This window comes from Equus przewalskii, chromosome X, assembly GCF_037783145.1.
Source record: "Equus przewalskii isolate Varuska chromosome X, EquPr2, whole genome shotgun sequence".
In the NCBI taxonomy this organism is placed as follows: Eukaryota; Metazoa; Chordata; class Mammalia; order Perissodactyla; family Equidae; genus Equus; species Equus przewalskii.
In genome coordinates, this window is record NC_091863.1 from 95,236,700 (window position 1) to 95,789,595 (window position 552,896).

The 552,896-nt window shown below is 41.6% G+C and overlaps 6 protein-coding genes and 1 long non-coding RNA gene across 26 annotated transcripts; 5 read left to right on the plus strand and 2 right to left on the minus strand.

Annotated features, from left to right (window-relative positions):
- Positions 1–40,831: 40,831 nt before the first annotated feature.
- DOCK11 (dedicator of cytokinesis 11) lies at positions 40,832–221,437 on the plus strand. Of its 5 annotated transcripts, XM_070604664.1 has the most exons (55): positions 40,832–41,213; positions 86,373–86,489; positions 86,573–86,662; positions 87,077–87,159; positions 88,171–88,240; positions 88,853–88,948; positions 100,695–100,829; positions 103,049–103,226; positions 103,613–103,692; positions 104,962–105,045; positions 108,496–108,636; positions 109,834–110,046; positions 115,285–115,407; positions 116,882–116,964; positions 119,718–119,840; positions 120,021–120,097; positions 122,734–122,918; positions 123,010–123,075; positions 124,813–124,905; positions 126,957–127,080; positions 130,931–131,052; positions 131,567–131,653; positions 133,291–133,380; positions 138,340–138,458; positions 139,977–140,046; positions 140,127–140,252; positions 141,369–141,440; positions 142,551–142,697; positions 145,749–145,832; positions 146,650–146,761; positions 147,262–147,300; positions 148,912–149,090; positions 153,780–153,896; positions 155,521–155,596; positions 156,160–156,269; positions 158,082–158,193; positions 164,557–164,623; positions 166,167–166,214; positions 167,960–168,102; positions 169,348–169,463; positions 172,176–172,313; positions 176,074–176,256; positions 178,461–178,574; positions 180,855–181,070; positions 181,159–181,216; positions 192,911–193,017; positions 201,891–202,013; positions 205,266–205,379; positions 205,917–206,063; positions 214,464–214,674; positions 215,044–215,234; positions 215,680–215,780; positions 217,055–217,193; positions 220,798–220,815; positions 220,968–221,171. In XM_070604664.1, the coding sequence occupies exons 1-54, from the start codon at positions 41,112–41,114 to the stop codon at positions 220,801–220,803; spliced, it is 6,147 nt and encodes a 2,048-aa protein (XP_070460765.1). In that variant the 5' UTR covers positions 40,832–41,111; the 3' UTR covers positions 220,804–220,815; positions 220,968–221,171. The 5 variants fall into 5 exon arrangements, with proteins under 5 accessions (XP_070460765.1, XP_070460761.1, XP_070460764.1 ...); XM_070604660.1 differs by lacking the exon at positions 220,798–220,815 and having other exon boundaries at positions 220,968–221,437; XM_070604663.1 differs by lacking the exons at positions 147,262–147,300; positions 220,798–220,815 and having other exon boundaries at positions 220,968–221,437.
- Positions 158,515–163,429, minus strand: LOC139081029 (DNA endonuclease RBBP8-like). 2 transcript variants are annotated; one of them, XR_011535974.1, is made up of 2 exons: positions 160,089–163,429; positions 158,515–158,764 (listed from the first exon to the last, which is right to left on the minus strand). XR_011535974.1 is itself a non-coding variant. In XM_070604667.1 (2 exons), exons 1-2 carry the CDS (start codon positions 162,316–162,318, stop codon positions 158,718–158,720), a joined length of 1,095 nt encoding a protein of 364 aa, XP_070460768.1. In that variant the 5' UTR covers positions 162,319–163,429; the 3' UTR covers positions 158,515–158,717. The 2 variants fall into 2 exon arrangements, 1 of the variants encoding a protein (XP_070460768.1); XM_070604667.1 differs by having other exon boundaries at positions 161,271–163,429.
- Positions 221,438–253,243: 31,806 nt separating the features above from the next.
- IL13RA1 (interleukin 13 receptor subunit alpha 1) lies at positions 253,244–306,431 on the plus strand. The gene is made up of 11 exons (XM_070604668.1): positions 253,244–253,614; positions 260,957–261,096; positions 266,478–266,616; positions 268,671–268,791; positions 277,266–277,453; positions 280,114–280,265; positions 285,481–285,528; positions 285,812–285,944; positions 288,678–288,774; positions 291,287–291,371; positions 303,912–306,431. Exons 1-11 carry the CDS (start codon positions 253,536–253,538, stop codon positions 304,002–304,004), a joined length of 1,275 nt encoding a protein of 424 aa, XP_070460769.1. The 5' UTR covers positions 253,244–253,535; the 3' UTR covers positions 304,005–306,431.
- A 24,364-nt stretch (positions 306,432–330,795) lies between these two features.
- Positions 330,796–338,149, plus strand: ZCCHC12 (zinc finger CCHC-type containing 12). Of its 3 annotated transcripts, none has more exons than XM_070604670.1 (4): positions 330,796–335,303; positions 335,485–335,536; positions 335,747–335,886; positions 336,298–338,149. In XM_070604670.1, the coding sequence occupies exon 4, from the start codon at positions 336,414–336,416 to the stop codon at positions 337,617–337,619; it is 1,206 nt and encodes a 401-aa protein (XP_070460771.1). In that variant the 5' UTR covers positions 330,796–335,303; positions 335,485–335,536; positions 335,747–335,886; positions 336,298–336,413; the 3' UTR covers positions 337,620–338,149. The 3 variants fall into 3 exon arrangements, with proteins under 3 accessions (XP_070460771.1, XP_070460770.1, XP_070460772.1); XM_070604669.1 differs by having other exon boundaries at positions 332,578–335,160; XM_070604671.1 differs by having other exon boundaries at positions 334,981–335,332.
- Positions 338,150–340,378: 2,229 nt separating this feature from the next.
- LOC139081155 (uncharacterized) lies at positions 340,379–346,737 on the minus strand. Its single transcript, XR_011536215.1, has 3 exons — positions 346,591–346,737; positions 345,217–345,334; positions 340,379–340,775 (listed from the first exon to the last, which is right to left on the minus strand). It is a non-coding gene; the product is annotated as an uncharacterized lncRNA (long non-coding RNA).
- A 5-nt stretch (positions 346,738–346,742) lies between these two features.
- LONRF3 (LON peptidase N-terminal domain and ring finger 3) lies at positions 346,743–499,691 on the plus strand. Of its 13 annotated transcripts, none has more exons than XM_070606012.1 (17): positions 346,743–347,027; positions 348,401–348,451; positions 350,542–350,650; positions 351,249–351,360; positions 355,410–355,485; positions 371,326–371,367; positions 454,891–455,009; positions 458,249–458,371; positions 462,621–462,776; positions 465,045–465,306; positions 466,080–466,170; positions 478,759–478,873; positions 481,085–481,206; positions 483,124–483,282; positions 483,963–484,125; positions 485,412–485,561; positions 488,551–493,683. In XM_070606012.1, exons 7-17 carry the CDS (start codon positions 454,998–455,000, stop codon positions 488,704–488,706), a joined length of 1,509 nt encoding a protein of 502 aa, XP_070462113.1. In that variant the 5' UTR covers positions 346,743–347,027; positions 348,401–348,451; positions 350,542–350,650; positions 351,249–351,360; positions 355,410–355,485; positions 371,326–371,367; positions 454,891–454,997; the 3' UTR covers positions 488,707–493,683. The 13 variants fall into 13 exon arrangements, with proteins under 13 accessions (XP_070462113.1, XP_070462108.1, XP_070462109.1 ...); XM_070606007.1 differs by having other exon boundaries at positions 346,787–347,176; positions 351,240–351,360; XM_070606008.1 differs by having other exon boundaries at positions 346,794–347,219; positions 351,240–351,360.
- Positions 499,692–537,727: 38,036 nt separating this feature from the next.
- Positions 537,728–541,685, plus strand: CT47C1 (cancer/testis antigen family 47 member C1). Its single transcript, XM_070606016.1, has 3 exons — positions 537,728–538,440; positions 539,872–540,013; positions 541,073–541,685. The coding sequence occupies exons 1-3, from the start codon at positions 537,903–537,905 to the stop codon at positions 541,083–541,085; spliced, it is 693 nt and encodes a 230-aa protein (XP_070462117.1). The 5' UTR covers positions 537,728–537,902; the 3' UTR covers positions 541,086–541,685.
- Positions 541,686–552,896: the final 11,211 nt, after the last annotated feature.

The window sequence follows — 552,896 nt, forward strand, 5'->3', positions numbered from 1 at the left end:
TGGCAGGAGAAAGGGGGGTGGGTAACAGAGTTGGCTCGCCTTTCCCCACGTCTATAAGGCTAGCCACCACACCCAAGTGTATCAACTCCTCTGGCTTTATTACACTTCCATAGCTTCATTTGTTTGGGTCTTGAAGGTTTTTCACCCTGGGAAGGAATAACTAATTAAGCTGGTATCAGTTAATTTTCCTTATCATTTGGCATATACTAATAGCTAAATATAAAGAAAATAAAGCACTGGAAAAATGTTGGAAGGTACTAAGAAGGAAAAAAGGGAAGCAGATATGGAAGATGGGAAAACCCCAAAACAAATTCCATGGACCTTACATTTTTGCCTAGTGTATTCCTGGTTGTGTCAAGGTTACTTACCTCTGGTATATGGAATGTTAGACCAAGTTGATGATAATAAATTGGTGACTCACAGCTTAATCCCAACAATAACCAAAACTACCAGAGGCAGGCACAGGGGTCCCAATCGGAGCATCCCTGAGAGCTACACTGCAGTAAGTTCAGCTGCTCCCGAGGCTGGCTGTATTGGGCCCGTGGCAACTAGGAACTAAGGCTAAGATTTGTGCTGTTAATGTCTTTACACCCATGCTGACATTATAACTTCTGCGGCACCAGAATGGCCAAATCAGTGACTGAGTTCTACCCCTAGAATTTCTAATTACAACTGAGCATGCCCCAAGTCAGTATATTGAGAAGCATCTTCCCTAAGGTTTTTTCCCCAAAACACCTGGATCGGTAAATATTGTCTCCTCTGGGTGGTACTCAACATTTAAAATATTGCAGTGCATATTATTCATTATCTGGATAAGAAGACCAAAGCATAACTTAAAATTGCTAGGAGAACCAAAAGCCTTAGATTTTCACCATCCCTGGTTGGGGGAGGGGAGGAATATTGCAGCAGTTGGCGGCTGGCAGTGCTTTGCTTCTCCTGGGACCACACCAAACAGAGAAGGAACCAAAACGCAGGAATGAGCTGTGCTAATCTGCTGAACCCCCAAACAGACTCACACGTGTTTTAGTGAACCATAGTGAATCTAACCTACTTACAAAATATTTAGTAAAGCAGTGCAAACTAGAACTGAACCTGTTTTCTAAAAATGTTGAATATGAGTAAAATTTAACTATTAAAATAATGTCCAAAGAGAACTTAAATTGAATCTTGCCTTGGTAAGTCAGAATCCATAATCAGAAGAATCTTCTGGAAGATGCGTTTTGGATAAGAAAGGCACACTGAGTCTTAATGAAGCTCTGTGTGTGCAAGAGCAGGAGTAGCGAAGCCCAAAGGATGAGGTGGAAGGAATGCAGACAGACTCAGAGGCAGCAACAGCTGGGACAGACATGGGTGGCAATGGGTAAGAAAGGTGGCAGAAAGCCTGAAAACCCCCGGGAATCAACAGGAAATGGTGGAGCATATGCTGCAGAGGTCATTGAATGATGAGTGTAGGGCCTCTGACTGCCAGGCTAAAGCATCTGGGTTTTACTCTGAGCAGGGAAAAGACGTGCACAAATAGTGTTTTAGATTGTATTGAGCTAATGAAGTTACCATGCGTGTTAAAGTTGTGGTATAAACTAAGACATCACCGAATTTAACGTTAAATGAGTCTCCTGGTCTGGAATGCTCTAGATATTCACAGTGGAGTTGAGCTCATTTAGGCATCCAGAAAAATAAATACCTAAATCAAATGAATTTCTTATTGCCAGATGAATAAATATTGCTCAACTGAAGAAAAAAAAAGCCCTGGGAATCAAGTTGAAATAGATACAGAAGACAGAAGAATCATTCCACTTCATCATTGATTATTATGGATTGACTTCACCCATAGAATGTATATGAAAGTTGATCACAGGGCCTTGCAAGTATGAGGTGCTCAACAAATGTTCTGTCTAAATTGAGTCTGCTGCAGTGCATAGCACAGTGTGAAAAAGGTTAAAGTAATGAAAGAGAGATCAGAAATTATGTGTGACTTCATTGGCTTGATTTTTGCCTTGACATGGGCATTCACTAAATCAAAGGAATAACCATTAGAGGCTGCGTTCAGTCAGCCAAGCTTTCCTGCATCTCCATTAGGGAAAGGATTTCTTTTAAGCTTATAAACAATTACATGAAAGCATTTCATTTTCATGCATTAATGTCAAGAACAGGCCATTTTGTTTCTCCGCTTTCAAGGTCCTCTCCTTTCACTTCTCTCAAATTGTGGTCTGTCTGGTTAGTCACCCTTCCTCAGAAGCACCTGAGAGCTTGTTAAACATGCAAAATTCTGGGTCACACTGAATCAAAATCTCTAGGGGAAGGGAGGCAGGAATCCATTTTTAACAACTACCTAGGAGATTGTTTTGCACCCTCAAGTTAAAAAATCCCTGAGCTAGGAATGGAAGTTCAAGCAGCTAACTCATTTGGTTAAAGGCCAAGAGGTAGACAAGTGGAGCCTTGGATTTGCCCAGGGCCTACACCACACAACCATTGACGGGTGTGCTGGTAAAGGTTAAACAATTGGCTCTCCAAAAGAAGCCCCAGTTGGTAGCATTTGCCGTTTCCGTTGTGCGAATACCCACCATGGCCAATTTCAAGCTGCCAGTGAGAAGGGACACGCAGTAGGGCACTTTTATATAGTATTTCCACCATACAAATACAGTGGATGTAAATGACCTCAAGATCAATATATAATAGTAAAAGGTAGGAAAATAATTAGGAAGTGATGAGTTTTGAGTATTTATTACCCTGGTCTTTATTATAATTTATCTTGTAATTTAAATTTCAATTATGACTCTGTTTAACAAATAGCTTGCAAATTTAATGATTGCCTCTCACCGGTATTATAAGCTGGCACCATCACACCACTGCCTGCAGCCATTCCTGTAAGACACACAACCCTTCTTTGGCCTGTGGACTAATCATGGCACATGAGCAATCTCAGAGAGCCTGCCCATCTGCCCAGTGAGGAAGGAGCAGGGTGTGGGGAGCATGGAGATGGGGCTGTTTAGAGATAGATTTGGCCAGTAATCAACATCTATTGGTTTGCTAACTCCTCTAGGGCTCGTGTGGCCACATAGAACCCATGAGGCAGCTACTTCAGCCTCATTCAGAGACTTGCCCAGGAGCCTGAGCTAAGGAAAAAAGACCATAGGTGGTTGCATATGTGTGTATGCCTGCAGCCCACAGGCCAGCTGTCCTCTGCATCTTATATTCTAGCCGGGGATTTCTTGAGTGTCAAGCACAGACAACCTGCATCAGGTAGGGGAGAGGAGGAGGTGTGCTTAGAATGCAGAGTCCTGGGCCCAACCCCAGACCTCCTGAATCAGAATCACAGGGAACTGGGGCCCCGGGATTTGCATATTTACAAACTTATCAAGCAATTCTGATAAGCACTAAAATTTGAGAACCCCTGGGTTGGAGCAGCTGTAGTTAAAGATAAGTACACATACCCGCAAGGGTACATGAAGACTTTCCAAGACATATATAGCACAGAGAGTTTTAAAGGAATCCATTTCCAGATCCTCCACTTCCATATGTTCTCAGATTTCCTAAAATCCATCTGCCTGAGGAAGACGCAATCTGCAGAATCTCCTGTCCTGCCTCCCCTTTCAAGGTCACCTGTATCTCCCTTGACAGACAAAAGAAAATCATACTTCTCGTCCACCCTAGAAAAAACCTCCATGGGACAAACCAAGTACTGGTGTTGAGGCTGAGAAAATTCATGAGTACAATAAAGGGATAGCATATCTTCTTGCCAGTCAAGTGGTTTCCAGTTCTTTGCTTTCAACGAAATTGCAGGAGTACCTAACTGTGAGCTAACCATTAAAAAATAACTTTGAGGGGCTGGCCCCGTGGCCGAGTGGTTAAGTTCGCGCACTCTGCTGCAGGCGGCCCAGTGTTTCGTTGGTTCGAATCCTAGGTGCGGACATGACACTGCTCATCAAACCACGCTGAGGCAGCGTCCCACATGCCACAACTAGAAGGACCCACAACGAAGAATATACAACTATGTACTGGGGGGCTTTGGGGAGAAAAAGGAAAAAAATAAAATCTTTAAAAAAAGAATAAGGAAAATAACTTTGATAAGAGGGTTGCTATTTTTTTATATACTTGGAAAAGGTTCAAAGAATTGAATGGCATTACTTATAACAAAATTCTCATCTACTTAAATTTGTGAATAAGACTTCTCAATGCTTATATCTACAAAGAAAAGAAAAAGAAGAATAAAATTGAGGCTGAACCCTGTCTCCTTTTAGCAGTAAGAAATAGCCATCCACAGAAATATGAACTAATTGAAAAACGGCTCCGTACACCTCATTTAGAGCTATATTTCCAAAAAAAATTTACTCCTCGTGTTTAAAAATTATTGATTAAAAATGTTACATTTATGTTGACCGACTGGTAGTGCTAGAACTGTAAAGGCTAACTCAATTCAGAAGAAAAGTTAACATTTAGTGCATTATGTTCACGGGAAATGAAAAATACAAGTTTATCATGTGTATCTGACATTTGCTGCAAGGAAACATGACAGGATGATCAATATAAACTCTTTCAAGAATAAAAATATATTACATTAGGATAAAAATCTGGGAGAAGTGGCATGGAACTGTATGTTCAAGGAGAAAAGGAAATGATAGATAGTTTTCAACTGTTAAAGACGAGCTTATCCCTGTGTTTTTGAAAGGAATGATGGTAGCTGTCAAATTGTTGTATGAATCTTATAGTATATGAAATATATCTTAATAAGGTTATCTTTAAAAAAGAAAATTGAGAATGAGATGGGGTGTATGGTATTTTTGAATAACTACTGACTCCTCTCCATTCCTAAAAATGAAGTTCTGAAAAAATATATTGGATTACAAAGTATTACAAAATTTAAATCGATTCTTCTACATTCAAATAAGCTAACTTTTTTTTCATAGAAAAGTTTTCAAGGATTTCTTTAAAATGATGGCGCATACCAGGGAGCAGCGTGTGTTCTGGCTCTGCCATTAGCTTTATGACTTTGGGCAAGGAGCTTCCCCCCTCTGCAAAATAAGGGAGTGGACACAAAGATATTTCAAGCCCTTCTAGCTCTAGCAGGTGATCTTACCGCCTGATTCACCTCGTTGCTTTTTATTTTCCCTGTTTATAGCTCTCCGTTTATAGGCCGTTGTATAATTTCAATTGCCTTCCACTAGAGGGCAGCCAGAGAAAGCAGATGAGGCTCAAAACAGTTATTATATTCTTTGCAGTCAGTCCTGACCAAAAAAAAAAAAAGTTGGCAGAAGAAATTGTTGTTACAGGGACAAAAATGAAACTGCAATTTCTGTTGGTTTTATTTGTCTTAGCCATTGTGCTCCTATACTACACAAAGAAATGATGAGAGAGGTGTTTTACATAATTTTCTTTTTATTCAATATAAGGAAATCAAGTATATGTATTTGCTTTGTCCAGACTGTCTCCAGCTAAGAAATTCAATCTTTACTAAATCAGTCTTCACGCCTACCCCTTTCCCATTCTTTGTACTGGGATTTCCAATCGAGAATTTTGATCAGGAACCTTCCTTGATTTCCATTTGCTTACCACAAAAAATCCTAGCTCTCTGGACAGCTTTCTAATCAACTTTGTTTCCCACTGCTCCCCAGAAATTATTCTGGACCCCAGAGATGCACCTTTCCATAAATATCCCACAAATGTAGCCTTGGGGTTTGTGGGGCTAACCCAGCTGTGGTATAATAGAAAGAGCCTCAAATTGAAGCCAAAAGATCTTATTGCACAGAGCTCCTTGGAGAAATGGCTGATTTCAAGTCTGGGCGAGGTAGGCACAAGATGATCCCAGAACATGTTGTTATGCCAGAAACTAAGGAAGTACTCAAGATAAATGACAGGGGTATATCACAAGGACAGGAACCGGCTTGAAGGGGCCATAGTCCAAATCAGTGACAAATTGAGAACCAAAATAGCTATGTACAGTAATTACTTATGAAACATTGAAAAAATAGAAAGCCATGAGTCCATACCAATAAAAACCAGATAAAGAACTAAATAAATAAAATGGAGGAGAAGGGAGTCATCTTGTTTACAGTAAAATGCAACTAGTGAAGGTGAAGGATGTGCTTGAGTTGGAAAATCAGCATTTTGCAACCATCATGTTAGATACTGGTTCAGACAAGAATCATCAATGGCTTTTCATTAGGAGTAGGATCTTTGTGTGATCTTAAACTACTATGCCACAGTTTGCTTATTAATTGCATAGTAAAAAGAATAACTGTACAGTGAAGAAATAGGACCACACCTTGACCAAGTGATCAAAATTATCATCACCAGTGAGGCACAGATGGACGCCACGTGCCTCCAGATGCGAGACCCCGAGAAGGACCCAGCATCACCTATGTAGTATTTCAGATGAGGATGCAGCACTCGAATCTAATCACAAGGAAACATCAAACAAGCCCCAAAAAAAGAACGTTCTGCTGGGCGAAAAAGATGGGGGTGGGGAGTGTATTCTTCAAAAATGTCAGTGTCGTAAAAGACGAAGAAAGTCTGTGGAAATGCTTCCAGGTTAAAGGAGATTAAAGAGACATGACAATTAAACACATACCTGATCCTAGACTGGATCCTGCACGAGAGCTGGGAGAATGCTATAAAGGACATTATTGGGTCAATTGACAAAATTGGAACATGACAGTGGATTACATAAAGTTATTGTGCCAATATTGAATTTACTGAAGTTCATACCTTACTGTGGTTATGTAAAAGAATATCCCTGTTCTTATGAAATACACACTGAAGTATTTAGGGGTAATGGATCATAAATTATGTAACTTATTCTTAGGTGATTCAGAAAAAAATATCAATATGTGTACAGGGAGAGCATGTGCAAATGAGCTATAATGGTAATAATAAGTATTCTCTGTACCATTCTTATTCTTACAACTTTTCTGTAATTTTGAAATTATTTCTAAATTTAAGAGCTTAAAATAAAAGATGTGGATGCAAATCCATGCCCCTTAGATCGCAGGCAACAGCTATGACTTCACAGCAGGCGCAGTTACCAATCTTTGAGCACTTACCGTGGGTCGGGCACTGTGGTAAGCATTCTACCTGCATTATCTATATACTTCGAGTGAGGTTTCATCCCAGTTGTGTAGATGAGGAAACTGAGGATCAGAGAAGTTAAGTAACTTGTCCAGGATCACCTAGTATTAAGTGGCAAGGTTGAGATTTGAACCCAGGTCTGACACTAGTACTCCATTTCCAAAGAAGATAATAGTACTTAGTCATACTTTTTTCTTTTTACATAGTAATTTTGATATTCTAAAATATTATTTAATTAATTTAACACTGTAATTGTGTCTTTTCTGTCTCCACTGCCCACAGGAGCAGAGATCTTTGTCTGTTTTGTTTAATGATATGTTCCTAACAATCTGGAATAATGTCTAGCACACGGTAGATGTTCAGAAATGTTTTTAATTAAGATTTACGCCATAGGAGTGTTGGAAGGATTAAAGAAGATGATGTACATAACATTTTTGCTATCCTTTGCTGCAACTTTTGAACAAGTTGATCACTTTTGAGCAGAGCCCCTATCAGCTCTGTCAAAGCTTTGGGAGCTCTCCTCCGCACGGAACAAAGGTGGCGAGGCCTCTACCTTGCATGCTTGTGATCAGACAGAAAACAGCCAGGCCATAAGACATGCTCTCCTTGCATCTATGAAACACCTTAAAGGCAGTAAATTACTGGAAAGTTTTTCATAACTTAAGACAGAATTTTAAAATATATGTAGTTTCCAATCTGTCAATTCCTGGACACTGGCAAGGAAACTCTTTTTTCCCAAGGGAGACAGATTTTCCATGCCATTGGAAGTGAAGATGTGATGGTGATATCTCCATTCTGGGAGCCCATGAGAGGCTAAAAATTGTTGGGGTGTTGGTGGGAGCTGGAAACTCAAGACCAGACCAAACAACATTGAGATCTCAGACATGTTCTTGGTGCTGGCCCCACTTTAAGGAGGAAATAAAAAGAAAGAATGAGAAAAAAAAAATGTCAGCCAAACAAAAGTAAGGGATAGTCTATGATTTTCATGAGAACAGTGTCTAGTTTTGCGAACCACTTAATCCCAGCCCCTAGTCCGGTGCCGGCATATAGTAGGTACCCAGTAAATATTCATAAACTGATGGACTGCCAGCTTTTGCTGCAGTGACAACCTCAAATCTCAGACACTTAGAACAACAAATCTTGCTCTTTTGCTTGTGTTTCTGTGGGCTGGCTGTGGGTCTACCAGGCCAGCTAGCCTGGCTGCTTAGCCTGGGGTTCAGGTCTACTCCTCAATCTAGGATTCACGCCCAAGAGGAGCAGCTACTTGCAGTGGATGGCAGGAATACAAAAAGGAAGCAAAAATTCAAGATGCCTCTTAAAGCGTCTGCTCAGAACTGACACATTATCATTTTGGCCCATGAATATAGGCCAAATGGAATCATTGGTGGAAACAGGTCACACAACCAAGACCAAAGTCGATGGAATGGGCAAATATACTCCACTCTACTGGGTGGGATGTACTGCAAAGTTGTACGGCAAAGGGCACAGATGTATAATTCTATTGTAGGGAGAAGGTAGAGATAAGAATAAAACTCCAACATTCCAGACACTCTTGTCCGTACACCAGAGCAGAGTTGAGGTCACTGTGAAGGCCTGTTTATGTTATTCTATTTATAATTATTCATGCATTTGTGGCTTATTTAGTTAAGACCTACCCTTGCACCAGATAAGGGCTCCTTGAAGGCCCTGATGGTGTGAGGTTTGGCTCGTTACTGAATCCCCAGCATCTAGGACAGTGCCTAGTACATAGTAGGCACTTAATATTGTTGAAATGATGGATGAAGAAATGGATCGCTGCATGTTCTGTTAGAGTGTTGCGTAACCCACCTCTCTTTCTAGAAGCTCAGGGTGTTTCACAGTTCAGTCAGAAACGCCCCTGCAATCACTTTGGAGAACAGAGGTCACTGTTAGGGTTTGGAAGAAAATATTACAAAAGCGCAAAGGCTTGTTTAAGAGATTCTAGAAGAGAAACCTACAAGTTGGAATTTAGGTCTGATTCTGCAATCACAGGGTGTATCTGGAAAGCCTTGATAAGAAAGGTCCCTGATAACACTTGATTTCTGGCATATATTGAAAGTTAAATAGAGATTACATGTTATCCAGTCTCGCAGAAAAACTCCAGGACATAAACCAAGTAGAACAAGGAGAAAAACTCCTTACACAAGCTTTGAAGGGAAAAAAGAAATCATTACTGCCCGTTTACTTCGCCATGTTGAATAAACCTTGAGCTGTTAAATAAAATGGGCCCTATTTTCAGTTAACCCTCCCGGGGTGCTCTGCTCAGTCAGACCGAGATGTTCTGTGAAGAACCTAGTTGTTCAGATGCCGGGAGAAATCGAATGCCTACCTAACAGAGAAGCAGAGGTGTGCCCTTCCGCACTTCCCACAGTTTTCCACAGAAATATCCCAAAGCAGAGGCGTATGAAAGCTGTAAGCACAAAATTCATTGAAGTCTTGGATTTTACTTTAAAAATCCATGCAAATTTTGCTTTTTACTCCATAATATATCCAAGTTTGTCGTAATATAAAAACACTCATCATCTAGTAAAATGGACACTCCAGGAAAACGCACCTTGTCGCTTTAAAATATGACTCCTTCTCCATCCTACCCGACTCTTTCCCAGGCTCACTTATCTCTGAGAAACAGGGTTTGTTTTTTTTTTTTAAGATTTTATTTTTCCTTTTTCTCCGTAAAGCCCCCCGGTACATAGTTGTGTATTTCTAGTTGTGGCATGTGGGATGCCACCTCAGCATGGCCTGACGAGCGGTGCCATGTCTGCGCCCAGGATCCGAACTGGCAAAACCCGGAGCAACCAGAGTGGAGCGCGCAAACTTAACCACTCGGCCACAGGGCCAGCCCCGAAAGAGGCTTTTTTATCCTTGTGCTGAGGCTGTTAACCAGATTAGGATGTTTAGAACTACCTAGCTAGACTTTGCCAAGCAGGGATTTCCAAAAGGGATGCCAGAAGAGGGTTGAGTGGCTCTTAAGCAAGTGAAAACCAAAAAATCAGAATCAAAAAAAGCGAGATATTACTCCAAGAGGTTTGGGGGGTTTCTCCAAGAGCTCTGTTGTGAGTGGTATTGAAAGAAGCAGTGAGTTCCTTTGCTATTCTGCCCTCGTGGCCTAACTTGGGTGTCACTCTAAAACCCCATGCCTCTGGAATCCCCACCCCTGCAGAAATGACCCAGTCTGTTTGCACAACGGAAATGTGTCTGCCTAGTCGGGTAGAGGTTGTCTAATAGGATTAGAGAAGAGACTTCTTTTTATGATGACGAGAGTAATTCTTATTCATTGTGTAACAAATTGAAAAGTATAAAAAAGTAGGAAAAAAATAAGCTGATGACCCAGAACAACTCCATTTTGGCATATTTTCTTCCAGATTTTTTCCTGCCCTTTCTTTCTTTTTTTTTTACATAATAAAGATCATGACATATATTTAAATTTTTATCTTGATTTTGTCACTTAATATTATAGCATTTTCCCACGTCCTTAAATATTCCTTTAATGATTCCGTTTAATGATTGCAGAGTGTCCTTATATCTAGAGGTGCCATAATTTACTCAACCACTCTCTTAATGTTAGAGGTTTATATTTTTTCCAATTTTTCAGTTTTCTAAATAGCATTTGGATGAACGCTTTTGTGCACAAATTTTTGTCCATATTATAGACTGCACTTAGGTAAGTGTCTCAGAATGGGGATTCAAAGGATATGCACAATTTTTTTTTTATTTTTATTTTTTGGTGAGGAAGACTGGCCCTGAGCTAACATCTGTGCCAATCTGCCTCTATTTTATGTGGGGCACTGCCATAGTATAGCTTGGTGAGCAGTGTGTAGGTCCGTGCCCAGGATCTGAACCTGCAAACCCTGGGCCACTGAAGCAGAGTATTCGAACTTAACCACTATGCCACGGGGCCGGCCCCATGTATATGCACATTTTTAAGGCTCTTGATACATACTGTCTATCCACCAGGGTTCTTAGTCACAAGCAACAGAAGCTGACTCTGGAAGATAAAGCAGAAAAGAGTTCATTAAGGACTGGATAATCAAAGCTAGTCTGCCAGAAACAATGCCCCAAACCAGGTTACAGAACAAACTTGATAAAAAATATGTCATAGTCTATATAAATGTCATGTCCTAGAGTTGTACATATATAGTGGCTTGAACCTTACTATTAAAAAAACTCACTGATCTGCGCTGTCACCAACATCAAAAAAGAGCAGGGCCCATTCTTTTCTTCGCCTTGTCAGCAAAAGTGGAAGTTCCATGCAGAGCCTGGTTTAATTATCCTCACTGCCGAATCTAAGTCTCCTGAAAGCAAAGCTGAGGTCACATGCTTGCAGGCCAGCTGCAAGGGACGCCGAGAATCTAAGAGGGGCCTTTTCAACTTGGAATTTCCACAAATACAGCAAGTAAGCTTCCCAGATAAAATACAGGATGCCTGGTTGAGTTTGAATTTCAGATAAACAACAAATAAGTTTTTATTAGGATATACTTATATTAAGAATTATTCATTGTTTACCTGAAATTCAAACTTAACCAGGCATTCTATATTTTTATTTGCTAAATCTGGCAACCCTAATAGAAATGCTGTTCAAAAGATGATGGGCAGCCATGAGTGAATATTTCAAACACCCACCACACTATCATATTGCTTTAGCAAAAAGAAGCATCAATAGGATCTGGCCCTGTGGCCGAGTGGTTAAGTTCGTGCGCTCCGATGCAGGCGGCCCAGTGTTTCATTGGTTCGAATCCTGGGCGTGGACATGGCACTGCTTATCAAGCCACGCTGAGGCAGCATCCCACATGCCACAACTAGAAGGACCCACAACGAAGAATATACAACTATGTACCAGGGGAATTTGGGGAGAAAAAGGAAAAAAAAAATAAATAAGTAAAAAGAAGCACCAATAATCAACAGGAGTTTCTTTCTCTTTTTTTTTTTTTTTGTTTTTAAAGATTGGCACCTGGGCTAACAACTGTTGCCAATCTTTTCTTTTTTTTTTTTTTTTCTGCTTTATCTCCTCCAACCCACCCTGTACACAGTTGTATATCTTAGTTGCACGTCCTTCTAGTTGTGGGATGTGGGACGCCCCCTCAATGTGGCCTGACGAGCGGTGCCATGTCCGCACCCAGGATCCCAACCCTGGGCCGCCGCAGCAGAGCACGCGAACTTAACCACTGGGTCACGGAGCCGGCCCTCAACAGGAGTTTCTAACTTACCAATAATCTCAATTCAGAAAAATGTTTGCTAATTTGATAGACAAGAAATGAGATTTAATTATCGTTTTAATTTACCTTTCTTTGATTTTTTTGTGAGGCTGAGCAACTTTTTAATCCTTCATTATTTTTCTCTCTCTCTTTGTGAACAGATCAATCTTACGCTGGTCATTTATCTGTTGGGATCTTCCCGTGTTCATTATCAAAGAGAGCATCATATCCTCATACAAGAAATGTATTATTCCTGAGCCTAGCTCATTGCTGATCTTTTAATTCACGATCCTTTTATTTACAGAGGTATTACAGGATCAAGTCTCTTGCTTTTCCCTCTATCCATGGAACAATTTTCTTAATAAGGATAAATATTTACTTATATTTTCTTCTAGTTTTTAATGGTTTGACTTTTTTAAAACTCTTTAATGTGCATGGAGTAGGGTGATGATAAATAGACTTTTTTCTAAACAGTTAATCAATTATCCTAGTAGGATTTGTTGAACAATCCAAGGGGTTTCTTTTTCAAAACACTTGTCAATGTAGTCAGTTTCTCTCTTCCATTACCTGACAGCACTGAGCCCTTTAAATTCCTTCCTTTTAGCATATCCCTGTGACTTAAAGCCAGCATATACCAATAAGGACGGTAATCTCGTTGGGACTCCTCTAATTGCTCCTTTTATACATTTGGATTTGTAAATAAAGACATTCAAAAGCTTTCTCTGTGCTCCGAAGAACTATACATGACATTCAGGTGATTCAAATGATGACGAGGTTCTATCTTTGGGGTCCAAATGGCCTGCCTCTATGTGGGTCAAAAAATAGGAATGGTTTCTCCCATAATTTTGATCTCTCTCTAAAATAAACCTGTTATTACAATAAAATATTGTTAATAATGATTTAATCTCTATTTAGAAAGAAGCAATACACAATTTATAGCAAGATTTTTTTTTCTTGAGAAAGATTAGCTCTGAGCTAACATCTGCTGCCAATCCTCCTCTTTTTGCTGAGGAAGACTGGCCCTGAGCTAACATCCGTGCCCATCTTCCTCTAATTTATATGTGGGGCACCTACCACAGCATGGCTTGCCAAGCGGTGCCATGTCCGCACCTGGGATCTGAACAGGCGAACCCGGGGCCTCCGAAGCAGAACGTGGGCACCTAACCACTGTGCCACCGGGCCGGCCCCAAGATAGCAAGATTTAAAGAAACACAAACACTCAAGTGCAGTTCAATATCTTCTTCACTCAACTTCAAATATCAAGCACAGCTTAACCTAACACTTCTGTTCCCTCTTTTTTTCACTCATGATACTTAGGATGTTGTTCACCAAAGAATCTTACCTGTAATACTTCCCACCAGTCCCAGAAAGCATGTAAATTGGTTTTTTTTTCCTGTGCTCCGGCAACTGTATCTTTTCCCTTCCATGACCCAAAACAGAAAGAAGGAAAGATCACTGTTGCATTACCATGCGTACAGACTCTGCCTTCCAGTGCTGGAACATTTGTTCTCCCCTGAATCCCCTTATCCTGCCATTTGAAACACAGATCGATGTAAAATCTCAATTTGCCTCATATATGCTCCAGGTCATCTCTTTTGGAGTCTTCCCAAACTCTCTTTAAGACCATTTCTTAGTTTTCAAGAAATCGGACCATATACCCATCCGGTTTGTTTTTTTCAAGTCAAGCCGTCTGATATTCGTGGCGACAAACGCTGGAGCTACGCTCCCTGACGTGGAATCCTGACGTCTTTATCCACTAGCTCTCCACGTCTCAGCTTACTTATCTGTAAAATTACCCTAATAAAGGCACCTCGGCCGCAGAGTTGTTATGAAAATTAAATTTTTTAATACTTGTAAACCACTTAAATAAGTGGGTGGCACATGGTCAATTTGATACGTGTTAGTTACTCAATCGTGTGGGTGATGAGAATTCACAGCCCAACGTAACAACGGAAGAGCAATGATCCATACAGCTTGGATGGAACTGGCAGGAAAACCGTCCCCTTCCTCATATCCTAGTTTACAGTGTTATAAGTATGGATGAAATACGGAACTCAGACCAACTTCTACCCGTAATTCAATGTATTGTATTAATCTCTACTGAGAGGCTATCTTCTCAAATGTCCCTATTGGATACCCAAATAAGTAACCTAGGAAAACATACATTTCAGTCACCTCTCAGTATTCTTCACCATTACATATGTGTATGTGTGTCCAACACAGGTGGGAACATTGTCCTCTGAATTCAGATTAACACCATATGAAACTTAGCAGGCGTCATTAGTTGGTACTGATAAGAGGCATGTCTACAGTATGTAAAATATTTGTATCTGGGAACCAATCAGTGAAAAGTAGGCTTTTGAAACAAATTTATGAATTTATTATAACAAATTCACATTTATTAGCAATAGATTGTTCATGGATAAATGAAAGTTTAAGGAAAGCCAACTAAAATCTTGTTACTACTTTTTCCAGTTTTACCAAGATATAACTGACATATAACATTATGTAAGTTTAAGGTGTGCAACACACTGATATGGTGTATGCGTATATTGTGAAATGATTACCACAGCAGGTGTAATTAATATCCCATCGCCTCGTATAGTTACAAACTTTTTTCTTCCTTGTGATGACAACTTTCAAGATCTCGTAGCAATTTTCAAATATATAAATATGGTACTGTTAAGTATAGTCCCATGCTGTACATTACAGCCCCAGAATTTATCTACCCTATAACTGGAAGTTTATACCTTTTGGCCCCCTTCACCCAATTACCCCACCCGCTAGCCGCACCTCTCACGACTGCAAATCTGATCTCTATTTCCGTAATTTGTTTTTTTTGCATTCCACATGTAAGTGAGATCATACAGTATTTGTCTTTCTCTGTCTGACTTTTCTCACTGAGCATAATGCCCTAAAAGTCCACCCACATTGTCGCAAATGGCAGGATTTCCTGCTTTCTCACGGCTAAATAATATCCCACTGTATAAATATGACACATCATTCTTATCCAGTCATCCATTGACAGACACTTAGATTGTTTCCATATCTTGGCTACTGTGAATAATGATGCAATGAACATGGGGGTGCCGATATCTCTTCGATAGCCTATTTCCGTTTTCTTTGTGTATATACCCAGGAGTAGAATTGCTGGATCATATGGTAGTTCTATTTTCAACTTTTTGTGGATCCTCCATACTGTTTTCCATAGTGGCTGCACCAATTAACAATCCCACCAACAGCGCACAAGGGTTCCCTTTTCTCCACTGGCATTTGTTAGCTCTTCACTTCTTGATGATAGCCATTCTAACAGATGTGAGGTGGTATCTCATTGCAATTTTGATTTGCATTTCCCTGGTGATTAGCAATGTTGAGCACCTTTTCATGTACCTGCTGGCCATTTGAGTATCTTCTTTGGAAAAATGTCTATTTAGGTCTTTTGCCCATTTTTTAACTGATTCGTTTGTTTTTCGCCATTGAGTGGTATGAATTCCTCACATATTTTGCATATTAACCCCTCATCAGATATGTGGTTTGCAAAAATTTTTTTACATTCCATAGGTTGCCTTTTCATTTTGTTGATTATTTCTTCTGCTATGCAGAAGCTTTTTAGTTCAATGTGTTCCCACTTGCTTATTTTTGCTCTTGTTGCTTGTGCTTGTGGTGTCATATCCAAAAAATCATTGCCAAGAACCATGTCAAGAAGCTTTTGCCTTATGTTTTCTTCTAGGAATTTTGTGGTTTCAGGTCTTACATTTATGTCTTTAATCCAATGGTGTAATAGAGGTCTAGTTTCATTCTTTCACATGTGAATATTGAATTTCCCCAGCACTGCTTACTAAAGAGGTTTCTTTCCTCCTGAGTGTTCTTGGCTCCCTTGTCAAATATTAGTTGACCACATATGTATGGTTTATTTCTGGGCTCTCAATTCTGTTCCATTGGTCTATATGTCTGTTTTTATGCCAGTACCATACTGTTTTGATTATTATAGCTTTGTAATGTAGTTTGAAATCAGGAAGTGTGATGCTTCCAGCTTTGTTCTTCTTTCTCAGGATTGCTTTGTTAATATTTTCTTTATGTTAATCGCCAAGTAAAAATTTTTACCATTTCAATAGTGTTTACTAGTTTTCCTTCTACAATTTGAATACCATTTACTATTTTTCTGAATATAAATATAATACATGTTCTACGTACAAATTTTTAGGAAATACAGGCAAGTATAAATAAGAATATATGTATTACCTCTAATACTTCTATTTAATGATTACCGCGGTTACCATTTTTGGTGCATTGACTTGCTGTTTTTTCTACAAACGTATTTGTTCACTCGCAAATATTTATTGAGTAACTAGTATGTTCCAGATGCAGTCCTAGGTGCCGGGGATACAGCAGAAAACAAGACAAAGTCTCTGTCCTTATGGAGCCAACATTCTGTTGTCAGAAATAAACAAAACAACCACAACAAACATAAAACATAAATAATATAATGTCAGGTGCGGTGAGGATCGGATAGATGCAAGGGTTTATTGGTATTTTAGATAGAGTGGTCAGAGACATGGCCTTTCTGTGGAGGTGACATTTGAACTGACACCTAAATGAAGGGATACCAAAAGCACAAGCAACAAAAGGAAAACTCAACAAGTGGGACTGCACCAAACTCGAATCCTTCTGCACAGCTAAAGGGCAATCGCCAGAATGAAAAGGCAACCTATGGAGTGGGAGAAAACATATGCAGACTGTATATCCGATAAGGGGTTAATGTCCAAAGTATGTAAAGAACTGATACAAACCGATGGCAAAAACCCAAACAATCTGATTAAAAAATAAGCAGAGGAACTGAATAGACATTTTCTCAAATAAGACTTACAAATGGCTAACAGGCACATGAAAAGATGCTCAACATCCCTAATCATCAGATAAATGAAGATCAAAACCACAATGAGCTATTACCTCACATCTGTTAGAATGGCTATTACCAAAAAGACAAGGGGCCGGCCCAGTGGCGCAGCGGTTAAGTGCGCACGTTCTGCTTCAGCAGCCCAGGGTTCGCTCGTCTGGATCCCGGGTGCGGACATGGCACCGCTTGGCACACCATGCTGTGGTAGGCGTCCCACATATAAAGTAGAGGAAGATGGGTATGGATGTTAGCTCAGAGCGAGTCTTCCTCAAAAAAAAAAAAAAAGACAAGAAATAACAAATGCCAGTGAGGATGTGGAGAAAAGAGAACACTGGTGCACTGTTGGTGGGAACGCAAATTGGTTCAGCCACTATGGAAAACAGTATGGAGGTTCCTCAAAAAATTAAAAATAGAACTACCATATGATCCTCACTTCTGGATATATATCCAAAGGAAATGAAACAGGCTATCGAAGAGATAGCAGCAGCCTCATGTTCATTGCATCATTATTCACAGTAGGCAAGATATGGAAACAACCTAAGTGTTTGACAACAGATGATTGGATAAAGAAACTGTAGTGTATATATACAATGGAATATTATTCAGCCAGGAGAAAGAAGGACATTCTGCTATTCGCAACATGGATGAACCTTGAGGGCAGTATGCTAAGTGAGATGAGTCAGACAGGGAAAGACAAATATTGCATGATATCATTTATATATGGAATCTAAAAAAAGTTGAACTTGTAAAAACAGAGTAGAATGGTGGTTACCAAGGGCTGGGGGTGGGAGAATTGGGGAGATGTCGTTTATGGGTACAAACTTGCAGTCAGTAGATAAGTCCTGGAGATCCAACGCACAGCATAGTGATTATAGACAACAATACTGTGCTATAGACTTCAAAGCTGCTAAGAGGCTAGATCTTTACTGTTCTTATCACAAAAAAGAAACGATAATTGTGTGATGTGATAGCAGTGTTAGCTGACTGTCATCATATTGCAATATATCAATGTATCAAATCAACATGTTGTACACTCTAAACCTACGCAATGTTACATGTCAGTTATATCTCAATAAAAACAAATTAATTAATTTTTAAAAAGAGATAAATTAAAAATCAAATAAAATAAATGAAGTGAGAGAGCATTCCAGGAGGCAAGAAGAAGCAGTACAAAGGCCCTGAGGTAGAAATAATGTTGCATTTTCAGAGATTCTTGTCAAAAGGAGCCTTTTTGCTTAGACAAGAGGGAAGATATGCCCTGGGGGATAGGGCAACAATGCCTGACATTCTACCACCAGCATCTTCTAGGGGCTATGGCCAAAAGGAGTATATACTCACACATACAAAATTAGGGTAATATACAAATCTTTATCATCTACTAACTGTAGATAATACTATACATTTTTTTAAATCTCACTTTAAAAATCTCATTAGCATTTTTCAAATCATTAAAGAAAACATCATTTTTAAATGGCTATACTATAACAGACTTAACACTTACATTCAACATGTAGGTTTATTTCCAATTTTTCTAGATAATGCTATTCTACAAATTTTTTATAAGTAATGTTGTGATTGAGACATTTGTATATAAGTTCTTGTGAAGCAACAATATTTAAAATTTTTTTTTTTTGAGGAAGATTAGCCCTGAGCTAACATCTGCTGCCAATCCTCCTCTTTTTGCTGAGGAAGACTGGCCCTGAGCTAACATCCGTGCCCATCTTCCTCTACTTCATATGTGGGTCGCCTAGCACAGCATGGCTTGCCAAGCAGTGCCATGTTCGCACCCGGGATCCAAACGGGCAAACCCCGGGCCGCTGAAACAGAATATGCACACTTAACTGCTGTGCCACCGGGCCGGTCCCCCTAAATTTTTAAAGAGAGATACTTTTTCAAAAATTAATATATGTGATATTTTCTTTTTTTGTCCCCAAAGCCCCCTAGTGCATAGTTGTATATCCTAGTTGTAGGTTCTTCTAGTATTTCTATGTGGGATGCCACCTCAGCATGGCTTGATGAGCAGTGCCAGGTCTGTGCCCAGAATGTGAATGGGTGAAGCATAGTGAGCAAACTTAGCCACTCGGCCACGGGGCCAGCCCCAACACATGCGATCTTGATTTTTAAAAAATCAAATAGAAAAGTTTTTTCCAAACACATATACAGTAGTTTTTCCATATGCCAAATTTGTAGCTACTGCTTAAATATTTTTAGAGGCATTTAGAGAGGCTTAAAACTATTTTCTCACCATAAGGTAATTTCTGCCCTATGTCCTTTTCTTCCCTGTAGGAAGATTTAGGGACCGTTGTCACTCTTTCAGCTAAAAGAATTATGGATCTTCAGTTTAGCACTTTGTAAACAAGACTCCGATGCTAGCTCCTCTTTCTGTGTCTTCTCTTTTCTTCTGATACCAAGTATTTGATTCCAGAAGAAGAGAGTCTATTTGGCCAAGTTAATTACTAACACCCGTAATGGGCAGAGACTATTGCAACAAGCCAACTCAGATGTTGCCAGCCAGTCTGTGGATTGACGTCATGGGATAAATGCCCATTTTTGGTCCAATCGGTGGCTACTGTTAAGGAACAGCCTAGAACCACTTGCTTCAGTAGGTGATTATGGGAATAGACAAGACTAGTAGGCATGGCCAATGCTGAGATTTACATGTCTAACAGAAGGGAAGAGAAGCTTCCTTTCTTCACCATTGGGTACTCTACAGTACATCCGTGTAGAGAGGCCAATACATGGACTCCATAGGTAAGGTTAGAAAATTTCACGTGGCTCTCTCACAAGCATCTCAAACTCAACATGTCCAAAATTTAACTTCATTCTTTCTCTAAAGTCCTCTGCAATCCCCACTAGTCTTTCCCATATCAATAAATGGCATAACCATCAAGACAATTTTTAAAGCCCCAAATCTGGAAGTCATCCTTGGTTCTTCCTTCCGACCTAGTCCTGACATCCATTATTCAACAGGTCCTACAAATGCTGTGTATACATATATCTCAAACTTGTCTGCATATTTTCATCTTTACTGCTACCACTCTAGTCCAAGTTGTCATCATCTCTCACTTGAGCTACTGTAATCATCTCCTAACTGGTCTTCTTGCTTCCATGCTTGTCCCTTACAATCCATTCTCCACAAAGCAGCCACAGTAATCTTAGAAAAACATTAAGGTGGATTATATTACTCTTTGGTTTAAAGCTCCTCAATGATTTCCCATTGTTTTTAGAAAAATGAAGGGATTGAACTAAAAATCTACAATGTCTCCTCTGGATCAAAAATGTTGTGCTCCCTGTGAGGCAAGGCCTAGATGTGGGAATAGGAAAGGCGTATTTGGGGGATAGTGAGTAAAATCAGCCCAACCGGAAAGGAGTTAGAAAATGATGTAAATGATGCGAAAGACATCTGGGGGTCAGGTAAAAGCATTTTGACTTTATTCTCTAAATAATGGGGAGGCTCTGAGGGTTTTTTTCCCTTTTTCTCCCCCAAACCCCCCAGTACATAGTTGTATTTTTTAGTTGTGGGTCCTTCTAGTTGTGGCATGTGGGATGCCACCTCAGCATGGCTTGATGAGTGGTGCCATGTCTGTGCCCAGGATCCGAACCAGCAAAACCCTGGGCCGTGGAAGAGGAGCGCGCAAACTTAACAACCCGGTCATGGGGCCGGCCCACTATGAGGGTTTTAAAGCAGAAGGACATGATAAAAACAGTCTTTGAAAAAGACTTACCTGAAGGCAACGTGTAATCTATTGTCAGCAAGGACTGAAAAATAGAGCGGTGACAAGAAAATAATGGACATTGTACATCTTGTAGAAAGAACCAAATTATTCCGGGGTGCACAAATAGTTCAACATTGGAAAATCATTCAATGTAAATCACCACTTATTGGATTAAGGTGAAAAAATATGCGATTATATCAGTAGATCCAAGGGAAAAAAGCATCTGATAAAATCATCACTCATTCATGATAAAAACTTTGGCAAGCTTGGAAGAGAAGGGAATATTCTTAAGTTGAAAAGGGTATCTACCGGGGGCCGACCCGGTGGCACAGTGGTTAAGTACGCACCCTCCGCTTCTGCAGCTGGGGGTTCGCTGGTTCAGATCCCGGGTGTGGACATGGCACTGCTTGGCAAGCCACGCTGTGGTAGGCGTCCCACATATAAAGTGGAGGAAGATGGGCATGGATGTTAGCTCAGGGACAGTCTTCCTCAGCAAAAAGAGGAGGATTGGCAGCAGTTAGTTCAGGGCTAATCTTCCTCAAAAAAAAAAGGTATCTACCAAAAAACTTACAGCAAATATCATCCTTAATATTAACAATACTTTAGAAGCATTCTAAGTAATATAGACATTGCGCCACCTATTCAGCATTGTACTGGAGAGTCTAGCCAATGCAATGAGAAAGAAACAAAAGAAGTATAAGAATTGAAAAGGAAGAAACAAAGCTGTTGTTACTTGTAGACGATATGATTGTCCATGGAGAAAATCCAAGATAATCCACAAACTATTAGAACCCATAAGGGTATTCAGCAAAATTGCTGGATACAAGATCAACATTAAAAATTCAATAGGGTTCTATATACTAAAAATAACTAATCAAAAAATAAATTAGGAAAAAATATCATACTCACAGTCTGAGAAAAGCTAGTAAATAACCAGCTTTTTGTTAAGTAAATTTAACAGAAGTTATGTAAAACCTTTCTGATGAAAATTATGATATTACTAAAGAGGGAGGTACACCATGTTCAGCGATGGGAAGACTCAGTATCACAAAGAAAATTCTCCCCCAATTGATCTATAAATTCAATACAATTCCAATTAAAATCCTTACAGGTTTTTTTGGGCTGTGAAATTTGATGAGTTGATCCTCCAGTCCATATGGAAGAGAAAAGTGCCAATAACCAACACATTTTGAAGAAGAACAATATGAGAAGATTTCCCTTACCAGATATGAGGACTTATTATAAAGATATAACAATGAAGACATTGCGGTATTGGCACAGGGATGGATAAGAAGTTCAATGGAATGGAAGAAACAAACCAGAACAGACTCAGCCGTATATGGAAACTTGGTAGATGACAGAGGTGAATTTATAAATAAGAGGAAAGAGAATGGACTGTTTATTAAATGGTGCTGTTTATTAAATGGTTGTTCACAAGGAAAGAGATTGATAATATTATATCACTACCACACGTTATGCACAAAAGTAAATCCCAGGCTAATCAAATACTTAAATATGAAAACAGAATGTCAATGCTTTTTAGAAGTCTGATAATACTAATCATGAGGATGAGGAGGAAAGAGACTTTTCATAAATTGTGCAGCTCTGTGTCACCACTTTGAAGAAGAATTTGCCAGTGTATGGGAAAGGTGAGGATGAGCTTGCCTATACAAACTCTAGAGAAACTGTTACATAGGTGCGCAAAGAACCACATACAAGGATGTTCATTCCAGTACCATCTGTGATGGGGAAAAATTGGAAAAATTGGAAATTGGCTACAGGTCAAGAGAATGGGTAAATAAATTATAGTATATTCACACAATGGAATAGTATATAGCAGTTCAAAGGAATGAACTAGATATACAGGTATTAATATGGATAACACTCAAAATCATTATGCTGAATTACAAAAGGAGGGGCCAGCTCCATGGCCTAGTGGTTAAGTTCGCGCGCTCCGCTGCGGCAGCCCAGGGTTCGGATCCTGGGCGCGGACATGGCGCTGCTCTTCAGGCCACGTTGAGGTGGCGTCCCACATCCCACAGCTGGAAGGACCTGCCACTAAGATATACAACTGTGTACAGGTGGGGTTTGGGGAGATAAAAGCAGAAAAAAAAAAAGATTGGCAACAGTTGTTAGCCCAGGTGCCAATCTTTGAAAAAAAAAAAAAGAATTACAAAAGGAAATTGCAGGACGATATGTACAATATACCATTTATATAAAAGTTTAAAATACACAAAACAATACTATATATTGTTTGTAGATAAATGTGTACGTAGTAAAAGCATAAAACATTCCATGGAAGTTACACACAGACTTTAGACAGTGGCTACCTCTAAGGCAGTGGGGAATGTGATTGAGGAAAGGTACAGAGGAATTTCCAATGTATTAATAATGTCTTATTTCTTGAAAAACTCTGGAATATTTTTGTAACTATGTAAGGAGATGGATGTTAGCTAAACTTATGGTGGTAATCATTTTGCAATATATGTCAAGTCATTGTGCGGTATACCTTATACGGAGATATATGCCAATTATATCGAAAAAAACAAAACTGGGAAAACATTTAAAAAGAAAAAAGAAAACTCTGAAGCCCATATGGCAAAATATTAAGATTTGTCATGTCCGAACAGTGGTTAGATAGGTGTTTATTCTCTGCTTCTTTCTATGTGTTTGAAATATTTCATAAATTCAAAACATTTCAAAAAATCAAAATGACTAGGTGAGTGTGGGTGTGAAGTTAAGAAAGGAGTCAAAGATGACTCATGCTTCATTTCTGGTGACGACATCATTGACAGAAAAAGACAAGCTAGGGAAGCTGGCTTTCTGAAAGATAAGGAGCTATATTTCTGACATGTCCAGCTTAAGGAAACAGCAGAACATCCAGCTAGAAATGCGCACTAGCATGTGTGAAGCTGGAGGTTGGGACAGGACCTAGCCTGCTAAGAGGGAGTGGCAAAGTAGGATATTTGCCTGAGCCCCACCCTTTCATCACATCACAGGAATGAGACCATGAGAGAGTTTAATTGAGAAGAGATTCAAGAGGGCAAGGATGAGGAACAACTCGGAGTCAGGGAATGAGGACTGAGGAAAGGCTGTTGAATATGGTGACGGCTTTCAGGTGAGAAGATCGTGTCAAGCAGCGTCTAGGTGGCGGGTAGCTAAGGAACAAGTGAGTGGCAAAGGAAAGGGAAGCAGAGGTGACTCATTCATTTTAGAAGATGGGCAATGAAAGGGAGGAGAGATACTATCTATTGTTTATGGACAAATATATATGTAGTAAAAGCTGAAAAACTTGCATAAGATGTATATACACAGACTTTATGTGTATATATATACACACACACACATATATATGGATGCATATATATATGTGTGTGTGTGTCTTAGTCTGTTCAGGCTGCTATAACAAAATACCACAGACTGGGGGGTTTATATACAACAGAAATTGATTTCTTACAGTTCTGGAGGCTGGAAGTCCAAGATCAGCATGGCAGCATGGTCGATGAAGTGAGGGCCCTCTTCCAGGTTGCAGATTTCTCACTGTATCCTTGCATGGCGGGCAGAAGGGGCTAGGGATCTCTGTGGGGTCTCTTGTATAAGAACACAAACTCTGGGGCTGGCCCTATGGCCGAGTGGTTCAGTTCGTGTGCTCCACTTCAGCGGCCCAGGGTTTCACCAGTTCCGATCCTGGGCACGGACATGGCACCGCTCATCAAGCCATGCTGAGGCGGTGTCCCACATGCCACAACTGGAAGGATCCACAACTAGGTACTGGGGGGCTTTGGGAGAAAAAGGAAAAACAAAATCTTTAAAAACAAAAAAAAGAACACAAATTCCATTCATGAGGGCTCCACCCTCATGACCTAAGCACCTCCCAAAGGCCCACCTTCTAATACCATAACATTGGGCATTAAGATTTCAACATATGAATGGAGACAACATTCAGACCATGGCAATATGTACATATAATGGGATATATTTTAATCATTCACAATATTAATTAACAGATTATTCAAAGTCTATAACAGTGAAAAAATATGTAAATATATGCACAAATGTGATATATACATAATTATACATATATATTATATATCTGTTCAAATTTTTAGTTTCTGTAAAGAGGATATGAAGAAAGAATTTAACATTTAGGATGACCCCAGACCCAAAGTTTCAAATGGACTACCACTCACAATTGAAGAAAAAGAAAATCTCAGAAAGCTTTTCACATGAAATAGTGTGAGGAGGACAAGAAGTCAAAAATACACCGACTCTGTAGACATTTTCAGCCATTTCAAGAGAAATACGAAGCCAAAGTCAATAGCCATTAAGGAATAGATACAAAAAATACATCCTCTAAGAGGGAAAACCTGCTGTCCAACACTAGCAGCAAAGCAATCCAATGGCAAAGCCTTGATGCGGAAAGATTCGGGCTCTCTTACGAACGTGAGAGCAAGAGAAGAGCAAGTGACCATATGAGGTCACTGAGCTGAGGGAAGTCCAGAAAATTAAGTAAAGGACCAAGGAGATGGAGTTGTTTCCACAGGATAATAGACCAAACAACAGTTCCCACGTGTGTTTGACCAAGGGACACTTAAAATTATCACGTGTGGCTGGAACTCCACCAAGAGCTCAAGATACAATGCCCATTTGAATTAAAGTAGACAACCAAGCAACAAAAACATTTTACTGGCAAATTAAATGCTGCAAGGAACAATTACAATTTGATTCACATGCTTTACAAATTTTATGACACCAAAATAGCTGTGGTGACCCATTTAGAAGGTTAAATTATTTTTATTAAGAACAAAATATATTAAGCTCATATAGCTTGTATTTTTAAGTTTTGTTATAAAATGTGACATATGAAAAGCAATGTTTAAAAATGAGTATGGGGAAGGGGCTGGCCCAGTGGCACAGTGGTTAAGTGCGCACATTCTGCTTAAGAGGCCCGGGGTTCGCCAGTTCGGATCCCGGGTGCGGACATGACACCACTTGGCACACCATGCTGTGGTAGGCGTCCCACATATAAAGTAGAGGAAGATGGGCATGGATGTTAGCTCAGGGCCAGTCTTCCTCAGCAAAAAGAGGAGGATTGGCAGCAGATGTTAGCTCAGGGCTAATCTTCCTCAAAATAAATAAATAAATAAATGAAATAGAAAAAAAATGAGTATAGGGGCACAACCAGAGGCACTCACAACTAGAATATACAACTATGTACCAGGGGGCTTTAGGGAGAAGAAGAAAAAAAAAAACACGATTGGCAACAGATGTTAGCACAGGTGCCAATCTTTAAAAAGGAAAAAAAAGGGTCAGCCAGGTGGCACAGCGATTAGGTGCACACATTCTGCTTCTCAGTGGCCTGGGGTTTGCTGGTTCAGATCCCAGGTGCGGACATGGCACTGCTTGGCAAAAGCCATACTATGGTAGGCGTCCCACATATAAAGTAGAGGAAGATGGTCATGGATGTTAGCTCAGGGCCAGTCTTCCTCAGCAAAAAGAGGAGGATTGGCAGCAGATGTTAGCTCAGGGCTAATCTTCCTCAAAAAAAAAATGAGTATGGGGGATGGAGGGAGGCGGGAGGGGTAGGGGGGTGCTGGCCAGATGACGTAGTGGTTAAGTTCATGTGCTCTGCTTTGGCAGCCCAGGGTTCGTGGGTTCGGATCCCCGGTGGGGACCTGCACACCATTCATCAAGCCATGCTGTGGTGGCATCCCATATACAAAATAGAAGAAGATTGGCACAGATGTTAGCTCAGCAACAATCTTCCTCAAGCCAAAAGAGGAAGACTGGCAACAGATGTTAGCTCAGGGCCAATCTTCCTCACCAGAAAAAAAAAAATGAGTACAGAGGCCAGCCCTGTGGCATAGTGGTTAAGTTCGGCATGCTCTGCTTCAGTGGCCTGGGGTTTGCAGGTTTGGTTTCCAGGTGTGGACCTCCACCACTCATCAGCCATGTTGTGGTGGCAACCCTCATACAAAATAGAGGAGGATCGGCACAGATGTTAGCTCAGGGTGAAACTTCCACCAAAAAAAAAAAAATAAGTACAGTGCTTTTGTGTCTTTTTATCACATACTTTCTTCACATTATGAACAATTGTGCTGAGTAGGGATTTTATATGATTGAGTCACTCAACAAATATTTATTGAGTGCCTACTGTGTACCAAGCACTGTGCTAGGTGCTGTGGATATAGTGGTGAACAAAACACACAGAGCTCTGGTCACACAGACCTTATATCCTACCAGGCAGAGACAAACACTAAACAAAACATATAGGTAATAAGTGCTTTGGGGAGAAAATAAAACAGGGAAGAGAAAAAAAATCGGGAGTCTGGGGGTGGGGCTGGGTTGCAGTTTTAAATAGGGTGTTTAGGGAAGGCCTCACTGAAAAGGTGGCATTTGAGCAAATGCTGGAAGAAGGGAAGAGAGGGAGCCACGCGGATGTCTGGGGTAACAGCATTCCAGACAGAAGGGAAAGCAAGCGCAAATGCCCTGAGGCTGGAGCCTGCCTGGCATGTTTGAGAAACAGCAAGGAAGCTGGTAAGCCTGGTGGGAGCACACCAGGGGGAGAATAGAGAGGAGGGCAGAGAGCTCACCAGAGGGCATGAGGCAATGTAAGACCTTTGGCTTTTGCGGAGTGAAATGAGGAGCTAGTGGAGGGTTCTGAGCAGACTGCTGGGATCTGACTTTCATTTTAACAGGGTCACTCGGGCTGCTGCGTCGTGAACAAACTGAAGGGGCCAAGGCTGCAAGCAAGGAAAACATTTAGGAGGCTGACACATTACTTTTAGGAGATGATGGTGCCTTGGACCAGGGTATTGGTAGTGGAGGTGGTGAGAAATGGTCTTATATTTTGAAGGTAGCGCCACCAGGATTTGTTGGTGTACTGGATATAGGGTGTGAGAGAAAGAGAGGAGTCTAGGATGGCTCCAAGGTTTTGGGCTTGAACAACTGGAAACATGCATTTACCATTAACTAAGATGTGTAAGCCTGTGAAATGTTTCTGGGGGAAGATGACGAGAAGCCTCGTGTTGGACATACTAAGTTTGAAATGCCCGTATGAAATCCAGGCGGGCGGTTGAGCAGACCCTGGGCTGTGCAAGCCTGCAGTTCAGGGAAGAGAGCTGAGCTGGAGAAGAAAATGTGGAAGTTGTCAGCATGTAGATCTGCGCATATAGACACAGTAGCCACTAGCCACATGTGGCTATTAAACACTGGACATGTGGCTAGTCTGAATTGAGATGTGCTGTAAGGATAAAATACACACTGGATTTCAAAGACTTAATACAGAAAAAAAGAAAGTGAAGTGTCTTATTAATCATTATTTTATATTGATCACATGTTGAAATTATATTTCAGATATATTGGGGTAAATAAAATACATTAAAATAAGGGGCCAGCCCGGTGGCTCAGCGGTTAAGTGCACACATTCCACTTCAGCGGCCCAGGGTTCACCAGTTTGGATCCCGGGTGTGGACAAGGGACCGCTTGGCAAGCCATGCTGTGGCAGGCATACCACATATAAAGTGGAGGAAGGTGGGCACGGATGTTAGCTCAGGGCCAGTCTTCCTCAGCAGAAAGAGGAGGATTGGCAGATGTTAGATCAGGGCTAATCTTCCTCCAAAAAAAAAATTTCACCTGTTTCTGTCTACTTTTTGCATGTGGCTACTAGAAGATTTAAAATGATATATGTGGCTCACAAGATATTTCTATTGGACAGCACTGGTACGGATGTTATATAAAGCCATGAACACTGGATAAGGTCATCAAGGGAACAAGAAGAGTGGCCAGAGAATAGGTCCCAGGGCAGCTCCATGGCCGAGTGGTTAAGTTTGCATGCTCCACTCCAGCGGCCCAGAGTTTCGCTCGTTTGGATCCTGGCACGGACATTGCACCACTCATCAGGCCATGCTGAGGTAACATCCCACATGCAACAACCAGAAGGACCTACAACTAAAATATACAACTATGTACTGCGGGGATTTGGGGAGAAGAAGAAGGAAAAAAAAAAGAAGATTGGCCACAGATGTTAGCTCAGGTGCCAATTTAAAAAAAAAAAGATCCAAAGATTGAGCCTTCGGGTATGCCAACACTGACACACACACACAAATATGTATATATATATACATATGTATATTTTATATATGTAAGCATTTGTATTTATATAAATACATATATAGTGTATACACACACATTCAACTTTATTGAGCTATTATTGCACATAATAAAGCACGCTCATTTTATATATTTATATCCATGTAACCACCACTATATTTTGTGTTAATTGCAGCTTAATATGAAGAAACCATTTGGAATAGATTCATTGGAGCAAAGGGAAGAACACAAATACCCTGTTTACAATATTTAGGTGCCCTTTAATTCAGCTGTTTCAGAAACCACCATTTCATTCTAGATAACTCAGCTCCTAGGTTTTAGAAATCAAAGGCTCTGATTGTTTATATTCACTTGTAATTATTCTAACTTCATTAGATTCAGACTCAGTTTGAGCACTGTAAGACTCTGATTTTCCCTTATTTTGTTTATTTCTTTGTTTATAATTTTTCTTTCAACCGAAATATCCCTGGGGAGTGAGGAGAATGAGTTTATATAGCACAGGGCCACTTGTATATGGCTAAACAGCCTCTCTACGCATCTCCAGGGGGTGCCATTCACGCAGTCCAGGATGTGCTTGGCGTTCTCTAGAATTGCTCAGTGTGGTAGCCCTGCTGGTGCATATGTTTAATGTGTCATTCTGAATGCCACAGAAACTGGAATCACTGGGGAGGGCAGTCTATTTCAGTATGATGTTTAGTTGGTAAATGCTGCCCATGCATTAATTCCCTGACTATCCTGTGTTCATTCTCCTGGTGATCTTTTATGGACTTTCAGCAGTTCTTGGGCATGGCACACCATTATGAAAGGCAGATTATCACATAAGAACAACCATATGAATGTGTTCCCTTAGGCACCATCATTCCGAACACTTTCTGCCTTCCTTGGCAGTCTTTTTTTGCCACCTTAACCACGCCAAACCAGCACACACAAGCAGTTTATCAGGGCATGTTTAACTTTAGACTTTTCGAGAAGGAAATTTCTGAAAACAGACAATATGTATTATATGGCTATAGTTTTACAAGCACAACTTCTCTCTTTACTTTTCATTATGGAAAATTTTATATACAAATACACAAAAGCAGAAAGAATAGTATAACGAATTCTCATATAGCCATCACCCAGCTTCAACAATTATTGGCTTTTTGCTAATCTTGTTTCATCCAGCCCCACCCCCACCCCCATTTTTTGCAGTATTTTTTTTATTGAGCTAAAATTTGTACAACATAAAGTTACCCATTCTTTTAAAATTTAAAAAATTAATTGTGATAAAAACATATAATATAAAATTTACCCTCTTAACTATTTTTAAGTGTACTGATCAGTAGTTTTAACTGTATTCACATTGTTGTTAACAGATTTCTAGAACTTTCTCATCTAGCAAAACTGAAACTCTATACCAATCGAACAACTCCCCATTTCCCCCTCCCCCAAGCCCCTGGCAACCACCATTCTATTTTTGTTCCCATAATTTTGACCCCTCTAGATAGCTCATGTAAGTGGAATCATACAGTATTTGTCCTTTTGTGACTGGCTTATTTCACTCAGCATAATGTCCTCAAGGTTCATCCATGCTTTAGCATGTGACAGAATTTCCTTCTTTTTTAAGGTTGAATAGTACTCTACAGTTAATCTATTTAAAATGTACCATTTAGTGAGTTCAAAATGCTGCACAGCCACTACCTCTCTCTAGTTTCAAAACTTTTTCATCATCCCAGAAGAACACTCTAGACCCATTAAGTAATCACTCCCCACTTCCCCCTCCACCGACTCCTGGCCACCACTCATCTGCTTGCTGTCTCTATGGATTTGCCTTTTCTGGGTATTTCATATAAAAAGAATCATGCAGTATGTGACCTTTTATGTCTGCCTTATTCCACTCAGCGTAATGTTTTCAAGGTTCACCCAAGTTGTAACATGCATCAGCAAGTCGTTCCTTTTTACGGCTGAAAATATTTTATTATATGGCTATACCACAATTTGTTTATCCACTCATCTACTGATAGACATCTGGGTTGTTTCCACCTTTTGGCTATTACGAATAATGCTGCTATAAATATAAATATAAAAACGTACAAGTTTCTGTCTGGACATATGCTTTCATTTCTCTTGGATATCTACCTAGGATTGGAATTGCTTGATCATATGGTAATTCTATGTTTAACCTTTTGAGGAATCGCCAAAATGTGTTTTCCACAGCAGCTGCACCGTTTTACATTCCCACCAGCAATGCACGAGGATTCCAATTTCCGCACATCCTGGCCAACACTTGTTATTATCTTTCTTTCCTCTTTCTTTCTCTCTTTCTTTCGATTATAGCCATCCTAGTGGGTGGGAAGCGGGACCTCATTGAGGTTTCCATTGGCATTTCTTTAATGACTAGTGATGTTGACTATCTTTTCATGTGCTTCTTGGCCATTTGTATGTCTTTGGAGAAATGTCTATTCAAGTCCTTTGCCCATTTTTAAATTGGATTGTTTGCTTTTTTCTTGTTGAGTTATAAGAGTTCTTTATTCTGGATACTAAACTCTTATTGATTACATAATTTGCAAATATTTTTCCCATTCTGTGGGTTGTCTCTTCACCTTCATGATACTGTACTTTGATGCACAAAAGTTTTTAATTTTGGTGAAGTCCAATTTATCTATTTTTTTCTTTTGGTGCTTGTGGTTTTGGTGTCAAATCTAAGAATCCATTGCCAAATCCGACGTCATAAAGATATACCGCTATGTTTTCTTCTAAAAGTTTTATAGTTTCAGCTCCTATAATTAGATCATTAATCCATTTTGAGTTAATTTTTATATATGGAGTGAGACAGGGGTCCAACTTCATTCTTTTGCATGTGGAAATCTGGTTGTCCCAGCACCATTTGGTGAAGAGACTATTGTTTCCCCGTTGAATGTTCTTGGCACTTTCTGTAGTATTTTAAAGCAAATCCTAGACATCATGTCATTTCATTTGTAAGTACTTCAGTTTGCATCTCAAACCTATAAAGACTGTTTTTTTTTTTAACATAACCATCATGCCATGGTCATATCTAACAAAATTATTATTTCTTAATATCATTTAATACCCAGTCCATATTCAAATATTTCCCATTGTCTTAAAATTTTCTTAAAGCTGGTTTGATTGAAACAGGATCCAAACAAGTTTCACACATTCGGACACAGTTCCTTTTACTCTGATATATCAATTAGGGCCCGAATCCCACCGTTGCCCCCACAGAGAACAGACGAAAGCAAGCACAAACAGCAGAATCTTCCATTCCTGGCACGGGCTGTTGCCTTTTCCTTGTTTTAATAATATTGTTCCAGTTATCAATTGCTACATAACAGATCACCCCAAAACTTAGTGGCTTAGAAGAACAACACTTATTTTATTACCTGCCACGGTTTCTGTGGGTCAGGAATTCCAGGAAGAGCTCAGCTGGACGGTTCTGGCTCAGAGTCTCACACCTGATTGTGGTCAGATGGTGATTTGAGCTGGAATGGGGAGGGGGGCACTGAAGCAGCAGGGGGCTGACCAGGCATTCGCACTTCATATAGTCTCAGAGCCTCTCCATGCGGCCATGTGGCCTCTCCACATGGGCTAGTCCGGGCTTCCTCACTGCAGTGTGGCCTCAAGACAGATAGACTGCTTCCAATGGCAGCTCAGGGCTCCAAACAGATATCCAAAAGAACTAGATAGAAAATATAACATTTTTTATGACCTAGCCTCAGAAGTGACATTGTATCACTCTGCCATAGTCACAAGCCCACCTGGATTCCAGGAGAGGCAACATAGACCTCCTGCCTCACGGGTGTGCAACATGTGCAGTCACACAGGGCTCCACACTTAGAGGGGCTCACACTTGGTTTAATGTCCTCCTGTCACTGTCTTAAAATTCTTAATACATTTGAAGCAAGAGGTCCTGCATTTGCCCTTCACACTGGGCCCAGCAAATTATGTAGCTGGTCTTGTTTTGAAAGCAGAAGTGTCAAAATCATGTTGTAACGGGGCCAGCTCAGCGGCATAGTGGTTAAGTTCAGTGCACTCTGCTTTGGTGGCCTGGGTTCATGGTTTCAGATCCCGGGCAGGGACCTACACCACTCATCAAGCCATGCTGTGGCATCGACCCATGGACAAAATAGAGGAAGATAGGCACAGATGTTAGCTCAGGGCCACTCTTCCTCAAGCAAAAAGAGGAAGATTGGCAACAGGTGTTAGCTCAGGGCCAATCTTCCTCACCCCCCCCCCACCCCCCCAAAAAATCACATTGTAAGAAGAGCATGTGGGATGGGAGATACTGTTGCGGCTGTCTTCAGGATACACTGCCACAGACAACTAATGCTTATTTGAGTGCTTACTGTGTGCCAAGTACTTTATTTCATTAAATTTCCACAAACATGTAAGCCAGGTAGTAATTATTATTCCCATTTTGCAGATGGGGAAAATGACCTGCTCTGTCAGGGAGTGGCGAACCAGGATTTGAACCCTGTTCAATGAGACTCTTGTACCCTAGTGCTTACCCACCACGCTAGTCTGCTCATGGTGATTATAAACCTTCTCATAGGCCCTGACCATTTGGTTTGGTGTGCTCCTGTTAGTTCTCCAAGGTGGTCAGATCACAGAAGTCATCACAGTGCCTGGCACATAGTAGGAGCCCAATAAACTTTCACTCCCCATCTTTCCCCTAGCGCACCCTCCAGTCTTGGTCGCATTAATTACCATTAGGCTCTCTTTTTGGCATCAGTAGACATAAGGTCGTTTTTACTCAGTAAATGTTGATTGTACACCTACTAGGTGTGAGCCTAGGTGCTTCTCTGGCCTCCTAAGTGGTTTGTTTCCCTGTGTCCGAATTAAACCCAGTCTTGCCTCCTGTACAAGGAAGCAGTGTGAACTAGAATTTAGTCACTAGGTGATTTCTGAAGTCTGCTCCAGCTCCAAGTGTCTGCCCTCCATCTCCTTGTTGCCGCTCCGATCCTAGTCCCTGCAATTTTCTGGACACGATTTATCGGTCCTTCGAGGCTCCTGAAAGTCCTCCTTTGCTCTTTTCAACGCCACCCGAGGCAGCTTCCACTCAACTTGCCCAGCACCAGGTCCTCACCTTCTTTCCCAACCGGGACCATTTAGTCTCTTTCTGAGTCCCCGTGCAGGATTAGACATTTACAGGACAGAGTACCACCTAACGCTTTCCACAACCTTTGAAACACTTCAGACCCCCGCATTTGCATTTTCAGAGGCATATCATTAGCCTCCTGTAGGCGAGAGGGTCATCCTTAAATCCACAAACACTTGATGGGTAGAGCATTTTTATTGCACTCTTTACAGGAGGTGAATTTAGAAAGAGTGAAAAAAGAGAGTAAAGTTTGGGGCTTTGTCTGGGGAATAAGAAACTGCTATTATTCCAAGTGGTGCAACAGGCTGTTAATATATATTTAATACAGTTTATGTTATTTAAAATGTCTTATAATTGCAATAGGGCTTTAACTTTTTCAAGTACTCATAGATTGCATATATTATTGTACCTAATCTGACACCATCACTGTGAATTCAGGGACGACGGATCCATAATGAGATAAAGTAAGATGGAGTTTCTCTCAGGGCCTTCAGGGGACTTGACACTATATGCTGCACTGGAAAGAGAACTAGAAGACCTGGGTTCTATTTCTGGCTCTGCCAACTACCGTGTGACTTGTCTTTCTCAGTTTCTTCATCTGTATAACGGGAAAAATAGTCTTGGTTCTACCCACCTCTTGAGGCTGTTTTGAGGATTGAAAGAGATAATGCATGTAAATGTGCTTTGAGACTATACAGCTCTCCACAATTCAGTTTGCTTGTTATAAAGCCCCCAACAACACAGAGAAGTGGGCATGGCATCATGATCGCTTTTATTTTGCTTTATATTTATCTTATCCAAGTAACCATGAACATATTCTCTTTGGAAAAGCCCCATAGGATAAATTTGTATGTTTTAATTAATTATTGAGTGACCCTTATGTGCTGGGCACTGTTCCAGGCCTGCCCTGTCCAATTTAACAGACACATATGGCTATTGAGCACATGAAATGTGGCTTGTATGACTGAGGAACAGAATTTATAGTTTTATTTAATTTTAATTAATTTATAATTAATTATAAAAACTGATATGCGATAGAGTTAGAAAACTTTTAAACAAGTTGGATATGTGAATCTATTCTTTCAACTAATATTATGAAATCTAAATACAGATCATGGATTGCTGATGAAAATTTAGCATTCAAACAATATAAGGGTGAAATATAAGTCTCTGGATTTCAAAGACTTACTATGAAAAAAAGAAAGTAAAAGAATCTCATTAAGAATTTTTATATTGATTGCATGTTGAAATGACAGTATTTTGGATATATTGGGTCAAGGAAAATATACCTTTAAAATTAATCTCACCATTTCTTTTTACTGAATATTAACGTGGCTACTAGCAAATTGAAAAGTACATATGTGGTTTGTGTTGTATTTCTGTTGGATAGTGCTGCTCGAAGCATTGAAGATAAGACAGTGAACAAAGCAACAAAATGTCCTCCCTCATGGAACTGAAATTGTAGTGTGGAAGACAGACGATAAATGAAATAACGTAAACATATGTGTATATATAGTACACCAAAGGGTGATAAGTGCTTTGGAGAAAAATCAAGCAGGGTAAGTTAGATGGGAGATGGTAGGAGGGTTACCATTTTTTTTTTCTGCTTTTCCTCCCCAAAGACCCCCAGTACATAGTTGTATATTTTAGTTGTGGGTCCTTCTAGTTGTGGCATGTGGGACGCCACCTCAGCGTGGCCTGACGAGCGGTGCCATGTCCACACCCAGGGTCCGAACCAGCGAAACCCCGGGCTGCCAAAGCGGAGCGCAGGAACTTAACCACTGGGCCACAGGGCTGGCCTGAGGGTTACCATTTTAAACAGGGAGGCGAAGGAAGGCCTATCCGAGAGGCTGACATTGGGCATGACCTAAAGGAGCTGAGGGAGTAAACAATGAAGCCATGTGGGGAAGAGCCTTCCAGGTAGAGGGAACAGTAAATGAAGAGGCCCTGATGATGGGCAATGCCTGACATTTCAAGAAACCACAAGGAGGGCCGTGCGGCTGCAGCACACAGTGCAAGGGGGAGGATCAATAGGAGATGAGATCAGAGAGGTATGGCGAAGGAGATGTGGTGGGACAGGTCGTGGAGACTGTGATAGGCAGCTCCTGACATGGCCCCCAAGGACCCCTGCCTCCTGGTGTTAATGCCCTTGTGTAGCTCTTCTCCTTGATTGTGGGCTGGATCTAATAAATAGAATCCAGCAAAACTGAGAGGATATCACTTCCAAGATTAGGTTCTTAAAGACTGTGGCTTCCACCCACTGGTAGTCCGTCACTGTCACGTTTGCTCACTTTGATGAAGCCAGCTGCCATGTGATGAACCGCCCTATGGAGAAGCCCATGTGGCAAGGAGCTGAGGGCAGCCTATGGCTAACAGCCAGTGAGGGACCGAGTCCCGCAACCTGTGAAGATCCTGATCCTGCCGATAACCACTGAGTAAGCTTAGCAGCAGATCCTGGCCCAGTTGAACCTTGAGATGAGTGAGGCCTCAACCGACACCCTGATCACAGCCTTGTGACGGATCCTGGCCCCACACCTTGATCGCAGGCTACTGAGAGACCGGATCCGGAGGACCCCGCTCAGCCACACTCAGCAGATCCATGGAGACTGTGAGATAATAAATGTGTGGTGTTTTTTTTTTTTTTTGGAAGATTAGCCCTGAGCTAACTGCTGCCAATCCTCCTCTTTTGCTGAGGAAGACTGGCCCTGAGCTAACATCCATGCCCATCTTCCTCTACTTTATATGTGGGACGCCTACCACAGCATGGCTTGCCAAGTGGTGCCATGTCTGCACCTGGGATCCGAATAGGCGACCACGGGCCGTGGAAGCAGAATGTTCGCACTTAACTGCTGCGCCACTGGGCCAGCCCCAATGTGTGGTGTTTTAAGCTGCTAAATTTGGGGGTAATTTGTTGCACGGCAAGAGATAACTAATACATTGGATCTTGTAGGCCACTCTACATAAAAATTGGACAGGCGCGTTGATTAGAATCACTGGCTAGTGTGTTATAAATAGACTGTAGGAGGGCAAGGGGGAAAGAAAGGGGGTCAGTTGAGAGGCCACCAAAATAGGTGAGAGATGCTGGTGGCTGGGACTAGGCTGGTGCATGTTGGTAGAGATGGGGAGAAGTGGTTGGATCTTGGATGTATTTTGAAGGCAGAGTCAACAGGATTTGCTGTTGGATTGGATGCAGGGTGTGTAAGAAATGAGAGAGCTGATTCTAAGGTTTTTTGGCCTGAGCAACTAGGAAAGAACTGCCATATACTGAGGTAGAGGAAACTACAGAAGGAATAGATTTGTAGAGAAAAAATAGGAGTTAGGCTTTGGGTGTGCTTAATTTGAGAAACCTATTGGCCACCCAAGTGGAGATGAGGAATTAGATCCACGAGTCTGGTGGCTGAGGATGGAAACATAAATTCGAGTCTGCAGCATTTAGACGATAAAATGCAAAAGTCCCCTTGTTCCCCACTCCCACTTCCCACCCATGGGGCCTCCACTGTTAGCTCATGTATAGGGACATAGATACACATGCACGGATATTATTTTTTTCACAAATAAAATTGTTCTGCAACTTGCTTTTTATCAATATCTTTTGGAGCCTTTTCCATCTAAGCACATACATATATACCTCATTCTTCTTTAATAGCTGTAGAGAATTCTTTGGTATGAATGAACCATGTATGTCCACTTATTCATTCACTCAATGAACAAATATTTTTTGAGCACCTACGATGTGCCAGGCACTGGTCTAGGGATTGAGGATAAAGCAGTCCCTTAGGGGTGGACACTTAGGTTGTTTCTAATACTTTGCTTTTACAAACACTGATACAAAGAGCATCTTTATGCAGGTGTCTCAGTTCACATGCAAGAGGTTTTATTTGGCATTGATTCATAGATGTGGAATTTCTAGGTTAAAGGGCTCAACAGCATTTCTAATACTTGAATCTTAGGTTTAATTAGGATAGTGTTAAACTGACAGGTAAATTTGTGATGAAATCAAGGACATTTAACACATGTAGAAATCACCCAATTAAATGCCCTGTTGGGAGATGTGGGATTGCCCTACAATTTCCCTTTAGTCTGTGAGTACAGTCACGTCCAAATCCTACTCAGCCTCAAGGTCCAGCTCAAACACCCCCTCCTTCAGGAAGCCTTCCATAGACCTTAATCAGATGTGATCTCATCTGCCTCTTTACCTCAAGTATGGTCCTTGTCACATACTACCTAGTATCATAAATACTTCTCTATTAGACTTTCATTTTTTCCTGAAGGGAAAGGACAATGTCTTTATTTCATCTTGCATCCTCCCTCAGGGCATAGCACAGTGCTCAATGTTTATATAATTAAACAGAAGCCCTAAAGTGAAAAAGTGAAACCTACAGTCCCAGGAATGAGCGTGGAGCCTGCACAACGACCAGATGGTGTTTGCTCACCATCACTGTGACATATGCTTCTGATGGCTCAGGAGGTTCTGCAGAAATTGCCTACTTCTCCGACTCCTTCTCACACCACTCTTCTTCCTTCTATGCTCCAGCCACACTGGCCTTTTTTCTGGCTTTGAACACACTAAGTCTGCTCCCTTCTCCAGGCCGCTGGGCCCGTCACTCCTCTGCCTGGAGTGCTCTACTTCCGCTCTCTCTCCGGCTGCTTCTTTTCCTTCAAGACTCAACCCACTTTTCATTTCCTCAAAGAGGCCTTCATTGACCCTTTACTCTAAATTAGGTCCCCAACTCCAGTTACTCTCTATCATGTCACCTTAATTTAATTCCCTGCATAGTATTGATCTCTTTCTGAAATTAACATGTTCTTTTGCTGGCACTAGAATGTAAGCTCCTGCAGAAGAGGGACCCTGCCTGTCAAAGGGACCCTGTGTACTTTCAGTGGCTATAATAGAGTCTGTAATAGTAAGGATGCCTTTGGCTAAAAGGAACAGAATATTCAACTAAAAGCTGCATAAACTGAAAGGGTTTACTTTTATCACATTGAAAGGAATGCAGAGGTAGGTAGTACTATGGTTAGTTCAACGCTGTATGGATTCTGGATTGGCTTCTCTGCGATGATCTTGGTCTTCCCTCATGGTTGCAAAATGGCTGCCAAAGGCAGACACATAAGAAAACACCCCTCTCAAGAAGAAAGGGAGGCAGAGATCTCCCTGCCTCTCTCTTTTTATCAAGGTGGAAAAACTTTCTCAGGAGCCCTCCTCCCACTCTTTTATATTCCACTGGCCCAAAGTGAATGGCAGTGAAGACGGTTCCTCTAGTAAGGAAGAATGAGATTATCATGATTTTTTTTAACCAGTCACAATTCATCACTTGGAGCTGGGCCTGCCTTCCCTAAGCCCTGTGGCTCTGCCCTATACCTGAAGCAAACCTGAGCTCTCTTAGCAAGGAAAAAGTGTTATGAAGGCAACCAACAGTGTGGGCCACATAGGCATTCATAAAACGGAGGGCACGGATTTGTGCTGATTCATCTACATTCAACAATGAACACATTTTACATACACACCCACTGTGCCAAGCCAAGATTGGTGATTCGAGGCCTATACCTTTACAGGACTTCCAGGTCCCAAGCCTTCTTGGACCCTCTATCGGTGCTTCATTGGGACTAAGGTGATGACTGCTGATATAGAGTTGCTGCTAAGAGACTTGCCCTTTCTTGGGTTCACAGAAACCATCAACCATGCCCTTGTTTTCATAACTAAGTCCTACACGTAGGTGTGACTGCTTGGTGTTTGCAGTTGGGAAAAGTGCCGAACGGCAGTGGTAGGAACTTTCCTAGAAGGACTGCGTGGGTCCCCAGAAATTATCGGCCATTTCCAACTCTCAAGAAATGAAATAAGGAGACAGAAAATTGCTGCGATCGGTGGAGCCTCTCATTTTGCACTTGAGAGGTTTTACAGGGTCACTAGTCCTTCAGGATTCCCATCCTGATTTCTGTCTTAAGCATGTTTCTTTTACATCCAGTTAGAAGATTTTCTTTGATTCTTGGAAAACAATTTCTTAGAAGGTGAAGAGGATAAGGAAAGAAGTAGGAAATGGAGAGGTGATAGGGCACATGTAAAAGCTTCTAGAAGACCCGTAAGTCCTCCAGATTCCAGGCAATGGCCTTCTCAATACCACCTCCACCCCGCCCCCAGCGCACAGTCACTGCTGAACTAGACAACCTGCCGTAGGCTCAAGCCCCGCCACCCAGCTCTCGCCCGCCCTGGTGGGGATGGGGAGTGGGTTCCGCTACAGAAAGTTTCCTCTCCCCGAAACCTGCTCCCTCCCCGGGTTGCCCCGGTGAGGAGGACGGACTGGGGAAGGACACGGTGTGAGGCGGCGAGGACCAGCCGAGCCGCTCCGGCCAGAAGACCGCTCTCCCTCCTTCGACATCGGCGCGACCCCTCCCCGGCGGAGACACAATAGGCGGCCGCTTCTCGCCGCCTCGGCCCTGGGGGCTTGCGGGGTGGGAGGACCTGAGAGTTGCCCAGCCCTCCTGCGGCCACTGCAGCCTCTGGGGCAGGAAAGGAGCCCTGGGGTGGAGCACGCCCCACACTTGGAGACGTTTCGTTCCCCCCCCACCCCTCAACACACACGCACGCGAAAAATGAAGCAGCCAGATCTCCCCTCCCGGATGCGGCTGCACCAGCAACATCAGCTGCGGGCGGAGCCCGAGCGGTTGCCACTTCCCCCCTCTTCCCTCGTGACCCTCGCCCCCCCTCCAGTTCTCCCTCCCCCTCCACCCACCCTTCCTCGCCAGACACACCCTCCTTCTTGGGCTGGTCGCGAGCAGAGCTCCGGCTCTCTAGGGGAGGGAGTGGCCGCCGCTGCCGCCTTGGGGCAGGACAGGGAGCGAGCGAGCGAGCGAAGGAGGGAAGGAGGGAGGGGCAGCGGGAGGGAGGGAGGGGCAGCGGGAGCCGCGCCGCCGCCGAGCTGCGATGTGGCCGGCCGGCCGGCGTGTAAACAGCGGGAGCAGCAGCGGCCGCGGCCGCCCCGGCCCGGGGCAGTGAGCACGCCCGCGACCCGTCCGTCGCTGCCATGGCCGAAGTGCGCAAATTCACCAAGCGGCTCAGCAAGCCCGGCACGGCGGCTGAGCTCCGGCAGAGCGTGTCGGAGGCCGTACGGGGCTCCGTGGTGCTGGTGAGTGTCCGGGGGACGGGTCGTCCCGGGGGACGCGCTCCGGGCGAGAGCGACCGGGTGGCTTCCCGCGCGCGGGGACCGGGACGGAACGGCGGTGCCGCGCGCTCTTTCTCGCTTCAGTAAGTTTTCGCCCCGCCGCCGCTGGCCGGGGTCCGAGTCCCGGGCGCCCGCTGACAGCGCCGCGGCTGCTCGGTGCGGCGGGGCGTGCGCCCGGCTGGACGCCGACAGGCTCTCGGGGGCTGGGACGGCTGCGCCCGGCGCGGGGCTCCGAAGCGCGGCCCGGCGGGGGATGTGAGCTAGGGAGCGGACCTCGCGCTGCCCGAGCCCCGGCACAAAGAGCCGGGAACCAGGGCGCGATGAGATCCTGAGTCCCTCCTGCGGGCACCTGAGGCAGCCTAGGCTGAAGGATGCGATGTGCGTTTTGCACAGACACACTCGCGCGCGCACACACGCACCGTGTACACAAAAAAGAACCCCACCCAAAAAGCCCCAGGCGCCCGAGCTCCGGCGGGCGGTGAGAACAGAGGAAGCAGAGCGACTTCCTCCTGCTACTGGGGAGAGAGGGTGGTGATGGGTGTGTGGAAGGGGTGCTGCTGCAGCTGCTGCCGCGGAGGGAGGGGATTGGAAACGATCGGGTTCCGGGGTGAGCGGGCGCGGGGTCCGCCGCAGGGCAAAGGTGTCCCCAAGGACCCGGGAGCGCTCGAGAGGCAAGGAGATGGTGCCGTGAAGGTTTCGGGGAAGATGGTGTGTGCCAGTCCAGGGATGGAGGACCTGGGGCCAGAGCCCCACCGCTCAGGGCTGGGGGATGGGGAATTGAAAGCGCGCTGACCCCCTGGGAGCCCTCCCATCGCACCCTCAGCCGCATCCAGATTGTCTGACTCTGGAGGGAAGCGGACGGGTGCTAACGGGCGCTTGCCCCTTCTCCTGTTTTTAAGACGCTCGTTGCCAATTTCCTGGACAAGCGAGCAAACCCTAAATAAGCAATCAGACTGGTTAATTAGTGTTTGTTTTGTTACTTTGGTTTTTTGTTTGTTCGTTTTTGTCTCGCTCCACTCCTTCCACCTTACAGCGTGTCGTCTGCTGTTTAAATTTCACCGTTTTTAAAAGTGGGCTCTTTTTGTTAAAACAACTTATCATCGGAAGGGAACTTCACAGCTTTTCCTTGTAATTTGTCTGTTGATCTTGTAGAATCTGCGATAAAACCAACATTAAAGGGAGGCCAGGGCCCTGATCCCGACAGTGGAGAAAGTTGACATTAGTGGGAGTTCTGGAGGAGGATCAAAGGTAAAATATGTACCTTTGAGATAAAGATCTGATCCCTAATAGCTACAACTGTGCAGAGCCAAGTGACTTTAAAGAAATCTCTCCATCATGGCTGGACCCTTGAAAGTTTAATCCTGCTGTTCAGCAGAGCTAAACCCGGGCCTTTCATGTTGTTTTAATGGGACCAGCTTATTGTGTGTTTCACTGATTTTAGAATGAGGTCCTGTTGGGGTCAGATTGGAACCTCCATTGTCATCGCAGCCAGTAAAGAAAGGAAGGCAAGCTGCGTGCAGGGCATTTATACCAAGGCCCTCATCTTGGATGATTGTTAACAAGTGATTCAATCTGCCTAGCACAGGAAACGCTTTCCTGAATTCAGGAAGAAAGAGAACCTTGCTTGAGCAGGGGTGGCTGGCCCTTTACCACATTGTGTGAAGGGAGCCTGTGAAGTGGACAGATGGTCTCAAGAGAATAAATGGGACTCGGCAAACCTCCCCTGGGATTTGACCAGCATTTGACCTGCCACCCTCAGCAGCAAAAAGTTAACATTAGCTTGCTTGCTCAGGATTTTAGGTTTTAAAAAGAATTTTGTGTGGCACAGGTGCAGCTGCCCCTCCCTAACCAGGGACTCTGTGGCAAAGCTGGTGACTCTCCTGGGAGATACTGCCAGCCTAGCTTACTTGGGACCCAGGCCACAGATTTTTACCAGGCAAGGCACAGGAATGATACTTATTTACTACTCTGGTATGCGATCCACGTTGAGATTTTAGAGGAAGGGGGGAACAGATTTAGGAATCTAAACCAATATCTGTCGAGCCCCCTACTACGTGCAGGACACAATGCTAGACGTGCTGTAATTAGATGTGAATGTGGATGACTTTCTTCGTTTGTTTTTATTAGTTCCAACCTGGATTGAGTCTATGTGTCTGTCAATAGAACACCCAGATGGTGTACCCAAATCAATTTTAGATTATTCATAGCACCTTAGTGAATGCTATTTTTAAACAGTTCAGTCAATTAAGAAATAAGGAAACAGTCTTAAAGGGAGTGGAATCTCCTAAATGGCTCTCTTTCTTGGCCCCTGCTTTTCTGACACAAAGAGCTGTTAACCAAAGTTAGCAAAGCCATGGGTGGCTGGAGAGTGAGTGGACCATGTGGCAGCTGCCGCCATAACTTCTGATTCTTTCTGATTTAAGCCCCAAAGTGTTTATTAGGGACAGCTGAGGTAGGATTTACACTTGCTGCTATAAACCCACGACACTTGCGTTAGGGCTTCACTCTGGAGTCACATAGCCAGAGGGCTACATTTCCGCAGATCAGGCTTTCCTCTGGTGTCTCTCTCGCTAGAGCTTGGATAAACCCACCAAGCTGAACAAGTGCACAGCAAATATACAGTATTTCCTGTTTACGTGGGTTTTTGTTACAATTATACCCTTGTTGGCATGTTGTTAACATCATACAGTTTTGCTCACTGTTTGAGAAATTCAGAAGGCCTGGGCTATATATAGCATGTAGTTGTGTATTCAGCCCTTCATTCAGTTCTTGGTACTTCCACGAATCTATTAACCATGTCATGAAGCAGACGGAGAAAGAGAGACTGTTTGGGTGCTGCGTTTTCCTGTAAGTTTGGCATATTTACGAAGGTCAGTTTTAGCTCGGGGAAAGGGATAATTACAGAATTAACTGCTGGCAGAGATTTCTCAAGAGGGGCTTGGGGAGGAGTATTATAGCCTGAGAGCGTATGTGATTAATTGAGAAGTGTTTTTATACGGATGTGGTTCACATGCAGAGTTTTAACGCTGTTTTTGTTATAATTCAGGATGTAGCTATTTGTGCCTCAGGGGAAACAAAGGCAGTTGGTAAACTTGTATTCTGTCTGTTCCTAAGAGGAGGCATTGTGTCAGCCTGGGAAAGTCACCTGGTAGGTGTATAAATACTAGTTGCTTGCCACTGCTGAGTTTACCCTCAATTCCTTGTGCGCCAAAGGATCAGGAAAGAGTTGCTAGATGTTACGGGTTGTAGCCCCTTGAGGCAGGGTAACGCATGCACTCCCCGGACTGGCACCGGCCAGATTTCATATCCTAACTCCAGCAGAGAAAAACTCTCCCTAAACAGAATGGCAGAAAAGCGTCTGCCGCTGTTAACCCCCCCACCAGGCACACACAACTACCTTTGCGTGGAATGTTTGTTAGGTTCGCATTTAGGGAAGGCTTGAAAACGAACCAGCTCCCCAGCTCCCTCTTCCCAGGGGAGTCAGTGGAAAGTACTTAATATAGGACAAAACAACATACACTGTGGAATAAAGCCAGTTCCAGCGGGCTTCTTGACCAGGCGTTTCCAGTTGTGAAACTTAGCTTGGCTCTGAATGAACTGGGGGTCAGGAGTGTTAACAGGAGTGTCGGCCTACACATGAGATAGGCTCACTCCTGAGGGCTTCTGCAGGTTAGGAGGGCCCAGGGCAAGCCACTGCTGGAGGCTCTGTCCCACAGCCCCGTGCAGAGTTTGCTGTGAACCATCTTGGAGCACCAAATAGTAGAATTTGTTTTCCTAGAGGAACATGTTAGACAAATTCTCCTGATTGATTCTTTTCCTATTCTAATTATCAATAAGCCTTCTTTTTGAAGTGTTTATTGCTTTTTTGCTCATAATAAATGAGTTTTTTGCTTTGTTTTTTGCTCATAATAAATGCGCGTTTATTGTAGAAAAGTTAGGAAAACAGAAAAGAGAATAATTATCACCATCTCATTACTCAGAGGGAGCTCTGTTAATATTCTGATGTATATGTGTCGAAACTCTTCTCTCTGTATGTATATATGAAAACAGATTGAAAAAGTATATCATACAGACTTTTAAATAAGTTTTTCACTTATCGATATCTCATGAATATTTCTTCACATCAGTAAATATAAATCTACATAATCGTGTTTAGTGACTGCCAAAAATTGCGCTATGGTTGTACTATAGCTGATCGTCTTTTATTGATTGATATTTTGACAATTTCTAATTTTGTGTTATAAACATAAGCTGTCCAGCACAGTAGCTACCAGCCACCTTTTACATTTAAATTAATTAAAAATAAAATCAGCTTCTAAATGGTACTTGCTACAGTTCAAGTGCTCAATACCCACATGTGGCTGGTGGCTGCCATATAGGACAACACACATAGAGAACATTTCTACCATTGCAGAAGGTTCTTTTGGACAGTGCTAGTATAAACATTAAATTTTTTTTTTTTTTTTTAAGATTTTATTTTATTTTTTTTCCTTTTTCTCCCCAAAGCCCCCCGGTACATAGTTGTGTATTCTTCGTTGTGGGTTCTTCTAGTTGTGGCATGTGGGACGCTGCCTCAGCGTGGTCTGATGAGCAGTGCCGTGTCCGCGCCCAGGATTCGAACTAACGAAACACTGGGCCGCCTGCAGTGGAGCGCGCGAACTTAACCACTCGGCCACGGGGCCAGCCCTAAACATTAAATTTTTTTTAAATTTTTTTTTTCCTTTTTCTCCCCAAAGCCCCCTGTACATAGTTGTATATTCTTAGTTGTGGGTCCCTCTAGTTGTGGCATGTGGGATGCCGCCTCAGCATGGCTTGATGAGCGACGCCATGTCCGCGCCCAGGATCCGAACCAGTGAAACCCTGGGCCGCCTGCAGCGGAGCGTGAACTTAACCACTCGGCCACGGGGCCGGCCCCTATAAACATTAATTGAGTGACCGTTTTTGGGCAGACATTTTCAAACTGGCTAGATTGCCCCTTAGGATACATCCTTCGCATTGGAATTGCTGGTTCAAACATTAGACACGTTTTTAGTATTCAGAATTCCTCTTAAACATGCTGTTAAATTGCTCTGCAGAAAGTTGCTGCCACTTGCTCTTTCACCAGCGGAATAGGCGAGTGTTCATTTCCCCTCTCCCATGCCAGCACTGGTTATTAATATTTTTTAATCTTTGCAATCTGATGGGAGATAAATGGTACATCGCTGTTGTAGTTTGCATTTCTCTGAGGACTCTTGACCAGTTTTTCATATGTTGATGAGCCATTTGTGTTTCTTCTTTTGAGGATTTGAGTGAACCTTCTTACAGGCTTATTTCCTTGTTTGTAATTCTTGCAATAACGGTCTCCACCCCAAAGATTCTGTTTCGATAGGTCTAGGGTGGGGCTAGGCATCTGTATTTTTAAAAACTACCCGAGGTGATTCTGATGTGCACAGAAACACTCATCTAGACCACCTGCCCACTCAAGGCAGGAAAGGCCCCTACACGTACCCTGACAAATGATTATTTAGCTTCTCCTTAAACGCTCCTGCCTATTTTAGAGGGCTATGTCAGAGAAGGTTCTTGAGCTGAAATTTACTCTAAGTTCCACCGTGGGCCAGGCCCGGCTCTGCTGTTTGGAGCCACACAGAATATGTTTGCTTCCTCTTTCACATGACAACCCTTCAAATATTTGGAGATGGGCATTGTGTCATTTTTAAATTCACTCTTCACAAAGTCAAAGAGCCTTCATTTCTTTCCTTCATTCCTCACATGACTTGGTTTCAAGATTTTTCACCATCATGGTCACCCTGTTTGGGCTCTTTTCCAAGGTTTCAGTGTCCTACTTACAATGTGGGAGGCCGAACACAGGCCCAAGAGTCAGATCTGGGCTTGAATCTGCCCCCTGTCACCTGTTTGCATTGTGGACTGAGGCAAGTAACCAGGTTTCTCTTTCCTCATCTGTGAAATGGGGATAAATACTTGTACCTACCTTGTGGAGTTCTTGTGAGGATTAAAGAAGGTAATATATGGAAAACGCCTGCTGTTTAAGTGATTATGAAGGTTGAAAAAAAGATCTGGTGAAAAAAAGTGTTCTAGAAGAGTCTATCACAATACAATGGAGTAGGGGCAATGTTTCTTACTTGTTCTGGATATGAGCCGAGAAGTCAGGGGCTGTATTCATGTCTATTCCCAGTGCCTCACACAGTGCCTGGAATGCAGTAGGGACTCAGCGGGAAATACACTGGCAACAATGTGTAGGAGGACAGGGTGCTGGGTGACTGGAGGCTAGGTAACTATAGTTATAGTTCCAGAGAGAGAGAACAAAAGCTGTAACTGAGTCGGTGAGAATGGAGATAAGGGGGAAGATGTAAGAGACATTTCAGTGATAAAAATCAACAGGGTTTGGTGATTCTTGAAGTGGGGGAGAAGGGGGGAAGGAAGAAGTGGGAGGAAGAGAGAGAGAGAGAAGAAGAGAGGAGGTGGAGTCACGGTGAGCTGAGGTGTCTCAGCTTGGGTAAACAGGAGGATAAGCATGTTTGCTGATAGGGGAAGGGGAAAAAAAAAGAGCAACCTCTACTTGAGAGCGTTGTCAGGGCACAGCCAGGTTTCAGTTAAGCAAGGAGGTGGAGATAGCCTAAGGAAAGGCCGAGCATGCAGGGTTGTGTTTTTGGCAAAAGCCTAGGGGTCTTGAGGGCATAGAAGAAAGTGTTCCAAGTGGGATCAGGAAGAGGAGGAAGAGCCAGGGTTGAGGGACAGAGATGAGATTGTAGGCGAGATTAGCTGATTGAAGAGCTTTACACCTTTGGGGGTGATTAGGGAAGTGGGAGGCAGGGCGTGGAGGAAAGGTTTGGAGGCCAGCCCTGGACTTCCAGTTAGAACAGTGGTGGGAAGTTGTATCACCCCTGGGCCGCTCCCCCTGCCAAGGCTTGAGCCAAGGGGGTAGGGGCTGACCAGCCTACTTTCCCAGGTTCCTGAAGAGGTTGAATAGGATGTTTCCTGCCCTGGAGGCACTCACAAGCCAGGAAGGGAGATGAGATGTATGCAAATAACTGAAATAGGGAAGCTCGAAGCATAGCAGGAGGCCAGTGGTTCTGCCTTCTATGTTCTGTTACTTACATCATCTCTGTGCCCTCACCCACCATGCTCTTTTTTTTGTGATCCGCAATGTTTTTCAAGAGTTCGGTCCTTTCTGGGTTCAACAGTGTTAAATAGTCTTTTGCTAATGAACAGTTAATCTCTATGGCATTTCCCACATTTGTTTGACTAGAGAGGCCTTTTTTTAAGTGGGGACAGGGAAGGTAAATGGTGGTGTCTAACACTTGGAGAAATTCGTATCCAGTGTACATGTGTAACTCACCTTGGCATTCCTTTACTTGCCCTCTGGCCGCAAGAAGTGCTTGCTGCCTTCCCACATCCCCAGTGCTCCACCTCAGGAGCCCCCTTACTTGTTTGTTGGAATTCAGTTCAGAGGAGTCACTCACCTACCTGGTTTTGCATTCTTCTGAGATACAGAATCCTCAGTAAGGCGTGTTGAAATTTTTTTTTTTTTTTTTAACATAGAAGGGAAGGCCAGAAACCAGGAGGGAGAAGGAGCTCGAGCTGTTTCCCTTTTTCCGTAAACCCCAGTGGTAATTTTATGACATAGCTCTTCGGGATTTAGATCCTTTGGTTCCCTTTAGCTTTTGTCAGGAGGGCAAAGGGGTTCATGGGGAACCTTGGCCTGTTGCTTATATCAACCCAGAGCCAGATGCCTTTTTTTTTAAATTATATTGCATTTTATTAGCTACTATTGTGGGGGATCAGAATTGGCCTCCTCAAAATGTGTCTCTTTGTCTTGCCTTGATTATTTTTTTTTAAACTTTTTATTGAGATTATGATAGTTTACAACCTTGTGAAATTTCAGTTGTACATTATTGTTAGTCATGTTGTAGGTGCACCACTTCACACTTTGTGCCCTCCCCCCACCCCCCCTTTCCCCTGGTAACCACCAATCAGTTCTCTTTGTCTCTATGTTCAACTTCCACCTATGAGTGGAGTCATACAGAGTTTGTCTTTCTCTAGCCAGATGCCTTCTTGATTCTTGCAGGGCCCCATCCTGGAGGCTTCCAGAGCAGTAACTGGGGCAAAGGGACAGTCTCATTTAGCTCCATTGCCTGGAAGCTTGTGCTTGTTAGAGCAGAGTGGTTACAAGTGGGCTCTGGAAGCACACAGCCCGGGTTCAAAGTTCAGCTCAGCTCCTTTGGGTTACCGTGGGCCAGTTATTTAACCTTCTGTGCCTTGATAGCCATCTCGTGGGCTTGTTGAAAGGCTGAAAGTTGTTGTTGCTTGTGAAGCACTTAGAGCAGGGCTTGCCACATGGAAAGCACTTAACGACTGTTGGCTCTTATTACTCTTCGCAGGCTTTATGGTGGGCAAAAGAAGTCTCTTGTGTATGTGTTACAAGTCAACAGAGGTTCAAAAGTAGACTGGCAGAAGGGAAGCAGGTACTCTTGCTTTTTTGTTTCCTTGCTCCAAATTATGCCCCAAAGGGTGAGCTACAGGCTGAGCCAAGAATCACAGCCATCCTGGAAGAATAAGCTGGCAGACCTGTCTCCATTAGGTTCTTGGTAATATCCACTCCCAGTTGGACTTGGTCATATTGAAGAGCCCAGTGATGTGAGCTAGGGCTCTGGGTCTTTGGCAGTTCTTGCCTTCAGAGGAGTCGGATGAATGAGTAGGAAGGCTAGTTCTTAAGTGGGGAGGAACAGCCTGTCCTATGACCCGGGGGAAGGTCCTCCAGTCTGGGAGCTTTCATGCATGGCTTTTGGGAGAAGCACTCACCTTTAGGACAGGCTGTTCAGTGCGGTTTATGCGAAGGGATGGCGAGGGGAGAGTCAGGCTCTGTATGGAAGACTAGAACTTCAACGCTCTTTCCTTTCCCTCTCAAACTTTATTGACATCCCTTTCGCTCATTAATCCTCACTTTTAAAAATCAAGTAAATATCGAAATTCAAATGCCTTTCTAAAGATCTATTTTGGAAACATGTATTTTAGTGGAAGAAATTTCAAGCTTAAAGGTCTCCTAAGAAATTAATGTCCTTTTATATTTGGCTATTCTGGTTTTGTGGTAGCAGGATAAGTTCTATTAGGAAGAATGTGTCCAGGTTTCCAGCATAGTCAATACCGTGGAAAATATGCCATGGTTTACCTATTGTCTACGCACAGCCTCGCACAATCACACCTAAATTTGCTATTAATGATTTCCTGCAATTCTTCTCGACCTTATTTTTATTGCCCATTGAGTTTATCGTTCGCAGGAAGTTGTATTTTTGCCTTTCCTGACAGCTTATGTCAGATCGTCTGTTTCAAGCTGCTGAGAAATGTTTGAAGATTTCCTCGTACTTCAGCTTCCTCTCATGCTGCTTTCCCTAAATGACTGAAGCCCTTTACTGGGTGTGATTTAGTTAAGGCGTCCCATGTGCTTCCTCTGAGACAGAACATCTTTATTTGAAGTGTTTCAGCAAAGTGTGTCAGGAGGCTGGGGACTGTATTTGTATAAAATGTTGTTTAGATGATGACAAGACCTTGTATTTTCATAGCCCCGGTCTTACGAGGAGGTAAAAATGCTGTTGTGCCCGTGACCTCCCGTGTTCTCACAGGTCACTATCAAACACATAGCTCGTCGCCGTCACCTCTCTTCTGTGAGTGGGAAGCAGAGGCATGGTGTCAAGTGAAGCAGGCTGTGGGTCACCCAGAGTCACTAAATGCCAGAACAGGTATTGGGCTCCAGGGGTCCCGAGTCCTTTGGCGTAATTAGGGAGAGAAGCCCTAGCTCCTGGGCCGGATTCCAGAATGCATCAGGTGGAGGAAGCTCCTTCTGTGTGGTTTTGGTGATGATCGCCTTCTATTGGGAAACAGTGTTTATTTCTGAACAAGCTTAGATCTCTTTAGTGGGAAAGTAGGAGGTGTAGACCACAAAAAAAGAGGGGTGGGGTTGTTTTTGAGAAACGTGGGCGAGATCAGTATAGATTCTTCCTTGCCAAAGTAAGCCGAAGGATTTTGAGAACTGGTTGCAGTTGGCTGCTCTTCCTTTCTTTGCTATTTCAATAACTATATGGAAAAAAGTCTCCAGAACACTGGCTCTGCAGAGGTACCTGGGATCGTTTTCATGGAACTGTTAGGATTTTTTTTCAAGTGCGTTAGTGCCGTCCAAAAATAACAACATATATATTTCTCTGCGTGCCTTTTATATTAGTAGTTTAGTTTTCCCACTTGAGAAACTGCCAGCTTTATGCCTTGCAGGACCTGTGGTCAGTGTTCATGGTGTGAGTGGAAGAGTGCTGTTGGCATAACCAGTTTATTTTCTTTTTTTGCTTTTTTTTTTTTTTTGAGGAACATTAGCCCTGAGCTGACATCCGCTGCCAGTCCTCCTCTTTTTGCTGAGGAAGACTGGCCCTGAGCTAACATCCATGCCCATCTTTCTCTACTTTATATGTGGGACGCCTGCCACAGCATGACTTGCCAAGTGCTGCCCTGTCCGCACCAGGGATCCGAACCCGCGAACCCCGGGCCACTGAAGTGGAACATGTGCACTTAACCGCTGCACCACCAGGCCTGCCCCACCAGTTTATTTTCATAGGTTAATAAGTTCCTAATGCTTCGGTGCATTAAATGGGTTTATTAGAGACCTGAAGGAGGGGATGCCACCTTCTAAAGTGTCTAACTTACCACCAAGAAATAACTTAAATCCAGGAGGGCTCTGAATCAACTTGCAAATGTTGAACTAAATGGTTATTTAAAAGCGCATAGAGGCCAATAGCTCTCCTGTCCAGCAGAGTGTTTGCATCACGCTCTATTGCTTGTGGAGTGGAGAAGGATCTCCCTGCTAGCCTGACCCCAGGGAGAATTGCTCCTCCATACTGGTGACCGACGCAACTGCTGGTAGAGGTACTGTGCCCTTCGAAATGAAACGGTCTGGTAGACATCTCACCGGGAGAGCCAGAAGAGAAGTCCATAAGACTTCTTGTTTCAGTTCTGTAATTGAAGCCCAGCTCGCCCTCCTTGCCCCCTCCCGCCGTCCCTCCTGTCTCTGCATGTAGCTGGAGCTACTCCCCATGCCACTGCTGCCCACTGCCGGCCCAGCACCGCAGCAGGCTCAGAGACCAGCCTGGGCCTAAGCAGGGGCCATCAGAGGACATCAGAGCTCAGGTTCTGGGCCTTGAAGTCCTATAGGCTGCCCTGTTTTTAAAATCTGTTTCTGGTCACTAGGTCTTATCTTTTTCCTTATCCCCTTTGCCACTGTCCCAGTCACTGTGTCCTTGTTTTCCTACCCGGTATCGAACACCCTGCCTTGGTTTTCCGGCCAGTTGTCCAGTTCCTCTAGGAGTGAGTTCTGGTCTTGTTGCTGGCCCTGGGGAGGGCTGCCCTCCCCTCACCATGACCGTATAACAGCTTGAGCTCAGCACAGTAGGACTGTGGACTGAAGGGGCGAGAGTCTGCCTGGAGAACTCAGAGGAGGCAGAGTGCCTGGGATGAGGAGGCCCAGCCAGTGGCCCTGCTGAGGGGTGGACCAGATGCATGGCCTGTTAGTGTCCTGTGGCTACTGTAACAAATTGCCATAAGCTTGGTGTCTCAAAACAACACAGATTCATTATCTCACAGTTCTCGAGGTCAGAAGTCTGCCAAGGTGTCAGCAAGGCCTCACCCACTCCAGAAGCTCCAGGGGAGAAGCCATTACCTTGCCTTTCCCAGCTTCTAGAGGCTGCCTGCATTCCTTGGCTCATGGCCCCTTCCTCTGTCTTCGAGCCAGCAATGGCTGATTGCGTCTTGCTCACATCAGATCACTCTGACATTGCTTGTTTCATCTCATCTCCTTCTCTGATCCTGACTCTCTAGCCTCCCTCCTTCACTTAGAAGCACCCTTATGGTTACATTGGTCCCACCTGGATAATCCAGTCATCTCCCCATCTCTGTCATTAATTTAATTAATTCATCTGCAAAATCCCCTTTGTCTTGTGAAGTAGCATAGTTACAGGTTCCGGGAACTAAGAGGTGGACATCTTTGGGAAACCATTATTCTACCTACTGCACATGCATTGCTGGAGGTTGAGGAATGGTGGAATCCTGGGCTCAGATGGCTTCCCAGCAAGGATACTGACATCATGGTGGAGAGCGATAGACTGGAAAACTGTAGGCCAGGTGCAGAAGTCTCCACAGATTTAGAATGAGGAAGCACCATCCCTTTTGAGAATTTTTGACAAAGAAAGTAATAGAGGTTTGCAGTCTGCAATTTCAATTTGGATGTTTTCTTGAATTCTTCATAATTAAAAAAATTTTTCCCACACAAAACTCCCTCAGTCTGGAGTTCTTGTAAGTGGGCACTGCTTTCAGACTTGAGGTGTTTCAGGATACAAGCTGGCCAGACGCTTAGCAGGCACTTAGCCAGCTCAGGCTTATGGAATTTTCCACCCTCAGCTAAAGAAAAGAGTAAAGAGGTAGGGCTGTGTGTGCATGTGGGTTTAAAAGAGAAAGGGATGGTTTCACATCACAGAGACTAACTCTTTGGCTGACAAGCCCCAAGACACCTCTCATGTGTTCTGCATGAGAGAGAGTTCTCCCATCCTGAAGGTCAAGTTAGACCGGGCCTGGCCCTCCTGCATTTCCAAGGTAATTGCAGGACCCTTTCCCAGAAGTGGGTTTATAAAACACATGATTGGAGAAGCAGAGAGAAGGCCTGGAAAGTCTCTCTGATTCCTTCTGGCTTCATGGTGATTTCAATTGAGAGAGAAATTGAAACTTCGTCTCTCCACCAAATCCAGTCACTGCTGTCTTAGAGACACACACCACAAAAGCTTCCTGGCTGATCACGTTTGCACCAGCCCCCTCACGCTGGCCGGTAGAATATCCATGATGATCTGATGGCAGAGAGCTTACTGCCCGGAACAAGCACTCTACCGTAGATGTGGATTGCATTTTCTATTTTTACATCAATTCTAATTGGCCATGGCTCTATTTCTCCAAGGGCTGACCTATCTTTTTTCAGGCCTTTGGATAACTGACCTGGCTCTAATGCACAGAAAATCATTATGGAAAAGGTTGGGAAACCTCAGATTTTGGTTAAAAATCTGTACAAGCAAAATATACATTAACCATCTTCACTTTCTCCTGTTCCATTTTTCCTTTTTTTCTCCCTCAATAGGAAAAGAGTTCAATTCTCCTTAGAAGCCATCTCAGAAAATTCAGGTGTTTTCAGTAGAATGATCTTAAAATTTTTTCTAGTGTATTTATATACTGCTAATCTATAAAATGTGAAAAGATATTAACGGTAGTCCTATTTAAATTTTCTTTAGAAACTGATGTTCATTTTCTCCAAATTAGAAGCTGTTTCTCTTTAACCTGGCTTATTTTATTTTACTTCATTTTCTTTTACTGATTTACTACTTGCTGGTTGGGGCTTCTTCCTTTTTTACTGGCCCTTATCTGAACTTCGTGGTTTATGGGTCGTGTGCATTCGATCAGTGGGCTTCCTGACATTCTGGGGCTGGGGTGTATACCAGGAGGGACTAGAAAGCCGGTGTGTTGTTGGAGCGGGAGCTAGAGAGCGAGGTGCGCTGAGCTGTGGAAGAGAGCCTCAGCTGAGGGAAAAGATTGACACTTTCCTTAGGTTCGTGCTGAAATCCTGGGGGAAACGCTTTTAAAACTGTTGCTTGAATTGAAGAGAGGCAGAGAATCTGTTTCCACTGGTATCTTTTTAATGGATTAAGTCGATTTAGGGCAAGGGTGGGAGTGTAGAATGGGAGAAGGCAAGACAAGGACTTAATCTGAGGAAACTGAAGGATAAAAAACAGTTAAGACGGAAGGAAGGTTTTCTTTGGTGTGTTAGAATAGACCAAAAGACCAGAGATTAATATATTAACAATGTTTTAATGAGGGTAGCAGTATATTTTTAGATTCAGACAGGAAGGAATCAAACCCTTTAGAAATTGTCCTAGGTAAATGGAACAGTTTTGTCTGGGACCAAAGGGATGAGTAGATTTTTATTCAGAGGATGGAAGCAGTGCACAGTGTCAACTTGTATAATTCAAGACCCCAAATCAATTAGTTAAGGAATGCAGAGAGTCCTTGTATGCAGTTCTCCACTGGCTATGATGATTGGAACTCAATTCTCCAACTTAGATGGAGGTCAGAGACTTGCGACCACCAGAAACCTCTAGAGGCCAGATTTTTTGGGGCTTAAGGGTGGAGGGACTCGTGCCAGTTCGGCCTGCCCTCACTTCCTCCATCCTCGGGTAGAAGATGGGCAACAGCTCATATCTGTTCCAGACCCGTATCTTTTAAGGCAGCAAGCCCTGCTGGACAGGAATGGTGGCAGTGGAGGCTGCCACTCTTGAGCCCTTGAGACTTTCTCTGCGAGTGGCCCCCACTGGGGCCCGCTTCCTCTTACTGACTGTGTCCTCTCCTGACCAAGCCGCTTCCTTCCTCTTTCCCCCTGCTGCCCCCTAACTGCTCTTCCCTCATTCTGATTTTCCTCAACTGCTGCTCCTGGATTTCACCTTGCTGCACTGCCACCTTCCAGGAAAAGCTTCTGTTCCTCTGGCTGCTTGGCCCAGCCCCCCCCCCCACCCCCCACCAGAGCTCTCCCATAGCCAGCCCCTTTGCTTCTCCCTTCCCCCATGCTCAGGGGAAATTCATTCTGCTGTGGGCACGCTCCCACTCTCCCCTTCTCATCTTTTTTTTAAGATTTTATTTTTCCTTTTTCTCCCCAAAGCCCCCTGGTACATAGTTGTGTATTTTTAGTTGTGGCTCCTTCCAGTTGTGGCATGTGGGACGCCGCCTCAACGTGGCTTGATGAGCAGTGCCATGTCCGAGCCCAGGATCCGAACCGGCAAAACCCTGGGCTGCCCAAGCAGCGTGCACGAACCCAACCACTCGGCCACGGGGTAGGCCACCTCCCTTTCTCATCTTGTTCTCACCTCTTCCTTCCCATTCTCCTCAGTGTTTGGCCAAAGTGTTCTCCATGGGACAGAGCCATCACTGTGTTTATTTTGTTCTAACCTTTACTTTAGCCAAGGATGAAAAATTCCAAAGGGCTGAGCTAGTGATGGCTGGGTGACTTTTCTGGAAATCCAATGGCCTGGATGCCAAGGGGTTGTCGTGTAGCTACACATCTGGCAAGGTTGTCCCCTAAACTGTCCTAGTTTTGGATTTAGTTCCAACTGAAAGAAGTGGAGGTTCTACCTGCGGAATTATGGAGTAAGAGTGAAGAGGTGAAGAACTGATACAGTGACGATTATATCAGTTTACATCACTTTGTTTTTTCTGCTGTGTTTAGTTGGGAGAGCCTGGCCTTTGGCTTAGTAGAGCTTTCAAAAGGGAAACTTTGTGCATGAGAGACAAAGTTCCTGCAGCTCAATTTAACGAGGATCTTGCTTTGTTGAGGTGGTTATTTGGCAGAGACCACCCACATTTCAGAGCAACCAGGTATGTTTCAGAGTGGGTTTCCTGGGGAGCAGGAGCGTCCTCCCAGTTGACACCAGGTAGAATTGAGTGGGTCTACCCCACCGTCGTATATCCTGCCCCCTCCCTGGAGAAAGCATTTAGGCAGGATTTTGTCCACATGTCCCTAGGGGAATAACAAGTCAGAGTGGAGACCATCTTGACAGCAAGCAAAAAAGTGGTGATCGTTTTGAAATAGCTAGAAACTGACCACCATTCTGCTGTCTCTCAGGAGAGGGTGAGGGAAAATAACAAAATCCTCAAGTCCATAAAAATACCAATTCTATCTGCATTTGGCTCCACGGTACTGTAAATAAGCACCCAGATTTCCTAGCGGGCCTCCGTGCCACTTCCTATCCACCAGTAAGGCCTGTTCTACCTTTGAATTCTCTTCTCCCGCCACATCTTTTCCTGTAGTCTGTACTCTAGCCGTGCCGGACCATTGCGGCTCCCCAAAAACTTTCTCACCTCTGTGCCTTTGCACATGCTGACTCTCTTTCTGGAATGTCCTTCCAACCCTTGCCCTGCTAAGGGGAATCCTATCTGTCCTGCAAGGCTTAGGTCAAATGGCCATCCCGTCTCACCCTATTTGGAGCACATTGCTCCTTCTTCAGGCTTATGCCTCCTACTAGTTGTGTTGGTTTCTTATGGATGCCGTAACATTCACCACAAACTGAGTGGCTTAAAACAAAATATTTATTCTCTTATAGTTCTGGAGGCCAGAAGTCTGAAATCAGTATCACTGGGCCACATTCCCTCTGCAGAATTAAGGGAAGGATCTGTTCTTTGCCTCTCCGAGCTCTGGTAGCTGCCAGCATTCCTTGGCTTGTGGCTTCATCACTCCAGTCTGCCTCTGTGGTCACATTGCCTTCTTCTCTTCAGTTGTGTCAAATCTCTCTTTGCCTCTTTCTTTTAAGGTCATTTGTGAGAGTGTTACCGCACAAAATTGCAGTTCTCCTACCCGATGTGCATAAAAAAAGCACCAATTATTACAGCATCAACTTTTGGGAAAAGAAAACAGCTTTATTGCTGGATTGATCTGCAAGGAGACAGGGGGCATATGCTCTCAGATCTGGCTTCCTGATTCAGGGCTTGGGGCACAACTTACGGGATGAAGGGCAGGGCAGTCTGAAGTGTGGAGATAGATGATTGGAGGTAAGGAGAAGTCAGGTAAGTGAGGATTTGTGCAAGCGTGGTCAAGTTTCATGGCTCGTAGGATGCACGAGCACAAAATGGTGGTGTTTGCATGATCTGAGGCTGGAGTTTTCAACCCTTTGATGTCAAAAAGGTCACTTATCGGGCATTTGCACAGGCCCACTTCTTGGGTTGGTGGTCTCATCTGGTCTGGACTGGGCAAGGGGTCTCAGTTCCTGAAAAACCACTCTTAATTGCTCTGTTCATAAGATGGGGTCAGTTGAACTGGTCCTGGAGGGCCCACCCCAGTAATCCAGGATGATCTCCTCATCTCAAGACCCTTGACTCAATCAGACGTGTAAAAACCCTTTTGCCGTAAGGTAACATTTACAGACCCCAGGGTTTAGGATGGGGGCATATCTTGGCGGGGCATTTTTCATCCTATCACGCTAGTTCTTCCCTTTTAGAAGGGATTGATTTCGTTCCACCTCATCACAACTTCTCTCATCCATTAGAATGTAAAGGCCTTAAGGAGCTGGCAGGAGAATGGAAAGAGCTAATTCATAGCAGTCAGAGTGCCAGAAGGGCCCAGCAGTTCCACTGACGATCTGGGTTGCCTCAGGCAGGTTATTTAACTTTGTGGAACCTCCTTGTGCTCATTTGCAAAAGGGAAATACTGTCAACCTCAGTGGGCCTTGCGAAGTTGTTTATAATAGCAAAACAAACAAACTCCAAAATTTAAACAACCTAAATGTTCAAAAGTAAGGTATCAGGCAAATATACAACCACACACTAGAAAACCATGCAGCCGTTAAAATGACGTCTATGTTATTGACGTGGAAAAATGTTTAGGTTAGGAAGCAGCATGCAAAGTGTGATCGTATTTTTCTAAAATGATGCATATGTGATATATGTGAACTTACTTAATCACTCTGCGCTTCAATTTCCTCATCTGTAAAATGGAGATAATGATAGTTCTGACCTCACACGGTTGTTGTAGGGATTGAGTAAAATAATACAGTAAAACACTTAGAACGATGGCTGGAGCATAGGAAGCACTGAATATATGTTAGCTATTAGTAGTTTTGTTATGTTCAAAGAAAATATCCTCAAAGAGTATGTGTGTGTGTCTATAATGTATGTGTGTATATCTAATATTAATACTGCATGTCTTTGGATGGTGGGATTATCAGTAAATTTTATTCTTGCTTTATATTTTCTGTTTTTAATGTGCTTATTCATTTATTTTACATTGAGCATATATTATTTTTATCAGAAAAAGTAGAATTCAAGTTCTGTACTTACTTTTCAGGCTTGCTATATTTATGTGACATATATAAAAATAGATATATATATGACGTATAGTACTATATAGTAATTAGCATGACGCTATCATTATTAAGATAATTTCTCCTATAATCCTGCAGCTCCTTGCTCATTGCTTTGCAAATCTCAGGTTCTCTGTTGAATCCATAAAATTAGGATGGTCTGGAAATTAGAGACTTCGATTCCCATTTGCTTTCCCTTTCTGTGTGCTTAAATAGTCCCCAAATTTTGATCACAATGCGATCTCTGTGAAGTGAGTTTTCATAGGGTGTGTATATATGTGTATACACTCACACACACAATATATATATGCCTGTATGTCTACATGTATCTATATAATATTTCATATTACCTGTACAATTTTTGAGGGGCAGAAATGCCAACCCTGAATTTTCTGAAATGTAAATTAAAATTGCTCTCCTCTTTCTTGCATGTGAAATACATCTCAGGTTGTTAATACTGTAGTCATCCTTTGCTGCCATTAATTATATTAATCACTAGAGGGACTTAAATTTCAAGTAAAGCTAATTAATAGGTGATATGCATTGATATTGCAAGGATTTCTGGTCGCAATTTTCCTGATTTTTGAACATGCTGTATCTTTGTTCTTTTATTTAAAAATGATCTTAGATTTCTCGTGGGTTTAAAAACAAATGAGTGGGAGAATTGCTGATGAATTAGGAGCTTTGAAATGGAAAGTCTTGCCTTTGACATTTAAGGTAATTATGGTGCACATCTTGGTGAACAGGGTCTCTCCTCTCTGTACTGTGTGCCTTTTTCTTTTCTATGAGTATGCACACCTTGAGTTCATTTCTTTTTCTCTCTCTCTCTCTCTTTTTTGTGGTGAGGAAGATTGGCCTTGAGCAAACATCTTTTGCCAGTCTTCCTCTTTTTGCTTGAGGAAGATTGTCCCTGAGCTACCATCTGTGCCAGTCTTCTTCTATTTTGTATGTGGGATGCCAGCACAGTATGGCTTGATGAATGGTGTGTAGGTCTGTGCTGGGGATCCAAACCCATGAACCCCAGGTGGCCAAAGTGGAGTGCACAAACTTAACCACTATGCCACCAGGCTAACTGCTAGTTCACTTCTTTTTTGTTGCCTCTGTTCTTCTGTCCGTCTTCTCTCCACCCCATTTCTCACTCTTTCTTTCCAACTTCCGTTCTGATCATAATATAAAACTGATATATAAAAATTGATTTGTTGTATTTAAACTGAGTTTTGAATATTTTCTCTTCATAACTTAAAATGTGGAGGGGAGGGAGGCATAGATAGGCAGGACACAGAGGAGTTTTAAGGCAGTGACACTACTCTGTATGATACTATAATGATGGGTACATGTCATTATACACTTGCCGAAATGCACAGAATGTACAACTCCAAGAGGGAACCCTCGTTTGAACAATGGACGTTAGGCAATAAAGGTGTGTCCGTGTAGGTTCATCAGTTGTAACAAATGTAACGCTCTGGTGAATGATGATGATGGGAGAGTCTGTGCTTGTGTGTGGGCGGGGGGCGGTGGGGGGGGGGCGGTACGTGGGAACTGAACTCTCTGTACTTTTTTTTTTTCCTGTACTTTCTGCTCAATTTTGCGTTGAACCTAAAACTGCTCTGACAAGTAGTCTATTTTGACAAAGTAAGATGCATGAAATACTTTATTTTTCTCTTTGTGAAAAATAAACTTAAATGTAGTTCTCCTGTACTTATGTGGACCTTTAATTTGCCTGCCTGTCAGTGGCCCTCACTTTTTTCCCCATCCCTGGTAGTTTGGAAGGTTGCGTTCCCAGCTCTCTTGCCAGCTTGTTTGGCATAATTATAAAGACTAGCGAACGCGGATTGAACACTTTGAAGGCTTTGGATGAAAAGTGCTTGGTAACAGCAAGGCAATTATATTGTCAGAGTGGGGGATTATGAGTCAGAAATTTTAAGATCGACTCCTCACTGTATGACCTGGAGGCAGTGCAGCGCGCTGATGAAATGGGTGTATGAACCACCGAAATCAGGGCGAAGAGCTACCTGCTAATCAGATTCAGGCTTTGGGACAGCTGTGTTTGCTCAATGCCGCCCGTGTGCAAATGAAATAATTTAGCATATATTAGGAGAATCTGATTTTTGAATAAACTTGATTGGAACCCTTTGGCAAAGCAAAGAATCCTTTTGTAATGCAAATGACCACCCACTAATTGATGTATTTTGTAAGGTAGGATTTAATGCTTTAGGCTTTTATTACTCCTGTGCCATTTAAAATCAGATTGTTTCGGGCCTGGGAGAGAAGAATCACTCTGGGAAGTTGCATTAACTCCTTCAGCCTTGAGGAAGCCATTTAGTCAATTATTGTTTCTGGGGGAACTAAATAATACCCTTGTCACCTGAAAGATTTAAAATAGCCTTTGTAAGTGGCTCCTTAGTCTCTGAAAGAACATGACTCATTCCTTCATTGTACCCTGAAAGAAATCAAAGTGTCAGAAGACACTGGGAAATGGCCTTGTTATATTTCTGAACATCAATACTAGAAGTTTTAAACATTAGGAAACCACTATGATATGGGTTAAAAGTTGATGGTTGGAGTCACTATATTTAGGATGTGAGTGAAAGAGCAAGGGGTGGCTTGGCAGTCCTTTCTAGAATATTCCTTGGGGAAATTCTTGCTGGCAGCATTAAGGGTCTTGAGCTCCGGCTGTACTCTGTGTACCATAGGTTGTCTTATTCTTTTGTCCAGGGAGCCTACCCCCCACCGTGACCCCCTGCATTTCTGACTGCTTTACGTTTATACATGACCCCGTAATGTTTCTTGTGCCGGCTTTCCTTAGGGTTGCTTCCCCCCTCTAGCAGCCTTTGGATCCATCTTCTGCACGTGACCAGTGAAAGGAAACTAAGTGTATTAGAACAAGTCTTGCATTAGTGCTGGGAGATAGATTGCATTCCTGCGCCTCTTAAAACCCATGCTCTTGACAGTGTAAAATGGGGCTGTGGAGGGTGAGATGCTCCAAGTCTTGGTCAGCCTTTGCCTTTCACTGACCTCAGTGCATGCCGCTTAGTGGAAAAATATGATCAGGGTTCACCCTATGGAATCATTGCTTAATATTGTAGATGACTCATTGGAGCTAGTGTGTTAGAAAATCACTTCCAGATGTGTAGCAGAAACTTCCAAAAGGAAGAAATAAACTCGAGGAAACCGGGTTAGTTTTCTTTTTTCTTTTTGTGATCTTAGGGCCAGAATCAAATCTTCTTGTATACGGTTAGTCAACATATATATGGAGTTCTGAGTAGTATGATTCTGTTCACTTACTTTTAAACTGCTACCCACGTAAGTGGGGGGCTGCCTTCTACCTGCCACCTTATCCCATGGCACCTTCTGCCCTCTCCACGTGTCCCCTCTTCTCACAGTGATGAATGGTGTGGGAGCCTTACCTAGTTCCTCAGGTGCTGGCCTCGTTCTTTTATCATTATCAGCAAACATTTACGGAGCCTTCCTCTGTGAAGGCACGTTGCTAGGTGCTCGGAGGGATGGGAGAAATATCTAGTTGGAGAGCGGCAGCAGTTCTGGTAAGACAGCAGAGTGACTGACAGTGTGAGCTCTGCTGTCAGCATCTGGGTTAAAATGCCACTTTCTGGTTGTGGAATGTTAGGAAAATTACTTAACCTTTCTAAGTCTCAGTTTCTTTGTCTCTAAAATAGGAGTGATGATAATTCCACTTCATAAGGGCAGTGTGAGGCCTGAGTGGCATAATCCGTGGTAAGCACTTGGCCGCGGCTAGGGAAGTGTTCGCTCTTATTCAGCCGATTGGCCTCTGTGTGTAGTTTGTGTATGTCTGCGTGTGAAAGAACATGAAACATGAGTTGTTGATTGCCGCCCTCCAAGAAGCAACCACAGTGTTGATTTTTTGAGATTCTCTTTAGATTGATTTCACTCCAGCAGATTTTGGGTTGGGCCCTGTTAAAAGAGCTAACGTGTCGTCATCACTTGGAGGCACCACATGACGGATATTGCAGATCATGCAATAGTCAGAAGGAAGGTATTTGTAAGTGGCACAGCCTGGAGCCCTAGCAAAAGCCAAGCCTGCTTCAACATGGTGTTTTTGGTAAATAAAATCTTACGTTTTTCATCCTACTCATTTTATTTTTTTTACAACTTACCTATTATCACATTGTATTTGAGTCGTTTTCAATTGGATGTGTATTTTCCTGCCAGATCTCAAATCAATAAACAGTGTGTTTCTATACTAGAATGTGATAAAAACATTTCTAAATCTTGAAAACTGCATCAGAAAAGGAAAAGATGAAAACCATTATTATTCAATAGAAATGTGTCTCTTTTTGAAGAGTTAAAAATGGTTAGGCCTAAGTGTCCATTGACTGATGATTGGATAAAGAAGATATGGCGTATATATACAATGGAATGCTACTCAGCCAGAAAAAAAGGATAAAATTGTCCCTTTCACAACAACATAGATGGACCTTGAGGGTATTCTGTTAAGTGAAATAAGCCAGATAGAGAAAGACAATCTCTGTATGACTCCACTCATAGGTGGAAGTTAAACATGTAGACAAAGAGAACTGATTGGTGGTTACCAGGGGAAAGGGGGTGGAAAGTGGGCACAAAGGGGTGAAGTGGTGCACCTACAACATAACTGATAAATAATAATGTACAACTGAAATTTCCCAAGGTTGTAAACTATCATAATCTCAATAAAAAGTTAAAAAAAATGGTAAGGAATTCATGAAACTACTACAGAAACTACTATAGTGGTTAACAGGGTGCACTCCTGAGTTAATAGCCTTGGCTTTGAATCCTGACTGTATTAGTTTTCTCTTACTGCATAGCAAATAACCACAAGTTTAGCAGCTTAAAATAACATGCACTTCTTATTTCTCTGGGTCAGAAATAGGGGCAGGGCTCAGCTGGAATCTCTACTCAGGGTTTAACAGGTGTTCACAGGACTGTGTTCTCATCTGGAGACTCAAGGGCCTTTTCCAAGCTCCTTCAAGTTGGCACAGTTCAGTTCCTTGTGGCTGTAGGACTGACTGGTCTCCTTTTCTTGCTGGCTGTTAGTTGGGAATGGCTGTCAGCTCGTAGAGGACACCTTCAGGTCCTAGTCATGTGGACCTCTCATAACATGGGGGTCTACCGTTTCAAAGCTAGCAGGTGAATCTCTCTCTCCAGGAGGGGCCCAGGTCTCTTCTAGGGATCACCTGATTAGGCCAGGCCCACCTGGGATAATCTCACTTTTGATTAACTCAACGTCAATTTATTAGTAACCTAATCAGCGAAGTCATATCTCATAATATTCACAGGTCCCAATTGCATTCAAGAGGGAGGGGATTATACAGGGCATGCTGACTGGGGGCAGGAATCTTAAGGGGTATCTTGGAATTCTGCCTACTGCACTGACTGTATCACTCCCTTGGGCAAGTTGCCTAACCTGGCTTGGTCTCAGTTTTCCCATTGATAAAATGTGAGTCTGATGTATTTTCTATCTTCTAGGATTATTGTAAGAATTAAATGAGATAACGCATGTAATGCATTCAGTGTGTAGCAAGCCTGCAATAAATGTTAGAATTGTGGTGGAGAAGAGCTACTTTTCTTCCTCCCTTCTTACCTTTTCTTTCCCTGTCCCCATCCCCATAATGAAATGGCTTTGACGGTGGAGCCAGCGTGTGAGCATATGCTAAAGGAATTGAGGGGTTCCCTCCCCCTAACGATTTAAGTACAAAAATTGATTCCCTAAGATAAAGGTTATTTCACAGTGACGTTTCTTAGCCAGTTGTTTTGGGATGTCTGGGTGAAGGCCTTCCTGCTTCGAGTTTGATTCTGTGCTCAATGAGCGCATGTGCAGTACGCAGTTCATGCGCTCCGCTGCCCCGGGGTGTGAGGTGCGATTCTTAGTGAAGGAAAAAGTTTCAGGTCTTAGTCTACTTATGAACAAATCACCTGGTCGATCAGTGATCCATGATTGTGAATACCTTTGATAACAAATGTTTACTTCCTAGAGCAGGAAATATCCATTTACAGGACCTGCACCAGGTGCTGTGCTAAATGCATTACACGTGTTATCTCTTGTAATTCTTAGAATAACCTTAGGAGATCGAAAATACTATCAGACTCACATTTTATCAATGGGAAAACTGAGACCAAGCCAGGTTAGGCAACTTGCCCAAGGGAGTGATACAGTCAGTGCAGTAGGCAGAATTCCAAGATACCCCTTAAGATTCCTGCCCCCAGTCAGCATGCCCTGTATAATCCCCTCCCTCTTGAATGCAATTGGGACCTGTGAATATTATGAGATATGACTTCCCTGATTAGGTTACTAATAAATTGACTTTGAGTATTCAAAAGAGATTATCCTTGGCGAGCCTGGCCTAATCAGGTGATCCCTAGAAGAGGAACTGGGCCCTTCCTGGAGGGAGAGATTCTAACCCTTAGTCTAAGGATATTCAATGGTTCAGCCACACGATAGTCCTGAAATTTAGAGTTAATTTATTCACATAAGCTACTGAGGCACAGCCATTTCAGGGGATTTGAGTAGGGTTCCAGGGCCATCCCTGGAAGAAAATGACTACATGCTGCTGCTTCTCATTGCCTGTGGAAATTGCTTATATGTGAATAATACTTGGAAAATGAATTCCCACATGACAAATAATTGTGTAGAAGCCCCATTTTGCTGGTGGGATTGTTGAGAGAGAAGGGGACAGGGTCGGGGTGTGGGGGGAAGAGCGGGGGAGAGGAGGAAGGGAGGGCGGTGAAGACACAAGGAACAAAGGGCAGAGTCACAAAAAAGGCAAGCCCTGCAATTTACCAACAGAGGGAATCGCTTCTGGAGATTTTGGTTCTTCATGATGGAACCGAACTTGGGTGTCACTTTTCACAGTATGACTTAAATGTTCCGCTCCATTCAGTAGTAACAAATCTGCATGTTTATCTTCCATGTGAGAAGTTTGGAAGTTGGAGTGTGTGTAGTCAAGGATCAGCCAGAGAAAGGAGGGTGTAGCTTATGAAATGTCTGCCTGGTAGAACTGGGGAAGCTTAAAAGTCAACCAGATCCCATGTCCTCACCAGCCGCCCACCCTCACTGGGCTCTCCTACCACACCCAGCACGAGTTCCCTTTCTGTGACTTACTTGTACGCAAGTGTCCTACAACGTTGGCTGCCGGAGGAGGAGCCAAGTTGGGGGAGGAGTCATGAGTTTGTTACCTCATTGGGAAGACCTCAGTTCTTGTTCCTTTACGCATGGGAGAGAAGTCGAAAAAGAGGTATAAGGATTCCCTTCCCCAGCTATACTTTAGGCTGTCTGCCTGCCCCCTAAAAATTTTTCCTGTACCTTTAAAAAATCGCCATCAAGAGAATGAAAAGGTATCCCATGGAATGGGAAAAAAGACTTGCAAAACACATATCTGATAAAGAATTAATATCCGGAATATATGAAGAACTCCTACAACTCAACAACAAAACAAACGACCTGATTTTAAAATGGGCAAAGGGGGGCTGGCCCCACGGCGGGGTGATTAAAGTTCCGTGTGCTCCACTTTGACGGCCTGGGTTTGCGGGTTCGGATCCCAGGCAGGGACCTACTCCACTCATCAGTTACACTGTGGAGGTGTCCCACATACAAAAACTAGAGGAAGATTGGCACGATGTTAGCTCAGGGCTAATCCTCAAGCAGAAAAAAAGAGGAGGATTGGCAATAGATGTTAGCTCAGGGTGAATCTTCCTCACCATAAAAGAAAAAAAAAGGCAAAGAACTTGAATAGATTTTTCTCCAAAGAAGATATGCAAATGGACAATAAACGCATGAAAAGATACTCAGCATCACTAATTTTTAGGGAAAAGCAGATCAAAACAATGGTGAGATACTTCTTCATGCCCATTAGAATGACTCTTATCCAAAAAATGGAAAATAATAAGTGTTGGAGAAGATGTGGAGAAATTGGAACCCTTGTGCGTTGCTGGCGGAATGGTAAAATGGTGCAGACGCTGTGGAAAACAGCTTGGCAGTTCCTCAGAAAGCTAAATACTGAATTGCCATATGATCCGGCAATTCCACTTCTAGGTATGTACCCAAAAGAACTGAAAGCAGGGACTCATATAGATACTTGACACCAGCGTTCATATCAGCATTGTTCACAGTAGCCAAAAGGTGGGAACAACCCAAATGTCCATCAGTGGATAAACAATATGTGGTACACATGTACAATGGACTATTATTCAGCCTTTAAAAGAAATGAAATTCTGACACGTGCTCCAACATGGATGAGCCTTGAAAGCCTCAGGCTAAGTGAAATAAGCCAGATAGAAAAGAATAAATATAACTGCATGATTCTGCTTATATGAGGCTCTTAGAATAGGCAAATTCATAGGGACGGAAGGTAGATTAGAGGTTACTGGGGCTGACGGAGGTGGGAAGGGGGTTTAGTGTTTAATGGGGACAGAGTTTCTGTTTGGGATCACGACAGCATTTGGAATGATGGTTGCAGAACATTGTAAATGTACTTAATGCTGCTAAATTGCACACTTAAAAATGGTTAAAATGGTAAATTTTATGTTATGTATATTTTACCATGGTAAAAAAAAAAAACAAAGTTGATTCTATGTTTTTGGATTATAAGAGCAATACTTGTTTGTGCTAGAAAAAACTTGGGGAAAAACAGAAAAGGAAAAAGAAGAAACAATGGCTCATAGTTCCCCCACTCAGAGTACATAAATCTTGCATGTTTTCATTTGACCTTGTTTACCTTCAACTACTCTCCCCTTGTCAGTAAAAATGACCGTCACTTTGGGGCAGGCTAGTGGCGTAGCAGTTAGATTCGTGCTCTCTGCTTTGGTGGCCCAGGGTTTATGGGTTCTGATCCCTGGTGTGAACGTGCACACTGCATATCAAGCCATGCTGTGGCAGCGTCCCACGTATAAAACAGGAAGATGGGCACAGATGTTAGCTCAGGGCCAGTTTTCCTCAAGTAAAAAGAGGAGGATTGGTGGCAGATGTTAGCTCAGGGCTAATCTTCCTCACCAAAAAAAAAGAAAGAAAGAAAGAAAGAAAAAGTCACTTTCTACCACTTCCTGTGTGGGTGGTACAATAGTGCCTACTTATTCCCTGGTGAAATTTCAATGCCTTAAACAATCCAAAAAGAGAAAAGAAATAAAAAAGGCCTCTGAGTTGTGGAAAACATAGCCCCATGGCAGGCATTCTATTGTAGCGCCTTTCCTTGGCAGTGCAATGGTTCTCAGGCCATGACCACATTGTGGGAGCAGCTGCTGGCAAGTGCGGAGGGACCCAGGGTAAGCAGGTCCGGCTTCCAGCTACAGTTTTATGAAAAGTGTATAAAAGGGCTTTAATGTCTTCAGTAGTTCTTGTGCTACACACGGAGCCCTGGAGCAGCATCGCGTTTAGCTGTCGGTTCAAGTCCTTGTTATGCCTGGCATGGCTCATGCCTTAAGAAACAGTGAGGGCTCTTGTCTCTTGCCTCCACTCTCAGCTGTTCTGTCCACCGACTGCCCCCAGGGACTTCTGAAAGGAGCTCTGACCAGGGCTCCCTCAGGGAGAGAAAGATGCTGAGGCATTGCAAGGGGGTGCCTCTGCCCGTTTGCCTGAGGACCACCTTGCTTGCAGCCTGAAAGCCGCTGCTCACGGGTTGTGGAGTTTGCAAGAAAGCAAGCGAGCATCTGACCTGGCCGGCGGCTGTGGCTACTACAGTAGATGCCAGTGTGATCCGGAGTTCTGGGAAACTCTTGCTGGGCTATGCCTGGATTGCTCCCTACAGTAACCTGCCAATGGTCAAAGGAAAGAGGAGAAGCTCATGGTTTAGCAAGGGCTGGGGCGACTGCTACAGAAAGTTCCTAAGCATTTCACTGCGCTCTGCCTTGAATGCTGGAAGGAAGTTTATTTGCTTTCCTGCTTGAAAATGGGATGTTATTTAAATGTGGGATAAGAATTGAATTGGAGAGAGTGGACTTAAATGGCAAGGAATCCTCTGCCTATATATATTTAAAACAGAGAAGCAGTAATCCTGTTTTGCCAGAATTATCTTTTGTGAAATCTGTAAGCAGTGGCGGTGGAGTGATTACACTGCTCTTCCTCCTTAAACACAGAGCAATTCCACATGCCAACAAGTGCTGTCCTTGGGATGGTCACCACCATAGGAGGCCACACAGTTACTCCCTCATGTCATTGCTCAAAACACAGGGAATTTCTCCCAGCATGAGTTTATGAATCATTTGAGATGACCAGGGCCTTTACTAGAGTCCCATCTCATATGTATTTCTTTTCTTTTCTTTCTTTATTTTTTTCTGGTTTTTCTCCCCAAATACCCCCAGTGCATCGTTGTGTATTTTAGTTGTGGTTCCTTCTAGTTGTGCTATGTGGGACGCCGCCTCAACGTGGCCTGATGAGCGCGGTGCCCTGTCCGCGCCCAGGATCCGAACCAGCAAAACCCTGGGCCGCTGAAGCAGAGCGCGTGAACCTAACCACTTGACCACGGGACCGGCCCCCCATATGTATTTATTTTGATCATGTATGTATTTTTATCATTAGATGAGAGTCTGCATTTTGGTAATAAAGGAAAACTATCATTTAAAAAAACCCTGCCTTCTAATGGTTTAATTGTGTTTCTCTTAAGACTATAATGACATCATTGTTGCCATCTGTCTGCTTTTTTAATCCAGTTGATATAGGTCCAGTCATTTTAAGCTGAAAGGTTCTCTTTCTTAGGCTGGGGCTTCACAGCGCCTGTTGAAAAGCCCTCGAGTTTTTTTTTTTTATTTTTTAATTTTTTTTTCCCTTTTCTCCCCAAAGCCCCCCGGTACATAGTTGTATATTCTTTGTTGTGGGTCCTTCTAGTTGTGGCATGTGGGACGCTGCCTCAGCGTGGTTTGATGAGCAGTGTTATGTCTGCGCCCAGGATTCGAACCAACGAAACACTGGCCCGCCTGCAGTGGAGCGGGCAAACTTAACCACTCCGCCACAGGGCCAGCCCCAAAAAAGCCCTCGAATTTTTAATGCCTTGTGGGAGAACGTTACCTCTGACCTTTGGAGTAGTAGGCCATGCACACATTGGGTGCTCAAGAAATACTCATTGGTGGGTGTGTCTTAGAAATCAAAGAGATTTTTGAACACTAGTCCCAAATTCTTTATATGCTGAAGTTTCTCTTACGTTATTTGGAACACTGTAACTATCATATTAACAGTATGAATAATTTTGAAGAAAAAAATAGAAAAAAGATGGAGGAACATCAAAATAGTAACAGTGGTCATGTATGGATGGTAGGATTCTAAGTGACTTTTATTTTCTTTGTATTTTTGGATTAAAAATTCTTCATTGAACATGTATTGCTTTCGTAATTACACAAACCAATAAATTTTATATAAAAATAATGCAACCTGTTTATATGAAGCTAGTAAGATAGTAGATCTTAGCCTTCCTTGGGTCACACATTCCTTTGAGATTCTGGAAAGCTCTGGAGCCTTTTCCTAGAAAGATGTTCATCCGGCATTTTCTATATAATTTCAGAGTTTCATGTCCCATGTAACCCGTCCAAGGATCACTTAAGACCCCAGATTAGGAGCCACTTTAGGGATGGAGAAAGCGGCACCCAAAAAGGGGTTGGCTGCCAAATAAATGTGGAAGGATGTGGAGTTCTATGTGTGTTGTTAACATCAGTGTGGAGGCGTCGGATTCAGTGGTGCAGCTCTCGCATTAGGCTCTGCAAATCAATCAGGACGCCTTTGTAAGAGGGAGGGGATTTTCCATTTGTGAAACCTAAAGTGTGTTGTTCTGTCGGCCCCTGCACAGGGAGCTAATGAGGAGTGAGTAAAAGCCCTGAGGGTGGGACTGGGAGCCCAGCTGAGCCAGAGTTCAGATCTGTGTAAATGAAGCACCGCCCACCCCCCCAGCACCCAGTCAGGATTTTTCTAGCAGCAGCAAAGAAAAGCAAGCAGAGGGGTTGATCCAGGGCTGGGGAGTGGCTGTGGATGTGGTTCAGAATGACAAGGGTTTAGTGAGAGAGCTATTGGCCATGGGGTCCAGGTTGAATTGAAAATGAAAGCAACACAGGAATGCGCTGCCATATTGAAAGAGTGGGCAAGGGTTGTGTTAGTCTAGTTGGAGAATGTACTGGGGAGAAGGAAAGGCAGTTTGTCATTATGACAGTGCTTCAGTCACAAGCTAAATGTAGAGGCAAGGTTGTTCTAAGTCGAAGGTCTCACGGTGGTATTTGCAGGGGATGAGGGTTACATTGCAAAATGAGGATGCTTAGATAAGGGTGTGGGGGAGTGCCTTCTGGCTAGTGCTTCTGGGCACGTGTGACACGCATGCCCTCTGGATTACTTTTATGGAGAAAGCAAGAAAATGCACCTGTGTGCACATTCAGCACATAGAGTAAATGTGAGCTAAAGGGAGGGAGGGATGGAGAGAGAGGTTGTTTAGGAGGAAGTTTGGCAACAGGAAAACTATTACCAGCCCCAGTGGAGATTTACTTGAGTCATTAACTTTCTCTCAGGTTAATTTAAATGCCCCACCAACACGATTTTGTACCTCCTGACACTTTACATTTCTTCGTGTAGGTGTGCCTGGTTTTATGAGAATTTCATATATGACATTGTGAATTTACCGAAAGAGAAATTAATGGGGGATGATTCATGTTATTAAAGTGTTCAATAGCAGGGTTCCTTTGGACAGCTAGCCGGATGTGTGTATTTCAGTGAGTATTTTGTAGATTGTGGCTATCTTGAAAAACTGCAAGAAGCGGAAAATCTTAATGTGGAGGGTTAGAAAGATATTGACAACGGATTTGTAGTTCCCTCAGTCATTCAAGATATCGTTTGAGGGAGCTGAGGACAGAGCAGTGAAGAAGACAACAACTCTGCAATCACAGAGGTTTCATTCTAGTGAGGGGAGAGACAGAAAAGGAAATGGACAGGCACTAGGATGGGGAAGGAAGGACAGGTCCTCGCTCTGGGTTTGAGGAGGTGGGTAGCACTGGGTAGGAGGGAGTGGCCATTTGTACCTTGGAGTCTTGGGTGGGGTTGTGGGGAGAACTAGGCAGAGAGGTCAGGATCACCAAAATGGGATAACATGCCCCATTAGGAGATGTGCCCACCGTGGTTGGAGGGCTAGGCTGGAGGCCAGATCACAACGCAACTTAAAAGCCTTGCTAAGGAGGCTGGCCATTTGGCATAGTGGTTAAGTTTGCGTGCTCTGCTCTGGTGGCCCGAGGTTCGTGGGCTCCCATCCGGGGCGCGGACCTACACTGCTCGCCAGGCCATGCTGTGGCAGCGTCCCACATACAATGGTGAAAGATTGACACAGATGTTAGCTCAGGGCCAATCTTACACACACACACACACACACACAAACACACTTACAAAAAGTACCAAAAAAAAAAAGCCTTAACAGTTTGAGCTTTTTTCTACAGGCCATGGTGAGCCATTGAAGGGGTTTAAACAGAAGAATACTGTGATCCAACTTGTGTTTCATCAAAAGTTTAACCATTTTGGATCATATTAGCCATTGAAAAGGTGTTGGGAACAAATCCAGTGCAGATTGGCAGCTGATCTTTTCCAAATGAAATGTTCAGGCTAATTTCATCTCTCATACAAGGAAGATGTGAGCATTTTTTTCTTCTCTCTTTTAAAGAAAGGCTCTTCACATTAACAGAGCTCTCACTTTATTTCCCTCAATAGTTTTGTATCCAACTGTAATGAGTAGTTTTCCATAATTCAGTGTATTGCTCTTGGAAAATGTAGACAATGAAGCAAATTTTCAGCCTATGCTGTCATTTTATGGATTAATTTCCATTAGCGCTGACCTCCTGGCTTTCAGTGCATAAATATGAGTAAAACATCTGTTCATGTCATTCCCCTGCTTAAAAACCTCTGCTGGCTCCCCATCGCCTGCACTAGGAAGCAGTCCAAACTCATTGCCTTGGCATACATGGCCCTCCATAAACGTGCCTTTTTTCCGGCTCATCTTGGCCATTTCTCCCTATACTGTATGTCCTCAGACTTGCTGAACTCATGCTTTTATGCCAACATGTTCTTACTTATGCTTCCTTCTTTGCCTGCAATGCCTTTATTCACCTTGCCTGCCATGGGCGTTTCTATTCAGTCCTTCGAGGCTCAGCTCACATGTTATCTGCTCTCTGAGCCTCCTTTGTCAGAGGAATTAATCTCTCCCTGACTTGCATCCCCACAGCAGTCTCTATGTCCTATGTCCTGGCCCCATCGTATTGTAACTTCCTGTTGAGGGATCTGTCACTCCCTCAAGCCCGTGAGTTTGTGAAGGGCAGGGCCTATATCTTGCCATCTTTGTTTTCTCAGCTTTGTAGCCCATGCCAGGCACATGATCGATGCTCAGTGACTGTTTGGAACTAAGCTGTGTGTTTTGTCTTTCTGTTTATAAAAGCTCCAGCAGGGCCCTCAGGGAATGACATGGCAGCAAGCCTCACTTTTGTAGCAGGCCGGTCAGTGGCATCCCTGGCTACAGTGTAGGGTCCTCAGACGTTGACGCCTAACCATTCTAGTGAGGAGCAGTGTGGTTTCTGTACTGGGAACTCATCTCATACTAAATACTGGGTGGATTTTTTAGATAGAAGGAAGTGAAACCGGGTAGGTTATTTACTTATTTTTTCTCTTTTAGTTTTCTTAATAGCTTTGTTGAGCTATAATTCACATACCATACAACTCACCCATTTAAAGTGTATATTTCAGTGGTTTTTAGTATATTCACAGATATCTACAACCATTACCACAATCAATTTTAGAAAAGTTTTTTTCCCTGCTTTTTTCTCCCCAAAGACCCCTGGTACATAGTTGTGTGTGTGTTTTTTTTTTTAAAGATTGGCACCTGAGCTAACAACTGTTGCCAATCTTTTTTTTTTCCTGCTTTTTCTCCCCAAATCCCCCCAGTATTTAGTTGAATATTTTTTTTAGATGTGCTTCTTCTAGTTGTGGCACATGGGACGCTGCCTCAACATGGCCTGATGAGCGGTGCCATGTCCTCGCCCAGGATCCGAACCCTGGGCCGCCGAAGCAGAGCGCGAGAGGCCAAGGCAGTCCCCAAACTCTTAATTCTTTTCAGTGTGGTACATGTAAGAACTTTCTCCCATAACAAGCAAGAATTTGTTTGTTTGTTTTTGAGGAAGATTAGCCCTGAGCTAATATGCGCTGCCAATCCTCCTCTTTTTGCTGAAGAAGACTGGCCCTGAGCTAACATCCGTGCTCATCTTCCTCTTTTAGAACAGTTATATCACATCAAGGTTATTAAGACATTCAAAAAGCCTTTTATAGGAGTCAAGCCCTAAGACTCTTCTTTCAAATGGTATGTCTGGTGCTGGAGGGTTTGTCATAGGGAGGGAATTGGCTTAAAGATCCTTAAAGAAGGAACCAGAGATTATAAATAGGGCAGGCATTTCATTTCAAGAAGAAGATGTATTAAAAAGCTGAATAGCCAAGGGATGGTTACCAAGGGATGCTGGTCTGATTTAACATCCTTTCCCAAGAATATAGAAAGGCAAGCCGTGGTAGCTGTACCCCAGTGAGATCCCCTAAAGCTGGATAATAGGGACAGGAAAGTGAGAGATGAGTTTCTGGATGAACAAGAGCTGGGGAAATAATTGGAACTTATTAATCGGAAAGTTAGGTTCTGAGCTTGATTACACTCGGCTAAAGCAACATGAGAGTGACTGTAGACTGGACACTGAGGACAGTCTGTTTAGGGTGTGTTAGGGCCAACAGGACAGTAAGATGTGGAGCATGATCAGGGAGGGCCTTGGCAACCATCCTGCCTCCTGCCTCACCTCACCAGAAGACACAGCCAGCTCAGGGAGGTGGCCTGTTTCCTCACGAGTAGGTAGATGGATAAACACGGATCGGGGTACCATATACTGGAATATGTTACCAAGAAGTGGGGCATCTCCTGATACTGCAAAGAGGTAACCTTAAGAAAAGTCAAAGGAGCTGTCACTTGACTTGCTTTAAATAGCTTTTAGAATATATTATCTCATGAAGTGGTGATAGACTGTGTCGAGGAAGCGGGAGAATCCCCCCCCTCCCCCCCCCCCCCCCGCTTTTCCTTAGGGTTCTCATGGCTGGTCAAATAATCAAAGAGGCAGGTTAGCAAGAGAAAATCAAACAAAATTTAATAGCTTGTATACGTGGGAGAAACCCAGAGGAAACTGAGTAACCCACCCATCTGGCTGAGTCCACCTGTTTAAGTATCCTCAGCTACAGACAAGGAGGACATAGTGATCTGGGACTTCAAAGGGGAGGAAGACAATCTACATAGAGATGGAATGCAAATGTTTGTTAAACAGGTTTTGCTGGGCCCAAAAAATGGGATTGTTGGTGGTTTGTTGGTGTCTTTTTATCACACCTGTTTTACATCATACTATAGCTATCACCGATATGAGCTCCTTCCTGGAATGGGCCTTCTATGTTGGAGTCCTTTAGGCAGTTTGAGGGGGGCAAGGTCGGATGCTCTTCCTGAGTCTTTTGAGGCTTCATTGTCTTCAGCTCGAAATAGTCCGCATACCAGAGTGGCACACCTCGGGGCGGCCCACCCTCAGCCCCATGAGCTGCAAATGCTGGTAGGTTCAAAAAAGGCAGAGAGAATTTCAATTAATGGATAGATTCAATATTACTGATTATGGAAAATGAAAATATTTGTAGAAAGGTGCATTTTTGCCCCTGTCAAGGTTGATTTTCAAAATGGGGCCCATCAATTTTCTTTACTCCATTTGCAGGAGCAAATTCATGGGCTGAGTAGACTGATGTTCAGATCTAGTGTGGAAAATGATATGTGGCTGTTTTATAGATGACTGAGCTTTTGTACCTAAATAGGCTTGTATTGCTGTGTTCAAGGGACACAAACAGGACCTTTAGGCTTTTATGTTGCCAGTGAATGTCCATAATTTAGCTGGCGAAATTCGCATACCTCTAGAACATCAGTGTACTTTAATTTACATTTTGTCCTGCTTAAGAATGCAAGGTATGTTACGGTTCTATTTATAAAACTCAGGAAAAAGTCAGTGAGATTTCTTTTTTTGTTATTACAAGTTTACAGTGGGCACCGAGATCCAAGGCAGATTATAAATTCGTTGGTGGGCACAGAATGAGTACAGTCTGATTGCTCCATGCATGAATGAATTATCTGCAATAATTTTGTATGTCTATGAAGAAAGAAAGCCGTTATGTATAACCAAGGTGCATTTTTTCCTTTTTGTCAATAATGGTTTGCTAAAGAATAGAAACAATGTTCTTTTAGTTTTCAAAGGGTGCTTTGCCATTCTCTTAATTTATTCAAGCCTTTCTTTTCATTTTGAGCTCTTTTTGTCTTATCTATGAGTCATTTAAATGATTATTAGCACAAAGTCAGCACAAAAGGTCAGGAGTGATTGAATTCAAATCAGTTTTCCTACCTGACAGCCAGCATATTGAGTAAGGTTATAATTATTGGTTAAAATGAAATTTTGGGGTATAGAGGAGGTCATTGAAATTCTATTTATTCATTTCTAGATCATCTAGATTATTTGCATAGTATTTGAGTTTGCTGTAATGCCAAACACTTGTTCACTGAGTTCGAACTAATCGTATAGTACGTGTACAGACTTGTTTATTTGGTGATTTAAAACTAATAGAAATTTTTGGTAGGTTTTTAAAAGGAGTTCTTGAATTTATAAAGCTAGCTAAATAGAATTGGAAAAGGGGAATAATTTGGCATTTAAAAAAATTTCCTTCCTACGTGAAAACTCTAAAGAGGAAAAAAAAGTTTTATTTTTCCTCAGTGTTTCTATGTTGGATTTAAATACCTTCAAAATCTCATTTTGCTGATTCTTAGAAGAGTAAATGGTTCCTGTATGAAAGCTGGGATCTGACAGTTCATTGTGAGAGTTAGCGATGACTTGTCCCTCTCGCCTGTGTTCTGCCATTTTGGCTTGGAAAATGGACATGTAAGGTCAGTCTCTTTGTGTTATTCAGCCTGTTATCCCTCAGGAAATGCAAAAGCTTCTGGCTTTGTAGTTCTCACGGCTCTCTCCTTGGTTCTGTGGAGGATACTGAGATGAATTAGACACGGTCCCTGGACAATATCTTACTTTTTTTTTTTGTAATTTGATTCTTACCCACTTGAGGATGAATCTGCCAACTCCTTTCCCCAAAGTAAAAGACCTAAGGTGCTAATCCCCACTCATTGATGGCAAATGCTAAATTGGAAGCAACAGCTTAGAAATGCAAAACTCCTTATCCAATTACATTACAAGCCCTCTAAGCCAGTCATGCTCAGCATCATCAGGGGATGAGAAGGCAAGATCTCACTTTGGTAAAAATGATAGTGTAGTTTGGGTAAGCGTTAGCAGATCTTAAAATGCAAAGCCCTTGTAAGGAAATAAAACGTGGTAGGAGCGAGGGTGGGGAAATGTTTTGTTTTTGTTAAGTTCAGTGCACATATGTTTATTGTGATTACAGCACTGGCTCTGGAGTCTATCAGATATAGGTTTGAATCCTGTCTCACTAATGTGTGACACTGGACCTTCCTGAGCCTCAATTTCCTCATCTGTAAAATGGGCATAACAAAAGACCCTCCCTTGCAGGGAGGGTTTTGGAAAGAATCGATGAGATAATAGATATAAAACGCTTGACTTGGTATATAGTAAATGCTCAATGTAAGGGGTGGAGAAAGTATAGGCACTGTTTCCTCCTCTACGTGTTTAGGATCCTGCTAAGGAGACTAATAAGGAAACCACTCACACGGCAGTTCCATGCTGTATGTGAGTAAATGCCACAGTGGTTGGGAAAGACAGTAAGGGTTGTTGGTGAGAGAGGTTGGCGGTCGGGCTGTCAGGAATAACGGGAGCCAAGTGTGGATTAGGAAGAAGCATGATCCAATGGTCTCATGAAAAATATGATTTTTCCCCTTAGTTGTTTGCTGTAAGAAAGGTCAGTGTCTTGAATGCAATTTGTATCTGGGTTTTTGTGCCAAGATTTGTCCTGGAAAACAATCTTTGTTAAAATATGTTCATGTCTGTTTTGCCAAGTTGCGTTGTACTAGCTGAAAAGATGGCCTTCCCTCCCCTCGCCTCATCATCAGATTATATTAATTCAAAGCTTCTTCAGGACTTGGAGTTCCTGTTGGAAAAGAGGGAGAGAAATGAGCTGGTACAAGATAATTGTATGATTTAGAATAGACAAGGTCAATAACAAAGTCAAATATTCCTTGTATCTGTGTTGCCAGACTGTGTAGGGTCCCCCACTAGAAATCTCTAGTCCACAGTGGTGATGTTTCTTACTTCTGTTAGTCACAGCACAACTTTTTTTTTTTTTAAAAAGATTGGCACCTAGGCTAACGTCTATTGCCAATCTTTTTTTTGTTTTTTTTTCTTCTCCTCAAAGCCCCCCAGTACATAGTTGTATATTCTAGTTGTGGGTCCTTCTAGTTCTGCTACGTGGGACGCCGCCTCAGCGTGGCTTGACGAGTGGGGCCATGTCCGTGCCCAGGATCAGAACCAGTGAAACCCTGGGCCGCCGAAGCAGAGCGTGAAAACTTAACTACTTGGCCACGGGGCCGGCCCCTACAGCACAACTTTTACTGCTCCTCATGCTCATGCACCACTCTCGACAGTTACCTAGTCTCTGATCTTACAGAATTTATCAACAGACGAAAAAGAAAGATAAGATGAAATGATCAGAGGCCGCATATACCCATACAGGGAAATTCTTCTGTTGGCTATAAGTGGGAATAGATGGGCTCACACACTTTAGCGCAGAAACACTTGTGCAGTTGCTCTGTTGAAGAAGATGGGGCTGTCAGAGGGTATGACAGATGCGCTGAAGCCACGTGGGGCTTTAAGTTACAACAGCTTCTGTGATCAACTGGAAGGGCTGGGGTTTGTCCCCCTCCCTCACTAGCCTGTGAGCTTGTCAAGGGCAGGGGCTGGTTCTTTCTCATCTCTGCCTTGCCTGGGGCTAGCACAGGGCATGGACCTTAGACTTGCTAATGTGCCATACACGAAACTCGCTTTCTTTTCTGCATTGCCGGAAATTGTGTGCCCCCAGTGACCGTTTGGAGTGCAAAGTGTTATTTTAAGATATTCTCTGTGGAGAAAGCACTCCAAACTCTGGGACAATGTCTGACACAGAAGGGGAGCTGAAGGCCCGGGGGTTCTGGAGAAATTCCCGAGGGAGGGAGAGGGAGGAATGATGGGAAGGAGAGGCTCTGCAGGAGCCCCCACTTTTTGAGTGTTACTTCTTTGCTAAGATTGTTATTTTCAATAAAAATATGTTCAGATGCCATTGAAACTGTAGTCTGATCGCAATACTGCAAAAACCAGCTCAGCTAACTTTTGGGCTAAATTATTCTCTTTTTTAGACCAGTTGTTGCTGTGCTCCTTGCACCAAAACTTAATTTGGAGAGTGAGCTGGTAGTGGTGGTGGTGCAGGGAGGGTTTTGGATTGGGCCTGGGCCCCAATGCTGAGCTCTCTGCCTGCTTCTGCGCTCCCTCCCAGTGCGCTATAGGAGGGATTCTGTGAAGCCAGGGTTCGCTTTAGATTTGCAGAAGAGACATTCTTAGAATTCTTAAGGAGAACTGGTTTCTAAAGTAAAAGATTTACCAGTAAACTAATGACCCTTGGTATAATATCTAAGCAGAAGTAACCCAGGCTGATTTTGCATTGTTGACGGAGAAATATTACGCAATTATTACTGCTTTTTAAATGAAATTGAAATGATATGGTTAGGTTTCTAATGATAGCGTAAATAGGCTTGCTAGTAATGTGTGCTTTTAAATACATCTGTGGTTGGATGATTGAATATATACACGCGTTATATATTTACATATTTATTTTAAGATTACAAGCTTGGTTTTATAGTTATACATATATAGTCAGGATGATGAAAGGTCGGTCATCCTGTACAGTGGATGTGCAGGAACCATCACAAGGGGCCGGCCCAGTGGCACAGCGGTTAAGTGCGCACGTTCCGCTTCAGCAGCCCAGGGTTCCCTGGTTCGGATCCTGGCTGCGGATGTGGCAGCGCTTGGCAAAAGCCATGCTGTGGTAGGCGTCCCACATATAATGTAGAGGAAGATGGGCATGATGTTAACTCAGGACCAGTCCTCCTCAGCAAAAAGAGGAGGATTGGCAGCAGTTAGCTCAGGGGCTAATCTTCCTCAAAAAGAAAAAAAAGGAACCATCACAAAATCGTAAAGTCTAAGTATTGGATGCTGTTAGTGACTCTCACTTGGGATCCATTGTTTCCTGTCTTTGGACCAAGAAGCAGACTGTGACCGAATCTGTACTGATGAGTTTCTTTTTTCAATCTCTGTCCTTTAACTCTATGTCAGAAATCAGAGGGGCCGGCCCCATGGAGTGGTTAAGTGTGCGTGCTCCGCTTCGGTGGCCCAGGGTTTCGCTGGTTCTGATCCTGGGTGCGGACGTGGCACCGCTCATCAAGCCACGCTGAGGTGGCGTCCCACATAGCACAACCAGAAGGACCCGCAACTAAAAATACACAGCTGTGTACCGGGGGGCTTTGGGGAGAAAAAGGAAAAATAAAATTAAAAAAAAAAATCAGAAAGTTCTCTCAATTTGTGGAATCATGCATTTCTGCACAGTTTTAGAGTTTACCCGTGGAAGTCCTTTTAGATTTGGTCCTTAGTGGCCTGAGTAAGCCTGGTAGAATGCACTGTGTCCCAAACTGTGGTACAAAGATTGACATTTTAAAATTTTGTTTTACTAAAGATTAGGAAAATACTGAGTTGTTTTCTTTTGTGGGGGTCATATAAAGCTTACTGTTTCGGCAAATGTATTTCAATGAAGAAGAGATTTGATTGGAAGAAAAATATGAAGTATATGACAGTGCAGATGATGTGACCCGAATCTTGAAGACCGTATGTGAATGAGTCAAGTTTGGGAAACCTTGGTGGGAAAATAGAAAGGATCAGGAGTTGGAAGACCTGGATTTGAATTCTGGTTCTGCTACTAGGTGTAGATGGCTGATCTTAAACCTCTGAGCCAGGTTCTCCATGTTTAAGGTTGATATGGTAGTACTTTCCTTGTCTACTGGAGAGGTTTTGGTAAGAAACGGGTAGAATGTCTATGACAGTGTTTTCTTAAGACTGCAAAGTGATCTTCAAGTGAAACAATGAAAAAATACTAATAATATTACTAGCAAGTTATTTCAAGAGAGCTCAGGAGTCAGTGAATGAGAACTTTCAAAGGCAAACCATTTTTTTTTCTAGAGGGTGAAAACAGAGAAGGTTCCAAATGTAGGCTCACGGTTTTCCTGTCACTACTTAGGAAGAGAAGACTAAAACATATGCTTGCTTCTCTCTAGAGTGTGTAAATGCTTTTGCCTTTTACTGAGCACCACTACATAGCCACCGAGAAGTACACGGTGCGACCTTGCTATTCCTCGAATGTTTATAAAGTGCCATTTATTATAACACAGTTTTCTTGAGTTATGAAAAAGGACCTTTTCAGGCCAATCAGTGCACAAACTGGCAGGAAGGAAAAATTAAAAACTTGAGAGAAAAACCCTTTTTGTGTGTGATAGAAGCCTTATTAAGGGTAACTCTTTAAGTCTAAAAATAAAATGATAAAACCAAATAGGAAGGTTAGACAAGGGATATGTTCTAGACTGCAGGGCAGGGCCACCATTAAACCACGATGGTTCTAAGAGTCAAAGGTTCTCCTTGTCTCTGATGCCAACAGAGTTATAATTGAATCCTAATGGAAGGGAAATGTGAGGTGTGGTTCTTTGGGGCTGGCTCCTACTGTAGCCTCTCTCTTCCACTTCCAGTTTGAATTGTGCTGTTACTGCCTGGGAGAGGGGTGGAGAAAAAAATGTGGGTTGGAGGCAGCTGAGGGGTTGGAGGAGAGGCTGAGTTTCTCCTCTTTTTCTTCTTAAAGAGAGGAAGCCGGGGGCCGGCCGGTGGCGCAGCGGTTAAGTTCGCACGTTCCGCTTCTTGGCGGCCCGGGGTTCGCCGGTTCGGATCCCAGGTGCAGACATGGCACCGCTTGGCACACCATGCTGCGGTAGGCGTCCCACATAGAAAGTAGAGGAAGATGGGCACGATGTTAGCTCAGGGCCAGGCTTCCTCAGCAAAAAGAGGAGGACTGGCAGTAGTTAGCTCAGGGCTAATCTTGCTCAAAAAAAAAAAAAAAAGAGAGAGGAAGCCTGATTCACAGGCCTACATCTTTTATTGGAGGAAGATTTATAGGACCAAGAATAGCCACCCTACCTTCTACTATTGTGCTACCCTTGACAAAAGAAGTAGGAGTGAAGACTCAGAATACTCAGTTTTGCATGAAAAGTGAAACCTTGTTTTCTATGACATGAATTTCTGGCCTTCAGAACACACGGGGAGCTGTAAGTTTCATTTTTAGAAGGCATACTCTGTACATTTAAACAAGTGATTCATTTTGACATATGCTTCTCCGTATTAATTTGACAACTACATTAGAAAGCTGAAGGGGGTTTTTTTCTTTTTCAAAGTTACTTGGGGTGGGTACTGGTGAAATTATTGTAGAGAGAGATTAACAGATGCTAATTCCACAGGTTAAACATTGAGATTTGAGGACTGTTTTCGCAATCTCTATTGGGAGGATAGTTGGCACCAAAAGCAAGACTTTGAAATTATTTTCGGTGTCTAAGGCTTGCCTTCTTCCCTGGGGCTTTATTCATCTAACTTCTCTGAGAAATTGACCCCAGACTCTGAGTGTTAGAGCTGGAAGCTGCAGTCACGGTTTTCTTTCACTTGGGGCCATGAAGACATGGTAGATATGGGACAAGGGGGTCACATTTTCCTATCAGAAAATCTCTTGGGTTCCCAAATAGAAATTTTTCTTCTATTTCAACTCATTTTGCACGAGTATTCACAGACATGATAGGGATGGTCTGCTTCATTTGATCTCCTGGGTCTACAAATCCAACTTTAAGACTTGAAATGAAGTTTGTCTTTGTTAGGATCTTTTTCCCCCCAGCTTTATTGAGGTATAATTGAAACATAAAAGTGTATCTATTTGGGGGCGTGGCTGAGTGGTTAGGTTCGCGCGCTCTGCTTCGGTGGCCCAGGGTTTCGCCGGTTCGGATCCTGGGCGCAGACGTGGTACTGCTCATCAGGCCATGCTGAGGCGGCATCCCACATGCCACAACTAGAAGGACCCACAACTTGAATACGCAACTATGTACTGGGAGGGCTTTGGGAGAAAAAGGAAAAATAAAATCTTTAAAAAAAAAGTGTATATATTTAAAGTGTAGAATGTGATGATTTAGTATATGTATACATTGTGAAACAATTACCACAATCAAGTTAATTAACACATCTATCACCTCACAGAGTTAACTTTTTTGGGGGGTGAGGGAGAATGCTTAAGATCTACTCTCCTAGCAAATTTCAAGCATACAATACAGTGTTATTAACTACAGTCACCATGCTGTACATTAGATCCCCAGAACTTACTCATCTTATAACTGAAAGTTTGTACCCTCCGACCAACATCTCCCTATTCTCCCCGTCCTCTTGCCCCTGGCAACTATTCTTTTCCTTTAGAATCCACGCATAGGTGATACCATACAGTATTTGTCTTTCTCTGTCTAGCTTACTTCATTAGCATAATGCCCTCTGGCTCCATCCATGTTGTTGCAAATGGCAGGATTTCCTTCTTTCTCATGGCTGGATAACATTCCTTTCCATATATGTATACCACATTTTCTTTATTCAGCTGTAAACGGACACTTAGGTTGTTTCCATGTGTTGGCTGTTGTGAATAAGCTGCAGTGAACATGCAGTGAACATTTGGATACTCACAAGTGGGATTGCTGGATCATATAGTAGTTCTAGTTTTAATTTCTTGAGGAACCTCCATACTGTTTTTGTTAGGATCTTTCAGACTTTTTGAACATTGATTCTCATTGGTTAGAGCCGTGTACTCTAATCTTTCTAAGTAATCGTGTAGAGGAAACTCTGAGATGCCCCTCAGATATGGAACTGTGCTCTAGCTGTGACCTATTGTGAACTGTGTATAAAAACCTTTCTCAGGGCTGGCCTGTGGCCGAGTGGTTAAGTTTGCGTGCTCTGCTTTGGCGGCCCAGGTTTTCTCTGGTTCGGATCCTGGGCGTGGACCTAGCACCACTCATGAGGCGATGCTGAGGTGGCGTCCCACATGCCACAACTATAAGGACCCACAACTAAAATATATAACTATGTACTGGGGGGCTTTGGAGAGAAGAGGGAAAAATAAAAAAAAAATGTCTATAAAAACTGTTCTCAAAAGATTGTGTGGATACAGTGCACTGGGGACTGCCTTAGATACTATGTACACAGATATAAATATGATCCTGTCGGAGAAGTGGGAGAATTCCCCCCACCGCTTTTCCTTAAGGTTCTCATGGCTGGTCAAATAATCAAAGAGGCAGGTTAGCAAGAGAAAATCAAACAAAATTTAATAGCATGTGTACATGGGAGAAACCCAGAGGAAACTGAGTAACCCAACCCTCTGGCTGAGTCCACCTGTTTAAGTATCCTCAGCTACAGACAAGGAGGACATAGTGATCTGGGACTTCAAAGGGGAGGAAGACAATCTACATAGAGATGGAATGCAAATGTTTGTTAAACAGGTTTTGCTGGGCCCAAAAAATGGGATTGTTGGTGGTTTGTTGGTGTCCTTTTATCACACCTGTTTTACATCATACTGTAGCTATCACCGATATGAGCTCCTTCCTGGAACAGGCCTTCTATGTTAGAGTCCTTTAGGCAGTTTGAGGGGGGCAAGGTCGGATGCTCTTCCTGAGTCTTTTGAGGCTTCGTTGTCTTCAGCTCGAAATAGTCTGCAGACCAGAGTGGCACCTCTTGGGGCGGCCTGCCCTCAACCCCATCAATCCCTATTCCAGTATGATACTGTTTCAATATATGTTAACTTCATCCATTATGATATTAAGTTTTAACAGCTCTTAAATTCAAGCTTTCTTTACAGTTTTTATTAGAAAATGTTTAAGAAAAATAATTTTATTGAAGTAAAACATATTCTTAGAAATCTCTAATATATACTCACCTTGGTTTCGAATAGTGTGTTGTTACATGGCTCTGGTTGCATCTGGATATCTCAAAGTTCATTCAACAATTAATGATTGGGCATCTGCCATGTGCCAGGTACCATTCTAGGTGCTGGGGTTCTAGCAGTAAACAAATAAAGGAAAATCCTTGCCCTTAAGTAGGCAGAGGGGTCACATCGATGGTGTATCAGATCATGGTGAGTTCAGTACAGGAAAAGATGACAGGAAGATAGGTGAGGGGTTCCTATTCCAAGTTCAGTACCTTGCACATTGGTATCTTCGTGTATTTCTGAGGGGAGGAGAGTCTGCATGAGGTGGAAAGCACAGAGCCTTTGTAATCACAGACCCAGGCTGGAATTCGAGCTCGGAAGGTGGGCAAGTAACTTAACCTGAATTGAGTCCAGGATTTCTTGATCTGTAAAATGGGGACAAAGATTAAGCCTATTTTATCAGGTTCTTGTGAGTATTACATGAGAAAATGTAGACAAAGCACTTGGCCTGGTACCTGGCGTATAGAAAGGGCTCAGTAAATGCTAACTATTATTACTCTTATCATATCCTGGATTTCTCAGAGTCACTGACCCTGCTCCTTGTAACCTTAGCCTCTGGCTGGGGCCCTATTATCAGTGGTCAGGTCGCCTGGAAGTCCGACAGGGATCCACTGACTTTGCCACCTGGAACCTCACCTTTTCATGCCCTGTCCGCTGGATCAAGCATCTCCAGTACTCGCGCTTGCCCCAGCTATGCCAGAAATTGATACATCCTTTGGAGAGCGTGCCTGGGAACAGAGTAGGCATGTGAATGTTGATACTTTCTCTCCTTCAGTCACCTAGTGAATAGCGCATATTTGGTAAATATCAACTGACAGGCTTCCAAATATACCACTTTTTGTTTTCTCTTAAATTCAAATTTTTGGAAGGCATCTGGATAGGCAGAGTACAGTGCTGTCTCTCCAGAACTCTTGTTTGTAGCGGAGAGGTCTGTGTGTGTACGTATGTGTTTGATGTGTGTGTCTAGTTATAGAGAATGTTTCTCTTGTCAAAGTGTCTCCTTTTAAGTGGTTATCATCATCAATAATCCCCTTCTTTTGTGAAATAATGTATCTGTAGCACATAGAGAAGAGCTTATCTCTTGTGAGTTTGACCACATTAACATTCTTTTTGTCTCTTATTAAGGAAAAGACCAAAGTTGTTGAGCCCTTGGACTATGAGAATGTTATCACTCAAAGAAAAACCCAGATTTACAGTGACCCCCTCAGAGACCTGCTTATGTTTCCAATGGAAGATATATCTGTGAGTTCACAAGCTCTTCTTTAAAGAAAAAGCCTGCATTTTCCAAGCCAGTTCTTATAGCAAGAATGTTCTTTGTCTTCTAGATCTCAGTAATAAGTCGTCAGCGCAGAACGGTGCAGTCCACTGTACCCGAAGATGGTGAGAAAAGGGCCCAGAGTTTGTTTGTCAAAGAGGTGAGAGGCTCAAAGCCCACAGAAGAACATTCATCATATATTTAAAATATTCTTCCTTTAGTGTAAATGGAAAATAAATTATAACTTAACTGAGCTACATAACAAGTCTATATGATGCGATATAGAGGATACAGCTTAAATACTTTTTCACAAGTAGTGTGTGTTCTGAGTCTTTTTTTTGTATTTGAATACTCTTTGAACTTGGACTCAGGGTGTTCAAGAGAGCATACAAATTGGGATTTATTACCACCGGTTGGTTTAGGAAGACATAGTGAATCCCCAAAGGAAGATTCTAGTACCAGCAATCCCCAAGTGATTTTTTAAAAGTCGGTCGGCTTATTACCAGACTTTTAAAAAGTGGATGTATACGTACTTTTCCTGCCTTTCAAATGAAAGATTCCCATTTTCTTTCAGTGTATCAAAACCTACAGCACAGACTGGCATGTGGTCAACTACAAGTACGAAGACTTCTCTGGGGACTTCCGCATGTTGCCGTGGTGAGTTTGGAATTCAAGGGAACCTTCAGGAGGAGAGGTATTAAACGTTTTACCTTTTTAAAACCACTTGTGAAACTTTTTATTTATGATTTATAATAAAGCAAAGCCTCACACAACCAGCATGTTTGGTAAGTGTATCTTGGGTAATTGAATATGTTTTGACTTTGCTCATTGAAATTTTTTCCAAAATGTTTGAGTTTACTTTTTGGCTTTGGATCATCCATATTGACCATGAAATCATCTTTATTTGATTCTGGATAATGTAGTGAGCATTTTCCAGTGGTGTCAGTGAAAAAGCTAGAAGGTATTTGGTTCAGTTTGATGACCCCAGACATCCCTTGACCAAAGTGCATCTCTTTCAGTTGAGTTGAACGACTGTTGTGGGCACACTGACCCAGGAGCCAGACTGTCGGGGTTCAAATCTTGTTTCTGCCACTTACTAGCTGGATGACCTTGGGCCTGTCACTCAGTCTGTTTGAGCCCTCACTTTTCTCATCCATGATACTGCTAACCTCGCAGCATATTATACAGGAAATGTTTTGGAGAAAGAAGACTTTGTGTGGCCTTTTATAGTTTTCAAAGCACTTTCCCAGAGGAGAAAACCAAATCCTAAAGATAACCTTTAAAACCGAGTCCTAAGATGACCAGTCCAAGGGCATACAGCAAACAGATGGAAAAGCCAGAATTAGACTATGTTGTTTTTTGACCTAGGGAAAGATAAGGTTCTGTCACCACTAACAGCTCTGGCCCACATTCTTTGGCAATTTCTGCCCTCCCTACGTATTTGGACTTAGTTATGTCTTTGTTGCTGGCTGCACATGTGGGAGTCCTTATGTAAAAGGTAATGTAAGTTTAGTTAGAGGGGAGAAGCTGAGTTTGGAAAGGAGAAAAGAATTACTCCTTCTTATGTCTTGGTGTTTTCTTGGTTGTGAGAGAAAGAAGTCTACTCATCTTGCTTTCGATTTTTGTCTCTTCTGTTCAGTTTCTAAGACAATTCTCTTGCATTTTCAGCAAATCTCTGAGACCCGAAAAGATTCCCAATCATGTATTTGAGATTGATGAGGACTGCGAGAAAGATGAGGTAAGGATGGAGGCAACTGCACTGGTTTCTTCAAGGTCACTTCTGCTGAGAGAGATTTCCTTGAGAAAAGATGAGGGAAAAAATTGTTTTTGAATGATCTGTGGCCAGCTTTCAAACTACTGAGTGTTTAAAAAATTTTGTTTTAAATTGTTGCATTTCCAAATGGAGTTTAAGAAAAAGCAAGTGAAATGGGCGGTGATTTGTATATAAACATGTTTTCCCACCTGGGAGACATGTTGGTGGAGTGGCCTTTCCCTCACTGGGCATGTGGTGTAGTGATTCATCTAGACTATCCTGCCTGATACATCCCTCTTGGGACAGATGGCCCGGATGTCTGTGACATTTTGAAGTGCAGTTTGACTGTTTATATAATGCAGAAGACTTTCCCAGAAGACAGCGCATATGATTCAGTAAATATTGAGTGCCTAGGGTGTGCAGAGCACAGAGCCTTTCATTCTGTAGTTAACAATTTCAAGTTTAATCAGGCATCTTCATGGTGCGGGGGAGCTTTATGCTTTAATTAGAAAATGGGGCAGGGTCTAGTTTGTGCCTCTCAAATGTTTGATTAGATGACTGGCTGCTGTTTCACTGATGATTTCCACTCTGTTTCAGGATTCTTCGTCTTTATGCTCTCAGAAGGGTGGTGTGATAAAACAAGGCTGGTTGCATAAAGCAAATGTAAATAGCACCATCTCAGTTACCATGAAGGTAAGAAGTAGTTATTATATTATTTCATCTTTTAAGGATATTGTCCTGAGTAGCCTGTCTGGAAACAATATTTCTTTTAAAAAGATTTTAATCTGAGCGCTAGCAAAAAAAATCTCTAATGAGTGGATTCTCACAGATGTATGGAATTTTCAAAATCTGAAAGCTCAGGATAAATTTAGAAGTGCAACTTTTAAAAGAAATGTAATTATTAGCTTCTGAGTGAGGAAGTTTAAAAAGGTGGCTGTCAATTGAGTGAAGAAAGTAGCTTTGAAGCAAAAGGGCGTCAAGTGTTCCTATGTGGAAATGAATGTGATGGGTAGAAGGATAGGGTAATCCATTTATTTAGCAAATATTAATTAGGTGCTTATTACACGTTGGTCACTGTGGCAAAATATACGGATGCCTAAGATGGGGTCCCTGGCCTCCAAGAGCCTCCAGTCTAGATAAGAACCATACTGAATTAACTACTATACAAAGTGGTACCTTAGTGCCGTCAGAACTAGAGAGTTTTGTAGTTTGGCCAGAATAGTGAGTTTGTGTATGGGGTTGGTGTGAGATAAAGGTAGAAACAGAGAGGGATAAAATTGTGCAGGGCCTTGAATGCCTCGGGCATGAGGTTGGCTTTTATTCGGGAGGCTGTGAAGAGTGATTAAAATCTGAGGGTAAAACCAACCGGCTACTTGAAGACTCTGAGCAGAAAAACAAATTATTCTCTGATACCAAATATAACTGTTCTTTCAGATATTCACTATCAGATCATGTGGCTTGCTGAGGATGATTCACACTTGCATTAAGTATTAAAGGTCATTCTATCTTTCACACAGCCTGCAAGCAGAAACCATGGGTGTCTACCAAGGGGAGACTCACAGTTTATCTTCATTTAATATTTGCCTGCTGCTTTCCATTTAGTGGTCATGTCCTGTTCTCACTTTCATTTTCAAGCCCTAAAAAGAACGAATCCAAGCTGTAGGATGTTTCCTCTACGCCTCCTGTACCTAAGCATGGGCCTCGGCATGTGGTGATGCTAAGAGAATCCATTTATTGAGGACTTAATATGTGCCAGGCACCATATATGTTCTGTCTCCTTTAATCCTCATGGCAGCCCTATGGTCTGGATACTATTATTATTCTTAGTTTACAGATGTGGCAAGTGAGACACCAAGAAATTCAGTGATTCACCCAGGGTCACACAGCTCCAAGTTTTCAGAGGTGGGATTTGAACCGAGGTGGGATTTGAACTCAGGCTGATGCCTGAGCCTATGCTCTTAGCCAGCACACTGTCAGTGCTCTCCACCTGAGTGAGACTCAAGGCTTTATTTAATTTTTTTTTCTTTTTCTCCCCAAGTCCCCACAGTACATAGTTGTATATTTTAGTTGTGGGTCCTTCTAGTTGTGGCACGTGGGACGCTGCCTCAATATGGCTTGATGAGTGGTGCCATGTCTGCGCCCAGGATCTGAACCAGCGAAACCTGGGGCCGCCAAAGCGTAGTGCGCGAACTTAACCACGGGGCCAGCCCTGCAAGGCTTTATTGTAATATATCTCCTGTCAGAGTTATCAGGTTCAGAAATGCACGTGAGAAGGTTATAATTCTGTGCATGTTGTCAGAAAATGGTTCTATGGTTTTTGACTCCTTTCACTAGTGAGTTCCTCTAATGCCTTTAAATTATAATTTGCTTTACATATAACTTTTTTTAGGAGCCCATATGTTATAAATCAAAATATGGTTGCCTGTAAAAAGTGCATGCTTTAAATTTTCTTTCATAGTTCATGAGCTACAGATTGGTTGATGTGGTCGACAGAATAATGGCCCCCACAAAGATGTCAATGTCCTAACCCCTGGGCCCTGTAAATGTTCCCTTACATGGCTCTAAGGAGAGTTAAAATTGCTAATCAACAGATAGGGAGAGTAGCCTGAATTATCCAGGTGGGTCCAATGTAATCACAAGGGTCCTTACGAGTGGAAGAGAGAGGCTGAAGAGGACAGCTAGAGAAAGAGATGTGAGGACAGAAGGAGGGTCAGAAAGCCGTGCTATGTTGCTGACTTTGAAGATGGAGGAAGGAGCCACAGGCCAAGAAATGTGGGCAGCCTCTGGACGCTGGAAAAGGCAAGGAAATGGATTCTCCGCTAGAGATTCCAGAAAGGAACGCAGCCCTGCTACAACTTTGATTTTAGCCCAGCGAGACCCATGTCAGACGTTTCACCTACAGAACTGTGAGAGAATACATTTGTGTTGTTGAAGCACTAAGTTTGTGGTGATTTGTTACAATGGCAGTAAAAAACGAACTCAACCAAATTAGTTAGTCAAAGATTGATTGTTTAGCTATATATTTTCTATCCCTGAGCTTGCAAACTCCACCACTTACAGGGGCCAGGCAGGAACCATAAATTCATGGAGTGGGTGGTGGGTCTGAGGCAACCTGGTGACCACATGGCCTGGCTGAAGGGGACAGCTGCTGCTTGTCTCCAGCTAATTGTTGCTCTGCTGCTGCTGAGCTAGGCTCTTTGCTTTTTTTTTTTTTTTTTCTCTTTTTATCCACAGCTGTTCACGTTTTGGCCACTTTCTCTTTTTTTTAGCAAGATACAATTCACATACCATAAAAACACTTATTTCTTTTTAAAACCTCTTGAACATTAGGCAAAGGAAGGAAAAGAAAGACTAAACCAAATTGGTCGTATGTGCTACTCAGCTCTTTAAAAAAATGAATAGGGAATAATTTGAAATATAAAGGCCATAATGAGATGTGGGAATTGTCCGGGGTTGTGGGTCTCATTTATCCCAGCTATTCTCAATTATGGATTATGGCTCTCTCCATTTTGGCTTTCTGGGAGCTGAATAGATATCCTGTATTCTTCTGGTTTCACCTCCTAAGCCATAGCAGTGGTATTGTATTTCAGGGTTTATCACAGCTAGAATGGGCATGAGAGGAAGCTTCAGCCAGATTCAGTTAAAAGTGTCTGAGGGATTGTGCCAAGATTTTTTTCGTCTAAGAATTGTGTTTTAACTATTATGTAGTTCAGCACCGTTAAAACTTGCAGTGTTTACTGTGCTCTCTATAAGTCATGTGTCGCTTAATGACAGGGATACATTCTGATATATGCGTTGTTAGGTGGTTTCGTCCTTGTGCAAACATCCTCGAGTGTACTTACACAAACCTAGATGTTATAGCCTGCTACACACCTAGGCTAGATCGTACGCATCTTATGGGACCACCGTTGCATATGCAGTTTATCATTGACTGAAACGTCGTTATGCACTACATGCCTGTATATAAATAGAGGGCATGTGAATGTATGGAGCAGTCAGGCGGACGGTTGGGCATGGGGAGTCATTTTGTTTGAACTCACGCTTGTCCCCTTGGGCGCCCTGTTACAGGGCGGAGGATCATACACGTTCTTCCTGCTTCAGGCCTGGATTGGCTCATCTAGATAGAGGAGAGAGGCTAAACCTAAAGGCGGGTGAGCAGCTGGCCCAAATCCTGCAGAGTTGGGAGAGGCAGAGACAGAAGAACTGAGGCAATGGGCGGACAGAATTTATGAGACATTCTGACAGGAAAATTTCTGTATATTTGTTTATACTTTGTTCGTCTTTGAAGTGAAGAATATTAATGAGTCTCGTAAGCAAAAGGGAAGATGATTGGGGCATGCTATTATCTGATTCATTTTCCCAATACTGGTGGCAGTTTTACCCTTGGTGCATCTGGAGTCCCCTGCTAGGATTTTGGTGGCTTTAGCAGTGAGCACCACAGGACCAGAGCTCGCAGAGTTGAAAGCAAAGAACCAGTTTACTATTGGAAAATTCAAGCTCTGATAGCCCCTGCAAACTCACAGCAGACTAACCAGGAAGCCAGCGCAGAAGGATCTGAGTATTAATCCTGACTCACTGGCAAATAACAGCCTGCATGAGCCATGCGTCTTCCCTCCTCTTTTATCTGTGCCTCCTTGATGCGCTGTGGCTTGACATTGGCCTGCAGATCCCTCTGGGGTTGACAAAGACTAAAGCGGGGCAGCGTGGTGCCTTTTAGAGTGAGGTGTAAGTTTAAGAGTCTTTATTCGTTAAAAAAATCATGTCGAATCAGTCCTTTGAAAAGTTTGAAATGATGCACAACAACTGTAAACTATTTTTATGAACAAGTCTGAGTCCTTTTCCTGGACATTTTGACTGTCAGAAATAAGGGAATCAAATAGTGAGAAAGGGAGAAATAGAATCATGAGAGAAGGTGGAAAGAAAAAAATGAAGGCAAGAGGGTTAGAAAAGACTCAGCAAAGGCCAGTAGATAAAAGGAAATCAGAAGACTCCGACTTTATAAAGTCTTTTGAGAAAGCAATCACACAACCTATAATGGGATGTGAATAACGTGGCCAAAGTCATTGTCTCTGGGCTGCTTCAGTAAGTTACGCCTCCCCAGCCAGCTGCCAGACAGTTTTGGAAGAACATTCAAGTCGATGGTGATGGGCTCAGGGGAAAAGGGGCTGGTGAAGGAACTAAGCTGAGTTCTTCACATTGGAGGATTATAAGACCCCATATACATGGAATATAAGTTTGCATTTCTCCAGTATATACCTTTCTGCCAGCTCTGGTCAGTTGTTAAGATATAGTCTGCACCATTTTTTGTAATTGTCGTTATTTTCCCAGAAGTGCTTGCTGAGCATCCCTGTTATTGGCTGAGAAACTAGCCCTGAGGAAGCCAGGTTACTGGAGAGCTGCCAGTGCTGTGCATCTCTTCAAAAGTCCCAGTTCTTGGTGCCCGAGCACTTCTTTTCCCTCAGGAGGATGCTGGCATCACGCATCTCTTGCAAAAGCTTTGTTGGTTGTCTGGGCACAGTGACCACTTTGCTCAGAGCTTATAATTTGCTTTGTTCCTGGTGTTCATGTTAAAACAAGACAGGCCTTGTCATAGGTGATTAATTTCCTCAATTTGTACTTTCTAGTTAATGAGAACACACCCCGTTGCCACTCTTCAATTCCTGGAAACGTTTTGGAGAGAAGTTTAAGATATCATAGAGAATAAATGATCCCTTGGACAGAAACTCCAATCCTAACAGAAACCTATTCATTTACATTCTCTCTTTGTCAAGTAGCTGCTAGAGACATCTGCTTTTTTTGACTGATTCCATATCAGGGAAGGAATTTAACGTGGACTAGATAGCTATGATATTGGACATGACCTTCCCCTGGTATTTAGAACTATTTTTCCTAAGGGATGTAATGATATATGCAATAAGGAAGAATCTGATCTCAAGGGTGCTTTATCATTAGAAAAAAAAATCTGTTGCAGATTCTTGGCCAACCCCTGGGACACCCACCTTTATGCATCTTCTTGGGTCAATTTGGTCACATTCCTCTAGCTCCCTCCTCCCCACTCTGAGCAATTAAATGTTGAAGTGTCTTGGTATGTTATCGGGGTTGCAAGTTCAACTGCTTGATGAATGACTCACTTCTGGTTCCCTTTTTCTTTCTCTTTTTCACAAAAGAGAGCCATTTGTTATATATCCAGAGTCTAAAAGCCCTCACTTATTCTTTGACTGTTATAGGAGGGTTTTTTTCCCTTCTGCAGTGGGAGAACAACAAATCAAAAGGGGATTTTACCTAAGAAAGCACATACGGTATTAAAATAATTGCTAGGAGGCCAAAGTCACTGTGTTTATTGGAACAAAAGGAAGAGAAAATCTTTTCCTTTTGATCTGTTAGTGCATTGTATTCTCGAGTCTACCAGACTCTCACAGCTGACAAACTGATTATGCTCAGTTTATGGGTAAGGTTTCTCAATAATTTGTTTCTTATGTTTTGTTTTCCCTCATTCATTGGTGACTATTTAAAGCCATTTATTCGGGACTTCTTATGTGCCAGACACTATTAGGAATCAATGAATTCACCACCAAATATATATTGATTACCTTCTTAGTACAAGGTGTTAGCATTGCAGAGGGTAGAGAGAAGTGTAACAGGTGGAGCTTAAAACCTATTTGAGGGGGCTGGCCCTGTGGCCGAATGGTTAAGTTTGTGTGCTCTGCTTCGGCGGCCCAGGGTTTCACCGGTTCAAATCCTGAGAATGGACCTAGCACCACTCATCAGGCCATGCTGAGGCGACATCCCATGTACCACAACTAGAAGGATCCACAACTAAAATATATACAACTGTGTACTCGGGGCTTTGGGGAGAAGAAGGAAAAATAAAATCTTAAAAAAAAATCCTATTTGGGGAGATGAGACACACAATAAAAATAATATGTTTAAAGGTGATACCGAGACCAAGTGCTATGTGAGTCCAGATTGCTGTGATCTGGGGTCAGAGAAGGCTTCTCGAAGGGGGTGGAGCCTCACAGGAAGGGAATCAGAAAGGAGGTGAGTGTGGAAGGCAGTATGTACAGGGCAGGTGTGTTAAGTGAAGTTAGGTAGTCATGGGAGATGAAGTTGGTTTGGTCCTTTGGTATCTCGCTGTGCCTCAGTTTCTCCTCTGTAACATAGAGCTCTTAATAGTGATTACCACACAGGGTCGTTATGAGGATTAAACGATATAATATGAGGAAAGCACTTAGCCAGCGACTATAATGTAGTGAGCACTCCACAGATGCCAGCAATTGTCATTATTTCATATTAGTAGTAGGATTGTGGGAGCACCTGGAATGCTGGAACCGGCACGTGAACCTTACCACGTGGGTAATGGAAGGTCATTGAAGATTTGAGCAGGGCCATGCCATGCTGAAATACAGCTGATAAAATAATTTGTCTAATGAGAAGGGTGGCTTATAGACCGCTCCTACTAGACTTTGCTTCCAACTAAATAGTTAAATCTTTAGTGCCCAGATGTGGTGGAATTATTTAAGAAAAGCTATTTGATTTTTAACCAGTTTCCCAGAGGGTAGACTTACGTGATATATTAAAACTTGGTAGGACTGTAAAATGATATGGTGGAGAGAGATGAGTGATATATTAGGTTGCCAACCTACTGGTAGGGGTTCTTCAGCAGGATGAAGTTCCTAACATTCTGGTATAATTAACTACAAGTCAGTTTTCTAAGTCATGGGGTTTCTTCCCCATTGTTTCTTTCATCTTTGATTAGAACAGCTCTGAGACCCAGTTATGTCTCTTGCTCTCCTGCTTTCTCCGTTTCCTTGCTGCCTCTTCTTTCCTGTTCTGAGAGTCAAGTAAGTTTCTGCCACCCTATTTCTACATTGTTTCTGGCCCACCTACTTTGCCAAAGCCTTTAGAACATCCTTTCTCAGGGCTCCTGGTTCATGTAATTTAGCAGTAAATAATTACGTATAGGTAACACACACAGGTAGAAACTCTTGAGATTTGTTATATAAAAATGATAAAAGGCTCTCCTAATTTGAGGATACTAGGTGCTCAAGTTTTCCTGCCTTCCATCTTTGATTCAACTGAGTGACCAAAGGCCTTTGTTCCTGCTCCAGAAAGGGTCATGTGGTAAATGTTCAAAAGGTTGTCACCCAGACGGCTCAGGGCTTTCAGGATACTTGGCAGGACCTGATCCCAGAGAATTCTCTCTTTTGACTTCCTCTCTCTTTTCTTCTTCTGGGTGGTCTGAGTTGGCTGCTCATCAGGATCTGTGCTTCTCACTAAGTAAGGTGGGGAATGTTCAGCTGTGTTCACCATCTAGGAGAAATAATAAAGGTGAGGAAGAGGAGGAAGAATATGGGTGTTACAGAGAAACACCATTCTATCAGAGGAAGCCACTGGAGAATCTGCACTGGAGAATGAATTATTCATTCATTCTTCATTTATTTTACACAATTTTATTGAGTCTAGGTACTGTTAGAGATACTGGGGGTACAGCACTGTTAGAGGTACTGGGAGTATAGTGGTGGATGACACATGGACCTTAGCAGTCTAAAATAGACAGAAAATAGATAGATGAATAAGATATATTTGCATAGTGATCATTCTGTGAGAAAGATAAAATAGGGGGCTACGATGAGTGCAGGTGGTCACAGAAGCCCTCTCAGAGGAGGTAAGATTCAATCAAAGACCAAGGAAGTAAGAAAGCGAACTGTGGGTATGTGGATGTGTGGGGAAAGAGGTCCAGGCCAAGGGAACAGAAAGTGCAAAGGCCCGAAGGAGCTTGCTTGGGGTGTTTGATGATTAGCTGGGAAGCCAGTGTAGCTGGTGCAGTGTAATTAGAGATAAAATCCAAGAGGTAATTCGAGGCCAGATGATGTACATCATCCCAGGCTATGGTGAGGATTTGGGATCTTATTCTTACCTTGGTGGGATGCCATTGGACGGTTTGGGCAAGATTCTCTTTGTTCGTCCCTGTCATATGATTCTGACTCCAGTTCTACCGTTGACTTGTATGTGTGACTTGAGTGAGCTCTTGGTCTCTCAGTTTGCTGTTAGGTAAAATGTGAATAATGGTGCTTATCCCCACGCGATATTAAAAGAACTAGCTATTGGTTACAAAGGACTTGAGGCCTTCAGATGAAAAGTATGAAATAGAGTATTTACCACTCTTCTATATAGTAATTATATTAATAGCTGCCGTCTTATTGAAATGGAAAAAACAATGAAGACCTGTGCCCTAAATAGCAACATCTTGGAAATTTAAAAAATGTCAGGGAAGTCATGTTTCTGATTTTCCTTTTGGTTCCATGTGAGAGATTTAGGATACTCCTTTCTTCTTTGAAAGGTACCTTAAAAGCTTCCCAGAAGTTGAAACCCAGGATATATCACAGAATATTCGAATGAGAAAACATCGTTGGTGGGTCTTACAGATCTGTTGTTGGGGCAGTCTCATTTCTGTAGAAATGACTTTTTAAAAACATTTCTTACTGTACCAACTGTGAGCTTCTAGCCTGTAGGAAATCCCTTGGGGAGGGCGGCCTCCAGCCTAGGGATGCTGCTGTGTTATTTGTTCAATTTCAGTAAAATTATTTATAGATCCTGAAAACAATGATCTTATACATCATCTTGTCTGATCCTATCATTTTGCAAGTGAGGAAACAGAGAATCAGAGTCTTGAGGATAACTCACTGCTGGTGAGCAGGGGTGCTGGATGAGAATCAAGATCGTCTGTCAGGCATCTGCGCTCTCCCCAGATTCATGAGCTCCCTACCTCCGTGTCACATTTAGACATAATTGCAAACTTACAGGAAGTGATTTACTGTAATTTCAGATCCCTTTCCATCTCTATTCTAATGATGTGCTCTGCTAATACTGGAAGTGGGGGCTGCCACAAAACATCTTAGCTTGGTGAGGCAGCTGTACATGAAAAAAATTTCACAGACTATAATTTGACTCTGTGCTGCAAATGTTTTGCTCTTTTTCTCTGCCTCTGTCCCTCTCTTTGTTGCTGGCTGTGGACTCTGCAAGTAAAGTCTACAGACTGTACCACGGAGTCTATAGTCTTTGAATTTTAGATTTGATCATAGTGCAGATTCTAATCTTGTAACTTTTTCATTTCAATTAATTTTTGTCTGGAAAATGTATTTTAACTTTTTTCATACATGATTGTTGTAATAACTTTTAAAAAGTGGTGTTTTGTTCTTTTGAAATGAGCTCAGTATGTGATTTTGGTCTTCTGGTCCCATCTTTTTTTTCTTTTAAAGATTTTATTTTTCCTTTTGCTCCCCAAAGCCCCCTGGTACATAGTTGTGTATTTTTAGTTGTGGGTCCTTCCACTTGTGGCATGTGGGACACCGCCTCAGCATGGCCTGATGAGCGGTGCCATGTCCGTGTCCGGGATCCAAACCAGTGAAACCCTGGGCCGCCAAAGCAGAATGCGCGAACTTAACCACTCAGCCACGGGGCTGGCCCCTGGTCCCATCATTTTAATAACGGATATGAACCATTATCATGAAAATAAACAAAGATATAGATATATAATCACCATTATGATCAGCATTTTCCTTGTCTATGAATATAGATTTCTTCAGTCATAGCTCTAATAACCTTAAATGTGGGTGAATCAAATATGAGAGTATATCTCGTATACACATATGAGAATGTATCTGTACATTCTCATATTATGAGGTCACACACACGCTCAGACACACGCTCACTCACTCTTTCTGTACCTTCATATCCTAATGCAGTAACGTTTACTTGATTGGCATTGAAAAACAAAGTGATATTTTCTGCTTGCTCTCCTTTCTGTTGATCGCACATAGCCCACTTGGCCACTCCCTGAAATGGAAGCTGTGGCATTTACCAGTCTAACCTGTTAGGGTGTTCCTCACACTGATATATTTATGTCACTCATTCCAAAATCAATGATATTTAAACAAGTCAAAAATAACTACAAGCATATTATTTCTTTTTACTGGTTTTCCTAAAAAGAAATGCCCCTTCACGTGTTTCTATATTTTGCTTACTCATGCTATGGAGAAATGAATTGTTGGTATTTCAGATACTTTGCCGGAAGTTAAATAGTTTTCAAGAAGAATCTTGCCAAATAAATACTCTTTCCATAATTAAAGTTCTTAAAATAGTCAGATATCATACTGGATAATCAGATGGGTGATTGAAAATGGCAAGCTTAAATGTTGACGCCAACTTCTGTCAGTAAGACAAGATGCATAGGAATGCATTTCCTCAATAATCACCAAGACTCTCTTTCCTAGTCTCTCTTGCCATTCTCACCCTGAAATGATTTTAGATCCATCATCCTGGGGAATTTGACTGTAACACATGCTTGACACAACTTGCAGTTTGTGGCTTATTCTGAGAAGCATAGATTCATCAGAGAACTCTGAATCCCCTTTTTCCACCTCCTTCATCAGATCTAAGACTCTTTTTCTAAAAATTATTTTATTGAGGTCATATTGCTTTATAACATTGTGTAAATTTCAGGTGTACGTTATTATATTTCAGCTTCTGTATAAACTGCATCATTTTCACCACCAACAGTCTGGTTTTTATCCGTCACCATATATATGTGTCCCTTTACCCCTTTCACCCTCCCCCACTTCCTTCCCCGCTGATAACCACAAATCTGTTCTCTTTATCTATGTGTTTGTTTGTTGTACTTCCACATCTGAGTGAAATCGCACAGTTTGTCTTTCTCTGCCAAGACTCTCTTTAGGGGAGAGAAGAGGGGCAGCATGAACAAGTCAAGCTGTCTTCCTCCTTTTCCCTGTTCTTGGGGGTTTCACTGTGAATTGTAGCAACAGGTTATTCCTTAACTGTTCTGAGTCCCTAATTTCAAACGGATGGCACAATCCTATTGGACCTGTCGACTCAAATCTCAGCATGAGGGCACTCAACAACAACTGGTAGGCAACTAATGACTCTCAGCGTTTGCCTGTGAGTGTATTATAAGTTGGACTTTCAAAAGCAAGGACACTGGAACAGCACAGATGAGTGCAGTAAGATGTGCAGGTGAAATGTAAATATATGCTAAAGGAGTATGTGTCTGTCTGTATATATATTTTTATATTTATACATGGATTTATGGTGATGTGAATGAAATTATAAGAATCTAGTCATGGTTTGCATTCAAATGGGAAAAGGATGCTATAGTGAAATGATAGTGACTCAGATACGAAAATGCTTTATAAACTTCAACTTCTCTAGATATTTGATTAACTGAGAGTAAGTCACTTGACTTAAAATTCTCCATCTTAAAACAATGAAGATAATTGTAATTCCTAATGGCTTTTCAGAGTTGTCTGAAGATTGTCCAGATATAATGCCTGTGGCAAGCTCTTCAAGGTTTTTTAGTTCCAAGAAGCTGTTTAAATGCAATGTATATGTAACAAATGTGTCATTGCTGGGTTTTCCCCCATAGGTATTCAAGAGACGGTATTTTTACTTAACTCAACTTCCTGATGGTTCATATATTCTCAATTCCTATAAAGATGAGAAAAATTCGAAAGAATCTAAAGGTTGCATCTACTTGGACGCCTGCATTGACGTTGTTCAGGTAGGGCCGTAGAGCTAACCTTTCTGTCTCTTTCTCGAAGAGGATATTGATCGACTATTAAGAATCTCAGCATTTTTTTGTCTTGGTTAATGGCATCTCCATCCACCAAAACATTCATTAACTTCAGTGTCCTTTTGAGTGCCCCACTCTCACTCTGTGCCAGTATTCGAGTGTTTACCCAGTCCTTTGGAGACAAGAGTGTCTCTTGAATCTCTTACCTTCTTTCCATTCTCACTGCCCTTCTTCTGGTTCTCCCTTTTATCATCTCGTGGCCAGAGTCACGCTTTCTTGCCTTCTGATTTGTTTTCCTGCTCCAGTGCATCTTCCTGAGACAGACGGGGTCCTTCACTTGCCTACTCAGAACCTTTTGGCTCCTGTTTTATCGTCTTGCGGAGTGAGACCTAAAGCTCTTCCCATGGCATTTCAGGCCCACAGTGATTTGGCCTTACCCTGCTTTCTAACCCCATCCCCTCTGCGTCCTCTCATACATTCTGTGCTCTAGTCACGCCAAACTCAGTGCTCCAGAGGTTCGCATGTGTGTGGCTTTCTTACGTTTGTTTCTTTGCTTGGTGTATACTTTTCCCTTCTCGTTCCTATTTGAATGCTATCTTTTAAGACTCGGCTCAAATGGCACTTCTACCATGAAATGTTTTCTGTTTCCTTCCTCAACCTCATGCACTAAGTGGAATTAAGCTCCACCTCTCGTGTGCTACCACTACTTTTCCCTCCATCATATGACTGAATCATAATCTAATTTGTGGTTAATTCTGCACACTCCTTTTTGGAGTACAGGGACCATATCTTATTCATGTCTGTGTCCCTTGTACTAATTAGCAGTGTTGTGCACACAATAGGGGCTTAATAAATGTTTGCTGATTTGAATAACTGAAGAAGCATGGACAAAGACTGGATGGGAAACAGAGGGTAGAGAGAGAATCTAAATAGGAAGTCGATTGACCAAGAGATAGGAGCCATTACTATAGAGCCAGGGCAGCATGGTCGACCAGAAGGAGCACTGGGCTGGTTAGGAGGCAGGAGATGCCCGTTAAATGCCCTCACCTACCTGAATCCTAATTTTCAAAACTGTAAAGTGGGATTAATGTCTTCTTACCAAACGAGATTGTCATGAAGATCAAAGGAAAAAACGCTTTTAAAAACATGAAGATCTATGTGAATAGAGGTGCCTTCTTTTTTTATATATGTAATAGCTTTTTTATCCAACTGGCAGAAGAGGCACGCACAGTTCCCAGATTTTCTCAATTAGCTCTAGACCGGATTGACCTTTCTTTAGAGCGTTCCCGGGCTCTGCTTTCCCCATCTATTTATGATTCCCCCCCTTCCCAAATATTTTCAAATATATAAATCTTTATGACTTGCTACAGCAGTTTAATTTCATCCTTTACTGTCCTTTGAAGATGAGAAGGAGGAACTTTCGTGGTTCCTTCTTGAATAATGACCATGCAGTGGAAAATTATTGATTCATGAGCCTTTCTTGAAATGAACGCTGAGCTATTTGGGAGGGAGAGGACGGTGCTATCTTTCTTTTCATGACAGAGGAGGTGGTAATATGAAAGAATACGTCATCATATTTGAGGATGAATTTGAAGTTTTACAAAAGTTTCCTTGTGTGCTAGTGTTCAGCATAGGCTGTTTCCATGTTTTTTACTGGGAGCCACAATTTAATGTGAACCAACTACAGTCTTCTTTTATGCTACTGTGATGCATTTCATCTTATGCATGGTAACGTGAATCAGGTATCAATATTGTGTTTGATGGTGTGATATAAAGCAGGTCCCAGATTTATTTCAGGTCATATTTAAGCCTCTTTTTAAGGGCTGATTTTGAAAACCTGTAAATATGCAAGGAAAACTTTAAGCAAAATGGGAATAGTAAAACATCCGCTTATTTTTATGGTGCCAGTTTGATTATCTAAATGTGAAGGATGTCAAAAGGCCTTAAGTGATAATACTCAACAAGTAGTATTTTATGCCACCTTTGTGCATATACCACTGTGCTCAGTACTAAGGGTAACAAAAAAGATGTTTGACATGGTCATTCATTGTGTCGGAGTTATAAATTCTTGTTGGTAGAGGCAATTGTTTCGTGAAAGTATTGATGTACATATGTGCTAAGCTGAGGTAAAAATAAATAAACTAATGAAATCTAATATTAAAAGGGCAACTAAATTAACTGAACACATGCTTTTTTATTTCCTCTAGTGCCCCAAAATGCGGCGTCATGCTTTTGAACTCAAGATGTTAGATAAGTATAGCCATTATCTGGCTGCCGAAACTGAGCAGGAAATGGAAGAATGGTTGATAACTTTGAAAAAGATTATTCAGATCAATACTGACAGTTTAGTGCAAGAGAAAAAGGAGACGGTAGAAACAGCACAAGGTCAGAATTTTTAAATGATTCATTACTGAGGTAAAGCCCTTGTCTTTAATCCATGGGGATGTCCTTTGTGTAGGGTGAATATAGAACTCTTAACCTTGAAGGTTGACCTACTTCATTAAAAGTGACTATGGAGGCTGATAGATATTTTTAAGAGTTGATGCTGCGCTGACTCTGACACATGAAATATAACCAGACTAAAACGGATAGGGAATTCATGGCAGATTTTCAAAAGTCCATTAAAGTTTTCCCTATGCTTTCATAATCAAAATTCTTTGCAATAAATCTAGTAGGAGAGGATGGGGTGGGAGAGATAGTTAGGGTATTCCTCTTAGGTGATTAGTAATGGTCTGCATGGTTTGGAACATCTGCTTTTAATGAATTTGCAGATGATGAAACTAGCAGCCAAGGAAAAGCTGAGAACATCATGGCCAGTTTGGAAAGGAGCATGCATCCGGAACTGATGAAGGTACATCTTTCTTATGGCAACTTGCCTTCAACTGAGACAATGCAGGATTAGCTGTTAAAGTTGTAATGCTGGATTCCATTTGGCAGTGTCACTTCTAAGTTAAGAACCATAGCAAATTAGTGAAACAGGTAGAGATTGTAAAAGGAAAGTTATACTCTTAAAGTTGGACCTGTAAGTGCCAACTAACAGTTTGGAAAATCTTGTGGGGTTTTTCCTAGGTGCCAGGAAGTACTTCTAGGTTCTTGTGAGTGTATTAATTTTGTCTGCTCCTTCTTATTCAGTTTAATTGCTGCACTTCATTCGTAAAGAAATACTCTTCATTCAAGGGGTTATTGATGCAGATTGAACATGATATTTGATCTAATGATTTGTGTATGTTAATTTCATATGAAAATCATATTTTCTATATGTAAATATGTAGGTATATGAATAATTTCATCAGGTAAAGATTTGACGAACAGACATCATTTGTGTTAATTACTCTGCTCTTTGGAGTTTGAAAGGGGACACTTTTGAGAGAGAGAGTAGAAGGTGATTATCAGACCTGTCTTAGTAGGTTACATATTTTACTCTGTGGACCCTATACTATAAAAGATTAGAAGGTTATGACCCATTTATTCATTTAAATCCTGTCAAACCTACTTATATTTTTACTTTATTATTCTTCCTGGACTACTAAGTTATACAAGTTTAGAAGTTACTTTTTTTCTCTTTGAAATTTACCTTTCTATTAAGCTCCTAAGCTAGTTTCCAGAATTTAGGAACACATTCATGTCCCCTGATCTTGGCTTTCTATGATGTTGTAGATTTTAATGTATCCCCTCTGAATCTTTGTCATTCCAGACTGTACAGCCCGTTATGTTTTTCCTAAAGTGACAGAATCAGAATTGTATACAATATTCCATGGCTAGCACCATGGATATGTAAAAGATAGTGTTTTCTTCCTTGTTTATTTCTCTTTTGCATCCAAAGTCTCTTGGATTCGTTTTTTATACCACTATGCGTTGAACAATATTCTTGATGTTATGAGAGGCACATAGAAAGTCTAGGAACCTGATCTATGGCTTATTGTGGGTCACAGTGACAGTGACTCTGCCAAGCAAGCATTCTTTATCCACCTTAAGTAGATGGAAATGGAGAATGGTATATTTTTGAAGCTGTGTCAGATTGCTGTCTTCACATAAACTATATATTTGAATGGTATTTAGTACTGTTTTGAAGGAAATAAAATAATGTTTGGTGTGTATATATATATTTTTTAATTTTTAGTATGGAAGAGAAACTGAACAGCTAAACAAACTCAGTAGAGGAGATGGAAGACAGAATCTCTTTTCTTTTGATTCGGAAGTTCAGGTACTAATGATATATTTCTTTACATAGCCCTGGAATTGTTGCTTATTTGGGTAAACAGCATTTATGAAAGGAAACGTTGACATCACTGATTTTTGCACCACTGGGCAATATCAGTTGCTTTACCTTTGTCTTGTTCGCTTTGCACAGGTGGCTTAACAACTAACTTCACTTGAGGACTGTCATGTCTGCAAATAATTTGGGACTCAATATGTGTTTTATTTCTCAGTTCTCTATATTCTTTTCACTTCATCTCACTCACTCCTCAAAATGGGTAAATTAAATAACCCTTAAAGATGATTTCAGTGCTCTTTTAGCTCATCAAATACAATTGTGATCTAGTATCAGCGAATATCTGCAGTATCAAGAACGCCAGGTCATCTGAGACTTGTGATTTATTCTCCACTGTTGGCGCAGGCCTGTAGAACCGGGATCATTTTCACATCTGGCTTAATCCCCCTTTAAATGGAAAGTGGTTCAGGGAAGTACAGGTTTGTGTCCATATATGTGTTCACCTCTTTCATGAGAGATAGGTAGGCACTTTTTGTACGAAGATATATGCAGTTAATATTTAATTCCATGATATTTTCTAATTGAATTGCTGATTGGTTTAAGTGGAAAACTTCTACCATATACAAGTATGACAAATATTTTTCCTAAGGAACATATTTCACAAGAAAATGAAATTATTTGTGGGAAGATGATTATTTTTGGTTTTCTTTTCACTTTTTCTATGTGAGATTTCTAATTAAATCTTTGGGATTTTTTTGAAATAGAAATGTATGCATTACAGGAGCATTACAGTTTTTTTCTCAGTGAAAATAGACCATGAAAATATACAATAAAATGGGGGAAGACTGATTTTGTTTCTTTTTGCTTTTTGCTTCATACGATTTTCTAAATAAAATTTTTTAGTGTGAAATGGAAGAAGTTTATAGTCTACAAACAATGCAGGAATTTTTCCTTAGTAAAAATGCCACACAAGAAAATGAAATTACTTGGAGAAAATTTGTTTTCAGTGTTTCATCTCCCTTTTTTTCCGTAGTGGTATTTATATTGCTTGTGTGAGTCAAATGATTTTAAAAAAGTGTAGCAGGCCTCAGGAAGGTTAGTTCTAAGATATTCATTCAGAAATGTACTTGTTCCAAGCATGTCTGAACCTTTGATTACACCCCCGAAAGATCGGGTTCTAATTGGACACGTCAGGCTCTTTCATTGTATACAAAGAAGCCAATTGACTGTGGTTGAAACCCAATCCAGTATCTTAAAAAAATTTGTGGTGTAGTGTTTTTGTGGTCATGGAACTGAACTGATTTTATGTTTGAGTTTAACAGTGAGCTACAGTGAGAGAGAAATTCACAGTTGTGATGAAACTTTAAGGACAAAAAATGGAATTTAATGTTGGTTATGGAAGGCAGTCTCACCACAGAGAAATTCATGTTGTATGTATCAAGTACCTTTTCTAGGTGAAGTGCCATCCTGTGTCAGCCTTTTCTTTTGGCCTCAGTTTGGTGTTTAGAGACAGGTTTTCTACCACTGACCTTAGAGAATAAAGACACACTGACTGACCGAAGGGGATGGCTCCAACTTTGAACTACTGGGGAAGGCCGTATGTTCCAACGTTTGCACTTGCAGGCCTCAGAAAGGAAAGGATTTGGGGGCTGGGGTGGTTTAGTCCAGTTTCTCTTCGCATTCCGCTGTCTGAGCAAGATAGAAAGGAGAGCAGATAAATGGGCGGAAATTAGAATTGATCTCCATGGCAATGACTTGCCTCTGCTGGCTCCACAGAGAGATAAGTGTTCGAGAGGGAGCTGTCTAGTCCCACACATTTGTATTCCTTTTGTAGATAAAAAGACTCAGGGGGGAAAAATTGTGCTTTCAGGGACGAATATTATATTCTAGGCCCTTTTAAGGAGGATTTTGTCAGTGATTCAGGCTAGGTCAGAATAGCTATAATTATCTAAGACTCTTCAGGCACAATACCTGTTTTGGCTTGAATTACTTGGGCAATTGAGAAAACTTCTTGCGTTTCTTGGCTTGCGTTTTCCATGTTGGCAGTGTACTCTGCTCAGATTCCCCAGTCACTTCCCGCCTGCCATATCTTTGGTCGTAAAGTATTGTAAGTTGTCTGTCCCACAATGTATACACTTTTCCTCCCATTCGTGAGCAGAACGTAAGTCTGTTGAGACATTCAGAACGAACGGAAGATGAACTTCGTTCGCCTGAGCCCTGTGAGCTGTGGAGGAGGATTCTGTGAATTGCCTTGACGAGGGGCAGATTCCTCCCCTGCTAAGAGGAATTCCTTGACTCTTAATATCTTTTTCAAAACTTTTTTTCTATTTTGAAATACCAATAATTTGTAAAAATATATCTCTGTGGCAGCCAGGGTACATCCCCCAGCTCTGTTAGAAGCTGAGCTCAGTGTTTATCAGTTTCCTAAGCAGACGCCTCTCCCTCTGTTCATCATTTAAATGTAGGTGGTCCCCAGGGCTCCAGCCTTGTCCTCCTTCCCGCCCTAGTTACCACTGACTCCCAAATCCAGCTCTCCAACCCAGACCTCTCCTATTTTTCCAAGCACTTACTAACATCCCCACAAACCCAGCACGTCCCAAACTGAACTCATCATCTCTACTCACACTTCCCCCATATCTGCTATTCACTTTCATTTTACAGCTAAGTTCGTAACATCACAATCTACTGAATCTTTCAAGTTAAGAGACCATTGTGTTATTCTTGATGCTTCCCGTATCTGTTCATGTCGATTTTGCCTCCTGCACAGCTCATGAAAGAAACAAAATTCTTACCATCCTGCAACATATATTTCATGGGGAAGACAGACAATAAACAACTAAGTAAATATAAAAAAGTAATGTTAGAAAGCAAAATCAAGGAAAGAGAGTATAGTTTGTCAGAGAACATGCAGTTTTATGTAGGGAGTTAAGGAAGGTCTCTCTGTGGAAATGCCAATTGATCAGAACCTTCAATGAAATGAAAGAGTAAGCCAGGCATCTGTCTGCAGGAAGAGGATTCTTGACAGAACAGCAAGTGCAAAGGCCCTGAGGTGGGAGGGTACTTGGTGTGCTGGAGAAATAACTAAGGAGGCTGGTGTGACTAGAACAGAGAGTTGGTTGGGGGGGGAGGCAAGAACAGTGGAGATGAGGTCAGAGGAGTCGGGGGAGGTAGGGAGTTGTGTCATATAGGGCTTTGTAGGCCATGGTATAGACTTGTGACTTTCCCATTGCCGTCAATCAGAGTTTCATCATCTCCCTCCAGAATTTCTCTATCAGTGTTTGAAGAGCTCTACAAAGGCTTGTTGAATGAAAAAATGAAAAGGGTTCAAATGAATAATGGACAGAGAGAACTGTTGGATTCTGCAATTTTTACTTATAGATCTATATTAATATGAATCCTATATATATTTTTTGGAAATGATTCCTGCTATCTGTTTTGTAGAGGTTGGACTTTTCAGGAATTGAACCTGATATAAAGCCATTTGAGGAAAAGTGCAATAAACGTTTCCTGGTAAATTGCCATGATTTAACTTTCAATATCTTGAGTCAAGTTGGCGACAATGCAAAAGGACCACCCACAAATGTATGTATGACTTTTCCTTCTACCTCCCTTAAACCAGTGCATTAAGGAAATGCTTTTCCTTTTTATCGCTGAGAACTAATTTACAGGATGGAAATTCCATTGCTACATGTTATGATAACTTGGACATGGAAGAATTTCATACATGTATTTCTTTTGCCAAAATGTGAATATGTTTTCATCTTGAGAGGATTCATGAAAGTCTTACCTCTTTAAAGTAGCAGATAGAGTAGGCTCTTGACATTTAAGAGGGACAGGTCCCCAGAACCTGGACAATCCTCAAATTTGTGAATTCTACCAGAGAATATGACTTCTGTGAAATTGGCTCACAGCAATGAGTAAGGAGCAGGAAAGCCGTGCAGGGCTACAGACGCTGTGCACTCAGCTAGCCGCACTCATTACTCTCAGAGAGTGAATTCATTTTCTTCTGCACAGAGAATTCTAATTATTAGCTGTCACGGATCATTTGAGTTGCTCAGAAATACTTGAAACTATAAACGTAAAATCACCCAAGAGACTGCATTTTATGTTCATCTTTATTTTTGGAGTCTGGTTTTGTCTTTTAAAAATATCCACAGTGATGATTTATTCTGTTACAAAGTAGCTGAAATGCACTAGCAGACTTTCTTTGTGTAAAGGGTTAATTTTTATGCCATCTGGCATGAAATTTCTCTTTGTGACCAGCTTTCAAATGCCATCTGTAGAGAGGAATCATGTCTTCCAAAACTGCTGATGGGGCAAAGCTTTTGTCAAGTAATTTGATGTTGACTGATATTAGCTCATCTGAAATGTGTAATCCAGTAAGCTGTAACATAACAAAAGGGAAGATTTATTTCTATTTTATCATATTGGCATTATTTTTAGGTAATTTCAGTAAACCTGTAAGAAGTAAATTTTATTCATAGAACAATGGATGTTCTTTAAATGTGGCTTCTGATTTCTACTCATCATTTAAAAAAACTGTAACTTGTGAAATTATTTATACCTGACAAAAGTTAAAATTTGATAGTCTGTTATTTTTTAGAATGCTTTCTTATATGCAAATGAGCCACGATGCAATTTTACCTAAATGTTGAACTCAGAAAGGAACTGTAATGACAGAAGCTTGAGGAATAAAAACAATTATTTTATAATTTGTGTCCCTCCTCCACCCCACCTAAAAAAGTCTTCGTTTAAAAGTATAATTGTTTTCATTCCCAGGTTGAACCCTTTTTTATCAATCTTGCCTTGTTTGATGTGAAGAATAATTGTAAGATTTCAGCTGACTTCCACGTAGACCTGAATCCCCCATCTGTCCGTGAAATGCTGTGGGGCGCTTCAACCCACCTGGCTGGGGATGGGAACCTAAAAGGCTCTTCGCCTGAGTCTTTCGTTCATGGAATTGCTGAATCTCAGTTACGCTACATAAAGCAGGTAAAGCATGATCTTTTAGCCTTGGTAGCACATTCAGAATAAGAAACAAGGTCTATGTTTAGGTGTTTTTCTGGTGACTAAAGTTGAAGGGAAAAAATGGATACCAGCAAATATGCTAGTAAAATATTAGCAAAGTGACATTTTCAATGGGACCGTGATGTGAGTCTCAAAGGAAGTATTTTGTGAGATGGAATGCAAATAACACAGATGGACACAGACACGCCCCCATGCCCATGCGCACACTCTGGAGCAACGCAATAGGTGCCTGAAAGACTTGTTTCTTTGAAGAAAAAGTGACCTGAAAATAACCCCCCATCCCTAATTGCCATTTCTATTATAAGTAGGTAGTTTTAATGGAGCATAAAGGCTCTTTATACAAGGAGTTCTGGTTGAAAAGCAGTGGGAAGGAACTTCTTGTGTCACAGCTGTAATGCTCCTCTCGTCTGTTCTGTCTGGTGCAAAGAATCCCGTTTAGCAGGAGCCTGACGGTTCCCTGGCATTTGACCTCTAACCAGACTGGAGGCCATACGAGTTAGGCAGAGTAGAATTGATGTCTGCCTTCCTTACTCTTGCAACTGACAGGAAACTAGAGCGCGGCATGGAATTAAAGTGGGAAGAGGCGTAAGAACAAAGCAGTTCACGTTGTAAGGAGGTTTATTTTTCCCAAAGTAAAAGTGTTCCTTTTTTTCCTCATTATAAAGATAAATACATTGTAGAAAATTCGAACAATGCAAAAAATATAAAGAAGAAAGTAAAAATCACCACCCATAGACTATAACTATTAACATTTTGTCGAACATCTTTCTAGACATCTCTGTTGTGTGTATATAAACAGATACATGTTATGTATACTCTTATGCAAACTGTGTCATATTCATACTGTTTTGTACCTGCTGTATTCATTTAACCTCATGTTTATTATCCTATATCAATATCTCTGGATCTGTCACATTCTTATTAAAGGCTAATATGATACTCCATTGATTTAGCTGATTAGGATATTTCTAATTTTTGGATATCATAAGTAAGGCTGCATCGAACATCCTTGTGCACACATGTTAGCTCATTTGTTGAATTATTTCCTTAGAATAAATTCCAAGCATTGGAGTTTTCAAGGTTAAAGATTATGCTCATTGATACAGATTGCCAAGTGGTAGGGGAAGACTTTACGTGTGTTGTCACTGTCCTCTTTGGGCTGTGGGTCTGTGGGTCTTAGCTTTTCCTTAAGTTGCCCCTTGTTCCCTTCCAGCTCCTTAGTTTGTTACTCAGACTATAGTTGTCACATATGTGAACGTTCCACTACAACAGCCTATGCATCTAAGAGAGAGATTGAGCAAGTATAGTATTATAAATATTTGAGAACCTGCTATTGAATTACATGTTTAAAATTTCCCACAAAATATCAAGTCCTTTGAAGCCAATGATGTATTTACTGTATTATTTCAGTGTATTCAGCTGTGTATCCAATGCAAGAAGTTTAAATTGTGATTTCAGGTGTCGTCCGACTTGTAATTTAGGTCGGGAAGAAAATCAACATTTTTTTTGAGTAGCTCCAGATACTCACAATTTCCCATTGGTATCTCATGTAATCATCGTAGTTATGTGAAATTGTCTAATTATTACCGTTTTGTCGATGAGGAACCCGCGGATCGGGGAGGTTAAGGAAGCTACCCACCATTATATAGCCAGTAGTGCTGGACACGGGATTTGAACCTAGGTCTCTTTGAAAGAACTCAGTCAACAATATTAGGCAGAATGGAATTAAGTGCTGAAGTATCTAACACAATGGTAGGAGAAGAGTTTGGAATGTGAGGAGGGGTCAGCGGTTGGGAATTAACTTAGATGACCACTCAGAAGATCTGGCACTTAAGAGAGGCCTCAGAGGAGTAGATGAGAGCTGGAAAGGGGAGAACAATGGGCAGTGGCCTCAAAGGGCGTGATCGTTTTGCACCCTTTTTCAAATCAACTAAAGATAGCAGGAAGTGGGCATTTACTTCAAATGGTCGAACATTTAATTTTGAATAAGTGTTTTTCTCAACTTCCTCCCGTTTAGGACCAGGAAGCGGTGCTATGTAGGAGAGAGACTGAATGTAGCAGATGTGAACACTAATCTCAGCTCGTCAATTTTTTGGCAATAACAATGACAATTTAAGCACTTATTATTGCCATTGTATTTCTCTAGGGACTTTTATCTGTATGAGGTCACTTAATTCTCACAACACTCAAGTAAAATAGGTAGATACTGGGACCCATTTTATATATGTGGAAACTGAGGCACAGAGTGGTCAAGTGGTTTCTCCAAGGTCGGAGAGCTAATGAGATGAGGAACAGGACCTGCACCTGGGTCTAGCAGGCTCCAAAGCCCGGCTTTTTACCCCTATGCTGTACTGCTTCCTAGTCACCCTCGAGAGAGGGAACCAGCTGAGTTCCCCAGCGTTCCTGGAAAGGGCTATCCGGCGGCCCGGTCCCTTCCAGCAAGGCTGTGCAAGCGGCGGCATTCTCTATAGGGAGAGGCCGCTCCCAGGGCTTGGTGGACTGTGGGTGTTTTGGGGTCATTCTAGGCCCTGCCCGTCCACTCCTTGGACTCCTTCTCTCCAGTGGCTTCATGAGGAGCAACAGGGTGACCACAGGAAAAGGAAAAAGTTGGGCCCATCGAGTAGTTTTGCTTCCCTGACACCAAACAGCCACTGTGACCAGTCACTACACTATTGGCTGCCTGGCAGTTCCTTCCCAGATGTCCTGACAGAGCTCATTGCCCCATGTCCTCCAAGGTCAGACCTTGGAGGGGGTTGTCGGGGAGCTGCTGACTCTTGGGAGTCTGCTTCCCTGTGGCTCTGGGCGCTGCCTGCGGCGGGGTAGCAGTTGTTGGGCTGGTGAGAGGGTGCAGAGCCCCACCACCACCATCACATGTCCTGCCATGCCCTAGGTGGCTATGTAAGTGCTGGGAATGGGGATGGGGGGATCTGACCCGTTCTTTAGAGAGAGGAGGCAGTGAAGTGAGTAAGAGTCATCTTTGCGGGGAGGCATTCACCTCCGTGCCTCCTTGGTGGGAAAGGAGGCTTGGGCCAGTGGCTTTGTTCTAAAGGGCCAAACTCCCAGTCCACTTTGGATTCCTGGGTGTTCTCTGGCTACCCTTCTGTGTTCTGAGGACAGAACAAGGGCTAGAAGCTGATGGGACAAAAGGCAAAACAGCCCTAGAGACAATCCCACTACACTGGAATCCCTGGTCAGTTAAAACATGATCATCTCTGTGCCTCAGCATCCTTGTCTGTAAACTGGAGGTGACGATAGTACCTGCATCCGGGGGCTGCTGTAAGGCTCCGCCCGGGTGTGCCATACCCAGAAAGCACTTGGCCCTGTCCCAGGCCCACCGAGCATGCTCAGTATGACGTGACTGCAAGTAGGAGCAGCAGTAACGGTGATCACAGATAGACATGTGAAAGCAGCTTGCTCTTAATCAATTGTCAAATTGTTTAAAATTATAATCATGACTGGCATCAGTGTGGGGAAACGCCCAGAGTACTAGGAATAGGGAACAGTAGATGCTCAGTGAACGTCTGCTATAGCAATAGCAATAATCAGTATTACTATCCTCATGCAGCCTCATCACATGAGATGTTGGATTCATGGGCCTCAACGCTGAGAGGCAGGACAGCGTGGGCTGTGTAGTCTGGAAGCCCTGGCAGCAGTCTTCTTCAACCACTTACATGCTACCTAAACCTCTCTAAGCCTCAATGTCTTAATCAGTAAAATGTGTGTATCATAGTGCCTGCATTCAAAGGTTTTTTGAAGACTGAGATAATGCACGAAAATCACCTAGCACAGTTATAGTTATGTGACAGTCAGTGAGCATGAGATTGCACTCCAGGTTCCCTGCTCAGCATACCTTCTGCAGGGGCAGCTCAGGCAGTCTGCCAGCCGCATCTCCCAGCTTGAGCAGCATGCTCCTGGCAGTGCCACATATCAAGTTCTGTGGCCTTGAGTTTCTTTGGGCCACTCTAGGAATAACCAGGTACCTAATGTGCTTTATTTCATTTAATCCGTGCAAGAAGTTTATGAAATAGCTATTACTATCATCATCCTCATTTCACAGGTGAGAAATCAGAGTCGTAGAGAGGACATGACCTATGTAAACCCATAAATGGTGGAGCCAGAATTTGAACCCAGAAAATTGGCCTCCCGAGCAGTTTTTAAGCACGTTGTTCCATGCTTGCTGCTTGGGAATTCAAATGTCAATCAGGCGTTCCTTGGGATCCTTGCAAGTCGGTGGACTTGGTAAGGATTTTTAGCATCTTACACTCAGTTTTCTCTTCTGCCCTGTCTACCTCCGAGGGCTCTATCTGGCACCGATGAGATAATGTGTCTGAAATGCTTTGAAACCTGGAATGCACTGTCTTATCGCAGTTGGTAATATACCAAGTAGAAAAATAAAACTTGGTAGAGTCCCAGTGACGGATTTTTCCACTTGAATTCATTTGTGTGGGGCTCCTTTAAACAACAGACCTAACCAACTAGGAGGCTCTTGAAAGATATTCTATTCGGAAGGAGCTGAACTGGATGGGGGATGACGTGGTTGTTCCGCATGCATTCAGAGAGAACTCATGCAACCTTGGCTCCGTGCACATTAGTACCCTGAAATAAAGCATATGGGAACAAAACAAGTTTGGGGTCCTCTGTTCCCTACCTTTATCCTTATTGAAAGCACCAGGGCTCTTTAACTGCAACAAAGGAATGTTCTCTGTAGGGCGATTTAGTTTTTGTTACACAAAACAATGAAGTATTTTGTTCCTCTTAGCTGCAATTAGTATTAATTGTGAGTGAATTGCTTTGCAGTTTCATGCAGCTACAGTTAAAAATGCATATCCAATTCTTCTTGAGAAATGCACACTATTTTAGCACATGCCAAATAAACCAAACAATATGCACTGTATTAATTAGATCTAAGAATGCGCCTTGCAGACACAACCAAACACAAGACGCTAAGGAGCGATGGTGACACCTGCACTTTGGGGATTAAAAGATGTGAAGTTGGTGACAAAATAGAAAATCCATTTTGAAAGGAGCGTCAGGAGCTTTGAAAACTGTATGAAAGGAAATGCTGTCTATTTCCAGGGTCCTGGACATGCTGCCATGTTGAATATCAGCATTCTATGCTAAACACACTACTAGGAATCATTAACCAAATAACTGCGTGTATGAGGTTACATTACAAAGTCTGATGGAAGTAATTTTTTCCAGGGCATTTTCTCAGTGACAAATCCACATCCTGAAATGTTTCTAGTTGCAAGAATTGAAAAGGTACTCCAGGGAAACATTGCGCACTGTGCAGAGCCCTACATCAAAAATTCAGACCCCGCAAAGGTATTTGTAGGAATTGTTTGTGAACGCTTCAACTTAATGTGGAATTTACCTTTTCCTGATATTTTAAATGGTATTGTTAATTAAGCCTCAAAAAAAACCCCTTATTCTCTCAGCGTGCAGTATGTTCTGAAAATATTGTATACTATGTGAGTAAGCATGCTAAAGCTTGAACATGACTTTTTTCCCTTTTCATTTATGTTCTGTTTACATGACAATCTGGTTTCTGCTTGCTTGTCAAAATAAGAGCTAAAGGCTTTTAGGCAACACCTGTTCATTGAGACCGTATTGTTGGCAAAAGCTACTGTTTTTCACTCGCAGCCGTACATACAGCGCTAGAATGTCAGAGCTGGGGGGGTGAAGTTGATCCAGTCCTCTGGTTCCCAAATGCCAGTCTGTACTCAAATTCACTCCTGTGTGTGATGAAATGAGAGAAGTGAGACAGAGAGAGTGAGTGATTCATGAAGCTAAATGTAGCAATTTGGAGGGCTGTCCTTTATTTTGAGATTTTTGCCCTTCCTACTTTTTAAATGTTACACCTATCTTTCATGAAATGTAGGCATATTACATGATAGGGATTGTTTTTCATGTTAAATGTCTTTAAAGGGCAACAGTGAAAGTCGGCAACCCTTATAATCATCCAAATTTCTGGATCATGAAATCCAAACTTTTGGAAATTATTGACCTAATCCTATCCTCTCATTTTATAAATGAGAAAACTGCTACCCAGAGAGGGGAAGCGTTTGTGGCACAGTTCATTAGCTGCGCTCCCGCTGCTGAGTATTTATGAAGAGTCAATTTGTTGTATGTGGCATTTAGTGCTGTATCCAAGTAGTGCTTATTAAGTGGAAGATGCTGAGGAGACACGTGACTAATTTGTGGGGGGGAAAAAGTCTCAACAATGTAGATAAAAGCCTTTAGCATTCTGTATCCCTAGGGATAAGCATCCAGCCAGCGTTTCACAGCACGTTTAGGCTCTGTAGGCAGTTAATCTCCGTTGTCATCTCCCAGCGCCTGTGCAAACAGCAGCTCCTGCCCTCGCTAAACTGATTGCATTGACTCTCCATCACCTGGCTTTTGTCTTGGGAGGAAAAAGGTCATCTGTATCCAGAGCAAACTTCTCCAAAGAATGAGAAGTGTCTGCCTGCTCATGTGTGAAATGGAATACACATTAAAACTGCTTAAAATTTTCTCAGTAGAGAGCTTTGGTGCAAAACGTGCCGTACATCTGTTTTGTCTGTCTTCTGATATCTTGATGAAGACTCTGTTAATGAGAAAACACAAAACCTTTAAGAAATACTTTGGTCTTGGGAAGTGGGTAGCTGATGTATGTTGTGTTTTATTTGAAGCTATTTCTCTCTATATTGTTTTAATAGATTTTGGTGTTTTATATCACTACGTTGGGGAAATTATTTTTCTGGGTGAGTCCCTGGTAGTTGGAAGAAATGTGAGCCTATCTTCTTCTTTCTGACCTTAGACGGCCCAGAAGGTGCACAGGACGGCTAAGCAGGTGTGTAGTCGCCTTGGACAATACCGAATGCCCTTTGCTTGGGCTGCCAGGTTTGTACAAATATAATCCTGACCCTTCTATTCACGCTTGTATGTGAAGTTGATGGCTCTTGTCCTTGCCAGCAGCATTCAGCAGTCTGTTTCTCACAAGCCAGTTATATCTTGGGACACCTGGGATGTGTCTTAGTTGGCACTGCTATAACAAATTACCGTAGACCGGGTGGCTTAAACCACAAATATTTATTTCTCAGAATTCTTGAGGCTAGAAGTCCAAGATCAGGGTGCCAGCATGGTTGGGTTCTGGTGAGGACTCTCTTCCAGGTTGCAGACCACTGACTTTTCCTTGTCTCCTCACATAATGGAAAGAAGGCCGGTTAGTTCTCTGACCTTTTGTGAGGGTGCTCATCCCATTCATGAGGGCTCCACCCTCCTGACCTAACCACCTCCCAAAGACCCCGCCTACTAATATTGTCACCTTGGGGGTTAGGTTTCAACATATGAACTTTGGGTGGGGGACACAAACATTCAGTCGATAACAGGATATAAGAATTCTTTCTCTTAGAGTTTGCTGTGCATTAAAGACTCTTTTATTTCTTCACATGTCTTGCTTCAGGGAAATTTTCTTTGGCTTGGGTTCCTGATCTGACTGACACCCCTTAATCTTATTATCTTTTAAAGGAGAGCTTATATGCTAAAGTGGTGGAACTTTTTTCCAGAAAGCCAGAAATTGTAGTGAATTCTGTACAATATGCCCACTCTTTCAGAGTTGCCTGGGTTTATGCTTTGAAAAAGTATCATGGATTAATTCTGGAAAACATACTAAAAATCAGAAGGCAAAGAAGGCAGTTGTTAAGTGCAAGTGTGTCACTAATTAATAGATTTTCTTGCTTCCTGATGACCAATTCAGCAAACCCTTCATGGGTAGTGTATTTGGGAGCATGTTATCTATACCACATATCTTATGGTAGGTTACATGAGTTTTTTCCCAAATCTTGCAAGTCTACATACAGTGCTGACTTAAAATGTGTCTCTTGCTTAGGTCCCCTTTGAAGTACAGGTTCACTGGCTTGTTTGTGGTACAGCCTGTACAGCTCACTGGAACTTCTGGGGAAAGGGCACCGTGTTCTGAATAATTCAATCAATTATGTTCCATGGGTGCTGGGGAATAGCATAAGGGTAGGAGATTCTGAGTTAATTAACCCTTCTGTCACTATTTATAATCACTTCACTTTTTGGAAGGTCTCAAAATGCATTGTATGTTGGTAGATGAAAGGGCACATTGTCCTTGTTTTGCAGACTGGTGAAAAATGATAGCCAAGCTTAGGTGAAATGCAAAGAGTAACGGAGGTTGGTATATTTAGGCATTATGGAAGGTGAAATATGGCTTGTAAATATAAGCATCCTTAGTGATGCTCCAGCCTGGAAAGTCAATTACTGCTGTTGCTGCTGCTGTTATTATTATTTATAGTTACCAAGTGCTGACTCTGTACAAGGCAGTGGTCTAGGTGGTTAATGTGTACTTTCTTAAGAGGTGGGTACTATTTTCCCCATCTAGCACAGAAGTAAAAAAAAAAAAAAAAATCCTTGTCCAAATTCACACAGCATGTGGGCGAACAGAGATCAGAACCCACAGCACCTGGCTTCAGAGCCTCCCTAGGCCACTGCGCACGCGACCTCCCCATCGGGCCACAGCAATAGGGGCTTGCTGCTGTTTTGCCAGTAGAAAAATTAATTTTAAAATCTTCAAAGTTAGAAGCTTTGATCCTTAGTTCTTGTGAGGAATTATGCTATTTTTTTCCTTCCTGAATTGTTTTGGTCGTCAGCGGTAACAGGAACTCAACTCTAAAGGCTTGGCTGGGGTACTTAAAAGATGTATAAACCCCTGTTTACTGAAAATAAAGGAGGTATGCTTAGAAGTAGGAACAATGCTTAATGCCTATAACCACATCTTCAGAGGCTCTGCCAGGGGGATTCTGTTTCTGGCTGTAGCTGCTTCCAGTGTCTTGGGTACTTATACATTACTTCCATTTTAGCAGTAAAATAGCTGCTTAAAGTTGGGACAAGGGGGGGGGGAGGGAATAATTCAAATTCATATTGGAAAGTTTACATACATATTGTGAACTCTCTATATAAATTGATCTTAAAGATCTGATTTAATTTTTATGAACTTTATTGAAATATACTTTACCTTCGATTAAAATGCACACATTTTATATGTCCAACTTGATGAATTTTCGTGATTGTATACAGTCACGTAACTACCACCTAGCCAAGATAGAGAACACGTCTCTCACTCCAGAAAGTTTCCTTACATCCCTGTCCAGTTGGCATCCCATCCCCACCTGGGCAATCACGAATCTGATTGTTGTCACGATAGATGACATATCTGTTCTAGACCTTCATGTAAATGGAATCGTGCAGTATCTTCTCTTGCATTTGGTTTCTTGTGCTCAGCCTCTTTCTGAGTTTCATCCATATTATGTATATATGAGTTGTTCATTTTGAGTTCTGTGTTCCATTGGATGAACATACCACAGCGTATTTATCCACTCGCTTGTTGATGAATATCTGGGTTTTTTCCAGTTTGGGGGTACAACAAATAAATTTGCTCTCCACATTCATGGAGCATGTGGACAGATGTCTGGGGATGGAATTGCAGGGTCATAGGGTAGATGTATGCTTCACTTCATGAGAAACTGCCAAACTATTTTCCAAAGTAGTTTCACCATTTTATATTCCCACCAGCACTAATTTTATCTTAATTTATAAAGATTTTAAGAGAAAACCTTCTGTTGCTGTTTTAGACCCATTTTCAAAGATAATCAAGGCTCCCTGGATCTCGACGGGAGATTCTCTCCCTTGTATAAACAAGACAGTAGCAAGCTTTCAAATGAAGACATTCTCAAGTTGCTCTCAGAATACAAGAAGTAAGTGTGTGGAATTACTTCAGTTAATCAATATAATAGACGAGTTATAATTTCTTAAAATGATGAATGAGTCATATATGGGAGAAACTGAATACTTAAAATTTTAAGTTTGAATATAGGGTAACCAATGTGTTTAGTAATCATAATTGTTAAAATAAAATATTCTTATTTTCCACCCAGGCCAGAGAAGACCAAATTGCAGATTATTCCTGGGCAGCTAAACATTACAGTAGAATGCGTTCCTGTGGATTTATCAAGTAAGAATTCATGTATTGCAAATAAACCTTAAGGGCCATGTGTGAATCTTAGTTTTTTTTCTTTTCAATATTTTTCTTGAGGTTCATATGGCATATTAGTTTCCTAGGGCTTCTTTTAGAAAGTATTATGAACTGATTGGCTTAAGATGACAGAAATTTCTCCTCTTGTGGTTCTGGAGGCTAGAAGTCAAAATGGAGGTGTCGGCAAGGCTCTGCTCCCTCTGAAGCCTCTAAGAGGAGTCATTCCTTGCCTCTTCTAGCTTCTGCTGGCTCCTGGCTATCCTTGGCAGCCCTTGGTTTGGAGCTGCATCATTCTGATCTCTGCCTGTGTCCTCACATGGCCTTCTTCTAAGAGCACCAGTCGTTGGATTTCGGGCCCACTCTAATCCAGTATGACGTCATCTTAACTAATTACATCTGCAAAGATCCTATTTCCAAATAAGGTCACATTCTGAGGTTCCAGTGGACATGAATTTTGGGGGCACACTATTCAACCCAGTACACAAGGTGAATGCTTACAGATTAGGAAGTGAGTTAAGTTGATTTTATCAGATGCTGTTTCATATATGATATATGATTATGTGAGTCAGTTTCTGCTGCCTTTTGCTTTGGATAAGTTTCATCAACTAAGGGATGAAAAAGGAGGAGAATTTCTTTTCTTGTCTAAAGACAAGAATCTAAGAACCCAGGAGAAAAATAGAAGACACAAAAGACACTTTGCAGGAAATAAAATGAAATGGCTAGTAAATATTTGAAAAATCTTCAATCTCAGTAATAATTCCACTAATACAAATTAAGACAGCAAAGATGCTTTTGCTCATCTATCAAATTTACAAAAGTGTTTAAAATGAAACTGTCTAATGCTGGCTAGGTTTTGGCCAGACACCATCACCTGTCATGAGTAAGAGTACAAGTTAGCAATAGATATCCATAGATGTCCATAACTAAGGCATTCCAATTCTGACATTCTATCTATCCATTTATTCACTGAATACCATTTATTGAGTAAACATTTATTGAGTAACTACTAGGTGCTTTAAAATTATGGAGATTAAAATATAGAAGGAGTGACAGACAATAAACAAGAAAACAAATAGACGAGTAATTTTCAGTCTGTGATTGGGATAGGCTGCTTTAAAAAAGGTGGCCAAGGAAGGCCCACCATGTGGCCCAACCAGCATGTGATGGTTGGGACTGTACATTCCACACTGAAGGCATCACATATGTGAAGACCTTGAGGTGAGAGAAAACTTGGTTTGTATGAATGGAAAGGAAGCCAGTGTGGCTCTAGTGTAGTGTGTGATGGGAACAAGGGAGGTCGGAGATGAAGTAGGAGAAGCAGGAGGATTGCACCATGCAGGGAATTGTATAGACCATGCTAACTCCTTAAAAGATTTGATTCTATTCTGAGTGCAATAAGCGGTCACTAAAGCATTGTAAGCAGAGGACTGGCAATTTGCATTTTAAAACATCTAAGGGTACAATGGATTATTCTTATCCTAAAGAAATAATATGAAATGTAGTCAGGAGTTTATGCATAAAGATGTTCTTTGCCGTCTTGTTTATATTGGGGGAAAATTGGAAACAACCAAAGAGTCCAACACTGTCAGACTGGTTAAGGCAGTTATAATACACTGCTACCATGAAACTTTATGCAGCTATGAAAAAGGATGTTTATAAAGAGTTCATGGAATAAGAGATCAATTAAAATGCCAAAACCCCACCCAGGATAAAGTTCTATGTATACAGTGGGATTTTTGTATTATTATATAAAACAGACAGAGAGGAGACTAGAAGAAAATATGCCAGAATATTAATGGTAGTTATCTCTGGGCAGTGGAATGATCACTTGTTTCTGTGTACCTTTTACTCTGCACCTCCAGATGTCTTATTATCAGTATCACTGTATTAATCAGAGAAAACCAAACCCAACAAAAAATACTGTGTCCTCAGATCCGACTCTCCCTTTGTCTTCCTTCTCCATCAGTGTGGCTCTGTAGCAAGGACAAGCAGTCTTAGAGCCCCTTAAGTAGATGAATAACCTTTACTACAGTGGCTACTTCAATAACATCTGGTTCTACACTATTCAGAGACTTTGTGTTTTTCATGTTCAGGAGTATTGAATTTATTATTGGTAACACGTCATGAGATCTGTAGTTTCAAAAGGCTTCCATTATTTCTTAGGTGAAAATTTGCACCTGCACCAAGTTAACTGTTTCAAAGTGACTAGCCACGAGCTAATTGGAGGCATAAATTTGCTGTTATTTCCCTGATACCAATAAAAACTTGCAGTGAAAGCTAAATTGCAGCCACAGGAGGAAAAATGTAATGGATTTCTTTGCAGAGTTTAAATTTGTCAAAATTATGATGTGTTATATTTGGCAAATCACTCGACTCTACAGTGAGAATGAAATAGGAATCCACGTCTGGTTTAAAGGGGTCCACTAAAATCGGCATCGGGCTACTCCATCTTGTCCTTTTGGGTTCTTAAAGTAGTTGTATGACTTATTGTCAGTCACTAAGAATTCTGTTTGTTAAGTCACTCTTTGAGAACACAATCCATGTATATTTTTATAAATGCAGGAATGTGTTCATGATTGTTAAATTGTATTATCTTTGCCTGTTTTCTTCTGTAGATTGTATTACTTCTTCATATGTGCCCTTGAAGCCTTTTGAAAAGAATTGTCAAAATATTACTGTGGAGATTGAAGAGTTTGTTCCAGAAGTGACAAAATATTGTTATCCATTTACTATTTACAAAAACCATCTGTATGTATATCCCTTGCAATTAAAATATGATAGCCAGAAAACATTTGCCAAGGTAAACAGCGTAAACTATACATTTTGGAGTATAAAATGTTATTTATAATCTTCTCATTTTGAGATTCATATTGAATGATTAATCATTTTAGGCGAGGAACATTGCGGTCTGTTTGGAATTCCGGGATTCAGATGAAAGTGATGCTAGCGCTCTAAAGGTTTGTTTATGACATTCATAAGCATGCATTTTTAGCAGAGAGAGACATTTTGGTACTTGACAGTTTCCTACACTTAGTTTAATTTGTTTAAATGTCAAAAATAAAATGTACCAAAGCGATAAATGTAATATTGTCTTTTCTACTCTTACACATTAATTGTAAGAATTAAATATTAAGAAATAACAAAATGACATAGGAGCATATATAGCTGTAAAAATGGGTAGGTTTTCATATACCAGATTTTTGCCTTTGCTCCACTTTCATTGCATCGCTCCACTGCCCAGTCACAAGGTCATTTTCTCCTGTGGCCTGATGGTTTAGAATGGTACCATCAGGGGAGTATAAACTTCTTTCTCCTTGAACCCTAAATGGGCTTTGAGCTGACAGAAGCACAGCATGACTGCTTTGATCTGAGATATGACTTGTGCTCTGTGACTGGCCAAATGGTGCCTCCAAACTTGGGTTAATGATCTATGAAAAGCAGAAGCTCAGTATTAGCTGATACAGCAATCCTTAAATACCTGTCACTTCATAGTGTGTTTACGTTTTCACTCTTTATAGCTGGTTTTTACTTTTGCTCTTTAGCCCATTAATCAGAGGCCTGAAAGAGAAGTCAGAACATCTAGCCATCACACAGTGTTTATCTTGCTCCCCACTTCTCTAGCTTGAGCCTAAATCAGACAGATGGATGGCTGGTCTTCTCCTCAAACCACCTAGGGAAAGAGGCTGCAATGCCCCTGACCAAGTCATTGAATGTAGAATAGCCCCTACCTTTGAAAAGAGATTTTTTTTTCCCACGGAGAAAACTAAGTTAAGGATTAGCTGGCTCAAATTAGGTATATTTTCTCTGATTCTCCCTTTAGCGGCAATGAGAATAACTGTTCCTTCTTCCCTATGCGATATCCTTTTGTATACTTAAAGATTCTTGGGTTACCTCTCAGCAGTTCCTGCAAACTGCCTTCAGAACCATCTTTAAGGAGAGTTGGCTGTGCGCTCACATGGTGTCTCAGTTTCATTTCTCAGCTGGCCTAGAGGCTAGCTCTCAAGTAACCGAGAGAGGCAATTGGTACCTTGGCAGCTGACTCCATATTCATCCTGTAGCTTATTAGGCCTCTGGAAGTGAAAAACTCACACTAGAAACAAAATCAGATCTTTCCATGGAACCATAGAAAGGCTTACCTTTATTTTATTGGTATAACAGAAAGCCAGTGACTCTTAAAATGTGGCTCATAAAGTGAGAGAACAGTAAGCTTGTCTGTGGCTTAATGGACTTTCAATTTTTAATTATTTTACGCTGGGAATGTGTCTGCTGGTTGGCTGGTTTGTTTTAACTCCTCTTCTTGCCCACTGCACAATGAGCATATAGCAAATGTTGCCGACTGAGGGGAGCTTCTCATGTTAAAAAATGCGAATAGCATGAGAGAAGTAGGCTTTACAGGACTGGTTGGAGAGGGTTTTCCCTTCCAAATGCTTAGAAGCGTTCAGCTTCTTACTGTCAACTGGTTTGAAATTGCATTTCTTTGTGATGGAAATTCAGAAGCAACCGTGCAGCCAAGTTAGACGATGTCTGGGGGTGTCTGGAGTGTAAATGATTCAGAATTTACAGGCTCATGGTGAGAGCCGGCTGAGCTTGGCCATGACCCTGTGCTCACAGATGCCTCTAACTCTATGTGGTTCCATAGCATCATGTTGAACGACCTGCGTTGAGAGTGGTGACTCTGTTTCCTTCTTTTGCAGTGTATTTATGGAAAACCTGCAGGGCCTGTTTTTACCACAAATGCTTATGCTGTTGTCTCGCATCACAACCAGAATCCAGAGTTCTATGATGAGGTAAAAACACATTCTGACATTGATCAAATGCAGCGGTTGCTCTTCTTTCTCTCTTTGAGGCATTTCCATCGTTTTATCTGCACTTTCAATCCCTGAATGTTTTGTTCCGTGAAAATAGAAAATGTCACGTTAGAACAAAGGGCCACTGCCTGCTTGGTACCCTTTCATGACAGTGGAAGATTTGCCCACAAATTAAAGGGGCTCTGGTGTGAGATAACCATGTGAGAAATAGACCCCAGGCTGAACCTAGGATTCTAGCCCCGGCTTTGACAACAACTGACTCTCTGACCTTATTCAGCAAGTCACTTCCCCTTTCTGAGTCTCCATTTCCTCAACCTTAAAGTAAGAAATGCAGAAGAGATTTTCTGAAGGCCCTCCTAGCCCTTTGCTTCTTGTGGTTCCACAGCCTTACGCTTACAGAGAGGGTGCAGCCTGTTTGTAAGCGAAGTGCTTCGAGAGACACAGCAGCACGGCTGGGCCGCTAGAATCCCACTGGCTACAGTAAATGCCTTGGTGAAACGTGGACAGAGAGGACTGGGCTGCTCTCCTGGTCTCTATGCTCCCTTTCTCGGTCTACGTTTCTGACCCTGTCTCTGCCTCTTTTTCCTTCTTCCCACTTCTCTATCTCTACGTCTCTGTGTACTTCCCAGTGTCTCTCTTAGTGTCTCTGTCGCAGCCTCTTCTAGTCTGTACGTATCTGGCTTATCCAAATCTGCAGACTACCTTTGATTCCCACCTGTCTCCGTGGAACCTGGATGTGCAGCCCAGGCCAGAAGCTCTGCTGTTTCTGTTTCTCAGGCCTCATTTCTCCAATCTTGGCTTTGTCTGAAACCATCCCCCTGCTGTCACGATTTCCCCAGGTCCACGTACTGTTATATGAAGGCCTTATACCCCAGCCTTAGGCCTTGCGCATTGCTTTCTCAATCCAATGCCCCTAGTTGTGTGGGGGATGGGGAGGTGGTGCCTTGCGATTTTGCTGCCCAGGGAGAGAGTATGCCCATATTTATGTGCAGCAGAGCATTAGATACCCAGATGGTCTGGATGCTGTGAATAAGCATGCTCCATGATGAAATATACCTACAACAGAAATTAGATATAACCCCAAAACCATGCCGTATGTGAATGATAATTAGGCCAGATGTCCATCACCAGGCTGTTTAATATGTCCTCCTGTATAACCAATGCCAGTCACTAAAGAAAACTTAGTCATGTAGTAAGTAATCCACATTATCTTTAGGATGCCAGAATTAGACAGGCTTTTCAATCATTCACTATATATTGACCAGGAGCGTGAGTGGGGCGTGTGTGTATTTGCATGTGTTTCTGCGCAGGTACCTGCATGTGTGTTAAATCAACTAAATCTGTAATTTGTCTCCTACATACTTCAGGACTCATTATAAATCTATAATTTGTCTCTTACATACTTCCAGGAGGCAATACAAACATTCACTTGGGTTCTGATTAGAAAATTATTTGACATGCTTATATGGAAGTATTAATTTTTAGGATTAAATTCATGTGTTGGGGTGACAATTTTTATTTGTTCATTCAAGAGTAAAGTTGTGTCTTCTAAAGAAACTTACATGTGAATGCTATAATACCATAGTGACCTTTTGCACATTTATTTGTAAAGGCTTAATTTTTTTTTCATGCAAAGGAGAGGGCAATGACTTAGAAAACAGTAGCCTTTCAAATTCAGTGCACATTGTAGATAGATTGCATTCACTGCCTCAGATTGAGTCACCTAGTATCCTTGGGCTGTGAGGATGTGATTTTGATCCAATGTTTTAGAAAATCCTGCTGCAAAGTTGAATCCAGGGGAATCCACTGGTCTCTCCAGCAAAAGTAATAAATCACCCCTCACAACCCAGGAGAATGTTGTTGTCAAACTGAGACTGACCAGAAAAGCATTTGGAAGATATTTAAATGATATCTATTATTTGACCACTAAGTATGTCATTGGGAAAGTATGATGAATCTGAACCATAGGGGTGCCTGTCCAGCTTGACAATTAAAACAAGATGCTATGTGTGATTTTGCTCTCATTTCAGATTAAAATTGAGCTTCCCATTCACCTGCATCATAAGCATCATTTGCTTTTCACTTTTTATCATGTAAGTTGTGAAATTAGCACAAAGGGAACAACCAAAAAGCAGGACACAGTCGAGACTCCAGGTACGTGTGCTCTTGAAATGTCTGTCTCTGTGGCTAGTTAAAATGGTGTTATCTAGGATTTAACCTCTTTTTATCAAGCTACAGGCCACTTCTTCCCCTCATCAAAAAGTACATTTCTTTTTTTTTTTTCGTTGCCAATCTTCCTTTTTTTTTTGCCCCCTGCCTTTTTCTCCCCACATCCCCCCAGCACACAGCTGTACACTCTAGCTGTGGGTCCTTCTAGTTGTGGCATGTGGGATGCCACCTCCATGCGGCCCACTGAGTGGTACCATGTCCGCGCCCAGGATCCGAACCCTGGGCTGCTGAAGCGCAGCGCGCGAACCCAACCACTCGGCCACAGGGCCGGCCCCCAAAAAGTACATTTCTAAGTTAAAAAGTTCATTGGTAAAAGATGAGTTATATGTTCATTTCATCATCATTTCTACCAGATGTCATGTCTAAATACTGGCCAGTGCCCTTGGACTACTGTAAGCAACATATAGTAATATTGCCCTTCTCAGAGAAAAACACATATTGCGATGCAGTATTTTTGTTATTTCTTTTATATAGACTGACACAGCAACCAGAATTTTCCAGTTCTGCTCACTAGGAAGAAGGAAGTGAGCCCAGAGGCGGGGGCGTTTTCAAGCCTGAGGGAGATTGGGGGCCGCCTGGTTCTAGTGAGAGGAGAACAGATTTCACAAACTTGAATAAGCTTTGGTAGTGAAGCCCCAGTCCTGGTCCCATTCAGCAGGGCTTTAGGTAAACCAGTGGGAAGCATCCTTAGAAGAATGTGGAAGGGCCTGTGAATATGGCCTGTCACACACACTATAAATGTCAGCGTGCCCTGGGATTCAGATCCAAGCTAGCCTGGATCAATGTTAAATTCATTCATTTATTCATTCATTCAGCAAATATGTCTGCATATTTATTATGTACGGGATATTATAATAGGTACCATGGAGAATACAGTGGAGAATCAAACATAGATCTCATCTTAAGTGAGCAGATGATCTAGTAGGGAAATGAGACCTATGGAGACAACGATAATACAAGACAGAAGGTAGCGGTTACCAAGAAAGCGGCACGGTGAGCTCAGAGCAGAGCGAGTTGTTACTTCAGCTGGTAGAGGGACAAGTGGCCGGGAGTCAGGGAAGGCTTCCAGGAGGAGATGGTGTTTGGGGGAGGTCTTAAAGGCCACGGTAGAGTTTGATAATGCAACGATGGCGGGAAGGTGGAGGATTCCAGGAGAAAGGAGCAGCTGGTACAGAGGCAGAGTATTGAGGGGTATAGACAGGGAACCCCAAGTCGTTGAATATGACCAAAACACGGGGTGCTGGGAGAGAGGGATCATAGAATGTCAGGTTGAAAAGCAGGTGGCAGATCATAGAAAGCCTGTAATGCCAGGCTGTGGATTTGATTTTCTTCTATCACCAATAAGGAAATTTTGAAGGGTTATAAACACCAGTAACAGCAGTTTTGCAGGAAATCCAATCAGGCAGCAATATAATGGGTGAGGTGAGTTGGAGCAGGAAGGAAGGGAGGGAGAAACACCAGTTAGGGGGCTATTTCAAAAGTCAGGAAACAAAGGGCTCCACACTATGGCAGTAGCAGGGGGACGGAGAAAAAGGGAATCTCAGGAGAAGGATATATTGGCTCTGACAAATGATTGGCTGCTAGAGGGATGATTTAAGTTTAGCACTGAAGTTTCAAAACTGGAAAGAAGGTATTGCCAAGTAGCAGAATTGTGGGTAGTGTGGTCCTGTTCTCTATCCGTCTCGAAACTGCAGTTCAGGGCAGGGACCTTGAGGTTGAGAGGAAATCAGGCAGAACAATGAGAACCCATGAGAGTGCACCTCCTGGAAGACAAATTCCTATTTCCTTACCCACATCCTAGACAGAAGTGGGCAAGATGCTCAGCGGACCATGAGATGCTTATTCTTTGTGCCACTCATCACTTTTAACTGCTCATCCTTTAAGTGGCTTCACACCTTTGAGCCAGATGGTGCGTGTTTGACTTTGTACCTTTATAGCTTCCAAGTGTTCTGTGTGAGTGTTGACTGAGAGACACCCTTGGCCATGCTCGGATTAATTCCCAGAGCAAAAATGTTGGCCTAAGCAATGCCAGAGACAGAAAGTAGATTAGTGGTTGTCAGGGACGGGGTTGTCACTCCCGAGTACTTCTAAGGGGTATGGGGTTTCTTTTTGGGGTGATGAAAACATTCTGGAATTAGATAGTGGCAGTGGATGCACAGCTCCAAAAACCACTGAATTGTATACTTGAAATAGATGAATTGTGTAGTATCTAAATTATATCTCAATAAAAATTTCTATGAGGAAGGGTCTGGCCCCGTGGCCCAGTGGTTAAGTTCGCGCGCTCCGCTGCAGGCGGCCCAGTGTTTCGTTGGTTCGAATCCTGGGCGTGGACATGGCACCGCTCATCAAACCATGCTGAGGTGGCGTCCCACATGCCACAACTAGAAGGACCCACAACGAAGAATATACGACTATGTACCCGGGCGCTTTGGGGAGAAAAAGGAAAAAAATAAAATCTTTAAAAAAAAAATTTCTATGAGGAAAAAATGTTACCTAAGAAAAAGACATACATTTTCTTATTTTCTGGACTGGAAACCTTTTGTCATTTGTCTGATTTTCAGTTTAACTACTTTGACAGAGTCCTTTTGAATGGTTCTTCTGCTCATGTTACTTTCCCCTGCTTTTCATAAAAGGGGAGCTCTGGGTAAACCATTCCTGAAGTTGTGCTAGTAAAGATGCCCTTCAGGCGTGTTTTGGAGTTTGAGAAAGTCATTTAGTCTACTTGGAGAAAGCAACATATTAGTCTTCTTTTAAGAATTAAAGCATTTGCCAAATTAAACACGTGAATGAAAACATTCTAACCAGATTTGTGTTGACTTCTGTGTTCGCAGTATAAACACACGCATACGCACACACTCACGCAAAGAATTTTAAAGAATCAGAAAGCAGTGGCTTTAAAAAGTGCTCTCCAGCCAACAGCCTCTCTCATATGCCAAAACTCAGTCCAGGGCAAGGTTTTTTACAGCTGAGCTATAAACACTTAAAGCCCAGAGTAATCTCTATAATGGAAATACTGACACTGCTCAACTCGAGCCACACAGACGGCTCTGGCTTTTTCAGCTGGAACATGACGAGTTTTCTAATAGAAAGCCAAGGGGCTCTTTTGGGTAGAGCTATTAAGAAATGTAGAGACTGGAGAAAACCTCTCAGTGGATTCAGGTTGTAAACACTCTGTCCTGGCTGCATTCTCCTACTACACCTCTTCCTTCTGTAATCAGGAAAACTGCCTAACTAAATACTGCCCCGTATAAATATGGAATGTAACCTTGACTCATGACCTTAATCTTCCATAGTCCCTTACCCTAAGGTTGCCATAAGAAATTTTGGAACACGGTGATTGCTATCTGAGATAGTCTCAGATATGAGACTCTGCACTCTTAGGATGAATGAGAGAGATCTGAATCTTTAAAAAAACAAGTCTACCAAAAATTATCTCCCGAAGTGGAAAGAAAGTAAGGTTGATGCACTTTCAAAGTTTTAAATTGTTTTCATATATTGTCTCACTTTGATCTCTCGATAACTCTGTTAGATGGGAAAGACTGTGTGGTGGTGTTCGCGTTTTTATAGTCAAGGAAACAGAATAAATAACTTGCTAGTAGCCAGGCTGGGATTAGGAAGCGATCCAAACTCATTGCTCTTCCCCAGTCACCCAACACCTGGCCTCCCACGTGCAGACCTCCAGAAACTTCACCACCCTTCTCCCCAGCAGTCGGACATTTGTGTAGCTAATTGCATTTGTGATTTCATTTCTCATGGTTGATTATTGTCTTGGCAGTTGGCTTTGCCTGGGTACCTTTGCTGAAGGATGGTAGAATCATCACATTTGAGCAGCAGCTGCCAGTTTCAGCCAATCTTCCCCCAGGCTACTTGAATCTGAATGATGCAGAATCAAGAAGGGTAGGAAAATATCAGCATTTGTTGAAGTAATCATGGTTAAATGTTTAGAAGGTAGAATTCTGTTGGCCTCGTTGATAGTTTGGCCTAGTTGATAGCTACTCAAAGTGTGGACCGAGGACTGGTGCTGGTCCCCCACAAAGACAAGTATGGAAAATGAGTGTTCAGAAACATTTATAACAGTTTGATAAAGTAACCTCATGTCTGTTGATTCTAATAATAACTTTAAAAATGGGTGCACGGATTTTGTACATCTTTTAAAACAATTCACTTATTTAGCAATTCATTTTTATTGTAATTTATGAAAATATCAGCCTGCAAGGGATTGGAAATTCGGAATGATTTAGGATACACTTACTCTAAAGGCAGGTTATTTTCTCCAATAATTCTCTAGGTGTGAGGCTAACACACTTGTTTTTGAAAAAAAATGTTGAAATGCATAAAAGTGTGTGTTATATGTTGCTCATCTCTCCATCACTATGTTACAGAAGCTCAGGTCTGTATTTTCTGTTCACAGCAATCTAATGTGGACGTTAAGTGGGTAGATGGTGCAAAGCCTTTGTTGAAGATTAAAAGCCACCTAGAGTCTACCATTTACACTCAAGTAAGTTGCATCATTGGAATTTTGTCAATTTTAATACACGAATATATTTCTTGATTAAAATAGACTGTTTGATTCCTACTGCCTTAGCGAAGTTGTGGCCTGGCAGACTTTCTCATTAGTAATAACATCATTCTTAAGAATAATAACTCAAATTTTGTAATTCTTCTCAAATTACAAGCTCCTTTTATTCCCATTAACTGATTTGAGCCTCACAAAACTCTGAAAGGAATGTGGAGGCTAATTATCACCATTTTTTTTTTCTGAGTAAGATTAGCCCTGAGCCTAATATCTGTTGCCAGTTCTCCTCTATTTTATATGTGGGATGACACCACAGCGTGGCTGACGAATAGTGTAGATCCATGCCGGGGATCCAAACCTGGGCCACCGAAGCAGAACGTGCTGAACTTAACCACTAGGCCACAGGGCTGACCCCTAATTATTACCAGTTTTTTTAAAAATAAATCTGTTTTTGAAAGTTTTAGATTTACAGAAAAATTGTGAGGATACTACAGAGAGTTCCCATATACCCTATACCTAGTTTCTTCTATTATTAACAGATTAGTATGGCACATTGGTTACAATTGATGAACCAGTATTGATACATAATCATTAACTAGGGTCTGTACTTTATTCAGATTTCCTTAGTTTTTACCTGTTACTGCCCTTTCTCTGTTCTGGGATCCTATCCAGGATAGCATGTTACGTTTAGTTGGCACATCCCCTTAGGCTCTACTTGGCTGTTACAAGTTCTCGAACTTCCATTGCTTTCGAGGACCTTGTCAGTTTTCAGGAGTACTGGTCTTTTGTAGGATGCCCCTCTATTGGAATTTGTCTGCTGTTTTTCTCGTGGTAAGACTGGAGTTGAGCATAGAAATTTGAAGTCAGTGGACCATGGATGGCTACTGCAGTTTACTCTTAGCCTCAGCACTCATGAAGTCAGATGTCTGTAGGAAGCCTCAAGCACAGTTTGAAAAATCATGCTCCTTGGTGTGGCCTACAAGGTCCTTTTCAGTTCTGCCTGCCCACTTTACCATTTTATAGATGAAGAGACTGAGGCTCGGTCAGGTTAGATGATTTACCCAAGGTCACATAGGTAATAATTAGAAGAAACAGGTCAAAACTCAAATTTTATTATTGCCATTCCTGATATAGTCCATGCTGTTCCCCAAATAGTGTCTGTGGATTCCGTACAGGACAGCTGGACACTTGTCGGTGAAGTGCCGTGGTAAATGGGGCCCTAGATGCCTGAGACTATTGTTCTGGTAACTCCCTGCTGCTGTCTTTCCTTCACCTGTCAGTTCAGACCTCGGTTCCTGCTCATTTCGTTAAAATGTAAAAGCAGCCCGGCTTCAGAGACTACACTAGTCAAAAAAGGAATTACACGGGTGTTTGGCTAGTTGGGTGTAAAGTGTGGCCTACCCAGTTTTCTTAGGTTCTTGATGGTCTTGCTGCTCTGTGTGATGGTCAAGAGGACTATGGGACGTGGACACACATGTTGGTAGCTGCAGTTGCCAAGTCTGGGCATTAGAATACCCGGATAAATAGGTTTGCAAGATGTAGGAGGAGAGAGAGGTAGAGAGCCTGCGTTTGAGGGTAATGAGTCTAATTTCATATGGTTCTGTCCATCTGTTTTTCAGGATCTACACGTGCACAAATTCTTCCATCATTGCCAGCTGATTCAGTCAGGCTCGAAAGAAGTTCCAGGAGAGCTCATTAAATATTTAAAGGTAAATGAACAGGAGCTTTCTGCGAAAGGTTTGTTTTTCACGTTTTGCTGTTGCCACATTTTGATGTGTGGGGGGAAAAAAATGAAACTAACACTTTAAAATGCTTTTGACTGCATATCCTCAAGAGAACACTTTCTATGATGTACTTTTCCATTAAGTGGCTGTTTAGAAGCAGACAGCGGAGTTGGTACGTTAGGAAGAAAATGTTATAGCCAGAATTTGATGGCATACTTTTGAAAGTCTCATGAAAATGTTTATTTCATCTCCATAAATTGATTTTTCAGATCTTTTCTCTTCCTGCTGACTGCCAGTAAAGGTGCAGAATACTATGGGGAAAGGGCCAGGAGAAAGGGACTCACTTTTGCTTGGAATAAAATGTGAAATGATTCCCGTGTCCATGGGTGAAAGATTATCAAAAGGGTCAACTGAAGAGAAAGAAAGACCTGGTTTTGGCATGTTGCAAAGGAGCATCTTAAGAAACACCATCCGAATCCAAGACTGTTTATTCCCTAACACAGTAGGACTGATGTGCTCACCATAGGGCCTCCCTGACGATGACTGTTTCCTTTGCCTGCGCCTTTAGGAGGTCAGCCATGGCGAGTCTGAGGAATTTTGACTTTTAAATGAAGCCTACAGGATTTCCCCTTGGACATATGTTTTTACTTAATGATATTCTCAGGAAACAAGAATGTTCATTTCTTTCAGAGAAATAGTACGACATGAGACATGTATGGCTTCTGGAAGCATAAATTGAGTTTGTGTCCCAGATCTGTCACTTACTAGCTCTGTGATTGACCTCGGCCAAGTGACTTAGCTTCTCCAAGCCTTTGTTTCTTCCTGTCACATAGGGATAACAAGAATGCCAATTTGTAGGGTGGTTGTGAGGCTTAAGTGAGATATAGGGTATCCGCTGTGTGGTAATTGTTCATTCCACACTTCTGCTTTGAGTGTTTCTGATGGGCCAGGCATCATTCTAAGCATTGGGAATGTAAGTGAAGAAAACAAACAACATCCCTATTGTCAAGGAGCTTGCTTTCTTGTGGAGGCAGATGGACGGTAAACAAATAAATGAAGAAATATATCTATGTCATGTCAGGTGGCGATACGTGCTGTGAAGAAGACCAAAACATAGTGAAGGAGAATAAGGAATGATAAGAGATTCCTCTTTTAGATAAAGTGGTCAGAGGTGATCTCTCTGGTAAAATGACATTTGACAGAAACCTAAAGCAAATGAGAGTGCCAGCTATGTGGATTTTGGGGGAGAGAGCTGGGAACAGCAAGTGCAAAGGCCCTGAGGAGCTTGTGTGGTACATTAAGGAAAAGCAGGAGTTGCAGTGAGGCAAGTACGTGGAGTGATATGTCATCACACTGGAAAGGGAGCTGGGGAGCTAGTCAGGGATGGCCTCATGAGCCATGGTCAGGGGTTTGAATTGTACCCCAAATGAGATGGGAAGCCTTGCAGGGCTTTGAACAGAGGAGTAACTTTGGTTCTTAAAGTATCATCCTGCCTACCATATAGAAAATATGCCATTTGAAGGGTGGAAGCTGGGAGCTAGTCGATAAAGGTCACTATTATTCTTAATTATCATTAAGAGGTATAATAGTCATCTAACTTTCAAATCTTTTCCTTGGGTAGCGTCTAGAACCCCAGCTTTATGTGTGAATGCTTTGTCTGTTAAGATCTTTGGATTTTTCTTCCGGAGGGGAAGCTTTGTAAAAGTTTTAACAGAATGGAATGGAGGAGAACATCATTTTCATGTGCTGGTATTCTTAAAACGGAAAAAAGAAAGTACTCATATTTGTGTCTTAACGATGTGGAATTTCTGATATTTGTGACCTGTGTTCGCCCTCTAGTGTCAGTGAGTGAAATGCCATGTGATTACAGAAGCAGCCAAATTCCTGTATGGAATATTAGTGCTGAAAGGGGTTCTAGAGATTGTTTTCACAGATGAGAAATTGAAGCCTGAGTAGAGGTGACTTGTCTGTTGTCATTCAGCTGGTTACTACCAGAGATGAGTTGAGCCTGTGACGTGTCTCTTGACTCCTAGTCCCATGTTCTTTCTAGCAAACCTTGCTATCTATTGTCCCTGTAAATGACATTGTCTCATCAATTCATTTAACATCCATGTGTTGAGCTCTTATTATGTATTTAATATTTTCCTAGATGCTCTGGGGCTTGCCGAGAAGAAGAACTTAGGGTCATTGTCCATAGGGATCTTAAAGCCAATTGGAGAGACAGGGCACACATAAGTCAAATGACAGTTATGTAAGTCAGCAGGACAAATGATAGTCCAAAGCAACGCATGATTAAATGGCAAGTGCCTGATACAGGATATAGTGCTGAGAGTTCAGTAAACTGAGGAACCACTGAGACTAGAGGGCTCCCATCTTTATCTTACCCTTTGGCTCCTTATTTTATTCATTTATTCACTCATTCACCACATATTTATTGGGAACCTACTATGGGCCAGATATTGTACAGGGTGCTAGGAATTAATGCAGAATAATTCAGACAACATCCCTGCTCTAGTTGGGGTGGAGGGAGTCTAATTCAGTAAGTCACTTTAGATAGAGATGAGTGCTGTGAAGAAAATACAACAGGTTAATGGGATCTAATATGACCAAGAGTGCATTCTAGATAGAGGTGTCAGGGAAGGCCCTGTCTGAAGAGATGACATTTCAAGCCGAAAGAAGTGGATGAGAGGAAGACAGCCATAGGTAATAAAGCTGTGTACAAGGATAACAGGATGTTGCAGCAGGTGGAAACACCTTGTGGTGGCATGTTTGAAGGACAGAAAAAAAGAAAAGACACTGTAGCTAGAGCTCAGAGAGTGGCGACGGGGGGGAGGCTGTCATGAGATGAGTTTCGAGAGTTAGGCAGAGCGCACGGAGGCAAGGGAAGCCCTTGACAGCCTTTTGTTTGTGACGGTTTGTTTTGGTTTTAACAAAGGCAAAATGACGTTATCAAAATTGCCTTTGGAAAAGAACGCTCTGGCTGCCGAGTTGAAAATCAACCATAGAGGAGCAGTGCTGGTGCGGGGAGATGGCTTCTGCGTGGAAGGCCCGCCTTTCTTCTGTGTGACATTACTTCTCTTTTAACCTACCTCCTCTCTGAAGCCTTATTGGACATTCCCTGCTCAGTTGCAGAGTCGGTTGCTTCTTCCTTGTGCGTGTTGTGTATACCACTCTTGTGCTGTTTCCCTCTGGTATTGCTGTGATTTAGTTCCATGTCTTTTTCACCTCATAGTCTGTGAACTGTGGTTTTTTTTGATGTGCTTGGCAATTGGAAGTTCATTCAATATGCCTTTGTTGAATGAGTGAGCGAATGGCTTCACTGAAGTAAGGGTTTGAACCTGACTTGGAAGGGTGGCTAGGATTTGGCTAAAAACTGTGAACAGAGGCACAAAAGCAGGAATGTGTATGATATACTCAAGGAGCCGTCAAGCCACCAGTTTGGCCTTGTAAAGAATCATGAGTCTTGGCTAAAAATGTAGGTTGGGTTTTAAGTAACTTGGACCTAATACCCTAGGTCAGAGTTTCTCAACCTTGAGACTAGTGACATTTTGAGATGGACAATTCTTTGTTGTAAGGGGCTATCCTGTGCATTGTAGGATGTTTAGCAGCATCCCTGGCCTCTACCCACTCGATGTCAGTAGCACCCCCGAGTTGTTGACAACTAAAAATGTGTCCAGACGTTGCTGGATGTCCTGGGAGTGGGGGGCGACGGCAAAGTGGCCCCTGGTTGAGAACCACTGTCCTAGGTAATAGCAAGGCATCAAAAAAATCTCGGAGGAGGTGATCTGATGTAACCAGTATTTGAGGAAGAATAATTTGGAAGTGAGAGTTGGACGTATTGGGAGTAAGAAGAAACTATACAGAGACCTGCTAGAAAATTATTAGACTATTTTGGTTGTAGGTTAGGGGGTCCTGAAAAGAGGTGGTGGCAGTAAGAATAGAAGAGATGGGGCAAAAGGAAGGAAAAACTTGAAGGATAGACCATGAGCTCTTCGAGCTTGACATCTTGCCTTATGGATCTGATTGAAGAGAAGCTGATTGAAGAGGTTACTGTTGGGATGATTCAGATATAGATGTGCGAGTCCTGAAAAGGGATGGTGAGAGTAAGGGTGGAAAGATGAAGCAAGAGTATGGCAGCCTGTGAAAGATAAATACTGAGTTCCTTATTACAGAGACTTGTCTCGTCCATCTCCGTATCTCCCATGGCACTAAACAGTGAACTGATGTAGAAGGTGGTCAGTGAGGTTTGTTTTCTTCTTTTGGTTGGCTGGTTGGGTAAATGAGTGAGTGAATGCATGAGTGAATGAAAATGGAGAGAAAGGAAGGAAGAAGAAAGAAATTTCACAAATTTTGCTGCTTGTATTATTTCTATGTATAAGTGAACACATTTCTTCTTTTTGATGTTAACACACCTTATCACTAGAGACAGAATGTTAGCACTTTGAAGAAATGTATTATGAGGATGTCAGAATGCGGAACAGCCTCAGTTTTGTAGATGGTGCCAGTGTAAGGCCAACTATATATAGAAAAACACTGTTGAATCCCAGTTACCTTCTCGCCAGATTACCTGATGGCTCGCGTTTCCCTGGAAGACGCAGTGACTGCTGGGGGCTAGTGTGCCGGTCTCCAGTACCTCCGAACACATCCGGCCCCTCCTCGATTGAGTGTTGGTTTACCAAGAGTCAGCTGTCTTTATTCCAAAACCTGTTTATCCCAGTTAGACTTGTTATCTTCAGAAAAGCATTTATTATTAAGTAAACTAACAAAATCTTGACTGCCAAAATAGAGATGTGGATAAAGTAATTAACAAAGTCCCCTACTCACATTGAAGTGAGCTTATATTCTAGTGAATATGTTTCTCATTACTTAACTTTTTGTTGTTTCACCTTTGCAAGTTATATCATATTTCTGTTTGTTTTCATAACTAATAATGACTTATTTTAGTGTTTGCATGCCATGGAGATCCAAGTCATGATACAATTTCTACCTGTAATTCTTATGCAACTCTTCCGAGTTCTCACAAATATGACCCATGAAGATGAAGTTCCTATCAACTGCACCATGTGAGTTTCGGTGTTATCATACAAAGAAGCAATTTTTGTTTCCTTTTGCGTTTCTTCATTTTAAATATAAATTTATCTTCGAAATGAGAACCCAAAGTCAGAAACCTAATCTCAGTTTTCTCTAGTTTCATGCTTCTCACACTGGGGGACATGTATCCCCAGGGATAGATGGTACCAGAAGCCATGAGAGAAGCTTACTGTGTTTTCCTCGCCCAGGGCTTCTAAAACTGCTGTATGTTAGAATCACCAGGGGAACTTTTAAAAATATCTATGCCCAGACCACACTTGATAGCAATTAAACCAGAATCTTTGGGGGTGGAACTCAGCATCAGTGTTTTTTTGTTTTGTTTTTTTTAAGTTTCCCGGGCGATTCTGTAATGCAACAAAGTTTGAGAAGCATTGCCCTTGACCAGTGTTGTCCAGTAGAACTTTCTCCAGTCATGGAAATGTTATATATTTGTGCTGTCCAATATGGTAGCCATTAGCCATATTTAGCTATTGAGCACTTGAAATGTGGCTAGTGCAACTGAGCCACGTGTGGCTAGTGGCTCTCATATTGGACAGAGTGGCCCTAAGCCATCAATTTTTACTCAGAAGAATAAGGAATATTATTTTTAAGTGAAAACAAACAAGGATATATAGTAGAGTAGAATGCAAAACGCACCTGAATTTTGAAATTGAAATGGGAATCTCCAAAACAATTGTGAGCTCAGTGCTGGATGTTTCTGGCTGTGCTGCGGCTGCTGGTGCCAGCAGGGCTCAAGCTACACACACTTGTTTGCTCTTGTCTGATGTTGGGGATAGTCTGGTTGAAAATTTAAGAAGCATTGCTCTAGGCCAGTGGTTCTCAAAATGCAGCTCCCAGACCAGCAGCACCAGTATTAACCTGGGGGCTTCTTAAAAATGCTCATCGTTGAACTTCATCCCAGACATTCAAACTCAGAAACTCTGGGAGAGGGCTGAGCAATCTGTTACCTGCCAGTGGATTCTGGTGCATGCTAAGGTTTGAGAATAGCTGCTAGTCTCTTAACTATAAAACTTTCTATGAATTTTATATTGACTTTCAATTTTAGTTCGTATCATTATACCCGTCCTGTCTCCCCCTTCCCTTTTCCCCCCTCTGTTGACATGCTTTTCATTTTATTTTTCTACTCGTTTCCTTTTATTCTCGCTCGAGGGGATTTCAATATTTACCTTACTCGAGGTCTTCTCCCACTTAGTAGCTGTGGCCATACTTCACATGCATACAGAGGTTTAGAAAGGAGATGGAACATCTGGGTTGCCAAAATAGAATCTCCTTCTTTTGAACTGGGAAATCTGTTTTACAAGAACCTGAGCGTGTTAGTTGCTGAAATCTGTGTTAGACCCAAACTTCCATTCCATCTTACGCAATCATTCACCTTTGATTATTCAGGCAGAGTTAGGCATCTTTAGGGTTAGATACGATGGTCTGACTAACAATCAAACGATGGTAAGGAATTGGAGCGTGACATGCTGACTTTGTGAATGTTGTTTCAGGGTTCTCTTACATATCGTATCAAAGTGCCACGAGGAGGGCTTGGATAATTATTTAAGATCCTTCATAAAGGTTGGTGGAGTAAGCTTTCTTTCCGAGCAGTTGATTTTATGTGAGAATTTTGTCTGACGGTTCATTTTCTTTGTTTCTAGTATAGCTTCCGGCCTGAAAAACCGAGCGCTCCTCAGGCCCAGCTGATACATGAGACTCTGGCTACGACGATGATAGCCATATTGAAACAGTCTGTAGACTTTTTAGCCGTCAACAAGCTGCTAAAGGTAAGGAAACAGGACACAACAGGGAACAAAAGCAGCCAGAGACAACTCGTTGGATACACTCCCGTTTCAGTTCTGGTCTTTCCTCACTCTCTCCTGTGCCCCTCCCTTTCCTCCCCACTTTGCCCCTGCATCCTTTCCCCTCGAGTTCTCCGCGGGACCTTCCTCATCCTCCTCACTTCCTACCCACCCCCTGCCCCTGGTTGAATGTATAATGGATAGAATTGTGTAAAAGAAAGATAGACCTGGGTTGGAATCCTGTATCCATGACATAGTAGTTCTGTGATCTGGGGCCTACTGTTTAGTGGCTCTGAACCTCCACTATTTTTACTATTTCTATTATTAATGGTAGAATTGCTTTTTCAGGTATCTTAGGATATATCTGCTTGAGGCTTCTCTGTACCCTTCAGATTACATTCAGGCAAACACCTACGCTGTTTGGGCTGGTCTCAGGGTTGTACCAGGGGCTGGGTTGGGTCCCTCCCTGGGTGCAGGCAGTGTACCCAGGCAGACAAGATTCATTGTCTGTAGAGAATTTAACAGCAATAATAAAATAAATTAAAAGTTGATTTGTTTTAATCACTACACGTAGGCAATTCAAAAACGACGTCAGGGCCGGCCCAGTGGCGCAGTGGTTAAGTGCGCACATTCCGCTTCGGTAGCCTGGGGTTCGCCGGTTCAGATCCCGGGTGCGGTCATGGCACCGCTTGGCAAGCCATGCTGTAGCAGGCGTCCCACATATAGAGGAAGATGGGCAGGGATGTTAGCTCAGGGCCAGTCTTCCTCAGCAAAAAAACGAGGAGGATTGGCAGCATGTTAGCTCAGGGCTAATCTTCCTCCAAAAAAAAAAAAATGTTGGTGATAAAATACTCTTCCCCGCTGAGGCAAACACTCCCACCAAATGCCCTTTGTACATCATCAGCCAGCCCTGAGGTACTCTTTTACCTTTTACCAACATGATTTGAAGGTGTTCTGTGGGACTTTGAGAGTGAATTGCGATCACTTTAAAATGGGATTAAAGTTCAGAGACAAGATCCATATTGATTTGTCAGACTTTGCTAAGCTTCAAAGATTTGGGTAACTATTAAAGATTGATTTTTATTTATTTGTTTATTTTAGTACTCATGGTTTTTCTTTGAAATTATTGCAAAGTCTATGGCCACATACTTGTTGGAAGAGAATAAAATTAAGGTAAGTAGGCTCAAGAATAATATTTAACATAGACAAAGAAGGCTAATCTTATTTACAGGTAACCATGACATGCGAATCCTCTTTTATAGTTAAGGGTTCTTAGCCCTTCGCTTTTCAATCTTGCTTAAAAAAAAAAAAAAAAACAAACCAATGGGAGGCTGGTCCAGTGGTGTAGTGGCTAAGTTCGTACACTCTGCTTCAGCAGCCAGGGGTTCACAAGTTTGGGTCCTGGATGTGGATCTAGCACTGCTCATCAAGCCATGGTGTGGCAGCATCCCACGGGAAATAGAGGAAGATTGGCACGGGTGTTAGCTCAGCGACAACCTTCCTCAAGCAAAAAGAGGAAGATTGGCAACAGATGTCAGCTCAGGGCCAATCTTCCTCACCAAAAAAAAAAAAGAGATGTACAAACTTGAGTTCTGACAGTTCATATGTTTTCAAAGTCTAATCTTCAGAGACTCTTCCACATAGATTTTTTTCCTATTTATCATGTAAAATGCATTACTTTTGAAGCTTTCCCTTTGTCTTGTGGTTTAAAAATGTCTATGTTTAAAACATTCATCTGGGAGAAGTCACATACAAAGTTAAAAACACTTTATGTAATAGATGTGTTCCCAGAATGTGGTGTTATACATTAAGGTGTATTTTTAAACTGTTTTAAAGGTACAAAGAAATTTCCTTCGTATAGAAATAGTAAAGCTAAGACTTCTGAAGTAAAATATGCTCACCTCATATTCATCATTTTTATCAGAATTTTCACAAGATGGGTTTACTGAAAATGAGATGCATGGATGCATACATACTTTGTCAGGACAAAAATGGAATGAAAAACTGGGATGTGTCTGCATCTCAGGAACATGATTCCAACGTTGGATCAGAATGACCCAATCTTGTTAATGATTTCAGTCAGTTACATTATGAGAGGTCCAGATAGTTCCTATAATGATCTAAAGTATCCGTTGAACTAGTGATAGCATTTTTAAGTTGGGGGAAAAATTATACTCGAGTGAAAGAAACACATTTATATATAGAACCTGTTTGAAAATAAAAATGGCAATTGATTTGGACCTTTTGCAACTCTGACTTTTTTCTCTGCCTATTTAATTTAAGCTTCCCAGAGGCCAGAGATTTCCTGAGGCATATCATCACGTCTTACATTCATTGCTTCTGGCAACAATCCCCCATGTGACGATTCGCTATGTGGAGATTCCTGATGAGTCCAGAAATGTCAATTATAGTTTGGCTAACTTCCTAAAGGTGAGTTAAAGGCAGCCAGAACATGGTAAGGAGTTATTCTTCACCATTATGGTCTTGAAAGCCAAAGACAGTATTACCTACTTCCTAGAGACTCAGCTAGATCTTTGTAAGGCTGCTGGAGAAACTTTTGACTGAATTGACTGATCAATTCAGTTAAACAGCCAAGTTTGATTTTTTTTCCCCCTCACTGAGATGGCTAATTAATTAAATCAGAGGTCCCACACAGGTGGCTTAGCCAAAGGCATGTTTTGCTTGCTTCACGTGATGTTTTTTCAAATATATTAATTTGAATGCCTTTAGATGGGGCCTGTACTTTCTAGGTTGCCACAATCCCCACCACTCCTTAGTGTACCCCTGAAACTCTTTATGTGTTTAAATTGCTTCTCTGATTCCTTTTGGCCTTTGAGGTCGCAACTCTTGAACGAAAGCAACCTGTTTGCTGACGTAACCACCATCTACATGTTGCTAATGCATGTGAATGAAAATTGTTAGTTTTGGTCAGTGAGATTATTTTGTTTGAGAGATACCAGGAACTCCTCTATTTATGAAAGAGCACTTTTACCGTTGTTATATTGTGTTGTTATCCGTATGTAAGGGGCAGTGCTAGAATGCAGTTGTGCTGTAAAGGGGTAACAGTGTCTATTCGTTGCGGAGAAGGTGCGTGGGTCGGTAATACACTTAGTTTTCACTTGCTTCTTCCCACTCTCCCTCTTCTCACAGCTCTTCATCACATATCAACCTCATATTAAGAACCTCATGGTCAGCAAACCATCCAAGCGGTTTTAATGTCTAACATACCCTTGTTTTCTTATTAAAAATTCACAACTAGGTTTTAGAGCTCCAGAGTGTGATTTTCTGATATAAGTCCTCCCTTTGCCAGAATTAAAATAAAGTTTGAACACTATTACATACGGCTTTTTGTGTATTAAAAACCAAGCATCCGCATATCTTTTCAAAGTAGTCTAAGGATGAGACTATCTGAAATGTAAAATCTCACTTTCTTCCGTGGAGTTGAAACTTAAAGTTTACTCTGTAAAGGGAATAGAACATAGTTGGTTTAATAACAGTATTTACTTACCAAGCATTTGTCTGTTATCTGTGTGAGGATTCAGAGATGTGGAAGGCTGTCTCTGTAATCACATTCAAGTACCTGTATAGGATAAAGTGTGGTGACTCTTATACTGAATTCAAACAAAATGCAATAAGAAAGCAGGAAAGGGAGGGATTCTGACTGGGGAGCATGAACAGAGACTAGAAGAATAGTTCCCCAAGACAGGAGATGAGCGTGTTGCAGGTAGAGTCCAGGGCCAAAGATGAGATATGCGCATTCGGGAATTGCTTAGGAGTGAGTGGGAAAGCCATTTTGCAGAGAGTTTAGGCTGTGTGGAGGTAGCTCTGGAAAGGGCATCTGGTGCCAGATGATGGAAGGCCTTGACTGTCAGGCTAAGGAATTCAGATTGTGATCTGTATGCAATGGGGAAACACCAAAGACTTTTGAGGGTAATTTTATCGCTGGTATGATGGAAGAAGGGAGAAAAAGACCAGAGTCAGGGTAACCAATTAGAAGATCGATCGGTCCCCCCTTGTCTGCCTGGCAGAGTCCATTCATCTTTTAGGCTCAGCTCTTCCCTAACCTTCCCATGCGGTGTTGATCACCCCTTCTGTTGTTTACCTGTCCTTGACAGCCTTCTATGGGCCTTCTTCTTGTACTGTATTTTAAGTATTTATTTGTCTTTACCATTAGACACGAGTAAAGACCATGTCTTATTCATCTTCGCATTCCTCTAGGATGCGATGCATTGTCTCAAACACAGTAAATCCTCAAAATGTTTGTTGGGTGAATGAATAAATTTATATAAGCATACCTCATTAATATAGGTGAGAAGTGATGGGATCTGAGCTAAGGTAGTGGCAGTGGAAGTTGAAAGGAGAGGTGAGAAGTGAGATGCAAACATCTGGTTAATCAAATACTGAGTTCCTTCTATTTCATAGGAATATTCTAGGCACTATGGAGAACATAAAGAAAAAGAGAGAGTTCCTATTGTCCTATCTAGATGAAAACACAGGAAAAATAATAAGTAAAATACAAGCTAGTATAGAATGAAGTGTTGAAAAGGGCCTGTGGACCAAGGTGGTTAAGGAAGATGGGACTTCATCAGAACATTAAAGAATGGGCAGGATTAGGTAGAAATAGTGACAGAATTGCTACCTAGGCCTAGCATGAGCGAAAACCCAGGGGTGGGAATACACAGTGCATCTTGAGGGGATGAGCTGTACTGGGAGATAAAACTGGAAAACTGGCTTGGGACAAGATTTTGAGTGTCCTTGAATACCGAGCATAAGGAGTTTGAAATTATATTCAAGGCAATAGGGAACTATTGGAAGCTTTTGAGAAGGAAGATGACATGACTAGGGTTAGGATTTAGAGATTAATGTGGGAGCAGTTAAATGGACAGAAAGATTAGACTCTGGCCTGAAGACCGGTTAGGAGGCTATTGCTGAGTTGCAAGATGATGAGAGCCTTAGCTAGGAGAATGACGGCAGGCAAATATCAACAGCTAGTAGGAATGTCACAGAGGGAGAATGTTTTAATAGGCCAAGACTTCACAAGACACAAAGAAAAACTTCCCTTTTGGTCTGAAATGTTCACATAGGCAAGCCCCACTTTCAATAGCTAACTGACTACCCGACACCTCACTTTGAACTTTGAGAGTTGACCAAAGTAAGGCACTGTAGCTGAGTATATTACATATATGTGTGTATACGTAGATATATGTGTGTATATAGATGTCTGTATTTGTGTATGTGTATATACATATATTTTGAAAATTGTACAGTTGAGTCTCAATTCCAACAATAAGTCACTTCCCCTTAATCTGTTTCTTTAAGGTCACCTACAGCTCTGAAAGCTAGTATTCTATCCTCTGTAAAAGTCAGAATGTCATCTCCTTAATGTGGAACAAATTAAAAGATTTTTAAATTTGAAAAACTTATACTTGACAGACTTTTGGAATTATGTAACTGACCGTTCATTTTGATTTGTTTTGTTAGCGCTGTTTGACACTAATGGATAGAGGATTTGTTTTCAATTTGATAAATGACTATATATCTGGATTCAGCCCCAAAGATCCTAAGGTAAGTGATAAGGACATAACTGTCGTGGCTGTGAGACATTAGAACAGGAGACCAAGGGTGACATTTATTCTCCTCTGGAGGATTTGGAGCTGCTGTTTTTGTTTCGGTACTTCGAGTATAGTTGTACCTCAAAGCAGGGAATATTGGGTAGTGTTTTAGGGGTCCCTAAGACCACCCTCATGTTGGTGGTTCACCTGAAACACTCACAGGATTCAACATATAGTCATAGTCACGGCCCAGATTCATTACAGTGGCACAGTAAGGATGCTCAGCTGGGTGAGGAAGGGAAAAAGACATCAAGGGGAGTCCTTGGCAGTCTACGCGCAGGCATTCTGAGCCCCTCCCTCCTGTGAGGAGTCACAGGGAGCACACCCTCTCTCCAGCAGTGAAAATGCAGCCGCATGTGTGCAATCTCTCTGTTCAGGGCAGCCCATTTGAGACTGGAAGGTTAGGGTGTTTACTGGGGGCTGGTCAAAATTCCAGAGTCTCGGAAAGGAAAGGAAAGCAGGCGTTCACCGGAAATCACATTGTACAAATAGTCTGAGCAGGCTGGCACAGAAGGCACAAGCTTATCACATAGGGAACCTTTCAAAGTCCAATTTCCCAAATACCAGCCAACGACCAGTCTTGCAAGTAGGCCCTTTTAAAGAGAGCAGTCTTGGGCCTGCTATCTTAACTCTTTCCTGCACAGGTCCCATCTCAAAGTATGCTTAGAATACGAAACACTTCTGTTGTAAAAAGTTTTGCCCTGTATTTAATTATTAAAATAGCCAAAGCCTACCAAATATGAATTAATGTATAATTTCTTGCCATTTAGGTTCTGGCTGAATACAAGTTTGAATTTCTGCAAACGATTTGCAATCACGAACATTACATTCCTCTGAACTTGCCAATGGCATTTGCAAAACCTAAACTTCAACGAGTTCAAGGTATGTATTTGCATTTTCCATCACTTGGACTCATTTTCCCTTTTTTGCTAGTGCTAGGATAGTGTATTGTTTTCTGGTTAAACCTGTCATCTTAAAGATATCTCAGAATTGTTACTCTCCGAAGATAGATTCATTAATGATATTCTGCATTTCCGTCATAGTGTCAGTGGTGATATTTGTAGTATGAAGAAATGGTGTATGTTACATAGATTGCTGCTTAAACGCCCATGTCAGATACCAGTAAAATTGCGCTCCATAGTAGTGTTTGGGCTCTTATATCAGACTAAATTTAGAAAAAACTATATAAATGCATTTTTGCTGAAAGGAGCATCAAAAGAGAAATATAAGGGCAGAATAACAGAGTAATATATATGTACTGATTTAATGAAATGCCTTCAGTTATCTCCATTGCTAGTTGTATTGAATGCTTTGTTTGTCTAGCACTATTCTTATGTTACTATGTTTTTTATTTGTCCCTTTTCTTTTCACATATTAATTAGATTTTTTTTCATTTGCGGTGGACCGTTTGACTTCAGTAGGTAGGTTTAACTCGGTTCACTCTAAAGTAGTTTGCTGTCTTTAAAAACAATTGATTTGATGAATGGCTAAGATGGACGGGGGCTTTGTTTGCTTTTCAAATCCTCCCTAGCCAAAATGAGGCTTTAGTTCATGTACCCAGAAAACCTAGGAGGCGGTGTGTTTACTTTTACAATCAGCTTGAGCGTTGTGAGAGGAATTAGCTTTATCACATCACCCTCAGAAAACAAGTTCCAGCTCTAGCCAGCATGGGGGCTGGAGGGTATCTGTTCTTTAAGTGGGTGTCATCTCTCCCAGGCTTGCCTCCCTTCTCTCTGACCCTGTTTAATGACTGCTAGGCCACAGTTTTGAAGGTGTGGATGAACAGATTGGATTTATTCAAATCACTGAAGTGGAAAACTTACTACCATCTCAAAATCTACCCAGATAAGGCCACCTGGCTTGGTCAGTACTGGCCCTTGTGCATGGAAAGTGGTTGGGATTCACAAAAGAGCGTGGCCAATGGCAAGGAGAAAATCCAGCTGCCTTTGTCTCTAGGGGAGTATCTGCTGAGCAGTGGTGTTAGTGATGGAATTACAGCCAGTGAAAATGGAGAGAAAATACTTCAAAACCCAAGCACCCTATTGAACCACCCACTTATTAGATTCAGAGCATGTATAGCTCAAATGCTTCCCCCAGTATTTATCGATAGCCATGAGGGAGTCAGGGCAAAGAAGGGGTGGACAGATATCAGGATTTAGGATTAAGTCTGACTACTCACAGCATTTGTTAAGTGCTAACTGAACACGTAGTATTATATTAAGTGCTGAAGAGGCCGAAAGCGAAATAGAAAACATGTCCTTCAGCTTTATGGCCTAATTGAGTTAAATGGTAGGGGAGAGGAAATAAATACAGTAGAAATCTGTGGAAATTAGTAAAATTGATCACAATCCCTTCTGAGTAGCTATAAGACAAGGCCCAACCAGGATATTAGCAGCTGGGATTTCAGATGGACTGAGGATGTAAAATGCAGTGAAAGGCATAGTTTGAATTGGTGACTTTATGAAATAAAAGATTTGTATTTGTGTGATGATGAATTGGAGTGAGATGAGGCTGTTTTTTCCTTTTGTTCTTGTGTCCCATTGTATTTGGGCCAATATGTAAGGTTTACTGAAACATTCAATAGTTAATACTGTTAGAATGATTCAGTTATCTAGTTTCTCTTCCTTTTTCTACATAAGTAAATCAAGTATTGTATAGAATTACTCAAATTTGTAGTTGTAACTGAATCTCTTCAGATATAAAGAAATGTGTTAAGACATTGTCAAATATAGAATTCTTTCATTCTTGGTCCTATCGTAAGATTTCTAAGAGTTAAGAAGAACTTGGGGACTATGTTACCAACTGAAATTGTCGTTGAGGCTATCATCTAGTCCTAGTTATGAATGCCCCTGTCTAGTGAATTTTTGCATGCTCATTCCATATGATACAAGAATTGGTTAGACCCATTAATAATAAAATTATCACTCTTGCTAGCATGATCACATATTACTAAAGAATAAGTATAGTATTTTAATGTTAAAGTAATTTTTGAATATTTTTATAAATGAGTTTTAAATTTCATTGTACTGCAGATTCAAATCTTGAATATAGTCTATCAGATGAGTACTGCAAGCATCACTTCTTGGTCGGTCTGCTTTTGAGGGAAACCTCCATTGCTCTTCAAGACAATTATGAGATCAGATATACAGCTATCTCTGTCATAAAGAATCTTTTGATAAAACACGCATTTGACACTAGATACCAGCACAAGGTAAGGATGTACATGCCGTCATCAGTATCGCATTAGTAAATTTCTGCTAAGATTTTATATTAAAGTTTTCAGTAAGGAACATAATACGAGCATTGATGAAAGCATTTTTACAAATAAGGTTTGCTTCCGTTTCAGATGATTAAGTTTTAAAAATACTTTTCAGTTAACTGTTGAAGAAAAACACTGGTTTCTCAAATCATATTTAAAGAACAACACTGCTTCGTGATTTGTTACATAAACTAATTATGATTTTTAAAATATACAGTTGTAGCCATGTGTACTCTTTCAGATACATACCTTAAGATATATCCTTAAATATATATCCCTAAATATATTATTGATTATTAAGTGATTAATAAGCATGTCAAGCATGTCAACTATAAACTATGTAATGTGAAGTTTTTCTTCTTACTGAAAAGATTGGATGTGGCTATAAACCTTACACACATTATACATTGTCTATGTGTGAAGGCCACAGCTGCAGTTGTTATTTGCTGCACCTTTAACATAGCTATTCAAATCTTATTAATGTTAAATCCTGTGGGCTAGAAAAAGTAGACTGCAAACTGGATGGATTTAGAATAACCTAACTTACTTGCCTGGTATCAAATGGCTCAAGTAACATCGTACTGTTTCATAGTTAATAATTTGTCCCTTTGTTTTTACATTCAAATATAAATAAAATTATGATATCATTTATTATTATAATCACTTTGGAAAGCTGACTTGGAGATGGATTTTATTTTTTCTACAGTATTCCCATTTGTCCTTAATAAACAGAAAGTGCCTTGTCAGCTACGTTCAGCTATATTTCTTTAATTACAAAGACTTTTTTTTTTTTTTTTTTTTGCTGAGGAAGATTCACCCTGAACTAATAACCACTGCCAATCTTCCTCTTTTTGTATGTGAGCAGCTGCCACAGCATGGCCACTGACAGACAAGTGATGTAGGTCCATACCCGGGAACCAAACCCAGGCCACCAAAGTGGAGTGTGCCAAACTTAACCACTGGGCCACCAGGGCTGGCCCAGAAGATTTTTTTTTTTTTTACTTACAAATTTTGCTAGTTTTCTTCATGTGATTCTATCCTAAAGTAGATTTACTCTTCTTAGCCTTAAGGTGTTATTTCTTTCTTACTGCAGTTTGCATTGTTTTTGTCACATTATAACTATAACATCCTCCCACTTAGTATAGTTTGCTCTATTATGTGCCATTTTCTTCTTCATGAGTGTTGATATTGACTTCACACAAGTTAACTGGTAAAATGTATCTCATGAAAAGATATCTTAAAAGTCATCCATTCTAACCAAGCTTTGTCAAACGTTTAAAAATGCCAGTTACCACTGGGTTCCAGTTAACTACTGCTTATGCCTAGTGGTGGGGAAAAGGATCTTATGTGATGTGGAGGAGAATGCCTTTAGCCATGATTTCAAAGGAGTCACGGGAAAGTACAAAATGAACTTGCCCTCCCTGGAGCAGGAAGTCGTATTTTTCCCCCTGCCTCTTCAGATGAAAGTGAAGGAAAATGGAATTTCACTAGTGTCTAACCTAGAGGTGGAATTTTAAATATTTTATGTCACATATTTGGGCATTATTTATTTTCTTAAATTCTGAGAGCAGTATATGTACACACACACACACACAGAGCTATTGTTACCTGTCAGTAAGTTAAACACTATGCCTATTTGAGTGTTTGAGGTTTTAAACTATGGGAAAGATTGAAATGCCAAGCTCGTTATCCTTTCGGCGACCTCTAAAGCCCTTTCCTCTTTGTTCAAAAGTGTCAGACAGGTGTTCTCTCCAGTAGAACTTTGTTTGCTTCATGGGCCTGGTTAGCCAAAGCTTCAGTTCTAGTACATTGGACGTGGATGTAAATTATCCTGTCCCTGGTGCAGAGTTCACAGGTGGCCTGAGTAAGAGGTCATTTGTCAGATAGATTCAAGTAAAACAGGCTCACCATTAATGATGATGCCAAGGTGTGGGTAGAGAGAGGAGCTTTAAGCCCCCATAATTTCCATCAGGTCTCTCAAAGTGACCCCAAATAAATAGACAGTCAAGAAAAAAATGCTTCCTATTAAAAGGCTGCCTTGAGACTAGACCCTCTAGTCGCTCCTGTGCCCCCAACTATATTGCCTTTCCTCAGCCCGTCCTGTAATGAAATTCTGGAGGTGTCACTGGCCCCTATTGTGTGCTTCTCATAAACTGCTTTGGGAGATCTCCCTGCTTTTATAATTACCATGAGACATCTTTCCTATTCAGAACAGGAATGTCCAGTGTCTAACATTTGCCCTGGGGTCTGTGGCAGTTGCTGTACTCGCTGCAAGTAATGTCGACACCTAGGAACTAAAATTTCAACTTGGACGGTGGGCAAGTCTTTGTCCCTTTTTTTTATTTTTTAAAGTAATCCACGTACGTGGTAAAAAAAAAACAAACAAAAAACCCTCTCTACCATGCCTTACCTCCATGCCCCAATTCATCTCTCTAGAAGCAGTTAGTGTTATCAGTTTCTCATATACACTTCTATTTTATGCATGCACAAGCCTGTATGTAATGTATGTATAATGGAACCATAATGCAGTTTTTCTTTTTTCATTTAATACATCCTGAACATTAGATCTACCAAACTTAAAGAAAATCTGCATAGTATTCCATCATATGGACACATCTTATTTATCTATCCTGTCTTCTATTAATAGATTCTTAGGTTGTTTTTTGTCTTTTGTGCTGGCAAAACTTTTAATGTATTTTGCACTGACTCTACGTTTTCCTGTGTTGTGTTCACCTGAGACACTGCAGTACCTCCTTCCCCAGTGATCACTCACTATTGGAACTAAAATGGACCCCCATCTAGAAGCTATAATATTAATAATAGCAGCTAAAATTTATCGAGGACTTACTTTATGTCAGTCACTGTATTAAACTCCTCACATAAATTAATATCATAATTATTATCCCCATTTTACCAAAGAGAAAACCGTGGTTAAGTGACTTGATCACAATCAAGTAACTAGTAATGGGAGATCTGGAATTCATGTGTGTCTAAAATCCAAAATCTGTGCTCTTAATGCTCTTAACTACTAGACTATACTGCCTCTCGAATCTTAAGTGGGACGCCGAAAAATTAGAGGACCATCAGAAAAGGATGATCACGATGGTGAAAAATCTTGAAACCAAAACCATGTGAAGAATAAAAAAAAGTAATAAGGGCTATTAAGCCTTGTGAAGAGTGAATTAAGACAATTCATGGTAACTGTCTTCAAATATTTAAAGGGTTGCCATGTAATAGTGGAAGTAGGCTTACTCTTTGTAGTTCCAAAGGGCAGAGCTGTATCTAGCAGGGAGAACTTACAAGGAGTAAATCAGCTAAAGGACTCCCTTTCTAACAGAACCTGTGAAAGGGCTGGCATGTTTAAGAAGTTTAAAAACTAACCATTTGTCAGGGATGCAGGTAAGGGCCATTCCTGCCGCGGACAGGAAGTTGGACTAGATGGACTAGATCAGTGCTTCTCAAACCTCCCTGTGTACGTCACTATCACTTGGGGCAGATTCCTGGGGCCCAGCCCAGACCTGCTGAAGCAGAATCTCACATTGCTAGAGACTATTATTGATAGGCTTATATGATAGAAGTAAGTCCATTAAGAGGGGTTCCTGAAATTCACAAACGAGAAAGTGCAAACGGCCAAGTGACATAAGAAAAAGCGTTCAACCTCTAGAATAAATGCAAATTAAAGTAGCTATGAGATACTATTGATATACTTTCTGTAGATTGACCACTGTGCCCTAGTAGTGGAATGTCTATAGCTGAGAAAATAATATGTGTAAGAGGTACTGCATTAATTAACACTACTAGTGGCCAGCTTTATCTACATATTTACAAATATCTCAGATCTCCCAAGTCTTTTTTTTTTTTTGGAGGAAGATTAGCCCTGAGCTAACTGCTGCCAATCTTCCTCTTTTCGCTGAGGAAGACCGGCCCTGAGCTAACATCCATGCCCATCTTCCTCTACATTATATGTTGGATGCCTACCACAGCATGGCATGCCAGGCGGTGCCATGTCCGCACCCAGGATCCGAACCGGTGAACCCTGGGCTGCCAAAGTGCAATGTGCGCACTTAACCGCTGCGCCAGCGGGCTGGCCCCTCTCCCATGTCTTGTAATTGATTTAGGGGGCCAAGATCACATTACTTTAATTGCAGCTTTAATCAAAACAAAAACTGTTCCTTGAATGAATATAGTAATCACCATTTTTTCACTTCTTCCATTTATTCATTCATTCAGCTAATGTGTATTGACCATCTGCTCTGTACCCAGGCACTGGGGATGAAGTAGTGAATAAGACAGACAGGGTCCCTGATCTTGTGAAACTCAACCCTCACTGGGGTTAAAGAACGGGACTAATATGATTTGCTTTATAAGTCAACTGCTATTTAAAAAAATAAACTTTTGCCTTTTATTTTAGGTAGTTATGTTTGAGGGATATGATTTGTCTCTATATCGTGTATAAATCCAAATACCAACACACTTCCCTGGTTATTAGTTTTGAGACTATAAATGTAAATAGACTCATGCTTCACTAATTTGCTATGGATGTTAGCCTGCTTTTAGTCTTTAAAGTGATACATGGAGCCAACTTTATTTGTAATACATAAGTATTATATACCAATTAAGCTTTTGATGATTATTTTTCAGAACCAGCAAGCCAAAATAGCACAATTATACCTCCCATTTGTTGGACTGCTTTTGGAAAATATACAGCGATTAGCAGGTCGCGACACCTTGTATTCTTGTGCAGCCATGCCGAATTCTGTAAGTAGTAATGTGTTTCTGTTGGTGTTTTATCTTGTTTTATTGAATATCTTTGGAATTGGGGTCATATACTATCTGGTCTCAATCTTAATAGTTCACTTTCGACTCCATTTTTCCATTTACGCTTTTCCTAGAGCAGTACTTCTCGATCTGTAATGTGCACATGAATCACCTCAGGGATTTGTCACAACGCAGATTCTAAGCAGTAGGCCTGGAGTGGAGCTTGAAATTCTGTGTTTCTAATAAGCTTTTGGCTGCTTCTGGTCCAAGGACCAGACTTTGAGTAACTGGGTCAGAGAGAACACCCGGACTCCCTTGTACCCAGTGTTTGATTTTTAAGCTTTGCAGTTGTTCTGTGCCTTCATATATTTATTCAACGTGAAACTGAACAAAAGAGTCTTGACTTCCAGAAGGCTAGGCACCGGGGATTAAGCTGTATTCCTTTGCTTCTCCCGTCCCTTGGCAGCCTCCTTTCACCGCTTCTTGGTGAGTCACTTTTAGCTCATCACAATTGATCTGTGCTTTTTTTCTCCCCTTAGAATCTTAGAGTTGAAAGGAACTTTGAAGGTGCTTAGTCTCCCATTTGGCAAAACAACCTTTTGCCATTGTGTGATTAAAACTTTCCTTCTCACATTTGACCCAAAAGGTTTTCTATCCACTTATCCTGGTTTTGCCTTCAAGAGATACCTAGAGCACATCTGTTCCCACCTCCACATGTTACCCCTTCCGTATGTGCCTTCTAAATTTTTCTCCAAGCCAGATTTCTCCACTTTCTCATTTGTCATTCCAAACCCTTGACCTGCGTTCTTGGTTACACTCTTCTGAATATGCTCCATTTTACCAGTGACCCTATTAAAATGTGGTGCTCAGAACTGTATACTTTATAGTCTGCCCAGTGGAACTATGAACTCCCACCCCACCCACACCCCATGTTCTTTATGGACCAAGATCACCTTCACACTTGCAGTAGCTGTGTCACATTGTTGGGGGGCAGGTTAAGCTGTGTCCTTTCTGGCTTCCTTTGGAAATTCCCCCTATCAAATGTCCCAGTTGATTTGTCAAGCCTGCCCTGCCCTGGGTTCCTGAGTAAGCTGTTTCTACGTCTCCCTGATGGTTCGATTGCCTGGAGCTCCCAATCATGATCCTGTGGACCAGTTCAGTGTGGATGCTGCATCGCCTATCTGGCTGTCAGGCTGGTCTTTCCTCACAAACACAGGAGCTCATGCTTATGCTCACTCTGCACTTGACAGCGGTATTTGGAAATGTTTCAGTTGTCTGTTCTTTCTTTTGCAGCTCAGGTTCACCTAGGGCTTCTGGTCACACCCCTCCTTCTAGCATTGCCCCTGGTTCCAAGGAGGAGAACTGAACCATGTTTAGACTGCACCAGCTGCAGCTTTTGTCGGCCATCTAGAGTTATGTCATTTGGCCAGAGGTCATGGTTACAACTGTATGCTAGTCCCGATTTTTTGAAGAGATGTCACCTGAATACCAATACTGATAGCTGATTGAGACTTTCACAGTGAGCTTTGTTCCAAATCAGTGTACATCTCATTCTGTCAATTCCGACTTCTTATCCTCGTGTACAAATTTGGTTAAATGACAGAGATATCACATTGTGTTACAGGCATCCAGGGATGAGTTTGCATGTGGCTTCACTTCACCTACAAACAGAGGGAGTCTGAGCACTGACAAAGACACCGGTAATTAAGTCTTTTAAAGATTCTGTGTTACATGGCTGTTTAGAAATGTACCCTGTACTTCTTGGTATTTTTGAAATATTTCATAATAAAAACTATATGTAGCCTGACCTCTACTAAAGTTTAATTAAAATCTGACTCATACTTGCAGCCACATTTCTTTGCTTAGGTGTCCTTGTCTAAGCTTGTTTAAAATGTAGCTTGGTATACTGAGAAAATAGATGATAATGAGAAAAACACTGGTTTCCAATCCTCTTATCTGTCTCCAATCTTGGACAAGACACTTTCCTTTTCTGGACCCAAGTATCCTTATCTATAAAATTAACTCTCAAATTGTGTGGCTTAGTTTCTTGTAGTTTCATACATAGTAAAGTTTTCGAGAAGCAGACAATTGCTTACCCTTTATTTGGCTTCTTATGGCATTTTGATACAATATATAAACTTCACACTTTAGGTGAGCAAGCTCTATTCCCTAAAATATATCTTTACTTAAGTTAACCTACTTGTTGTTAAAAATATTTTTGACAGTTCCTCCTGTTGCTAACAAGCACTTGGCTTTTTTCTAGCTTATGGGTCTTTTCAAAATGGACATGGAATTAAGAGGGAAGATTCCAGAGGTTCCCTCATCCCAGAAGGAGTAATAGGATTTCCAGATCAGGGCAGCACTGGTGAAAATGTAAGAACCTAAATATAGAGGATAACCGTCATGCTGTGTTAGGCTACAACAATCTGTCTCTTTATATAAATAAGCAGCTTTCTACTCTCCTGTAGTCCATCCTGGATCTGTAAGAAGCATCCCATAATTCTTCGATGTTGTAGCAGTTCCTTCCTATCCTGGCAGCTGCTACTTGGATATCTGAAACTGTTTGTAGAGGATAAGGCATTCATCTTGAAGAGTTCTAACTTTGAATACCTCTTTTAACCTTAGCACACTGTAACCTGTTCTAGAGAGGGAAGGTTCAAGTTTAAAATGTCTCATGTACCTTGTCACTTAAATCACTTCTGGCAGGATCGATTCAGCCTTTCATTCTTTTGTAATAGAGTAATGACATTAACATGGGAGAAAAAAATATCTAGGTCCCCAGATTGATATCTCAGCATCCTAGCATCACTTATTAGGAGTATATTCTCTAATTCTTCAATCAAATTGTTTCAAACCTAACCCTAAAATTTGGGATATGTCTGCCTTCAGACAGAGAAACCTCATTTTAGAGCAGTAAAGCCTTGTTACGCTGCTATGTAAAATCATAGAATCATATAAAATTAGAGCTAGAAGGTCTATAAAAATAATAAATTCTAACTCTCAATTTACAAATGAAAACTGGAATTGGGACTTAGGACAACAACACAGCTATGGCAGGCCCAGACCTGAACCCAGGCTTCCTAATTCCGGCACTTTCCCTCCTTAAATCATGGTGCTCTCAGTGTGCATCAGAATCACCTGCGGGTCTTAATAAAAAGAGGTGGCTGAGCCTCACCCCTGGAGTTTCTGATTCAGTCCGTCTGGGACGGGGCCTGCTAATTTAGATTTCTAAGTTCCCAGGTGGTGCTGATGCTGCTGGGTGGGAACACTCCCTTGAGAAGCAGTGGACTATACTTATACCTTGAGCCTTTGCGTAAATAGTAATTTATCCACAGAGGGTCCTGTTTCACACCATTTAGAATTATGACAACAGACACTGTCACAGGTAAAGCAAATAAAGGACAAAGAGGCTGAATGACTTGTTAGTAGTCACACAGCTAACAAGCATTCAGAACCTAGATGTTTTGCTCCAAGTGAAAGTTCATTCTTAGTAAATCATATATAATGTATATCTCCAGCCAGTTTAGCTCAACTGAAAGTACTGGTTTTTAACAAGGGTAAATTCTTTAGGAGATTATTATTACTCTATTCATATAAATTCCCAAATAAGTCAGATCTTGTCCTGCTTAACAACTGATATTTTAACAAAAATCATTAAATAATAGGAACATCACTATATTGTAGAGGCTTTGCTTTTGAAGTATTACTGGGTCCTCTTTAATGTAATTGTAATATTATTAGCCCTTTTTTATATAGACTTTCTGACCTCTTATTTGGAGGCTGGATTTTAATAAACTCTGAGAGATTTAAATTAAAGAGTTTAAAATGTTTCTTATGCTTCCATGTACCTTAAATTCCTCCTCCATGTAAAAGCTATTTTTCCTGGAATAGCCACATACAGTTATTTAAAATTTTTACTGCTAAAACACAGAACCTATGGGAATGAAACATACACAGTATTCATGGCCGTATCTTGAAGACGACCCCAAGGTAATTTCCAGTGATATTACTCGGTGCAGTAGCAATGATTTGAGCCCACTTACCTTCCAAGTGTGATGTAAAATTTGGATTTAAGCTTAGAATTTTTCTAAACAGGACTAATGATAAAAGTAATTATTGAGTTAAAGGCTATGGAAAACTATAGTACCAATATTGTTTCACAAACCTTCTGTCTTTCTATTACAGACCCGACAGAGTTCTACAAGGAGTAGTGTATCCCAGTATAACCGACTGGATCAGTATGAAATCAGAAGCCTCCTGATGTGCTACCTGTATATAGTGAAAATGATTTCTGAAGGTGAGTTACCAGCATATTAAGCATGGACTCTACTAGACGTCCACCCTCACAGGTTCATAGGTTCGTGCAACAAATATCTGACCATCACCTCTATGGAGAACACATACACACTAGAAGCAGATCGTTGAAGACTCTGACCTTAAAATGTTCCTGTATTTGAACTTAAAATAGGTTCATTTTGGTCATTTCTTTGAAATAATTTTTTTAAAAATTTAGAAATTAATTTCTAAAATGAGGCAATTGTTTTTGAAGCATTTTTTCATGCAGAGCATATAATGCATTAAATGACCAATGTAAACAGAAGGAAATAATAACCGGAAGTCATATTTAATGCTTTAGCCTTTATTTGACCCAGGATTTGGAAAAACAGAAGCAAACAAAAAGACAGGAAGGGTTCTCTGAGGGTGAGGATGCCACGGTTGTCTCTGCAGCACTATGTGGTATTGTATGATGTCAGGTTCTTTTTCAAGCTTTTCTCCCCCTTGCTGTATAATTACATTATTTACTAGCATTACAGTTCCTCTTCATATGATAGAACATAACCAAAGCATTTCCATAAACTGCATGTCCTCTGGAAGTAAAATCACAAAGTTATCTTATTCACAAATACCACATTTACTTACACAATTCCCTCCCTCTTCTTCCTTTTCTCAATATTTTTGCTCAAAAAAAAATGCATGCAAGAATGAACAACATAAAAGCACCTGGGTTCCAATCATCATAATTATTATATTTTACTTAAAATCTATTTTTTGTTTTAAAGCAATTAACATTTAGTAAAATAAATCTTTTTTGTAATAATGCTGGATATAAAAACATAAAATAAGTTGATAGTTAACCAGCTAGAGAGACATTAAGAGAAATCAATCGCTAAATATGAATAATAAATTCTAAAGAACATTAGTAAATTAATAACAGTAAAAAATAACTAGAATCTTTAAGTTCTAAGAATGTATGATTTGGAATAAAAGTCAAAGACTATATTGAAGCTGTGTGATGGGCCTTCATGTTTTGGGAAAGAAACCCATAAAGGGAGATCATTTTCCACCCTGGTGATATTTCATTCCAGGAGATAATGGATCACTTAACAACTACAGCCACAGCTCATTGTTTATCTTCCTATGCGGTGAAAAGTAGGGGAATGTGGAAAGTGACTGCTAATGTGTATAGGGTTTCTTTCTAGGGTGATGAAAATATTTTAAAACTGTGGTGATGGTTTTATAACTCTTTGAATATACTATAAACTATTGTATTGTGCACTATTTAATAAATGAGTAAGTTTTAGGTACATAAATTCTCTCAATAAATTTGTTTTAAAAAAAAACGCCCAAGAGACACAGGAACAAAGAGAAAGAGAGCCAGCCCTGATAGCCTAGTGGTTCAAATTTGGCATGCTCTGCTTCAGCAGGCTGGGTTTGGTTCCTGGGTGTAGAACCACACCACTGGTCTGCCAGGAGCCATGCTTGGTGGCAGCTCAAACAAAATAACCAGAGAACTCACAAATATACACAACTATGTATTGGGGCTTTGGGGTGGAAAAAGGAAGGAAAACAAAAAAGGAGGAAGGTTAGCAACAGATGTTTGCTTAGGGTGAATCTTCTCCTGCCAAAAAAAAAAAAAAAGCTGGAAAGAAAGTAGTTGAATACCACCACAGCCCAGGGAAAGAAAGATTGGAGGGGGGAGAGCAAAGAGGAGGGGAAGATATATTGGTGACTAGTTCTCCACTCCAGTACACACGTACGCACGCATACACACACACACACACACACACCATATACCGTGATAACCAATGACAAGCTGGGGGAGAGAAAAGAGGAGGGGAAGATATATTGTTGACTAGTTCTCCGCTCCGGTACACACGTACGCACGCACACATACACACACACACCATATACCGTGATAACCAGTGACAGGCCCCTGGCTGCTTTTCTTATGTCATGGGTAAAACCATAACTGCTTTGTTTCTTGAGAACTTCATAGTTGCTTCTCTTCTTGTAAATGTTGACCTTGCTTGCTAAATATTTGGTCTTTGTTAATTAGGTTTTTCTTTCTTTTGCTCTTGCTTTTTGATTTTTAAAAGCGTGCTTTGAATAACTAGTATACAGTCTGTGTCACATATCTTCTTTATCTTTTGTATATTTAAAGTCATGCTGTATGGTATGTGTAAAGTCATAGTCGTTTTATTATGAAAAATATCTGCTTCTGGATTCTTCTCAATGGATGTACTCCAGTTACCTTGTCTTGTCCAGTATTTTATTTTAGTCACTCTATATCTGTTTAAATGTTGAAGTCTTACAAGTCCATGCTGTATGGTATGTGTAAAGTCATAGTCGTTTTATTATGAAAAATATCTGCTTCTGGATTCTTCTCAATGGATGTACTCCAGTTACCTTGTCTTGTCCAGTATTTTATTTTAGTCACTCTATATCTGTTTAAATGTTGAAGTCTTACAAGTCCATGCCCTTCAGGTCCTCTCTTGGCTTTCTGTTATTAGTTCATAAGCAGTAGTAACAATTTCAACAAAAAGATGGTAGACCTCTATGCTTTTAGATGGAAGTAGAGGGATTCTGAAGAATGAGTTTCCTTTTCTATTTGCGGCTGTATTTTATTAACTGGCAATAATTTAGTGTTTCAAAGTCTTAGTCATTCGCCAAAATTTTTTTAGGTCTCATTGCCTTATTATATCCTGAGAAATGGAATCAAAGTCTGGGGTTATCAGTTACAGTCTGAATTGACAGGAAGACTGTCCTCTTTGTAAAAGAAAGTTTCCTTAAGAGAGAGGGAGGGAGAAAGCTACATCCTCCTCCTTTGTAACTGCACCCTGGCTTTTCTCTTTATGGTCGATCTTGAAATGACTCTCTGGGTATCATCTGGAGGCTTACTAGCACCATACTCTGCACCTGTATATTCATTAGTATTCTTGCCCGAAGTTGACTGTTCAGGGCAAGGCGTCTGGTTATTGCCACCTCTCATCAAACACCCAGTGTTGTCACCAGCAATACTAGCTTTTGATCTTTCCCCACTAGATCTTAAAGTATAGTCCAAATGAAATATATTTAAAGGGAACTTTTCCTTACCCTGTGTAACAGGAGGAAATAAGCTTCTCTTAGAATCAGGCATATTTTCCGGTGATGTTTCAGATACTATTTGAGCAGGTGGGTTTTCTCCTGTAGAAATACTGGAAAGGCTCCAGGGTAAGTCAAGCTGAGTTTCACGCTGTGGTGTGGACATCTTCTGTACGGCGAGCTGTTTCATTTTTGGCTGGCCACGCTTGTCTTCAGGAAGGTGTGCGATACCTTGAAATTCACAGCCCCTTTGAGAGGCAAGTTTAGGCATTAAAAGAAAACTTGCAGGGGACTTCTGGGTGGCATCGATTATTAGAGAAGACTTACTGCTGTTAGAGGGAGTCTTCTCAAAAGAAGTCTCTGGCACCTCAAAGATCTCCTGACTATAAAATGGAACTGAAAACTTTGAACTTTGTTGCTGTTCTTTTTTCCCTCCAGATTTCATCTGTTCGGTACGTGAGTGCTTTAGTCCTCTGATAGGCAGATGCACCTGAGGTTCTTGCACAGGATCCCTCACTGAAAAAACTGACATAGTCCCTTGAGTACAAGGAAAGAAGTCATCACTATCAGAAAAAGTAGGGTGAAACTGTTCCTGATTCAATTTTAGGCTTGCACAAAGCCTTTTATTTTCTTCTCTTAATTTATTCCTTTCTGCAGTGAGCTGGGCAATAAAGTTAAGATTTTTTTGTTGGACATCATAAAATTCCTGCTGTAGTTTATTCTTGTAGGCTTCATTCATGGAACAGCGGTCACATGTTTTTGCGTTTAATTGTTCCCGCAACTCCTGAATGGTGCCACTGAGGACTTTCTGTTGCTCAGTTAACTCTTTAATTTTGGCTGTGGAGCCTGTCCACCTTCCGTCTGCCAATCGCTGTTTCTTCAGACTGGTTAATTTTGTCTGTATGCGGTGGAGCTCCTTGTCGTGGAGCTCTTTCAGCGCTAGCCAGGTTTTTTTAAAATCATCGGATGCCGAATCAGATACACTAAGCTGCAATTTCTCTTTTCCGGAAGGTTGCTTCCCATCTCCTCTGTTTTCTCCACCCGAGTTCCCCGCCTGCATCGTGTCTCACCGATTGAGGTTCTGGAAACGGTTGAGACAGGCCAGCGGCTTGGCACGGCCGCCGCGGCGAAAATGGCGCAGGAGCTGTTAACTAGAGCTGGGCCGCGCGGAAGGGATGAGCCCCTCACCTCTTTTAGAGTCCTTTGCGAAGCTGCCTCAGGGCGCAGGGCAACGCTGGGTGGCTCAGGGATGGACAGAAGGTACCAGTTTTTTTGGTGGAAAGGAGGTACCGGCCTTTTGGCGACAGGAGTCAGCGGGCGGCGGAGAGGAAAGATGGCGCCTTCAAGCCGCCCTGTGAGGAGAGGCCGGAAACCCGGTGCCTTCTGGGTAAGCCCTGGCTCGCAGAACTGGAAGGCACCCCAAGAGGGGGTGAAGGACGGACGACTGATAGTCACCACTTGCTTTATATTTTCTAAACGAATCTAATTTGACTCGATTGTAGCATTTTTATTCTTCATGATCAGTATTTTATAATCATTGAAAACTATCAATACTCATGGTCTTGAAGACAATTGGAAGTAAAGTCAAACGCCCCCCACTCCTCCCTCGCGCTCACCCCTCCATATAGCCAGCATTACCTAGTCTTCCGTCTGTGTTTTCCGGAGGCTCCAGCTCGGTTGGTGATTCGGTCATTTGCCTACTTTTGTGATACCTGCAACATTTTACATTTAGAAGAGGATCTGCTGACAGCGTTAGCTATATCTGAGTAGGGTAAAAAAGGAATGTGTAGTGGTAGCAATTTTTTGTTTTAAACCTCGGTAACTGGGTGTGTTGGAAGTAAAGAAAGAAGTCAAGAGAGAAGTATATGTGATAGGTTTAGAGACTTTTATATTGGAAATAGTTCCATATATGTGTGTGTGTGTATACTGTTAAAGTGAGGCATATTAAAAGTTTTAAGAGTTTATTTGAGCAAAAATCTATTTAAATTGGGCAGCATCCGCTGGGCCTGCTGGTGCAGCAGTTAAGTGCGCAGGTCCTGCCTCTGCAGCCTGGGGCTCGACAGTTCCGATGCTGGGTGTGGACCTACGCACCGCCTGTCAAGCCATGCTCTGGCAGGCGTCCCACATATATAGTGGAGGAAGATGGGCACGGATGTTAGCTCAGGGCTAATCTTCCTAACAAAAAAAGAAAAAAGAAAAAGCCTGGCTACTGGCATTCTTCCCTTTAGATTTCTGCAGCCGCCCATGGCCAAGTGTTTACGTTCCCACACTCCACTTCAGCGACCCAGGGTTTTGCGAGTTCAGGTCCTGGGCATGGCTATGGCGCCACTCATTAAGCCATGCTGAGGCGGCATCCCACATGCCACAACTAGAAGCACCTACAACTAAAATAGACATCTATGTACCAGGGGACTTTGGGGAGAAAAAGGAAAAATCTTGAAAAAAAAAGGGGGGGGGGCAGCATCCAATCTAGCAGGTAGAAAGGAGCCCTGAGGAGCTATACAAAATGAAAGACTCGTATGGGCAGAAGGAAGTAGAAGCAAGGAAGTTATACTAGGCAGAAAAACAAGTTGGTTATTGCAAAGTTACTTTCCTTTGGAGGATGGCAGGAGTCTCTCAGGCAGATCACCTAACTAGTACTGATCAGATGATTCCTGATTGACCAGTTTAAGGTTCCATTTCTGGGAGAGCTGCAACTATAAGTTAAGTCTTGGTTTGTTGACATGGGGCTTAGCATAAATGACTTCCTTTTAGGCCTGTTATTTTGTTTTTAACAGTGTGTGTGTGTTTACATATTGCCAGGACTTCAGAGTTTATATTCCAAGGGCAAAGAGGAAAAAAAAAGTTACCTGTCTCTTTTTCTAAAGTTTCAAGTTCTCAAACTTTCTGGTTCACAGAGCCCTTTGAGTAGGAGGCAAAGGTAGTTAGTTGACCCTCCCTTCAGAAAAATGCACATAAACACCACATCTTGCATAAAATTTTGGGAAGTTGATTGAAAACCCCGGGTCTACTTTCCTTCTTCTGTCTTCAGGGATAGTATGAAGATTAGGATAAGCCATCCAAAAGAATGTTTACAAAGTAAATAAAAATAATTGTTGCAGTTGAAATATTTACAGATTAAATGATATATTTAGAATTAAGAGAATGCAATGTGTATATTGGACAGTGAGCTCGGAGAGGAAGATTAGATGAAACAGAGTTGGCCATTGATGGCGGTTGAAGCTGTTATTGGTGCTTTGAGATTCACTATGCTATTTGCTTTATTCAGGCTCTAACATTTTATTTATTCCATTTTCAGATACTCTTCTAACTTACTGGAATAAAGTATCTCCTCAGGAGCTCATAAACATTCTTGTACTTCTAGAGTAAGTTATATTAACTTATTTTGATAAGGTTTTCCCTTATTTGGGGAAGTTAACTTTTATACATAATAAAATATTGCCTTTTTTTCGGTTTTCAACAGCGTATTTGCTAATGTAGGAAATGTTAAGCTATTTTGATATTATAGAGGCTGGCATACAGGTTCTTCACACATAGTGGAAAACCACGGAGATGGAATGCTTTTGATGTTATAGAAAGCTCTAGCTAATAGTCTTTACAGTCCAGTGGGAGTCTCTCTGTGATCTAGGCAACTAAGCATGACATCAGCCGTCCTAAATCGTTCATTTAGAGTAGATGCCGGCTTAAGGGAGCAGCTCAAATGATTGGAATTTATAGTTTGTGGTCTTCTGTAGAGCTGAGTAATTCTACCTACTTCAGAAAAGCATATATGTGTATCTCTCTTTCTATTCCAAGGCATTTGGGGAAAAAGCTAGTCTTTTTTGTAGGTGGAGGTGGGAAGTTGTCCTGTATTATATGCTAAGCTATTTTTACATCATTAGTGCAAAGCTAAAAGAAAAATTTGAATGAAATGTAAGAAATTTTTAAGTAAATAACACACATACATGATATTGTATGTGCATATCTACCAAAACAGATATTTTATTAAAGTCTTTGAAAATTTTCCAGGAAAAGTCAGCAAACAAAACAACAATTAAGATTAAAAAAAAATAAACTAATTGTAATGAAATATTTACTAATAAAATATATGATGTTGGGTGTTTGCTTCAAAAAATACAGGAGGTCGAGAGTGTGGAGGGGAGAGCAGGGGACCTGTTTGGGGTAGAGGTTAAACAAGAATGACCAGGAGTTGATAATTATTGAAGCTGGTGGGTGGTGGGTATGTGGGAGTTTAGTATGCTATGCTCTCTACTTTTGTATGGATTTTTGAGATTTTCAATAATAGGAAGTATTTTAATGCTATTATTAAAAAATATAGCAATTGGGCCGGCCCCATGGCCAAGTGGTTAAGTTCGTGCACTCCACTTCAGCAGCCCAGCGTTTCACCGGTTCAGATCCTGGGCACGGACATGGCACCGCTCATTAGGCCACGCTGAGGTGGCGTCCCACATGCCACAACTAAAAATATACAACTGTGTACCAGGGGGCTTTGGAGAGAAAAAGGAAAAATAAAAATCTTAAAAAAAATATAGCAATTGCCCCAATTTTTAGGGCTTAAGAACCTTTTTTAGGTATTAATGACTAAGCTGGAGATCTTTGCTATGATACGTTATAGAACACAAAGGATGATTTGCATTGACAGGTTTATTTTTTTAAATGGCATTAGAATTGTATATGAAAACATGGGGCTTTTTGGTGCTACTGTAATTGTAGCAAATAAATGTAGAAAGATAAAATATGGCAAGCCCACAGGTAGTTATGTGTGTATTTATTTCTGTATACCAAAGCATACGTTGTTGTATTATGACTTAAATAGATCATTCTTTGTAACATGAGTTTTCAAATATCACTTGTTGAAATGCAGAGTATGGTAATATCTTACTAACATGCTATTATTTTTCTTTCTAGAGTATGTCTGTTTCACTTTAGATATATGGGGAAAAGAAACATAGCAAGGTAACTCGCATAGCACTGCAATTTCCACTTTTCCCCTTCTCTTCCAACAGAGGGCAGTCTTAATCATGCTGTGTAAAAGCTAGATGATTAATTTTGAGTTAACGTTAAGATACCCATGATTTATTTAACATGTCCTAACTCAAAGTTTAAATTAAACTAATGTGAACTGATATATTTTTAAGTTTTCCAAAGGGTAATAGTTAGACTGATATGCAGAGTTTCTGTTCTAATCCTAGAGCAGATGCTTGTCTTTTCTGAAGGCTGTGAGAAAGGGCTAGATCCAGGGGAAGACAGGAAATCATAAAGTGAGGACAGCCATAAGGTCTATACTTTTCTCTACAACCTATCAATACTCGCCTCAGTTACTAAGGTAAATAGAAATCCCTAACAGCGATTGGGGCATGCAGTATATATCATCTATTTCTTTTTGCTGTAAGTCTTAGTGAAATAAATACTTAAAATGTTTAAGGGACCCTACGGAAAGGATTACTTGCTTATTTCAATAAGATGTATTTTAGGGGTAGAGTTAGTCGTTAAAGGAACTCAGAGTTCTTTTTTTTAAAGTTAAATTCCATGGCACTTCCAAAAACTGAAGGCACAGTTTGGGTGGGGTTTATTGCTGAGTCTCTGGAACATGCTAATAATAGTAATTCAGGTGACGATTTCTACTGTTTCCCCGCATGACTTAGAGCTTGCGTGGTAACTACCGCCATGAGCCTTAACCTCTAAGGTTCTTCTAACTCTCCTACTGTGTTTACTATAGAGGATAGACAAACTCTTTTTCTTCCTTAGTTCCTGTATGACTCGATTGTAATTATTTCAAATGGAACCTTAAAATGAAAAGAAAACTTGCAGATCCTAGCAATAGGATTTTTTTGTTCTTGTTAATGTCCTGGAGTCGATTCCAACCCCTAGCAACCCTGTGTACAGCAGAGAGGAACCCTCCATGGTCTTTAGACACCATCCTCTCACCTTCTGGCGCTCTATCAGACAACGCTCCGCTACTATTCATAGGGTTTTCATGGCCAGTTTTTCAGAAGTGGGTGGCCAGGTCGTTCTTCCTAGTCTTAGTTTGGAAGCTCCACTGAAACCTGTCTGCCATGGGTGACCCTGCTGGAATTTGAAATACCAGTGGCATAGCTTTCAGCATCCCAGCAACATGCAGCTGCCACAGTATGACAACTGACAGATGGTGGTGTGGTTCCCTGACTGGGAAACGAACCCGTGGCAGTGAAAGCTCAGGATCTTAACCATTATATCACCAGATAGACATGTTTACAGAGTAAAAATTTCTGATCCAAGTTTAACGCAAGTCCAGAAACAGGTTAGATTGGCACTCATTCCTGAACATCTAACTCCAGGAATTCTCTCCACCTCATTTCGACTGTGAGCACCCCTCTCACTGTTTTCTCTGACTCCTGCTCTTCCTCACCTCCCCAGAAAAAAGATGGAATCTTATTGGAGTATTGGCTTCTTTACTCTGAGGTTTTTGAGGAGAAAAAGGAAAGTAAGAAACTCTTCCTAAATTCCTTAATTGTATTCTTATAGTATAAGCTATTTTAAATCTACATGAAAACTTTATACAATTTCTGGTAGCGCCTCATTTAAGCCAAGTAATAATTAGTAGAATATTGAGCATAGTATAGTGTTGATGTGGAAACTTAATCATTTATTAGTTTAAAAAAATCTAACATTGACATATATTATTAGAGTATTCCAGTTCCTAACTTTAAAATTTATTTTAGGGTGCATGATGCCTGGCTGTCAAAACACTTTGGAGTAGACCGAAAATCGCAAACCATGCCAGCTCTCCGAAATAGATCAGGAGTGATGCAGGCCCGGCTTCAGCACCTTAGTAGCCTGGAAAGTTCGTTTACACTTAATCACAGTAAGTGAAGATGTGTGTAGGGTACCCATTTGAAACAGACGTGTAATACTATTTAACCTTAAAGAAGTTTTGGCTTAAATCATCAGTGTGATTGGAAGTGATTTCACATACATGGATATGTGCATATCTCTGTGGGTTTATATATAATCATGTCATCATACGTGAGTATATAATAAAATAGGCATGGATTTTCTTTTAGCAATTTTAGGTATTGGTGGTTTTTTTCTTAGTTCAGTATTAAAGAAATTAATTCTAACCACTCACTTATTGTTCTCATCATGTTATTTTACATTGGATAGCCTTCATTCCTACTGTAAATGTTAGCACAAATAATGGCATCTTAATATAATAGTATGTATAGTATTTCTTTAGAGCTATTACTGATCATTCAGTAATTTTAAGGGATTAGACATGCTGAGCCGACAGCAGAAATCAAAGAACTGTAAATATTCTTTTGACAAAGGTGTAGTTCACACAGGTTAAAGTATTGACAAGGCGAGTAGGACAAGGAGGGAAGTCTTGCCCAGCTGGGGAAGGAAGCTATCCTCTGAAAAGTAAATATTAATGAAAAGTCAGAGTGAGAAAATTTTCATTTCCATACAGTCCTCTGGAGGTTGCAGAAGGGGAGGAGCCAGTAAAACTGGCTTTGTGATAAGGACTAATAATAAAAACAAATGTCTTGAGCAGGTGGACCCTGAGCTTATGGACTCCAGACCTTTGAAAAAAATGAAAGTCTTATAGCCTTCCACTTTGCTCTGGTCACTTGTAAAAATACGATGAACCTACTTCCTTCAGTTGCCCCAGATGCTTTATTTAGAAGCAAGTCTCATATCATTGTCATAATTGAAAACATCTGGCCATAGGGTGCCACTGTATGTAATGTAGCTGAATTTCTGTGAGTTTCTCATTTTGCACACATAATTAGTGGCGTGACCTAAAATATCTCCCATGTTATTTCCTAGTTACATCACCATAGTTCATAACTGCAGTCTTGGCTCCAAAGAAGTAGGCACCTAGTTATGTGTTGCAGAGCTGTTGATACAGAGCTGAAGTAAATATTATCGGTAGAATTGATTAACCAAAGCCCTATTTGATTAAGGACTAAGTACAGTGAAACTTGTTTGCAGGTATTGAGAGGCTTCTTTCTTCTTGCTTGTCTCTGAGTCTTTGGAGGGGAAAGTATCAATCAGAACTGTTACGTGCATCTCTGTGTTAGGCGGTTTTCATTTACTTTTTTCATCCTAGGTTCTACGACAACTGAGGCAGACATTTTCCATCAGGCACTTCTTGAAGGCAACACTGCTACGGAAGTTGCCCTCACAGTACTAGATACCATCTCGTTTTTCACCCAGTGCTTCAAGGTAAAAATGAAGAATTAGAATTCAGTTGGCATCACTGCAAAGAAAACGTTCTCCAAAAATTAACTAGTCAGAGGAAGCACAGTGTAGTGAGAAAGCCCCAAATGAGCAGCCAGGAAATTTGGATGGCAGCCCTAGTTTGGCTACCGTGTGACCTTGGGAATTCACTGAGACTCACTTGCCGCGTCCACGAAGTGAAGGGATGGGACTAATTTGCCCTTAAGCTCCCTTCTACCTCTTAAATTTGTTTTATTTTCATGTTTAAAAATAATTCTCTTTCATACTTTCAGTAAAATATTCGGTCATTTTTAGCCCAAATTGTTATTGTATCAGTTTGTCCAGATACCGTGATGGAGTGCCTGTGATGGGGTGTGATGAAGCATCTTGTCAGGCTAGATGATGTCCAGGCGGGCTGGCTGGCTTCCCTTGTCAATCACTTAGTGGTTTTACTCAGATGTTTGCCTCTCAGTACAAACCGTCATTGCTATGATTAAAAAAAAAAGAAGGTAGAAGCAATTAGCTTGCACAATTGTTGAAGGAGTAAAATAAGATAATAGATGTGAGAGTGCTTTGAAAAGTAAAAAATATATAACTATAACGTAAGGTAATGTTAGTGGGAGAACTCAAAAGTGAAAAATCTTGCTTACTTTCACTCGAGTTATACAGGTATTTTTTTTTTTCTTCTCCCTTCCCTAAGTAATTCAGTTAATTGCTTCAGCCTTCCAGATTTTCTATGGAAACCTGGCCTGTGCTTTTCGAAGAGACTTATAAGGGAAAACTGAATTAGATATTAATAAGAAATAGGCTGCAGAATCCCTTTATGAAGTACTAGGTTCTGATTAAAATGCAACCCTGGGGCTGGCCCGGTGGTTCAGCGGTTAAGTGTGCACGTTCCACTTCTCAGCGGCTCGGGGTTCGCCGGTTCGGATCCCAGGTGCGGACATGGCACCGCTTGGCATGCCATGCTGTGGTAGGTGTCCCACATATAAAGTAGAGGAAGATGGGCACGGATGTTAGCTCAGGGCCAGGCTTCCTCAGTAAAAAAGAGGAGGACGGGCAGTAGTTAGCTCAGGGCTAATCTTCCTCAAAAAAAAAAATAAATAAATAAAATAAAAACGCAACCCAAATTCTTTTTTTTTTCTTTTTTTTCTTTTTTTTGCTGAGGAAGATTCGCCCTGAGCTAACATCTGTGCCAATCTTCCTCTATTTTTTTGTAGGTGGGCCACCAGCACAGCATGGCCACTGACCAGCGGTGTAGGTCTGTCCCCAGGAACCAAACCCAGGCTGCTAAAGTGGAGCGCACTGAACTTAACCACTAGGCCATGGGCCCCAACCCCCAAATTCATTTTTCATTGTGCTAATAAATCAGAAGGAAATTTGGTCTCAAGGCTTGCATTATATTCCTTCCTCCTATTCAGATACTTCTTAGTTATTTAATAAACATATAACTTCGTAGATGTCAGGCACTATTCTAATTGCTTTACAAATAGTAACTCACTTTGTTATTGTGGGGCCAAGGGTGGAAAAGAAGAGTGACTGCACATAGGCACCAGGGATTTTTTTGAGGTGAGGGGAGTGCTCTCAAATTGGATTGTGATGGTTGTACAACTCTGTAAATACACTAAAAATAATTGAATCCCATATACTTAAAATAGATAAATTTTATGCTATGTAAGTTGTACCTCAGTAAACTTAAAAATACAAATATGAACTCACTTTTAATCCTCACCAGCTTTATGATATAGATGCTGTTATTCTCGTTTTAAAATGAGGAAACAAGTTCACAGGGAAGTTATGTCACATAGCTGGTCAGTGGCAGAACCAAGATTTAGATCTAGGCCAGTTATCACGAGTCCGTACTTCTAACCACTACACCATAGTTGGAAATAGAGTAAGGAAAGAGACAGAAAAATCTAACACCATTCAGGAATTCTTGCTATTGATGTTACCATTAGATCTGTCACAACTTTGTGTATTATTTTGGGTTGTTGTTGTTGTTTTGGGCCAAGTTATAACCTGTTCATTAGTTTCTTGAGGAATAGGAAACTAGGGCTAGAGAAAGTAACCAATTCCTTTTTTTAAAAAAATGTTCACAAACCAATAGATCTCTCAAATTTGTTGTTTCTTTTGTGTCTCTCTTTGCAAAGAGCACTTAAACAATTTACATGGCCTGTTCGGTTGTGATATCTGTTATTATTTCTACTCACAGAGGGTTTAATTTGTCACCAGTGGCTAAATATATCTTACACTAAACATACTTTTAAGAGTAAATTAGATAATAGACTTTTAGGATAGAATTGATATTTTCCTTAATTCTTACATTATTTAATCTTCCTCAGAGAAATACAAAGCCTTGTATCCATTTTTAATTTACTGATTTCTCAATTGAGAAGTGTTATGGTTAGGTTAATAGAAAATACTCTGCCCATACTAGTTCTGTATTTGCTGTGTTACATTGGAAAAATAATTCTTTTCATCTGTTTAAAATGATGGAATTAAGTGTACGTATAGTTTATGTAGTATTTTGAGATTTCCAAGTTGAAAGATGGCACAAATGTTTTAAAATTATATTCAACTTTTTATTTTTCTGAAACTTTTTTCCAGCAGTGGTTTGATAAGGAGGGATTGGTAAAGTCAGTTCTCACATTTGGGGGGTGGGGGGCGGGCAGCAGCATAAACTATTTCTGCAAAATGTATTTTTTTCGTGTTCTGTAGAACCAACTTTTAAATAACGATGGCCACAACCCATTAATGAAGAAAGTATTTGATATTCATCTTGCTTTTCTTAAAAATGGACAATCTGAAGTATCGCTGAAGCATGTATTTGCTTCACTGCGGGCTTTTATCAGTAAGGTAAGGAAAACAGCTTTCTAGCTGGTTGTGGGCTCGCTTCATGGCAAGATGGAAAGATGGGAACGAGGAGCGTTGTGATGATCTCAAACCTCAGATAATGAAGCCATTAAGTACTACCTTTGTAAATATAAATACAGGAGAGCAGAATACGTAAAGAGGGCCTGACCAAGAATCCCCTCAATTCGGAAAGTGCTTTTTATTTCATCTTGTCGTTTCTTCCCTTTTTAGTAGGCGCCTTTGAAGGGTATCATTTTCAAATTACCAGCGTTGCTAGTTTTTCTTCTCTTTTGCTTTTTTTAAAGTATTATCATGCTGAAGATATGTAAACTATTAGTGTACTCCTGTATAGGCACTTTGAAAGCAGAGAGCAAGTTTTATAACCCCAGGGTCTTACATGATATCTTGCAAATGGTAGGTATTCAATGTGTGTTCAGATGAATGAATCCTTATAATGCTTACCTTATCTATGGGCTCTCAATTTTCAGATCACTTAACCTCTAATAAGCAAAAACCTCAGACTAGGCTTTTAGGAATAAATATGACTGAAACAGATAGCAAAGATTTATTTCTGGTTTGTTTTTGATAGCTTTTAAATGTAATAAAAAGCAGTATAAACCAAGATGGAGTTAAAATTTTGGAAAGGCGCATTCTAGACCTCGACTCTGGTGTGTATAACTCCAACAAGACAAATCCAATTAATTGATTTGTGTAATTGGATTGCTAAGCGTGGAAAACTTTTTCATCATCATTCTTTGAATGGCAGCTTGTTGCATTTAATTGATACAGAAATTAGGTAGATTTGAAGGTTGTTTTTAAATTGCCATTCTTTTTTTTTTTTTTTTTTAAGATTTTATTTTTCCTTTTTCTCCCCAAAGTCCCCCGGTACATAGTTGTGTATTTTTAGTTGTGGGTCCTTCTAGTTGTGGCATGTGGGATGCCTCCTCAGCATGGCCTCGTGAGTGGTGCCATGTCCATGCCCAGGATTCGAACTGGTGAAACCCTGGGCCGCCGAAGCGGAGTGCGTGAACTTGACCACTCGGCCACGGGGCTGACCCCTAAATTGCCATTCTTTAATACAATTTATAAATAAAGAAATATATGGAAAGCTGAGTTCAATACAAGCATGTTACAAGAAACTAAGGGAAAGCGATTCAGAAATAATTCATTTAGCAAACGGTTACTGGATATGTACTTACTGGTGTTAGACACCTGGTGTCAGGGATACAGTCTGAGGGCTTATTGTTCAGTAGAGGGAAACACACACAAAGACAAACGGACAGACACACACGCATACACATGTACGCACATCCACAAATGCCATTAGGATAAAAGAAGTCTATGCAGAGAACTGAGGGTGGGCATGAAAAGGAGGGGAAATGCTCCCATTTAGCAAAAGTTTCTTTGCAGCTGTGGAGCTAGGATTTAGTATGGCCTCAGAAAGAGATGGGACTGAAGAGGTAAATGGGGACCAGATGATTGTGTACTCATCTTGGGAGTTAGACTTCATCTTTTGGGCGTCAGGGAGCGTGGAAGTAGCACAGTTAGATTTGTATTAAAAGTGAGTTGGTGCGGGCAGAGAAAAATCTCTTTGAAAAGTAATGTGGAAGACAGATTAGTGGCAATACTAAAGGCAGTAAGAAGACTTGCTGCAAGAGGGTAGAGAGATGAGTGTCAAAGGCAGATATAAGACATGGTAAGGAGATAGAATTTATAGGATTTGGTCATCAGTTCACTGGATGGTGGGGTATGGTGGCTGATGTGAAATATAGGGAAAAGACTACACTTGGAGCAAAAGTTAATGAGTTCTGTTTTATGGACCTGTTGAATTTAAGGTGCCTATAGAATATCCAGTTAGAGCTGTTAAGATTGGCAGTAGGATATATAGATCTTTGCTCTGGAGAGAGATCTAGGTTAGATAGCTAGACTTGAAGACATCATCCGTCCATTCATTCATCCATACTATATTTATTAAACACCTCTCTGTCAAGCTCTGTACTAGGTACTAGGGATATAGTGATGGAGAAACAAAAGAAGCATAGTCTGCTCTCATTAAGCTTTTAGGCTAGTAGGGGTAGAGAGAGACAAAAAAATAAACAAGTAAATAAAACAGTAATTATGATAGGTTCTAGGAAGGCACCAAGTTGCTGACATAGAGAATAAGGATTTGTGGGTAATATCTTACTTTAGATAGGCTGGTCACTTTTAAAATGAAACCTGAAATATGATAAGGGGCCAGCCAGTTGACAAGCACAAGGAAGAACACTCGGGAGAAGGACATGCATATGCAAAGGCCCAGAGTTGGGAAAGAAACTGAAAGGCCCAGTTTAGCTGGAGCATAATGAACTAAGGAGATCGTCAGCATATGAGTGATGATTGAAGCCATGGGAGTGGTTTAATTTCCCCTGGAGAGTATGTAGAGGAAGAAACAAAAAAGGTCAAGAGTGGTGCGTTGGAGAAAAACAACATAGAAGGGGTTGGAAGAGGAATCGGTAGAGGATATGAGAGGGAACAGCCACAAGTAGGAAGAAAGGCAAGAAAGGATATCATGGAAGCCAAAAGAAAAAGGAATTTCCGCATTATTATGGGATCCAGAGTGGTCTAATAAGATAAGAGGGAAAGGGAGTCCTTTGGAGTTGCAATGAGGAGGTCACTGATGACTTTGGCCATTGCCCACTCAGACAAGTGATGTAGGTAGAGACCTATTATAGTGGATTAACTGCACTGTAGCTGTGTCCTCCCTTACCCCTTTATTTTCATTCTAGAGTATCTTGCCCAGCAGGATTTGGTTTAATCTGGTGAAACTATTGGTGAGGTTTCCCAGTTACCAATCAGAAAACATTTATTAAACGTTCCTTATCTGCATAGCTTTGCACTTGGTGTTAAGGTAATAAAAAGAAGATAGATTCCTATAACATGGGTTTAAATTCAAGATTCCCAAGAAATAATTTTGAAAGGTGGCCCTTGAGCTTCATACTCTCTGAAAATAAACATCCATTGTGTACTCTGAAGCAGCTTACTACTTGCTTGCCTAGACATGTAGGCACGGGAGATTGTAACAAGCCTGTGTTATATGTATAGTTTATCTTCCACAAGGGAGACTGAATGCATTCTCAATGTAACAGCCACTCGGCTGTTTTGAAGATTAGTCACTTTTGTACTCTTTCTATGCAAAATCTATCCTCATCAACACTGTTTATGAGTAGAGGATGCACGTGTATGTTTGGTGTGTACACTTCGTCTATACCCCATTTCATTAAAAGATCAACTTTACTTGCCGAATAGATTCCCACTATAATTTTCTCAGCATTTGGAACTTCATAATATAAGAAACTGTTTAAATATAAAGCAAAAGAGTAAGTAACGTTGATTGTCCTTTCCATTTTTAAAGCCCAAATTAAGACCCATGGACCATTCATCATTTCAGTCATTCAAGAATTTAATACATATTTTTGGGGAACCTACTTATTATGTTTTCCAGACTGTCATGAGCTCTTTGCAGATCTGTAGCATTTATAGTGAGTACCTCACATTTTTGCAGTGACGTGTATGCTGACTTGAATTGTTCCGTCGTTGACACATGCTAGTCTTGATGTCTCTAACTAGTTGGGCTCTCTAGAGCAGAGCCCTCGCCTGATGTTGATTTTGTGTCCTCAAAGCACCCACTGTAGTTTTAGGTGAGAGTAGACTAGGCACTTGGTAGTTGATTGATTTTTATGGTTGGGTTCTCGGATATACTTATTTATGTTTTTCTGTTCTTTAGTTTCCCTCAGCCTTTTTCAAAGGAAGGGTAAACATGTGTGCTGCATTTTGCTATGAGGTTTTAAAGTGCTGCACCTCGAAGATTAGCTCAACCAGGAATGAAGCATCTGCACTTTTGTATCTTCTGATGAGAAACAACTTTGAGTACACCAAAAGGAAAACCTTTTTGAGGACACATCTGCAGGTCAGTGAAAATCAAAGCTCTTTCTTCTATTCAATCTTTAGCCTCTAGAGCAAGATCTAGAAGCACCCAGTCCAATACAATAGCTATTAGCCACATGGGCCGTTTAGCACTTGAGACGTGAATAGTCCAAATTGAGATGTACTATAAATATAGAATACGCATTGGCTTTTGAAGACTAAGTACCATAAAAAGTAAAATATCTTAATTGTTTTATGTTGACTATATGTTGAAATGATATTTTGGATATATTGGGTTAAGCAAAGTATAGTAAAATTTACCACATAGGTGGATTTTATACTTCTTAATGTGCCTACTAGGCAATTTAAAATGACACACGTGGCTCACATCGTATTTCTATTGGACACCACTGCTCTAGAGCGTAGATGTTGAGAGCCTAGACTAGTCCAGCTTCCAGGACTACCACACACTGTGTGACCTTGAGCAGGTTCCTTCCTTAGTCTCTCAGTGCCTCAATTTCTGCAAAATAGTGTAAATATTCATACCTACCTCATACGGTTGTTGTGAGAATTAATAAGATGACTATAACAAACAAACACTTGTTAGATATTCCATAGCAGATAATACGGTCTGTGTTTTTTATTTTCCCATGTGCCCAGTTAGTAAAAAAAATGAGAGAAGTCTTAAGGTTTAGTGGAAAGCATGAGCTTTGGAATCAGACCTACCTGGACTTAAATCGTAGCTCAGCTACTTACAGTGTGACCCTGGGCAAATTACTCAATCTATCGTAACTGTTTGCCTCATCTGTAAAGTGAGGCCAAGTATATTTCACCTTGCAGGGTTATCATGAGGGTTAGAAATAGTGTGTAGTGCCAGGCATGATGCCTAACACATAACAGACATTTAGTACATGGTAGTTGTTATTCAATATCTCCATATTTTTTTGCTTATTTGTTGAAACAGCTCTGAACTTAACCACAATTGGGACTTCTTGGCTCAGTAGGCCTCTTGGTAATATGGGAAATCCTTGGTCATATTTATATCTTTACTGCCATGGTCTGTCCCATTGGAGACTGAGTTATAAATGGGGAAACTGCCATAAGCAGCTTTTTAGGAATGTCATCATTAATGTAAAAATCTGTAGCAGTATATGCTTCCTGTAAAAATCTGTTATATAGTTACTTTTGGATACTAGGGCCAGCATTACATATTAGGGCTTTTACTGTTCACTGTTATGTGAGATGTCACTCAAATACCACTTTCCCCCAAAACGTTTCTGCAATTAGTGTGCCAGTATGCCTGAAATTCCCCATTAGAGTCCATTCTTCTGGGTCAAAGCATCAGTTCTCTCAAGGCCTTTATTCAACTATAAATGAGCTAATAAACATGAAGACTTAGAACCATGCCTGGCACATAGTAAGTGCTCACTAAAGAATTAACTAGTACTATTATGATTATGATCTCTTTAGTCCTCATAACAGTTCTATAAAGTAGATATTGTTATCATCCTCATATTACAAATGAGGAAAGCGAGGCACAGAAGGGTTAAATAACTTTCCCACAGCTACACAGTGAATAACTGATAAAGTCAAGATTTGACTCTAAGGCAGTTTGACTCTAGGGGCTGCACTCCTAGCTCCTACAGTATCCTGCATCCCACCATCGGGGATAAAGCATCTGGCCATTAACGCTCTATCATGGATCACTTAGGCATTCATCCGAGGAATCCTGAGAGGTGAAAAAGCACCGTCAAAGGCTGTTACCTATGCTGCTGTCTAAACTAGGTAGGCCCTGGTCAGAAATAAAGAAGGGAGCTAAGGCACTGGAGCTGTGGATTCAGCACACTGAAATAGACTAGTGAAAAGGAATGAGAAGCCATTAAAGAAAAACGTCGTTTATTCCCAGCTTTGCCATGGCTACTACCTAGCAAGCATATTCAAAGTGGAGACCTGACCACCACTGTATCAGTTCACTATTATGAAAAAAGTTTTAGATCTAGCTGTGCTGTGAGTTTTGAAAATTTTTTCACATCTAACCAAGAAAAGTCCCAATAAAATTTGAAGTTGCTATTTTAGTAGAAGAATTTAAACCCCTCATGTATGAAGAAAATAGATGAGGATGGAACTGTGTAGAATCTTTTCTACAAGAAGTGTTTCATATGAGTGCTTATGGGCTTATACAATGATGAAAATAAGCAGCATTTGTTCAAAAGACGTTTGAAAATCAGTGTTTGCTTTTTCCTGCAGATAATAATTGCTGTAAGCCAGCTGATAGCTGATGTAGCATTAAGTGGAGGATCAAGATTTCAGGAGTCTTTGTTCATTATCAATAATTTTGCAAACAGTGACAGACCTATGAAGGTATGTTCTCACTTCAAGTAATAAATTAGAACCACCTTCGCTCTCAGGGAAGTTTGCACTCCTAGAGTTAAATAGTCATTGGATTCACAGCTTTTGATGGTATTGAGTGTGTAGAATGTGAGCTTCGTGAGTCAAGGCTTTGTTTTATACCCACTGTACCTCTATCACCCAGAACACTGCCTGGTACGTAGCAGATATTCAATATTAGTTGAATGGACGGATGAATGACTATACTGTATCCATAGTTATTAGGCCTAGTAGGATTTGAATTTTTTTCTGGGCTTGATTTCTAAACTTGCTCAGAAAACAAATGGATCCTTTCTTAACAGTTGTCACCATGTATAATATTGGTTAATTAAGCATTGAGTTTGAAATTTCACTTCTTAGAGTAGCTGACAGCTGCCTGAATCCGTTGCCAACAGATGATGATTCATGATTCCTCAGAAGGGATCATTATTTGATGATTTTCTGATTTTCAAGAATCATCTGTTAGTTGATTGTGGCTTGCCATAGATTCTTACTGGCAAGCCCAAACCCAAGACTGTCATTCTTAGGCACCAGCTGTCTGAGGCCAAGCCTAGGACCCTGACCACCGTTCCTCTTTCTTACCTTTCTGCTTAAAACCTATAACATTGTAAAAATTCATCTGTTGTTTTGTTGCATGGAGAGCAGGTTCTGATCTTCACTGATACGTGGGTCCAAGGGAAGCAGAATCCTTTGCCCGCAGAGGATTTTTCCTCCCGGAGGAATCATCCCCTTCTTGGGAAAGGTCATCTTCTAGCATAATTTGACAATATTGTGTAAAATCTGAAAAAGAAAAAAGCTCACAGTCACAGCATACTTGATGTTTGGAATGTGTAGAATCTGCGTACCAAAAAATATTCCCATAGGAGCGTTGCTTCGACTGAAAAAAACACTGAATAATGCCAGCCGTTCTCATGCTGGGAAAGTTTGCTTTTCAGCCAGTTCTACTGGTTCCCTAGGGGGATCGGTCTATGCTCCAACTAATCCCGTGAGGATTGAAACAACTTATGTCATTTAGGGTGTTTTACTCCTACTCTGAGTTTATTTTACCAGTTGTTACCATCCTTAATTCCATGTTTTATAAAAGTTGGATTAGCAGCTTTTTCAAAGTAAATGGAGTCTGTTTTGGCTCTCCTTGGTAGGATATCTTTATTATGACTCATTTCTGAAATAACCTAGTTTTATTCTGGCAGCGCAGTCATTACCAAGCAACTCTGTTACAACAATGTATGTCTTTCCTCCAGTAAGTGGAATCTCTATTAATGTGTAAGAAAGGATTTTGTGTATATAATTATTATTTTTAAAGGGATCAAGAAGACACTTTTTACAACTGTTTCCTCCAGATTTGGTTATATTCATGTTGAAAAACTCCCTAATCCCTCTACCTGTTCTTTACTTATCTTCTCTGAATCCTACAGACAATTGTGATTACTCCACTGGGGTTAAGAGGAAGTGATAGGACTTTCTTAATAGTGGCCAGGATAAAGAGGAAACTCTAACTTAGTGGTTTTGGAGGACAAAAACAGCACCTTGAGAGATGCCCATCATTTCTTTAAACTCTTTAAGAGTGTTCTGTGATTCATAACCTCTTGTTTGTGTAGGTGGAAATCTTTGCAGTATGGTTTCTACCTTACTGATGTGGTCGTCAGTGGATGGGATAGATATGCTTGTCAGTAGGGAATAGTGGCTAAGATCACCAGCTCTGGAGCCAGACTGCCTGGGTGTGAATCCTGTCTCTACCACTTACCAACTGCGAGACTTGGCCAAGCTACCTGAATGATGTGTACCTCAATTTTCCCATTGGGAAAATGAAGTATAGTAGTACTTCATTCATAGGGTTGTTGTAAAACTCAAAACATGTAAGGCATGTAGACCACTGCCTGATACATGATAAGCTGTCAATTTCTAGCTGCTGCTGTAACTAAGATTACACAATAATGGCGAATACGGATTACTCTTATGGCTGTAGAATTCACAGTGGAGGAGCTGAGGTTCAAAGCTGGGTGGTCTTGCTCCAGAGTCCATGCTCTTATGGGTTGTGAATATATTGCTGTCAAGTGTACGGCTTTTGAAGCCTGAACTAGTTGGATATTTTTAAAAGAATTAATTTAAAGCTCTTTTGATATGCCACATGCCAAATAGCAAGAACTGTAACAAGGAGTAAAAATCGTATGTTATTTGCAGGATTGGATGCCGAGGCTTAGAGTACATCAATAATATTGATAAACCTGTCTTTTTTGTTTGTTTTGAAATTAGGCAACTGCTTTTCCCACAGAAGTCAAAGACTTGACCAAGAGAATCCGTACCGTTCTTATGGCCACTGCTCAAATGAAGGAGCATGAGAAAGACCCTGAAATGCTAATTGATCTCCAGTATAGCTTAGCCAAGTCCTATGCAAGCACTCCAGAGCTCAGGAAAACCTGGCTTGATAGCATGGCCAAGATTCATATAAAAAATGGAGATTTTTCAGAGGTGACTGCTTAAGACTTTCTTCTAAACAAAACCCTGCGAAACCCCTGGAGCACATTCTGACAGTTCTTTCTTTGTCATCTTTTTTCAGGCAGCAATGTGTTATGTCCATGTAGCAGCTTTGGTTGCAGAGTTTCTTCATCGAAAAAGTAAGATATTTCTGTTCTTAGAGATGGGGAGAATTTCAGTTAGCATAGTCGTTTTTATTTTTGTAGCTTGCAACTATGAATGTGATATAATTGAGCTCTGAAAAATATGTCCACCTCTAGCCTCATTCAGTGTTAAACAGAAGTTGTTATAAAAGAAAACTGTATTGTTCATTTTGCCTTCTGCTTTCATGAAGAGTACAAGACTAAGTTAAATAGTACAGGGCCAGGCCTGAATCCCAATGTTTATTTTCCAAGACTGTCTCCCTGGAAGACTGCCACAAATTAAATTCTTCTCAGGGCTCACGAGAAGCTCTGGATAATAGAAATCACTTATTTTCCCCTCATCTGCCTCAACTTCACCAACAACTGCCCACAGATTGTTTCTCCAGCCACTTTAGTGCAACAATACCTTAGTGTTAAAAGGGAGTCAGCACATCAGCAAGATGGCCTAATAAGGGATCCCTTGTTGTATACCCCACTCCACACCAATTTGGCATCCATCCATGGACAAAATGCCTTTTTGGGAGCTGTGGAATCCAGCACCATATCCCAAGAGACCTAGGAGGAATCTTGCCTCCCTGTGCATCAGGTAATAGGCAGATAGACCTTGGTCCTGACTGTGGACCCTGCAGTGACCCATGAATTGGCTTCAGCCCCTCTCAGCTGCAGTCTGGGAGCTCCTGGAAAACACTGTCTTAGATAATCACCCATGGACAAGGGATTTGGTGGAAGTCCAGGAGTTGGTGGAGAAGTTCCAGCGTGCCATTGGAGCAAAATAATAATAATAATAATACAAGTTTGGCTGTATTGGAGGAGGTAAGAGGAATAGTTTGACTTGACTTGTGTCATCCCTTTCCCAAGGTAGCACAGCTCAGTGCCAAAAGAGATATTCTCGCCTGTGATTTCTTCCACAGGGGAATGTGAGAGCATGTGAGTGGGCATCCAGATTCCCCAGCGGTACAGGATGTTTCCAAAGAGGCCCATTTCTCTCTTGCCCCAGTCAGAGTAATGAGTTGTGAGCTGCATGACTGGGGAGTGGGAAGAGGCTGGGAGAGTGGCAGATAGGACTCTCAGAGGGCATTAAAAGGACATGGATTCTGGGCTAGCCCCAGTGGCCTAGTGGCTAAGTTCAGCACAGTCTGCTTTGGTGGCCCGGGTTCAGTTCCTGTGCATGGACCTATACCATTTGTTTCTCAGTGGCCATGCTGTGGTGGCAGCTCACATAGAAAAAGAGGAAGATTGGCAGTGGATGTTAGCTCAGGGCAAATCTTTCTCAGTTAAAAAAAAAAAAAAAAAAGGACACAGATCCTACTAACTGCATCATGGACTCCATCAAGCAGCCCACCAACAAGCCACTAGGGGCACTTAGCCTGTGGATCCCCCCAACTAGTCCACAGGCACCCATATTGCTCCACATGCCTCAACCACACACTCCTCTACCCTGTAGCTGGCTCCTGATAACAGTGAGAGCAAGCTTTGGCAGACAGCTAGTGAGCACGTGCAGAAAGCTGGCCAGAATCCATGGGCCAGGAAGAGACCACAAATGTGATCTGTAGCACCACCTTTGGGAAAGCAAAAGGGAGGCTATCAGCACCTGGCCTGCTGTGTTGCATGATGGAGAGAAGGCATACAAGCTTAAGAATTCTGCCACAAGAGGGAACAAGAAATGTGGAGCAGGCATATCCATAGAAGGTCTCTGAAAGCTTCAGAATCCCTAGCAGGGCAGATGGAAGGTATTTGTCTCCCAGAGTCAGTCAATAAAGATGATTGGAGGTGACTGCTATTTCAGATGTGAAGATAGCAATGCAAGACTTCAAAGGATGACACTACCAAAGGATCACAATAATCTTCCAGTAACCAAACTCAAAGATATGGAGATCTGCAGTTTACCTAACAAAGAATTCAAAATAGCTGTTTTAAGGAACCTCAATGAGCTACAATAAAACAGACAATTCCAGAAAATCAGGAAAACAATACAGGAACAAAATGAGAAGTTAAACAAAGAGATGGAAATCATAGAAAAGATCCAAACAGAAATTCTGGAGCTGAAGAATACACTGAATGAAGTGCAAAATGCAATACAGAGCATTACCATCAGAATGAATATAGCAGAAGAAATAATCTGTGAACAAGAAGACAGGACCTTTGAAATTATCCAGTCAGAGGAGAACAAAGAAAAAAGAGTGAAGAAAGCCTACGTGATCTATGGGATACCATCAAAAGAAACAATCTGCAAATTATTGGAGCCCAGAAGGAGAAGAGAAAGAGAAAGAAGGAGAGACAAGGCATATTTAAAGAAATAATGGCTGAGAACATCCCCAATCTGGGGAGAGATTTGGACATCTGAGTTCATGAAGCTCATAGATCCCCAAACAAACTCAACATAAAGAGATCTTCTCTAAGACACATAATAAAACTGTCAAAAATCAAAGACAGAATCCTAAAGGCAGCATGAGAAAAGAAGCTTGTAACTTACAAGAGAATCCCCGTAAGACTATCTACAGGCCAGGGGAGAGGGCGATGATATATTCAAAGTGCTGAAAGAAAAATAACCTGCCAACCAAGAATACTCTATCCAGCACAGTTGTCCTTCAGAAATGAAGGACGAATAAAGACTTTCCCAGGCAAACAAAAGCTGAGGGAGTTTATCACCACTAGACCTGCCTTACGAGAAATGTTGAAAGAAGTTCTTCAAGCTGAATTGAAACTAGTAACAAATTAGTAACATGAAAACACACGAAATGGATCCATATGAATGGATAAAGAACATGTGGTATGTATATATAATGGAATATTATTTGGCCATGAGAAAGAAGGAAATCCTGCCGTTTGTGACAACGTGGATGGACCTTGAGGGCATCATGCTGGGTGAAATGAATCAGGCAGAGAAAGACAAATACTGTATGATCTCACTTCTATGTGGAATCTAAAAACACCAAATTTGTAGAAACAGCGAGTAGAATGGTAGTGGCCAGGGGCTGGGGGTGGTTCAAAGGGTATAGTCTTCCAGTTAAAGATGAGTAAGTTCTGGAGATCTAATGTACGGCATAGTGATTATAGTTAACAATACCGTATTATATACTTAAAAGTTGCTGAGATTGTAGATCTTCAATGTTCTCACTCTTCCAAAAAATGGTAATTATGTGTGGTGATTAACACTACCGTGGTAATCATTGCACAATATATACATGTGCCAGATCAAAACACGCACCTTCAACTTACACAGCGTTGTATATCAATTATGTCTCAATAGAGCTGGGGTCGGGGGAGAAACAAAAAAAAAGAAAAAAAGGAGTCTTGGTCTTGAAGGGCTTCAAGATCCAGCAGGTCTATTTGAGGAATCTGCCTAAAAGTTTCCCTTTCAAAACAGTGTTGTTGACTATTGTAACAACTACTCAAATAGTAAAACAGTTGAGTTAGGTTTAAACATTGACAATGGGCTTTTGCAAAGAAGTCTCCCACTGTCCATCCTTGTGGCCAAGCTACTTTCTTTAAGGCAGTTGAATGAGTAGCTTTAGGGCATACTGAAGCCATCTTGTGGGAGTCGCGTCAGTCTGGTTTTAGCTATGAGAACACAACCATGTTTCATTTTATTTTTTAATTCTACAATTCCTATAGTTAACTATTTATCTTTCATTTCACATCTAAAGCTCAGTCTCTGATTGCCTCCTATAGTGCCACCCATGTGGAGACTCTTCCTAAAAAGTCTTCCCAAACATGGTATCATGACTAACATGTAGATTCATTTTACTTATATTTTTTTATTTATTTATTTATTTATTAAATTTTTTTATTGAGTTAATGATAGGTTACAATCTTGTGAAATTTCAGGTGTACATTAATGTTTGTCATTCATGTTGTAGGTGCACCACTTCACCCTTTGTGCCCACCCCCCACCCCACCTTTCCCCTGGTAGCCACTAAACTGTTCTTAGTCCATATTTTTAAATTCCTCATATGAGTGGAGTCATACAGAGATTATCCTTCTCTCTCTGGCTTATTTCACTTAACATAATTCCCTCAAGGTCCATCCGTGTTGTTGCAAATGGAATGATTTTGTTCTGTTTTGCAGCTGAGTAGTATTCCATTGTATATATATACCACATCTTCTTTATCCATTCATCTGTTGATGGGCGCTTAGGTTGCTTCCACGCCTTGGCTGTTGTAAATAATGCTGCAATGAACATTGGGGTACATAGGACTTTTGGGATTGCTGACTTCAAGCTCTTTGGATAAATACTCAGTACTGGGATGGCTGGATCGTATGGTAGTTCTATTTTTAATTTTTTGAGGAATCTCCATACTGTTTTCCATAGTGGCTGCACCAGTTTGCATTCCCACCAGCAGTGTATGAGGGTTCCTTTTTCTCCACAACCTCTCCAACATTTGTTGCTATTAGTTTTAGATATTTTTGTCATTCTAATGGGTGTAAGGTGATATCTTAGTATAGTTTTGATTTGCATTTCCCTGATCAGCAATGATGAGCATCTTTTCATGTGCCTATTGGCCATCAGTATATCTTCTTTGGAGAAATGTCTGTTCATGTCTCCAGCCTATTTTTTGATTGGGTTGTTTGATTTTTTGTTGTTGAGTTGTGAGAGTTCTTTATATATAATGGATATTAAGCCTTTGTCAGATATATGACTTTCAAATATTTTTTTCCTAGTTAGTGGGTTGTTTTCTTGTTTCAATCCTGTTTTCCTTTGCCTTGAAGAAGCTCTTTAGTCTGATTAAGTCCCATTTGTTTATTCTTTCTATTGTTTCCCTTCTCTGAGAAGGCATGGTGTCCGAAAAGATCCTTTTAATACTGATGTCAAAGAGCATACTGCCTATGTTTTCTTCCAGAAACCTTATGGTTTCAGGTCTCACCTTTAGGTCTTTGATCCATTTTGAGTTTATTTTGGTGAATGGTGAAAAAGAATGGTCAATTTTCATTCTTTTACATGTGGCTTTCCAGTTTTCCCAGCACCATTTGTTGAAAAGACTTTCTTTTCTCCATTGTATGCCCTCAGCTCCTTTGTCAAAAATAAGCTGTCCATCGATGTGTGGTTTTATTTCTGGGCTTTCAATTCTGTTCCATTGATCTGTGCACCTGTTTTTGTACCAGTACCATGCTGTTTTGATCACTGTAGCTTTGTAATATGTTTTGAAGTCAGGGATTGTGATGCCTCCCGTTTTGTTCTTTTGTTCTCAGGATTGCTTTAGAAATTCGGGGTCTTTTGTTGCCCCATATGAATTTTAGGATTCTTTGTTCTAATTCTGTAAAGAATGTCATTGGGATTCTGATTGGGATGGCATTGAATCTGTAGATTGCTTTAGGTAGAATGGACATTTTAACTATGTTTATTCTTCCAATCCATGTACATGTAATGTCTTTCCATCTCCTTTTATGTCGTCATCCAATTCTCTCAGAAAGGCCTTGTAATTTTCATTATATAGGTCCTTCACTTCCTTAGTTAAATTTACCCCAAGGTATTTTATTCTTTTTGTTGCGATTGTGAATGGTATTGTGTTCTTGAGTTCTTTTTCTGTTAGTTCGTTATTCGAGTATAGAAATGCTACTGATTTATGCAAATTGATTTTATACCCTGCAACTTTGCTGTGGTTGTTGATTACTTCTAAGAGTTTTCCAATGGATTCTTTGGGGTTTTCTATATATAAGATCATGTCGTCTGCAAACAGCAAGAGTTTCACTTCTTCCCTCCCTGTTTGGATTCCCTTTATTCCTTTTTCTTGCTTGATTGCTCTGGCCAGGACCTCCAGTACTATGTTAAATAAGAGTGGTGATAGAGGGCATCCTTGTCTCATTCCTGTTTTCAGGGGGATGGCATTCAGTTTTTGCCCATTGAGTATGATGTTGGCTGTGGGTTTGTCATATATGGCCTTTATTATGTTGAGGTAGTTTCCTTCTATGCCCATTTCGTTCAGAGTTTTTATCATAAATGGCTGTTGGATCTTGTCAAATGCCTTCTCTGCATCTATTGAGATGATCATGTGGTTTTTAGTCCTCAGTTTGTTGATGTGGTGTATCACCATTTTACTTATATTTTAAATTAATGCTTTCTGTTTGATCCTGAAATCCTTCTGGACAATCCCTGTGTTTGAAATTGGTATACTCTAGTTTTCTCCTTTTAGTACATAGGTGGTTTTAAAATGGAGAAAGAGACTAAAGAGGACCTTGTTCGAGGTTTTTTCCTATATCAGTGATCTGCCTGTGGAATGACAGTAAAAGTATTGGGATTGCATACCTGCAATTCCAAATAAACTAACAAACATGAGAACCCTAAACATGGTACTAAATAAATTTTTAGGTGTATCTTTCAGATAAATTAGGTTAATATTATCTCATCTTTTTAATTAGTAGAAATCTGAAATAAGAGTTTTATGTCCACTAAGTATAAAACTATATCATTTAGATATTGAAAATAAATATATTAAAATATTTCCCTAGGGTTTTTTTCAGAAGTGCAAAGCCTTAAAACTAAGCAAAAATCAAGAATTATTTATCCATGATCAATTCTTAAGCTTTAGAAATATGACTATAGGATTGGACAAAATAGCAACTAAAATAGAATATAAATACTGCTGTGGTTTTTTGGACATTAGCTTGAGGCAGCTAGCCTGAACAACAAACACTGTGATATGTTTCAACAAGTAGAAATAATGCTTTTAACTAATCATTTAAATATTTCATAATTCCTTCAACGTGTTTTAGAATTTATCCTTTATAGAAAACAAAGAGTCCTTCTCTGAGAAGGAAAAAAATGGTGTTTTGCATTTTAAACAAAAAAAAAATGTTAAATTTAGGACATGTTTACATACTTATTTATAGATGCCATCTGTTTTTAAGCCTGGAAAATTCTAGTTGCTTAAACTAGAAAACCTTATTCTAAAATGGTGACAGTAGTAAAATTCTCGGGGTTTTTCCCCTTAGCTTCAATCATTCAAATGATCCAAAACACCTTCTTTTGTTAATTAGCTGATTAAACTATGATAGTTATACTAATTTAAAACACAAGAGAAAAACTTAATCTGCTAACCTGTCATCCAGTCTGAGAACTCCATGATCTGGCTAAAACCTGGATATTCACAGAGTAAATAAAAATACATTTGAGTGCAGAACTGGAAAAAAAACAGTTTTATTTACACTTAAGACAAACTTATTTAACAAAAATAATTGAACAATTCTAGAACCCTTTGTCTTCTATCATTAAGTGTCCTTTGATGATGATGGCAAAACAGAAGGAGAGTTAGAGTATATTTTAAATCTCGGACTTATCAATTGCCGAAACTTTTCTGTTTTCTCAAAGTCTTGTGCCGTTTCTCTTGAAGTTATTATAAAGCATTGTTTTTAATCAAGATGGAATGGACTACTACTTGGCAGCTGATGCCTTGGAGCCAGATCTTCTCCTGTTTAAAGTTCTCAAGAAAAAAAAATAATTTGTCCCATTGGGTGGTTGCCTAAGGAAGCAAGGGCTTGGGTCCCTGCCCCGCACGGAAGACTACAGACGACCAGTAAGGGACCATTTCTAGATGCTTTTTGTCATGTTTCAGGCACTGAGCTGAAAGGGAAAGGGGAGAGAGGTGTGTGGTTCTCCCTCCCCCATCCCCACCCTCACCCTCAAACTTCTTGCTCTTTCTACCAGAGAGACCTTAAGGATTATCATTCTCTTCCTTGTACTTAATTTACCTCTAAGTGGTGAGACTGGGTGTACTTACTCCTACCCCCAAAAAAATATAAAACACAAAACAGATCTAAATTTCCTTATGTCTCTTTTGTCTGAGAACCTCAGAATGATTTAGATCTCATTCTCTGGAGGCTAGACTTCATGTTCTTCTCCCTCTTCTCTTCCTGAGAGAGGAAACAACTGTTTTTCCCCAGGGAAGACAAGTCTTTGCATTCTTCCGTCACCACGTAGCACTGATGGTCGTAGCAGTGATGGTCACCAAAGCTTCATGCCTGTAGGGCTGGCTCCCCTATCAACCTAGAAAAAGGGATTTCCTTTCCCATAGAGTCTGTTCTTTCAATTCCTTAGAGGGCAGTGTTGCTCCCTTTCCCAAGTCTTTGCACCCAAAATCTGACAGCTTAAGTTCTGCAAAGCTTTTTATTCCTCATTCTTTTCCCCAGTCACAGCTTTTTCCCTTTCTGTCCTACCTTAGGACTCTTACTTATCCTTCTGTCTAGCAGTCTCATTTTATCAAGGGTTGGACTGCTTCCCCATCCTCCAAACTCCTCCCCACTTTTTTCATGGGATAATTTGTGCTCAAGGTAGTGTTGTCTACTTGGACAGTTTGCATCTTGCTTTCCCTAGGACAACAGTTAAGAATACAGAAGCTACAGCTCTGAAGGGCAAAGTCAGGAATCCAGGTCACATACCAGAAAGATTAATAGCAGACTCTGCAAGACCACCTTATATAGTGCTACACAGGGCTACGGGAGACCCCTCAAACACGTGCCCTCCCCCTATTGAGATCTGTACACTGGCCACCAACTTGTTTCATCTGAAGATCTTTCCACTACTAGGGGGAATCAGAATTTTCCCCAAGCATTTTAAAGACCGTAACAAAGAAAAGGGTCCTCCTATCGTTGGATAGGTTGGTGGGTGTTGATGACGTAAGTAAACAAGGAGATATAGTCTCCTCTAGATAGAGATATGTCATCAGGCATAGGAATCAAGATAACACACTTAGCAAGAATGGTGGACTCTGAAGCTGAAAATCCACAATAGTAGTCATTACACCAGATGGTGCAACAGACTCCAAAAGTGGGTGTTGACTAGTTTGTTTCTGAGAAGAAACATAATTTACCCTCCTTCTACTTAAGATACACACCAGAAGACTCTCTCCCAAGATGCTTTTAGCCTCATCTGATCTCAAGCATAGGAGCGTGCCCCTTTTTGTCCTCCCCTAAATCACGGCATTCTAGAAAAATGCTTGATTTGGGAATCACTTAAAATAGTAATGTCCTTGGAGCAGACAGGAATTTTCCCCCCAGTCCTGGGCCTAGATGCCTGAGGCCTTCAGGGATTGACCCTTTTCTTTGTTAAGGAGTACGTTCTTTATCTCTTCACTCAAGTTTTGGGACCCTCTTCCTTAGAGCCTAGCTCTTGACTTCATAGAGGTGATCAAGTGAGAGGTCTTCTCCTAAACTTCCTAAACTTCTCCTAACGCACTACTACTCAAAGAGTGGTCCACAGACCACCTGCCAGTCTGAGAGCTGTTTGTTGCTGGTCAGCAAAATAAGGAGTATCATCTTAATTGTAAATCAGCTGTGTCACTGAGCACCATGCTGACTTTTTTTGTTTCATAGAAAGACTTTGTTGAAGAAGGAAGTGACGAATTGATTTACATTCTGGTGCAGGTTCCTTGTCTTGTTGTGGTCCTCCAGCACTTTGAATAGAACTCTCCTAGAATTCGATTACAGACCATTTTAGGCATGCTTATTTTCAGAAATGAAGTGTGTCATGCTCTATCTTCACTGTCTTTTATTTTCTAATTTCTTTGAACAAAAATGGCCCTCAAGGGGCCAGCCCGGTGGCACAGCGATTAAGTGCGCACGTTCCGCTTTGGTGGCCCAGGTTTTGCGGGTTCGGATCCCAGGTGTGGACATGGCACTGCTTAGCAAGCCATGCTGTGGTAGGTGTCCCACATATGAAGTAGAGGAAGATGGGCGCGGATGTTAGCTCAGGGCCAGTCTTCCTCAGCAAAGAGAGGAGGATTAGCAGCAGATGTTAGCTCAGGGCTAATCTTCCTCACAAAAAAAAAAAAAAGAATACCGTCTCTCTGTCATGGAAGTGTGGTGCTTACTCGATAACTTCTGTTCTATCAAGCATCCTACCAGAAGGTGTAGGTCTGGTTAGCTTTTATTTAGACAAGAAGAGTTGGCAAAATCCAAGTCCTGGTCTATGACCTTTTTTCTACGGGAATTCTGAGAAATCTCCTCAATATGAGGTCTGGCTTTTGTAAACCTTCCTTCTTCTTTCGCCAGCCTCTAACCCCAGGAAGCTTGCCAGATAGTTAGTAGTGAGTAGGTCATTGTTTCTAAGCATCGCTAGTAGAGAGGTTATAGAACAACAGACTGCAAAAGCTATTTGTTCCCTCCTGACCAGCCACTGTTAGAATTTGCTCTGCGACCAGCAACTTTTCACTGACTAGCAGATTCTGTTATAAGGAGACTGGATTTTCCTTAAACTCTAAAATTACAGCCCACTTCGATAAGGGTAAAGGTGGCACAGCAGGAGTGTTTGGACGTGTTCCCCTGTTCAGAATATGTAGGGCAACCACACGTCCTTTTATACCTGGACTCTTGCTTGACAGTAGCAATTTGGTCCACAATCCTACAGCAGCTGTTCTCAGCTTGAGCTCACTTCCTACTTCCCAGGGGTTCAGCTCCCTACTTCCCAGGGGTTCAGTACCCGTTGACTCCAATTATTTTCTTCTGTCTTGTGAAAGCTAGTTTGTTTATTGGTAGCTTTGTTTGGTAATAGTAATTGATCGAACACTTCTTATATGCTAGATTCTATTCTAAATACTTTACATTTCATTTAACTCTCGTAAGGCAGCTATTATCTCTCTTTTACAGATGATGAAACTTTTTACAGTCCCAGAGAGATAAAAATGTCTAAAATTACACAACTAGTGATAGAACTGGGTCTAACTCCAGAAGCTCTGGTTCTTTCAGTGCCTTGCCTTTTCTCCAAGGATGCTTCATCTCTGCCAACTGTTTTATATTTCTGCCTCTCTTACAAGTCCTAGGGTAGGCCTCCTCCAACAACCCACTTCCTTTTGCAATTCTCCAGTGAAATTAGGAACTAGAGATGGTTACAAAAGCTCACTCAGTGTTACCTGAAAAGTACACGCCCTCCTTCGATGAGAGACTGTAAACATACACGGGGTCAAAGTGTTCATAGCAATTTCCAGATTGCACTAGGGAAACGCTTGCTGTACTGGTCATCAAAGATGATCCGTAGAGAATAAAAGTTATTTGTAAATAACTTGAGCTCACTTTTTGGGGAAAAAGACTGATAGACTGTGTAGTTGATGGAAATAATTTATAAAATTCTTTTTTGCAACTGAAAATTATACTTATGACTGTGATCCTTACAAAAATATCTGTTTATTTTTAAGGGTAACCAATCCCTGTGAGGCTGTTATTTATAAAGCACTTCTTTTTAAAGAAAATTATTTTATTGAGGTCATATTGGTTTATAACGTTGTGCACATTATCACATTTCAGTTTCTGTATAGACTGCATCGTGTTCACCACCAATAGTCTAGTTTCCATCCGTCATCATACATATGCGCCCCTTTACCCCTTTTGCTCTCCCCTCACCCCATTCCCCTCTGGTAACCACCAGTCTGTTCTCCTTATCTATGTGTGTGTTTATCTTCAACATATGAGTGAAAATCATACAATATTTGTCTTTTTCTGTCTGACTTATTTTGCTTAGCATAATACCCTCAAGGTCCATCCATGTTGTCACAAATAGCACGATTTTGTCTTTTTTTATGCTGAGTAGTAATCCATTGTACACCACATCCTTATTCATTCATCCGTTCATGGGCACTTAGGTTGTTTCCAGGTCTTGGCTATTGTGAATAATGCTGTGATTAACATAGGAGAGCATATTTCTTTTTGAGTTAGAAGACACTTCTTTTTCTAATGAATTTACTTGACTGCTTTTTATTCACACAGAATTATTCTCTAATGGATGTTCAGCCTTCAAGAAAATTACTCCCAATATAGATGAAGAAGCAGCAATGAAAGAAGATGCTGGAATGATGGATGTCCATTATAGTGAAGTAAGACTCCTGGGCCTGCGTTGCCAGTTACATAAATTTAGCTTCTTAGAACTTATTTATATTAAAAAATTATTCCAGCTAACTTAATTTGGAAGGTAACTAAGGGTTGATGAACTGTGAGCATTAAGACTGTGCGAGGCAAAGATGTCCCTGGTTGGAATGTGGAGCGCTGTCTCTGGAACGGTTCCTATTGTCTGCTTTTAGAAATGCAACATTTATCATTCTCAAATGACCATCCCAGTAACCAGATCAGGGTCAACATACTTTGGAAAAATCTCCATAAAAAATATATAGTTAATAATGTAACAGCTAAGCAGAGTATGCATACAGATATTTTTAAAATGGAACATTTCTGCTCTGAACCTCATATATCAGCGAACAGCTTCAGTTGTCCATCAGTCAGCAAATATTTATTGAGCACTGACTTATGAGCAAGGCTCTGTACTTGGCGATACAGGAGCTATCAAATAATTAGATATGGCTGATCCCTGACCTCTATTGTCTACCTGAAGAGAATACCATATATATCTGAATAATATAGACAACATGTTCTATGCAAAGTCAAAAGTGAGAGAGATGCCTTTGTGCTGAGGTAGAATAGAGGAGGTACGATTAGAGAGGGGTTAGAAGAGTGAGGACACCCTGAAGGCATTCTAAGCGAGGAGAACAGCAGGGACCAAAGTGAAGAGGTGGGAAAGTATAAGGCATGTTTGAGGCACAATAAGTGGATCCTTTTGGCTAAACCAGTGGGTTCACATAGAGAAGAGTAGTACTTGAGATCAGATTTTGAGGAACTTTGAATGTTTGGGCTTTATTCAGTAGAGTGTTAAATTGCAATCAAAGGTTTTTGAGCAGAATAATGACAAGATGACAGCAGAGAAGAGGGAAGGTTAATTTTCTGGTAATGTGGGAGATGTCTTGGAGGTAGATGGATAGGGGCTGGAGGCAGAGGCTAGAGAGCGGGCTGCCCTAAGAGTCCAGACATGAGACAGATGGGGCCTAAACCCAGATAGTGACAGATTTAGGAAACACTGTGCAGGACAGAGGAGCACTTGCTGGCTGTGGGAGAGGAGAAGCCAAAGGTAGCTCTGAGATTTGGGGATTTGGATATTACAGAAAAATGACAGGTGCATGATTTTATAGGGAAGATAATAACTCAGTTTTTGGTGTGTGTGGAATTTGAAGTAAAAGGTTATCAAAATGGAAATAACCATCAGGCCATTAGAAATTTGGAACCAAATCCAAGGGAGATCAGTATTGGAGATCCACATCTGGAAGTCCTATCTGTGTGAGAACCAAAGAAGGGTGAGAATGGGAGATGGTATGGCCAGTGAACACCAGAGAACCACAGAGTGAACCATAGAGAAGTTCACGATTAAAGAATGAGAAAACAAAAAAAACAAAGAGACGAACAGCAAAAGCAGAGAGATTTGAGGGTTGTCGTCCCATAGAAATACATTTTTTTAAGTTGTATTAAGAAACTTAAGCAATCAGGTTAAACTGAGACACTTTATAAATACTTTGTGAATTGTTTTTTAAAATACGAGCAAATCTCAAGTTAGCTCTGGTTCGTTTAGCTAAAATGATATGCCTAGAAGCTTTACCTACTGTTTCTGTGTTAGTCTCTCTCCTCATCAGTAAAATAAAGACAATAATACTATCCTGGTCACTTCACAATAAACGTGAAGGCTCTTTTTAAGTCATTAAATGCTACATAAATGTCAAGCCTTATCACTGACCTACTTGACAGTGAAATTTCCTTTTAGCCCCAGAACCTAGAAGAGTAGACATTTAAAACATGTTTGCTGAATTAATTAGTCATAACAGAGAATCAGGATACTTGAATTTTAATCCCAGTACACTGCAAAGACTTGGGTAAGTTAATTCACTTTTTGGGTCTTAGATGATTTTCCAGAGACTTCCAGTTTTTGTGAGGTTTTTTTGGCAGCAGAGCAAGGGTATATTCACAAGGCAGCCAAGCGAGGAGATGGGAGAATAAATCTCAAATCTGCCTTCCCAAAAATGGGGACTAGGAATATTTGTGGGAAAAGGGGTGGGGTGGTCCAAAGTGTGGGGATAGATGATTCAAGGTAAGGAGAAGTGAGGTAACTGATGTTCTGTGCAAGCATAGTCAAGCTTCATGGCTCTTCATAGCATGCGTGTTCACAAAATGGTGGCATTGACAGGATCTGAGGGTAGAGTTTTTGGCTTCCTGATGTCAGGAGTTCACCTAGCAGACACCTGCGCAGGCCCAGTCGGTGGGTTGGTGATTTTGACCAACCCAAACTGGACAGGGGTCAACTCTTAGTTCCTGAAAAACAACTCAGGCATCCATTACCATGGTGACACCAGTGTCAGGGAGATGTTATCCATGAAGAACCTAGTGGAAGTTAGCTAATATATTGCCCATCTACTTGCCTTTTAAAAATAAGCAGCACAGGGCCCGGCCCCGTGGCCGAGTGGTTAAGTTTGCCTGCTCTGCTTCAGCGGCCCAGGCTTTCACCGATTCGGATCCTGGGCGCGGACATGGCACCGCTCATCAGGCCATGCTGAGGTGGCATCCCACATGCCACAACTAGAAGGACCCACAACTAAAAATATACAACTATGTACCAGGGGGCTTTGGGGAGAAAAAGGAAAAAATGAAATCTTTAAAAATAAATAAATAAGTAAGCAGCACAGCTAACACCAAGCAGAACAACTAATGACTGCAATTAATAATTGCTAAAAAAACTTTAGTTGCTGGTTATTAATGACTAACTGTACACCGGTTTCAATATACGAATAATACAGGTTTCCATTTTGATGAAGTCCAACTTTACTATTTTTTTCTTTTGTCACTTGTGCTTTTAGTCTCATATAAGAAACTATTGCCTAATCCAAGGTCACAAAGATTTACGCCTGTGTTTTCTCTGAGTACTACAGTTTTAGTATTTACATTGAGGTCTGTGATCCATTTTGAGTTAATTTTTTTACATGTGCAGTAGGGGTCCAGTTTCATTCTTTTGCATGTGGATATACAATTGTCCCAGCATCCTTTGTTGAACAAACTATTGTTTTGCCATTGAGTCAGTTGCCTGTAAATCTATGGGTTATTTCTGAACTCTCAATTCTTTTCCATTGCTATATATGTCTATCCTTATTCCAGTACCGCACTATCTTGATTAGTGTAGTTTTGTAGTCCGTTTTGAAATTGGGAAGAATGAGTGTTTCAACTTTGTTCTTTCTCAAGATTCTTTTGGCTATTCTGAGTCCCTTGCATTTCCATGTGAATTTTAGGATCAGCTTGCCAATTTCCACACAACAAAAGGCAGCTGAGGTTTTGATAGGCTTGCATAGAGTCTACAGAACAAATAGGGGAGTACTGCATCTTAACAGTATTACAGAGACTTCCAGTTTTTATGGGCTGACAACAGAAAGATTCAGGGGAGTTTGTGGGAGAGAAATGGTTCAGCACAACTGAACAACGCAACTTCCAAACAGCAGCCTCACCTTATTCATAGAAATGGTGTTGAGCCTGACCCTTTTTTATACTCTCAGGGACAGTGGTTCTGTTTCTTACTAGTCAAGAACTATCATCAGTTTTCTATGTAAACACATTTGTTGGAACTCTTTAGTGTTCTACAGTAATAGTCTATGCATACTTTTAATCTGATGAGTACAGATAGAGGAACTCTTCTGTTTTCTACAGTAATAGTTTATACATACTTTTAATTTGATGTATACGGATAGAATCATGGTCTACAAAGTGCCATTTTATGTTTCAATTTACATAATAAGGCTTCTTCCTCATGCCCTAGCCAATGAAAAAATAACTGATGCTGATTTTCAAGTTTTATTGAAATGAAGAATACAAATTGTTGTCCATTTAGTGCCTGTATTTAAATACATGAGTTAAACTAATAATGATGAGATTTAATTTGTTTTTAAGACTGCATTTCTGACTTTCGATTTGCAGTAGTTTTGAAAGATATAATTAACATAGAATAAAATGCACATATCTTAAGTGAGCAGTATGATGAATTTTGGCAATCATATATACCCGTGTAACTTACCACCAGAAACAAGAAATAGAACATGTTCATTCCCCCAGAAAGTTCCCTTGTACCCATTTCCAGTCAGTCTCCCCACCCCTACCACCTGATTTGTGTCACCATAGATTCATTTGCCTGTATTTTGGTGTCATAAAAGTGGAATCATTCACTACATACCTTTTTGTACCTGGCTTCCTTTGCTTAACCTAATGTTTTGGGGATACATCCATGTTGTTGAGTATATCAAAAGTTTGTTCTTTTGCATTACTAAATAACATTCCATTGTATTGATATATGATTTTTTTTAATCGATTCTCCTGTTGATGGATTTTGGATTGTTTCCAGTTTGGGGCTATTGTGAATAAGGCTGCTTTAAACATTCTTATCTATGACTTTTTATAGACATGTATGCTTTCATTTTTCTTGGGGAAATACTTAGGAGTGAAATTATTGGATCCTAGGGAAGTTAGATATTTACCTTTATAAGAAATTGCCAAACAGTTATTCAAAGGGACCATTTTACACTCCCACCAGCAGTAGATGAGAATTTTGGTTGCTCCCATCCTCAGCATATCTGATGTTGCTGGTCTTTTTTTCTTTTTGCCATTCTATTAAGATGAATTGGTGTCTCATGGTGGTTTTTGTTTGTATTTCCCCAGTGACTGATGATGTTGAGTACTTTTTTGTGCGCTCCTTTACCTTTCATATTTCTTCTTTTGTGAAATTTTTGTTCAAGTCTTTTGCCCATTTTTAGAAATTGCGTTGCTCATTTTTTGTTCTTGATTTGTAGAAGTTCTTTCTCTATTCTAGATATAAGTCCTTTGTCACATATATGTGCTGCAAATTTATTTGCCAGTCTTTGATTTATTAATTGTCTTAATTGAGTCTTTTATTGAACAGAAAGTTTTAGTTTTGATAAAATCCCATTTATCATTTTTTAATGGTTTGTTCTTTTAGTGTCTGGTCCGAGAGATCTTTGCTTGCCTCAAGGTTGTGAAGATATGGTCTTATATTTTGTTGTATAAACTTTGTTTCTGAATTTTACGCATAGGTCTACAATCTATCGAAATTCATTTTTCAGCATGGAATAAGATGGAGGTCAAGGTTCGTTTTTTTCTAGACAGATATTTAGATGGTCCACATCATTTGGGGAAAGATAAAACTTTCCTTTTGCCCCATTGAATTACTTTGGCGTCTTAGTCAAATTTCAGTTCTTCACATATGTGTGGGCTATTTCTGGACTCTGTTCTCTACCACTGATCTATTCGTCCATCTTGACGCCAATATCACACTGTCTTGATTACTCTAACTTCATAAGTCTTGACATCATGTAATGTTAGCCCCCCAACTTTATTCTTCAAAGTCATTTTGGCTATTCTACATGCCTTGAATTTTCATATAAAATTTTAGAATCATCATATCTGTTTCCTCACAATAGCCTGCTGGAAGTTTTTTAGGGATTTTGTTAAATTTATATATCACTACATGGAGAATGGAGAGCTTAACAATATTGAGTCTTTCAATCAATGAACATTTAGTTAGTTAGTTATTTAGTTCTGCCTGAAAATTAATTTTCAGGGAAGAAGTCTTTTGCTGGATTTACTGTTAGACAATTGATGTTTTGGTGCTATTGTGAATAGTATTGCTTGATTTTTTATTTTATTTTTCAATTTCTTGTTGCTAGTTTATAGAAATACAGTTCCTTTTGTATGTTGATCTTATAGTCTGCAGCCTTGCTAAATCCACTTATTAGTTTTAGTAGTTTGTGTATTCCTTAGGATTTTCTACATACACAATCATGTCATCTGCATAGAAAGACAGTTTTACATTTGCCGTGTGTATGCCTTTTCTCTCTTTTCCTTGCCTTATTGCACTGGCTGGGATCTTCAGCATAATGTTAAATAGAAGAGGTGAGAGCAGACATTCTTGAGTTGTTTTCAAACTTAGAAGAGTATTCAGTCTGTAGGTTTTTAGAAGATACCCTTTATCAGATTGAGGAAGATCTATTCTATTTCTTGTTTCCTAAGAGTTCTTTTTTAGGATCATGAAGGGGTGTCAAGTTTTTCAAATGCCTTTTCTTCATCTATTGCTGGAGATATCATTATTCTCTTTTATTCTGTTTATGTGCTATATAAAATTGATTTTTCTCCTAATTGTAAGCCAAGTTTACATTCCTGGGACAAACCTCACTGATTTGTAACAGATTTTTAATTCCCCCAAAGTTCTTCCTTCCCACTGTTGCTGGAAGTTTTAATTTGACTATTAAATGTTAATACACAGATCATTTATTCAAGTAGTGACATTTGACGAACGTCTGCTGCGCACTGCCACTATACTAGTGACTGAAGAAAACAATATAAATAAGATATTGTCTCCCTACTCTTGAAGGGTCACAGGCTATTTGAAAAGTCAGATACACAGATAATGGGCAAGTATAGTGATAAATATCCACCCAATGAATTATCAGAGTGAGAAAAAAGGTGTCTAGTGTCGTGCTACTCTGTGTTGATCAGGAGAAGGATCCTGGAAGAGGTGGTACCTAGGCTGTTCTAAAGGGATTAACCAGGTGAGAGGGATTAAAAGACAAAAGGGTACAGCATGAACAATGTCACAAAGTTAAGACAACACCTCGGTGCTACCGGGGAACTGCTAGTAAATCGTTGTTGGAACATGAGCTACAAGGCTGGGCATGATGAATGATGAGATCATAGAAGTACGGGCCAGATCATTGCACGCTTTGTGTGCCAAATGAAAGAGCTTGTCCTTTGTTCTGTGAATGATGGGGAGCCATCTGAGATTTTAAGAAAGGGAGAGGGACATGGTCTGGTTTACATTTTAATCAGAACTCTGTGGCATATTTGTAGATAGATTTGAAAGTGCTAAGACCGGAGGCAGGAAGATCAGTTAGGAAAAAATAATGAGGTCTTGAACTTTAGCAATGAGAGTAGGAAGGGTCAGATTTCAGAAATATTTAGGAAGTAAAAGTGGCAGAACTTGGTGATGAACTGATTAGAGGAGGAGTAAAGAAAGAGAGTGTATTAATTTGCTAGGGTTGCCATAACAAACTGGGTGGCTTAAACAACAGAAATTTATTTTCTCACAGTTCTAGAGTCTGGAAGTCTGAAATCAAGGTGTCATCAGGACCGTGCTTCCTTTGAGACTCTGGGTAGAATCCTTCGTTGCCTCTTCCTAGCTTCTGGTGGTTGCTGTCAATCTTTGGCATCCTTTGACTTGTAGCTGCATTACTCCAATCTCTACCTCTGTAGTCACATGGTGTTCTCCCTGTATGTCTCTGTCTTATAAGGCTACCAGTCTTCTTGGATTAAGAGCACACTCTGCTTCACTATGACTTCACCTTAACTAATTACATCTGCAATGACCTTATATCCAAATAAGGTCACATTCTCAGGTACCAGGAGTCAGGACTTCAGTTTATCTTTTTGAGGTACCCAGTTCAACCCATAAAGTCAAAATTGCTCTTAGCTTTCTACCTAAGGGTTTATAGAGTGTTGACACTGGCTAGATAGGAAACACAAGTGAAAGAGCTAGTTTAGGAAAAAGATGAATTCAAAACTGTCTAAAGGACATACAAGAAAAGCCATTTGAGCAAATCAGTTCTATAGGTGTGAAGTACATCTCTTTAAGATAGAAACAAGCTGTTAAAGACTTTTAGATAGCATCAGTAATTGGCTTCATCTTTTTATTGTTGAGAACATGAGGTGATGGTTCACAAAATAGTTTGTTTTATAGCAGCTGTTATTCTGGCGAGGTCTGAGATCTCTATCTTGAGCTCTTAGCCTATCATTCTCACTAAGTTTAGAACCAACAGTCAGGCTGGAAGCATTCTTTACCAAAGTCATATTTTAATAAACGCTTTTATCACTGACGCAGGAGCTTGAAATTTGTCACATTTTCTTAAGACTGTATTATGTGTAAATAGTAATTTCAATATAAAGGAAAAATAATGGACACTTACAGGCTTGATGAAATGTACCTGTTAGACATTCAGACATCCTCAGTTTGAAGCAAACAATATAGCTCCTTTTAAAGATACTCCTAGGGCCAGCCTGGTGGCATAGTGTTAAGTTCACGTGCTCTGCTTTGGTGGCCTGGGGTTCTCAGGTTCAGATCCTGGGCATGGCCCTAGCACAGCTCGTCAAGCCACGCTGTAGTGGCATCCCACATAAAATAGAGGAAGATTGGCATAGATGTGAGCTCAGGACCAATCTTCCTCCCTCCCCAAAAAATTGGAATTAAAGATACTCCTTCTCAATGTGTTACTATTAGTAAATACAGTTAACATCTTCATTATGTGAATAAACAGAATAAATAGGTGTCATTTACTACTGTCAATATTTAAGTTTTTTGCTAAACTTTAAACCTTTTATTTATTTGTTTTGTTTTGGTTAGGAATATTGGTCTTGAGCTAACATCTCTTGCCAATCTTCGTCTTTTTTTTTCTTCCTCAAAGCCCCAGTACATAGTTGTTTATCCTAGTTGTAGGTCATTGTAGTTCTTCTATGTAGGATGGCCTAATGAGTGGTACATAGATCCCTGCCCAGGATCCAAACCAGCAAACCCTGGGCCACTGAAGTGGAGTGCATGAACTTAACCACTCGGCCAAGGGGCTGGCCCCCAATATTTAATATTTTTAAGAGTGGTTTCAATTTCAAATATGTCAAGTATTTGATTTAGAAAATAGTTAACACATATATTCCTTTGCATTTCATTAAATTTAGTACATTCTGTCTGTCCTTTAACTTGAAATGGTTCAAAATTTATTTGCCCAGACCTCTAACACTATCTTTAATTCCTGATTGCATTTTTCTCTTAATGCAGGAAGTTTTGCTGGAGTTGCTAGAACAATGTGTGGATGGCTTATGGAAAGCAGAACGTTATGAAGTAATTTCTGAGATTTCCAAATTGATCATTCCAATTTATGAGAAACGTCGTGAGTTTGAGGTAGGTAATTTAAACATTTGCATCATTGGCCTATTTGTTGTTGAATTGTGAGAGTTCTTTATATTTTCTGGATACTAAACCTTTATCAGATCTATGATTTGATATTTTAGTCTTAGAAAAATAGTAATATAGTATGTTACTATCACTCTACGATGTGCCTCCTGAAGACTAGAAGGTTAATTATATTATGACATTTGCATTTTATCATACAGTATACTTAACTTAGTGTATCACTTTGACACATTTTTCCAGTTTGAAAGTTAAGATCCTTAAAATGCTGTGAGATCCTAAAATTAGAATCCTACCTTATATTCATATAAATTTTCCAAATGAAATTAAGGGTAAAACATCCAAACTGTAAATTGAAATTTCGATCATGCCAGTGGTTCTCAAAACATTTTTATCTAGCGGTCTCCCCCTTCCCCTCAGGGCATAAAAAAATCAATGTTGTCTTCACTAAACCTTCCCTAAAAAAACTGTTGAATTCCCGTGTTGCCCTGGGAAGAGGCATAGGCATGATTCCATTCTTTGCAAGTTGATGGGGAGACTAAAGATGCTGGCAGATGACAATGGGGGAGATAATAAGACACTAGTAATAGCCCTATTATGAGGAGTTTTTCTAATTTAGTCTGTCAAATAAAACTGTTGATAAAGGGTAGTTAATAAAGAGTAATAGTATAGTGAAGAACTGTTGCCACCAGCACTGAATAGGAAATTTCTATATTCTAACCTCTGAGTCCATATCGACGTTTCTACCTCTGCTGTCCTGGGGTGGGGTGATTTAGGATTCAAGCCACATTTTTTTTAAAAGCAAAGCAGTTCACCCTTAAATATAACAAGTAGTCTTTTATTGTTGAAGTGTCCAAGAGTGAAAAGGTATATGTTTAATTTCATCTGGGTAGTGTTCTAATCTCCGCTCCAGATTGGCTCTGATCAAACTCACTTTTTCTTCCCCAGTCCTAGGTCCTTCTCTCTTTGCCATACTTTAGGTGTATATGGGGCATGCCTGAAAAAGCATAGTGAAGTTCAAGTGATCATATTAGTAAGCAAGAGTTAAATAATTTGGTCTAGGTCATATAGGATGGCACAGAATAGCCTATGAGACAAGACAAGAATTGGCATTACCCCTTCTATCTAAGCATTACAGTATCCTAAGAACATTTGTAAAAGTTTCAAAATACTCACTTTCTTACTCTGAAGTTAAAGATCAGGCTCTCAGAAACCCAGGGAGCATTTTACTACTAAGGAAATGATAGTTTCTATAGGGGGACTACTCCTATTTCCTTGTATAGGGGTGTAAGGTTCTGTATGGATCCCACAGCGTTCTGCATGAGATGAAGTAATTGTTTCTAGGACGCCGATGTATAATTTTTCAGTGTACCTTTATGGGGTGGACTGAAAAGTGTCAGAGATAGCAGCCATAAAAGTAAGCGAAATTTCCCTCTAATTGAGCTCAACTGCAGGAAATAATGTGGAAAGAATTTTAGAGAGAGAACATCTACTTCTGTACTCCCCTTTTTTTATTGAAGTGAAATTCAATCCAATTAACCATTTCCAAGTGTACAAATTCAGTGGCATTTAGTACATTCATGATGTTGTGTACCCAGTGCCTCTCTTTAGTTTCAAAGTATTTTCATCACTCCAGAAAAACACCCCATACCCATTAAGTAATCACTTCCCACCCCATTCCCCACCCTGGTAACCAGTAAACTGCTTTCTGTCTCTGTGGGTTTGCCTATTCTGGATGTGTCATAAAAAAGGATTAATAGAAGATGTGACCGTTGGTGTCTGGCTTCTTTCACTTAGCATAACATTTAGAGGTCTCTCCAAATTGAAGCGTGTATTAGAATTCATTCCTTTTTATGGCTGAATGGTATTCCAGTGTGTGGATATGCCACAATTTGTTTGTCCATTTATCCATTGCCAGACACTTGGGTTGTTTCCACCTTTTGGCTATTATGAATAGTGCTGTTATAAACATTCATGTATAAGTTTCTATGCGGCCATGTTTTCATTTATCTTGAGTATACCTAGGAATGGAATTGCTGGGTCATATGGTAATTCTGTGTATAACTTTTGAGTAACCACCAAACTGTTTTCCCTCTTCACTTCCCACCAGCAACATACACATTCCACTTTCTGACCAACACTTGCTGTCTTTGGTTTTGTGTTGGAAACCATCCTAGTGGATGTGAAGTGGTATCACATTGTGGTTTTGCTTTGTGTTTCCTTAATGACCAATGATTTTGAATATTTTTTCATATACTTGTTGACCATTTGTTTTTCTTCTTTGGAGAAATGTCTGTTCAAGTCCTTTGCTCATTTTTAAATTGGTTTGTCTGTCTTTTTGTTGGTGAATTTTGAGAGTTCTTCATATTTTCTGGGTACAAAAACTTTATCAGATCTGTGACTTACAAGCATTTTCTCCCATTCTGTAAGTGATCTTTTCACATTCTTGATAATATTCTTTCCACAATGTGCTTCCTTTTTCTGGGTGGGCAGAAGAATATAATCTTTGAAAACGTTTGTGACCTCGTCGAAGAGCAGTCCTCACTGAGGCTTACACTATTATTTTTGTATCTGCATTTCATTTTCATTTCCAAAAGCTTTAGCGTGAATTGTTTATCCTCATCTTTCCATGTAAGGGCTCAAGCAAAGCATTTTGCTGCTCTTTCAGTTAAAATAATTTAGACATATAGAAAATAGTAGTCAATAGGGGCTGGCCCCGTGGCCGAGTGGTTGAGTTCGCGCGCTCCGCTGCAGGCGGCCCAGTGTTTCGTCGGTTCGAATCCTGGGCGCGGACATGGCACTGCTCATCAGACCACGCTGAGGCAGCGTCCCACATACCACAACTAGAAGGACCCACAACAAAGAATATACAACTATGTACCGGGGGGCATTGGGGAGAAAAAGGAAAAAAATAAAATCTTTAAAAATAAATAAATAAAGAAAGAAAGAAAATAGTAGTCAATAATGCAATATATTTCAAGTATACACTACTATTGAGATATGAAGAGATGAACCATGATATTTAGGAATACGGTGTTATTTGACCATTTTAAGTTCTACCTTTAGACCTAAAGTTTTTAAGGAGTTTTATCTAATTATGACACTGGGGGAGGGGAGTGTGAATGACCCCATCAAAACCACCGTGAAAAGGAAATAATGTTGCTTTTTTCCCCTATGTGTTTGTCTTAGACGTGTAGTAATTAACCAAAAGACAAGGCTGATTTGTATATTCTCATTTTTCAGAAACTTACTCAAGTTTATAGAACTCTTCATGGAGCTTACACAAAAATTCTGGAGGTTATGCACACAAAAAAAAGACTTTTAGGCACTTTCTTCAGAGTTGCCTTTTATGGCCAAGTAAGTATGCATTCATTCATAAAGTTGTTCTTTTTCAACATTTGCCTTTGAATTATTAGATTACCATAGCAGCAGTTCTTGGTTCGAGGACTCTGTCTAGAAAGAGCGCCCATCACAACAGCGGGAAAGCGGCTTTTCTAAGTGTAGAGTTCACGGTAGTTCCTGTATCTAAATCTCTTAGGTCAGAGTATAACAGAAGATTTGCATTTTTCCCTCAGTTTCATTTTCCGTTATGCTTCTCAAGTATGTATTTAACGTCTAGTACTGAAAGCTTTCAAATAAAAGCCAGGTAAGTATACAGGGACTGAGAAAAATCAAGGGCGGAAATCTTCAGGCCAATATTACGTTCGTATGACCGTGAATTTGAAAATTCTCACTTATTTGAAGTTAAAAGGGTGAATATATGCATATAGCTTTTACTACTATTATTTAAAATGTATTTCAAATACATTTTTGCTAGTTATTTAGGATATTTTCTTCAAATGCTGTGTTTGCTCATACTATTTATAAATTATTATATGTTTAATTTTATAATAGTCTTTTTTTGAAGAAGAGGATGGAAAAGAGTACATCTATAAAGAACCAAAGCTCACCGGCCTCTCGGAGATTTCCCTGAGACTCGTTAAACTTTATGGTGAAAAATTTGGTACAGAGAATGTCAAAATAATTCAGGATTCAGACAAGGTAACATACACCCTGCATTTTGAATTCATTATTTGTTGGTTCCAAGCCTGGTACATTGCTCCTGACTTTTTACTTTTTTAGCTGATGGAGGAGAAGTGTGGAAATAGAGCCTTTCCAGATAGTGAAAGAAAGGACAGGGAGGGGTTTTGGAATCAGAGAGCAAGATTTAAATCTCCATTCTCTGCTGCTTACTAGCTGTGTGACCACGGGAAGGTTACTTAACCTCTCTGTGCCTCATTTTTCTCACTAGTAAAATGGAGCTAATAATAGTGTCTTCCTCGTGGAGTTGTTGTATGGATTGAATGAGTTAATATACGGAAAGTAATTAGAGTTTCTAGTACATAAAAAGCATTCACTTATAATAATAGAAGCCAGCATGCTCAATAAAAGTTAGCTATGACTGTGAGTGCTGTTGTGCCTTGTCATTCTCAGCTTCATCTTGGGGCACACATTTTATTCTAAGGTAGCCTTAGTTCAGTAGTTACATTTGCAATGAAGTAGGTTTAGGAAAGTTGCCTTGACCCCTGTTCTAAAGGTTATCCATCCCCCCAGGCCCTGCCAAGGCAAGATGAGAAAGGTTCCAGCAAGAGAGGCCCCTTCCCTAGGAAATGCATAGTTCCCTGTAGACAGAACTTTGGGAAAGAGCAGCAAGAATGCCTGATGGCCCTTCATGGCCATGGGTGTGCCAAGGATGAGAGCTGATTTTTAAGGGGGCAGGACCTATACAGTTCAGGACCTGTAGGCCACAGCAATATTTACTGAGCAGCTGTGATGTGCATGGTGCTATGCAAAGCCCCTAGCAGCTAGTAGGCAGCGTTGCCATAGTGAAAAGCCCGTGGCAGTGGTAAAGACATGTTATTGTCTACCATGAAAATGATCACTTTGTAGACTTTGTATCTTAGAGATGGTTTTATCTTGAACATATGCCTTAGACATTTAAAAATAGCTTTGCTGGGAACCAGCCCTGAAGACCTAGTGGTTAAAGTTCACCATGTTCCACGTTGGCGGCCCAGGTTCGGTTCCCAGTGTGGACCTACACCACTTGTCTGTCAGCGGCCATACTGTGGCAGCAGCTTGCGTATAAAAAGAGGAAGATTGACAGCAGATGTTAGCTCTACCATTTTAAGTTCTACCTTTAGGTAGAACAAATCTTCACTAGGACAAATCTTCCTCAGCAAAAAATAAAGTGAAAGAGAGAGGAAGATCGGACGCAGATGTTAGCTCAGGGCAAATCTTTCCCAGCAGAAAAAAAAAAGATAGCTTTGCTGGTAGGTTCAAAATTCATGAATATTTGGCAAAACCTCTACTTTCCTTATCAGTTTCTCTATTTTGTGTTGTTTTATTGCATTAAGACAACAGAAGATGTTATCTCTTTGTAGCCAGATAGTCTTAGGCTTGCTGCCACATGACTGATACCGTAAATGGAAAGTTACTGGAAAACCAGGCTTGCCAAAGAACATGCAATTTTCTGCTTTATTCTGCCTCAGAAAACCTGGCCAATGAGTGCTAGTGACAAAGCACCATCAGGTAGCTGGACTCCTGACATTGTTTGAATGCACAATATTTTAGTCATTCGCCATAGGCAACAGACATGATAAACAGCTGCTACTTTGAAAATCCTTCTTTCTTTCTTCGTGTGTGAAAGTAAAACTTAAAAATACTCCTTTACCTTGCCAAAGAACCAAATCTGCCAGGGAACACAGACGATATAAAGAGCAGTTTGGCAAAACTTTCCTATTTTAAATGTATGTGCCTTGGCCAAAAAATTTCACGTTTAAGATTTTATCTTGTAGATATACACACATAAAGATGTATGTAGGGGCCAGCCCGGTGGCCAGTGGTTAAGTTCACATGTTCTGCTTCTCAGCAGCCTGGGGTTCGCCGGTTCAGATCCCAGGTGCGGACATGGCACCGCTTGGCAAAAAGCCATGCTGTGGTAGGCATCCTACGTATAAAGTAGAGGAAGATCGGCACAGATGTTAGCTCAGGGCCAGTCTTCCTCAGCAAAAAGAGGAGGGTTGGCAGCAGTTAGCTCAGGGCTAATCTTCCTCAAAAAAGAAAAACAACGATGTATGTATAAAAGTATTCATTGCTGCAGAGTTCACATGGCAAAATCCTGGAACCAATCTAAATGTCCATATGGCTAAAGAAATGGTGGTATTTACCCATATAATGGGTCTAGTAACCTAGATCTTGAAAAAAATTAGCATAGGTTTATAAGTGTTGATATGAACCTGTCAAGATATATTATTGAGGCGGGGAAGAGGTGAGATGCAGGACATTATGGATAGGTGATCGCATTTGTGTAAAAACTGATATTCACATATATTCACTTGTATATACTTAAGAAATTTCTGGAATGATACATACAAAATCGCTAACCATTGATTGTTCCTGAAGAGAGGGACTAGAGTCTTACACAGGAAGAAAGAAATTGTTTATGTATACCCTTGTGTACTGTTTGAATACTTTACCATATACATATTTTACTTTTATAAGGTTAAAATTAGGCTTGATCTCTTTTTTATTTCCCTTCTGTGTTTTGTCTTAGCCAGATAATTACCTCTGTGGAGAAATCTAGCCTTTGAATGGGGGAGAAAAGAAAGTTAAGGTTTCTGGAGATAGACTTTTAGATTTTTATGTAAGAACGAGTAGAATGGGTTCAGAGAAGTTAAAAGATGCTAAGAAACTTTCTATCCCCTGTTTGTCGTCCTCTGTGTGTGGAGGGAGAAAGGATACTGGGACTGTTTCTTGGGAGGTTTTTGTTTGCTTGATTTTTTTGTTTCCTACACTAAACACAAAAAGGCTTGACTATCATAAATGACAAGGATGTTGACAAAGTCACCAACACCCAAGACACAAGTCAAGTTTAATCGGGAGAACACTGAAAGAAGAGCGTCCTGGGCATCATGTGGAGTTAGTGAAGAGACTACTGGAGGGAGAGCATTAGGCCCACAGATTGAAACTCCAACACGGAGTTTGGGATTTATCTCGAGCAGCTTAGCGTCTTAACATGGAATTTAGACTCTTCATGAAGTAGTCCATAGCTACTAGAATTTTATGTCTCTGGAATAGAACCATTCTGCTTTCCAGTGGTCCCCTTCCTCCATAGAATAGGATTAATGGAGTCAAGAGTATCTACTCTGACAGGTCGAACACAGCTCGTACATGTACAAATTGGTAAGATTTTCTGTAGGGTATTTGAGTAATAGATATCAAAATCCTTAAATCCATGTAAATCTTTTAACTAAGCAACTTCTCTTCTAGGAATTTATCTTAAGGAATAGATCAGGGAAAAAATGCACAGTTTTAAATACAAGGATGTTCATCAGAGCATTATTTGCAATAGCAAAATGTTAGAAAACAACCTAAGAGTCTATTAATGAGGGACTGATTCAGTAAATCATATTTATCCATACAGCCATTAAAAGTCATGTTGATGTTAATAATAACATTTAATTTGGATAATCAATTTATCTGAGTATTCTGATTTTCAACTGTTTTGAATAAAGGGAGATTTACTGGGGGGGAAAAAGTCATGTTAATGACTACAATATAGAATTATAATAACTGTAATATGTTTTTTATTGTGGTAAAATACACATAAAATTTACTATGTTAACCATTTTTATATGTACAGTTCAGTGGTGCTTCCAGCATCATATTGGATAGAAGTGATGAAAGCAGACATCCTTGCCTAATTCCTGATCTTAGAGGAAAAGCTTTCAGCCTTTCACCATTGAGTATGATGTTTGCTGTGGGTTTTTCATAGCATCCCTTGGTCACATTGTGGAAATTTCCTTTTATTCCTAGTTTGTTGAGTGTTTTTATTATGAAAGGGTGTTGAATTTTGTCAAATGCTTTTTATTTTTTTGCACTAATTGAGATGACCATGTGGTTTTTTCCCCTTCATTCTGTTAATGTGGTGTATTACCTTGATTTTCATATATTGAACCATCCTTGCATTCCAGGAATAAATCCCACTTGGTCATGGTGTATAATCCTTTTAATGTGTTGCTGAACTTGATTTGCTAGTATTCTGTTGAGGGGTTTTGCATCCATGTTCATAAGGGATATTGGTCTGTAGTTTTCTTCTACTGGCTTTGTCTGGCTTTAAGTATCAGAATAATTCTGACCTCATAGAATAAGTTAGAGAGTGTGCCCTCCTCTTCAGTTTTTAGGAAAAGTTTGAGAAGGGTTGGTGTTAAGTTCTCTTTTAAATTTCCTTACTAGTTATAGGTCTGTTCAGATTTTTCTGTTTCTTCATGGTTTAGTCTTGGAAGGTTTTATGTTTCTACGAATTTGTCCATTTCATCTAGGTTATCTAATTTGTTGGCATACACTTGCTCATAGTACTCATAATCTTTTTTATTTCTGTAGAATTGGTAGTAATGTCCTCATTTTCATTTCTGATTTTAGTAATTTGAGTGTTCTCTTTTTATTAGTCCATCTAGTTAAAGGTTTGTCAATTTTGTTGATCTTTTCACAGAGTCAACTTTTGGTTTAATTGATTTTTCTCTATTATTTTTCTATTCTGTATTTCATTTATCTCTGATCTAATCTTTATTATTTCCTTCCTTCTGCTAGCCTTGAGTTTGTTCTTCTTTTTCTAGTTCCTTAAGTTGTGAAATTAGATTGTTGATTTGAGATCTTTCCTATTTTTTAATGTTAAGTGCTTATAGCTTTAAATTTCCCCCTTAGCACTGCTTTTGTGGTGTCCCATGAGTTTTGGTATATTGTGATTTCATTTTCATTCATCTCTAAATATTTTCTAATTTCCCTTGTGATTTCTTCTTTGATCCATTGATTTTTTTTAAAGAATGTGTTGTTTAATTCCTACAAATTTGTGAATTTTCCCATTTAACTTCTGTTATTGATTTCTAATTTCATCCTGTTGTGGTCAGAGAAGATACTTTGTATGATATCTTCCTTTTTAAATCTATGAGACTTAATTTGTGGCCTAACATAGAGTCTGTCCTGGAAAATGTCCCATGTGCACTTGAGAAGAATGTGTATTCTGTTGTTGTTGGGTAGAGTGTTCTGTATATTTATGTTATTCAGTCGTTTTCTTACTTACCTTCTGTATGGTTGTTCTATCCAGTACTGACAGTGTCAGTATTGAAGTCACCAACTATTATTATAGAATTGTTTATTTCTTCCTTCAGTTTTGTCAATTTTTGCTTCATGTGTTTTGATGGTCTGTTATTAGCGTGTAGATGTTTATAATTGTTGTATTTTCTTGCCATATTGAGGAAGACTGGCCCTGAGCTAACATCCGTGCCCATCTTCCTCTACTTTATAGGTGGGACACTTACCACATCATGGCGTGCCAAGCAGTGCCATGTCCGTACCCGGGATCTGAACCGGCGAACCCCGGGCCACCAAAGCTGAACATGTGCACTTAACTGCTGCGCCACCAGGCGGCCCCTGGATCATGTTTTTTTATCCATTCTGCCCATCTCTGTCTTTTGATTACAGGGTTTAATCCACTTAAATTTAAATACTGATAAGGAGGGACTTATTTCAGTCATTCTGCTATTTGTTTTCAGTGTGCCTTATAGCTTTTTTGTCTCTCATTTCCTGCATTACTATCTTCTTTTGTGTTTAGTTTTTTTTGTGTGGTGAAATGGTTAAATTTTTTTCTCATTCCCTTTTGTGTATATTCTTTAGCTATATTCTTTGTGGTTATGGGGATTATATTTAATATCCTAAAGTTAGAACACTGATTTGAATTTATACCAGTTTAACAGCAATAATATACCAAAATTCTGCTCCTTTAAAAGCTCCATCTCTACCCCTTGAGTCATTGATGTCACAGAAAATTACGTGTTTATACATTGTCTGTCCAAAAACGTAAGCTAATAGTTTTTTAATGCATTAGTCTCTTAAATTATGTAGAAAACAAAATGTAGAGTTACAAACCAAAGTTACAATAATACTGGCTTTTAGACTAATAATTTTCTAATGTATTAGTCTCTTAAATCTTGTAGAAAATAAGAAGTGGAGTTACACACCATTTGCAATAATACTAGCTTTTATAATTGCCCGTGTACTTACCTTTACTGAGATCTTTATTTCTTCATACAGCTTCAAGTCACTGTCTGGTGTCCTTTCATTTCAACCTGCAGGACTCCCTTTTGCATTTGATGTAGGGCGGGTCTAGTGGTAACAAATTCCCTCAGCTTTTCTTTATCTGGAAATGTCTTAATTTCTCCCTCACTTTTAATGACGGTTTTGACAGGTATAGGATTCTTGGTTCACAGATTATTTTCCTTAGCACTTTGAATATATCAGCCCACTCCCTTTTGGCCTCCGAAGTTTCTGATGAGAAACCTGATAATCTTGTTGAGGATCCCTTGTATGTGATGAGTCGCTTCTCTCTTGCTTCTTTCAAAACTCTGTCTTTGGCTATTGACAGTTTGATTTTAATGTGTCTCAGTGTGGATCTCTTTGAGTTACCCAGTTGGAATTTTTTGAGCTTCCTAGATGTTTATATTCATATCTCTCATCAACTTTGGGAACTTTTCACTCATTATTTCTTCAGATTTTCTCTCTTCCCCTTTCCCTCTCTTTTCTCCTTCAAGGACTCGCACTGTGTATACATTGATCTGCTGGATGATGTTCCACAGTCCCTGAGGCTCTGTCACTCTTCAGTCTTTCTGTTCCTCTGACTGGATAATTTCCGTTGTCCTATCTTCAAGTTTGCTGACTATTACTTCTGCATGCTCAAATCTGCCTTTGAATCCCTCTAGTGAATTTTCCTTTTGGTTATTGTATTTTTCAGCTCCAAAAATGTTTTTCGTCTCTTTTTAGGTTTCCTATCTCTTTACTGCAATTGACATTTTGTTCATACATTGTTTTCTCGACTCTCTCCACATCTCCCTTTAGTTCTTTGAGCATTAAGACAGTTGTCTTAAAGTCTTTTTCTAGTACATGTGCTATCAGGTCTTTTTCAGGGACAGTTTCTGTTGCTTTATTTTTCTGCTTTGAATGGGCCATACTTTCCTGTTTCTTTGTAAGCTTTGTGATTTTTTTGTTGTTGTTGAAAACTGGACATTTGAAGGGCTGGTCCAATGGTATAGTCGTGAAGTGTGTGCACTCTGCTTTGGTGGCTTGGGGTTCGCAGGTTCAGATCCCGGGTACAGACCTACACACCGCTCATCAAGCCACGCTGTGGCAGTGACCCACATACAAAACAGAGGGAGATTGGCAGAGATGTTAGCTCAGGGCCAATCTTTCTCACCAAAATTAAAGCAGAAAACTGGACATTTGAATCTAATAATGTGATCACTCTGGAATTCAGATTCTTCTTTCCCTTCTTCTTGCCCTTCCCTTCTCCTCTTCTTCTTTCCCAGGGTTTGCTGTTTTTTGTTTTTGTTTTGATTTGTCATAGGCTGTCTCTGAGGTGTAATCTTAGGGTCTTCTCAAGTCTCTTCTGAGCCTGTGCCTTCCCCGGTCATGCATGGGGATTTTCTAATTTTCCTCATAAATGCAATTGCTTTTCAGTGTCTGGCTCCCAAGAGGGGAAAAAGAGAAAAATGAAAATGGGAGAGAAAAGGTACCAGTCCTTTAAATCCCCTGGAAGTCACATCAGCTAGAGGGAGAGGGGCTTGCAACAACAATGGCCACAGTCTCTTTGACTGCACCTCTGTGATCAGAATCAGCAATCTGAGCACTGATGTCCAATATTTGGAAGATAGGTTCCTTCTTGCCCATCCTGGCTCCCACAGGCTGTTCCAGGAACATGTGCACAATTGTCTGCCACAGGGATGGAGTATGGGTAGCTGCCATTGTGCCAAGAGCTAAAATTGACCAAAATCAAAATTAACTGCAATTTTCTGTGCAAGCCTTACCCTGGAAGTTACAAGCCTTCAGTAGACTCCACAGTTCCAACATAGTTACATCAGACAGATTCTGCCAATGTAACTATTGTCCAGGTAGGAAGATAGATTTCTGGTGCTCTGCCATCTTCTCAAAATCCTCTCTGTAATTTTTATTGAGGTGGAATTCAAATGTACAACGAACCATTTTAATATATTTTTAAGGAATCAGATTATAAAACAATGTTCGGTTTGGTCTCAGTTTTGTAAATATATGTGCATATAAAAATACTGAGAGTAAATATATGAAAATGTGAATAATGGTCATTGCTGAGTGGTAGGATTACAGTTTTTATTTTCTTCCTACATTTCTGTAATCTCCAAATAGGTTTCTGTAACTTCCTTATAATCAAAAGGAAATTATCTTTAAAAAAAGAACAAAGACCTCTTCCAGGTGTGTATTCAGTTGGGAACGCAATCATAATGGCAGTGTTCCTCAGTTGATCTCATAGGAGTTAATTGCTTACCTGTACCCGCTTTTTCCTTCCATTGGCTAAAAAGAAACTTTCTTACTTTATAGGTAAATGCCAAAGAGCTTGATCCAAAATATGCTCATATCCAAGTCACTTATGTGAAGCCCTACTTTGATGACAAAGAGCTCACAGAGAGAAAGACCGAGTTTGAAAGAAACCATAACATCAGCAGATTCGTTTTTGAGGCTCCTTATACATTATCAGGCAAAAAGCAAGGCTGTATAGAAGAACAGTGCAAACGCCGTACAATCTTGACTAGTAAGTAGGACTTTGCATGATGACTTCTTGTTTGACTGGGACCTCTTTGATACACACAGGTAGCAGCTGGCCAACAGGAAAATGTAACTGAAATTTTAATCGTTCGTTGTTCTGCTGTTCAGTCACTAGCTTACACAAACATGGTATGTTATAAACCACACCTTTCCCATATGTAATTCGTGATTACTCTGAGGTGTCTCATAAAGAGAATTTCTCCCTCAATCCTGAAGTAATAAGGTGCTATATGGTACCCTAAGGTATTTTCTAGACAAAGCATGGGGAGAATTAAGCCCAATAGATTCTTCTTTAATTTGGCTATTTGAACAAATGATTCTTTAAGACAGTAAATCCGTCTTACCGTTTTAATAGCTTCAAACTCGTTTCCATATGTGAAGAAGAGGATCCCTATAAACTACGAGCAGCAGATTAATTTAAAGCCAATTGATGTTGCTACTGATGAGATAAAAGACAGAACTGCAGAGCTGCAGAAGCTTTGTTCTTCTGCTGATGTGGACATGATTCAGCTCCAACTTAAACTGCAGGGCTGCGTTTCAGTGCAGGTATGTTGGTTGCCAAACATATTAAATGTTTCTTAATGTTCCTCTTGCTTTCATAAGGGAACAGAACAAGCATTAATTGTAATTGTGTTAGACTCCTATTGAGTGGAAAAACCTATGCATTCGTTTTTATTAACTCAATTAAGAAATTATGTTCAATTTCTATAAATTTTACGTCATAGGACTTTAACATAAGTCCCTCTGACTGTACCTAATCTCTGTATTTACATATCGGAAATCATTAACTAATTTATTAGAATATTGTTTTTGCAGATTATTTGCTTTAGTTAATCATTTTTTCAAATAAACTTAGAGTAGTAGATATATTTCTCAGATAGGAATTTTTAATGTATTTGGGGATTTAAAAAAAAAGAAATGCAAAAATTACTTTTTGATTACATTCTGACAACTCTCTTGGGTTTTTTCTTTTTCACCTTTTGTAATTTAGGTAAATGCTGGTCCCTTAGCATATGCAAGGGCTTTCTTAAATGACAGTCAAGCTAGCAAGTATCCACCTAAGAAAGTAAATGAGTTGAAAGACATGTTTCGGTAAGTACTTCGTAGTTTTTAAATTAGACCTCTATTCTCTTACTCCATTTTCTTCTTAAAAGATACGAAAATATTCACCAAATAACATCCCTCCAAAAGAGGACATTCTCTGTTCCCTTTTACGATATTTAAGTGACTTCCTAATGGTTCTTTAAGTAGTGAGGAAATGCGTGATCTCTTTTTTGCGCAGAACATTAACAATGTCCTAGTGACCCACGAGATTAAATATGCCAACTTACTTTATTGCTTTGGATGTTGTGACACAAACACAAGCTTACATTCATTACATGATTTCCTCCTTTGCCCGATTGACCTCGTGTTATAGCATTTCAGACCATTTAGGGTAAGAATAAACGTGGAGTGGGAGGGTTTGATAGGCTTGTTTCTATCGTGTGTCCTTACTTCCACTTGGATCCTGCCAGTCTAGGGCATGCAATATCCTGTTTTGAGTGAGCATCCCTGTAAGCTAAGGCCTGTCTGAATGGCTTTGCATTAGGAAAAAAACCTGTTTAGTATAGAAAGAGAGTTTACATTCAGAATAAGAGAGATAGTTGAGTAAAATAGACTAAGGAGAAAGATGATAACTTATCCACTCATTTGCTTCCGACTTATTTCATTTATTTTTCCTGTCTGTTAGCTGTTCTAGATTGCAGAGTAACCAGTAGTCATTCATTCACCAATATTTATTAACTGCTGACTTATATAAAAATATTCTATTAGTTGCTATGACAAGGAGACAAAACAAATGAGCAATGAGGTACCTTGTCCCCTAAGACCTATACTCTAATTATGGTCATTAGACATGAACACATGAAATGATGGAAAAATACTTGTACAAGTCATCGACTCTGTCGTCACTCTTACCAGCCCTAGGCAGATACTTCATGCTTATAGCACCCAGCTCTGTACTGAGTACATAATAAGCCCCAAATAAATTACTTTGGAATGAATGACTCATTATCTACAGATGAAAATTAACATTAGTGGGACGTTAGCTGATATAATATCAAATGAATGACTGAGCAAGTAGGCTTCCTAGAGGGCATATGTTTTGAGCCCAGTTTTGAAGGAGGTAAGAAACCAGAGAGAAAAGACAAAAGAAAGGAAAAGGTATATCAGACTTAGGAAGTGGCATTAGCAAAGGCACAGTGAGGAAATGTAAGATTCTAATCTTCCTTATAGCCAAGCGTGGTTAAAGTAAATATCAAATTGATTGTCAGTGAGACTTTCTAGGAAAAAATAACAAAACCTTTATCTTTGATCTTCATCCACAGGAAATTCATACAAGCTTGCAGCATTGCACTTGAACTAAATGAGCGGCTAATTAAAGAGGATCAAATTGAGTACCATGAAGGGCTAAAGTCGAATTTCAGAGACATGGTAAAAGAATTGTCTGACATTATCCATGAGCAGGCAAGTATTAGGTGATTGAAAATGAAAACATGATCTGGGGTCTCGAAAGTGTTACTTAGCAAAATCTATTAGTTTGAAATGCATTACCTTGAAGTTAGTCTGTATTTTAAAATTTGCTCATATTATCTTTAATGCAAATTGAATTTAAAGCAATCATCTGAAGCAGTTGCTAAAGCAATTATCAGTAATAAGCCATTTTGTTCTTTGTGCCACAATGCCATTAGAAGTGCCTAGCTGAGCAAGTCTGAAGTGATCTACTGTGAACGTGGATAAGAGTCTGAAGAAGGTCCTAAGGAAGTGAAATGATTGGCTCAGTAGCCAAGTGCTTAAATAAATATTCCTATCTTGGCTGTAAGAAACTAGATACTGTTGTTTAGGTGAGATCTGAGTGATTTCCAAAATTCGGGAATTATCTTAATACCCATACAGGCCCAAAACTCTCTATTTTCATAAACCTTCTTAGCATTCTAAGCTATGACTGAGTGTTAATGGCAATCATAGCTAAGTTAGTAAAACGCAACCTGAAAAATATAGAAGCGAAGACCTCTTCACCACTTACAGCCAAATTACGTCATAATTAAGTAGTTACGACTTTTTACGTACCTACTTACCTTGAAAGCAGAGTACTCTGGATTATCCTGGTAAACTTCATTCCTATATTGGGGTCTTGAAATTTCTGCTTACAAGCACTCTATATGTATGGATTGTCACTGAAGTATTTTAACATCTGCAGCATGTTTGTTAAAGTCAGCACATGATAGTCTGGGCCCTCAAGACTGAGCCTACTAAGCTTGTCATAAAGTCTTCCTTTCCTAACTCATGAAAACACCCAATAAGATAAATATTTGTTTCAGAAACTCTTCAAACTCAATTTTTAAGAAATTACGACTCCTTAAAAGAAACAGGGGTAAACTACAACCCTTTAAAGAACACATTCTTAGAACTGGTTCCAAAAAGGAGAACCTTGTCTGTCCTGGTCTCTGTCTTTCAGTGATTGCTTGAAGGCACTCCCATGTGTGAGACTAGAAGCCAAAGGGTCTACTTACAAGTAGGCCAAGTGGGGTTAATAACCAAAGAACTGCAGTGTAATGATGGGGAAAAGAAGAGAAGAGAGATTTCTAGGAAAACGAGAGCTAGTTGACTTTGAATCAAGCTCTCCCTCTCTGAATTTACTTTGTATGCTTTCTCTTAGAAGGGGCTGTGGGAAATTGAGTTACGGTTAGCCCAGGGTTGCCTTGAGTGACCAGGAGTCTAATTTTCTAACCACTGTCATCTTCTCAGTATGGAGAAGCTAGTCAACCAGACTTCCATCATCCCATCTGTTCAATGAGGCTCGTTACTCCAGTCCCCTGCCTGCCCATTCTCCGTATCTGGGAATCTTGTTGGCTTGAGGAGTCTGGAATCAGTGTTCAAGTTCCTCTTTTTGCCATCTTTACTTCTATTCAGCCCACTTAGGAGTGGGTGTGAACTGTTCCAAGGCATCCCTTTCCTGCTCAGCTTTCAGAGGCCCTTTTTGTCTCCTTCCCAAAGCAGCCAGGTGATCAGGACTAGGAAGGTAGGGAACCATTCCACTTCCTTTATTGTCTGTATTTCAAACTCAGTCCAGGAGTACGGTGGGGGTACAGCTTTCTTCACCATCACTCTTCTGAGGTATACTTTTATCAAATAGATTGTGTAATTTGTTCCTAGAAACTGTCTAGTTTATGAGTTTCTATTCTTCATAATCCATAGAAAAGACAGCAAAAATTCCTCCTTCACAAAAGATATAAAATATTTACACATATCATTTTAAGCCAATGTCTACTATATTACAGTTAATTTGCATGCAACTGCATGACCTAGCCTTGAACTCTGAATTATTCAAATTGAAAGCAAATTATTCAGTTTACTACTATTACTGTGATCAAGATATTTACAACAGTCATTTTCTAAAGTTCTTGTTTCCCTGAAGCATGGATTTGACAAATCTGCTGTCATATTTCCCACCTGTCTCTCTCATTTGGTTCCCATAAACCATGGCTATTTTATTTAGTTGTAGAGACCAATATTTTACACCCTTTATGTATATTGATAGCTAACCAAAAAAACTCGTAGTTTCTGTTGGTTTATATTTATGCAAGCTCTCCTGTCATAATGCATCATATTCGGGCATGCCTTACTTTGAGCAAATGTTGACTTTATAGTGAATTTTTGTATCACTATTTCCTATTAGATTCTCATATGAAAGAAAGCTTTTTTTTTTTTAGTCGTACACTGAGACACATTATTTCCCAAAGGAAAATACAATAATACAAAATAAGAAAGCGTAGCTGTGTGCTGAAATATGAGTTATTCTGTTAAGCTCCATAAATAATTACTTGACAAAAAGATATGCCCTGGATTTTCCTCCTCGGCCCTTTTCAGTGCAGTCTGTTACAGTTTACCAAAATATACAGTCCTTTTTTAAAACTTCTTCAAGCATTTGACTTTTTTCTTTTAAGGAAGATTAGCCCTGAGCTAACTACTGCCAATCCTCCTCTTTTTGCTGAGGAAGACCAGCCCTGAGCTCACATCCATGCCCATCTTCCTCTACTTTATACGTGGGACGCCTACCACAGCATGGCTTTTGCCAAGCAGTGCCACGTCCGCACCTGGATCTGAACCGGCAAACCCCAGGCCACTGAGAAGCAGAACATGTGCACTTAACTGCTGCGTCACTGGGCCGGCCCCACATTTGACTTTTTTAAAGGGACTTATCTTAAAACTATCAATTGCAGATTTCTTAATTAGATAGAGTTGGTAGTGGCCATTGTAGTATCTGTCTGGTCTGTTTTGTTTTCTTCACAATGAGTACCCTATTTACTTGGCACATCTGACAGGTGTGGATAATTAATCCTCTCTTAAACCTCTGTGCTTTCAGGTTAGTGTCATGAGTTACAGTTTTGGGAAGAGGAAATTTCTCTGTTATGGACTTTATATAAGACGTGGTTTGTAGCAACACAAATGATATGACTCATTACTACCACCATAGACCAACTTGCAGGCTTAAAACTGAAGTTTCAGAGCTAACTTGAGAACCAAGTATTGAAAGGTTAACCCCTCAGTTGGGACCATATAGTAAAGAGGTTGGATGTGATGTGTACGCTGTTCTTTTCTTCAGTCTAATCCGAGCATAAGATAGCTGTTGCTTTTGATCACACAAAATGGAAAATTTAAAAATATCTATACTAATTTGAATATGTACGTTTATATACTTATGGGATATAAAATTTATATTTTATATTTATGAAGTTCTTCATTTCCAAGAAAAATCTTCTGTATCAGTTAGCTTATGTAATTACAGTGTATCTTTAGAAATGTGCACTTATGACTTTTGTCTTCATTTAATATCATTTCCCAAGTCTCCAGGGAAGGAATATGGGTATCTACATGTTTGGAAAGCCCCACAGGTGATTTTGAAAACCGCTGTTTAGAGCTCTTGTTATGACCATCTGTTAAAAAATATATTTTAAAGATTGCGTTACCTCGCACTTCCTATTGAATTTTGCATTTTACAATCTTTTATTTTTCTTAATGAGTAACCAGATCTTTTCTGCTTTTTTGATATGCTGCCTTTGTAATACAGCTTTGAAGACTGAAGTCGGTAATGTTATTCTTTGCTCTTTCTGCTTTATGTCATTTTAAATAACTAAGTGTCAGTGATAAATTGGAATATGCCTGTAATTTCATAGACACATACTTATCTGGCAGTGGCTATTTTCTTCATGATGAACATGCAGATTTTTTTTATTTTAGATATTACAGGAAGACACAATGCATTCTCCCTGGCTGAGCAACACATTCCATGTATTTTGTGCAATTAGTGGCACATCAAGTGACAGAGGTTATGGTTCCCCAAGATACGCTGCTGAAATATGAGGACGTGCGGATGGAAAGTGACACCGAGACTGACCTTTCTCAGGAATATTCGGAGCTGTGCAAATGTTAAATTTAAAGATTTGATATACATGGAGTGTTTCCTCCTGACACCAAAATTTTCATGCTTTCAAACAGGGTGCTTACATATTTGTAAATATTTAAGCAACTTGAAAGTGCCTGGAAAATTGCACCACTGTGCTTGGTTTGTACTTTTTTAGGTAAATCTATATACTGAGAAGTAGAGCTCAAAAACATGAATTCAATTTGCTTAATAATTGCTTAAAATAATAATGATACTATGTAAAATTGTATAATGGAACACAATAAAAGGTAAAACTTATTTGTAATTAGAAGTGAAGGAAATAATACTTTGAACTTAGCATTTTTCTTGACAGGAAGCTCAATTCATTATACTAATCCTTGGAGGAAAAAAATGGATAAAATTTCGAGAAAACATAGATATTTCAAATTGGGGAGATAATTTGAAATCTTGCCTACTAGCAGTCAAGGCTGGGCTAAAGGAAACAAAAACATTATTTAAAAAGGAAAATCTCACCAGGAAAGAATATACATAGAAATCCCAAGCTTACTGTTCCTTCGAGTGTCGATCTGATGATGCTAGGGAATCTGGTTCATCTCCAACGTACAAGACAAGGGACTCATATGTGGCATTGGTTTCCCTAGCAAGCAGCGTTTGTTGTCTGAGGCTATCCATAAAGCCAAACAAAACATTTCTGAGAATTTGCAGGCAGTGCATCCTGTGCACTTGCCAAGCTTCAGCAGAGTCTGAGGTCGCTAGGCATTTTGTAATGATTATTTTCTTTAGTTTACAAGGTTAACAAGCATTTTGCTAGAACTCGATGGCTGCAGCATTTCTCGGAGCAGTGTACATAACCCCTGCAGATTTAGCACCTACTGCCTAGGGATTACATTTCTAACTATGAAGAAACCTCAGACTACCTAAATAATTCAAGAGAAACAAAGATGTGAAGAACTTTTTTTGCCTGAATTACCCATATAATTTTGGTTGCCTTTCATGTAAACTTTAAGTTCTAGACTTATTTTTCTTATGTAGTTTAGCTTATTTTACAGAGAAAAAAGACACTGAAATATCAATGGATTGCACGGAGCCTTGGCTTTTTAAATACTTTCTGATCAAGTAAATCTTAGAGATTGAACTCCTGGCTTGGCCACTTTTCTCAACATGTCATTTTTAAGCTTTCAGGGGAGCATGGAATTATTTATTGAAGGTTAATTTTGCATTTTAATAGAGGATTCAAAAGTGTTTCAGAGGCAGTTTGTAATTCCTTAATATCTTGGGGTAACCTGTAGAGTTAGTTTCCCCTTTAAAGTGATTATATTTGGTATCTATGTGTATGGAACCATCACCTAGAGTGTGTGCTGCCATCTGAAAATGAGGCATCTTGGGGAATCTCCAGTGCTCCTTTTTCAATAACTAGTCCCTATCATATCCCCCAGCACAGTGTGATGTACTGTGGATAATTTTTTAAAGTGTAATAAATGGTCCCTGTCCTCAAGGAGCTTGCAATCTAGTTGAGGAAACAAGATATACACAAAATTAAATAAGAAGCATTAACAGTAATAAGAGAAGAAAAGTTGTATGTGAGCATTGCCAAATGAATGACACTCTCTAACTCTTAGTGCATTCAAAGAATGAGAGGTCACTGTGAATTGTAATGTTCAGAGATGGTTTCATAGACAAAGTTAAGCCTTGGACAGGCTTTCAGAGATGAGAGAGTATTCTAGACAGGAGGAACATCGTGAGAAAAGGTGCAAAAAAAATTAGCAGAAGTTCAGGGGATGATGAGGAGACCAGTTTTGTTCAAGAGAATGGTAGATAATCTAGAAAGAAAATTTGGACCTAGAGTTTGGAAGGCCTTGAATGCCAGGATAACAGTGTTTGGACTTTACTCAGTAAACATGGGGGAGTCAGTCAAGGTTTTTAAACACAGAGATCACTTGATTATCATTTTTAGAGATTTAATCCTTCATGTTGCTGCCAGATGTATTTGAGGCAGAGAGAGATGGAAATATGGAAACCAATCAGACAGCTATTGCAATAATCTAGTTACGAGTCCACAAACCCCTGGATGATAACAAGAATGGAGAAGAAATGACAAGTACAAAAGACATTATGTGGAAAGACCGGGCATGACTTATTGATGGCTAAGGAGAAAAAAGGAAAAGTTAAAGATAATTTTGTGTGCTGTGGCCAGTGAGTTCCCCAGGTCGTGGCACAATTTCACTAGATTTATTTTGCCAACTTTCAGACTAAGGGCAGCAAGCTATAGAGAATAAGGTGGGCTAGACTAGAGAAAGCCAGGAAAATGTGTTTTGAAACACTGCATATGTTAGGTATTACTGTTGATACAGTGATTTCGTGAAGTGACTTGGCTTCTACAAATTAATTCACATCAAAGAATTCTTTTCTGCTACACTGATCGTTTTGCAGTTAAGCTTGAGTCCGATTTCCCCTGGAAGCTGTTTGTCTTTGAATATATTGTAAAATGTGAATAAGTCACCATTGGTAGTGTTAGCTTATCACTGTAGTGATAACCCGTAGAGAAAATAAGTAATTCCATGCAACTTTTCTTAGTAACCAGTTGTCAGCCTTGGCACATGTCTATAGGTAGGATTATCGTTGCCATATTTATATGATTTGACTGCCTATATAAATATACTAAACACCTTTTTAAAAATGAAATAAAAAGGGGCAGTGGTAGCAACAGCCTTGGAACCTTGACCGACATATCATAGAACTAGAGATGACTCATTGGTTAATTATCAAACTAAATAGGTCAGCATAATAACAACCCAAGCTTTTTATTATAAATACTAGTTTTATCTGAGATGAAGAACCTGAGCAATGTATTAGAATAATAGGAATTTCCAAACTCTTCAAAATATTAATAATCAGATATATATTTCCTGTTTCTGATCCACAAAACAGTGGGCTGCCTTGAGTCTCAGGCTTGTTCTAACAGTCCACTACTTCAGCTGTCAAAACAGAAAGGGGAAGGAATAGAATAAAAGTTGGTTGGGGCTGGCCCGTGGGTTTGTGTAACAAGACTGCTCCCCTATCCTGGGAGTTGGCCAGTAAGACTGCTTTGTTTATCTGCTTCCAGTTACAATAAATGCTTTTTTCTAGTCCCTAACCACGTAATGGTCACTCTTTAAAAAAAGCGTGTGTATGTTTATCCAACTCCTGATTGAGTTGTGACTAAATTCTTCAAAGATTTTGCCTCTGTGTATGGCATTTTAAAACTTACTCCAACATGGTTTTTTCTCTACTGTATTTCCTCTTTATTGAGATATAGTTCACATACCATATAATTCACCCATTTAAAATGCACAATTCACTGATTTTTAGTGGATTCACAGAGTTGTGCAGCCATCGCCACAATTAATTTTAGAATATTTTTATCACCCCAAAAGAAACCCCATACACATTAGCAGTCACTCCCCATTTCCCACCAATCACTCCCCAGCCTCTGACAACTGCTGATCTATTTTCTGTATCCATGGGTTTACCTGTTCTGAACATTTCATATAAATGGTATCATACAATACGCGGCCTTTTGTGACTGGCTTCTTTGAGCATGTTTTTAAGGTTCATTCATGTTGTAACATGTATCAGTACTTCTTTCCTTTTTATGGCCGAATGATATTCCTTTGTATGGATATACTACATTTTATCCACTCATTAGTTGATGGACATTTCCGTTATTTCCACTTTTTGGCTATTATTAATACTATGAACACTCATGTGCAAGTTTTTGTGTAGGCATGTTTTCCGTTTTCTTGGGCATATATCTAGGAGTAGAATTACTGGGTCATATGGTATCTCTGTATTTACCCTTTTGAAGAACTGCCAGACTGTTTTCCACAGGAGCTGTACCCCTTTCCATTTCCAGAAGCAGGACGTAAGGATTCCAATTCTTTGATATTCTTGACAATACTTGTTATTATCTGCCTCTTTGATTATCACCTTCCTAGTGGGTGTGAAATGGTATCTCACTGTGGTTTTCATTTGCATCTTCCTGATGGCTAATGATGTTGAGCATTCTTTCATGTGCTTACTGGCCATTTGTATATCTTCTTTGGAGATATGTCTATTCAGATTCTTTACCCATTTTTTTTAATTAGGTTGTCCTTTTATTGTTGAGTTGGAAGAGTTCTTTATATGTTTTAGATGCAAGTCCCTTATCAGATATATGATTTCCATAGATCTCTCCTATTCTTGGGTTGCCTTTTCACTTTCATAATGGTGTCCTTTGAAGGACAAAGTTTTAAATTTTGATGAAGTCCAATTTACCTATGTTATCTTTTGTTGCTTGTGCTTTGATGTTGTATCTAAGAAAACTTTGCCTAATTCAAGGTCATGGAGATTTACACCTATGTTTTCTTTGAGTTTTGTACTTTAACTCTTACTGTTAGGTCTTTGATCCATTTCAAGCTATTTTTTGTATATGGTGTGAGGTAGGAGTTCAAATTCATTCTTTCGCTTGTGGATATCCAGTTGTCCTTGCACCATTTGTTGAAAAAACTACTCTTTCCCCCCATTAAATTGTCTTGGCACCCTTATCAAAAATCAGTTGACCATAAATGTGTAGGTTTGTTCTGGCCTTTCGGTTCTCTTCCATTGATCTATGTGTCTGTCCTTATGCCAGTACCACATGGTCTTGTTTACTGTAGCTTTGTAGTAAGTTTTTAAGTTAGGAAGTGTGAGTCTTCCAGCTTTGTTCTTTTTCAAGATTGTTTTAGATATTGAGTCCCTTGCATTTCTATATGAATTTTAGGATCAGTTTGTCAATTTCTGCGAAAAAAATAAAAGGTAGCTGGGATTTTGCTAGGATTTGCTGTGAATCTATAATTCAATTTAGGGAGTATTGCCATTTTAACAGTATTAAGTATTCCAATCCATGAACACAGGATATTTTTCCATTTATTTAGGTCCTGTTTAATTTCTTTCAACAATGTTTTGTTAATTTCTTTCAACAATGTTTTGTAGTTTTCAGTATACAAATTTTGCACTTTTGTTAATTTGTTCCTTAGTATTTTATTCTTTTTAGTGATATTGTAAATAGAGTTGTTTTTTAAATTTCATTTTCAGATTGTTTATTGCTAATTTATAGAAATAACACTGATTTTTGTATATTGACCTTGTATCCTAGAACCTTGCTGAATTCATTTATTCGCTTTAATATTTTTTTCGTGGATTCTTTAGTCTTTTCTATATATAAGATTATGTCATCTGAGAATAGAGATAGTTTTACTTCTTCCTTTCCATTCTCGATTCCTTTTATTTCGTTTTGTTACTCAGAACCTGGCTCGAACTTCCAGTAGAATGTTGAATAGCAGTGTTGAGAGCAGACATCTTTGTCTTGTTACGGCTCTTTGGGAGAAAGCATTGAGTCTTTCACCTTTAAGTATGGTGTTAGCTGTGGATTTTTCATAGATGCTTTTTATCAGGTTCAGGAAGTTCCCTCCAACATGATTTGCATCTGTTTTCTGATTCAATTCTCCCAGTAACGATATGATCCTTATGTGATATATAGGGAAATAAAGACAAATGGTTAAGAAATGCACCCAAGATATACATCAAATTTGAAATGAGACCAAGGTATCCTGACTCACAGTCCACAGTGTTTTCAACTATTCTATACTATTTTCTGTGATCTCCTGCTACAATTTCCTGCAACTTTCTAGAGAGACGGAAAAAGGTTGCTCTTCTCCATTTTTTTACCAAAAAGGAAGCTCCATAAAGGTAGAGTCTGTGTCTGGTTTTTAACCTCTGTTTCGCCAGAACCAAACAAGTGCCTGGCGTGAACTCAGTGCTTGAGCAGTCTGAAGGAAATCAAGCCAGTTTAGATGAGCAGATCTTTCTGAAGCCTCTATTATGTGCAAGGCAATGTGGACAGATACCCCACCCCTCAGCGAGATTGTGGTTGAGGGAGATAAGACATAATCATGTAAAAAGATACTATGAAGAGGTCTGATAATAGCAAATCAGTGGTAATGACAAGTGTTTGAATACGCAAGTGCCTTTCTGAGGAAAAAAGTCTTTGTGGAGGAGACAGGGCAGGAACAGAACCTTGAAGGATGGGTAGGAACTAGCATGTGTGCGTTGAGAAAGTACCTTACACAGAGTTTTTAATGGGAAGTTAAAAAATTAACTTCTTCATTTTAATTGTTAAATGAACTCTGACCATTAAAACCAATCACTACTACAAGGGACATGCAAAGCAAAAATAATAATAGAATGCATATGAAATCAGATAACATTTTCTATTTTATTTTTCTCAGACTCCCTTATCCTTTGGTCTCAGATTCAAACTAAATAAATCAGCCTTTTCTTTTTGTCCAGAAAACTTATGCTCAGTTTGCTTCACTCCCCTGAGAGAGATCTTAGTCAGCCAACCTCAGCTGACTTCTGATCTGCGAGTCTCGTTCTTTATGTGCTGTAGCATTTTGTGATGTTCACTGCTTCAGTAGATCTCCCAGGCTTGAGAGGCTTAAAGGCTCTGGACAACTCCCGCATGCTGACTGCGTGGGCCTTTGCTAGGGAACCAGTGGAAGCTGTGGTGTGAGCAGGTCAGCGCTGCAATCTGGGAATTGTGGACCACTCAGTCATCACACATTGTGAACCAGGTATATGAATGATCAAGGCAGTATTCAGAGGGCAGATATGCCAATGGAATATTCATGATAATCCAAGGGTAGTCTTTCTCTGTCACTTACTGTACTCTGTTCTGAATTCATGTCCTTGAAAGAGAAACATGTCTCTTTGAGGGATGTAAATATCAGGACCTAGCACTGATATATTTGGACATTTAATATCGAGGAGCAAAAGCAAAGCCAATACAGATGTGGAATTATGTTCGGCGCAAAGCTGACCAGGTCCTATAATACTTGTGCAGTGTTATTTCAGAATTTTTTCGTGGCATAGTCAGGATTTGAGATGCCCCCAGAGCCACTGTAATAGCATGATAATAGTACTGTGTCTTCCCTCCTCATCCCAAACTAAATCTAGACACACAAAAAAGAGGATAAGAGAGGGAAAAGGGCTGAGTTGACGAAATTACCCCTATCGGAACAAGTACAAGGAAAATGAAAGACTTCCAGAGGGAGACTTGGCTGCGCTTTGTCGCAGGGTCAGCTGAAGACGATTCAGGTCACATGTAAGAGAAGTTATTTTCATGGAGATAATGTTGGATATTTACACAGAATGTTTTGTTTTTGAAAATAAGGTAACTCCACCACTACCACCACCCCTGCTTCCTTCTCCTCCTCTGTTACAGAAACAAAACTCAATCAAAGATTTAGCCCTGGAAGGAGCATCTTCAGGAGGGAAAATTCCAATGCTATCCCTATTGGTTTAACCGTCTTGTGATTTTTCTCATTTCTCTTTGAACTGCTAGCACTGTGATGGCCCCCAGAGCTGTTTCATGATAACTCTGCTTCTGTTTTTTTTTTATTTTTATTTTTTCATGAGGAAGATTGGCCCTGAACTAACATCTGTTGTGAATCTTCCTCTTTTTTACTTGAGGAAGATTGTCACTGAGCTAACATCTGTGCCAGTCTTCCTCTATTTTATGTGGGATGCCACCACAGCATGACCTGATGAGTGGTGCTAGGTCTGTGCCTGGGATCCAAACCTGTGAACCCCAGGCCACCAAAGCAGAATGTGTGAGCTTAACCACTACGCCACTGGGCTGGCCCTGATAACTCTGTTTCTAGATGAGCCTCTTTGGCAGGGCAGGCTAATTAGCGGTCCCCATAGCCTACCCGGGGGGCTTTGGCTGCCCTTTAATGCTTATTCTCATTTTGAAAGGTTTGGCCCTCCTTCTAGATAGCATATAGTAGTTAAGTGCACAGATTCTAAGGCCCCACTGGCTGGGTGAGAATCCCAACTCTGTCATTTACCAAGCTATGGGACCTTGGGCATGTTACTTAACCCCTCTGTGCCTTCATTTTCTCATCTGTAAAATAGAGGCATTAATTGTACCTACCTCTTAACATTATTGTGAAAATTCAATGAAGTATGTAAAGCATAGAGAACGACGCCTGGCACATCTTTATAATTGTTAAATCTGTGTACATGTTAGCTATAACTATAATCTTTACCCCCAAACATAGCAGAATTTTGCCAGCCACTACACCCTCTAGGTCTGGACCCATCCCTCCATTCCAGGTGGAAGTGGGGTAGGGACAATGGATGGGTCAAGGTCAGGGTACTTTCACCATCTGATATTCCATAGATCACCTCTGGCCTCACTAGACCTCGCCATGTGATGGAGATCTCTGCCTCCACGCAGGGCCGTTATTTCCTGTGTGGTATGGGCACGGACAAATATACACAGATGTTGGTGTTAACAACCAGGGCTGCTGTGCTGGTGCCTCCTGGCTGAATGTCAGCCCTGCCCCCATGCCTGTTTTCCTGAACAGAATCAAGTTGTTTATAGGTTCTATACACATCTGAGCATTGACAAGCAATCCCTTATGCTCCCCAGCTTAGGGTCTCTGCTTACTGGCACCTTCTCTGGCTTCCTTCCACTATGAGAACTACACGGAAGTGGTTTTGGGTTTGCGATGCCCCCTCAGTATTCCCTCCATAGAGAGCATCTAGTACACAGCCTCCTTCAGTTGAGTTTAATTTACCCCTCTCGTTTGGATTTCTGCTGTCAATGCTATTCTAACAGCTAACTATTCTAACTAGTCTACAGCGCTCTTGAAATAGGTCAGAAAGGTTTTCAGAGTTCCCCTTCCCCATCTCCTACGCATGTCTCTGTAGCTATAGAAGTCCTTTAGGGGAAACTTCGTCCAACCAGTCTAGTTTAAGGACATTTCATTCTCACTCTGGGTGATGGGGCTTGGAGTTGACTCTACTGTCTCCTCCCAGCATGTTAGTAAAGGGCTGGCCATTACCTCCCAAAACCCTCCTAGACACTGTTCTTCGCCCATTCAGTCCTCTCATCTCTCCAAAGCACCCGCATACTCCTATGCTGTGCACTCTCCTCACACTAGGTTCCCGGTGCCCACTGTGGATGAGTCAGTTTCCACAATCGTGACCCCTGACTCCAGCTCATCTTACCCAAGGGCATTTCAGCAAGTCTCCGCAGCTGCTGCACCTCAGGGAAACTGACATCTAGCCAGGATCTGATGAGTCTCCACTGGGTAAACATCTTGAGATGGAAAAGACTATAATTGCCCTCTCTCCACCCAAAATTTGATATTTTTCTCAGAGATTGTTACTTCTCTGCCCTCAGTCTCCCTGCCAGATCTTTCTCAGCAAGGATTTCTTCCTTCAGATAGCCATGAGCAAATCAGTCTTTGACTCTGCTCTGCTTCCTCCTCCTCCTGCTTTGATGTTGAGACATCCCTGGGAAGTCAGCTACTCCACCATCCCACCCCCTCTCCGAGGAAGTGGCAGCGCGGGGGTGGGGTATCTTGCATTTCCCCTTTCCAGGAGGCCAACTGGCCAAGACTCTGAACTGCCTAGACTCCGGCCTTCACCACTGGCACACTGCTGGCTGACCTCACATGCACACTTCTTTGATTGTTCATTTGCTCCATGATCCCTTAGATCTTAGAGCAGTGGTTCATATTCGGGAGTGATTCTCCCCCCCCCCCCCCACCAGGAGATATTCGGCAATGTCTGGAAACATTTTTGGTTGTCACAACTGGGAAGTAGGGTGCTACTGGCATCTAGTGGGTAGAGGCCAGGGATCCTGCTAAACATCCTACTATGCATAGGCAGCCTCTCACAACAAAAAGTTACCTAGCCCCTAATGTCAGTAGTGCAAAAGTTGAGAATTGCTGTCTTGGAAGGACTGCCGGTCTTACTGGACCCCAGCTGGTTTGTTCTCAAGGATCCTTTTGCTGGCCATCCCACCAATAATTCCACTGGGAGATCTCTTTTTGCTACTAATGGCCATTTTTACCCTCAATGGCGACTATCTGCCCCCCTGTATGCTTGCTACCACAAGCAGTAGTGGTCTGCCTGACCTTCATTTCTAGCTCTGCACTTAGTCTGCAAGTTGGCCATACTAACCTAAGGATGCTCAGTCTGCTTCATGATCTCTGTGGCTATCCCTTCCACTTTCTGGTGAAGTCTTTCTCACTACTAGCAACCCTCCAACTTGCTAACTAGGCCAACTGGACCAAACAATTCCAATCCCATTGCTGCTGCCCCCTGTGAAGCAATTTAGTTCCTTTTTTTTTTTTTTTTTTTTGGTGAGGAAGATTTGCCCTGATCTAACAACCATTGTCAATCTTCTTTTTTTGCTTGAGGAAGATTAGCCCTCAGCTAACATCTGTGCCAATCTTCCTCTATTTTTTTGTACGTGGGATGCCTCCACAGCATGGTTGATGAGTGAAGTAGGTCCACACCCAGGATCCGAACCTGTGAACCCAGGATGCTGAAGCAGAGCGCGCAGAACTTTAACCACTTGGCCACGGAGCTGGCCCCACTTTAGTTCTCTTAATAAAACAAAACCCAAGACCTCTAGATATTAGCCTTGAAGGAAAAGCAGTAGGTCAAGAGGACAATCTACTGAAGGACATAAAAATAAAGTCCTAAGTCAATGGCGAAACACACCTTGTTAGAATTACGGAACAGATGTGACTTCTCTCAAATATCTGGAAATTCAATGCCACCCCAATCTAAATCTCAAAAGGATTTTTTAAAACTTGACAAAATGATTCTGAAGTTTATCAGAAAGAATAAAGATATAAAAATAGCTATGTGAATACCCAAAAAAGAGGAATAACAAGCAAAGGCTTGCCCTAACATATTAAAATGAATAATATAGTGAAGTAAAAAGCATTTTCAGAAGAACAAAGTTAGAGGGCTGATACTACCCGACTTCCAGACTTACTGTGAAGCTACAGTAATCAAGACAGTATGGTATTGGTGAAAGAACAGACAGATCCATGGAACAGGAAAGAATGTCCAGAATAGACCCACATAAATACAGTCAACTGATCTTTGACAAAGAAGCAAAGGTGATCCAATGAAGCAAAGAGAGTCTTTTCAACAAATGGCGATGGAACAGCTGGACATCCACATGCAAACGAAATGAACCTGGACGTCGACCTTACACCCTTCACACAAGTTAATTCAAAATTAGAATCACAGACCTAAGTGTAAAATACAAAACTGTAAAACTCCTGGAAGATAGAATAGTAGAAAACCTAGATGACCTTGGGTTTGCGGATGCCTTTTTAGATACAACGCCAAAGACAGATCCATGAAAGAAAGAACTGATAAGCTGGACTTCATTAAAATGAAAAACTTCTGCCCTGCGAAAGACAATGTCAAGAGAATGAGAAAACAAGCCACAAACTGGAAGAAAGTACCTGCAAAAGGCACATCTGATGGAGGACCTTTATCCAAAAATATACAAAGAATTCTTAAAACTCAACAATAAGAAAACAAACAACCCAACTAAAAGATGGGCCACAGACCTTCACAGACAACTCACCAAAGAAGATATATAGATGGCAAAGAAGCATATGAAAAGATGCTCCCCAGCACATGTCATCAGGGAAACGCAAATTAAAATGAGATAGCACTACACACCTATCAGAATGGCCCAAATCCAGAAGACTGACAACACCAAATACTGGTGAGGATGTGGAGCAACAGGAACTCTCGTTCATTGCTGGTGGGAAAGCAAAATGGGACAGCCACTTTGGAAGATAGTTTGGCAGTTTCTTACAAAAGTAACCATACTCTTACCATACGATCCAGCAGTCATGCTCCTTGGTATTTACCCAAAGGAGTTGAAAACTTATGTCCACACAAAAACCTACACACACATGTTTATAGAAGCTTTATTCATAATTGCTAAAACTTGAAAGCCATTGAGATGTCCTTCACTATATGAATGGATAAATAAACTGTGGTACACCCAGAGAATAGAATATTATTCAGCTCTAGACATGCCAGTGAAGTTTCTCCCTCCCAGTTCAAGGTTTTTTTCCCTGATTTGAGAGATAGGCCTTTTACCAAGGTGACCAACACCAGTAATTTTTTTTTGTAAAGATTGGCACCTGAGCTAACTTCCATTGCCAATCTTTTTGTTTTTCCCTTCTTCTCCCCAAAGCCCCCAATACATAGTTGTATATTCTAGTTGTAGGTCCTTCTGGTTGTGCTATGTGGGACGCTGCCTCAGTATGACCTGATGAACAATGCTAGGTCCGCACGCAGGATCCGAACTGGCGAAACCCTGGGCCACCAAAGCAGAGCATGCGAACTTAGCCACGGAGCTGGCTCCTGACACCAGTAATTGACTTATCCAGGTGAGGACTCACCCCTAAGTCATAGAGGTTCTACTTTGCTCTGATTGGCCCAAACATAGAACCACATCTAAGCAAAACACAAAACCACAGCATTCATAAAAGAAGACTCATGCTTAGGCAATAATACAAATGGGATAATTGCAGATCAGTAATGAGGAAAGGAGAAAAAAGGATGTGGAAGAGAATGATGATGCTAATAATAACTCATATAATACTTAAATATGTGCCTGGTACTATTTTAAGTGCTTTGCATAAATTATTTAATGCTCACTACAACTTTGTGAGGTAATTCTAATATTATCTACCATTTTGCAGATGGGGAAACCAAGGCACAGTGAAGCTAGATAACTTGTTTGCAATGGCACAATCAAAAGTGGCAGAGCTGGAATTTAAGCACAGAGAATCTGGTGTAAAAATTCACACTCTTAGCCACCACACTGAGAGGAATCAAGAGAAAAAGTAGCAAGATCCAGGAGAATAAAAACAGGAGGAAGGAAGGAGGGAGGGAGAAAAACTCAGTTCACTGACACTGGAAGGCTAGATGCTACCCAGCCTCCTTCCCCAGCCTACAGCCAGGCTCTCGCAGTCTCCACCTCTGTCTCTGTCATCAAAGCTTCCTAAGTTCATTTGATTTAGGCCAAAGGGTTCAAACCAATGAAATAAATGGTGTCCAGAGGAATCAATGTTATTTTTATGTTGTAAAAAAAACAATTGTTTTCAGAAGGAATTCATGTGAATTCAGGAATACGAAAATGCTGCTTTTTTGCCTTTCTATCTCTCCCCGCTGCCTAAGCACAACCTAGAGCAACAAAATCTGAAGATGTGCTTATGCCCTTTCCCCTACCATTTAGCTATAATTTAAATGGGAAAAGGCCTTACATTCTAGGAAGACTGGAGACTACACTGAAGATAACTCCAGTTTCTCAAATAAATTCATAAAAGCCCTCTAGTCTTCACCCACATTGTGCCACATCTTTAGAATTCTATAAGCAATGAAAGCTTTATGTCTAAAGCGAACACGGAAATTGAAGATAAAATTGGAGCTCTAAGCCCTCTACCAAAATAATCGGAAGAGACTGTGAAATTTGGAAAGTCACTTCTGGAAAAGGGGAAGAGTGCCAGTATTCACCAGCTCGGTGTCCAACCTGGGCGTGTCTCCTGAGCTCTAGAGCCTCATGCCCAGCTGCTTGCTTAGGGGACCCTTAGGCACCACACAGTCACCACGCCCCGACCTGAGCTCCACTTCCCTGGAAACCGGCTCCTCCTGTGTTCCCTGTCTCAGTGAGGTCACCACCTCATCCAGTCACTCAGGTCAGAAACCAAGTCGTCGAGACTAGTGGTCGGCAGACTTTTTCCATAAAGGGTCAAAAATGAAATATTCGAACTTTGCAGACCAGACAGTCTCTGTTGCAATTACTCAACTCTGCCGTGGACAGTACGGAGCAAATTGGTGGGGCTGTGTTCCAGTAAAGCTTCCGATATGTGTGCTGAAATTTGAATCTCACATAATTTTCGTATGTTATGAAATATCCTTCTTTTGATTCTCTCCCAGTTATTTAAAAATATAAAATCCATTCTTGGGTCAGGGGTTGTCCAGAAGTAGGTGGGCCGGATTTTCTGCTCTGGAGTCCTCACTCTCCTTCCTTCCCACATCTAATCAGGCAAGTCCTACAGATCTCACTTCCTGAATAGTTCTTGAATGTGTCCCGCCCCTTCATCCATATTTACACCATTTTAGTGCAGATACTTGTCCATGTTGCTTTCTAATGTGGACAGCTAAGCAAAATTGCAGACTGCAAGCAGAGATCCTCTACAGCTGTGGTCCACAGAAGCACATGTGCTTCTCATGTTTTTTAAGTTCTTCCTGGTGTGAAGCAAAAGCTGCAGATTTGTTTGCCTCTTCCTTCGTCAGGCTCTGGAGAAACAATCTATTAATATACGCCACTGAGGCGAGAGTAAATGTTGCTCTGTAACCTGGTCCCAGTAAAAGAGACTCCAAAGCAGAGAACGGGAGAGACAACTGGAGTGCATGCTGGCTCGGTCTGACCTCAGGGGCTGGCTGGACTGCATCTGGCCCCTTCTCTCCAGTGGCCTCTAGACTGACATTCAGACCTGCTTTTGCTTGGAGCCACACCATCTGCATGTGGCTAGGACCTAGCTAACTGCCAAGAACAGCTGGGGCATTTGCTCCTCAATTTCTGGTCTTCTGCCCTGTCTACACTTTCAGTGTGGCATTGGACAGCAGCAGCATTCTTCTCTGGAAACACGACCAGTAGCCAAAACATCATGGGAGTTCGCCCTGCCTACGTGGTGACAGTCACCAAGTCTTGGTGGGAGCAAGAGACATTAGGTAACACTCTTTGATGTCACTCCTCCTGTGTAAAGAAAGGGGAAAGCCAATCCAGTTCCTGTTTTATTCATTTGCTGGAATTTAAGAAACATTTCAGATTTTTTTTAAATATATATATTTTTCTTCTTTTCCTCCCCCAATCCCCCCAGTATGTAATCGTACATTTTAGTTGTGGGTCCTTCTGGTTGTGGCATGTGGGATGCCGCCTCAAGGTGGCCTGATGAGTGGTGCCATGTCTGTGCCCGGGATCCGAACCGGGGAAACCCTGGGCCACCAATGCAGAGAGCACACGAACTTTACCACTCGGCCACGGGGCCGGCCCCACATTTTAGCTTTCTGATCGTTTCTTTTTTCTGTGTTGTCTATTAAGACATTTTCTTAATAAAGCATCTTTTGGCTTATTTTGGATAGGATGATTGTAAATATCTACATGTCTTTTAATTTTAAATGACCTTTTTTTCTCATTATAAAAGTGAGCTATGACAGCAAACTGCTCATTGAATAACACAAAAATTCTTCCCACAACAAACACCTAGAAATGATTTATAAAATATAACACCCCAAATAGGTATTTCATATTGTCTCCCCTCTCCTCAAACCTCCAGTTTCCTCTCCAGCATCTCGCTGTCAGCAAAAGATCTTTCTTGTGATTTCACTGAGAAACAGCAGGAGGAATCAGAGGAGAGTGTTCTTGTCCTCCCTCTTGCCAAATTGACCAAGCTCCCTGCTGCCTTGTCAATCTTGTGGCCGCATACATGCTGACGGCTCCCAAATTCGTATCTCCAGCCCAGATTTCTCCAACCTCAAAATCCTACGCCCAGTTCTATCACGACCGCTCCCCTTGCGGAGCTCAAATTTAACCTGGTCAAATCAAGACTCTTCGTTTCCGTCCCCCAAACCTGCTGTTTTCCCAGAGTTCCCCATCTCAGTAAATGGCATCACCACTCAAACAGTTGCTCAGGCCAGAAACCCAGGAGTCCAGCCTGTCACCTCTCTCTTTCTCTCTCACTTTGCACCTAATCCCTCAGTAAATATTTTTGACTCTACCTTCAAAATATACCTCTAATCTGACCCTTTCTCACCACCTCCATTACTGCTGTCTTAGTCCAAACAACTTTCATCTCCTGCCTGGACAACCACAATAGTCGTCTAACTTACCTCTTTGCATCCACCGTTTGCCACCTTAGAGTCTTTTCTCAACTTGACAACTGAAGTGAGCCTTTTAAAACATAAGGCAGACCATGTCATGCCTCTTTTCAAACCCTCCAATGGCTTCTCTTCTCACTCTAATAAAAGCAAAGCCTACAAAGCCCTGGCTGATCTGGCCCTTTGCTGTCTCTGGAGTAACGCTGCCATCCGTCGCCACTTTCCCACTCTGCTCCAGTCACACAGGCCTCCTTGCTGTTCCTTGAACATACCGTGTCCACTTCCACTTCAGGGCATTTGCACTTGCTCTTACCTCGGCTTGGAATGCTCTTGCTCAAAATAACATCATAGCTTTTTTCCTCATTTCATTCAGGTTTCTATTCAAATGTCACCTTATCACGGAGGCCTTCCCTGAAATAATAATGCTCACCCCACTCCTGGCACTCTCCGTCCCCTTATAACCTGCTTTAATTTTCTCCATACCAATTCACACCCTCTGACATTACAGTATTGTGTCTTCTGGTTTGTTTAAGATCTGTCTCCCTCAACTAGAATGTAAACTTCATGAAGGCAGGGCCTTTGTCTTATTCATTGCTATAACCCCAGCTCTAAAAGCAGCTCCTGGCCCATAGTAGATGCTCAATAAATATTTATTAACTGAATGGCCGAAAGGCACAGTTGAGAGTCCAAGAAAACAAGGCGCCAGAAGGGATGAGAGAACCAAAAACTAGAGTGGTATACAGGTAACCTGTGATCTAGTGACTGAGATTTGGCCACTGTGGCCAACACTGTTTGTTATCCCCCAATATCCATTCTCCTCTATATCCATAGTAATGAAACTCCAAATTTTTAGTTGGACATATGGCCACCCGGAGTAAATATTACTGTGACCAAGTTCTGACCAATGCGATATAAAAGCAAATGTCATGTGGGAGCTACTGAGAATCTTCCTTAAAAGACAGCTGCCATGTCCTGTCTTCTTGACCTCTCACTCTTTCCTGCTGGTTGGAATGTAAAAGTGAAGGCTACAGCTGAGGCAGCCATCTTGGAGCATAAGGTAACCCGAGAAAACGAGGCCACACAGAGTGAAAAACAAGATGGAAGAAGCCTGGGTGCCTGAGAGCATGTTGGAGACAAACACTCCAAAGCAGCCTGGACTGCTTTTCTCTAGACTGTTATGTGAGACAGATTTTTCTCTCGTTTATGCCGCTATTATTTTGGAGCTCTATTGCTCTCCGCTGAACCTAATGCTAATCAGTACAATGCACATACAGAGAGAGGAGCCAAGGCCTTGGTACCAAGACCCTCATATAAGCCCTGGGCTCTCAATGATTCCCTCAGTGAAATGGCAAATTAGAAAAAAAACCTGTCCACTGGCAGAGGAGACGAAAGTAGAAGTTGCCTACCTAGGCCTGGGTTCTGGGCAGAAAAATAGAGCTCCCTTGAAAATTCATACTACTAATAGAGAAGGATTTTCTAAACAAGATAGGAAAAGCACAACACAAAAGGGGAAATGATAAATCTGAGCATATTGAAATAAAAAATATAATTCTGAGTGACAAAAGACAGCATAAGTGAGGTTAAAGACATGCCACAGACTACATGAGCAACAAAGGATTAATACAAGAAAATATGAAGAACCCTATAAATCAGTAAGAAAAAGACAAATAACTTAGTAAAAAACAGTAAGGACAGGACATGAAGAGGTACTTCACAGAAGAGGAAACCTTAATGACCAGCAAACAAATGAAAAGCTGCCTAATGTCCAAATTGATTATGGAAACGTTCATTAAAATAGTAACTCACCCTCATTGAGACCCACGTATGTGCCCCAACGTTCTAGCTGCTTTACATAAGATGCCATTTCACACCCACCAAACTGGCAAAACTTGTAAGAGCACAACAAATAATAAGTTTTGGCAATTATGTGAAGCAATGGAAACTTCCAGGCACTGCTGGTGAGAGTACAACCACTTTACAGGGCAATTTGGCAAGATCTAGTAAAGTTGAAGATGCAAATATCACTTCGAGATGGACACCTAGAGAAACCTGCATGTATGCCCAGGCATTTTCTTGGCAGCCCTATTTGTAATAGGAAAAAAATGAAAACACTATAAATGTCCTCCATCAGGAGAATGGACAAGTGAGTATACGCTCTCCAGAATGCTGTACAAGGAAAATGAATGAACTAGAGCTACGTGGATCAACATGAATGAGTCTCACAAACAAAATGCTGAATGAAAAAGGCAAGTTTCGGGATGATATGTACAGATTACCATTTGTATATAGTTTTAAAATATGCAAAACAGGGACCGGCCACATGGCCTAGTGATCCATTTTGGTGCGCTCCGCTTTGGCGGCCCCAGTTTGGTTCCTGGGCTTGAACCTACACCACTCATCAAGCCATGTTGTGGTGGCAACCTGCATACAAAGTAGAGGAAGAGGGGCCAACCCTGTGGCCTAGTGATTAGGTTCGCACGCTCTGCTTCAGCGGCCCAGGATTTCATCCTGGGCGCAGACATGGCACCACTCATCAGGCCATGCTGAGGCGGCGTCCCACCGCCTCAACTAGAAGGACTCACAACTAAAAACATGTAACTATGTACTGGGGGGCTTTGGGGAGAAAAAGGAAAAATAAAATCTTAAAAAAACACACACAACGAAATAGAGGAAGATTGGCACAGATGTTAGCTCAGGGACCATATTCCTCAGCAAAAATAAATAAAATATGCAAAACAATCCTAAATTGTTTATGGCTACCCTTGTACTAGTTGTATACAGATATTCAAGATAATGGTACCTCTAGGGAGAGATGGTGTAGGAGAGACTCTAGGCAGGGTGCATACGGAGTGTCAACTCCTTCTATAATGTTTTAATTCTAAAAAAGAAAAGGAAACTCAAGTAAATATGGCACAGGGTTACAGTTTAATAATGCCTAGTAATGGATATATGTGTGTTCATCATGTTGGTCTCTATACATTTCTATAAGCTTGAAATATTAACAATAAAAATATAAAAACAAACAAAAGAAATCCAGTCATTTTGAGAAAAATTCGAAAGTAGCAAAAAAAAATTACATAATCCTATCATCCAAAAATGTTGACATTTTAATCTAATTTTTTTCATTGAATTCTAGTACTTACTGAATCCCGGTTTGTGCCTACTCAGGATACTGGACATTCTAGACATCCTGAGCTAATAATGCTGTGACATTCCTGAATGACTCCCTGCCTTATGTGCTGCTGAAATCTCTGACAAGAGGGTCACAACTCTGTTAAGAAGTATTTTTAGGAGCCAGCCAGGTGGTGTAGTGGTTAAGTTCACACTCTCTGCTTCAGTGGCCTGGGGTTCACAGGTTCGGATCCCAGGCACAGATCTACACACTGCTCATCAAGCCATGCTGTGGCAGCATCTCACATACAAAATAGAGGAAGATTGGCACAGATGTTAGCTCAGGGACAATCTTCCTCACCAAAGGAAAAAAAAAAAAGAAAGAAGGAAAGAATCTTTAAAATGTATGTTTAAGGTTTTTCACCGAACAAATATTCAATACTCATCAAAGAGACTACCCGCATTTTCTAGAAGTAACAGTAACTAATACTTTTATTGAGCATTTGCTATCCTAAGACCTGTTCTAAGCACTTTACACATTTTAATACATCTAATCCTCACAACAACTCTCTGAAGTAGGTGCCATTATTATCATAGTCATCCCCATTTTCAAAAGGAGGAAGCGGAGGCACAGAGAAGTTAGGTAACCAGGACAAGGTCACACAGTTAGTAAGTGATAGAGCCAGGATTCATACCAGGCAGTCTGGCTTCAGAACCCTTGCTCTTAACCACTATGAAATCTTATTTTTAGCACTACTAATTTTATAGCAGTAATACTTTTGGTTGGTTGTGTGTGGCAAGAGGAACCATCAGCATGAGTTGATAATTGAACTCCAATGTAGCGTTGCCTTAATTAATCTCACTTCATGTGTATATGGCTTGTCTCATTAATCAGAGAGCACGTTTCTGAAAGACAGACACCATATTTTAAGACAGTATTTTTTCGTAGATCACTATGTACATTCAATAGTGCTATTTGCCCACAGAAAGTTTTCAGTAAGTACTTACTGAATGATTGAAGGGAAATACAAGAAAAGCCATGAACCTTTCCACACTGAGGCATAAAATTTTAATTTCCTAGGTCAATCAGGAAAGATACTCCTCAAGAGAGTCTTTTCTATTATTTTGGTTTTCATTAACATTTTTGTTAACAACAGCTTTATTGAGCTATAATTCACCCATTGAAAGTGAATTCAATGGTTTTTAGTATATTCACTGAGTTGTATGACCATCCACACAATTTAAAACGTTTCCATCACCTCCCCCAAAAACCCTGTGGCCATTAGCACCATCAGCAGATGTTCCTCTTTCCCTCTGGCGTCTCCTCCAAGCCCTAGGACACCATCAAACTACTTTCTGTGTCTACAGTCATGCCTCTTCTGGTCGGCTCACATAAACGGGATCAGACAATAGGTGGGCTTTTGTGACTGGCTTTTTTCGCTTAGCATGATGTTTAAAGGTGCTGTATTCATACAATGAACTATTATTTGGCAATAAAAAGGAATGATTTGTTAACTATTTTATGCAACCAATTTGTTAATATAATTAGATTTCAGACATTTATACTTTCAAAAAAATGTTTACATTTTTTTAATTGTGGTAAAATATGCATAACATAAAATTTTCCATTTTAACCTTTTTTTTTTTTTAAGATTTTATTTTTCCTTCTTCTCTCCAAATCCCCCCAGTACATAGTTGTGTATTTTTAGTTGTGGGTCCTTCTAGTTGTGGCATGTGGGACACTGCCTCAGCATGGCCTGATGAGCGGGGCCATGTCCGAGCTCAGGATCCGAACCGGCGAAATCCTGGGCCACTGAAGCAGAGCGCGCAAACTTAACCACTCGGTCATGGGGCCGGCCCCAACCATTTTTAAGTGTACAATTCAGTGGCATTAAGTACATTCACATTGTTGTGCACCGTCACCACCGTCCATCTCCAGAACTTTTCGTCATCCCACACTGAAACTCTGCATGCATTAAGCAATAACTGCCCATTTCCCCTCCCCCCACCCTCTGGCAACCACCATTCTACTTTCTGTTTCTATGAATCTGACTGTTCTAGATACCTCAGATAAGAGAAATAATACAGTATTTGATTTTTTATTATTGGCTTCTTTCACTTAACATAATGTCTTCAGTGTTCATCCATGTTGTAGCATGTGTCAGAATTTCCCTCCTTTTAAAGACTGAAGAATACTCCATTGCCTGTATGTACCATGTTTTGCCAGATACATTCATCTGTCAATGGGCACTCGGGTTGCTTCCATGTTTCAGCTATTGTGAATAATGCTGCTAGAAACATAGATGTACAAATAGCTGTTTAAATCACTGCTTTCAATTCTTTTGGATATAGACCTAGAAGTAGAATTGCTGGATCATATGATAATTCTATGTTTAACTTTTTGAGGACCTGCCAAACCATTTTCCACAGCAGCTGCACCATTTTACATTCCACCAGCAATGCAGAGGCGTTCCAACTTCTCCACATCCTCACCAACACTTGTTATTTCCTGTTTTTTTTTTTTTAATAATAACCATCCTAACGGGTGTGAAGTGGTATCTCATTGTGGTTTTCATTTGCATTTCCCTAATTATACCTTATTTTTGGCCTATTATACTTTATTTTTAATAGATCCTATTATCTATTAAATGCTTTAAGAGATTTAAAGAATCTGTTTACAAAATGAATAATCCCCACATGGGTCTAGAAGTCATCAAATTTAGTTTGTTTAAAGTCAAGTATACCTGAAACTGAGAAAACTAATTGCTTCAATCCTTTCAGCATGAATATGGTGGACCCTGTGCAGCCCACTGTCGCAGGTTTGGTTCCCCAGGAAGTAAACTCTGACACAGAGATTAGAGCGCAGGCTGTTAAGGAAGGAGTGCCCTTGGGGTGAGTGCTGTGGGAGAGAGGGAAAGAAAGTAGGCTTGGGGTCCTCAATAATTTTTAAGAGTTTAAAGAGGTCCTGAGATAAAAAAAATTTAAGAGCCACTAGTTGAGAGCAAAACCTGGGGAGATAAAACCCCCTCGGTCACTCCAAATCAACTATTTACCCAACTGCTAAAACTGGAAGACCCTCTCCCATTTCTCACACATCCCTCGCTCTCTCAAATCTCCATTCCTTTTCCCACTCTCTCCTAAAACTCTTTCCTAGAACTCTCTCACTGGCTAGATGTGTTTCATTCTTCACCCTGTCTGCAGCATACGTTTATCTCACCTTCGACTCCATGGCCTTTCTGTGGGTTGCAAGAAATTAAATTGCTCCTGCTTCCATGCTGGCAGCAGCGATATCTTTGATGAAGACAGATACAATACATTATATATTGTTTGGTTTTTCAGATCTCCTGAATCACAGAGAGGCATTTTGTTATTGTATATGCTAACAGTCAGGAATGTCTTGCATTTCCTCTACATTGTAAATTGAAATTGCACTTTTGTAATAAAAAAATTTCAAAAAATATCAACAGCATCTATATAAAATTCATTGTCGAGAATAAAGGTACATGCTTAATTGCCATCAAAAGATTAGACTCATATTGAACGAGGCCCATGCAAAATATGGAAGTTCAATACCTCCGTTTATTTCAATCCAAGTGTGGAAACCACCAGAGGACAAAAAACACCCAAAACTCCACCAAGTGCCAATGTTCCTCCAGTGACACAATCTGTCTTGAAAGAATGTCATGCTATGAGGGACACAGAAAAAGCAAAGATCTGAAGTAACTGGAGTCAGGAATCGCCATGACAATCAAATGCCAAATTAGAAGAGAGATTCTTTTTTGGTCTGGGGAGTTTTTGCTTTTTGGAAACATAATGTGTTGCTTTCTCCAAGTATCACACACGCACACAAAAATACAGCTTTCTAAATATAGTTGCAGCTCTGTCACAACAATGATGACAAAATTTTCCTCTGACCACAATGTGTTTGAGTACAAATGGTTCCTCTTTCCAGGCTCTGGTTCATACACATACAAATTCCTAGTGAGGCGACACCCACTCCCACAGCAAGACACCTTCTTGAGCGTGGACAGGGAGGATCCGGCTGTACCCTACAGGCAGAGGCGCTCAGGGATTCAACTGTATCCCAGCTGGTGAGTTCTATGGCTTTATACCCATTTCACAGAAACTGATGATTCCTGCTGGCCCAGTTTCACCACGGCCAGCCTAGAGTCACACACAGAGTTGGCTGCGTGTTGGGCAGTACCTTTGTCACCTTGTGGAATGGGAATCAGTGGACTGGGCACCGCTGCCTCTCCTCCTGCCTCTGCTGTGCCAACAAGCCCCTCCACGCTGACCCTCTTCCCCAAGGAGCTTCATACACCATTGCGGCCTGCACAAGTAGCTGGCTGGGGATGAAAGGGTAAGAGGAAACAGGAAATTGAGTGGCAGTAAAGGAGAAATGAAAGAAAAAGGACTGAGAACAAATGGGACAATGTCAGCAGAAAGGAGAACAACAGAAGCGGAACCACAAAAGACACGGGAACCCTAAAGATGAAAGAGTACTAGAACTTCTAATAATAGTTCCCATTTATTAGTGCTTACTATGTGTTAAGCACTGGAGAAACATTTTATGTGAGTTTCTTCATCTCATTTAATCCTTACAACAAACCTTGAGGTAGGCACTATTATTACGCTTATTTTACGAAAGTTAGAACAGACTCTTGTAACGAAAAAAGACCCCAAACCCCCAACATTTAAAAGAAGTCAATGGGGCTGGCCCTGTGGCCGAGTGGTTAAGTTCGCACTCTCCGCTGCAGGTGGCCCAGTGTTTCGTTGGTTCGAATCCTGGGCGCGGACATGGCACTGCTCATCAAACCACGCTGAGGCAGCGTCCCACATGCCACAACTAGAAGGACCCACAACGAAGAATATACAACTATGTACTGGGGGGCTTTGGGGAGAAAAAGGAAAACAATTAAAAAATCTTTTAAAAAAAAGTCAAGAGAGGAGAGAATGAAAAGAAATAGTAAAAAATGGAACAAATAGGAAGCACAAAGTCAGATGGTAGAAATAAGTATAAATATATTAGAACTAAACTCTACAGTTAAAAGACAATGATTGCCTATCAGAGAGAAAAAACAAATTCACACTGTCTGTTGTTTCCAAGAGCACATCTAAAACAGAACAGCACAGACAGGAAAGTAAGGATGTGAGAAAGGTACCACGCACATGCTAACCAAAAGAAAGCTTCTGAAGTTGTAATATTAGTCAAAATAGACTTTAAAGCCAAAAGCATTACTACATTAATGAAAGTTACTTCATAATGATAAATGACTTGGTTCACTATGAAGCTATAACAATTCTAGATTTGCATGCATCTGATGAAATAGCCTCAAAAATACATGTATAAAGCAACAGTCAACAAAATTATAAGGATTACTTGACAAATTCACCATCAGAGCATCATAGTGGGAGATTTTAATGTCTCTCAGTAACTGATAGGTCCAACAGACAAAAAAAGAAAAATTAGCAAGTATATTGATTTGACCAATGTGATCCGATCCGCAAACTTGATTTAATGGACACATGCAGAACACTGGCCCCAATAATTGGAGAATAGACATGTTCCTCAAACACTCATGGAACATTTACAAAAATAAGCTAGTCACGTGTCATAAAGCAAACCTCATCAAATTCACAAAGATTGGTACCATCCTGTAAACTAAGGATACAAAGAAGTTAAATGACTGGCCTTTGCTGCTGTGGCTGAGAAGTGGCGAGGCCGGCCTCTGGTTCTTAGCCCAGGGTGCACACAGCCCAGCACAGCCCTAGGGATGCCACCAACTAGGTGATGCTGCAGTTGTCTTGCTTTAAATAGGACAGAGTCAGAAGAGGCAATCCAGGTAAAGAGTTGTGGGAGAGACGCGGTAATTTGGGGACTAAATCGGGATGGGTTTTGCTGCTCCCCCACCTCCCCCAAACCCAGTGCTTTCCAAGTGAAAAGTGAGGCCTCAGTTCCTTGCTTGCGTAGGGAACTGTCCAACAGCCAGACAGGCACAGTGACCTCTGGGAGTGTGCAAATTAGAGTGTTGATTCCGGGGGGAGTCAGAGCTATGCAAAGAGCTCCCGCCTCAGAGAGGCTTTGTAGATTGAGGGGAAAGCTAAGAGGCAAGGGGTCCTAGGTTTCTGTGTTCAAATGGAAATATTAATTGCCCTACATGTTCAAGACAAACAATGGAGACTTTTCAGGGCGAGAAGGTACAGGCGACTAACATGCAAATGATGCATTTGAATCTTTAAACTGAGGAGTCCTGAGGCTGAGAAGACAGAGAGAGAGAGAGAGACTAATGCTGGGGGTCCAGTGGTGAGGCAACTAACAGGGCTGTTAAAAGCTGTCCTTGACAGTGTGCAAAGATTGGACCCTGTCCTGGCTGGGCCAGGGAAGGGGACAGGGCCTAAAGAGGGTTTTAGATCCAGGGCGGAGAGGGTCCAGTGAAAAGGTTGCAGGGGATGCTGGCTGAGATGCTGAGGTAGTGGCAGCAACGACAGCACCCCAACCAGAAGCCGAAGAAGGAGCCCTGGATGCTGACGCACAGAGGCCCTTCCTCTTTCAGAGACCAAAGTGCTGAAAAGCAGAACAGGGCCAATTCCAGAGAGGAAGGTTTGCAGCCTGAAGGGAGTGAGGCCAGGGAGCGACTGCAGGGGATGTGGAATGCTTTCAGGGCGAGCACGAGAGAGTAGGGGTGCCAGGCCACAGGGCATGCTCTTCCATAGAGCAGCACCGCAAGAGGTTTGGCCCAGGGAAGAATCAGCCCCATCGCCCCTGGGGTGTGACTCGGGAACCACGGTTGGCCTGGAGGCTGGCCCTGTCCCTGACTGCTAACTCTCAAATAGTCTCTCCCTGGCTTCTTGCCTCCGGGCAAGAGTTAAGGAAGTCTTGGCGATTTACTTTGGAAGGTCAGATCTCCCAAACGCCACTTTTATTAGCTTACCACTTTGCTCGTAAAAGTCTTTGGTGGCTCTTTATTGCTCACAAGATTGAGCCATAAACTGACTGTTGCTCACTTATACACTCTCTCCCTCTTACCCCCTCTCTCTCCTTACCTCCTTCTCTCTCTCCAAGTTCTGGTTATCCTTCAAGGTCTAGTTTAACCCTCATCTACTCCAAGAAGCCTTCAAAATCAATTCCAACCACACTGGTCTCTCTCGCCTTTCTCTGAAACCTGTACCACAAATGAGCATTTTCGCCATTTTTGTTTGTTTGTTTGCATTTTCTCTAATTGTTTTGCATACCTTTCTACAACTTAGACTGGAAGCGTCCCAAAGGCAACAACAAGAACTGTTGCCTTTTGTTTGTTGGTTGGTATCCCTCATTCTACCAATAAGTGTAATTTATTCATTCATTAAAATATATTTATTGAATATGTACTGTGTGTCAGGTACAGTTCTGAGTGCTGGGGATACAGCTGGGAACAAATCAGAAAAAATTCCCTGCCCTCATGAAGTGTACAAAGACAGAACGACCCAGGATGGGGGAGGGGTAGGGAGTGTTGATGGGGTTTGCAATTTTCTGTGTGGTGACCAGGGCAGGCCTTAATGAGAGATCTGAATGAGGTGAGGGAGTGAGAGGTGTGGCCATCTCAGGAGGCTGGAGCAAATAGCAGAGGAAATAGGCAGGGCAAAGGCCCTGTGGCAGGAGCACGCTTGGTTGCGATGCAGAACAGCCAGGAGGTGAGTGTGGCTGGAGGAGAGTGCGCTGGGGCTGGGCAGTAGGAGAGGAGATTAGCGAAGTGAGATGGAGTAAGGCCTTGGAAGCTATTGGAGAGTTCTGAGCAGAGGACTGCTTGTTGAATTCAAGAGTCAATTTAATAACTCTTGGTTACCACGAGGTTGATGGGCTTCAGGACATTGACCCAGACAGACACTCCAGCACCGTGCTACTCCGCCTCAGGCTAAACACAAAGGATCCTGTCACAGCCCTCTTGTGCGAACAGCACTCCCTTGAGTGAGCCCTGCTAAACTTGTAGAAGAAAACCACTTGCTGAAGTCGATTAAACCCGAACATTGAGGGCATGGTATGTTGCTGACCACATTACATTCATGTTTATTTTCTCTGTGGTGCCAGATCGTGTCTTCCCTCAAGCCACTCCAAATAAACTTAGAATCTAAGTAAGAGCAGTGCTTGCTGTACGCACATGGCTTCAAGACAAGCTCCCTGGTTGTGTCCCTTCCAATCAGATGACTGCCCTAAGCTCCCCCTGTGTGAAAATCCTGGAGTCATCCTAACTAGAGTCTCTGGCCTCCAGGAGCTTGAATCTAGCGGCAGAAATAGACATGCACACAAACTTCGGTATCATTTGCTATGGTAGAGGAATTGGTCAAGTGCTACGAGCAAACAGAGAATAGAGAGTAAAGAATTTTGCATTTGGGGGCTAAAGAAGCTAAAAAATGTGATATTTGAGGAATGGACAAGCTTTCTGGATAAAGAGAAGAGCAAGAGGAAAGTTTTGTAGTGAGAAAATATCAGAGGTGACAAACAGGGGCCAGGCCAGTAATATGTGATGGAAGTAGGCCAGGCCAGGGAGCGGAGGACCTGTGCAGCAGGGAGCACGTACCTGTTGATAAGGTGGCAGCCCCTGCTTAGCACCTGCTGACTGTTGCACACTGGAAGTCAGGGCCACTGTTACCAGAACTGATTTCGTAAGAGAAACTGGAAATCTGGGGTGTTATGCAGCCTCCTGACTTTTTTTTTCATTTTTGCCATCTAATTCCAAATAAATTTAAACATGATGTGGGCCAAACAGAATTGCCCATAAAGGACATTGAGCCTAAATAAAGGTGGCCAGTCAGCTAGGAGTGCTGGAGCTCTGAGTGACGTGGGGAGCCTGGCTGGAGATGAAGCTGGAAAGAGTTTTGGAATCTGCTGTGAAGAGGCAAGCCTACAGGCAAAGGAGTTGGGAGTTCCTTCTGTGGCATTGGAGGGGAAGGAGTGTCACTTAAGAAACTTATACTGGGAGTGAAATGATCCGATTTGCACGTTGGGCAGATCTGTCTGTGGAGGGTGGATCTGAAGACCATTGTGGTTGTATAAGGGAAGGGCAATAAAGATCTGGATAGAAGAGTGGAGGTGAGGTGGAGGGGGGTGGAAGAGAGAAGAGATCTGAGACATGCTTTATGATATAAGTGACTGCACGGCTACACGGCCAGGTGGGGAAACTATGGGCACTAGATACAGGAAAGGGAGGTGTCAAGGATAAGTACTTCTAGCATTAACCTCTCACTCATTTTTGGTGGGCATGGGGACAATGAATGGGTGGGTAGGGGTGAAGTACAAAAGATAGCAAAGAGTATGCTAACCAAGTTGAGGGTTTCTCAACTTTGGCAGCGTTGTCATTTTGAGCCAGATAAGTCTTTGTTGTGGGGGACTGTCCTGTGCATAGTAGGATGTTTAGCAGCATCCTTGGCCTCTACCCACTAGAGGCCAGTAGCATGACCCCCACCCCAAGTCGTGACCACCAAAAATATCTCCAGATGATACCGACCCTGACATCAGTTTCCCTACATCAAACCCAGCATACATGAGGTTAAAACCAAAACACTCTCCCTGCTTACTCTCTGGCTTCCTGGCTCCAGAATCCACTGTTCTCCATGGAGACAGACACCGTCAACGACAAGCACCTGGACTATCTCCTCCCGCAAAGAGATACAGGCTGGTGGGAAAGCTCTGACCAGCAAGGCCATATGCTCCCCCTCCCCTACCTAAAACCCCAAATAAAAACCCTTCCTTTTAGCTTTTCGAGAAGTTTGGGATTTCAGCGTTAGCTGCCCTCTCTCCTTGCTCATCGCTGTGCAATAATAAAATTCCTACTTTCTTCCATTACCCCCCGGTGTCAGAGATTGGCTTGCTGTGCAACGGGCGAGCGAACTCACTTCAGGTTCGATATCACAGCCATTGCCAAATGTACCCTGGGGAGGCAAAGTCAGCTCGGGCTGGGAACCATTGCTCTAGCGTCAGAAGGAGGGAAATTCCCTGTTTACTACTTCCCTTTTCTCCTTGTATTACAGTGACAGTGAGGATCAGTTTGGTTTTTTACTTAATAAAACGTACAAGACCCTTTGTGAGATTTTTGCCTAAAAGCCAGAATTCTTAGCTAAGCAACTGATATACGTATGCTGGTGTCAATGTCCTTTATGAACTCGGGAGGCTGTCTCTAACTGACTGGAAGGAGACCTGACTTTGGAAAGAGGGACATCGCTCTTTCCTCCCAGATATTTTCATTTGTGCCTTTTTTTTTTTTTTTGAGGAAGATTAGCCCTGAGCTAACATCTGCTACCAACTCTCCTCTTTTTGCTGAGGAAGACTGGCCCTGAGCTAACGTCCGTGCCCATCTTCCTCTACTTTATATGTGGGACGCCTACCACAGCATGGCTTTTGCCAAGTGGTGCCATGTCCACACCCAGGATCCGAACCGGCGAACCCCGGGCCGCCGAGATGTGGAACGTGTGAACTTAACTGCTGCGCCACCGGGCTGGCCCCATTTGTGCCCTTTTCTTTTTTTTCTTTTTTAAGATTGGCACCTGAGCTAACAACTGTTGCCAATCTTCTTTTTCTTTATTTTTTTTTCTGCTTTATCTCCTCAACCCTGCCCCCATACATAGTTGTATATCTTAGTTGCAGGTCCTTCTAGTTGTGGGATGTGGGACACCGCCTCAACGTGGCCTGACAAACGGCGCCATGTCCGCACCCAGGATCCGAACCCTGGGCTGCCGCAGCGGAGTGGGCAAACTTAACCACTCGGCCACGGAGCCGGCCCCTGTGCCCTTTTCTAACTCCACTGACAGAAAAGAAGAAAGCCTTAGTGAGAAGTGTGAAGATCAAAAACGCTAAATACAGTGGCCCAGAATTCCATCCACCCCCAAGCAAAGCAAAAAGAAAGGCAATTGATAGGCTCACACCCAAGTCATCAGGGCTCAATGAATTAAGGGTTAAAGTTAAACTTGATGTTGACTCATCAGGACTTTGATTACACAAAGCCAAAATGAGAGCTCTTTGCTTATTGCAATTCCTGGAAAGCCTTCCATTTGTCTTCATCTTTCTGCAGACCAGGGCAGTGGCCCAATTCCACCCAACATGCTCTTTGAGTAAAAGTACACAGAGATTACAAATAAAAGTTTGATGTTGAAGAAACAGCATTCCTAACCCTCACCACCCCCTTCCCCCAATTTTTTTTAATGTTGCTTCACGTTTAGGGTCGAGAGGAAGTGGAACTGACTATAACAGTCTTACGGACAGCAGGCTGGCACTATTCTGGCCACGCCACTGCCCTCTGTCTTTTTCCTCACAATGCTCAAATTCTCAGGGCCTTTTCTGGAGACTAATAACAAGTTATGACCCTGATTTTTCTAATCATTTGCTGCCATTACTGTTCATTTCATTAAGCAGTCGCTCAGTCAATGCCAGACAGTGCCCATGACGGCACTCAGCCAGTCCCTGGGGACTCGTGTTCCAACTGGAGACTTCTTAAAAGGCAGATGACATAATCATTTTGGAAACATTAGTATAAACCTATTGTATAATGTTTATAGCAAATGTCAACAACGGTATGCGTGTGCTGATGAGGGAGGGGAGGTCTTAGAGGATAGAGAGTGGCTGGCCTATTTGGGGGGAAGGAGGGATTTAGAAATAATAGTAATATCTCTCAGTTCTACAGGCTTCAGTAGTTTACAAAGTGTTGTCATAAACATTGTTTTATTCAGTGACATATGCAGGCAAGGATTTATTCTGAACCTTGAACCGCAAGACTTAACATCTCAAGATTCAGCGCAGGCAGGCCTGCCTCCTGGAAGCCGCCTTGCCCCTTCCCTCCCATAAGGTGCCCCTTCTCTCTGTCCTCTGACTCCTTCTTCTTGCTCTTATGAGCCCCTCACACTGCTTGCAGCTCTTTGCTGGCAGGGTCTGCTTTTAATGAACACAGATCCTGGAAGGACAATAAATATTTATTGAACTTGAAGGCCTTAATTCCAAGAGTGAAGCCTTTATTTCGGATAGGTTAAACATCCCCATGCCCTTTGAGTGGGGTCTGGACCAGGTGTATTATCAACACTTTTATTGCTATTTTTCTGCAACAGATTTCAGGTGTTTACACTGGCTTAATTCAAGCAAAATACACCTCAGTGAGTGGGGCTCATCATCTAGCCAGACATGACTCTTTTTTGGGGGTAGTGACAGAATAACGCCTCCCCTCCCATGATGCTCATGCCCTAATCCCAGACAACTGTGAATATGTTACCTTATATGGCAAAAGGGACTTTGCAGATGTGATTAAATGAAGGGTTTTGAGATGGGGAGATTATCATGGATTATCTGGAAGGTCCAATCTAATAGTAATTTTATAATTACTATTTATAAAGTAATTACTATTTATAAAGTAATAAAAGTAAATTTATAAACCCTAGGAACGATTTTTATAAATGAAAAAGGGAGGCAGGAAGGTCAGAGTCAGAGAAGGCGATGTGACAAGGGGAGCAGAGGTCTGAGTGGTATAGCAACAAGCCAAGGAATGTGGGCAGTCTCTAGAAACTGGAAAGGCGAGCAAACAGATTCTCCCTTAGAACTTCCAGAAGGAATCCAGCTCTGCCCACACCTTGATTTTAGTCCAAGTCAGACTTCTAACCTCCAGAACTCTAATATCATAAAACTGTGTTGTAAGTCACTAAATTCGTGGTACTTTGTTACAGTAGCAATAGGAAACTAATAAGGGTTCCGTTTTCCTCCATCTCCAGCCTCACTGACCCTCGCAGTCACCCAGTTTCTGTTCAATGTATGTCCTTGCAAGTCACCTTCCATCCTCTCAATATATATCCATGTAAAAGAAATATGTAGAAAGTTGGCTGTGTGCTTTTAAAAACCCAAGTACAGAGTATGGCACTATCCCTCACAGTTAGAATTTTGCTTTCTTTTCCGACTCAACATTATGTATCACCAGCCGTCAAATATACCTTTCGTCCTTTTCACAAAGCACGCTCCTGCCAAGTCCCCTGTTTGGTCTTCCAAGTCCACCCTGTGAGGTGGGACTGGGATTACTAACCCTGGAGTCAGAGTTTAGAAAACAAGGGCTCAGAGGCCGCGTCTCCGGACTCCCAGGCCAAGGCTTTTCCTGGTGGACGGCCCTGCCCCGGTGCCCAGCAGGGCGCAGCCCTTGGCACCTCGAGGCCCCGCAAGTCTGCTCGCAGCGGCAACGCCGGGCAGGACTGGCTCCCCCGCGCGGAGGGCGGGGACGGGCCGGCGCTGGGGCTGGGCCGCGACGTGGTCGAGGAAGTTCTGTGTGGCCGGAGACAGGACGCCAGGGCCCGAGGCGGCGTGGCGGCAGCGCCAGGGGTCGCGCCCGCGGGAGCCGCGGGAGCCGAGCCGCCGGCCCCGCTCTTGGCCCGCGAGAGCCCGCTGGGTTACCTGCGGCCAGTGGGCGGGGCGGCCCTTCCCGTCCGCGCCGGAGCCGGGAAGTGGGAGAGGGAGCGGGGAGGCGGGGACTGCCGAGGCTACAGCCCGGCCGGGCTCCGAGGCTGCGGGCTGCATGGAGCGGCCGGCACGGCTCTGCGGGCTGTGGGCGCTGCTGCTCTGCGCCCGCGGCGGCGGCGGCGCCGCGCCCACCGGTGAGTGCGGCCCTGGGATCCGCGCGGCGGCCGGGGGCGGCGGGGGCGCGCCGAGGGTCACGGGGCGGCGGGGGCCGGGGGCGGCGGGGGCGCGCCGGGGACCGAGGGCGGCTGGGGGCGGGGTGCGGGGGCCGGGGGGCGGCGGGGGCGAGGACGGTAGGCCCGGGGACGCCGGGGGCCGGGGGCCGGTGGCGGCGGGGGCCAGGGCGAGGACGGTGGGCCCGGGGACGCCGGGGGCCGGGGGGCGGCGGGGGCGACCCGCGCTCGGCTTCGCAACCTCCCGCGCCCGGTTCGCGGGGCAGGAGTGGCGGGGCTCTCCCGGCTCCGGGCGCCGGGGACGGCTGTGGAGCGGTGACGGCGACTCCTCGCCGCACTTCCCCTGCGTAGACGGGAAAAGCCTAGGAGCCTGGCCCCGCGGTGCGGGACCGAAACATGCCCGCGGCGTCGGAGGGTGGCGGGTCCGACCCGGAATGTCGCCTGAGAGCGCAGGAAGGGATGAGGGCCAGGAGCCGGCAGGGACGGCGACCGAGGGCCGGGCGAGCTGGGACCGCGCCGCTCCGGTCAGGGGATGGGAGTTGAAGGGACCCTCCAAAGATCCTCGTCCCTGTAGGGAAAGGATGTGAGGGTCACGGGCTCCTTTGGCGTCCGAGAATCCGTTGGGAAACCCAGAGCAGCATCCGGGCCAATGCCTTTTCCTTTTTTTTTTTTTTTTTAAATAACGTTTATAGTTTGGAATAAGTTTCGATTTACAGGAAAGTTGCAAAAAACAGTACAGAGTTCGCATATACCTCTCACCCTGTGCCGCAACTTTTCATCAGCCCGGCAGAGGCCCTGTGAAAAGTTGGGGGCTAATGACTTCTCACGGACAGCTCCCGGCATGCGTGGCCTTTTGGACATTTGGGGTGACAGTAGTAGCGTTGATAGGTTTTGTTATTACATTGACACAAACACGCATAATATGCTTATTGCATGTTCACCAATGTGTTGTGCTTTGAAACCCAAGTTGAAATGTTGGTTAGGAAACCTGGATGCCCTCTATTGATTCAGTCAACAAAACTATGCCGAGTCTGCTCTGGGCCAGGCAGGGTTCTAGGGGCTGAGGATTCAGGGGTGAGCAAAACAGATCAGGTCCCTGCCCTGTGGCGCTTGTATGCTATTGGCAGAGTCAGAGAGGGAAAAAAAGTGTAAGGTATGTCAGATGGTGATAAGTCCTGTGCAGTAAAACAAAGCCGGGAAGGCGTTTGCCAGTGTAAATAGGGTGGAGTGAGAAGACCTTACTGAAAAGGTGACGTTTGAGTGGTGGCTTGAAGGAGGTTAGAACTTCTCAGTCAATAATTACTCAAGTGTCAGCCTTGTTTATTACTAAGCCAGGCTCTGTAGGTTAGCCTAGAATAATCCTTGCCCTGAAGGTGCCTCTGGTTCAGTTGGGGAGATCGATTCCCATAATCACGGGGGGAAACTCAGTCCAGAGGAGGGAAGGGACTTGTCTAGAGTCACCCATCTCATTAGTCTTCAGATTTTCACAGTACTGTTCTAGCACTCTCCCTCCTACAGACTCCTTCTCACACACATCTGAAACAACAGCTGGCTTTCTAGACAATACAGTCATGTGCCGCATAACAACGTTTCTGTCAGTGACAGACTGCATATATGACTGTGGGCCCAGAAGATTAATATCATCTAGCCTAGGTGTGGAGTAGGCTATACCATCTAGGTTTGTGTTAGTACACTGATATTTGCATGATGACGAAGTCAACCAATGATGCATTTCTCAGACCGTGTCCTGTTGTTAAGTGACTTATGACTACTGGCAACCCCTGACTTAATCAGTTTTTTTAAAAATTCCATTCAGATGTCTTTTTCTCTAGGAAGATTTTTTTTTTTTTGCAGGGGAAGATTTGCCCTAAGCTAACATCTGTTACCAGTTGTCCTCCTTTTTTTTCTTCCTCCCTTCCCAAGTCCCAGTACATAGTTGTGTATAGTTGTAAGTTCTTCTGGTTCTTCTGTGTGAGCCACGGCCACAGCATGGCTACTGACAGATGAATAGTATGGTTCTACGTCCAGGAACTGAACCCAGGCCGCTGAAGTGGGGTGTGCCAAACTTTAACCACTAGGCCATCAGGGCTGGCTCCCAACTTAATCACTTTTGTCACAGTGGTTCATCGGTAACTTGGTTACTTAGCGTACAGACACTTTTTTCCCCATGGGGTAGGTGAAGAAAAGAAAGACAGGGGTCGTGAATGTCAGTGGTCTGACATTTCCCAGCAGTGGCACTCTGGGCTTGTCATTTCCCCTCCCTTGTGCAGCAGTTTTCCCATCTGTGAAAGGAGGAAGTTGGACTCATAAGTTCTAAGGGCTCTTCCAGCTCTAATCTTCAGAGTGTTTATAAACATGATTAGGTTACCAGCTTAGTTGAGTCTGTTTACCTTGGTAGCCCACACTGTGGCATATCTTAACAACAACTAGCATTTCTATACTGTTTGCTCTATGCCAGGCAGTGTTCTAAGTTTTTGGCTTGTCCTATTTCATTTAATCGTTACACGCAGCCTATCCTGGTAGGTGCTGTTATGAGTCCCATTTTGTATATGAGGAAGCTGAGGCACAGTGAGGCTCAGAGCCCTGCTTGAAGTCTGATAGCTGGTGGAGTGGAGGAGCCAGGCTTCCAACCCTGGCAGCCTGATTCCAGAGGCCGTGCCCTTAACCACCGTCTTTAGCGCCTCTGTGGAAGTGAGGGAAGTCCTTGACTAGAAGAGGAGCTGGGCGCCTCCCGGAGTAGCAGGGCGGGACTGGTTGGGATCCATGAAAGTGTGTACGGGCCATTTGTTATGAAGCAAATGACCATATATTGGAGATTCGCTTTATAATGGCCAAACTGTGTGGTCCAAGCAATAAGTACTGTAGGCTTTCAGAAGAGTGGAAACTGTGGCCTGGTAGTTTCACAGAAGAGGTAAAACTTGAGGTAGACCTTTAGGACGGGTGGATTTTGAGTACGTGGAGAAGTTATTCCCATTTAGGGGGGCAGAGCAAGAGCAGAGACCCAGAAGTGCGGGTGAGAGTGCTCCTTTGTGGTCAGCAAGGAGCCTGGCTTGGTAGGAGGGTGCATCGGCAAAGTCAGTCCAGGCAGAAGAGCTTCATTTACCCTTGAAGGCCCAAGTGGGGCACAGGGTGAGAGAAATGACCCTGGAGGAGAAACAAGCAGGGCGACTTGACTGGATGAGGGGAATCGCTGGAGCGTGAAGCTACCCAGGAATCTAGGGTCGAAGGTGTCCACTAGAAAGGTGTGTTGTGAACGCCTCCTGTCCAGGACCATGACTTACTGATGTCTGCCTGCCTCACAGGGCCCAGCAGAGCACATTAGTGTGATTGGGATGATTAAGAGAGATGTTGCAAGAAAAAAATGGATAGAGGTTGATGAATGAGTAGATGTAAGTAAGGGAAGGAGATGGATGACTCATATGTGACTCTTGTGATTTCCTTAACTTTTCCCGAAATATGCATGCCTCTACTAGCTCCTGTGATTGAACAGGAGAAAGCAAAAGCTATTAGCTAAGCAACATGCCTTATTATTAGAAGGAGCATTGATCATGTTAATTCCTAATTAGAATAGGATGTTGTGCTGGATGACCGTAGACTCACTGGAGCTTTGACATTTCCATGGGGGAGCTACTCGAGTTCCTCTCTCCTTCCCGCTCCCCTGTCTAAAGTCAGTGATCAATCCCGAAGAAATGGCTGAAATTAGATGCCTAAAGAAAGCTCGTCAGACAGAAGGGATACTTAGTCTCTCTCAAAGTCCACGGGCACGTTTCACTTCCGTTGGAAACCAAAGCGATTGTTCAGAACTGTTCTGTCTCTTCTGAAGGAAAGAAAGCAGATAGCTAACATTTTCATTACACTTGCTCTGTGCCAGGCACTGTTCTGAGCATTTTATTTGTATTAACTCATTTAATCCTTATAATAACCCTGTCTCAATAGGTTATTATTATCGTCCTTATGTTAGAGGTGAGAAAACTGAGGCATAGAGAACTTAAGTAACTTGCTAGCTAGTAAGTAGCAGAGCTGGGATATGAATTCAGGCAGTCTGGCTCGAGTCCACGCTCTTCATCACTACACTGTGCTGAAGTTATGTGTCTTGCATAGGAGCTGTTAGAGACCTTTACAACAAGTGCAGTCATTTATATATCTGGATGTGTTATACACATATACACATGTATTCATATATAAATGTTTGGAGATTGTATTTAAAGTTTCAGAGTGTGAGTGAATGTGTGTCTGTGTGTGTGTTTTAAAGTACTATAGGAAGTAGAAAAGTCTCGAGAGAAATGGAAGGAATCATTAGGAAAAAAAAGGATGGCAGATAGCCAGAAGTAGCCTAAAATGTAAACCAGTTAGAATATCTGACTAAAGCACGCTTCAGAACAGATGGGGAAAAAAATGAAACCCATTTGAGAGATTGGAAATAGGGCAGGCTATTGTTCTATTAAAATACTGAGCTTAAGAAATAGATTTAAAAAGGTCTTAAACTACCTTGAAAATTGGGGTATTGTTTAAGCGAACCAAAAATAGGTAATATTTTTATTATGAGGGCTTTAATTTTTGTATGCAACTGGGAGGTAGGTGGGAAGGTAGAGTGTCAGGAAGTGTGTTTGCTGCAGTGTTTCTGGAAGCTGCAGAATAAGGCAGATAATCCTAAAGTAGATAGTAGCCTTCAGTAGGAGCAAAGTTTTTATTAGAGGCTCTATACCTGACAAATGATTTGTCTTCAAAAATATCATTGATGTGTTGTTAGAAAAGGCCAAAAGAAGATAGCTGTACACCCCTCTCATCCCTTAAAATCCTAATGCTAGCACCGTTGCCCGCGCCATTGGGGCTCCCTGCCATTAGCTGGGTTTTAATGCAGTGCAGTAGGAATTCCCTCATTCCACAAGGACCTGGCCTGCTGTGGGCTGCTCTTCCCTACGGTTGGGCCTTTCACTTTGCGGAAAAGCTAATGGTAGTAGAGTCGGGAAAGAGGGAATGAATATCGAGAGTCGAGGGCCTTTGCAGGCTGCTTTGTGAAAAACTGACTGTTGGGGAAGGGCCTGTGGGGTTGATATTTGGGGATCAGTGGAATTTTTGGTTCAGTTCGAGAGGAAAGTAGTGGTATAAGTATTCTGTAAGAGGCCCAGTGTGCTCCAAAGTGTTGGCATAGAGTATAAAATATAACTCGATCAATTGATAAATGACTATAACTGTAGTCCTTAAGTAATTAGTAATGATTGTTTGCCACTTTAGGCAATTTGGGGGCATTGTTTTTTAAGTTAGTTTGATAAACTTTTTTTGAGGATGTTTCTTTTTTTTTAAATTTTTTATTATTTTTTAAAGATTGGCACCTGAGCTAACAACTGTTGCCAATCTTTTTTTTTTCCTTTTTCTCCCCAAAGCCTCCTGGTACATAGTTGTATATTTTCAGTTGTGGGTCCTTCTGGTTGTGGCATGTGGGACGCCACCTCAGCATGGCCTGACGAGTGGTGCCATGTCCGCACCCAGGATCCAAACTAGTGAAACCCTGGGCCATCGAAGTGGAGCGCATGAACTTAACCACTCGGCCATGGGGCCGGCTCCGGGATAAGTTTCAATTTACAGAAAAGTTGCAAAGATAGGACAGATAATTCCGGCATACCCCTCACCCAGTGTCTGGGCGATGACTTTGGTAGTCCTGGTCTCAGAAGTTCTCAGGAAAGTGTGAAAGGATGTTTCCTTTCCCTTCCTCTGTGTGTGTGTGTTTCCCTGCATTTGGCAGAAGCATTAAAACTCCTTTCCCTGATCTTAGAGCCAGGTGCAGAATAATAGAGGCAGTAAATATCTGGTGGAGGCAGTGGTGGATTTTCTCCAGATGAAACACATTTTTAAGACGCTGGTTCACAGTTTCTCCTCTTTTCCTTTTCTCTTGAGATTAGGCAAAGCTACAGTTCCAGCTGTCTACTGTTAGACTCAGGGGAGCAACAGGGCTGTTAAGTCTTTCTCAGTACTCCTTTGGAAAAGTTAAAAACAATTACCAGGTCATGTTAGAAGGCACGATTAAAGATGGGCTAGTCAGACTCACTCTCAGAACTGCCCCGATTGAAGGGTCTGTATTGAGTGACACGTGGATCCCAAGTGTAGGGAACTCCAAATTCCTGCAGGAGGAAAACAGAAATTTAAGAATATGCTCTTTGTGTTTACACTATAGCAAGTAGTTAAGAATGTGGCCTTGTGGGCTGGCCCTGTGGCCGGGTGGTTAAGATCACATGCTCTGCTTCAGCGGCCCAGGGTTCACAGGTTCGGATCCCTGGTGTGGACATGGCACCGTTCATCAGGCCATGCTGAGGTGGCATCCCACATAGCACAAGCAGAGGTGCTCACAACTAGAATATACAACTATGTACAAGGGGCTTTGGGAGAAGAAGAAGAAAAAAACCATTGGCAACAGATGTTAGCGCAGGTGCCAAACTTGAAAAAAAAAAAAAGAACGCGGCCTTGGAGCCACACTTTCTGGGTTTGCATCCCAGCTCTGCCATTTACTAGCCATGGGATATAGGGTGAGTGACTCAATGTCCCTGTGCTTCAGTCGCCTCCTCTTTAAGGTGAGGCTGGTAGCCCCTGTCTCCTAAGGTTGTTATGAGGATTCAACAGATTAATATGTGGAGAGTACTTAGTGCCTGGCTCAATAAATGGGAGATATGTTAACCCAGTTTTCTTCTTCTTTTCTTTTTTTTTTTTTTGCTGGGAAAAATTCGCTCTGAGCTAACATCTATTGCCAATCTTCCTCTCTTTTTTTTCCCTCCCCAATACGTAGTTGTATATTCTAGTTGTAAGTCCTTCTAGTTCTGCTATGTGAGCCACTGCCATGGCATGGCCACTGACAGATGAGTGATGTGGTTCCACAACCAGGAACCAAACCTGGGCCTCCCAAGTGGAGTGTGCCATACTTTAACCACTAGGCCACGGGGCTGGCTCATCAGTTTTATTATTCTTGGCCTCTAAGACTTGGAGGAATGGATTAAATGAGCCACTAAAAACACTAGTTGATGTTGATAAATATATTTCTTTTTTTTTTTGAGGAAGATTAGCCCTGAGCTAACATCTGCTGCCAATCCTCCTCTTTTTGCTGAGGAAGACTGGCCCTGAGCTAACATCCGTGCCCATCTTCCTCTACTTTATATGTGGGACGCCTGCCACAGCATGGCTTGCCAAGCGGTGCCATGTCCACACCTGGGATCCGAACCAGTGAACCCTGGGCTGCCAAAGCAGAACGTGCGAATTTAACCGTTGTGCCACTGGGCCAGCCCCTGATAAATGTATTTCTTGTGCTTGATTTGGACAGAGAGTCAGCCACCTGTGACAAATTTGAGTGTTTCTGTTGAAAACCTCTGCACGGTCATATGGACATGGAATCCTCCTGAGGGAGTCAGCCCGAATTGTAGTCTGTGGTATTTTAGCCATTTTGGCAACAAACAAGATAAGGTAAGTTTTCTGGAACATACTGCATTGATTAGGTAAAGTGAACACTATGAATTGGAGCCAAGAATAAGCCAAATTCTAATCTTACTTCAGAGTGGGAATTTTGTTTTGTGTTGAGTCCAGATTTTAACTGGGAAAATTACAGAAACAACTGTTGACAAAATTGAACATTTGAAAATATTTGGTAATTATTTGATAATGCAATTGAAATTACTTTGATAGGAAATACTAGATGTCGTTATCTATTTGGCACTCAATAAATATGTTAAAATTGTTCTTATGTTGTTGCCTGTAGCCTTGTATCTGTACAACACTTTCACTTTCTCAGGGAATTTTCACGTTTACTGCTTGCTAAGCATATGCACGGGTAGATATGCAAGAACTATGTGATAAATGTGCATATGGAAAGTGAAAAATAGGATGCTGGTGGCAACTGGGGTCGACCGGAAGGTTTCCTGATGCCTGAGGAAAAATGAGGGAACTTTTCAGCCTTTCCAGTCAGATGTAGTTCACTGCTTTAAGTGAATTTTTGTTAGGAGATTGGATAATTTCAGGTTCTTTATGATAATCTTATTCAGTGACGTTTTCTCTTGTGCCTTATTGGTTTGTAGCCCCTTCTAATCGACAGGTTCTTCAAAGCATCAGATCATCTGTTCAAAGCTGTTGTATATCTATACCTTCTTTCAGAGAGTGTGTGCGTGCGCGGTGGGAGGTGGGGGATGTTTGTGGTTGAATTTGTCCAGGATTTTGAAGAGGCAGAATGAGAAGTCGTTATTAGTGACAGTGCTTTGGATCAGTGAATTGTGAAGTCACCATGTCCAAGCAGCTTTGGTGGCAGGAAGAGTCAGGAGAACTAGGTTCTAGTTGCTGCACCACTCTTAGCCAGCTCGGCGGCCTGGGGTGAGTTAGTTAACCTCTCTGAGCCTTGGTTTCCTTGTGTGTAAAGTGTGGCCCTGCTCACTTCTCTGTCTTGCTGGGACACGGGTAAAAAGGTATGTGAAAGCTTAATCAAGTGAGCCGGAACAGGCTCTTCCTCTTGAAGGAAACTTGCTAATCTGCCTTCCGGGCCCACTTCCTGCTGAGGTGTTCATTATGGCTTAGGTGTTAATTGATAAAGAGTTGAGGCTAGTCGGAAGTTTTTGCATTTTAAAAGAGGTCCTCTAAATGTGTTAGTCTGTAATACTTGTAATGCTCTGAGTTCCTCTTTTCATGCTGTTGGCTTCCTCTTGTTCCTAAGGAGGGGCCTTAGGCATTTGAAGTCTTAGTGGCATCTTTTTTTTTTTTTGAGGAAGATCAGCCCTGAGCTAACTGCTGCCAATCCTCCTCTTTTTGCTGAGGAAGACTGGCCCTGAGATAACATCCCTGCCCATCTTCCTCTACTTTATATGTGGGATGCCTGCCACAGCATGGCTTTTGCCAAGCGGTGCCATGTACGCACCCGGGATCCAAACGGTGAACCCTGAGCTGCCGAGAAGTGGAACGTGCGAACTTAACCACTGCGCCCCTGGGCTGGCCCCAGTTAGTGGCATCTTTGGTAGTTCAGCCTTGAGAAATCCTGGGAAAGACCCTTAAAGTGCCCCCACCTAGGTATCTAATCAAGACCCTGAGAAGAGGTCATGTTTTTTGAAATGGCTTCCTATTCATTAGCCTGTCATCCATACTCAAGGACCAATCAGGTAGACATGCTGATATTCTAGCCTAGAAATGGGGTTAATTCTTAAGTATACTTATAGAAATTTAGATTTAAAAGTAACTTTAGGAGGTAGTGGAATCAGATAGAATTGGGTTTGAAATCTTCCCTTCCCCTTTCAAGCTGTGTGACCTTGGGCAAATCACTGAACCTCTCTGAGCCTCCATTTCCTTGTTTGTGAAATGCTGGGGAGGAAGAGCTAATAATAATACCTATTTATTTGAATGGTGTGTGTATTAAGGAGATGATGTTTGTAATGCACGAGGGAAAGACTTAGTGTTCAATAATTGTTAGCTTTTATTATTATTACTATTGTTAGATTGAACATTATGAAATTGTCACTTTTATAGGTCATTTTTATGGTTCACCCTAATATCTAATCTTGTGCCCTCCCTTTTGCCCCTGAAGAGACCGGATGGAGACCAGAAAGGGTGACCTCTGCCTAAGGCCCGCTCATTTATTCCAGCCATTTAGCAGCGTTGATGGCTATCCATCCCACAGTTGTGATAAACAAGGATTCTTCCTTCTGAGCAGTGATGTGAGATTTCCTGTCTGGACCTTTCGAAGTTTATAGTCCTGACGTTTTGAATGAATGGCAGGAGTGGTTTTCCTTTCCTCTTTCTGTCCTTTGGACAGACACATCATCAGGCAAAACTGGGCTGTATCTGACCTCTGAAGCATGCTGGAACATTGGCATAGGAGAGTTGGTGTTAGCAGGCTTATGCGAATGTCCAAAGGTCTCAAGTTACCACATGAGATAAACCCCTGAGGTCATTATCGATCTTCAGATTGGAGGACCATTAAGGTGAAGACAGGGATTCATAGATGGTTTTTTCAAAATACAAGATTAGTTTAAGAGGCTGCCCTCCACCATTGTTTTAGCAATATCTAATAGTTACGCAATCTGGCAAGTAGAAGACGGATCTGGCATTGGATTTTAGATGGCTTTCATCCTTGAGAGAGAGGCAGATTTCACTGGGTAAATAAAGTAAAAGGCCATTGTTCCATCCCGGCCTCCAGAGGGGCAGAAGCTGAAGCTGCCTCCCACTTCTGAGGAAAGGCACCTAGATCAGGAAAGGTGTGATCCAGCCAAATGGACATTAGTCCTGAGGGGGAAGGGTCAGTTCAGGACTCTGGCTTTGGTTTTTGATAAATTTTCAAAGGAGGCCAGATTCCTTGAGGGGTGGAGCATAATGTCATACAGCGAGCTACCAGTAGAATGAGTCACCGCAGCCGAAAGTCACGTGGGCGTCATCACAGTACTTCATCCAGATCTGCTGGAAAGGATTTAGTTCTTTGTCTGATAGAGTTGTGTTTGGCTTGGCAATCACTGACAATTAGAGTCCCTACTCTATTCATGCCAGTTTAATAATATTTACCTTGAACTTTGAAAGAGATTTTTAAAAATCATTTTGTCTTTCCCCCTGCTGTCTCTTTTCTAAGTTATTTTATTATTTATATGCCCCAAACATAAGGTTCAGATTTAGGTTCTATAGTATTTTTTAATTAAAAAGGATCCATTATAATAAAAATCTTGGTGTAGTAAAGCTCATCAGCCTCTCACCGGAACACTATCTAATGTAATAAGAGCACTGGCATTTTTCCATGATGATTCAAACTGATGGCATTGGATCGTACATTTTCCCCTGGTGTCCTCAGAGGGCAAATGCAGCTTCCAAACAAGAATTCTCAAGGATCCTTGGGTCAAGTGGCTGCTTCAGGGCTAGGTAGGTGTGCTTAGTAAAATTGCGAGGTTGGTGAAATTTGCACTCGGAGCTTTGCCGCCACGGTCACCACCATCCTGGGGCTGGTCTCAGCTTCACAGGCTGAGAAAGTTCGTTTTCTCAGCACACGTTCATCTCTCAAGGGCCACTTCCTTACTTTGCCATGAGAACTATAATGGTGAAACATTCTAGAAAGGCTTCTATTGGCTTAACTGGTATGTTCCGTGCCTGTAGGCGGCAACTTTGTGGAAAGCCAAATGATAAGGAGGTTTCTTGGCAAGGAGTCAGGGGTTAGTTGTGAAAATGTACCGGCCCAAGAATAGTTGGAGGCCCCGCTGAGGGCAGGCGTAGCTTTGCTGGTGGCACGCATATACTCGGTGTCCACGGAGCTAAGTCACCCTCTCTTTTCTCCCTGCCAGGATTTTGCTCACAGACACTGCTGTTTTTCTTTCCTTCCTGGGCTGACCAACTAACTCCCTTTTCAGCGGGCTCTCTCGCCTGGGTCTCAGAGCTGTTCAGTCTCCATGAAGTGGTTTTTCTTTCATATCTTTGCCATGGTTCATTAATTGTTGATTTGCCAGCTACCTCTCAGAGGACATCCTGATGTCCTGGCGTGAGGGTATCTCAGAGTTGCCCTCATGCTCAGCTGGCAGCAGGCATGTGAAATGGCAGAGTAGCCCTGAGGGTGGCAGACAGAGGGAACTGTGGTGAGTTTTCCCCTTCGTGGCCACCAGCACGTATATACAAGGAAATACGATCTCCAACTTGAGTCAGAAACTCTTGCAAAACAGGAAGTTCCTTGGAGCTGTGATTAAAAGAAGCTCTGTTCTTAATTTTTCCAACTCTGTCACCTTGGAAAATGTTAATTTCCTGCGGAGCCTTTTAATCTCGTTATTCTAAGTCGTCATAACCAGGTTTGTGATTTATGTCTGTATGCTTCTATAAGTTGCTTTCTGTGGTTCCACAAAGCTTATATACTTTTCAGAATAAGAGTGTGGTATACTCAGTGCAGATAGCAACCCTTAAAATTTCTGTTTATATGTGAGAGAGTCAAAAAGGTTGACCAGTACAGAAAGATGTTTAATGAAAAGTCTGTCTCTGGCCCTCAGGCTCCTCCTCTTTACTTCCTCTCTTCAGAGATGACCAGGACTACTGGATTCTTAAAGCAGTCCTTTTTGCCTTGATCTTGATGGTTTACTGCCCCAGCTTGTAATTGAATTTTGATAGTCTTGTGTTTCCTTTAAAATTGCTTTTAGGGGCCGGCACCATGGCCAAGTGGTTAAATTCACACGCTCCACTTCAGTGGCCCAGGGTTTCGCTGGTTTGGATCCTGGACGTGGACATTGCACCGCTCATCAGGCCATGCTGAGGTGGCGTCCCACATGCCACAACTAGAAGGACCCACAACTAAAATATACAACTATGTACTGGGGGGATTTGGGGAGAAAAAGCAGAACAAAAAAGATTGGCAACAGTCGTTAGCTCAGGTGCCAATCTTAAAAAAATAAATAAATAAAATTGTCTTTAAACAGTTGATATGTTAGCATGGTAGGTTTATAGGTAAATGTCATGATGTTTATACATTTTAAATGTGATTAACTGTCTTTTGTCTATACCAGGGTTTCTCAACGGTGGCACTGCTGACACTTGGTGCAGGATAATTCTTTGTTGTAGGAGGAGGGGAGGCTGTCCTGTGCCTTGTGGGATGTTTAGCAGCATTCCTGGCCTCTACCCACTAGATGCCAGTGGTACCCTCCTCCCAAGTGATGACAACCAGAAATATTCCTAGACATTACCGAATGTCTTGGGACGGGGACAAAATCACCCCAGATTGAGAATCGCTGGTCTATACCATTTGATAACTTTCCCTTTTTTTTTTACACATTTGGGCATGCTAATGTTTTATTACTTAAGTGTATTTCTGCGTGTTTGCTGCAGCAATGCCTTCTTTTTTTATTTCCTAACCTTAGAAAATTGCTCCTGAAACTCATCGTTCAAAAGAAGTGCCCCTGAATGAGAGGATTTGTCTGCAAGTGGGGTCCCAGTGTAGCACCAATGAAAGTGACAATCCTAGCATTTTGGTTGAAAAGTGCATCTCGCCCCCTGAAGGTAAGAAGTGAAAGCACTATCTCTTGGTATTTAGAGAATAAATCCAAATTATCCATATGCTTATGTTCAGTCCATTAATTCATTCAATTTTCAAACATTCGCTGAGTCTAATAAATGCCAGGCACTTGTACTAGGTGCTGGCAACACAATAATAAAAATGAGGACGTCCCTGCTTTCGAGGTGCTCACAACTTGAATAACAATGCCTAATAGTTACATAGCAGTTAATAATTTGGAAAGTGATACACACATACACACATGCTCCTCCCCTAAATGGAGCCTTATGAGCGTATCTTGTGAAGTGAGCAAAGCATGTATTATTACCCTGCTCCGTTTGATGAGGAAGAAGGGCGCTGAGTGAGTTGCTGTAGGTCTTCAGATTACAGGTTCAGTGCCTTAAGAAAACCGAGATGCTTTCTTACTCATTGTATAGAGAGATTAGTTGGATATGCAGGATATATTTGGGGGAAGATGTTAAAAGGAAAATGGGCATGCTGGCCTAGCTCCAATCAAGACTAACCTAGGAGAAGCTGTCAAGTAGTCACATGGCTCATCGTCCCCCAACTCCCTTCCTGCCCATCAGCCAGGGTCCTTCTGGCTCGCATGTTCACGCAGGGAGTGGTATATACTGATTAAGAGCAGGGCTGCCAGAGCCCAGATGTCCGAGTTTAAATCTCAGCTCTGCCAGCTACTAGTTGTGTGACCTTGGGCAGATCACTTAGCCCCTCCTGCCTTCAGTTTCCTCATCTGTAAAATGGGGAAGACGATAGTACCAGGACTGTTGAGAGGATTACCTAAGTCAGTGTATGTGAGGTGCTTCGAATAGTGCCTGGCAAAGAATAAATGCTGTATACGTATTACCTATTAATATCATGTTGCCCCTTGGTTGAGCAGGGCCCTATTGCCTGCCTCCAAACCTTAGCACTACGTGGCTTGTTCTCCAGACCATCCTCTCTCCCTGCATTGTGCTCATCAGGGTGTATGAAGTAATATTTGTAAAATTAGAGAATACTGCTAGGAGACTGGGAGCATGGTTTAAAACAACTTAACCTTCCCTATTCTTATTTCTTTAGGAGTTTAATAAATAATCTGAAAAAACCTAAATTGTATTATGACAGTAAAATGGTTGATGATGGCTCAGTACAGATCCTGAGTGATGGCAAGTTTGCATTTTAAACAGGAATTTAATTTAGAGACATGATGATGCCTTACCTCAAAAGGCTTTATAAAGGTAGAAATTTCAGATCTTAAAGATTTTAGGGCTCCTATAGACATAGCACACAATAAGCGACTATGAAGAGTTATGTTATGCTTACCTTTCCCTAGATCACTTCAGGACGAATGTTTATTTAATTTTTAAAACAAGATGTGTCATGGGGCCGGCCCGGTGGCGCAGCGGTTAAGTGCGCTCGTTCCGCTTCCGTGGCCCGTGGTTCGCTGGTTCGGATCCCGGGTGCAGACATGGCACCGCTTGGCAAGCCATGCTGTGGTAGGCTTCCCACATATAAAGGAGAGGAAGATGGGCGTGGATGTTAGCTCAGGGCCAGTCTTCCTCAGCAAAAAGAGGAGGATTGGCAGCAGTTAGCTCAGGGCTAATCTTCCTCAAAAAAAATAAAATAAAAAAGATGTGTCAGTATTGATCAAAAGACAGGAAGGTAAATTACAACTCAATGAATTTTTTTTTTTAAAGACAGGTACATAAAGGGGTTGTTTACATTTTCACATTCATTTAGGAATTCCATAGTCATTTCCTATGATTGAAATATTGTTTAACCTTTAACCTCTTTCTCCAGTTACAGGTACAAGAGTTAGGGTCCCTCAGTGGTAGTACAGATATTTTCTTAGTATCAGGAGGTGAGAGAGAAAGTTGTGAACAAATTCGATTTGGATTTTCTCCGACCTGGGTGCCTTCCGGGTAAAATGGGGTGCGAGATTAGGAATCAGCTGGTGGTAGAGCGGCATGAAATACCCTCACCATCCGCCGTGCCTCAGAGTGATTGGCTGGTTTGCATCACAAGCAAAGAAGGGTCCTAAACTCTCGGCTGGATATTCTAGGTGATCCTGAGTCGGCGGTGACTGAGCTGCAATGCGTTTGGCACAACCTGAGCTACATGAAGTGTACTTGGCTTCCTGGGAAGAATGCAAGTCCTGACACTAACTATACTCTCTACTATTGGTGAGTGTGCCCAGAGGCTGACAGGAGAAGGAGTGATGGTGATTGTGTTGGGGGCCTTTGACTCGAACCTAGTTAAAAAAAAAGAACAACCTATATTATTTTCGGCAAGCCCAAGAAGATGGGCAATTCGCTTCAGTGGAAAACGCATCTCCTTTTGGTGTCTATTTTTGAAAAAAACTTAAAAAAAAATAATTATAGATCCACAGGATGTTGCAAAAAATGTACAGGGAGGTCCCGCATACCCTTCACCCAGTTTCTCCCAGTAGTTACATGTTGTATAACTAGAGTGCAACGTCAAAACCAGAAAATTGGCATTGGTACAATCCACTGAACTCACTCGGATTTCACCAGTGTTACATGTGCTCATTTGTGTGCGTGTGTGCGTGTGTATGTAGTTCTGTGTGATTTTATCACATGTGTAGACATAGAATAGTTCCATTACCATAAGGATCCCCTTGAGTTGCCCTTTTATAGCCACACTCACCTGCTCCTGCACCCCCTCCTCCTGCACTCCACTCCCCTAAGTCTCTGGCAACCACTAATCTGCTCTCTATCTTTGTAATTTTGTCATTGTCAATGTTACTAAGTGGAATCATACAGCATATAACTGTTTGAGCCTGACTTTTTTCTTTTCTTTTCTTTTCTTTTGGTGAGGAAGATTGGCCCTGAGCTAATATCTGTTGCTAATCTTCCTCTTTTTGCTTGAGGAATATTGTCCCTGAGCTAACATCTGTGCCTGTCTTCCTCTATTTTGTATGTGGGGTGCTGCCACAGCATGGCTTGATGAGTGGTGTGTAGGTCCACACCTGGGATCTGAACCCTTGAATCGCAGGCCACCAAAGCAGAACACATGAATTTAACTACTACACCACCAGGCCAGCCCTGAACCTGACTTTTTTTTAACTCTCTGTAATACTCCTGAGATCCATCCAAGCTGTTGTGTGTATAAATAGTTTATTCCTTTTTCTTGCTGAATAGTATTCTGTGATATGGATGTACCAGTTTGTTTAACCATTCATTCGTTGAAGGATATCTTAGTTGTTTCCAATTTTTTGCTATTATGAATAAAGCTGCTATATTCATGTTCAAGTGGGTTTTTTTTTTTTTTTGGTGAGGAAGATTTGCCCTGAGCTAACATGCATTGCCAGTCTTCTTCTTTTTTTTTTTTTTTTGCTCGAGGAAGACTTGTCCTGAGAGCTAACCTCTATGCCAGTCTTCCTCTATTTTGTATGTGGGACACCACCACAGCATGGCTGACGAGTGGAGTAGGTCCGTGCCTGGGATCCAAAGCCATGAACCCTTGAACCCAGGCTGCCAAAGTGGAATACACAGAATTTTAACCACTCAGCCATGGATCCGGTCCCGTATTCATGTTCAGCTTTTATGTGAACATAACTTTTCATTTTCTGGAATAAATGCCCAAGAGTGCAATTGCAGCATCATATGCTAATCGCATATTTAGTCTTATAAAAAACTGCCAAACTATTTTCTAGAGTGGCTGTGTTGTTTTACATTCCCATCAGCAATGTACGAGTGATTGGTGTCTACCTTTAAAAAGGGAAATTATATCAAGCCCAATTTAAAAGGTAGTTTAGCGCCCCACAAAATAATTTGTATTTGATATTCGTGATTTTATCTACAAAATTTGTTAAATTTATAAATTAATCTTTAGTCATTTCTTTTCCTTTAGAGCCTAGAATTATTAGCAACAGAACAAGGAAGAAAGGACCAGATTAATCAATTCAATTCAATAAAACTTTATTTAGCACACATTGCAGGTAAAGCACTGAACGGGCAGCAGAGATAAGGAATGCATCTCTTTGCTCCTGAAGCTTAAAATGTAGAGGGGAAGACAGTGCCCCACACAATGACCTGTATGAAAATAAGAGTGTGTGATGGGTGCTGTTGCGGAGGGCTGGACAGACCCTCACGAGAAGTTCAGGTGGGGCCTGGGGTGGTGGCAGGGAGAGCCTGGCAGGCTCTGATGCAAAGGATGGAGCACACAGATGGAGGCAGGGCGTTGCGGGAGTGGGCAGGTTCAGTCAGTGTGATACCATGGCGGGGAAGCAGGAGATCTTGCCTTGGCAATCTGTTCTCCACGTGGCCTTGTCCCCTTGCTTTGGTCATTCAAACTGCTTCTGAGAGACTGGAGTGTGGAGCGCCCTGTGTGGGACTTCTGAAGCTATAAGATAAGCATGGCCTTTCATCCCGGAGTGTCCGTGTTTGCTGATGACTTGATGAAAAGTGTTTTTGGTATATTAAGACACTCATGGCTATCTCATGGAATAGAATGCAAAAATCACAGGAGTTTTCAAACGACACCCTCCTGAGTTCCCTGGGGGTTCGCCTTTGCTCTCCTCCCTTCTTCCACAGGGTTCTCCTGGCACAGGGGAGAGGCGGTGCAGGTGGAGCCAGAGGGCACTGAGCTTGTGCGCTTCAGTCTGGAGGGTGTTTTTTTCCCTGGTATAAATGATTCTCGCTTGAGGTTTTGTAGTTTTACTTGCCCACTTGTGGTACCTGTTATTTCTCCTTTACTTAAAACCCTTCAGCAGCTCCCGGGGGGCTTCAGGATCAAGTCCAAACTCTTCAGCATGACAGACAAAGCCCTTTAGGATCTGGCTCCTCTCAGTTTCTCTAGCCTGTCTCCTCTCCCTCCATGCACCCCCACTCCTCTTGCACCCTACCTTCCAGCCCACACTGAACTCCTTTCGCTTCCTCAAACTGACTTTTTACACTCAAATGAATAGTGGAATTCAAACAGAATATTCAAACAGAATGGGGGAAGCAGCCCATACCTTGCCCTTTCGCTTGGATGCCTCTTCTCTGCCTTATCTTGGCTCAGACACGGTTTTCTTTCCAGAAAGCCTTCCTTGACCTCTCAAGTCTAGTTACGTGCCCACAGTACTTTGCACTTTCCCATGTCATGGTACTCAGCACATTGTTGCGTTGTTATTTCCTGTTTACTTAGTGGTAGCTCTCCCCAGGCTGCAGTCTCCCTTGAGAGCAGGGACTGTGTCTTGTTTCCCCCGGTGCCTGACACATGATAGGTACTCCAGAAATAAGTTTCAAATGTTTGGTAGGATCCAAAGCTAGAGAACAGGGACTGGGGTGAGGACTTAAGGAAGGACAAGCAACTCAGGAGCGTTATGGTTCAGGAATAAAGAGAGAGAAGGGTTGAGTCGGTCTGTCTCCCCAAGGACTTGCTAGTGAAGAGGCCAGAGAACTGAGCCTTAAAAGGAGCAGCCCGGCTCTGACGCCGTTGCACTGAAGTCTCGGGAGAGCTGTTCTGCAGGCTTTCAGGGTGTCTGAAAAGTTGGTGGCATCTCTGTGTTTATTATGTCTTAACTCCTCCTGCTTCCCCTGGAGGCCTTATTGGCAAAATCACAGGGAAAACCTGTAAATAGCTGTGTCTACAGAAGGGACAGGGAAAGGAAGGGAGGGAGTCTTAAAACTGAGTCTCATTCCATGGCAGACTGTGCAGGAAAGTAACCCAGGTCCAGGAATCAGCGTGGTGCTGGAGGAGATGGTAGCCTAGTCCTTGGAGTTCTTATAAGACAAAAATAGGGAAGTGCCTCGGGGTACACACTAGCACAAACCACATTTTAGAGCAAATTGCAAAATGAGCACCCCCGCTGGGTGAATGAATTACAAAAAAAAATTTAAGAAAACATTCTTCTTCTGGGTTGAATTATTCCTCTTACTGCCCATGCAGTGTCTTGCCAAAGCCGACAGCAGATGGTGCTTGGGCTGGTCCTCAGCCCTCAGTCGATGCCCTTGTGTAGGGCACAGTCTACAACTGTTGGAGCTGGCTGGGGAAGCCGTCCCAAGAGCTTCGTGGTTCACCGGTCATCAGCACGGACTCTTTCTGTGGTATAGACCGTGCTGTCCAATACAGGAGCCACTAGCCACATGTGACTATTTACATCTTAATTTAAATGAACGAAAATTAAATCCAATTAAAAGTTCAGTTGCTCAGTCTTACCAGCCAATTTCATGTGTGGCTAGTGGCTGCTGTATTGGACAGCACAGGTAGCGAATGTTTCCGTAATCCCAGAAACTTTTGTCGGATAGGGCTGGTATAGATTCTATATCTTCTGCCCTCACCACCCCACAGCTTATTCTTTTCTGGAACCACACTGTCTGGGTTCAAATCCTGCCTCTCTTCCTTACTAGCAGTGTAAATTTGGGCAAGTCCCTTCTCGCTGAGGCTCAGTTTTGTAATCTGTAAAATGGGGATAGTAATAATAGTGCTTCCTCTTAAGGTTGTTGTGAGGGCTGTTATTGTGTGGAAGGTAATTTGGAGCCTTGCCTAACTGCTAACGTGTATACAGTAAGCACTCAATACATGATGGCTATATTGTTTTTTGTTATTCATCCCCACTCCCTTGCAGATGTAGCGAGTACACATTGCTGGCCTCTTCCCCCACCTCAAAGAATTAGCACCCAGCCCATACCTCCTCCTCCCCTGCTCCCCCATAGAGACGTCCTTTCTAATCAAAACCAGAAAAGAAAGGGAGACCCATGGCTCATTCATTCTCAAGCACCCAGAATCGGTTTAGGTACCGGTGTGATCATGTCAAACAAGCTGCCACAGACTGTTTCCCTCAGTCCCAATCAGAAAATGTGGAGTCATTTTGAAGTCCGGGGGCAGTGACTTGTGGTCCTTCGGGGATATTCTGGCACTGAAAGGAGCCTCACTTAACAGCTACAGACTAGCCATGCCAATGAATTTTAGGGAATTTCTTAGCGCATTAATCATCTTCACAGTTGGGGAAATAGTCTGTAATTTGTCCATTTTGTCCTTGTATCTCCAGTGTGATTCTATGGAAGATTTCAGTGTGTGAATTTTAACAGGAAGCACTTGAATGCCTCCTAGCTTAGCTTGTCATCTAATCTTTCACAAGAAGTCCCCAAAAGTTGCCTACTCACAACCAATATTTTCCCTTTTGTTCTTTTTTTAAGTTACGATTTTTTTTAGTTTCTTATCTGGGGGCCGTGAGAATATGTAAAATACTCAGGGTACAAAAATGAAAAAGGATTACCCATTAGAAGAATTCCTTTTATTATCTGAAAAAGATTAATTTTTTATATAGTTTCCTTTAGTTATGTAACAAAAATGTCATAAATTTCTTTAGTTTTGTTTCTGGCTGTGGGCGGAACGCATTCCAGGCTGGTCTGATCTCAAAACTAGCCGTGGCAATAGTTTAGTTTTTAGAAGACTGTTTTCACTTATGAACCACAGGGGCCTACAACTGGGAGCAAAACCTTACATACTACCTCTTAAGGGACAAGAGCATTTTCTATATTGAAGCATTTCTTTGCACAGCCTTTGAAGGAATAAATACATTAGATTCGAATTTTTTTTTAAAGACAAGTTTTTTTAGAGCAGTTTTAGGTTTACAACAAAATTGAGAGGAAGGTAAAGAGGTTTCCCATATTCCCCTATCCCCAGAGCATGTAGCCTCCCCCATTATCAACATCCCCCACCAGAATGGTACAGAATTTGTGACAATTGATGAACCTACACTGACACACCGCAATCACTCAAAGGTGGTGGTTTACCGTGGGGCTCACTCTTGGTGTTGTACATTCTGTGGGTTTGGACGAATGCATAATGACGTATAGTCATCATTATAGTATCCTGCCGAGTATTTTCACTGCCCTAAAAATTCCCTGTGCTCCGCCTATTCATCGCTCCCTCTGCAACCACTGGCAGCCACTGATCTTTTTACTGTCTCCACAGTTTTGCCTTTTCCAGAATGTCATAGTTGGAATCATTCAGTATGTAGCCTTTTCCGATTGGCTTCTTTCACTTTGGAATATACACTGAAGGTACTTCCATGTCTTTTCATGGCTTGATAGCTCATTTCTTTTTAGTGCTGAATAATATTCCATTGTCTGCATGCACCACAGTTTATTCATCCATCCACCTACTGAACGACATCTTGGTTGCTTCTAAGCTTTGGCAATGATGAATAAAGAGGCTCTAAATATTTGTATTCAGGTTTTTGTGTGGACATGCTTTCAGCTCCTGTAGGTAAATACCAGGGAGCACAATTGCTGATCATATGGTAAGAGTATGTTTAGTTTTGTAAGAAACTGTCAGGGGCTGGCCCCGTGGCCGAGTGGTTAAATTTGCGCGCTCCACTTCAGTGGCCCAGGGTGTCGCCGGTTTGGATCCTGAGCATGGACATGGCACCGTTCATCAGGCCATGCTGAGGTGGCATCCCACATAGCACAACCAGAAGGACCACAACTAGAGAATACAACTATGTACTGGGGGACTCTGGGGAGAAGAAGAAAAAAATGAAGATTGGCAACAGATGTTAGCTCAGGTGCCAATCTTTTTTTTTTTTAAGGATTTAATTTTTCCTTCTTCTCCCCAAAGCCCCCGGTACATAGTTGTATATTCCAGTTGTGGATGCTTCTAGTTGTGGCATCCACCCTCCTCCCTCCCCCCTTCCCCTTTGGTAACCACCAGTCCAATATCTGTCTCTGTGTGCTTGTTTGTTATTGTTTTTCTCTCCTATTTATGAGTGAGAGCATACGATATTTGACTTTCTCCTTCTGACTTATTTCGCTAAGCATAATACCCTCAAGGACCATCTATGTTGTCACAAATGGCCAGATTTCATCGTTTCTTATGGCTGAGTAGTATTCCATTGTGTATATATACCACATCTTCTTTATCCGTTCGTCCCTTGATGGGCACCTAGGTTGCTTTCAAGTCTTGGCTATTGTGAATAAGGCTGCGATGAACATAGGGGTGCATGTATCTTTACACATTTGTGTTTTCCTATTTCTTTGATAAATACCCAGCAGCGGAATAGCTGGATCATATGGTAGATCTAGTCTTAATTTTTTGAGGATACTCCATACTGTTTTCCATAGTGGCTGCACCAGTTTGCACTCCCACCAGCAGTGTATGACAGTTCCCTTCTCTCCACATCCTCTCCAACACTTATTGTTTCCATCTTAGTTCATTTTTAAATTGTCTTCCTTTCCTACAGAACCTTTACACAACTCCCATTATGGCTGATGAGGTAAGACTTGACTTTGTGTCTTCTGCCAGTTACTACAAAACAGAGTCCTTTGATAGCCTAGACAAAAAAGTGTAATGAGCACATCCTTTGTACCTGCACTGTGCTAGGTACTGATGATCATTGGGAAAAGATATGTGTAGAGGTTTTTGAAATGGGAAATAAGATGCCAGCAGTACTGGGAAGTCTATTTAAAGCCACACGGTAGAGTAAGACACTTAGAAAGCCGTTATGTTCTGGAACATTGATCTGGCAGGGATTGGAGAACACTAATAATGAAGGTCAGAGAGGTTCAATCTGGAGAAGACAGGAAGCCTGAAGTGATTAGGGCATGAAACAGGGTGAGGGCAGTGGGAATATCACAGGAGAGAATCCAAGAAGCTTTGCAAAGGAAGAAATAACAGAATATGGTGATAGTATACAGGGAAAGGAGTGGAAAAAAGGTGATTTCGAAGGCTCTAATTGAGGAGCCTAGAGAAAATGAGCTCTGACTGAGGGAAATTTGGAAGGTTAGAAGAAAAGGCAGTTTGGCAGGGAAGAGAGGCCTATGTTTTGGCCATTGAATTTGAGGCAAGAGTGGAACACTCAGATGGAGCAGTTAGAAATCTGAGACTAGGGGCCGGCCCGGTGGCACAGCAGTTAAGTGTGCACGTTCCGCTTCTTGGCAGCCCGGGGTTTGCTGCTTCGGATCCCGGGTGGGGACATGGCCCCGCTTGGCAAAAGCCATGATGTGGTAGGCGTCCCACATAGAAATTGGAGGAAGATGGTCATGGATGTTAGCTCAGGGCCAGTCTTCCTCAGCAAAAAGAGGAGGATTGGCAGTAGTTAGCTCAGGGCTAATCTTCCTCAAAAAAAAAAAATCAGAAATCTGAGACTAGCTCCCAGGTGAGAGGTCAGGACTAGGAATCCCCAGTGTAGAAATTCTAATCAAGGAATGGAGGTGATAAACTGAGGGTGAATGCATGAGGTAGTACGAAATAGGGGAGAATGTGCAGAGGGCTGAGGACTGGATGTGAGCCCTCTGAGGAGAGAAGGGAGAAGAGCAAGCCAAGCAAGCAGGGAAGGAGCAGGCAGAGGGACCAGAGTAAAATCATGGAATTCAGCAGATGAGGCATTTTCAAGAAGCATAAAACTTCTCATCTGGGCCTCGTAACATCTCTTATATAAAAGAGGAGAAAGGGTCAGGACTCTATAGTTTCTATAGCTACTGGAAGTACCAGTGTTCATCAAAAAGGAACATTTCTTTCTTCCTAGAATATGAAATGGAGCTACATTATAAAATAGGGTTTTTAAAAAAGCTGTCTGGCTGTATGCAAATATTGCTTTTCATGGACATCTTCAGTCATTAAAAAACAGCAGCAACAAACTTTTGCCTTTGTTTCTTGAAATCTTTGTTAAAAATAATGCAGAAGCTTGTCTCATTTTATCTTGTAGGCACAGCAGCCTGGGAAAAATTCTTCAATGTGAAGACATCTATAGAGAAGGTCAACACATCGGTTGTTCCTTTGCTCTGACTGAAGTGAAGGATTCCATTTTCGAACAGCACAGTGTCCAAATAATGGTCAAGGATAATGCAGGAAAAATTAGACCATTTTTCAATATAGTGCCTTTAACTTCTCATGGTAAGTTTTAGAAGTGTTACATCTTTTGATCAATCAATACAAATAATACAAAATGATGATTTTGGTTTTAAGATCTTCCAAGAAAAAAAGGACTATATTTGTGTGTGCCTTTCTTTGATCCTTTTTAAAGAAGCAAGCTGGGAAATCCTAACATTTATTGAGCACGTGTGCTGCAGGCTTTGTCCTTGTTTCCTATGAGCACGCCGAGACTTGGAGCAAGCAGTTGGTTGTAGAACCAAGCTTGGAACCCAGGCTCTCTGGCTCTTAAGATCTATTGTCTTTTACTCATGATGCTTGAGAAGATGATGCCGCAGAATAAAAGTGGTCGAATAGAATTCCTGAATAATTTCTCTCTTAGGAAAAGCTGAGAGTGGAGGTGGAATGATCCGGGGTGATAATCAAACTGTCAGGCACTGATCAATCAGAACAACCAGTGCTGCCAAGTGTCGGCCTGTTAGAAAGAGCCCTCAACTTGAAAACAAAACATCTGCTTGAGGGCCTAGCTTCTTTACCTCGGACAGGGTATATAAGCTCTCTCTTTTTTTCTTTTTTTTTTTTTTTAAGATTTTATTTTTTCCTTTTTCTCCCCAAAGCCCCCCCCGGTACATAGTTGTATATTCTTCGTTGTGGGTCCCTCTAGTTGTGGCATGTGGGACGCCGCCTCAGCGTGGTTTGATGAGCAGTGCCATGTCCGCGCCCAGGATTCAAACCAACGAAACAATGGGCCACCTGCAGCAGAGAGCGCGAACTTAACCACTCGGCCACGGGGCCAGCCCCATCTTTTTTTCTTTTTTTAAAGATTTTATTTTTCCTTTTTCTCCCAAAGCCCCCTGGTACATAGTTGCGTATTTAAGTTGTGGGTCCTTCTAGTTGTGGCATGTAGGATGCTGCCTCAGCATGGCTTGGTGAGCGGGGCCATGTCCGTGCCCAGGATCCGAACCTGCGAAAGCCTGGGCTGCCAAAGCGGAGCGTGTGAACTTAACCACTCGGCCACGGGGCCGGCCCCATAAACTCTCTTTGTTTCCTTATCTGTAAAACAGGGTACATTGTCCCTCTTGACCTCAAAGGATTGGTGTAAGGTCCATGTGATGTGAGGTGTGTCAAAGCGTTTTATAAATCTCTAAAGCAGGCTACTATAGGCATCATGTTTATTTATTTGCTGTAGTACCCCAACAGGGAGCTCAGGTTCTGGCTAAGTGGTATACAGAAAATTTGTAGGCAAATCATGAATTGACAAAGGCTCCCAAGTCTGTGAGCAGAACTCTATTTACCATCCCTTTGAATAGTCATGGAAGTGAGTTCTAATAGTGGACCGAAGGTGGCTTAGTTTGTAGGCCAGGAGAGTGAGGTCGCAGTGACTTGCCAAGTCGGATAATCTGAAGCAACACCGTTGTCTGTCGTCCCCCTTGCTTGGCAGATTGTCCTCGATGAACCTTTGAAAGCTCAGTTTGCTATTCTTCTTCCTGGAGATTAGTGGTGACATAAAGGGAGCTCTGTCTCAGCTAGAAAATGACATCTTCAAGCTGTTCTCTGTTAATTAGCCATTCTCTTCTGTTGCTTGGTCTTAAGCCATAGTTGACTCCCAAGAAACTAAGTTGACTAGGTTCATTTTTTTTTACTTTATTTTTAATTGTGGTTATAATCACACAACATACAATTTGCCATCTTAACCGTTTTTAAGTGTACAGTTCAGGAGTGTTAAGTACATTCACATTGTTGTGCAGCAGACCTCTAGAACTTTTTCATCTTGTAAAAGTGAAACTCGCTGCCCATTGAACACTAATTCCCCCTCTTCCTTCCCCCAGCCCTTGGTAACCACCTTCCTACTTTCTTTTTCTATGATTTTGACTACTTCAGATTCCTCATATGAGTAGAATCGTACAGTATTTGTTCTTGTGTAATGGGCTCATTTCACTTTGCATGATGTCCTCAAGGTTCACCCATGATGTAGCATATGACAGAGACCAGGCTAACGTTTTGTGGTCTTTGATTGGCACACGTGAGTGACAGCTGGGGAGACCCCTTGAGCCTGGTACCCCTTGCCACCCATCAGGTGGAGGCACATCTGGACCCACGCACTTCTTTTCTTTATTCTCTCTGGTGCAGCTAGATGGCCTGATTATCCACTAGCCATTTTCTAACCAGACGCAAGGCAGAGTTCTTCTCATCTGCCATACACCCGAAAGATGTTCCTTAGATCCATTTTACTAGGCAAAGTAAGCTTCCTACATTAATTGGGGCTAATCAGAAGTTCTAGAACTGGGAGCTGGCCTGGTTGCACAGCGGTTAGGTTCGCACATTCTGCTTTGGCGGCCCGGGGTTCGCTGGTTTGGATCCCAGGATTGGACCTACACACTGCTCGTCAAGCCATGCTGTGGCGGGCATCCTACATATAAAGTAGAGGAAGATGGGCACGAATGTTAGCTCAGGGCCAGTCTTCCTCAGCAAAAAGAGGAGGAGTGGCAGCAGATGTTAGCTCAGGGCTAATCTTCCTCAAAAAAAAAAAATTCTAGAACTGTATGTCTCATCATGTAAGGCCATTAAAAGCATCAGCGCTATTTTCATTTAACTTTTTGACCTTCATTATCTCTACCCATATATGTACCTCATCAAAATAAAGTCTGGAAGCTAATTTGTATTCTTCTTCTTCTATCTTTCAGTGAAGCCTGATCCTCCACATATTAAAAAGCTCTTCTTCCAAAATGGTGACTTGTATGTGCAGTGGAAGAATCCACAGAACTTTTATAGCAGATGCTTATCTTATCAAGTAGAAGTCAATAACAGCCAGACTGAGACTCGGGATATTTTCTCCGTAAGTTTTTTTATAGATAGTTGTCTTTATTTGAGTATTTTTCTTTCACTTGAATTTCTTGTTGTATAATAAATTGAAATATCAATGAAATGTGGCTTAGATTTGTTACTTTTTGATGATGTTGATGATAATGAAACTTTTTGTCTAAAACACGGCATGGTGGAAGGTTTGAGGGTTCATGGTAGATTGGCTGCAAGATTCAAGCCATTCATTGATTCATTTGCTCAACAAATTTTTATGACATGTCTGTCATGTGCCAGGCACTATTTTATGTGCACATGACACCTGGCGAAAAAGTTTTTTCCATGATGCTTACCTACTAGAAAATAAGTATGTAAATGAGCAAGCTTATTTCAGAGAATGAGGGCTATGAAGAAAATTAAATGGAGTGACATAGCAGGGTGACAGGCGTGCTTGAGGGAGTATGGTGTAGGGTAGTCCCCGAAGTGATGACATTTGAGATGAGACCAGAATGGTGAGCAGGAGCTATCATCTGAAGCTGTGGGGGTGAGGGCGGGCAGCACGTACAAAGACTCTGAGGCGCGAATGAGCTTGGCATGTGTGAGAAACAGAAAGGAGATTGTTGTGGCCAAAATATAGTAGGAAAAGGTGTCTGAGTGGGAGGCCAAGGTCAGATCAGGTAGATACTTGGAGGTTCTGGTATGGCCATTGAGTTTTCTTGGAATTTGTGGCAACTAGAGTAGTCAAATTCTAGTAGTCAGTATTTGTTGGATTGTGTATGCTTATGCTATTAGGAAGCTAATACAAAATATGCTAATTAGAGTTCTCTGTGGGGCACTGGGCATAAAAGATGTGGCATAATCTCCGGGCATCAGTCCCATTGTCACACTTTAGCGTAGAGGTCAAAAGCTCGGGCCTCAAACATTTCTGTTTGGACCACAAACAAAGTGGGCTTTTGTTTATTAAATTTGAATTTTTTGCCCAGATTTAAAACCATCGTACCTGAGGAGTGCAGTTTCCATAAGGTGGCGCCTCAAGACCACAGGAACTGTGCCACTCACTTGTGTGCCACCTGCCTGGGCCCTGTGTGCATTTGAGTTTTAGAGGTTAGAAACCAAGTGTTTTATTTTGGCTTTTCAAGTTGCCGAGCACCTTGTGTGTAGGCAAAGTCCTTGGTCCAGTGGTTTTAGCTCATCCTGAGGACTTCAAAATACTTCCTAAATTAAGTGAGTGTTGACGGGCCATAACTCTCCAGAGGGAGAGAGCAGAGCTCCTCTGGGCATTTGCCGAGGAATCCGTGTGCTGAAATAGAATAATCATTATCTATCCCAGAATCCAGTGACCCCGTACAATACCGCACAGGGGAAAAGCAAAGGGCTTTCAAGTGAGGAGTGGTTGAGGCTTGGGTTTACAGCTAGGTGAGCTGTCAGAAAGGCGACATAAACTTGCCTACTCTAGCCTTTACTGCTCTCTTCTGTCTGCAATCCTGAGACACATGCTGCTCGGATTACTCACTTGGCACTGAGTTATGTCCTGCTGGTTACCCTGATCACATGCGTAGGCCTTTTCTCTCCACTAAAAACCTAAGCTCCTGTAGGGAGGGGTTGGTTGGTGTGTACTCTGTGCTGTTCCTGCTCCTCATAGCAGCTAACACGTATTGAGCGATTACTAAGTACTATGTATTTTAATAAGCACTTTATCTGAATTGTCTCATTCTAGGTCCTGTTATTTCATCCCCATTTTACAGATGAGAAAACTTGGTTTTAGAGGGTGCTGCTAAGGTCATATTTCTAGTCAGTCTTAGAGCCAAGATTTCTACAAAAGTCTAACTCCAAAGCTTTTATTCTTAACCACCGGGGCCCACCTCAATGCTTCCTCTTAATAGTAGCAGCCATCACTTATGAAGTGTTTATGATGTGCCACAAATATATTCTTCTGTGTACTTCTTATACAGTAGCTCATAGTAATCCATGGAATAGGTTCTATTTTAACCTACATTTTACTGAGAAACTAAGGCTCAGAGAGCTTAAATAACTTGCTACAGGCCACACAGCTAATAAGTATGACTTCAAAGTTTGGTCTCCCTGTATTAAACTTTGACCAAGAATACTTGGTATAACAATATGTACATAGTCATCACTTAATAAATCCTTTTTAAAATGAACAAAGAAAACAAAACAAAACCAGATTCATAGTTATAGAGAACATATTGATGGTTGCCAGAGTTTGGGGAGTGGGTGAAATGAGTGAAGGAGATCAAGAGGTAGAAAATTCCAGTTATAAAATAAATGTCATGTAGACATAATGTACAATATGGGGAATATAGACACTAATACTGTATTAACTTTGTGTGGGGACAGGTGGTAAGTTGACTTGTGGTGATCATTTCGTAATGTATATAATTGTCAAATCACCATGTTGTACACCTGAAACTAATATAATATTGTGTGTCAATTATACTTCTAAAATAGATGCCAAAGTCTGCATTGATAAAAGTATGGGAAGACTCACATTTTGTTTGGAATGAGTTCTAGAAATCTTCCAGTATTAATCCATTTATTTTTTTGTATTTGTTCATTTATTGAACAAATGTATATTGACCATCTTCCAGGAGCCATAGTCTCCGCTAGTGTTTGTATCCAACATTGGATGATTTAGTATTGTTTTAGTAACAAGGAATTTACCACCTCACATATTCCTTACAAGGCCTTGCAAAATGCAACAAAATATTTGTTGAATAAAGAAATGCAATTTTCGTATTAAAAAAAGTAAATTCTTGTTGAATTGAGTTACCTTTTTTACAAATTTATGCATCGAAGAGAACACACATACTATGGAATTTATCCACCTAAATCAGAACTATAATCTGTTTGAAATTAACTATGTGTACACTTGAATTTAGTGTCCTCTCTCCTAGCGGATGTTCACCAGCTGCTTCCTCCCCTAGAATGTCATCAGTTTTTTGTATGTTCATTGATTTTGAGCTCTGCTGGTTAGATCTTTTGTGTTTCCTTTTTACAAGACTTTTTGAGGAATTATTTTGCCTTGTGTTCCAGTTGAGAGGAGCAAGTAGGCTGGACCATGAACTGGTGCCATCACGTGGGGGCTGTGCTCAGAGGTAGCTCGTGACAGGATCATAAAGTGGGGAATGACTTGTCTGTGTCCACCCTCATCCCCGTAGACTATCTGCCTGGTGCTCTGTGTGTGCCCTTGTTTTCCTTTCCTCACAGAGGTATCTGAACAGCTGATAAACTACACAAGGGGATTTACATTTGAACAAGAACCCAGAACCTTCAGTTTACACAATGATTTGCAGATTTTGGAATATATATATCTGGGAGATGGTCCAGGGGAGGGGGGGACATCAGCCTGCAACTTGATCCCTCAAGTGGTAGTTGACACTTGTAATGGCCCAGCAGGCATCTGACTCCTAATGGTCAGCAATGGGGTGCAGTAGACCCTGAATGGTTTTTTCTCCGCCCCTATGTGAAATATTGATAGGGTGGCCCTTGATCATTCAGTTGGCGTTTTAGCTCTTCACAAATGCAGGTAGGAACCATTGAGTGAATGACATTGAATGCCAAAAATCATAGCTATGTGTTCTGGTCTTTGTTCCATGTTTAAACATCTCTTTTATAGAAGTTGACTATTTTTTCCAGCTTTATTGAGATATGATTATTGACTAAAAATTGTATATATTTAGGTTGTACAATGTGATTAATTTTAAGGTGTACAACATGATGATTTAATATACATATACATTGTGAAATGATCACCACAATCAAGTTAATTAACACATCCATAACCTTACACTGTTATCTTTTTTTTGTGGTGAGAACACTTAAGATCTACTCTCTTAGCAAATTTCAAGGATATTATACACTATTATTAACTATAATCACCATGCTGTCCATTAGATCCCCAGAACTTATAACTGAAAGTTTGGACCCTTTGACCAATATCTTCCCATTTTCCCGTATGTAACCAGCAAGCCCAGAAGGCCCATCGTGACCCATGTCGGTCACTGTCCTCCCAAAGAGCAACTATTGTCTTGACTTCTAATCCCGTAGATTAGTTGTGTTACCTCTTTTTAAACTTTATATAAATGAATTATACAGAAGTTACTTTTTTGTATGTCTGCCTTCTTTCACTTGATGTTATGTTTATGAGATTCACTGATATCATTGTCTGTAGTTGCAGATGGTTCATTCTCATTGCATTCATCCCATCATATCAATCTACCACATTTGATTTCTCCATTCTCCCATTGATGGACATTTGGATAGTTTCTAGTTTGGAGTTTTATGGATAGAGTCTTTGTGAGCATTTGCGTACTTGTTTCTGTGCACATGCACATACATTTCTGTTGGGCATATATGGGTCATAGGGTTACATATGATTGTCTCTAGTAGATAATAGTTTTCCCAAATGGTTGTGCCAGTTTACACTACTAAGAGCAGAAATTGGGAGTGCTAGATGCTTCACATCCTCACCAACGCTTGGTATTGTCTGGTAGGAGTGTGTATTGTTATCTTGTAGATTTAATTTGCGTTTCCCTGATGCCTAATGAAGTTGAGCACTTTTTAATGTGTTTATTGGCAATTTGGATATCCTCTTGTGAAGTGGCTGTTCAAGTCTTTTGCCAGTTTTTCTTTTGGGTTGTCTGTCTTTTCTTTATTAATTTGTGAGATATCTGTATATATGTGTGTGTATTATATATAAATATAAATATATATTACATAATGTATATATGCAAGTTCTTTGTCAGAAGTTGCAAATATCTTCTGTCACTCTATACATTACCTTTTTATTTCCTTAACAGCAAGCATATCTTTTGATGAACAGAAGAAGTTTTTAATTTTAATATAGATGACTTTATAAAACATTTTCCTTTATGGTTAATATTTTTTTGGTCCTATTTAAGAAATCTTTTCCTGCTTCAAGGTCACAAAGATAATCTACGTTTACATCTAAAAGCTTGCTGTATTTATTTATTTAGTCTAACTTTCATATTCAGATCTGCAATCCATCTGGAATTGACTTTGTAAATAGTGTGAGGCAGGAGTCAAGATTTGTTTTTTCCCCTCTTATGGACATGTAATTGACCCAGCACCACTTATTAAAAAAACCAACTTTTTCCGTTGCCCCTGATCCTCTTTAGTGGAGCAAAAGGAAACCTTGTTAGAAATGGTTAAATGATGCAAAATGTGATTTTTTTAAAATTGTGGATTTATTCATTTTCTGTATTTTCAAGGTTGAAGAGGCCAAATGTCAGAATCCAGAATTTGAGGGAGACCTGGAGGTCAGTAAATTCAACTTTAGCTATTTGGGCTTAAACTCAGAGTAATTAGGGGTGGGGCAGGGTGAGCATAGCCTGAATTGGAACTGCTTTGAGAAAAACAAACTACTTTGTTCTGTGCATTGTTGCCAATTGTTTTTTTTCAGGAGTTAAAGTCAGATAATTCAGATTGCAATCCAAGTCTTAATCATATACAGAATTTGGCAGATAATTATATTTAGGATTCAGCAGCAGAGAAAGAGAATTAACTGGTAATATTCTTGTGTGTTTTTATTTTATATCTAAGGGTACAATTTGTTTCATGGTCCCCGGTGTTCTTCCTGATACTGTGAACACAGTCAGAATAAGAGTCAAAACAAATAAATTATGCTATGAGGATGACAAACTCTGGAGTAATTGGAGTCAAGCGATGAGTATAGGTAAGAGAACAGGATTTCATTAAAATTTAAACCATTGATGCATGGACACTAAGCTGAAGCAGAAAATAGATTGGACAAAAGGACTGTTCTGCATTCTTGACGTCAGCCAGAGAGTACTTGCGATCAAAATGTACTTTGTGTTTAATTAATGTCAAATCACCCAGGGCTAATTTACAAAATAAAGCTCTTTGAAAATCCACAAAATCCAAATGGTGTTATTCTCTCTTCTCTCCTGTCTCCATCTTTGTTAATAACCTGAACAAAAATGTAGAAGGCAGGCATGATTAAATCTGCAGATTCTACAATGCCAGAGGACAATACCATGTGCTGGTGACAGAATCAAGAGTAGAACAATGACCTTGAGGGCATTTAATAGAGATAAATCTGTATCTAGGTTTGAAAAAAAATCAGTTTCCTTTATTAATTGAGAGGCTGAGCAAGCTATGTGTCAGGCTCAAGTACAGGGTTAGAAAGACCTGTGCTTTAAGGCTCTGTGTGTTGTAGGGTGGGGTATAGGGTTTTATTTGACTGTAAGATCAAAGTGACTCGACTTTGAACCCTTAAATATCCCCAAAAGGCATATGTAGTCATAGGCAGCCATGATGGTGCAGTGCCTGAAACCAGGGAATGCAGCAGGACGGGGCACGGTGTCCTGCTTACATGAGAAGTGTGCAGGATTCCATTCCGGGCACCACGTTGTAGGAGATGCATTGGCAGACTGGAATCTATCCTTGATAGGTAATCAAGATGTTGAAGAATCTCAAAATTTTCGGAGAAACAGTTGGTGAAGTAAGTTTGGGGAGTCATGATTGCTGAATTCTAATATTTGAGATATTGTCAGGTAAAAGAGAGAATAGGCTATCTTTTTTGTGGCTCCTTGGGGCAAAATAGGACCAACTTAAGAAAACAGTGAGAGAGACAGGTTGCTGAGGTAAGCGATTCCCTATTAACTGAGAGACTGAACAAGCGATCTGCCAGGTGTGGTTATATTAGTTATCTATTGTTGCGTAACAAATCATCCCAAAATTTAGTGGCTTAAAAACACATATTTACCATCTCACAGTTTCTGTGGGTAGGAATCTGAGTGTGGCTTAGCTAGGTACCTCTGGCTCAAGTTCTCTCATGAGGTTACAGTCAATCTGTCAGCTGGGACTGCAGTCTCATCTGAAGGCTTGACTGGGGCTAGAGAATCCACTTTCCAAGCTCACTCATGTGGTCATCGGAGAGCCTCACTTCTTCTCTGGCTGCTGGGCGGAGGCTGTAGCAGGTTGAATTGCATCCCTCAAAAAGATATGTTCAAGTCTGAACTCTTGGTACCTGTGAATGTGACCTTATTTGGAAATAGAGTTTTTGCAGATGTAATCAAGTTAAGATGGGGGTTATAATGGCTTAGGGTAGGCCCTAAATTCAATGACTAGTATCCTTATGAGAAGAAGAGAGGATAAACAGAAACACAGGCACATGAACACACAGGGAAGAAGGCCATGTGAAGATGGAGGCAGAGATTAGAGTGATGCAGTTACAAGCCAAGGAACACTATTGATAGCCAGGAGCTACCAGAAGCTAGGAGGAGGCAAGGAGGGATTCTTCTTTAGAGCCTTCAGAGAGAGTATGCCCTTTCAGATACCATGATTTTGGACTTCTAGCCTCCACAACTATGAGAGAATACATTTCTGTCGTTTAAAGCCAACCGGTGTGTGGTGATTTATTACAGCAGCTCTAGGGAACTAATACAGAGCCTCCCTCAGTTCTTTGCCAGTTGGGCCTCCCCACAGGGCTACCTCATGGTGTGGCAGCTGGCTTCCCCAAGTAAGTGATCCAAGCAAGAAAAAGTATGAGAGAACACCCAGTGTGGAAACCACGTTTATAACCGAATCTCAGAAATGACATCCCATTTCTGTTGCTATTCAATTCTTTACAAATGAGTCAACTAGTCCAGCCCACTCTCGAGGGGAAGAGATTACACAAGGGTGTAAATATCAAGAGGCAGGAATCATTTGGGGATATTTTAGAGGCTGCCTAATGCAATGATGCTGGGCTCTGATGACGCTTTCTAGATCTTCATGCACTAGTGGAAAAGGTGAGCATATAAACAGACATATGACATTCTATGTGTTAGATGTAGCAAGGCAGTTAATGAAAGGCTTTGGAATTGGACAGTGCTGGATTTGAGGCTTGACTCCATCACAATACTAAATCCTTCTGGACAAGCCACTAAACCTCTCTGAGCTTTATCCTTCTCATGTGTGTAAATGGGAGATAATATTATCTATCTCTATACCATAGATATAAGCATGTAAAAGCAGCTAATATGGTATCAGACATGTAGTAGGTGCTCAATTAAGAATAGTAGTAGTGGTAGTTGTTAGGAATATTTTAGGTATTCTAGTAGTGGTAAGTAACCAATAAGAAAAGATAGTCACTTTTAATGAGATGACATATTTAACAGGTGTAACATTTTTGTTAGTAGTGTCTGGAAGGAACCAGTTGAGATACCTGGTTTCAGATAATCCTAAAGGTGTTTATTCATCCATGGCATTTTAGGCATCAGAGCAGGACTTTTTTTTCACTATTAAGATAACAGAAGATAAGATAATTGAAGAGTTTCAGAAAACAGATTGGGGTCGAGGGCAGAAGTATCTGTGATCCCTCTAGTCTAATACAACTGTCGCTTGGCTTCTTTCTAAAAGGGTTTTATTTCTCATGTCTTTCTGTTTGCTTTCCATCTTCCAGGTAAGAAGGCCGATCCCACATTCTACATAGCCATGTTACTCATCATTCCAGTCATCGTTGCAGGTGCCATCATAGTCCTGCTGCTTTACCTAAAAAGGTAAGGCAGCTGCCCGGGCAGGCTTGACAGTTTCTGCCAGCCTGGTGGCTCTGCTTATCACCCTTTATGACAGTGTTTGATGTTTGCTCAGCATATTAGAAGCGTTTTGGCTATAAATGGGTTTTGGCAGTACGGCATGGCAAAGAAAATTATTGTGCCCATTTTCTGGTGAGGAAAGCGTTGGATTAGTTTCTCAGGGCTCTGCTCAGGTGCTCCTCTCTGCATGTGTTTAGAATTGTTGAGAGAATTTATGTTGACTCACTCTTTCAAATGGCTAATTTATCAACAGTTAGTTAGCTCTTGGAATGAAGCTTTAGAAATGGAGACCATTGCTAAGGGAATCGCTTGTCTAGTATTAATGCAAAGCAGGTGACTACTTAAAGCTGTAGGAATGAGAACTTCATCCAGTCGTCTCTAATATATGGTATTCATTCCTCGAGAATGTTGTATATCTCACCATACGAATTGGTCTGCTGCTGTTATTTACTCTTGCAGTAAATACCTAAGGTTGGAATAAGATTATTAAGCTGGGTCCAGAACCAGTATTTTGTCATTATTTCTATGTACTTTCAACATACACTTATTGTGTGCCTATTTAAGTGCCAGGCACTGTTTTAATTGCTGGGGTTACAACAGTGAACAGGAAAAAGTCCTTATCTGTGTTCTAGGGGGACATATATCTAGGGGATAGATATAGATATATATATATATAAAATAATGCTATGATTTCACATAGTGAGTAGTAACGTTATGGGGAGAAAGGCTAGGAAGTGATAGGAGGCTCATCTTACATAGGATGGCCAGGGAAGGCCTCTCTGAGAAAGTGACATTTAAGGCGAGACTAAATAAAGTGAAGGAGTGAGCCATTCAGATATTTGAAGAAAAAGCATTCCAGGCCTAGGGAATAGCAAGTGCAAAGGCCCCGAGTCTGGAATGAGCTTCGTGTGTCTTGTTGGAGTAGAGTACACAAGGGGGAGAGCAACAGGAGATGAGGCTGGAGAGGTTGGCGGAGCCAGATCGTGTCATAGCAAGGAACTGAGATTTTATCCTAGGCTTGATGGGGAAACATTGGAGAGTTTTAAGCAGGGGAGGGACGTGGTCTGATTTACTGTCATAAAAGATCACTAGTTGCTGGGGGAAGAATTGACTTGGGCAAGAGTGGAAGCAGGGAGACTAGTTAGGAGGCATTGCCGTGTTTTGGGAGAAAGATGAAGGTATCTTGGGCTAGGAGGTTAGAATGGAGGTAGTAAGATGTGGTCAGATGTGGGATATATTTTGAAGGTAGAATTGATAGCACTTGCTGATGGCTGCTTGTCTGTGGACATGTGAGGGAAATCAAAGATTCAAGGATAACTTAGATTTTTAGCTTCGGCAACTGAGTGAATGCTGGAGCCATTTACTGAAATGGAGGAGATTGTGAAGAGAGCTGGCTCTAGGGGAAAAGTGAGGACTTCAGTTTTGAACATGCTGAGTTTGAGATGCCTATTAGATGTCCAAGTAGAGATGTTAAATAGGTAGTTGTATACATGAACCTGGAGTTGAAGGGAGAGGTGTGGGCTGGAGATAGAACTTTGGGTATTCTTGGCATGTAAATGGATTTAAAGCCCTAAGACTGGAAGAGAGCCCTCATGAAGTAAGATAAAGAGGACAAAAGACCGAACCCTGGGGCACACCAGTGTTTAGAGTCCTAGGAGAAGAGGTAGGTCTGCCAAAGGGTACTGTAAGATGCCAAATAGAGAGGAAGAAGTAAGAAAAAAAAAGAAAAATTAAAAAGGAATGTACCCTGCTCTCAGAAGATTATTTTTTTCAAAGTTATAAACAGCAAGCTCCCATTTGGTCTATGATAAGTAAAGCACCATTATTATTTAAATGATGGGGTATAACACACACAATCATAACTATGTGAAGTGATGGAGTATTAATTAGCTTGATTGTGGTAATCATTTCACAATATATACATGTATCATAACAATACGTTGTACCCCTGAAATATATACAATTTTTTTTTAAAGATTTTATTTTTCCTTTTTCTGCCCAAAGCCCCCTGGTACATAGTTGTGTATTTTTAGTTGTGGGTCCTTCTAGTTGTGGAATGTGGGATGCCGCCTCAGCATGGCCTGACAAGCGATGCCATGTCCGCGCCCAGGATCCGAACCGGCGAAACCCTGGGCCGCTGAAGCCGAGCGCGCGAACTGAACTACTCGGCCACGGGGCCGGCCCTGTACAATTTTTATTTATCAAATATATCTCAATAAAACTAGAAAAAAACTTTTAAAATGATAGGGTATAAGTAGTCTGCTTATGCTGATGGCCCTTTTGCTCCACCCGCACTTGATGCCCTTAGGACATTGATTTCTCAGCTTGTTTCAGAAATTTCTTCACAACTGCTTTATCACTAAAGATGACTTGTGTCACATGTCTTTTGTCCAAGCCTTCTTTTAATATGGCTATATTTAAGTGGGACGTTCCTATAGGCTGGAAGATGTGATCAAAAATGTCTGTTTTCTTAAAGGCTCAAGATCATTATGTTTCCTCCAATTCCTGATCCTGGCAAGATTTTTAAAGAAATGTTTGGAGACCAGAATGATGATACCCTGGTAAGCACTGACTCTATGAGGTTTGAAATTGGTGGGTTTTTTTTTTTTTTTTTCTGAGGCTATGGGATTTTTAAAAATTTTGGTAAAATATACATAACATAAAATTTACCATTTTAATTGTTTTTAAGTGTACAGTTCAATGGCAGTGAATACACTTACAATGTCATTCAGCCATTATCACCATTTCCTGAACCTTTTCATCATCCCAAACAGAAACTGCCCTTTAAACAAGAACTCCTCATGGCCCCCAGCCCCTGGTAACATCTGTTCTACTTTGTGTCTCTGAATTTGCCTATTCTGGGTACCTCATATAAGTGGAATCCTACAATATCTGTCCTTTTGTGTCTGGCTTCTTTCACTTAGCATGATGTTTTTGAGGTTCATCCAAGTTGTAGCATGTGTCAGAATTTCATTTCTAAATTGATTATTTTAAAGTACTTTTTATCTAAAAGATTAAAGACGAGCTGATTTAAAATATATCTCAGGCCAAGCGTACCACCTAAGAAGTCTCCAGAATACTTTGCCCATCTCCCATCACTGGGCTTCACTCTCTCCCTGGGGTAGGGAACATATTTGATCCAAACATGCAGGGGGAGGAGCCTCCTTTATGCAGCTAGCCCAATAGGCGGGGCTTCTGACTCTTGGATAATTTGTAAACTTGATTTGGAGAAAGATAAAGATGGGGTAAACAATTGAAATAGATTTTGTTCGTGCTACTGCCTGGAAAGCTGGCCTCCCAAGATGGGGAACTAGCGCAGACCCCACTGTTAGAGTTCGTTTGCTGCAGACTCTCCTGCTGGAATTTATGGCTGGAAAACCTAAGACCGTATGAGAATGAAAGAGTTTGAAGTTTCTCTGATAAATACATTCACCCAAATAAAATAATAAAGACACTAAATGAAATAAATATCAATATTATTGTATATATCTTAAATTAGTACTAACAGGCATAGGGCAGTTAATTGAGGGAAGCAGTACAGCATAGCAGATAATAGCCTGCACTCTGGAGTCAGATTGTCTGGATTCAAATCTCTGCTGTGTCATTTACCATCTGTTTGACCTTAGGTAACTTCCTTAACCTCTCTCTCTCTGCCTCAGTTTTCCCATTTGTAAAGTGGAGGTAATGATAACACCAGCCTCATAGTGTTGTTATGTTGGATTAAGTTAATTTAATAGTCATGCACCACATAATGACGTTTCGGTCAATGATGGACCGCATGTACGATGATGGTCCCAACATAGTACCATGTAGCCTGGGTGTGTAGTAGGCTATACAATCTAGGTTTGTGTAAGTACACTCTGTGATGTTCGCACAATGACAAAATCACCTAAGGACGCATCTCTCAGAACGTGTCCCCGTCATTCATTGACACATGACTGTACATAAAGACTGCTGAGCATGCTTGGCACTTTATAGGTGTTCAGTAAGTTAGTGATTAGTATTACTAAATACTTTCCATTTATCTTTAATCCCCAAACAATTCTTGTAATAACGAGTGATTCACACTGGCAGTGATGATATGCGGTTAGGGAAGGAAGACGGGGAGGCCGATGTGCTGTCAGAGGAGCATTCATCTGGATCACTTTTTCACCAAGTCATGGTCACAGACAGTGGGTAACTCTGCCAGACCCTGGGGATAGGGTACCACTCGGCAGCTGGGTCCAGAAGTCAGGCACCTGATAAGGGGATTGTACACTGAGGTGACTATGGCAACCAGTGATTCTTCAACTTTAGCTGAGTGACAATCAACTGGAATGCTTGTAAGAATGTAGAAGCCTGGGCCCTCCCTCCGGAGATTCTGAGTCAGCAGGTCTGCGATGAGTCCCAGGAATCTGCATATTTAACCGGAGCCCACAGGTGATTCCTGTCCTGGCAGGATAGTTTGTGGACCACACTTCGAAAATCCCTGTTACAGATATTTTCCTTTGGATTACCAGTGTCTCTTTCTTCATTTCACCAGCTACTGTGGTGGATGCTGGAGGCTGGGAATTGTGCAAATATTCTAACAACTCTAACCAGTTTTTGAAAGTCTGCTATGTGTACATACCATATTAAGCTCTTTGCTTATATTCCCTGATTGAATCTTCATAACCTGCCTGTGGTGCAGGTGCTGTTAGTACCATTTTATAGATGAGGAAATGGAGCCTCAGTGAGGTTAAGTCACTTTAGTGAGGTCACACAGCTAGTAGGTAGTTAGGTTCGATTTGACCCAGGACTGTCTGATTCCAGAGTTCTCTCTCTCTTTCCACTGTGCCACATTGCCTCTTGTAAGATAGGATGCTTGTCCTCAAGAACCTCACCACCTTCAAAGAGTTCTGTATGATAGCAGTAGAAGGTTGGGATAGTGAGTTATGAGGAAAATATTTAGAGTCACATTATGATTGGCCTTATATGGAAAGATACTAGGATATCTTTCTGACAACAATCTGGAGGGAATGGATTAGAGAGGGGAGGCACTAGCTTGGTAGCAAACTGGGACCCTCACCCTGAATTTGCCCCGTAGGTGTTTTGTTTGTCCAGTGTGAGATATTTAAAATTTTTCAACTTGGAATCCTAACCAGGACACACACTCTACCAGTTCATCTCAGGCCCTGCCATTTCCAGTTCCCACTGTGGTTTCACACATTGACCTAACATGCCAGACTCTTGAAAGACATTTGAAGTGGCTCGCCATCTTAGCAGAATGAAGACTAGTGAAAGTGCTGTGACACAAATGCCCAGTATCTGTGCAAACATGTTTGGACTCACTAATATATATAAAACATACAGCCAAAGCATTGATGAGATATAAATTTCCAGCCTAATAAGTTCCTAAAAAAGTAATAGTACCCAGTGTTAACAAGTGGGTGGGGAACTGGCACTTTTCCTGCACTGCTCATGGGCCTGTAAAATGGTATTCAGTCTTTCTGGGGGGCAGCTTGGTAAAATATAACAAGAATCATTAATCTTGTGATTATACTTTTAGTCATCTATTTTGCGGGAATAATCCAACAGTGGCTCAAGGATGGTTTAAAAAAGATAGATTTTCAAAGCATTTAATGTCATAGCAAAATATTCATGTTATAAAAGTAAGAAACATAAATGTGTAGTATATTATAATCTTAATTTAAAAAAATGCCTTAATCTATACATAGAATAACGAGTGGAAGGAAATGAGTCAAATGATTATCTCTGGGCAGAAAGATTGGGGATAATTGATATTATTCTCTTTCTACCTTACCGAGATTTTCAAATTGCCTATAATAAGCCTGTATTGCTTTTATGATAAAAAGAACCCCTGTACAAGTCATTAAGGGAAGAGAGAATGTTGTGGTCATCCAGGTCTGAGAGATAATAGGGACTTGAACTTGGGTGGTAGCAGAGATTGATGCAAGAGACATTATTGAAGGAAACTCATTACGACTTGGTGACTCTGTGTGGGCGATGAAAGGTGGGGAAAGTAAAAAATAATTTTAAGGTTTCAAGCCTGGGTGATAGAGTGAATGATGGTAACATTCACAGCAAAATCAGATCAATTATCTTTCTCAGAGATGGGAAAATTGCTTTTTTTCAATTTGCTGTCTGGAGGATAATATGTTGTCCCGATGAGTCAGATAATTCTGTAATTTAGTGAGGCGGACACACTGACACAATGGACCACTGAAAGTGTAAGATGTTTTTGTTTGTAGTGGTTGCAGACCATTAAATAAAATCAGTGTTTAAAACTAAAAGTATAATAAAAATGCCAGACAGGGGAAAGGGTAATAGAACAAATTTTCATGTTTGCATTTAACCAAATGAATAATCCTCTTTCTCTACATGACAGAAATCCTTACAAATTGAACTGCATATGCAACAGAAAGGCTAACTTTTTATTCCTAGAACCATCGAATTATTTAATGAACATGGCCCTAGAGGTCATCTAATGAGGTGGATTTTTACATGTTTAATTATTTATCTTTGATTATACATCTTAAAAACTCTAGGGCCGGCCCCGTGGCAGAGTGGTTAAGTTCACGCACTCTGCTTCGGTGACCCAGGGTTCGCTGGTTTGGATCCTGGGCGCGGACATGGCACCACTCATCAGGCCATGCTGAGGTGGCGTCCCACATGCCACAACTAGAAGAACCCACAACTGAAAATATACAACTATGTACCACGGGACTTTGGGGAGAAAAAGGAAAAATAAAATTGAAAAAAAGAAAAAAACAAACAAAAAAACCCTGTAGATTCTCATCCTACCCCGTCACTTTAGAGATGGGAACATTGGGAGCCACAGAGAAATTTCTCAACGACTACCACAGCGAGAGGTAATTGCAGAACCTGAACCAGAAGCCATTGTAACCCAAAGTTACTGACTCCTAGTCCAAAGAAATAATCCATGCCCTTTCTAAACACTTTCTTCTTCCACACTACACCATCAATAGTGGTTTTTAAAAGAACTTATTTAGGGCTGGCTCCGTGGCAGAGTGGTTAAGTTCACGCGCTCCGCTGCGCTGGCCCGGGCTTCGGATCCTGGGCTCCGACATGGCACCGCTCGTCAGGCCACGTTGAGGCGGCGTCCCACATCCCACAACTAGAAGGACCTGCGACTAAGATATACAACTATGTACAGGGGGGGTTTGGGGAGATAAAGCAGAAAAGAAAAAAAGATTGGCAACAGTTGTTAGCCCAGGTGCCAATCTTTAAAAAAAAAAAGGAAGATTGGCAACAGTTGTTAGCCTAGGTGCCAATCTTTAAAAAAAAAAGAACTTATTCAGGTGTGGCCACAAAGAAATTCAATCTTCTGTATAGTTTTCCTTAAGGTTTCTAGTGTTTGGACCCTGTTTTGTTCATCACTGTAGTAACATTTTGGCCAACAGCGTTTCTCCCTGTTGCTCCGCTGCTTGCCTTTTCTTTGTGACTAATTGGGCTGCTGCCCAGATTTGGCAGTGGGTTAGAGGGGGGGTGCTGTGCAGAGGGAATTGCTTCTCCTCTGTATCTGCATTTCTTCTGCACCATAAAAAATTATCTAGTCTCCCCCCACTTCTTAGAAACCAATTATGTTTTCATTCCTGTGCCAATTTTGCATTCCTGATTGGAAAGCAGCTTTTTAACTTGGAGTTGACTTCCAAATACTGCTGATTTTTTTTTTTTTACTTCAGTATTATCTTTAAAAACTAAGAATACTTTCTTACATAGCAAAAATAGCATGACTGCACTTTAAAAATTATTAATTCCTTAATATCCTCTAATACTCAGTCCATATTTAAACCTTTCCAACTGTTTCAGTTGTCAGGAGTCAGATGATACCCAGTTGTCCCACCATTAGTGAGGCTAAGATTGACCACTGTATTTAAGGTGATAACAGCGTGTCCCCTTCTGCCATCTACACTTATTCCCCCCCTTGCCACCTGAAAATAATCTGTGTGGTGCTATGTTAGCACCCTGTCAGCGCTTCAGCTACTGCTTTTTATGCCAGTTGGTATCCTTGTAAGAACCAGTAATTTCAAGAGGGGCTGTGAAATGATTTTTTTCATGTACCATTTAATCTACATTGATGAGCCAGCACTTTTCTATAAAGCACTGCTTTCAGGCATCCGCGAGGCTCTTTGGTTGTTCTGAAATTCAGTTTCTGCTGGAAAGGCAGGTACGTGTTTAATTCTTTCCCTTTAATTATCCCTCTTGAAAGTCAGGGATTTGGGTTAACAGCCACCTAAATGATACCAAATTAGGCCCCTCCACACCACATTCGACTAGTTCTTCTTAAAGGTGCAATGATTTTAGGGCATGAGAATCTACCATTCCCGCTGTACAACTTTCTCTTGTGAAGGTTGATCTGAAGAAAACCGGGCCATGTCACCTGTCTCCTTGTATACAACAGGCCATTGTTTCCCATGGTGCTTCGGTGCGTGGGACCCGCTTCACTTGCACGGAAAGCTCACTGTGGGAGATAACCAAGTCTTGAAAGTACTCCTAAATTGAGACTTGATGTTCCATTAGACTATGAAATTTGTTTATTTCTTTAAAATATAAAAGCCGTGTAACACACTGTTTTGCTGGGATTAGATGACTAACAACTAAAAGCCAGTTGTGTTAGCTTCCTAAACACTGACTTTTTTCATTTATGATGTTTTTCATCTCTGGCCATTATTCTATTGTTGACTACTTTGTTTACAAAATTGGCAGTGTAAGAATTGAATTATGGACTGGTAGTTTTGTGGATTTATTATTTTTTTCTACAAGTAATTTTAAAATTACACTGATGTATAATTCACAAAATTGAATAACAGGTCAGACCCTTTGCATTCGTTCCTTTTACCTTACAAAGAAGCAGCGCTCAGGAAAAGGCCCTGATGCTAGATGGGTGAAAATGAGAGTAATCCAAGTTTTAGAAATGAAAAAGGCACAGCTAAGCAATGGATCTCATGACCAGAAACCAATGAAAGTGTAATGTTCAGGGTGCATTTTTAAAACTTAAAATATTTTTTCTTTTAAAAGCAATATGTATGTATTGTAGAAAAATTAGAAATACAGATAATTGAAAGAGAAAAATGAAATCATTCTTAATACTGTCACCCAGACATACCCATATTTACTGCTACTTCAACAACATAGAGAAATGGAAATACTTTTATTGGTAAATGGAATAATAGCAATAACAACAACAATAATAGTTCTGACTTACTGAACTTTTACTATGTGTCAGACACTTTTCTAAGCACTTCCCTCATTAATCTGTCGTCATCCTGCAGTGGATATTATCTCCTTCAAACAGATGAAGAAAATGAGGCACCGAAGGGGTTGTGTGTAACTTGCTCAAGGTTACCCTGCTGGTACCCAGCAGAGCCAGGATCTAAACGTAACTGGCAAGTGTCAGAGCTGGGATCTGAACCCGGGCATCCTGATTCTTCAGTCCACACTTTTAACCAGTCATATTCTGTTACATGTTTTAATAAAATGCTCATGTTTAGTTTTATTTAAATTTAACAGATAGGAAAGAAACAGGTGGAACTAAAGGAATTCCTGAACTTTTGATAAATTATAAAATATTTCTTAATGATTATTGAAAATAGCAATTTTTCTATATGTTCTCCCCAGTCTCCCCATTTTTAGAGTTGTCCAGCGTCTACACCGTCAGTGCGTAAGGCCATTCTGTAGGATCGTGTCTCCTTTAGAGCCCTCATTTAGTCTTCATTCCGTGTGGGTGTTTATCTGATACTCACTACTGGTCTTTATGTCAGTGTCTCTCCAGCCATTTTGGTTGTTTGTAACGCTGAAAGTTTTCTCAAGAAGGATTCATGGGACCAGCATTCCCTGAATTATTTACACGTTGATGGAGTTTGCTGCATTAATAATTGACGGTCGTTTTAGCTAGATATAAAGTGTCTGGCTCACATGTTCTTGCCTTGGGTATCTTAAATACGTCATCTGTTTTCTTCTGGCATAAAATGTTGTCAAAGTCTGCTGACAATGTAATTTTCTTTCTGTGTTAAACACTTGGTCTTTTCTGCCTGGTTGTCAAAAGATTTTTTTTCTTCAAAAGTCCAGTAATTTTACCAGAATATGTCTTGGTGTTATTGGTCATTCTTTGTTATTCTCTTCCCTTGTTTTGTTTGACTGTCTTCTATGTTTGTCACATCCTCTTGAATAATTTTCATTCACCTTCATTTCTTTCTTTCCTTCTTTTTTTTGTGTGTGTGTGAGTAAGATTGGCCCTAAGCTAACATCTGTTGCCAATCTTCCTCTTTTTGCTTGAGGAAGATTGTCACTGGGCTAACGTCTGTGCCAATCCTCCTCTATTTTGTGTGGGATACTGCCACAGCATGGCTTGATGAGCAGTTTAGGTCCGCACCCAGGATCCAAACCTGTGAACCCCCGGCCACCAAAGCAGAGCACGTGAATTTAACCACTATGCCACCAAGCAGGCCCCACCTTAGTTTCTTTTTGATTAAAAAAATCCTCCTTTTCATCTTCTGTTTCTCTTAAGGTATTATCTGTTGTGTTTGTTTGCCTGTGTGTTCCTTCTGGCTTAGTCTTCATTTCTGAAATGATTATTTTATCTTACTTCTAATTCTTTCCAGAGTTTTGTCATGTCCTTTCTGAGTTGTTCTTATTCCAAATTTTTATATTCTTCCATAGCATGTACATTTTTCATATCATGTAACTTTTTCTAAATATATTTTAGCTAGTTTTGAAATATTAGATTATAATTTTCATCTATTTTTGTGAACATCTCTTTCTGGCATGTTTTAATTCTGTAAAGATAGTATTCTGCTGCTTATTTTTACATGAAACTAGTTTCCCTGAAGTTTTAGAAGGAGGCTTGATTTGGGGTAGGTTTTTTCTAATTTCATGGCTCTACAGTTCCATCTTCTATTACTTTTGAGAGTTGTTCAAAATTATAATGAATTCCTTTCTGAAATCTTCTGGCCCTGCCTGTCCGCATCCTCGCCTTTCATCTAGACTTTCTATTTTGTCTGTCTTGTCCCTGTCCTGGCCAATGTGCAGTCTATTCCCACCAATTTCTCCTCAGAGTGGGCCTTTGCCCTGTAAGGGAGCTTTGGGTGGTTTTGAAAGTTCCTGGGGCCCAGGTGGCTCCCAGGCTGTACCATGGACTCCTTGCATTCAGTTGCCATTCGAACGTGCACACCCCCGCCAATCTCTGCTCTTGTTCATAGATTATCTTGCTGAGCTTTGAGCGAGTTATTTTAGAGTTCCTAGGTCTATCAGGTGCCCTGCTGATTCCCTCTCGATAGCCTGCCGCAGCTGATACCATTCTGGTCTTGTAGCTACTTCTACTTTGTCCCCACCCACTCATGTTTCAAGGTTCGTCGCGGAAGTAATTTTCATCTGGTTTTGTTGTAGATTGTATCTGTGGGTTTTGGTTTTGCTTTCCTACTTGTGTTTTTTATGGAGGCATTTGGGGAGATGCAAAAACCGTGCTGCCAACCATCTCCTTCCTCCCAGGAGTTCACTGTAAACTCCAGACCATGGGCCAAATCCTGCCTGCCACTTGTTTGTGTGCAGCCTGCAAGCTAAGCATGGTTTTTATACTTTTAGATAGTTGAAGAAAAATCTAAAGATGAGTATTATGTCATGGCACATGAGAATGATGTGAAGTTCAAGTTTCAGTGTCCATGAAGGAAGTCTTGTTGGAGCACAGCCACGCCTGTTCATTTACATATTATCTACGGCTGCTTTCACGCTACAGCGGCAGAGTTGAGTTATTGGGACAGAGTCTGTATGACCCTCAAAGCTGCAAATATTTATCATCTGGCCATTTACAGAAGCAGTTTGCTAACCCTGGTCCTATAATATACTTTTGAGTGGCTAAATAGTTTTCCACTGTGTGACTATATCATCATGTACTTAACCAAGTCTCTTTTGTTGGGCATTTAGATGAATTCTAAATTTCATTATTATAGATAGCATTTCACAGCAAATATTAGCATATATATTTTATTACTTTCTTGGGATAAAATGTTATAAGTAAGATTGCTGGATCAAAGGAGATTAAATGCATTTTAAACTCTGATTGATATTGACAAATTGTCATCCAGAAAGGATATACAAGTTAAATATCTATTAAGGATATTGGTTAAGTAAGTTATGGTGCATTCATGCAATGAAATATTATGCAGAGGTTAAAGAAAATGAGGTAGATCTAATTTACTGATGTATAAAAAGATATAATATACACTGTTAAATTAAGCACCCTGCTTACATATATAGGGTATGATTCCTTCGTATTAAGGAAATGGGGCATTATAATATATACAGTTCAATTTTTCACAGGAAGCATAGATTACAACGAGGTTATACGAACTTATATACCTACCAACAGCATGTCTGAGTGGTTGTTTTGCCACGCTTTTGCCAGAATAAGTATATCTAGTTTTAAAAACAATTCTTGACAATAGATGAGAAAAGGGCATCTTGTTTTTATTTTACATATCAACTTTTATATTTTTTTCTTATGTTCATTGGCTTGAATTTATTCTTTTTGTGAAATTCTTGTTCATTGTCCATGTTTTCCCTGCCATGTTCATCTTTTCCTTAGTGGCTTATAAAGCTGTCTTTATACCTCACATATTAATCCTTTGGCCTGTCATCTATGTTTGCTTTTGTGTTGTATTTAGGATGATTAATGATGTACGAATTTGTTTTATTTTTTATGCAGTCAAATCTTCCTTTATTTTTTATGTGTAGACAGCCCTTTCCTGCTTCAGATTTATGTAATTGTTGCACAATATATTTTTCTAGTGCTTATTTGATTTTGTTTTTACGTTTAGGTCTTTAGTCCATAGGGAATTTAGCGATGTAGGCTGTGAAGCAGGGTTTAACTTTATTTTTCAAATGGTTAGCCAGTCGTCTTAGTGCCATTTATTGAATATGCCATTTTTTCAAAGTTATAAAATTTTTTCAGATTGTTTTTTATTAGACATCTTTGTATTTCACATTTTTAACAATCAGGTTTTTTGATTTGACTTATGTACAGTTAAATGTACTCTTTTGAAGTGTACAGATAGAAGAGTGTTAGCAAATGTATGCAGTTTTGTAGCCACCACTTCAAGCAAGATATAGAACATTTCCATCATACCCCAGAAAGTTCCCCTCACAGTCAAGCCCGTCCTCCCCTGACCCTATACCCTTGCAACCACTGATCTGTTTTCTGTCCCTCAGATTTTGCCTTTTCCGGAACGTCATATAAATGGAATCATACAGTACATAGACTTTTTGAGTCTGGCTCCTTCTCCTTAGCATAATGCACTTAAGAGCCATCCATGTTGTTGCATGTGTCAGTAATTCACTTCTTTTTATTGCTGAGCAGTATTCTATGCTATGGCTGTACCACAGTTTATTTAACCATTCAGTGGTTCAAGGACGTTGGGATTGTTTCCAATTTTTGGCTTTTATGAATAAAGCTCTCATAAACATTCATGTAGAGGTCTTTGTTTGGACATATGTTTTCATTTCTCTTGGGTAAATACCTGGGAGTGGGATTTCTAGGTCCTGTGCTAAGTGTATATTTCATTTTATAAGAAACTGTCAGACTGTTTTCCATAGTGGCTGTACTATTTTATGTTTCCACCAACAATATTTGAGGGATCCAATCATTTTGTATCTTTGTCAGCACTTGGAATTGTCAGTATTTTTTATTTTAGCCATTCCACTAGGAGCATCAGGGTTATATAATTTATTTAGAATGATTTTGCTATTTCAAGCAGTGTTTCCCAACTCATCCCTCCATATGCTAAGACTGGATGCTCCTGACTTGCTCAGTCCATCTCCAATTGCACAACCTGAGGCAACTGAAGAGTCATTGTTGCTCGTGTTTCTGTTTTTCTCTTTTCTGTTTCCTTTCCTAAGCTTATAGAACCATAAAACTTCAGAGCAGAAAAGGAGCTTAGAAATAACCTAGTGCAGGGGTTGACAAACTTTTTCTGTAAAGGGTCAGATAGTAAATAATTTTGGCTTAGCAAGCTATTCATCTTTGTCATAGCGACTCAACTCTGCTCTTATAGCAGGAAAACAGCCGTAGACAATACACAAACAAATGGGCATGGTTGTGTTCCAATAAAACTTTATTTAAGGGCTGGCCTGGTGGTGCAGTGGTTAAGTGTGCACGCTCCGCTTCTCGGCAGCCTGGTGTTCACTGGTTCGGATACCGGGTGCGGACATGGCACCGCTTAGCCAAAGCCATGCTGTGGTAGTCATCCCACATATAAAATAGAGGAAGATGGACATGGATGTTAGCTCAGGGCCTGTCTTCCTCAGCAAAAAGAGGAGGATTGGCAGTAGTTAGCTCAGGGCTAATCTTCCTCAAAAAAAAAACACGAAAACTTTATTTAAAAAAACAGGTAGCCTTCTGAATTTGGCCCTTAGACCACAGTTTGCTGGCCCCTGGTTTAGTCTAACAACTTTATTTTACAGATGAGAAGACTGAGCTCAGGTTTCACCCTTTCCCTTGATTTATAAGTAAAGAAGGCAAGGGCCAGGATATTGGCTTTCACCGTAAGAGACACACTTAAATTTGAATTTGAGATGAACTTACCTTATGCATAATTCCCTGTTCTAGCAAATGATGTTCCATGAAGCTATTAATACAGAGTCTTTCCAAAATTTTAACTGCACTAAGACGTTTGGGGACATTTTATATATTGTCTTTCACCTAAATGCTATTGACTTTTTGAGCCTATTATATCTTGGGAATAATGGTCAAATTTGAGTAGTAAGAAAATAAAGGTTGAAGTAAGAAAAATTGGCCACCCTTTTATTCTTCTTCAAAAGACTGTTTCCAATTTTGAAGATGTCCAAATTTGTTTATCTCTCGAGATAGTCATTAAATGTCTTATAACAATTCTATTCTTTCCCCCCTCTAATGTTAATTCCTGATTGTTTTGTTTCATTAACTGTTCAAATAGATGAAGATTCTTAGGTCAAAAAAAAAAACAAACAGGAAAACATACAGTCATGGTTCCGTGCACGCAAACCTAAAAATAAGCATTGGCTGTGAGTACTCAGGGAAAGAACATTGTTTAGAAGAGTCATCGTTTCTGTGTTTTCCTCCCTTCCAGCACTGGAAGAAGTATGACATCTATGAGAAGCAAACCAAAGAGGAAACTGACTCTGTAGTGCTGATAGAAAACCTGAAGAGAGCCTCTCAGTGATGGGGATAATTTATTTTAACCTTCAGTGTGACCTTGCGAAGATTCATCCCACTCTCCATCTGTTATCTGGGAACTTGCCAAATGGAAACGGAAACTACTGGACCATTTAAAAACAGGCAGCTCATAAGAGCCACAGGTCTTTATGTTGAGTCGTGCACCGAAAAAACTAAAAATAATGAACCCTTTGGAGAAGAGAGCAGAGTCATTCTTGTTGAATCATAAAAGATATCTATCTTTTGTGAAGGCTTCAAACTAGGGGACAAAACAAAAAGTGATTGCAGGAGAGTTAATCTTGTCAAGAGTTGTGACAACTTCCTGAGGGATCTATGTCTGCTTTGTATTCTTTGTGTCGAACAATACCAACAAATTTTATTTGTGGGGGAACTCATTTTGGGTGCAAATGCTAATGTCAAACTTGAGTCACAGAGAACATCTAGCAAGCAAAATTGATAAAATCTATTATCTGTTGTTTGGGATTCCATTGAGTAACGGTTGTGGCTATTTAAACTTTTAACAGTCCAGAATCAGCATCCCCTTCAGCAGCGTTTTCTTCTGCTTTGAAAGGCCCAGGCATCAGTGTTGGCCCTGATGATGACAACTACAGAAAAAGCAGAGGCAGCTTCTTTACCAAGAACTTTCAAAGCCATTGCAGGCTTTTAAGGGCAGTGGAGGCAGAATGACTTATTGGGTATTAGAGTTTGAACCACTGTAGTCTCTAATGATGCATTGTTTTTGTCTTCACCTCTGCTACTCAGATCAAGTACTCACTATGTGTCTAGATTGTGCTAGGCCCCCGGGTGTGAGGCACGGACTCCCTCAAAGGAGGGACTAATTGGGACTCCTCAGTTCTTACCACTTTCTTTTTTATCACCAGTCATTTCTCAGACCTTTCGACTTTCCAGTTCCCACACTGACGTCCCCTTTTGCACTCTCCCTTATTCCCTGTGTTGTAGTCTTTCCCCTTTCATTAGGAATTAGAATATAAATCTGCTCAGAGTACCTCGAGAGCAGGGAGTAATTTGCATCTCAGGTAAAGTGTGAGTAGACTAAGAAACAATGACTAATTCTTGCATATTTTGTAGCTGTTGTGTGAGTCTGCATTTATTTGAAGGTTTTCAGCATTTACTTTTTCTCTACGCGTTTTCTAAACAGAAAGGAGTTACTATCTTCACTTAGAACTTTGCTATTTGCTTAAGAAAAAAAAAGAATAGTGGTGTCTTTTTATAACACGGGCTCTAGGATTCCTCTTTTCCCTTACTGCCACAAATGGTTATTAATAGGTTTCATGTCTTATATCAAGAGCCAGCATCCAAGGCTCCAACATTTGTATTTTTTTTTTTTTTTTGCTTACGCTAGGGTTCCATTCTCACCCATCCCCACTACATATCCATATATATATTCCCTCTGCTCCTCCTACTTACTCCAAATTTAAAGAAGTATGGAAATGAGAAGCCCCCCTTCAGTGTTTCTTTCCTCACACACATAGACTCAGATTACTGGTAGGATCTTAACTGTATATCACAAGTTCTCCAGACATTCACCCATTCATATTAATCAGATGATGCTACTTGGAATTCCTGCTGTTAAGGGAGGAAAGATCAGAGATCCCTGCTCTTCACAGGTTTGGGCAAAAGCCGCAACCTGCTTGCACCGACCGCAGTGGAGGAGCGCTGTGCCCTGGCTTTTCTGCGGAAATTGGGGTTTTCAGTGATGGTAGATGTCAAGGCGCTTCCTCCCTGTGCTTTTAGTTTTGGGGTCAGATTGAGGCTGGGAGACAGGCGTGGATGTTCCACTTTGTCCTACTGTTCTCTAGAAAGAATATTTCATTTTTCTGTGTAGGAATGAGATTACTTCCTAGCCAGGTCTCTTATAATTCTGGGAAGCAAAACACCTAAATGCCTCACCCAAAGCCATTTTTCTTGTTATTTTATTTAGTTGGCAATGGGGGCATGCTTTGATATTCTCTTACCCAAGGAACTCTTGATGCTGACAGTCATGCAGCCTGGGAGTGGGGAAATTGTATTTTGTTTCCATCCTCCTCTTTTAGCAGTAAAATACTTGAGGGAAAAGAGGGCAGTGAATCATGGGAGTACCTGTGGTGGTTTGATAATTGCTGAAAAGTGATCCCCAGGTCTTGGGAGCTCTTGGAGACCTGAACACATCAGTGGGATATCCATCACTTGTAGGAAGCTAGTAGGTTAATTACTATTTTATGTCTAGCCTATATGGATTTTTTTCTCTACATACCTAAGTAAACTCACTGTAGGAATGGTCATTCTTACTCTTTCATTCAGATAAATTTTTTCTTCATCTAGGCACTGAAGGAATTTGTGAAACAATGTTAAGAACATTTTTGGTAATGCCAAAAGTTGTTTAACTTCTTATAGGAAAGCTTGAGTAAAATAAATATTGTCTTTTTGTATGTCACCCGAATGTTTTCCTTTGGTCTTATTTTTGGGAAAGTGTTGTGAGGAGTGGGTGGTGGAAGAAACTGGAGTTAAAAGAATAAATGTGAAAAAATTCCAAGACAGCTGTTTTCTCTTACAATCACTTATCACCAACTTCCCTGCTGTTCTCAGTATGCCTGTGTTTTCTAATAAATGCATGCGCTTAGTTTGATATTAGTACAGCATTTACAAGCGGTACTTAAAGGGACATAAGTATTTGATACATTGTAGTTATAATAATTAAGGTAAATGGAGAACTGGTCTTTCCTAATATTTAGCTTAAAATAGAGTGCAATATACTTCGGGAGACTGTCATGGTATACGTGATGGGGGACCCCTGGTTACAAATTAATCAGATTAGCAGATTAGATTTGAGACTAAGAAAATCAGTTTTCCATAGCTGTTCTCTTAAGAGACAGTGATGTAGTTTCACATTTTCTGTAACTACAGCAGAATGGTTGAATGTCATGAAGGGTTTTTCTCATTTGTGTTGAGCTCTAGGAGTAGGTCTTTAGCCGAAGCACATTTGTTAATTACCCTGAATCTTTACAGGATCTAAACACTAGGGTATGGGTAGGGGATGATGATCTTGGCCAGGTTACCTCTGTAACTATCTAAAATGATCCAAGAAGATTCTGGAAATCCCTCTCCAAGTAAGTATAGTTTTGTTTTTAATAACAAACCTCCTGATTCTTAATACATCAACATTGAGTATTATGACAGAAAACACTTAACTGAGGACGCTTGAGGTTGTGTATCTGTATGAACTCTATGGAAAACAAATTCCTGTAGCCACAAACATGAGCCAGAGTGATCTAAGCACATTTGCTTTCCAGAGGAATTTGCCATTTTGTCATTTCCATGAAGTCCTGCTTTTTCAAAAGCACAACTTTGTGCTCACATGAGTAACATATTATGCTACCAGAATATTAGTAGTTTTAGAAGAAATCAAGAGAACAAGAGGACCGGCCCCATGGCCGAGTGCTTAAGTTTGCGCGCTCCGTTTTGGTGGCCCAGGGTTTGGCCGGTTCGGATCCTGGGCACGGACATGGCACCGCTCATCAGGCCCTGCTGAGGCGGTGTCCCACATGCCACAACTGGCTGGACCCACAGCTAAAAAAATGTACAACTATGTACTGGGGGAATTTGGGGAGAAAAAAGAAAAAAAAAAGTGGCAACAGCGCAGGTGCCAATCTTAAAAAAAAAAGAGAACTTTTTTCTTTTAAACCCTAATGATTAGATCAAGCAATAAATTTTTTTGTGACTGCTGTAGCTAACTCTTGGCATGCTTTTACTTTAAGCAAGAGAGGAGTTTTACTCACATTTGGATGTGCTAGATATTTTTCACATAAATCCCCAAGAAAATTTCTTCCTGGAGGTTCTTTGGCCTTTAACTGTCTTTCCTAATGGTCACACTGCTAGTTTACCATTAGCAACAGGAAAATATTTCACTGCTAGTTTTCGACATTTATTAGGCAGACCATTGTGTAAAAAGAGAAAATTGATAGTTATTGAGTGGCTACTATGTGCCAAGTTACATGTGTTATTTCACTAAATCCCCATGTGAGTCTCATGAGATAGGAGGCATTATTATCTTAATTTTACAGTTGAATAAACAAACATAAAATGATTGAGTTATGTGTGCAAGGTCACATAGCTAGTAAGGGACTGAGACAGAATTGAAAAACAAGTCAGCCTGACTTTAGAGCCTGTATAATACAGCCAGTGGTGTATTTATTTGTCCTAAGGAGGCAGCTACCTAAAGAAGAAATGCCTTATTTTGAATTATTGCCAAATTGCCCATCAACTGGAAGACTGTTTATGAGAATTTAAATCATTTAATTGCAAAGTGAGCTTTTACAGTGTCTTAAGATTCATTCTGGCACTTGTTCGTCTGCGTGCCAGCCACGTGCCAGGGACTAGGAATTTAGAAGTGAAAAAGATTTGGCTTAGTATCAGGTGGTTAGTCAGGAGGAGGCTACTTTGTACACGGGAAAGAAACCTAGATTCGAATTAGGGAATTCCAAATGACCCTGGGTATCTCTTCCTGTCTGTGTCTGCTTCCCCAACTATAAAATGAAGATGTTAGACTTAGTGATTTATCATTCCATCCAGGGTTCGTAACAGTGGCCATAAGTTGTGGAGTTCATTTGGAAGCGAGAATCTTTGCTACAAACCCTAGCAATAACATAGGCAGGTCCCTTATCTCTCTCTGGGCATCAGTGTTCTCACCTGTGGACTGAGGAGGTTGGACTAGAGTAGCTCTATTCTGACATCCAACAAAACTAAGATGGTCACTTCCGTTTTACACATCTAGAGAGTATGTTTACAGTCACCTCTTACTCCTGCTACAGGAAGGAGTGAGCTATTAGCAGTAACTGCCAAAAATAACCAGAGGAGCAGGCCCTTTAGTAAAGTGGTAAGAACAAAGGAATTGATGTACTGGATGAGCCCTGTGGTCCATCCAAATCAGAGTTTTCACAAAGGCCCAGCCATGGTTGTACCTAACAAATATTTCTTAACATGCTTTGCAGATCTTATGTCATTTTGCCTAGAAACAAAAACGGACTTTATATAATATGAATTGCTTATATAATTACTACATTTGATACATTGCCTAAAATGGAGTCCATTTGAATTCAATTCTCGCAAATTTAGTCACTGAATTTAACTTTTTGGTTTTTATTTATTTGATCAAATTAAAACGTACATAATTTAAAAAGTCAGAGTACCACAGGGCTTATAAAAAAACAGCGGTCCCCACCGCACCCCTCCTGACACCCGATTCCTTCCCCCGGAAAATATGTCCACACTCTAGTCCCTGGAACCTGTGAAAATGTTACTTTACGCAGCAAAAGGGACTTTGCAGATGTGATTAAGATTACAGACCTTAAACTGGGAAGATTATCTGGGTGCCCCTGGTCTAATTCCTTGAGCCTTCAAAAGCAGAGAAATTTCTCTGACTGGAGGCACAAGTGGAGGAGAGATTCAACGCACAGAAAGGACTCAGTGCTATCTCTGGCTTGAGGGTGGTAGAGGCCCTGTAGAAGATGTTAGAGGGAACTGGATGCTGCCAACCACCTGAATGAGGCTGGAAGCAGCATCTCCTCTAGCACCTCCAGACAAGGGCCCAGGCTGGGCGACCCTATCTTTTCTGCCTTATGAGACCCTGAGCGGACTTCAGGCATGTTGTGCTGGACTTCGGACCTACACAAGTGTGAGATAATAAATTGATGTTGTTTTAAACTCCTTTTTAAATATTTTTAGCTGCTTCTTTTGGTATATAACTCTACTTCTGAATAATACCTTAATGCTTAATGCTATTTTTACTTTTATTTAGGTGTAGAAATTATCAATTTCTAAATTCCTGCTATGGAAGATGAGAAACTGGCTTTCTTACATGCCCCAACACACACAACACATGCACTCACACTTCTCTTCCACAAATACAACGTATTTTGGTTAAAATATTCAATATTTACATTATATCATATAATTATTGCTCACAGTTGATCCATGTAGAGTGCCATTAACTGTACTTATTTTATTTTTCCCAGTTTGTCTCTTTTTTTGGTTTGATTTATTTTTCTCTGTACCTGTCATAAGTTCAGCCCCAAACTTTCTGACAGAACCATTAAATTCCACTCAGTATGGTCAAATATATTTGGTAAATATATTAGGTATATATTAGGTAATATATACACAAAACACAATGCCTATACAAATATATTAGGTAATCTATGAGTTCCAAACCTTCGTGGAGTTTGCTGCCATCCTAATCCATTCTGGATTGGTTGCTCTCTAGGCCTGCCATTCAGCTGTCATCCTGGGAATTCCCTTTGCTTCTCTTCTGTTAGATTCTGTTTCCTGGATCTCAGGTTGTCCTATTTCCTGCTTTATGCCCTAGTTTTGTTGGACCACACCCTGCACTGACTTCCTTAGAAAGATTGCATGGGAGGTAATTTTAATATAACCCTTCTGTGTCTGAGTATATCTTCATACATGATTAAAATTTTCACTCGGTGAAGAATTCCTAATTAGAAACAATTTCCTTTTAGAATTTTGAAAACATTTTTCCAACATGTTTTTGCTTCTAGTGTTGCTTTTGAAAAGTCCGATCCCCTATTGATTTTCTGTATGTAACTTTTTTTTTCTGTAAGCTCTGAAAGTTTTCATTTGATCTTTAGTGTTTTAACATTTAACAATGATATGCTTTTTTATGCGTCTTCTTCCATTTACTGGGCTGGGCTTTTGTGAGCCCTTTTAATCTGAAAACTCGTCCTTCATTTTTGACACATTATCGTACATTATTTCTCACATAATATCTTCCTTTCTATTTTCTCTATTTCTAGAACTTGTCTTAGTTGGATATTGGATGTCCTAGATTGATTCTCTAATTTTCGTATCTTTCTCTCATGTTGCATTCAATTGTCTTTTGGGTCTACTTTTTGGCAGGTTTCCTTAACTTGATCTGTCTGAGCCTCATTTCTCATCTGTAAAATGGTGATGAAAGGACCTACCTGATGGGGCTATTGTGAGATGCTGGTGAAATCCACCATGTAAAGTGAACTTCAATAAATGGTAGCTGGGATTGCACGTACTGTTATTCTGGCACCAATTCCTGCTTCCTTCTTATGTGAAAATGACAATCCTGCTGGCAGCAATATATCTTGCTTTTACAGTGTCATAGTATACTATTAACCTTCATTGTACTGAATTTGAAATGGCATGACATTTCCAATTTCACTGATTTTAGAAAAAAAATTCTACGGTATAAATCTAGTTAGCAATATTAGAATCTTAGGATGTTAGAATCTTAACTGTGTTATTCATGCTTCTAAAAATGCTTAAAATCCAAAGTAGTCATTTTCTTTCTTTTGTTTTTTTCACTTTTTAAGTTGTTGGGGGTAAAACCCCAGACAAACACAGATCCACTCTCCTCACCCCTGTGGTAGATGAAAACTGGAAGAACAACGCTGGATAAATGCTCCTTGACAGGAAAATGGGTGGTTTGGAGCTCAAACTAAACATTTTCTCAGGATGGGAGTGCAGCGCAAACCTTTAATGTATGAGGATTGATGTACATTGTGCCATGCAGCCCAAAAAAAGGCTGGCCAGTACCTGCGGGTACTGAGGAGGCTAACAGACAGTTGACAAACCTCAGTCCCAAGAGGAGGCCTGGGCTATCTGCGAGTTTCACAGCCAAGAGCCGCCCCGCCTGCACATAGAGGCCCTATGGAGACCAGAACTAGAATTAGAGAGGAAGAGGGGCCAAAAGCCAAGAACAGTCTAACTTCGCTTTCTCTGTTTATTATTCATTCATTTTTTTCGCCCTGGAGTGTTACTAAAACTATGACACGAGCACCAACCAATCAGATCTGATGTCAGCTGTAATTACCTGGTAGGGTCACACTAGTGTGTATCATTCTTGGGTTGAACAGATATTTATTGAGTGCCTACCATGTGCCCACACTGTGTGATGCTGGGTAAGTCACTTCCTTTCTCTGAGCTTCAGTTTTCCCACCTGTGAAAAAAGGAGTAAGTGATCTACAGGAGCCCCTTCGGGTCTAACATTCACAATCAATAAAATGGTAACTTGTGATTGTTTTTAGAAAAATAATGTAAGTGGATATAGATATAGATAGATGGAGAGATATAGATACATAGAAAGAGAAAAATAGCAGCTGACCAAAGACGTGGATTTGAAAATGTGGACAAAAACAGCAAATGATTCTATGAGTTATTGTTTGACTTGAGAATTGGACTAAGAATGAATTCTATTTGTTTTATCTCCGTGATGTTTCCAAAGGCACAAGAGGAGAGACAAAGATAGCTCTACCCAAAAGGTGAGTTTGTTTTGCCAAAAGGCCTTGACATTCAGGCTATATCCCACTAGCCCTCACCAACATGCATACACAAGATATCTTCCCCCTTCCAAATCTACTACTTTCTTTTAGCATTCTCTCTCCAGCTGCTACTGCCCCAAATGCTTTCTTTCAGTGGCTGGCAGTGGCTTGTCCACTCTGGCAAGAGTCCACATTCCAGGCCTTTGCTAAGTTCTGCTCTTTTCGACTTGCCCTGCCTCATTACCTCTTCCTTTTGGTCTCTGCCTCCTTACAAGACCTTTGATCAGTTCATCCTTGCTAATGTGGTCAAGCAAGGCTAAGATGTTTGTGGGTTATTATTCCTGGATAAGAGTCATGTTACAGGGAGCCTCCCCCAAGCCATGCTACCAATTTCATGGTGGATTTTTAAAAATCTTTTATTATGGGAAAGTTCAAACATGAACAAAAGTAGAGAGGCTTTTACAATGAATGATCGACCATGTGCTCATCATTCAGCTTCGACAATTGTTACCTGGTTTCATCTAGTCTGGTTTCATCTATACCTCTACCTATCCTCTACCCCCCACACAGCGAATTATTTCGAAGCAAATCCCAGACATTGTATCATTTCATCTGTAGATACTTCAGTATACAGCTCTAAAAACTAAGGACTCTTTTTTATTAAAAAGAAATAACTGAAATACCATGATCGCATTTAAAAAAATTAATAATAATTGCTTAATATTATCAAATATCCAGTCAGTGTTTACATTTCCCCAATTGTCTCATAAATGGTTTTTTTCCTATAATTTGTTCGAATCGGGATCCAACAAGGCTCATGGTAGATTTCTGAATACCGATGCTTTGTGGTATATAGGGGCAAGGATTTAAGGACAAACAATTATTTGGCCCTCAAAACTGTACTACATTGGCATCTAGTAACGAATATGGCCCTGTCGCCACGAAGTAGCTTTTTCCCCACTTTCAGATTGCTGAGACTAAACATTAGCTTAGTCTCCCACTGGACTCCGGAAAGTCTTTATAAGAACAGTAAGGCATCTGTGAAAGAAGCAAAACTTCAAGTTTGGCCTTGAAATTCAAAAGTTCTTACACAACCATCACATAGTTTTCCTTGGAAAGGAAAAAAACCCTGCACGCATGTACACACACACATATAAAACAGCAAATGCCACCTGTAATATGTCTAGGGAATACTTTTTTTGCAAATGGCAATACAAAGCAAATCTGTGTTGTATCATTTTTTCCTTCAGGCTAAAGACCAATAAAAACATGTTGCAAATGTGATGTTGAAAGAGCACTTCAGCATGGATTAAGACTGAAGGGTGCAACCCCTTTATGATGTTTTTAAATGTGCTGAATGTTTGAAAGCAGGGTGGAAAAACAGGCTTATGAGTCTGAATGTTGGGTTGAGGACAAATTATGCGGGGTTAAATATGTGCTCCTCAAACATGCTGAGTGCTCTCTTAGTCATGCAGCTTTCGGTAAGTTGCTGCCTTGAACACCATTGGGAAATATTGGCATACCCCATGTGAGGATCACCAGCAGGATGTAGTACATATATTGCAGTGAAGAAAGCTGATTAAATTGAACTGTGGAGCGTAGGAGCAGCATTCCTGCTGCCAGGACATGCTCTTTTCCACTTTACTTTTTTATTCATTCATTCAAGAAGGCTTTGAATGAACGTAGATTATGTGCAAGATGCTGTGGTGGACTCAAAGGAGAATAGGACATGCCTTCTGTTTTACTGTTTCTTTTTTTAAATTTTATTATTTTTTATTGAGTTGATAGGTTACAATCTTGTGAAATTTCAGTTGTACATTATTGTCTGTCAGTCGTGTTGTAGGTGCACCCCTTCACCCTTTGTGCCCACTCCCCACCCCCCCTTTCCCCTGGTAGCCACTAATCTGTTCTCTTTGTCCACGTCTAAATTCCTCATACGAGTGGAGTCATACAGAGATTGTCTTTCTCTATCTGGCTTATTTCACTTAACATAATTCCCTCAAGGTCCATCCATGTTGTTGCAAATGGGACGATTTTGTTCTTTTTTATGGCTGAGTAGTATTCCATCGTATATATATATATATATGTATATATATACACACCGCATCTTCTTTATCCAATCATCAGTTGATGGGCACTTAGGTTGCTTCCACGTCTTGGCTATTGTAAATAATGCTGCAATAAACATTGGGGTGCATAGGACTTTTGGAATTGCTGACTTCAGGCTCTTTGGATAGATACCCAGTAGTGGGATGGCTGGATCATATGGTAGTTCTATTTTTAATTTTTTGAGGAATCTCCATACTGTTTTCTATAGTGGCTGCACCAGTTTGCATTCCCACCAGTGGTGTATGAGGGTTCCTTTTTCTCCACAACCTGTGCATCATTTGTTACTATTTGTTTTAGATATTTTTGTCATTCTAACGGGTGTAAGGTGATATCTTAGTGTAGTTTTGATTTGCATTTCCCTGATGATCAGCGATGATGAACATCTTCTCATGTGCCTATTGGCCATCCGTATGTCTTCTTTGGAGAAATGTCTGTTCATGTCTCCAGCCTATTTTTTGATTGGGTTGTTTGATTTTTTGTTGTTGAGTTGTGTGAGTTCTTTATATATTATGGATATTAAGCCTTTGTTGGATGTATTACTTGCAAATATTTTTTTCCAGTTAGTGGGTTGTTTTTTTGTTTCAATCCTGTTTTCCTTTGCCTTGGAGAAGCTCTTTAGTCTGATGAAGTCCCATTTGTTTATTCTTTCTATTGTTTCCCTTGTCTGAGAAGACATGGTGTCCGAAAAGATCCTCTTAATACTGATGTCAAAGAGTGTACTGCCTACATTTTCTTCTAGAAGCCTTATGGTTTCAGGTCTCACCTTTAGGTCTTTGATCCATTTTGAGTTTATTTTGGTGAATGGTGAGAAAGAATGGTCAATTTTCATTCTTTTACATGTGGCTTTCCCGTTTTCCCAGCACCATTTGTCGAAAAGACTTTCTTTTCTCCATTGTATGCCCTCAGCTCCTTTGTCGAAGATAAGCTGTCCATAGATGTGTGGTTTTATTTCTGGGCTTTCAATTCTGTTCCATTGATCTGTGCACCTGTTTGTGTACCAGTACCATGCTGTTTTGATTACTGTAGCTTTGTAGTATGTTTTGAAGTCAGGGATTATGATGCCTCCAGCTGTGTTCTTTTTTCTCAGGATTACTTTAGCAATTTGGAATCTTTTGTTGCCCTATATGAATTTTAGGATTCTTTGTTCTATTTCTGTAAAGAATGTCATTGGGATTCTGATCGGAATGGCGTTGAATCTGTAGATTGCTTTAGGTAGAATGGACATTTTAACTATGTTTATTCTTCCAATCCATGTACATGGAATGTCTTTCCATCTCTTTATGTCGTCATCCATTTCTTTCAGAAAAGCCTTGTAATTTTTGTTATATAAGTCTTTCACTTCCTTAGTTAAATTTACCCCAAGGTATTTTATTCTTTTTGTTGCGATTGTGAATGGTATTGTGTTCTTGAGTTCTTTTTCTGTTAGTTCGTTATTAGAGTAGAGAAATGCTACTGATTTATGTAAATTGATTTTATACCCTGCAACTTTGCTGTAGTTGTTGATTACTTCTAAAAGTTTTCCAATGGATTCTTTGGGGTTTTCTATATATAAGATCATGTCGTCTGCAAACAGCGAGAGTTTCACTTCTTCCCTCCCTATTTGGATTCCTTTTATTCCTTTTTCTTGCCTGATTGCTCTGGCCAAAACCTCCAGTACTATGTTAAATAAGAGTGGTGATAGAGGGCATCCTTGTCTAGTTCCTGTTTTCAGGGGGATGGCACTCAGTTTTTGCCCATTGAGTATGATGTTGGCTGTGGGTTTGTCATATATGGCTTTTATTATGTTGAGGTAGTTCCCTTCTATCGCCATTTTGTTCAGAGTTTTTATCATAAATGGCTGTTGGATCTTGTCAGATGCTTTCTCTGCATCTATTGAGATGATCATGTGGTTTTTATTCCTCAGTTTGTCGATGTGGTGTATCACGTTGATTGATTTGTGGATGTTGAACCATGCCTGTGTCCCTGGTATGAATCCCACTTGATCATAATGTATGATCCTTTTGATGAATTGCTGAATTCAGGTTGCCAAAATTTTGTTGAGAATTTTTGCATCTATGTTCATCAGCAATATTGGCCTGTAGTTCTCTTTTTTCGTGGTGTCCTTGTCAGGCTTTGGTATCAGTGTGATGTTGGCCTCATAGAATGTGTTAGGAAGTGTTCCATCCTCCCTAATTTTTTGGAATAGCTTGAAAAGGATAGGTGTTAAATCCTCTCTGAAAGTTTGGTAGAATTCCCCAGGAAAGCCATCTGGTCCTGAGGTTTTATTCTTTGCGATGCTTTTGATTCCCTTTTCAACCTTTTTCCTTGTGATTGGTCTGTTCAAATTGTCTGCTTCTTCTTGACTAAGCTTTGGGAGATTGTAGGAGTCCAAGAATTTATCCATTTCCTCTAGGTTATCCATTTTGCTGGCATATAGTTTTTAGTAGTATTCTCTTATAATCCGTTGTATTTCTGTGGAGTCTGTTGTTATTTCTCCTCTTTCATTTCTGATTTTGTTTATTTGTCTATTTGCTTATTTCTCTCTTTTTTTCTTTGTAAGTCTGGCAAAAGGTTTGTCAATTTCATTTATCTTCTCAAAGAACAAGCTCTTTGTTTCATTGATCCTTTCTACTGCCTTTTTTGTTTCAATAGCATTTATTTCTGCTCTGCTTTTTATTATTTCTCTCCTTCTGCTGACTTTGGGCTTTGTTTATTCTTCTTTCTCTAATTCAGTTAGGTGTAGTTTAAGATTGCTTATTTGGGATTTTTCTTGTTTGTTAAGATGCGTCTGTATTGCGATGAATTTTCCTCTTAATATAGCTTTTGCTGTATCCCATATGAGTTGGTATGACATGTTATCATTTTCATTTGTGTCCAGGTATTTTTTTGATTTCTTCTTTAATTTCTTCAATGATCCATTGCTTGTTCAGTAGCATATTGTTTAGTCTCCACATCCTTGTGCTTTTCTCAGCTTTTTTCTTGTAATTAATTTCTAGCTTTATAGCATTAAGATCAGAGAAGATGCTTGTTATTATTTCAATTTTTTTAAATTTGTAGAGGCTTGCCTTGTTTCCCAACATATGGTCTATCCTTGAGAATGTTCCATGTGTGCTTGAGAAGAATGTGTATTGCACTGTTTTTGGATGGAGTGTTCTATATATGTCTATTAAGTCCAACTGTTTCAGCTTTTTGTTTAGCTCCACTGTTTCTTTGTTGATTTTCTGTCTGGATGATCTGTCCACTGATGTGAGTGGGGTGTTGAGCTCCCCTACTATTATTGTGTTATTTTTGATATCTTCTTTTATGTTTGTTAATAGTTGCTTTATGAACTTTGGTGCTCCTGTGTTGGGTTCATAGATATTTATAAGCATTATTTCTTCTTGATGAAGTGTCCCTTTGATCATTATATATTGGCCTCTATGTGTCTCTTTACCTGACCTACCTTGAAGTCTGTTTTGTCTGATATAAGTATTGTGACACCTGCTGTCTTTTGTTTGCTATTAGCTTGGAGTATTGTCTTCCACCCCCTCACTCTGAGCCTGTCTTTGTCCTTGGAGCTGAGGTGTGTTTCCTGGAGGCAACAAATTGTTGGATCTTGTTCTTTAATCCATTTTGCCACTCTGTGTCTTTTTATTTTTTATTGGAGAGTTCAATCCGTTTACACTGAGGTTGAGTATTGATGCATGAGGGCTTAATGCTGTCCTTCTGTTGCTCATTTTCTGGTTTTCCTGTGTTTCCTTTGTTTCTCGTCCTGTGTGTTTTAGCCTACCCATTGACTTCTGAAATTGCTTATGCTGGGTTTCTTAGATTTTTCCTTATTTATGTTTTGTGTCTCTGTTCTGTTTTTTAGTTTAGTGGCTACTCTGAAGTTTGTATTCGGAATCTCATGTATAACATAATCCATTTTCTGGTGGAGTCTTACTTACTTGGCTGAGACTGTTTCAGTCCCTTTCCTCCTCCCCTCCTAAATTATTATTTTCATCTCTTATTCCAACTTGTGTTGTGAGTTTGTGGTTAGAGTGATACGATTGTCTTTGCTTTGGTGATTTCCTTCCCTTTATCCTAATGCTATAGTTGAATATTTGCTATCCTATTCCGATTTTATCTATTTGTCTCCCTACTCTGTGTTTTGTGACCCCTTTCTCCCTTTTTTTCTTATTTCAGGTATGAGAGCCTTCTAGAGAATTTCTTGTAGTGGAGGTCTCGTGACTATGAAGTCCCTTAGCTTTTGTTTGTCTGGAAAAGATTTAATTTCTCCCTCATATCTGAAGGATATTTTTGCTGGATAGAGTATTCTTGGCTGAAGATTTTTATCCTTTAAAGTTTTGAATATGTCACTCCAATCTCTCCTAGCTTGTAAGGTTTCTGTAGACAAATCTGCTGAAAGTCTGATAGGGGTTCCTTTGTAGGTTGTTTTCTTCTGCCTTGCTGCCCTGAGTATTCTTTCTTTGTCATTCATTTTTGCCATTTTCACTACTATATGCCTCACAGTAGGTCTTTTTTACATTGACAAATCTAGGAGATCTGAAAGCTTCCTCCACACACATTTCTCTCTCAATCCCTAGATTTGGGAATTTCTCTTTGATTATTTCGTTGAGCACACTTTCTGCTCCATTTTCCTTTTCCACGCCCTCAGGAATTCCAATTATTCTTAAGTTGCATTTTCTCATTGAGTCAGCTATTCCTTGGAGATTTTTTTCAGTTTTTTTACTTCTTAGTTCTCTTTCTTCCTCTGTCTGGAGCCATTCAGCCCGTCTATCTTCGATTATGATAATTTTCTCCTCTATGGTGTCTACACAGGCATTCAGGGAATCTGTATTCTGTTTGATCCATTGTATTTTTCATCTCTAGTATTTCTGATTGATTCTTCTTTATAGTTTCAATCTCTTTTGTGAAGTAACTCCAGAACTCGTTTGTTTCTCTATATTTCCCTTTACCTCATTGAGTATTTTGATGATAGCTATTCTGAACTCATCTTCACTTAGTTTACCTATTTCCAAGTCCTCAGGACATACTTCTGTGTTTTTGTTGTTTTCCTTGTGGACTGGAGCTTTTATAGATTGCTGGATGGTAGAGTGGCTTTTGCACATGATGGTAGTATTCAGTTGTAGTTACAGCCTGTCGCCACTAGAAGGGGGTGGAGAGCCGTGTGTTCTGAGCCTTCTGCCTTCAGCCACGGTGGCAGTGGACGGTGCAGTTTGGGGAAAGAGGGACACTTTCTCTTGCGTGCTGACCTGAATTTGGGTCAGCTCTCGGCTCTCTGCTCTGCCAGGGCCCTGGCTTGATGGGGTTCCCCCACGTGAAAGCTTTCCCCCATTAGAGGGTTTCCACTGCACGGGCAGTGGGAGTCCTGGATGATCACCGGACACATGGCCCCTCCCCTGCTCCTTCCCTCACCCATGGCAGCAATCTCAGTCTCTATGGGAGGGAGCAAAGGTCTCTCCTACCCCATTCCAGCTCCTCCAAGGGTGGCGCCAGCCTCTCTGCTCTCCAACATTTGGCTGCTGTGGGTCTCTGAAGATGTCTATTAGGCTTTTTTTTTTTCGGTTGGAAAGCAGTTGTTGTTTTTGGTTGTAATTTGGAGGGGAGAGAGTCCCGGGTGAGCTTACGCTGCCATGTTGCTGATGTCACTCTCCTGTTTTATTGTTTCTTATAGTCCAGGGCAGGGAGGGAAAATTTGTGTCATCTTATAAACCAATTCTGCCTGGAGTACTGTTTCGAGAAGGATTTTGAGATTGAGTTTGGGTTCAGCAGGAAGAGAGTTAAGATCTATTAATGATGTCTATCTTTGGGTGCTGGTTGGGGGATGACTTGAAGCATTTATGTCACATAGTTGCCATTCTGGGCTAAGGGATGGAAGGAGATATTCATGTATATGAATAATAAATAACCTGCAAGGCAGAATGTTAAAAATTAGAGCTATAAAAGGAGGATCAAATAAAGTGTTGTAGCCAGGCAGTGGAAAGAATGACAGGGGTGTCAGGGCTGGCAAGAGACCCAGAAAAATTTCTTGAATAAGCTGCTAGTTGATCTGCACCTTGAAGTGTGAGTGCAGTATGAATAGATTAACAGAAGGGGATATTCTTGTCCTTGGAGGTTTTGGAGTAAAGGCACAGGTTGTAGTGGCAGGATGGATTGTGGGAGCAAGATAACAGAGATAAGCAGATGAGTTAGGAGCTTAGTCAAGAGGTGGTGAAGATCTCCTGTGTCAGGCAAATTAGAGAGGAGAGTGCAGATCTGAAATATTTTAGAGGTGGACTCACCAGGACATGATGAACAAATAGGAGATGTTCAAGATGATATAGAGAAGTGAAGGCTTGAGGGGGTGGGAGGTGGGGTGGATAAGAAATATGAATTCCGTTTTGGACATGTTGACTATGGATTGTTGGAGGGAGCCATTGGATCATGGTTTCCAACAGGGTTGGAGGGCACTCAGGGGTGGCAATGAAAGGAAAGCAACTTCAAGAGTCAGGGTGGCGGGAGCCAGCCACCAGGGTAAAACCAACGGGGCCACTCCCAGAAGAGGACCCATTGGAAGCCTTCTTGGCACAGAGTGAAGAAATCCCAATCTAAGCTTGCTGTGGGGAACTCAGGGGATGGCAAATGAGACTTGGCCAAGACAGAGCACTTATCAGGAACTTGCAGCTCAAGCATAACACGCTGCTGCCATCTGGGGGCTGCATGTAGAAATTCTAATAGCAGCTTTGAGAAATCCACCTAGTTAGAGGGGACATTATTTTAGAGCTGCAAGACTCCTCCTCTCAAAACCCTTTTATGGTTGTTCCTTGAACTCTTTTTCGCCCAGCTCTATTTCTCTGTCCCCAATGAAGAAAACCATGGAGGCGCATGTTCTGTAGTATCCTTTCTTTCTAGAAGGGTTTAACCCTCGACAGCCCACTTCTTCCAGTCAGCTATGACATCCTAGTGCTGAACTGAGATCTTTCATGCTGCTGCTGCTGTCCTGTAGCTACCATCCAAAGTTCTGGCCTGGACTGCAACTCCCTGCTGGACCCACCAAATCCGTCGTTTTGGCTGAGTCACTAGCTGGCTCTGATTTTTGATACTAGAACATCCTACTTTTTGCCTCCAGGGGCACCACTTCCTCATTGATGTTTTCTTTTGCCAACCTCCTCTTCTAGAGTGGAACTGGATCTTCATCTTTTCATTCATTCACTCAGCAAACATTTATTGAGTGGCCACAGTGTGCTAGGTACTGAGGATATATTGGGGAGCAAAAACAGATGGGGCCCCTCAAAATTACAGTCTAACTGTAAAAACAGAAAAACAATCATATAGAATGTGATAATTGCAATGAAGGAAAGCTTGATGGTGCAGTGAGGGCAGGTAACAGGGAATCTGACCTCGTCCTGAAGAGGAGCAAAAACTTTTCTAAGGATGTGACATTTAAGATGAAATTTGAAGAGTTAGTAGCAATTAGCTTGGATTTAGCTGGTCTGAAAACTATGAAATCCACAAGGCTGGGAAAAGAAGGAGCCGTCCTCCAGGTTCCTCCATCTCCTAGGATGACTGCATTGTCATCTGAGCAGGGAGATTCACCACCTTTACACAGACAGTCCCTAGGAGAATCTTCAATCCTGAGATGACATGTCAATTAAAGTGAAAAGTATGTGTTTAAAACAAAGATAATAATTACAATAACAACAATCAGAAAATCAGGAAACATAGGAATAGATAACTGAAAAAATAACTCCAAATTAGTCTGTCCCTTTTGGAAAGGAACAGATGTAAGTAACGAAAGAAATACTAATTTTCTTGAAGTCTTGAAATACTATGTTTTGGTTTCTTTTATTTTTATTTTGCTTTCTAAGAATTGAACCAATTTTTTTTTTTTAAAGATTGGCACCTGAGCTAACAACTGTTGCCAATCTTTTTTTTTTCTTTTTCTTCCCAAATCCCCCCAGTACATAGTTGTACATTCTAGTTGTGGGTCTTTTTAGTTGTGGTATGTGGGATGCTGCCTCAGCATGGCCTGGTGAGCGGTGCCATGTCCGCGCCCAGGATCCGAACCAGCGAAACCCCGGGCCGCCAAAGCAGAGCTCGTGAACTTAACGACTTGGCCACGGGGCTGGCCCCTGAACCAATTTTTAAGATCTCCGTATCCACTCACTTGAACTGGAATGCAGTGTCTTAAATATTCTAACACATTGGACCTGAACCAAATCAAGATATCAAAATCTACCTAAGTTTCAGATTCCTTATTTGTAACATAGGGATAATAATAATAGCTACCTCCTAGGGTTAATGAATTAACACTTGCAAAGTGCATGGCCCATAGTAAGCGCATAATATGTGTTAGTATTATTACAGGGCTGCCCTGTTTATAGAACACGTCAGGGGAAATACTTTCAGGCTAATGGAATATTGATGTTGCTTCAACACCATGCTAGGGAAGAGGCTGGCTACTCCAGCTACACAAAAGGCCATGCCCAACACTAGAAATGGTGAGTGAAACAAAGAATCAAGCCCAGCACATTGCGTATAAGTGCCCTGGTTTGCAGAAGCACACAGAGAGAGAAGCTTATTCTGTAGCTCATGTTCATAAGGGATTTCCTCTTCCCTCATTCCTGACACAGATTCTAGTCTCTACCTAAATACCTCCAGCAGTAGGGAGTTCCCTATTTTTGGAGAAAGGCCATTTCATTCATTGATAGACAATCCCAATTTTTTAGATAAATTTTTACATTATATAGCCAAAAATCATGTTCCTTATATGTCCACCTGTTAGTCTTCCTCCTGCCCTAGGGAATCAAACAGAACAAAAACATCTTCTCTCACAATTGACAAAATTGGAATAAGGACTGTCGACTGCAATTGTGTAAACCTCCTGAATTTGATAAGTGTACTGTGGTTATCTATGAGAATGTCCTTGTTGTTGGAAATTATGCACTGAAATATTATGGAGAAAAGTGGCATGATGTATGCAACATACTTGCAAATAGTTCAAAAAAAAGAACATTAATATATAAGTAGTGAGAGAAAGTGATTAAAAAAAAGCCAAAATATTTAAAATGGGTGGGATCTGGATAGATAGGATATGAGAATTCTTCGTAGTATTCTTGCAACTATCCTGTAACTTTGAAATTATTTCAAAATAAAAAGTTAATAAAGGATCCTCCCTCTTCCATATGACAGCATCTCAAAGGGTTGAGAACAATTACATTTACTCCATTCTGCTTTTCTTTCTCACTCACTTGTTCGTTCATTCATTCATTCACTGACAAATATTGTTTGAGCATCTGCTTTGTGCCAGGCCCAGGGCTGGGCACTGTGGGTACAGCAGAGAAGATAGTTGACTCCAGCTGCTCTCATGGAACTTGTGGGCACTTAGGGAAGACCAAAGGTAATCAAATTATTCCACAAATAGTTCTATTCTATCTGTGATAGATTTACAAAGAAAGAATGGGGGAGGGAGGTATGAGAGAACCTACTAGAAGGTTCTGAACCTAGCAAATGGTCCCAGCATCTAAGGTTGTAGAGATGCAAAGGGCAGAGGGCAGTGAGTCAGAGATTAGCATTTCTTTATGAAAAATCTGCTGGCTGAGGGGGGAGGATTTGTGGGCCCAGGTGAGTAGCTTTGGACAAGCATTTGCCAAGTTGTTCCGTCTGCTCCCTTAAATGTCACAGAGCGTTGAAAAGAGATTACCTGGATTTGAATGACAGCTGCTGTGTCCCGGTGATGTAACTGTGAAAGAAATAGAGTAGCCTTGGTGCCTTGGTGCGGATTGGAACCAATCAACAGCAGGAGTCTTTAGCTGACTCCTCAGGAGCCAGAGCCTCAGCTTCTCTCCTGCCCCTGTCCTTGCCCCCATCAATCACAGCCATGCCTGGTGGCACAGCTATGGCAGCTGGGCCCTTGGCCATACAATTTTGAGCTTGAGTTTGAATTGGGCCTAGAAGAGTCCTGGGGACAGAAACTCCAACAGGAACCACACCAGTGTCTGTAGTAGGATTTGCCTTACAGCCTAGATGAGAAAACGTAAACTTTAGAACGATTGACATGTAATTTTTCCCAAGAAAAAGAGCCATTAAACGTGAGGATGGATTTGAAGCTCAGGCTGAGGACGTGCACCTGAAGCCTAGGGCCGAGAACATAATAAGCTGCCAGGAATGGCAGCTGTCATTCTTTTCATGATTGGTACTAAGTGGGTTGGGTGAGGGAAAACATGGTGGCGTGAGGACGCTGGATATTTAACACCTCCTGGGCATCTCTCTGTCAAGGGACAGGGGACAGGGGTCCAAGCAGAAAGGTGCAAGAACTTATGTTTGCCTATCTCATAGTTTTGGTTATCACACACAAAATTTAGTATTCTTAATAGTGAATACTCAAAATCTAGTACCTATATTTTCCATTCATTCAACAAGTGTTTATTGAGTACTTGCTATATGCCAGACACTGTCCCAGGTGCCAGGGATACGCAAGTAAAAAACAAACACCTAACCTCATATTTCTATAGACCATGAAAGTTTTCAAAGCACTTTCATATCTATGATTTCATTGATCCTCATGACAATCCAATGAGATAGGTACTATTGTTATTATTTCCCTTCTATAGATGAGGAAACTGACATACCCAGAGAGTAATTCATTTGGCCCGGAGTGGCAGGGGGGGCATTTGAGGCCAGGCCTCCAGGCTGTAATTTAGTGCTCCCTTCACTGCGCATGTTAGGAATAGCCACCAGCCTGATCTTCTTGCTAGCCTCCCTTTGCCAGGGGCGTCCAGGGTTTTCCAGCCTGCCTTCCACCTCTGGACTCTACCCTCCTCCCACTCTAGCTCCAGATCTGGTCTAGACAGCAGTCCAGTCAATCAGTCAGCGGGGATTCTCCAAGTGTCTTAGCATTGTAACTTCACAGCATGTAGGTCCAGAGGGCCACTTAGGCCTCTGTCATCTTGGTCCATCCAGACCAGCAGGGAGGGGCTGCCCACATTTTCCGAGGTGTTGCAGCTGTGTGGATTTGGTTGGGCATTGGGCTGGGCCCCTCTGTGCTGGTGGTCTGGGTGGGGGCTGTCCTGTGTTCGGAGACCTGGGACAGAGCAATAACAGTTCTGGATGCCAGGTCCCCCATCAGGAGTTGGACACTGGACTCTCTCAGATTTGGTGGCCTGTGCTCTCCTGTTGGTAATACACTTCCCCTGATCTGGAAATCCTACCACTCTGTTCTCAAGGTTTGGTCAGACTTTGAAAACCTGCTAGATCGTTACAATTTAAGCAACTTCTAGGAACACCTATTTACAGAACGCAAGAGATTTAAGTCTGCCCTGAAATGGTACACTTGCACTGTGTGAACTTTCCCGGTATACAAAGCACCCAGGCTTTTGGACATACTTTCTCCATATAAATGGCTTAATAAGGCACTGTTTGTTTTGGAAATATTTGAATCCCCTATGGATTAATGGTTATTTTCAACTCCATGGCAGCATGGTGCAGCAGGAAGTGCAAGGACTTTGGAGTTAGATGGACTGTTTCCAAAACATGACTTCATTTCTTCCAAGCTGTGCAACCTTCGGCTTCTTACTTAACCTCTCTGAGTGTGAGTTTCTATTAAATGTAGCAATTCACAGGCTAGGCTTGAGGATTAAGGGAGTTGGCGTACGTAAGGCACCAGACATGATGCCTGGCACATTGGAACATTCAATGAATACTTATTCCTTTCAACCTCCTTTGGGCTAACTGAGAAGGCAGAATCAGTCTGAAAGAGTGAAATGTCAGAAATGTAGATGTTTTAAAAAGCAATTTTAATATTTTCATGGATCTACAACAAATGGAAAATAAGACAATAACACATACAACAGGGACTCAATTAATTTAATGTATTTTATAAAGAGCTTTAGGAAGAAATAATAACAAATGAAAGTTATTGAGCACTATGTGTCAAAAACCATTCTCAAGACTTTGCAAGGATTATCTCCTTTAATCTTCGCGATAACATTTGAGCTAGGTGCGATCATAAACTCCACTTACAGATGTGAAAACCAAGACACAGGAGGATCAAGAAACTAAGAACAAAGTGGCAGATGCAGAATTGGAACCTGGTCGGTTTGGCTGCAGAGCCTGTCTCCTTCACCACTATTACCCCATCTTTAGTGCTTTGCCCAGCAACAAAAGAAGGTTTTCTTTTAGGAAAGTCAAATCTTCCTTCCTTCTCTGTCCTGCTTTCTCTTTCCACCTCTACTTCCTCTTTTAATCTCATGGACACTTAGCAAATTTTTTCTTTTTCTTTTCTTTTCTCTTTTTTAAAGATTGGCACCTGAGCTAACAACTGTTGCCAATCTTTTTTTTTCTTTTCTGCTTTTTCTCCCCAAATCTCCCCAGTATATAGTTGTATATTCTAGTTGTGGGTCCTTCTGGTTGTGGCATGTGGGACGCCACCTCAGTGTGGCCCGATGAGCTGTGCTATGTCCGCACCCAGGATTGGAACCGGTGAAACCCTGGGCTGCCAAAGTGGAGCGCACGCGAAATTAACCACTCTGCCATGGGGCCGGCCCTGCAAATTTTTTCTTTAAATATCTGGAATAAACAGCCTGGCTCAGTCCAACATTTTAACAGTTCAGTGTAGTCCACATAAACTCACGTGAATGAGTTTAATTTTGTTTTATTGAAAATAGAACATATTTTCAGAACAGAAATGTGCACAAAGCATGCATGTACATTTTAACAAATAGAAAAAAAACACCCATGTAACCACCAATCAAGATCAGAAATAAAGGGGCCAGCCTAGTGGCACAGCAGTTAAGTTTGCACGTTCTGCCTTGGTGGCCCGGGGTTCACCGGTTCGGATCCCGGGTGCGCACATGGCTCTGCTTGTCAATCCATGCTGTGGCAGGCATCCCACATATAAAGTAGAGGAAGATGGGCATGGATCTTAGCTCAGAGCCAGTCTTCCTCAGCAAAAAGAGGAGGATTGGTGGCAGATGTTAGCTCAGGACTAATCTCTCTAAAAAAAATAAAGTGAAATATCAAAAAAAAAAAAAAAGATAAAACATTGGGGCCCCACAGAAGCTCTCTGTAGGTCTCTTTTCAGTCAAAACTGACTTTTATATAATATTTCCTTGCTTTCTTTTAGTTTTATTATCTCTGTATGGATGTCTAAACAATATAGTTTAGTCTCGTCTGTGTTTGAGTTTTATATAAATGGATCCAACCATAAGTATTATTTTTAAGAAAACAGCTTTATTATGATAAAGTGCACATCCATAAAATTCATCCTTTTAAGGTGTACAATCCAGTGGTTTAAAAAATATATTTAGAATTGTACAATCATCATCACAATCAATTTGAGAACGTGTTCATCACCTCAAAAAGAAACCCTGTACTCATTAGCAGCCACCCCGCCTCCCTACTCCCCCAGCTCCTGACAACCATTAATCTACTTTCTGTCTTACCGGATTTCGTATAAACAGAATCATACAATGAGTGGCCTTTTGTGTCTGGTTTCTTTCACTTAGCACAATGTTTCCGAAGTTCATCCATGCTGTAGCATGTGTCAATACTTCATTCCTTTTACCCACCCATCAGTTGATGGATATTTGGGTTGTTTCCACTTTTTGGCTATTACTCATAATACTGCTATGAACATTCATGTACAAATTTTTATATGGATATATGTTTCCATTTCTCTTGGGTATTCACCTAGGAGTTGAATTGTTGCATGGTATGGTAATTCTGTGTCTAACCTTTTAAGGAAATTCCAGACCGTTTTCCAAAGTCACTGTATCATTTTACATTCCCACCAGCAATATTGGAGGGTTCTAATTTCTCCATATCCTTGCCAACACTTGTTACTGTCTGCCTTTTTTATTATAGACACCTTAGTAGGTATAAAGTGGTATCCCATTGTGGTTTGATTTGCATTTCCCTGATGGTTAATGACGTTGAGCATCTTTTCGTGTGTTTATTGGCCATTTGTATATCTTCCCTGGAGAAATGTCTATCCAGACAGATCCTCTGCCCATTTTTAAACTGGTTTGTCTTTTTATTATTGAGTTGTATAAGTACTTTATACATTCTAGATGCAAGTCCCTCATCAGATATATGATTTGCACATATTCTCTCTCATTCTGTGCATTGTCTTTTCTTGACAGTGTCCTTTCATGCACAAAAGTTTTAAAGTTTGATGAAGTCTAATTTATCTATGCTTTCTTTTGTTGCTTGTGCTTTGTTGTCATAGCAGGCTTTAACTAACTCAAGGTCACAAATATTTACTTCTGTGGTTTCTTCTAAGAGCTTTATAGTTTTAACTCTTTTTTTAAAGGTATGCTTTTTGGTAAGGAAGATTGGCCCTGAGCTAGCATCTGTTACTAATCTTCCTCTTTTTTTTCTCCCCGAAGCCCCAGTACATAGTTGTATATCCTAGTTGCAAGTCATTCTAGTTCTTCTATGTGGGACGCCACCACAACATGGCTTGATGAGCAGTGTGTAGGTTCACACCCAGGATCCGAACTGGTGAACCCTGGGCTGCTGAAGCAGAGCGTGCAAATTTAACCAGAAGACCAAGCTTTAGCTCTTATATTTAGGTCTATGATCTATTTTCTGTTAATTTTTGTGCATGATATGAGGTAGGGGGTCCAACTTCATTATTTTGTATGTGGATATACAGTTTTCCCTGTGTCATTTGTTGCATAGACTATTCTTTTTCCCCATTGAATGGTCTTGTCACCCCAGTTGAAATTCTCTTGACCATAAATGTATGGGTTTATTTCTGGACTCTCAATTCTATTCTGTTCTGATCTGTATATCTATTCTTATGCCAGTAACACACAGTCTTGATTCTGTAGCTTTTCATAAGTTTTGAAATTGGGAAGTGTGAATCTTCAACGCTTGTTCTTCTTTTTCAAGATTGTTTTGGCTATTCTGGGTCCCTTGAATTTTCAATCAGGATTATGATAGGGATTACACTGAATTCATAGATTAGTCTGTAGACTGCCATTTTAGCAATATTGTCTTCCAATTCATGAGGATGAAATATCTGTCCATTTATTTAGATCTTGAATTTCTTTCAACAATGTTCTGCGGTTTTCAGTGTAGGAGTCTTGCACTTCTTAAATTTATTCATAAGTATTTTATTTTTTGATTCTACTGTAAATTTTCTTAATTTCCTTTTTGGATTATTCATTGCTAGTGTATAGAAATATAATTGATTTTTATACATCAATCTTGTATCTTACAATCATGCTGAACTACTTTACTCATCCCCTTAGGCTTTTCTACATACAAAATCATGTCTTCTACAAATAGAGATTGTTTTACTTCTTTCTTTCCAATCTGGATTCCATTTCTTTCTTTTTCTTGCCTAATTTCACTGGCCAAAACCGCTAGTACAATGTTGAATCAAAGTGTCAAGAGAAGACATTCTTGACTTGTTATTTTTAGTGCTTTCTATTTCATTAATTTCTGTTCTTATCTTTATAATTTCACGTTTTCCTAATTTTCTTGGGCTTATGTGGTTTGTCTTCTTAAATCCTGAAGTGGATATTTAACTCATTAACTTTTTGTCTCTCATCGTTGCTAAAAGATAACTTTTTTACTTCTAAGCACTGCTTAGCTGCATCCCACAAGTTTTGATATCGGCATTTTCGTTATTGTTCAACTATAAATGTTTTTTAATTCCACTATCATTCTTCTTTGACCAGCAGTAATTTCAGAGCGTGTATCTTAATTTCCAAACACACAGAGATTTTCTGGTTATCTTTTATAATTATTGATTTGTAACTTATTTGCATTATGATCAAATTTCAATTTTTTGAAATGTGTTCAGACTTGCTTTCTAGCCTAGTACATGGTCATATTTTATAAAATGTCCTGGATGTGTATTCCATAGTTGTTGGTTGCAGTGTTCTATACATTGGCTATTAGCTCAAGTTATTAATTGTATTGTTAAAAAATTCTATATCCTTAGAGACATTTCTTTGTGTCCTTGATCAACTACTGAGAGAGGTGTAGAAAGACCTCCCATTGTGATTGTGTACTTGTCTATTTCTCCTTTTAGTAAGTTAAATTTTCCTTTACATATTTTAAGGTTTTGTTATAAGCACATACTCCGAGTGAATTGAACCTTTTATCATTAAGAGGTAAACTTCTATATCTCTAATAATACTTTTTGCTTTTAAGTGTATTTTGTCTGATATGAATATAGCTATACAAGTTTTCTATCACTAATATACTATTTGTGTGATTTATCTCTCTCCATCTTTTTATTGTCAACCTATCTGGAGCCTTATATTTTGGATTTGTCTCTTAAACAATGTATGCGAGTATTTTTTTTTTTTTGAGGAAGATTAGCCCTGAGCTAACATCTGCTGCCAATCCTCCTCTTTTTGCTAAGGAAGACTGGCACTGATCTAACATCCATGCCCATCTTCCTCTATTTTATATGTGGGATGCCTGCCACAGCATGGATTGACAAGCAGAGCCATGTCCCCACCCGGGATCTGAACCGGTGAACCCTGGGCCACCGAAGCGGAACGTGTGCATTTAACTGCTGCACCACCAGGCCAGCCCCTGTATGTGAGTATTTATCAATCGCATTTGACAATAGTTTTTTTAACTTGAGCATTTAGCTCATAAACATTTAATAAAATTATTGATATATTTGTGTTTCAAACTACCATTTTATTTTGTGTTTGTATTGGTTCTATGTTTCTTTCACTTCTTCTTTCTTGACTTTTAAAAAAGTTGACTGAGAATTTTTAAAATTATTCAATTATTTTCCCTCTCTACTAGTTTGTAAATTTATATCCTGTTGCTATTATTTTAATAGTTACATCCTATTAATTCCTACATATGTAATTATCTTATCAAAATACAAATTTAATAAATACCTAAATCATTTCTGATATGATACAAGGCCCTTAGAAAAGTTGAATTCCATTTACACTCCTGCTGACATGTTTTGTTATTGTATAGTACTTTAAGTTTATTTTTAAAAAACAGAATAGACTCTTTATGATTCCTTCTTCCGTCAATATTCACTTACATTGCCCACATACTATCACTTTCCTTGCTCTTCATTCCTTCCTGCATTTCGTTCTTCAAAGATCATTTTCCTCCTGAAGTACATCCTTTAGAATTTCCATTAGCGCAGTCCACTGGTGACAAATTCTCTTTGGTTTTTGTTTGTCTAAAAATATCTTTATTTCACCCTCTTGTTGAGTATTTTCGTGAAACCTGCTGCCCTTGGGGTTCCAGCTTGGTATGGGCAGGATGTCCCATAAGCATCCCGATCCGAGCTTTGACTTTTGATGAGTCAAAACCCTAGTGTGAAGTGCCTGCATGCCTTCAGCTCCTTTGATAGGAGAACAATGTCTATCTTAATAGAGTTGCTGGAGATGCTTAAATGAGATAACAGATGGAAAATTCCTGAAACAGAGGAGGAAGGCAGCCAAAGGTAGCTATTATTGTTTCAACTGAAAACTTTGGTTCCTAAGTTTCACGTTTTTAAAGTTTGTGTTTTTGCAATTGGAAAATAAAATGTGGCCTCCTTAGAGCCACAAGAGTCTGAATCTTTGCAATTGGAAGTGCCTCCTGACATCCTGAAACATGAGGCCAGAGATAAGGGATGCTCAATATCCAACTGGAGCCGGCTTAGCAAATGTTCCTCGCAGCCCTGCATGGAGAGACCCTTACTTTGTCCTAATGACCCAACCCAGGTACCTGATACACAATTCACTGCTTTTCAACATTTTTGTCAGAGTTCTTAGGTCTAGTCTTTGTATTTTTTGATGCCACCATGTCCAACTGCAGATCGCCTGATTTGGTGATGAAGCCATTTAAATTCAGAACAAGAATCTGCTTAGAGGTCAGGGTCATATATCATAGCACTGGGGAGCCAGAGGAAGAGTCTGAAGGTAACGCATAAGCTACTGCCAGCATCACCCCTGTCTCTGCAAGATGACCAATCTGCCTTCTCTCTACCTCCACCACCGCCACCACCCCACTGTTCCATCCACAAGAGAAAGGCCGCAGTGCTGAGATGGAAGGTGCTTCATCTCCAAATTTGGATTGCCTACTCTAAGGAGTTATAAGTACTGGAGCGGGAAATAAGAAAGCAGAAAGGAGCAGGTGAAGTACCTTGGCAGGCTGAAGATGAACCAAACAGAGGCTGAAGGGCACAATTGTCCACTCGCTTCCAAGCATCAGCAGTCTAGAACAAGCAACAGCAACAACTTTGCACTTGGGCAGTCCACTTGTGCAGTGCATGCCACCACCACCCTGACCCCCAAAAGCCCCACAGGGACCTCCTAGCCACGCTCTACGTGAGGGAAGAAGACATGCTTTCCCAGAGCCCAGTAAGCGTTCCCAGTAAGGGAAAATAGAGTGTTATGGGCTGAGTTGTGTCCCTCCAAAGTTCCTATGTGGAAGCCCTAATTCCCAGACCTGAGAGTTGGGTCTGAGAATGTGGCTGTATTTGGAGATAGGGCCTTAAAGAGGTGATTAAGTTAAAATGGGGCCATTAGGGTTGGTCCTAATCCAATCTGACTGGGGTCCTTATAAGAAGAGGAAATTTGGACACAGGGACTCCAGCAGGCAAGGGGACAATCCTGTGAAGAGGCAGTAAGAGGGCAGCCATCTGCAAACCAAGGAGAGAGGCCTCAGGAGAAACCAATCCTGTGGGCACCTTCATCTTGGACTTCCATCTTCCAGAACTGTGAGAAAATAAATTTCTGTTGTTTAAGCCACGCAGTCTGTGATACTTTGTTATGACAATCCTAGCAAACTAATACATGAGCCAGTGGTTCCATGGCTCATTCACTTCAGACAACCCTGCATGGCATTTCCACGGAGTTGCTACCTCTCCTGGGCCAGTGATGCCAAATACAGCAAAGGAGAGATCCCCTCAAGAGCTCACAGAAGGGCAACCTGGCAACACTTCCTCGAGTTGAGGAAGAGCTGTGTCAGCAGCAGAGAGCTGTGGTTCGGCGATCTAGTCGAATTGTGTTTCATTCCTCACACTTCTTCCTCAACTATAGATTGAAGGAGGAAGGTATTAATGAAGAAAGATTGTAGGAGAGTGGCTTTTAACCATTGCTGGGCCACAGACACATTTAAAAATCTACAAAGCTGGGGACTCAGAAAAATACCGAGTCTGTATTAGTTGCCTATGGCTGCCTTAACAAATTAGCACAAATTTGGTGACTTAGAACAAGAGACATTTATTCTCTCAGTTCTAGAGGCCAGAAGTTCAACATCACTTTCTCTGGGCTGAATTCAAGGTGTGGGCAGGGCTGTACTCTGTTCCTTGCCTCTTCCAGTTTCTGGCAGCTGCCGACATGCCTTTGCTTGTGGCTGCATCTCTGCCTCTGTCTTCACATCACCTTCTCTTCTGTGTGCATCAACTCTCCCTCTTCCTTTCTCTTATCAGGACACTTGTGATTGGATTTAGGGCCCATTCAGATAATCCAGGATAGTCTCCTCATGTCAAGATCCTTAATTTGACCACATATGCAAAGACTCTTTTACTTGATAAGGTAACATTTACGGGTTTCGGGGATTAGGACTCCATATAGCTGGGTGGCCATTATTCAGCCTCCTACAGAGTCCAAAATCTTTGCATACAATTTCAGGAAGATCATGGACCCCAGGTAGGAACATCTCCTCTGGAACTGCATTTCGCCACAGATATGCTGTGAGCAGATACATTGGAGGGAGGTCCGTTTATTTATTCAACATCCTTTCCACACCTCAAAATCACCTACAGAGCTGTTTAACAACACAAAATACAAAGTCACACTCCCAGCTCTAGTTCTGGTAAATCAGAATCCTCCAGAGGCTGGACCCAGGAATCTGCATTTCCTTTTTTTTAAGATTTTATATTTTTTCCTTTTTCTCCCCAAAGCCCCCCAGTACATAATTGTATATTTTTAGTTGTGGGTCCTTCTGGTTGTGGCATGTGGGACGCTGCCTCAGCATGGCTTGATGAGTGGCACCATGTCCGCGCCCAGGATCAGAACCAACGAAACCCTGGGCCACCCAAGCGGAGCGCGGGAACTTAACCACTCAGCCACGGGCCGGCCCCCAAGGAATCTGCATTTCTAACAAGCTCCCCAAAATGATTCTGATGCAGCCAGCCTTGCACCCCTACTTTAGCGAGTACTGGTTATGAGGCTGGGAGTCTAAGTCACGTCAGTGTTAAATAGACATACTGTCACCTCCTTCACAGTAAAAGAGATGTCTGTGCACGCCTGTTTGCACAAAGATTTTTTGCACAAGAAAGCACTAATGCTTTTTTTGATCCCCTCCTCCCTATACAAAGGTGAAGAACTTTTATTTGATTTCTATCCCACCTCGTGTTTAATGCATCTGGCCGCAAGGCCCGGAGTTGAGCCAAGGGAGAAAGAGAGGGAGAAAGAAGAGTCGCAAACTCCTTCAGTCGGTGCAGCCAAGCTGCACTTGACACCCCAAGGACCTGCTGCCCACCCCCCACCCCCCACCCCCTCTGGCGTATATTTGCAATGGGCCCTAGGCTGCATGGGGACCCCGCCCCCATGCCCCGCTGATTGGCCGCGCCGGCCCGTTCGTCACGCTCTTTTGTCTCAGTGGGCAGAGGATAAAAGCAGCCTCGGCTGCCGTGGGAACTGTGCTGCCTCTACTTGGCTACCCCTCGCTGGGCAGCCTTGCGGAGCAGCTCCATCTGGCAGTCCCGGGTCCCTTAGCGGCCAAAGAGGCGCAGGTCCTTCTCCCCTGCAGGGCGGCGGAGACCAGAGGCGGAATCCACAGCTGTCAACGCCGGAGCGTCAGCTACCCACCAGCACAGCATAGGTAAAGAAAGGGGGCGCGATTGCCCAGCGCGGAGAGAGGAAGGGGAAGCCCCGCCAGGATTGGGCGGCTCCCCTCCTGGGGAATCGAGAACTGCGAGGCAGAGGAAGGAGCACTCCCTTGGCCAGGCTGCGCCGAGGGAGGAGGTGGGGTTCCACTGGATGCTGCCCAATGGGTAGGATTTGCCTGGATTGAGAGGGGGGCAATTTTAGGGGCGTGGGAATTTCAAGCTGTCTGCCTTCAACCCCCTTTGCATCTCCTCATCGCTTCCTGGGGAGGAATATGTGGGTGTGCGTGTCCAACTCCTGTTGCCTTTCTCCCTGGCAGGTCATCAAAACCGAATGCGAACTTGAATTCTGTGCGGCTGATTGCAGAGCTGGTAGGCCGACGATTTCCCGGGGGAAATGTAATGGGGCGGGGGTCGCTTGGGCTTGTATTCAAAAGATGGGAGAGGGTATTTTCCGCCTGGCTACAGCAGAGGCAGCGGGGGGAGGGGAGAGGGTGTGGACAGGGAGGGAGCGAGGATGAGGGATGAGGCTGCTTTTGACCCTTCCTTCCCCGCCTTGTCCTCCCCTCGGTGGCGTCGCAGTCTTGACGCTCTGAGGTCCCGGATCGGCGTCCCCCGGTGGACAGAGATCGACTGTACCTCGGAGGCGAGCTTTCTCACGGAGGCCACAGGTTGCAGAGGCTGGAAGTGAAATAAAGGCGCGCGCTTGTTCCTGAGCTCCTGTAAGAATCTGAGAAATAACGCGGGGTGGAGGGACTTTGAGAAGGGGGTGTGGTTGAGACCTGAGACCGTGAGGTTAATGAGATCTTATTTATTTCCACAAATCTGTGACCGTTGTGCTCTATTTTGAGAGCCCAATGTCAGCTCCATACCCTGTTACACTTAGAAGCAACAGTTGCCCGCCCTCTTGAAGGACTGGCGGGAGGGGTTGGATGTGGCTGTAAAAAGCACCCTGCCAACACGGAGACACCGGCTGGCTCCGTGAGGCTGTGATTGCCAGTCTCCGGGAGGATATTTTTAGGGCAGTGGGCAGATATCAAACGTACTGGAGGATATTCAGGAAGGGAGAGAATATAGCTGCAGCCGGTTCCCTTATTAACCCCTCCTCCCGTTTTCTTTTTTCTTTTTTACAGTCTCTACTGAGATAGGAAAGCAGAGACCCCCCCCCCCCCCCGCCACGCCTGCAGATTAGGCTTTTCCAAAAAGCCTGAACATCTTGTTATATTCAGATACCCGATCATCATCAGACATGGCTAGCATCCTTTCTCGCGTGGGTAATGGCCGGCGGCAGAACGCACACTTGCCGCCTTGGGCCCACTCAATGCTGAGGTCCCTGGGAAGGAGTCTTGGTCCCTTAATGGCCAACATGGCAGAGAGGAACATGAAGTTGTTCTCGGGGAGGGTGGTGCCAGCACAGGGGGAAGAAACCTTTGAAAACTGGCTGATCCAAGTCAATGGGGTCCTGCCAGATTGGAATATGTCTGAGGAGGAAAAGCTTAAACGCTTGATGAAAACCCTTAGGGGCCCTGCCCGGGAGGTCATGCGTTTGCTCCAGGCGGCCAACCCCAACCTAAGTGTAGCAGATTTCTTGCGTGCGATGAAATTGGTGTTTGGGGAGTCTGAAAGCAGTGTGACTGCTCAAGGTAAATTTTTTAACACTCTGCAGGCACAAGGGGAGAAAGCCTCCCTTTATGTGATCCGTTTGGAGGTGCAGCTCCAGAATGCTATTCAGGCAGGGATCATAGCTCAGAAAGATGCGAACCAGACTCGCCTGCAGCAGCTCCTTTTAGGGGCTGAGCTGAATGGGGACCTGCGCTTCAGGCTAAAGCATCTTCTCAGAATGTATGCAAGTGAGCAGGAGCATCTTCCTAATTTCCTAGAGTTAATCAGAATGATAAGGGAGGAAGAGGATTGGGATGACACTTTTATGAAACAGAAGCGGGCCAAGAGATCTGAGTCAATGGTGGAGAGAGCAACCAGCCCAGTGGCATTTCAGGGCCCTCCACCGATAGAGATCAGCAGTGCCAACTGCAACGTGATAGAGATAGATGATACCTTCAATGACTCAGATGAGGATGTGATCCTGGTGGAGTCTCAGGACCCTCCACTTTCATTCTTGAGCTCTCCTCCCCCCAGACGCAGGGCCAGACTTCGGGATCCAGTGCTAGTCATTGATTCCCCCAACAGTTCCCGGGCTCAATCTCCTTCCACCAGTGGTGGTTCTGGGTCTAAGAATGATAGTCTTGGGGATATGCTTAGAGCCAGGAAGCGAAAATACACAATCCGCTGTTCGTATTGTGGTGAGGAGGGCCACTCAAAGGAAACCTGTGACGAGAGCAACAAGGCCCAGGTGTTTGAGAATCTGATCATCACCCTGCAGGAGCTGACACACATAGAGGAGGACGGGTCAAGAGAGGCCCCTGGCGAACCCAATGATCCTTCTGAGCCACAGTGAGGGGCCAGCCCCCAGCCTTAAATGAACCCTAACCCATATTCAGAGTCCAGCAATGGGAAAACTGGGGAGGGGGGAGTGCTTCTAATTGCATGAATTAATCCTCAAAGTGGCTTTCTTTTGGGGTGGAGGAGAAAGGTCTTGGATACCAGCACAGTGGAGGGAGATGGCCTGACCTCTGTTCTTGCTCTTCACTCCTGCCCTCCCCCGCTGCCTAAGGGTCTATTTTCTGTGTGTGCCCATTTCCTTGATGGCTTTATTCTCTTTGTGAAAGTGGCATAATTCATTGTTAACCATTCAAACAATAAAGAAAAGTACAAAAAGTACAAATTACCCCAAACCCTCCACCCTTATAGAACCATTGTCAACCCTTTGATGAATGTCCTTCTAGATATTTCCCTATATCTACATACCCAGGTATATGTATAGATAAAAGTGATCAAATATAAGTGCTGTTCTATAGTCTGTATTTTTTCACCAAACAATATATGTTGTGGGCTTATTCTATGTCAATAAATATATATCAGCATCTATTTTAATGTCTCTGTGGTACTATTTTTAGGAAAAGGTAAAGGAAAAAGGAATAAGAGAAATATAGTAAAAAGCTATAAAGGGGGGGTGTTGTACTCTGAGGTGGGGTTTTTATCAACCTCATTTTGCAGAGGAAGAAAAGGGAGGAAGAAATGGGCTGCAATACTCCCCAAAGGTAAATGGACAGAGTCCCTTACTACAGCTGACTTGTCCCTTAGGTCACAGAGCCAAACTATGGCATCTACTAGTTGACAGTGCCCCGGTGCTTTCTTCTCTAACATATTCAGAGGAGTCTGATAGATGGAGAGTCTGGCGTTGAGGTAACAGCCCCAAATGGGCATTCCTGGGGCTCCATTCCTGGTCACCCAGGTGAGTGGCAGCTCTCCCTCCTCTGGGTGCATTTGTTAGATTGCTGCTGCTGCTGTTTCTACACAACATCCTGGTCACAACCAGCAATCTCTCCTGTGGCCTGACACTGCCCTCTCCCCACTCCCCAGATAAGGAAAGGAGAGAGCAGCTACTCAGGGGAGCCCAGCACCAGGAGGCTCAGCTCCTGACAGCACTCAGCCTTACTCTGTAAGCCCTGAAGCTACATGCTAAAGGACACAGGCAGCCCGAGGACTCCAAGCCAACCCCGCCCCAACCCAAGAATTGAGAGTAGCTGGGGAGGGATGAAAAGCAATCTAGTTGCCAGGACACGTGAAGGGACATGGGGATCAGAAAGCCAGGAAGCCCCACACACCATTTTAGCAGAGTGGGGGGCATTCATGGGGGAGGGAGAGGGGAGAAGGACCTCCTCAGGAACCCGCCCTGTCCCATCTCCTGATCTCATAATGGAGGCTGATAAAAGAGGATATGTGTGACGTCAGACCCTTAGGGTCCCTATGTTTCTGGTAGGTGCATGAGTCCCTCTCTCTGAGCAGGACGTGGCTGGGGGTGTGGTGATGATTGCACTTAAGGCAGGGGGTGGAGAACGAAATGAATACACAGACCTGAGGACATGAGGGAGTTCATCATGCAAGAAATAGGGACTCCACAGAGCTGAGAGGACAGAGTATGCAGCAGTGGGAGAAGCTGTGTCAGGGAAGAAGTACGGAGCTGTGTGGGTAAGGGGAGAGCCGATGAGGGCACGATGACCAGGGAGACTCACGTAAAGATTGACAGGGACAAGAAGCCTGGTAGGAATCACAGGTTCCGGGGAATCCTACGGAACTCTGGGCTGTGTTGTACCAGGAATGGCACAAGTTGAGGGTCCAAGGAGAGATACTGGGGTTCTAATTACACTAGCAGTTGATGGGCTGCTCAGTAGCGACAAAGGGGTGCAGGCTGAGGCCCTGAGGGAGGGGCAGAAGCCAGGTGCTGGGAGAAACCAGTATAGCTTTCCCTGGGCTGTCATGCCTGGAACCTGTCTTGAAGTGCTTTTCTTTCTAGAAAGCCCCTCAACTCCTCTCTGGCTTCTTGCTCCTGCTCCATCCGTGACCCCACAATCTGACTTTACCCCCTCACCTCCCCAGCCAGGCTCATCTCTTGGTGGAGGGGAGTGGAGGCTCAGCTTCCTGGGCTCTGCCATCACCCCCATCCCACCCCTAGCATTCCCTGTTTGCCTTAAGCCTCAGCCTCCTTAACCCTCATGGCCAGAAGGAGTCTGGGAGACCCACTCTACCTTGGACCCTTTAACTGAGAACTGGCAAGGAGCAAAGACTCAAGAGGGCCACTCTTTGCATCCCTGTGGAGCACCTCTGGGACCCTGGTAGACACTTCCATCTCTCCAGAGCTACCCCCAGGCAAGAGGCAGTTCCACTTAGGCCCCCAAAGATATAGGGGGCCCCAACACTCCTCAGCTCATATAGGTTTTAACCCTTAATTCCTCTCTACTCCCTCTATCTACCCTTGGGAGCTATCTTCCTCATCTAATTCAGATTAGAATATCATTCCACTTCCTGCTCATCTTTTCTCGGTTTTACTCTATGAACACTTGTTGAATATTTGCCCAAAGACACAGTTTATGCTGCCATAATTTCTTTCTGGCACCAGGTAGAATAGAAAGATAAAATGAAAAATAAATCAATTCTGTCCCTTTCACTACCTTCCTTTTCACCGGTGTTAGCTTGGGGTTCAGTGTAGACCACTGCTCTGAAAACCTCTTCTGTGATTCATCCACTTCTTCTTCCCTCCTATCCTCTTTGGTGTAAATTTAAGATTGCCTAAATTTTTATTTCACCAACTTGATGTAACTTGACATTTCTTTTTTATTTCACTTCATGTGACGTTGGCTTTTCTTTTACTCAAGTAATATGTGTTTTCCCTAATTAGAGGACATGGAACTAATACCTGGGCATTCAGATCAGACTAATGGGGTTAGCTTAAAACAGGCTCCATTTAAAACTATGGGCTTATTTTCTTCCCTTCTGCCTTCGTTCTCATTGGTCGCTAAGATATGAAAATTGCTCTTTTGTCTTGTGGGAACTGGCCTCTGGGTGCCCTTTTGCATTATGTCTCCCTCCTTCCTGGCATTCTTTTCCCTTGGTTTTCATGACACCCCTCTCTCATATTTCCCTGCTCCAGTAGCTTTTTGGTGCCCACTTCTCAGCCTCCTTTGCATGAATCTTCTTCCTCATCTCGATCCTTCTATAACAGTAACAAAAATAAAAATCATTACAACTGTGATTTATTAAGAGCTTATGGTGTGTCAGGCATCCTGTACCAAGTCCTTTAAATGTATTAGCACCTTTAATCCTATCAACCTCATAAGATAGGCACTACTATTAGCACATATTTCAGATGAGGAAACAGGCCGGAAAGTTAAGAAACTTTGCCTAGGGTCGTGCAGCTAGTTAGTGGTGAAGCCAGAAGTCAGACTCCTGGGTGAGAAGGCTACAATTCTTACATGTCTTAGCTCTCATGTGTTCACAGCACCCTATAATGTAGGTGTTATTATCCACATATGATGTATGAGGAAACTGATGTTTATAAATTCAGGATAATAAGACCTGCCTTTCTCAGGTGTGCCCTGTGTATGAGTGATTAGCATAGGGCTGGTCCATCGTAGGCTCTCAAGAAAAGGTAGCTACCATTACTCTGCTACAGAGGGAAGGATGGGGAAAAATCAAATGCTGCCCACACCATGCAGACAGTGCTTATTGTGTGTTAATCTGACGATGTGACAGTCTGGCTCCAGGAGCTATACAAAGCCTGGCCACTGACAGGGACAGCAGTGGATTCAGAAATGTCTGAGAGTTTAACGATGATGACGATGATGGGATGATAAGGCAACACTTACTGACTGCTGAGGAGGATTTCTCCTAGTTTGGCGTGTCCCTAGGAAACATTTTCTTTCCCCATGTCAGAAGCACCCCTATCCTTTCAGGTAGCTCAAGACCAGTCAAGTCTTCCCCCACTCAAACCACTCCCCCAAGCAACAGATGGGAGCTAGGGATGTGGGGAGCTCATTTCGGAGGGACACAGAGACTCCCCAGTGTGTGGTGGAAGGAGACATGACCGAGGTCTGAGGAGAGCTTTACAATCCAGGTAACCCAAAATTCTGTCACTGCCAGGGATCTCAGGGGCAGGATAAAAGGGGGCAGAGAGAGTGGGGCTGGATCTCACGCCTCATCCTGACAGAATGTATGGATCCCCAGCTGCAGCATCTCATCTCAGACCAGAGCTCAAAATGTATTATGGCCTCTCACAACTGCTCCCTCAGATATGTACCATGTTCACCATCCCCATTTTACAGACAGGGATATTGAGCCACAGGGGGTTATAGTAACTCGCCTGAGATCAGAAAGCTAGTAAGGGTTGGAGCTGAAATTGCACGTCAGATCCGCCCCTCCCCAGAGCCCAAAGTCTTTATCCTTGTGCTGCTGTAAAGTCATTCCTAAGGTAATGGGTACAAAATATCTGATCATTCTATTAGCTGTATCCTGAGTATAGATTTCTGAATTGTCATACTCACGACCTAAAGTCTGCACAGTAGGAAGGCCTTAGTCTCATTTCTTTTATTGAAGGAGACAGAAAAAATTGTCAGTTTAGGAAACTTCCTTCTCAGAGCCCAAAACCATCTTCTTCTCGTATTTATTTTCATATCCAATTTCAGGGATAAGATACTAAAAATAAACTGCTGGTAAGGATGTGGGCAAAGAGTCTCTCTCCCACACTGCTCGTAGGACTGAGAATTGACACATTCTTTCTGGAAGGCCAACTGGGAAATGTATGAAATATGAAAACCTCTGAATCGAGCAGTTTAAATTCCTGAAATTGATGTTCACAAAGTAACGGAACAAGTGTAAACATTTTTATGAACAAAGATGTTTACCTTACCTCTTTTTCTGTAATAGTGGAAACCGGAAGCAACTTGAAAGACCATGAGTAAGGTTTGGTTGAATAAATTAGGCTCCACACTTGGAATGGGATGCTATGCATTTAAAACTCTGGGTGTGAGCTTAACTGGATGAATGAAATGTGGCCCCTCTAGAAATAGGCTTGAAAGACCACCAGTCTACCAGGTCATCTGTGTTATCTTTGACTCCCAGCATGCTTTTCCATCAGCCTGTCCTCCCTTTCACCTGGCAAAACCCTTGTTAAACTTCTAATACCATCTGCCCTGGCACTCCCTCGGGACAGCTGTCTCTGACTCCACTAAAGGTCATGCCTTGTATCTTAGGTAGTACTTATCATTTTGTTGTAATTGCTTATATAACTATCTGTCTTCTCCATTAGTCTTATAGCCCCCCTGCCAGCACAGTGTTGTTTGGATATCTTATCACAGAATCCAGGCACACTCCCACCTCAAAGTGTTTTCACTGGTTGTTGTTACTGTTCCTCCAGATGTCCCTGTGCCTTGATCCCTCATTGCGTTTAAGTATTTGCTCAAATGGCACCTTCTCAATGAGGCTAGCCCTGAACAGCCCATTTAAAGCTGCACACCTAGCCACCAGCACTCCCATTCCCCCTTCCCTGTTCTATTTTTCCACCAGGTGCCTCTCTTCTACTATACTACATGACTTACTCATTTATATATGACTTGTTTATTCCTGTCTCTCCCCACTAGAATATAAACTCAACAAGGGCAGACATTTTATTCTGCTTAGCTCACTGGTGCATTCCCAGCTCCTAGTACACTGCATGGAACATAAGCTAGCTCTCAATAAAAGTTTGTGGCTGGAATGAATGAAGTGTCTGGCACACAGTAGGCAGTCAGTGAACAGCAGTCTTTATTACTGCTGCTCTCCCAGAACAGGTGCGGCTGGACAGGACATAGTTAATGAGAGAACAGTTCACTGCTGAACTGCCATCCACCTAGTTGATGAGATCAGAAACCTGGAAGACATTCTAGATCAATTGCTCTCTTCTCACTCTCCTAGGCTGTCATTTATTATTTGGACCATTTGCTTCTAGCATGGCAGAAAGTGTGAGATAGGTTTCTTTGTAGCTTCATGCATGTCATATTATCAGACCTTAGGTTTAGGTGTTTCAAATTCACTCCATGTCACTCCATGTGACTCCATGTGCATTTGTAAATATTAAAAACAACTGCCCTGTAAAATATGAATGTTTCAGGTACTGTTTGCTATTTTCCTTCTATTAAAGGATAATTGGAAGTAATAATAATAAATATTATTTTCAATTGCTATGTGTTGAACGTGTCAATAATATAGTAAGAATTATTAACCCCATTTTAGAGGACATAATTGAGTCTCAGTAAGAGATAGCAACAGGACTAAGGTTATATAGCCAGTAAACAGATGGAAAGTCTGGTACCAAAGCCTGTGAACTTTTCATCATATCTTGCAAGTAAAAGTATTGACATTACTGAGAAATAGTGGAAGATCAGTTATTGGGGCAAGTGTAATAGGCAGATATGAATATTTGACCAGTTTCCTGTTCATCAAACACAGGTTAAAGGTGTTGAAAATTTCTAAGTAAAAGAACTTAAATTTTCCTAGAGGGAACATGATGGAGGTTGATTTTAAATATCCTGGATGGACTAAAATCTAATTTAGCTCAGGAAAACATAATTGAAAATAGAATCTCTTTAGTATCATTGATATTGGAAACTCAAGAAATGACACACAAACTTTTTCCTTCTCTATCTGCCAAACTGTAATACTATTTTACTCATTAAATAATTTTACAGTTGTTATAAAAGTAAAATATTTAGAATGTCACAAAACTATGTAAAATATTTTATATGACTAATATTTAAATAGCCATAAAAGGATCCAGAAAGAAAAAATAAACCATAGGTAACCACTGAACATTTTGGTATATTTCTTTTAAATATTTTTTCTAACTCTGTATGTATAATTTACTTTATTGAGTTATGCTCTCTATGGAGTTTTATATATGACATGGTTATAAATATTTCTCTTCTTTTTCTATTAATAAATGTAATAATTTCAAGAGCATAAAATAAGGATTGTTTGGCAAAAAAAAAAAATGAGTAAGGGGGGTAAAGCCTGAGCAAATATAAAAACATACCAAAAAAAAAAACCTACAAGAAATAAACACTGTGTTGTTACTGGCTGACAAATACTGACCATTCATTGTAGTAAATATGATTATTTTCATAGAAAAAGCAAAAGAATTGGTGGAAACATCTGAAAATAAAATAATGAGGGACATTAATATAAAATCTGAAAGACATAGGGAAAGAAAATGATAAAACTCCTTTGAGCACACTATTAGAAGATTTAAATGAAAGGAGAGAATTCAGGCTTAGCTGGAGGATGGTGGGCGTAGCTGAGGTAGAGGGAAAGACATCACCATAAAATTACCCAGGCCCCAAGCCACATCACAGGCTCATCTCACAATGACAATACAGGGACCTGGACCCTTTGCCCCACTAGGCTTAACGTTATGTGCAGTAGCTCATTGGGAATAAAACAAGAGTGGTAAGAGCCATGGCAGGGGTGAGCCAGGGGACAGTTGGATCACAGAGGGCCCTATAATCCAAGGTCAGGAATGGCTTCTCATAGTGGCTGATATGTGGGCTATTGGATTAGAATCCTTAGCAACCAGGAGCTCAAAGAAAGGGATCAGAGTTTCAACCAACGTGAAACCTACATACCTCACCATTGCTGTCAGAGAGCCCCAAGCAGGAGGTTCAAGAGGCCTCAGAGGAGCACACTGCTTCCAAGTTGAAGGTCTTGAGCTGTGGTGATGAAGTCTCAGCCTCCACTGGATCTCTGTGGGGCTTTCAAAACTGTCAAATGCTGGCTCCTTGAATGTCACCCACACGCTTGTTCTTTTTTCTTAAAGATTGGCACCTGAGCTAACAACTGTTGCCAATCTTTTATTTTTCTCCTTTTTCTCCCCAAATGCCCCCAGTACACAGTTGTATACTCTTAGCTGTGGGTCCTTCTAGTTGTGGCATGTGGGACGCCACCTGAACATGGCCTAACCAGTGGTGCCATGTCCACACCCGGGATTTGAACTGGCCAAACCCTGGGCCACTGAAACGGAGCGAGCGAACTTAACCACTCGGCAATGGGGCCGGCCCCCACAACATGCCTGTTGATATGACAAAGCTGAATTTATTGCTTATCTCAATAAGGAGAACTCCACCTCAAAAAGTTTTGGCAGTGTTTCAGAGAGGAAAGGACAGGTGAGAATTTATTGAGAAGTGAAAGTTGAAGGCAGAAGGTCTTTCACCATGGGGACTTGATTAGGATTAGGTAAGGATCATGATACCAACAGTCTAGGATTGGAGGAAGCAGCAAGGGGAAGATTTTGAGGAAAGGGATTCAAAGAATTTTAGGGTGCAAACTGTTGATGCTTTCCATTAAAGAGTTGGTGGGTCTTTGGGGAAGTTCCTGTAATGAGGAAATTATTTGCCTGGACAGGGGAGTCCTGGAAAAGTAACGTGAATGAAGACAATGGACTAGCAAAGTCATATTTATGTAGATTGTAAGGTGTGGTTTTGTTTCTGTGTCCAGGCTGAGTGTGGGGATAGACTGTTTTAATTCTCATATACATAACATTTTTACGAATAATTCACCTCAGGATGTGTTTATTTTGTGGTGTCAAAATCTCTGTGTTTCCCTGAATCCTGAGGAAAGATGACACCTGCTCTTAGGTGTTTGCTAAGCCCTGACAAATTAAATAGCTAGCGTTAACCAGTCTGCTAAACCCTTTAGGTGGGTTATTTTATTTAATCCTCACAAACACCCTGTGAAGTAGGCACTATTATTATCCTTATTTTATATAAGAGGAAACTGAGGCTCAGGGAAGTAATAATAAGCCCCATTCACGCAGCTACCAATACATCTTTTCAGGAACATCAAGAAAAACCAACTTGAACAAAACTGCCTTATTCTGTTCCAGTTTTGCAGAAGGGATCTGGGATTCAGATTCAAGATAGAGATTTGCCCCTTCTGCCCTCTTTGGGGTCCTTTTCCCCTTGGGGAGAAAGGAGGAAAGGGCAGAAGCCGAAGGCCCTCACCTACTCCTGCTAGGTCTGGGTCCGCTCCTTCCGGCCTCACGGGGCCCAGCGGCGACGCCATTTCTGCCGCAGAGCCCTTGACCTCGGCCTGGGCGACCCCGCGCACCGGAAGCCGCCCTCCCGCCGTCTGCGCATGCTCCAGCCGGCGGGTGCCCGCGGCGCCAGCTTTTCCGGCTTCCAGCTGCCAGGGGGCGCTGCGACACAATAGCCCGTCCCCGGAGGGGCGGCGGCCGCGTGAGCAGGGAGCCGCGCGCCGGGTAGTGGGGACCACCGGGTGGAGCCCGGGACAGCTGTGAGTCCGCTCGAGCGGCTTTCCTTCCTCCACCGCCTCCTCCTCTCGCTCTCCGCGGGCCTCACGGTGGGGCTGCTGCGGCGACGGCGACTGAAGTCCAGGCGCCGTTATCTGTAGCCTCCTGGCGACCGTGACAAGCAGGCGCGTGAGTTTCCTGGGCACCAGGAGGCCTTGGGAGGAGACACTTCACTCCTTTCCCGCAACCCAGAGAAGCAGGGACTTGGTCTCAGCCTTTCTCGCAGCTCTGAGAGGTGCTGTTACGTCCAGTTGCACCTCCCCACCGCCCTTGGAGAGGTGTGTTTTCCCCTGGAGTAGCCCAAGGGAGCGGGCCTAACAGGTGGAGTTTCTGTCTTTGTATCTTTTGGCTGTTCTGGCGGGACATCTTTGCCCAATAAGCGCTGACCGAGTTGCCAAAAGAAAAAAAAAAAAGCAGCATTTTCAAGGATATACCGTAATAGGACAATTCACCTGGTTATGAATAGGGCTTGAGAATTGCAAGAAGCGAACTCGTTGCCTGACTAGTTTATTGCTTAGAGTAGAGGCTTTAGGCCTACTTACGCTTGAATCTGGCAGAGAGGCCACAGCTTATCCAGATTACACACTGGGATCGCCCAACCCAAACACATTGTACACCTGGAGACATCTTCCAGTTTCACAGAGAGCTGCTGACTTGAATGTTTCTGTCGGCACAGCCCCAAGCCCCAACCGACAAAAATGCTTCCGAAACTTCATTCACCGGAATTCTTCTTATCAGGTCTTGTAATGGGCTAGTGCAGTTGGGGGAAAAATGTTGAGAAACTAAATAATGTAATAGATTGAGGGATTTTTTTTAGAGGCTTATAATTTGCATACCATAAAATTCACTCATTTTAAGTGTACAATTATTTTTAGTAAATTGACAGAGTTGTGCAACCGTCACCACAATCCAGTTTTAGAACACTTCCATCACCCTCCCCCCAAATTCCCATAAGCCTGTTTGCAGTTAATCTCTCCTCCCACCTCTAGCCCTAACAACCACTTACCTGCTTTCTGTCTCTATATAGTTGCTTTTTCTGGACAGTTCATATGAATGGAATCATACACTATATGGTCTTTTGTGTCTGGCTTCTTTCACTTATCGTGATGTTTTCCAGGTTCATCGTTGTTTTAGCACACATCAGTACTTCGTTTGTTTTTATGGCCAGATAATATTCCATGGTGTGGATATACCACATTTGTTTCTCTCTTTATCAGTTGATGGACATTTGAGTTGTTTCCACTTTTTGGTTGGCATGAGTAATCTTATTGTGAACATTTGTGTGGACATATATTTTCAATTCTCTTGATTTCACTGCCCTGCGCTGGTGCTCTCCTAGCACCCTTAGCAGATCCCTATCACAACACTTAACAGACTGCACTGTAAGCTTGGATTCATTCTCTGTCTCTCCACTACAGAGAGCAAGGACCATGTTTACTTGTTCTCTGGTATGGGAGTGGAATTTCTGGGTCGTATGATAACTGTATGTTTAACATTTTTAGGAACTTCCAGGCTGTTTTCCGAAGTGGCTGCACCATTTAAAATTCCCATCTGTAAGTGTATGAAGGTTCCAATTTCTCCACATCCTCACCAACACTTATTTTGTCTGTCTTTTTATTTGGTATCTCATTGTGATGTTAATTTGCCTAGACTGAGTGGTATTTGGTTAGCTAGTTTTATTTCACTTTAATGAATACCTTTTTACATTTTAAATTTAAATATTTTAAATTTTAAATACTTTAATTTGGGGCTGAAATGAATAATACATGGCCCCTCTCTGCAAGGAGCTCATGGCTCCTTCAGAGAGACAGACAAATAGCTAACGACAGTACAGTGTGTCAAGTGCTCTGATGGAGTTGAGCATGGGATGCTATGAGGAGCAGAGTAGAGGGACACCTAACCTAGGGTGGGAGGAGGATGGAGGAAAGTATTAAATAAGCCTTTTCCAGAAGGGGCTTTAATGTGCCTCTGGTTTTCTTTCATGTACTTTCCTCAAAACTATACATGCACGTAGTATTACGGATAGTTCTATGCGGCTTTCTATTCTAAAAGAAAGGAGTCCCCGGCTTTCCTTGCCATCCCTGCTCCCCCAAAAGCAGTCACTTTCTATTCTTTTCTCTCTTTGGATATTTCCCTCTATGTCTTTAAATAGCATAGCGTGTTTTTATTTGAGAAAGAAGAATAATCAGCCCTGATACAGGCCACTCATCATCCTCACTTGCACTGATTTCTAAATTGGTCAGCCCCATTAGATATTAACACGTGGTTAGTTATGAAAGCCATGGTCACAATGCAAGCTACCTTCTTGCAATTTAAATGAAAGAAGACAGGCATTACCAACTGTTAGGTACTGGAGTAACTGAAGTAAGACAAGATCAACATTTTAAAGGAGTAGCTAAGGAGTTTTTTTCCTCATTGGTACTTTAGTACCATGTAACTGCAATAAGCCAGAACCCATTGCACCTGTCGATTAAGAGGAACGTTATTTTCACTCAAGCTTTTGAAGAAAAAGCCAAATCAGAGACAAGCAGCATGATACAGGACAGAGGTCGGCAAATTCTGACCTGTGAGTTAAGAATGTTTTTTCAGATGAACATTTTCAATCAGTTTGATGATAGGGAACACTAACTTTCAACCCCAATTAAAGAAAATGTTATTCTTCCATTCTGTTTTCTCATTAGTAGACCTGTATTACAAAACCTTGTAGTCAATTATTATATTTTGGATTTCATCTATAAAAAATTATGGAAATTTATTTTCTCTTGTTATATAAGTACCTACATAATAGCCCTGATTTGCTTCTTGGCCCATAAAGCCTAAAATATTTACTATCTGACCTTCACAGAAAAAGTTTTCCTACTCTTGGTTTAGTAGAATAAACAGAGGAATGGAAAGCAATTGCCACATACTTGCTGTGTATCCTTGGGAAATTACTTCACTTCTCTGGTCTTGATTTTCATTATCTATAAAATGGAGATTGAGGGTGATATGTGGATGAGATAAACTCTATGGTGAACCCCCCACATCCTCTTAAGTTTTTGATTAATTAGTTAATTATACAAATATTTACTGAGCTACTACTATGTACCAAGAACTGTTCAAGGCTTGGGGATACAGCAGCAAACAAAATTCCTGTCCTGAGAAAGATACTATTCTAAATGAAAAGAGATTAAAGATGCAATGAGTGGTCTGAGATTGAATCCTGACTTGAACAAACTAGCTTTATACGACATTTTGGGGGAAACTAGGGAAATTTGAATATGGATGGGTGTTAGATGAGATGGAAACATTAACATGCAATGGCGGAGGTCATTAACTGAAAACAGCAGTTACAAAGCGTTATGTACATATATTATCTCATTTTGGTAAAAAATGTATCTATGTGTCATATATACCGAGGAAAAGATCTAGAAGGATATATACTAAGCTGTTAACAGTGGTAATTTCTGGGCAGTGGGAAAATAATGTTTTTATTTACTTATTTTTGTTTTCTAATTTTTTACAATGAACATATACTGCTTTTGTAAAAATAAAAGGTTCTAATTTAAAAAATAATCTCTCTTTTCGTGGAGCTTACATGCTACTGCCTCTTGTAAGTATTAATATTGACAATCTGTCACTTTTTCTGGGGGACACATGGAAGAATGTAGAGTGCCCCGCCTCCTGCAGGTAACAAAGGATCAGGGCGTTCTCTGTGAAATAACTGCAGAATATGAACTGATGCTGCTGGCATTTCCCTTGGAGTTTTACTGGTGAGTAGAGCTTTCTTATCCCCAAGGCTTTAGAATGGGGTGGACTTTTGTAGAGTGGTCAGTATTAAAAGGGAGGGACTAGAGAGGCAAACGTTGGAGTGTCCATCTAAGCACTGTTCAGGAGAGAATATACCCAATCTGACACGGAGGTAGATTTATCTCTGTAGCATTGATGGATACATCAGGCTGTGAAAGCCTGATGCGATTAAGCATCTGAAGCATGTAACTACTTTTGTTCTTCTAGGCCAGGAGTCTGCAAAGTATGGCCTAGGAATGAAATCTGGCCTGCCATCTATTTTAAAGTCTTATTGTAAATAAAGTCTTACTGGAACACAGCCACACTCATTTCTTTGTGTATTGTCTATCACTGCTTTTGCCCAACAGCGGCAGAGTTGAGTAGTTGTGACAGAGGCCATATATTACCCACAAACCCCAAAATACTTACTATTTGGCCCTCTAAATAAAAAGTTTGTGGATCCTTGTTCTAGGCCCACCACAAAACTGTCTCAGGAGGCACACCTGTGGGGAGGGAATGCCCACTCTACAGTTAAATGAACATTCTGATTTATAAACTGCATTCTCTCCTGAGCTTTATTAGCAGCTGTCAGTATTCCGAATTCTGGATGACTCGGTTACTTACAAGATTGGATTTCTTATCCTGCAAAGCTGAGGTGAAGGCCAGACCCTAGAAAAACAGAAAATTCATCAAGGTAAATGATAGCATGCGCCCTATTAATAGCTAGCTAGTTGGTGTTCTAATCATCTAGCTAAGATCTACTTATGCTTCAAACTTACTTCAAGTGCCTCCTCCTCCCAGAAGCCTCCTCACTCCTCACCCTGATTTCACTGCCCTTTACCAGTATGCCTGTAGCACCCTTAGCAGACCTCTATCATAACACTTGGCACACTGCCCTGTAAGCGTGGATTCATTCTCTGACTCACTACTAATGAGGGCAAGGACCGTGTTCACTTGTTCTCTGGTATAGGCCCTGAGTCTAGCTAGCATGTAGTAGCTTACCAGCTGTGTATCTTTGGCCACACTACTTCTCTGAACCTCAGTTTTCTTGCTGGTAAAATGGGGATAATAACAATAATAGCTCCCTCGTAAGGTTGTTGTGATGATTAAATGAGTGCATATTAGCTATTTAGTAAAGACTTGCTGAGTGATTACATATAGGAAATTGTTTGGATTGCATTGGGAATTGTGACAGTCTGCATCAGCAGCCCCTGAAGTACCGTGGGGTTGTTTTGTTTACCCTATTTAGACCAGTAACACACTTATCCTCCTTGCCCACCGGGACTGGAACAACATTCATGTGTTTCATGAACACTTATTGAGTGCCTACTGTGTGCCTGATACTATGATAGATATTAGGGATACAGCAGAATATACACAGTCTCCACCCTCATGGAGATTACATTCTAGTGGGAAAGATGGGTCAAAAAACAGGTAAACCGATACATAGAAATATGCTTCAGACTGTGATCAATGATAAAGAAAATAAATAGGCTAAATGACAGTAATTGAGACAGGCTGTTACATATCTGGTGATCAGGGATAGCTTCTTTAAAGAGGTGACATTTGAGATGAGACTGGAAGAATGAGCCAGCCATGAGAGGAGCTGGGGAAAGAATATTGTAGACAGAAGGAAGAGTAAGCACAAAGGCCCTGAAGCCAGAAAGGATTTAGTGTGTTCAAGGAATGGAAGGAGGCAAAGAAGGCTAGAAGGGTGAAGAGGTTGGGCTCATTCTAAGAGTAGGGAGAAGCCATTTAACAATTTTAAGAATGACATCTATCACTCTGTGTTTTAAAAACAAATTTAAAAAAGTCTCTGTGTGGTAGACAGAATAATGACCCCCCCCCCCCCAGGACGTCCATATACTACTCCCCAGAACCTGTGAATATGTTACTTTATATGACAAAAGGGACTTTGCCAATGTGATTAAGTTAAGGATTGTTTCATGAGGAGATTATCCTGGTGGGTCCGATATAATTACAAGGGTCCTTATAAGAAAAAGGCAGAAGAGAAAGTCAGAGGAAGGAGATGTGATAATGGAAGCAGGGGTCATAGAGTTTTAAAGATGCTGTGCTGCTGGCTAGAAGGTGGAAGAAGGGACCATTGGCCAAGGAATGTAGGCAGCCCTTAGAAGCTTGAAAAGATAAAGGCACAGATTCTCCCTGAAAGCCTTCAGAAGGAACACAGCCATGCTGACACCTTGACTTTAGCCCGTGATACCCATTTTGGGCTTCTGACTTTCAGAATTGTAATACACGTCTGTGGCGTTTTAAGCCACTAAGTTTGTGGTAATTTGTTACAGGAGCCATAGAAAACCAGTACCCCCTGTGTGGAAACATAAACCCAAAACTAATGAGATTAGTAACTTACAGGAGTGGCTAGAAACAGGGTAGAAAGGGTGGGGGAATGGGAATGGAATAGAAGGGATGGAAAAGTGACACTTTTCTGAGTTTATATTTTGTATATAGTTCTGATGTTTAGAACCATGTTAATGTTTCATATACTAAAAAATTTAAATTCAATATGGATGAGAGGGAATACAAACAGAAACAAAAGAACTTAACTGTATTACAAATGAATAACAACCACATTGAAGGGGTAGGAGAAAATAACTAACCTAAGTGTTATGGACTGAATTGTGTCCCCTCACAATTCATATGTTGAAGCCCTAACCCCCCGATGTGACTGTATTTGGCCAAAGGGCCTTTAAGGAGGTAATTAAGGTTAAGTGAGGTCAGAAGGGTGGGGCCCTCATCCAGTAGGACTGGTGTCCTTATAAGAAAAGGAAGGGATAGCAGGGATAGATGTGCACAGAAAAAAGGTTGCATGAGGACACAGGAGGAAGGTGGCCATCTACAAGCCAAGGAGAGAGGCTTTGGGAGAAACCAAACTGGCTGACACCTTGATCTTGGACTTCTAGCTTCCAGAACTGTGAGAAATAAATTTTTATTGTTTAAGCTACCCATCTGTGGTATTGAGTTATGTCAACCCGAGCAGACTGATGTGCTAAGTAACTTTGGAAAAGAGTATTTTGACTATGTAATCTAGCATAGTGGTTCTCAAACTTCAGTATGCATCAGAGTCACCTGGACGGCTTGTTAGAACTTCAGTTGCTGCTCCCCACCCCCAGAATTTCTGATGCAATAGGTCTAGGGTGGGGCTCAAGAATGTGGATTTCTAACAAGTTCCAAGGCTGATGCTGCTGGTCCAGGACCACACTTTGGGAACTACTGTTCTAAGGCTAAAAGACAAAAAAACCAAACCCCCCGAAAAGTATACAAAAATACTATTCTCTAGTTAGTAGGTTTGTTTTCCATGGGGGTATGGCCTAGCAATTCTGAATCTATGCACTAGTATCAAGCAAATAAGTAAATATATCATGAATGATGAGAATGAGATTTTTCTCTGTCAGAGGAAGAATTACATGTAAGGAAAGACAGAAGACCAGTGGGGAGCAGAGATATCAGTGTGAATGCATCGTTTTATATGTGCGCGTGCGCACACACACACACACCACCCCACAACCCCAGACACACACACACATACAGAAGAAGATGTTGTTGTTTGTGTGTATATATATATTTTCTAGCTCTGTCTGCTGAGAAAGCCTAGAAGCAATGACACCCCAATACCAATGAATACACCTAGCACTCAGATCTTGGTTTTTAAAATATCATTCTCCAAGTAAAAGGGACCAGGACCCCTTGGAGAAATGGCTGATTCCAGGGGTGGCGCAGGGGATGAGGTTGGAATGTCTTCTACCAGAAAGTAAGAAAGTGCTCATGGAATAATGGGGACGTGTCAAAAGGATACAGGAGTCAATTTGAAGGCGTTCCCAATGACAAAATCTGGGACAATTTAAGCAACAAAATAATGATAGTAATGGATTATAACCCATAGAGTAAAATAAGGATCTATGAGTCCATACTAATATAAATAAATAACTGAATCAATAAATAATTAAATGAGGGAGAAGGGAAAGCACTTGTTTATAGTAGCATTCCAATTAATAAATGTAGAAAGAATAATGGAAATGGAAACTTATCATTTGGCAAGCACCACAGTAATAACTGTTTCAGGCAAGAATCATCATCAGTGGATACTAAAATTGTACTAGATACTAAGAATCATCAATGGGTACAAGAATCATCAATGGATACTAAAGTTGCACTAGACCAGGTGAGAGATGATGGTGGCTCAGACTAGGAGGGTGGTGGTGGACATGGAGAGGGATAGATGAATTCAGGATGCATTTTGGCATCTCCAAGGGAAGGATGGTGCACAAGAGGGAATGAAAGGGAGAACATCCTCATTTGAAAAGGAGGTTCACTGGGCATTACCTTCAGATAAAATACAGAATAGAATAGACCCTGCATACCTATTAGTGTTTTCGTTAGATATTGTGGATTCAGAATCCTCTAGTATGTAAGCTGGTCTATTTATCATGGAGTTTGTATTGTATCTTTTTCCCCTCATAGTTTTTAGTAGTGTTCCTCTCATCCAAGGGAAAATAAGGAAAGGGGCTTTTTTTGGTTCCCTCCTGTTTTACCTTTGCCAAGGACTTTTCTCTTGAGAATCTGTCTCTGCCCTTTTCCAGAAGGGGTTTGAATTGTGTTGTTAACCAAATTGTGACCTTTACAGAGCACCATTGGCCGACTTGGGGTTCCACGTGATGTGCCCTTCCCTACATTTAGGTCTTTACCTGGAATATTCTCTTATTAAAATTTTGTCTGTCTTTCAAGGCTCAGTTCAAGAACCACCCCCTCCAAGTTGTCTTCCTGGATTTATTCAGCCCAAAGTTATCCTTGTCTTTCCTGGGTAAGTCATAGCTCTTAGTTTACTCCTCTTATTTGGCCCCAATTCACTCATTCGCAGTCATACTCATTGCTTTGTAATTATTTGTATTCTTGACTTACATCCTCTACCAGATTTAAAATTCCTTAAGAGTAGGTACTTATGTTGTTCAATTGTAAATGAATTATTTTTTTTTTCTCATTGTCAGATGCAAAAGAGATTCAACAGTAAAATAAGTTGCTAAGTTCCCCCATGTACTTTGAATCTAATCTTTAGTTTCCCTTGTTTCTGCTGGGGACTTTTCCTGTGAAATGTTGGAGTCACTTCCTTTGTCCCCAGTGATCTCCTTTATAACTTAAAGCCTGTTCTACAGTTTTCTTTTCTATCAGAGTTGCTTCCACCAGGGGGAGCTCCTTACTATATATAGGGCAATTTCTTTTTCTTCAGGAGGCAAAAGAAAGGACACATCAGGTAAAATATCAAAGCAATGGAAAAACAAACAGTAAGAATTAGGAACTGAACATCTCCTGGGATTCCGCTTGGTCCCAGCACTAGCTGGCTACTCAAATGGCATTTTACTTGTTATATTGTGTTTTGGTATGATGCTGGCCCATGTATAAAGATTTCCCTCTTCCCAATCTACTTCATTTATTTCATCTACAAATAAATGTTGAGTGTGTACTTTGTGTCAGGTATTGTTGTAGATGCTGAGGCTTCATCTGTGAACAAAACAGACCAAGTCCCTGACCTCCTGGAGCTTATATTCATATGTGGGCAACAGACAATGAATGAGATAAATAGATGAAATACATAGTCTATTAGCGAGCGATGAATGCCAAAGAGAAAAAACAATGCAAGATCTTCTTGGCCATTGTAAGAATTTTGACCTTTTCTCTGAGTGAAGTGGGAAGCATTGGGGAATTCTGAGTAGGAGAGTGATGTGATCTGACATATTTTAAAAGGATCACTCTGGTTCCTTTTTGGATAATAAGTTATGAGGGGACAAGCTCGGGTCAGGCTGTTAGCAGTGGAATCGGGGAGAAATTGTTGGATTTGGATATATTTTGAAGGTAAAGCCAACTGGATTTGCTAACAAATCAGATGTGGGACGTGAGAGAAAGAGGAATCAAGGAAAACAGGGTCACTTATGTTATGTGTTGCATAACACCAATAGCATTGAATAAAATGTGGCTGGTGCCCTCTGGAGTTGTGTAACACAGCATTTCTGTTCAAGATGATGCCAAGGGTTTTGTCCTGAGCAGCTAGAAGGATGGAGTTGCCACTACCTGCAATGGTAAAGACTGTGGCAAGAACAGGGTTGTGAGTATATGAGCAGTTCAATTTTGGATGTGTTGAATTTGAGATGCCAGTTAGATATCTAAGTGGAGATGTTGAGTAAGCCGTGGGATATATGAACCTGGCAATCATAAGTGTGGTTAGGGCTGGAGATAAACACTTTTGAGTCACAGGCATCTAGATAGTATTTAAAGCTATGAGATGGATACAATCACCAAGAGAGCGAGAGTAGTTAGAGAAGAGAAGGGGACCAAGGACCCAGCCCTGGGGCGCTCCCACATTTAGAAGTTAGTGAGACAATGAGGAATAAGCAAAGGAGATGACGAGATGTGGCCAGTAGGGTAGAAGGAAAACCAGAAGAGAATGGTGTCCTGGAAATCAAGTGAAGAAGGCGCTTGTTCAAGGAAGAGGGAATAATCAACTGTAAAAAGTACTTCTGGTTGGCCAAGCAAGATGAGGTTTGAGAATGCTCGATAGAAATTAGCAGCATAGAGAGGCAGGCCCCATGGCCAAGTGGTTAAGTTTGTGTGCTCCGATTCGCTGGTTCAGATCCTGAGTGCAGACCTAGTACCACTCATCAAGCCATGCTGAGGTGGCGTCCCACATAGCAGAACTAGAAGGACCTACAACTAGAATATACAACTATGTACTGTGGGGCTTTGGGGAGATGAAGAAAAAAAGAAGATTGGCAACAGATGTTAGCTCAGGGTCAATCTTTTAAAAAAACAAAAAAGCAATGAAATTAACAACATAGAGGTCACTGTTGGCCTTGTTAAAAGCCGTTTCAGTGAACAGAATCTTCATTGGAGTGGGTTCAAGAGAGAAGAGGAGGAGAAAGATTGTAGGCAGGTAGTATAGACAAATCTTTTGAAGACTTTTGCTGGAAAGAAGAGCAGAGAAACGAGGCAGTAAGTTGAGTGGTGTGTAGGGTCAAGAGAATGTGTTTAGAATGGCAGAAAAAGTCACAAGTTTGCCCCAGGAGTACTCGCTGGTTGTTGGAGTTAACTTGTCCTTATTCACATGTGTTTCTTGGCATAGTAGCCAGTAATCTTTAGAGAAGCTAGATGTTGAGGGAGGGGAAGTCATCAACAGATTTGAGTGGAACAAACTCTAAGGAAACCCATGAACACCCTTCAAGAAAATGACTTAGAACCTCTGCAGTTAGCAAAAGAGAAAGTATCTCGAGGTGTGGAAAAAATTGGGCCTGTAAGGTCTAGCTGTTTCCCTCGCCCGCATGGCGATTCCAGCTTCCTTTGCCAGCCTTGGAGGATCTGGCCTCAGTTACACTAAAGAGCCTGTGGTCCCCTTCCAGAAACATTATCTGTGGTACAGAAGGGAGAGGAAAAGAAATTCCTACAGATACTGTGAGATGACTAAACCCCAGGTAGAGTTTGAACCAAGTGGGAGGACTAATGTATCAATTCAGGCCACAGTTTTACTGAGTATTTCCCTGTTCCTTGGCAAGAAGTGGCCTCAGCAGAGGAAGATGGTGTAGAGCCGGGCTTGCTTCTCAGCTTTGTGTTTTATTCATGATGGCTTTGAAAACACATACAAGTTTTACTGGTCTCCATGTACCATTTGTATTTGAATTTCTTTCTTATTCTTAGGTCTTCAAGGTCCAGCTCGAATGTCACGTGTTCTGCAGAGCCATCCTTAAGCCCCCCCTCAGGCAAAATTAATCATTTCCTTCTCTGCGTTTCCATAGCACTTCTTCTCTTTCTGTCTTCTAGCACATACTACGTTATATTAGAGTTGTGTATCGTTGTACACAGAAGAGGCAGTAGAGTGTAGCAGAGAAGAGCATGGACTCTGGAGCTAGGCTGCTTGGGTTCAAATAGTGGTTTTTACAAGTTGCTTAACCTCCTTGTGCCTCAGTTTCTCATCTGTCTCATCTCAATTTACTACTAATAATAATGATAGTACTGCTCTCGTGGGGATTTTTGTAACAAATAAGGAAGTTAATGCATGTGAACTACTTAGAACAGTGCCCAGTACATAGTAAGTGCTCAGTAAGCTTTTGTTCTCCTTGAGGATGAAGACCATGCCTTTATCTTTGTACCACCACTTCTTAGCCTTGGGCTTGGCACAGAATACTAGGTGCTTAATACATTTTTATGTATTAAGCCAGGTTTCTGAATCAAACTAATTTAAGTTTGAGTTTAATGGTTTCATATGTGTATAGCCCTTTTGTTTGGTTGGGTTTTTTTCGGTGAAGAAGACTGGCCCTGAGCTAACATCTGTTGCCAATCTCCTTCTTTTTATTTTTTATTATTTTTTTCTCCCCAAAGCCCATACATAGCTCAGTACATAGTTGTATATCTTAGTTGTAAGTCATTCTAGTTCTTCTATGTGGGTTGCTGCCACAGCATGGCTTGATGAGTGGTGTGGAGGTCCACGCCCAGGATCTAAACCAGCAAACCCCAGGATGCTGAAGCGGAATGCGTGATCTTAACCACTTGGCCACTGGGCTGGCCCCTGTATAGCTCTTTTATCGGCTAGCTTATTGGTTCCTGCATACCACACCAGGTAGTGGTTAAGAATGAAGGTTCTAGAGCCTGACTGCCTAGTTTGTATCATTGCTTTGCCACTTATTAACCTCTCAGTACCTCAGCTTCTTCCTCTGGAAAATGAGAAAAAATATAGAAGTTAAACACAGAGCTACTGAGCACTCAAATGTTAACTATAATTATTATTAATCTTATTGTTATTAAAAGATTTAATGAACACCTACAATGTTCCAGGGACTGTGCTAGACAATAAGGATGCAGAGATGAATAAGGCTTGGTCCCTGCTCTAAGAAAGCCCGTCAGATCAGGAAGGAAACAAGTGTGAACAAGTCAGTATGTATAGAGCCTAGCGGAGGAAGGGATCAATTTGACAAGAGGGATCAGTGAGGGGAGAAGGGAGGGTAGTGAGGTTTTCTTTTTTAATGGAGGAGGTAGATCTTGAGCTTTCATTTGTGGGTTGAGGGTCCTGTGATAATGTCAAGTGGGTATCAAAAGCCCTTTTGTGGTTCATCAAAAATAAGTTTTTTTTAAGATATTATTTTTCCTTTTTCTCCCCAAAGCCTGCCAATACATAGTTGTGTATTTTTAGTTGTGGGGCCTTCTAGTTGTGGCATGTGGGACGCTGCCTCAACGTGGCTTGCTGAGCAGTGCCGTATCTGTGCCCAGGATCCGAACCAGTGAAACCCTGGGCCGCCACAGCAGAGTGCGCGAACTTAACCACTCGGCCATGGGGCTGGCCCCAGAAATAAGTTTTATAACAGATTTCTCCCGTCAGATTTCCTTAGCAAGAGGCCCCATCCTCTATTTTGAAACCCACAAAAGCCATTCTGGGCCAGCAACAACGCGTCTTCAGGCCTATCCAAGTGTACCAAATATGGTTTTAAACAGTTTTCCTTGCGCAAAATTCCTCTTTCCTTTTGTAGTTAAGCCAGAAGCCCTCACAGAAGACTGCGTCTCACATGCCTCTATCCTACCTTCTCCCTCCATCCCAATGAATTTTCTGAAAAGGTTGGCATTTATGTTCTTCCCTTCCTCACCCCCACAATCAGGTGAGAGGAAAAGTAGAGAATGGCATGTTTTCTAAGAAAAGACTGAAACCCTTTTTAGCTCACACTTTTAAAAGAGATCTCTCAGAGATGTTGGGACTGGAGCTGTATTAAATTATTGAGATCAAGGACAAGGTGTGGGTAGATGAAAAACTTTGTCTTCTGTCTCTTATAAAACCAATAAAGCCACTGAAGCTTGTCTATTGGGCCAAAGTAGTTAATGAGAACAATGGAATTTAGAGTTCCTGGTGTTCCTCTGGAGCTGATTTTGGCAGGTGATAAGCAGCTTATAAAAGGGCTTATTATTTGAGAAGAGCTTTGGCTGCCTGACTTTTAAGGTTGATTATTTATTTTGCATGTTGTATAACAGGAGCATTGGGCAACGCTCAGAAGAGGCCTTCTGGGTCAGAGAGTAAGGACTTCTCTGACCATCTTCTCCCAACAGAACCAGATTCTAGCTGCGGAGTAAGGGGCAAGCTTGGATACAGGGACCAGGCCATGGTTTTTGTATAGCTCCTAACCACGAGACAGGCTTCTCGTTACAGGTTGAATATGTCAAAATTCCTATCAAGTCCTGGCCCAGGAAAAATATGTATATGTGTATAATTTCTCAAACTTACACTGATAATGTGACTTGCCTTTGAAAGAAATGTTTTTAAAGTCATATTGTGGGTCATTTGCAATAAGCAGTCGTATATGGGGTCCCTGTCATCTTAATAAGTAGATGCTCTGAAAGGTAGGGCTTTCAGCTGGTTATAGTGAAAAATAGCCAAGAAGTCTTCCCTCCTTTGTGGAGAGTTCCAAGCTGAGGTTGTCGCCAGCCCTTCTGGTTCAAGCTTTAACGCATTGTGCCTTCTGTCTTATGCTCACCTTGCCAGCTCACCAAGACAGATCCAGATATCTTAGTGGCAGTGAATGAGTAAAGTTCCTCTTCCTCCTATTCTAAACCTTAAATTGGATTGAGTCAGGGCCCACAAGAAATTGAGATGGTCTTGATAGAGAAAACCTTAGTTGTGTCTCATTTTTCATTTTTTTCTTGTTTGGTTTTTATGGGAACCTGAATTTATGAGGAAGTTCTGTTTATAGAGGCTATAAGCCAGCATTTGTGTCCAGTGATGTTAGTAAAATGGGAAGTTTCAGGAGATGATAGGTGCCTAGGAAGAGATTTCATGAGCTATTAAACAAATTTTGGATGCTTTATGATGTTTTGAAGACTTGTATCTTGGGAGAGGTGGCTTTTACACTTGAGGTTACTGTTTTAAGAAGAACCATCCTCCCTCAGAGACAATGTTTTATTGAAGAAAGTCTTGGGAAACATGTGAAATCTGATTACCCTCATAGAATTTGTAAATGTGACCAGGTTAATTTCTTGCACTAAAGTCTCTGGTATTCTGGATGGGCCATTGCTTTGGCTCCTATATTAGTCAGGATAGGCTAGACTCTGATGCAGTAACAACACTGGTTTATTTGTTGCTCGCGTAAATAAAGTTTGATGCTGACTGATTGGCCCCCTCCTGTCTTGTAGCAATGCCATCTGTAACATGTGACCTCCAAACATACCATGGGCAAGAAAAAGACAGCTTGGAGCCCACATGGCCTAATTGCCTCATCCCAGAAGTGACACACATCACTTCTGCACACATTTCAGTGAGAGGAACTAACCGCTTCACCCCGATCTAACTGCAAGGGAGACTAGGATATGTAGAGGCATACCTGGTATCTTTGGTGGCTATTGACAGTCTCTGTTGCGTTCACTGGGTACTGACTGACCATTAACTTCCCATTCCACCCTCAGGGAATATATGAATGATGCTGATTTTCTAATTCTGTAACACACTGTACTGTGAACCCCAAACCACCTCTTCAGTCTGACAGAAGTGCTTGTTTTATCTAAGGAGAGGGGACAGGACAGGCAGTAACCACCTGTTTGTCAGTTACAGTCCTTTTCCTTTTTCTCCCTCATTACTCACCATAAAACACACATTCTCCCTTCTGCTTCTGTCCTAAGAGTCACACTCTTGTGAACATAAGAATTGTCCCCAGGTCAAACACCTTTGTCACTCTAGTCCCAGGTTCTAGGTCTGACTGGAGTTGCAGGAGTGTTTGATAAGAAAATGTGAGAGTTGTTTTTTATGAAATTGATCTTGCAAGATTGGGGCAGACTGTCCATGTCTGGAGTGGTCTTAGTGCCCCAGAGTTGATTCACTATAAATTAATTTACAGGGAACTCTCTGGCAAGACTGAGTGAGCAGAATTCCAGTGTCCATAGTATCATTTGGAGAGGAACTTACTCCCCTACCAAAGCTGAGTTCTCAACAGTTAAGGTGGTCCTTCTCCAGGAGAAGGGTGACCAGTGGAGCCATTTCCAGCTTTCTCACTAGAAGTGAAGCCCAAATTCCCAGAAGGGACTTGAGAGGTAAAAAGTGGTTGGCTGCACCTGACCTGACTCATAGTGTTTAACTGAACCATAACCACTAGAGTACACTAGAGTGTATGTATGTGTGTGGCTCTATATGTGTATATGTGTGTGTATGTGTATATATATATATAAATCCTGTGGTACTTGGTGACTTTGGTTGCCAAGCCCTTGCAACAATTTGCTTCATCATTGTTATTGTTTTCCCTTTGAATGTCGGGCATGAGCAAACTAAGGAAATAATTTACTCTTACTGCCTTTAGTGTCTTCCATAGGAAAGGAGTGGCTGGAGTCAGTGTAGATCAACCTAAGGAGTGCAAATCTGCTAGAATTGCGGCTCAGCTTCCTTGCCTCTGGCATATATACCCTTCTGAAGGGTAGGTCCTAAGTCAGACGTAAGTAAGTTATCCACAGAATGGCTGGTTGGCTGATTAGCTGGTTAGCTTAGAAGGGTGGGAGGAACAGAAATGTACGGAAGTAGGGGCTAGGAAGAGCTGTATTTGACTCCCCCCCACCTTGGTTTTATTGCTATACTCTGTGTGGATCTTATCATCTTGAATCTAGATGAGACTCACCCAAATGGTCAGTTCTTAAATATAAATCTCATCCCGTTATAGAATCACTGCCAAACTTACATTTGATTAGAAAATTTTTAAGACCCAGGTGCAGCATTCACTTCTGTTGGAGTTTACCATTTAAATTTATTTCACACATATAAGTATTATGTCTTTTATAATGTGTTCTTAATTGTTTCTCAATTATTCCAGATTGAACCACTTAAAAAATTTCTTTACATAATCTTTTAATTCTAGTTGGGAAAATGTTGTTTGACGGTTGCTGTTTACATTTCCCCTTTCTTTCCCAATGACAAACTTTCAGTTCTTCAATTTGGCTTTTTCCTGTCTTCTTCTTCCTATTTCATACCCCTGCTGTTGATTGCCACTTTCCTCACTAGGTTTCCTCCCCCTCACCAACATCAAATCCTAAGTTTTTTCCTCTTTTCACTATCTTTGGTTTGAGATGTTGTGTATGATTTCTAGTAAAAGGTTTTTTTTCCACTGAGGAAGATTCACCCTGAGCCAACATCCATTGCCAATCTTCATCTTTTTATATGTGAGCTGCCACCACAGCATGGCCACTGACAGACGAGTGGTATAGGTCCACACCTGGGAACTAAATCTACGCCAGTGAAGTGGAACATGTTGAACTTAACCACTAGGACACTGGGGCTGGTCCTAGTAAAATTTTTAAGTGATTGAAGATATTTAACTTTTAGCCAGTTAGAATCTCTCAGACTTCTGTGATCTTTTCAAGGACCTCAGAGTAATTCACCTTAAAAACTAAAATACTCTGTTGTAGTACTTTGTTTATCATCTCCAATATCTGGAAACTATGTAGGGGCAAGTTTTACTCCACCTATTTTAAGAATGGTCAAATCAAGGTTCAGAGATAAATAACTTTTCCATTACCATCATCCTGCTGGTTGTTTGATGTCCTGACCAAAATAATGAAATGATGGCCTGTGGATTTTGCGTTATCACCTCTATCCTGGGCTAAAAATGACAGTAGAACAGGCTAAAGGAGACTGCTGTACATTGTGTGGGTGTTAATGGTCTATCAGAGGCAAGATCTCTGGGGTTAGAGGTCCCCGGAAGGCCGGGACCCCAGCATCTAGGCAATCCCTCTTTTATATCCTGTGCATAGCTGGGCCTTTGGGGCCTGGTGCAGCTCTCCCAGCAGAACCCTGTGGTAGTCCTTGCCTAGAGAGGATGTGGACACAGTGGGGATTTAGCTGTCAATAATGTTATAGACAATAGAAATTTTCGAAGGTTGCTTCTTAAAGTAACAAGTGATGGCTGAGGGTGGGAGGGAGAATGACTTTCTCTGCACTTTATCAAATGAAGCAATGACTATGAAAGTGGTTTCTAAATTGTACAAATATAGAACATGTGATGGCTATTGCTAATACATTGTAAATTATGTGTTGCTTTTCTCCCAAGATTTTTAAGAAAGACCTTAAAAATCTTAAGTATTGCTGCAGTTAAGAAACTTCAAAATTCATCTTATTTAGCTTACTTTTGATTTGTGCATTTTTTGGCTTGAAGGTAGAGCCCATAGATTATCATTTTTCCCCAGCTTCATTGAGGTATAATTGGTATACAAAAAACTGTAAATAATTAATATATATAATTTGGTGAGTTTGGACATGTGGATGGACCTAAAGACATTCTGCTAAGTGAAATAAATCAATCACAGGAGGACAAATACTGCTTAATTCTTCTTATCTGAGGCATCTAAAATAGTCAAAGGGATAGAAGTAGACACTAGGGTGGTGGTTATCGGAATGCGGGGACAGGGACATGGCGGTTGTTGTTCAGTGAGCATAAAGTCAGAGTTATACAATACAAGATGAGTAAGTTCCAGAGATCTGCTGTTCAACATAGTCCTATAGTTAACAGTAAGGTATTGTAGACTTAAAAATTGATCAGTGCATTTTTTATGTCATTTTGTTTCCTTCCTGGTCTGCCTAAGCACGAGAGATCACCTTTTAAATTTCCTCAGCGCTTCACAGTTCTGGGAACAACGCAGAGATGCTCCTCTGTTGGAGGTTAGAGCAGATTCCCAAGCCAATGTGGCCCCTGCTTTGTCAGCACTTCATTTCTGAAAGAGGAGTCTGGCATGGCCTCATGTTTATTCTTAGTTATTCTTCCTAATTTTCTGTCACTCACAGCTGTCTGAGCCAGGGAGTTGGTGTGGGGACAGGGGATTTTGAGGCCTGGCCTGATCCCAGCAGATATTCAGTAGCACAACACTTAACCCTAGGCCAGGCTTCTGGCACCTTCTGTTCTCTGGAAATTCGCCCCAAACCTGGAAGGAAGAAATAGCTGCAAACTCCCTCAAACACACAGAGGTAGCACTAAAGCCACAAACTTTATTTCCCAGGCCTTTTCTAGTGCCTTGTTTATAACCTAGCTCTAAAGAGTTTTGTAATCTGGTTTCCTAGCCATACAGATTAGAAGCAACAGGAAGAGATGTTGGAGTGGGAGAGAGGGGGGAAGAAGCTCAGACAAACTGACAGGGGAAGTGCCTGCTGAAGGCCTGATATCCTGAAAAGAGACAGAAAAACAAAATAGCATAACATAATAAAGGATGTTGATTCTGATTACTCTGAGTTGGCTGGAAAAAGATTTGAGTGGGTTAAGAAATCTGGGAAGCATGTAACGTATACATGTATATTTCATGTCATCAAAAATACTGTTTGAAAGTTTTGGTGTTTAAAGGATAAGATTCCCTTATCTGTATAAATCCAGTTATTTCCAACTCTGCCATACCTCATCTAAACCAGAATTATGAGATATTTCCTGTAATGACAATATAGTGCTTTTTTAAGGATCTGAAGCCCTGAGAGGGGCTGAAACTAACACTCATTTTGTGAAAGTGATTCAGGAATTGAGTAAGAATGTGGCTTGAATGCTGCATTCATTCGTTCTCTGATTTGGTACTCATAGAGAGTCACATTTCAAACTTCACCGAGGCTCCTTCAACTGCCCGTTGGCTTTTTCTCACATTTCTTCAATTGGCTTAGGAGCCACCTGTGATCCTCTGTGGAAGCCTGAGCTGTGTGGGAATGCAGCTCAGGGCTTGGGGTCCCAAACAGGAAGTGACTTCAGTCCTCAGAGAAGTCACTGCCAGCTTGTCGCCTGGGTTCACTGTGTTGATGAACCAGCCCAGCCTATTTGTCACTACCTCTGAGTCAGAAGTCTGGGCAAGGCACAGAGGCTGGTGTGCAGATTCCGCTCTGGCAGCCAATCCTGTTCGCATGGCCATGAGCTTTCTGACCAGCTGCTGTGAACTGGCAGGCCTTGGGTGGGAGGATGCTGGTTGGTCCAGGGCTTTCTACTGCTGTCATATGCATCTGAATTACTTCCCTCCTTTTGCTGGTCGATTAATAGTTTGGCCACGTACCTCTGCCAGCAGGAAGCTCTGTTTTGTTCACTCCTCTCCCTTGGCCCCCTACTCCATGACACAGAGTATGATTGACTTGGCTCAAAGCAAAGAAGCGATGAGGCTGCAGAGCCCATAAAGCAGTCAGAAACATGTCTCACTTAGCCCTTGTAATTGTAATGCCATGGCTTGGCCTTTTGCCTCCCTTCCCTGTTCTGGCCGTTAACATGTTTCACCGAGGGATGCTTGCTAACTGGGAAATTTACCGCATCCACCTTCTTTGGGGATGATTCCTGTGGTGGTGGAACTACTAAATAGGGCACTAAAATGTGGTGGAACACTGGACTGGGAATCAGGAAAACTGGGTCCTGGTCCTGGATCAGCTGTGGACTGCTGTGTGATCTTAGACAGACCTCTTATTCATCTGCTGGGGGCGGGGCAATGGTTGCATTCGATGGTCTCTGAGGTCTAAGCGCTAAACCTTCCATTCTCTTTTCCTGGAATGTTTTTGTTCCTTTCTGAGAGTGTCTTTTCTTTTCCTCAGTATCCATGTCTCCCTTCACCTGAAATTCTCTTTTGGTAAAGCAGTTATTAATCTATTTCTTTTGAAAGCTGCCCTGGGAATATGGAAAGATTGTGTTAGATTTGCATAAGTTCTAGGAGTTTTGCTTTTGGAACTGACATGTAGAATTCAGGATTAATAGGGTTATTGTAGTCCCCTCTGGAATTTTAATCACTGAATCACAAGGAGATCAGATCAGCCCAGATAGCCGTCCATGACACAGTGACATTTGGAACTAGATATCTCAGCCTCAGTTTACTCTCTTGCAAGTGACTTGACTGGCTGCAGAAGGAATATGCTGTGTCATCACCTCTCATCCTTAGCACTGCCCAGAAAAAGCAGGGAGAGGCTAAAAAGGGTGTGGCAACAAATTTGGACAGGGACACCAGACAAGTGGCAGACTTTATTAACTGCCCACTGTTTGGTGACTGAGCCAGGCATTGTGAAGCAGGGAGACTAAGAAGACAGCTTTCTACAAACAAACCCTGCCTGTTCTTACTTTTGGGCCTACATCAAGTTGTTTCTCCAATTGGCACGCCCTCCTTCTCCTCGTAGCTTATTCAAAATCCTACCCATCCAGCAAGTTCCACCTCTTCCATTAAGTTCAGCAAACTTTTATTGCGAACCTCCCAATTTACCCAGCCCTATTTACAAAGGTACAAAGATGAATAAGGGCTAGTTCCTATCCTCAGGCTGACTGTTCTATATTGTCCTGCTTGGGTCTGCTGTTGCTTCATATATGTTGGTTTCTCCTCTCCAGCTAAAACTTAAGCTCCCTGAGGGCAAAGGCTGTGTTTTAGGGGGTCCCACAACCACTCAAAGTTGAGTGATTCACTAGAAGGACTCACAAGATACAACAGCAGGTTTTACTCACAGCTAAGGTTTATTACAGGAAAGGGTACAGAGAAAGGCAGTAGGACAAATATATTCATCACTCAGGCACAGGCTTCCGAGTCCTTCCCCATCCAGAGCCACACAGGAGTAGCTACCAGCAAACTACAGGGACACCTGTGAAATGTCTCAGCCCAGGAAAGTGTACAGAAGTTTCAGGGTCAGAGGCTTTTATGAGATGAAACTCAGGACTCCAACATCAAAACCAGGTACATCTTTAACCTTGTTAAACAATCCTGAGAAATCCTGATGAGCTGGTACAACAGGCCCCATTGCTCTGGACGTATGAAACATCATCATCAATCAAAGACATAAAGAACCTTGTGAGGGCCATATTCCCAGGGGTAGGTCTAGGGTCAATTATGATTCCAGGCTGCCCTGGAGACATGCAAGGACTGATCGACTAGACCTTCTGTGTTAACTCTTTCTTCCAAACTGTGTCTTACACATTTCATGTATCCTCTCAGAGTACTTAGCATGGAGTAACACAAGACCTGACCTCTCGTCTGAGCTTAAGACTTATATAAAATTTTGCTATCTACTTGCCATGTCCAGTCCCATAGATACTGGTACCTCAATGCAATACCTCAGTTTCAAAATCTGAACTCGAATTCTGCCCCCCTTACCCTTCTCTTCTCATCTCAGTAACTGTCAGCATCATTTACTCTATCGTTCAATCCCTCAAATCTGGGTGTTATCCTTGATTCTCCTCTTCCCCTCATCTCCCACAGCTGATCAGTTATTCCTGTTGATTCTAATTCTGAGGCATATCCCAAACATGACCATCTCTCATTCTTTTAACTACCCTGGTCTAAACCACTATCACCTTTCATCTGGATTACTTCCTTCTAAATGTTTCTATTTGTCTCCCCTTTGCCCTGTTCTCCACTCGCTACTCAGAGTGATCCTTCAAAATGTGAACTAGATTGTGTCACTCCCTGCTATTCACAACCTCCAATGGCTTCTCAACATACTTGGATTAAAAGTCAAACATTTTACTCCCCTGCTCACTCATCATGCTCTAGTCTCAGTCTCAGTGAGTGGGTCTGTTTACTCCTCATGTGATATTCCTTCTCCCAGGCCTGTTCTTCCCCTAACTCTTCAAATGCCTGGATCCTTCTCATCCTTTATGTTTACTTCCACTGTCAGCCCCTCATGCAGGTGATCTCCCACCGCCCTATCTAAGGTAGACTTGCCTCTCCTCTCATCTGAAATCATGATTATTTATTTGTTTATATATTTGTTGTCACTCAACACTGCCTAGAATGTAAGTCCGTGAGAGAAGACCCTTTTCTTTCTTTCCTTTTTTTTATTGAGTTAATGATAGGTTACAATCTTGTGAAATTTCAGTTGTACATTAATGTTTGTCGTTCGTGTTGTAGGTGCACCACTTCACCCTTTGTGCCCACCCCCCACCCCACCTTTCCCCTGGTATCCACTAAACTGTTCTTAGTCCATAATTTTAAATTCCTCATATGAGTGGAGTCATACACAGATTATCCTTCTCTCGCTGGCTTATTTCACTTAACATAATTCCCTCAAGGTCCATCCATGTTATTGCAAATGGAATGATTTTGTTCTGTTTTGCAGCTGAGTAGTATTCCATTGTATATATGTACCACATCTTCTTTATCCATTCGTCTGTTGATGGGCACTTAGGTTGCTTCCATGAGAAGACCCTTTTCTGTCTTATCCACAATGATATCCCCAGCACTTAGCACTTCGCCAGAATCAGAGTAGGCATTTAAGAAATACTTTTCGATGAATGTAGAACATAATAAATAGTCACTATTTGATTACTTAAAAGTGATGCACTTGTCTCTGCCCTTAAGGTTTACATTCTATTGAAGAGTTGAGTAGAAAAAGGTAAGATATACAGAAATCTTTTCTGTGCTTTCCGCTACCCAACATAGGACATGTCAGCATTCTGGACAGAAAAAACCAACAAGCAATGGAGAGGCCACATCAAGCAGCTAGAATCTCTGCAGCCCAGTGTTCTGTTTGATGGGCTTCTAGGGGCTGTTCAAAGGGAGATACCAGCAGCCTGGAAATTCCAAATGGAAGGCAATGATCATGGGCAGTTGATGCCTTCTCCAGGGTGGTGACAGTGGTGTTTTTGCCAGAGCAGCACCAACGGTATGCTTGCACTGTGCTTCTGGCTTCTTCAGAGCCTGCCTGGCTTTATGGGTCTCAAGAGATCCTGTGGAGTGTCTAATATTGTTTAATAAATTTCCTTTCTGCTTAAACTCATAAGAGTAGATTCTGTAGTTTGCAACTAAGAACTCTGACCTATCTAATAGGTCGTGAAAAAGAAAAGATTGAAAATCAGAATCCTGACTTGTAACTGACTTGTAAGCTTGAATGAAAAATGTTAAAACTATACTGACATTAGTGACAGCACTTCAAAACTGAACCAACACATGTAACTATATCAAAGTGATATGTTAAGTTTGAGGCAGAGTAATTTATTTACTCATATGACTGGGGAAATTGTATATGTTTTTATGTGTCTGTAAATCACCATTTAAAAAAAGATGAGCATTTAGGGGCTGGCCCCGTGGCCAAGTGGTTAAGTTTGCGTGCTCCGCTGCAGACGACCCAGTGTTTCGTTGGTTTGAATCCTGGGCACGGACATGGCACTGCTCATAGGGCTACGCTGAGGCAGCGTCCCGCATGCCGCAACTGGAAGGGCCCACAACGGAGAATATACAACTATGTACCGGGGGGCTTTGGGGAGAAAAAGGAAAAAGATAAAATTTCAAAAAAAAAAAGATGAGCATTTGCTTTTTGAAGTTATATGCTATTATAATCCACTGTAATTTTTATTACAAGTATATCAGTTACTAAGTGAAAGAGACTTAAAATATTTTAAAAAGACAAAACTAAACTGTAATGTTTAAGGTTGCAACTTGGATGATAAAACTATAAAGAAAAGCAAGGAAGGAATTACCATAAAAGTTAGCAGAGTGGTTAATTTTAGGATTGGGATGGGGTACGTGTCAGGCTTCTGAGGTAGCTGGCGAAGTTCTATTTCTTGACCTAGATGATAATAAAAAAATATTTACTTTATAATACTCTATTAAGATATGCAGTGTTCTATATGTCATATTTTGCAATTAAAAATGGTTAAAAAATAAATGTATCAATTACTCAAATGTGAATTATTTTTATGCAAATGTCCGCTGTGTGTTTTCATTTCAGGATCCCTCAAGACTTTGTTATGGATTTTGTCTCTGGGAACATGTGAGTTCTTGTATAAGTTTAAGAGAGTTAGCTTAAGATGTGTATTGTCCCTTAATAATCAAAGTCATACAAATGGAAACAAAATACCATTTTTCCCTATCAAATTGGCAGAGACTGTAAAAAAAATGTTGTTACTCAGTGTTGGTGAAAGTATGAAGATATGGGTACTTATGTGCCCTGCTGGCGGAAATGTAAATGAGCACAACCTTTCTAGAAAGCCATTTTGCAGTCTGTAACAAGGGCCTAAAAATGTTCATGCTCTTTTACCCAGTACACTCAATTCTAGGAAATTTATGTTAAGGAAATGATCAGAGATGTACAAGAAGGTACATGTGCAAGGATGCTCCTGGCAGAAGTTTTGTAATAGTGAAATCTTGGAAAGAACATCAATGTCTAACACTAGGGAAAGAGTACCATCACGAGATGAAATATTACACAGCCATCAATATGGATGGTTTTGAATATAGGCACATAGAATAATGACAATGATGGCCAACATTTATTGGTTTGCCAGGGACTCCTATTTGTCAGGGACTACTAAACATCCTTACATAAATTATATAAATTCTCTCATCCTTGCAACAACACTTTAAGGTGAGGACTATGATTATTCTCATATTGTGGATAAAAAAACTGAGGTTCAGAAAGGTTATGTAACTTGCTCAAGGTCACGCTGTAAGTAAACAATAGAGCCAGGGCTTGAATCTAGGCCTCAGTACTCTGGATTTACATAAAGGCTGTTAATATTAATCTTTAAGTGATGGGATTATAGTGATTTTTATTTTCTACTTTATATTTTCCTTTATGCTCTTAATTTTATACAGTAACCGCTTATCAATTTATAATCAGAAAAAAATAGTAGCTCCTCTCAGATATTCCTGGCACATAGAGATACTCCTGGTGGAAGTGTCCAGGAATGAGGGTAGAGCCAAGGGTCTTGAGGCAGGAAATACTAAACAGTTTCCTTGGGCTTGGCTTCCCTTGCTCCATGACTAGTCCAGATTTTTCCTAAGAACACTGCCGCCTAACTACAGACTGGAAAAACAGCTGCCTTGATCTGGGTTCCTTGTTTCTGTACAAGTAGAATCTTGCTGAAGAAGGGAATGGCATATGGGCAGTGACAAAGGACAGGAACTGTCTGCTTTCTGAATTTCCTACTAAAATTCCCTACCTAAATATCTGTGTTTCACACTGCTTGCCTCATAGCCAGGCATTATGCAACAAGAGTTCTGCTTTGGCACCTCTTGTGTGTTTCTCTACCACCTCTGCCTCCATACCAGGGGTCAGGTAGCCACCTTCTGGCTCGGATTGGGCAGCAACCTTGGTTAGTCCAGGAGAACTTGTGGCTCCCTGTGGGTCATCATAGCTTTGTACTGTTTCCATAAGTATATGAGCTACTCTGCCTTCCACCTGATGACCAATCTTTTCCCCAAACTTGGATCTTTTGAGGGAAGATGTGGCAAGAAAATGCAGCAGACTCAGTGTGACTTCTTTTCTAGGCCTGGGAAAACTTATTCAATATTCCTGCCTTACTAAGAACAAATCAGTATATGAAAGAAAGACACTCAGGGAGTTTGTCCCAAGGTTAACTGAGAGCCCTGGAAATGAAACCTAGCTCTCCTGCTTCCTAGGCCTCTCCGTGCTGTCTATATTTAGCCAAGCTGCCCCCAGCCTTGTCCACCTTGTCTGAAAGCCAAAGTAGGCACACAGTTTGCTCATAAACATTCCTTTGCTTGCCAGCTCATGCCAGCCAACCATTTAGATGTTGGTTTTAAAATGCGAGCCTCCCCTTGCACCCAGCTCCTAGGGCCTGCAGGGAATAAACACCAAGGGATCAACAGCCCGAGTTTTTCCCAAAGCCAAGTGACCTCAGCCGAACGCCTTAAAATGAAAGGCGTGTCTCTTACTGCTTCATCTTGGCAGGGCTCAGTGAATGACTCCCTCTCAGACCCACTGTTCTGGTCACAGTTCTTTGAGTCTGTTGACCTACTTTCTCCCCTTCAGAGAGAAGAGACCAATAAATATCTCCAGTGAGTACTCTTGCTTTCAGGAACGTTGATTCTGTCTTCTGGCCCCTAGTCCTTTCCATGCTCTGTTGTCACTCTGCTATAACCACTTCAAGCATAACTGAACCAGAATCCTGAATGTTGCTTACTGTCCCCATTTTACAGCTGTACTTTCAGAGGTCGTATGGCACACACATCACAGGGGCGGGGCAGAGCCCCTCCAGCCTTCCTTTCCCTGCTGCAGCTCCTTGTTAAGTGGCATGAGCTGGACTGAAGTTGCTTCTGCATGATAGTCTTTTGGGAATCAGCAGGGTGTCTCTGATTTTGGCCACTCTATACCGTGTGACTGACAGCATTATGGTCTCAGAGACATGCAGCTTGAGACCCCAGACTTGACTATTTAATACGTCTTTCTTGTGGGCCTCCAAGAAGAGTCTTAGGTGGCTCAACTCTTAAGTCACCTTGACAGGCAGAATCCCTCTTTGGGCAGTGTGTACAAGTAATTCTCAAATACTTACGTTGAGATTTGCTGTGGCAAATCTATCATTTTAGGCTGTCTTTACCCTTCTCAGTCTGCATGTTGTCGCCCACGTCCTCTAGTCATCAGCCAGAATCAGCTTGGAAAATTTATACTCATTTTAATGTCAGCCTGAGAAAAGTGAATTAGTGGAATAAATCTGCTGGGGTCCGGAGGTAAGATGTGGATGGGTCATATAATGCATTCCAGAGTGCCTTTTGGATTAGTGACTGGCTTTAATAACCTGCCATGTCTGTTCTCCATGACCTTGGGTAATTGAGGGTACCTTATTTAGCTCTCCTATCCCTGGGTGCTTTGTCTCCTTTCTTCTCCACTCGTCCCTGTGTGCAGAGCAGATTATAACTTGCCTGCCTTCTAGCATCCTATTAAATTTCATTTACATTGAATAGCATGGGATTTTAAAACGGTTCCAGGTCCTTTTCACCAGCTTCAAAATCATATTGGAGTCATAATGGCCACAAGAGGCTGCACCTCAGCAGCCAGCTGGGCCATGGTTAGGGTGAGCTCTCCCTCTGGAGAGCTGAGCAGGTAGGAGGTGATGAAACAGGGTGTGGCTGCACACAGCAGTCAGGGATCTTTACTTCTGGGAGATCTTTCATACTTGTGGCTGTAAAGTGTCTGTTCCCCACCCAATCATCTAGGTTGGAGGCAGGATGAGAATGAATAACAACAGGACCTGTGCATTCCCAGAACTAGAGAAGGGAGGGGGCAATTGGGATGGGGCATGAGGATGAATTGCAGGCAGTGGATAGAAAGGGTGATACTGCTGAGGAGATGAATGATGGAGAGGACAATAATGAAAGTTATTACCTTAACATATGCCTCAAAGTTTCCCCGAGAGTCTGAAGAGAGAAGATCCAGACTGGCAGACTGAAGAGAAGGGTACAGCACTTGGAAGAAGCTTGTCAAGCCTGCCCTGTCATAGAGAGCACACTCTAGCGTGGCCCTGTCCTATAAAACTTTCTGCGATGAGGGAAATATTCTTTGTCTGTGCTCGCTAATATGGTAGTCATTAGCCACATGTGGCTTTTGAGCATTTGAAATGTGGCTAGTGTGACTGAGGAACTGAGTTTTAAATTGTATTTAATTTTAATCAATTTAAATTTGCCTAGCCACATGTGTCCGATGGGGGCAGCTGAGCTCTAGAGTCACAGTTGACACAGGCACGTGGAGGCGGTCTCCTCCGCTGGTTTAAAGCACAGACTCTGCACTCAGGCAGTCCTGGCATAAATCCTGCTGTGCCTTTTACTGACTCTGCAACCTTGGACAAGTTCCCTAATCTCTTTGAGCCTGTTTTCCCATCTGTAAGATGGAGATCATAACAGTACCTACATCACAGAGGGCTGTTAAAAAGATTCAATGAGATAATCCATGTGAAACTTGTAACAAAGTGCCTGGCATCTATGGAGCTCTCAGTAAATGGTTGCTGTTATGATGCTTTGATGTGAAGATGTTATGATGTTTAGTCCTATCTTACTTTCCTGTACTTTGGCCCTAGTCACTGAACACCAGTAAATCAACCTACCTTGCTAGTGCCTAGAGGTGTGAGGATAATGACATTTGCCCTTATTGACTCGCTTGAGCTCCATAGCAAAGGATCTGTTATTTGATTTTGCAACTTTATTGTGTCTGAGCTCTGAACGAAATGAGATTTTAAAATGAAAGAAAAGATGAAATAGTCAAGGTCAGAATCATGAAAAGATCACATGCCCACATTCCCAATTTCTCATTCATTGAACAAACATTTACTGACTCTTTACTGAGAAACTAGTGATTACAAGCATAGACTCTGGAGCTAGACTACCTGGGCTTGTATCCACTACTTAGTAGCTGTGTGACCAGGCAAGTTTCTTAACTTCTCTGTCCCTATTTCCTTATTTGTCAGTTGGGTACAATAATAGTACCTACTTCATAGGGTTGTTGTAAAGATTAAATGAATCAATACATGTAAAGCACAGAATTGCTTGGCACTGATAAGCACTTGATAAATATTGGCTGATGTGATTACCATATGCTAGACACTATATTAGGTGCTAGAAAAACAAAGTTAAATAAGTACCATCCCTGCCCTCAGTAAGCTTATAGGCTAGTAGAGGGAGAAGGATACATGAATATCTAAGTACAATAAGGTGTTATAGACAGTAAAGATAGAAGCATGCACAAGATACTGAGGTGACATGAAGAAAGAAGAGATCAAGTTGGCTTGGTTGGAGGGCAATCTGGAAACTTTTCATAGAGCTGGAGAACACGTGGTGGGGGGCTGCATTGCAGGTACATGTTTGGAGACAGAAACAAGGATGATGAGTCCATAGAACTAAAGGCAACTGATAAATTGGTATGTCTAGGATGTAAGAGAGAAGGAGTAAGAGGAAGATAAGATTGAAAAAGTCAGCAGGAAGCAGATCCTGAAAGACCTTATAAATTAGATTTAAGAATTTGTACTTTATCTTGAACAATGAGAAACCGTAAAAGGGTTTTAAGTAGGGAAGTTACTAAGATCAAGGCATTTTAGAAGGACCCCACTGGCAGCAGTCAGGGGCAAGACTGGAGGCAGAGATCCCAGTTAAGAGACTATTGTAATAATCCAGGTATGAGACCACTGGTGAGATTGATGAACTAAGGTAACTGTCATGGGGATGGAAAGGTTGGGAATGGTACTGGAGATGTAGGAAGAGATCCAATCGACTGATGAATAAGTGATAGAGAATACGGAAGGAGAACCAGTTTTGGAGAGTAAATCTATGGAGTCATTTTGGGACATGTTGATAATATGTAAGATAGTTTGATAGTGGTTCTGGAATTCATGGAAGAAAGAGGTTAGGACCGGAGATACAAATGTGGGAGACATTAGAAGTCTGCGTGAGGCACCCTTTTTTCCTCAATTCTCCACTTTCTTCTTAGGCTATCTATTCCTAAGACTTTAAATACTGTCTTTATGCTGATGAATTTCAATTTCCAAGCTTCCATCTCTAGCCCTGACCACCTCACTGAGGTCTAGACTTCTATAACCAGCCATCTACTTAGGATCTCCAGTTGGATGACTAAAACACATCTCAAATTTAACATGTCCAAAACTCACTTCTTGAAGCACTCTCTACCCTGACTTGCTCCTCCCCTCGTCTTCTAGTCTCAGCAAATGGCACCCACCATCTGTCTAGTTATGTAAGCTAAAAACCAGGGAGTCAAACACTTTGGTTTTTCCTTCAAGTTGCTTTTGTGGGCATTCCTTCCTCTGCCCATCCCTTAGTATCTCATTTTCTCTTCAGGCTCTCCTTGAAGTGATCCTAAGACCATACATTTCCCATGGCTTCAACAACCTCCATCCATATCCTGACTCATTCATTCAACAAATATTCATTGAATACCTACTAGGTACTGTGCTGAGTGCTAGAGATTCAGCAGGAACAAGGCAAATAGAGTCGTCACTCTCATGGAGCTTACATTCGAGTGGTGAGGAAGACATAATAAACTAGCAAACCAATAAATGAAACGTAATTTCAGATGACAGTAAGTTCTAGGGAGGAAAAACAAGGTGATGTGATGAGACACTAACCAGGGTTGGGGCATACTTAGTTGGGATGACCAGGGAAGGCCTCTCTGAGGAGCTGACATTGGAGCTGAGATGTGCATGACGGGAGAAAGAGCGTTTTAGGCAAGTGCAAAAACCCTCAAGAGGGAACACATTATACCTGGGAGCATAGCAGACAAGGAGAACAGGATGGGATAATATCAGAGATTTAGGCAGGGACTCTATCTTGTGGGGTCAAAGTCAAGAGCTTAGATGTTATACAAGTAATTGGAAGGTTTTGAAGCTAGAGACTGATCTGACCTGATTTACATCTTTAAAAGTTGGCTCTGGCTGCCATGTGGAGAATGCCCTCTCTAAGCAGGCAGACCGGGGAGGAGGCTGTTGCAGTGATCTAGGAGAGATGATAGTGGCTTCTATGATGGTGGAGGCCAAGGACATGGAGAGAAGCAGAGAGATATGAATATGTTTATTGGAGATAGAACTGGCGGAATTTGCCGGATGAGGGCTGGGAGATGAGGGAGAGGAAAGAATCAAGGGTACCAGCACCGTACCTGTAGGCGCTCAATGAATACTTGTTGAATGCATGAGTCAGGATGTGGATGGAGGTTGTTGCAGCCATGGGAAATGTGTTGTCTCAGGATCACTTCAAGAAGAGCCTGAAAAGTAAAATGAGATTCTAAAGGGATGGGCAGAGGAAGGAATGCCCACAAAAGCAACTTGAAAGAACAACTAGAGTGGTAGGAGGAGAAACAGAAAGGAGGAGAAGCAGAAGGCTATCCCACTTCCCTCTCCCAGAGTAACCAATGGTAACAGATGGGTGCGTATCCTTCCAAATCATCTTCTATATATTTACATACATTCACAAATGTTTATATAACATACATATGTAGTTTTGATTTTTATATGCATTATTCTATCACTTACTTTAAAAAAACAGCTTTATTGAGCTATAATTCGTATGCCACACAATTCACACATTTAAAGTGTACAATTCAGTGGTTTTTTAGTATATTCACAGATATGTGTGACCACCACCATAGTCAATTTTTAGAACATTTTCATCACCTCAAAAAGAAACCTTGTACCCTTTAGCTATCGCTTCCTTATCCCCCAAACCCTAAATAACCACTAATCTTTCTGTCTCTGCAGATTTGTCTATTCTGCACTTTTATATAAATGGAAGCATATAATTAAGTGGTCTTTTGTGACTGGCTTATTTCACTTAGCACAATGTTTTCGAGGTTCATCCATGTTGTAGCATGAATCAGAACCTCATTCTTTTTTGTTGCTGAATAATATTCCACTGTATGCATAGACCACATTTTGTTTATCCATTCATCAGTTGGTGGATGTTGGATTGTTTCTACTTTTTGGCTATTATGAATAATATTGTTATGAACATTAAATTACAGGTTTTTTGGTGGGCATATATTTTTATGTCTCTTGAGTATATACCTAGGAGTAGAATTGCTGGGTCATGTGGTAACTCTATGTTTGACATTTTGAGGAATGCCAGACTGTTTTCCAAAGTGTCTGCACCATTTTACATTCCCACCAGCAGCCTATGTGGGTTCCAATTTCTACACATCTTCACCAACACTTGTTAGCTTCTATCTTTTTGATTATAGCCATACTAGGGGGTATGATATCACTTGATTTTTTATTTAATATGCCTTGAATATTTTTCCATGTTGGCACGTATAGATTTCTTGCACATTTAACTGCTGTGTAATATTCCACAGAGACTCTGCTTTTCAAGATGATTCTCTCTCTACCATTGTGTTGGTTCCTCCTCCTGGGCTCAGCAGCCTGGAAATAGAAACAGCAGTGGTGGCTGATTGTCTTGATCCAGACTTGGAAGTTGTGTGGCAGGTAAGGCCAAAGGATAAGGTGAAGAATGGTGTTGATGGTAATGCTGAGAGAGTCCTGGAAGTGAGTTATCAACCCTGGTGCATATCAATCCTGTGTAAGTGACAGTGACAAAGAGCTGGAGTGGATGGTATAGTATAGCGGCTGGAAGCCTCAAAGCAGGAGTTTTGCATGACAGTGGAAGGATAGTTGTTTGTTTTGTTTTGCATTTACCCATTTCCTCTGTTGAATTTTTCTTTCCCTTTTTTTTAGATTGCATCATTCACTGCTTTGCCTTCTTGGATGACTCAGAACATAATATAACCTTGTTTTGTGACTCAGAGAGGCCATTATGACCATCTGCTTTTGCCTTGGACCTCTGAGGCATGTAGGAATATGTCTTTCTCTATTAAATGGATTTCTTTGCTTTTGAAATTCTATCTCCTTCACCTTCCAGCTTTACTCTTTTTGGTGTCAGAGGCTGAGATCAGTGTATTCTAGGTTCTTCTAATGTGCAGTTGTTTGACCAAAGATTGACTCCGTGCATCTCCTGTGAAGTTCATGAGTTTTGTGATAGCAATTTTACATGCTGTTTATAGATGCTTTTTTCATCTTCTAGGTTTGTGATTATATTATGGCAGAAGTTATGAGAAATCTGGTCTCCAGAGAAGTGTTGGTGCTTCTGTAATTTGTTATAAACTATTTTTGGCAAGCTAGTTCTCTAGCATTGAAGAATTTAATGAATAAGTTTGTATTCACTTTATCCACAATCATTTTTTTTATTGTGGTCATAATAGCTTATCACATAGTGAGATTTCAGTTGTACATTATTATTTGTCATATACCGTATAAGTATGCCCCTTCACCCCTTGTACCCACCCTCCACCCCTCTTCCCCCGGTAACCACTGATTTGTTCTCTTTGTCTGTAAGTTTGTTTATAGTCCACATATGAGTGAAATCATATGGTGTTTGTCTTTCTCTGTCTGACTTATTTCGCTTAACATGATGCCCTCAAGGGCCATCCATGTGGTTGTGAATGGGATGATTTCGTCTTTTTTATGGCTGAGTAGTATTCCATTGTATATATATATATATATATATATATATATACACACACACGTATATATATATATATACACACACGTATATATATATATATATATATATATATATATATATATATATATATATATACATACACACACATACCACATCTTCTTTATCCAATCATCAGTCAAGGGGCACTTGGGTTGCTTCCACGTCTTGGCTATTGTGAATAATGCTGCAATGCACATAGGGGTGCATAAGTCTCTTTGAATTGTTGATTTCAAGTTCTTTGGGTAGATACCCAGTAATGAGATAGCTAGGTCATATGATATTGCCATTTTTAACTTTTTGAGAAATCTCCATACTGTTTTCCACAGTGGCTATACCAGTTTGCATTTCCACCAGCAGTGGATGAGGGATCCCTTTTCTCCACATCCTCTCCAACATTTGTTGTTTTTTGTTTTGGTGATTATAGCCATTCTGACAGGTATAGGATAATACCTAAGTGTAGTTTTGGTTTCTATTTCCCTGATGATTAGTGATGTTGAGCATCTTTTCATGTGCCTATTGGCCATCTGTATATCTTCTTTGGAAAAATGTCTGTTCATATCTTCTGCCCACTTTTTGATTGGGTTGTTTGTTTTTTTGTAGTTCATTTGTGTGAGTTCTTTATATATTATGGAGATTAACCCCTTGTTGGATATATGATTTGTAAATATTTTCTCCGAGTTGGTGGGTTGTTTTTTCATTTTGATCATGTTTTCCGTTGCCTTCCAGAAGCTCTTTAGTCTGATGAAGTCTCACTTGTTTATTTTTTCTTTTGTTTCCCTTGTCTGAGTAGACATGGTATTCAAAAAGATCCTTTTAAGTCTGATGTCAAAGAGTGTACTGCCTATATTCTCTTCCAGAAGTTTTATGGTTTCAGGTCTTACCTTTAAGTCTTTGGTCCATTTTGAGTCTATTTTTGTGCATGGGGAAAGATAATGGTCTACTTTCATTTTTTCGCATGTGGCTGTCCAATTATCCCAGCACCATTTATTGAAGAGGCTTTCCTTTCTTCATTGTATGTTCTTGGCTCCTTTGTAGAAGATTAGCTGTCCATAGATGTGTAGTTTTATTTTTGGACTTTCAATTCGGTTCCATTGATCTTTGTGTCTGTTCTTGCACCAGTACCATACTGTGTTGATTACTATAGCTTTTTAATATATTTTGACGTCAGGAATTGCAATTCCACCAGCTTTGTTCTTGTTTCCTAGGATTGCTTTGGCTATTCGGGGTCTTTTATCCACAATCTTTTTAATGGTAGAGACCTTTGGACTTTGTCCAATACAGTAGCCACTAGCTACATGTGGTTTTTAAAATTTAAATATAAATTAATTGAGTAAAACAAATAAAAAATTCAGTTCCTTAGTAGTACTAGCCACATTTCAAGTTCTCAGTAGTCACATGTGGGTAGTGGCTACCATATTGGAGAGTGCAGATATAGAATATTTTTGTCATCACAGAAAATTCTATTGGACAGCAGTGGTCTAGACTTTGAGCCAATATCCTCTCAGGTTCTACCTTTCCAGTCTGGAGTCTCATGTCTTTAGCATGTCCTTGTGCAGCAGCCATGCTCCTACTACTTACAATACCCCCTGACGTCCTCCCCTTGATCATGTTACTTGCTCTCTGTCAGTGTATTAGTTTCATGTTGCTGCTATAACAAGTTACCACAAACTTCATGGTGTAAAACAACACAATTTATTATCTTATAGTTATGGAGGTCAGAAGTCTCAAGTCAGCCGTTTTCCAGCTTCTAGAGGCCACCTGAATTCCTTGGCTCATGGCCCCTTTCTCCATCTTCAAAGCAAGCAAGTAGCATCTTCAAATCTCTCGCTCACTCTCTGACCTCTGCTTCCATAGTCACATTGCCTTCTCTGACTCCTACCCTCCTGCCTCTCTCTTGTATGGACTGTGTAATTAGATTAGGCTACATCTCAGTAGCCTTAACTTAATCACACCTGCAAAGTCCCTTTTACAGTGTAAGGTAACATTTTCATAGATCCCAAGAATTGGGACATGGATATCTTTGGGGGATCATGATTCAGCCTACTGTAACAAGCAGTCTTCTCCAGTGGCATCTTGTTTTCCTTGAGGACCAGTGCTGCACATGTATGCTGCACACTGATATCCCAAGGTTTTATAGAAAAGGAGGAGAATATTTTAAAATCTTATTTTCTGCCTCCATCCTGTCTGGAAATACCAAAATTTAGTTGTTCTGACGCCTAAAAATATGATCCTGTGAGTATAGTGGCATAGTGGCATAGGATATCTTACAGGCAAAATAGATCCACAGCAAACTCAGTGTCCCATCAGAGTGTTTGCCCCACTGTAACACAGTTACTATTTCAGGGCTGATCTCTGCCAGCCTTTCTTCTCAAAAACAAATGAACAAAAAACACACAAACAAAACCCAAAAAACTGGGGGCTTGATGTATTAACCAAAGCAAAGCCTTCTGAGCTTCTCTTTGTTCAGGAATGGGTGGCAGATGAAAACCTGAGTCATTCTTAGGAGAAGCAGCAGAAACCAATGCAAAATTGGTCTACTTCCAGCCTGGACAAGATAGCATAGACTCATTTCTCCCTGCTTCTCCCAGCTAATTATAACTATAAATCCTAGAAATAATTCAAGAGGCAACCAAGGGAGAATTCTGAATGGTGTAAAGAGGAAGGCAGAATGGTTAGAAACCCCGGGACTGGAGGAAAACTATAGTAGCAGGATGCCTTATGACTCCCTATCCAACAGAAGAAGGTGACCCAGGCCCAGCATTTCCCAACCCCCAACTTAGCAACAGATGGTGGCTCAGATAGGTTCCTTCTTCCTCTGGATTAAGTGGGAGTTTTGCCAACAACACTAGGTGAGCATGGCAACTCTAGCAAAGGGAATCTAGCAGGGAGCCCCACTGACAATAAGCAAGCAGAAGAAGTGCTTTCCTTTCCCGCTAGGCCAGAGACTCCCTACCCTACCTCAAGAGAGTGTGCAACCAGGGCACCATCAAGGGGAAATCCCATCACAACAAGTAGTCTGGCTCAGGAAGCCTCTGTGTCCCCATGGTCTTGAGGGTCTGTGAGAGATACCAGAACGTTATACAGCACTGGCAAGGGGGGTTCCACCAGAACAAGCAAAGCCAGGGAAGATTCGTTGTTTCCAGAGACTAGGGGCTCACTTCCTCCACCTAGAGGCATCAAGCGACCCAGCTTGGTGAAGCATCTTCTGCTCCCTTAGGCAGCCCCAGCAGGGACCAGTGGGGGCCCAATCAGCACCACATTAACCCAGCAGACCAAAATAGCACCACAGAGGCTCTGAAAAGTAAATCGTCATTGAAATCACAGCCTACAAAAGTAGGCCGGGACCTGTGTGCTAAACCTAAACAAAGTGACTGCCTGCTAAACTAAATGATTTAAATAGTGTGCTAACATAGTAGCCAAAATGTCCAGAATACAATGAAAAATCACGCATCATACCAAGAACCAGGAAATCACAACTTGAATGAGAAAAGACAGTCAACCAACTGACGTCAATACTGAGATGAATCAGATGTTAGAATTATCTGACAAGGATTTTACTGCAGCCATCACAAAAATGCTTCAATAGCAATTGTAAAGTCTCTTGAAGCAAATGAAAAAATAGAAAATCTGAGTGCAGAAATACAACTTAAAAAAAGAATGAAACTGAAGTTATAGAACTGAAAAATAAAGTAACAGAAATTAAAAAGAATAACTTGCTGAATAGGCTAAATGGTGTAGTGGAGATAACAGATAGAATCAGTGAACCTGAGGGTAAATTAATAGAATTTACTCAATCTGATCAGCAGAGAGAAAGTAGACTGAAAAGAAATAGAGCCTCAGAGACCTGTGGGAAATAACAAAAGATCCAACATTGTATCATCTGAGTCCCAGAAGGATACCAAAACATTTGACAAAATTCAACATTTAGTCAAGACAAAAACTATTAATACACTAGGAATGGAGAGGAACTTCCTTAACCTCATAAAGAACATCTACAAAAAACTTACACAGCTAATGTTATACTTAATGTGAAAGACTGAATGCTTTCCCTCTTAAGATTGGAACAAGGCAAGCATATCTGCTCTTATCACTTCTGTTCAACATTGTACTGGAAGTTCCAGCCAGCATAACAAGGCAAGAAAACGAAATAAAAGATATACAGACTGGAAAGGATCAAGTAAAACTGCCTATTTGCAGAAAGCTTGTTGTCTACATAAAAAATCAGAGAAAAATCTAAAACAAAACCTGTGCTAAAACTAATGATTGAATTCAGCAAAGGCATATGATAAAAGATCAACATACAACAATAAAGCACGTTTCTATATACTAACAATGTGGAAATCTAAGTAAAAAACAATAAAAATACTTTGGTATAAACTTAACAAAACATGTACAGGATCTGTATGCTGAAAATTACAAAACACTGATGAAAACTCAAAGAAGACATTAATAATTTGAGAAACTTACTGTGTTCATGGATTGAAAGACTCAACATAGTAAAGATGTCAGTTTTCCCCAAATTGATCTATAAGTTACTGAAATCCCTATGAAAATCCCAGCAAGGATTTTTGTAGATATACGTAGGCTTACTGTAAAATTTATGTGCAAAGGCAAAGGACCTAGAGTAGTTAAAATGACATTTATAAAGAATAAACTGAGGAGAATCAGTTTTCCTGATGTGAAGGCTTACTATTTAGCTACAGTAATCAAGACAGTGTGGTAATAGTGGAGGGTAGCCAAATAGATCAATGGAATAGAGTAGAGAACCCAGAAATAAACCCACACAAATTTGTTCAACTGATTTTTGGAAAGGTGTCAAACAGATTCAGTGGAGGAAGGATAGCCTTTTCAACAAATAGTGCAGGAGCAATTGACATACATAGGCAAAAAAAGTGAACTTTAACCTAAACATCACATCTTATAAAAAAATTAACTCAAAATGGATCACAGACTTAAAGTATAAAACTATAAAACTTGTGGGAAAAAAACAAGAGAAAATCATCATGATCTACGGCTCAGCAAAGAGTTTTCAGGCTTAACACCGTAAGTGTGATCTGTAAAAGGAAAAATCTATTAATTACACTTCATCAAAATTAAAAAAGTTTTGCTCTATGAGAGATCCAATTAAGACAAGCTACAGACTGGAAAAAATATTTGCAAACTACGTGTCTGACAAAGGATTTGTATTTAGAATATATAAAGAACACAAACAGCCCAACTAGAAAATGCACAAAAGATATGAACATTTTACTAAAGAGGATATACAGATGACAAATAATACATGAAAAAATGTTCAGCATTATTAGCTATCAGGAAAATACAAATCAAAACTACAATGAAATATCACTATGCACCTGTCAGAATGGCTAAAATAAAAATTACTAACCCATGCTGTGGTAGGCGTCCCACATATAAAGTAGAGGAAGATGGGCATGGATGTTAGCTCAGGGGCAGGCTTCCTCAGTGAAAAGAGGAGGATTGGCAGCAGTTAGCTCAGGGCTAATCTTCCTCAAAAAAAAACCACATTATTGACAACACCAAATGCTGGTGAGGATGTGAAGAAATTGGATGTCTCATGCGTTCTTCGACAGGTTAATGGTTAAATAAACTCTAGTACATCCATGCCATGGAATACTACTCAGCAATAAAAAGAAATGGGGTATCGGCTCACACAATAACTTGAATGAATTTCCTGTGAATTTTGCTGAGTGAGAAAAAGCCAATCTTAAAAGGTTACATACGATATGATTATTTATAGAATACTTTTGAAATGATAAAAAATATCGAGATGGGGAACAGGGTAGTGTGTCCCAGGGGTCAGAGAATGGGCAGATAGGAGGTGGGTGTGGCTGCAAAGGGTAGCAGGAAGGATCCTTGTGGTGATAGTACAATTCTGTATTGTGTTGGTGGATACATGAACCTACGTGTGATAAAAGTGCATAGAACTAGGGCCGGCCCTGTGGCCTACTGGTTAGGTTGGCATGCTCCACTTTGGTGTCCTGGATTTGGTTCCCAGGCACGGACCTACACCACTCTTTGGTGGCCATGCTGTGGTGGTGACCCACATACAAAACAGAGGAAGATTGGCACAGATGTTAGCTCGGGGTGAATCTTCCTCACCAAAAAGGAAAAAAAAAAACTGCATAGAACTAAATACACAGACACAAACAAATGATTACAAGTAAAGCTTGGGAAATCTGTACAAGATTGATGGGTTGTCACAATGTCAATATCTTGGTTGTGATATTAACTACAGTTTTACAAGATGTTACCATGAAGGGAAACTGGGTAAAGAGTACACAGTATCTCACTGTATTATTTCTTAGAATTGCATGTGACTCTACAATTATCTGAAAATAAAAAGTTTAATTAAAAAAAAGATAAAGACAAAAAATTGGAGCCTTGAACATTTTGCCAGAAGCTGGACTAAGGAACCTGGCTCATTGTGCAGGCTGGCTACCAGATTGGATAGTTATACAAAACAGTGACTTCCAAAACCTGTGTATGCAGCACCTTAGGGGCCTCTAATAATTCAAAGAGGTATTGATTGTTCCCCTTCTGCAAATTCTCAGTAACCAAATTTAATTGAAAATCACTTTCATGAAAAGCAAGCATTTGCTATATGTCTTCATATCAGAGGGCAGCACTAGGAAATCAAAATAGGGTATCTCAACCTGTCCCCACCCTAGCTCATCCAAAATAGGAATCACTGGCCTGATCATTGTTCGTGGAGCCAACATATGAGGCCTAAATGGGCCTGTTAACCCTGTATAGTGAAAAGCTTCTACCGCTACCCTAGTCAATCAGTCAGCTGGCTCTGACCACAAGAGAAACCATGAGGGGGAATGAGAGGCTGTGGGATGATTGGCTACAAACTCCATTCCATTGCTAGGCCAAGGCCTCCAAACATATGCTCTACCTTCTTCTTAGATTCAGCACCTTCCTTAGGGGGAGATCAGAGGCTTTTCGAAGTCTTCTCCCCAAAGCCCTTTTCCTGCCTGTTCTTCAGCCCTGCAGCACCCTGGACTTATCACTTGATTTTTTTAGAGGGTAAACTTGATTTTTGCAGAGGAGTAAATAATGGGAAAAGTACATTTCCCCTTAATTTTAGTTTTTAAATAAATATATAGAAACGTTGACTTATTGGTATACAGTTCTGTGAATTTTAATACACGTATAGATTCATGTAATCACCACTGCAATCAGGACACAGAACAATTTCTTCATCCCCAAAAATTCCCTCGTGCTGTCCCTTTGTAGGTACATACCCCTCACCCCAAAACCCTGGCAACCACTGATGTGTTCTCCATCACTGTAGTTTTGTCTTCTTTGAGAATGTCATATACATGGACTCATACAGTAGGTAACTTTGAAACTGGCTTCTTTCACTCAACATAATGTCTTTGAGATTCATCACGTTGTTGCATCTATCAATAGTTCATTTAAGCACATTTTTTTACTTAAGAATTGCTCCGCAGTTTTATTCAGATTAGTTCTCTAAGCAGGCTTTGTAATAGCATAGCAACAGTATAATTTATGTGCAATTAAATCACCTTTGGTCAAATGACTGACAATTATTAATTAACATGTTTCTCTTGTTAATTTTTTAATCTGTTTCTTCTGGTGAAAAAAGTAGAGAGGCAAGAAGTAGATAGTAATTTCTAAACAAGTGTTATAAGATTCTAGAACTAGAAACCAGCATCTCCGACTGTCTGAACTATTCTCAAATCAACTTCTTTCACCACATGGGGAATCTACCAGGACAGTAGTGGCCAGTGGACCTTTAGACATACATGTGTTTCTTGCCCTGGAGCCTCTGTGTGATTCTAGAGCCAGTCCCACACAAAGGACTAAATTCCATTGTCTCAGGAGTTCTTAAACTGTCCTCCTCAGTACCCCAAAATGTCTCTTACTAAGGTTTAATCCTGTCTGAAATTTCTACCATTAGAATCATTTAGGCTAAGGAATTCCAGAAGACCTCTCTAAGAAAAATGCAAATATGTCACTTATGAGGATATCCCATTATGAAGTTGGGCCCTGAAAGATTAGGAGAAAACTTTTTTAAAAAAATTAATTAATTCTTTATTGCAGTAACATTGGTTTCTAACATTATATAAATTTCAGGTGTCCATCGTTATATTTCTATTTCTGTGTAGATTACATCATGTTCACCACCCAAAGACTATTTACAATCCATGAAGAAAACCTTTTGATTTGAGGTGTGAGGTATGTCTGAGGTGGTGCTCAGTGCTAAGAAATGGGAGCCCCAGCTTAAATTAGAGGTGGGACCAGGAGTGATTCTGTGCAGCCAAGTGGCAGCAGGAGATACGGGGACCCAGGGAGGTGGGCTAAAAAGGGGAGCATGTGCCAAAGAAGGAGTTGGAGCATGCTGAGAACAAACGTTGCCTGTTTCATAAATATGCTTACATCGTGCTCTGGTGTGCCCTGCTGTTAAATTGATAGCTAGATGCCTTGTTTGCTTCTGTCTTATCTATCTACCAAGTAAACATGAAGTAAAAGCTTTGAAACCCAATTCAATCAAAGAAAAAGTGTTTATGAACCCAGTGTACTTAGCCAAAGCGAAGAAGAAGGGCCCTTCTGATCTCAGGAGAGATTGATTCATTATTTAGTTTCCCCTTCTCCCCAAAGGCAGGCCACTCTTGAAGTCCTACTTGTAAAAGGAACTCTACTGCCAAGTATTGAAGACTTCAGGTGGAGGGTGAGTTGAACCAGTTTCTATCAGGGAAGGGATTCAATCTCAGGTGGCCAGATTTGTCCTGGAACTGAGGGCAACAGGACAATCCTTGCACTCTGCATCCAGGAAGTGAGCTCCCCTTCTGCCCAGGGTTAACCAGAGCCTTGGTCTTTTTCCCCAATGTTATTTTACAACCTTCCCTTAACACAGACGCATACAACCAATGAAGTAAGAGTGTGTATGTCCAGTAAGGCAGCTAATTTCTGCCAATTAGCCAATGCCCAACAATTAGTAAATTGGTAGATTGTACTTGAGTTGACACATTTTCAATCGAATGGTTTATAAAACAGACTGCTGCTTATTTTATTCATATGTAAGTGGCTCTTACTGCATCAAAAGGATGTTTGAAACAACAAAAGAATAATCAAGAAGCACAATTTATCACTTTGGTTCTTAACAGATTCAAACCGTGTAACGATAGCAGTTCCTGGTTACATAAGCAGGGCAGTAGATCGAGGGCAGAAGTGCTGAGGCAGGCACAGTGTCATGCCTGAGGGGTTCTGGCCATGGCACCTGTACTGAGCTGGCGTCCTGAGTTGCGGCTCAGGAAGTGGGAGAATTGACCAGTATATTCCAAACCTTTGCAAAGTAATAGTCGCAAAGCAGGTGCTTTTTGAGAAAGGGCAGAAACAAAATACACCTAGGAGGTTAGTAAGGCATTTGAGACCCATACGCGAATGGGAAGGCAATGTATCTTTAGAGCCAGTGCAGTCGGGAGCCTTTCATGTTGAGGCACGGATGTTTTCACCTGGGGTAGCAACCTCCCCTACATTTTTTGTTTGTCTAATTTTCCATTTCAGCTGCTCATTCTCTTTAGCCAGCCGTAGCCCCACCGTGGGACTGCATGCTAATTATCTCATGGTGGTGATATGTCTCCTGAGAGAGCTGGCAGCTGAGCAGTCCCCATCTTCCAAACATGAGGCCTGCCTCTACCTGCTCGAGTACAAGAAACAGAAAGGCAGTGTGTTGTCCCTCATACCCTGCTCAGGGGACTGACTCAGCTTCACAGACTGAAGCAGAAACTGAGAACTTGACCAGTTCTCCAAGCTGTCTGTGGGTATTCAATACTGAAGATTTGTGACTCAGCCTATGTCTACACATGGCTTAGTGGTGGACCAGATGACATGGTCAGTTTAGTGCAAATAGTTGACTAAACTACTTTCGTGTGAGGTTCCAGGCATGTGAGATTCATAGTCCCGGATCTGGTATAAATGAACAAGTTAATTTCTTGGCCACTGCACTTATCTCTAACCCTGGCCACCTGGGCATAAATGAAAGCTGTTTGGTCACAAGAGGGTGAGAAGGTATAGATGATACAGAATAATCCTATCTTCATCCCTGGAAAAGAACTGAAAGGATTTGGTTTACTCATAGATCAGTCGCACCATCTTTGTGTAGAAAGGACAGCATGATCTTTATTCACAACCTCATCCTGAAGGTATTTTTAAACTTCAGAACAGGAGTGAGGAACCTAGGCATTGACACTGGTAAATTGTTCCTAGCTGGCAATAAGGAAGAAAGTGAGCAGGGCACACTCTCCCTAATCTGCTTTCACCCCAGTGAAGCTTTGAAGGTTTGGTAAGAATAGTTGGTGAGTTGAGAACAATAGTTAAACAACTTTTCTTTTACATATGTTAAAATATTCTTGGGGGCTGACCCAGTGGCATAGTGGTTAAGTTCGCGTGCTTCGATGGCCCAGGGTTTGCCGATTCAGATCCTGGGTGCAGACCTACACACCACTCATCAAACCATCCTGTGGCAGCATCCCACACAGAAGAGCTAGAAGGACTTACAACTAGGATATATAACTATGTACTGGGGCTTTGGGGAGAAAAAAGAAAGAGGAAGGTTGGCAACAGATGTTAGTTAGCTCAGGGCCTATCTTCCTCACCAAAAAAGCATGCCTTTAGAAACAAACAAACAAACAAAAATTCTTAATGCTCATGACAACTGTGACGGATATTACGAAGAGAGGAAAATATTCATTATCTCCTCAAAAGTTAGCAGAGTTGGAGAGTAAATCTTGATTTGACCAGAAAAAAAGTGGTGGTTTGAGTTTTCTCCTTTTGAGCCATTGATTTGATCTCAAGGGAACTTAGTCTTACTGTTGCACAGCTGATCGCTGACATTAATATCAAGAGGTCAGTCACATTTTCCCCTTTGACTCTCATTTTCTTTTACTCACCATATTTTGTGATTGTCCAGGTTCTTTGGTTTTTTTCCTGTTATCATGAGCTTGAAAAGAATATGGTCAGCTTCCACCCATTTGTTAGTGTAGGAGAGCATTGACACGGTTATAAGAAAAGCATAGATAAACCAGAAGTCAAAGAATCATGGAGTGTTTCAACTGGAGGAGCCACAGAAACAACTGAGGCCAGCCCCTTCACTTTTACATATGGGGAAACAGAGGCCCAGAGAGGGAAGGTGGCAGATCTCAAGATTCTTATTCCTGCCCTCTTTCCAGAATGAGATATATGACTCTATTGCTATATACTTTCCTTTCTAATTATGATTTGTAAAGCTTATTAGTTTTGAATTTCTGAGGCATGCTGCCAGTTAGGTGTTAAGGGGAGTGGAACCAAAGCCATACAATGGTAGGGAAAGCTAGATCCAAAGTAAACATTCTCCCTGGGTGATCAGATCTGGTGTCGACACTAGCTTACATCATTAAGTGTTGGCATTCTCCTAGGTTCTGTCTTTGGCCCTCTTTTCTTCTATTAAGAGTAATTCCATGGTCAAAGTAGATCTGTACGGCGAATGTTAACTCTGAATTGAAAAGCTATAACTGCAGTTGTTATGATTTTCTGCTTATCTCAAAGGATAATGTGTTCCTTCTTCAGTCCAATACCAACCTTTTCACCTGCCCATCTTGTAACAATTCTTTGCTCTTCCCTTGTACTCTGCCACCTTTGTAACCACAACAAAACTTTTGTTTTAATAAAAACAAACAAAAATCTTTTTACCTGATGTCCCCCTCAGCTGTTCTCTTGTCAGCCAAGCTTCTTGAAAGAATGGTCTGTACTTGATGTTCTACTTCCTTCCTTTTCATTCACCCCAATGCCCGACTCACTGGACACCGTTTAGTCTGTATTTTATTTTATTTTATTCTTTTTATTGAGTTCATAATAGTTTACATCAATGTGAGATTTCACTTGTACATTATTTCTTGACTGTCACCACATAAGTGCTCCCCTTCACCCCTGTGCCCCCCACCCCCTTCCCCTGGTAACCACTGAACTGTTTTCTTTGTCCATTTCACTTAGCATAATTCCCTCTAGGTCCTTCCATGTTATTGCAAATGGGATGATTTTGTCTTTTTTCTGGCTGAGTAGTATTCCATTGTATATTTATATATACCACATCTTGTTTATCCAGTCATCAGTGGATGGGCACTTGGGTTGCTTCCAGGTCTCGGCTATTGTGAATAGTGCTGCAATGAACATAGGGGTGCGTATGCTACTTTGGATTGTTGATTTCAAGTTGTTTGGGTAGATACCCAGTAGTGGGATAGCTGGGTCATATGGTAGTCTGTGTTTTAAGTATCTTTCCCTGCAGCATTTAACACTCTTCAACCACTGCTTGAAACTCTCTCCTACTCCTCTATTCCTCAAGGATCTTATTTGATAGTAGTTATATTTTGGGTTAATACCCAGTTTAAATCTCCTTTATTGCAATACTTTCCAACCTATAATCTCTCAAGAAGAGATGATCCCCTGGGACACAGCCAATAGGACTAGGGATGGATGTCTAACCAGAGGCAGAAGCCTAACCTGTGAGAGTTCATTCTCTCTCCCAGAAATGTAGTGAGATGGGGAAAGTAGACTGTGGGGAATCTGGCTGAGTGGTCACACAGACTCAGTCTGAAGCTACCATTTTGGCCACGTGAGAGTGGATGAGTGACTAGAAGGTGCTGCTGGGAAGAGAATGGGGTGACAGAGGTAAAGCCAACACTCCCAGAGAAGCAAGGAAGAGATCCCTGTATCCTTGTAATAACCCTCTCTTTTATTACCTCATTTCGGTGGATTATTGTTTCTTTCAACCTTTACCCTGGGGCACCTCTTCTTCCACCAACTCCTCGAACTCTCCCTGAGTGATCTCATTCACTTTTTTTTTTACAGTTTAAAATGTTTTTATTTCTATCAATATAGTACATGCATATAGCTAAAAAAAAAAAAAAGAGTACCAAGGGCTTATAATGATAAGCAGAAGTCCTTATGCCCACCCCTTTCCTGCTGCCCAGAAGCACTCACTCTATGAAGTGTTCCTTATGTTTACTTTGGTCATTTAAAAGAATACAATTTTCCTGCTATTTCTTTTTTTTATTATTGTGGTAAAAAATACATAGCACAAAATTTACCATTTTAACCTTTTTTGTTTTTTGAGGAAGGTTAGCCCTGCACTAACTACTGTCAATCCTCCTCTTTTGTTTGCTGAGGAAGACTGGCCCTGAGCTAACATCCGTGCCCATCTTCCTCTACTTTATATGTGGGACGCCTACCACAGCTTGGCTTTTCCAAGCAGTGCCGTGTCTGCACCTGGGATCTGAACCGGTGAACCCCAGGCCACTGAAGCTGAACATGCGCACTTAACTGCTGCGCCACTGGGCCAGCCCCCATTTTAACCATTTTTAATTGTACAGTTCAGTGGCATTAAGTATATTCAGGTTGTTGTACAACTATCACCACCATCCATCTCCAGAATTTTTTCATCATCTCAATCTGAAATTCTGTACCTATTAAATTATCACTTCCCATTCTCTTCCTCCCCAGCTCCTGGTAACCACTATTCTAGTTCCTGTCACTATGAATTTGACTATTTTAGGTAAATCATATAAATGGAATCATATAATCTTTGTCCTTTGGTGTCTGGCTTATTTCACTGAGCATAATATCTTCAAGGGTCATCCATGTTGTAATCAGAATTTAATTCCTTTTTAAGGCTGAATAATATTCTACACACACACACACATGCACACGCACACCCCATATTTTGTTTATCCATTCATTCGCTGATGGACATTTGAGTTGTCTCCACCTTTTGGCTATTATGAACGTGTCCTATGAACATGTAAGTATCTGTCTGAGTCCCTGCTTTTTACTTATTTTGGGTATATACCCAGAAATGGAATTGCGGGATCATATGGTAATTCTATGTTTGCTTTTTTTTTCTGAGGAAGATTAGCCCTCAGCTAACATCTGTTGCCAATCTTCCTCTTTGTTTGCTTGAGGAAGATTAGTCCTGAGCTAATCTGAGTTTGAAGTGGAGCATGCCAAACTTAACTACTACGCCACAGGGCCAGCCCCACATTTGCTTTTTTGAGGAACCACCATGCTGTTTTCCTCATTCGACTGTTTCTTTTTTTAAAATTTTGGCTGTGTTTATTTATGATTTTTTTATTGCAGTAACATTGATTTATAACACTATATAAATTTCAGGTGTATATCATTATATTTTGATTTCTGTGTAGATTATAGATTACATCATGTTCACCACCCAAAGACTAACTACAATCCATCACTTCTCACATGTGCCTAATCACCCCTTTCGCCCTCCCCCCTCCCCCCTTCCCCTCTGGTAACCACCAATCCAATCTCTGTCTCTATGTGTGTGTTTGTTGTTTTTATCTTCTATTTATGAGTGAGATCATATGGTATTTGACTTTCTCCCTCTGACTTATTTCACTTAGCATAATACCCTCAAGGTCCATCCATGTTTTTATGAATGGCTGGATGTCATCGTTTCTTATGGCTGAGTAGTGGTCCATTGTGTGTATATACCACATCTTCTTTACCTGTTCGTTCCCTGATGGGCACCTAGGGTTCCTCCACGTCTTGGCTATTGTGAATCCTGCTGCAGTGAATGTAGGGGTGCATGTATCTTTATGCATTCGTGTTTTCATGTTCTTTGGCTAAATACCCAGCAGTGGAATAGCTGGATCACATGGTAGTTCTATTCTTAATTTTTTGAGGACTCTCCATACTGTTTTCCATAGTGGCTGCACCAGTTTGCACTCCCACCAGCAGTGTGTGACAGTTCCCTTCTCTCCACATCCTCTCCAACACTTATTGTTTCCTGTCTTGTTAATTATAGCCATTCTGACTAGACTAGTGAGGTGATATCTCCTTGTAGTTTTGATTTGCATTTCCCTGATAGTTAATGATGTTGAACATCTTTTCATGTGTCTCTTGGCCATTGGTATATCTTCTTTGGAGAAATGTCTGTTCAGATCTTTTGTGCATTTTTTAATTGGGTTGTTAGTTTTTTTGTTGTTGAGATGTATGAGTTCTTTGTATATTTTGGATGAACTCCTTATCAGATATATGATTTGCAAATATCTTCTCACAATTGTTAGGTTGTCTTTTTGTTTTGTTGATGGTTTCCTTTGCTGTGCAGAAGCTTTTTAGTTTGATGTAGTCCCATTTGTTTATTTTTTCTATTGTTTCCCTTGCCTAGTCAGACACAGTACTTAAAAATATGCTGCTAAGACTGATGTTGAAGAGTGTACTGCCTATGTTTTCTTCCAGAAGTTTAATGATTCCAGGTCTTATATTCAAGTCTTTAATCCATTTTGAGTTAATTGTTGTGTATGGTGTAAAATAATGGTCTCTTTTCAGTCTTTTGCATGTGATTGTCCAGTTTTCCCAACACCATTTATTGAAGAGACTTTCTTTTCTTCATTGTATGTTCTTGGCTCCCTTGTCGAATATTAGCTGTCCATAAATGTGTGGGTTTATTTCTGGGCTCTTGATTCTGTTCCCTTGATCTGTGTGTCTGTTTTTGTGCCAGTACCATGCTATTTTGGTTACTATAGCGTTGTAGTATATTTTGAAATCAAGGAGTGTGATACCTCCAACTTTATTCTTTTTTCTCAGGATTCCTTTGCCTATTTGGAGTCTGTTGTTGTTCCATATAAATTTTAGGATTCTTTGTTCTATTTCTGTGAAAAATGTTGTTGGAACTTTAATGGTGATTGCACTGAATCTGTAGATTGCTTTAGGAAGTATGGACATTTTAACTATATTAATTCTTCCAACCTAAGAGCACAGAATATCTTTCCTTTTTTTGTATATTCTTCAGTTTCTTTCAACAATGTTTTGTAGTTTTCAGTGTACAGATCTTTCACTTCTTTGGTTAAGTTTATTCCTGGGTATTTTATTCTTTTTGATGCAATTGTAAATGGGATTGTATTCTTAATTTCTCTTTCTGCTACCTCCTTGTTAGTGTATAGAAATGCAACTGATTTTTGTGTGTTGACTTTGTATCCTGCAACTTTCCTGTATTCATTTATTACTTCTAAAAGTTTTTGAGTGGATTCTTTAGGGTTTTCTATATATAAAATCATGTCATCTGGAAATAGTGACAGTTTCACTTCTTCCTTTCCAATGTGGATCCCTTTTATTTCTTTTTCTTGCCTGATTGCTCTGGCTAGGACTTCCAATACTATGTTAAATAAGAGTGGTGACATTGGGCATCCTTGTCTGGTTCCTGTTCCTAGAGGGATACCTTTCAGTTTTTCTCCATTGAGAATGATATTAGCTGTGGGTTTGTCATATGTGGCCTTTATTATGTTGAGGTACTTTCCTTCTATACCAATTTTATGCAGATTTTCTATCATAAATGGATGCTGTATCTTGTCAAATGCTTTCTCTGCATCTATTGAAATAATGATGTGATTTCAAATAATGGTGTGATTTCCGAAACGGAACATGCAAACTTAACCACAGCGCCACCTGTCTCCAAGTACTTTTTGATTTCTCCTTTGATTTCTTCATTGACCCAATCGTTTTTCAGTAGCATTTTGTTTAATCTCCACATATATCTGGCTTTTCTGATTTCCTTCCTTTAGTTGATTTCTGGTTTCATACCTTTGTGGTCAGAAAAGATTCTTGGTATTATTTCAGTATTCTTAAATTTATTGAGATTTGTTTTGTGGCCTAACATATGATCAGTCCTGGAGAATGTTCCATGTGCATTTGCAAAGAATGTGTATTGTGCAGTTTTTGGATGGAATGTTCTGTATATATCTACTAAGTCCATCTGGTCTTATGTGTTGTTTAAGGCCAATGTTTCCTTATTGATCTTCTGTTTGGATGATCTATCCATTGGTGTAAGTGGAGTGTTAAAGTCCCCTACTATTATTGTGTTACTATTACTCCTTTACATCTGTTAATAATTGCTTTATACTTTTAGGTATTCCTGTGTTGGGTGCATAGATATTTATAAGTATCATATCTTCTTGTTGGATTGTTCCCTTTATCATTATGTAGTGCCCTTCTTTGTCTCTTGTTACCGTTTTTGTTTTAAAGTCTATTTTGTCTGATATAAGTATTGCTACCCCAGCTTTCTTTTCTTTCTCATTTGCATGGAGTATCTTTTTCCATCCCTTCATTTTCAGTTTGTGAGTGTCTTTGGGTCTGAAGTGTGTCTCTTGTATGCAGCATATATATGGGTCTTGTTTTTTTATCCAGTCGGCTACCCCGTGCCTTTTGATTGGAGCATTTAGTCCATTGACATTTAAAGTAGCTATTGATAAGTATGTACTTATTGCCATTTTGTTACTTTTTTTCTGAGTCTTTTAGTAGTTCTTCTCTGTTCCTTTCTTCTTCTCTTGCTCTCTTCCCTTGTGGTTTGATGACTTTCTTTAGTATTTTGCTTGGGTTCCTTTCTCTTAATTATTTGTGTATTTATTATAGGTTTCTGTTTTGTGATTACCATGAGGTTTATACATAATCACCTACATATATAGCAATCTATAGTGAGTTGATGGACTCTTTAGTTTGACTTCTTTCTAAAAGGTCTACTCTATTATTCCTTTCCTCCCACATTTTATATTTTTGATGTCATATCTAACCTCTTTTTGTGTGTATGTATCCATTACCTTCTTATCATTGAAATAGGTAATTTTAGTACTTTTGTCCTTTGTATTTTCTTCATAGGTGGTTGATCTGCCATCTTTACTGTATTTGTGCCTTTACCAGTGATTTTATTCCCTTTTTTGGATAATTTTAGTATTCCTATTTGTGATCTTCTCTTTCCCACTTAAAGTCCTGTTAGCATTTCTTGTAAAACTAGTTTCTTGGTGATAAACTCCTTTAATTTTTGCTTTTCCAGGAAACTTTTTGTCTTTATTTCCATTCTGAATGATAAAGTTACCAGGTAGAGTATTCTTGGCTGTAGGTTTTTTCCTTTCAGCACTTCAAATATGTCATGCCAATGCCGTCTATCCTGTAAGGTTTCTGCTGAGAAGTCAGCTGATAGCCTTATGGGGTTTCCTTTGTATGTCACTTGTTGCCTTTCTCTTGCAGCCTTTAGGATTCTCTGTTTATCTTTAATTTTGGACATTTTAATTATATTTCTTGGTGTGGGCCTCTTTGGGTTTATCTTGTTTGGTGCTCTCTGTGCTTCCTGTACCTGGATGTCTGTTTCCTTAGGTTAGGAAAGTTTTCAGCTATTATTTCTTCAAATAAATTCTCTGCCCCTTTGTCTTTCTCTTCATCTTCTGGAACACCTATAATATGAATGTTGGTGCACTTGATGTTGTCCCAGATTTCCCTTAGACTGTTTTTATTCATTTTAATTATGTTTTCTTTTATCTGTTCAGCTTGGGTCAGTTCCTGTAGTCTTTTGTCCATCTCATTGATCCATTCTTCTGTATCATCTACTCTGCTATTGATTCCCTCTAGTGAATTTTTTATTTCCAGTATTGTATTTTTCATTTCTGATTGGTTCTTTTTTATATTTTCCAATTCTTTGTTGATGTTCTCACAGTGTTCATCTAGTCTTCTCCCAAGATCAGTGAGCATCCTTATGACTTTTTGTTTGAACTCTTTGTCAGGTAGGTTGTTTATTTCTGTTTCATTTAGTTCTTTTTCTGGGGTTTTGTCCTGTTCCCTTGCTTGGAACTTATTCCTTTGTCTCCTCACTTTGCCTCTTTCTCTGGGCTTATATCTATGTGTTAGCCAGGTCAGCTATGTCTCCTAATTTTGGAGAGGTAGCCTTATGTCAGAGATGCCTCATGAGGCCCAGGAGTGTGCTTCCCTCTCATCACTGGTTCCAAATGTTCCAGGAGTGTCCCCTGTATGGGCTACATGTGTCCTTCTGTTGTGGCAGGGTTGCTTTTGCTGCAGGTGCCCATGGAGGCTAAGCTGTCCCCCTGGCTGGCTGGTTGTAATGCTCAGCTGTGTCTCGCTGCCGTGGACCCTTCAGTCACTTTATCAGGTTTGGGGAGCCCTAGCACATTTGGCTGCAAGATCTAATAGCACATTCCTGTTGCAGTTTTTCTGTTAAGTGGGTAGGCCCCCAGGATGGCTGGTTGCTAGGCTCAGGGGCTTACAGTTGCTGTAGGCCCCCAGCCTGCAAGGCTGTTGTCATCTCTCTCAGGCTTGCAGCTGAGTGGGGCTGGCCCCAGGCATGGGAGCACCCAATTGTTTCAGGCTTTGGAAGGTGGGGCCAATCTGCTGTGTGACTGTTGGAGAAGCACAAGTCTTCGGCAGCTGACAGGCCCCACAGCCCACAGGTCCACACACACCATCAACACAGTCCTTGCCTGTGTGCACATCCTGACCCCCTGAAGCGGACCCTGTTTCCCCACTGCAGAGGTCCCCACACACTCCACCAGTGCCCCACACACTCCACCTACTCCTTGCATAGACCCTGCCCTGCAGAGGTGGACCCACTCACCTGCCTGCAGAGGATTCAGGCACCCAGTCTGTGCAAGCCCACAAGTTGCCAGAGGGCTTGCTGTTGGGTGGGGCTGGTCCCTAGGGCAGACTGCCTGCCCTGGCTGAGTTGGATTAAACCCCTGCTCTGGTGGGCTGGGCAGACCCTGGGCTAACAGGCCAGTGGAAGAACTCCCATGGCATCTGCCAACATCTGTATCAGCACGCCTGTACTAGGTCACAGTAATGGCTCCACCAATGTCTCAGTACCTGGAGAAGTCTCACTTGTCACCAAGATGCCCCCAAAGCCTATCAGGTGATTCTCTTTTCAAGAAAGGACTGTGCACCTTTCTTTCTGGTGATTTTAGGTTGCTTCTCAAAACGGGTGAACTTGTGTGTGGGCCCTTTAAGATCCAGCTTTTTTCTGTTTATGTCCAATAGTTTTTCTGGGGACATTCCCTGTTGTAGCCAGCAAAGCCAGGTAGTATGACACTTGTCTCAGTTGTGCTGAGTCTGAAGGTTGTTTCTAGTGGTGGTGTTCCCCCGCTCAGGTCCCCAACTCCTCCAGGGAGGGCTGCATACCTTAGGATTGCTCCTAGCTGGCTGTGAAGCACCATGGCTCATGAAGGTGGCTTTTGTCTCTCCAAAAAGGAATTTCTGCCTCTCCCACCTCAGTCAGTACTGTCTCTTGTTGCAGGGGTTCTTTTTATCCAGTTTTCAATTCTCTCTCAGGGGTAATCGTTCCAAGAATAGTTGTAAATTGGTTGTGTTTGTTGGAGGAGGTGAGTTCAGAGTCTCCCATGCTGCTATCTTGACACCAACCTCTACTATTTCTCTTTTTAAAAAAATTCTATTGGTATTCACTGCAAATCTTCTTTTTTTTTTTTTATTGTCTCTGAGGTAACATCTGTTGCCAATCTTTTTTTCTTCTTCTCCCCAAAGCCCCCCAGTACATAGTTGTATATTCTAGTTGTAGGTCCTTCTAGTTCTACTATGTGGGAGGCCACCTCAGCATGGCTTGATGAGTGGTGCTAAGTCTGTGCCCAGGATCCGAACTGGCAAACCCTGGGCCACTGAAGTGGAGCATGTGAACTTAATCACTCAGCCATGGGACCAGCACCTACTATTTCTTTTTCTTTTTCTTTTTTTTTGAGGAAGATTAGCCCTGAGCTAACATCCATGCCCATCTTCCTCTACTTTATATGTGGGACCCCTGCCGCAGCATGGCTTGACAAGTGGTGTGTAGGTCTGCACCTGGGATCTAAATTGGCAAACCCCAGGCTGCTGAAGCAGAACGTGCGAACTTAACTTCTGTGCCACCAGGCTGCCACCCCCCTGCCACTACTTCTTAATAAAAACTTTTTAAACATCATCTACTGCCTTTGTATTATGGTAGCTGAGGACTCGTCCAGTCTTGAAGTATTCTCTAGCCTCTGTATGCTGATAACTTCCCATCTATATTTCCAGCCATGAGTTTCCCCTGAGCTTCAGGCTTGTATTATCTGAATGCTTGCTGGACATCTCTGTGTAGGTGTTAAGTTCAGCATATCCAAAAATGCTTGCCCCTGCCCCCACCCTTAAACTTTCTCTTTCTCTGATTATTATACTGTCTCTTATCTCAGTGAGTGTCACCAGTGTCTACCCACTCACTCAAACAAGAACCCTGGAAGTTATCCCAAACTGCTCCTGGACCTTACCATCCAATAGATTACCATGACTTCCTGATTTTACCTCTTAGATGTTTCTTGACTCCATTTTCTTTTCTTCTTACTCACTTCCATTGCCCTAGTTTAGATCTTCATCATCTGTTGATTGAACCACTTGCAGCAGCCTCCTCCTAACTTGTCTCCCTACCTCCATATTTGCCCTCCTTTAATCCTATTGCAAATTGATTTAAGCCAGTTTAGCCTCTCACATCATCAAATACTTTCCGGTGAATATCAGTAGCTTCCAATGATTAGAGATAGCTGTAGGTTTTAGTCCTCATCACCCCCCACAATCTCCCTACTAGGTGGTATGTTCCACTGAAAACAGTACTTTGACCCAATTCTGCCAAGCATACATTTATTAGCAGGACCTGTCCTTGTAAGATCTATTAAGCTCCATGCAGAAAAGGTTCACTTGAAGCACAATTAGCAATTCTGCAGTAGTAGCATTTTAGCTAAACTTGTGGTCAGATCAGGCAACAGAATCATCTATTAAGTGTCAGGATGCACGAGCCAATGGATTCCTAGACCTAGAATGTCACTCTGGGATCACCAATTTCTTAGGCCCCATTCATGCAAGGGCAGACAAAATGTCAATCCATAAATGTAGAACACCATTTATTTTACCAATGAAAGTTTATTTCTAACATCCATTGTATTAATGAGCAAACACTCTAGTGTAGATTTAGGTAGATTGGTTGAAGCTTTCCAGTAGCTGCCTCTGGAGTATGGACTCATAATTAGAGTCTTTCAGATGGAAACTAAGCACCTCTGGAATGTGTACCTCATTGGGGTACTTCAGATATTAACTGTCCCTAGAGTATATGTATATGTATAGGTGTGTGGGTATCTCACACCACCTGTGCTGAGTATTTTTAAAGTAAATCTCATACCACATAACAAATCTACCCTCCCATGCACATCTGTTCATATTGTTCTCCTGCATATAAAATATGCATGGTTCTCTTCCATGGTTCCCTCTTCCATATAAAATAAAGTCCAGACTCCTTCAAGTGACATATAAGGCCTTTTCAGATCTGCCCCCTACCTCTTTCTTTTTTGCACTTTACACTCCAGTCTTGAATTACCAGGCTGCTTGTAGTTAGCCCTACCGATGATGATGGTTTGGGCTCATGCTCTTCCTTCACATGGCTAACTCTTACCCATCCTCTATGACTCAACTCAGGCAGCAGCCCTTTAAGAAGCCTTTCCTATAACCCCATTCAGAGTTAAGCTTATTTAACACATGTATAGCACTTATTATGTGCCAGGAACTATGCTAAGCAATTTTGGTTCTCATAAAAAGTCTATGAATGAGGTTCTATTATTATCCCTATTTTCAGATGAAGAAACCGAGGCACATAGAGGTTTAACTTGTCCAAGTTCAAGTAATTGGTAAGTGGCAAAGCCAGACTTCAAACCCACGCTGTATGGCTTCAGAGTCTGTGCTCTTAGAAATCCATATGCTGTGCTGCTTCTCAAGGGCCCTTTCTCTGCATTCCCACAGCACCCTAGGCCTACCTCTAATTTAGCATTTAGCATAAGAGTTTGAAACTATATCTTTGTCTATGCGTCTGCTACTTCACCATGAGGGTCTTAAAGCTTAATTGTCTCTGAGGCAGTATTGTATAGTGGTTAGGTCATGAAGTTTGGAATTAGACAGACCTGGGGTTAAGTCCCACCTCTGTTATGTACTAGCTGTGTAACCTTAGGAAAATTATTTAACATTTCCATGCCTCCTTTTTCTCATTTGTAAAGTGGGGCTAAGAATACCTCACAGGGTAATGGAAAGAATGAAATGAGATGATATGTCTGATATGTCTAAAGCGCTTAGCAGGTCTCACATAGTAAAAATCTCTTGGTAATGCTTGACTATTACAACTAGTTATTATTGCCTCTGCATCTCTAGCGACTAGCACTGTGCCTGGAAAATAGACATTTGAGAACTATTTGTTGAACTGAGCTATTATGGAAATCTTTAGACTGATATAGATATCTGAAGCATGTCTTAGTATAAGTAACTTCAGAAATGGTTCCTTGTAGTTAAGCAGGATGTGCTACCTCACTTTGCACCCATAAGAGGTTTGCCTCAAAAGAGTGGATAGCCCAGTAGCTCTACAGTCATATAACTAATAAGCTTATCATTCTGGTCCTTGTAACTATCAGCTTTAATGTAGCTGAAGCTCAAATGGGATAACTCATCACTTCGAAGTGAGTCTTCTTATCCTAAGTCATCTCATCATCCTTCAAAATGAAAGAGCACCCTATTTTTACAAGGGCGTCAGAACTACCCAGGGCTCGCCATTCTCATCGGATCACTGACCTTTTCAGTTCTGAAATTCCTATGCAAATTTCCTTCCCAACGTTCCAGGGCTTACATCCATTCTGCTATAAATTTCACTTGTGAAATGGGTGAAAAATACAGTTATCTGATGTGCCCAGGTCACCTTTGGATAGTGTTGTTGTGATAGAAAATGTCCCAGGTATCAATTAAGTGCCCATCTTCTTGTACCCGAGAGCAGCAGAGGATGCTACTTGAAAAGCTGAAATAGACATATATCACATCTGGAGAATAATACAACCCCCTAGAATACTAGGGGAATGGAACCTCCTAAGGCAGAATTTTTTTGTTAACTTGGGGCTAAGGAGAAACCTCATTTGGGTTCAGCTGACCAATCTTTCTACATCTGAACCCACTTTCCTTCATGAAGGAGGACAGTCTACTGATCACTGATTCTCTCTTCCATGAGGATCTTGCAGAGCCTTTAGGCCAACCCTGTTACCATCAGTAATCACTTTTCAGAATTTTAGGAAGAGACAAAGTGGAAGAAATAGAACTGAATTTGTATTAATCCTGGTCATAGCCTAGAATCTGACAGTTTGATTAAACTTCTGATTGTTACATTGTCATTTTTCTCTTTTTTCTCCTAAAATCTGGTGTATAGAAGCCCCCCTCCACACACACACACACACACACACACACACACACACACACACACACACACACTCCAACTAGTTGAGGGTTCTGGATTCTCAGGTGCTAAGGGAATTTAATGTAAGGGAATAATGACTGTGGTGTGGCTTTAGTCAGGAGAGGCTGCCTGGAAAATTCTCCAGCCAGACCGTGAAGGATTGGTAGACTTCAGATAGCAGGGGTTCCAGAGTTGAGGAAGAGGGGTTGGACATGAGCCAAAGCACACAGTGCACATAATAAACTAGAGGTGAGGCTTGTGGTTTTATGCTCAGGGCAAAGCCTGGGATTCCCCTCCCTTTTTCTCTCCAAATGGTCAAGAACAAACCATGAGGGTCCAGAAACACAGAGTGTGGAAATATTCACCTCTAGGAAAGTGCACTGGGCCAGAAATGAGGAAGTATGATTTCTGATCCTGGTTCTACCTCTGATTTGTTCCGTAATGATAGGCAGGTCATGTAAACCTCTCTCAGACCATTTCCTTGTCAAGGAAGATAGAGATAGATACATGATCAGACTACCACACACAGCTGGTGGGAGGATTAGGTAAAAGCTTACAAACATCCACCAGATAAAAGTTACTGAGATATTATTAATAAAATGTAGATGCCACGGGAAGAGAGACTGTCTTCAGCTTTATCGACTTGCATCTTATTGGATAATAAATACCAGCTACTCGGGGACTCTAAGAAATGGGTGTCGGGTACAGAGAAGAGAAGGGATTTTTTTTTTAACAAATGAAGAAACCAAAGCTCAGAGAACTTAAATCACTCCCCAGTTATTGAGCAGGGACTATGCCAAAGCCAAATGTGAACTACTTCACTGCTTTGCTCCAAGAACCTGAACACTGATTTGTATCATTTTGGAAGGCCCTTTAAGAGTGACTCTGTTGGTGAGAATTTCAGGGATAGCTGAAAGCTACTGAGGGCAATATTTTGCAGGTTGGCAGCTGATCTCAGATACAAGTAGTTTAATCTCTTTGTGTGCCTTAATCCACACTGACCTCTGAGTGACTTGATAGCCCCTTAAACTACCAGTAGGTTATTACCTGTAATCCTTTTACTTCTACTGATATAAACTTCTAATAAAAGTAAATTTATTTTATGTACTTTTGCACAACCATATAAATTTTGATTCTAGTATATGTGAACTATATGTCATTCCCTTTGAGCCTAACTTGGCAGAGGGAGCAGGGAGTTGATAACACTGTAAAGGGAGGTGGTGTCCCTTTAAAGTAGTAAATCTTTCTGTGGTGAAGTCTCAGGAGAGAGAAAGCAAGCAAAAGAAAAGTGAGCATGCAAAGATCTGCACTCTGGGGGGTCAGTGAGGAGAGAGGGAATTCAGGTTTATGTAAGAGGGCATGTCAGCGGGTGTGGAGAGAGAGCTGTTGAGAGAAAGAATGGGAATGCAGGAGCCTCCTAGTTAACTGTGTCAGAGCCCTCCTGGTGCTTGTACTTGGTCATCAAAGCCACTCCAACCCCGTTCCTAGTCTCTTTGTCAGTCAACATCCGTCTCAGCTACCAAACTTGACCGAGAGGAAGAGAAAGATAAAGAACCATCCAAATTGCTGAGACATCCTCACTCATGTTCCAGAACATCTCTCTCACTGGGAAGCAGAGTTGTGAAGTCCCTGAAGACCTTTCTGCCACTGCACTAAGACACTAGTACAGCCCTTCCATCCATTCCCTTTGGCCTCTTTAGCCAACACTCAACATTATCTTCACAAGAATTTGCTGATTACCTTTTTAAAAACATACTTGACCAGTTCTTTCATGATATTCAAAATTTAAAGGTAGAAATTTTAAACTTTATAACAATCTAAAAAGGAATTAAGTAAACCTTACGACTTTGTTGCCAAGGTTCCAGGCTTCCTCTTGTAATGGATGGAGGATTTTAAAGAAACAATTGTCTTTGACTAACCCAGAAAAATCCTCCTTCCTTCATCTTGAATCTAGCCCCCATATGTGAGAGAATTCTGAATATAGTTTGGGTAACATTGGTGCCTAAGGGCCATTCCCTTGCAAAATCCCACCTTTTCCACTTTGTTGAATAAAGGAGTTGGTGGAAGTTCAAATTTGTGTGTTAACGTATGACTAATCAGAGTCTGAAGATGACCCCTTGTTAATAATTTGACACATGAATCGTTTAAAAAACAAAACACTTTTGTTCTGGTGAAGAGATGGATGCTAGAATTCATTCTCATCCCCCCCCAACCCGTGAGTATGTATTTACATAAAACCACAGATTTCTTAATGACTTTAATAGTGTGCTATTATAACATAATTGCAATATCATACCAGAAGCATTATCAATGCTAAGTACTTTCCAATTTAGAATGCATGAATAAATACTCTAAACCTCTTGAGTATTCATTTTTCTCAGCTAAACTATAAGTTTAAAAGGTAAAAGGCATATTTCTTCTTATATAAAATATGCCATATATGTGGGAGTAAAGTTTTGATAAGCATTTGTGAGTTCCCTGTTGGTGGATTTATGAACCTCCTTGGCAATCTCATGGCAACTATGGATACTATGTCCTCTTCCACCTAGGGGCCAAGACAGTGACTGCAGAATTATGTATCCATTAAGGTAACACTAGCTCTGTCATTTTCAACATATGGCATCCAAGGTCACCCTGGATGCTGACAACCAGCTAACAGGTGGGAAAAGATAAAGAGTGGAGAAGTATGTCAGCTTCTTATATTGGCCTGAAAGTCACACACAACCCGTTCTACCAACATTCCAGTGCCTTCCTCTAGCATCAGCTGAATTCAGTTTGCAGTTTTCCCATCACTTGGAAGAACCAGCTTCCTCACGCCCCACTCAGAGACAACACCAACAGTCTGTGCCCCCTCCTCAAAAGGCTAGGTCCCAGCACCACAGGGACCCTCCTCCAAGTTTCCAAGCACCTCCCAAGGGATCCCAGTGCCAGCTGGAAGGTGCCCCCTTTTCGGAAGCCTGAGTTTTAGCTCGACGGAGCCCCTCCACTAAGTTTTAGTAATTACAACCTCTTCTCTTCTGCCGCCCACCAAAGGATGATAGCTGCTTCCTGCAGTTTTTACCTTTGTGATACCTGAGAGCAGCACTGTCCAATAGAAATATAATGTGAATCACATACTGATTTTTAATTTTCTAGTAGCCGCATTGAAAAAGTAAAAGGAAATGATGAAATTAATTTTAATAATATATTGTGTTTAACCCAATATATCTGCTCTGCTTCATTTCAACATATAATCACTATAAAATTATTAGAGATATTTTTATATGAAGCCTTTGAAATCAGGCGTGTGTTTTACTCTTACGGCATATTTCAATTTGGATGATACTGGTCTGTATTTAGATTTCATAAAATTTACACTTGAAAATGTAGATTCACATACTCAAGTTCCAAACATACGTAAAAGTTTTTCAGTAACTGAGTTGAGTATCAGTTTGTAACTTTTGATTTTGAAATAATTATGCATTCACAAGAAGTTTCAAAAAATACTACAGCGGTTCCATGTACCCATCACCCAACTTCTCCCATTGGTGACATCTTCCATAACTATAGTGCATTGTCAAAACCAGACAATTAATTGTCATGATACAATTAACTAGACTACAGATCTTAATCAGATTTCACCAGTTTAGATGCACTTATTTTTTTGTATGTCTTTGTGATTATATGGCATTTTACCACTTGTATAGGTTTGTATAACCACTGCCACCACGACTGAGAGACAGAACTGTCCCATCACTACAAAGGAAGTTCCTCAAGCTGCCCCTTTACTGTTCCTTCCTCCTTCCCCTCCCCGACCTCTGGCAACCACTTATATGTTCTTCATCTCTGTAATTTTGTTATTTTGAGAATGTTTTACAAATGAAATGATACAATATATAACATTTTGAAATTGGCTTTTTTCGCTCAACATAATGCCCTTAAGATCCATCCAAATTGTTGGGTGCATCAGTAGTTTGTTCCTTTTTATTGCTGAGTAGTATTTTATAGTGTGAATATACCACAATCTGTTTAACCATTCACGTGTTGAAGGACTTTGATTTGTTTTCAGTTTTTGGCAATGCAAATAAAAATGGCCATGAACATCTGAGTACAGGTATTTGTGTGGGCATAAGTTTTCATTTCTCTGGGATAAACGCCCAGAAGTGTGATTGCTGGGTCATATGATAACTCTATGTTTAATTGCCAGAATGATTTCCAGAGTGACTGTACCATTTTACATCCTGACTAGCAGTGAGAAATCCAGTTTATCAGCATCCTCATCAGCATTTGGTGTTATTAATGTTTTGTATTTTAACCATTTGAATAGATATGTAGTAATATCTCATTGTCGTTCTCATTTGCGTTTTCCTAATGGCTAGTGATGATGAACATCTTTTCATGCATTTATTTGCCATCTGTATATCATCTTCAGTGAAGTGTCTGTTCAAGTCTTTTCCCATTTAAAAATTGGGTGGTTGGTTTCTTACAGTTGAGTTTTGACAGTTCTTTATATATTCTGGATACAAATCCTTTGTTAGAGATGTGATTTGTGAATGTGTTCTTCCAGTTTGTGGCTTGTCTTTTTATCCTCTTAACAGGGTCTTTCACATAGCAAAAGGTATTCACTTTGATGAATTTCAATTCATTGGTTTTTTTCTTTTATGTATCGTGCTTTTGGTGTCATGTCTTCACCTACCCCTACGTCGTGAATATTTTATCCTATGTTTTCTTCCAAAAGTTTCATAATTTTACATTTTGAATCTATGATCCAATCTGGGTTAATTTTTATGTAAGGCATGAGGTTTAGATCTAGGCTTATTATAATATTTTTGCCTATGGATGTCCAGTTTTCCCAGCATTATTTATTGAAAAAACCCCTCATGTTTCTGGGGTCCCATGACCACCCAGGTTCAATGGTTCACTGGATGGACTCACAAGACTCAATAGCAGGCTTTACTCACAGCTAAATTTATTACAGCAAAGGATACAGACCAAAAGCAATAGGAAAAATATATGCATTGGGCACAGTTCAGAGAGGTCAGGCGTAGACTTCCCTTTCTGAAGCCACACAGGATGTGCTTTCTTTCTAGCAGTGAACCACAGGGACATGTGTGGTATGACTTTGCCCAGGGAAGCCTGTTCAAGTGTCAGGTTCTGAGCCTTTTATGTGTAAGGGAACAGCTCTGTCATGGCAATCTGGTGACATAGGCCACATAGGCAAAGGCTTGACCTGTAGTTTATGAGTCTTGGCAGAACTCCTTGTGGGTCACTCAGAACGTGAGAAGATGGGAGGCACCGTTTGTTTGGAGTCATCCTTTTTAGTATATAGGACAAGGAGCGCAGGTTTCTGGTACCTTTGGCTAGTCTTCCTTTCGCTCTTCATGTAAGTAACAAACTGTCTGAATCTAAAAAGGGCTCATTGTGTCTTTATTGGCTGAATCTGTCAGGCCTTAGCCTTTCTTCTCGCTCCACTGAATTGCTTTTCCATCTTTATCAAAAATCAGTTGGGTATATTTGTGTGAGTCAGTTCTTTTTAACAGCTTTATTGAGGTATAACTGACATGCAATAAACTGCACATATTTAAAGCATACAATTTAAGTTTTGACATATGTATACACCTATGAAACTATCACCACAATCAAGACAATGAACATACCCAAAAGTTTGCAAGTGCCCTTGGTAATCTCTTCTTCCCCTCTGTCTCCAGGTGATCACTGATCTGCTTTCTGTCACTTTAGGTTAGTTTGTGTATTTTGAGTCATACATCTTTTTTCTGCCTTCTTTCACTGAATATAATTATTTTGAGAGTCACCCATGTTGTTACTATATCAATAGTTACTTCTTTTTTTCCTTAGTATTTCACTGTATGGATATACAACAAATTGTTTTTCCATTCACCTGTTGCTGGACGTGTGGGTTGTTCCCAGTTTTTAGCTATTGCAAATAAAGCTTCTACGAACATTCTTTTGTACAAGACTTTCTATGGATACGTGCTTTCTTTTCTCCTGGGTAAATATCTAGGAGAGGAATGGCTGAATCACTTCATAGGTGTATACTTAACTTTTTAAAAAGCTGTTTTACAAAGTGGTACTATTTACATTACCATCAGCTGTGTAAGAGAGTTCTAGTCTATTGGCAGCCTCAGCAACACCTGATATGGCCATTCTTTTTAATTTTAGTCATTCTAATTGATATGTACTGTTATTTCGTTGTAGTTTAATTTGCATCTACCTAATAATCAATGATGTTGAACCTCTTTTCATGTGCTTATGTGCCATCTTTATGTCTTCTTTGGTGGACTGTCTGGTCAAATCTTTTGCCCATTATATACTGATTAGGTTGTTTATTTTCTTCTTCTTGAGTTTTTGGATTTTATATATTCTGTATGCAAGTCCTTTATCAGATACATGCTTTGCCAATATTTTCTCCTAGTCCGTGAATTATCTTCTTATTGTCTTAACAGTGTCTTTCAAAGAGTAAAAGCTTTTAATTTTCGTGAAGTATAATTTATCAACTTGTTTTTAATGGATTGTGCTTTTGGTGCCATATCTAAGAAATCATTGCCTAGTCCAAGGTCATGAAGCTTTTTCTCCTACATTTTCTTTGAGGAGTTTTAGTTTTTGTTTTCATATTTAATTCTGTGATCCATTTTGAGTTAATTTTTTGTATGGTACAAGGTATGAATTCAAGTTACTTTTTTTCTTTTGCAGATGAATAGCCAATTATTCTTTTCCAAAGAATTACCTTTGTACCTTTGTCAAAAATCAGTTGTATATATTTGTGTGGGCATATTTCTGAACTCTCTATTTTGTTCCATTGGTATATTTGTCTGTTTTGATATCAACACCACACTCTCTTGATTATACTGTAGCTTTATAATAAGTCTTAAAGTCAGGTAATGTTAGCCTTCCAAATATGTTCTTTTTCCAAGTTGCTATGGCAATTCTAGGTCATTTGCATTTCCATATGAATTTTAGAATCAGCTTGTCAATTCCTACAAAAAATCATTCTGAGAATTTGAAAGAGATTGTATTGAATCTATAAATCAATTTGGGACGAATTGTTATCTTAACAATATTGAGTCTTCTGACCTATGAGTAAGGTATAAATCTTTGTTTAGATTTTCTTTAGTTTTTCCAAGCAATGCTTTGTAGTTTTTTCACTGTACAGGTTTTACACATCTTTTCTCCGATTTATGCCTAATTATCTAATATTTTAGATACTGTTGTAAATGATAGTTAAGAATTTCAATTGCTCATTGGTTTGATTGTTCACTACAATTGTTTCAGTTGTATAAAAAATTTATATATTAATGATGTAGGCTACAACTTTACTAAGCTCATGTATTAGTTCTAGAAACTTTTTTTAGATTCCAACTGATTTTCTGTATATGAACAGGTTCTTTGCAAGCAAAGAAAATTGTACTTCTTCCTTTAGAATTTGGGTGCCTTTTATTGCATTTTCTTGCCTAACTGCTCTGGCCAGAATCTCTAATACAGTGCTGAATATAAGGGGTTAGAATGGACATTCTTGACTTCTTACTGATCTTATAAGGAAAGCACTCAATCTTTCACCATTAAGTACCGTGTTAGGTGTAGGTTTTTCATAGATGCTCTTTATCAGATTGATAAAATTCCCTTCTATTCCTAGTTTGCTCAGAGTTATTATTGGTAATGGATATTGGATTTTGTCAAATGATTTTTCTGTATCTATTGAGATGATCCGCTGGCTTTTCTTTGTTAATTTGCTAATATGGTGAATTATATAGATTTATTTTTTAATATAAACCACACTTGCACATGATGTTTTTCTTTTTATATATTGCTGGATTCAATTTGCTAAAATTTTATTTCAGGTTTTTGTATCTATGTTCATGAGGGATATTGGTCTATAGTTTTATTTGTCTCATTTTAGCAGGGTAATGCTGGGTGATGAGGTAACGCTGTCCTCATGAAAGGAGTTAGGAAGCATTTCCTCCTTCCAATTTTTTGGAAGAATTTAGATAAAATTGATATTATTTCTACCTTAAGTTTTTAGTAGGAATCACCAGGAAAACATCTGGGCCTGGAGTTTACTTTGTGAGAAGCTTTCTAACTGCAAATTCAACTTCCATAATAGGTTTAGGGCAATTCATGTTATGTATAGCTTTTAGAATGAGCTTTGGTAGTTTGTGTCTTTCAAGCAGATAGTCCATTTCATCTGAGTCATCAAATTTTTATTGACGTAAATTTGTTCGTAATAGTCCCTATTATCCTTTTTTTTTTTAAAGATTCTTTATTTTTTCCTTTTTCTTCCCAAAGCCCCCCAGTACATAGTTGTATATATTCTTCGTTGTGGGTCGTTCTAGTTGTGGCATGTGGGACGCTGCCTCAGCATGGTTTGATGAGCAGTGCCATGTCCACGCCCAGGATTCGAACCAACGAAACACTGGGCTGCCTGCAGTGGAGCGCGCGAACTTAACGACTTGGCCACGGGGCCAGCCCTGATCCCGTTAATGTTTCTAGAATCTGTGGTGCTGTCTTCTCTCTCATTCCTGACATTGGTAATTTGTGTCTTCTCTTTTTCCTGATCCACATAGCCAGAGTTTTATCAACTTTGCTGATTATCTTAAAGAACCAGCTTTTGGGATCATTGAATTTCTCTATTGATTTTCTGTTTTCTATTTCATTGATTTCTGCTTCTTACTTTGGGCTTAATTTGATCTATTTTTTCTAGTTTCTTAAGGTAGAAGCTGGTGTCATTGATCTAAAATCTTTCTTCTTTTCTTACATATACATTTAGTACTGTAAATTTTCCTCTACATACTTCTTCAGTGACATCTCCCATATTTTGATATGTTGTGTTTTCATTTTCATTTAGTTAAAATACTTTACAATTTCCTTTTTGATATTTTTCTTTGACGCATATGTTAGTTACAAATGTCTTATTTAGTTTCCAAAGATTTTGTTTTATTCCAGATATATTTCTTTGTGATGTCTTTGTTATTAGAATCTAATTTAATCCCATGAATGTCAGAATACATACTTTGTATAATTTGAATACACTTTTTGCTTTATGAATTTTCAAGCTTCATCACTAGGTGCATAAACATTTAGGAATGTTTATATCCTCTTGATGAACTGACCCATTTATATTATCATCCCAGGTAATATTATTTGCTCTGAAATCTACTTGTCTGTTATTAATATAGCCATCTGTCATCTGTGGTATTAGCATTACTTAACTAGGTTTATTAATTTCCTGTGGCTGCTGTAATAAAATTACCAAAATCTTGGTGGCTTAAAACAAAAGACATTTATTCTTCCACAGTTTTGGAAGTGAGAAGTTCAAAGTCAAGGTATAGACAGGACTACATTCCTTCCAGAGGCTCTAGGGGAGAATTTGTTCCTTGCCTCTTCCAGCTTCTGGTGTCCATTAGCATTCTTTGGCTTGTGGCTGCATCTCTTTCTCTGCTCTATCTTCCTATTGCCTTCTCTGTGTGTCTGTGTCTAATTTCCATCTGTGTCTCTCTTGCGGATACATGTGGGTTGCATTTAGAGCCCTCCTGGATAAGCTCTTCCTCTCAAAATCCTTAAGTTAATCACATCTTTTGCCATATAAGGTAATATTCACAGGTTCTGGGGATTAGAACATGGATATATCTTTGGGGCCACCATTCAGCCTACTACAAATGGTATATCTTTTCCTATCCTTTTATTTTTAACTTATTTGTGTAGTTATATTTAAAGAGTCTTTATTATAAACAGTATACACTTCGATCTTACTTTTTGATCCAGTCTGACAATCTTTTCCTTTTAATTGAGGTGTATGGTAGATAATTCTGGACCTCCAAAGATGTCCATATCCTAATCCTGTGAACCTGTAAATATGTTACCTTACATTGCAGATGTGATAAATTAAGGATTTTGATATGGGAAGATTATCCTGGATTATCAGGGTGGGCCCAGTGCCATCACAAAAGTCCATGAGTAGGAAGGCAAGAGGGTCAGAGTGAGAAGAAGGAGATGTAATGACAGAGCAGAGATTTGAGTGATGAGCTTTGAATATTGGGGAAAGGGCCATGAGCTAAGGAGTGCAGGGAGCCTCTAGAAGCTGGTAAAGGTAAGGAGACAGATTCTCCCCTAGAGCCTCCGGAGGGAACACAGCCCTGCTGACAGCTCAGTTTTAGCTCACTGAGACTCAGGGTGGATTTCTGACCTACAGAACTGTGAGGTAATAAGCTGGTGTTGTTTTAAGCCACGAAGTTTGTGGTAATTTGTTACAGCAGCCATAGGAAACTAATACAAGGTGTTTAGACCATTTATATTTAATGTGATTATTGATATAATTAGGTTTAAATCTTTCATCTTGCTATTTGTTTTCTCTCTTCCGTCTGTAGTTTGTTCCCTTTTTCTCTCTTTTTTTCTGTCTTCTGTTGGATTAATTGAATATGTTTTAGTTTTCATTTTCTCTCTTTCATTGGCTTTTTAGCTATAATTCTTTGTTTTGTTATTTTAGTGATTGCCTTAGGGTTTATAGTATAGATCTGTAACTTATCATAGTCTACCTTCAAGTGATATTCTGTCATCTCACAAATAATATGAACACTTTACAATGCTGCACCTCCACTTCCCCTCTCCTGGCCTTTATGCTATGGGTTTCTTATATTTTACTTATATGTAAGTTATAAAACCCACAATACATTTTTATTATTTTTGTTTAAATAGTCAATTATCTTTTAAAGAGATTTAAGAAATAAGAAAAATATCTTATGCATTTACTTATGAAGTTTCTGTTTATAATATTCTTTATTACTTTGTGTAGATCTGTATTTCCAGCTAGTGTCATTTTTCTTCTGCTTAAATGATATCCTTCAACATTTATTATAATTCAGGTCTGCTGGTGATGATTTTTATAACCTTTTGTAGGCCTAAAATATCTTTATTTCATCTTTGTTTTGTTAATTTTTTAAAATTGTGATAAAGTATGCATAATGTAAAATTTGCTGTCTAAACCATTTTAAGTGTACAGTTCAGTAGCATTAAGTACATTCGCATTGTTGTGCAACCATCATCACCATCCATCTCCAGAATTCTTTTCATCTTGCAAAACTGAAACTCTATACCCTTTAAATAACTCCCCGTTCTTCCCTCCCTCCAGCCTCTGGCAACTACCATTTTACTTTTTATCTCTATAAATTTGACTACTATAGTACCTCATATAAGTAGACTTAGATGGTATTTGTATTTATATCAAATTCTCTCTGCTCAAATAGCTCATGCAGTTTCATTCTGTTAATTAGACTCTGGTTGATACATTTATTCAGGCAGTTTCTTTATCAAGGCAGCATGGTGATAGTACTTAGAATCTTAATGACATGGGTTCACCTGTCACTTACTAGCTGTATAAGCAAATTACTTAATCTCTCTAATCCTCAGAATATTACCAGGTAAAAACGGAGAGGGTAATACCTACTTCCCAGAGTTTTTTGTGAGGATATATGAGAACACCTGACACAGAATAGGTGTTCAATAGATATTATTTCCTTTTATTTATTTTTTCATCATCATCTTCTAAGAACTTAGATCTATCCTTCTCGGCAATAGCCTCCCAGAGTATTTCTTGCTCTGTCTCCCTGTCAATACCACACTGTGCTGTGGCCCTTTTTCTTGGGATTCTTTTTCAGCAAATGATTATCTTAAAAAGTAATCAAAGCATTCTTTGTTCTATTTCTATGAAGAATGTTGTTGGAACTTTGATAGGGATTGCATTGAATCTGTAGATTGCTTTAGGAAGTATAGACATTGTAACTATATTAATTCTTCCAAACCAAGAGCACAGAATATCTTTCCATTTCTTTTTTTTTCCTTTTTTTTTATTGAGTTATTGATAGGTTACAATCTTGTGAAATTTCAATTGTACATTTATGTTTGTCAGTCATGTTGTAGGTGCACCACTTCACCCTTTGTGCCCACCCCCCACCCCACCTTTCCCCTGGTATCCACTAAACTGTTCTTGGTCCATAGTTTTAAATTCCTCATATGAGTGGAGTCATACACAGATTATCCTTCTCTCGCTGGCTTATTTCACTTAACATAATTCTCTCAAGGTCCATCCATGTTATTGCAAATGGAATGATTTTGTTCTGTTTTGCAGCTGAGTAGTATTCCATTGTATATAGGTACCACATCTTCTTTATCCATTCGTCTGTTGATGGGCACTTAGGTTGCTTCCACGTCTTGGCTATTGTAAACAGTGCTGCAATAAACATTGGGGTGCACAGGACTTTTGGGATTGCTGACTTCAGGCTCTTTGGATAAATACCCAGTAGTGGGATGGCTGGATCGTATGGTAGTTCTATTTTAAGTTTTTTGAGGAATCTCCATACTGTTTTCCATAGTGGCTGCACCAGTTTGCATTCCCACCATCAGTGTATGAGGGTTCCTTTTTCTCTGCAACCTCTCCAACATTTGTTGCTATTAGTTTTAGATATTTTTGTCATTCTAACGGGTGTAAGGTGATATCTTAGTGTAGTTTTGATTTGCATTTCCCTGATGATCAGCGATGATGAGCATCTTTTCATGTGCCTATTGGCCATCAGTATATCTTCTTTGGAGAAATGTCTGTTCATGTCTCCAGCCCATTTTTTGATTGGGTTGTTTGATGTTTTGTGGTTGAGTTGCGAGAGTTCTTTATATATTAAGGATATTAAGCCTTTGTCAGATATATGACTTGCAAATATTTTTTCCCAGTTAGTGGGTTGTTTTTTTGTTTCAATCCTGTTTTCATTTGCCTTGAAGAAGCTCTTTAATGTGATGAAGTCCCATTTGTTTATTCTTTCTATTGTTTCCCTTCTCTGAGAAGGCATGGTGTCCGAAAAGATCCTTTTAATACTGATGTCAAAGAGTGTACTGCCTACGTTTTCTTCCAGAAGCCTTATGGTTTCAGGTCTCACGTTTAGGTCTTTGATCCATTTTGAGTTTATTTTGGTGAATGGTGAAAAAGAATGGTCAATTTTCATTCTTTTACATGTGGCTTTCCAGTTTTCCCAGCACCATTTGTTGAAAAGACTTTCTTTTCTCCATTGTATGCCCTCAGCTCCTTTGTCAAAGATAAGCTGTCCATAGATGTGTGGTTTTATTTCTGGGCTTTCAATTCTGTTCCATTGATCTGTGCACCTGTTTTTGTACCAGTACCATGCTGTTTTGATTACTGTAGCTTTGTAGTATGTTTTGAAGTCAGGGATTGTGATGCCTCCCATTTTGTTCTTTTTTCTCAGGATTGCTTTAGCAACTCGGGGTCTTTTGTTGCCCCATATGAATTTTAGGATTCTTTGTTCTAATTCTGTAAAGAATGTCATTGGGATTCTGATTGGGATGGCATTGCATCTGTAGATTGCTTTAGGTAGAATGGACATTTTAACTATGTTTATTCTTCCAATCCATGTACATGGAATGTCTTTCCATCTCCTTATGTCGTCAACCAATTCTCTCAGAAAGGCCTTGTAATTTTCATTATATAGGTGCTTCACTTCCTTAGTTAAATTTACCCCAAGGTATTTTATTCTTTTTGTTGCGATTGTGAATGGTATTGTATTCTTGAGTTCTTTTTCTGTTGGTTCATTACTGGAGTATAGAAATGCTACTGATTTATGCAAATTTATTTTATACCCTGCAACTTTACTGTAGTTGTTGATTACTTCTAACAGTTTTCCAATGGATTCTTTGGGGTTTTCTATATATAAGATCATGTCGTCTGCAAACAGCGAGAGTTTCACTTCTTCCCTCCCTATTTGGATTCCTTTTATTCCTTTTTCTTGCCTGATTGCTCTGGCCAGGACCTCCAGTACTATGTTAAATAAGAGTGGTGATAGAGGGCATCCTTGTCTAGTTCCTGTTTTCAGGGGAATGGCCCTCAGTTTTTGCCCATTGAGTATGATGTTGGCTATGGGTTTGTCGTATATGGCCTTTATTATGTTGAGGTAGTTTCCTTCTATGCCCATTTTGTTCAGAGTTTTTATCATAAATGGCTGTTGGATCTTGTCAAATGCCTTCTCTGCATCTATTGAGATGATCATGTGGTTTTTATTCCTCAGTTTGTTGATGTGGTGTATCATGTTGATTGATTTGCGGATGTTGAACCATCCCTGTGTCCCTGGTCTGAATCCCACCTGATCATGATGTATGATCCTTTTGATGAATTGTTGAATTCTGGTTGCCAAAATTTTGTTTAGAATTTTTGCATCTATGTTCATCAGTGATATTGGCCTGTAGTTCTCTTTTTCCATGGTGTCCTTGTCAGGTTTTGGTATCAGCGTGATGTTGGCCTCATAGAATGTGTTAGGAAGTGTTCCATCTTCCCTAATTTTTTGGAATAGCTTGAAAAGTGTAGGTATTAAATCCTCTCTGAAAGTTTGGTAGAATTCCCCAGGAAAGCCATCTGGTCCTGGGGTTTTATTCTTTGGGATGTTTTTGATTGCTGTTTCAATCTCTTTCCTTGTGATTGGTCTGTTCAAATTGTCTGCCTCTTCTTGAGTGAGCTTTGGGAGACTGTAGGAGTCCAGGAATTTATCCATTTCCTCTAGGTTATCCATTCTGTTGGCATATAGTTTTTTGTAGTATTCTCTCATAATCTGTTGTATTTCTGCAGAGTCTGTTGTTATTTCTCCTCGCTCATTTCTGATTTTGTTTATTTGAGCTTTCTCCCTTTTTTTCTTTGTAAGTCTGGCTAGTGGTTTGTCAATTTTATTTATCTTCTCAACAAACCAGCTCTTTGTCTCATTGATCCTTTCTACTGCCTTTTTCGCTTCAATAGTATTTATTTCTGCTCTGATTTTTATTATTTCTCTCCTTCTGCTGACTTTGGGCTTCATTTGTTCTTTTTTCTCTAGTTCAGTTAGGTGTGCCTTATGGTTGCTTATTTGGGATTTTTCTTGTTTGTTAAGATGTGCCTGTATTGTGATGAAGTTTCCTCTTAATACAGCTTTTGCTGTATCCCATATGAGTTGGTATGGCATGCTATCACTTTCATTTGTTTCCAGGTATTTTTTTATTTCTTCTTTAATTTCTTCAATGATCCATTGCTTGTTCAGTAGTGTGTTGTTTAGTCTCCACATCTTTGTGCCTTTCTCAGCTTTTTTTCTTGTAATTAATTTCTAGCCTTATAGCACTATGATCTGAGAAGATGCTTGTTATTATTTCAATTTTTTTAAATTTGTAGAGGCTTGCCTTGTTTCCCAACATATGGTCTATCCTAGAGAATGTTCCATGTGCCCTTGAGAAGAATGTGTATTCAGCTCCTTCAGGGTGGAGTGATCTATATATGTCTATTAAGTCCAATTGTTTTAGTTTTTCATTCAGCTCCACTATTTCCTTGTTGATTTTCTGCCTGGATGATCTGTCCATTGATGTGAGTGGGGTGTTGAGGTCCCCTACTATTATTGTGTTGTTTTTAACATCTTCCTTTAGGTCTGTTAATAGTTGCTTTATGAATCTTGGTGCTCCTGTGTTGGGTGCATAGATATTTATAAGCGTTATTTCTTCTTGATGAAGTGTCCCTTTGATCATTATATATTGTCCCTCTGTGTCTCTCTTTACCTGTCTTATTTTGAAATCCACTTGGTCTGATATGAGAATTGCAATACCTGCCTTTTTTTCCTTGCTATTTGCTTGAAGTATTGTCTTCCACCCCTTCACCCTGAGTCTGTGTTTGTCCTTGGGGCTGAGGTGTGTTTCCTGGAGGCAACAAATTGTTGGATCTTGTTCTTTAATCCATTTTGCCACTCTGTGTCTTTTTATTGGAGAGTTCAATCCGTTCACATTAGAGTGATTATTGATGCATGTGGACTTAATGCTGTCAATCTGTTGCTCATTATCTTGTTTTCCTGTGTTTCTTTTCCTGTGTGCTTTAGACTACCCATTTAATACTGCAATTTCTTATGCTGGGTTTCTTAGATTTTTCCTTATCTATGATTTGTGACTCTGTTCTGTACTTTATTTTAGTGTCTACCTTGAAGTTTGTATTTAGAATCTCGTGTATAATACAGTCTATTCTCTGGTGGTCTCTTACTTACTCGACCAATACTGATTCAGACCCTTTGCTCTTCCCCACCTAAATAATTATTTTCATTTTTTATTCCAACTCGTCTTATTAATTTGTAGAGTGCTAAGATCGTCCTTGTTTTGGTGGTTTCCTTATTTTTACCCTAATGCTATAGTTGAATATTTGCTATCCTGTTCTGGTTCTATCCATCGGTCTCCCTAGTCTGTGGCTTGTGTCCCCTTTCTCCCTTTTTTCTTTTTTCAAGTATGAGAGCCTTCTTGAGGATTTCTTGTAATGGAAGGCTTTTAGTTACAAATTCCCTTAACTTTTGTTTGTCTGGAAAAGATTTAATTTCTCCCTCATATCTGAAGGAGATTCTTGCTGGATAGAGTATTCTTGGCTGAAGGTTTTTATCCTTTAAAGCTTTGAATATATCACTCCATTCTCTCCTAGCTTGTAGGGTTTCTGTAGAGAAATCCGCTGACAGTCTGATAGGGGCTCCTTTATAGGTTATTCTCTTTTTTTTCTTACTTCCCTGAGTATTCTTTCCTTATCATTCCTATTTGCCATCTTTACTATTATGTGCCTTGTGGTGGGTCTTTTTACAGTGACAATTCTAGGAGATCTAAAACCCTCCTCTACACACATTTCTCCGTTGATCCCTAGATTTGGGAAGTTCTCTTCAATAATTTCGTTAAGCACACTTTCTGCTCCATTTTCCTTTTCCATATTCTCAGGAATTCCTATGATCCTTATGTTCTTACTCCTCATTGAATCCATTATCTCTTGGAGATTTTCCTCATTTTTTTAAATTCTTAGTTCTCTTTCTTCCTCTGTCTGGCGCCATTCAGCCTGTCTGTCCTCGATTATGCTGATTTGCTGCTCTATGTGGTCTACACGGGCATTCAGGGAATCCGTATTCTGTTTTATCTGGTCCATTGTGTTTTTCATCTCAAGTAATTCTGTTTGATTCTTCTGTATGATTTCAATCTCTTTTGTGAAGTAACTCCAGAACTCGGCTTGTTTCTCTATCTTTCTCTCTACCTCATTGAGTTTTTTGATTATAGCTGCTCTGAATTCATTATCACTTAGTTTACCTAATTCCAAGTCCTCAGGACTTAATTCTGTATTTTTATTGGTTTCCTTCTGGTCTGGGGCTTTTATAAATTGCTGGATGGTAGAGGAGCGGTTTTTTCTCATGGTGGTAGAATTCAGTTGCAGTTACAGCCTGTCGCCACTAGATGGGGGTCGAGAGCGGCGTGTTAGCTCTCCGCCTTGGGGCAAGATGGCTGCGCCCACTGGCTTTGTTGGGGGGGAGGGGCTGTTACTCACACGCGCTGGTCTGGGTTCAGATCAGTTCTGTTCTCTGGTCCCCCAAGGCCCTTGATTTATAGGGTCCCCGCGGATGGAAGCTTTCCCCCCGTCAGCGGGTCTCCACTGAATCAGCGGCAGGAGTCCTAGATGACCCCTGGTCGCGTGGCCCCTCCCCCGCTCCTTCCCAACCCGTGCCGCAGCAATCGCAGACTCTAGGGGAGGGAGCGATGTTCTCTCCTACCGTTCTGGCGCCTCCGAAGGTGTAAAGCTAGGTTTACGATCTCCTCCTTCTTGGTATTGTAGGTCTCTAACGAGCTGGCATTATGTTTATTCTCTGAAATTCAGTTCTTCCAATCTTTTGTTGTATTTTGGAGGGGAGAGAATCCTGGGTCAGCTCACCCTGCCATTTTGCTCCGCCCACACCGACCCATCTTTCCATTTCTTGATGTCTTCTTCAATTTCTTTCAACAATGTTTTATAGTTTTCAGTGTACACGCACGTGAAAACATGTTCAACATCATTAACTATCAGGAAAATGCAAATCAAAACTACATGAGATGTCACCTCATTCCTGTCAGAATGGCTATAATTAACAAGACAGGAAATAACAAGTGTTAGAGAGGATGTGGAGAAAAGGGAACTCTCATACACTGCTGGTGGGAGTGCAAACTGGTGTAGCCACTATGGAAAACTGTATGAAGATTTCCCAAAAATTTAAGAATAGAACTACCATGTGATCCAGCTATTCCACTGCTGGGTATTTATCTAAAAAACATGAAACCACGAATGCGTAAAGATATTTCCACCCCTATGTTCATTGCAGCATTATTCACAATAGCCAAGACTTGGAAGCAATCTAGGTGCCCATCAAGGGACGAATAGAGAAAGAAGATGTGGTATATATGCACAATGGAATACTACTCAGCCATAAGAAACGATGAAATCCAGCCATTTGTGACAACATGCATGGACCTTGAGGGTATTATGCTAAGCGAAGTAAGTCAGAGGGAGAAAGTCAAATACCATATGATCTCACCATAAATAGAAGATTAAAAACAACAAGAAGCAATCACATAGAGAGAGAGATTGGATTGGTGGTTACCAGAGGGGAGGGGGAGAGGGAGGAGGGCAAAAGGGGTGATTAGGCACATGTGCACATAGTTTTTGGGTGGTGAACATGATGTAATCTATACAGAAATCAAAATATAATGATGTACAACTGAAATTTATATAATGTTATAAACCAATGTTACTGCAATAAAAAAAAGTAATCGGAGCCCATTGTAAATGAATTATGGTGGCTTGGTGTGTTCCTGAATGGGAAAAAGTAATTGATATATTTTAGGTACCATGGTAGGGTCAATAAAGGAGATATTAGTGGGGGAGGACAACTTTTGGTTGCCCCAACCTAGCCCGCAGAGTGACCTCTGCATGGAACCAAGCAGAAGGATGTCTAAATTGACTCCCTTGATGCCATGAAAACTTTTATCAGATCTAATACTTAATATGGTCAACTTTTTTATTATCTGGGTATAAATTATCCTCATCACCATGTAAATACCACCTGCATTAGTTATGCCACTTGTAATACTAGAAACTTTTGTGTACTCAGTCAGGCACATAGTTTTTTTTTAATCAGTGGTTCTTAACTACTAGGGAAAGTTTTCCCTTACAGAGAACATTTGCCAGTGTCTGGAGATATTTTTGGTTGTCTCAACTTGGGGGAGGGTGCTACTGGCATCAAGTGGGTAGAGGCCAGGGGTGCTTCTAAACATCTCTACAATGTACAGGAGAACCCCCTCACAACAAAGAATTATCTGGTCTAAAATGTCAGTAATACTGAGATTGGGAAGCCCTGGCCTAATCTGAGCTCAGAGAGAAATGTGAAGTTGTTGTGCTGCCCCAGAACATAACACCATGCTCTCCAGGACTAGATACTATTAATTTTTGGATTTCATGTGCTATTGTTTCCTCTTTTTTTGGATGGAAAATTGAAGGTTGACTATGTCATGTAAATGTTCTTAAATATTTACATATTTAAGAGCAGCAGGCTTTTTCTGGGTTTCTACTTTGTTTCCTGCTAATCTGGTAAATCAATAATTTTATGCAAAATATATTTTTTGGGAGGAGGGGGAGGAAGATTGGCCCTGAGCTAACATCTGTTGCCAATCTTCCCTCTTTTTGCTTTAGGAAGATTGTTGCTGAGCTAACATCTGTGCCAATCTTCCTGTATTTTGCATGTGGGATGCCGCCGCAGCATGGTTTGATGGGCAGTGTGTAGGTCCGTGCCCAGAATCTGAAGCCATGAACGCCAGGCTGCCAAAGCGGAGCACTCAAACTTAACCATTATGCCACCGGGCCAGCCCCTATACAAAATATTTTTACATTGGATTTGGGTCTCCTTAGAGAATGGCTAAAAGAGAGCTGACAAGTTAAAGCTTTGGCCTTCACCTTACCTTTGTCAGAGTTGCTCTGTTTTATGTTTTATGTGTGGATATTCTCTGTGAGATTTGTTTGGAAAATGAATTCAACTCCTAAAAAGAAAAAAATGTTTGAATAATACTACTTTATACAATAGGTAAGTGTATTAGTCAGGGATTCCAGAGAAACCAAACCAATAGGAGGTATATATATACATATATATATATTATGAGGAATTGATTCACATGATTATGGAAATGAGAAGTCCCAAGATCTGCCCTTTGCAAACTGGAGACCCAGGAAAGCCAGTGGTATAATTCCAGTCCAAATCCAAAGGCCTGAGAACCAGGGAAACCAATGTTGTAGATTCTAGTCTAGATCTGAAGGCCTAAGAACCAGGGGAGCCAATGGTGTAACTCCTAGTCCAAGGGCAGAAGATCAATGTCCCAGTTCAAGCAGGCAGACAGGAAACAAAATGGGTGAATTACTCCTTCCACCACCTTTTTGTTCTATTCAGGCCCTCAGTGGATTGGATGATACCCACCCACACTGGGGAGGGCTATCTACTTTATAGAGTCCACCAATTCAAATGCTAATCTCATCCAGAAACACCCAGACACACCCAGAAATAATGTTTAATCTGGGCACCCCTTGGCCCAGTCAAGTTGACACATAAAATTAACCATCAAAGTAGGTTATTGAAAATTTGAATATAAATTTAATTTTTTATTTTCCTATATACTAGGAACACAAGGGAAATCTTTTGAAAGAATATTTCTGCATTCTTTGTAAAAGCTGCCATGTGATATCATCTTCTTATATCAAGATTTGGGGAAATAGTCTTCAAATGTCCCCTAGTCCTTGGAGTTGACTCTGGAATTGGAGGATTCCTGGGTCACGCTTGAAAACTATGATTCTGAAACCTCTTAAAATAAGTAGAATTATAAGACTGAGAAGATTTCCAGAGATTGAGCTCACCTTCTGCCCCCATGGATGGTAGTGCTGAGGAGGAGGCATGGCGGGTCTGGAGAAGGACAGTCTGCCATTTCTCTCACTGTTCTGTCTTAGTAACAAGGCATAACTTCTGCACAGAGTCCCTTGGGATTACAACCTGCTTGAGGGCAGGAACTATATTAGTTTTTGTTTCTGTAGGTTCCTTCAGCTCTCTATCACAGTTCTTTAAACATTTCATGTGCTAAATGAGTAAATAAATGGTAGATGGGCAGATATCTTTTCCTTCCTCCATCTTTGCCCCTTACTTTTTGAGATCATTAGGCCCGGCTCTAGACAGATTTGTGAAGCAGATCAAGTTTGTCTTTAGTGCTCTTTGCCTACCAGGTGTTTCTTTCTCCTAAGTGCCCAGTGTGTCCTCCTACCCAGGATCATTTCACTCTGAAACCCTAGAAAGGCCTGTTCTTCCCAGGTAGCGTCCCATGCCTGGGACCTCTCTTAAGCCTCATCTAAGCTTCCTTGTTATTTGTCCTATTTCTTCTCTCTGTAACAATTCTACAGAGTTAGAGTCAGGCCACCTAGCTGATGAGGATTACAGAGAAAAGAGCCTTCAAACCCTTGCCTCAGCAGGCAACTAGGGCGTAGCACTTCTCACCATCTCTCATCATATCTAAGCACTGAGTCCACCCATGCTGGACAATACTTACCCAACTCCCAAGCCCTTTTTCCCCTCTCTAAGGATAGTTTTGTGTGATTACAGAGTGGTTTGGTTTTTTAAGAGCAGGTAAGCCACAAAAACATAGAGCAACCCCACTTGAATCACCATATCTCCCACGACTCATGGTTTGAAGTTACTGTTCTCCAAATTGATATATTGAGAAAAATATAGGCCTTTGCTAGAGCAGCCATTTCTCTCCATGTGTGGGTTATCCTGTCCTACCTTGGCTCACAGGAAGTGAAGGAAACAAACTATTTTGTTTAAATTACAGAGAATCAGTATTAAGGATTTACTTCTTCCCTCATTTATCAAACAAATGGTCATCAAATGCCCACTGTTATACAAGTAGATTCTGATAACAATGACCACCTTAGTATATTGGTTTGATTTCTGTCTCCTCCGTCAGCAAAATTCTTCAGAGAAACTTGAAGAATTGTAAATGGTTCTATAACAAAAGCAAACAACACACAAATATACCTAAAATTAGGCAGCTTTTAAACTACCATTGACAAATGTTTCCAGGTTTCATTTAAAGGCAAAAACAACTTGGGTACCAGGTGTGAACGCAAAATAATATGATTATTTCTTCTAAAAATAAACCTGAGGGCGTGTACTCATCCAAAGACATAATCTCCAAGTTAGTGTAGCCACCTTGAGAGTCTGTGCCCTTGATCTATTGGTGTGGCCACAACTACTTGTCTTTTGAGACTAAAATTAGATCTCTCCTCCTCCTTCAGGAAACCGGCCCTCACCTCCAAATATGGGTTTGATGCCCCTCTTCTGGGCTCCCTGATCATCCTGTGCTTACATCTGTCAAGCACTTGTCACACTAGATTGTCTGTCTCCCTTACCTGGCCGAGTGCTCCCTGAGGGTAGGGAAGATGCCTCCTTTGATTTTGTATCCCTGGGGCCAAGCTTGTCTAGGACTGGTTGCTCAGTAAATGTTCATTAGTTAATTGAAAATATCTCTGCATCATATTTTTGGACCATCTTCAACGATAGCAAATCTTTCTTCTTTTAATGGAGAATGTGGTTTTTGGAAAACAGATGTTATTCAGAAACATGTTGGACAAATAAGGTATTCATCAAACTGAATAACACTGTCTTTATTTAAAAATGAGCTGTGATCACAATGTATTGACTACTTTTCTTCTGTGATTCATAAACTGGCTCTGAAAACAATTCCAAAGAAAGAATTACAAAAGGTTTTGAGCAATAGAAGCTTCCCAGGGTAATATTGTTGAATGACTGCGTTCATTTATGTGTTTAAGGTCCAATATTTGCTTACAGAAAAATCAAACATACAAATATTTGTCTTGAAAGTTATTGAACACCTCCTGTAGGGAGCAGAGCATACCATTTAGAGGTTAAGAGCATTATTCTCGAGTTGGACTGCTTGTGCTCAAATCCTGGGTCTGCAACTAACTTAGCTATATAGTCTTAGACAAGTTCCTGAAGCTCTTGGTACCTCAGTTTCCTCATTTGTAAAAAGGGGATAAATAATACCTCTCACATAGGGTCATTGTGAGGATTAATTGAGTTAATCATATAAAGTGCTTAGACTATAGGGCCTGGTACATAGTAAGTGCTGATTAAGAGTCATTATTATCATCATTATCTTTATCATCATCACAATGTTTGGGGCACTGTGTCAGATAATACTAAGGATACAAAAAAGGTGTGTTCCTACCCTCAGGAAGTTCACAGTCTAATGGGAAACATAGACATGTAATTTATATTATAATACAACTTGATTGGTGCTCTCAGAAATGCCCACTGTCATTGTAGGAGAAACACCTGATATGGGGAGGGGTCTAGTAGCGATAGCATCTTAGAACAGTTCTACAAGCGCTGAATGCCCACCACTCATTGGGAACATTGTGTCCTGAGACTGTGAGTGTCAGTACAACCGGATGCTTGATATTCACGGTAGTGATGAGAACAGAAGGACCTGAGACTACACATAACACTCTTACTAACGTACTCTCATTCTTTTTAAAACAAAGGAATGGTATGTGATGTTAATGCCTGTGAAAGTATTCAATGTTCCTCACTTCACTTTGAATGGAAACAAATCTGAACAGAGAATTCATAGACTCTCTCATCAGTATGTCTCTCTCTTAAAAAAAATTGGTTCCAGTTTCAAAAACTAACATATAATGTTGCTTTCATCCTTAAAAAATTGAATAATCTAGAAGGACTTGCCGTTTTACCAAGATAATTTAGAGCTTTACTATGGAGTAAAACTGCATCAAAATTTAAGAATAGTAATATTAAATAATGATATAATTTACATTTGGGGAGTGTAGTTTTTCATTACTCTATCATTTCTTTTACTGTGCAGAAAATAGGTTTTTCAATTAAAATATTTGTTGCCTTTTTTAAACTAGAGTTTCCCTCTCTCAGAAATAGTTATGAAGATGACAATTTATGTTGCAATCAGTTATTTTGTATGATTCATGAAGAAACGCTTTAAAAATAACTTTGTAATGAAGACAGAAAAGTGTTTCTTCATGATTGTGACTCATCGTAATTATTTTTGAACATTTGGTGAATCCTATTTCTGTGAACTTTTAAGAATACTTTAAAACCCTTTCAGAGCCCGTTTAAGGCCCTCGCTTATGAATCCTGCAAAGCTTCTCTTTGTGAAGAAAATGGGCTTGAGGTAATAAGCATAGTATGAGACTGTGGTTATGGATGTGTTCCTGTCCTCTCATCTTGTCAGTTTCTCTTCTGAGAAGTTCAAAGAAGTAAAGGGATCGTTTTAGGGAATTAAAGTAATTGCAGGGAGAAACAGCATGGGCCTACAACCCTTCCAACGTGGCATGTTGTGTGCTTCTGGGCCCAAGGGGCAAGCAGGGGGTGGGGTGTGTTTTGAAAGGCTTCTCTTTCACAAGGGAAAAAGGTGAGATTACTATGCCAATTTTAAGAAGAGACCTGTGATGGAGCCACAGACATGTTTTCTTAAGAAAAGGAGAGAGAATATGGCAGTGGTAACTGGAGCCATGTGCTATATTTGGCATTTGTTCTAGGTTTGCGTAGTTGAACTGAATTTTCTACTTAAAGTTTGTAATTACTATCTTGGGAATGGGCAAGATACCATCTGAATTGTACAGAACGAGCACACAGCTGTCATCTTCACTTTCCTCCAAAGGCTATTAACAGTTTGTCCTGAAGTGAAGGATTTTATTCTGCTACATGGATCATGAGTAGAGCAATCATAAAGTATGTCAATATTGGCAAGGAAATCTGCGTGCTGAGCATGTGTGTGATTAACACCCTTTCTGGACACTAATGATGATACCTAGGGTTTCCAATCTCACCTGGAACTTCCTAAGGGTTCTGAAAATGAAATTTTCACCAACTACAGCTACTGTAATCCCTATTGCACTTCTAACATCAAGATCTTTTATAAAGAATCCAAGATAGACTTCAATGGCAATTTGAATTATGTTGTTCTTTCATAAGATCTCAAGGCATCCTGACCCCCTACCCTTGTGAACCTCTTGCCTCCCTCTCTACTTTCCCATGTGTCCCCTGGACCCAGGCAATTTTAGTCATGAAGCTACCTCAGGGCTGCCCAGGTCCTTTCTGTGTTGAAACGCTCCACTTAGTTCTCCCCTCTTTAGGCAGTGCTCCCACTTCCCAATCACTATCCCTCCTTTATGGTCCCTCAACCTTAAAATATCCATGAGTGGTGATTTGTTTTCTCAATGTCCTAATTCAGTCTTTTGAAGGCAAGGGTAGAAGTTCCTCTGGGAACAAATGTCAACTTCTTACTTGAAATTGTAAAATGCTGTCATTTGGAGTGGAGAGTGTCCACAGATTTCTTCAAATTCTCGAAGAGGTCAGTATCCCCCTAAAGATTAAGAAGTATTGCACTAAGGTTAATATAGTTTCCATCTGGAGATTATTTATATTTTAACGGAGATCTCCTGGAAGTAATCCCTTAACCTAAAGAAAGAGTTCCATAATAAAGGAAAAGCAGAATCCATGGTGGGGAATATATTATTTGGAAGAGGATTTTTGTGATACCTCACCACATTATATGGATAACTACTTATTTTTTTTTGCACTGTTTAATAATGGTGACAAAGGGGTTTATGCCTTCTGTGTCACCATGGTTATGGCCTTAATGAATACTAACATATAATACGTTTTAATATGTTAACACAAATGCCAAAATGGGATGGAGAACCATTAAGTCCACTTTGGCTTGGCAAACATTTATTGGGCACCCATTATGTGTAAAGCACAGTGCTAGGTGATATAGGATAGAAAGATAAATAAAATCCTATAAGGTATGAACCTTCCAGAACCTGACAATCCCTGTGGGAGACACACACACATGTACAGAGTATTAATGTAAGACAGGTTATGAGATGTACTACTATATAACATGAGAGAAGAAGGCATTAATGCTAACGAGAGCATCTAGGAAGCCTTAACTAAAAGTAGAAACAAGGCTATCAACCCTCAAACCCCTGGGCCCTTCTTCTTGCATCCCCTTTTTTGAGCAACTATATCTCATCCTTTATTAAATAGATTCAGAGATTAGGCTCATTTAACTTTAAACTTTTTTATCTTTTGTCTTTATTAGGAGATATTTCAGACCTAAAGAAGATATGTAAATCATTATAATAAATTCCCATGTGCCCACAACTCAGCTTAAGAAATAAAATATTACAGATACAGTTGAAGCCCCCTGTGTACCCACACATTATAGTTCTTCTCTTTTCCTAACACTGCCTCCTTTTGACTGACAGCCTTCAAAGATACCCTCAATGAACCCCATCTTCTGGTATTCATGCCCTCCCCTCAAGTGTGGGCTGGACTTAGTGACTTGATTCTAATGAATAGAATGTGATAAGGTGATGAGATGTCACTTCTGTGATTAGGTTACAAAAGATTGTGACTTCCATCCTGCTGGCACTCTCTCTTGCCCTCTCACTTGCTCTGATGAAGCCTGCTACCATGTTGTGAGATACTTTATGGGGAGACCCACATGGCAAAGATTCAAGGGAGGCCTCCAGCCAACAGCTTATGAGGAATTAATCCTTAGTCCAACAGCCTGGGAAAAACTGAATCCTGCCAACAACTATGTGAGTGAACTTGGAAGTAGGTCCTCCCCATTAGAGCCTTCAGAAAAGACTGCATCCCTGGCCAACACCTTGATTGCAGCCTTGTTAAAGGCCCTGAAGCAGAAGACCCAGCTAAGCCATGCTTGGATTCCTGAAAATGTATGTTTTAAGCAGCTAAGTTTGGGGGTAATTTGTTATACCACATGATAACTAATACACCTTCTGAGACGTAACCACTATCCTAAATGTGCTGTCATTCCTGTACATGTCTTTATATATATGCTACATTTGTATGCATCATTCCCATGCATGCCTACACACACACACATGCACACACTCACAGACATATTATTTATATATATATATATATAGTAATTACATGTTCTTAAAAATCCATATAAATGCTATTATAATATCTGTATCCTTCTGGAATTAGCTTTTCCCTTATTCATTTTTCCACTACCACCACTCAATCTTTGCCTCTCTAGGTCTTTCTCTGTCTCAGCCCCTGTGAGTTCTAGACTTCTCCCTAGCCCAACCCTTTCTGTCCTATTCAGTTTACCTGTAATAGTCCAAAACTGGTGATTAAGCCTGGTTCCACCCTAGGTGAAGCCCACCTTCTTCCAATATTGCTCTCTAAACTAAAATCTAGGCCTAGGCTCTTCAACATTACATGGGCCTCTAGGCAAACATGGATCATCACTTGAGTTTCCTTTGATAATGGTGCTTTCTAGAGCAGTATGCATCTAAAATTTTAATGTGCGTAAGAATTACCTGGGAGCCTTGTTAAAATGTGATTGTGAAGGTCCAGGGAGGACCTAAGATTCTTCATTTCTACAAAGCTTTCAGGCGTGGCAGATGCTGTTGATACTTGGACCACATGTTTAGTAGCAAGGTTCCAGATGTCAGGTGTACATCTCTCTCTTTATAAAAATTGTTTTTGTATTATTTATTTATTTTATTATTTAGATAACATTGGTTTATAGTATTATAAATTTCAGGTGTATTGGAAACTAGACTCTTGGTGGTGAACACGATGTAGTATATACAAAAATTGTTTTCACTTGGCATTTTGATTTATATCAGATACCAATAAAGGGACTCAAAATAGGCTTATCCAATGATGGCTTTCAAATAAGGTAAGGTGAGCCAAAACAAAGACAAATACTTTAAGGAAAGATTTCACTCAGTGTTGTTTACTTAAAAAGAAATCTGTCTGTACTCAAGCTTATTCATTTAAAAGAAACTTTTATTTTTAACTTGAACAAATGCTGGCAAATATACAGTTGTGCACCACATAACGACATTTTGGTCAATGATGGGCTGCATATACAATGGTGGTCCCATAAGATTAGTACCATCTAGCCTAGGTGTGTAGTAGGCAATACCACGTAGGTTTGCATAAGTACACTCTGATGTTCACACAACAGCAAAATCGCCTAATGATGCATTTCTCAGAGCATATCCCTGTCATTAAGCAATGCGTGGTTGTATATGTAGAAGGTAGGATAAAAGTCAAATGTCAGTAGATACCACTTTTTGGGCGATGAACTTTGGATTGATATCACTGCTGATAAAATTCCTCTGGGCTTCTAAAAAACAAAAAACCTAAAGAGAGTGAAGAACAGACTCTATATTCTCCATCCTTTTCTGTTCCTCCCAACTACAGGATAAAATAAAATTCTCAATTTTACAACATTAACCTGCATCAGTGACTTTCTAAATCTAAAGGAAAAGTCTTATGTATGAGTATACTATATCTCAATGAGGAGAGAAGAACACTACATTTTACTCTTATAACTTAGAACCTTGTATATTTGATGGCTTCAACCGCTTGATTGCAGCAGTCTTGTCTCTGTTGCTCAATACCACAAATGCTTCTCTTCTTTCTTTTTGGAGAGGCCATTCTGGGATTTAAATAAAGCTTTTTCCTTTATAACACTGTGCGCAATTTCTACTTCTAACCAAGTAACAGGGACTAGATTTGCCCTCTTACTTGAAACATCAAAAAACAGGACAAAATATATAAACTCTACCTGGCTTGGTTCTCTGAACTCTCAGATCAGTGTCCTCAATTCAGGGAATCTGCCAGGCTCTGCCTCAGCTCCTCTTCTCCATGTCCTATCCTGGAAGCTTTTTGAAGGCAATAAACTGGGCCATATCTTCCTCCTTAAGACACTGGAAAGAGGAGGGCAAACTAAACCTAAAGCAAGACAGAAGGAAATAGTCAAGATCAGAGTGGAGACTAATGGAATAGACAATAGAAAAACAATAGAGAAAATCTATGAAACCGAAAGCTGGTTCTTTGAAAAGATCAACAAAATTGACAAACCTTTAGTTAGATTGACCAAGATAAAAAGAGAGAAGACTCAAATTTCTAGAATCAGAAATGAAAGAGGAATATTACTACTGACCTTACAGAAATAAAAAGGAGTATAAAGGAATTCTGTGAATAAATTAGATAGATGAAATGGAGAAATTCCTAGAGAGACACAAACTACTGAAACTGACTAAAGAAGAAAAAAAACCAATCTGAATAGACCTGTAACAAGTGAAGAGACTGAATTAGTAATTTTTTTTAAAAACTGCCCACAAAGAATACCCCAGGCCCAGACGGTTAACCACTGAATTCTAACAAATAATTAAAGAACTAGTACTAACTCTTCCAAAAATAGAAGAGGGTGGAGCACTTCCCTGTTAATTCTGTGATGCCAATATTACCCTGATACCAAAACCAAAGACATCACAAGAAAAGAAAACTACAGATCATTATCTCTTATGAATATGGGTGCAAAAATCCTCAACGAAAGACTAGCAACCTGAATCCAACAACTTATAAAAAGAATTATGCACCATGACAAGTGGGATTTAAAAAATTTTTTTTTAATTAATTTTTTGCAGGAAAAGATTCACCCTGCACTAACATCTGTTGCCAATCTTCCTCTTTTTTTTTTTTCCTTCCCAAACCCTCAGTACATTGTTGTATATCCCGGTTATAAGTTGTTCTAGTTCTTCTGTGTGAGCCATTGCCATAGCATGGCATCTGACAAATGGGTGGTGTGGTTCCATGACCAGGAAGTGAACCCAAGCCGCTGAAGTGATGAGTGCTGAACTTTAACCACTAGGCAATCAGGGCTGGCTTGAAAAGTGGGATTTATCCTAGGATTCTACAGTTGGTTTAACATCTGAAAATTAATTAAGGTAATACATCATAGCAATTGAGTTTTAAAAAATCACATGATCATCCCAGTAGATGCAAAAAAGTATTTGACAAAATCCAGCACTCTTTCATGATAAAAACACTCAACAAACTAGCAATAAAAGAGAACTTCCTCAGTTTGACAAAGCACATCTACAAAAAACGCACAGCTAACATCAATGAAAATTCTATCAGTTAACTTAATGGTGAAAGAGTAGACACTTTACCCCTAAGATTAGGAACAAAACAAGAATTTCTGCAGCTAAACATTTTACTGGAGTTCTGTCCAAGGCAATTAGGCAAGAAGAAGAAATAAAAGCCATCCAGATTGGAAAGGAAAAAGTAAAATTCTCTCTATGTGCAGATGACATGATCTTATATGTAGAAAATCATAAGGAATCCACAAAAAACCAAACCAACTATGATACCTAATAAAAAAGTTCAGCAAGGTTGCAGGATACAAGATCAATATACAATAATCAATTGTATACAGTCATGTGACACACAACAATCTTTTGGTCAATGATTAACTGCATATACAATAGTGATCCCATAAGATTATAATGGAGCTGAAAAATTCCTATTGCCTAGTGACATTGTTGTCATCATAATGTCATAGCACAATGCATTACTCACGTGTTTGTGGTGATGGTGTAAACCTAGTGTGCTACCAGTCGTATAAAAGTATAGCACATATAATTATGTACAATACTTGATAATAATAAACAACTGCTATTGGTTTATGTATTTATTATGCTATACTTTTTATCATTATTTGAGTGTACTCTTTCTACTTATAAAAAACAAGTTTACTGTAAAATAGTATGCCATGTTAACAGTGCAGCAACCTCATACATCTCGTGTTGACCGTGTTTCTTGATTGCATCATTTTATCTTGTGCTTGATTTAATCTCATGTTGTTTTGTTCATTATGGCCCCTAAGTGTACAAAATCCATTGCTAATATTGTCAGTAAGAGGCTATGTTGAGTGATTGACCTGGAAACGAAATTAAAAGTGACGACTACGAAGGTGGAAAATAAGTGATGGTTATTGCTCACCAGTCAGGCATGTTCCATTCCACCATAGCTACAATCTTGAAGAATAAGAAAAAAGTGGTGAAAGCTGTTAAAGAATCTGCTTCATTGAAGGCAACAAGACTAACAAAAATTCGAGAAGGGGCTATATCAGACATGGAGAAACTTCTAATGACCTGAATTGAAGACCAGGCACAGAAGTCTATCCCCCTCAGCACCATGACGGTCACAGCCAAAGCAAAAAGTTTGTTTGCAATGTTGAAAGAAAAAGCTGGACCCAACTATGATGTTGAATTTGCTGCTAGCTCGGATGGTTTAGACCATTCAAGAATTGTTATTCATTACATATTGTGAAAGTGAGTAGTGAATCTCTGAGTGCTGATGTGAAGGCAGCTGAAGAAGTTTTGGAAACTAGATAAGCTGATTGTGGAGAAAAACTACTTGCCAGAGCAAATATTCAAAATGAATGAACCCTCCCTATTCTGGAAACAGATGCCTGGAAGGACTTTCATCCATAAGTCAGTGCCAGGTTTCAAGGCTTTTAAGGATGGGATAACAATCTTGCTTGTGGCAATGTTTCAGGCTACAAATTGAAACCCTTTGTGATCTGGCACAGTGAGAACCCCAGGGCCTTCAGGCATATCAGTAAACACACACTGTCAGTGTACTACAGGAGCAATAAGAAGTCATGGATGACCTCAGCTCCTCTTCCAAGATGCCGTCCTGATTTGCTATGCCAGCAAAGTGGAGAACTGTTTGGAGAATAACATACCTTTCAAGATTTTGCTTATTGATAATGCTCCCAGACATCTTCCTTTTATTGGTGATCTTAATCCCAATTTCAAAGTGATGTTTCTCCCTCCAAACACCACCTCTCTGATCCAACCAGTAGATCAAGGAGTTATAGCAGCTTTTAAGGCCTACTACCTGAGGAGGACCTTTGCCCAGGCTATTGCTGCACCTGAGGAGGACACTGAGAAGACTTTGATGGAATTCTGGACAGATTACAATATCTGTGACTGCATCAAGAACTATGCTTGGGCTTAGGATGATGTCATCAAGGAGTGTATGAGTGGCATCTGGAAGAAGACACTGAAGAGGTTTGTCCATGACTTCAAAGGATTTGCCAAGGATGAGGAGGTTGCAAAAATCAGCAAGGCTGTGGTTGAGATGGCAAACAACTTTACCCTGGGTGTGGATGAGGAAGACACTGAGGAACTCCTAAAGGTGGTTCCTGAGGAACTGACTCATGAGGAGTTGTTGGAACTGGAACAGGAACGCAGAGACGTAGAAGAGGCAGGAGAAAAGGAAACTGCAGGAGAAGAAAAAGAAGAACCTCCAAGAAAATTCACAGTGAAGGGTTTAGCTGAAGCTTTTGCAGACCTCAACAAACTCCTTAAAAAGCTTGAAAATATAGACCCCAACACTGAAAGGTTTTCATTAATAGAGAGGAATGTTCATGGTGGGTTATCTGTTTATAAGCAAATCTGTGAGGGAAAAAACAAACCAAGCAAACCATCATGGACATATTTCTGAAAAGAGTGACACCTCCTCAAGAACAGCCACAGGCAGGTCCTTCAGGAGATATTTGAGAATAAGGCATTGTAATCATAGGAGATGACAGCTCCATGTGTTATTGCCCCTGAAAACCTTCCGGGGGGACAAGATGTGGAGGTGGAAGATAGTGATATTGATGATCCTGGCCCTGTGTAGGACGAGACAAATGTGTGTATATGTGTCTTAGTTTTTAATTAAAAAGTTTGAAAAGTGAGAAAAAATAAAAACTTTTAAAAATAGAAAAAAACTTACAGAATAAGAATATAAAGAAAGAAAATATTTTTTTACAGCTGTACAATGTGTATTTTAAGGTAAATGTTATTACAAAAGAGTGAAAGTAAAAAACTTAAAATTTATAAAGTAAAAACGTTACAGTAAGCTAAGGTTAATTTATTATTGAAGAAAGAAAGATATTTTTTATAAATTGAGTGCAGCCTAAGTGTTTATAGAGTCTGCAGCAGTGTACAGGCATGTCCTAGGCCTTCACATCGACTCACCACTCACAGAGTCACCCAGCGCAACTTTCAGTCCTGCAAGCTCCTTTCCTGGTAAGCGTCCTATTCAGGTGTACCATATTTTATCTTTTTTTTTTTTTTTTTTTTTAGGAAGATTAGCCCTGAGCTAACTGCTGCCAATCCTCCTCTTTTTGCCGAGGAGAACTGGCCCTGAGCTAACATTCGTGCCCATCTTCCTCTACTTTATATGTGGGCTGCCTACTACAGCGTGGCTTGCCCAGCAGTGCCATGTCCACACCCGGGATCCAAACTGGAGAACCCCGGGCCACCAGAGCAGAACGTATGCACTTAACTGCTGAGCCACCGGGCCAGCCCCCATTTTTATCTTTCATACTGTATTTTTACTGTACTTTTTCTATGTTTAGATATGATTTAGATACACAAATACTTACCATGGTGTTACAATTGCCTACAGTATTCAGCACAGTGACACACTATACAGGTTTGTAGCCTAGGAGCAATAGGTATACCATACAGCCTAGGTGTGTAGTAGGCTATACCATCTAGGTTTGTGTAAGTACACTCTATCATGTTCGCACAATGACAGCATCACCTGATGACACATTTCTCAGACTGTATCCCCGTCATTAAGCAACACAAGACTGTATCTATATACTTACAATAAACAATCCAAAAAAAAGATTAAGAAAACAATTCCACTTACAATAGTATAAAAAAAGAATAAAATACTTAGGAATAAAGTGAAGAAAAGGAATGCAAAACTTATACTCTGAAAACTACAAGACACTGTTGAAAGAAATTAATGATCTAAATAAATGTTAACACATCCCTTGCTCATACTCATGGATGAAAGAGTTAATATTGTTAAGATGGCAATACTTCCCAAATTGATCTATGGATTTAATGCAATCTGTATAAGAATCTCAGCTGGCTCCTCTTTAGAAATTGGCAAGCTGATTCTAAAATCCATATGGAAATGCAACTGACCCAGAATAGCCAAAACAATCTTGAAAAGGAAGAACAAAGGGGGAAGATTCACACTTCCCAATTTTAAAATTCACTACAAAGCAGTGATAATCAGGACACTGTGGTACTCGTATAAGGATAGACATATAAATCAATGGAATAAAATTGAGTCTCCAGAAATAAAACACTGTGTCTGTGGTCAACTGATTTTTGACAAGAGTGCCAAGATCATTCAATGGTGAAAGAACAGTCTTTTCGAAAAATAGTGCTGAGACAACTGGATAGCCACATGTAAAAGAATGAAGTTGGACCATGCCCCACACCATATACAAAAGTCAACTCAAAATGCATCAAAAACCTAAATATATCAGCTAAAGCTGTAAGAAAACAAGGCTAAATCTTCATGACCTCAAATTTGGCAAGGGATTCTTATTTATTACACCAAAAGGATGAGCAACAAAAGAAAAAGATAAATTAGACCTCATCAAAATGAAAAACTTTTGTACTTCAAAGGACACTCAAGGAAGTGTGAAGACAACCCACAAAATGTGAGAAAATATTTACAAATCATTAATCTGATAAGGGAGTTGTAATCTACACTGTATAAAGAATTCTTACAACTTAATCATAAAAACGTAAATAACCCAATTAAAAAATGGGGCAAAGGATATGAAAAGATATTTTCCCAGGGAAGATATACAAATGGCCAATAAACACATGAAAAGTTGCTCAACATTATCAGGGAAATGCAAGTCAAAACCACAATGAGCTTCATACCACTTCATACCCATTAGGATGGCTATAATAAAAAAATCAGATAATAACAAGTATCGACGAGGATGTGAAGAAATCAGAACCCTTGTACATGGTTAGTGAGCATGTAAAATGATGCAGCCACTTTGGAAAAACGTTTGGTAGTTCCTGAAAAGTGTAAACATAGAGTTACAGTAGGATGCAGCAATTCTGTTTCAAGATATATACCCAAGAGAAAAGAGAATATATGTCCACAAAAAAACTTTACATAGCAGCATTATTCAAAATAACCAAAAGGTGAAAACAACTAAAATCTCCATCAGCTGATGAATGTATAGATAAAATGTGCTATATCCATACAATGGAACATTATTTGGCCATAAAAAGGAATGAAGTGCCTACTGATACATACTACGACATAGATGAATCTTGAAAACATTATACTGAGTGAAAGAAGCCAGTTTCAAAAGACCACATATTATATGGTTCCGTTTATTTGAGATGTCCAGAATAGGGAAATTCCCAGACAGAAGGTAGATTAGTAGTTGCTTAGGGCTGGAGGGAATGAGGAATAGATAGCTAAAGGGTATGGGATTTCTTTTCGAGGTGATGAAAATGTTTTAAAACGTGATGGTTGCACATATCTGTAAATATACTAAAAACCATTGAATTGTACACTTTAAATTGGTGAATTGTATGGTATGTGAATTATGTCTCAATAAAGCTGTTAAAAAATAAGCTGGGGCATTCATAGGGCTCATCTTATTTGTTTTCCATCTCTCTGGGGTCACTGTCTTTTGTTGTCCAATATCCAGTGTCTTGACAACTTTGCTTCATATCATCTGTCTTGTTATTTCATGCAGGAGGGTAAATACAAATCCTATTACTCCATCTTAGCCAGAAATAGCAGTCTCCCTATTTTTTAACTGGGGAAACTGAGGCCAAAAGCAGCTAACTGGCTTGCCAAAGTTCATGCTAGTTAGTGGCAGAGTCAGGACTATAACCAAGATTTCCTGATCTCCCAAAGTTGAGACAGGATTACTTCTTGTCTGTCCAGCTTCTGGGGCAACTTGATAGCAGAAGGTCAATTAACGAGTCATAGACAAAGCAAATGTCTGTGACTTGAGGATCCCCGAAAGGTCGAGATCAGTTCTCCGCCTTCCCCTCAATCGGCAAGTATTTATTGCACACCTATGTGCAATGCCTTTTGGGAGACATTCCTGGGGACAGAGGAGCAGGTGCTACCATGTCTGGCAACAAGTGGCTTACCATCTATTTGGGAGAAAAAGCTGCACTTGAAACATCTCTATGACTCAAGCATGTTTACCTGTAATATAATGAATGACTCACTCAACTGTGCAGCCAAGAGAGTCAGGAGGGGTCATCGTGTGTGGGCTTTTCTCAGGCAAGTCTCCGAGGGGAGGGAGAACTTGGGTTTCAAAAGGTAGGCAGCATCCCCTGACTGGGTGGGGCAGGAAAGGCAGGACAGTGTCTCACAGGGTATCTGTTAAAATGCACACAAGGCCTCAGAGGGTCCTTGGCTATAAGAAAAGCCTGAGTCTTGGGGTGGAGAAAGGAGGAGGATGTTGCCCTGCCAGAGGGCAGACCTGAGGAATTTGGTGGAAGTCCTATGGTGAGGAGGATGACTAATAAGGCAGCTCCTTTGCCTACTGCAAAATCAAATGCTCCCAGGCAGACAGTTTTTTATAGGAAAACAAGTGTCTTCCCAGGTCATGAAAAGCTGGGTTGTCCACTTGAAGTTAAAGCACAAATATTCCAGACCCTAGCCATTCATTCATTCACTGAGCATGTATCAAGCACCTACTATATGCTGGGAGTTGCACTAGGGGCTGGGGATTCACACAAGACTCGTGGCTTGCTCTAGTTCATGGTCTAGAGGGGAAGACAGTTGGACAACAATGACAGATTTCCTTAGGGAAAGGTGGTCTCTTTCCCCACCCCACTCCCTCTGTCAGTCAACAGAAGTGGCCAAGTCCTTTCCCTTTGCAGACGTGCCATCAGGGTCAGGGTGGGACAGGGAGAAGGACCGAAGGCCACAACTTGAAGAGGTTCCCAGTTAATGCTGGGCAGGACAGAGAGCACCCCTGGGAAACCAATCCAAAGCTTTCCTTTACAGCCTGGCTCAAAACTCACAGCCTCCCAGAAGCCGCCTTTTCTCTATCTGCTCCCTCACCCCATCCTCCAACCCCATAGGCTCTCCTGAATTACAGTGATATGTGTGGACTTTGTCTAGCTCCCCTACAAAAGAACAGGCCTTTGAGGGGGAGTGTCCAGACCTTCTTCCAGTTTGTAACACCCCTGATGTCTTTGCACAAGGTGGGCATTTGATGAACGTCTGTTGATAGAATCACAGGAACTTTGTAATCACTATCACCATCAATGGTGCTTCTCCTCTGCCTGCCTAGGGCTTGACTGTCTCCAAAGGGCCTTCTCATCCCCTCTTCCTTTCTCTCTTTGGATCCTCTCCATGGCTCCCATGAGGTTTCTGCTCTTGTGGCTGGGTGTGATGCTTGTGGTGCTGTGATGCTGTGTATGATGAGGGATTGCACCCCCCTAGGTAAGACCCTGCCCCTGGCCTGGCCTGTTACTGGCCTCCTGGTCTGCCATGTCATAGCCAGACTGGGCTGTGGGTGCTCACTGAAGAGAAGCACCCACACAGGGTGCCATCTCCCTATAGGACTGCAAGCCCAGCGCTCCTGCTGCTCCTGGAAGCCATGGGAGGGGCTGGGGGCCATCAGGACTGCGGTCTTTCAGGACTTGACCTTGCCTCCGACATCCCAGGCTTTTGACCTGGGGCCCAGCCCCCAGGGGCGGGGTGGAATGTCAGGACTCCATCCTTCCTGTTGAGCAAGAACTGCAGCCCTGCCGGGCCTTGGTCCTGGGTGAGTTGGCACTGCCACAGGTCCATTTTCAGTCACAGGCTCACCTAGCTTGTTGGGTTTGAAGCAAGAATAATATTGCCATATCACCCTCCACTTGTGCAGGGCTTTGCCATTCACAGAGCCACTTCTTCATCATCTCATTGATTCCTCAGGATGGGCATATTAGGTAGTGGGTTTTTCGTAAACTGTAAATTTACTTTCTTCTTCATTCATTTTTCCTCTCCCTGCTGGTTTTATAACTCAGAGAATTGCACTCACCCCCCCAAAAAAGAATCTTAGCAGTACAAGTGTCTGAGAAAAAACCAAACATACCCACGCATCTTGGTTGACAGTTTAAGTATGATAACACCGAACTCAGCAATTACAGAGCAAGGACATATTCCCTGGTGAACAGACAGTAGAGTTTCAGGGAAAATCTCAAACACCTAGGAGTGTATTATGGGGTCAGAAACCCAATTTACCAAACAGATTAATGAAAGAGTGGTCACTCACAGTTTGAAAGTATACATATTTTAGAAGAGATTCATAAAGTTAGTGAATCTGAGTGAGTATGCATTCCTTTGTTCTATTTCCCTGGGTTTCAGATAGGAGCTTTTAGAAAGAAAGTGACTTGTTCTATCCCATAGCTGGTTAGTGGTCAAGCCTAGGACTTGGGCTCATGCTTTCCCAGCCCTGGACTTTTCATTTGAGCCTTCTTAGGATGAAAGGGTTTGCTTCCAGGCTACTCATTGAACACTAAGTAGAATGGAAGGAAAAGAATGTCTTGAAGCTCAAGGGTGTGAAGCCATAGTACATTGACAACCAATTAAAAACTCAGATAAAGTACTTCTAAAATGATTATATGCTACAGAGAAGTCGATGGGGAAACAGGACTTGAGTTCCTTAAAGGGGATTTGCACATAAGATCTAGAAACTCACCTAACAGCACATTCTAGAAGAGTGAACAGGAGATATCAAGGTGGAAAGCCAGAGTCCTGATCAGATTCTTTTCGGCTCTGGGACCTTATACAAATCATTTAACCTTCTTGAGTCTCCGTTGCTCATCTCCAGTAAAAGAACGATGCTAATACTTGAGTTATCCCCAAAGAGTCAACTGAGGTCATCCAATCAGTTCCCATATCTGCTCCATTTTATCCTAAATGTATCTTGAATCTCCTCTTCTTTCTATTCTCACTCTTATTTCTTTACTTCATCTTTCTACTTGGTCTCCCCCAGGCTGCATCGTTTTCACTCCACTCTCCACATTGCAGCCAAAGAGATCTTTCTAAAAGGCAAAGCTGGTCACATCGCGAATCTGCTTAGAACCCTTCAGTAGCTTCTTATCCTCACGATAACCAGTCCTGGTGGTCTAGTGGTTAAGATTTGGTGCTCTCACTGCCATGGCTGGGTTCGTTTCCCAGTTGGGGAACCACACCACCCATCTTTCAGTTGTCATACTGTGGTGGCTGCATGTTGCTTGGATGCAGAAAGCCCTGTCACCACTATTTCCAATACCAGCATGGTCACCCATGGTGGACAGGTTTCAGGGGAGCTTTTAGACTAAGACAGACTAGGGAGAAGGACCTGGCCACCCTTCTGAATAAATTGGCCATGAAAACCCCATGAATAGCAGCAGAGCATTGGCTGATCTGGCACCGGGATGTGAGAGGATGGCCAAAAGAACTGGGCGGGTTTACACCCTGCTATACTCAGGGTCACTTTGAGTCAGAATCGACTAGACAGCACTAGCAACAAACCCTCATGATAAAATCTCAACTCCTTACCCTGGCCTGCAAGGCCTTCATGGTCTGGCATCTGCCTGCCTCTCCAAGCCCATCTCACACTGCTCCTCTCTTAAATTCTAGGCTCCAGCCATGATAAACTAGTAGCTGTTCCCCAGTGAGTAGCTTTTTTCTCTACCTAAAACAGTCATCCCCTTCCAGCACTCCAACCCTGTAATCCTTCAGAATTCTGTGTCCATATTACCCACCTGAGAAGCCCTCCCCCAGTCTGAACTGCTCCTTGTCTGTGCCCCCGACCCCTACCCCGCAGAACCCTATCCCTGTCTTCTTAGCACTCATCACTCTGATTGAAACTGCCTATTCCCTTGTTGGTTTCTCCCACTCAGTTCTGCAGGACTATGTCTTACTCATCTTTATGTTTCCAGCTGAGCCTGTTGAATGAATGATGATTGCTAGACGAGTGTTAAGTATTATGTAACATTACTGTGTTCAGGTTGGTTATTTAATCTTGTTGGCCTACTCACCCATTTGATAATAACGAATCTTACATTTCAGTTACATCATTCTGGTTCCTTCTTAAGCCCAATACTAATAAAGGCTACCACTTATTGAGCGTTTAACCTGGGCTAGGTTCTGTGGTAAGATTTTAGATGTATGATTTCATTTACTCATCATCATAGCAATCTTATAAGCTAAGTGCTATTATAAGCATCATCTCCATTTTTCAGATGGAAAAACTAAGGCAGGCTCAAAGAAACTACGTAGCTTGCCCAACATCCAACAGCCAGATTTTGAATCCAGATACCTTGAGTTCAAGATCCAAACCCTGATTCTAACCATCTCCCAGTTCTGCCAAAGTCTTCAGATAAGGATATTATCAGCAGAGTGAAAAGCAGCCCGCAGAATGGGAGAAAATATTTGCACATCATATATCTGATAAGGGGTTCATATCCAGAATAGACAGAGAACTCTTAAAACTCAACAATAACAAAAAACCCAATTTAAAAGTGGGGAGAGGACTGAACAGACATTTCTCCAAAAGAAGATATACAGATGGCCAAGACACACATGAAAAGGTTCTCAACATCACTAATCATTAGGGAAATGCAAATCAAAACCACAATTAGATGTCACCTCACACCCATTAGGATGGCCATTATAAATAGAAAACAAGTCTTGATGAGGATGTGGAGAAACTGGAACCATTATGCATTGCTGGTAGAAATGTAAAATAGTGCAGCTGCTGTGGAAAAAAGTATGGCAGTTCCTCAAAAAAATTGAAAATAGAATGACCATATAGTCCAGCAATCCCACCCCTGGCTATATAGCCAAAAGTAGTGAAAGCAGTGTCTGGAAGAGATCTTTATATACTCATGTTTATAGCAGTATTATGTACAATAGCCAAAATGTGGAAGCAACCCAATTGTCTATTGTTGGATGAATGGATAAACTATATATGTGTATACACACACACACACACAAGGGAATATTGTTCAGCCTTTAAAAGGAAGGAAATTCTGGCACATGCTACAGCATGGATGGACACTGAGGACATTATACTAAGTGAAATAAGCCAGTCACAAAAAGACAAATACTGTATGATTCCACTTATTTGAGGTACCTGGAGTTGTCAAATTCATAGGGACAGAAAGTAGAACGGTGGTTGCCAGTGGCTGGAGGGAGAAGGGAATGGGGAGTTGTTGTTTAATGGGTACAGAGTGTACAGAGTCTTGGTTTTGCAAGATGAAAAAAGTTCTGGAGATGGATGGTGGTAATGGTTGCATAATAATGTGAATGTACTTGATACCACTAAGCCATACACCTAAAAATGGTTCAAATGGTAAATTTTATGTTTTGTATATTCATTGCTCTCTGCCAGGCTCTCTAGAGCCTCCCCATTGGTCAGTGCCTTGAAGAGGGCAGGGGCCAGCCTCAGACCTCAGGCTCACTCTTCTCCCGGAAAGAAAATACCTCTACTCCGAAGGCAGCCAGCACATATTTTACTCACAAGTCGGCAAATGGCTGTGGATCCCTTCTGTTCCCAGGAATCACATCGGGACTAACTGCACTGTGCATTTGCCATCACTGGTAGCTAATCCAAACAGTGACGTTGGGCATTGTTATTAATAGGTGAAGGACACACAAAGAGAGAGGGGAAGTGGCTTGGGCTGAGTCACACAGCAAAGTTAGAACTCCGAGCTCCCAGCAACTAACCTCGCCCTGGGCTCTGTCCCACACACCTGGCAGCTCCAGAGACTTGCTCCTTTTTGTATTCTGGGCAATGAACTCTCTGGCTAACCAAGCGGGTCTGACTTGTCTTGCAAAGAAATGAAGCAAAATCTTCCTTGGGATAGTATTTTGTGATCTTTCTGTTTCTACTGGTTGGCAGGAAACCAGAGTCTCCATACTTGCTGAATGACCTTGAACACGTCATTGAAAGTCTCTGGACCCTCATTTATCCCTTCAGTAAAATATAGACAAGAATTATTGATGCCAGCCCCCAGAGAAACTGAGGGGGAACTAGGGAAGAAGGATGAGGGTGTACTTATCCAATCTGTTCTGCATTATCCTCTACACGGGTGAACCCCAAACCTGGCTGAGCATCCTAATTACGTGGGTAACCTTGAAAAATACAAATTCCTAGGCTTTGACCAGCCCAGATTGCTTGGATTTCACCTCCTTTCTCCTGGCCACATGGCCCCCAGTGTGAAGGGAACCCCTTGAGTTGAGCAGCAGGCTGGTCTTGAACTTTTCTGTTTAAATCTTCTCCAACCGAGCTTAAAGGCGCCTTCTCTGCGAGATGGGAAGCATTGCAGTCTGTCTCCTTTGAGCTTTCCCTTGGACTCACTGTTCCCCCATTCTTGGCACTTCTCACATACTCCTTGTTATTTTTACTTAACTGTTTCAAATCTTCGCCTCTTGTTTCCTAGTTAGTTACTGGAGGATAAGAACTGTGTCATACCTTTCTATTATTGCCCCACAAATGCCAGCTCCGTTAGCACATAGTATATGTTCAATAAATGTTTGTTGAATTGCAAATCTTGTAATTCAGAAATCTGAAATAATTTCTTATTTAGGGAGATGTTCTGTGTCCTTTGGAAGCTTTCTGATCACATGGAAAGAACTTTAAACAAAGAGACAGGAGCCCTAGCTTCCAATCCTGGCTGGATCACAAACTCCCATTGTGACCTGCAGCAAGTCACTTGTTTTCTCTTGCTCTCAATTCCCTCATTTGTGAAACCAGGGCTGATCTGTAAAGGTTCTTTTAGCTCTGGGTTTTGGCTAGAGTCGGTAGCAAGGGGCAACCTTTTTCATGTTAATGCCATTAATGTCCACGATGCCTTTGTTTTCCCTGTAAGGACTGCATAATTGATAGGTCACACCCAGTTTATAAAATGAGAGACTCAAGTAAAGAGCAAGTAAGTTCTTTGGCCAAGCTTTCATGCATAGCCTGTGTGCATGTGTGTGTGACGGGGAGGTTGTATAAGACTGTCAGCCCTGTGTGCCCACTCTCTCCTCTGTGAATGACCCGGGGCACTCCAGGTATGCCATTCCAGCTGGATTTCCTCTTGTCCCTCAGCACTCTCCCAAATGTATAAAATGTCCACTGTCATGTTCAGTAAGATCTGTTCAGATACCGTCCTCTGAGGAAGAGATGAAAGACACAAGACATTAAGTGACACAGGGCACCACATGAAACAGGTGGATGCAAGGCTGCCCTGGTTAAAGGAAGCTAGAGTTGAGACCTGCCTGCTCTCTCCTCCGAGCCCCTGAGAGGTCTCTCAGAGGCCACTTGGAAAACTTGCTGTAGTCAGCTGGAAAGGAGGGGCAACTCCCCTCTTGCTGTTTCCTGGTTAACCTTAGCCACTTGGGGAGCCTAGCAAAATAAATGCAGGTTGGAAGAACCCGTCCCTCCAAAGGGAATATTTGCATCTGAAAAAGTGTTGTCTATCTCCTTTCCCTGGCCACCCCGTGGGTGGCCAAGTGGTTTCCCTCCCTTGCCTGTCAGGGATGGATGGAGGCGGCCAACTCAGGCAGCAGGTTTCAGTCCTGCAGGCATGGAATGGAGATGCTCTCATCAGGTAGCCCCTCCGGAGGCTGACCTTGGTCAGGAATGTCGATAGCTGCCAGGGTGATGCAGGGTGCGCTGGTGCAAAGGCGGCACCATCTACTCACTGTCTGGACTGCCTGTAGGATAACACCAAATGGGTTTCTATCAAATACAGGAAAACATTACCACAGTGGTTTTCTTTCCTTCTTTATTTAAATTAAACAAACATTACGTTGATATACATTTGTGGACCAATCAGAAATCTCCTACTCAAAACTTTCTCCCCTCTGCTCTAACTGGAGCTCCCTAGAAGGAGGGGAGAGGAGAACTTCTTTTTTAAAGATTGGCTCTGAGCTAACAACTGTTGCCAATCTTCTTCTTCTTCGTCTTCTTCTTCTCTCCAAAGCCCCCCAGTACATAGTTGTATATTCTAGTTGTGAGTGCCTCTGGTTGTGCTATGTGGGACGCCACCTCAGCATCGTCTGACGAGCGGTGCCATGTCTGTGCCGAGGATCTGAACCAGTGAAACCCCGGGCCACTGAAGCAGAGCACACGAACTTAACCACTCAGCTATGGGGGCGGCCCCTACTATTTCTTAACAAACACATTTTAAACATCATCTACGGCCTTTGTATTATGGTAATGTTTTCCTGTATTCAGTAGAAACCCATTTGGTGTTATCCTACAGGCAGTCCAGACAGTGAGTAGATGGTGCCGCCTTTGCACCAGCCCACCTTGCCTTGATGGCCCTGGCAGCTATTGACATTCCTGACCAAGGTCAGCCTCCGGAGGGGCTACCTGATGAGAGCATCTCCATTCCATGCCTGCAGGACTGAAACCTGCTGCCTGAGTTGGCCTTCTCCATCCATCCCTGACAGGCAAGGGAGGGAAACCAACCCAGGAAATGCTTACTTGTCAAAGTGGTCCAGGGAGCAAGGCACATCCAAGATCTGCATCTGGAAGACAATTTTGGGTAAACGACATTTATTTTTAAAACTTGTCAAGGGAATAAGACTTTTGAATTAAGAGGTTTTTTAATCATTATCCATCTCCTGGTCCTTTCATATAAATCTCTTTCCCTGCCCCACAGACCGGTGCCAGAAGGGGCAGGCAGATAATTAATGCTGGGGATCCTGCTGTAGACCGAATGTGTACCCTCAAAACTCATGTGTTGGAACCTAATCCCCAATGTGATGGTATTAGGAGGTGGGGCCTTCGGAAGGTGCTTAGGTCATGAGGGCTCCCTCATTAATGGGATTAGTCCCCTTATAAGAAAAGACCCCGGAGAGCTCCCTTCCCTTTTCTGCCTTGTGAGGGTATAGCAAAAAGGCAGCCATCTATGAACCAGATACTGAATCTGCCAGGACTTTAACCTTGGACTTCCCAACCTCTAGAAATAAATTTCCCTGTGAGAAATAAAACTCTGTTGTTTATAAGCCACCCACTCTATGGCATTTTGTTATAGTAGCCTGAAGCGACTAAGACAGACCCCATTCAATAGCAGGGGAAACTGAAGGGTGAAAGGAGCTCCCTTTAGACAGCAAGTCAGCAGGAGCCCCAGTTTCTGTCCAACTGCCTGGCATAACCACCTCCTCCACTGCTTGGCCAGTCCCCTGACTTCTCTATCTTCAAAATCTGGCTCAGGCCTGACCCTGAAGAAGAGGACAGCTGTGCAGCTACCCCTGCCCTCCACTGCTACTGCTGACCTTACCTCCTTGTCCAAGCCAACACCCACAGCATCTGGACTAGTCCTTTGTACTTAAGTAGTTGAGTGGGTATCATGAAATCTGGTCTTAGGATAGAAACCACTCAAGGTTAGGGCTGGAGGGAACCTTGGAGATCAGGAGAAACTAAGACCTGGCCGGAGCACTTGCCCAGGGTCTCACAGCAAGTCATGACAAAACCAGGGCTGCAAGCCAAGTTTTCCTATGTGTGCCTTCTGCCTTCCTGGCTACAGTCTCAGTTCCTGTTTCTTTTCCTGCTCTCTTTCCCCTATCTGACCCTCTTCCCCTGTTCTGCCTCACCAGAGGGAGGCTGTAGGGATCACTGCCCAGTACCTATTTTCTGGGACCCTTGTGTTGACTCAAGGGGGCAATTAACGACCTAAAGAGACACAGAGCCAGAGTGGAACCTGTGGTCCCCAGATCTGAAACATGACTTGATCCCAACTAAGATCATCCCTGACATTTGTCCAGAAGCCAAAACGACGGCTCCCAGAGTTTAGGTCACTTGCCCAAGGTCACTCAGTTAAGAAGTGGCCACAGCCGGAGCCAACTATAGGTCATCAGGCCCCTGGGGGGGCGCTGTGCCCCGGCACTGCTCCAGACACTGCCCCGAGTCCGCAGATTCTGGAGGCCGAGCTAGAGGCAAGCCCAGACCCTGCCTGCCCACTCGGAGCATGGTGACGGTGGGGGAAGTACGTTATTCCCTTAGGTCTCTAAGCCTGTCTGCTGCTTTTTTGCGCAGGTGGCTGCCGTCTGAAGTGTGGGGTTGGGAGGGAGACAGAATGTGGGCGGTTTACACTGGCCATCTGGGAATAAGCGGGGCACCTTCGAGTCCCCCTAGTCATTGTGAGCCAAGCACCGTGCGCTAGTGCGCAGCCCAACCCCTCCCGCGTAAGAACTCAGCGCTCTGGAGCGGGGAACCTGGAGTAGCTCGGCCCCTGGAGTGCGCCAGGATTCACGGACTTTCTCCGGAGTAGCGCTCGCGATCCCCGTCTTCCACCTCCCGTTCTCCCACGCCCCCAGACTACCTAGTGACCCCAGCTGGCCGAGTTCTCGCGGCCGCGCCCATCCGGCTGGTGGCTCCCAGGACCGAGTGCGTCTCTAGCGGGGCGCCCGCCGCCCACCCCAGCGCAGGTTCCAGAGTTGGGGGAGAGAGAGGAGAGGAAGCGCGGCGCGGAGGCCGTCTCCCCCGGGCCCCAGCCGGCGAGCGCATCTTCTCGGCGCGTCCCTCACCGCTTAGCGAGCGCCGCCCAACTTCTGCGCCCGCGGGTCCCGCTGCTCCGAGTCGCTCCCAGCACAGAAGACCAAGCGCTCTCGGATAACAGCGCTTATGATCTTTGAGGGACTCCCCGGGCAAGGTGGTCAGGGACCCGGAGGGTGAGGATCCGGGGCAGGGCTCCCAGAGCGAGCTGTCGGCGTCCCCAAAGACCTGGAGGACAGCGCGCCTCGAGGTGCCGGCCTCTCCAGTGACGAGTTGGGGGAAGGAGCCGCTGGCGAGCGGCTGGCAGAGGCGACCTGTTTGCTGGTGGGTTTGGAGGTGGGATGGGGTAGACTTTGGAGACGGAGAAGCCTGAGAGAAGACTTTGGGGTTTTTTTCCCTCTCCCTCTTCTGGAGAGGAACCACATTGCGAGGGGGAAATAAGGCAGAGTGTAAACACAAACAACCTCAAAAAGAAGCCAAGAAATGCGAAGCCAAAAGAAGCAAGCGCAACACTGTTACAAAACTGTCTGGTTTTGTAACAATTTCCCCGCTGCCGGCCAATGAGCGGCGTGGCGGCGCGTCACGTGGTGCCGTTTTATATAACACTTTGCTGAGACAAGACAGTTATTAGGCGGCGCGGGGTGGCCGGCATGGAGCTGGCGGAGGCGCGGCAGGGACCGGTGCGTGGCAGTGCGGCGGCCGTGGTAGCCCCTATTCCCTCCAGCCGCCGCTCCTTGCTCCGGGTCCCCAGCCCCTAGACGCCTTTTCTCCGCGCGTGTCCCTCTCCCTATGGATTCATTTCAGGCTGGACAGATGCTGAGCTTGCCCGCCGAGCTCGGCAGCAACTTAGAGCTGGCGGAGCCGGCGGCATCAGCGGCCCGCGTAGACACGGGCCCCCACCCGGAGGCGGCTACAGAAGGCCCCGCACTTCTACCGACTCAGGAGCCAGAGCAAGGGCAGCCTCCGAGGGCCTCGACGCCGGAGTGCAAAGTCCTGCTCACACAGGCCGACGCCCTGGCGTCTGGGGGGCGCCTCCGGGAAGCCCTCGAGGTGTATAGACAACTCTCGGAGCGGCAGCAGCTGGTGGCCGAGCAGCTGGAGCAGCTGGTGCGCTGCCTGGCCGAGAACGTCCCGCAAGGCGAGGCGCGGGCGCCGGCGCCCCCGGACGGGAGCAACGCGGCGAGCTGCGCGGTGGCGGCTGAAGAGGCAGGAGCGGCAACTGCCGCCGAGGCCACCGAGGTGTGGGATGGCTTCAAGTGCCGGAAGTGCCATGGCTTTCTCTCAGACCCCGTATCCTTGTCGTGTGGCCACACATTTTGTAAACTGTGCTTGGAACGCGGGCGGGCAGCTGACCGGCGCTGTGCGCTGTGCGGGGTCAAGCTCTCCGCGTTGATGGTGGCCACCGGGCGGGCGCGCGGGGCCAGGCGGGCTGGGCAGCAGGCGCCGCCGCCGCTGCGGGTCAACGTGGTGCTTAGCGGCCTCCTTGGCAAGTTGTTCCCGGGCCCTGCACGGGCGTCGCAACTCCGGCACGAGGGCAACCGGCTGTACCGCGAGCGCCAGGTGGAGGCGGCGCTGCTCAAGTACAACGAGGCGGTCAGGCTAGGTGAGCCCACCGCGCTGCCGGCCGGGGCGGCGGGGGATGGACCGGGCGGGGAGCCGGGGATGCACCAGGGCAGAGGAGGGCGCGGGGGACCGTGGGATGGACCGTGGCCGGAGTGAGGGAGGAGGATTTCTGGAGTTCGGTCTGACTTTGCCTGTCTCTACCGCTTTCTCTCTCTTTCTCTGTGTCTCTTTCTGTCTGTTGTTCTTTGTCTTTTTCTGTGTCTCCTGTTTGCTTCTGCGTTTCTGAGTCTCTGTTTGTCTTTGTGTCACTCTGTTTCTCTGTCTCTCTTTTTCTCTGCCTCTTCACATCCTTGTCACCGTGTCTTGCTCAGTGTCACCGTCTCAGTTTCTCTGTCTCTCCTTCTCTCTCTCCCTCGGCGCGCCTGGGCCCTTCTTACACCTGCCCGCACCTTCCCTGCCAGGAGAGGAACTTCGCACCCTTCCCACGCTCGCGCCCGGTCCTCCCGGCTCTTGCCAGCCCGAGATGTTCGGTCGGCGCCTGCATCCGCCGCTCTCGCCCTGCCCGGTGCCGCTGTCGCGGCTGGGAGTTGTCCCTTCCGGGGCCGCGGCTCCCGGCAGGGTGGGTCCGGCGAGGAATTAGGTCAGGAGAGCACTGGTTGCATAAGGGCCGCGAGCGGCCCGGGCCGGGCGGCCCCTCCTCCGCGCGGGCGGGCGGGCCGGATTGTGTAACGGCTGAGGTAACCGAAGTGGGCCACGCTCGCCTCGGAAACCATCCCGCGAGCGGGTGCGGGGGGGAGGGGGGAGGGCTCGCGCCCCGCTGCCCTGTGACTCATTGTCACCGCTTCCTATCACACGATCCTCAGCTGAAACCGATGCCGCCCCGCCCCGCCCCGCCCGCAGCCTGCGCCCTTGCCTGGAACCCCCACCCCGCGAGCCCAGCGGGTGGCCGGGTCAGGCATCTGCCCGGGGATCCCCGGGGTGTGTGGGCTGGCTACGGAGGGGGCACGCCTCTGTTCCACTTTCCCGTGCTGCCGGAGGAGGGATGGGTGGGCTTTGCGGCTTCAAGGCCAACGTGGGCAGCCCCACGCCTGCGGCCGGACTAGGGCGCCCGAGTTCCCTCAGGGAGCGGCTCCCTCCGACTCCCCACGTCTGGACCCAAGACGTGGCCGCCGAGCCGCGGGCCAGCACTGCCCAGCTCGGGCCGGCAGCCAGGAGCCCGGGCGGCGGGGCGCCGTGTCTGGGGAAGCGTGCTGAGGCGGCGGCGGCGGGGCTGGGATGACAGGGCTCTGGGATCTGAGGGGGCCTTGAGCCCGACTCGGATGGGGGGAGAATGGGGTAGGCTGCAGTCTCCACGTGTTGAATCCCCACCCGAGTTTGCAACGGGTAACGGGGGAGGGGGAGGGACGAGGGCCGACTGGGCGAGATTGGCACCTGAGGGCGAGGGGGACTCCCCCACCCCACACGCACATCCTGTGTCTAGGCAAGGCACACTGAGCTGCCGCCGGGCTGGCGCGTGCTGCAGAAAAGAAGGGACAGAGAAGACTGTAAACTCTTTGCTAATGTCTTAAGAGCAAGTAGTGGGCACCCAAGCAAGCCATGGGCACACTGCTGGGAAAAAACGGACAAAGCCTGTTCCCGCAGGGGAAGCTGGAGCCCAGTCCCTGGGGAAGAGCAGGGCAATATGAAGGAGACAGATGGAGGCCACTCAAGCCCAGCTCTCCAAGGGAGGTTCCATCCCTTCCAGCCATCCCCCAGGGGCCAGGAAAGCCCTTTCCCCCTCCTTCTCCCCCTTTGTTGCTGCCACCACTTTTCCCTGGGGGTTCTTCCTTTGTTAATGCCCTCAGAGCAGTCAAAGTGAAAATGTCAAGACCACTTCACCCTTTTAAGAGCAAGGGGGCCTCCCCAACAGAGAGTGTCTTTGTACTGGAAGACGCCCAGTGTCTCCTCTCTATTATTCTGAGTACTGTACACCCTTCAGAAAAGGGAACATGTCCCCACCTCAGCTTCAAAGATTCAAAGTCTGACCAGTTAGCAGTGAGTCTGACCAGCCAGCTGTGTGACTTTAAGCAGATGCCTTGCCCTCTCTGGGCTTGATTTTCCTCATCTGAAGAATGGTTTGGTTGAGCTAGATGATCTCTAAAGGCCTGGCCAGCCCTGGCATTTAGTAACTCAAAGTGTTGGTGAGAGCCAACCTCACTTTATTCCCAGAAGCTTTGTTCAGGTTGACTCAGGTTTGCCCATCTGTAATTAGAGGATGGAGCTTTGCAAATGCATTCCCAGCTTCTTCAGAGAAACTTCATAGGTGTTGGACTTTGTAGACAGAGATGTTGCTAATGTCCCCAGAAACCTAATTTGGACTTGTCTTCCTGGTGGTCAGAATGCGGGTAGTAGCTGGCCACCTCCCTCTCCCAGCTCCCTGGCCTGTTTCTTTGTGGGTGATATGCCACACTCAGAAACCAGGCTGCCAGTTGCTAGCCATGCACAGCCATGGAGTAAGGTGCCAAAGGTTTCCTCTGTGTCAAAGTCACTAGTGCCCCACTGACACTGCAGCCCTCTAGGGAACAGCTTGAGAGAGGAGCAAAAATTACGTCTTTACAGTTGAGGAAGCTCAGACCCAGAGGGCAATATTAGGGCTGGAAATTGAGCCTAACCCTTTGGATCCCTAGGAGAAAAGTCCTTGATAACTTGCCATTTGCTTAAGATCCATCCTCATGCAGGACTTATCACGTGGTTGTGCTGAGGGCCATTAATGAGGTTGTTTTTTTCTCATTTTGGCAGCTCCAAATGACCACTTGCTTTATAGCAACCGGTCTCAAATTTACTTCACCTTGGAGTCTCATGAGGATGCACTGCACGATGCGGAAATAGCATGTAAGCTCCGCCCAATGGGTTTTAAGGTGAGTGTGAAATGGGAGGGATGAGAAGGAGCAGTACTGTCGCCAGGAATTGGCAGGAAGGGCTGCCTTCCTGGGGGTAGGGGCGCTAGAGCTCAAGTGGAGCAGGGAGCAGGCTTTGCAAAGGAGCGGGGATCCCTTGACAAAGGGTGACTCAAGAGTCTGCAAGGGAACTGGATTCTTCCCCAAGCTGATCTTCAGCTGATGACCTGCAGAGCAGCCTGGGCATTGTGACTCTCCAGGACGTGGACTTGGGAGCCAGACTGCCTGAGTTTATGTCCCAGCTCTGCTACTTTTATTAGCTTTGTGGTCTTGGGCAAATTACTTAATCTCCCTGTACCTCATCTCCTCATCTATAAAATGCAGATATTCAACGCACCCACTTAACAGGGTTTGTTGTGAGGATTACCTGAGCTAATACGTGTAAGATGCTTAGAGCAATGCCTGGCACATAGCATTATATAAACGTTTGCTATCATCATCATCATCATTATTTCCCAGGGACAGTAGAAAGAGGATGGTGAGAGAAGTATTGCTGGTTGGTTGTGCCATTTTGAGTCCTTAATATGGTCAGTCAGCCTGCTGGTATCCCTACACATCTAGGTCACATGGAGGGGCAGGGAAAAAGACAGGCTAGGCATCTCTCAAGATGCCAGGATGCAAAGTGTCACTTTCTCCATCTCTGCCTGGTTCAGGCCTGGCCCTCAGCCACATGTCAATATTTTGTTTAGAAGATTAGATTTGAGCCTGGGCTCTGCTACTTGCCAGCTAAGTGACCGTGGGGAAGTTGCTTCACTCTCTGGATTCCAAGTGTCCTTGTTTGCAAAACGAAGCTATTGCTATTTGCCCTGATCACTTCACAGGGGTGCAGTGAGGGTCACAGGTGAGCATGGCCAAGAGGCCATTCCGTGAGCTATAATGCTTGCTGCGTCTTGGTGTAGTGCTCTCTCAACACAACACTAGGATGCCTTCCTCAGAAACCCAACTTATCCAAGTCCAGGTCCACGATCCCCTATCTGAATCCCGTGGGGCCAGATGTGTTCAGAATCCAGAGTGTTTCCGATTTCAGAAAGACTGTAAGGTGACACCCTCAGTGAGCTCTGGACAGCATCCCATCATGAAACACACTAATATTTCTGCAGCATATTACATGAAAATTCACACTAAGTGAGGTAAAGACTATATAACACACTTTATATCATTTTAGGTCAGGTTTTGCCACCTAATGATTGTTGACGTCAAGCTTACGAAAATGTTGGATTATCAGACTTTTTTGGATCTGGGAACTTCAGATAAAGCATTGTGGACCTGCATACCGGGCCATTAATGTCAGAGTGAATCTCATATGTTCCTTGAAGAGGTTTTCATGGGTGAAGATGGATTAGTATGTTCTCTTTCCCAAGGAACACATTTACAGTTTACTAAAACTCACCAGTGTCTTAACCCAGAGGAGCTTCCAGTGGGAGCAGTTCAACCCTTGTAGTTGTGCAGGTCACGGGCTACCTGGGGATAAGAGGACTCCTCTTGCAACTCTTTCTGCTCCCCCCTAAACCTAGGGCCTAAGGGTGGGGGCCTCAATAGTGCGGTAAGAAGCAGGGCTGAGTTAGCAGTGGACCCTTTTGGATGAAATGGAGAAAGTGACTTCCTCAGTAAAGGAAGAGTTGGTGGAAGTATTAAACAAGAGTTTCATTTCCGTAAAGTCCTGGGGTAAGCAGAGAGGCAGTGATGAGAGAACTCTGTTGTCTTGGGGGTTGAGAAGACTTGAACTGATGAAAATGCTTCAAAACCACCTCACACCCTGATTTGCATATTTCCCATCATTTCTCTGTGAAATGCCTCTATGGGAGGGGTTAGCTTTGTGCAGCCCTATTCCCACCATCCAGCCAGGGCTTAGTGGTACTCAAAATGTCCTACAGGTGGCACAGCTCTCAGTGGGGTGAGCTGGCTGCCCTGAGCAGGTAGAGTATATGGGCTGCTAGTTGGTATGATTGGTGGGATCCAAGAGGCCTCTCCAGTCTCCCAGCACTTATTCCCTCTCGCCACTCTGAAATGTCATGCAAACCTTTCTCCAAAGGGCCCCTGCTGAACACTTGTGGGAAAAGCATCAAGCTGTCAGCATCCACATATTAGCCGAGATTAGGCTCCAGGAGGAGAGTAGGGGGCACAGGGAGAGGTTTGGAACTGGCACCACTACTCAAGAACGCAGATCCCGGCCAGCCCTTGTAGCCAGGCCAGAGCCCAAGAGCACCCTGGCCTGTAGAGGCATGTTAGAAGGGGAGGAATGGGAGTGCCCAGCAGCCGCAGCCTGGATCATTTCCTTCACTAAGTTAGACTCAGGATCAACCTTTGAGGCCAGGGAGTGGGGAGCAGGTCCGTGAGGGGCAGCCTAGATGACTCAAGAAGAATGCCCTCCAAAGCAAGTTGCAAGACCAAGGCCCAGAGAGAGGGCAGCTCTCTTCCTACTCTTATTCTTCTTCCCTCTTCCCCAAGATGCTCCTCAGCTACCCCTAGAATTTCTCTCCCAGGCCAGTTGGGCTTGGACCCTGAGAAGCCCTAAAACTTCTTTATACCTTTTAAAGATGTGATGAAGGAACAGAAGTGAGCTGAGCGCACTGCTTAGCTCAGCCCCTGGTTAGTCCTGTGAAGGGCAGTCTTCTTTGCGGGGAAGAGCTTTCTGGGGGTCCTAGACCACAGTTCTAGTTCCAGCTCTGCCACTAGCTGTCTTTGAGGGCTTGGAAAGGTTGTGTCCCTTCCCTTGGGCCTCTTCTGAAAACTTATCAGTAAGCACAGGTGGTTGTAATGTGGGCTAGGTCTCTGCTTGACAGACTAGTTAATAGGAAGGCATATCTGGGTGGGTCCTGAAAGCTGGTTAGTATGTGTTCAAATAGGGGTTCTTGCTACGTTTGCTGAGACCTCCATTACAACGGTGGGGCAGAGGGGAGGTTGCATGCACAGTCGTTAAGCATTTGGACTTCAGTATCAGTCAGTCCTAGGCTCAAACCCTGATTCCACAGTTTACCAGCTGTGCTATTTTGGGCAAGCCACTCCTCTGGGTCTGTTTTGTCTTTTTTAAAGTGAGTTTCAGAACAATTGTCTACATTATAGGGCTGTAGAGAAGATAATCCTTTTAAAACACTTCCCACAATAGTGAATACCCATGGAGTATTTAGTTAGTGTTATTAATAATAGCAGCACCAATAAGGTGAATGAGAGTGGGATTGACTGCTCCTGTTTTCTTCCAGGCACACTTCAGAAAAGCACAGGCCTTGGCCACCCTAGGCAAGGTGGAAGAAGCGCTAAGGGAGTTTCTATATTGTGTATCCCTCGATGGAAAGAACAAAAAAGCAAGATCCGAAGCCCAAAGGGTGAGTTGAGACGAGATCAGGTCCAGCTGCCCAATGGGCTCCCCCTTCTCTGTCTTCTCCAAGGAGGAGAGTGAGGGAACTGCCCTTCCTGGCATTTGGGGTCCTGAGTGGGTGGCTCCCTGGGTAAAGGGAACAGGAGAGAGACACAAGTGTCAACTGATTGCCCCAAAACCCCATCCTCTTGGCATGTACAATCAGATTGTGCAGTTCTTGCACTTTTGTACAAGCCTGTGAGGAATGTTCTTGCTTATTTGATTCAGGGTCTGTGTTGTCAGTGGGATAAAAAATGAAAACAAAATAAAACCAAATAAGTTAACATGGGGACAGAGGCTCAGTGAGGGAGTCTGGCTGTTGCTGAGAGGTCAGGGTGTGGGGCTGCCTGAGGCTGTCGAACTTTTCTTTGGCTGAGTCACAGCTTCACCAGCCACACAGGGCAGCCAGCTCCTCAGAAAGGGTGTTCGTCCCTGTCTCCCCTGCCATATGCAGAACTCCAACCTTCAGCTCCTTTGCTAGAATTAAAACATGGACACTGCCTCAAAAATGTAAGTCAGGGATCATTACAATATAATCCAAACAGTCATTCCAACTCTTGAGCTCCAGGAGAATGTGGTTGTTATTTTTTAAAAATTTGCGTGAACTCCTGAGAGCATTAGTGAAGGCTAAAGCATCCTTACTTTGTGGATTTTGTTGCTTACTGTTCTGCAATATGCTCTCCTGACGTCTGGCTAAGTGGCCTGGAAGTGGGATGCTGACGGTCAGTGGTGGCCTCTGCTCTCCTTGTGCCCCAGGCACTATTCAGCACCACAGCCCGTGTGCTTCTGTCCCAGTGTGGTTTGGCAGAGCAGCGGATGAAGAAAGGGAGCAGGAGACAGGACTGGTTTCTGAAGACTTTGAAAGGAATCTTTAGCAAAATCAATGAACTAGGGAAGCTGAACTCTGGAGGGTGTGCCTCTCACAGAAGATTTCTTTTCAGGGAAGTTGCTTTGACATGCTTTGGGAATATGGACAAGGTGTTCTTGAAAGGAGCACTGGTGGCAGAGAATTGCTCCAAGCTGTGGACCCTTCCCCAACTCTTAAGTGTAGACCATGTGTGAATATTAATAATAAAAATAGCTGAATAGCTGACATTTGGGCTGGCCCCATGGCCTAGTGTTTGGGTTCGGCACACTCCGCTTCAGTGGCCCGGGTTCGCGGGTTCAGTTCCCAGGTGCGGACCTATACCACTCATCAGCCATGCTGTGGCGGCAAACCACATAGAAAATAGAGGAAGACTGGTACAGATGTTAGCTCAGGGCTAATCTTCCTCAAGCAAAAAAGAGGGAGATTGGCAACAGATGATAGCTCAAGGCTAATCTTCCTCAGCAAAATAAATAAATAAATAAATAAATAAATAAAATAATAGCTGACATTTATAGAGTATTTCCTATGCACCAGGCACTGTGCTAGGGCTTTCCGTGGAAGATATAATTTAATCTCCACAACATCCCTATGAGGGAAGGTACTATTATTTATCCCCATGTTACAGATGAGGAAGCTGAGGATTGGTGACTTTCCCAAGGTCACGGAGCTAGTGATTGGTGGAAGAGTGTACAAAGCCAACTCCATCTGCTTCTAGAGTCTGCCTTCTTAGCCAGTCCACCATCTTGCTGTCTCAGGAGGATATGCCAGGAGTCTCAGCATGCACTGCGACTAGCCAGTTCTGGGGTGGATGGACAAAGGCAGTTAGAAGAAGCTTGACTTTTGGGACAGAGTGTGCAAAGGCCAACAGAAGCAGGTGTCAGATCCAGGGGTGAGTGGTTTCTTTACTCCCGTTTGTCCATTTCCCAGTTGGCCTGAGAGGCTCTGGTATCATCAGTTGGGTTGAACTTTCTTTCCAGCTGCTATTACAGACCAGCTAGTGTCATTTCCACAACTGCCTAACAGGATGGGGCAAGGCATTGTGATAAGTTCTAGAGACCCAAAGAGGCATAAGCCACAGTCTCAGTTCTTAAGGACCTAACAATCTTGCATGTGTTATACAACGCAATATAAATGTCAGACTATACAAGAGAACACATGCCCATAATAAGTGTTCTGGAGTTCTGAAGCTGGGGCAAGAATTTAGAGGGGAATTTCCACTGAGTCTGATGAGGGCATGGCAGCCATCTAAGAACACCGAGGGCCTTCAGCAGTGGTTATTTACTGGATTGTTCCAGTTTCGGGGCTAAAGATTTAACAGAGGTGGTCCAGGTTCACTTGGTGTTAAGTCCCTGCCTTAGACACTCCGAGGCCTAAGTTTCTTTTTAATGTTAGTTTTGCCTCAGATTCTTTTTTTCCCCTTCTTGACCCATTTGGGCCTTTCTAAGGCTGACACTGAAGTGGAATTGACTCTCATTCACGTGGAATGATTATTCTCACTGAGAGTTGACCCCAACTTTGGTTTTCCAAAGCCATTGGGAAGGCCTAGAGTGAGATCTTAGGTAGTAAAGGGAGAAGTGAAGTACTGCTGTTGTTTCTGTCTTGTTTCCTTTGATTTCTCCTCTCTGCCTCCCTTTCCCTCCCGCCATGCTCTGCCTTTTTATCCTTGTGCCCTGGGGTGCCATGTGGCTGCCACTGAAGAGCATCACATTCCTTTGGGGAGAATTCCAGGGAGACTGCTTCAGAAGTGGGTTGGTTCTGTTGGGCCACTCAGGAGGGCTTCTGAGGGCCAACTTTGGCTCCTGTGGAAGGGGGCCTCTGAAAGCTGCATTTATGGCCCTGGGCACTCTGAGTACCTCCCCACCTTACTCCTTTCCCAACTAAGACCTAAGAAGTGGGTTTCTCAGAGCTGGAAGGAAACGTAGGATCTGTCTGAGGACTTTGGGCCTGAACCCTAGACCTTTCCCGGGCCCTGGGATGGATAAGTATCTTAATTCAGTTCCATCCAGTGTGATGAGTATTTATTGTACATCTGTCGTGTGCCCTCCAGAAGGTGGCCATCTGGTTAGAGAGAAAGACATCTGCGACACAGTTTGAGGCTAACACAAGACTGTGTAGCGTGAGGCGCTATCTTATGGTGCAGTAGAGTACATGAAAGGACAGGCGAGATCAGGGAGGCTGGAGAAGTAGGGGAAGGCAGCACTGGAGCTGAGCCTTGAAGGCTGGGCAGGGTATGGCTACGTGGAAAGTGCTGGTATCTGGAGGAATATCGTGAAGGAACTGCCGAGGGCCAGCAAGAGAACAAGTCAAACTGGAGAGAGTTTAGTCAGAGTTTCTGTCAGATTCCCTTGATCGATTAATACCCTGACCATTACCCCGAGCAAGGGGGTGAAACATCCTTTAGTGGGTCTCCAAACGCTGCAGGGTCTGCTCAGTGGTAAAAACTTGGATATGTTTTAGAAGGCAAGTGACCTGCCTTCATGTGCTACATGTCACATACAATATATGCATATGTATATTCATAATCCTGCTGGCACAGGGGAGAATTGAAGCAAGAATGCGGGCAGCGAATGGTGCAGCCTGCACTAGAAGGCACATCTTTGACTCTCAATCCCTTTTGGATCTTCTCACTCCACCAGCTTATCCAATTGCAATGGAAAACAGTCACAGAGTGGAGCGTGCCTGCGCCCAGTACTTGAAGTTACCTGACATTCTCTGGATAGTGACGGCCAGAGATGGGGAAGGAGAGGCTGGGAGAAGAGGGAGGAAGTTTAAGTTCTGCTTGTCCTAACACTTCACTGCTCGAGGGATTAAAGATCCAGGGATGATGGTCAGGGGAGGAGGGAGCAAAATGGTAGGCAGAGAAGAGAAATAGCGAGGACCCTAGAAGACATTTGTAGACTTCTGCCCACTGGGGTATGATGGACATGACTCCAGGTCCCCCAGCTGATGTTTCTCTCCTGCCTTCGCTCTCTGTCTCTTTCCTCCTAGATAGATTTTTAAATATCACTGTGGATATTTCTATGAAATGGTAGTGGTGGTTCTTAACTTTGGCTAGGGTGACCGAGGCATCCGTGGTGCCTTTCCAAAATCCAGATTCCTGGGCTGCACTTCAGACCTGGGGAGCCAGGCATGGGAACTAGGAACCTGGAATTTTCATAAGCTCCCCAGGCGATTCTGTTGCCTGCTGAAGTGAGGACCCCCACCCTGGTGTGTCGGGGTCTCTGATCCCAGGCTTCCTCCCAGGAGTTTTGCCCTGCAAGCTGTTTCCCCTGCCCCTCCCTACCCCTGCCCCCTTCACCTGAGCACCTGTAGAAACTCAAGTAGTGAAGTCTTCTGTTTTATGTCACAGCTTCTCCTTAGTTTCTTTTCACCATCAGTCCCGGGGGATTCTCAGGAACATTCTCCCGATATCCTGAAGCTGTTGGCACCTCACCCTAGATTAAAGGAACACGTAGAGTCAATGGCTACTGAAGGCACCAGCCATAATCTACCAAAGTCGTCACAGGTAAAACTCAACTCACCCAGCTCGCTCGTGACGCTTCGTTTGGCTGTTTTGCGGGCAAGCACGGGGAGCGAGCCCTGCCTCTCCTACTTCAGTTCCTGAGAAAGCACAAATGGATTCGCTAGTGGTTGTTTCCTTGCTGGAAGGTTATTTCTTAAAGATAAAACTGAGTTTCAGGCATGGTCCCAGGGTTTATGATTTATTACGTTCATTTTTCAGTTCTTGCTCAGATCCAGCTGAGCGAGGGATTTGACAGAACTAGAAAGGAATTGGCCCACTTTCCCTGGAGCCATTCAATCAGGGTGGCTGTATTAGCTTAGGGGTGGAGCCTGGGAAGAGGGCCTGACACCCCCTCTTTGCCTGCTTTTTGTTTGTTCGAGCTGCTGGTCTTTGAGCGCCAGCTGAGTTCCCAAGTGGAGGTAATGTCATATTGCTGCATCGTCTCTTACACACAAGAAGACTTCCGGTACATATTTGTAGCCGAGAAGAGGGAAGTGCTTTGGGAAGTGTTAGGTTGACATTCCTGGGAGGAAGACAGCTATTTGTGCCATTCTTTGAAAATGAGGGAACAGAACCACGGAGAGATGGGCTCCAGGCCCTGGCTTTCCCAGCAGAGGGCAAGCGGGCAGAAGCTGGGGCTCAGAAGTCCTGACTTGAAATAGAGTTTAGTGCCAAATACCTACGCACCTTGGGACAGCAGTCTCCCCTCCATTTGTGCCCTATGTTCTTCCCCTGTATGTAAGCCCTGGGATCTCAGTGGCTTCTTGGATTCTCTGTCAGGTGGAAACCTGACATTTTCCCAGCTTCTCTCCTTGCTCTGGAAAAAGAATAAAATGCAGGTGTGCCCAACTCAAAAAAAAAAAAAAGGCAGAACTCAGAGTATCTGCTGAAGTCAGAGAACCCCTAGCTCATTCAGATAATTGTTTGAGATTATTATGACATGATTGAGAACACTCGTACTGAACCGAAGTGCCTAGGGTGACTTCTTATTGCAGCTTAATCTGAAATGAAGAAAGACGGCACCCCTGGCTTTCCAGCGTGAGCCAGCTGGGGAACAGGGACTGGGTTCCCCTGCAAACTCTGCCTTGCAAAGCAGTGTACTCCTGTGTAGACAATGCCTGGGGCTCGTGGAAGGTTGAGGGTGCAGCATGGCTAAGGTGCTGAAGAAACCCTGGACTCCCCAGGTTAGAGACTAAGAAAACCCACATCCTTTCTCTCCTCAGCTCATCGTTTCCTCCCAACTGTACACTCCCCACTTTTCATCTATCTACCATTTTTTTTGGTAGCAGTTGGAGGGGAAAAATAACATGAGCATTTTGACCGGTGGCCTCTGGATTTAGAGCAGAGAGGGGATTCTCTGGACACGTCCGCATAAACACCTTCTCATTGCATTTGTTTCTAGATCCCTTTTCAAATATCCTCTTCTTGGACAAAAATTCTTGAAAAGGCTAGAGATATGATTGAGTGTTTTGCCAAATGATTTTGTCTCTTTTTCAGACTTTTCACCCAAACTCTAGTAAAAGGAATAGTTTATCTCTAGTTCATTTGACCAGTCTAACATATAGTTCTGGAGCATGAGGTAACTCTGCAGGCCTATGGACCCACTTGTGCCAAAGCCTTACCAAAAGTCCTTTTAGGGGGCCTGCCTGGTGGCATAGTGGTTAAATTTGCATGCTCCGCTTCAGTGGCCCAGGGTTCATGGGTTTGGATCCCGGGTGTGGACCCACACACCGCTCATAAAGCCATGCTGTGGCGGTGTCCTATATACAACGCGGAGGAGGACTGGCACAGATGTTAGCTCCGGGCCAATCTTCCTCACACACACACAAAAATTAAAATTAAAGTTAAAAGTCCTTTTGGAGCTGGGGTGCAGGGCTTGCGGATGGCCTGGGATGGCAGTGAGGGCAGTGAGTGACAGGATGGACCTTAACGGCATGCCTTGGTGGCTGGGGACTGATTTGGGTGGGAGATGGGACTGGTGCTATGCTTTACGTTTCTCTCCTTCACCCCTGCCCAAGGAGTCTCTTCCCTACACACTTTTCTGTCCTTGCCTAGGGAAGTTTCTCAGCTCCACCCAAGCTGGGCATGCCTTTGTCGCAGATGCTGTGTGGACAGAAGTGGGAAATATGCCTTATGACTGCCCCTCACTTAAGCTATGTGTCCACTAAATGATCCGGGATATGCAGTTTTCTCTTTGTCCCCTGGGCAGGAATATCAGAGGAGAAGATTGGTCCTGAGTAGATTCTGATATTTGGCTTTTTCTTCCTCTAGGAAAATCCAGAGCTCCCACATTGTTCTAGTCAGGAGGAAGCAGCAGCCAAAGGGGACTGCAGGGGCCAGGTGAATCGAGCTAAAGTAAAGGAGTATGGGCAAGAAGACAACATGAGAGACCAAGGAGACGAGGAGGAGAAGGGGGATGCTGCCTCTCCAGAAGCTGCCTCCATCAAGACGGGCAAATGCCAGGAGAAGAAAAGGAAACATTGCCAGACTGAACCCCAAGACCCAGAGGTGCCTCATAAAGCCTCTAAGCCAGGTACTGACTCTATGCAGGGAGAAAGGGGCCTGGAGGAGCTGCCTGGGCTCAACAATTCATGCAAGTCACTTACCCTCTGTATGAGGGCTCCCTGGGCTCTGGGGGTGTGGCCTAGCTCTGGCACTTGGCTGTGTCACCTCAGCGGTTACTGCAAGGTTCCTGTGAGAGCACGCACAGTTCCCAGCCTATTGCCAGTGTTCAGTAATAATTATAATGGAAAGCCAAGGCATAAGGTCAAGCACAGTATCAAGTAATGACATCTCATGCCCTTGATGGTGTCACTTCCTTCCAGGCCAATCTCTCCCTCCCCCATCCCCATTCCAGGAATGTAGGACCAGGGAAGTGTGGTCAGGCCTCCCTCTGCTCATTCCCAGTTGTGTTCCCATAGGTAGGCACCTGAGAAGCAGCAGCTGCAGCTTGATATCTTTCCAAGAGAGGTTGGCCAAGATGCAGCATCGGCTTCGAAGCCTGGCTCAGTCCATGGAGTTGCTGCTGCTGCTGCTGTTCAGTGAGGTGCCTGTTGCATTTGAATGAAGTCTCCAGGGCTCCTGGACATTCCCCGATTTGTACTCTCCTTTCTGTGGGGCTGCTGGACACTTCCAAGAGCCTACTTCAGGGTATCCCATTCTAATGGCTCTGGTAGCCGCCAAATCAACTCTCTGGGAGGTGGTGAGAGTGGCAGACTGAAAACATAATTGGGTTCTTTTGCCTCAGAAGTACTGTCTTTGAAACTAGGTTGGTCCTGCTCTGACTTACTGCTTTCTAAATCACAGATCCTCCTGCTGATCAGGGGGCCAAGCCTGCTCTCAGTGTTCCACTTGCATCTTTTGACGCATCTGACCTTGAATGCTCCCTATGTATGAGGTATGTGATGTGTGCTATCTCTGACTGCCCAAGGGTTCTTTCTCTCTGGTATCTGGACCTCTCTGCTAGTGACGTACTGCTCAGTTGGTTAGCACATAAAAGTATGGTTCTAATGAAACGAAAATCACTATGTGGATTGTCACATGGGCTGGCTTATGTCCCTTACTTACAGATTGCATTCTCTGTACTCCTGACTTGGAAATACCTAAAGAGTAGGAAGGAAGCGATCTACTCAGAGGTCACAAACTGATGGCCCACAGGCTGAATGCCTTTTGTTCGGTCTTCATGGGATTTTTTTGGTTTGTTGTTAAATGTGAATGTTTTGAGGCAGGACATGCACTTTCCAGTTGGTCATGTGCCCCCCTCAACGCCCTACACCAGCCCGTGTCTCATCTTTGCTTTACTTTCCTGGCCCCTTGTAGGTATTTAAGTTCATGACCCAGGAACTAATCTCAACTACTGAATCAAGACCTCCAAGCTCAAGGGCTAATGTCAGCACCACAGGCCTATTCTTTGGAAGCCCCCTAGGGGGCCTGACTAGTTTTTATTTTGTGCCATGAAAAGTAGTTAGTCACGGGCATGTGCTTCCTGGCCAAGCGTCTCCCCTCACCCAGTCATCTCTACTTTCTCAGATCTCTGGGGAGGCAAACTATCCACAGGCTTGTCCACCCCCTTCCCAAAAAAGGAAGCTGCTACAATCACGGGCTGTGTAAAAAAATGACTTTCATTTGTTTCATTTCACAGCTGTGATTTTGTGGCTAAGAGGAGGAGCTCCAAAACCAGAAGGCCTGGGTTTGAACCCTGGCTCTGCCACTTACTGGCTGTTTGACCTGGAGCAAGTGACTTTCTCTGCCACTGATTTCTTGTCAGTAAAATAGAGAACAGTAGTACTTACTCTGTGGGATTATTATGATTAATTGAGAAAAATCTACTTAAAACACTTAGAATAGTGCTTGACGTAGAGTAAGTACTCAGTAAATGTTAACTAGTTTTTCTTCTGGACCAGAGTTTCTTTAACTTTAGGTCCATGGACCCCTGAGGAGGTTCTATGAATGGATTCTAATAGATCTATGAATTCCCTGAAGTTGTGTGTAAAAGTGTGTGTGTATGTGTGTGTTTCCAGGACAAAGTCCACAGCTTTCGGTAGATTCCCAAGTGTGTCTTTTTTCCAAAAGAGCATAAAAGGAAGCTGAAATGTTTGCACAAAAGTTGTTAAGATAGTTGACCCAGGAGAAGAGATGTCAAGAAAAATTTTTTGGTCCACCACATAGTGGGATCCATCCACGGAGGATCCTCAGATGTTTTCTTGCCCTTGACAAGCACATATGTCTTCCATATCAATCACATGTGTTTGTATTTGGAATAACTTTTCTTGTCATCTGGATGAAAATGAGTGAGGCAGCTGTTACCTGAACATGTATTTCTTCTTTCTCTTAAAAAAAATTAGAGTTGTCAGATTTACTCATAAGCTCTGCCAGACCTGATAACGAACAGTTCGACAGAATGTAGCAGCTCTCCAAGAAGGCCTTCCAGATGCTGTTGGGAATTTTAGTTGCAGTGGGCGAGGGTGGGATGGGCTATATAACCAGTGCCCTTTTACCACCTCCCTCTCCCCTCTCACGACAAAGTGGCAGGTGGGTCATGCCAGAGCCAACGTATGAGATAGAGAAACTGCTTGCAAGCAGAGAAATGGACCTCCGCAGGTAACGCCGTTGTGGCTCTGAGCCTGTGATGTGAGCCGTGGTCTTTCAGATGTCAGACCTTGGTTGACTTGATTCAGCTGGCTCAGAAAACCCAGGTCTTTGGTGTATTTATCCACTTTAACACTCCTCCAACATCCAGGGGACACAAAGGCAAACACACAGACCCGTCCTGTTTGTGTTTTCCCTGAGGACTAAGAGTCCTGAGATTGAAGTTCTTTTGTTCCCTTTCCTCTGCTCTCTCTCTTTTATCTTCTTTGTCCCTGATCTCAACAGGGGGTTTCAGAGAAGGGTTAGAAATTTGGTCCAAGAAATAAACACCAAGAGGATAAGACCCCCTTCTAGTTTGCTCACTCTGAGTTTAAAAGCCATCATTTCTCTTATCCTGCCCCTCTGTTCTAAGTGAGACTTCAAAACGAAAACTCATTGTTGCCTGGAGTAGCTTTTGGGTGGGCTGGTGAGTTATGGGGAGACTCTAGCTGCTTTCTGGTGCAAAGAAACCTGCCAAGTCCACAGAGCATTTCTGAGCTTGAGGCTCTTAAAACTGTAGCCCTTGGTCAGAAGCATGTAGTTCCCCTTCCAACAGGATTTGTCTGTAGGTCAGAAATCAGATGTTGACAGAGGCTATTTCATATACATGCTTTAGCTTGAATGTTTGCAGTCTTGAAAAAGTTCCTCTTTCCACTTCTCTAGTGTTTTCCTTCTTTTTATTGTTGTTAAGGTTATTATCAGGTTGTGTTATGACCCTCATGTGTCTTTTGGGGAGAGGGTCTAAGGGTTGAGATATTTTCAAACAATCTGCCGGGTCATGAAACTAGACATTTGTACCTCCTGTGCAAGTTTCCAGAATGAAGTCCAGTCCCGTGGTGCCACATTGGTAGAAGACAAGTTAGAGTGTGAAGCTACCCATTTTGAGTCTAGAGAGAAAATCAGGAGCAGCTTATACATTTCACAGGGAAAAGGGTGGAAAGAGTGAATGGAACAATCATTGAAGGGTGCGTTCATGAGGAACTTTCCAGTCTCCAAGTCTCCCTTGCTGGAATAGGAAAGCTCTGCTCATGGAAGATGCTCCCTGATTCCAACACCTCAGAACTCTGCCCCTCAGTCTTTAGTGACTGCAAATCCTCCCTTGAGATTTACCTGATATGGATACCCTAACCATTGGGGGGCCACCTCTGCGGCTACTGTGGAGCAGCACCTTTAGGGTGACAAGGATATTTGGAGATGTGGAGCAAGAATGTTTGATATTTGAACCAGTTACCTGGTGGCCCAGTGACCTCTTTGTCAATTGAACGAAAAGCTTTATATTTAACCTACTTTTAGCTACTCAAGTAGCTGGGTGTTAAGGAGTCGGTTCACTCTCTCCCTCTCTCTTCCTCCCTCTCCCCATCCCCCTCCTTCCTTCTCATCCTCTCTTTGCTCTCATTTGAGAGCAGCAGAAGAACACAATACAAGGATGTAACTGGTGGGAAAAGATCGCTATTTCCAAACAAGACAAACGTTTTATCCCAGCTGACATCGAAGTGAAAGCATGTATTATTACTGTTGTTTACTCCATCACTGTGACAATGTAAAATGCTTTCTGGTGAGAAAATTTGGCCCTCCTCTGATTTATAAATGCCTCCCCGAAACTGTTTTCTGAAATTATTGCCTAAAGTGGTAAATAAATGGGAGAAGAATTTGAGTATATATCTATTTCCAGCTCTATCTATATATATAGAATTCTCTCTCTGTCTCTTTGGGGCAGAAGAAGAGGGGAGGGAGGGAGACCGAGAGGAAGGGAGAAAGGTGTGTGTGAGTATGTGCATCTACATGTAGATGGATGATGTCTAGATAGAGATGTACATACAGTCTTGGCTGTGTCATACAGTGGAGAAGGAAGATGGGCTTGGGAATCAGATATGACTTTATATCCCAAGCCCTGCTACTTACTAGCTAGCTGTGTGACCTTGGGTGAGTTATTTAACCTGCCTGAGTCTTCATTTCCTCAAAAGTAAAATGGAGGGGCCGACCCCGTGGCCAAGTGGTTGAGATAAAACGCTTCGGCGGCCCAGGGTTTCACCAGTTCGGATCCTGTGCGCGGACATGGTACCACTCGTCAGGCCACACTGAGGCGGCATCCCACATAGCAGAGCCAGAAGGACCCACAACTAAAATATACAACTATGTACCGGGGCCTTTGGGGAGAAGAATAAAAAAAAAAAAGAAGAAGATTGACAAAAGTTGTTGGCTCAGGTGCCAATCTTTAAAAATAAAAAACAGCTAATCATAATCACCACCTGTTAATAAAGTTAATTTATATGAAAAAAGGTATTACACACACCCAGGATAGCAAGAGAAATATACTTGTTCCATCTGTTCCCAGTCCCTTTATTCCATCAGCCTCTGGAGTAGCAGAGTAACCCTGAATATAGAAGTGAATTCAGTATTGAAAGGTGATATATTCTAAGCATCTGAACCTTGAATTATTTTTTATCAAATTATTATCAAAGTAATAATTATGCAGCCTCTGTGGCAGCATTCTTGTTTGTGACCACTCAGATCAAAGGCATTTCAATCCTAGCTCTTGCTAAGAGCTGCTATATCCTTTTGTGTCTGTTTCATTCATCCGCTCATTAAATGTCAATATTTGTTGCAATGAATCAGGGAGCTATATCATTGTTATTTTATGTAGATTACATTCTTGAATGAACAAAAGCCCAATTTGAAATTCTCAGGAAAAATAGTTTGGCAGATACAGATTCATCAAACATCTTCATCATTAGCATTATCGAACAATGTATAAAACTCTTTCAGATTCATAGGACTCAGATTACTGAGGAAATGAGATTCTGGTTTGGCTACTCTATTGTAGTTAGATCACAGTAGTGGTTCTAAAATTAGCCTGCAAATCACACTTCTATTTTTTCGTTTTCTTGAGTTCATATTCTATTTTTTTTTGAGGAAGATTAGCCCTGAGCTAACATCTGCTGCCAATCCTCCTCTTTTTGCTGAGGAAGACTGGCCCTGAGCTAACATCTGTGCCCATCTTCCTCTACGCCTGCCACAGCATGACTTGACAAGCGATGCATAGGTCTGCCCCTAGGATCTGAACCGATGAACCCAGGGCCGCTGATGGGGAATGTGCACACTTAACCGGGGTGCCACCAGGCTGGCCCCTGAGGTTATATTCTTTATAATATTGTGTGATTTTGGGTATACATTGTTATATATCAGTTTCTGTATAGATTACATTGTGGTCACCACCAATAATCTAGTTTTTATCCATCACCATACACGTGTGCCCCTTTATCCCTTTCGTCCACCCCCCAACCTCCTTCCCCTCTGGTAACCACTAATCTGTTCGCTTTATCCATGTGTTTATCTTCCACATATGAGTGAAGTCATGCAGTGTTTGTCTCTCTCTGTCTTATTTCACTTAACATCATACCCTCAAGGTCCATCCATGCTATTGCAAATGGCACGATTTTGTCTTTTTTAGGGCTGAGTAGTATTCCAGTATATATATATACTGCATCTTCTTTATCCATTCATCAGTTGATGGGCACTTGAGTTGCTTCCACTTCTTGGCTATAGTGAATAATGCTGCAGTGAACATAGGGATGCATAAGTCTCTTTGAATTGTTGATTTCAAGTTCTTTGGATAAATACCCAGTAGAGGGATAGCTGGATTTTACGGTATTTCTATTTTTAATTTTTTGAGAAATCTCCATACTGTTTTCCACAGTGGCTGCCCCAGTTTGCATTTCCGCCAGCAGTGTATGAGCATTCCCTTTTCTCCACATCCTCTCCAACATTTGTTGTTTTTTGTCTTGGTGATTATAGCCATCCTGACCAGTGTAAGGTGGTATCTCATTGTAGTTTCTATTTGCATTTCCCTAATAATTAGTGATGTTGGACATTTGTTCATGTGCCTGTTGGCCATCTATGAATCTTCTTTGGAAAAACGTTCATATCCTCTGCCCATTTTTTTTGCATCTTTTTTTTATTGAGGTTATGATAGTTTACAACATTGTGACATTTCAGTTGTACGTTATTATTAGTCATCTTATAGGTGTGCCACTTAACCCTTTGTGCCCACCCCACTTCCCACTGGTAACCACTAAATAGTTCTCTTTGTTCACGTGTTTTTTTATCTTGCACATATGAGTGGAATCATACAGTGTTTGTCTTTCTCTGTCTGGCTTATTTCACTTAACGTAATACCTTCAAGGTCCATCCATGTTGATGCGAATGGGACGATTTTGTCATTTTTTATGGCTGAGTAGTATATATATATATATATATACCAGGTATATATACCATATCTTCTTTATCCAGTCATCAGTCGTTGCTCTGCCCATTTTTTGATTGAGTTGTTTGTTCTTCTGTTGTTGAGTTGTATGAGTTCTTTACATATTTTGGAATTTAACCGCTTCTTGGATGTATGATTTGCAAATATTTTCTCCCTGTTAGTGAGTTGTCTGTTTTGTTCCTGGTTTCCTTTGCTTTGCAGAAGTTCTTTCGTTTGAGGTAGTCCCATTTGTTTAGTTTTTCTGTTGTTTCCCTTGCCTGAGTAGACATGGTATTCAAAAAGATGCTGCTAAGACCGATGTCAAAGAGTGTACAGCCTATGTTTTCTTCTAGGAGCTTTATTGTTTCAGGTCTTACATTCAAGTCTTTAATCCATTTTGAGTTAATTTTTGTGTATGGTATAAGATAATGGTCTACTTTCATTTTTCTGCATGTGGCTGTCCAGTTTTCCCAGCACCATTTATTGAAGAGACTTTCCTTTCTCCATTGTATGTTCTTGGCTCCTTTGCCCAAGATTAGCTGTCCGTAGATGTGTGGTTTTATTTCTGGGACTTCAGTTCTGTTCCATTGATCTGTGTGTCTGTTTTTGTACCAGTTCCATGCTGTTTTAATTACTATAGCCTTATAGTATATTTTGAAGTCAGAGATTGTGATGCCTCCAGCTTTGTTCTTTTTCCTCAGGATTGCTTTGGCTATTTGGGGTCTTTAGTTCCATATGAATTTTAGGATTCTCTGTTCTATTTTTGTGAAGAATGTCATTGGGATTCTGATTGGAATTACATTGAGTCTGCAGATTGCTTTAGGTCGTATGTACATTTTAACTATGTTTATTCTTCCAATCCATAAGCATGGGATATCTTTCTGTTTCTTTATGTCTTCTTCAATTTCTCTCAATAATGTCTTATAGTTTTCAGTGTATAGGTCTTTCACCTCCTTGATGAAGTTTATTCCTAGATATTTTATTGTTTTTGTTGTGATTGGAAATGGGATTGTGTTCTTGACTTCTCTTTCTGCTAGTTCGTTATTAGAGTATAGAAATGCAACTGATTTTTTAAGTTGATTTTGTACCCTGCAACTTTGCTGTAGTTGTTGATTATTTCTAATAGTTTTCTCATGTATTCTTTAGGGGTTTCTATATAGAATCATTACATCTACAGACAGCAAGAGTTTTACTTCTTCCTTTCCAATTTGGATACTTTTTATTTCTTTTTTTGCCTAATTGCTCTGGCCCAAACCTCCAGTATTATGTTGAATAGGAATGGTGAGAGTGAGCACCCTTGTCTTGTTTTAGTTCTCAGAGGGATGGCTTTCAGTTTTTCACCATTAAGTATGACGTTGGCTGTGGGCTTGTCATATGTGGCCTTTATTATGCTGAGGTACTTTCCTTCTATACCCATTTTATTGAGAGTTTTTATAATAAATGGATGTTGGATCTTGTCAAATGCTTTCTCTTTGTCTATTGAGATGATCATGTGGGTTTTATTCCTCATTTTGTTAATGTGGTGTATCACATTGATTGATTTGCGGATGTTGAACCATCCCTGCGTCCCTTGTATAAACCCCACTTGATCATGGTATACGATCCTTTCAATGTATTGCTGTATTTGGTTTGACAATATTTTGTTGAGGATTTTTGCATCTATTTTCATCAGTGATATTGGCCTGTAATTTTCCTTCTTTGTGTTGTCCTTGTCTGTTTTTGGGATCAGGGGTCATGTTGGCCTCATAGAATGAGTTAGAAAGCATTCCATCTTCTTCAATTTTTGGGAATAGTTGAGAAGGATATGTATTAAATCTTCTTTGAATGTTTGGTAGAATTCTGTAGAGAAGCCATCTGGCCCTGGACTTTTGTTTTTAGGGAGGTTTTTGATTACTGTTTCCATCTCTTTACTTGTGATTGGTCTATTCAGATTCTCTATTTCATCTTGCTTCACTTTTTGGAGGTTATATAAGTCTAAGAATTTAACCATTTCTTCTAGGTTATCCAATTTGTCGGCATATAGTTTTTCATAGTATTTTCTCATAATCCCTTGTTTTTCTGTGGTATCCATTGTAATTTCTCCTCTTTCATTTTTTATTTTATTTATTTGAGCCTTCTCTCTTTTTTTTATTAATGAGTCAGGCTAAGAGTTGTCAACTTTGTTTATCTTCTCAAAGAATCAGCTCTTAGTTTCATCAATCCTTTCTATAGTCTTTGTAGTCTCTATTTCATTTATTTCTGTTCTAATTTTCATTCTTTTCCCTCCTTCTGCTGACTTTGGGATTTGTTTGTTCTTCTTTTTCTAATTCCATTAGGTGTAGTTTAAGATTACTTGAGGTAGGCCCATATTGCTGTAAATTTCCTTCTTAGTACTGCTTTTGCTGCATCCCATAAGAGGTGGTATGTTGTGTTTTCATTTTTATTTGTCTCCAGGTATCTTTTTATTTCTCCTTTGATTTCTTCAGTGATCCAATGCTTGTTCAGTAGCATGTTGTTTAGTCTCCACATACTTGTGACTTTCCAAGCCTTTTTCTTGTAGTTCATTTCTAGTTTCATAGCATTGTGGTCAGAAAAGATGCTTGCTATGATTTCAATCTTCTTAAATTTATTGAGGCTTGCCTTGTTTCCTGACGTATGATCTATCTTTGAGAATGTTCCATGTGCACTTGAGAAGAATGCGTATTCTGCTGTTTTGGGATGGGATGTTCTATATCTATCCATTAAGTCCATCTGGTCTTGTATTTCATTTAAGGCCACTGTTTCCTTGTTGACTTTCTGTCTACGTGATCTATCCCTTGATGTGAGTGGGGAGTTGATTATTGTGTTGCTGTTAATTTTTCCCTTTGGGTGCGTTAATAGTTGCTTTATATACTTTGGTGCTCCTGTGTTAGTTGCATATATATCCATAAGTGTTATGTCCTCTTGGTGGAAAGTCCCTTTTATCATTATATACTGCCCCTCTTTGTCTCTCATTGTCTTTGTTATCTTGAAGTCTGCGTCTACAAATCATGCTTTTGAAAAACATTTTAAATTGTGAAATATACACAGTGGAAAAGCACATAAAAATATAAATATATTCTCTTAACACAATATTGTAAAAAGGATACTCACACAGTTTTCTCAGTTCAAGAAATAAAACATTGCCAGGATCCCAGAAGCCACCCACATGCTACATTCAAATCACGAGTCCCTTCCCCTCCCCCTGATATCACCATCTTGACTTTTATCTCCTTTTTTTAAAAAATAATTTTACCACCCAAGTATGCATCTCTAAATGGTGTAATTTAGTTTTGCCTATTTAAAAAAACACCTTTATATAAATTGAATTATCCAGAATGTATTCTTTTGTTCTGACTTCTTTTCCTCAGTATTAAGAGTTATCTGTGTTATTGCATGTAGGTAAAGGTTGTTCATTTTCATTAGTGTATAGTGTCCCATTGTATGAATCTACCACAATTTATTTATCAGTTCTGTTATAGATGGATATTTGGGTTGTTTCTAGTTTGGGGATATTATGGACAATGTTGCTATGAACAGTTTTTATGTGTGCTGGGGCATATAAATCTTTGCCTATTTTCGATTGGGTTATCTCTTTTTCTTACTGACTTATAGGAGCTCTATGTATAGTCTAGAGACAAGTCCTTAGTTAGTCATGTGTGCTGCAAATACCTTCTCCCACTCTGTGGCTTGCCTTTTGCTCTCTTAATGGCATCTTTCGATGAACTTAGAAGTTCTTAGTTTTAATGCAGTAAAAATGATCAATCTTTTCATTTACAGTTAGTGTTTTTGTGTGTGTCTTATTAAACAAATCTTTTTTTTACCTTGAGGTCATAAAGATATTATATTTCATCTTCTAAAAGCTTTACTGTTTGCCTTTCACATTTATTTTTATAGCCCACATGGAATTGATTTTTGTGTATGGTGTGAGAGACAGTCCACCTTCACTCCCCTCTATGGATGGCTAACCATCCCAAATAGCATTTATTGAGAGTGCTATTTGTGTATTGAAAATCCTCACTCTGCTTTGAAGTGCCACATTTGTCATAAATCAAGAATCTGGATCTGGGTCAATTTCTTGGCTTTCTCTTCTATTCCTCGGGTCTCTTTGTTCTTGTGCTAGTCCTACACTGTTTTAATGGCTACAGCTCTATTTTATGTTCTGATGTCTGGTAGAGCAAGTTCTCTCACACTGCTGCTCTTCAGAAGCGTCTTGGCTCTTCTTGGCCCTTTGCCCTGCCTTATAAAGTTTAGAAATCAATTTGTCAAGTTCCACAAAAACAAACAAACAAGTGAAATAACCCATTGGGATTTTTATTGGGACTTATTTTAGGTCTTCTTTATTCTCTTTCAATGGAGCATTTACAGTTTTTTCCAACAGAGGTCTCATGCATGTTCTGTTAGATTTATTCCTGGGTACTCGATTTTTAAAAGCAGCTGTAAATGTCCTCTTTTAAAAAATGTGTTTTCTCATGTTTGTTGCTGGTATATGGAACTACAATTGTATGTGTGTGTATGTATACTTACCTAGAAGCCTTGCTAATTCTAGCAATTCCTATTAATTCTAATAATTATTCTGTAGATTTGTTTTTATATTTTCTAAGTTCATCAGCATATGATTTGTGACTAATGACAGATTTGTTTTTTTTCTTTCCAATTCTCACTTTTGTTTATTTTTCTTGCCTTTGTGCACCAGTTAGGACCTCCGTCATAAAGAATTTTTTGAAAATTAATTTTACCTTTTGGCCAACTTAACTAAAATTTATTAATTCTGTTAAATTAACTGCTTTTTAAACAGGATTATAACATTCAAAAAGTAGAACAAAGCGAATATATGTAAAGTCTCTCTCCTATTCCAGACCTTCATTGGCTGGTGCAAAATCGCAAATCTCTGCCCCTCCCCTTGACCTGCTGAATCTCAGACTTTATCCACGGGGGCCTCACTGTGTCTGTTTTTTAAAGCTTGACAGGTGACTCTGATAATTAGGTTTGGCGACAACACAGAGGATTCGCCTATGCAGAGATTAGTAGGATTGTGTAATACAGTGATTCTCAACCCTGCCTGCACATTAAAACCACCTGAGGAGCTTTACAAGCTCTTGATAACTGGCCTTTACCCTAGACCAACTGATCTGAATCTCTGCAGGTGTGGTCCCAGGCACATGTCGTTTTTCAAAGTTCCCCAGGTGATGAGGGTGGTGGGGTGGGGAGGAGCAGGAGGGTGGGCTTATGAAGGGGCATAGGAGACGTTTGAGGGTGACGGGTATATTCACGATCTTGATCGTGGAGATGGTTTCATACGTGAGTACATATGTTAAAACTTATAAAATTTTACACTTTAAGTATGTGCAGTGTGTCACATGTCAATTATACATCAATAAAGCTGTTTAAAGAAAATGCCCCCCAGGTGATTCTCACACACAGCAATGGTTGAGAATCATTGTTCTACTAGAAAGAGCACATGACTGGAAGTGGAAGTTGCATACACTGTCATCTGCCAAGGGTTGGCTGGCACACGGAGATAAGCAACTTCATCCCCTCTGGACCTCAGTTTGATTCTGGTTGGTGGGTTCAATTTTTCTCAGGCACTTTTCAGCCTTGACGTTTTGATTCTTCTGCTCAGCCTGGCAGTGTGGGCTAGGCTGCTGGTGCACCTCCTGGCCACACGAGGGGGCTGTGCAGCTGACGGCCTCTTCCTCTCAACTGAACATTCTCGTGATGTCAAAATAGGCTGGTCAGGCGTCTTTCCCTTCTTTCTGCCCTCTTGGTGAGTGCGAGCCCCACTTATGAACCATCATCTTCAGCTGCCCCCACCAAGTGGTCCTGCTGCAGGTGAGCCTTTCTTTAAGCAAAGTAAATCCATGAATCTCTGAAGGTATAGGACAGCTTTTTAAAAGATCCCCAGATTGCTTTGAAAATATCCAGCTCCTGCAAAGCAATTAAAATAGGATCTAATGACGTATGTGTATATGTATGTGTCTGTCTATCTATCTATCAGTAAGCACATTAACCATGTTACTCTACTATTCCTAGGAAAATGATCCATCCTTATAAAAGGCAGTTATATGTTTGTTACAGGTGCAGTTTCGAGATCCTTCAGGCAGTAAACATTGCTTAGGTGAAAAATGGAATCAAGGTTAGCAAACAGCTATGTAATGTGATATAAAGTACTTAATGGGTAAATGTGTGAGAGTGTGTGTGTTTATCTGTGTGTTTATCTATCTGTTTACATATACTCAGGTGAACAGGTTGGCTAAATATTTTAGAATGGAATCTATTCAGACACTGGGCATTAATCTTTATTTTTCTGGGATCTGACCGGGAAAAAAAATCTGGATGCTTCAGAAGAGACTGACTAGAACTAATGTTACAAAATTATCTAGCTAAGTCCTAAACTTTAATAAATGCATTATTTTAAAATCCAGCTCAGAAATAAAAATCAAATGCTTTTCTGAGGTGCAACAACAACAGGGTTTTTTTTAAAAAGGAAAGAAATTCCCCCCCCTCAAACACACACAGAATTTTCCAATAGTATTATAAAATCTTAACATTGAGTAGCTCTGTCTTTTATTTTTGGTCTTATTGCAGTTTTCTTCCATTTTGATTCCTAAATTCCAGATTGTTCTATGAGCCAGTCACAACACCTTGTGGACACACATTTTGCTTAAAATGCCTTGAAAGATGCCTAGATCACAACGCCAAGTGTCCACTGTGCAAAGATGGTCTTTCACAGGTAAAAGATTATTTCTTTCTTGATTGGGTTAGCTGATTTGTAATTGATTTACTAAGACGGTGTCCTCTTGGATCCCAAACCTCTGCACTGTGCTGGGGCAAAATAACCCTTCAGGCCATCTATGGATTTCTCCTGTCTTATAGCCATCTGTCCCCTCTCCACAAAGTCCTTCAGGAAAATGAGGCAACATTTAGCTTTTTATGAACTAAATTGGTAGTGAAATTAATTTGTGTTGGAAACAAAAATATTAAATTGAGGATAAACATGGATTCTGGTTCTAATCCCATCATGGTGCCTGATTCACTATTATCTTGGGTGAATCTTTTGTCCTCTCTGGGCTTGGACTAGATGAGCTCTGATGTTCCCCTATCATCAATGTTTATTCCATAATTTGAAGAGACCACTCCCAAGTCCCCAGAAAAACCTTGCACCTTCAATGTGGTCCTTGTCCCAACCCTCAGGAGTCACTGTACTTATTAGCAAATACTTGGCTTCTTGAAAAGCTCTGGGGCTTCCAGGTCCTCTAAAAATGAATCTCACAAACTGCCACCTTTGTTTTTCAAGTGGACCTGATGGAATTTCCTACAGCACAAGAAGACTCAGGAATCTATCTTATTTTTCCTCCCTTATGGACCTGTGTGCCACATTTTACAATCAGTATTAATGTTCCTTGACCTCTGTCATCCTTGAGGAGGGGTTGCAGATACAAGACTATCTTTAGGTGAAGTCACATGTTAAGCTTTCCCAACACCCCAACATTTAAACTAAGGGAATGGCATGAAATAATCATACAGGATAACGCTGAGGATGTGTATTGCGTTGGGGGGAGGGTCAATGTCATACTTTGCTTAGGTAAAGGGGTGAGATTTACTGGCCTGATTGTAGGTGAGAAGCTCATAGTCCTTATACTTAAATGATATATGTGTTGTGGTAACACTGCAACATTCAGATAAGCAGAAGAAAGAAGAAGAAAAATCTACCCATATGCTCATCACTTGGAGAAAACCACCATTAACGTTTTAGTATGTGCCTTTTCTGGGTTTTCGTTTCAGCATCAGCAGAGGAGTCACCTCCTTCTTGGATTGGCTACCTTCTGAGTCATTGCTTTTCCCCAAGGGCTGGAACTGGGCAAAGCAGTTGATTCTCCTGCAGCCAGGCATTGGCAGTGGCTGATAAGGCATCCTAGAGGCAGATGCTGTGGGGTCCCAGACTCGGACTAGAAGAGATTCTCATCTATATCTGTATATTCACAAAGGGTCACACTTACACCATTTTCCAGATAGATAAATATCTTATTCCAGTCACGTTCACTGCAGAATAGACAGACATAGCCCGACTGGGAAAGGAAACGTTGTCTGAAGCCAGCCATTTTATACTCAGGAGCTCCCCCTGCTGGGTCTGTGTGGGTAGTTTCCATAGCAAGGAATTCTCTGCAGATGTTTTAATTCCCATCGTCTGGTTCACGTCGTTAAATACCCAATACTTACAGATCCCTGGATGTGCATGGGGGAGGGGTGTTTGGGAGGAGAGTAATAGTGGCACCTGAGCCTGAATTTGGTTCAGAAATCATGGTTTATAACAGAATTTCAGTGATACCTAGATGGTATATTAAAAAAACAAATAGACAAACAAAATCATTAGCATTTAGCTGGTTTTTTAAAAAACACTAAAGTTAGAGCAGAAAAAAATATTTAGACTTGCAATGTCCAGAAGCCAAGCATCGGAGTTGGGGTGGGGGTGGGGCAGGGCAGCAAAGGATCAGTGATTGAAAATTGCCTTTTAGTCCCCTAAACCTTTTGACCACTGATTTTCAGCATATTCCAGATGGAGACCATTTCTGTGAACTTGTAAACACAATAATCAGAAAAAAGAAAGGGAGGGATTCCCCCCCCCCCATTTTTTTTTTAACAATAACATGGTCTCAATTTCAGTGTTTTAGGAAAGCTATGAGATTTTTAAAACTTCAATGTAGGTCTTTTTCCCTTGTTAAAATATTTTTTTCTAATTATAAAAGTAATCTATTGTGTGTGGTTTTTTTTTAAAAACTCTGACATCCAAAGAATACATACATTATGATAATATCAGCTGCTAATGTTTGGGTCCAAATTACTCCAATATATGGGTCGTTTGACTATTTTACTGATTCCATCAGAAGTGATTTGCGTTTTTCTGATGACTGCATAGTATCTAATTGCTTTATTCCTCATATAGTGCTTGGCATCAAGAAAATACAGCAAAAATGTGATAATGGAAGAGCTAATAGCTAAATTCCTTCCAGAAGAACTGAAGGAACGAAGGAGGCTTTATGAAGAGGAAATGGAAGAACTTTCTAAGTATGTATATGCATGTTTCTATTTTCATTTCCACTCATACTAGCTCATAAAGCTGAATATGCACATTTCTTCCTAACTCCTCATTCCGTGATATCACATTGGTAGCTTGCAATTGGCCGTGGTGAGAGTATTTACACCACGGAAATCAGCAAATGCTGTAAACTGGGATTTCTTCTTCCTGGAGAGCCATTGTTCAACATTTGCCAGCACACCACTGAAGAAGCATAAGCCAAATCACTGACCAGCTCACATCTTGGCACTAGTAACTGGGTGTCGCTGGCAGAAGTAAACTGGAGTAGCTTAATCAGGGGAACTTAGGAAGTATACACAAGACTATTTTCAAGTACTTAAGCAGGTGCTATGAGGTTAAGAACTTTGGTGTCGGCCAGACCTGGGCTTAAGACCCTGTTCTGCCACAAAGTGAGTATACTTCACAACTCTAGGCAAGTCACTTAACTTCTCTGGGCCTCGGTTTCCTCATCTGTAGCTTGGGAATAATAATAGTTCTTACCTCATGGCCTTGTTATAAAGATCAAATGGGCTAGTGCATAGGAAGCACTTACAAGTGGTAATAGTAAGAATGCTGCTTGTTATATGCTTCCTCTGCTGTGCACAGGTACTGTGAGCCGTGAAGCGTAGGGATGGAGATAGAAGTAGGACTCCAGGCTCTCTGCCTGGCTGGAAGAACAGCTCACGTAGCAGAAAAAGCAGGAGGCAATCACTAATTTCTGCCTCTCATACTGCCGCCCTCCCACCTCCCCATCCCCAGTGGAATCCTCATAGCATCCTGGGGGCGAGGTTCCCAATGGCAAAAGCTGTCTTGGTTTTATGCCCACCCTGTAGAGAACTTTTCTAAATTGCCACCAGATTGGCTGAATGTGCCTCTCACTTTAAATAACATGTTTTCCTGGGAAGCTAGAAATGAAATCCGTTTTTCTCATAGACTTATATTAGATCTACTCAGGGCATCTTTATCTTTACCTCTAATTCTTAAGTTCACCTTCAGTCTCTTGGAGCCCTCCTCTCAGATATTATTTACTGTCTTATTAATGAACACTGGAATATACTAGATGGATTTCTATTTAAAGGAATCCTAAACTTAATCCTTTTGAGAGTTGGGCAGATCATCTTATATCTTCTATCAGTAGGTTTAGGTTCAGATGTTCCTATATTAGATTTACTAGACAAATAAGAGAACAGTGATTCAGGAGGAGCTGGCCCCATTGGTGGTTGCCCATCAGGCTGTGTGTCTGAATCTTCGTGGGTACTTGTTGAAGGGCAGACACCTGGGTCCTGATTCTAGAGCAAGTGCGCCAGTGTCCCTGGGGGTACTGCAGCTCAGGTGTCTAGATTTAAGGGCCCCTGGTGATTCTGACACAGAGGAGTGTTTGAGCATCACTGAGCTGGATTACTCTTGCCTCTCTGTTGCTCCCTCCTCCGCCCAACTGGGCCTGCCATGCAGTTCTTCTGGGGGCTTTGCAAATTTGAGATGCTCACGGGGACCTTGCAGAGATTTCCCCACCATCCCTCTGGAGAGCTAGGTCGACTTTTACCACGAGTACCCTCCCCCATACTGCCGGCAAGACACCCAAAGAGATTGTTTTGAGTGGAAAGCAGGAAAGAAAGAAAAAATTTGAAGCATAACTATCACCCCAACGTTAAGGTACTAGAGAACTTCTTTAGCCAAATTAGAATGTGTGGAGTGGCAATTTTAATCTCTTAGCCCTTAGGCTAACCTCTGTACCAGAGAATGAGACTCAGCCCACAGCATCAGTTGCATTTCATTATTTTTTATCAGCTCTCAAAACTTGATGTCTCCTTGCCCTCCTGTGGGGGAACCACATGGTGATGTTTGACCAGCCTTTCTGTGTTCTGCTCCGTTGCTCTGAGATCCGTGTCATTTGCTCTTCCTGACAGCTTAAATAAGAATGTGCCGATTTTTGTGTGTACTATGGCCTATCCCACCGTTCCTTGTCCCCTGCACATCTTTGAGCCTTGTTACCGTCTGATGATTCGTAGATGCATTGAGACAGGCACAAGACAGTTCGGCATGTGCCTTGGTGATCCTGTCAAAGGGTAAGTGAGGAGCTATGTGAGTAAAGGGAGGTTGAGTGGAGAGGGTTTTTGTTTTACTTTGGGGTCCTCCCAGGAGATGAGGAGGCACAGCTCCTGAGCTCTTGACATTTAGCCAGCTCATGACCCTGAGCATTTGTAAGGAACAGGGTCCCTCTGGCCCCTAGTTTAGATGTGAGAGGCTGCCTATTTAAAGGAACAGGATTAATATTTTGTTAAATGGGTGGTATATACTGTAAAACTTGTTTGGTAAGAGTATGGGCCCTAGAGTCAACTGCCTTGGTTCATATTCTGGCTCCAGCCTTGGAGCGAGTTTGTCTTTGGGCAAGTTACTTACCCTTTCTGTGACTCAGTTTCCTTATCTGCAAAGTGGGTACAGTAATAGCACCTACCTCGTTGGGTTTATTGGGAGGATTGGTGTGTTCATAACGAACACAAAGCACTGAGCACAGTACCTAGAACGTAGTCTGTGATCAATAAATGGCAGCAGTTCTACTAATACATTAAGATTTTTTTCTTGCACAGGCACTGCCTATTGTGTAGTTGTAGCTGTAGTACCTGGGATAGGCAAATAGGCAGAAGTCCCTCGAGGCGCAGCTTGGGGTTACAGAAATGGCTGGGGGCCAGGCCAGGGAAACAACTCATCAAGAATTTACTTTCTTGACTCCGTTCCCAATAAACAGGTTTGCGGAATATGGCTGCATCCTAGAGATCAGAAACGTTCAATTCTTTGCCGATGGCCGCTCAGTGGTCGACAGCATAGGCAAGAGGCGCTTCAAGGTCCTCCATCAGGGTCAGCGGGATGGTTACAACACAGCCGACATTGAATACATTGAAGACCAAAAGGTGAGGGTGGCCATTGCCAAGAATCTCAAAGCCAGGCTATCCCTGTAGCTTGGCAGACAAAGATGGTTGCGAAAGGATTTCTCAGCACTGTTGGGGGCCTTGGGATTTCTCACCAAATTGCTGCGGCAATGTTGAATGCTGCTGGTTTGCTGTTTGGTTGTGGAATGGCGATGAGAGTGCCCAGTGGCCTGGCTCTCCCTGCTTAGTTGCTGAGTTGTATTCATGCATAAGAAGCGCCAAAACAGAGGCGGGCCCCGTGGCCACGTGGTTAAGTGCTCACGCTCCGCTTCAGCGGCCCAGGGTTTCACCAGTTCTGATCCTGGGCGTGGACATGGCACCGCTCCTCAGGCCACGCTGAGGCAGCGTCCCACATAGCACAACCAGAAGGACCTACAACTAGAATATGCAACTATGTACTGGGGGGCTCTGGGGAGAAGAAGGAAAAAAAGATTGGCAACGGATGTTAGCTCAGGGCCAATCTTTAAAAAAATTAAAAAGGAAGAAGAAAGAAATGCTAAGCCAGACCAACCCTGGGCCCATTCAGCCTAGGAGTTAGGTCTCTGTTGGTGATGCCAAGGGATAGATCTGGAGCAGGGTCTACACATATGTATTTTATTTACCGGTTTATTTACATTTTAAAACTTTTGAGATAATTGTAGATTCACACTCACATTTGTATTTTTAAATGTGCAAGCTGGATAAGAGCCATTCCCAATAATCCATCATCCCGTAGGGCAGAAAGATGACATGTCCAGTTACTCCTTAGTTTTCTGGACTAATGAGAAGAGGAGGTAAATAATCCCACGTTCATTTATATTTACCTTCACTATATAGTACAAGATTAATAAATAGCTAATCAACGAATAAGTGTATTTCACTTGAAAGATAGAGTTACACACTGAGACACAGACACGTTTGTGTCTCTTCCTAGTGAGCAATGGGAAAGCAGATGTAAAAAATGAAAAGGACAGAGGTATAAACCGGCATAACCTAGTTTAACAGCATGCCTCCACTCAGGCCAGTTTGAATCTCTGGTTTTCTGTATGTCTTACTGTTTCAGCTAATTTATCCAGCTGAACTTTTCTCCTTTCTCCATCCTCAGCAGTATTTACACACAGTCCATCATCTGGCTGAGAAGCCTTTCTCATACCACACAGGAGAATGCCAGATGGGTGAGCATTTCCGTAGAGAGACAGGATGGATGCTCAGAGAGTCAGGTGTCAAAAGGGGCTCTAGGAGTGATGGAGAAGGTACAAAATGCTTCACTTCCACTTTGATACTTTCAGGTTCAAGGAGAGGATTGTGCTGAGCTCATGGGATTACATAACTGTGTCTATGAGCAAGCAGCATCGTGGTTTCATTCACTCAAGTCATCCCTGAAGAGTCGGATACTCAATCACTTTGGTCCAATGCCAGAGAAAGATGCTGACCCCCAGGTATATAAAAATGTCTCTTTGTAGTCAGTTGCCACCACCAGATGAGAGAGCCTGGGGTTTGTGATTAGATGGGTGTGTGGTTGCCATCCAGAAAATCAAGTGTAAAGAGGGGAGATGCATCCAAGCTGGTATCATTTGGCTGGGCAGTGGGCATCATGGGTAAGACCAAAAGTATCCCAGGTCAGAACTGGAGTGACTAAAGGAAAGCAGTAGGAACTTGGCTCCAAGACAGGTTTTGAGAAATAAGTCTGGTGAAAGTGGGAACACAGACACCATCAACAGAAGAACCTTCAGTGGGAATCCATATTCACAGCATGGTAATGGTGACGAGATTCATGCAAAGGCCAGGCTTAAGAGAAGGGTATCCTGGGAGCTAAGACCAAAGGCCGCCACTTCCAGGAAGCTTCATAACCCTCTCCCCCGCCTTGCTTCAGGACCTAGGAGGCAGGGCCAGCTACCTTCCAGGATTCTAACTGCAAGACCACAGAAACTTTTTACCCTCAGCTCCCTCAGTGTGCAGCCCTTCAGATCTATACCTTTGTCAGTGTCCTCATCAGGGGTGAGCAAGTTTTCCTGAGAAAACTGACTCAATCTTTAAATTTACCCTCGGCTGAGTTATACCAGAAGGCAGTTCATTAGAGGGTACTGGACCAGTCTGTTTCCTGGGGAGACAGGTCCATTCGAGAGATCAAGCTACAGATCAGAAGCTCTCTAGGAAAGTGGAGATAGTGAAGTTTTACCAAGCTTTTCTTGTCTGGTATAAATCAGGGAATACTCTCTTTCTAGGGCAAGGCTGGAGATCTCCTAGTGAAATATTTCCCCACTGTCACCTTTCTCACATTCCGAGCTGGCGCTCCTATATCATCATCTCCATAACTCTTTCAGTTCTTTACTTACACGCATTCCTGATTCTGTCACAGTAGTAAAATAGAACATGTATATTCTGACTTCCCTGCCAAAAGACTGGCCTACTTACCCCTCTAGCTGTGTGACCTTGAGTAAGTTCCTTCCCCTTTCTCAACTTTTCTTCCATCTCTGAAAGGAGGGTCGTAGATGAGGAGATCTCTGAAGTCCCCTCTTCTTCTTGCATTCTGAAGCTGTAAAACACCAGTCTGTTTCCTAACGGGCTGAAGTGTCTTGCTTTCTCCAAACCACGAAGGTGGCTCCTTTCCCCCATGCAAAGGCATTGTGAGTGTCGAGGGAGAAAGGCCAGTTAGCGCTTCCCAATGATCCAGCTCCTGGCTCTGGGCCACTGTGACTGAGGACTACAGCAGAGCTCTGAGCAAGCTCATGATCAAGCTTAACGTTCCCTTTCACCTTCTGGAAAGCATTTTCCCCCAGTCAGGAAGAAGATAGCAATCAGCAATGATAACAGCATCTTCCACAAGAGAAAACACAGATACCACAGACTGATTCATAAGGGATCAGTGACACAGAAAGCTGAAATCTTGGGTTTCAGTTCCTTTCTTATTAGGACTGTTATCATATCACTTTGGCAGCAGCAGCAAAAAAAAACCCCAAAACAAAAAAACCCATCCAGTTTGATCCAGTCAATGCTGCAGCCCCAGTGGTCCCATTAATAAGAATGTTCTAAGCCTCGGGAGGAGTTTTCTAAGAAACATCCACAAGTATTAACATCAGCTTAAATATCTTTGTTAGTGACCCTGGGAAAGAAAGTTCAGAATATGTCAATCTGATGTTCAGAACTGATACTAGAAGGGAAAGCATGTTACAGATTGCAGTGAGAGATGAAAAAGAATCCGAAGGAAGCTAGAGGGACAGAGAAGCAAAGGGGGCAGTGAGGAGTGGGAGAGAATCAGATGAATCAATTTGGAGGCAAATAATCCCACGTGTAGGTGGTGTGACCAGAATGTGGTTCTCCACAGTCCTAAAGGCAACCTTCTGAAAGTTGTAGGCAGAAAGCTCACTTGGGGCTTGGTAGGAAATAAGTTACCAGTGTCCAAAATGTGTGCCTGGGAAGCTGCTTACAAAGAGAAATTTGGTGAAGGATTTATGTCAAATGGGAAAGTCTTTATTAAAAGGGAACCTGGGGACAGAATACATTTCTAACGTGAATGTGTTTTCTAGTTGGAATTTTTGCAAAGTGAGATTGCTGTGCATTGGGCTGTGAATGCCCAATGTGGGCTGTGAATCACAGGCTTTTGTTTTAGGGGAGAAGCTAGCTGTGGCCCTATATAGTGACATGGCACATGTGGACTATGTTGCCTTCAGCCAGAAGCAGGAAAATGAAGGGAGTTAAGAGACATGCAAAACCTGGGGGTCGTGGGAATCAAAGGCCCACATGTTCTATGCATCAGTCCAAAGGACCTAAACAGAATCTAGGAAGTGGAAGAGACTAAGTAGTGGACAGTCCAGCTTATAAAATCACACTGGCCAGGAAGTGTAGTGTATCTGCTAGGATATTGGTTTATTTGCTTTAACTACTTTAACCATTTCCATTTGCTTTAACAAAAATAACTATAGCTTAAACAAGATAGAAGCTGTAAGTCCTGGAGGGTTAGGGCAGCTCTGTTCCATGAGGTCATTCAGACACCTGGTCTCCTTCAACACAAAGCTCTACCATCCTTTGAATGTTGCCCTCGTCCTCCTGATTGAAGTAGGCTGATCATCACGATGTCCATGTTCTAGCTTTGGGAAAGGGAGAGAAAGAGGAAGGCAGAGGGCACATGCTCCTTTCCCAGGGTGTGACTCAGAAGTTACACATATCACTTCTCTTTACATCTCCTTAGCCAGAACTTTGTCTCATGGCCTCATCTACCGCAAAGGAGGCTGAGAAATGTGGTCTTTTTTAGTGGGGGGCTATATGCCCAGCTAAGACAAGGGAGAAATAGATATGGGGGCAATTAGCAGTCTGTGCCACACACAGAAGCAGTTCCACCTGGGATGTTTACCTTGTGGCTTTGGAAACCTGCAGACTGACATCACTTCCATGGGAATAGGATGAACCCGCTGTGTTTCTCTGTTGCAGATGAACCCAAATGGCCCAGCCTGGTGCTGGTGGACGTTAGCGGTTCTTCCGTTGGAGAGCCGAGCTCAGCTCCCCTTCCTAGCAATGAAGTCCTTAAAGGATAGACTGAATGGTATTCGGCGTGTCCTGGCCTTTATATCCCGAAACCAAAACTAGTGAGAGAGGATTGCTGAAGAGGAGCTCCCTCCCTCCCCACTGCCCTAGGGGAGTCGTCTTGTAAATATATCTAATTGCAATAACATCTTAACAGACAGAAGTATCAAACAGGCGTTACCTTGCTGTTGATCACAGAGAGAATTGATAGAAAGACCAAAAGAACGTGACCTGTTTGAAACTTTCTGTCTTAAGATGCTTCTTGACATGCTGCACAACTCCATGCACAGCAGAGGTGTTTAAGAGCCCAGAAAAAAAAAAAATTTTTGATTTTGACATAAAATTTTCTGAAAATTTAAAGTGGTTTTGCTTTAATTTTCTTTCTTTCATAGGAGAATGACTTGTGTGGTTGAAATGTGAAGCAAAGATACTAATAATGTGGCTGTGTTATTTCACTGACTTGAGGTCTCATTCCAAATGGTTCAGGTTTTATATAGCATTGTGTAAAATAATGTTCATACTTCTTTCTGTTTTAATAATTTATTTTTTGCACTACTGTATCCTTTGTTTTTCTACGTGTATGTTTGTAACTATTTAAGTGTACGTTACTGAAAAGTCGGTTGCTTTATTTATTGATGTGGTTTACCATGTACCTAGGGGGAAGTAACAATACTAGAAACGTGCCATTTTTGCTTTAACCATTTTTTACTACCTAGGGTCCCAGTTCTTGAAGCGTTTTTGTATCTATCCAATTGGATGCTTAAAGGAAGTTCGGAACCATGCTAAGATCCTCTATCTTCAGAGATTCCATTTTGTTTTCATTTTGAACTCAACAATATAAAATACTTCAGGAATTTGTCATAGATTATGGAATAAGCCAGGGTAAAGTAAAATAATCCATTTTCTATGTGCTATACAGAGCAAGGCTGAAGGAATTATTTTTCTGGAATGAAGAGATGAATCAGAGGAGTGTCTTTTATTACAATCTATTGTAGGCATTTATTTCAGCAATCTAATTATAAGTGTATCTGATTTCTCCCCAGTGCAGTTAGGAATGGCATTTTTAGGCAGGATAATATTTAACTCTTCAGAGGGAATGCTTTTCAATTTGGCGTGTCACAGCCATGCCCAACTAGCCTCCATACCCCACCCCTTCTGAGGGTTCTGAGGGTCGTGACCTGGCTGGCATGTGCGGAAACACTTGATGAAAGACTGTTCATTATTAAAAGTGTGAGGAAGCTAGACAGGGCAGAAGCCTTTATAAAAAAAACAAAGCTATCTTTTTGGTTCTTAAATCTTTTTGAAGGAATCAACTAGTCCACGATTTTATCTGAGCACCGCCTTTCCTCCTAGTGGCAATGGGCCAAAGATTTCAGTATAGGGAAGAATGGTGGCTAAAGAGGGGAGAGTGAGCCCTGGTTCAGCTTGCTTAGTGCTGGTTTGATTCCTTTAGTGCCAGGAGAGCCTGAAAAATACCGTGAGTACGGGACTGTTATAATGACAGAGTGGAAAGGTTAGGGCAGGGAAGAAGTGAATCATGCCATTCGTACCTTCACGCAAATTCTAGCCAACCCCCCCCCCCCCACCTCCGTGAGATACCGGGCAGCTGCAGTGCGTTATTCCTCTTGCAGCCCATCCACTCTGTTAAGGTGAGAAGTTAATGCCTCAAGTCATCGGTCTGACTTCTTCCATCATCACCTGTAGCCAGAAAAAGAAAAGGGAAAATGAGATGATCCAGGCAACATAAAAGAGATTCATCTAAGCAGAAACCAAATGACCTTTTCTGTGCTTTCTTAATGGATGCTGTGTTGTCAGAGCGTTATGTTAGCAGGTTTGATGTTTGGAGCCAGACTGGGCCGTTGGAGAATGGAAGTGTAGGCGTGGGTACTGCCCAAGCAAACTCTAACAGGCTCAGGGAGCGGGAAGTTAAAAGCTCTTTCTCCTACTTCGTGCCCAGCCATGTGGTCATAACACAGTCCTAGTACCATAGTTTCCTATTTTCTAGTGTAAATGCAACAAAGAAAAGCGTCATAAGCTTCTCCACTTGCTGGATGTGTTACTTTTGTGATTTAACTTTTTCTGAGCCCCAGTTTCCTCATCTAGCATATGGTAGTGATAAATACCACAGATAGGGTTGTTATAACATTAAATGAGGTAATATATGTAAATCACTTAGCACAGTGCCTAGCACATGGGAGACATTCAACAAATAATAACTATGATTAGATTATTCATAGTTAGGGAATATCATCAGGGGCCTGTATTTGCATAAAACACTGCCTTTATACACAATACCCATTTCCAACCCCTTTAAATTTGGCTGGGGAAATCCACAGCACTGATTTTTGGACCATAACTTGATGCTTTACAGGTAATTCCTTTTGGAGTCAAGTCTGTTTGGGAAAGTGAAAAGATGGGAGGACAAATGAGGATCAGAGATAAGGGAGAATTCTGTGCCAGCCACCTTTTCCTATTTCAGTAGGGCCAAAAAGCAGTGTTGTTTGGAGGTCTGGAATTTCTGATGTACTGGGAGCCTTGCGTTCCAGCTCCTTTAGGATGACCAGCTCGTCAGTCCCTGCTCCCCAAAGTGTACTGAGAATCTCAGCCACGCCAGGGTGAGCGGAGTTTACGGTGTACGACTTTTGTGTTTAGTTCATGGTATTTCTTTATGTTGCCCCAACAAAAGCGTGTCGAGAACCTACTGTGTACCACTTACTGAGCCTGGCGATTTCACATACGTGAGCTGATGAAATTCTTTCTTTTTTCCATCAACGCTGTGAGGGCAGTTCTCATCCCCATAGTATGGATGAGAGAGCTGAGGCTCTGCAGTGTTCAGTACTTTGCCCAGGTAACACAGCCAGCCAGCAGATAGCCAAGCTTGATTTGGAACCCATTACTTTGCAGACTTTTAACATTTTAAATTGTTTGTGTTACACATAATTTTATGAAACAGACATGGCAATCAAGTCACAAAAGCGTCCCAGAAGTTCACCATAAGAAGTTGCAGGTTAAGTAAAATTAGGTTACCTGATGCATCCCTACTTAATCTAGGTAGAAAGGGAAGTTTGATTTTTTAAGTAAAATTCCACATCATAGGATGCTTCACATTGATGAGTGAGTACCAAACTCCCACAGCTAGAGGTCTTGGCTAGGCAGAATTGCACTTTACTCTCAGCAGCCTAGATATGCCTTTGGGTTATTGTGCAGCAAGCTTTTGTTTCAGTAGCCGTGGGAGGCACAATGCAAGGCTAAGCCTTGGCTTTCTTTGGGGTGTACTTGAACGGGGTGATCAGTTGGACATGACCATTTCACTGCTTGTAAATTGATTTTGCTGCGAAGCTTGGGAATGAAGAGTATAGAGAGAAAAAACAGAAAGCTAAATCTAGGCCAGAAGGCCAAGACTTCCCCCTTGGTAGATAGTGCCATTTATTTGGTTAGTTTTCCTATCGTCATGACTCACCTGGTCTTTTCCTAGTAGGTTATTTTCTGTGTGTATGTATATGTATATATGTATATATATATATATATATATTTGTGTGTACGTGTGTGTGTATGTATGTATATGTGTGTATATATTAGGTACCAAGCAGACATTATGCCTTTCTGCTATGTACTGTACTACTGCTGCTAGCTAATAACCAGCAAAATGTAGAAAATGGAAAATGATAAAACTAATTTTCTGTAGACAACTTGGAGAAAAGTGTGCTTGCCCCTTACTTAGCAGAGTAGAGAACTGATTATTTCAACAATTTGCCTTTTCTGAAGGCCAACTGCTTCTAGCCCTGTGCTGCTCAGCAGCACAGGGCTAGTCAAGTCACTGCACTTGTGGCACTTCCAGCTCTGCCTGTGGAGCTGGCCTGGCCTCAGGTCATCCCCTGTGACTGGCTGTTGGAACAGTGGAGCTCCTGAGGCTGGTTCACAGTGCCCAGAGGTCTCTTACCATCAACAGATGGCTTACCGTTGATAGACTGGAATCCACTGGGGCCTGTGTTCCCCAGTGCCAACTCCATTTCCAAGATGGAAGTTTTATTCAGGGACTCACTGCTTGAGTTCCTGACCTGTTGACTTTGCATCCATTTCTGTTTGCCAAGGCAGAATCATAGCAGAGGTGTGTCATAAAGATGCAAATGGAAGGCAGCCCAAATGATGGAAAAGGACAGATTTTTCAGCTCATTCTTGGGCTTGAAGAATGAGGTTTTGATTTATGATCGAAGACAGTTCTGAAAAGCAGCTGGCTGCGTGGGCTGCAGTCTGTAGCCCTTCCTGAGTACAGAGAGAAAGAGGGAAAAGGAGCCATGTAAAATGTATTCATTTAGTTCCTCCTAGAATGATAGCTTCCACTGTCAACTATTTAATAATCTGGGTTATGCACATCCAGAGGTGAAATGAAGATATTTTCACTTACAAATGGGTATTTTCAAATGCTCTAAGTTAACCTTGAGAGAGAAGTGCCTGTAATCTCCGTTCCTGGTGTCATTCTAAAGCTTTTGCTTCGTGACTCTGTAGCCGTTTAAAAATTTGTTGCAGCAAATGTGATTAACAAGTTTACAAAGCAATATTGTAGCTTAATGCATTGTTTTAAAAGTTGCTTAACATTTATCTATTGTCAAAGCAACAAGAATAAACAACAACAAAATAAAAGGAGAGCAAATAGGTCAATGTGGCATCATAGGCTTATCTTAGATAAACTAGTTCCATCATTTTATACAGTCCTCAGTAATGCCAGGATTAAACTATCAAGCAAGCCATTTCAACAGTGGCAAATGTGTTTGTCTGTTTGTTAGTTATTCCAGTTGTTTGTTAAGCAGCCATTTTACTCTTGCACTGTAATGAACCGAAAGGGGAATTAAGATAATGCTTTTGTTTTTTCCATATTGCTATTCAACTACCTCTGTATGCTTGGTTTCTCTTTAGGGTTTTCTTTCCTCCAAATCTGTACAGAAGAAAAATTTCAGCTCATCTATGTTGTAATAACAATGTGATATAGACAGTCTCTGTGAAAGCTGTTTGTTCATTAAAAAAAAGTTTCCTGTTGTCTCACTTTGTATCTAACAAAATTCTACCCACAACCTTAGGGCAAGAATTTCCCAAATAACTTCAGGATCATTTTGTTGGAAGCTGAAGAGAAAGGAAAGCTATTGGAACATCTAGTTTGTTTTTGTTCCTATTGGTTGTAACACATTTGACCAGATGATCTTTCAGGGAAAGAGACCTGCACTCAGACAGTAAGCTCTTATGTAGGGCATAGTGAGGCAGGTGTGAACTGGTTAATGTGACTGATGTGTTCTGAAACCTGGCCATAAATTAATTGTTTTAAAAATGCACCAGAAAAGCTTGTTATTTAAAGAATTACGTTGAAGCATTTTGCCAATCATACGCCCCTAGTTTATTTGTAAATCCATTCATATGTTGGGTTTGCCTAAAGGAGAACACACTACTTAGTCTGTTTTCTTTGGCATTTTTATAAAATGGTCATTAAAGCAAATTACATGTTTTTATTTCAATTAAACTGTTTCTCAGCAATAGGCCACAGCTAAGGCCCAAAGCATGAACCTTTTGACAGGAAAACTGGTAAAATTGACTGGGACAATAAGCAATATTGACCGAGCTGACTCCAGCAAGAGAGCTTCAGCAACATCACATCTTCTTTACAGTACTGATTTTAGTCTCAGGCCATTGATGACGTCGTACAAGTTCTATTTTACCACTGAAGAAAAAAACACGTATGGAGTGGGACAATTAAAAGAAATGAAATCATAAAAAATTCCACTTGGGCCTGACCTTGTTCTTTGTAACACCATCTTTTGGGCAATTGAGAAAAATCAGAACTCCTGCCCCACTAGGCCCCAGAGGAAATGCTTGACTCTGCCCTTCCGTGCCCAGTCTGCCACTCTCCGGTTCCCATGAGATAGAGTACGCTCTGGCCAAAGGCACAATCCTCCTTCTAAGGCAGTTCTTCTGCCCAGAATGCCTGCCTGACTCTCTCTGGAGAACTGGGCTGAATCATCTCTTAAGAAAGTCTTGTTTGCAGTTGTCCTCTAGGCCTTGAGCAAAGCCAAAGCCAAAACCAAAGCCAACACTTTCTGCTTCCTCTCCTCTGGGATCCACCCTGGCTCCTTTGAGTCCTCCAGGGTCAAAGATACCTTCCTAGAAGGAACTCCCAGTCTCAAAATGAGATAGGAGCAAGAAAAGGGAAGGAGAAATGCCCTAGACCCACCGGCTCCCAGATGTTTAAACTTTGCCTTCCTCCCTTATGATTTCTTCACTCCCGGGAGACTGAGGTGGGATGGGAAGGGGCTGGTGTCAGTACTCCCTTCCACGTAATGCAGAGACTTCCCAGCCAGACTTGCCAATGGTCAGCCCAACCTAGAGGCATGCCCTGGTCAAGACAGAAAAGTACAGGCCCCAAGGAGCCCTGCCTCTAGATCTCTGAGCCCCCTTCTCCCACCCTTTCCAGTTTTCTGTTACTGATTTTCCCATCTTGACCTATGCTCACGTTGACTGGCTATCCACGTTTACTGTCCACTTATACACACATTAGCAAATGTTGTTGCATTAGAAAGCCCTGAAAAACCCTTTCCTCTGCTTACTGAAGTGCTGCCCCCTAAACCCCTCTGCAGAACACTGCCTACCTTCCAGTAAGTCAATATCAACAATTTCTGGATGCCGCAAGTGCAACAAAATTAAGTCCCAAAATAGCCCACTTACCCAAAGTCCAGTTTTGCTATAAAAATCTTGCTTCTCTTGGATTTTAGAGGTGCGTTATAGGAACATTCAACACAGTCATGGAAACAGGGGAGATCACTGCCCCTTTGGCACATCAGGATGCCTACTGCCACCCCTAGCATGCAGCTACGTGCTCAGGACCACTCGCTCCTCCTACAAGCCCAAATGAGCACTTGCATAAGAGGACCAGTGGTGAGGGCTGGGGGAGCGTTATGTCCTGGAGCTCAGCCCCTCTCCTTAGGCAGTCTACAGGAATGAGTTCCAATTGGAGGGAGGGAAGGAGGGAAGGGTTGTGGAAATGGCTAACAACAACTGAAGTGGCTACATTTTCACCTCCTCCTAGGCAGAACTTCATACATCCTCTTCTCAGAGTGACTGGATTTGATCTTCCATCCCAACTGGGGATGCCACTTATGCCCAAACCAAGACTGCTGTCATGTCTTCAGGAAATATGAGTCATGTTCTTAGGTGCTTAGGCATCCAAAGGCCCAGATAATGTCCATTGAGTGTTCACCGCCTGCCAGGCTCTTTTCCAGGTTTTTGAACATTTAGCTTCTCATTAGATCCTCATTATAACCTATGAAGTAAATCTCTATTCCCATGTTATAGGAAAGCAAATGGCAGCACGGGGTGGTTATGTTACTTGCCTGTGCTCATACTGATTAAAACTTGGGCAGTCTGATTCCAGAGCCCACACCCTTAACCACTATTATGAGCCACCTATCATGCAGTGCCACAGACCCAGAACAACTCAGTTCGTGGATCCCCGGTGGGGAACCTCCAGTAACGATGGCAGCAAAGCAGCAGCAACAGCAGCCGCCATTCACTGAACGTGAGTCATGTGCCGGGACTATGCTAAGCATGATCTTAGTTAGTCCTGAGGTGGGTGCTATTATTGTGCGTCTCTTACAGAGGAGGACAGTGCGGCTCAGAAAAATAAAGCCACTTGTTGAAGGCCATGCAGCCAGGGAGCAGGGAGGCTGGGCTGTCTGACCCCACCATCGTTATTCTTACTCTGTGGGTTAGACTGTCTCTCGTGAGGCCCACTATTCACGTCTCAATTCCTGTGTCCTAGCATCTTCTTTCTAATTCTAGTCCCCCAAAGACTTACCCCTCTTCTATCTTTGGAGCCCTCCTCCATGAGGTCCTCTCTCCCCAGTGACTACAAACTCGGGGGCCTCAGGATTGTCAACACAGCTTGCCCAGCTTGCTCTCCCCTCTAACCACCTCTAAGGCTGCTCTGAATATTCTTGTGTCACTGAAAAAAATAGGAATATAAATTTGGAGATTCAAAGGGTAAAATGAATGAGAAAATGTGAATGCTGCAACCCCTTAGTTTAGAGCCATATATCCTAGAGCTGGAAGAGGCCTTAAGAAATCATCCAGCCCAGCTTCCTGCTTGCGGCTGATATTGTCCTCCCATTTTGTAGATAAGCTAACTGTGATTGCACAACAGTGTTCAAGGTCATTCCGTGAGGTAGTGACCCACATGGACCGAGAGCCCAACATTTGGTGCACACTCTACACACTAGGGGAAGCTCACCCCATGAATGATGGCGGCATCTTGAAGACGGAGTTTTCATCAGGAAGAACAAAGAATTTTTTTAAAGCAGCTGCAGCCTATTTGGAAAGGCCTGTTTGGGGATCATTCTCTCTTTGACCCCCCCACCCTTTCTCTTTAGATTGCTTCTCCATTCAAGGAGGTTTTCTCTCACACAACCTGCTGTCTGGGAGAAACTTCCAGCCCACCTACAGAAGTTTGGGTTCAATAGATCAGAGGCAGGCTGCTTTAGGCTGGACACGAGGAGTCCTTCAGAATCACGTCTGCCAGCTCAGACACCCCTCCGCCCCCAAACGTCCTGATGATCATAGAAAGAGTTGAGATCCATATCCCAGTTGGAATAAAATCAGATTTTGGGGTCCTGATCCAGCACAGACAGCCCTACAACCCACAATGCTTTCCAGTACATTAATTCGTTTATCCGTCTATCAAATATTGGTAAAGTGTAGTGGTTGAGAACACGGATCTAGAGTCAGACTACTTAGGTTAAAATCTTGCCCCACCACTTCACACCTAAGTGACCCTAAAGAACTCATTCAGGTCTCTGTGTCCCACTTTTCACGGTGCGCAATGATGGCGGTAAGAGTATCTGCCTCACAGGGTTGTTGCAAGGATTACATGAGTCGATGCTTATCACGCTCTGGCTCATAGCGAGCACTCAACAAGTTCTAGTTTCTTTTTCTTTTTTTGTGAAGAAGATTGTCGCTGAGCAAACATCTGTGCCAGTCTTCCTCTACTTTATGTGGGACGCTGCCACAGCATGGCCTGACGAGCAGTGCTAGGTCCACATCTGGGATCCGAACCTGCGAACCCTGGGCCGCCAAAGCAGAGTGCGCAAACTTAACCACTATGCCGTGGGCTGGCCCCAAGTTCTACTTTCATTAGTCACCTGCTGGATCCCAGGCTTCCTCTCATCATTTTGATTTGTCCACATATGGCCCTCTGTGGCAGGCCATCAAAACATATTTAGCCTTGCTTTTCAAAGGACAGATCATAAAAAGGTTTCCTATATTTTTTCCTCCAAATAAACATTATCTTGTTTAACATGAAGACCAGAAGCAGGAGATTTCAGAGTTGGTTCATAGGTCCAATGATCCCATCAAGTGCCTGTTTCCATATTTCCTGAATGTTTTTAAAGCTCCTTAATGAAAGAGCTTCACAAAGAAAAGAAGGCTGTCAACCCAGTCCTTCCCACTGGAGGCCAGGTGCCTGGAGGGGAGAGCTTTTGTCGGCCCTCAGCGATACAGAGCCATACAGCCGTAGATGAAGGGATTTTTTAAGTGGAGAAAGGTGCTTTGAATTCTCCTCGGAACAGGTTGTAACGTGAGGTTTTCTCATTACTTAATGAGGTGAATAAAATCATTGACATGGGTTCCAAAAAAATAACTGAAGAGGAAAAGAGGTCTTCTGCCACTCACATCTACCTCCAAGTTCAGATGTGAGGGTGTTCGCCAGAGGTGTTTCCGCCTATAGGAAATGCCAGGAAAATAGAAGCTCAGCTACAGTGGCAATTCTTAGTCCAGGCCCTACAAGAGCATTAACACCTCCAACTCATTCACTTATTAATGGAGCAAATACTTATAGGACACATGTTATATGCTAGGCATTGGGCTACGGGGAAGAATACAACACTGTCCATGGCCTTGAGAGGCTCACAGCCTAGGGAAGAAAACACAGAGCATTACACACAGCATGCTGGTACTTCAGAGGAAAGGCACCTAATCTTGCTTGGGGAGGGGTTCAGGGAAGGCTTCCTGGAGGAGGCAATGCAGGAGGTGAACCCTGAAGGATGGGAAGTTTTCCAGATGAAAGAGTGAAACAGGATTGAAGAATATTCCAGGCACGTGGAAAAAATCTAGTGATCCATAGGGCACTGGTCTGTCATATGGAATATTGTGATCAATTCAGCCTGGCAGAGCTCAGGGCTAAAGAGACGGCAGTTCCTGACAGGGAAGCAGGGCCCAGTTTCTCACACCTTTGTTTATCGTGATTGAAGCCACCAACTGGTCTCTGGGAAGACCTGTGCCTCAGGCTCCTGGTGGCGGGGTCGGGGGAGGGCTAGCGTGTGAGAGCCCAGTTTGCTGGCCAAGTCAGGGTTCATTATGTAACTGCCATGGGAGTCCTCTCGGCACTGCCTGCCACCTGGTGCTGAGCCCAGGAGCACCCCTACCTAGGGTTTGGACCAGAGGAGGAGAAGTGGGGATTGGTGGAATGGACATGTTTTGAATAATGATTGGAGTGTTCAGAATGGGAATGCCAGGGGTAGAAGGGGGAAAGAAGGGAGTTGGCAAGACTGGATCAGGTCACTGGTTGTGATTTATAAGATCTGAAGGCTTTGGGACAGTGGACTCAGATGAATCTCCTCACCTTGATCAACCAGACGTAAACCAGGGCGCCGGCCGCGGTGTGCTGGAGCTGGCTCATACTGGCTCACGAAGGCCAATTATTAAGATTTCAGAAATTTTACAAAGTGATTGTTAAACACAGCCATTATTAAAAAATAAGTTATATAAACTTAAAATTAAATAAATTACATTAAAAATAAAGTAATAAATACCCGAAGCTTGTCATTTCCTGATTATCATACTACTTTTTGCTCTTATCTATGCCCTTGAAGTTACTAAGGTCCACTGCATCTGTCTCGGGGAAATTCTACGCCACTGAGCACCTCCTTCCAAGTCCACGTTCAGCAACATCAGGTCAGTGGCTGAAATCAGCCGCGGTGGGGGTATTTACACTGCACTAGAAATTGGGGCTCCCCTCCCGGAGAACTGATGGGTGCAGTTTTTCCAGCACACCATGGCTCTGGGGCTTTTTCCTTTTTCCATCTCAAATCTTACCTCCAATGCCAATAGCTGTTTTCAGGGAAAAGCAATCCTAAAAATGAATCCACGTGGACATGCAAATTGTTAGGAGTCCGGATTTCTGGTTCTGGCTCTTAGATTAGTTGTCCTTGAACAGAGATCTTCTGGAGACGCCATGATGTTGTGATTGAGAGATCTTTTCAGAGGTTGTCGCAGTGTACATAATAGACAATGATCTCTTGTGCTTTTGCTTAAGGTCGTCCCCACACCCACCCCCTTCAAACCGCAAGACTGAAACTTCTCCCCCTGCCTAGGATTTCAGTGGAATTAAGCAGTTGAATCCTCATCATTTATTCCACTAAGGTCATGACAAAATGCATTTACAGGTCCCCAGCCCAGGAGCTCCCAGCTAGAGAGGTTTCCTTTCACTACCACTACTCAAGGAGAAATAACAACAATAAAAAATAATAATACTAGTAGCAGCCACTGGATATTGAGTACATACTGTGTACCACTCAAAGTGCTCTTTAAAACACTCACAACAGTCCTAGAAGGCAAGTACTATTGCCATCTCCACTTTATAGAGGAGGAAACTGAGGCCCAGAGAGGTTAAGGAACCTGCTCGAAGGGACAGAGCAATCAAGCAGTGGAAGGAGACATGAATCGAGGCAGTCTGCTTCCAGAGCGCTCATTCTCACCATGGCAGGGAGATTTCACCAATCAAAGGGAGAAATCCTCACAGCCTTTCCCGTGACTCGGCGCAGGCTCATCCCCTGCTCCCTCTGACCAGCCCGTCGTCTCTCCCGGTCCACTGTGGAACAGCACACAGACGGGCTTAGGTGTATGGCTGAGACAGGGCCAGACCATTTCCATGGAATGATCCTTCCAATGTATTCAAACAAACGAACAAACAAACACAAGGAAATGCCAAAGAGAAAGTTACAAAATTTGTGGTAACACATTCACACATTTAATTACACAGTAGTTTAATACAACGTAATTTTGCTACTCACGAGATAAATCGGGGATTTATATAAAGATTAATTTGTACTGCACTATATGCAGTATGGTCTGGAAGTGGAACACAAACTTTAAGTCGTATGACGAATGTTGTCTTTGTCCGGTCCTGCCGGTGAATCTTGTGACTGTATGAAAAATAGCCTTGTTGTGATAACCTCAAACATTGAGGCCCTTCGTCAGTGTAAGGCCTCCATCAAACGGCTTTCCTAGCTGCCCCAGCCCTGTTTCGCTTTGACATAAGGCTTCTGGCAGCAGAGGGTCCCTCACAAGTACCATCAGTGCCACTCCGTTTCACAGCTCTGGCTCTCACTGTAGCTTCCAGAAAGGCAGCACAAGCTTGAAAATCCTTCCAGGCCAAGATGACCTTGTCCTGACTTTTTGGTCATCCGAACAGATTAACTTTATTTCATTGTTCTTTATGTTGCTGTATCTCAGTGGTTGTCACCATGATTGTGTCACATACAACCATGGAACATTAGGTATCTGCTCTCTAGAAAAAGCCGCACACGCATGCACAATTTTGAATACACTTTGCATACAATTTACAGATCTCCTCTGAATCAATGAAGCCCATTCATGCACTCTCTGTATACGAATTTTGTACTTACTAAAGTCCACAATCTTTAATAGGATGTCCTAAGCCATAATTGTTTGAGGCACCAAAGTTAACATGAGAGCCCGACAATATTGCAGTGACTTGGCGGTGGTTCAGCATATCAGGACAACATGCTAAATTTGGGCTTACGTCAAACCCCCAACTCTCCCAGTCTGGCAAGTTTGAGGACTGCCCCCCACATCTCTCTCGGACTTAGTCTCCCTGGCACACTGGCTATAGGGCTAGAGCCTAGAATTGACCCAGCAAACAAGCAAATGTAAAATACTCATCAAATCTCTCTGGGGTCATTCTGTGTAAACAGGAAACATATATCAGTTGTTTTGCCTTTGAGAATTAGCTAAAAGCCATACACATGGGCACATAGATTTGGAGGCTCTTAGACCCCCTGACATGCATCCACGGACCATCCTGTTCTATTTGCTCTCTGGCTTCTGACCCGGGGCCTTCTAGGGTCTAGACGTAAGCCAATTGCACATTCATGTCTTGGGTTTCCTGCCTGTTTTCTTCCTCTGGTAGTCTCAGTCCTGGCCACACCACAATTGAGCTCTCGCATATTGAATCCATAGACATATTTCCACCCAGTTTCTCTCCCTTGCCCCTTTAATTCTCATTTTCTGGGGCCTTGCACTACTCTGTTCTGTTCTTTTTTTTTTTTTAAAGATTTTATTTTTTCCTTTTTCTCCCCAAAGCCCCCCGGTACATAGTTGTGTATTCTTCGTTGTGGGTTCTTCTAGTTGTGGCATGTGGGATGCTGCCTCAGCGTGGTCTGACGAGCAGTGCCATGTCCGCGCCCAGGATTCGAACCAACGAAACACTGGGCCGCCTGCTGCGGAGCGCGCGAACTTAACCACTCGGCCACGGGGCCAGCCCCACTCTGTTCTGTTCTTTTGATCTCAGCTCTCCTTTCTCCCCCAATAACCTCTGAATGCTACACGCCTGGTCATCCCCTGCCTGGCCCAGCTGATGGTTCCCAGTATCTCCCACAAATGGGCTTTGCCTTATTCTCTTTAGACTTTCATTATGGCTTCCCAATACACATTTGCATTTTGGTTATAATTCCCATAGATTTAGGCTTTGCAAAAACAAAAACAAAACCCACTGTTCAGGAGGCCACATTAATATATTTTGTAAAAGTCTAGTTCTGACTAACCTTCTATCCTCAATTGGCCTCCATCATTCAAAACCCCTCCTTCCCCACGAGTAGCATTACACTTCTCCCTAACTCTCTCATCCCTTAGCTGTGGGGCTGAACAATGGAACATTCTATCTGGCTAAAGAAAAGAGGTCATCCGATTGAGCCCAGAGATGTATATGTGGAGGCTCATAAACAAAACAACCTCATTTCACTCTTTTCAAACAGAATTTTAGCTAGGTCACTTCTATTAACAGCCAACCATTGGGGGAAAATTAATGAATATCAATTTACAAAACAGGATTATGGAAAATGGCAAAATGAGAGCTAGATAGAGAAACTCTTGGATTAACACTCCTTATTGACCTAGAAGTACATTGCAAAAAGAAAACAGTGTATTTCTCATCATGAAAACATGGCATCTGTACTTAGCCTTTTTAGATTAACAGTGGTGCACACACACTGTGATCTTTTCAACGGCAGTGGGACCACATTCTGAACCATTTTCTCCAGGGCTTATCTTGAAGAACATGACAGTCAAATGTTCCCAGATATCTCCATCCGTCTGATCCTTGGGACATGAATTGATACTTGTATAGGAACTAGCTGCCGTTACGTGAGCCAATTTGAAGTCCAATAGTTCATCTGGAAGAATATCAGATCAGGAAGTTTAAGAACTCCACATGCTTTAATTTGGGTAAGTGCAGCCACAAAGCATGCTGGGACCTCAATAGAGGACTGGTAGGGAAGAAAAAGTAGCTGATATTAGACAAGATTGTGGGAGGGGAAGATAGCCTGGTTTGCCCTTAGAAGGGTAGAGGGAATGGAACAGTGAACCATCCTGAACCAGTAGTGCCCAAGGCAGGGTGGCAAACTTGGGGAAATAAACATTTGTCCCTGTTGTGGGCTGAATTGTGTCCCCTGCAAAATTCAGATGTTGACGCCCCAAGCTCCCCAGTATCTCAGAATGTGATTGTTGGAAATATGGCCTTTGAAGAGGTAATTAAGATAAACTGAGGCTGTTAGGGTGGGCCCCAAACGCATCTGATAAGAAGAGGAAGGGTCACATGAGGACACAGTGAGAAGGCAGCCATCTCCCAGCCAAGGAGAGAGGTCTCAGGAGAAACCAGACCTGCTGGCACCTTGATGTGGACTTCTAGCCTCCAGAACTGTGACGAAATAAATTTCTGTTACTTAAGCCACCAATCTGTGTAACTTCGCTATGACAGCCCTAGCAAAAGAACATAGCCCCCTTTTTTTTTACTTCCCAGACTAAACCATCTTCCAATATTTGGAGAAGTCCCCACCGATGAGAGTTGGTGGGAGGCAGAGCCTCTCTAGCAGCAGCAGTGGTTGCATCAAGATGGAGTTCCTGATTCAATGTTGAGAGTGTTAAGCGGGCAGGCTGCCATATCCAGTGCCCATTGGTGGCAACTGCAGTAATATCCTGAGCTGACTGGTTCTGCAGTGTGGTGGTCATCCTTCCTGCTTGCATAGACCTGAGCTTGGCTCCCTAGCTTTCCCAGGGACTCGGAGCTACCAACAACCTTTAAATAAATACATTTTTCCCCTAAAAGTTAGAGATGGTTTCTGTGACTTATAATGAAGATCACTGACCGCTATGATTCAGGTCTACATCTGTATCCTGAGAGTAACTCACCTCTAAATCTTCCTAGGCGCCAGGGCCATTCAGAGTTAAATGGGTGATGGCCTTAGGGTTCTCAGGGAATTTTGAGCAGTGCTCCAGCCTTCAGAGATGCAGGCAAGAGGAACACCTGACCTGAGGTGTTTTTTTTCTTTTTCCTTCCCTACTTCCTTTTTGTCCTTCTTTTGTTTGGTCCTTCCTTTTCTTTTCCCATCCTTGGCCTATGCTTTGGCTAGGCCATTAAGCTCCACAGACATTGTTCAGCCTTAAGTGGGGCCATTGGGAGTAAGGAAGCTGTGAGCCCTGCTTAGTCTGGGCTTTTTTGGGAATAAAATGTGCCTTAGAACACATTCTCCTCCCGTCCCAGCCCTTCTTGCACTCAGCCAGGAACACTGGTAGATGATGATAACACCATGTTATTTCCATGTAAACTTTGATTCACCGTTACTTGGAAACCAAGGGTCTGCCTGGGACACCGTGGCAGCTCTAGAATATCTATATGGGAAAAGTATCTATACCTCTATAAGGGCAGTGTATGCTTACTGGTGGGAGGTGGGAAGGTGGACCCAGATGAAGGGGCACTATGTGTGGCCAGAGGGCTGTCTTGAAGCAGAGTTTACATAGCAAGCACACTACTTCTATTTAGATGGTATGTGGTAGAGGAGAAGAAATAGAAAAAGTCTCTAAATATGCTTTTTTCACCCTTTACCTAATATTTAAAAATATAGGTTGTCTTTATCAAAGAAGGCTTTTATTATTTTTATTTGAGGATAACTTTGGAAGACAGACAGATGTAAGGGGGTCTGTATAGCTCCTCTAAGCTACTCCTCGGTGCCACCACTTTTGGGCAGGAGGGATCAAGGGCCCCCAACCTTATATCAGAAGGCAGTTGTTCAGCCTCAAGTTCAATATTTCCTCTTGGGAACTTATGCTGCTCTTCAGCCATCTGCCTGGGCCCTGACTTCCGGTTGCCAGGAACCTAACTCTGCTCACTGATCTCCCAAGCACAGGATTCGAGGCTTTTGTGGCCTCATCTCTTAGGCATCGAGCATAGTTCTTAGCTGATTGTTTTTGAACAGGACCTCAGGCTTGCCAGACTTCTGATACCTCCAACTCTCCTTTGCCACGTCTTATCCATTCCCTGGTCTTCTCCACTCCATTCCAGCCTGTGGAGTCTAGGCATGACAATGAAGTTAGTCCTTTAGTAACAGCGTGTACAATTCCCAGGTTATTATTTCTCCTTTTTGGGAACTCAATAGGATGGTTTGACTGGAAATGTAAAAATACAAAACAAAACAACCCAGGAGACAAGTTGAATTTGTCCAAGTCAGAAGGTTTTCCAGCATTCCCCGATGTGAAAGAGCACTTTATACTTAAAATATACCCAATCCCTCACTGAATAGTTGATTTAACTTTTTAAAAACTTTTTATTAGGGAAAAGAAGGTCAGTAGAGCAAAGGTTTCTATAGCAACCTGGCAGCCGCACCTCTTATAAGGTATGAAATCATTAAATTCTGAGGTGCAACTAGGTCAGAGAAGAGCCTCATGGGAACTGGCTGACCAACAGTTATATAACTGGAATAAGTGAAGGTTTCAGCCCAGTCATCGAGCAAGAGACAAGTAGATGTTTATAAACGCCCGGGGCTGCGGTCATACTGCCCTATTGTTAGGAGGACCTTCAACTGGGGGTGGGGAACAGGGGTTGGGAGTGTCTATGTTGTGTCTACATCTTCAGGATGGGAGGTGGGGGGAGTACCCTAAAGAGTGTAAGGGCAAAACCTGAGAATACAGGGAGCCTAAGGCTTAAGTGTGAAAAGCCCGGTGCTACTCAGATGAGGTGATCCCTGCCTGGCTGCTACTCTGGCAAGAGTGGGCAGGCCTCTTGTTCGGGCGGCAGATGAGTACGAGCCCGCTGTACTTGCGAGCAAAGCGATGTGTGGGCAAGAAAACACAGGAAGACCAGGATGGGCATGCTGGCAGGTACACAAACAAAACAAAAACAAACCGAGGCTTGGGAACCTGAGGGTTTGCCAAGGTTAAAAGAGCTAACCGGCTCTCGAAGTTCTCATTCTTCCCCATCCCACAACCTATGACACCACCCGTAAGTTCCCACTCTGCCTACAAGAGTCAGGTAGAAAATTGATGATTAATACAGAGACTGCTGGAAACGAACACCCACCATTCATTTCTTTTATCTCAGCAATACCTCTGCAAACCAGATGTAAATAGATTAATCAACCCACTTTTGTTTAATGTGGGGAACTGCAGAGCGTTATATAAGGCAGCTCTTTTATTTTGCACCTGTTGATGAGAACGGGGTCTGACTCAGAGAAATTCGTTCCCAGTCTGGGTCATACAATGAAGGAGAGAGAGAGAGATGTCTTCTATTTTCTCAGCATCCTGTGGGAGGAAAGTCTGTCACCCGATCAACATCAGCCCCATCAGAGGGGCCAGAGTGTTCATTCCCACCAACCATGCAAATGCTGAGAGAGCAGTCTGGGATGTTGCCCAATTCCTAGACCTTGGGAATTGCTTCTTTGTCAACCTCCCTTGTGTCTCAGAACCCACCTCTGCCCTCCCCATCCCCCAAACAGCACACTGACGCACCCGATTTGTTGTCTTTGATCACGTTTGTCGGAGAGAAGATAGGAGTGGAAGGCTGAAGAATGTTTAACTTTGTGGGAGTGGTGGTGAGTGGGTCAGTTTAGGATAACAACCAGAGCTACAGCACTCACACATTGACTCTAATCCTCAAGTCCAGGGTCATTTCCAACTTGCTGAGTGACCTTCAGTCTTCTATGAGTCACGGCTGCAGCTGAGTCATAGGCAGTAGGAGAGAGACTGTGTTTTCTGCTTATAGGCCTTCTTCCTGATCCTCTCTCCAGATTCTTCCTATTCACTTGAGGAAGGGGCTGTGTCTTCTATTATTATTATGACATGAATGTCATAATGGCCTTAGGGTCACACAGCTCTGTCGTTTACCACCTGTAGATTATGTCCTCTGTCTGAGGCTTAATTTCCTTATCAACAATGTGGGGAGAAAATAGTACCTCAGTATCACAGGTTTATTGTGAAGTTTATTTATTTATTTATTCATTTGCTGAGGAAGAGTCGCCCTGAGCTAACATCTGTTGCCAATCTCCTCCTTTTTGTATGTGAGCCACCGCCACAATGTGGCCACTGACAGAAGAGAGGTGTAAATTTGTGCCCAGGAACTGAAGCGGAGCACACCAAACTTAAACACTAGGCCACTGGGGCTGTCCCTATTGTGAAGTTTAAATGAGATAAATCATGTAAAGAATTTTTTAGAGTCCCCGTCACACAGTGAGGACTCCAAGATTGTGAATCATTATTGAGTCATTCCCCTAAATTATTTTGGAAATATTTTTAGATATCTGTCCATTATGAGCTTGGTTAGTGAGAATCATTTCCTCAGAACCCTGGAGGAAGAGACAGTAATCCAATCTAATTTCTGCATCCTACAATTGAAGGACCCCCCCCCTTACGCATGCATGGACCACATCAAAGGGCACATACCCCGCAAAGCTATGCATGAAACAGCACAGGGGCTGCTCCCTGTGCCTCTCTTGTGCACAGTAAGGAGTGGATTATGTATCAGCTACCCTCTGGTCGTTAGACTTCAGCTAGGGGCAGAGGTATCCATGGGTTCTCCATGTTTATGCTAATGGGATGGTTTGTCCAACCCATATAGAAAAATAATATTGTTCCTCACAGTCAGTAGAACCTGTCCTTTGGCCGCTTTGGTGCCCCCTTGGTTCCCTGCACATTTGACATCCCTTATAGCTGTCTCTTGGTCACTCTGACATCACGCTCAACCAGTGGAACTGACCAGCCATCAAATTGAAGGCTATTTTGCTAATTTCTTTCTCTGGAAACAGCACATTAATCAAGATGTTTCTTACCAAACTTCTTTATTTCTTTATTTTTTATTTATGTCTTCCTCCAGAGAAAGTAAAGTCTGCAAATGAGTTTCTCTGAAGTGTTGCTAAGTCTTTCCCACAACAGGTTCAGAGAGCCAATTTCAGGGCTGAGTGCACTTTTAATACCCCCCAAAATCGCGAAGGACCAATTTGCCACATAGCCTTTCAATGCCAGATTGTAGTCATAGGAAACTGACATTCTTCCAGGCTCCAGAGGCAGCTTTTTTTCAGGAACAAAGCTTCGGTAATGGTTCATACACACAAAGCCAAAGGCAAGATCAGTGTGGATGTTTTAATTGTTCCAGACACAGTCATCAAAGAATTATTGTGTGGGTGCCTCTGAAGCACCCCCATGTGTTCCAAATGCGAAAAGGAGAGGAGCATAAGTGTCGATGGTAAGGTGTGGGCTGAATGGCCTCCTTCGGCATGCTAATGAACCACTCATGGGCTGTGCCAACCTTCTCCAACAGGCTATTGCAGAGCTCCCGCTGTACTCTGCCCCTCACGACAGGCTAAGCCACAGGCAGAAAAGTGCTGCAGTGCTGGTGAGGACCTGTACAAGCTTTCCTCTGATAACCTCATGGACATATTTTTAATCCAATAATTTACACATCTCAGTTTTCCTCACCTTTCGGGCAGTAGGAGGCAGACAGAGTAGACTTTTCCGTAAGAGGGAATTTATGGAATTGTTGTGAAATGATATTTAAAATTGGAGGGGCCCTTGAAAGCCATCCAGTCCAGTGTCCTCATTTTTTACAAGTTAATAAACTAAGGTCTAGAGAGATTTTGTCACTTACCCAAGGCCATGATGGCTATTTAGTGGCAGAATTGGAACTAGAATCCGAGACTCTTGAAATCCAGTTCAGTGCTCTTTCCAGCACAGCATACTACTTTCCACTGTAATAGCATTTGTTTTACCTTAAATAACGACAGCTAATACTTTTTGGCCACTCCCTATGTGCTAGGGATTGAGCTAAGCACTTAAATGCATTATTGTAGTTAATCCACAAAACTACACTAAGAGATAAGGACTTATATTTTCCCCACTTTATAGACAAAGAGACGGAGGCTTAAAGAGGTCAAGTAACTGAGCCGAGGTTCCCCATCACGCTATACAGCTCTTTTAATATTTATTTACTAAGCTAATCAATCCAACCCAAGAAGAAGAGTATTGAGACTAGAGGGGATGTTTACACTGACAGAGTCTGTAAGGCAGAAGGTCAGAAGTAGATGTGCATTTGTGTATTTTTATCCTGAGAAGATAATTTCCTGCATTTACACTTACAAGTCTATTTCTGGGAGGTTCTTCCCCCTTCTGAATGGTCTCATTGACATTCACTGCTATGTTTAGGAATGGGAACATGATGAGCTTTTGCAAATATGCACAGGTTGGCATTAGGAGGGAGAAGGTAGAGATTGAAGAATTAAAACACTGGTCAAGCAGATAGGATATCCTGGGCTGTTTGGAAAGGATACATCAATTTATTCCATTTGTCATTTCCAGTTATTCACAAACCTCCTCCCCTTGAATTTTGGTAGAATAAAGCCACTTGAATGAAAGCCACTTGAGGTGATGCATCTATCCTCTGTTTTTGTTCTTATCCCTTTTTTCCCTCCACAAAGTTTCATCATACACACTTCCCGCTCTCCTTCTCCTCTGCAATTAAGCACTAGGTGCCCTCTACCTCACCCAGGTAAATTATAAAGCAAGGTTTTAAAGCAACTCATTTAATCCTGCATATGGGCAAAACCCGCAAGAGAAATCATGTTAGAATGTACGGGTTATGAGGAGCTGTCTGGTTATTTGGTAAATACCTTCTTCAATTTCCGTTCAAATCACTTGGGTCCCTATTATTTCCACGAGACTGTCTAGACATTCTGCTGTTCCTTGAAAGTAGAGTTTGAGCTAATGGATGGAGTTGGTAATCTGGAGAGTTGGATTTTAGTCTCAGTTATCCTTTCAGAGGGTCTGTTTCCCCCGGGGTTTAATATCCACCTTTCCAACATACAGAGTGGCTATAAAGACAATGTGGGGAAATAAGTGAGTGCTCTTTGAAAAATTACAAGTTATACAAATGCAAGTTATCATTTGTGGTGGTTAATTTTATGTGGCAACTTGACTCGGGTATAGGGTGCCCAGATATTTGGTCACACATGATTCTAAGTGTGTCTGTGAGGGTGTTTCTGGATGAGATTAACATTTGAACCAGTAGACTAAGTAATCAGACTGCCTTCCCTAATGTGAGTGGGCCTCATCTAATCAGTTGAAGGCCTGAATAGACCAAAATGGCTGATCCTCCCCTAAGTAAGTAAGAATTCCTCCTGTCTGACTGTCTTTGAGCTGGGACATCAGCTTGCTCCTGCCATTACATTCAACTGAAACATCAGCTCTTTCTGGGTCTCAAGGCTGCTGGCCTCCAGACTGGAATCACACCATTGGCTGTCCTGGGGCTTCACCTTGCTAACTCACTCTACAGATCTTGGGATTTTTCAGCCTCCATAATCAAGTGAGCCAATTCATTATAATAAATCTAATCCATCTTTCTCTCTCTCTCTCTAATCTTACTGGTTCTGTTTCTCTGGAGAACCCTGAATAATATACCACTATATTTCAGTTGAGGTCTAAATGGGTCTACTCTCAGCCCTCCACCCTGCTCTCAGTAACATCAGCTGCACCTATGGATATGCCTAAACCTCTCTCTCGCTCTTGCTCTCTAGGCCTAACCTCTCACTTTTGTTCCAAACTTAAAGTTTATTCACTCAATATGAATAAGATAAACCAGATCATTGCTCTCATAGAGCTTACATGCTAAAGAAGAGGAAAGAGAAAATAAACAAAGCAGTAAATAAACAAAAAAATATCAAGTAGTGATAAATTCTACGATGAAAATAAAACAGTGATGTGATGGTGATGGCATCGAGTAAGGGAGTTAGTTTAGATGGAGTGGTCAGGCTTTCCCGAGGAGATGACTTTTAATGTGTATGGATGACAGAAAAGAGCCAACCATGGGAAGATGTCGGAGGAAAGAGCTTGTTAGGCAGAGAGAAGAGCTAAATAAAGCAAAACTCTATGACCCTAATGAGCTTGGTGCATTTAAGAAGCAGAAATAAGGCTAGAGTAGCTGGAACATAGTGAATAAAGGAGGGTATGGTACAGCGTGAGGGCATAGTGATAAGCAGAGGCCTTGTTGTGTAAAGTATGTAGGATAGGATAGATTCATATTTTCTTTTATATGCCAGTGGAAGCCATTGACAAGTTTTAAGTGAAGGAAAACTATGGTTTGACTTATGTTTTTAGAAGATGACTTGGGCCACTGTATGGAGAATGGTGTGTGTGTGAAGAATTAAAGCAGAGAGAGCAGCTGGGAGGCCACTGTAGCATCTGGGAAAGAATCATAGTAGCTTGGCTAAGGTGGTGGTTGAGATGGAGATAAGTGAATGGATTTGGCATATGTTTTGACGGTAAAAGAAGTAGGGCTTGCTAAGAGATTGCAGGTGGGCGAGTAAAATAACGGAAGGAATCAACGGTGACTATGTTTTTGACTTGAGCAAGTTGGTACTTACTGAGATGGGAAACACTATAATTAGGGGTGGGGGAGAATCAAGAGTACTCTTTGGGACGTATTAAATTTGAGATGCCATACAAGTGGAGAGCTGGATATACAAGTCTGAAGTTCATGGAAAAAGTCAGTCTTGGAGATAAGAATCTAAGAGTCATCAGCACTGACTGTTTAAGGCCATGGGACTGGATGAGATTGCTAGAGAGTGTGTGGGGAACGAGAGTCTCAGGACAGGGCCCTGGGCACTACAACACTTAGAGATTGAGCAGAGCAGTAGGATCCTGCAAAAGGAACTCAGAAGAAGGGGTTGGTGAAGTATGAAGAAAATCAGAAGAGTACTTTCCCAGACGTGAAGAGAGGAGATTCATGAAGGACAGTGCGGTCAAACATGCTGAATGTTGCTAAAAGGTAAAGGAAAAGGATAGAGAAATGACCACTAGATTTGGCAATATATTGGATTTATGATCTAAAAGATCACTCTAGTGTCAGCACAAAGAAAAGGTTTGAGTGGGCAGGAGATTGGAAACAGGGGACACCAGTTAGAAGGTCATTGTTGCTGCAACTGCAAGGGAAAGATCATAAGGGTCTAGACTGAGGTCGGAGAGTGGAAAAGAGAAGATACGCACAGAAAGTCTCTTAAAAAATACAACCAAAGTTCTCTCATAAACACTTCTTCCCTTCCACTTCAACTGTTCCTATTTCATGACCTCATTAACTCTAGAAGCACAGGGCTTGGAAAAAACCTAGAGATTATCCAGACTAAGCTATGATAAAATGCTTCCTGAATTACATATTAAGAAGTCACGCCCCTGATCAAAAGCCTTCAACAGCAGAAATCAGATTAATGTACAAATACAAAAATGAGTCGCATTTCTCTAGACTAGCAATGAACACTCCAAAAATGTATTTAAGAAAATAGTTCTATTTACAATAGCATTAAAAATAATAAAATACTTAGGAGTAAATTTAACCAAGGAGGTATAAGACTTGTACACTGAAAACTACAAAACATTGCTGAAAGAAATTAAAGAAAACCTAAACAAATGGAATGACATCTCATGCTCATGTATTGGAATACTTAATATTGTTCCATAACATACTTCCCAAATTGATCTACAGACTCAAGATTACCCCTATCAAAATCCCAGCTATATATACTTTTTTGCAGAAATGGACAATCTGACTCTAAAATTCATATGGAAATGCAAGGGACCCTAAATGGCCAGGACAATCTTTAAAAAGAAGAACAAAGTTGGAAGACCCTCACTCCCCAATTTCAAAGCTTACTACAAAGCTATGGCAATCTAGACAGTGGGGTAGTAGCATAAGGATAAACATACAGGCCAATGGAATAGAATTGAGAGTCCAGAAACAAGCCCATACATCTATGGTCAATTCATTGTTGACAATGGTACCAAGACAATTCAATGGGGAAAGAATATTCTCTTTAACAAATAGTGCTAGGACAGCTGGATAATCACATGCAAAAGAATGAAGGTGGACCCTTACCTCATACTGTATATAAAAATTTACTCAAAATGGATTCAAGATCTAAATGTATGAACTAAAACTATAAAACTCTTAGAAGAAAATATAGGTAAGATCTTTGTGACCTTGGTTAGGCAATGGTTTATTGGGTATGACACCAAATGCACAAGCAACCAAGAAAAAGATAGACAAATTGGACTTGATCATGATTCAAATATTTTGTATTTCAAAGGACATCTTCAAGAAAGTGAAAAGACAGCCCACAGAATGGGAGGTAATATTTGCAAATCATATATCTGGTAAGGTACTTGTGTCCAGAATATATAAAGAACTCTCAGAACTCAGCAATAAAAAAGACAACTCAATTTAAAAACAGGCAAAGGATTAGAATAGACATTTTTCCAAAGAAGATATGCAAATGGCCAATAAGCACTGGAAAAGATGCTCAATATCATCTCATCAGCCACCAGGGAAATGCAAGTAAAAACCACCATGAGATACCACCTCACACCCACTAAGATGGTTATAATAAAAAAGATGGGCAATCACAAGAGTTGAGGAGGATACAGAGAAATTGGAACCCTCACGTCTCTGGTGGAAATGTAAAGTGGTTTAATTGCTTTGGAAAATACTTTGGTAATTCCTCAAAAAGTTAAATATAGAGTCCATATGTCCTAGCAATTCCACTCCCAAGTATGTACCCCAAATAAATTGAGAACATATTTCTACACAAAAATGTGTACACAGATGTTCATAGAAGCGTTATTCACAATAGCCAAAAAGTGGAAACAACCCAAATGTCCATCAACTGAAGAATGGATAAGTAAAGGGTGGTGTATCCATACAATGGAATATTATTTGGCAATAAAAAAAATGAAGTACTGAGATATGTTATGACACAATGAACCTTGAACACATCGTACTAAAGAGAAAAGGAAGCCAGTCACAAAATGCCATATATTGTATGACTCCATTTATATGAAATGTCCAGAATAGGAAATCCTTAGACACAGAAAGTAGACTAGTGATTTCTTAGGCGGCAGGGGTCAGGGGGCACAGGGAGGTGATGGAGAATAAGTATTGATAGCTAATGCCTACTGGTTTCTTTTAAGGAGAATGGAAATGTTAAAATAGATTGTGTTGATGGATGCACAATTCTGTGAATATACCACAAAACTCTCAACTGTACGCTTTAAATGGATGAAGTGTATGGTTTGTGAATTATATATCAATAAATATGTCAAAAATAATAAAGCCCTCCATGGCTCCTCCTGCTTGCCTTATCTCTCACCCTTGTTCTACATATATCCTAGCCTCCAGCCAAATCTCAGTAAACCCCAATTATCATCCATACTTTCCTGCCTCTGTGTATTTGTTCAGTCTCAACTGACTCCCTCCCACTTCTCCCTGTGGAAATCTCATCCATCCTCTGAGACTCATTTCCATTCACTTCTCAATGACCCGATATTCTAACTTGTCGTTGTCTAACGCCCACTCTTAGACTGGAACCCCTTGAGATGATAGTTCATGTCCACTCCGCTAGTCCTGCAGCCCCTAGTACAGCAATGATTAGGAGTCGAGAGGAATTCACCTTGAATTAAGAGGGCCCCGCAACAGGATTTTCCCCCCAGCTGCTTTTTACCTTTGAAATGCTACAATTTTCAGTTATTATAAACTTTTGAACTTTAGTTCTTAATCTTAGTCGACCCTCCAGCCTCAATAGTTTTTTATAGCCATCTCTGATTTCCTTCAGAGTTTTTATATATGTATGTAATTATATGTATCTATGTATATGAGTGAGAGGGAGAAAGGGAGAGAATCTATTGTGTGCCAGATACCGGGAGGATACCCAGATGTAAAAGTCATGAAGAGTTAAAAGAATTCAGTCTTTGCGGGCGGAGATGACGGTGGGCATGTACAGACACAGTGTACAATCGACTCAGAAATGCACAGAGGAGGCAGCGATACCCTTCAGTGAGACAGCGCTGAGTGCCAGCACTGCTCTCCTCAACCTGCCCCACCCCCGCGAAGTACATGGACCTTTTCAGCTGCCTCAGTATGCTTTGAGGCCAGATCTAATTTACAGATCAGCTGGCTTAATTTCCAATCGTATTGCTTTTGAAGTGTCTTATTCTCATCAAGTATATGGGTTTTGGTTATTTTTTTCTTAATTATTTATTCACTTGCTCTTATGAAGACTGATTTTGTTTACTGATTTATTTTTGACTTTCTGTTGTCCCTTTTCTAAAATATGAAAACTAATATGTTGAAGCCTGTGATTTCTTAATTTAGAAGACGTGATCTCTAGCAATCTTATCGAGTTATACTACGTTTCATCAATAACATGCAGAAATAGAAAATGCCTATTTTATTATCACTGGCTTCATCTGATCAGGCTTAAGAATGTTTTCACCAACTGAAGGTGAAAGTTATAGTTGAATGTAGGCCACAGATGTTCTTAGAAATAAAGAGGACAAAAGCCAGATCTCCTAACTCAGGAGTTATTCAATATTTACTTCTATTGGAGTCATGTTTACTTACTTTTCTAAACTTATAAATAAAAATTACGGTAATCCTAAAATAGTTTGAGGTAAGCGTAACTTTCCTTATATTCCTGTAATTCTCTTTTGGTTTACTTGGTACCAACACAAGCGTTTGGGAAAGGGAGCCCCAATGGGTAAAAGACTGGTGCTAGGAACCTCAGTCAAAAGCCATGAACCCCATCTTTGCACAGTGCACTGAAATTCACCGAAACGCCGAGGGGTCCGTATTCTCATTAACGCAGGGTGAGATAGAGTGGACAATTAGCTATGTCTTGGCCTTTAAAAAATTTCCCCCTGTCCTAATACTGATGCTCCTCAGTAAGTCTTTTCTAATCCTCCTATTTAAAAATCTCACCTCTACATTTCCTATACCTCTTTCCTCTACTTTTCTTTCTATCACTTATCATCATCTAATATAGTACATGATTTTGTTCATTGTCTGTCCACCTCCACTAGAGTGTCAGGTCCATGAGGCAGGGAATTTTTTTTCATTTTATTCACAACTATGTTCCCTCCCAGTGCCTAAACCACACCAAAAACTAAAACCATGCTAAACACACAATTATTTAAATAAACTTTTTACTTTAGAATAGTTTTGGAGTTAAGAAAATAGTTGCAAAGAGAGTAAAAAGAGTTCCTGTAGATTTTGTATACTTCACACCCAGTTCCTCTAATTGTTAACATCTTACGCTAGTGCAATGCATTTGTTACAATTAGAGAATCAACATTGACACATTATTATTAACTACAGTCCATAGTTTGTTCACATTTCCTCGGTTTTTACCTACTGTCCTTTTTCTGTTCTAGGATCCCATTAGGGCACCACATTACATTTAGTTGTCTCCTTAGACTCCTATTGGCTGTGACAGTTTCTCAGACTGTCCTTGTTTTTGAAGCCCTTGATAGTTTTGAGGCACACTAGTCAGATGTTTTGTAGACTGCCCCTCATTGGACTATATCTGATGTTGGTAACACGAGGTTATGTGTTTTGTGGGAGGGAGACCACAGAGATCAAGTGCCATTCTCATCACATCATATCAAGGGTCTGTGCTATCAAGGTAACATCACTGTTGGTGTTGACTTTATCACCTGGCTGGAGGTGGTGTTTGTCAGCTTTCTCCACTGTGACATTGCTCTTCCCTGCCCCCCTTTCCATACTGCACTCTTTAGAAGGAGGTCACCGTGCTCAGCCCTCACTCGAAGAGCGAGGAGTTATGCTCCACCTCCTTAAGGGCAGAGTATCTACATAAATCATTTGGAAGTTTTCTGCACAGGAGATTTGTCTCTCTCCTCTCATATCTATTGATTTATTCAATTATTTATTTCTATCAGTATGGACACAGGGATATTTATTTTATACTTTGAGTTATAATCCAATACTATCATGGTATATTTTGTTGCTCAATTTGTTTCATCTTTGTCCACTGGAAAACTTCAGATGGGCTCCTGTGTCCCTTTGACATACTCCCAGCGTTTTGGGATTTTTTTTTTCCAGCACTTCCTTACTTGCTGTCACTGCAAGATGTTCCAGGCTCATCTCGTATATTCCTTGCCTCAGTCCTGGAGTCAGCTATTTCTCCAAGGGGCTCTGGTTCCTTTTATTGGAAAAAAGCATTGGAAACCAATATCAAGGCATTAGATGTGCTCGTTGCTGCTGAAGTGTTGTTACTTCTAGGCCCCTTCAGCAAACAGCGAGGAAACACATGCATACGTACTAACCTATGTATACACACATATCAATAATTACTTCTGTATCTAGCCACCTGTATCTATATTAAGCTGAACATGAGTTCATACTGATATCTCCAACTCTAATTCATTACTGCGTGGGTCATTCTAGCCTCCTCCCCTTGCTTATTTGTAGCCTCCCACTACAACCTCCCATTATAGGTGGGAAATTGGCTCCCACCACCTGCCATCCACTTACTTGATTGCTCAATATTTACATGTACAGCAGCTTCAGAATTGTTAACCTGTACCCCCATTAGAAACAACTTTACCAACTAAAGTAGTGTTTATGTAATATTTTGTCTTTAGCTTTATATTAGCCGATCAAAACAGCATCTTGCAAAGTTACTTAGGTCAGCCTCATTTTTCCACGCTCCCTCCAGTGAGGTTATGTCATACATTTGTAATACAGTTAGATTCATTAGCCACAGTGTGCATTTCATCCTGGGATCCTCCAAACTCCTGGTTGATTTTCAAAATTGTTTTCATACATTAAGGTTTGTTCTTTGTGTTGATTGTGTTCACAACTATAGTACTGTACTGATTAGTTCTATCATACTGAAAAAAATCTCCTTTGTTTCCCCTAGTCAAATTCTCCTCCTCCCCAAACCCCTGGCATCCATTAATCTATTTTCCATCTCTCTAGTTTTGCCTTTTCCGGAATGTAATATGAATGGAATTACACACTGCATAGCCTTTCTGGTCTGACTTCTTTCACTTAGCAAAATGCATCTAAGATCCACCCATATTGTTGCGTGAATTAGTTTATTTGTGTTGTTGAATACCTTTGTATGGAAATATCACTATTTGTTTATCCATTCATCTATTAAAGGACACCTTGATTGCTTTCAGTTTTAGCTTCAATATAGCGCTGTATTTGTTAGCATTTCAAACTTAGCTGGCGGAAGTCAGGCACACTTGCTGGGCGTCTCAGTGTTAGTCATCCTCACAGATTTTTCAGTACCTCCAAGGCTATTAGATCTCTACTGCTCCACACTTCAGTTTGGAATGAAAGTTTGGATTTAATGGAGTAGGAATAGATGCACATTACCAGGTGAAACCTTTCCCATCTGTATTGTGTCACCCAGAACAACTCATTGTGAGAGAAGTCTATGGGGGAGAAACCATGGGAAACAATGTTAAGCAACTGAAAGTTTGCATAGCGAGAGACTGGAGTCCTTCAGAACTGGTTTCCTGTTAATAATTTGTTAATGAGATAAACATAACAGGCGTGAATATTTTACGAAGAACAATTAACATATTTCAAAAGTTTCTAAAATCAAGGCGCACAGACCTTGTCTACATTGGTATGGTGAGTGGGTCGCTCCTGTACAAGGAAGAATCTAAATTTCAAGTTTCAGAGAGAATTGGTGCAGGAGTGTGAATTTGAATGTGTTATTGTGGGTCTGTGATTTATTCATAACTAAGAAATACTACACTAATTTTAGAAAAAATGTTGTCAGCATGTTATTAATTGAAAAGATGATGTATCAAATGTAAAAGAACATTTTTAAAAGAAAATATGTTTTATAGTTTTAATCACAATTAACTTGCTTTAAAATTTTTAAATGCATCACGAGTAAAATTGAATATTTTTAATTACAAAATATAGAAATTCCAATTCATATACAGAAATGTTCTTTCAGTTTCATAGTTTAATAATTACCATTAATTGTAGTTCAAATATTCGAGATTATCTTTTAAAAGTGAGTAAAAGTTTAGCTGTTTCTTCTATAAGAGATATTTTAATAGTTATATTTAGGAAAAAGAGTCGAGCATTTATGATGTAAGCACATTCCTTCACTGTAGAGTAGGTACATAAAATAAAACTAAAATATTTCTATGCAGGAACACCTCATCAATATACAGTTATTGCATACCCACTTTTTTGTTTTTGGAGGAAGATTAGCTCTGAGCTAACATCCACTGCCAATCTTCCTCTTTTTGCTGAGGAAGACTGTCCCTGAGCTAACATCTGTGCCCATCTTCCTCTACTTTATATGTGGGACGCCTGCCACAGCATGGCTTGATAAGCGGTGTGTAGGTCTGTGCCCAGGATCCGAACTGGTGAACCCTGGGCCACTGAAGCTGAGTGCATGAACTTAATCACGATGCCACTGGGCTGGCCCCTTCATACCCACTTTTGATTTTCTGATCCGTATATTATTTTGACGCTAGTGACACTGATGAAAAGTGACTATGCTAAACATGAGGAAAAAACAAATGGGACGATATTAAAAACTGATATTAAAAACTGAAAATCCATCAAAACATCATTAGTATTTTTTTGTTTCATTTTTTTGGTTTGTTTCATTGAAATATAATTCATATACAATAGTACATTATTTTCAGGTGTACAGCATAGTGACTCGATATTTTTATACATTATGAAATTATCACTGTGATAAGTCCAGCCACCATCCATCACTACACCAAGTTATTACAATGTTATTGACTATATTCCCCATGCTGTACACCACATCCCCATGACCCATTTATTTTATAACTACCAGAAAGAGAAATGACGAAAACAATCTCATTTACAATTGCATCAAAAAGAATAAAATACCTAGGAATGAATTTAACCAAGGAGGTGAAAGACCTATACTCTGAAAGCTATAAGACATTGATGAAAAAATTAAAGCCAAATAAATAAATGGAAAGATATACTATGCTCATGGATTGGAAGAATTAATACTGTTAAAATTTCCATACTACTCAAAGCAATCCACAGATTCAACGTAATCTCTATCAAAACACCAATGGAATTTTTCACAGAACTAGAACAAATAATCCTAAAATTTGTATCGAACCACAAAAGACCCCAAATAGCCAAAGCAATTTTGACAAAGAAGAACAAAGCTGGAGGTATCATACTGTCTGATTTCAAGCTACATTACAAAGCTATAGTAATCAAAACAATACACTATTGGCACAAAAACAAACATATATATGAATGGAACAGAAAAGAGAGCCCAGAAACAAACCTCTGCTTATATGGTCAATTAATCTATGACAAAGGAAACAAGAATATACAATGGGGAAAAGACAGTCTCTTCGAATAACGGTGTTAGGAATACTGGACAGCTACATGCAAAAGAATAAAACGGGGCCACTATCTCACACTACACATAAAAATTAACTCAAATGTATTAAAAATTTGAACATAAGGCCTGACACCATAAAATTCCTAGAAGGCAGTAAACTCTTTGACATTTATCTTAGCAATGTTTTTTTGATCTATCTTCTCAGGCAGGGGCAAAAAACCCAAAAATAAACAAATGGGACTACATCGAATTAAAGAGCTTTCACATAGCAAAGGAAACCATTAACAAAACAAAAAGGAAACCTACTGAACAGCCAAAGATATTTGCAAATGATATGTCTGATAAGGGGTTAATATCCAAAATATGTAAATAATTCATAAAACTCTTTATCAAAACAACAAACAATCTGATTGAAAAATGGGAAGAGGACCTGAATAGACATTTTTCCAAAGAAGATGGACAAATGGCCAACAGGCACATGAAAATATGCTCAACATCACTAATCACTAGGGAAATGCAAATCAAGGCACAATGAGATATCACTTCACACTTATCAGAATGGCTGTTATCAGGAGGACAATAAATAACAAGTGTTGGCGAGGATGTGGAGAAAAGGGAGCCCTTGTGCACTGCTGGTAGGAATGTAAATTGGTGCAACCACTATGGAAAACAGTATGGAGTTTCCTCAAAAAATTAAAATTAGAACTGCCATACTATCCAGCAATTTCAGTTCTTGGTATTTATCCAAGAAAATGAAAACAATAATTCCAAAAACTATAGGTACCCCCAGTGTTCATTACAGCATTCTTTACACTAGTCAAGATATGGAAGCAAGCCAAGTGCCCACGGATAGATGAAGGGATAAAGAAGATGTGATATATATCTATTTGAGATATCTCAGATATCTATCTATCTATCTATCTATGTATATATCAATGGAATATCACTCAGCCATAAAAAAAAATGGAATCTTAGCATTTGCAACAACATGGATGGACCTAAAGAGTATTATGCTAAGTGGAATGTTAGACAGAGAAAGACAAATACCATATGATTTCACTTATATGTGGAATCTAAAAAAATAAAACAAACGAACAAAAAAACCCAAACAGAAACATGCTCATAGAGACGGAGAAATAGGTGAAGGGGATTAAGAGGTACAAACTTCCAGCTATATTGGAAATAAATCACACTAAAATTAATTTAAATCTGGCGGAGCAAAATGGCGGGGTGAGCTGACCCGGGATTCTCTCCCCTCCAAAATACAACAAAAGATTGGAAGAACTGAATTTCAGAGAATAAACATAATGGAGCTCGTTAGAGACCTACAATACCAAGAAGGCGGAGATCATAAACCCTATTTACACCTTCGGAGGCACTGGAACGGTAGGAGAGAACATCACTCCCTCCCCTAGAGTCTGTGATCGCTGCGGCGCGGGTCGGGAAGGAGCGGGGGAGGGGCCCCGCAACCAGGGGATCATCCAGGACTCCTGCCGCTGATTCAGTGGAGACCCGCTGATGGGGGAAAGCTTCCGTCCACGGGGACCCTATAAATCAAGGGCCTTGGGAGACCAGAGAACAGAACTGATCTGAACACACACCGTCCCGTGTGAGTAACAGCCCCTCCCCCCCAGCAAGCCAGTGGGCGCAGCCATCTTGCCCTAAGGCGGAGAGCTAACACGCCGCTCTCGACCCCCATCTAGTGGCGACAGGCTGTAACTGCAACTGAATTCTACCACCATGAGAAAAAACCGCTCCTCTACCATCCAGCTATTTATAAAAGCCCCAGACCAGAAGGAAAACAATAAAAACACAGAATTAAGTCCTGAGGACTTGGAATTAGGTAAACTAAGTGATAATGAATTCAGAGCAGCTATAATCAAAAAACTCAATGAGGTAGAGAGAAAGATAGAGAAACAAGCCTAGTTCTGGAGTTACTTCACAAAAGAGATTGAAATCATAAAGAAGAATCAAACAGAATTACTTGAGATGAAAAACACAACGGACCAGATAAAACAGAATACGGATTCCCTGAATGCCCGTGTAGACAACCTAGAGGAGCAAATCAGCATAATCGAGGACAGACAGGCTGAATGGCGCCAGACAGAGGAAGAAAGAGAACTAAGAATTAAAAAAAAATGAGGAAAATCTCCGAGAGATAATGGATTCAATGAGGAATAAGAACATAAGGATCATAGGAATTCCCGAGAATATGGAAAAGGAAAATGGAGCAGAAAGTGTGCTTAACGAAATTATTGAAGAGAACTTCCCAAATCTAGGGATCAACGGAGAAATGTGTGCAGAGGAGGGTTTTAGATCTCCTAGATTTGTCAATGTAAAAAGACCCACCGCAAGGCACATAATAGTAAAGATGGCAAATAGGAATGATAAGGAAAGAATACTCAGGGAAGTAAGAAAAAAAAAGAGAATAACCTATAAAGGAGCCCCTATCAGACTGTCAGCAGATTTCTCTACAGAAACCCTACAAGCTAGGAGAGAATGGAGTGACATATTCAAAGCTTTAAACGATAAAAACCTTCAGCCAAGAATACTCTATCCAGCAAGAATTTCCTTCAGATATGAGGGAGAAATTAAATCTTTTCCAGACAAACAAAAGTTAAGGGAATTTGTAACTAAAAGCCCTCCATTACAAGAAATCCTCAAGAAGGCTCTCATACTTGAAAAAAGAAAAAAGGGAAAACGGGACACAATCCACAGACTAGGGAGACCGATGGATAGAACCAGAACAGGATAGCAAATATTCAACTATAGCATTAGGGTAAAAATAAGGAAACTACCAAAACAAGGACGATCTTAGCACTCTAACTACAAATTAATAAGACTAGTTGGAATAAAAAATGAAAATAATTATTTAGGAGGGGAAGAGCAAAGGGTCTAAATCAGTATTGGTCGAGTAAGTAAGAGACCACCAGAGAATAGACTATATTATACACGAGATTCTAAATACAAACTTCAAGGTAGACACTAAAATAAAGTACAGAACAGAGTCACAAATCATAGATAAGGAAAAATCTAAGAAACCCAGCATAAGAAATTGCAGTATTAAATGGGTAGTCTAAAGCACACAGGAAAAGAAACACAGGAAAACAAGATAATGAGCGACAGATTGACAGCACTAAGTCCACATGCATCAATAATCACTCTCAATGTGAACGGATTGAACTCTCCAATAAAAAGACACAGAGTGGCAAAATGGATTAAAGAACAAGATCCAACAATTTGTTGCCTCCAGGAAACACACCTCAGCCCCAAGGACAAACACAGACTCAGGGTGAAGGGGTGGAGGACAATACTTCAAGCAAATAGCAAGGAAAAAAAGGCAGGTGTTGCAATTCTCATATCAGACCAAGTGGATTTCAAAATAAGACAGGTAAAGAGAGACACAGAGGGACAATATATAATGATCAAAGGGACACTTCATCAAGAAGAAATAACGCTTATAAATATCTATGCACCCAACACAGGAGCACCAAGATTCATAAAGCAACTATTAACAGACCTAAAGGAAGATGTTAAAAACAACACAATAATAGTAGGGGACCTCAACACCCCACTCACATCAATGGACAGATCATCCAGACAGAAAATCAACAAGGAAATAGTGGAGCTGAATGAAAAACTAAAACAATTGGACTTAATAGACATATATAGATCACTCCACCCTGAAGGAGCTGAATACACATTCTTCTCAAGGGCACATGGAACATTCTCTAGGATAGACCATATGTTGGGAAACAAGGCAAGCCTCTACAAATTTAAAAAAATTGAAATAATAACAAGCATCTTCTCAGATCATAGTGCTATAAGGCTAGAAATTAATTACAAGAAAAAAGCTGAGAAAGGCACAAAGATGTGGAGACTAAACAACACACTACTGAACAAGCAATGGATCATTGAAGAAATTAAAGAAGAAATAAAAAAATACCTGGAAACAAATGAAAATGATAGCATGCCATACCAACTCATATGGGATACAGCAAAAGCTGTATTAAGAGGAAAATTCATCGCAATACAGGCACATCTTAACAAACAAGAAAAACCCCAAATAAGCAACCTTAAAGCACACCTAACTGAACTAGAGAAAAAAGAACAAATGAAGCCCAAAGTCAGCAGAAGGAGAGAAATAATAAAAATCAGAGCAGAAATAAATACTATTGAAATGAAAAAGGCAGTAGAAAGGATCAATGAGACAAAGAGCTGTTTTTTTGAGAAGATAAACAAAATTGACAAGCCACTAGCCAGACTTACAAAGAAAAAAAGGGAGAAAGCTCAAATAAACAAAATCAGAAATGAGCGAGGAGAAATAACAACAGACTCTGCAGAAATACAACAGATTATGAGAGAATACTACAAAAAACTATATGCCAACAGAATGGATAACCTAGAGGAAATGGATAAATTCCTGGACTCCTACAGTCTCCCAAAGCTCACTCAAGAAGAGGCAGACAATTTGAACAGACCAATCACAAGGAAAGAGATTGAAACAGCAATCAAAAACATCCCAAAGAATAAAACCCCAGGACCAGATGGCTTTCCTGGGGAATTCTACCAAACTTTCAGAGAGGATTTAATACCTATCCTTTTCAAGCTATTCCAAAAAATTAGGGAAGATGGAACACTTCCTAACACATTCTATGAGGCCAACATCACGCTGATACCAAAACCTGACAAGGACACCACGAAAAAAGAGAACTACAGGCCAATATCACTGATGAACATAGATGCAAAAATTCTAAACAAAATTTTGGCAACCAGAATTCAGCAATTCATCAAAAGAATCATACATCAGGATCAGGTGGGATTCATACCAGGGACACAGGGATGGTTCAACATCCGCAAATCAATCAATGTGATACACCACATCAACAAACTGAGGAATAAAAACCACATGATCATCTCAATAGATGCAGAGAAGGCATTTGACAAGATCCAACAGCCATTTATGATAAAAACTCTGAACAAAATGGGCATAGAAGGAAACTACCTCAACATAATAAAGGCCATATACGACAAACCCATAGCCAACATCATACTCAATGGGCAAAAAGTGAACCCCATCCCCCTGAAAACAGGAACAAGACAAGGATGCCCTCTATCACCACTCTTATTTAACATAGTACTGGAGGTCCTGGCCAGAGCAATCAGGCAAGAAAAAGGAATAAAAGGAATCCAAATAGGGAGGGAAGAAGTGAAACTCTCGCTGTTTGCAGACGACATGATCTTATATATAGAAAACCCCAAAGAATCCATTGGAAAACTGTTAGAAGTAATCAACAACTACAGCAAAGTTGCAGGGTATAAAATCAATTTGCATAAATCAGTAGCATTTCTATACTCCAGTAATGAACCAACAGAAAAAGAACTCAAGAATACAATACCATTCACAATCGCAACAAAAAGAATAAAATACCTTGGGGTAAATTTAACTAAGGAAGTGAAGGACCTATATAATGAAAATTACAAGGCCTTTCTGAGAGAATTGGATGACGACATAAGGAGATGGAAAGACATTCCATGTACATGGATTGGAAGAATAAACATAGTTAAAATGTCCATTCTACCTAAAGCAATCTACAGATTCAACGCCATCCCAATCAGAATCCCAATGACATTCTTTACAGAATTAGAACAAAGAATCCTAAAATTCATATGGGGCAACAAAAGACCCAGAATTGCTAAAGCAATCCTGAGAAAAAAGAACAAAACGGGAGACATCACAATCCCTGACTTCAAAACATACTACAAAGCTACAGTAATCAAAACAGCAAGGTACTGGTACAAAAACAGGTGCACAGATCAATGGAACAGAATTGAAAGCCCAGAAATAAAACCACACATCTATGGACAGCTTATCTTTGACAAAGGAGCTGAGGGCATACAATGGAGAAAAGAAAGTCTTTTCAACAAATGGTGCTGGGAAAACTGGAAAGCCACATATAAAAGAATGAAAATTGACCATTCTTTTTCACCATTCACCAAAATAAACTCAAAATGGATTAAAGACCTAAAGGTGAGACCTGAAACCATAAGGCTTCTGGAAGAAAACGTAGGCAATACACTCTTTGACATCAGTATTAAAAGGATCTTTTCGGACACCATGTCTTCTCAGAGAAGGGAAACAATAGAAAGAATAAACAAATGGGACTTCATCAGATTAAAGAGCTTCTTCAAGGCAAATGAAAACAGGATTGAAACAAAAAAACAACCCACTAACTGGGAAAAAATATTTGCAAGTCATATATCTGACAAAGGCTTAATATCCTTAATATATAAAGAACTCTCGCAACTCAATCACAAAACATCAAACAACCCAATCAAAAAATGGGCTGGAGACATGAACAGACATTTCTCCAAAGAAGGTATACTGATGGCGAATAGGCACATGAAAAGATGCTCATCATCGCTGATCATCAGGGAAATGCAAATCAAAACTACACTAAGATATCACCTTACACCTGTTAGAATGACAAAAATATCTAAAACTAATAGCAACAAATGTTGGAGAGGTTGCAGAGAAAAAGGAACCCTCATACACTGCTGGTGGGAATGCAAACTGGTGCAGCCACTATGGAAAACAGTATGGAGATTCCTCAAAAAACTAAAAATAGAACTACCATACGATCCAGCCATCCCACTACTGGGTATTTATCCAAAGAGCCTGAAGTCAGCAATCCCAAAAGTCCTGTGCACCCCAATGTTTATTGCAGCACTGTTTACAATAGCCAAGACGTGGAAGCAACCTAAGTGCCCATCAACAGACGAATGGATAAAGAAGATGTGGTACCTATATACAATGGAATACTGCTCAGCTGCAAAACAGAACAAAATCATTCCATTTGCAATAACATGGATGGACCTTGAGAGAATTATGTTAAGTGAAATAAGCCAGCGAGAGAAAGATAATCTGTGTATGACTCCACTCATATGAGGAATTTAAAACTATGGACCAAGAACAGTTTAGTGGATACCAGGGGAAAGGTGGGGTGGGGGCTGGGCACAAAGGGTGAAGTGGTGTACCTAAAACATGACTGACAAACATTAATGTACAATTGAAATTTCACAAGATTGTAACCTATCAATAACTCAATAAAAAAATTAATTTAAATCTAATTTAAAATTAAATTAAAAAGTCAAATATAGAATCTACGTGCATAAAAAGATAGAGAAATTAACACTATATTTTACAACAAATGAAATGAAAATCTATAAACCATGGAAGACATTTTATCTTTTAGATTCAATAAATGTTTATTTATACTTACTATGTGATATGCTTTTCTCCATACATTATATTGGGTTTATCTTAATGATATTTTTATGATTTTAAAGGTAATATATACTCATTATAGAAAACTAAATTTAGAAAGTTATAAAGAAGAAAATTGAAGTTGTCCACAATCCCACTACCCAGAAAGCACCATTGCCTTTTCTAGTCTTTTTTCTGTGCATATATATTTATAACCACTTAAAAAACAAAATGGGAATCATGCTGCATATATAAAGTAATTTAAATGTCCTATACTTACAGGAAAAGCAAAAAGATAAAGACAGGAATTAATACAGCAGCCAGCAATAAATTTTAAATGTCAAGAAGTCTTGTTAACTGTATCGCCAAAGAGAAAGTTATTTTCACAGTTGGTGGACATACCTAAATATTCTGGGGAAAAAATGGACATTTTTAATAAAAATTGACACATATCTCCTCCCTTTCTAGCTCATGAGGACTGTAACCCAAGAAGCTAAAGATTAAAACATAGATCAAGAATGATGTTACTAGTATAAAACCAAACAAACAAAACCCAGAAGACTGGATAAAGAAAAAGTGGTATATACACACAATGGAACACTATTTGGCCTTAAAAAAAGAAGGAAATTCTGCAGTATATGACAACGTGGATGAACTTTGAGGCCATTATGCTAAGTGAAAAGAGCCAGTCACAGAAAGACAAACACTGCATGATTCCACTTATATGAGGTATCTAAAACATGGTCAAGTTCATAGAATCAAAGTGTGGAATGGTAGTTGCCAAGGGCTGGGGGGCGGGGGAAGTAGGAAGTTCCTAATCAGTGGGCATCAAGTTTAACTTAAGTAAAATGAGTAAGTTCTAGAGATCTGCTGAACAACATTGCACTCAGAGTCGACAGTAATGTATTGTACACTTAAAAATTTGTTAAGAAGGTAGATCTCATGTTAACTGTTCTTACCACAATAAAGTAAAATTTAAAAGAATGATCTTAACAGCCATGCTAGAAAGAAAAGTTATTAGTATAAGAAAGTTTAGTATAAGAAAAGTTTTTCATTAATATAACTAAAGAAAATTATACTGCAATCAGAAACACAACATATAAAAAACACTGTATGGAATCGTATGTATAATATATTGAAAAAATGAAACCACAGAGAAATGCATGGGAACAAATACTATTCAGGTATAACTCACTTTACATAATACATATTCTTGAAAACAATGAAACAGTTCAGCTACCACTACCATTTGGATCAGGGTAGCATTGTTGTGAGGGTCTAAGGAGATACTACATGTCAAACTGTGTTGATCCACTTGGCATAGAGTATCTTCGTAGACCCTCACAACAATGCTACCCTTATCCTCATTTCACAGGAAAAGAAACTGAGGCAGAGTGGTTCCTAGTAAAAGGAGACAGGATAAAGAGGTAAGAGAGAAGAGAAAGAAAAGCGGAGCTATAGATTCAATGCAATCTCTATCAAAGATCCAATGGCATTTTTCACAGAAATAGAACAAAGAATCCTAAAATTTGTATGGAACCATAAAAGACCCTGAACAGCCAAAGCAATCCTAAGAAAGAAGAACAAAGCTGGAGGCATCATACTTCCTGATCTCCAACTATATTACAAAACCATAGTAATCAAAACACCGTGGTACTGGCATGAAAACAGAATTGAGAGTCCAAAATAAAACCACTCATATACTATCAACTAACGTTTGACAAAGGAGCCAAAATACTCAAGGGGGGGAAAGGATCTTCAATAAATGATGCTGGGAAAACTGGATGTTCATATGCAAAAGAATAAAATTGGACCCCTATCTTATACCACTCACTCAAATTAACTCAAAATGAATTAAAGACTTAAATGTAAGATCTGAAACTGTAAGACTCCTAGAAGGAAACCTAGGGAAAAAGCTCCTTGACATTGGTCTTGGCAACGATGTTTTGGATACAATGCCAAAAGCACAAACAGCAAAAGCAAAAATCAACAAGTGGCACTACATCAAACTTTTTAGTGCCTCTCTGCTTCTGAACAGCAAAAGAAACAATCAAAAAAAAAAAAAAAAAAAACGAAAAGGAAACCTATAAAATGAGAGGAAAGACTTGAAAACCACTTATCTGATAAGAAATTAAATCCAAAATATGTAAGAAACTCATACAACTCAATAGCAAAAATAAACTAAATTAACAAATGGGTAGAGGCCCTGAACAGACATTTTTCTAGAGAAATCATACAAATGGCCAAGAGGTATGTGAAAAGGTACTCAACATCACTAATCATCAAATCAAAACCACAATGCGATATCACCACACACCTGTTAGGATGGCTGTCATCAAGAAGACAAGAGACAACAAGTGCTGGTAAGGATGTGGAGAAAAGGGAACCCTCGTGCACTGTTGGTGGGAATGCAAATAGTTCAGCCACTATGGGAAACAGTCTGAAATTCCCTCAAAAAAATTAAAAATAGAACTACCAGCAATCCTACTTTTGGATATATACCCGAAGGAAATGAAATCACTACCTCCAAGAGATATCTACACTTTCATGTTCATTTCAGCATTATTCACAATAGCCAGGGCATGGAAACAACCTAAGTGTCCACTGATGGATAAAGAAGATGTAGTACATATATATGCAGTGGAATACTATCCAGCCATAAAAAAGAAGGAAATCTTGCCATTTGTGACAACATGGATGGACCCTGAGGTCATCATGCTAAGTGCAATAAATCAGACAGACAAACACAAATACTGTATGGTATCACTTATATGTGGGAGCCAAAAAAGCCGAACTCATAGAAATGGAGAGTAAGAGTGCTGGTTGCCAGGAGTTGGGGGTGGGGGAATCGGGAGATGTTGGTCAAAGGATGCAAACTTCCAGTTAGAAGAGGACTAAGTTCTGGGGATCTAATATACAGCATGGTGGCTATAGTTAGTAATACTGTACTATATACTTGAAAGTTGCTAGGAGAGTAAAGCTTAAATGTTCTCATCACAAAAAATGTGGTAACTATGTGAGGTGATGGAGGTGATAATTAACTTTATTGTGGTAATCATTTCACAATATATATGTGTATCAAATCATCACATTGTACACCTTAAATTTACCCAATATATCAATTATATCTCAATAAATCTGGAAAAAAGTAAAAAGCAAAGTGGAGGGCAGGAGGCGAGAGGATGGTGGTGGAGCTTTGTGGTGGGGCGGGGGTTAGGAGAGGTGAGGGAAGCTTTAGGTAGGTGTCCTTTTATCGTGAATCTAGAAGGACAAGAAAAAGAAACCAGGACTAGAACTTTCCTGGCGGCACTACCTAGCCATCCTCCTTAGAATGAGAAGATCTGAGGTCAGAGTTGCCAAAAAACAAACAAACAAACAAAACACCTCTCAAAAAAAAACCCCACAAAAACTTGTAATTTGTCTTCTCCCTGCCTGCAGCGAAGCCCAATCTCTACTCTAAAACACAGTCATACTGCTCCCCCCAGTGGCAGTCTCTAGATAGTGCACTGAGAGTGTCTGCCAGAGCCGCTCAGACTGAATCAGAACGTTTTGGGGGGGGGGGGGGGGACGGAGGGGGAGTAGCTCTGTTGTATATATATTTTTAATCCCCAAAGGATTCTGATGTGCTGCTGTATTTGAGAATTGCTGGCCAAACTTGCACTTTCCCTATGGCAGGGAGAAATTTCCTGACGTCAATAAAGATGGCAGGAGGCACCCAGGCAAGGTGCTAACCTAGACCTTCTCTTTGCTTTTTGCATTCTCTCCTCAGGAGTTTCATTCTTTCTCATCAACTGCCACTTCTCAGTGGGTGATTGTGTATTGGGTGCTGGAGATACAGTACCGCATAAGACAAACAAGGTCTCTGTTCTCAAGGAGCTTATAGTGAGGAAGACAGACAAGCAAATCTACACTTAAAGATGGCGTTAAGTTCTATGAAGGAAAGAGGCATGGTGCTGAGACAGAAAATGACCGAGGTCAGAGGAGGCCTCTTTGAGGAGGTGACGCTGAAGCTGTGACTTGAAGAATGAGAAGAAGCCAATATGGCAAGAATTGAAGCAGGGCTTCTGCCAGCTCACAGAGTGCCTTTGTTCCGAAAGGCAAATTAACTCCCCTCTGAACACGCATAGCCCTGATGACTTGTGCTAAGTGCTCACTGGTACTTTGGGGTCAAAAGATAAAGTTATTTCCCCTAGCAATTACAGCCCCATACCAGGGCACACAGCTCCACCAGCAGATTGTGGGCCAGATTTCAGCCCATGCCATATCTCAGCTGGATACCGTTGTGCAGAGAACAATCTGCACAATCTTACATGGGAGCAGGGGGTAAGGACTCTGCTTCAACTCTCCCCATGGCTGACTTCAAGCAGATGGAATTGCATGTGCAGGAAAGAACTTCATGTGTTCTAGAAACTATGAGACCAGTGGCAGGCAGAGGCCAGATCACACAGGGTCTTATAGGGTAGATTAAGGAGTTTGTATCTTATTTAATCCATGAGAATCCAGTAAAGGTTTTTTTAAGCAGAAGGAGTGAAAGAATCTGAGTTATATTTTAAGAAAATCACTCTAGCAAGACACCTCCAATATTAGCAACCCTAATTCCATTTGTGACTCTAATTCTCCTTTGCCATGTAAGCTAACATATTCACAGGGTTTCAGGGATTAGGAGGCTATCGCGTACTCAAGTTGGAGATGATGATGGTTTGGATTAGGATGGTAGCAGTTGAAGAGGTGAGAAATGGACAAATTTAAGAGAGATTTTGGAGCTCAGTTGACAGATAGAATGGACACGTAGAGGAATTAAAGAAGGCTACTGGTTTTTGACTAGAGCAGTTGGGTGGGTGGAAGTGCTATTTCCTAGGATGGAGAAAGCAGGAGGAAAAACAAGTAGGGACGGGGAGCAAATCAAGAATTCCATTTTGTCCATTTCAGGTTGGAGAGATCTGTAAGACATTCAAGCGGAGATGTCAAGTAGAGTTTGTTAGGACATTGTAGGTCAGAGGAGAGGTTTGGGTCAGAGATATCAATTTGGAAATTGTCATCATTTGAGTTATGTTTAAGGCCATGAGAAAGGATCAGACAAAGGAGGGAAAGGGAATGGAGAGGTGAAGTCCCAGAGCAGAGCCCAGAGAAACTCCAGTTTGGGGGAATCAGGTAGCGAGTGACCAAAGCGGAAGAAACCCCAGGAGACTGTGGCGCCACAGAAGTCCTGAGAGGAGACTGTTTCAGGAAGAATAGTGTGGAGAGCTGTGGCTGAAGGATCAAGGAAGATGAGAATTGGAAAACTCCATGGCTTTGACCACATGATGGTCACTGGGAACCATAATGACAAGTGGACTGAACTGGAAAATAAAAAGAGGTGGTGGTCAGAGTGTGGAATCCTTGAAATTCAGATTTTTGGAAGTGATGTAGATTTTCATTAAGAAAGGTCTGGGACCCTGGGCATGGCACTGGGAGTGAGCGGCTAAGGTAGGGTAGATGACAAATCACGGGAAACGAGGAGGCTAAGAAACAGAGAGGCTTGGGTGTTGAACGGTGGAGTCACCAAAAGGTTTGAGGTGGAGAGGAAGTGAGCTCTCCTCAGTGAGCACCCACAGCCCAGTCTGGCTGCAACAGGGTGAACTAGGAGGTCAGGAACAGGCCAGGTCACTCTCTGTGGGGGGGTGGGGCAGGGTCTCACCTAGGGGGGCGCAATCCCTCATCATACACAGCATCACAGCACCACAAGCATCACACCCAGCCACAAGAGCAGAAACCTCATGGGAGCCATGGAGAGGATCCAAAGAGAGAAAGGAAGAGGGGATGAGAAGGCCCTTTGGAGACAGTCAAGCCCTAGGCAGGCAGAGGAGAAGCACCATTGATGGTGATAGTGATTCCAAATCTCCTATGATTCTGTCAACGGACGTTCATCAAATGCCCACCTTGTGCAAAGACATCAGGGGTGTTACAAACTCGAACAAGGTCTGGACGCTCTCCCTCAAAGGCCTGTTCTTTTGTAGGGGAGCTAGACAAAGTCCACACATATCACTGTAATTCAGGAGAACCTATGGGGTTGGAGGATGGGGTGAGGGAGCAGATAGAGAAAAGGCGGCTTCTGGGAGGCTGTGAGTTTTGAGCCAGGCTGTAAAGGAAAGCTTTGGATTGGTTTCCCAGGGGTGCTCCCTGTCCTGCCCAGCATTAATTGGGAACCTCTTCAAGTTGTTGTGGCCTTCGGTCCTTCTCCTTGTCGCACCCTGACCCTGATGGCACATCTGCAACGGGAAAGGACTTGGCCACTTCTGTTGACTGACAGAGGGAGTGGGGTGGGGAAAGAGCATCTCTTTCGAAGGAAATCTGAAATCTTGGGTTGTGCCAACTTCTTGGCTTGGAAAAAATCAGAAGTCATGGATGGGATGGCTGGAGATGGAGGACACTCACCAACTGCCCACTAGAGGTAGGGAGTGTGACCTCCTGAATGTGTTTGCATCCCCGGTCAGTCTCACGTAGATGACTGAGGCCCTGGAGACTGTCCCATGGACTTCTGGGCCATGTCCTTGCCATGAAGAGAGTCCCAGTGTTGGAGCTTGGAGGAAACTCTCCTTCAGTTTCATTTCAGCTATTTCCTGAAGGCGTATCCGTTCAGTTTTTTCCTTTCTCCTTTGTTTGCTGGTGCCAACCAGTTCTCCCTCCCAAGGACATGGTGCCAACGCCAACCACCTGGGGACGTAACTTACTGCCACTACAAAAGGACCATCTCCTCCTGGGTCCTCTTCACTCCCTGACAACAGCTTGCTCCATGACAACGCTTTCTCCATGGCAAGCCCAGTGCCCAGCCCTGGCTTCTTCCACAAAGAAGAGGTTCCAGGCACACACTTCTCTATCAGAGACTTCATAATTGACAGCAGTCATCATGTTGTTTCAGCCCTGCTGAAAAGTGGAGGAGGCAACTGGAGAGGATGTGATTGAGTATAAACTAGAGTCTTGGCAAATATATCAGAACAACACTGTGTGCAGCCGGAGGGCCTAGTTTCCAGAGGTCTTGGCAATCCCCCCAAAGGACACAAGAACGATAGTGGGGGAGGCACTAGGATAGGTACTATGGATGATTTTGCCATCTTTGGGTTTCATGTGTCAAATAAGAACAGGTACAAGTGACAGTTCCAATGGGACATGGCACTGGTACATCAGAAGTTACTCAATAAATTTGTTAGATATGTAAATGTATGATTTAAAGAACAAAGGAGATCAGTTTGGATAGGAGGTGAAGAGGATGGGAGGGCACTGTGCTAGGCAAGAGAGGAAGGGAATGGTGACGCAAAGAGGAATATGTGCTCATATAGGAGGCAGAAGACCTTCTTAGTAATAATTATTAGTAGTAATAATTAATTATTATTAGTAGTAATTATGGTCTCAATCTGCTTTCCAGTCCCATCTGTCACTCTGCCCATGCTGTAGTCATTTCATCTCCTGGACAGGTGCACACACACACATGCACACACACACACACGCATACACACCTCTTCCACTATGCATACTATTTCCTTTACCTGCAGTGACCTCCTTCTTCCCCCTTCCCTGCCACTCTTCATTGCTAAGTAAACTCAGTGATCCTTCAGAATCCAGGTGCAATGCCTCCTCTTGAATACCTTCTTAGGCACCAACCCACCACTCACCACTCCCCCCCCCCCAGCTAATCATTCTCTCTCCCATGCTCCCATAGGACTTTATGCTTATCCCTGTTTTAGTACTTGACACCTGTGTCATCATTGTCCAAGTGTCTGTCTTCCCCTCTAGACCATGAACTAGGGCAAGCCATGAGTCTTATGCATCTGTGGATGGGAACTCATTAGCACAACTCCAGGCATATAGTGAGTGCTCAGTACATGCCTGGTGAATGATTGAATGCCTAGAGTCTGGAGTGTATGTCCTGTAGCTTCATGAGTTGACAGATGTTATTAATCTTGCTAGGTGGTTGTTGTTTATTTGAGGAGTCAGTGCTGACTTTAAAGTGACTGAAGAATCAGTATCTGTGAACAGTCTGCATGGAACAACTCTAGGGAGAATATTTTTGAAGAAGCTGAAAAAAACACTAACTTAGTATAACCTGAAGTGGAATCTGCTAAGATGTGTTACAACTGATGGTCGTAAAAATCTGCATGGAACAGAAAAAGGGTTAGTGAACAAATATGTAAAACTTGTGAAAATGTAAGGCATTTAATTTGTACAGTTATTCATTATATTATTTATCACCAGTTACACTGCAGAAAATATCTGAATCTCTCATGTATTATTAAACCAATAGTGTCAATGGGGAAGTTCATTCACTTTCATGAACTTAACCATTGCAGTTCTGTGAACTTTGGTCAGAAATACAAGCTAGATATCCTGAATTTCCCAACTACACAGCAATTCTATGGCTTCGCAGTGGTAAAGGGGTGTGTGCATTTGTGCGTGTGTGTGTGATTTTTTTTTGAGCTCAGGGTGGAGATTGAATTATTATTATTTTTTTCTGAGGAAGATTAGCCTTGAGCTAACATCTGCCGCCAATCCTCCTCTTTTTGCTGAGGAAGACTGGCCCTGAGCTATCATCTGTGCTTATCTTCCTCTACTTTATAAGCCTACCACAGCATGGCTTGCCAAGCAGTGCCATGTCCGCACCTGGGATCTGAACCGGTGAACCCTGGGCCACCGAAGCGGAACATGTGCACTTAACCGCTGAGCCACCGGGCCAGCCTCTGAATTATTTTTGACTGAGAAAATCTCCCTCAATTGTTAATATTGAACACTGAATGGCTTTGGAAATTAGCTTTTGTTATAGGTTTGGTAACATGTCTTAATGAATTCAACCTAAAATTACAAGGCAAATAGTACTTATGTACAAAACTTATGCTGTGATAAAGTCATTTCAATGACAACTAACATTGTTTGAATCAAAGTAATGTCAGGCTGCTTTATATGCTTCTTATGCTGTCAAAAGGTAAAATAAGAAGCAAAATCTCTACTCTCACACAAATTTGCAGTGGATATATAGCCAAGCTCAGACTAGAGTTCCAGCAGCTTTTTTTCAGATCTCTGTGCAAGTACAAAGGAAATTTCAATACTTCAAGCCCACCTAACTGTGCAATTGAGGAGCTTCCACACAAACTCCAGTTGGAAGTGATTAATCTGCAATGTAATGACATGCTAAAAGGCAAATGCCAAGAGAACAATCTAATAGAATTCTCTAAATGTCTTCCAAGAGACGAATATGCTCAATTAAAATCATATGCTTGTGGATTGATATCAGTATTTAGAAGTACCTATTTCATGGATTGATATCAATATTTTCCAATATCTGTGTGAAAAGACATTTGCAAAGATGAACTATGTAAAACCTCATTACAGATAAACAGATGAACATACGCAATCAATTTCGAGAACACTAACTTTGAACTCCAATTAAGCAGAGTATTATTCCCCCAAAAGAATTCCATTCTTCTCATTAATAGTCCTATATTATTGAAAAAATTGTATGCAATTATTATTATATCTTTAGTTTCAACAATAAAATATGCTTGGACATTTGTTCTCTCTCTTGTTAATATAAGCACCTACATAATGGTCTGGATTTTACCTCTGGGCTCCCCAAACCCAAAATGTTTACTTTCTGCCCTTTACAGAAGAAGTTTCCCCAACCCAGGTTGTCAATACATTGAAGTGCTATAGTTGTGCTGACAATCGCAAAATTAGGATAGGAGTTGAATGGACCTAAAGGTAGCGCAGGACCCTAAGGCCTCAAAGAACAGGGAGGTGATTGTGAGCAATCTTAGAACCTGAGTCATTCATTGGTTATTCATTGGACACAGGGCATGTCGATCCCCTCTTCTCAGCAAATGAGCTTGGAGCTCATGGTGAGGGGGCGTGGCCCTCTGACCTCTGGCCCCGCCCCCGTCACCTGCCTTGCAGGCTCTTCGCGCCTTGTCCGCTTCCGTCTGAGGCGCCTCTCCTGACACTGCTGCCCTGCCCTTCGCCCCTGGGGCCTCCTCGGGCACCCCACAGACTGTTGTCCCCTCAGCGGCGCACTCCTCTGCCGCCCCGTCGGTCCGCCTCAGGCCGGGCCCCACTGCCCACAGCCTCCCCTCAGCGGCGGCCACCTCGGGGGCCACCATCTTTGCTGTCGACGCCACAGTCTGATCGCCACCCCAGTTGAGGTACCGCCTGGCGCCATGTCTGCCGCAGGAGAAGGAGACCTGGCCGCAGGTGGCCTGGACAGGCCCGTGGGCGTGCCGGGGGCGTGTGCCCTGGCGGCCGGGGCTGGCGACGGGCTGGTCGGCGACTCGGGGCCCCACGGGGTGGCGAGAGTCACGGCGGCGGCGGCGGGAGCCCTCGGGGAGGCGGCAGGGGAGCCGGGGGCCGGCGGCCCGGAGGGCGGGAGCGCCGAGGAGGACTCGGACATCGAGCCGGCCGAGGAAGGCGAGGAGGCGGCGGCGGCGGGCCGCCTGGCGGTGGACGCGGCGCAGTTCCCGCGGGCGAGCTTACGCCTCCTCTTCCTGGAGTTCGCGCAGTCGCTGCTGCGCCGCCTCTTCTACAAGAACCACGTGCTGCTACGGCCCTGGCCTCCGGCGCCCGACGGCTTGGCCCAGCGCCCCGCGCCCCGCGGGCCGGCGCCGCAAGAGCTGGCCGCCTGCGCCCTGCCGCCGGTCCAGGACCCGGGAGCGGGGGCCGCGACCCAGGAGCCCGCGGAGGAGGCTGCCGCCCCGGAGGGTGAGGAGCGCGGGGCGGGCGGGCAGAGGCCCAGGCGCGGGGCCGGGACGCGAGGCGGGCGGGCGGGCGGAGGCCCAGGCGCGGGGCCGGGACGCGGGGCGGGCGGGCGGGCGGAGGCCCAGGCGCGGGGCCGGGACCGAGGCGGGCGGGCGGGCGGAGGCCCAGGCGCGGGGCCGGGACCGAGGCGGGCGGGCGGGCGGAGGCCCAGGCGCGGGGCCGGGACGCGGGGCGGGCGGGCGGAGGCCCAGGCGCGGGGCCGGGACGCGGGCGGGCGGGCGGGCGGAGGCCCAGGCGCGGGGCCGGGACGCGGGGCAGGCGGAGGCCCAGGCGCCGGGCCCGGACGCGGGGCGGGCGGGCGGGCGGAGGCCCAGGCGCGGGGCCGGGACGCGGGGCGGGCGGAGGCCAGGCGCGGGGCGGACGGGCGGGCGGAGGCCCAGGCGCGGGGCCGGGACGCGGGGCGGGCGGAGGCCAGGCGCGGGGCGGACGGGCGGGCGGAGGCCCGGCGCGGGGCCGGGCGCGGGGCGGGCGGGCGGAGGCCCAGGCGCGGGGCCGGGACGCGGGGCGGGCGGGCAGAGGCCCAGGCGCGGGGCCGGGACGCGGGGCGGGCGGGCGGGCGGAGGCCCAGGAGCCGGGCCCGGACGCGGGGCGGGCGCGTCCATCCGAGGCCCGGGCCGCCTCTCAGTCGGGCTGCGGGGCCGTGTCGTGGGCACCGTGGGCACCGCCCAGGCACCTGCCGGCCCCGGGTGAGGCCGCGGGTCGGGGTCCCCAACCCGCTGGGGGGCGAATGGGCCCGGTGCCAGAAGGCCCTTCAGGGTCTTGAGGAAAGCCCGCTGCCCTCTCCCGCCTCTGCTTGCGGAGCTGAGCGCCTCCGGCGGTGGTGTTGGGAAGCGAGCGGGAGGAAGCGGCAGGGCGGCAGCAGATGGCAAGCCTGTGTGGGGGTCGTGGCTTCCCAGATTCGAGATTCTAGAAAGTTGATCCCCAAACATTATGAACATCCGCCTACGCGAGCCTCTGGCAAAATTAAATGTCCAGGGGCTGCAGGAACTAATGAGCTTCACCATAGAGTTTGTCCTTGAAGCAAAAGGTATTTGCACAAGCAAGTTCTGATGGAAGCATACAGAATGCATGAGACCCCGATCACTGGGATCCCCCTTCTCCGAGGGCCAGAGACAACCAGCAGCACAGCGGGGCGGGTTCCTGGGAAGAGAGCAATCATGTCACCCACCGCGCAAACGAGCAAGCGGAGGAAAGGCAGGGCCGTGCAAGCGCTGCTCCGACCAGTAGGCCGGAAGGTGCCCAACTCTCCTTTCTTAGTTACGTCGAGCCGCCTGCTGCTCCCGAGGGGACAGTACTGGATGTCCCCAGTCCTTGTGAATTGGGACTTTTTCTGTGAATGTCCGGTCCCAACATCTGTATTATTCTTCACTACAGAAACAACTAAATATCGGTGTGAAAACTCGAATGAAGAGGCCCACGACGCTGAAGACAAGGACGAAAAAGAGAAGTTTAACAAAAAACAAGAAGGACCCGAAAACGCTCTGGACCCCACAGACAGCACACCGAGAAAATCCAGGTATCTGTCTAAATTGAGTATCACCCAACCATTCCTGGCATTTACCTGTTACTGACAGCTTTATTTTTCTTAATTCTTCCAGTAAATTAATTAAGGAAATGTTTGTTTAAAATTCAATTTTATCTACTTAGAATGTTACTAGAATACTCGTGTACCTAGTAATGTAAGATGCGTTCTGTACCGCAATACACTTCCTGGCTACTCATTGGTTCTTGTGACGTCCTTTGTCCTCCACCTGTAAGTCTACTAACAAGGAGTAAATGTCTCAGTAGCTAAGACCAATATTTGTTTAGAAAACATTCCTAGAAGCAGCAGCCAAAGTAGCTGTGCTGTCCACTAGTTGGGCCTTCATGACTTGGCTACAGAAATGCAGTCTCCTGTACTAACGGGGAGACAACGCCTTTTAAAATGTGACTACTTACAAAGAGCAAAACGTCAAGAATTTCAAGGGCCACATTCAATGATTAATACCTAAACATTTGTCCACTTGTAGATTTTTGTATTTGTGTGACAGTCAAAAGACAAGAAACTTAGTCATAGTGTGACTATTGTTTATCACTGAATTGGTAATTAAGTCTTAAGGTATATCTTGTCTTGGAGTATATTTAAATGATTAACATATTTCTTTTTCTTTTTTGCAATTTCACAGCTGTGACTTTCATACTAACAGCCTCTTTGTCATATGGTAGATATAGAAACCAAGGGTCTGGGAGGGTGAGGGAGTAGCATTTGTGGAATGAGCACAGGCGCTTAAGGTGACACGAGTTCCTTAAATCCCAGAATGGCCTCTCAAGGAAAAAAAAAAGCAAAGCGTTTGTGGTGTTGGGCAAGAGGGAGACAAGCTTGGTATGATCGCATGATTGAAGCCATCGGTTGCACGAGCACCTTATAGCCAAGGGTGCAGGTTACAAGAGCACAACGTGGTGTTCTTCTCTGCCCGTTGAGACAGCCCACAGATGCAGCAGCTATACTCGGGCTGACTATTTTCTTAGATTTAGAAAGTGACTGGTGCTGGCTGATGCTGTATAATTGTTAATTTTCTCTCATTTCATCCTGCAGTTGGGAGGAATAGAAAGAAGATGGAGAAAGAAGAAAGAACCTGCTCTTCACCCTTTAGGTTTTTCGTTTTTTAGAAGCCCAAGGGAATTTTATCAACACTGATTTCATTCCAACTTCATCACCCCAAAAGTGACATCCACTGACATCTGACTTTTCCCTTACATTTTGCAGATATATTTGACAGCATTTCTTCTAGTTAAAAAATTTGTTTTAAATTAATAAACTGAAATGAAGGCAGATTTTATTTACATAAATAATCCTGACAAATCTTTTACCTCGTTTTTTTTTTTTGGCTTACTGTACCTTCATTAAGACTTATCACTTTCCACCATTTGGTAAGCCTATATTTATTATTTTATTGTAGCTCAAAATAAGTTAAAATGTCAAGTTTAAAATAATTTTGTGAAGAGAGAGATGGAGGTCAAGCCTTTAATGCTGCACTGTCCACTGTTAGTCACTAGCCACATCTGGCTCCTGAGCACTTGAAATATGGCTAGTCTGATTTGAGATGTGCTACAGGTATAAAAAAAAGTTACATGTCTTACTAATAATTTTATACTGATTACATGTTGAAGTGATAATATATTGAATTAAAATATACTATTAAAATTAATTTTGCCAGTTTCTTTTTACTTTTTTAATGTGGCTACTAGAAAACAAAATTACACATGTGATTGCGTTATATGTCTATGAGGCAGCGCTGCTCTGGAGCATGGTTTTGAAGGAAACCTCGTGGATGGCCCAGCTTGCCTGGAGGCCAGATGATGCTGCTAAGCCTGGGCCCAGACACTGATTTGGAGCAGTGGTTCTCAAAGTTTCGTCCCCAAACAGCATCAGCAGCATCATCCAGCATTTCGTAGGCTCTACCCAAGATAAACTGGGTCAGAGACTCTGAGAGTGGGCCTAGCAATCTGTGACCGTGTTTTAACAAGCCCTCCAGCGGATTCTGATGCAGCTAAGGTTTGAGAAGCACTGGTTTAGAGCCAGAGGGGAAGAAGCTGAGACTCACCTAGGGTAGGACCAGCCTTAATTCACTGGCTTGGGACTGTGGCAGGTCAAGTGAACAGGATGGCAAGGGGGGACTAGGGAGGAGACTAGAACTCAGTGGCTGAGACACAGACGGACTAAGATTGGGTGATAGCAGCAGAAAAATGCATAAGGGAAAAAGCTGGTTCCAGAAGGAGACAAACATTTTGATACCATGTATACGAAGTCTAATAAAACATATAATCACCATATATTGATTGTGGATACACATAAAGCATAAAAGGCATGCATGTTGAAGACAGATACAAATGTAGCACACAGAAAGGCATGTGTTAGAAAGATAAACACCACATTTAGGATGGTGGTTACCTCTTGGGAAAAGAAAGGGAGGGGGTCCTACTGGGGAGGGCTCCACAGGGGGCTTCAATGGTATTTGTAATGTCACACTTCTTAAGCTGGGTTGTGGGTAAATGGACGCTCATAGTAGTATTTTCTGTAATTTTATGTAGATCTGAAATATTTCATAATAAATAATGAGAAAAATAAAGAGGAAAGAGAAAGAATGGGCTTTATCTCTGGAATTTGTTTAAGGAAAAAAAAGGATAAAGTCAAAGTTGACCAGAGTAGAGGATCAGAGAAGGAGAAGAGGCGGGGGTTTGAGACTAGACAGCCTCATTTCTGCAATAGCTTAAGGCTTCCTAGGTGCCCCCTTGCTAGCACTGATACCTTCTCTTATATTCCGTGGTGGTACATGTCGTATTCTAACACATTATATATATATATATAATCTAACATATATAATATATGCTACTCCACCAACACCAACCCCTGGACTGAACCTCTGAATGGTTGGACCCTTAAAGGGTTTTATTTATCCTTCTTTCCCAAAGCCCTAGGCAACGAGTTTTCCTCTTCGTAGGTACTTAATTAGCATCTGTTAAAGTGAAGTAAACTTAACACTCCCACAACTCTCTTTTTGGTCACCAGGGTTGACATTTTAAAAGGTATTATCACGTAGTATTCCTTATGGTTAGAAGCACATGGTGAGACAGAAGGCAAAGGGCTCATTGTCACCGTTATTTAAACTGAAAGGGCAGGCCAAGTGGTGTGATTTGAGGGCCTTCAAACTGGTTCTGATTTGTTAATGCTTCTGCTGTGCTAGTTGTTAATATAGTATTGCTTTTAGACCCAGGCAAGCGGGACCTCTGTCCTGAGCTCCATGCTTTAGAGGCCCCACTTTGGCTCCCTTCCAACCACACCCCTCCCTACAGGGCCAGGAGCCCAGTGCATGGGAACAAGGGGTGTGTCCCTGCTAGACCCTGTTCCAGGTGCCTGGCACCCCTAACAGTCCCAAGACGGCTGCCAGGGCCTGCGTGCCCCTCTTGCGGCTGTCCCCGGGAGGGCTGACTGCACGGCCGGCGTAGGCGCTCCCAGGCCTAAGGGAGGGTTGTATGCCCAACACGGATGGGGCCTGGCCTAGGAGCCGGGGCAGGGGCAGGGGCAGGGGCAGCGGCGGGGGACTGGGAGCAGCTCTTCCCACACCACTGGAGCAGAACGGAGAGGAATCCACCAATTCTAAATCCCAACTTGGCCTTTTAGGTCGTTATGAAGGTACATTTGTCATGGAAGGAGATAAACCATTAACTACAACATGCCTTATTAGGTGATTTAAACATTTCAAGTATTTAGACACGGTACATGGATCCCCAGCTGAACTCTTTTTCTGAACCCTGCAAATGTTACAAATGTTACAGGAGGGCCAGTTAAATGTCTGGTCTATCACCCCTTCCCCTTCTTCACTGTGGTATACTTTGTTACCTGAGGATAGTGGGGTCCCTTGCTTCTGAAAATGGCTTGTCCTAATAGCCTGTCTTGCTATAAGACTTGAACCTAGTCCCTAATCCAGGCTGGAGTACAACCACCAACCATTTTGCCCCTCTACTCATCCCCAACTGCATACCCTCCAACTGGTCGCTTTCTTTGCTCCACAGGTATTTATGTGCAAAACTTCTCTTTGATACCACTTCTCCGTCATACAAGTACCCACCTGGAGACTTGGTCAGGCACATCTGTGTGGAGGCCCTTTATGCCTCAACCTCTTAAGAACATTTTGCTTCTCTGACAACCTTCAGGCCTGAGTTGTCAATATCCTATTTGATTTCTCTCCCCCTGTGACAGACAAACTGAGACAGACTATGGAACAGTTCTGTTGTATTTGTTTTTCATATAGCAAAGATCAAAGAAGCTACAAAGAAGCTGAATACTTGTAAGAAAGTGCCTCTGGGCATTAAAAAATAACCTCTTCATTTAAAAACAGAGTTGTTCACTGTGGGAAAAAATTATTAATGGAGAGTTCTCAGAGTAAGAATAACCTAATAGAGGTTCACACTGAGAGAAGGGAGGTGTAACAGCTTATCTACCAGAATTACCTGGGTAAAGGGCATCTACCTAAATGAACTGTTCACTATGGGAATACAAAGGAAATAAAATCCAATCAATCAAAACTTAGCATTATCAAAAAGGTTAAAGATACAATATCAGGAACCATAGATGTTTTATAGAGAAAATGCAAAATCTAGCAGAGGGTTGTTTAGTATCACATGATACCATCATCAGCAAAACCAAGCGGCCATTGGTTTTTCTCAGCCTTTCCACTCAGAACTTAAAGGCATAGTTATGTCTAGGCCTGCATTTCTGTTTAAGCAAAGTAACCCTGAGGTCACAGAGGAAGACACAGTGAATGGTATACCGAGAAGACACTTCTGGGGCTCCTAAGAAAATGAGCTAGGTCCTGTCCAGGCATCCAAAGGGAGTTCTCAGTGTTTGGTGTGTTTAGGAGATGGAATAAAGGGGAAAGACTTGGAAAGGAAAATTTAACTTCCAGTGAACCTAGATGAAAATCTAGGGTCATCTGTGCCTTGAAAAGCCAGCCTATTAACCAACTGACTTGTATAGTAAAGGTGCCTACCTCTTCACTCCTCTGCCTGGAAGTTCTTAATGGAGGCAATGCTACAAAAGGAAAAGACTGCATGGCAGGATGGGAAGGGAAGAGTCAAAAATTACTGGACTACTTGCCCCTTCCCGCACAGTTGACCATCCCTCTCATCTTGACTCCTCCTCTCTCACTTCCTCTTTTGCTTTCCCTCTTCCCCATGGCTGGGGATGAATTGTTCACTGGGGAGGTGGGGGCTATGCAGCCTAGTAACTTTTGAGGTGTGTGCCTCTAGGAATGAGAGCAGGAAGAGGCTGATTTAATCACTTAAGGCTTCCAGTTAGTAGAAAGTTAATTGTTCTATGGCTTTGGGATGGCAGTCTTGTTTTGAGCTAAAATCTTGGGAAGCAGAGGCTGCTGAGGGGAAGGGACTAGAAGCTTCACTACATGGAGTTCTCCACCTTAAGGCTGGAGCCAGCGGGTAAGACAGCTCTCCAGTACTCCCAGACTTCCTTCATGGTGGTGACCTTGCTGTCTGCCTGATTGAAAGTACAGCTTTGACATCTTTAAAACCTTGAATTTCGACAGGGTCTTAAGGGCTTCAACAATAGGATGTGTATGGCATGCAGTACATTTCTGGGCAACTGAAGAGGGTCATAGTGGTGTTGGGGCAAGAGGCCAAACACTAATGGACTAACCATCCAGAGGAGTACGATAATCCCCAAGAAATGTTCCGCATGATAGGAAGGTGCCCACCGCTGCTAGACCTGGTACAGGTTGACATGGGGCATGTGTAAAGAGAGAACTCTGTATTAGTGCTCTGTGTGTTACTATCACCCAAGTTGCAGGCACTTGGGGTCCCCAGGGATACAGGAAAAGTGTTTCAATGCGAAGTGGGCTGATTGAGGGACTAGCCTTTGCAAAGCTTGGAGTAGTAACCAAAAAGTGAAACATTTAACTAAGCTCATAAAGCCTAAAAGACAATCCTTAGACCAAATCATCTGGACTTTTCCATTAGAAATACTTTATTTGGTCAAGGAAAATGAGCGCCTCTTAGTAACTCCAAGAAAACATTTCTGCTTCCTCCTTTCTAAAGCACTTTGTCCAAAGATAAAGATTCTGTAAGTAAGTCTACAACAGTGCACTCAGCATTTGAGAGCAGAAACTTCATAGGCCATGGTGAGGATTCAAATAAAAAGAGGATGTGAAGGCCATATATAGACAGTCAAAACTTAGGTTTTAAAAAAAACACTATTAATGGTAATAGTTATTCCAAATAGACAAAGCAAGTCTTAACAAATCCATAAGACTGAAATTATATCAAGTTATCTTTTCTGACCACAATGATATAAAACTAGAAATCAATAATAGGAAGAAAATTCACAAATACATGAAAATTAAACAATGCACTCCTGAACATGTAATGGATCAAAGAAGAAATCAAAGGGAAATGAAATAATATCTTTGAGACAAATAAAAATGAAAACACAACATACCATAATTTATGGGATGCAGCAAAAGCAGTTTAAGAGGAAGGTTTATAGCAATAAATGCCTACATTAATAAAAAAGAAAGATCTCAACCTTACATTACACCTTAAAGAACTAGAAAAAGGGGAACAAACTAAGCCCAAAGTTAGCAGAAGGAAGGAAATAATAAAGATTTTATCAGAAATAAATGAAACAGAGAATATGAAAAGAATAGAAAAGATCAATGAAACTAAAAGTTGGTTTTTTGAAAAGATAAAACTGAAAAACTTTTAACTAGACAATTGAAGGAAAAAAGAGGACTCAAATAAATAAAATTATAAATGAAAGAGGAACTCTTATAACTGATACCACAGAAATACAAAGGATCATAAGGGATGACTATGAAAAATTATACACCAACAGATTAGATAACCTAGAATAAATGGATAAATTCCTAGAAACATACAGCTTACCAAGACTGAATCACAAAGATATCAAAAATTTGAACAGAACAATAATGAGTGAGGAGATTGAATCAGTAATTTAAAAAACCCTCAACACAGAAAAGCCCAGAAACAGATGGTTTCCCTGGGGAATTCTAACAAATATTTAAAGACAAATTAATGCCCATCCTTTTCAAACAATTACAAAAAATCAAAGAGGAGGAAACACTTCCAAACTCATTTTACAAGGACAGCATTACCCTGATACCAAAACCAGATAAGAACACTCTAAGAAAAGAAATTACGGACCATTATCTCTGATGAAGATATATGCAAAAATTCTCAAAAAAATACTTGCAAATTGAATTCAACAGTACATGATCAAGTGGAATTTATCCCTGAGATGCAAGGAAATTTCAAAATATGCAAATCAATAAGTGTGATATACCACATTAATAGACTGAAAAACAAATATCATATGATCATCTCAATAGATGGACAAAAATCATTTGACAAAATTCAATATCCTTTCATGATAAACACTCTCAACAAATTGGGCACAGAAGGAATGTACCTCAACATAATAAAAGTCATTTGCAATAAGCCCACAGCTAACATCATACTCAATGGTGAAAAGTTGAAAGCTTTCCCTTTAAGATCAGGAACAAGACTAGGGTGCCCACTCACACCACTCCTAATCAAGATAGTACTGGAAGTCCTAGCCAGAGAAAGTAGACAAGAGAAAGAAAGAAAAGGCATCCAAATCAGAAATGAAGAAGTAAAATTGTCTCTGTTTGCAGATGACATGCTCTTATATACAGAAAACCCTAAAGACTCTACCAAAGAACTGTTAGAATTAAACGACAAATTCAGTAAATTTGCAGGATACAGAATCAATATACAAAAATCAGCTGTATTTCTATACACTAACAAGAAAATACCCCCCAAAAATAAAATAAACAGTCCCGTTTACAAAATATCAAAAACAATAAAATACTTTGCAATACATTTAACCAAGGAAGTAAAAGATCTACATACTGAAACCTATGAGACACTGAGGAAAGAAATTGAACATACAAATAAAGGGAAAGATCCCAATTTCATGGCTAGGAAGAATTAATATTGTTAAAATGTCCATATTACTCAAAGCCATCTAAGATTCAATGCAATCCCTATCAAAATTCTAATGACATTTTTCACAGAAACAGAAAAAACAATACTAAAATTTGGTGGAACCACGAAAGACTCAAAATAGCAAACAATCCTGAGAAAGAAGGACAAAGAACAAAGGAGGTATCACACTGATTTCAAACTATATTACAAAGGTATAGTATTCAAAACAGTATAGTACCAGCATAAAAACAGACACACAGACCAATGGGACAGAATTGAGAGCACAGAAATAAGCCCATGCATATATGGTCAACTAATATTTGACAAGGGAGCCAAGAACACTCAATGGGAAAAGGATAGTCTCGTCAATAAACAGTGTTGGGGAAACTGGTTATCCACATGCAGAAGAATCAAACTGGACCTCTATCTTATCTTATACCACTCACAAAAGTTAACTCAAAATGGATTAAAGACTTAAATGTAAGACCTGAAACCATAAAACTCCTAGAGGAAAAAACATAGTTTCCCTATGACAAGCTCCTTGACACAGGTCTTAGCAAAGATTTTGGATAGGACACCAAACGCACAGGCAACAAAAGCAAAAATAGACAAGTGGGACTATATCAAACTAAAAAGCTCTGCACAGCCAAGGAAACAATCAACAAAATGAAAAGGCAACCTACGGAATGGGATAAAATATTTGTAAATCATATATCTGATGGGGGGTTAATATCCAAAATATATAAAGAACTCATACAACTCAATACTAAAAATACAAATAATTCAATTTAAAAATGGAGAAAGGACTTGAATAGACATTTTCCCGAAGATGACATACAAATAGCCAATAGGTACAGGAAAAGGTGCTCAACATCTTTAATCATCACAGAACTGCAAATCAAAACCACATTGAGGTATCTCCTCACACCTGTTTGGATGGCTATTATCAAAAAGTCAAGAGATAACAAGTGTTGGTGAGGATGTGGAGAAAAGGGAACCCTTGTGCACTCTTGGTAGGAGTGTACATTTGTACGGCCATTATGGAAAACAGTATGGAGTTTCTTCAAAAAATTAAAAATAGAACTACCATATGATCCAGAGATCCCACTTCAGGGCATATAGTCAAAGGAAATGAAATCAGGATCTCAAAGAGATATGTGGACACCCATGTCCACTGCAGCATTATTCACAATAGCCAAGACATGGAAACAATGTAAGTGTCTATATATGGATGAATGGATAAAGAAAATGTGGTGTATATATACAATGGAATAATACTCGGCCATACAAAGGATTAAATCTTGACTTTTGTGAAAACACAGATGGACCATGAGGGCATTATGCTAATTGAAATAAGTCAAACAGAGAAAGACAAATACTGTATGATCTCACTTATATGTGGAATCTCAAAAAGCCTAACTCAGAAACAGTAGAATGGTGGTTGCCAGGGACTCCAGGGTAGGAGAAATGGGGAGAGGTTGGTCAAAGGGTACAAACTTCCAGTTATAAGATGAACAAGTTCTGGGGATCTAATGAACAGCATGGTGACTATAGTTAACAATACTATGTTGTATCCTTCAAAGTTGCTAAGAGAGTACATCTTAAACGTCCTCATAACAAAAAAAATGGTAACTATATGAGGTAATGGATGTGTTAACTGACTTTATTGTGGTAATCTTTTCAAAATATATATGTATATCAAATTATCACATTGTACACCTTAAACTTACAAAAAGTTATATGTCAATTATATCTCAATAAAGATGGGGAGAAAAAGAGAAAGGAGCTATCAAGTCATGAAAAGACAGGGAAGAACCTTAAGTCATATCATAAAGTGAAAGAAGCCATTTCAAAAGTGCATATACTGTAGGATTCCAACTGTATGACATTCTGGAAAAGGCAAAACCATGGAGACCAAAAAGATCAGTGGTTGCCAGGAATTGGGGAAAGGAAGGGATGAACATGTGGAACACAGGGGATTTTTAGGGCAGTGAAACTATTCTGTAGCACATGTAATGGTAGATACATGTCATTATACATTTATCAAAACCTATGGAACATACAACACTAAGAGTGAATCCTAATGTAAACTATGGGCTTTGAGTGATAATGACTTGTCAATGTAGGTTAATCGACTAGAACAAATGTACCACTCTGGTGTGGAATGTTGATAGTGGGGGAGGCTGTGGATGTGTGGGAGCAGGGCATATATGAGAAATCTCCGTACCTTCTGCTCAATTTTGCTGTGAACCTAAAACTGTCTAAAAAGTAAAGTCTATTAAAAACAAAGCCTTGGACTCCTACATGCCTATGTAAAACTCCATGAGCTTATTCTGTTTTTCCCTTCCCTCTCTCTTCTTCCACATTTTTAGTTGTGCTATTTATTAATATTGTCAATATATATTTCAATTATGAATGCTTATCACCTTTGTCCCAAACTTTTAGTCTTTGATTTATACGATGTAAAAACAACAATGGACAGAGACAGGAAGCAAATAAAGAAATGAGGAGTGCTCACTTTGGATCACAAAACAACTACCTAGGAGTAGTCCTTTCTGCTAAGCAAAAGTAGAGGCAGCCTTAGTCACAGCAGGCAGTAGGAAATGGGGTGCCCGATTAGGAACCTTCCTCACCACAGGACTGCCATCCCATCACCTAGGTCTGTCGTCTGGCTAGAGGCAATATCCCATTCCTTCCCCACCCCTTGGGTCAGGCTTTACATGGAGCTAAGGATTCTTTCAGGCCTTGTGTGAGTTTTAACACAGGCCCTATGGAGACACTGTCTTGCCTTTACTGCCCTATCCAGGTACCGGATGCTGCGATCTTTTAAGTTCAAATTGTCCCTCCTCTGGGAAGCCTTTCATGAGAAAAGCCCACATGCTGTGGGTGTTCCTGACTCTCTCTGCTGCAGAGTTGAGTCAATATACGAGAGTGTAAAAATGGAAATATTTTACATGCAATCTTTCTCCCAAATAGATTTGAGCCCTTGTCACCAGACATAGGAACACATGCTTCTCTGTCCCAAGCAATGTCTCACATAAGTCATTGAACAGGTGTGCAGTGAAACTTGGCTGGGTGATTTATCTGGGCTGGGTGAGGCAGGCTGGTCTAAACCTTCCAGAAACTCTAGGTAATGCTCATTTACTTTGTGGCTGGTTAGTTAATGTTCTGCTGCCAAATGTCCCTGGAGCTGGATAGACAAGAAGCACACCTATCTCAAATTCAGATTAGAAGTCAGAGATCTTGGTTTTAATTGCAGCATGTCCATTAAATAATATGACCTTGGGAAAACCAGTTAGCTGCTCTGGGCCTTAGTTTCCCCATTTGAAAAAGAATAGGATTAGACTCAAATCTCTCTTCCACATATTCTACCTTCCTAGAAGTATAAAAAAGTGCACAGAGACACATTACGGGAGAGGAAAGGAATTACTCAACAAATGATGCCAGAGGTTAGCTGTTTAGAAAGAAAAAGCCAACTGAGATCCAAAGTTCATATCATGTGCCAATATAACTCGAGATGGATCAGAGTACACATGGAAAAAAATCACACTTAAAAATGAGAAAATATATACTTGAACAGTCTTATCATCAGATGGTAAAGAATGTTGTAAATTTAAGAACATGAAAGAGACAGAAAAGACTGGGAAACTTCTACCAAAAAAAAGGAAAACCAATATACTTAAAAATATTAACAAACATAAGAGACAAATGCAACATGAGAAAAATACAACAAAAAGAACAGTGGCTTATGTCCTACCCCCAATTTGACAACATCTCCCTCTCTCAGTCCTTGACAAAAGGGAAAGCAGGGTGTAAACTCTGACCCAGTAGCCAGTGGGGCAAATGGTTAGGTAATTAGAGGGTTGTTGTTGAAGGCTGAGTAACTACCCAACAGCAGCCACCCTGTAAGTTAAACCACTCAGAGGACAGGCAGGACAGAGGTCATCACCCTAATTTGGTAGATGAGAAAACTGAGGCACAGAGAAGCCGGATGAGATTGCAAAGTCGCAGCAACTGGTAAGTGTCAAAACCATTTCTGGAACCCAGCTGGGGTTCTGCCTCAGTTGACCCATCTGTGAAATAAGGAAGTTGGATTAGACCTGTGGTTCTCAAAGTGCAGCCCACCGGACCACCAGCAGCAGCCTCCCATGGGAACTTGCTGGAAATGCAAATCCTCAGGTCACCCCAGACCCCACAGAATCCTGACCTCTGTGGGGTGAGGGGGCGATGCGGGGCAGCAATCTGTGGTCCAACAAGCCTTCCAGGTGATTCCTATGCACACTCAAGGTTCAAGAATCACTGGATTCCATGATTCCTAAGGTCCCTCCCAGACCTAAACCATTTTCATTAATACCTGAGCATTAATCTCCAGGGCATTTTGCACAAAACCATGCTGTCTTCTTGACTGGGACCAAAAGGTTAAAAAAAAAAGTTTAATTGGAGTTTGTGTTAGTGGGTGGAAACACCCCTTCCCCTTTGTGGAATTTATATCTATTGTGTTTCTCAAAGCTACCTGTCTCAAGCCATTTGCATACGGCATATTGGTAGTCATAAATTTGGCTTTCTTCCTGGGGTCTGCGGGGAGAGAGGAGCAATGAGCCCCCAATCACAAAAGCAAACTGGAGGCAGTGGGGTGGGGGTGGGGGTCGGGGAGGCAACAAAGAGATGGCCTGTCAATTACCTCTTCTCAGCAAGTCAGACCTGGGAAGCTTGCTAGAGGCAACAGCAGGGGGCGACTGTTGACCATTCCGGAGCCTGGCTGCTCCCCCTTGCCTTGCCTTGACCTTGGCCAGATTTAAATGTCAGCTCAAGGCTGACAGGGAATCTGCTAGTCCTGCCCTGCATTGAGGCCGCCCCGACTTTCAGTCGCAGGCAAGGTC

Bases quoted from the DNA above. Each gene is read 5' to 3' on its own strand.
- LONRF3 (XM_070606000.1), top strand. From the start codon at position 451,339: ATGGATTCATTTCAGGCTGGACAGATGCTGAGCTTGCCCGCCGAGCTC. The intron at 458,372-462,620 runs GTGAGTTGAGAC...TTTATGTCACAG, and splicing joins CAAGATCCGAAGCCCAAAGG to CTTCTCCTTAGTTTCTTTTC. The intron at 478,874-481,084 runs GTAAAAGATTAT...TTCCTCATATAG, and splicing joins GCAAAGATGGTCTTTCACAG to TGCTTGGCATCAAGAAAATA.
- IL13RA1 (XM_070604668.1), top strand. From the start codon at position 253,536: ATGGAGCGGCCGGCACGGCTCTGCGGGCTGTGGGCGCTGCTGCTCTGC. The intron at 277,454-280,113 runs GTAAGTTTTAGA...TCTATCTTTCAG, and splicing joins AGTGCCTTTAACTTCTCATG to TGAAGCCTGATCCTCCACAT. The intron at 291,372-303,911 runs GTAAGCACTGAC...CCTCCCTTCCAG, and splicing joins ACCAGAATGATGATACCCTG to CACTGGAAGAAGTATGACAT.
- ZCCHC12 (XM_070604670.1), top strand. From the start codon at position 336,414: ATGGCTAGCATCCTTTCTCGCGTGGGTAATGGCCGGCGGCAGAACGCA.
- DOCK11 (XM_070604660.1), top strand. From the start codon at position 41,112: ATGGCCGAAGTGCGCAAATTCACCAAGCGGCTCAGCAAGCCCGGCACG. The intron at 115,408-116,881 runs GTATTTGTAGGA...TTCTGACCTTAG, and splicing joins AAAATTCAGACCCCGCAAAG to ACGGCCCAGAAGGTGCACAG. The intron at 178,575-180,854 runs GTATGTTCTCAC...TTTTGAAATTAG, and splicing joins ACAGTGACAGACCTATGAAG to GCAACTGCTTTTCCCACAGA.
- CT47C1 (XM_070606016.1), top strand. From the start codon at position 537,903: ATGTCTGCCGCAGGAGAAGGAGACCTGGCCGCAGGTGGCCTGGACAGG. The intron at 538,441-539,871 runs GTGAGGAGCGCG...TCTTCACTACAG, and splicing joins GGAGGCTGCCGCCCCGGAGG to AAACAACTAAATATCGGTGT.
- LOC139081029 (XM_070604667.1), bottom strand. From the start codon at position 162,318: ATGCAGGCGGGGAACTCGGGTGGAGAAAACAGAGGAGATGGGAAGCAA. The intron at 158,765-161,270 runs GTAAGGAAAAGT...TTTTACTTCCAG, and splicing joins ATTTCCTCCTGTTACACAGG to AGGACATGCAGTTTATGGAA.